The 558,261-nt window shown below is 38.9% G+C and overlaps 5 protein-coding genes, 2 long non-coding RNA genes, 1 other non-coding gene and 5 pseudogenes across 24 annotated transcripts; 6 read left to right on the top strand and 7 right to left on the bottom strand.

The window, feature by feature from the left end:
- Positions 1 to 7,860: 7,860 nt before the first annotated feature.
- Positions 7,861 to 10,775, bottom strand: LOC147577265 (uncharacterized). The gene is made up of 2 exons (XM_086674641.1): positions 8,796 to 10,775; positions 7,861 to 8,209 (listed from the first exon to the last, which is right to left on the bottom strand). Exon 1 carries the CDS (start codon positions 10,773 to 10,775, stop codon positions 10,239 to 10,241), a length of 537 nt encoding a protein of 178 aa, XP_086530767.1. The 3' UTR covers positions 7,861 to 8,209; positions 8,796 to 10,238.
- PPM1L (protein phosphatase, Mg2+/Mn2+ dependent 1L) lies at positions 10,729 to 318,137 on the top strand. 3 transcript variants are annotated; one of them, XM_025913869.2, is made up of 4 exons: positions 10,729 to 11,127; positions 216,185 to 216,359; positions 307,873 to 308,034; positions 311,629 to 318,137. In XM_025913869.2, the coding sequence occupies exons 1-4, from the start codon at positions 10,729 to 10,731 to the stop codon at positions 311,973 to 311,975; spliced, it is 1,083 nt and encodes a 360-aa protein (XP_025769654.1). In that variant the 3' UTR covers positions 311,976 to 318,137. The 3 variants fall into 3 exon arrangements, with proteins under 3 accessions (XP_025769654.1, XP_086530766.1, XP_086530764.1); XM_086674640.1 differs by lacking the exon at positions 10,729 to 11,127 and adding an exon at positions 125,765 to 126,904; XM_086674638.1 differs by lacking the exon at positions 10,729 to 11,127 and adding an exon at positions 215,691 to 215,805.
- LOC147577266 (uncharacterized) lies at positions 98,529 to 98,944 on the bottom strand. Its single transcript, XR_015240102.1, has 2 exons — positions 98,806 to 98,944; positions 98,529 to 98,678 (listed from the first exon to the last, which is right to left on the bottom strand). It is a non-coding gene; the product is annotated as an uncharacterized LOC147577266 (long non-coding RNA).
- Positions 282,752 to 287,100, bottom strand: LOC147577267 (pancreatic progenitor cell differentiation and proliferation factor pseudogene; annotated as a pseudogene).
- Positions 318,138 to 332,992: 14,855 nt separating the features above from the next.
- B3GALNT1 (beta-1,3-N-acetylgalactosaminyltransferase 1 (Globoside blood group)) lies at positions 332,993 to 359,381 on the bottom strand. 15 transcript variants are annotated; one of them, XM_086674651.1, is made up of 7 exons: positions 359,242 to 359,381; positions 355,320 to 355,415; positions 355,075 to 355,128; positions 340,733 to 340,796; positions 339,461 to 339,679; positions 337,848 to 337,943; positions 332,993 to 334,811 (listed from the first exon to the last, which is right to left on the bottom strand). In XM_086674651.1, the coding sequence occupies exon 7, from the start codon at positions 334,775 to 334,777 to the stop codon at positions 333,782 to 333,784; it is 996 nt and encodes a 331-aa protein (XP_086530777.1). In that variant the 5' UTR covers positions 334,778 to 334,811; positions 337,848 to 337,943; positions 339,461 to 339,679; positions 340,733 to 340,796; positions 355,075 to 355,128; positions 355,320 to 355,415; positions 359,242 to 359,381; the 3' UTR covers positions 332,993 to 333,781. The 15 variants fall into 15 exon arrangements, with proteins under 15 accessions (XP_086530777.1, XP_086530776.1, XP_086530780.1 ...); XM_086674650.1 differs by lacking the exon at positions 339,461 to 339,679 and adding an exon at positions 357,665 to 357,760; XM_086674654.1 differs by lacking the exons at positions 339,461 to 339,679; positions 355,075 to 355,128 and adding an exon at positions 335,245 to 335,311.
- On the top strand, positions 358,454 to 390,270 carry LOC147577268 (uncharacterized). Its single transcript, XM_086676333.1, has 3 exons — positions 358,454 to 358,500; positions 358,637 to 359,533; positions 388,439 to 390,270. Exons 1-3 carry the CDS (start codon positions 358,454 to 358,456, stop codon positions 388,500 to 388,502), a joined length of 1,008 nt encoding a protein of 335 aa, XP_086532459.1. The 3' UTR covers positions 388,503 to 390,270.
- On the top strand, positions 370,106 to 382,919 carry LOC112849972 (E3 ubiquitin-protein ligase FANCL pseudogene; annotated as a pseudogene).
- LOC112850589 (small nucleolar RNA SNORA72) lies at positions 383,996 to 384,127 on the bottom strand. The gene has a single exon (XR_003222696.1). It is a non-coding gene; the product is annotated as a small nucleolar RNA SNORA72 (small nucleolar RNA).
- Positions 390,271 to 412,404: 22,134 nt separating the features above from the next.
- On the bottom strand, positions 412,405 to 413,380 carry LOC112849470 (small ribosomal subunit protein uS2 pseudogene; annotated as a pseudogene).
- A 37,954-nt stretch (positions 413,381 to 451,334) lies between these two features.
- LOC147577269 (small ribosomal subunit protein uS2 pseudogene) lies at positions 451,335 to 452,819 on the top strand (annotated as a pseudogene).
- A 2,249-nt stretch (positions 452,820 to 455,068) lies between these two features.
- On the top strand, positions 455,069 to 488,217 carry NMD3 (NMD3 ribosome export adaptor). The gene is made up of 16 exons (XM_086674642.1): positions 455,069 to 455,217; positions 455,775 to 455,830; positions 456,768 to 456,902; positions 458,885 to 458,981; positions 466,117 to 466,197; positions 467,234 to 467,362; positions 467,640 to 467,730; positions 475,330 to 475,408; positions 476,535 to 476,631; positions 478,423 to 478,540; positions 479,775 to 479,920; positions 482,416 to 482,528; positions 483,323 to 483,395; positions 484,853 to 484,959; positions 486,321 to 486,391; positions 486,829 to 488,217. Exons 2-16 carry the CDS (start codon positions 455,787 to 455,789, stop codon positions 486,960 to 486,962), a joined length of 1,515 nt encoding a protein of 504 aa, XP_086530768.1. The 5' UTR covers positions 455,069 to 455,217; positions 455,775 to 455,786; the 3' UTR covers positions 486,963 to 488,217.
- An 18,871-nt stretch (positions 488,218 to 507,088) lies between these two features.
- Positions 507,089 to 507,572, bottom strand: LOC112850377 (cytochrome b-c1 complex subunit 7 pseudogene; annotated as a pseudogene).
- A 1,005-nt stretch (positions 507,573 to 508,577) lies between these two features.
- On the top strand, positions 508,578 to 531,985 carry LOC147577270 (uncharacterized). The gene is made up of 3 exons (XR_015240103.1): positions 508,578 to 509,620; positions 522,486 to 522,560; positions 523,098 to 531,985. It is a non-coding gene; the product is annotated as an uncharacterized LOC147577270 (long non-coding RNA).
- Positions 531,986 to 558,261: the final 26,276 nt, after the last annotated feature.

The following is a 558,261-nucleotide window of genomic DNA, read 5'->3' on the forward strand; positions in this document are numbered from 1 at the left end:
GCTTAGTTTATGGACTATACAGCGCTTCATAGTTTGATTTCTAGGGGAAAACAAAATAATTTCAATCGTATTTCAGTCTGTTTGCTGGTCCATGTATTCAATTTTCCTTCCCCCCCCCAATTTTTCTTTTCTTTTTCTTGAATACAGAAAGAGAAAAAATCTATTTTAATTTTCAATTTTTATTAAAAATATTTTTCCTTATTTTTTTCTACCACATTTTTTACTTTTGTGTAAATTTTTTCAAATTCAACTTTATTTCCATCATTTTATTTTATTCTATCTCAGTGTATTCATTTTTTTCAAATTTTCAAATGATTTCCTTTTTTTTTCTTTCCCCTTTTTCTCTAATCTGTCAAGCCCCTTTCAACACCCAGACCAAAACACACCTAGGATCTAGCATCATTTATTTGCTTTTTGTGTGTGTGTGTTGTTTTAAATTTTTAAATTTTGATTTTTTAAATTTTAATTTTTTTACATCATTTGTTCCTTTTCTCCCTTCAAAATGATGATATGAAGGAATTCACCCCAAAAGAAAGAGCAGGAAGAAACGACAGCTAGGGACTTAACCAACACAGATACAAGCAAGATGTCTGAACCAGAATTTAGAATCACAGTAAAAAGAATACTAGCTGGAGTAGAAAATAGATTAGAATCCCTTTCTGCAGATATAAAGGAAGTAAAACCTAGTCAGGATGAAATAAAAAATGCTATAACTGAGCTGCAATCTCGAATGGCTGCCATGGATGAGATAGAGCAGAGAATCAGTGATATAGAGGACAAACTTATGGAGAATAATGAAACAGAAAAAAAGAGGGAGACAAGGCAAAAGAGCACAATTTAAGAATTAGAGAAATCAGTGACTCACTAAAAAGGAACAACATCAGAATCATAGGGGTCCCAGAAGATGAAGAGAGAGAAAAAGGGGTAAAAGGGTTACATGAGCAAATCATAGTGGAAAACTTTCCTAACCTGGGGAAAGACACAGACATCAAAATCCAGGAAGCACAGAGGACTCCCATTAGATTCAAAAAAACCGACCATCAACAAGGCACATCATAGTCAAATTCGCAAAATACTCAGGCAAGGAAAGAATCATGAAAGCAGCAAGGGGAAAAAAAGTCCTTAACCTACAAGACAAGACAGATCAGGTTTGCAGCAGACCTATCCACAGAAACTTGGCAGGCCAGAAAGGAGTGGCAGGATATATTCAATGTGCTGAACTGGAAAAATATGCAGCCAAAGAATTCTTTATCCAGCAAGGCTGTCATTCAAAATTAGGAGAGATTAAAAGTTTCCCAACAAGCAAAAATTAAAGGAGTTTGTGACCACTAAACCAGTCCTGCAAGAAATTTTAAGGGGGACTGAGGGGAGAAAAGATGACTAAATAAATAAATAAATAAATACCAAAAGCAACAAAGACTAGAAAGGACCAGATAACTCCATAAGAAACTCCAACTCTACAAGCATCATAATGGCAATAAATTCATATCTTTCAGTACTCACTCTAAATGTCAATGAACTAAATGCTCCAATCAAAAGACACAGGGTAACAGAATGGATAAGAAAACAAGATCCATCTATATACTGTTTAAAAGAGACCCACTTTAGACCTAAAGACACCTTCACATTGAAAGGAAGGAGATGGAGAATCATGTATCATGCTAATTGTCGACAAAAGAAAGCCGGAGTAGCCATACTTATATCAGACAATCTAGACTTTAAAATAAAGACTGTAAAAAGAGATGAAGAAGGGCATTATATTATAATTAAGGGGTCTACCACCAAGAAGACCTAACAATTGTAAACATTCATGCTCCAAATGTGAAACCACCCAAATATATAAATTAATTAATCACAAACATAAAGAAACTCATTGATAAGAATACCATAATAGTAGGAGACTTCAACACCCCTCTCACAGCAATGGACAGATCATTTAAACAGAAATTGCACTACTAGGTATTTATACAAGGGATATAGGTATGCCGTTTTGAAGGGGCACATGAACCCCAATGTTTATAGCAGCACTATCAATAATAGCCAAATTATGGAAAGAGTCCAAATGTTCATCGATGGATGAATAGATAAAGATGTGGTATATATATACGATCGAGTGTTACTCAGCAATCAAAAAGAATGAAATCTTGCCATTTGCAACTACGTGGATGGAACTAGAGAATATGCTAAATGAAATTAGTCAGTCAGAGAAAGACAAATATCATATGACTTCACTCATATGAGGACTTTAAGACACAGAACAGATGAACATAAGGGAAGGGAAGCAAAAACAATATGAAAACAGGGAGGGGGACAAAACATAACAGACATTTAAATATGGAGAACAGAGTGTTACTGGAGGGGTTGTGGGAGGGGGGATGGGCTAAATGGGTAAGGGGCACTAAGGAATCTACTCCTGAAACCATTGTTGCACTATATGCTAACTAACTTGGATATAAATTAAAAAAAAAAAACCAACCACCATTAAAGTGTGAATTGGACAATTAAAAAGCCATTGAAGTGTGAATTGGGACAATAAAACAAACAAACAAACAAACAAACAAACAAAGAGTTGGATGCTTAACTGACTGAATCACCCAGGCACCCCTACCACCTACCATCTTAACCATTTTAAGTGTACAGTTCAGGAAGTTAAGTATGTTACATCATTGTGCAAAAAAATCTCCAAAACTTTTGGGACACCTGGGTGACTCAGTCAGTTAGGCATTTGGCTCCTGACTTCAGCTCTGGTCATGATCTCATGGTTTGTGAGTTTCAGCCCTGCATCTGGCTCTGTGCTGACAGTGTAGAGCCTGCTTGGGATTCTCTCTCTCTGCCCCTCCCCTGTGTGCTCTCTCTCAAAATGAATAAGCTTAAAAAAATCTCCAAAACTTTCTCATCTTGCAAAAGTGAAACTCCATACCCACTAAAAAAACAGCTCCCCACTAACCCCACCCAACAGCCCCTACTTTATGTTCCTATGAATTTGATTATTCTAGATACCTCATATAAGTAGAATCATAAAATATTTGTGTTTCTGTGACTGACTTATTTCATTTAGCATAATGTCCTCAAAGTTCATCCACATTGTAGCATGTGACAGGATTTTCTTCCTTTTTAAAGCTGAATACTTCATTGCATGTACATACCATATTTTATTTGTCCATTCATTTCTCAATGGACATTTTGGTTGCTTCCACTTCTTGGCTATCATGAATAGTGTTGCTATGAACATGGGTGTACAAATACAAGGTATAAGGTTTGAAGCATATTTTCCCACTCTGATGATGGATCTGAGTGGATATAGTCACATTATAGTAACTATATTTCTGATTTTGTTGTTCTTTCAAAAACTTCCAGCCTCTCCGTATATATAACTAATGAAATAATATAAACTTATTATTCAAAACTCTCCAAAATACATGTGAAGTGATGAATCCTGATTTATCTCCTGCTACTCCTCTAAGCTTTCCTCTTTTTGAAACACTGTGAGCAAACAGAATAGTGCCATTTTGTCTTTTTGGAAGTTTATCCCCTGTATCCAACCCCACTTTTCCTACATGTCCAAATCCTCCTATCCCCTTCTTCATGAAGCCTTCCTGATCCCTCCAGTCAGATATGATTTCTTTCTCCTAAAAGTCCCCACAATGTCTTGTGGCAGATGTATTTGTGGTCTGTATTTATGAGTTGCCCATAAACTTACTGTCTCTATTCACCCCCTTCGATTAATAATTATTCGCTTCTAGGGGCGCCTGGGTGGCACAGTCGGTTAAGAGTCCGACTTCAGCCAGGTCACGATCTCGCGGTCCGTGAGTTCCAGCCCCGCGTCGGGCTCTGGGCTGATGGCTCAGAGCCTGGAGCTTGTTTCCGATTCTGTGTCTCCCTCTCTCTCTGCCCCTCGCCCGTTCATGCTCTGTCTCTCTCTGTCCCAAAAATAAATAAAACGTTGAAAAAAAAAATTAAAAAAAAAATTATTCGCTTCTATTGGGCGCTTACTATGTACCAGGCAATGTTGTAAGCACTTCATGTATATTAGTTTCTGTAATGGTTAAAATGACCTATGGAATAGGTATGATAATTATTTTGCTGATGAGAAAATGGAGGTACAAACAGGTTAAACATGTCTAGCCACATAGTGTGTTTTGAGTGGACGAGATGGGCTTGTGGTTTTGGAGTGGAAATCACAAGAGATCAGAGTGGTGGGAGTAGTAGTTGTGAGAGCGCCAATCCAAGAATGGCAATTTATTCAATTACAGAAGGGCTGCCAGCCCCTTTGCCTGACTTTACAATCAGCATGTTCACCACAGGAAATATATACCACGTGCTTATGTTTTTGTTAAGGACATTTGTCAATTTGTAGTATATTTATGAGTGATTATATGTTAAAGAACTGTCCTTCTCACTATAAGTTCCATGAAGATAGGAAACATGTCAGTTTTGCCTGGTTCCTAGTACAGTGCCTAATACATAATAGGTGCTGAATGAATGATAAACTTATAAATAGATGAATGACTAAATGAATGAGTTATACTCTGCACTGTATTGGGAATGGTGGGAGAAACAGCTGGAGAAATGTACCCTGAGTGCATTGCAGATTCTGGTGTCCATGGAGGGATAAAAAGCTTACTTGCCCACTCTAAGCATAATATAAAAGATAAAAATTATAAAGAAAAAAGTAGAATTAATTTTATAAAAATAAAATATAAACCACAAAACCAGAAATGAAGCCCCTTGGGGCCCCTGGGTGGCTCAGTCAGTTGAGCACTGGACTCTTGATTTCAGCTCAGGTCATGATCTCACTGTTCTTGTTAGAGCCCTGAATTGGGTTCTGTGCTGACAGTGCAGAGCCTACTTGGGATTCTCTCTCTCTCCTTCTCTCTGTTTCTCCTCACTGGTGCTCTCTCTCAAAATAGATAAATCACCTTAAAAAAATCCTTATATTTCAAAGCATCATAAACAATGGAAAAGTAAAAGATAAGATGGGAAAAATATTTACAGCTTGAATAACAGCCTTAAAATATGAAAGATTTTGACACTTCAAAAGAAAAAAGATAAATACCCTAGTAGAAAAATGGACAAAGGACACTCATTTTGTAAAAATGTTTGTTCTTGCAAAGAATTTCCCTGTGTCTATAAATGAAAATATGATCTTAAGATGAGCAACAATGTTAAAAAAAAAAAAAGAAGTAAAAAAACTGAATGGTCTTTAACGTTTTGTCTGTTAGTAAAATCAATTTTCAACTATCCATGGGTCAGTTATTCTTTGACTTTTCTATTGCTACCCAGGATTCAGAGGCACATTGATTAGTTTCACTTATTACCGGCAATAGTAGAGAGAATTTGAGTGGGGCTGAAATAATTATTTTAGAGTAATTACCTTCATTCATTCATGAACAAATATTTGTAGTATGCTAACTATGTGCCAGGCATTATGTTAGGTGTTGGGGTTATACTGGAGAGTAAAATAAAAAGGAACATATAAACTATAGTGAGTGGGGGGTGGGGGTGGGGAGCAGACATGAACTTACAAAAAACGCACAAAATATATATGTACAACTTTGATGAGCACTCTGAAGTAAAAGTACAGGTTGCCATGAGAGAGAGCAAGAGGGACCACACTTGGACTCTTGAGTCAGAAAGGGCTCTTGAGAGAATGATAAATGAACTGAGATTCGAGGGATTATAGTTAACCAGGAAGTGTGGATGGAAGAACAAGTTTGGGAAAGGTGAGCATTCCAGCTAAATGGAACTGCTTGAACAAAGGTCCTGAGTCAAAAGGGAGCTTGACACTTTACAGGAACTGAAAGAAGTCAAATGGGGCTGAAGTGGATGGGCTGAGGGAGTAGGTGCCATGGCATAGACCGAGAAGGACAGGAAGGCCATAGCTAAGATTTGTGGGTTGTTTTTTTTAAATTTATTTATTTCTCCCTTCCCTTCCCTTCCCTTCCCTTCCCTTCCCTTCCCTTCCCTTCCCTTCCCTTCCCTTCCCTTCCCTTCCCTTCCCTTCCCTTCCCTTCTTTTAGAGAGATAGACAGACAGAGAAAGCAAGCAGGAGAGGGTTGGAACGAGAGGGAATCCCAAGCAGATTCTGAGCTGTCAACACAGAGCCTGATGTGTGGCTCCATTTCATGAAATAGGAGATCATGACTCAAGCCAAAACTAAGAGTTGGATGCCAAACTGATTGAGCCACCCAGGCACCCTGACTTGTGCCTTTATTCTAAGAGTGCTGATAAGTTATTTAGGGGTTTTAGGCAAGATTATCCAACTATTCATAATGTTTCATATTATAAATTAGCTAGAATGTTGATGTGGGTTAATTAGGATAACAATTTTAGGTAATGCTTCAGATTAACTTTATAATTTAGGAAGCTTGTTTGAAGATTATTGTAGAGAAGCCTAGGACAATTAGATGAAGGATTCTTAGGAGTAGTATGGTTTATGTGCACAGACTTGGTGTAATGATAGAAACATCTTATTCAGAAAACTGGTATCTTTTTTTAAAAAATTTTCAGTGTTTATTTATTTTTGAGAGAGAGACACAGAACATGACTAGGGGAGGGGCAGAGAGAGAGAGAGGGAGACACAGAATCCAAAGCCGGCTCCAGGCTCTGAGCTATTAGCACAGAGCCCATGTGGGGCTTGAACACACGAACTGTGAGATTATGACCTGAACTGAACTGAAGTCAGACACTCAACAACTGAGCTACTCAGGTGCCCCAGAAAATAAGTATTCTTCATATATCTCTGTAATGAATATAAAAACTTGGGTTATAGAAAAGGACCTTGTGTTTTTGGAGTCCAGTGAAATAAAATCGTATTACACCCTAACATGATTGGTATCTGTCAGATTAGTTCTCCATTTGACATAACAATTGAGATATTAAAATTACAAGTCCAGATTGATATATTGTGCTTACTTAAAAGGATGAATTTTTTTTCTTAGCTCTACTACTAAAACAGATTCATTTCTTCTTAAAGTGCATTTAAAACTGAAGATTAAACTTTGCATCTAAGAAAGTTTTATAAGAAGCACTGAACATTACATATGGGTTAATAGTTCACGATTATGGTTAATCATTTAGAGATTAAATGACCAGAGGACCACACACAGTAAGATAACTCTTTTTATAAAAGGTAAAACCAAGCAAAACTAAAAAAAAGCATATAGGGATTTTGGTAAATGGTAAAGCGTAATGGCAAATTATTTTCATAAGACATATTCTATGGTACTCTTTTCTTCAGATATTTTACCTTAGCAATAAATCTTTCAGACTTTTACATAGAAATGAAGGACAGTTTACTTGTACTTGTACTCTGCCCAGCACATATTCTTAGTGAATGAGGTGAATACTTACAGTGCAGTGCTGACAAGGCTGAAATCAAAGGCTAAAGTCAGAATCGTGGAATAAGAAGCTGTGTATTCTTTTTGAGATCTCTCTAACAAAGAACCACTGAAATGTTACTAGAGAAGCAAAAAATTAGACTAATCATTGCAGTATCACTGGACAATCAATGGATGTTAGAGTATTGAATTGGTGGTCAGAAGAAACTGAAGTTTCCAACTTCCTACAATGAATTGTGGTATTCTTTAACATCTTTGTACCTCATTTGCCTTCTATTTATAAACAGATATAATAGCTCCTTTATCTGCCTCATAGGATTATTATGAGAATGGAATAAATTGGTATATGTGAAAAATCTTTATAGTTTCAAAGAATATGTAAAAGTCACTAGAGGAAAGCCTTTTTCTCAAATATATTAAAATTCATAGTCAACTATAACAAAATGCCTTTTTAGGCCTTTAAAAGTTATTATGTAAACAATATGAATTGCTTAATAGAAAAAAGAAAATGCCTATAGGGTCTGCTTGAAAAACCATTTTATTGATTTTTCGCAAAAATGAACTACTTAGATATAAATGTCAAAGCATATCACTACAAAATCCACAGGATATCTAGATTTATTAATCAAATCAAGCCCTCCTTTTGCTATTTAATCTCCAGAGAAACCAGAATGGTCCTTTCTCTTTTTTATTTAGGTATGGAGGAAACACAAGTCATACCTCTCATGAGTATCTGCTGCTATCATCAATATAGTAATTTTGTGGACAGGCTGGATGGGACCATAGGTTTGGAATTTTACTTCTGCTCCAGGGACTAGTTCGACTTGTAGTTCCAGAATCTTGATCAGCTTATCTGGAAGTTGCCTTTGCTATTAGAGAAAGATTCATGTGCTGAGAAACTGATAATACACCCAAAACTCATTTGCTAATTTACAGTAAGAAATATTGTAAACTCATGTCTTCATGACAACGCTAATGTACTACTTTTGCTTTATAGTTCCTAAAGACTTTTGAATTCATGATCTCATTTTGGAACCTCATGACTTATGACTTTTGAACACAGTGACTTAATTTATTTCAAAATTGTTTATCAGGTGGAATATATCAAAAAAGCTCAAAGCAGAACAGGGGACCATATCTTAGTTGTCAAGAATAACATAGTTAACAGTTCTTCATATTTCCTTCCTTTTCTATGTATGTTTATATAATTGAGAATATATTGTATATGCCATTTAAATGTTAAAGTTTTTTTTTTTCTGGTTATGATGGCAATCTATACTTTTGTAAATATTTTGGAAAAGTTGTAGAAAGCAGACAAAAGTCCAAAGCAGAACATGAAAATCACATATAACCTAGTACTGTAGTTAACCACAATGAAAAATTTGGTGTATTTCCTCTCAGTATTTTTTTCCTTTTTATTTTTTTGTTTTTTAAAAACCGTAGTTGAGATCGTACCAAGGTAGGAATGCTTGGGGAGACCAACACTGGCTGGGCTTGGATCAGGCAGCCTCTACTCTCCAGTTTAGCGGATTGGAAGCTGCAGATCAGCACTTTTCTTCCTGGACAGGGGTAGTGAGAGTGAATATTTTCCTTTAAAGCTCACTTCTTTCTGTGTTTTAAGCTGTATTTGTACATAGATCCCCCCCCCCCCCCCAAATCTTCAAAGCTATCGACACTTGCCCATATTTCAAAAAGTCCTTGACGGCTTCTGGAAGCCCGTTCGACCCTTCACTTCTGCTCATCGAAAGACTCCCGCCCTAACTTCACTTTCTCCCGCGATAGTTGAGGAGGTGGTAGGAAGTCTCAAGTTTGGAGCTTCAAAGGGATCCTGAAACTCCCAACAGCCGAGTCACAGCCCTCGCCCCGCGGCGGGGTCAGGAGCGCCCCGGGGCTCCACTAGTAGGTTTCGTGTCTCTCAGTGGAAGGGTTGCGACCACGGAAGGCCTTCGCGGTTACGTCCTCTGCTCCAGGGGCGGCCGCAGTCCTCAGGGACGCCAGCCCATCCTCGCCCCGCCCGAGGTTACTCTCAGAGCGCACTTCCATGTGTCTCCGAGTCCTCACATCCCGCTGTTCTCGGGAGGGTCTTTTCCCATCTTGAGGAGGCTTGTAGGCCTCAGGCTCGCTCTCTGCCTGTCGTGAGATCCGGGCAGGCCTCTGTCACAGAACCCAATGGTCGGATCCTCTCCGCCCCGCTTTGCGAGCCTGGAGAAGTGCGTCCCTTCTCGCTTGCCTTATGCCTGGCGAGGCGGGGACCACACTACCGTGCTGCCTGCCGGAGGGGGGAACGCTCACGTGCGGCACTCTGCTTTCCAGCCGGTGACAGTAGCTCCCGAGAAAACCAACGTTCAGACTACCCGAATCAGTATTATTTTGTCCTGGGAGCCCGCACAGGAGGGCGGAAAGAACAGCTACTCGAGTTGGGCAGTGGACGCGCCCCTCTTCTCCCCCTCGGTTCGCCTGAACCGCCTGGAGCTGCAAGCGCGCCAGTCGCGGCGGAGCTTCCTCAGCCTTTGACAGCTCCGCGCGAGCACCACGGGCCTGGAGTCCCAGCTCCAGGGGCGGGACGGGGCGGGGCGAGCGCGCGAGGGGCGGGGCGAGCGCGAGTCGGGGCCAGAGGAGGGAGAGCGCGAGCGGAGCCGAGTGGTGCCGAGCGGAGAAGGGAGGTTCTGGAGAGAGGCAGGCAGAGCCCGCCGGCCGCCTGCGGCTCAGCGCGGATTGTGCTGCGTCGCCCGGCTCAGCGTACCCCCGCCTCTGCCCAGGCTTCCGCAAAACTTTTATTCTCTGGGGCTCCCCGGGGTGTCTGAAGGAATCGGAGCGCTCGGCCGGCTCTACGCTCCCCTGTCGTGGCGACTGAGGGGACGTGCATCCCTTGCCCGCTGGGCTCTCGTGCCCCGCGCCTCACCTGCTGCTGATCCGCTCCTCAGAGCGGCGAGGGGGCACCCGCGGAGAGGCCGCGCGGGCGCCAGCGCCCCCGAATTCTCCCGCCCACCGCGGTGGACTCGCCCGGCGCAACTTTAACTTGATTCCTCTAGCCCAGCCCGGGCACCCGCTGCTGCTGCTTTGCTGCCACCGCTGCCGTCTCGGCCGCCGCCTCACAAAGGGGCGCGGGAAGGGAGGCGGCGCGGTCCGCGGGCACAGGCGCCGGTGCGCAAGGCGCGGGCCTCCGTGCCGCCGAGGCCGGGAGACAAAAGGGAAACTGCCTCTGTTCGCCGTGCGGGCTGGGAGCAGCCAGCTCGTCCGCCTCCTGCCCTGCTCCGCGAGCTTCCTCCCCCCACCCCCGGCTGCTGCTCCGCCTCCCTCCCCGCGGGCTGTCCCCGCAGTGCTCCGGGACCCGGCGAGCCTTCGGGGCGCGCGTCGCTGCTGGTGGTTGGGGCTGTAGCGATAATAAATGATAGAGGATACAATGACTTTGCTGTCTCTGCTGGGTCGCATCATGCGCTACTTCTTGCTGAGACCCGAGACGCTCTTCCTGCTGTGCATCAGCTTGGCACTGTGGAGTTACTTCTTCCACACGGACGAGGTGAAGACCATCGTCAAGTCCAGCCGGGACGCGGTGAAGATGGTGAAGGGCAAGGTGGCGGAGATCATGCAGAATGATCGGCTCGGGGGGCTCGACGTGCTGGAGGCCGAGTTTTCCAAGACCTGGGAGTTTAAGAGCCACAACGTGGCCGTGTATTCCATCCAGGGCCGGAGAGACCACATGGAGGACCGATTCGAAGTTCTTACGGACCTAGCCAACAAGACGCACCCGTCCATCTTCGGGATCTTTGACGGACATGGGGGCGAGGTAGGAGTTCTCTGGGGTTTTGTTTGAGTGGGTGTGTGTAAACAGGATGTGTGCGTAGCAGGGTAAGAACTGGGTGCGAGGGGCGTGGTGATGACCTGGTGCCGGGCTGGACAAAGACATTAGATCCAAATGTGGCTCAGGTTGCTAAAAAATAGTGCTGGCTCCAGACCTCTTGGGATTCAGTGGCCAATTTGGGGGACGGAGGGTCACCCATAACCTATTTTGTGCCTCATAATTTATGAGGTTTCCCAGGATCAGAACCCAGCAAATGACTGTGCTAGTTTTGGGGGGGGAGAGTTTATGGTTTCTACAGGGAACTTTGGCCCAGGGCTTCAGCGCCCCTGTTCTAGGGTTTGAGGCCAAGCTTAGGCATAAAGAAGGAAGAAAATATCTTTGATTCTCTTAGGGAAAAGAGACCAAATCTGCAGAGCCGAGTCAGTGAGGGCTCAGTGAAGATGAAGGAAGCCTTGACTCCTTCCCATTGCATTCTCCTAGAGGAGGAACCCGAGGGGCACCTCTGCGCTTCTTCCCAACTCCATTAACTTTGCAAGTGCAATCGGGCCAGTTGACAGCAGCGCCTCGCTGGTCGTCTGCTTTTAGCTGGATCGTGGCGCGGGACCGAGATGCCTCTGGCCTTTGCAGAGGTGGCAATGCCTGCAGAGGCGGCGGGTGCCCAGATCTCGCCCCTGAGTCCTGGTCAGCGTGGGCGCGCAGACGTCTCCCTCCTTCTAAACTCCTTTATTTGGTGTTCATCTGGGAGCAAGAGATGATGTTGGAGGCCGGTTCAAGTCCCTCTGCCGCATTTCTGCGGCACCTTGATTGCGCGCCGGGGCTCATATTTCCTGGAGGTCGGTCGGGCGAGGGTTGGGTCTGGTCCTCGGGCATCTGCTCAGGGGAAGTGAGTGGCAAATGTGGCTCCAGCGCCGTTCTCTCAAGCGCACCAGGCCAGCCACACCATCTCTCTCAATTGGCAGTTTGTGAGAGTTTCAATGCTGTAGTTTTTAATTTTTTTGCAGCATACTTTCTTACTCATATTCCCCCAGTCCCCATCGCCACCCTTATTTCATTAACACCCCACCCCACCTCCCGTGCTCTGTGCTGGCATCCAACTTTCCCTCCAACTCTCTTCTTGGTCCTTCTGGTCTCTGGTGAGCTGTAGGGGAAGTCTGGATGTCATTCTGTTTCACGAATTGCTTGTGTTTTGGCCTTTGTTTTGCTCAATTGGTTATCTAATTTGCATTCTGTCTTTGATACAAAGTCATTTCACCCACCACACTCTGTTAATCTTTCCGAGATAGTGTACCCATCTACCTTAAACCAACTTTGCCAGGAAAGACAAACTTAGTGGGAAAATTTCTTTGGTAGAACTGAGATCAGATTTTGCTATTTTCCATCCACCCTAGCCCTATGTTCTGTCTTTCAAAATGAAGGATTCTTACTGGTTGTAATTTTGTAGCTTCTCGTGTAGTGTGGGGTTCTTTTCCCCTTGGTCACATAATAGGTGAAAAATATGAAATTAATTGAGGGAATAGGTGCTGTGTGCCTGGAAAGACACATACCTGAATGATAATGTTGCCAATATAATGACTGAATTGTTTTCTTGGTTTGATCAGAATGCCTATGTTTTTATTGTATATGCCTAGACCATTATAAATCATTTAATAAAGCTTATATTTATTATATATTTTTAAATTAAAATTGGCAGCTGATAATCTGCTTCTGGTTTTAGAAAGCACAGTTTTATTTTTAATTTAAAGTTCTGGATGTAATATTAGTGTTGTGAAACTTTGGGTTGTGCTTGCCTGAGTGTGCTGTATTGGCATGTTTTGATCCTGCACGTGCAAGTGAATGAGTATTTAAAATTTTCTGTTAAGTTGATATTCTAAAATCTGAAAATCACAGACCTAAACAGATTTCAGGTTGAAAAATTTCCAGTACTATCTTCCGGTAAACGTATCATCCAGAAAAGGGACATGATAAATGTTTTTATTTAAATAGAAGTATTTTACATGTATAGGTACTCTCCTTAAAAATAGGGTAATCATTCTATCTATAACCTCTTATAGTATGTAGCCAGTTCATTCATTTTGACTTCTTTTTAGGGCAAAATAAGAAAAGTGATATAAAAGGTAGTTATTTAATTGTTGGAATGTGATAATAACAAATAATATTAGGTGATTTCTCTCTTGCTTTTTTTTCATTCAAGGAAAGTCCCATCTAATTGTCATCTTTTGTGTTGTTTAGCTCCTTTAACATTCACCAGAGGAGGGTGCCACTGTTTGATTTTGGTATAGATGATAGTTGTCTCCTTTCAGAAAAGAGGAAGATTTTTCTGAACTCCCTATTATTTATATATGTTGTGTGAGAAGATAAATGAGGACTTTAATTTTATTTCTAATAATTCAAACTAATAAGATGGGCTATAAAAAATGAGGGCCCATCTGTAATGATACTGCTTTTTAAATTTCATAGAAAAGACCTAAGTCACCTTGTATATGTACATTTCATCCCATTTTTTAGATGAGATGTTTGTTGATGGGCTTAAGATGTGACCTTTGTAAGGCAAGTTCAAGGCCTTCATTTTGGTGATTTTTATATTAAACTGCTGGACAAATTAGTTTGCATATTTGCCTAGATAGATAGCACACTAGGGATACAAAGGTGAATGACACATGATTCCTATCCTCACAAGGTTTCAGTGTAGAGAGATAGATCTGTAACCAAAAATTACAGCTGGAGCATGCTTAGGGTATTATGGGAACACTGAAGAAAAGCATTTAAATCAGACTGGGAGGTGGGAGGCCCAGGGAAAGACACTTTGAAGGCATTATTTACTGTAAGTTAAAAGCACAGGCTTTGGTTTGAGATCTTGCTTTGAATCTCTGCTCTGCCTTATACTGGCTGTGATCATGGACAGGTTGCTTAGTCAACTTTATCTGGGAGTTTTTAATCTGAAAAATAGGGATAATAATACATGTAAGGTACAACTCCATCAGTTGTATCATATCCTGTCTAGAGAAATACTGAATGGAGAAAATGATGTGGAAAAAGAAAGCTTAGAGACCAAGAAGTCTGCATTGTTAGGGCAACAATATCTTAGGAAGAGAGAGTCTTCCTATGAAAGCCCCAATTTTGATCACTAGAAAGGCATATGTTAGATATGGATAATTTATTAGGTATCCCCCAAACTCTCTCTTTGTTCTAACTTGTGGTAAACTGGTTATTAATTCAGAAGTTCAGGTATCTTAGCATTGGGAAAGCAGCATCCAGGTTTCCAGGGCAAATTTTCTGATTAGTGAAAAGGAATATTCCCTCTGATTAATTAGTAAGTTGGTATTCTGATTTACACTTCAGCCTCTTAGCATGTGTTGGTTCTCTGGAGTCTACTCAGTTGTGTATTTTTGACAAAGATATATCTCTGGACTTATGCTGAGGACCAGACTCTGGAGAGCTATGACTTCTACATGGATGACATCTTAGAGAGCCTGTCTCAGTGGTTATACAGGCCAGCTTCCTCACTTGATGCCATTGTGCCCTTGAAACATTCTAACCATGATACTGTGGGTGGATGGTTGGTTCTGAGTGTGTGTGTGTGTGTGTGTGTGTGTGTGTGTGTGTGTGTGTGTGTCTAAAGCTATGGCAGTGATTATTTTTCTGTATAACAAAATATTTACAAAGATTAAAACATTGAAAAGGTAAAAAAAATAGCTCAACTTATACCAACTGATGTGGAAAGGTTATTTTTATAGATTTTTTTAAAGCTCGTTTATTTTAAGGGTTGGGGGGAGCACAAGGGGGGAGGGGCAAAGAGAGGAGAGAGAGAATTCCATGCAGGCTCCATCATGCTGTCAGCTCAGAGCCAGATGCGGGGCTTGATCTCATGAACTGTGAGATCATGACCTGACCCAAAACCAAGAGTTGGAGACTTAACTAACTGAACCACCCAGGTGCCCTGATATGGAAAGGTTATTTTTAAAATTAAAAAAATAATGTTTATCAAGAAAAAATGTTTTTTTTTGTGTGTGTGTGTATGTGTGTGCTTATCTGTATTTTTTATCTATAGGCAAAAGGTGTTTTTGTTTGTGTTTTTGTTTTTGTTTTTTTTTGTTGACTCGTTTTACTTTTTACATTATGCAGAAGAAATAGCACCAATCCTTTGAGGCAGCTGTTCATGGCTGAAACCTCTCTGGAAAAACAGATTGTTATGTGTTCCATCATTACTGTATTAAAGGTCATATATCATTGTATCATACAGTTGACACACAGCTTGGCCAGTGGTTAAGCTTAGAGCACCACACTTCACATCAGAGAAGCTGTACTTGAGATGCTTTTCTGGGGCAGTAGTCTTCAGGCTCCTCACTTCTCAGAAGTGAGGAGGAGAAACTGCTTATAGAAGGTTGCCTGCAGGATATATATATATAGTCTAGTTCTTTAGACCAATGGTTCTTAACTTTTCTTGAGTTATGCTTTGTGGATGTTGTAAAACTACAGACATATCCCCAAGAAGAATGGACACGTGCATCAGGTTTTGTTTATAATTTTAAAGATAAGCGAATGCATGAAGCCTCTGGATTTTAGGTTAGTCTAGATAGAATAAAATCTATTTCTAATAAATCTAGACCTGCAGGGAGCTGTATACCTGGACCCCTTCCTTGGCCTGATTGTTGTTTTTTCCATTATTTGCATTTATTGACTTGTGTGCTGTCGTTTGCCTGTGAGGGTTGTTTTGAGGAATGGTTGTCCAAAGTTCTCCAACAAATCAACTGCAAATATGTCCTTGAGGACTTTGTACATTATGAGGACCAAGGGAAAGACAGTTCTCTGACAGCTTTTTGTTTTTATCTTAAGGGTATTGAGTCATGTGACTGGCTCTCCCTGTGTTTGTTGGCTACTAGAAGTGTTAGATATGAACCTTTGACCTGCCTCTAACAAATAAACAGAATTTTATAGAAGACATTAATTTGGCATATGAACCTCACTCCCAGGACAGCTTATCTTTCCTACATTCAGTTTTCCTTTGTTTTATTTTTTTCTTTCTCCTCTCAGATATGTCATTTTATCTTGTTGTGGTATATATATTTATGTAAGTTTCATTGGATCCTTTCTGAAATAAGATATAGCTCTGAATTATTAAATTAGGAGTGGCATGATGAATGATCTGCTTTTCAGACATTATAACTGCTCTTAGTAAATGTTGAGTTCTCACATTAGTGAGGTACAGGAGGCCTGTGGATTTAGTGTGGACAAATGCCTTATGATTTAAGAGAAAATTCAGATTACTTTGGTTTAAAATGACACATTGCCATTTCTGCCAAAAAAGGAGGGGTAGTTTCCTTCTTAGTCAGCCTCTCTCTTGTGCCTAGGGGCCTCTGTGTAGGTGCATGCAAGATCATGACTGCTGACCTCGGTGCATCTTCTGAACAGATTGTTTAGAAATTCAGTTCAATTAAACCGACATTTTCTATATAGTCTGACATATGTGGAAAACAATGTTATGTTCTCTGTGTTGCCTAAAGATGAATCAGTGCATTCTCTGCCCTCAGGGAACATTCCATCTTGGAGAGATGAGCTTCTTCATAGCAGAGCTACAAGGTACAGTTGGGCTACCTATAAGAGGTGATGGCTTGACTAAGGGAGCGTGAGGAGTCTTGGGTAATTTTGAAGAGAAGTTGACATTTGATTATATCCTAGCATTTCATTAGACAGAGATTAGGAGGGAGGATGAGAAGATGACTTTACAGGTTGAAGAAAAAATAAAATGACACAGAGGAAGTAAAAAGCAGGCACAGTTGGAAAAAAGGCAGGTAGCCCATGTGTTTAGAGCAGGATTTCCCCAACTGCTATCATTCTATAAGCCTATTCATTATTTTTTTCATTTTTGAGTACTTTCTGTGTTTTTATATAGTCAACATTATTTTTTAGATTGACTTTTTTTTAGTCAAGTAAATTTATTTAAAAAATAAACTTCCTACTAGCACTGTTGAGTAGAAAATCATTAAATGAAGTTCTTAGCCTCCAATCTGCTAAGAAGCTGTCTCCATTGTGGTGAAGTGGAATGAGTTTTAGATGGTTCTTCTCCTAGTCTCTGGTTGCCTCTAGATTCCCTCTATCCCCCTCTCCTTGCTTTTTATAAGCAGAAAGGTGGCTTTTCAAATTTAATTGTTAGCCATAGGAAGAAGAAAGGCAGGCTGCTTACTCCCTTCCCAGGTGGAAGGTATCTCTAGTGATGCCACTCCTCAAAGAATTCTGGTTTGGAACTGCTTTCTACTGTGACTTATGTGACAGATAAGATTTCATGTGTAACATACATTCATGGGGAACCCAGACTTATGGTCAGTTCCCAGTGGTGTAGCAGAAATCCCACCCCGATTTCTGATGCAGGTAAATGAGAAGACATTAGAGTAATAAATTTGAATCCTTTCTAGTTTAGTTTAAAAAGTAAATAATTCACAAGTTTTGTTACTTGAGTCATTATTGGTCACAAAAGCAAGCTCAAAGACACAGAGAACAGATTGGTGATTGCCAGAGGCAGGAGTGAGGCATGGGCAAAATGGATGAAAAGAGTCAAAAGTATAAAATTCTAGTTGTAAAATAAAAATAAGTGATGGCGATGTAATGTACAGCATGGTGACTAGAGTTAATGCTATTGTGTTGCATATTTGAAAGTTGCTAAGAGAGGGGCGCCTGGGTGGCGCAGTCGGTTAAGCGTCCGACTTCAGCCAGGTCACGATCTCGCGGTCCGTGAGTTCGAGCCCCGCGTCAGGCTCTGGGCTGATGGCTCAGAGCCTGGAGCCTGTTTCCGATTCTGTGTCTCCCTCTCTCTCTGCCCCTCCCCCGTTCATGCTCTGTCTCTCTCTGTCCCAAAAATAAATAAACGTTGAAAGTTGCTAAGAGAGTAAGTAAGCCTTAAAAGTTTTCATCACCAGAAAAAAAATTCTTTAACCATGTGTGGTAATGGATGTTAACTAGGCTTATTGTGGTGATCATTTCTCAATACAGACAAATTTTGAGTCCTTATGTTGGATACCTGAAACTAACATAATGTTGTATGTCAACTGTACCTCAGTAACAAAAATACTTGCAAAAACTAAAAAAAGTAATATTTTTATTTTGAGTGCTAGTATTTGAAATGAAAACAACATTTTTTAAAACTTTTATTTGAGAGAGAGAGAGAGAGAGAGCGCTAGAGCGAGCATGCACGGGGAGGGGTAGAGGGAGTAGGAAAGAGAATCTCAGGTAGCCTCCATGCCAGTGCCCAGCATGGAGCCTGACATAGGGATGCATCCTACAACCCTGGGACCATGACCTGAGCCAAAATCAAAGGTTGGACACTCAACCAACTGAGCCACCCAGGTGCCCCTAGTATTTGATTGTTCATAATTTCTGTTTTGAACTTTAACCACTTCAGTAATGAATTTTTGTGGTTTAACTTTTATTATCATTTGAATAATCCTATTTAGTAGATATGTCTTAGCAAGTTAAACATATTTAAAAATAAATTAACTTTAAAATTATAAAAGTAATGTGACTACGTGATAGATAGTATGGAAAAGAAAAAAAGTCACTCAAAACCCCATTCTCTTGTCACATCCACTATTAGGATTTTGGTGTATTACTTGCTTATCTTTTTTTATATACATTTTAAATATAATTTTACATTGTTATAATGATGTACATTTGGTTTTTAAATCTTGGCTTTTTTCCCACTTTTTATAAGCATATAAACACAAAGTCATTTTCCTCCATATTTCTTTTTTTTTAAATTTTTTAAAATGTTTTTATTTATTTTTGAGACTTTATTTTTGAGACAGAGAGAGAGACAGAGCATGAGCAGGGGAGGGGCAGAGAGAGAGTGAGACACAGAATCCGAAGCAGGCTCCAGGCTCTGAGCTGTCAGCACAGAGCCTGACGCGGGGCCCGAACCCACAGACTGTGAGATCATGACCTGAGCTGAAGGCGGACGTTTAACCGACTGAGCCACCCAGGTGCCCCTGTTTCTTTCTTTTTTATTTTTTTAATTTTTTTAATGTTTATTTATTTTTGAGAGAGACAGAGACAGAGTGTGAGTGGGAAAGGGACAGAGAGAGAGGGAGATACAAAATTCCAAGCAGGCTCCAGGCTCTGAGCCGTCAGCACAGAGCCTGATGCAGGCTCAGACTCATGACCCATGAGATCATGACCTGAGCCGAAGTCGGATGCTTAACCAACTGAGCCACCCAGGCACCCCTCCATAATTCTTTATTATATTCCTAATGTGTTTCTTAGCAATAGATTAATATTATACTGAATGGCTGGCTGTTTGATAAATCACTCAATAGCTTTCTTCCTGGTATACATTTAGGTTCCTCTAACTTTTCACCTTTGTAAATAACATTGTAATAATAATAATAATAATAATAATAATTTTTGTATATTTTTATAATTATAATAATTTTGTGCTTCTACTGTAGTTTGTGCAGGTGTTTCTACTGTAGAAATCTACTGTAGGTGGATTTCCAGAAGTAGAGTTTCTGGATCAGAGGAGAAATAAAGAAACCACCGTTATTGGTAATAATAATGATAATAATAATAATAATAACAATGGCTGACATTTATTAAATATGTTTAATATGCCAGGCAGTGTTTAAGGTACTTTATATATATTATCTGATTTTAATTATCATAACAGTGTTTGAGGTAGGTACTATATATCTCCATTTGTATATGTAGAAATTAAGGTACTGAGAAGTTAAGTAATTTACCCACAGTCTCTTGTAGCTCATGGGTGGTGAAACTAGAATTTGAAAGTGGGATTCAGATTTGGAGCTATCTGTCTCCAAACCCTATGCTTTCAGCTTCTGGTTTAAATTCCACAAATCTCATAATTTCGACAGTGAAGTGTGGATAGCATTGTTAGATGGACATTGCCTGGTCTTCTCAGGTCGCTCAGTAGGACTTGGAGTTTCTCATTTGATTCTGACAGTTGTGTCCCTGTGACATGTGGTATTGTTCTTGGAAACTCTATGCTGGAAATCTCAGTAGGTAGATCTATTTACCTAAGGAAGTCTTGCAGTTAAAAAAGAATTGGGCTTAGAAGTTAGAGCAGATGCTGACTCGCAAGCAGCCATTCTCATCCACTCCCCTTCTTTGCTGGCAGAATCTCTCTCCCACTGCAGAGAATCTCTAACACTTCTGCCTGTTAGCTCATGAAAGGCTTGCGTAGAAGTTATGGTGGCATCAACATAGCCATTTGCAAAAATGATTTAGGTTTTATTTTACTTTAAAGTACTAAAGACTTGACTTTAGAATAAATGCGGTGTGTATGTGTTAACATTATTTCTTTTTATACTGAAGCGGTATTTTTTTTTTTTAACTAAAATAATTTCCTAATCTGTAAACAATTGTTAATTTAATTAAAAAGTTTTTAAAATTTATTTTTGAGAGAGAGAGGGAAAAAAAAAAGCAGGAATGGGGAGGGGCAGAGAGAGAGGGGGACAGAAGATCTGAAGCGGTCTCTGCACTGACAGAAGAGAGCCCGATAAAGGGTGTGAACTCAGGAACAGTGAAATCATGACCTGAGCTGAAGTTGGGTGCTTAACCGACTGAGCCACTAGGTGCCCCAATTTAATTCTTGTTAAGATTTTATTTAAAAAAAAATTTTTTTTTTAACGTTTATTTATTTTTGAGACAGAGAGAGACAGAGCATGAACGGGGGAGGGACAGAGAGAGAGGGAGATACAGATTCAGAAGCAGGCTCCAGGCTCTGAGCCATCAGCCCAGAACCCGACGCGGGGCTTGAACTCACAGACTGTGAGATCATGACCTGAGCTGAAGTCAGACGCTTAACCAACTGAGCCACCCAGGCGCCCCAGGATTTTATTTTTTAAGTAATCTCTGCATCTGACATGGGGCTTGAACTCATAACCCTGAGATCAAGAGTTGTATGCTTTACCGACTGAGCCAGCCAGATTTGACAACTGCTAAATTAACAGTTATTTAATTTTAAATAGCAAAATATTATTTTTTCATTTGTTTACAGTATTGTGTTGGTATGTTTAGTTTGAATAGATGATAGTCATGTGTTTCCATTCTAGAAGGCTACCTAATACATTAGCCAACGTTAACTTTTAGCCAACGTTAAGTTAAGCCCAAGCTTTGGTGATGGCTAGTTATAATCTGTTTTTAATAAGAATCTTCAAAGGTAAAGTTTAAAACAAAGGAAGCCATCATTTAAAAAAGTAGTTGATGGCATTATAGTACCATTTGTAGCTTTCTTTTATAATTATAGGCCTCTCTACAAAGCACTTTAAGTAAATATTTGTGTAGAGAAACTTGCGCATATTGATACACTGATATACTTTCAATAAACTTGAAATCTGTGCTAGGAAAAGCTGTGCTTAAAAAGTGAAGGTATAATAATTTACATCTGAGAAGCAAATCTGAAAGTTTTGATCACTTGGTCTTTCTGGAGAATATTTTTTTCCCTTTCTCTGTTTAATGAGAATAGGACCCAATTTAATGGAACCTTAGCTGCCTCCAGCTTGTCTAGAATGAAGGAAGGTTCTGGTAGTTGAGTCTGTTAAAAATGAGACTTACTTACTTTCCTCCATTCCTAGAAGACAAGGGAGTTCTTGTCTGCTACTGGGCACAGAGCCCCTGAAGGTAAGTCTGGGCTACTGCAAATAATTACATAAAATTGTTCATTGTACAATGATACCAGATAGAGACACACTATTTCTAATGTAGAAGAGAACTGTCTGCTCCCAAGCTAGGCACAATCACTTGGTAAGGGTGCCTTTTTCTAATTTGTACAGAAGTGAAAGGCACCATAGCAATAGTCTGTATTTCTGAGACTCACATTCTTTACCATACCATCCATCATTATTGCACTCCTTGTTCTGCTCCAGTATTGAGCAGCTGACAGATAATCTATTGGTCTTAGTTGCTAAACCAAAGACCAGTTATCCATTTCACATCATGTCATCAAACCTTATGACTTCCCTGGAGAAGTGCACACTTATTTGCATTTGCTTTTCAAGATGAATATTCCAGGCTTTAGTCATTGTAAATGTGAGTGGGGATTTAATGGCCTGTAGCAATACATCTTAAATATTTCAAATTGTATTTTTAATAGAACAGTCTATATTCAGCACTACTCTTGGACAATAAGGTTTTTCATCTAAAAACATTTAAAAAAATATTCTTTTAGTTATAGAATTGCCATATGGCAAAAACTGTTTTATTCTGATAAGTATATACCATTTCTTTCTAACCTAGTAAGTGCTTTCAAATTTCTTTTTAATTAAATAACTTAACTTTCAGTTTAATTAGTCACTGGACATTTTCTGGCCAAATAAGTCTCTTACTGACCCTTGTATTTTCTAGAAATTGAGACATAGTAGAATTTTTGGTCATACTATTTACCTTTTTGCTGCCTAGAATAATAAGGTGAATTTGCTGTAACAACTGGTTTGCATAGGTATATGATAAATATGACTGACCCAGAATTTGGGATTAAGAAGTTTCAGCTTCCCTTTTATTTAAACTTAGAGGTTTCCTACATTCTGTTTAGAAAGAAGATACATTTTCTCTTTAGATAGGCCTGGCAGGGATCTCGAATTGTCATATAATCCAAATATAGTGCCTAAGGCTTCACAGCTACATGAATAATCTATTTTTAAACACTTTCATCAAGGAGATTCCATACTGTCCCTGGAGAATTTTTTTTTTTCTATAGTCCTTTCTCTCAGGAAATTCATTTTATATGAACTAATTCCCTTTGGTTTAAACTTATTTCTTAGTCTGCCCTTAACAGAGATATGGTAGAATTCAGTTGTTGCCATTTGTAAGTCAATAAGATTATGGTAATCAAAAATCTTCTTCCCCTCATGTTAAATAAGTACATCAAATTATAGGAGAAACACTCATCACAAAGAAAGGAGACATAAGGTAATTTCTACCAAAGACAGAATAGTTTCCAAATGATCAATAATATCTCCTCTTTGTAAGGAGCTGTTTTGGCAATAAAGGAAATGTCCTTTCCCTTTATTTTTACAGATTGGTTAGTTTTGTCTTTTTATGTCCATTGTCAGAGGCTTAGGCTATAGGTGGAGTAAATTTTGTTAGCTAGGAAGAAGGGGAATGGGAATCGTTGTTGGGTAGCCTTGGGGAGGGGGTTCAGAGAACATGGCCTGGAACATTTCTTGTCTGCACATTAGCAAACTCATTGGAAAATGTTGCTGTAAAGTATATAACATTGACAAGAGGGAAAAAAGAAAGCTTTAGAAGACTTTATAAAAGGGTAAGCCATCTTATTTTTGGATTGGCTTAGAGGTGACTTTACCTGGGAGCTGAGGTATAAATTTGGTATTTTAGGGCCCCAACAAGTTTTAGGAAACTATTAGTAGGTAGTTTTTTTTAATTCAGATTTTCTGTCTGTTCTGTATATACTGGCAACAAAGAAGGGCTTGAGTGTTTGGAGAACAACAAGGTGCTTTTTGCTGTGATACATGACTGTGTGTTCAGTACAGGTAAGGCTACTGATGAGTGTGGAAATATCACAGCAGTTCTTTTGTTGGCTACCCATTTCTCTTTTACTATCTTCCTGTTTTAGACAATGAATTTCTTCAAATGCAGTAGGGTTTTTGTCTCTTAATTATTAGGAATCATAAGTTTTGTTATTATGTTTAAAAATATTCTGATCTACTCCAGGCCAGAGAGAAGAGATTCCTGGGAGGGCCGAAACTTGTGTACACATTTTGCAGGGGGACAGCCTGGCAGTGGTCTGGTCTCCAGTGAGAGGGGAGGGTGTTAAAGTCTTCTGATGTTTCTGGAGGCCAAAATGAATGCATTTGGAGTAAATTCTGAGTGTGAGGATGAAGTGCTCATCCTGCTGCTGCTGCTATAAATTGATTATGATGAGGCCATCTTTTCATTATGTCTTCCTGACTGTTTATTACTAGTCTATAGAAATGCTGACTGACTAAACTTCCTATTTAGTTTTAGTAGCTTTTCTGGTGATTCATTCTCTCTACTTTGTTTTTTTTTCTTTTAAAAGATATGCAATCATATTGTCTACAAATAATATAATTTTGTCTCCTCCTTCCTAAATAGTTATACTTTTTTTTGTTTGTTTGTTTCCTGCCTCATTGCATTAACTAGAACAGAACGATGTTCTGTAATACTCATGATAGTGAGTGTTCTTATGTTCCTATATTTGAGATTATTTAAAAAGTTTGAGATCAGGGAAATGTGAAATGGCTTCAGTTTATGAATAATAGGGCTAAAGTTTCTTTACTGAAAGATGAAATCCAAAGGTAAAGTAAGAGCCAAAGAAGAAAGGATATTCAAGGTATGGTAATCAAGAGAATTCATGATCACGAGGATGGACTAGAACTTGGTATAGATGTGTTGCTGAAAACTAACGTGCATTGAGTACATGCAGGGGAGAGCCGTGTCTTTTCTTCTTTGGGTAAAAATTATCATCATTAGATCCATCTCATGGGAATGTCCCAGAAAGCATTAGTCTGAACGATAAGCACAATATCTATTGTACAAGATACTGATTGTGCAGGTTGTGAAGACCTAGCAAGATACACACAGGAATCTCTTCCCCTGGTTCTAGAGTAGTGGGAAGTCTGGAGGCATCTTGCCCTTGCAATTCTGCTGGTTTTGGTGAAGGTTGTCCTTATTTTATCTGGGATTTCCTGTGTAGAAATCCTTGCCCTGTTTCTATTATCTGTCTTGTAAGGAAACTGCAGCTGCTTACAGATTTTCATACTGAGTGGGGTTAGGTTGTATTAGTGTACAGAGACAAAATCTTAATGTAAGATCCCTCAAATTGCCCATAAAGAAGAGTGTTTGTGATTTTCACCTCTTATTCTGTAGAGATATATGTAATTATAAATGTATAACTACATATCCAAAGTAATTAATAGTACAGAAAAAGTGTGTGCATGTAAAATATAGGAATGTATAGTTATAAATATGTAACCACATATCGCAAATAATGTCTAGTACAGAATAAAGTGTGTGCATATGAAATATAGTTTTATAGTGTTTTATTTTTATTTATTTATTTATAAAAATTTATTTATTTATTTTGAGAGAGAGAGAGTGAGCATGAGTGGGAAAGGGGCAGAGAGATAGGGAGAGAGAGAGTCCCAAGCAGGCTCCATGCTGTCAGTGCAGAGCCTGACATGGGGCTTGATCTCACAAACCTTGAGATCATGATCTGAGACAAAATCAGGAGTTGGATGCTTAACCAGCTGAGCCACCCAGCCACCCTTATAGTGTTTTAAATAAGAAAAGAGTTTCTGGGAATGTCAGCTGGTGCAGCCACTCTGGAAAACAGTATGGAGGTTCCTCAAAAAACTAAAAATACAACTACCCTACGACCCAGCAATTGCACTACCAGGTATTTATCCAAGGGATACAGGTGTGCTGTTTCAAAGGGACACATGCACCCCAGTGTTTATAGCAGCACTATCAACAATAGCCAAAGTATGGAAAGAGCCCAAATGTTCATCGATGGGTGAATGGATAAAGAAGGTGTGGTGTATATATACAATGGAGTATTACTCGGCAATCAAAAAGAATGAAATCTTGTCATTTGCAACTACGTGGATGGAACTAGAGGGTGTTATGCTAAGTGAAATTAGTCAGAGAAAGATAAATACCATATGACTTCACATATGAGGACTTTAAGAGACAAAACAGATGAACATAAGGGAAGGGAAACAAAAATAGTATAAAAACAAGGAGGGGGACAAAGCATAAGAGACTCATGAATATGGAGAACAAACAGAGTGTTACTGGAGGGGTTGTGGGAGGGAGGATGGGCCAAACGGGTAAGGGGCATTAAGGAATCTCCTCCTGAAATCATTGTTGCACTGTATGCTAACTAATTTGGATGTAAATTAAAAAAAAATTTAAATTAAAAATGTCAAAAAAAAACATTAAAAAAGAGAAAAGAGTTTCTTGGGTTTGTGTAAATTTGTGAATGGTGCTGTTTCACTGTACCTTCTGAAAGATAATAGAATAAGAAATTGAAGAATATTTTGACATTTTCAGCTGATGACAGGAACTTTTTATTTCTTTTAAAGAGCATTTCGTATATTTCTGTATGTGATCACTTTGAAAAATTTAGTTTGTTAAAGTTTTAAAGCTACAAAACAGAATAAACGTGGCTTTTGGAGTTAGGAGTAAGATTAATTTATCGTGATTATTTTTAAAGTCAATTTTAGAAAGATAATTATAATGCCATATTGAGAGCTTTATTTTTAATCTAAGTGCCAGCCATATCTTTGACACCAGATGGGAATATGGAGATGGGCACTCAGCCCGGTAATTTATGCTCATAAATACATACAAAAAGTTTACACTTGCTGTTTCTTTCTTGCCTGTGGCTTGAGCCCCTGGGGGATTTTATATTCCAGTGATTTCAGAAGAGAGACCAATCGGGGATTCTGACCTTTCCTATTTTCCTGGCATCCCTCCTGTGTACCTGATAAGGTGCCGGTAGGTCTAAACTGTTTTTGATAAATGTCTGGTCATAGTTTTGTCTAAGAGTGAGAGTCTTTGAGCAGCAAAGAATTCTTGGAAAGGAAGCTTGTATTTTTAATACTATCTACGAGATCCAAGTGGCTGTTGCTGAAGAAATTACATGGGTAGAGAACTGAGAAGCTGACGGTGGCTAGAGAAGTTCTCTGTACCTTCCTATTAGAGCCACATACAGATGGAAGTTGTTTATCCCCAAAGGATTATGTAATGCAAACAGTTTTAGACGTGAAAGAATACAGGCAGGCATGTACTTTGGAAATATTGCTTAAGAGGGAATTCTGTGATGAAGAGAACATCTAGTAAAAAATAGGATAACAGTAGATGTGCCCAGATGATATACCCACTTTACCAGAGAGAAGCCCTCATCCCCAGCCTTCATGGTGACTTTATGTTATGGGGATTAGGACATCTACTTTCTTCAATGTTAAAAATTGATCATTGTTACGATATTATTATCTGATACACAGTCCATATTCAGATTTTGCCAGATGTTTCAACTGTTTTTAAAAATAACTGAGGTATGACTGGCATAAAATAAGCTGCATATATTTAATATACATATAATTTGATCAGTTCTGTATATATTTGTGAAACCATCACCACTATCAAGATAATGAACACAGCCAACACTGTCCAAGGTTTCTTTATGTCCTTTGGTAATACCTTCCTTCTGTCTTTCTCTAGTCCCTCCCTCCATCCCTAGGCAACCATTAATCTGCTTTCTGTCACTATAGACTTAGTTTGCATTTTGTAAAATTTTACATAAATGGAAATGTAGAGCATGTACTCCTTTTTTGTTTTCTGGCTTTTTTCCCCACTCAGCATAATCATTTTGAAATCCATCTATGTTGTTGCATCTATCAATGGTTCATTCATTTTTATCACTTGATATTGTATTGTATGTATATACCAAAGCTTGTTTATCTGCTCACTTATTGTTGGACATTTGAGTTGCTTTCAGTTTTTGACTGTGAACATTCATGTACAAGTCTTTGTATGGACATAGGCTTTCATGTCTCTTGGGTAAATAACCTAGGAGTAGAATTGCTGGATAATATGGTAGGTGTGTGTTAACTTAAAAAAAAAAAAAAAAAAAACACACACCCAAAACTGCTAAACCACTTTCCAAAGTGGTTGTGTTATTTTACATTTCCATCAGTGATGTATGAGAGTTCTAGTTGCTCCATATCCTTGCCAGTCTTTTTAATTTTAATCATTCTAGTAGATGTGAAGTGGTTTCTTACTGTGGTTTTAGTTTGCATTTTACTAATGACTAATGACGCTGAATATCTTTTTTATGTACTTTTTGGAAGACGGCCTTCTTTTAAAAATATTGAATAAGAATGGCTGTCAAATCTTGGTTTTCCAGTAAAGTCTGAGTTTTGTCTTTCCCTGTATGATGTAAGCGAATGAAAAAGAGAGGCAAGAGGTATAGGAGTGATGAGATACTTTCTTACTGAAAGGAGAGAGGCTCATAAGTACAGCCTAGAAATGAGAGGTATTGAGAGGTTGCACAAAGTAACCAATAAATCAAGTGAAACAAGGAGAGCAGAAGAGAAGGGTTAGGGCCTGTCACCACTAAAGACAGTTTGTATTATCAGTCTTTAATTTTCTTGTATTCCAGATAAAAAAAATCTGAATGAGACTTCTCTTAGAAAAGTGCATTTGAAAGCATGGACTGTAGACCCTTCTTCTGCTTTCTTCTGACTCACTCATTTCCTTTTAACTTCTGACACCTATTTTGAGTGTGTTTTTTGTTTTTATTTTTTAAGGTCTGCAGGGATCTCATAACCATGTATGATGACCTGTTTTCAGCCCTTAGAGTTTTCTGTAGGTTCTTGCTTTCTTCACCTCTGTCTTCTTGAGACTCATGGTTTTTTTTTTTTTTTTTTTAATTAAAAAAAATTTTAATGTTTATTTTTGAGAGAGAGAGAGAGAGAGAGAGACAGAGACAGAGCACAAGCAGGGGAGGGGCAGACAGAGAGGGGGACACAGAATCTGAAGCAGGCTCCAGGCTCTGAGCTGCCAGCACAGAGCCTGACGTGGGGTCTGAACTCATGAACTGTGAGATCATGACCTGAGCTGAAGTTGGATGCTCAACCGACTGAGCCACCCAGGTCAAGACTCATCTTCTTGACCTTGGTGACAACACTTGCATTTTTTGCTCCATGCTGGTTTTTTTGTTTGCACCAGCAGCTTCCATGAAGTCAGCCATCCAACCTGAGTGTAGGGCTTTCCTTCCCATGTTGAGATCATGTCTTTCCAGGCTGACTTAATATTTTCTTTCTGGATGTTACCTCAATAAATAACCTGTCTGAAACCATATTTGCCTTTTGTGTCCTTAGATTAATTTCCTCCCCAGATTTGTACCTTCCTCTCATGGTGCTGTCATTCTCCCAGTCTCTAACTCTTGAAACTACTTTATCATCTTTGCTTCTTCCCTCCTCATTAAGTCTGTGAGACTTTATATAATACCTGTCATCCCTGTTTCCATCTTCATAGTCTTACGGCCACCATGCTAATTCAGCCTTTCATCACTTCCTGCTGGGATTGTGACGGTGGCTTCTGAACTGATCACTTAGTCTCTAGTCCCTCTTCTGTCCACCCTACTCACTGATGTCTCAGATAGATGAATCTTCTCAACTCACTGGGTTGTACATTGTTTCTTTTTTAAAAAGTCTGTGATTTATACCAACCATGATTTATTTCTTTGAACTTTGTTTGTTTGTTGTTTTGGTTCCCCTAATGGTATCCCTGACTACTTTATCTTACTCAACCTTATTTTCTGTGGTTCCTGTACACAAAACTCCGAGATACAGCAAAAATGGTCTATTATTCCCTGAATACCCAATGGATACATATACCCACTGCTGCTACGTTGTCCACTCTATTCCATTCTCGGAGAGATTTCTCATTCTTCTTTCCATACCTGTTGTCTTGTCCTAATTTCAAGGCTCCCCTCAATTTCCAGCTCTTCCATGAATTCTTGCTTGGTCGTGTCAACTTTAAGTAATCATTCCTTCCTTTGAACTTATCGTCTGTGACAGGCAATTGAACATTTTGTGTTATTGTTCATTTTCAAGGTACTTCTTCTCTCCAACCAGAGTTCAGCTTCCTTGAGTTTCATACCTCTGATGAGTTCCTGTGGTGTGCTTGAACTGTCCCAGATGCTTGCATCTTAATAATAACAATGCCTATCAGTATTTCTGTGAAGAATGATGCCTAAAACATCAAGTTGTATGATTGCATTTTTGATCTCTTATGTGTGTTGGAAACCAAAGGGCTCTGCTCATTCTGGCTTTTGAGTGCATGCAGCATGTCAGATGCTTTCATTGATTCTCTGTCACTGAATCCTCATGATTTTTTGAGGCAGTTGTCATCCCATTTTACAGTTGGGGAAACTGAAGCTCAGACTATTGTGTGCCCAGGGTTACACAACTGCTAAGTGGCAGAGCTGGGATTAAAATAATTCCCATGTCTGCCTGATTCCAAAGCCCTCTTCTTCTCTGTAGCACACTGCCTTTTGTGGGGCTGGTTTGGCAAGGCATTCCTATGGGGGTCATCTCTGAGGTATCTAACACTTTAGATTATCTGTAATAAATATTTCAAGTACATGGGAATGGAATCAAGTTGAGGAGATAAAGTAATTTATTTATACCACTCACTTGCATTTACTCTCTTTGTTTCTTTTATCAACTTTCATGGCTTCTGAGGTATAGAGTCTGTCCAGAAGCCCTTTGAATAAAGACCAAGGGAAACACAAATTAAGTATGTAGAATTCTGCAGGATAGCCTAGGCAAGTGGTTTTCATCTGTTTGACAGGCAACTCTATTTCTGATTGTAAGGCAGGAATTTTGGGAAAGTAGGCTGCTCTCAAGGAAAGTAGGCAACATTTTCAGATTTAACTCAGTGTGACCTTCAGAAGGTAGTTCATTTATTTGGTTAGTGGTGTTATGGATTATAGGATTTTAGTCATGCCTCAGTTTTCAAATGCAAGTACCAAAGAACACTTCCTAGAGCTCACTTGAAAAAAAGTTCCATCTATAGCTTCCCTCCCAAAAGCATCATGCAGAATAATATTGTACATAGTATTTAGTGAGTATCAAAGAGTGGGGAGATATAAATGAACAATTTCAGCTGCCTGGGGGTGGAAACAGTGATTCATAGACTTAAGATTTAGAACTCAAATATTCTTGGTTTGTACTCAATGAAGAGCAGCATCAATAAGTTTTATGAACAGAAAACAGTTTACTGATAGTATGTGAATACTTTAGAAATGAAAGGAAATCATCAACCTTATTTTATTTTTTGTAATGTCATCAAAATATATTTGTTTCCTCTATTATACTAATTATTGAGTTAAATGGCATATTTAGAAAATATACAACATGTGGAGTTTATAGAGTTCTCATGTACAAAATGGACATTTTCTACTTTGGGGAGCTTTATGGATCATATTGAAAGCCATAGTAACTCCGTTCTTAACAGTTAACACCATTAGCTACCTCTGGCTCAGCTCCTCCAACTTTGGGAAACAGAAGCTGCTTTGTGGGTTCCCCCCCCCCCACTCATGCAGTTATCACTAATCATCATTTCAGAGAAAGTTGAGGTCTCAGGACGAAAACATATTTCCTCAAGCATTAGATTAAATTCCCCACTGGCAGTATTGAATCTGAGTGGAAAAACATTTTTACTTTCTTGAAATTGGGTAAAAGTTATGGCTATGAATGTTTAGGCTAGCATTATGCCTATCTTGACTCTTCAGTTCTTGTATGCCTATTTTCAGATATACTATATTACCTCAGTGTTTTATCCAGAGTGGGTACCCCATAAATGTTTCTTAAATTAATCATTGAGTATTTATTTGTCTTTTGTGACTAGCTTATTTCACTTAGAAAAATGTTCTCAAGATTCATCCATGTTGTAGAATGCAATAAGATTTCCTTCCCTTTTTAAAAAAAAAAAATTATTTTTATTAAAAATTTTTTAAATGTTTATTTATATTTGAGAGAGAGGGGCAGACCATGAATGGGGGTAAGGGCAGAGAGAGAGGGAGACACAGAATCCGAAGCAGGCCCCAGGCTCCATGCTGTCAGCATAGAGCCTGATGTGGGGCTTGAACTCACGAACCGCGAGATCATGGCCTGAGCTGAAGTCAGACACTCAACCGACTGAGCCACCCAGGCGCCCCAATGTTTATTTATTTGTGAGAGAGAGAGACAGAGTGCAAGCATGGGAGGGGCAGAGAGAGAGGGAGACACAGAATCCGAAACAGGCTCCAGGCTCTGAGCCATCAGCACAGAGCCTGACGCAGGTCTGGAACCCACCGACTGTGAGATCATGACCTAAGTTGGCCGAAGTGGGATGCCCAACTGACTGAGCCACCCAGATGTCCCAGATTTCCTACCCTTTTAAGGCTGAGTAATATTCTGTTGTGTGTTATGTACCACATTTTGTTTATCCAGTTATCTGTCAGTGGATGTTTGGGTTGCTTCCGTCTCTTGGCTATCATGAATACTGCTGCTATGAACACAGGTGTGTAAAGACCTCTTTGTGATCTTGCTTTCAGTTCTTTGGGATACATACCTAGAAGTGAGATGGCTGGATCATATGATAGTTCTATTTTTAACTTTTTGAGGAAGTACCATGCTATTTTCCTTAGTGGTTGCCCTATTTTACACTCAGCAACAGTGCATAAGGGTTCCTTTTTCTCTACATACTTGCCAAAACTTATTATTTTCTGTTTTTTAAATAGTAGCCATCCTAATCGGTGTGAAGTGACATCTTCTGATTTTGATTTGAATTTCTGTAATGATTAAGGAAGTTGAGTATATTTTCATATACTTGTTGGCCATTTGTGTATCATCTTCATGGAGATGTCTATTCAAGTCTTTTGCCCATTTTTTTTAGCCAGGTTTTTTGTTTCTGTTGCTGTTGTTGAGGTTTGGCAGTTCTTCATATTCTAGATATTAACCCCTTATCAGATGTTAGGATTTGCAAATAATTTTCTTGCATTTCTAAAAATATTTTCGTAACTTTTATATTGATATAATTTCAGACTTACAGAAAAGTTGCAAAACTAGTACGAGAAACTCCCATATACCCTTTGTTCAGAGTTATTGTGTTTTTTTTTTTTTTCAGGAACACCTGGATTTCTTGACACTTTGTTGAGCCCTCTAAACAGAATGAATTAGTTGCAGCTGTGGGAGATGTAAAAGTATAAACATGGTCCCTGTTTGAATATGTAAAACAAATAAAGATGTTTATAAAGCAACCAGTACAGATGAGAATCATACAAATAAGAACAAAAGTGAGAGGGGGCCAAAAGTAAGAATAATTTGAGTTATTAGAATTGGAGACGTGTCCCAATGTTTCTCAACATGGGATGATTTTTCTCTCCTAGAGGACTTTTTGTAATGTTTGGAGACAAACTGATTGTCACAACTGCAGCTGGCATGGGAGAAGTTGTAATACTGGTGTCTAGTGTGTAGAAACCAAAGCTACTGCTAAACATCCTACAGTGCACAGGACAGCCCCATACAGCAAAGAATTATCCAGTCCAAATGTCTGTAGTGCCAAGGCAGAGAAACCATGCCCTATCCTGGGGAAGCAGACTTTGCAGAAAACCTATCTTGAGGACTTTAAGGGCTTTGGGCCTGGAAATTCTCTCAAACACATCCAAAACACTTGAATAACACAGTGAAGGCTCTGCCTGGTAAGATAATAAGGTATGAAAAAATATTTTCTTCTCTTTTTTGGTGCATAACCCATAATAAGAGGGCTTAGTTGCTCTCTGCTTACTATGAATTTTCTGCAGTAAACTGGCGAAAAATGCTTTCCCTGGTTTTATTTTGTATTGCAGTTTCTTATAGCTAACGTATTCTTGTTATTGCATTCTTTTTTTTTTTTTTGCCACTTTCTGCTGTAAAACAAAACAAAACAAAACAAAACCCCAAACAAACAAACAAAAAAAACCCAAAACCATGTAAACTCTGAAAAAAGCAAACAGTATTATACGAAAGATCCTGAAGCTTAGAGGAAGCCAGCAGAGGTGTTGGGAGAATGTGCTTTAGAAGGCTTCCTTTCAATCCTCTGTTCCCTGCAGAGAAGCGAGGTGTCAGTTCTGTTTTATCACTAAGTCCAGTAAGCCAGGAGGAGAATGAAAGTAGCATGGACTTTGATATCCTGTAGACCTGGATTTGAATCCAGGCCCATTCTATACTAGCTGTCTGACCTTGGGCAAGTATATAATTTACTTGTGTACTCTGAACTCAGTACAGAGTACTTCTCTGCCAGGGGGTAATATCTGCTTCACTGAGTGGTGAAGGGCAGTAGAGTACAGTGGGTAAGGCTGTGGACTCTCACACCTAATTGCCTGGCTTCAGATCTTCACTCAGCTACTTCTAGTTCTGTGCCCTTTGGTAAGTTTCTCAACCTTTTCTAGACCTCCATTTCTTCATTTGAAAAATGAGAATAATTGTATCAGTATTTACCTCATAGGGCTGTTTGGACATTAAATGAATTAATAAATGTAAAACACTTAAAAAGTGCTGCTGGACAAATAGTAGGCACAGGAAATGTCAGCTATTTTGGAGATTAATTTGAGATAAAGGATGTAAAGAACACTGTAGTGTCTAGAAAAAGAAGGTGCTTGATAACTGGTTTTTCAAAATTTAAATTTTAGTAGCTGACAGTTTATTAAAATATAATGCCATTATAATAAAATCATTAGCCCCTGAAGTTAAATTAGTGGGGATTTGGTCTTAAGTCTTCAGGATACAAAAAGGAAACTGCTCATTCTTTTGCTTCTTACTTGTTCCTGGCCAAGACTCCTTTGGATCTATGTTCAAAATGTGCTTAAAGAATTGCAGGCCTAGCCAGTCTTCTGTGGAATTATAAGAGGCAACTAGAACAGCCGCCTGAGTGCATGGAGTGGTGAGGGATGTTTGGGTTGGAAATAGTTGTTTCTCTAGTCCGGGTTTCATGAAAGCCCCCTGGGCGGAGAGGAAGTAGAGAAATAGCAGGAAAAGTTTGCTTGTTTTTGAACTCCCTGCTTATCCTTGGGGTGTGGGTGTGTGTCAGGTGAAGAGGTCCCATCCTTCTTGATGGTATAGGGGATTTAGACTCACTCAAAGGTAATTTACAGTGGAATCAAATATCCAGTTATACCTGTCCCTGTTAGATATTGGGTTGTAGACATATTTATAGCGCACACATGGGCCAGCCTTTTCTCAGAATATGAGAATATATTATCTCATGGTAAGATAAAGTGTATGTAAAGGGGTTAGCCTGGCATTGTGCTTTAAGAGTTAGCTGTCATCATCATCATCATCATCATCATCATCATCCCTGTCCTTACTCTTAAACTTTATGTTTTAGTTTAGTTAAGACGCTAATGAAGTCTTTAATAGTTATTCAGCAATTCTACTTCCCCCTTTTAATTTTTTACTTCTTAGGGCATACACACATTCAAAGGAGTGCATGTCATAATTTTACAGCTTGATGAATTTTCACAAACTAAACACACTCATGCCTTCAACACTCAAGGAACATACTCACTAGTGTCCTAGAAGTCCCACTCATGGTCCCTTCTTGCCATTATCCTTCAGTTTTCAGGAAAAAAATTGTTTTTCTCTTTAGTGACATTCAAAGCTACTCATGCATGGCTTTATGTAAACTCTTAATAGCTATGGCTGACAGTTATAGCTGGCCTTATTACACCCTTTTATTTTCTTACGCTTTAAAAAGCACTTCTCCTGGAAAGGGTTTTAGTCCTGTAGACTGTTACCTTTGGACATGAATAGGCTGAGTGATCTCGTAGATCATCCTCTGCAAATAGGTTAAGAGTTAAGGTGATGTGTTTTTTGCTTTTATTTGTCCATATTATAGAAGTCCATTAAAACCCAAAAGTTGTCCATTGTACAAAAAGAAAAGGAAATTGACTCAGCTGCACAGACCTCTTAGATGTCTTCTCTAAAAGCATTCCACATTGAAAAGAGCTCAAGGCACATGAAAGAAATCCTATGGTGGAGGAAGACTACACAATGCTGGGTGCACTTTGGGGGCTCTCATCTTCTGCCATCGAACAAGGTGATAAGGCTGAAGGACTGGCTACTTTTGGAAGTAATGGACCTCAGTTAGTTTCCTGTGCTTTTGTCTGGGCATAGTTAGAAAACCATGGAGAATTTTTCAGAAGGCAGCTTCTCAGAGGAAGAATAAAACTGTGGGGGTTGAGTTTGAGGCTCTTCACAATACTGAAACATTCACTCTGGAATCACCAGGGCATTAGCCTTGCTTTGCATGACTTGTTTAACTTTGTGGGCCCAGCTAATAGCTCTGCTAAAATATTGTGTATGCATTTCAGAATATTATTAGTCATTTTGGCCATTGCTTTATTTCTTAATATTTATTTGTTAATTTAAAAACATTGAGATCTAATTCACATACCATAAAATCTACCCCTTTAAAGCATCCAGGTCAGTGGATTTTAGTATGGATATTTATCATCACTGTCTCATTCCAGAACATTTTCTTCTCCCCTGAGAAGAAACCCCTGCCCATTAGCAGTCACTCTCTCCATCCTATTTACTTAGTTTTGCCAAATAAGTGTCATTGCTATCTTTATTTCATAGAAGTCTTTCCTCTATAGGATGTCATGACAGTTGTGTGACCTTTTACATAGGGGTGTGCCCCATCTAACATCCGTTGTAAAGTTGAATTGGGGGTGCATTTTCAGCACTACCACCAACCCCATGTTGATTGAAATTGTTTTAGGACATAAAATGACAGTATGTTTACTTACAGTCACTTACAAAAACACCCAAAAAATGAATAATCCAATTAAAGAATGGGCAGAAAGCATGTATAGACATTTTTCCAAAGAAGACCTACAGATGGCCAACAGACACATGAAAATATACTCAACATCACTGTTCATCAGGGAAATGCAAATCAAAACTACAATAAGGTATCACCTCATACCTGTCAGAATGGCTAAAATCAACAACACAAACACCAGGTGTTGGCAAGGATGTGGGGAAAGGGGAACCCTCTTGTACTGTTGGAGGGAATGCAAACTGGTGCAGCCACTCCAGAAAATAGTATGGAGGTTCCTCAAAAAGTTAAAAATAGAACTACTGTATGATCCAACAATTGCAATACTAGGTATTTACCCAAAGGATACAATTCACAGGGATATATACACCCTGATGTTTATAGCAGCGTTGTCTATAATAGCCGAATCATGGGAAGAGTCCACGTGTCCATTGACTGATGAATGGATAAAGAAGATGTGGTATTATATATACAAAGGAATATTAGTCATAAAAAGAATGAAATCTTTTCACTTGCAATGACATGGATGGAGCTAGAGAGTATAATGTGAAGCAAATAAGTCAGAGAAAGACAAATACCATATGAATTTACTCGTTTGTGGAATTTAAGAACAAACCTAATTCTATTAGGGTAACTTATAGCAAAGGGGAACAAAAAGAGAGAAAGACAAACCAAGAAACAGATTCCTAATTATAGAGAACAATCTGATGGTTACCAGAGGGGACGGGCATGGGGAGGACGGGTGAAATAGGTGATGTGGATTAAGGAGGGCACTTGTGATGAGAATCGGGTGGTGTTTGGAATTGTTGAATCACTATATTGTACACCTGAAATTAATATAACTTTGTATGTTAACTATACTGGAATTAAAAAAAATAATGATGATGATGATGATGATGATGAAGAAAAGGCATAAAAAAAATTACTGTTGTCTTTTCCTGGTCTAGTGGAGCTTCTGAGCAACTGTGGAAATGTACATGCTTACAAAGCTGGGTCTGTTGGTCATCAAAGAAGGCCGTGAGTCCAAAACTCTTAAAAAGTCCTCCTCCCTCAGAGCAGCTTTTATCCAAAGACTTTTGGACCAAATGACTTCTATCTCATGTGAATCTTAACAGGCACAAATATTTCATCATGGTGATACAGTTGAACATGTGTACTTTTCCGTTATTCTCAGGAATAGAATGGCATTTATCATGTACTATGTATAGACATTAAATAGGAGGCATCAAAAGTCTGTGGTTAACTGGATTCACCAAAAAAAGAGCCCCCCCCCCCCCCCCCCCCGTCCATTAAATGCCTCTTTTTTTTCACTCTTAAATCCTGGTATTTTGCATTTTCTTCTGGAGTTTCCCAAAGACTCTTTGTAATTATGTAGGGATGGTTGATTAGAACTGCATTCTTGGGAATCAGTTATTGGACTGAAGAAATGCGTTAGAGATAGAAGAGGTGTCTCTAGCAGTAAGCTTTTTGAAGTACTGAAGAGGAATTTGGAAGAGAATCCTAAATTTGTTTTGGGTCACAAGTATCTAGGAAGGCTGCAGAATGGATGTAAACTACTACTCAAAATAAACAAGTTGGATTCAGCTATTGCCTGAACAACTACCTAATAATGGATCTAACATCTTTAATATCTTTGAATGTGCAGTAATGTTTTCATTCTATTAGGGTAACTTGTAGCAAATTAATTTTAGGATATATATATATATATATATATATATATATATATATATATATATTGTATATATACACACATATATATATGTGTATATATATATGTATATATATATATATATCTGTATCTGCACTGTATTTTTAAAATGGTTTAATACTGTTCTCATCTGCCACACTGTTTCATTCATATACATAGTATCATATACTGGAGTTATGTGGCTGTTGGACTGTGACTTGATATTGATAATGGAATGGAAAAAGTTGTAAAGAGCCAAGCAAACCATTTTCTACTATATGAATAGTTAATCAGCAATAAGAGTATCTTGCAGAAAATGCTGGAGCTTTAATGGATATTATATAGCACTTACTGTTGAAAGAGAAAACGGAGAAAAAAATGCTACTCCATTTTCTTCATAAAACAGAGAAGAATTTGTAGGCTCTGAAGTTTACCTGGTGTATTCAACAGTCCACAAAAGGTTGGCTTTATACTTATTAAATAGTACTTAAAAAGATTGTTTTTGTTTTTTTCCCTGCATGCTTTCTCATCCAAAGGTAAAAATTCATTTCCTGTCAAGCATTAATTTATTTCAGCAAATCCTTAATATCTCCTACTATGTAGTAAGCACCGAATTTTGGATAAGTACTGAATTTTGGATAGATCAGTGGTCAGTTGGGTTAGTTGAAAGGAGAGTAGTTCTTCTACTTGTCTCAGATAAACCTAACCAGAGGAAGAATTGGGAGATTGAGGAACAGGTATCTTGATCAACAAGCTAGGATCAGGAAGACAGAAGTAGGGATTGTTTGGGAAAGAGTATTATCAAGAAACCACTCTAACCAGTATATCTGGCTCTGTGGTGGTTCTGAGGGTGACTAAACACTTTGTAAGCCTTTGACACAAGGAAGTGATTTCTCATATTTGAAGACTAGTATTGGGGAGTATGTTTTGTTTTGCCCAATTCATTTTTTATCTCATCCAACAAGCATTTATAAAGTTTTTGCTTACTTTTTGTTAACCAGCGTGCTATGTATTTAAAACCAGTGGTTAAGTTTAAGGGTCTTAGTATCTGTATTTTTATAGAAAAGAGCTTTATTACTTTAAAATTTTTTTAATTCTCAAGTTAGTTAACATACAGCAGAGTTTTGGCTTCAGGAGTAGAACCCAGTGATTCATCTCTTACATGTGACAGCCGTGCTCATCCAGAAAAGGGCCCTCCTTAATTCCCATCACCCACTTAGCCCACCCTCCTACCCCCATCGACCCTCTGTTTTTATGTAATTTTTCCTTCCCTTTCCCTATGTTCATCAAATTGCACATGAGTGAAATCATATGGTATCTGTCTTTCTCTGACTTATTTTGCTTAGCATAATACCCTCCAGTTCCATTCATGTTGTTGCAAATGGCAAGATTTCGTTCTTTTTCATCACCAAGTAGTATTCCAGTGTGTGTGTGTGTGTGTGTGTGTGTGTGTGTGTGTGTGTGTGTGTGTGTGTATGTATACACTACATCTTCTTAGTTCATTCATCAGTTGATGGACTTTGGGCTCTTTATAGGAAAGAACTTTAAAAGTTCACTTCCTGGAACATTGTGAATGTTCTATGTAATTTTAAGCTTTGTGAAAGAAATAGTAAATGGTTATTTATTTAAAAAGAAAAGCATTTATTTAAAAGAAAAATTAGTGATTTATAAGTAAGATGAAAAATATATTCTTTTTTAAAAATGTTCATTTATTTTGAGAGAGGGTGGGGGGAGGGACAGAGAGAGAGAATCCCAAACAGGCTCTGCACTGACAGCTGACAGCCCCAATGCGGGGCTTGATCCCACTAACTGTGAAATCATGACCTGAGCCGAAATCAAGAGCTGGACACTTAACAGACTGAGCCACCCAGGTGGCCCCTATTAAGAATTTTTAAAATTAGGAATTTGTGGTAATTTTATCAAACATATTTCAAAATTTATAAATGTTATCATTTTTTTTCTCCTTTGACCTGCTAATGAGATCTGGTAATCTCCTAATATTGAACCATCTTTGTCTTACTAGTAAGAGACTCACATGATCATCCATGTATTATTCTTTTAAAGGATTGATGGATTTCTTTATTGATATTTTCATCAGGATTTCTATATTGATATTTACATGACTATCATTATGAATCATAAATGAGATGGCTCTATGGGTTTTTATCTTTTTTAAAAGGTGTTTGTATCAGTGTTTTTCTAGCAGTATACAAAGAATTTTGAATCTTTCTACCTACTCCCACACATTTAAATATATTTAGAATTATCCATTCCTTTCAAAATTTGGTAGAATTTGTCTGTGTACGAATTGGGTTTGGTGCTTTGTGAGGTAGAGCTTTGATACATTTCATAGTTACATAAACAGTTATTAACCTGTTTTGATGGAGTCTAATGCTAATTAATGACATGTTTATATATTTGACACTTAACTATTTGTGAGACTTTAGAGTGTCATTTTTAGTATTTAAAGTTTTACTATATTCTCCTTCTCCTATAACACCTTAGAAATTAGACATTCTTCTTCTTCTCCTCCTCCTCCTTCTCCTCCTCCCCCTCTTCCTCCCCCCTCCTCTTCCTCCTCCTCCTCCTCCTCCTCCTCCTTCTCCTTCTTCAGAGAGACAGAGACCATGAACAGTACAGATAGTCAGAGGGAGAGGGAGAAAGAGTTCCAAGCAGGCTCCACACTTAGTGTGGAGCCTGGCGTGGGGCTGGATCCCATGACCCTGGGATCATGACCTGAGCTGAAATCAAGAGTTGGATGTTCAACTGACTGAGCCACTCAGGAGCTCCCAGGCATGCTTCTTTAATAACAAGGTGTAGAAGAATTTTTCAGTGTAAAAATGTGGCACACTTCTTTGCAAATATGTTGTATGTAAATATATAACATGATAAACTAAGTGGAGGAAGGCAGATTGGCCTTCTAGAGAAGCAGTGAAATCTAGGGCGCTGAACACCTTTTTTTTTTTTTTTTAATTTTTTTTTTTTTCAAGTTTATTTATTTTTGGGACAGAGAGAGACAGAGCATGAACGGGGGAGGGGCAGAGAGAGAGGGAGACACAGAATCGGAAACAGGCTCCAGGCTCTGAGCCATCAGCCCAGAGCCTGACGCGGGGCTCGAACTCCCGGACCGCGAGATCGTGACCTGGCTGAAGTCGGTCGCTTAACCGACTGCGCCACCCAGGCGCCCCTTTTTTTTTTTTTTTTTTTTTAATGGGAGTTCTGCCTATTGGGGAAGATCACATTTGGGAACACAGACTCTGGAAGGCAGAGGGATATGAATGGGAGCCTGTGATATAGTGGAAATGCTCTGACAGTAAGATCTATCACTGTCATGAAGTCTTGCAGAGGATTATGTTACTTGTTAGTGCTCTGTGCTGTTGGATCTTCTTTGTGGAGACAGGACAGAGTGACAAAGTCAAGTTTCAGGGGATCATGGCAGGGCCTGCCATGGGACAACCATCGAAGGCTTGGCATTTACATTTATATATGGAACAACTTCATATTTTCTCATTCATGCTAGTCAAAGTATGTATGTTTGACTTGGGAAAGGAAATTGTTAAGGGTTAAGTTGATCTGGTAGGGTTATTTTCAGGTTGCACAGTGTTCGTAGAGTATTCTAGGTGCCAGAAGGTTTCTTGAAGTCATCTTTCAGTTGAATTTGAACTAGGTGTTTTGGCCAATAGAGAGATTTAGCAGGTCTTCGACTTGTAAACATCTCACACAGCTCACAGTATTTTCATTCATTGTGCCCAGCTCTGTAAGTGCTACTCTGTTTTCTGGTCTCACTCACTAGTTTTATCAGGCTGGGGTCATAACACAGTTGCTGCCATCAGCATTTTACTAGACTGCCAGTTGTCAGGAGGCCATTTTTTAAAGAGGGTCATAAAATGAAGAATTGAGTTTATACATTAAAGAATGAGTGGAAAGAGCACACAGGCTTAGAGTCAATCAGATGTGCAATCATGTTACTTTTGCAATTGAACTACTTATTAGACTTCTCCCAGCCTTCATCTGTAAATGGTAAAGAGGGATAAGGACTGTTGGATAAAGTGACATTTTACCGAGACCTGAATAACAAGAAGGAGCCAGCAGTGTTAAGATCTGGAGGAAGAACATTACAGGCAGTGGCACCAGGTAGTGCAAAGGTGGTTGTGAGCCTGTTATACTGCAGGAATAGAAGGCTGGAGCTGTTCAGACAAGGGCCAGGTATTGAGGGACCTCATAGGCCAGCATGTGGAATTTGGTGTGAGGGGAGTTTGTGGAGTTTCTCATAAACCTAAGATCTATGGATGTGTGTTAATTATCATGGCTGAACTGTTGTGGTAATAGTCTAATCTCAGCATGCACCCAGATAATATACATAATATTATCCTTTGGGGAAAATGAGAATGAGAGCCTTATCTTCATATGGTGAAATAAGTGGATTAAAAATCAAAGTGAGTCCTAATACACATAACTAATTTTTATGTTAGCTAATGAGAAGTGATTAAAGTAATATGCTCATATAATTAACTTTTAATTATTTTTCCTAGTGACATTTAGTTTATGATCATTCTTCTTGGGAAATTGTGGCATAATATGAAAAATCACAACCACTGAGGTAACAAATTTGTTATGAACATCACTCATTTAATGATAACTTAGAATTAAGATAAAGGTATGGGGCGCCTGGGTGGCTTAATCTTTGAGTGTCCAACTTTGGCTCAGGTCATGATCTCATAGTGCATGAATTCGAGCCCTGCTTCAGATTCTGTGTGTACCTCTATCTCTGCCTGCCCCCACCCCCCCCACTCTCATAAATAAACATTAAAAAAAAGAATTAAGATATAGGTATGTGTATATATATACTTTAAATGTTTTATTTTTTTTAGAGAGCGCAAGTGGAGGAGGGGCAGAGAGGGGAACAGAGGATTAGAAAAGGGCTCTGCACTGACAGACAAGGCATATGTGGGGCTCGAACTCACAAACTGTGAGATCATGACCTGAGCCAAAAGCGGATGCTCAACCAACTGAGTCACCCAGGGGCTCTTAGGTATATATATATTTTTAATGTTTATTATTTATTTTGAGAGAGAGAGAGAACAGGGGGAGGGGCAAAGCGAGAGGGAGAGAGAGAATCCTAAGCAGGCTCTGTACTGACAAAGGGCTCCATCCCATGAATCATGAGATCATGACCTGAGCCAAGTTGAAGAGTCAGATCATTAACCGACTGAGCCACCCAGGTGCTCCTAAAAGTATGTATTTTTAAATAAACTTTTTAGAATAGTTTAGGCTTGCAGAAAAGTTATAAAGAGTACAGAGGGTTCCCATATATTGCACATCCAGTTCTGCTCTTATTAACATCTTCTGTTAGTATGGTACATTAGTCAAAATTAAGGAACCAATATTGATAAATTTATAAATTTTTACTTGCAAAGCAAATCCCTTTTTAAAAAAATTTTTTTTCTTTTTTTTCAACTTTTTTTTTTTTTTTTAATTTATTTTTGGGACAGAGAGAGACAGAGCATGAACGGGCGAGGGGCAGAGAGAGAGGGAGACACAGAATCGGAAACAGGCTCCAGGCTCCGAGCCATCAGCCCAGGGCCTGACGCGGGACTCAAACTCACGGACCGCGAGATCGTGACCTGGTTGAAGTCGGACGCTTAACCGACTGCACCACCCAGGCGCCCCTAAAAAAATTTTTAATGTTTATTTCTGAGAGAGAGAGAGAAAGAGAGAGAGAGACAGAACACGAATGGAGGAGGGGTAGAGAGAGAGGGAGACCGAATCTGAAGCAGGCTCCAGGCTCTGAGCTGTCAGCACAGAGCCCGATGCGAGGTTCAGACTCACAAACTGCGAGATCATGACCTGAGCTGAAGTTGGGTGCTTAACCAACTGAGCCATCTAGGCGCCCCTACTTGCAAAGCGATTCTGATGCTAACTACCTGGAGGTAGTGCACACTCACAGGTTGGGGTCACAGTTCTCCACAAGCTGCTTCTCATTTCAGACATCAGCGGGAGGCTTTGGGGTTGCTAGACCACCTGTGTTTCTGACCAAGTAGTTATATAAATTCAGGGATTTCCACTAACTACTTCTCAGGTGAATGACTCAGAACTTAGGAAAAGTGCTATATTTATGATTACACTTTTCTTATAAAGAATACAAATCAGGACTATCCAGTGAAGTGATGCATAGGGCAAGGCATGGGAGGTCCCAAATGGGAAGCTTCCATGGCCTCAGAATGCATCACCCTGAGGCACACTGATTCATGATCACCAACCAGGAAAGCTCACTGTAGAATGTCTCTCAATTTAGGTTTGTCAGATGTTTTTCTCATGACTAAATTGGGGTTATGGTTTTTGGGGAAGACAACCATAGGGGTAAAGTGCCATTCTTACCACACCATGTCAAGGGAATATAATCAACATGACTTATGATAGTTGATGTTGACCTTAATTATGTGACTGTGATAATGTTTATCAGGTTTCTCCACTGCAAAGTTACCCTTCCCCCACTTCCCCCTCTTCATATTGTGCTCTTTGGAGAGGTTACTGTGTTCAGTCCATGCTTTAGGAGTGGGGAATTCAGCTCTTCCTCCTTGAGCATGGAGTAAGCTAAAGAGATTTTTGACAGAGAAAAGATTTGAAATGTGTAGGTCATTAAGAATCTGTTAACCTTTTCAAGTATTAGAAAAGTGAAATCTTAGAGCTGGATGGGACCTTGAGGGGCCATTGAGTTTGAGACCAATAGAATCCTCTGCTGGAGTGAGGGACCGTAATAACCCAAATACTGCATGTACACATTTCTGTCTCAAGTTGTTATCTGTGGAATGTGAGGTGACCTGTGGGAAGGGAACCCTGTTGAATAAAAAGCCACTGGTCTCCTCCCAACCCTTGCCTCTACCTCTCAAATGTATTTTATGCTTCTTTCCATTAAGTAACGTGGTGTGCACGTTACTTAATTTCAGCTCGTTAAAGTGGTATATGTGTTATTTTCCATGAAATTTAATTCTTCCATAGGTTAACTTTTAGAAATTGAATTTTGAGGGGCACCTGGGTGGCTTGGTCAGTTAAGGTTATGGTTATGGTCTCAGAGTTTGTGAGTTTGAGACCTGCATCAGTCTCTCTGCTGTCAGCGCAGAGCCTGCTTTGGATCCTCTGTACCCCCTCTCTGCCCCTCCCCCACTTGTGCTGTCTCTCAAAAAAGTAAATAAACTTAAAAAAGGAAGTTGAATTTTGATTTTGTTATTGTTGTTTCTATTTGGAAAGTTTCAACCTCTGGCTTATGGGACAATTGTTTTAATGTATTATATGTGTTCAGGTTCTGTGGTCTGGGATGTCAAATTACTTATAGGACTGTTTGGAGAAAAGATGATCACTATATTAAATCTGATAGTTGGTGAATGGGAAAAGTACATTCTGAGTTGGCTGAAGTATTTGAGAACCCTACTGTGACAGGTGTCTTCATGCAAATAGCTCTCCTCATGATAAAACTCTAGCTTCCAGCCATATGCAAATAATATGAAATTTTAAGTCGGAATATTCATTGAAAGGCATTTGGTCTGGGATGGGGGAAGGAGGGAGAAATGTTGTTCACCTTGTAGTTTGATTTGCATCTTTTTAATATTATTCCTTCAAGTGCTCCAAGCAGAGAGCATCATTTGTAACATCTAAAAACACTCAGCCCCTTTTGTCCTCATTATAAAACATGCAGTTCTTCTTCATGGGCTGATTAATCCAAACAACACCCTCTGAGAGCAAGAGTGTTATCTCCACTTTATGGAAAGAAGAAACCCAGGGGGTGATGGTGAAATGATCAGATTTGAGGCAGTGGCTGAACCTGGGAGATTAGTTTTGGTCGCTTTGACTGGGTCCATATCTAACTGAAAAGAAAAGCTGCTTGTTCTATGTTAGCTGGTGAACTTCACCCCACCGTATAAGGAATAACACTTCTAGGAAACAACGTTACTTAATGACTGGAAAATGGGAAAGTACCGCACAGACAGATGATATAATGTATTGCTGTACCTTTTCATTTTCAAAATGTTGATCCATCAATAAGTATTGTTTTCCCCAGTAATTTTTTTCTATCGTCTATCTATCTATCTATCTATCTATCGATCTATCTATCGTCTATCACAAACATACTCTTTCTCTCATTAACTTTAGACCAGGGTTTGTCAACCTGGATACTGTTGGCATTTCAGGGCAGATAATTCTTCATTTGTGGAGGCTGTCCTGGTCATTGTAGGGTGTTTAGCTGCATCCTTGACTCCTGCTCAAACCCCACCCCTATCTCAGAGTGTGACAAACAAAACTGTTTTCAGACATTACCAAATATCCTTCAGGAGGCAAAAATCATCCCTACATGGGAACCACTGCTCTAAAATTAGCAAAGCGACCTTCAGACCCCGTTTTGACTGTGCTGTGTAACTAGGCAGTGTCATGCATCACCACCAGCCTCCTTTTCTCCAACTGTAACATCAGGACCATTATTTATGCCTGTTTATGGTGTTTCAGGATTTGGTTTAGAAGATAAAACACTAATGAATAACTTTGTATAGCAAATTTATCTTGACATAGTGTTGAACAGTTTTAAAGTAATCCAAATTATATTTACAAGTTAAGTACATTTCCCCAGGTGAATTTAAACTATCTTCCGTCACCGCTTAATTGTATTCATAGCTTTTTCTTCTAGGAAAACTGCAAATATTCCCTCATTTACCTCTTCGTAAAGCTTCCCAGGGCTCCCCCAGCAGTTTTTGTCTGCAGGTCTTTGATCTCAGAGTGGTTTTGCTACCCAGTGCTCAGTGCTAGTGATTTCAGCTAGTTGTTTCCCTAAATACTTGATGGAGTGGATCTCAGACATCCCTTCCCTATTTTACTACTTTTCCTTAAATCTGAACTTAATGCCGAGAAAGGGAATACTTTCTTTTCAATCAGGGAACCAACTAGACACCGCAAATTTCCTTCTCTCAACCTCCTCCTAATTCAAAGCCCAGAGCTTAGGAAAACCCTGGCCTGGGAATACCTAAAGGGATAAATGTCTACTACTCTCTTTGAACATCTTGTGCATCTCGTAAATAAAGATACATGCTATTTGCTTAGATGCGCTTAATGTAAAAATGGAGGAAAGCAAAAAAAACCTGCAAGCATCTCTTGCCCCCATCATCTTTTCCGTTTGGATATATGTATATATTGTATTGAGAGGTTGCTTCTGACCAGGGGCTGGAGTTAGGAGTGGGGATGGGTGAAGGGGGTAGAATGAGCCGCCTAGACTCTGGAAGGTATTTTTGGGCTGCCTCTCTGCTGCTTTGCTTCCTGATCTACCCTTCATTCTCAATGTTTGGAAGTATTTTTCACATCGGTTAGCACACTAAGTGTCTTCTTTTGGGTTATTTGAAAAAATAAGAAACCCTGAGTAGAATGTGCACATAGAAGAATTGCATGGGTATCAGCTGTGTAACTTTATTTTTCCCTTTGTCAGACCTTATTTAATGTGAATGTTCTCCCTTTTACAGCTGGTACCTTTGGTCATCCCAGGGAAGCAGAGGACCGTAATGATTAAGGGTTTCAACTTTGGAGATGGAAGGATCTGCATTTAAATTTGGTTGTGCCCATTCCTAGCCCTGTCTCCTAACTTCTCTGTGCCTTATCTGTAAAACAGGTGTAACAACACTAGTTTCATAGGATAGGAGTGTGGATTAAATGAGATAATGTCTTTTCTCAGGTTCTTAGCAGGAGCTCAGTGACATGTGCTTCCTGTCTTTTCACTCTCTTTTCCTACCTTTCACTTGCTGACACCATTTAATTCCATATACTTTGGATAATCCAGAATAAGAAAAGGGACTTCCTTTTCCACCATCCCCCCACACCATGCTCACTCTGCCTATCCTTTCTTTTCTTTTCTCTTTTCTTTTCTTTTCTTTTCTTTTCTTTTCTTTTCTTTTCTTTTCTTTTCTCTTCTTTTGATTTTGTTTCTTTAATGTTTTTAATTTATTTTTGAGAGAGTGCAGGTGGGGCAGGGGCTGAGAAAGGGGGACAGAGGATCTGAAGCAGGCTTTGCACTGACAGCAGAGAGCCTGATGTGGGGCTGGAACTCATGAAACATGGGATCACCACCTGAGCTGAAGTCAGATGCCCAACTGACTGAGCCACCCAGGTGCCCCTTCTGCCTATCTTTTGTAATCCTCGACATCCCAAGTGTGTTCATGCCTCAGGGCCTTTGCATTTACTTTCTCTTTGCTTGGAACATGCTTCCCAGATACCCATGAGACTTGCTTCTTCACTTCCTTCTGGTCCCTATTCATATCACTTATCAGAACAACCTTCTCTGATCACTCTCTGTGAAATAAGACTTCTCAGTTTCCTGGTACTTCCCATCCACCTAGTCCTGCTTATTTTTTTCTCCATGCCACTCATCATCTGTTGGCATATTTTTCTGTACTGTCTGTCTCTCCCTGCTAGAATATAAGCTTCATAAGGACAGGGGCTTGTTTGCTAATTGCTATATGCTCAGTGCCTAGGACAATATTTGGCCTGCTTTTGGTACTCAGTCAATATTTGTTAGATGCATGGCTAAATAAGTATCTTTTATTCATGCTACATTTTTGAGTTTTTCAAGAAAAATGTGTGGGTTGATTTTTAAAAATAGTTAAAATATTTGAATTTTCTCTTATTGTTATTGCCTCAAAATATTATTCGACTTAGAGGTGACCATTTTTAGCCTTCACTGTTTTGTATTAAAATACGATTTCTTCTGAGGCTTTTTTCCCTTTATACAGTTTTAATTTTAGAGAACTTTTAATTGTATCATTAACATTCCTGTCTGTAGGTCACTGTTGTGTGGTGGATTGGGAAAACAGGGAGAGTCCCATGTTCCACTTACATCAGTTTTTTGTGACCTTCAGCTGATTGTCAAAATCCCAGTACTTTTTTCTTTTTATGGAGAAGTTGAAAATCACATGATATTTTGAGGTAGATTTTCTTAATAACCTAAATTAGCATCAAGAGGTATTTTGTGATCAAAAACCAGTTGGCTCTTATGGGGAAAAATTGGAATTGCTCTTTAAAAATTAAATATTGAAAATTAAATTAAATTTTAAAAATTGAAGTTAAAAGAAAATTAAAATTAAAGAGAAAATTAAAAATTAAATATTAAATAGCATGCAATATTTAAACAACTGGAGTTGTGGTCATTTTAATTTTAGCAATTCTAATGATAATTATACTTGTCATCCAGATGATTTGCCATGTATCTTTAAAACTCTCACCTAGTGCTGTTTCATTTCAGCTGTATTTGAGCTTTACCTCTGATTCTGTACCTAGACGCCTTTGGATTAATAAAGCATTCTAAGAACAGGAGTATCTGGTATCCTTATGAATTCTATGACTTTCACATATTTTCTGTCTTTTTGTTTCAGGGAGGGAACAATGATAAACAGTTCAAATATATTTTTAAACAAACTTTGATAAGAGATTTTTTTTGTGAGCTAGTTCATGAGTTCTGGCCTTTTTTTTTTTTTTTTAAACTGTATAAAGAATTTCATTGTTTATTTATTACTGCCTATTTAGAAAATGTTATACTTTGTTTTTATAATTTACTTGAGAAAACATAGACCTATAAATTAATCCTTTTAATGTGGAAATGATGAGATTTATTAAATGTTTACTAATATTCACATGGCAGAGGGGTTTTCTTGGTCCCTTTAGTAATGATAAGAGAAAAAGCAAAAGTATTTACCACATTTTTTACCGTACCTGCTGAGACCATCCCAAACATTTGTGATTTCTGTCCAGGCGGTTTAGGGCCAGTCTTTTCTGAATATGAAAATAAAGCCTTTGCTTTGAAGGACATTTTACACTTGGAGCAAAGCAAAATTTGTTAAGTAAGTGGATCTTGTATCCTGTGGGGCTAGAGAAGGAGTAGTATTTTCTTTCTGGCACCCTGGGATGGATAACACTGTCCGATTTAAGATTGCCGGTCCACGGCCATTCACACAGTGAGGAGTGTTTAAAGCAGAACTATCTACATTTTCTGTTTTATGTACATCAGCAAATAATTCAAACTGTGTTTGTTCCCGTGTGCCAAGGGCTTCTTGCGTTGTTGTGATGCAGCTTGGCACAGCACAGCCCTCCACCAGAGCAGTACCCGGCTGTGCCAAGGTAACTTGTACTCTCTTTACTGTACTCAGGGGACTTCTGCAGGTTTGTTTGTTTTTATTCCCCAAACGGTGTCCACTTCCTCCAGTGCATTTTTCTTTTAGTATTTTTCCTCTCTCAGTGTCTTATCCTGAGATAATTTAACTCTCTGTAGTGTATGGGAATTTGGGGACTTATATTACCTACAGAGTAGGATGTTATATAGAGTCCCATTGCTCAGTCCTGGTTAGCTCAGTGTCACACGGAGTTTGTGTTTATACAGCCATTCCTAGCTCCCCTTCCACTTTCTCCTACTTTCAGCCACTGTCTAATCCGGGCTAGAGCTATTTCTATCCATCGGCTTGGTCACTGGGAAAGCAAGCTCCAGCTTCCACCCCGCCCCACTTAGCTTCAGAGATATTTTTTTGTAACTTCACAGAAGGCATCTTGGTGGCTAATCAGGGGCCTGCCCAGCAGGACCCTACTTAGATGTTTTATCTTAGGAATTGACTCTATAGACTCTTCCTTCCTGATCTGATGATTGCTTACACTGGAAAGGCTCATCTTTGTCTTTTTGATTTGACAGTGTTTCCAAAAGCTGTAGCTTTCTTGCAAGTCTGCCCTCATGGTTTTGCTCTACTTTTTCTCTCTTGTTTTAAGTGTTTATTTATTGTTGAGAGAGAGACAGAGACAGAGACAGAGACAGAGAGACAGAGTGCAAGTGGGGGAGGGGCAGAGAGAGAGGGAGACACAGAATCCAAAGCAGGCTCCAGGCTCTGAGCTGTCAGCACAGAGCCCAACACGGTGCTTGAAGTCATGAACTGTGAGATCATGACCTGAGCAGAAGTTGGATGCTTAACCGACTGAGCCACCCAGGTGCCCCTCTACTTTCTCTTACCCGGAGTCCCCCAGGCCCACTCCAGGCATTCTCTGGGATCTGTGACAGGGCTCGGTCATGTGATTAAGTGAAAGGCTCTATTCATCATGTGGCTAGGCTGTGGTATGCCATATAAGCAAGTGGCTAGAAGCCTGCAAACCAGAGTTCAGAATCAGAGTTTAAAGATGTGATTGTGATCCTATGCAGATTCAACTCTGTTGGAATTCCTTCATTTTAAAAAGGTGGGCAGTTGGGTCTTAAAAGATAGGAAAGGCACTAATGTTTGTTGAGCCCTCACAGCATTCCTGTGGAGGTGCAAGTGGGTGGCAGATGCATGTAAGAAAACATGCGTATAGATATAAGAAGGTGCACACATTATTTTACTGTAAATTACAAATGTGCCTAATAAAGTCACGCTAGAAGACAGCGTGGTATGGGATGGTTTTGGAAAGTCACAGAGACCTGAGTTTAAATCTTACTTTTATCCCAACAAAAGCAGTAGTTCTCCTGGGGCAATGTACTTTTTAAAAGTTAATTTTTATTTTTTATTTTTTTATTTTTTATTTATTTTTTTATTAAAAAAAATTTTTTTTTAACGTTTATTTATTTTTGAGACAGAGAGAGACAGAACATGAATGGGGGAGGGGCAGAGAGAGAGGGAGACACAGAATCTGAAGCAGGCTCCAGGCTCTGAGCTATCAGCCCAGAGCCCGACGCGGGGCTCGAACTCACGGACTGCGAGATCGTGACCTGAGCTGAAGTCAGACACTTAACTGACTGAGCCACCCAGGCGCCCCTAAAAGTTAATTTTTAGAAGAAAACAAACAGAGTTTTGGTTAAAAAAAAAGTATAATTTAACATTTTTTATTTATTTATTTTTTATTTTTTTTTTCAACGTTTATTTATTTTTGGGACAGAGAGAGACAGAGCATGAACGGGGGAGGGGCAGAGAGAGAGGGAGACACAGAATCGGAAACAGGCTCCAGGCTCTGAGCCATCAGCCCAGAGCCCGACGCGGGGCTCGAACTCACGGACCGCGAGATCGTGACCTGGCTGAAGTCGGACGCTTAACCGACTGCGCCACCCAGGCGCCCCGTAATTTAACATTTTAAAAAAAAATTACAAATATCTTACTACTCATAGCAGTGGTATGGTTGTACGGGTTCCTTGGAGGTAGGACATGGACTCTGTTAAGAAAGAGAATGGCAAAATTCCCTCCATGGATTAACTGCATGATGCCTAGATTTTTCAGAAAGCCCACACAGGTGAAGGGAAGAAACAGGGCTGGCCAGCTGGTCTGGCTGCAGCATTAAAGCAAACCCTGGGGATACCTCAACACTCAGTGTAAAATATGCATAGGGGAAATTTAGGGTGTTACTCAAAAGCTAATCCAGGAATAGTACAAGCAGTTGGGCTTTTTGTTTGTTTGTTTGTTTGTTTTTCCCCTCACCAGGCAGGCATATACTTCTTTTCCTTCTTCCCTGTGTGGCGTCATTAATCTAGGCCTCATTCCTTGGCAGGACCAACCTGTTCCAGCATCTGATGGTTTGTTTAATCAGAGTTACATTGTCTTTCAATAAAAACTTCAGAAAATAAAAAACTTGTCCCATACTTTAAAGAAACCACTGGTAATTTTTGCACAAATATTAATTTCTGCATCAAGAGAAAATTAAAATAGTAAGGTAGACAAGCTTAGATAAGATACATTCTAATTTGCAATACTTTGTAATACATGCTTTATGGGTTCACTAAGGTGACTATTTTCTCACTGAAAAGAAAAACCTCTTCTAATGATTTCGCTGCTATTATTTCTTTATTTAGCGATTTAATTATACATGACAATTGATGGATGGAGAACAGTTTTTCAAATTAAGCTCTGAGCCTTTGTATTCAAAGGTATTTTCCCTTCTCTGCCTTTAGAGATCTTTTTTGAGTTTATGTAATATTTCACCTTTAAAAATATTTGAGAGACTCAGCATAGGGATTTTTAAATGTAATTTAAATAACCTCTTCCTTATGAAAGAGAGGACAATTGTTTTTGCTGAATTATGAATGTTATTGTATAATTTCAAGCTTTCAGAGATTTTAATGTCTTGGAGTTCAACAACTCCTCTTTGAAAGTCAGAATGCCTAAGAGAATCCCATTTTCATATCTAAAATTAGAAATGGCATGCAGAGACTCAGGCGTTTTACCAGACATAGTAATGATATGTTTTCTCTTTTTGTTAAAACCTGAAGGAAAAAATCAACCAGGTAGCTCTCTACTAAATAAGTAGTCTATCTTTCTTTGGACAGTACTTTTCTGTCCATTTATTTGATTTGAGAATCAGTTGTAGCTGTATAGCTATGATCTATTTCTTACCACTGCTCAGTTATTGATTTAGGATTTTTTTTTTTTTCTCTTAATCATATCTGTAGGGTCACACAAATGTTCTTGCTACCGTATTTTGTTTAGGGACAACTGTATTTGTGAAATGCACCTTTGCCAGATTTAAGCCTAGTGTTATAGGTATTTTGGAGAATCTTCTGGACGTGCTCTGTTCGCCATGCATGGGGCTTTGCCTTGTGACTTTAAATAGATACTAGTAGAGAGTGCAGAGAATTCTCATTTGCAGTTGGCCCCTACATTATTTGACAGCTGATCATCATGTGCAAGGAATCTGCTTTTCCCTTGCATTTGGAAAATTGACCTTGGGGAGGAGATTGAGGAAGGGACCAAATGGAAGAAGCAGAGTCCTCTCTGGGGATTGGGTGACCTTCTTCTGGCATCTGGCTTTTCTACCCTGTCCTGTCAAGCCCCCCTGCTTGGGCAGCTGGCTGTGTGCCCAGCCTACAGAAGATCCCTACCCAGGGCCGAGAGCCCTAGCCCAGCTTGGCAGATCATCTGTGATTTTTTTTATTACTACCTCTTTACTCCAGTGGCATGTGTAATTCAAATCTGACTGTAATTTACATCACCTGGAAGCCTAATAAGTGTAGTCTTTACCTGCATCTTAATATTTGCGAAATTGTTTTTTCTTCCTACAGTTAAAAGTAAGAAGCTCTCCCGGGGCGCCTGGGTGGCGCAGTCGGTTAAGCGTCCGACTTCAGCCAGGTCACGATCTCGCGGTCCGTGAGTTCGAGCCCCGCGTCAGGCTCTGGACTGATGGCTCAGAGCCTGGAGCCTGTTTCCGATTCTGTGTCTCCCTCTCTCTCTGCCCCTCCCCCGTTCATGCTCTGTCTCTCTCTGTCCCCCAAAAAATAAATAAACGTTGAAAAAAAAAATTTTTAAAAAAAAGTAAGAAGCTCTTATATTAAGTCTGAGAAATGAAAAAGTAGGGGCTGAATTTCAGAACAGTGGTATCTTGACTAGCATTACTCTGGGGGGAAAGCTTTGTGCTGTTGGACTTGTCAGATTGCTCTCTGCAACACTGCAGTTCAATTTCACATTTAAAACCGTATTGAAATCTAAATTGGACACTACCCCCTTCTTCCCTTTAAGATCCTTCAGTAAGGGGTGCCTGGCTGGCGTGGAGCATGCAACTCGTGATCTCAGAGTTGTAAGTTCGAGTTCCACATTGGGTATAGTGATTGCTTGCAAATAAACTCTTAAGAAAAAAAAAATCCTTCAGTAATTGTTCATAATGTAATGAAAAAGTATAGCCCATACCTGCAGCCTATTGGCAGTAGTTGGCCTGTAGACTGTTTATTGTCTTGTTCAGCATTTAAAAACCTGTAAGTTTCACATAAGGAGCAGATTCTCAGCATCCCTTGAAAATCTGGAAGATGTGTCAATATTGAGCCTTTATTCTCACATTGGCTGGAGCTAAGAAGAAACAGCGCCCCCACCCCATTGGGTTGGGCAGTCTGCCATACCAACTGTTGCCTTATGCTCTGACTACTTGGTCCATTTACATTACCCATCTGGGCCCTCTAGGCACCCTGGAAAGGAGGGCACCTCCAGCCTCATTTCCCTTTTGTATTCACATCTCTTTCTGCTTTATCTGTAAAGAACAACTGGCAGAATTCTAAGGAGAGGGTCATCCTCTACCAGCTTCTGGGCTTTTGCACATTCTAGTCTCTCTTATTGAGACACCTTTCCCTACCATCTCCTCCTGATCGACTTTACTTAGCATTCAAAACCCATCTTCCTCACTGTATTTGAGAAGCTGCCACTCCCTCTCTGCTTGTTTGTGTTACATACCCCACCCCTAGGCTCCCTTTACTGTTCTCTGTGCCTCAGTCATAGCACGTAGCACACCATATGGTAACTGTTGACTTATGTGTCTTTCTCTCCCTTAGACTGAGGGCCTTGAGGGCAGGGTCTCTTTTATACCTTTCATTTTACTCAGTAAATCACAATTCTTGGCTCATCATAAATTCACAATACAGTATTATTAATTGATAGGTTTAACATTGTGTGAGGCTTCTCTACCTTAGCTGTACGTTAAAATCACCTGGACAGCTCTAAAAAAATCCCAGGATCCAAGTTTCACCCCAGACCAATTACATCAGAATCTGAGTGGGGCCTAGGAATCAGTAGTGGTTTTTTTTTTTTTTTTTTTAATGGTTACTTATAAACATTAAAGAGAGAGAGAAGGGGAGAGAGACAGAGAATGGGTGGAGGAAGGACAGAGAGAGAGAATCCCAAGCAGTCTTCTCACTGTCAGCACAGAGCCCCAGGGCTTGATCTCATGAACCTGAGATCATGACCAGAGCCCAAATCAGGAGTCAGACAATTAACGACTGAGCCACTCAGGTGCCCAGGAATCCATGGTTTTTAATGGTTCCTATGTGATTCTATCCTACAGCCAAAGTTGGGAGCCACTGATCTAAGATGTTTGACTAAGGTAATCTAAAGAAATTTGCTATGATTTTAGTTTGGGATTAGAATATTTTATTATGATTTTGAGAGTCTAGTTACTTTGGCAGTACGTGGGCATTTAAATAAGTAGGGGCCTATCTTTAAGAAATCAGTTTCTCTTGCAACAGTCAAACAATTTTGCAAGCTATAGTGGTGACAGATAGCTAATCAGCAATGTCATGTGCAGTACATTAACAGCTTTTCATAATTTTGGTAGTTTATGTTGTGTAACCATGCGCCATTTTCCACCTTGCTGCTTTTTGATTTAAAATTCAAGTGAATTATTTTTCAGTCACTCTATAAATTCACTCAGGAATTTGTTGAGTTTCCAGTACCAACTGCTTCTGCATATTCTTTTTTGTTTTATATTGGGACTGCTAGTTGGAAAATAGACAAAATCCAAAACATTATTGGTATCGTGTGGAAAACACACTTGGGATGAAAGCCGTTTTGACTTAGTGAAGGCTATCACCAGCTGCATTATCTAGTAATTAAATGATCAGTCCTAAGCTCATGATTAGTTTGGAGAGGGTTCAGAAAAAGAAGGAAAGAAAAGAAAAGAAAGAAAATAGTAGAAGAATTGAGGAGACATTTGTGACTTGGGGTTGTCCTTAGGTTGGAGAAGAATAGACTGAGGCAAAACAATTTTTCTTTTCTTTTCTTTTTTTTTTTTTGTGGATGGTAACTTTTGTTTCCACTGAGAATGAGGTAGTAGGCATTGGGCTTAAAATTAAGGAAGTTTTAGGGATTTGTGTCTGAAGGATCATTTCTTGTTTATAAAGACTGTTAGTGGAATTAACTGTGTGATCTCTATTAGGAGAGCTTTATGAAGATTGACTACTATCTGACTGGGTAACTTCTTGAGATTTTTTTCATCTCTATGATTAGAAAATCTCTTCCAATTAATCTTTTGTATCTGAAGCAAATATCTTTCTGAAACTTCCCATTTATCTCACTGGGAAAGCTGATTTATCTAGATTGACTCCAGCAATAAATAGTACCTTCTTGCTGTAGTATTTTAACTTTTCTAAAAATTTTCTGCTTGCTCAGCTCTGTTTTTCCCTTTGGGCTAACGGAGGCTAGTGGGGAGGGGCCTGGTTGTTCTGACCTCCCTTCACAGTGATTCTCCTCCTCATGGGAGGAGGGTGGGGAGATGCTGGGCTTCTGGAGGGATGCAGGAATCTACTAACCTGTTAGAGTCAGGTTAGTGGCTACCAGCCAAGCTCTGGCCAGGAGCTCTGGCATCATTTTCCAGCCCTACCCCTTAACCCCAGCTGGCTCATTCTGAGGCCCGGAACAATAGCATTACTTGACCTGGAGAGAGAGGCATCCAGCCCAGACCCAAAGCTCTGCCCAGCCTGGGTGTCACCTTCAGGTACCTGAGGACACCTGGGATGTAATTTCATGTCTTGACACAGTGTCTTCCATCACAGAGCAGAGAAGGGGACTGATTAATCACCTAGTCAGCCTGGCACACTTAGCTGGATCTCTCTTCAGTCATAGCCTACTGAATCAGGGGTTGAATTTTGAACTCCTACCTCCCCACCCCCCTACCCCCCATTTGTAGAGCAGTTCTTTCTTTCTGGAGAGGAGAGGAAGGTCATCATTGGAGGCATTTTCTGCTTCCTGGACACCTGTCCTTCTGCTGACTGCTTCTGCTGCCAGCTGCCTTCCCTTCTGCCTGCCACAATCCAGGACTGGCTTTGGAACATTTGCTTGGATGACTTGGGTAAAGAAATGGTAGGCAGTAGCCCACAGAAGGGTGAGAGTGCTGGCACCGAGGGCAGGGGAGGGATGCCAGCTGCTAATGTCGTTGTGCCTGGCACCAGTGTTCTTCCCAGAATCTGCTCCTGAGACCCAGCTCTGCCAGCATGAGGCTGCTGTGTTTGGAAATACAAAATTCTGATCTAATTCTGGCAAGAATGCTTCTTTTTTTTCTTGAATTAGCTTACATTATTATCTTGATTCCTTCTGTTCCATTGATTGTGGAGATTTGGCCTTCTGTGAAGGTTATCAATGTGATAAAATGGAAAGGAGAGTTGACTGTATTTGCCATGGGCCTGAAGTAAAAAATTGCCAGTTCTATTGCCTTTTACTTCTATTGAAGTAAAAAATTGCCTAACCCCTGCCTCTACTCCCTCTTCGTCACCACATCAAGTTTCTCATCTGAAGACTCAACTTTAGTTCCTGGACCAATCTGGAGCCAAGATGGACAGTATTTAAACAGCTTCAGCCTCTTAGTCAGTGGAGTTCAGGTTACCTTTCATGACAGGTGACCCCTCTGGACTCCCATGGTGCCAACCAAGTATCAGTTTCCTCCCTGCCCTTGTCTCTAGCCTCGTGTTGACAGCGCTGGGCCTTGGCAACTAACTTTGGGAAGATTGTTGGTGCCAAGTATGATGTTGTTTGGTCCTGTGGCACTTGTGTCCTGACTTGTTCTTGCCATCTCTCTCATGGGATGGTAGATTCCTGGCCTGAGCTTGGAGACCTGCTGCTTACCAATACTCTCTGCCTGTCTGACTCCTCCTGAATGTTGTCTACTCCACACTCTGTTTTGGTAATTTTCTTGTGGATGACAAAATCTGATGGAATAAAAGGGCAGGTTTGATCCCAGACATACCCAATTCAAATGCCAGGCCTGGCATTTCCTACTTGTGTGATTGAGGCTGAGTTCTTCCATCTGCAAAATGGAGGTGCTAATTCCTGTCTTACAAGTTAATGGTGATTATATCATTTACTGTATGTAACATGCCTAGTACGTTTACAAGTCCTTAGGGGGAACTCCCATCGAGTTTCTTTCCTTTCTCTGCTTGGTGTCTTCATCATGACTGTAATTGCCATACCCTTTGTACACAAAGAAGCACTTCCTTTGCTTGACTGCACCATGTTATTGGCTTTTTCAGTTGGTCACTTTTGCCAGTCTTTGTTTATGTGTGTTAGTAGGTCTTAGGCCAGCTCTTTTTTCTGACTGTCCTGGATTTCACAAGAGGGGATTATGCAGTTGAACAAAGGGAGCAAAATCCAAGAAGGGAGCACTTTAATTGCTTCACTCTTGTTCCAGTTTGCTGGCTGTTCCTGTGATTAAAATTGGCCTGTATACATTTACCTGTAGAACGGGCTATGTTGTTCTACACGCAGGCTTATGAAATAAGGCACCAGTCTTTGGAATCTGTGGTCTTCTGGCTTCCAACTTGTTTAGCTCAACAGTGAAATAACCTTTGTTGCTATTAAATTGGCCCCTAGTGGCCATCTTGTGTTTCCACTCTGTGGCTACCAAGCAGCTGGGCATGAATCAGCAGAGTTGAAAATACTTAAACCAGAAATACTTGGACCTGGCAATAAGGTTGTATTGCCTGGATCAAGGCAGAGGTCAGCCATCCAAGTGACAGGGCACATGGCTAGTATGTTCTTTATGGATGGCCTGACAGCAAATCCTGGATCCAGGTTCAGTATCTAAGACAATTAAGGAGGTTATAAATCGTACATTATTTTACCTTGCATAGCAAAATCTGAATGCCATTTGAAATTCATTTCATTATGTGCTGTAGTGTTGATGAACTGGATCCAGTTTGCAACATCTGTTAGGTTGACTTGATTGTTATTGTAAGTTGCAGGGAGTGTTCATAAGCCTGTTTTACAAGTGTCATAAAGTAAATGGAAAATATTTTCTATAATTTCAAATAACAGAACCCCAGAGGCCTTTGATCATATTGAAAGAGCCCATGGTCAGCTCAAATCTACCTGTGTTTCTGTTCATTATGTTTTGGCCCTCTGAAATAGTCAGTTTTAATTAGACTGCAGAAAGAATTGATTTTCAGTGACATATTAATGCCTAACTTGGAATATGAAAAGGCATGGATATAGAATGAAGAAATAGATGAAATAAATGCAAGGTAGCCTCTAAAACTACTCTAATGAGTCTAGGTAAGGGACCGCTATTCCTTACACTTTATAATGGAATGTATATGAAGGGACCGGACTGGGTACTGATTCTCTTCTAGCTTCCTCTTTTGTCCCCATCTCGAAATGAAAAGCGCCTTGGCAAATTAAGACATTGAGTCAATGCCACAGTTCACATCCATCAGAATCACTGAGCTTTGCTTGGACCATGTGTTCTAACACAGGGGTCGGCAAACTGGCCCATGGCCAGTTTTTGTATAGCCTCATGAGCTAAGAATGGTTTTTATGTTTTTAAAAGGTTGTAAGAGAAAACAAAAATGGATATTCGATGTGGCTTGCAAAGCCTAAAATAGTCACTGCCTCTTTACAGGAAAAGTTTGCCAACTCTCGTTTTAATATAAGATCTTTCTCTTTATGAGCTTAAATTGGACTTAAAAAAAAATGTTTATCTATTTTTGTTTGCGAGAGAGACAGAGAGTGAGCTGGGAAGGGGCAGAGAGAGAGAGGGAGACACAGAATCCGAAGCAGGCTCCAGGCTCTGAGCTGTCAGCACAGAGCCCGATGCAGGTCTCAAAGTCACAAACACCAAGATCATGAACTGAGCTGAAGTCGGATGCTTAACCCACTGCGCCACCCAGGTGCCCCTAAATTGGACTTTTATTTATTTATTTTTTTTATATATGAAATTTATTGTCAAATTGGTTTCCATACAACACCCAGTGCTCATCCCAAAAGGTGCCCTCCTCAATACCCATCACCCACCCTCTCCTCCCTCCCACCCCCCATCAACCCTCAGTTTGCTTTCAGTTCTCAACAGTCTCTTATGCTTTGGCTCTCTCCCACTCTAACCTCTTTTTTTTCCTTCCCCTCCCCCATGGGTTCCTGTTAAGTTTCTCAGGATCCACATAAGAGTGAAACCATATGGTATCTGTCTTTCTCTGTATGGCTTATTTCACTTAGCATCACACTCTCCACTTCCATCCACGTTGCTACAAAAGGCCATATTTCATTTTTTCTCATTGCCACGTAGTATTCCATAGTGTATATAAACCACAATTTCTTTATCCATTCATCAGTTGATGGACATTTAGGCTCTTTCCATAATTTGGCTATTGTTGAGAGTGCTGCTGTGAACATTGGGGTACAAGTGCCCCTATGCATCAGTACTCCTGTGTCCCTTGGATAAATTCCTAACAGTGCTATTGCTGGGTCATAGGGTAGGTCTATTTTTAATTTTCTGAGGAACCTCCACACTGCTTTCCAGAGTGGCTGCACCAATTTGCATTCCCACCAACAGTGCAAGAGGGTTCCCGTTTCTCCACATCCTCTCCAGCATCTATAGTCTCCTGATTTGTTCATTTTGGCCACTCTGACTGGCGTGAGGTGATACCTGAGTGTGGTTTTGATTTGTATTTCCCTGATAAGGAGCGACGCTGAACATCTTTTCATGTGCCTGTTGGCCATCCGGATGTCTTCTTTAGAGAAGTGTCTATTCATGTTTTCTGCCCATTTCTTCACTGGGTTATTTGCTTTTCGGGTGTGGAGTTTGGTGAGCTCTTTATAGATTTTGGATACTAGCCCTTTGTCCGATATGTCATTTGCAAATATCTTTTCCCATTCCGTTGGTTGCCTTTTAGTTTTGTTGGTTGTTTCCTTTGCTGTGCAGAAGCTTTTTCTCTTCATAAGGTCCCAGGAATTCACTTTTGCTTTGAATTCCCTTGCCTTTGGGGATGTGTCGAGGAAGAGATTGCTACGGCTGAGGTCAGAGAGGTCTTTTCCTGCTTTCTCCTCTAAGGTTTTGATGGTTTCCTGTCTCACATTCAGGTCCTTTATCCATTTTGAGTTTATTTTTGTGAATGGTGTGAGAAAGTGGTCTAGTTTCAACCTTCTGCATGTTGCTGTCCAGTTCTCCCAGCACCATTTGTTAAAGAGACTGTCTTTTTTCCATTGGATGTTCTTTCCTGCTTTGTCAAAGATGAGTTGGCCATACGTTTGTGGGTCTAGTTCTGGGGTTTCTATTCTATTCCATTGGTCTATGTGTCTGTTTTTGTGCCATAAATTGGACTTTTAAAAAATTTTTTTTTTTCAACGTTTATTTATTTTTGGGACAGAGAGAGACAGAGCATGAACGGGGGAAGGGCAGAGAGAGAGGGAGACACAGAATCGGAAACAGGCTCCAGGCTCCGAGCCATCAGCCCAGAGCCCGACGCGGGGCTCGAACTCACGGACCGCGAGATCGTGACCTGGCTGAAGTCGGACGCTTAACCGACTGCGCCACCCAGGCGCCCCTAAATTGGACTTTTTAAACTGTGCCCTCCTGGATGTCAGCACAGTGTGAGAGTGGAAAAGGTGTGGACTGCAGAGCTAGATAGACCTCGTTCTAAATCCTGGTTGTGTGGATTGTACCTGAGAACCTCAGGAGAGTTACTTTGCTCCTCTCAGCCTCAGCTTCCTCAGGGTTGTAACTCTGTGCCTTGCACATATAGGATCATAGCAAATGATAATTCTTCTTTTTTAAAGATTTTATTTTTAAGTGATCTCTATGCCCATTGTGGGGCTCGAACTCACAACTCCGAGATCAAGGGTCACGAGCTCCACTGACTGAGCCAGCCAAGTGCCGCGCAAATGATAATTCTTGATCATTTGTAAAGCCTGTAGAGGGCTGTAAAAGGCTTGCAGCAGGCTTGCCTGCAAATGGGCAAAGAGGACATGGCAGGCACTTGGTTGGCACCAAGCAGGCATCATCTTATCACTTCAGTCCCTGAGCAGGTTCCCCCGGGCCGTGGTAGTGCTGTTGCTCCTCCAAAGCTGGCCCTTGCTTCTGACCTTGATGAGGGCACTTTTCTCTAGCTCACTGTTGTGGTGTTTTCGGTGCTCCTCAGATGCCTGAAGATGGTCATCCCTTTGAGCGTAAGCGCTGGGCATTTTTCCAAATCTATGTGAACACTTGGGCCTTTGATTTGCTGCCAAGAACTATGCTTTCCCCCCTCTCCTCTTTTCTTTTTCCTTAAAGACAGTGTGTGTATTAACAGAGTCAAAAAGAATTTGATCCTTCTTAATTGTCTCTTTCCTAAGTTGTACTGTGATTTCCAAGTGACTTCAGGCGAAGGATTGAAACTGTTGTTTCTTTTTCTTTCAAAATAAAACAAAACAATAATATCTCTGCTTTACACCAGGAGGACTCAGAAGCATTACATTTGGTGATGAGTGCACCTGGGCTGAAGTTGTGGGTGTGGCTCTCGAAAAAGTCTCCTTTATACTTGCTGTTTTGAAATGATCAGGGCTGAGAAGTTCTCTGGCTATGGAATTATACACTGCTTGATTTTCCAAGGACAAGTTTGATAGATTATTCCTATGGAGCTCCATGCTCAATCTATGAGATTCTGAGAGGTGTTTGTAGAGATCAGGCTGTTCTCCTTTTCCTGGAAGGGTAAGGCTGCTGGGCCAGCTTGGCCTTAGAGCAGTGCTTAGTATGTGACCTCAGGGATGGGCTGCTTGCCAGGATTTCTAACACCCATTGCAGGTAGCAGATGCTAGATTAGGGCTCTGCATGTCTAGCACGTGGCTGTATTTAGCAGGAAACGAAGAAACCTGAATGTGAGAAAGTCCCTGCCAACCTTGTAATAAAGTAGATGATGTTTATAATGCCTCTTATTTATGTAGCATTTTCCTTTTAAGGACAGAAGGCTTTTTTTTTTTTTTTTAATGTTTATTTTTTTTGAGAGAGAGACAGAGACAGAGAGTGATTGGGGTGGTGGGCAGAGAGAGAAGGAGATACAGAATCCAAAGCAGGCTCCAGGCTCCAGGCTCTGACCTGTCAGCACAGAGCCCAATGTTGGGCTCAAACTCACAAACCCCAAGATCGTGACCTGAGCCGAAGTTGGGCGCTTAACTGACTGAGGCACCCAGGTACCCCAGGATAGAAGGCTTTATTACAATGTTACTTAAATATTCTGGAAAGATATTTCTTTTGTCCTTTTATGTATTATCAATAGTTTTTTGTTGTTGTGTAAGGGCCAAATGGCTCTTCTGAACTGTTTTGAGAAAACCAAGTTTTCTGGATGTCAAATTGATTTGATGTTTTTTTTAAATGTTTATTTATTTTTGAGAGAGACAGAGACAGAGTGTGAGTGAGAGAGGGGCAGAGAGAAAGGGAGACAGAATCTGGAGCAGCCTCCAGGCTCTGAGCAAAGCTGTCAGCACAGAGCCTGACTTGGGGCTTGAACTCAAACTGCGAGATCATGACCAGAGCTGAAGTCGGACGCTTAACCAACTGAGCCACCCAGGCGCCCCTCAAATTGATTTTATATACTTAATGCCACTGAACTGTATTCTCAAAAATAGTTGAGAGCAAATTTCATGTCATGTATATTTTACCACAATTTTTAAAAATCTATTTTAAGTTATCAAAATTTGGTTTTAAAGAAATTAATAAATAGCAGTTATCTCTTGGTAGTTTTAATTTTCTTCTTTCTCTTTTTTATATTTTCCAAGTTTCTTGTTGTTGTTGTTGTTTTCAATAAATGTGCATTGACGTTTTTGTTGTTTTTTAAGCACTGTTCTATAAATTCTAACAAGTACTCCCTATCACCTCATAATTTAATACCAAATTTAGCTCATTGGTTTAGCTTCATGCATGCATTTAGGACAAATTTTTATTTTGAAATTAAAAAAAATATATATTTTTAATAACTCCTGCCTGAGAAATTCAGAAATGAAGGGAAAGATTTTGATTCACTGGAACTATCTGCACACAGTGTACATGTCCTTTGTTCTAGAAAGCAATAATTTTTGACAACTTGACATACAGATGCCTACATCTGAAACAAAGTGGGGCAGTAGCCTAGTTTACACATTTTAGAAACTTTGTAGATACATAGAAAAGTAGAGATTTTTTTATTCTCAAGGATTTTATCATTTAAAAACAGGGACTGGCAAGATATATTGACTTGCTTGGACCAAAGAGAGTTAAATAAGGAAATATTTGGAAGGAAGTGGGTGTTAGGGATGGGAATTTAGCTTACAACCTTCTAACTCTAGGAAGTTGCCTCTCTTCTCCCACCTAGTGTCTCATTACTCCCCCTCCTTTTTGGAGCTATGTTTTCATACCTGTCTGGGGCCTGGTGGGGTCTGAGCAGTAGATCTGCCCCAGAACATAGGGAAGGGCAGATGGCGCAAAGAGAGAGATTTAAGAGGAGCTGCCCAGGACTGTCCCACACTTGGCGTCTCTGTGCCTTTCTTCCCATTTCTGCACGGTCATGTTTTATCCATTCTAAGGACCTGGCTCACATGTTCTCCCATGAGGCTATTTCTGATTTTTTCACTCCAACATAGGTGCTGTCTGCTTTCTGTGAATTCTCCAAGCACAACTTCTTCCAGTTCCTTTGGCAGAGCAGCAAATAGATACTCACTGAAAATAGCACTGGTCAAACAAGTCTGGGATTCCCTGCATGCCAGAACTGCTTCTTGTAGAGTCCTGAGTGCTCATTAACATGCTAAATGTTCGAAAAACCTGTTTAATCCAGTACTTAAAAAGAAAAAGAAAACAAAAACTTCTGATTATAGAATTTTTCTTTTCCAGGAACAATGATTGACATTTTGAGGAAAGCCCGAATGGTCCACAGTTGATGCTTAGTAATAAGTGTTCTTCCAATGAATGAGTGTCCTTATATCCTCATAGTATAACATTTGATATTCTACTGTTAGAAATTATTCCCAGGGGCTGTGCAGGGAGCACCAGATTTCTGGGATATACAGTTACAATCAAAGAGAAGGGGAAGGATAAAGAATGCAGAAAGAGTTTTTGCTAAAACAAGCTAAACATTTTACATATTGCCTAGGGCAGGGCTCTGAATGAGGACAGGGCTCTGAATGTGAATCTGAAGTAGATTCACATTCAATCCTGTGGACATATGTGGGAGCAATGAAAGGTTATGAATGTTCTATGTCCTTTTTTCTCTAAGAAGGTTAGTGTGTTTAACTTAGATGCCAAAAGTTGAAAGGAAGAGAAATCCTAAATGTAAATGCCACTCCTCAGTTACCTGGAAGTCATCTTTCTCTCCTCTGCATTTTGCATTCTCTCAGAGATACACTGTCAGAATACATATGGTCTTGCCTTTTGCACAGAACACCCAATTTTTCCTTCAGCTAAGGAAGAGACAGAAGAAAATATCTGGAAGGTTGAAAATACCTGGATATCAATTAAACTGATTCTTCCTTCTTAGGAGTAAAAAGTTATCAGGGCTAAGGAGAAAGGGGTGAATTGTGTGTATGTATATGATACGTGTGCTATCAACAGCAATTTCATTTTTAGGTGAAACCCACAGACCTAAGATTAGGGCTTTAAATATCTGTGAGTACAGTGAGAATTGTTGGTTATATTTCATTTCTGTGAAAAACAGAACATTTATGAAATGGGAAAGAAAAATCATTTTCCTTTGAAGATGTAAATCTGGCCTAAGAAGAAAATGCAGTTGAAATGTGAAATTTATGAAAGGAAGACAAAGTGTTTGTTTGTTTGTTTGTTTGTTTGTTTTTTAACCCAACAAATTACAGGCTCTGTAAAGACAAAATATCCTTGGTTTGTTGGGGGGAGTGGAAGATAATATTAAAAATGTCCCCAAATTCCTTAGTTTTATATTGAGTTCTTTTCTATGTGGTATTTATCTATACTGGAGGAAAACCCAGGGCTCTGTCTAGCTTCTGATGAGCTATAGGGGCATGTCTAGGAAACTATTCTGAGAGATACTATGTTCATGCTACTTCTGTATTCCTGAATAAATGGGCAGCAAGACAAACTCTTCATCCTCAGTGAGGCCTCCATTATCAGATATGGGAGCTTGTATGGCTTCACTCCTGACTTTATCTTAGGATGGCAATGAGAACCTTGGATACATGGTTATTACACAGCTAAGATCTCCTTCCTTCCATTTTCCATTCTGTTATGTCTGAGTCTTTCTTTCCTTTTTTTTTCTTTCAATCTTTTAATTATTTATTTAAGTAATGTCTGCACCCAACATGGAGCTTGAATTCACAGCCCTCAGGTCAAGAGTTACATGCTCTTCCAGTGGAGCCAACCAGGTGCCCCATATCTGAGTCTTTCTTGTTGTAACTACTGACTAGAACAGTGGTCAATGTTTTTAGTTCTTAGAGTTACTGCATATTAGAAATTCCTGTTGGTGCCATTGGCATAGAGAAGAAGGTAAAAAAGAGATTAAGTGTAAGAAAGTGGCAGAAAAGAAGAAAAGTTATGAAGAGGAAACTAGGAGAGAAAAAGAATGAAAAGGAAGCTGTAGTGTGAGTTGGATCTATGAGTCATTTCTTGATCTCACACCTGCTTGCGTACTTCGAGTCTGTGAGCTGTGAGGGTGTATCTGAAGTAGAAGGTCTTCCAGTCACAAAGCCAGGACTAGAATATAAGATTGATTATATGTCAGACTAAGGAGTTTGAAGAGTCACTGAAGGTCTTTGGTTAAGTGAATGGTATAAAAACTTTGAGGTACCAATTGATGTCAAAGGTTGATGGGCAAAGTGGATGGGAAGAGGGGCCAGATCTGTTAAGATGTGGGGCGCAGAAAGCCTGAACTAGAGCAATGGTGTTGGTGAGTAGAGAGGAGTGCGGGGATAGCTGTGAAGACAAGAAATGCTAAGATGGGGGTGACAGTAGTTGGGTGTGTATGATAGCCACACATCTGGATTTTTACATAGCCCGTACTTATAAATATCTGTCCTCAAACTGTAGTGATATTTGACAAATCCCAATATTCAAACTATTGTTTCTTTAATTGCTTTGCTTTTGTGGTGGCACTTTTCTTTCAGTTTTGTAGATCATCTCCTGATTTTGTCTCCATAAGTAAATATTTCAGAACCTTAGTGGGCTGAAGGAGACAGAGAGGCAAAGGTGACTCTGAAGGTCTATATCTTAGCAATTGAGAGAGCTGTGGTGTCATTGATGAAGACAGAGAAGTTGAGGATGGGAGCTGGTTTGATTAGGGAGGAGTGGTTTGGAAGAGGCTGTGTTCAGCTTTGGACGTATTTATTATTTTAAAAATTTTTTATGATTAAAAATATATTTATTTTTGAGAGAGAGAGAGAGAGAGAGAGAGAGCAGGGGAGGGGCAGGGAGAGAAGGAGAGAGAGAATCCCAAGCAGGTTCTGTGCTGTCAGCACAGAGCCTGACATGGGGCTGGATCTCACAAACCATGAGATCATGACCTGAACTGAAATCAAGAGTTGGACGCTTAACCGACTGAGCCACATGGGTGTCCCCAGTTTTGGACATACTTAGATTCAGGAGACTGTTGTCCAAATGAGTATCTGTTATTGGCTTTGGACTGAATGGATAGTGGGGACAGTGACCGGAACTAGAGATTTGAGAATCAATTATGTGGAGCTATTGGTTAAAACTGTGGAATGCACTCTGTTCATCAAGGGATAGTTAGCAGATGGAGGAAAAAGCATAATTTAAAGAGAGGTAGAATCATAGTATGAGAAAACCAGATACATCTAAGTCAGGGAAGCTCAAGGAGGAGAGAGTTTGAAGAAAAAGTTTAAAATTGCCAGATGCTGCAAAGATATCAAAGTGAACTCAGCACACTGGCTTTGTCAAAAAGTTTGGAAATCTTTAAGAGCAGTATCAAACACAAAAGAAAGGTTATAGAACAAAGACAAAATTGCAATTTGAGAAAGGTTGGTGGTGAAGTTGAGACTAGTATAGCCTTAATAAGAATAGGACATGTTTTGTATGAAATTAGTGCCTTACTCAAGATTGCTTGGACAGTGTATTTATTTAAAGGCCTTTGTCTAGTATTTGCGACACAGTTCAAGTAAACTGGAATGCCTTTGATCTGATATCCAACTGAGTTATTGAGCTCACTGCCCTCCATTTTTTTTTAATTTCTTATCTCATTTAGTAGCATTCCTAGTACATCAAAATATTGACTAAAATAATCAATTGATAGGTTTTGAACTCTGAAAAATTATATAGCCCACAGAAAAATGTGGCAGTTATACTCTTAAAAATGTGATTCTCCTTGTCTTTCAATGGCCATTGGTTTTTTCAGACTGCTTGTCTTCTGCCATCATTTTAGAGTGTCTTCTGATATGTTTTGGGACAAGCAAAAACAAGCCTCCCTTTGTTTTACTTGTGCACGGTAACTTCTAACTTCTAACTTCTGTTGCTCTCTTTTTGTGTGCTGCTAGAAGTCTTGCCTTGATATTTATAGTTTGATCAAAAGTGATAGATATATTGCTGTTTAACTGTCTTGGTGACAAAATTGCCCAGCAGATGAAAAGAAATTCAGGAGTATAAACTGAGCACTATAATTATGGTAGATGGTAGCACTGGGTCTAAAATGATATTGTGAGTCCAAGAATTCTAAACCAGCCTGTAACAAGTCTGACTTTAGGCAAATTGCTTCATGTCAGTTGGTCTAAATTTCTTCTTTTACATTATAACAAAAGCTTTTTTCGAAATTAAAAAAAAAAGTGTAAGGTATGCTGAGATATGTGGATTCATGACATTACATGCTTTCATTTAATATGGCTTAAGAAACTGAGTAGTTCCAGTCATAAGAATCACTTAGTGGAGGTCTAGACTGTAACTGTAAGTTTTTATTCAGATTCCAGCATTGTTGAAGGCAAGATGTTTTGTCTTTCCAAAATTCACTTCCCATTATCGTTGAACATGTAGTAGGAAAGGCCATACTACAGACACAGTAATAATGACAGCAGCAGTTAACATTAGCTGAACATTTATTTTGCCATGTATTGATCATTCCTTCAACAAGTGTTTATTGATTACCTACTATGTGTCAGGTGGTATTCTGAGTACTGGGGGTATAGTAATGAAAAAATTCTTGCCTTCTTAGAGTTTATACCGTAGAAAAAGTAACTTACTGATCAGTAAATAAAATAAATATGTTTCACTGCCTAACATACTGTAAATTTTATGTATTGCTTGTTGGTTGTCTTTCTTTATCCACTAGCATGTAAGATCCATGAGGGAACGTAGATTAGCCAGGAGAGCTATTATTATTTTTTTAAAATGCACCTCAGGTATATAGAATTAGATTGATTATTATCTTTGCTTCATGACAAACTGGAGCATTGGTCATTTTATTGTTAGTTTTTTTTTTAAGGTACTAATAATATAAAGAATACCTATGCACCCATCACCAATGCCAAGAACTAGAACATCGACAAGAACTTTGACCTACTAAGTAAGTTCTGTTCATGCTTTATTTTGAAGTGATTTTTTAAAATTTTCTTTTATTTTTTCTTTTCTTTCTTTATTTATTTTAATATGAAATTTATTGTCAAATTGGTTTCCATACAACACCCAGTGCTCATCCCAACGGGTGCCCTCCTCAATACCCCTCACCCACCCTCACCTCCCTCCCACCTACCATCAACCCTCTGTTTGTTCTCAATTTTTAAGAGTCTTTTATGTTTTGGCTCCCTCCCTCTCTAACCTCATTTTTTTTTCTTCCCCTCCCCATGGTCTTCTGTTAAGTTTCTTAGGATCCACATAAGAGTGAAAACATATGGTATCTGTCTTTCTCTGTATGACTTATTTCACTTAGCATAACACTCTCCAGTTCCATCCACGTTGCTACAAAAGGCCCTATTATTTTGAAGTGATTTTTAAAGGACTTTATCTCTCTTTATTATTATTACTTAAAAAAAATTAATTCCAGTATGGTTAACATACAGTGTATATTAGTTTCAGGTGTACCATGTGCTGATCCAATTCTATACATTACTTGGTGGTCATCATGATAAGTGTATTCTTAATCCTCTTCAGCTTTTTCACCCATCCTGCCGCCCATCCCCTCTCTGTTAACCATCAGTTTGTTCTCTAAAATTAAGAGTCTGTTTCTTGGTTTGCTCTTTTTTTCTTTGTTTGTTTGTTTTTCTTAAATTCCACATATGAGTGAAATCACATGGTATTTGTCTTTCTCTGACTGACTTATTTCAGTTAGCATTATACCCTCTAGATCCATCCATGTTACTGCAAATGGCAAGATTTCATTCTTTTCTTTTAAAAAAAACTTTTTTAATGTTTATTTATTATTGAGAGACAGAGAGACACAGAGCATGAACAGGGGAGGGGCCAAGAGATGGAGAGACACAGAATCTGAAGCAGGCTCCAGGTTCCGAGCTGTCAGCGCAGAGCCCGACATGGGGCTCGAACTCACAAACCGCGAGATCATGACCTGAGCCGAAGTTGGACGCTTAACCAATGGAGCCACCCAGGCACCCCAAGATTTCATTCTTTTCTATGGCTGAGTGATATTCCATTGTATGTATACACCACATCTTCTTTTTCCATTTATCTATTAACGGACACTTGGGTTGCTTCCATAATTTTGCTACTGTGAATAATGCTGTAGTAAACATAGGGGTGCATATATTTTTTGAGTTAGTGTTTTTGTATTCTTTGGGTAGATACCCAGTAGTGGAATTACTGGATCATATGGTAATTATATTTTTAATTTTTTGAGGAACCTCCATAGTGTTTTCCACAGTGGCTGTACTAGTTTGCATTCCCATCAGTGGTGCATCAGAGTTCCTTTTTCCTCATATTCTCGCCAGCACTTGTTTCTTGTGTTTTTGCTTTTAACCATTCTGACAGGTGGTTTTGAATTGCATTTCCCTGATGGTGACTGACGTTGAGCATCTTTTCATGTGTGTTGGCTTCTATATGTTGATGTGATTTTTTAAAACAGGCAGTGGGGACAATATGGAGTCCAGACAGGAGGTGGGTGGAGAATGAAATGAGATGACCAGTTCAAGGTGAGGGATGCGAGGCGTAACCTGAGCAGTGATGGTGGAATGAAGAACTGCTTGGGGTTGGATTTAAGAGAGAATGCATTATTGCATTGCCATTGTGGCACAGAGTTGTTATTTGCTAAGTGTTCACATGTGTTTAGATAAGGTGCATGATGATGAAATCACCACTGCTTTTGTTTGCTTTCGTACTTTTAGCATTTGGTGATACAAAGCTAGAGAGTCTCAGCATTTTTATATGAGATTTAAAATTTTATTATAAAATATTTAAGACATAAAAAGATATGCAAAAGGACCTAAAATTTAATGCATTAGACTCCCATATTCACAATTCCTAGTATAAGAAATTAAATATATTATTTCCTGTATTCTGCTCCTTGATTTCATTTCTTTCTCTTGAGCCTTAGTAGTAACTCCACTATTTAAATTGGCTGTTTATCATTCCCTTTTAAACCACCCCCCCCCCCCCGCCCGAACTACATATGTGTGTATCTCTAAGAAATTTATAGTATCATTTTGTGTGGTCTTAAACTTTATATGTATGGTATTATGCTGTATATATTTTTCTGCAGCTCTATTTAGCTGAGTTGTTTATGAGATTCATTCAGGTAGATGCATGTAATATTAGTTCACTTATTTTCACTGCTGTTCATTGTGTGGCCATATTGTGATTCATTTTTGTCTTTTTCTGTTAATGAACATTTCAGTGATTTCCATGTTTTGGTAGTATAAGCAATGCTGCTATGAACATTTTTGTACATGTTTCTTTTTATATAGGAATTTTTAGGATATATTTGTAGGAGTGCAATTGCTAGGTGATAAGATATGCACACTTTATACTTTGCTAGATATTACTAAATTCTTCTTCAAATGGGTTGCACCAATTTACACTTTCATCAGTAGTGCCTTGCAGAGAGAGTGTTCTTGAACTTGACAGGTAGGAAGTGAGCCTGTATTTTGTAGGCAAGTGTTGCTGCTGCTGCTGCTGCTTCTTCTTCTTCTTCTTCTTCTTCTTCTTCTTCTTCTTCTTCTTCTTTAATGTTTATTTATTTTTGAGGGAGAGAAAGAGGGAGCCAGGGAGGGGCAGAAAGAGAGAGTGACAGAGGATCTGAAGTAGGGTCCAAGCCTTTAGTGCAGAGCTCAGCGTGGGGCTCGAACTCACAAGCTGTGTGATCATGACCTGAGCTGAAGTTGGATGCTTAACTGAGTCACCAGGTGCCCCTGTTTTTTGTTTTTTTAAAGTAAGCTCTACACTGAATGTGGGGTCTGAACTCACAATCCTGAGATTAAGAGTAGCATGCTTTACTGACTGAGCCAGGCAGTAACCCTTAGATAGGAATGTTTTAGTATAATAAAACAATAATAGATAATTAGGTTTCTTTGATAAGTTTTAGTTTAAAACAGTACAGTTAAGAGCCCTGCAAGAGGTCTAGGATTCAGCCTTGTCAACTCTGCTAGGTTAGTTATGATTCATCCCTCTGTTTCCCACCTCCCTAAATTTTGTTGTTATTGTTTTCTCTTCTCTTTTCATTATATTTATTTCTTTATTTTGAATCTCATTACATTCTAGTAGAATTTTGAAAGAGTACAAAACTAAATATGTATTCAATATGCCTTCTCTTAATGGTAGTGATACTATTATTTATGGGGCCCTTACTATGTGTTAGGCACTGCACTGAATATATTACCTGTCTAATTTTATTTTAATTCTCTTTCTTGATAGCTTTAGAAGTAAAGAGGCAAAGGTGAATCAGAACTGAGGTCTTTTGGTGGCCAAGACTGCGTTCTTCCCACCATGCCACATAGCCCCGAGACTTTTTTTTAAATATACTTTAAAAAACATTTACAATATGGTGTGTATATGTTTTATTTTTTATACTTTTTTGTAACAGTGTTAATTTTATGCTATTTAAGATCATCCAACATAATTGTTATTCTTTTAAAATATATATATTTTTTAATGTTTATTTTTGAGAGAGAGAGAGAGAGAGAGAGCGAGAGAGCTTGAGCAGGGGAGGGGCAGAGAGAGAGACACACACAGAATCTGAAGCAGGCTTCAGGCTCAGGGCTCGAACCCACAAACCGTGAGATCATGACCTGAGCTGAAGTTGGATGCTTAACCAACTGAGCCACCCAGGTGCCCCTAAAATATTTTCACCTTAGCTTTTCTTTATAAAAGTTGACCTCTTGGCAGATCATCAAATGGTTATTCCTTGTATGAAGAAATTAGTGTTCTTTTAATGAACATAATAAAGTCATCCCAGGATTCTGGTTCCAAAGGACTCAGAACTCTATCATTTAAATGAACTAAAATAGTTCTTACCTTTTCTCATCTTTTCTTCTATAGTAATTGTTATTTGTTACAGTACACCTGCCATGGTTAAGGTCCTCTCAAAGCAAAATGTTCCTAGGGATATTTTATATCTGTTAGACTATGTATGTGTGTGTGTGTGTGTGTGTGTGTGTGTGTGTATACATATACACACATATATACATATATAATTTATGGGTATGTTTATGTATAACAAAAGTGTTACTGGGTCCAAAATTTTTTGTGCATTTTGTATTTAATGTAATACTGTTGTCTTTAGATTCTTTAAAAGTCTCTTTTATAAAAATTGCCTGCTTATTTTCCATAAGTAAGCTTTTTTCCTAATTTTATTGAGCATCATGATAGTAATTATCCATTAGCAATGTAGATTGGAAGGCATATTTCAATTTGAAATGTTGTCAAATAGAAATTACCAAGGGGTGTCTGGGTGGCTCAGTCAGTTAAGCATCCAACTTCAGCTTAGGTCATGATCTCATAGTTTGTGGGTTTGAGCCTTGTGTGAGGCTTTGTGCTGACAGCTCGGAGCCTGGAGCCTGCTTTGGACTCTGTGTCTCCTTCTCTCTCTGCCTCTCCCCTGCTCACCCTCTGTCTCTCTCTCTGTCTGTGTCTCCCTCAAAAATAAATAAACATTAAAAAAATTAAAAAAGAAAGAAATTACCCAAATGTAAGTGATAATTTATGTAGTTCCACGATGGTGAAAAGTATTAGTAGTAATGAAAACTAACATGCACCAGATCTAAGAATGTTGAAATAGCTGAGCTATCCACAGATACTATACTACAATTAGTGAATAAATAGTTGAAGTATCTATTATGTTTAAGGTACCATCCCAGGCCCTAGTGCACAAAATTGAATGTTAAATTAAGAAAAGTTGAATTAGAATATCTAAAAGGAACAATTTTCAAAAAAGGATTGTGTTTAAGAAAGAGAACATGATTTCATTAGTTTTTTATGGCTGAGTAATTTTCCATTGTGTGTGTGTGTGTGTGTTTGTGTATATATATGTGTGTGTGTGTGTGTGTGTGTATATATATACATATATATTCCATTGTGTGTGTGTGTGTGTGTATATATATACATATATATATATATATACATATATATATATATATATATATATATATATATATATATATATCTTCTTTATCCATTTATAAGTCAATGTGTATTTGGACTCTTTCCATAGTTTGGCTATTGTTGATAATGCTGCTATAAGCATCATGGCACATGTATCCCTTTTGAATCAGTACTTCTGTATCCTTTGGGTAAATACCTAGTAGTGCAGTTGCTGGATCATAGGGATAGTGCCTCTATAAACATTGGGGTGCATGTACTCCTTTGAATCTGTATTTTTGTATCCTTTGGGTAAATACCTACTAGTACAATTACTGGATCGTAGGGCAGTTTTATTTTTAACTTTTTGAGGAATCTCCATACTATTTTCCAGAGTGACTACAGCAGTTTGCATTCCCACCAACAGTGTAAGAGTGTTTGTTCCCCTTTCTCCACATCTTCACCAAAACCTGTTGTTTCCTGTGTTAATTTTAGCTATTTTGACAGGTATGAGGTGATATCTCATTGTAATTGATTTTTATTTCCTTGATGGTGAGTGATGCTGAGTATCTTTTCATGTGTCTGCTAGTCATGCATGTCTTCTTTGGAAACATGTCTGTTGATGTCTTCTGCCCATTTTTACCTGGATTATTTACGGTTTTTTGGTGTTCAGTTTGATAAGTGTTTTAGAGATTTTGGATACTAACCCTTTATCAGATATGTCATTTGCAAATATCTTCTCCCATTCCATAGGTCGCCTTTTAGTTTTGTTGATTGTTTCCTTTTGTGCAAAAGCTTTTTATTTTAGTGACATCCCAATAGTTTATTTTTTGCTTTTGTTTCCCTTGCATCAGGAGACATATCTAGTAAGAAGTTGCTATGGCCAAGGTCAAAAAGGATTTTGATGGCTTCCTGTCTCACATTAGGTCTTTCATCCATTTTTAATTTATTTTTGTATATGGTGTAAGAAAGTAGTTGTTTCATTTTTTTGCATGTTGAGATGATGTGGATGGAACTAGAGTGTATTATGCTAAGCTAAATAAGTTAAAGACAAAAATACCATATGATTTCACTCATATGTGGAATGTGAGAAACAAAAAGACAAGCAAAGGAAAAAGAGAGAGAGAGAAAAAAAACCATAAAACAGACTCTTAACTATAGAGAAAAAACTGAGGGTTGCTGGAGGGGAGGTGGGTAGGGGGATGAGCTAAATGGGTGATGGGTATTAAGGAGGGCACTTACTGTGATAAGCACTGGATGTCGTACGTAAATTCTACACCTGAAACTAGTATTACGCTGTATGTTAACTAATAGGAATTTAAATAAAAATTTGGAGGTAAAAAAAGAGCACATATGCTCTTTTTTTCAAAAAGAGAAGGGGAAAACATATGTTCAAAAGGGGAAAACATATGAACAAAAACTATGAGACAAATAGAATATAAAAAGTGAGTCTTAGAAGACAAAGAAAGTAAAAATAAGTCACTACTCATAACAATAAGATTGGAACTGTCTGCCGTTATCTCAAGAGAAAAAAAAAGTCCAATTTACATAAATTAGTATTCATCATTTGTACAAGCTCTGGATGCCTGGAAGATTGCCAGCATAGCCTTTGGTGAGACAAAGTTCAGGGGAGTTCTAATTTACAAGGAACCAGTTAATGTTTTCTGTTCTTTATCTGGTTGTTTCCTGCCTTTGATTTTTCTTAATGCTCTTCTTGATTACAGATGGTTAGAGTAGTGAGGGAGTTTTAAAAAATGGTTGATGTATCATATATTAATATGAAGTAATGTTAAGACTCAATCTGTTGTGCAAACGTATAAGTGATCATACTTTTGATCTTCATATATAATGATTTATCTTTATAATGTTTGTCATTCATTTTCTCTGTTTGTAAAATCAGTATTAGTATAGATATGACCAGAGGTAGTTAGTATAACAATAATACTACATAACTGCTACAGTTTTTTCAATACTTACTATGTGCCAGGTACCCTGCTAAGTACTTTTTATATATTAACTTATTTAATTCTCACAAGAACCCTATGAGGTAGGCATATTAGTACCCCTCATTTACAGATGATGAAAGTGAGGCACAGAGGTGTTAAATAATTTAAGTTCCTATAGCTCCCAAACCTGGGATTTAAATCCAGGTGTCTGACATTGGAGCTGTTGACAACAATTATGCTATTCAGTATAGATGACCAGGCCTGTTTGTTTGTTTGTTTTTTTTAATTTGAGAGGGAGAGAGAGAGAGAGAGAGAGAGAGAGAGAGAGAGAGCATGAGTGGGGTAGGGGGCAGAGAGAGAAGGAGAGAGAATCTTAAGCAGGCTCCACTCTCAGTGTGGAGCCTGATGCAGGGCTCAATCCCACAACCCTGGGATCATGACCTGAGCCAAAATCAAGAGTTATGTTCAACCAACTGAGCCACCCAAGCATGCCCCCCACCCCCTTTTTTTAATTGACTAAGTCTGATTTAATCTCAAGTTGGTTTCCTGGAATTACTCTGGATATAATATCCAGAGACCAAAAGAACTCTTGCTTTTGTTATGCAGTTCATATCTAGACATAAAGTTCTTACTGAATTTCAAAACTGGTTATTTATGAGTGCTTGTTAATCTACTGAATCATGAACTTGGTGGTATTTTGAATACATGTTTTAGCACTGTTAGTGTGTGATTAGGGCAGGAAGTTCTTATGAGGGAAAGGTCATGGGCTGGAATCCTGTGGGTGTCTGTTAGCTCGTTCATTCTGTGTGGTCAAAGTCTGTCCTTTGAACCCTAGCTGCCCATCTGACAAAAGTGGACATTTGGAGGAGGGGTGCCTGGGTGGCTTAGTCAGTTAAGTGTCGGGCTCCTGGTTTCGGTTCAGTTTATGATCTCCTGGTTTGTGAGTTCAGGACCCTCATTGGGCTCTGTACTTGCTGCACGGAGCCTTTTTGGGATTCTTTCTCTCTCTCCCTGCCCCTCCCCTGCTCATACTCTCTCTCTCAAAGTAAATGAATAAAGTTTAAAAAGAATTTTTTTATAAGTGGGCATTTGGGCATATGGGTGTCAGATGTGAGGATGTGGATAGATCAGTGTACCTCCATCACTAGGGCGATGGCCCCACAAATCCAAGCTCTGTCACTGAAAGCCTCAGTGGAAAAAAAAAATTATATGCAGTAGTCCCCCCTTATCTGTGGTTTTGCTTTCTGAGGTTTCAGTTACCTTGTCAGGATTTCATTGTTTTTAGACATAACCTCACTGTAGGTGAAAGATAGTCTTGCCTCCGAGATTAGTCTTATGATAGACATAGAAATGTATTGACATTTAGGTGTTTCAGCCTTAACTGTTGAAAGGATATGGTGAACTGCAGCTTGGGTTTTAAGATGGATTTTGATCCATGCCTCAGACTCTGGTTTGGGGTCCTTGTTAGACCCTGGCTTAATGATGCTGTTTGCTTTTGTTTTTTTCTTCATTATACTTTTAAATATCATCAGAAGCCATTAGAACAATTGGTAAATTGAGCATAGTAAATGAAAGAGAATGTCTTGTGAAATTAATAGATATGGAGATATATTCATAGCAACAACAAAAGTCACACTTGAGTATTGAGTATTACGGAGTTTCTTTGGCAGTTTTACGTATTAATTGTTAAAAATGTATCAGCACATTTTATGTGATTATACTTACCAGGTACAGATGAATTCTGTTCCTGATAGAATCATTATATAAAGTCTATTTAGGTTTATTTCATCTTTATGTCTCTTAAAGCTCATTTTTTTTTTTTAAGATAATGTGATCTTGGAGTAGGGCTTGCAGCAAATTGTGAAAATGTTATCTCCTGATACTATGCATCCTAGTGTTTCTTATTGAAAAGTAATACCTTTAAAAGAAAATACATATTTACAACGTTTATTGAAGCAAATTTATTGGATAATGGCAACAATCCTTGGGTCAAAAACAGCAATCACAATCTGACTTAGTTTTATCACCCTCAGGAATTTTTATTAGATCCCCTGTACAGTATTATCAGCTATAAATAGAGATCAGCTAATTTGATGAAGAAGCTCTAGGTCTACAGATAATTGAACAAATATATCATGGTTTAAAAAAAACTCACATGAGATGACAGTAATAGTGAATAGGGCAGAAGAAAGAAAAGAAGTAGAAAAGAAAAGGGAAAGAAAATATAAAGGAACAATGGTGGATTTGTGTGCAACAAAATGCGGTTCCAATACCGACCTACTTAACACACTTTCTCACTGGGAGGCCATTGTTCTTTCTCGAACTCTTTTTGCTTGGCTGCATTCCCTCCCCATTTAGAAGGAGGACAGTCCCCCTCCCTCTTCCTCTGGTCCTTTGGCCAGAGACTAATGTTGCTGAGGTTGTTGGGGGAAGTAATGGCATTTTGCATTTGCAAATGTGGTCAGCCTCTGCAAGGGTTCGCTTCCAGCAGAAATCTTGTTATCCTCTGAGATACATTTTTACTAGCTGATTAAAAAAAAATCATTATGTCTAAAGAGGTTTCTTTGATAGAGAAATAAGATTCCTTTTTGTTGTTCTCTCCCTTTCCCCCCTTCTAGAGGGGAAATTCCAAGGGTAGGACTGGCAGAACTGGGGAAATTGTGTGCATACTCTATCATCCAGAAAGACTTCTACTTTTAAAGAAGACCCTTGGAGAGGTAGGACAGAAAGTATAAAAGAATGGCCAAATCACAATGCCTAACAAAGGGATAGCTCTTAGACTGTTTTCACACAGGCTTCTGTGCTCCATCCAATTGAGTGATGGTGTAATGTTATTAGTGTAGGTTAATGTATGTAGAAACCATGTGGATTAGTGGGTTAGTGCTCCTTGATGCTATATAAATTTGGTGCTTAAGTATCTTTAGAAAAACTAAACAAAAGCACAACACCCCAAACACCTTTTATTTATAATAGATTACCAAAATCAACTAAAATGGCTTAGTAACAAATACCCAGATAACCTGAGAGAGATGCATAATTAAAAAAAAAAAAAACAAAAAACACTTGCTCTTAACTGAAGCATTTGTGTCTGAATCTGTGTACCTCCAATAGCACGGTCATTCTTAGCTTAGTTAAGGAGACCAGTTGTTAGAAGGAAGCAGTAATTCCAGGGCAGGGAAGTCACACAGCGAGAACATGATACATGTTGTCATTTGCTGGCCCAAGGAAGAGCATGTGGTAGAAGACTCTGGTCTCCTCGGTATTCCAGAACATGCTCTGTGCTTGTTTACCTCTCTGCACAGGTTGTTTCCCCTACCAGTTAAGTGGGTTTCTTTGACCTGGAATGCCCTCCCTCTTCATTTTTATTTATCAAAACTCCACCCATCTCCTGGAAGAAAGGGACCCAACCCTTTGTCTCAGTATCCTTAACAGCCCCTGTGGTATCTGGCACCAGCAAGTGGTCAATAAATGTGTAATATATGAACAGGTGAATGGAAGGAAAGAGGGAAGCACAGCTGGCATTTGCCTACCTCACTTCTCAGCCCACAAATAGTTGTTAGAAACAGCTTTTCAAGACTATGTCCCATCTCTGATTTGTCTTACACTCTCCTTCCTTTCACGTTCTTCTCATTAAAACAAAGCAAAACTGGCTAAGGAGGCTGCCAGACAACTCACTCAGCTACCAGAGAGGGATGCTCTTCTGCTTTGTATCTGTAAATACATCAGATACACTTTACTGTTTTTTCATCCACCTTTAAAAAAATGGCTGATTTCCCCTTATTGGGGGCCTTCTGTTCCCTTCTTGCCTCACTAAGTCCATTCACATCCTGCAGGTAGACAGGCTGGAACAGGGTTTCATTTGTAACCTGTCAGCTCTACTTGTCAACTGGCAGAGATATGGTTGAGCATTAGGAGGGTCTTGGGAGGTAGGGTTATTAAGGGAGCAGCAGCTTGGTTTATCAGGGGGGTGGGAGGTGTGGGATGAATACACAGATACTTTCCAGTTCATTAAAGAGGGCAAAAATCTCAAGCTTTGGTCCCAATGTCCTACCTTTCCTGGCCTGTTCCTCGACACATTAGGGTGTCCTTCACACATGCTGCACCTCAGCCTACAAAACTGTAGCCTGGCAGCTGCTTCTCAGTCCTGGAAAACTCAAGTGGATTGGCCTATCACATAAACAGGACTGAAATCCTTAGGGTAGTTGAGAAAACAAGAAAGAATTTCAGAAACCTGATGATGAATCTTGGCTTTATGAGCTGACCTTGCTCTTTGTTTGGGCATTTCTTTGAGTACAGTGGTTTTTAGCTTAACTTAAAACAAAATGTGAAGTTTTCTTTTGTTATCATCATTCTCATCCTCATTATCCTTTTGGTAATTGTCATAGCTGCTATTATTATTATTTTTTTAATTAAAAAATTTTTTTTACATTTATTTATTTTTGATAGGCAGAGAGAGACAGAGCACAAGTGGGGGAGGGGCAGAGAGAGAGAGGGAGACACAGAATCCAAAGCAGGCTCCAGGCTCTGAGCTGTCAGCACAGAGCCAGACTTAGGGCTTGAACTCACAAACCACGAGATTATGACCTGAGCTGAAGTCGGATGCTTAACCAACTGAGCCATCCAGGCACCCCCGTCATAGCTGCTATTATTGAATGTCAACCCTGAACCAGCCATGGTCCTTATGCTTTACATGGATTAACTCGTTTAATCTCCCAATAACCTTCCCAAGGAAAAATTGACCCTGACCTATAATAATCTAGTACTAGATCAGAAGGAAGAAGCACATACATTTTCCTTTGGAGGCATTAGTTTGAGGTAGGGTAAAGCCATGAAGGGAAGTCATTTATAAACTTTTTCCTGGGAATGAGAGTACTTTATATTATTCCTACCCCACCCTAAAAGTTTAATATTTAGTTTTCTAAATGGTTTAGGGAAATTTAGATTTACATGGAAGAGAGACAAGTCAAATCATAATTACACTTTGTGGCTCTGAAAATAAATTTTCATTTATTGCTGAATTTTTTGGTCTCAAGATTACATGAGATTGATAGGTCAGATTCGATCCTTAGTCTACAATTGCACATTCTGCAATGGGGGAAAATTAAGACCTAAAAGTTATACTCAAAGCTTTTTTTTTTTCTCCTGGTGAATCTTGATATTATATTTTCTCATGCAATTTCAAAACTTTAAATAGTTTAAAAATATCCTTAAGTCTATTTGTAAGTGTGCATAAGATTTCAGCAGTAGTAGATTTAAGAGTATTTAAGAACTATTTAAAGAAGCTTTCTAATTGCCCACTTGAGCACAGATTATAAATCACCACAACATTTTCCAAATTCCTGTTCTATGCCAGGAACTATGTTGGGTGTTGTGGATGGAATTCAGTTGAACAGTACCAGCTATAGCCTCCACCTACCTTGGACAGCACCCAAGAGGGTTTAGTGTTGGATGCACTGGAATGCACTTGTTTAAACATGTTCCATATGTTACCAGGGAGAACCCGAGTTTTTCATTACCAGCCACATGATTAAAAATCAACCTATGTGTGGTCTGAGTTAACTTTTTAATAAAAATCAGTGATGAGTTGGAGGTAAGGAGGGAGTATTAGGTATGGTTTGAATATGAGTTGATGGCAACAGAGGCTTTGCTCATATATATTTTCTTTTAGTCAGCAATCCTTTGTGATGCTCAGTATCATTCTGTAATTTGAGTGGAATTAAGCTTAAACTGCTCAGAATTATATAACTAAGACATTATGTTTCAAGTACTCTTCTGAGTTAATAACTCAGCCAGCTAGCATGACCCCTGTTATACAAAGACGGGTATAGAGAGGATGAGAGGCAGGTGGCTAGGCTCTTCTGCATTGCTAGTTCATGGGACTGATTTAGTGTTTTGGATTTTTCAGCTAAATAATCCTAGGCTACCTTCTAGGGTCAGACAGGCTGTGTGTGAGAAGCTCAGGATCCATGTGAAGCAATGAGCAGAGGCATAAGAAATCTAGATTTGAGTCCCAGCTCCTTCTTATATGCCACCTATGTTATCTTAATGAAGCTTAAGCTCTCTGAAATTTGGTTTTCTTTTTTTTTTTAACAGTGTTTTTTTTTTTTTCAACGTTTTTTTTATTTATTTTTGGGACAGAGAGAGACAGAGCATGAACAGGGGAGGGGCAGAGAGAGAGGGAGACACAGAATCGGAAACAGGCTCCAGGCTCTGAGCCATCAGCCCAGAGCCCGACACGGGGCTCGAACTCACGGACCGCGAGATCGTGACCTGGCTGAAGTCAGACGCTTAACTGACTGCGCCACCCAGGCGCCCCTGAAATTTGGTTTTCTTATCAGCAAAATGGATATAATGGTACTTACTCACAGGTTGTTATGAAGATTAAGTCCAAAGCACCCAGCACAATGCCTGACATGTTTAAGACCAGTGCTGGCAGTCTCTTCAACTCCTAGTGATTTCCAACTGGGAAATGGTGCTGGGGCAGATATCCCAGATTGTTCTACAAGCAATATTTATGTAGCTAATGATAGTTTTATATTGTCCTATAACTCGTTCTTACACTGATTGCAGTTTGGAATATCATGTTTTCATTATAAATTATGTGTAAATTTATATTTACTTATTACATACCTTTTATGCAGCAGGCATTTTGGAACATTAGAAGTATAAAGATGAGTAAGACTTCCTTTTACTCAAAGAATTCACAGTATATGGGGAAAAGGAATGCAAAGTTCACTAACCAGAGTACAATGTGGGGACGTGTTTTACTCTCTGAATGGACGCACTGCTGTGGATTATGGGGATGGTGGAGAACAATGTGAACTCTGCCTTGTTGGGTGGGGGAGCTCAGACCAGGCAGTGCTTTCCAGATATGCCATTGAACTGGGTCTTGAGATATAATGGAGTTCAGAGAGACACAGAAGGGGTGATGTGGAAGAGCATTCCAGCAGGAGGAGACAGCCTGAGAGACGCATGGAATGCTGGCCAGGAGACTCAGGAGCCTTCTCCTGTAGTTCTGATCTTGTAGCTCTCTAGCAAGAAGATGTGTGCCTTTGAGAGAGTCGTTTAACCTGATTTTCATAATTTGTAAAATATGGGGGCTCAAGTGAGGTTTTTTAACTCTAAAATTTGGTATCTGTGATCAGGAGATGCAGAGAAGCTAAATGAGTCATGTAATGTTTTAGTCAGTTTAGGCTGCTGCCACAAGATACCTTAGACTGGATGGCTAAGCAACAAATATTTCTCACAGTTCTAGAAGATAGGAAGCCCTAGATCAAGGTGCCAGCAGATTTGGTGTCTGGAGAGGGAGGGCTCTCTTCCTGGTTTGCAAATGACTGTCTTCTTGCTGTATCCTCATATGGGGTGGTGGGAGAGAGAGAGAGACAGAGACAGAGAAAGAGAGAGAGAGAGAGAGAGAAGGCTCTGGTCTCCTCCTTGTCTTACAACAGCACTAATCCCATCATAGAGACTTCACCCTCATGACCTCATCTAACACTAATTGCCTTCCAAAGACTTCACTGCCCAATACCATCACATTGGAGACTGGGGCTTTAGATACAAATTTTGGGGCAGACACAAATATCCATCCATAGCACTGAGGGTCACATGATTCACCCATGGGAGGGCCAACACTGGAACTCCAATGTCACTGTTACATTTCGCTCTCCTCCCTCATCTCAGTCCATGTAGCATCTGCTTTGTACATGGATAGTCATTTAGCAGGGTGGAGGCTTCTATGCTTTCTAAAGGAACTCCTTTAGTCAGCTGAGCAGTCTTGGTTATTACCATGTACATTCCAAACATTTTTAGGGTCCTTTGATTGGTTGGTATCCTTTTGGCCTCTCAGTGGATCTTTATCACTCTCATTTGATAAGGACTGTAGGAGCCCTAAAAATTGTTCTCTTAATGCAAATTGATATTCTACTTCTCTCTCTATTAAATTCTTTTTAATGTTTATTTATTTTTGAGAGAGAGAGAGAGAGAGAGAGAGAGAGAGCAGGAGAGGGGCAGAGAGGGAGGGAGACACAGAATGCGAAGCAGACTCCAGGCTCTGAGCTCTGAGCTCTTAGCATAGAGCCTGATGTGGGCTTGAACCCATGAACCATGAGAGCATGACCTGAGCCAAAGTCTGACACTTCACCGACTGAGCCACCCAGGCACCCCTCCACTCTCTTCCTAAAAAGATATTAACTACAGTGGAGGTAAAAAAAACACAAAAGCTTATTTTATCTTAAGAATCAGAGTTCTCTTGCCTTATAATCTAAAGCATATTTTCTGCATTAAATTATTTGAGTTCCACTTTGATATTTTTCCTTTCTAGGTGCCACCCCTGTTGTTATTTCTTCAATATTTTTCATTAAAATGATGCACTTTATTTTATTTAAATACATTTTAAAAATGTAATAACTTTGAACTCACAGGTTGATATTATTATATTCTTTTTAAAAAATGTTTATTTCTTTTGAGAGAGAGAGAGAGAGTGACAGCTCGAGCAGGAGAGGACCAGGGGGCAGGGGGGAGAATCCCAAGTAGGCTCCATGCTGTCAGCACAGAGCCTGACATGGGGCTTGATCCCGTGAACAGGGAGAGCATGACCTGAGCTGAAATCAAGAGTCAGACGCTTAACTGACAGCCCTATTATATTCCTATATATAATAGGCAGCCCTATTATATTCTTCATTATATTTGTTTACTATATATGTTTGTTTATTATACATTTTATATTGTTTATTATGTTTCATTATATTGTTTTCTATTCACTTTAATATAATAAAGCACCTTGTGCCATCTAAAACCTTCCTACACATAGTAAAACCATGTGTATGTACTATGCTTTGGAAAAATTTAAGACTATCTGGGTTTATTGGTTGAATGGTGAAAGAAGGGAGGAATAAAAAAGATAAATAAAAATGATACTATTTTAAGTGTATACGTTATATGAGTGATTTAAAAAAATGGAAACATGAGTTTATAGGAGAAAGACAAGTAAGTTTGCTTGATTTCAAGCCCCTGTTATTGTCAAGGTAAATTGTGCATGTAAAGAAGGAAGTTGAACAAAATGACATTCCTTTTTGGGCCTTAAATATTTGCACATCTTTTTTATGATTCTTGTTTCACTCAGTAGCACTAGGGTCATGTGACCATATAGATATAAATGCTATGCTGTATATCTTGTCAAGAAGGGTAATGTCTGTGCCAGGGAAAGGAATTCTTGTTCTTATTGTGGGAAGGTAAAACAGAGTCAGAAGCAAATGAGATCAGATTCAGCTTGTCAAGCCTAGGGCAGGACCTTTGGAATGCAGAAAAACAGATTGGAGAGTGAGTTTAAAAGAAAGGGGGTAGGTAGGGCTGGCTTCACAGGCATGTGACCTCTGTGGTTGTACAGGTTTCCGCATTTAGAAAGGCCCTGTACTCGATTTAATGTTCTGCTGTCATCATCTTAAAAGTCTTAATAGTTTTTGAAAAAGGGACCTACATTTTTATTTTGCACTGGGCCCTAGAAATGTAGCCAGTTCTTGGGTTAGGGTAGGGAGATATTTATAGAAGGCTTTATTCAAGGTTTAGGTTCATGGGGTAGAAATGGAAGAGTGAAAACTAGAAATGAGTTGTGAAAAGGAGGTTTCAGGTCTTACCTGATGGGTCTCTTCTGATTGACCGTGGCTCATAGGTTAAGAGATCCAAAAGGATTTCTTGTGCCTTAAACTCCTTAAGCACTGGAAAACATTGTGCAGTAAGTTGTTCTCTGTGAATTACCTTGCAGAGTCAAGTTATGGTGGATCAAGTGGGGGCTGGCAAATGGAAATGCCTGCCAAGAGCGGCTCTAAAACAACAGGGAGTGGTCGGCAGGGGGGTGGGCATGAGGGGAACATGGTCTGTATTCTGCTTCAGCCTGTATTTGCCACTTGATGTTCAGCCATGTCATTGTCCAGAGTGGCTGAACCCTGCTGGTTCTTTAGAGCTAGAAATGTGGATTTTTTTTTTTTTTAATTTTAACATAAAATAATTTTATTTTCTCCATTATGCTTCCTCTGATCTCTGACTTCAGCCCCAACTATATACATCCAAGGCACTTTTAGATATTAGGGAAGTATCACTTTCAGGTATTAAAAACTTCCACTTTAATTTAATTTTTTTATTTTATTTTATTTTTTTTATTTATATATGAAATTTATTGTCAAGTTGGTTTCCATACAACACCCAGTGCTCATCCCAAAAGGTGCCCTCCTCAATACCCATCACCCACCCTCTCCTCCCTCCCACCCCCCATCAACCCTTAGTTTGTTCTCAGTTCTCAACAGTCTCTTATGCTTTGGCTCTCTCCCACTCTAACCTCTTTTTTTTTTTTTTTTCCTTCCCCTCCCCCATGGGTTCCTGTTAAGTTTCTCAGGATCCACATAAGAGTGAAACTATATGGTATCTGTCTTTCTCTGGCTTATTTCACTTAGCATCACACTCTCCAGTTCCATCCACGTTGCTACAAAAGGCCATATTTCATTTTTTCTCATTGCCACGTAGTATTCCATTGTGTATATAAACCACAATTTCTTTATCCATTCATCAGTTGATGGACATTTAGGCTCTTTCCATACTTTGGCTATTGTTGAGAGTGCTGCTATGAACATTGGGGTACAAGTGCCCCTATGCATCAGTACTCCTGTGTCCCTTGGATAAATTCCTAGCAGTGCTATTGCTGGGTCATAGGGTAGGTCTATTTTTAATTTTCTGAGGAACCTCCACACTGCTTTCCAGAGCGGCTGCACCACTTTGCATTCCCACCAACAGTGCAAGAGGGTTCCCGTTTCTCCACATCCTCTCCAGCATCTATAGTCTCCTGATTTGTTCATTTTGGCCACTCTGACTGGCGTGAGGTGATACCTGAGTGTGGTTTTGATTTGTATTTCCCTGATAAGGAGCGACGCTGAACATCTTTTCATGTGCCTGTTGGCCATCCGGATGTCTTCTTTAGAGAAGTGTCTATTCATGTTTTCTGCCCATTTCTTCACTGGGTTATTTGCTTTTCGGGTGTGGAGTTTGGTGAGCTCTTTATAGATTTTGGATACTAGCCCTTTGTCCGATATGTCATTTGCAAATATCTTTTCCCATTCCGTTGGTTGCCTTTTAGTTTTGTTGGTTGTTTCCTTTGCTGTGCAGAAGCTTTTTCTCTTCATAAGGTCCCAGGAATTCACTTTTGCTTTGAATTCCCTTGCCTTTGGGGATGTGTCGAGGAAGAGATTGCTACGGCTGAGGTCAGAGAGGTCTTTTCCTGCTTTCTCCTCTAAGGTTTTGATGGTTTCCTGTCTCACATTCAGGTCCTTTATCCATTTTGAGTTTATTTTTGTGAATGGTGTGAGAAAGTGGTCTAGTTTCAACCTTCTGCATGTTGCTGTCCAGTTCTCCCAGCACCATTTGTTAAAGAGACTGTCTTTTTTCCATTGGATGTTCTTTCCTGCTTTGTCAAAGATGAGTTGGCCATACGTTTGTGGGTCTAGTTCTGGGGTTTCTATTCTATTCCATTGGTCTATGTGTCTGTTTTTGTGCCAATACCATGCTGTCTTGATGATGACAGCTTTGTAGTAGAGGCTAAAGTCTGGGATTGTGATGCCTCCTGCTTTGGTCTTCTTCTTCAAAATTACTTTGGCTATTCAGGGCCTTTTGTGGTTCCATATGAATTTTAGGATTGCTTGTTCTAGTTTCGAGAAGAATGCTGGTGCAATTTTGATTGGGATTGCGTTGAATGTGTAGATAGCTTTGGGTAGTATTGACATTTTGACAATATTTATTCTTCCAATCCATGAGCAGGGAATGTCTTTCCATTTCTTTAAATCTTCTTCAATTACCTTCATAAGCTTTCTATAGTTTTCAGCATACAGATCCTTTACATCTTTGGTTAGATTTATTCCTAGGTATTTTATGCTTCTTGGTGCAATTGTGAATGGGATTGATTTCTTTATTTGTCTTTCTGTTGCTTCATTGTTAGTGTATAAGAATGCAACTGATTTCTGTACATTGATTTTGTATCCTGCAACTTTGCTGAATTCATGTATCAGTTCTAGCAGACTTTTGGTGGAGTCTATCGGATTTTCCATGTATAATATCATGTCATCTGCAAAAAGCGAAAGCTTGACTTCATCTTTGCCAATTTTGATGCCTTTGATTTCCTTTTGTTGTCTGATTGCTGATGCTAGAACTTCCAGCACTATGTTAAACAACAGCGGTGAGAGTGGGCATCCCTGTCGTGTTCCTGATCTCAGGGAAAAAGCTGTCAGTTTTTCCCCGTTGAGGATGATGTTAGCTGTGGGCTTTTCATAAATGGCTTTTATGATCTTTAAGTTTGTTCCTTCTATCCCGACTTTCCCGACTTATCCCGACAAGGGTTTTTATTAAGAAAGGGTGCTAGGGGCGCCCGGGTGGCTCAGTCGGTTAAGCGGCCGACTTCGGCTCAGGTCATGATCTCGCGGTCCGTGAGTTCGAGCCCCGCGTCGGGCTCTGTGCTGACTGCTCAGGGTCTGGAGCCTGTTTCAGATTCTGTGTCTCCCTCTCTCTGACCCTCCCCTGTTCATGCTCTGTCTCTCCCTGTCTCAAAAATAAATAAAACGTTAAAAAAAATTAAAAAAAAAAAGTTTAGAAAAAAAGAAAGGGTGCTGGATTTTGTCAAAGGCCTTTTCTGCATCGATTGACAGGATCATATGGTTCTTCTCTTTTTTTTTTGTTAATGTGATGTATCACGTTGATTGATTTGCGAATGTTGAACCAGCCCTGCATCCCAGGAATGAATCCCACTTGATCATGGTGAATAATTCTTTTTATATGCCGTTGAATTCGATTTGCTAGTATCTTATTGAGAATTTTTGCATCCATATTCATCAGGGATATTGGCCTGTAGTTCTCTTTTTTTACTGGGTCTCTGTCTGCTTTAGGAATCAAAGTAATACTGGCTTCATAGAATGAGTCTGGAAGTTTTCCTTCCCTTTCTATTTCTTGGAATAGCTTGAGAAGGATAGGTATTATCTCTGCTTGAAACGTCTGGTAGAACTCCCCTGGGAAGCCATCTGGTCCTGGACTCTTATTTGTTGGGAGATTTTTGATAACCGATTCAATTTCTTCGCTGGTTATGGGTCTGTTCAAGCTTTCTATTTCCTCCTGATTGAGTTTTGGAAGAGTGTGGGTGTTCAGGAATTTGTCCATTTTTCCAGGTTGTCCAATTTGTTGGCATATAATTTTTCATAGTATTCCCTGATAATTGTTTGTATCTCTGAGGGATTGGTTGTAATAATTCCATTTTCATTCATGATTTTATCTATTTGGGTCATCTCCCTTTTCTTTTTGAGAAGCCTGGCTAGAGGTTTGTCAATTTTGTTTATTTTTTCAAAAAACCAACTCTTGGTTTCATTGATCTGCTCTACCGTTTTTTTAGATTCTATATTGTTTATTTCTGCTCTGATCTTTATTATTTCTCTTCTTCTGCTGGGTTTAGGCTGCCTTTGCTGTTCTGCTTCTATTTCCTTTAGGTGTGCTGTTAGATTTTGTATTTGGGATTTTTCTTGTTTCTTGAGATAGGCCTGGATTGCAATGTATTTTCCTCTCAGGACTGCCTTCGCTGCGTCCCAAAGCGTTTGGATTGTTGTATTTTCATTTTCGTTTGTTTCCATATATTTTTTAATTTCTTCTCTAATTGCCTGGTTGACCCACTCATTCGTTAGTAGGGTGTTCTTTAACCTCCATGCTTTGGGAGGTTTTCCAGACTTTTTTCTGTGGTTGATTTCAAGCTTCATAGCATTGTGGTCTGAAAGTATGCATGGTATGATTTCAATTCTTGTAAACTTATGAAGGGCTGTTTTGTGACCCAGTATATGATCTATCTTGGAGAATGTTCCATGTGCACTCGAGAAGAAAGTATATTCTGTTGCTTTGGGATGCAGAGTTCTAAATAGATCTGTCAAGTCCATCTGATCCAATGTCTCATTCAGGGCCCTTGTTTCTTTATTGACCGTGTGTCTAGATGATCTATCCATTTCTGTAAGTGGGGTGTTAAAGTCCCCTGCAATTACCACATTCTTATCAATAAGGTTGCTTATGTTCATGAGTAATTGTTTTATATATTTGGGCGCTCCGGTATTCGGCGCATAGACATTTATAATTGTTAGCTCTTCCTGATGGATAGACCCTGTCACTATTATATGATGTCCTTCTTCATCTCTTGTTACAGCCTTTAATTTAAAGTCTAGTTTGTCTGATAGAAGTATGGCTACTCCAGCTTTCTTTTGGCTTCCAGTAGCATGATAAATAGTTCTCCATCCCCTCACTCTCAATCTACAGGTGTCCTCAGGTCTAAAATGAGTCTCTTGTAGACAGCAAATAGATGGGTCTTGTTTTTTTATCCATTCTGATACCCTATGTCTTTTGGTTGGCGCATTTAATCCATTTACATTCAGTGTTATTATAGAAAGATATGGGTTTAGAGTCATTGTGATGTCTGTATGTTTTATGCTTGTAGTGATGTCTCTGGTACTTTGTCTCACAGGGTCCCCCTTAGGATCTCTTGTAGGGCTGGTTTAGTGGTGACAAATTCCTTCAGTTTTTGTTTGTTTGGGAAGACCTTTATCTCTCCTTCTATTCTAAATGACAGACTTGCTGGATAAAGGATTCTCGGCTGCATATTTTTTCTGTCTAGCACACTGAAAATCTCGTGCCAATTCTTTGTGGCCTGCCAAGTTTCAAAAGAGAGATCAGTCACGAGTCTTATAGGTCTCCCTTTATATGTGAGGGCACGTTTACCCCTTGCTGCTTTCAGAATTTTCTCTTTATCCTTGTATTTTGCCAGTTTCATTATGATATGTCATGCAGAAGATCGATTCAAGTTACGTCTGAAGGGAGTTCTCTGTGCCTCTTGGATTTCAATGCCTTTTTCCTTCCCCAGTTCAGGGAAGTTCTCAGCTATTATTTCTTCAAGTACCCCTTCAGCACCTTTCCCTCTCTCTTCCTCCTCTGGGATACCAATTATGCGTATATTATTTCTTTTTAGTGTATCACTTAGTTCTCTAATTTTCCCCTCATACTCCTGGATTTTTTTATCTCTCTTTTTCTCAGCTTCCTCTTTTTCCATAACTTTATCTTCTAGTTCACCTATTCTCTCCTCTGCCTCTTCAATCCGAGCCGTGGTGGTGTCCATTTTGTTATGCATTTCGTTTAAAGCGTTTTTCAGCTCCTCGTGACTGTTCCTTAGTCCCTTGATCTCTGTAGCAAGAGATTCTCTGCTGTCAGCTATACTGTTTTCAAGCCCAGCGATTAATTTTATGACTATTATTCTAAATTCACTTTCTGTTATATTATTTAAATCCTTTTTGATCAGCTCATTAGCTGTTGTTATTTCCTGGAGATTCTTCTGAGGGGAATTCTTCCGCTTGGTCATTTTGGATAGTCCCTGGCGTGGTGAGGACCTGCAGGGCACTTCCCCTGTGCTGTGGTGTATAACTGGAGTTGGTGGGCGGAGCCGCAGTCAGACCTGATGTCTGCCCCCAGCCCACCGCTGGGGCCACAGTCAGACTGGTGTGTGCCTTCTCTTCCCCTCTCCTAGGGGCGGGATTCACTGTGGGGTGGGGTGGCCTGTCTGGGCTACTTGCACACTGCCAGGCTTGTGATGCTGGGGATCTGGCGTCTTAGCTGGGGTGGGTAGGCAAGGTGCACAGGGGCAGGAGGGGCAGGCTTAGCTTACTTCTCCTTAGGAGGGGCCCTGTGGCAGCAGGAGGGAGTCAGATCCGCTGCCGGAGGTTTGGCTCCGCAGAAGCGCAGAGTTGGGTGTTTGCGAGGAGCGAGCAAGTTCCCTGGCAGGAACTGGTTCTCTTTGGGATTTTGGCTGGGGGATGGGTGGGGGAGATGGCGCTGGCGAGCGCCTTTGTTCCCCACCAAACTGAGCTCTGTCGTCAGGGGGCTCAGCAGCTCTCCTTCCCTTTGTCCTCCAGCCTTCCCGCTTTCTGAGCAGAGCTGTTAACTTATGACCTCCCAGCCGCTAAGTCGCGCTTGCTGTCGGAACACAGTCCGTCAGGCCCCTCCGCTTTTTGCAAGCCAGACTCGGGGGCTCTGCTTGGCCGGCGAGCCGCCCCTCCGCCCCGGCTCCCTCCCGCCAGTCCGTGGAGCGCGCACCGCGTCGCCGCCCTTCCTACCCTCTTCCGTGGGCCTCTCGTCTGCCCTTGGCTCCAGCGACTCCGTTCTGCTAATCCTCTGGCGGTTTTCTGGGTTATTTAGGCAGGTGTAGGTGGAATCTAAGTGATCAGTAGGACGCGCGGTGAGCCCAGCGTCCTGCTACGCCGCCATCTTCCCTCTCTCTCCAGAAATGTGGATTTTTTAGCTGTGACGGTTTCCAATTAAAAAAAAAAAAAAGTGCTGTGTGGACTAAATAAAACATGTGTAATTGAAATCATTTCAGTCTTTAAGCAGACATTTTTATTTTTTTATATTTATTTATTTATTTTAATGTTTTATTTATTTTTGAGAGAGAGAGACAAAGTATGAGCTGGGCAGGGGCAGAGAGAGAGGGAGATAGAATCCACAAAGCAGACTGCAGACTCTGAGCTGTCAGCACAGAGCCTGATGTGGGGCTCGAACCCATGAACCATGAGATCATGACCTGAGCCAAAGTCAGATGCTTAACTGACTGAGCCACCCAGGTGCCCCTAAGCAGACGTTCTTAAACAACTTATTTTCTATAGGTAAACATGGAAAGTGACTAAATTAATATTTTAGGGGAGGGATCTATGGATCTAATGGACAATGGACCTAATTTTGATATCTTTGGTGAAGACATCCCTAATACAGAGATGGGGTTAGGGAGAGAGCTGCCAGTGGATGTTGAGGATTATGGTGCAGAATAAGCTCTAGATTCTCTTTCTTTTCTTTTGCCTTCTCTTTTCTTTCTTTTTTTTAAAGTTTATTTTATTTATTTTGAGAGAGAGAGAGCAAGTGTGAGCCTGAGTGGGGGAGGGTCAGAGAGAGAGAGAGAGAGAGAGAGAGAGAGAGAGAGAGAGAGGATCCCAAGCAGGCCCCTCAAGGATTCAGAGCTTGATCCCATGGACTATGAGATCATGACCTGAGCAGAAATCAAGAGTCAGATGCTCAACCAGCTGAGTCACCAGGTGCCCCCAGATTTTCTATATTGGAGGGGCTTAGGGGTTACAAGGGATATTGGTTTACGGGGACCTATTTTTAGCTGTGTTTGTATAATAAACTCATTGTTTTAGATAATATGACATAGATCATAAGAAGCCAGCTAGCTCTCTAGTACATTTTTTCTCACACTTCAGGTAAGATTGAAACGACAGCAACTGGTCATTTTCAGGAATGGACCGAGGAGTTTTAGGGCTGCTAGCGATTGAGGAGGAATACAAGCTTCTCAACTCCCCAGACCAATCTTTTGTCCATTACTGTTATGGTTTATTGTTAAAAGAAGATATTATGAGATGGACACATTAGCCTAATGTGTCCATTACTCTGATGCCATTAAAAATGCAGTTCATCTAACCATTTCCCCCCGATTCTGTGCTTACCTTCTGAATATGATTTGCCTCCCAAGTGAATCTACCAGAGGGAGAGAATGAATGCGTTCTACAATTTAGAATATAGGTGTTTTTATAGCTACTTATTGTTAATTATAATCTAATCAATTGACATTCTGGTGTTGTGTTATGTGTTGTGTGTTATGACTATGGTACTGTGGATCTTCCAGTGAAATGTAGAATCTCTTTGATATGCTGACAAACTCAATTTTGAACTTGCACAGCTCAAGGCCAGACCTTATACTATGGCAAATTTGCCAAAATAATGAATGCCACTTTGGGAGACCCTCTGGGGGGCCTTTCCTTAAGTGACACCTAAAATATACCTTAAATGTATGCAACTTTCCTATTTGAATTTCTTTAGTGATAGAGACACGATATATAGTACATAAAAATCATGGGGTAAAGTGGGATAGCCCCATGGAAGTCTTACTAGGATTTCAGATGTTTGACAGGTGCTGGCTCAAGTGAAGGTAAATTGATTTCTTTTTTAAAAAATTGATTTCTTTTTAAGAGTACTTTTCTAAAACATTTTATCTAGCCAGTGATCTCCAGTAGAAATACATTGTAAGTAGTGTTTCCCAACTTCATTTGCTAATGGCTCCTTTAAAATGTTTCCTTTGGCAACCAGTGCCTTTGGAAAACATCATGAAATATTTGCAAAGCATGGCCTTAAGATTGCACTGAAATTGAGGTATTTCTGGAATTCTCCTGGGGGAAAAGATGTATCTAATCAGTTTTCAGAATTTTTGTTGAATCACAGTTTACATTGGGTTCCATAAGATCTACCTGAGTGTTCTGGAGTGTTTGCTTACTAGCTATTTGAACCTGGAATTGTCCCAGCATTGACCTGGGCAGAAATGGAACTTGGCAATCTGGATTTTGGAATTTGGATCATATTATGAGTCAACCTGGAATTCCCGGAGTCCAAGACTTCCTTTATTAGTATGTTTCTTCTCCTGATAGTTCACATCTTAAAAAAGAGGTTGGGAATTTGCTTCTTAAGACCTATCTTAGAACTCAGCCATATTCTCACAGCTAGGACTCAATGAACATGATGGTTAGCCAAATAAATATTATTTTCAGAAAATCAGAGATCAGCTTATAGAGTAATATAGTTTTATAGATACATTATTTTCTTTAATTCTCAAATGAGGAAAGTGATTGCAGAACTCTATTTCCAAATATGAAATGGTGATTGCAGGTACAACTCAATTGTGTATTCTTAGTGTGTAATGACAATATTGAGAGGAAAATTGATTAGTAGTTTTAAAACAGCAGGAAAATTATTTCCTGCCCAAACATTGATTAGTCGTTGAATAGGCTTTCTTACAATCCTTTTCTTCCATAGACTGAAGGGTGCAGCACAGTCATATTTTATGTGGAGTCAAGCAGAGAAACCTACTTGATGCGATTAAACTTATTGCTGCTTTTTCAGCAGGTGCAAAAATAACTTTGTCTTCAGTAGTTACACTTTTCCTGGCTTGATAACACATCAGGACTTCTGTAGTTTTATTTTGATTAAAGAGATTATAGGAACTATTGTATTATGTTATGAAATGTGCAAACAATGAAGTATTGAAGTTTTCTGGTGATATATATTCCTCCCTTTGACTTATAAATAGCAATTTGCTTAGCATGCTTGCATGAGTGCTTTAAAATCCTATTAGCTGAAGGTCACATAACATTAACTTATTCCTGATTAGGTGTTACGTAAAATATAGGGATAAAGAAGACTGAAGTTCTTTCCCTCAGGGAACTTAAGATCTACTTGAGGAGGTAAGACATAGAATTAAGATAAATAAATATTAGAATGAGAGAGTTTATGATAAGTCCCAAATGAGTGGTTTAGAATATTACATAACTGGTATAGTATTTCACAGGAGAGAGATGTTTTCTGCCTCCTGAGGTAGTTGGGGAGCACTCCTGCAGGAGCTGGGCCTTGAGCTGGTCCCTGGGGACAGAAAGGATTCAGCCAGGTGGAGGAGATTAGGCGGGATGCTGGTGGCGGTACCAAAGGCAGCTAAGCCAGAATGTGTTTGCCTTTTCAGCAGTGAGTGGATCTATTTGGCTCTAATAGAGGACTCATGAAGGTGAATATTGGAAAATAAAACTGGAGAGGTAGGTTGAATTCAAATTGGAAAGGGCTTTGAACACCAGTCAAAGGAATTAGGACTTTATTCTGTAGAAAATGGATAAATAGTAAAGGTTCCTGAATAAAAAGAAGTAGAAAATGCAAGACATGGCTTTGTAGTTAGAGTAGAAACAGTGCACAGCTCTGAACTGAACTGCCTTACGATGGAAGACAGTGGTAAAGAGAAGTGTGAGCATTTCTGTCTTCATTTCTGATGGGAATATAAGTTGGGTTAGCTGTTTCATTTTCATTCTTCCCTTTATTTTTCCTGTTCTCTTTTAAGGCCTGTATAAAACCTTTTTTTTTTCAGTCTTAAAATACATTAATTCAAATTTGACCTTCCTTACTGCATGATAGTTTGAATGCCCAAAGCTATTTTCAGTTGTTCCAGATTGTCATAAGAGTTTGATGTCCAGGTGCCAACTGGAAGGGCCAAACCTGGCCTGTGGAGGATTGTTTTTAAAATCTGATTCTAAATTAAGCACTTTGGGATAGAAAAATGAGATGTGGCCTATTTCTAACTCAGCATTTGACTGAAAGTATATGTGTTTTTTCTTCTCTGCTTAAATATTTGTCTGGCTCTTTCAGACTCAAAAGGCATATAACTCAGAGCTAAGAATATTTAGATTCCTCTTCCTTCCTTTTTTCCAGAGTATTTTTTGGCTTCCACTATAAAAAGTGATACTTATAAAGGAATTTCTCCAAATATTGGGTAATAATTCTTAAAAAAATTTTTTTATTCCTAGTCCTCCTATTTCATACCTCACAAATTATTGAAACAGGATTAAAAATTTTTTTTGAAATATGAGCCATTGGTAGAAGTTAGACTTTTAAATATTTAAAATTAAGTTTTTTGTAATGTTTATTTTTATTTATTTATTTATTCATTTTTTAATGTTTATTTATTTTTGAGAGAGACAGAGACAGAATGTGAGTGGGTTAGGGGCAGAGAGAGAGGGGAGACACAGAATCTGATGCAGGCTCCAGGCTCCGACCCGTCAGCACAGAGCCCGATGCAGGGTTCAAACCCAGGAGCTGTGAGATCATGACCTGAGCCAAAGTCGGCCGCTCAACCGACTGAGCCACCCAGGTGCCCCTGCTTATTTTTATTTTGAGAGAGAGAGAGAGAGAGCACTCGCGAGGGGGAGGGGCAGAGAGAAGAGGAGAGAGAGAATCCTAAGTGGGCTTCGAGCTGTCAGAGCAGAGCGCAATGCAGGAATCCATCTCACGTATCGTGAAATGATGACCTGAACTGAAATCAAGAGTCAGACACTTAACCAAATGGGCTACCCAGGTGTCCCCTAAAATTAAGTTCTAAATGACAGTGACCACATTGGTAGCAATTGTGATACAGGGGAACAGATCATAGTATACATGCTTTGGAGCCAGAGAAACCTGGTGTCAGCGCCCCCCTCTGCCATTCAAACTGGGTGACCTGAGTGTATTACTATGATTACACATCATTTTCTAAGTTCCTTGGGTAGAATTCAAAGCAGGTTCTTTTCTCTCTATATAAGTGGAATTTATTTGGAAACTCACAGTGACAGAAAATGGATAAAAACACACATAGACTTTTAAGGGTATCTCAGCTTAGAGACCTTCTGAGACCTGCTGAGATACAGAGTAGAGGATGTGGAGAGAGTCTGTGGGCATAAAGGGAGATTGATGGTTGTGTCACCTCAGATTCCAGGCCTTTATCCTCTCTGAGCCTTAGCTGCTTCATCTTTGAAATGGAGAATAATACTTACAGGGTTGTTATGAAGATAAAAATAGATAACTTAGAGCAATACTAGGCACTCAGTAAAACAGTAGCTATTATTATTGTTGGCGGTGGGATTTGGGTGGGTTTGACTTCTTTTTCAGCTCTACCATTTTTTCCCCTGTATTTTATTTCCTCTTCTACCATCCTAGAAGATGTGGATGTGTTCAGAGCCTAGGATCTTGAGCTAGGAGAAAGAAAAAAAGAAAAAATCCTTAGTGATCAAAGGAGTCTTTCAAGGGACATGCTAAGACACTATCATGTGATACTTATACTGTCATTCCATTGGCCAAAACTTAGTCACAGCACCATACCTGGCTGGAGTGGAGGCTGGGAAATGTAGTCTTCCCTGGCTGATCTTTACATGGAAGAGGGGAAGATGAAATTTTGATGGCTAACCAACAGTTTCTGCCAAGGTATTCAGTGTGCTTTTATGACCTGAGTGTTTCCAGTGTCCCCATGGAAACAAAACCAATTATGATGGTATGTAAACATTTTAAATATTCCATAAATGTGTTACCATTTGACCAGTACTCTTAAGATAGAATATTTTATCCTCAGTTTTTATTATTTTTTTTTTCAACGTTTATTTATTTTTGGGACAGAGAGAGACAGAGCATGAACGGGGGAGGGGCAGAGAGAGAGGGAGACACAGAATCGGAAACAGGCTCCAGGCTCCGAGCCATCAGCCCAGAGCCCGACGCGGGGCTCGAACTCACGGACCGCGAGATCGTGACCTGGCTGGAGTCGGACGCTTAACCGACTGCGCCACCCAGGCGCCCCTATCCTCAGTTTTTAATGTACTATAAAGCACTTTGACTTTCTAATTAAAAAGGTTAAGATTTTGTTTGTAATTATTCAGTCCAGCATTACCATTATTCTTTTTTGTAGTTATGAGGTCTTGGAATTTGGGATTTGATCTCAACAGAGTCTCACCTCACAGCCTCCATTGACATACACTTTGTGTCAGTTTCTGCTTTGCAGTCACAGATACCTATACTGGTCATCACTGCTAGAATTCTGAGGGTCAGGCTCAGTAAAATGTATGCCATAATCACATAACAACAAACATATAAAAACAATTGTCACGTATCTGAAAATATCCTTTTGTGTACTCAGATCTGCCATTGTAAAAACTTTTGTCTGTTTTTCATCATCTATCTATTTGGGTCTTTAAACTGGATTATTATTATTATTATTATTTTTTTTTTTTTCAACGTTTATTTATTTTTGGGACAGAGAGAGACAGAGCATGAACGGGCGAGGGGCAGAGAGAGAGGGAGACACAGAATCGGAAACAGGCTCCAGGCTCCGAGCCATCAGCCCAGAGCCCGACGCGGGGCTCGAACCCACGGACCGCGAGATCGTGACCTGGCTGAAGTCGGACGCTTAACCGACTGCGCCACCCAGGCGCCCCTATTATTATTATCTTTAATTTTGAGATAATCATAGATTCACATGCAGTTGTGAGAAATAATAGAGATATCCTACACACTTTTCATCATTTTTCCCCAGGAGTAGCCTCTTGCATGACTGTAGTACAACAATACAACCACTATTCACAGTGCTTATTTAGATTTCACTGGTTTCACATGTACCCATGTGAGTGTGTATATGTATGTGTGTGTGGTTCTGTGCAGTTTTATCACATGTATAGATTCATGTGATCACATCACAGTCAAGATACAGCACAGCTTTATCAACACAAGACTCCTTTGTGTTACCCTTTTAGCCGTAACCACCACTCTCCTTCCCTAACTCCTGACAATCACTAATCTGTTCTCCATCTTCGCCATTTCAGGAATACTGTATAAATGGAATCATGCAGTATGTTTCTTTTTTTTTGGGCAAACATTCTGCGCCTAGACTAAGTCTTAGTCATTTACCAGAGGAGGACAAAGAACAGCTAATCCCCCAGGCTCTAGGTACCTGTCCTATTTCACAGAGATGTTTATGAAAATACATAAATCTGATGTGCAGGATTTTTTTTTTATTAACTGAGGTAATTGCATATGTGAGCTTTTGAAATTGGCTTTTTTTTTTTTTCACTCCACCTGATTCCTTTGAGATTCATCCAAGTTGTATGTATCAACAGTTCATTCCTTTTTAATGTTGAGAACTATTCTTTGGTATGGATGTACTATGGTTTGATTAACCACTCACCCACTGCAAGGACATTTGGATTGTTGTCAGGTTTGGGCTAATACTTTTAAAGCTGTTATAAACATTTGTGTACAGCTTTTTGTTTGTGTGGATGTCAGTTTTCTTGCATGCAAGATAAATGCTCAAGAGTGCAATTGCTAGGTCTTATAAGAGACACATTTAGTTTTATAAGCAGCCATACTCCTTCCTAGAATGGCTGTAGAATTTTACATTTCTATAAGCAAAGTATGAGCGATCCAGTTTCTCTGCATTCTTGGATCCTCGCCAGAATTAGTATTATCACTGTTTTTTTGTTTTTACTTTAGCTTATCTGATAAGTATGTAGTGATATTTCATTGTGATTTTAATTAGCATTTCTCTAATGGGAAAATGTATGTACACCCACACACATGTATACACATGCACACAGACATATATATATATATATATATATATATATATGTGCACATTTTATACATATATTTTTTTTTTCAGAGTAATATCTATTTGGATCCTTTGCCCATTTCAAAATTGAGTTAATTATTTTTTTATTGTTGAGTTGTAAGAGTTCTTTATATACTCTGGAGATAAATCTCTTATCAGATAGATGATTTACCAATATTTTCTGACATTCTTTGGGTTGTCTTTTCACTTTCTTAATGGTGTCATTTGTAGCACAAAGGTTTTTAATTCCACTGAAATCCAATTTATCTTTTTTTTTTTTTGTTCATTTGTGTGCTTTTGGTGTTGTATCTAGGAATCCACTGCCTGACCCAGAGTCACAAAATTACCCCAATGTTTTAAGAGTTTTATAGTCTTAACTCATAATTTAGGCTGGTGGTCCATTTGGAATTAATTTTTATGTATGGTGTAAATATTTCTTATGCTTTAAATTTTTTCAGCTTTATTGAAATATAATTGACATACAACATTGTGTAAGTTTAAGGTGTACAAGGACAAAGATTTGATACACAAATGTATTGTGAAATGATTACCATGGTAAGGTTGGGTTAACACCTCTGTCAGCTCACATAATTACCTTTATTTTTGGAGTGATAACGTTTAAGATCTACTCTCTTAGCAAATTTCACATTATACAGTATTGTTAAATATAGTCACCATGCTATACATTACATCCCAGAACTTATTCATCATGTATCTTATGCTTTAAAGTTTTATAACTTTATATTTTACATGTAAATCTGTGATCCATTTCAGTTATTTTTGTAAAAGTTGTGTCCAGTTGTGCCAGTACTATTTGTTGAACTCAAATACAATTTTTGGTTAAAATCTAACTGTCCCATATGCAGTCAGACTTCAAGCTGGTTTTTCCTCTGAGAAAGAAGTATATCTGAGATGAAGTGGGGATATCAAGAATCTAATAAGTGGCTGTACCACCTCAGTTTTCTACCTGCAAAAGGAAGATAATACTTCTTGCCAAAATAAAAATATAAGGATTAAAATCAGAAATACCAATTTCTTGTCATAAAGGTACTTGATAATGTCACTTAAAAGACTTACAAATGGAATAACATTTGGTAAGGTTACCTCCCAATAAAGAAAATGGAAAGGAAGTTTCTCCTTGAAGATGAAAACATATGTATTATTTTAACAGTTCTAAAGACCTCAAGCTAAAATAATGAACTAGAATAAAAAGAAGAAAAGAATTGGCTTTTCACATTTCAGGTCTTTTTGCCTGGAACTTTGTTCATCCACGGCTTTTTATTAGGTTGTTTGTGAACAGTTGGTGCACATATGGTACAGTTACACCTCATTAATAGAAAATAAATTTTCCATGTGGTTTTGTTGCCTCTTTCTTTGCAGTTATTTTGCTTTAAGACAAATTTCTGTTTCATGAAAGTTTGGCCTTTCTGTCTTAGGAAATCTCTGCAGACACTTTATGTTTGTTTGAAATTACTCATCTTTAAAAAAAATTTTTTTTAATGTTTATGTATTTTTGAGAGAGAGAAAGGAGAGAGAGAGAGAGAGAGAGAGAGAAAGAGAGAGAGAGAGAGAACATTAGCAGGGGAGGGGCAGAGAGAGAGAGGGAGACATAGAATTTGAAGCAGGCTCCAGGTTCTGAGCTGTCATCACAGAGCCCAACACGGGGCTCGAACTCACAGACCATGAGATCATGACCTGAGCTGAGGTCAGATGCTTAATTAACCGACTGAGCCACCCAGGCGCCCCATTAAATTACCCATCTTCTCTTAAGTTTTGCAGTCATGCATTAGATACTGTATAATTCATTGTGTTACTTTAAAAATTTGTATCATTAGGTTGCTCAATTTGAAAGACATATTTCAAAAAAGATTTTGGCACATAAGATAAGGCTTTAAAAGTACAACAATCTCCTTTTATTTAGAATAGCTGAATAACAGAATTATATATACTAGAGGTGGGTTATCAGCGAAATCAGTGGTTAGTTATAAAGTATATTTTGACAATGTGTATAGTGCTTTTGCTATTCTTTTTAAAAGATTTTTTATTGGCATGCAATTTTATAATTCACATATAAAATTTACCTTTTTGAAGTGTACAAATAGTGTTTTTTAGTATTTCACAAAGTTGTGCAATGATCACCACTAATCCTAGAATGTTGTGTTGATTATTTGTCAATCCCTTTTGATTTATTTTTGCTAATTTTACATGTCAAAAACAGATTAGAGGTGGTTTATAATAGGATACTTATTATAACAGTATGATTTAAGATTTCAAAAACACTAGTTGGAAGGGAGGAATAAATATACTAAAAGTTTTAACTGAAGGTAATGTAATATACTTTTAAGCAAAGCATGTAAATCTAAAACTTTCAGTGTGATAGTGCTTCATCTTCTATCATGGATCCAAACTTGTATTCCTAAAAACAGATATCACTCTGCTTCCCTCTTTAAAACGCCCTCTTGGTTTCGACAGCCAGAGGTCATCTTTCAAGTTAATGGATGAGACTCATTCAAAGTTATGAATATAACCTTGCTGGGTGGATAGGGGTTTGTGTGTGTGGGTAACTTTGCACATCTTTTTGTACCATCAGTTCTACCTAAACATTTTAGAGAAGCACCGATATTTTATATTAACTTGAAGATATTGATTAATATAAAAAATACCTAATGGGTAGAATGCAAAATTTGTATGAAATACATTAGACATCAAATAAATGTTGTGCTTGATCTCAGTTGATAAGAGATATGATACCAGGAACCCTTCTTAACACATGTTCTCTTTTGCCACTAGCAATTCTGCCTAAAAACTAACTGTGGAGTTCTGGCATACCCAAACAAACAAATACAGAACCAAACAACCCAACAAACTCCAGAGCCCTACCCCTCAATCCTTAGATTGGTATGAAGTCGCTTCACACTGTACTAAACGTCTCACAGATCTGGTTCAATATCTAACCCTTTTCATATTCTTTTCCTGGAATGTCCCTACTATCAACCCGATCTGCCCTGTACTATCAGATTCCCCCCCCCCCCCCCCCCACTTCCTCCATTCCTGGCTCACATAATTTCTGTCCATGTGTTCCCTATTATTATGCTGCCCAGGTACATTCTTCCCGTCTCTGTTGCTGTAATTGCCATGGTGTATTATTATAGAATCACAGGAGGTCTGCTTAGGTAGAGAGAGGTGGTAATGGATGTACGTCTCTTTGTAACTGTAGATGCCTCAAAGGCAGGGCTCATCTTTTATTCATCTTTGTATTCTGGTACATCATATGGATCGTAACACATAGTGGATAGTTAATAAATGTTTTCTTGAATTAATGAATGAACTTTGGATGACACAAATTTGTGGACTATAGTAGTGCAGATAATTTTGTTTTTTGAAGCATTGTAGTTTTTTTTTTTTTAATATCAGGATAAATTGAGCTTTTGGTACTTCTTATTCCCTCTTCAATGCATTTCAGTTAGGCTTCTAGCATCCATCAGAGTACTGAAATTGCTCTTGGCAAGTCAACAATGACCTAGGTCCAAATCCAATGTACTTTTTTAACCCCAATGCTATCTTTTTGGAGCTCTCCGCTGATGTGACACTGTTATACATCTCTACTTTTGAAGCTCTTTACGCTCTTATTTCTGGAACAGTGCCCTCTCTCACATTTTCTCATGTCAACCATCACACTTTTACAGGCTCCTCTTCCTCTGACTGCATCTTAAGTTGGTGTCCCCAGGTTGTGTCTTTGGCTCCCATCCTTCTCTACACCGCACTGGAGCATCTCAGCCACTCTCCCTGTTTCTGTTTTCTGATCATAATCCCCAGATTGGGGTCCTTAATTCAGTCCTTTTGAGTGAGCATCCTTCTCATCTCTGAGGTTGCCTCCTTGGCATTGCTGCCAGGATAGTTCAAAGCCTCCCAAACTCTACATGTCTAAAATGAAATTTCCCTTCTTTCCTGCTGAATTAATTCTTCTCCTGTGTTCTCATTTTCTGTCTCTCATTTGCTGAAACCACCATCTACTCAATTACTGAAGCTAGCAACCTAGCAGTTCTCTACAATCCTTCTTCCTCATATATCCCTTTCAAATTAACCAAGAAGACCTCTCAGTTTTATTCCCAGATATTTTGCAAATTAATTTTGATATTCCAAAGCTATTGCCTTCTCCCTCCGGTAATGCTGCAGAGTGGAGAGTTCATGTGGGAGGGTAGAGAGATTGACATTGTCCAGCCCAGTGATTTCATTTTGAACATCAGACTAGCATATGGGCATATATCAAACATTAAATATTTGTGTTGTTTTCTGGTCCTGACATTTCTGGACCAGAAATCTGTCTTTTTCCTCCTGACCTACACATGTACTATTTCTTGATTTCTCTGCTGGTATGGACTGCTTTAGAATTCTCTGGACTGCCCTAGACCTAGAAAGACTTGGGTCTTTAACAGAGCCACATGGCATGCCCATTAAGGAATGTTCTTTAGACCTTCTCTCACATCCAGCATACCCCATATTTGAGTGGCAGACACAGGCTTCTGCTATTTCCAGGAGACCTGTGTTCTCCTGCTTGCCACAGAGCTTGGGCTGGAATCAAGGGCAGTTTTAATATTTTCAGGGCTGCTTAGCTCACTCCATGTCATGGTTACACTGCTGATTTCATGGGAGGAGGGAGCTTACTTCACTTTAAGGAAGTCTGCTTTTTTGTCATAGTTGTCTTTATTCTCTCTCTGTCCTTCCCTACACTTGTCAGAGACTAATTACTTTCTATAGTCATTCCTGCAAGGGTTTCTATGTCCCTTCCATTCCCAGTGCCCAACCCTTTCTAAAGCCATCCTTGTAAAGATTGTCAATCTACACATATATTATTATTCTCTTCCTTCTGTCACAAAGGATTTGAAGTATTATACAGCTGTAAGAGCTGACAGATGTTAAATTTCACTTATCTTGTAGGCAGGATTTATTTTAAATATGGGAGTGGTGTGATGGGGTCTTGTTTAGAAAACCACAGGGAGAGCCTCTGCCATCAGAGATGGTTACAAATTAAAGACAATACCTGCCTCTTGTTAATCTGTATTTACTTAAGCAGGTGTATTGTTTATTAAAAATTTTTTTAATGTTTACGTATTATTTTTGAGAGGGGAGAAGGGCAGAGAGAGAGGGAGATACAGAATTCGAAGCAGGCTCCAGGCTCTGAGCTGTCAGCACAGAGCCTGACACGGGGCATGAACCCATGAACCACGAGATCGTGACCTGAGCCAAAGTCAGACACTTAACCCACTGAACCAGCCATGCACCCCAAAGTGGTGTATTTTTGATTGTCTGTCATCTAAGGTTTTAAAAAAGCATTAAAGCAGTGACTTTATTTTTTGCCTTTGGAAAACTGAGGACTATATCCAAACTTGAGACCAACCTATGTGAAAAAGGGCAATTCAAATGCCTGTTTTTTCTTAGAAGTAATTTACCTCTGCTAGTAGGTTCCATGGCTGCTTAGCAAGGGTAATTTGGTTCAGCACAATGCTTTCTAAGTTGAGGTAAATTATTCCTTTTAGGAAGTTAGATCTTCCTGGGAGAAGTAAACACTTCATCTTTGAGAAGAAGAGCTTATCAAAATATTGAAAGGATTTGTTGGAACATCTAACATGAAACTTTGATGGGGGAAGAAAAGAGATAAATTTTTGAGAACAAGACTTTTTATATGTCTGGGGTAAAGTGCCTTGTAGGAACATTGGTTAGCTAGGGGGAGAGATCAGATATTCAGGGAATGGGGAGAGGCAAGCCAGGAAATGCAAAGGAAAAGAGGATTGTGATAAGGTACCTAGACACACACTGCCCTTCTTCCTTAGAGTGGCCCCGGCCGGAGCCTGTCTCCTGTGAGCCAAGATCTTCCACTCTTTCAAGTGTCAGTCCTCGTTTTGCTCTTGGTAGAAAATGAGTTCATTGTTGTTTTTGATGTCGTGTCGATTTCCCCCCTGTGGGATAGATAATTAGAACTCTCTGATGAAGAAAAGGTCCTCTCTGTTTTATAGATAATCATTTTGTGAACCATCAAGTGAAATTCAGCTTTAATCTTCAGAGCAAATGAAGATTAGTTAGGATGTATTAAACTCTGTGAGTTTAATGTTCACGACAAGTGTTTCATAAAGGAAGATGCTCTCTATTATCCTTCGTCAGAAGGAAATTGTTGATAAGAAACCATTTTGAGTAGTAGAATTTATGTCAACATCAGAAGCTAGAGAAGCTGGGGCAGCTGAGCATCCAGGACAATCAGGGCAACTGGGGCATCTGAGATTTCTTGTGTAGTATTATGTCTTACAAAAAAATCACATATTTATGTAGTCTCTTCCCTCCAGAGCAATTAAAGAAAATATTTACTCTTTAAAAGTAAAACTCTCTTTTAATGGAGTGTGTTAATTCCTGACAGAGTTTTGTGAAAAAGGATACCAAGAAAGATCTTCTCCCATTCTTGTCTTTGTTCCCCCCCCTGCAGATAAAATCGTTATAGTTGGATAATCTATTGATTTAGGATACACTGGGTTGGTAATTTTATCTTGATCATCCAAAGAAGGATGTGACCCTAATGTAAAAAGTCAGACCCTTATGCTGCAAAAACCAATTCATCCTCTTTAAACAAACTGGTGGGAAGGTTCCCAATTTTTCACTGTCAGTCAGCAACTATGCTTTTAATGTTGTAGTTTCCCAACTGTATTCTGTGCACAGTCATCTCTAAAGGTTTATTGTAGAATTTCTGTTTATAATACAATGATACCTGTGTTTTCTTTTCTTTGGAGTTCACCCAAAGCAACGTCTTTTCCCCAATTAACTGAAAACAGATATTCTTTATGATACTGTATAAATTTCTTGTTGCTGCTGTTACAAATCACTATAAAGTTGGTGGCTTTAAACAGTAGAAATTTATTCTCTCATGGTTTCTGGAGCCTGGATGTCTGAAATCAAGGTGATGGCAAGGCTGTGCTCCTTATCAAGGCTCTAGGAAAACATCTGTTCCTTGACTCTTCCAGCTTCTGTGGCTCCTGGCATTTTTTTGGCTTGTGGCTGCATCAACTCCCAATTTCTGCCTCTGTGGTCATATCAACTTCTTGTCTGAAAACTCCTTCTAACTACATTTAGGACCCACTAAATTCCTCAAGATCTTTGATGCAATCACATATTTTGTCATACGAGGCAGTATTCACAGATTCCAGGTATTAGGGTGTGGACCTCTCTTTTTGGAGGCCATCATCCAGCCCACTTTGTCCTTTCTTCTTCATCTATAAGATTTAGAATGTTCTATCTATTCCGCCTGCAGTAAGAATATATCATCATAATCTTTCTAAAATTCTGAGTAGATCTAGATAGAGGTGAAAATATGAACTTTTGCCTTTCCCAATAATCAACCTAGATTTAATTATTCATGTTATAGACTGCACTAGTGGAATAGATAATAGAAAATATGAAAGGGAAGATAATCCCAGTATCAGTTATATTTGACCTTGGCCAACTGTAATGTAGAAAAATATTAAAATCGTTAAAATATTCAAAATCATTTTTACCATCATTTATACAGCTGGGAAGTATTGAGCAATAAGAGATACATTTGGGTTATGCTGAATGGGTATTGAAAATAATTTATTTGAGGTTGAAATTTTGTCAGTGAAATAACCTGTAAGGTGCATACATTGTGAGCATTAGCAAGAGTATTTTGATATAAAGTATTTGTGAAACTAAAGATAGTTGGCACTGGATTTGTTTCCAATTTAATTCATTTTGACAGATGATAACAAAATGTTTCTTCTTTTTATAGTATTCAGAATAAAGAGACATGTAATGTCAAACTTTAATTAAACTTTCTCTGCCTGTACCTGGACTTTCCTTACATAAATAGATGTTTATAATTATGAATCCACATACATCAGTTACTGATAGCAGTGTCAAGTTAGCGTGCACCCAATTAATAAGGTTACTGGATTTTTAGGTGGTCTTGGAATGCTAAGCAGGCAATGCCAAGTTATTTAGAGAGATCTTTCTTTGAGACCTTAGAAATGTCTTTTGTGTGTAAACCAGATAGATATCTTGACCATTATGTGGTTCAGCTAGTTTAGAAGTGAAGACTGGGGTCTGGGAAACATTTACTCCTGTTTGCTCATGTGTACCTGAAATTCAGGGAACTCATTTTGAAGGAGCCAGAGCCACTTGGTGTATCTCTGGGGACTGTCCTTAGACTCTTCTCTGGATGGCATTTTCCTCCTCCTTCCATACAGTGGTAAAAGTGGTGGAACATACAAGGTGAGGTCTTTTTAGAATATACCTGTCTGGGTGGCACAGAGGGTAAATAGGGAACAGTGAAAGATAAGAGTAGAGCCATTCATTGAATCCCGATCATGGAAGGCCTTGAATACTAGGCTTAGAAATTTGGATTTTCTACTTCCTTTGATCCTTTTCTTCTTATTTAATCTCCTTCTCCACATTTATTTCATCCTAGATGGCAGTGAACCTGCTTAAATTTTTTGTGTGTGTTGATCAGTAATATTTTCCTTTCTAATAATTTTAAACAAATTTCTGAAACTCCTTTCCAAAAGCGTTTTGAGGTTTGATTCTAAATTTCCTATCCTTTACTTCGCCAAAACAAAAAACCTGAATTTTGAATTTTTTAAGTTTTTACCACTTAAAAAAAAGAAGTTAATATTATTTATGTTACACTTCTCTTTAAAAAATGTCTTGGTTTCCAGAGAAAATACGGAAATTTTGCTTCCAGAAGGTCATGGTCTCTTCTTTTCTAATTATATTCTTTAAAGTTCTGACAGTGTGGGTCCTGCAAATTATACTACCATAACTCTTAGATATACTTTCCATAACATTCAACACATTTCATTTTTAGCCCTTACAGTTCTTAGGACTTTAACCATTATTCATAAAAATTAGAGGTTTAGAATTAAAAAACAAAACAGAACTCCTGTTTTGATACACAACTAAAATTGTTTTGGTTGTGTTTCTGGTTGGATCGTCAAGGTTAGCTCTGGGACTAAGTGGTGTGGTTAAGATGGTTGTGTTAAAAGTATAATGCAAAAGCCAATCAATCATCTCTTGTCTTTTGGGACCGTATCATTTTCTGAATTTCATATATATAATATTCTTTTTTTTTTTCCTGTGGACTCCATTCATTTATATTCTACTGTTTATTGATTCATCCTTTCATATTGAGTATCTATTCTATACTAGTCCTGTGAATACAGAAATGCAAGGAGGGATCCCTATGCTGAGGAAGTTACAGGCTGTGAGAGAGGCAGGCATATAAACAAATAATAATGGCCTAAAATAATAAATGCTATTATAGTGGTAAGACAAAGTCCTTCTTGTGGCTTAAACTCTTTACCCATATTCCCCAACTGATTATTTTCTTCTGTGGGTCTTTTGTCTTTGTCCCTCAATTTCTTTTTCAGATACACACATGTATATATTGCTTACTTACTCTTTTCTACTTTTAGTTTTCCCCATTTTAGGTGTGAAAACTTTTTCTTATGACTGCTTGCTTTCCTGGATGTTTTGGTAGCCCTCTCCAATATTCTGGCATTCCCTTTAAATGTCAACAGAGAGAAAAATAATGTGTCTCATTTGTGAAACATTTAAGGTGTTGCAGTTGATATGAAAAATGGCAGAGCCTATTGTCCCAAAAGGAAAATTATCCATATTATATAATATGAACTATTTAGAGAATACAGAACCATATATATGTGTGTGTGTGTGTGCGTATACATACATACATACGTATATGTATATATGCAGTAAGTAAGGCATTTTAGAACATTTTAGGACAAATAACTTTCAAAGCAGCTTTAAATGTGATGAATCACAGTAGAGACTTATCTTCTTATTTGTTTTTATAATGAAAGAGAATATATTACCCTTAAAGGGAAATTTCTCTATTTTATAATATTTTGAGTGAAAATACGAGGCTTAAGAGTGTTTGTTAAACAAGGAAGCACAGGTAAGTAAAATCCAAGATTATTGGTATAGGTGGTATTAATTTATCTGTTTAAATTCTGAATGAATTACTGAAAGCTTGAGATAGAGTCTTAACTCTCTGAGCTCGGATAATTTGGGTTTTCCATCTGTAATAAGGGGTTGATGTGGAAGATATTTGTTTTTCTGCTCAGCTTCCATTCCTTGTTATTCTTGGAAGAGTTGCTGCTTTCCCATATTTGGTCTTCATTGTTTAGGTGGGTCCAACCCAGTCCAGTCCCTTTTATCCAGAGGTGTGCATGTGACCCAGCACAGGTCATTCATTGCTGCTTCCTCTGGTCTTTGTGGTTGGTTATGGTTGGTGGGCAACCTCAGTTGGATGAATCAGAAATCAACTGCTGGCCTTTGTCTGGAACTACTGAGAAGTTACTTTTCATAAGGTTCCTAAGTTAAGCAGGATGGAAAGCTGGAATTGTAGGGAAGGTCTACATGGGGAGCTAGAGATGGGGCCTATACAGAGGAAAGCAGATCGACTAACTACCTTTTCAGAGATTTGCCCAATAATATTTGTTGTTTTTCTTAAGTCAGTTTGAGTTGTCCTTTCTTCTGTCTCATGAAAATGGCAAAGTATAGGCTAATTCATTTGGGTTAGTTAACCTCCACACCGTTCCGTTTTCCATATTCTCTGATTCTCTACCTTCTTGTATCACATGCAAGTTAGATTACTCTGATCGAACAAGGTTAGACAAATAGTAACTGGATATTTTCTGGAGGAGTAACTTCGTCATCTCAGAAATAGCAGTGGAAGGAGCAAGAGTAGCTGTTTTACATTTTGAGCTCATTTATCTTTATTTTATAGCATGCTTCATCTTCTGTAACTTTTACACACCTTTGATCCAATTGTATTCACTAGAGCCCACAAAATATAACAACAGCAAAAAAAGAAGAAAAAAAACCACAACTCTGTTCGATACTAGAAATGAATCACAGGGACATGATTCAGAAATGTCCTTTTCTGAATCACAGGGACAAACGGTCCCTTTCTGAGCCACCCCACTGCTGGGTTAATATGTGTATTTTGTGATGATGACTTTTTAAGGATAGTACATGAAGGTAGAGAAAAAAGAAAGCAACTGTGCAGTGCCTGAAAAACTATGTGTTTGTGAGTGTCCATGAGATGGCAAAGTAGAACAGATGCAGTAACATGGTAACTGGTATGTGGTAATGAAGTATTGTGGATGCAGAAGCCCCAGGTAAGGGTCCTGGATCCACCCCTTATTTAGCTGTAACCTTGACTAAGTCTGTAAACTACTTTCATCTACTTTCATGTTTGCGTTGTTGTGAGGATGATGTGCTATAAATTTTGTGAAAGTAGTTTCCATATACAACTTGTTGATGGGTGAAATCATTTGGGAACAAATGAGCCTAGCTTATTATTCAATGAGTTTCATTGATGAATTTGTGACAGAAGCAACAGATTGGGAAACATTGGGAGATAAGATTAGATATGAAGACAGTTTCAGATTTTGAAATCCAGCCTGAGAAGTTTTAACTTGTTTAAAGAAGTGAATGTTAGCTACCACTTCCAGGTACCTTCCTTCAGATCATATCTTAACCTTTGTTCTTGTCTCTTCATTCCCACAACCAGTAAAAACTCCTGACTCACCTGGTGGGTGCCAGTCTGTTCCATATCCAACATCCTGTTGCCACATTTCTCTTCCTCAAAAGTAATACACTCTAATTACATGAAGTAGGCAGCTGGATGTGGTAACTGATAGAACATAGAGATTGGAAGATAGGATTGAAGATAGAGTAAATATATATCTGAGAGATAGGACAATCATGGTATTATTAACAGAAGGAGGCAGGTTGGTAACAAGCCCATGATGAGGTGATAAGACATCCAACTGGAATCATTGTGTAGGAAGTTGCAGGTTTGGGACAAGCACTTAGGAAGTGGAGTCCCTGTATAGATTTGGAAGTTATAAGTCATTGAACTTTATATTTTAAAGGGTCCTATCTTAGATGAGGCTGCTATAACAAAATACAACGGATTGGGTGGCTTAAGCAGTAAACATTTATTTCTCACAGTTCTGAAGGCTGTGACATCCAAGATCAAGGTGCTGGCAGGTTCAGTGTCTGGCTGAGGCCCTCTTCCTGGTTTGCTGACAGCTGCCTTCTTGCTGTATCTTCTCATGGTGGAAAGAGAGGGAAAGGAAGCAAGCTTTCTTGTGACTCTTTTGAGGGCCCTAATCCCATTCATGAGGGCTCCACCCATAGGACCTAATTATCTCCTCAAGACTCTACCTCCAGATACTATCACGTTGTGGATTATGGCTTCGGCATATAAATTGGGGGTTGGGAGGAGGAATTCAGTCCACAGCAGGGTCTTGCAATGTCTTTTGGCTTTGATTTTTTTCAGATAAGAAGTTGAATCAAAGTGAAAAGTCACATAGTGTATATTGTTAGTAACATAGCTAGAAATAGATTTTTATTTGCTGACTCCAAGGCCACTGTTCTTTCTTCTCCACCATATAGCCTGCCTGTGATATCCACCCAGAGATTACAATGGAAGCTATAATGATAGAGTTAGGAATATAATGAGGATCAGCTGTGTACTGATGTCTGCACCTCATTATTTAGTGGCTTAAAACCACATGAGTTTATTATTACAGTCCGGAGGTCAGACTTCTGAAAATGGGTCTTATGGGGCTAGCCAAGGTGCCAACAAGGCCATGTTCCTTTTATTTTATTTTATATTTTATTTTATTTTATTTAAAATATATTTTTTAATGTTTATTTATTTTTGAGAGAGAGAGAGAGAGAGAGAGAGAGAGAGGCAGATTGTGAGAGGGGGACACAGAATGCAAAGCAGGCTTCAGGCTCTGAGCTGTCCAGCACAGAGCCTGATGCAGGGCTTGAACTCATGAACCATGAGATCATGACCTGAGCCGAAGTCAAGATGTTTAACCAGCTGAGCCACCCAGGTGCCCCCTGCGTTTCTTTTACAGGCTCTGGGGAAAATTTGCCCCTTGCCTCTTATCGCTGTTAGAGACCCGCCACATTCCTTGGCTCACAGCCCCCTTCCAGCAGTGGCATCACTGTGACTTCTGGTTCCAATGTCATGTTTCCTCTGACTGTGATGGTCCTGCTTCCTTCTTGTAAGGATCTTTGTGGTGACATTTGGCCCACTTATATAATCCAGGATAAGCTTCTCATCTCAAGATTCTTAACATCATCATATCTGCCAAGTCCCATCTGCCACGTAAGATAATTTCTGTCATGTCAGGGATTAGGATGTGGACATCTTTGGGGATCATTGTTTTGCCTACCATACTGATGGTAAAGATTATACTAATGAAGATAATGAGGAATAGTAGCTACTATTAATATTTCACCTCCTCCCCAAATTACTTCTAATAATTTTGTCAGAGAAAACAAACTCTTTCATCCCAAAACATATATGAACAGCAAGGCTGGCCGAATAAAGGGATTGAGATGATTTGATAAACGTTTCTTTACACTGCAGTTAAAAATGGCTTCTTTCACAGAGCTGCCTGGAAACCCCTGGAATGTTTACATTAGTCATCCTTTTGATTCAAGCATTGAAATGCTAGCAAAATACAATTATGTGTTCTGGAGAGAAACCAGTTGTCAGCCTAGCACAAGTGACTATTAGGAAAGTCAAGTGAGGCACTGAGGAGATGTGAAACAAGACAGGTGAGTTTTGATTTAGAATGAGGTAAAGGAATTGATCATAGCAGAAAGTCGGTTTTCATATTTGAAATATTGAACAATTTGGCTGAAATTTGGTGAGGGGACGGACAGTCTTTACACAGAAGACGCACAGAAAGTTTTAGTCTCATCTCTGATCCCCCCCCTCCCCCACCACACACACATGCACACACTCAGAGTTCTGAAACCAAATTCCCAAATGAGTCTTAGTTTTCAGACACCGTGTTCTGGAAAGTAGTAAAAGAAAAAAAAAAGCTTGAGTGAAGTGGCAGTAGAATAAATGATGATTAGTTTTTTTAAAATCAGTAGTGTCTTGCTTTAATTAAAGTCTTGCTTTAATTTTCCTTCTAATTTATTATTAGTTATAGGTCTGCTGAGGAGAAAAATAAAGAACAGGTTGTCACGTCCTTTAAAAACAAATCAGACAAATTGTTACACAGCATGAGGATATTCCACTAATTTTGACATCCACTTAATGTGTTCACGTACTAGCCTTTCTCAGACACAGTACCCCTGTAGCTTTTATTTTTTCCAGATTATTTCCCGCAATACATTTTCACATATTGGGTGTTTTTGTTAATTTATAACAAGCATAAATTAGAATATTTTTTCCCCAAATAAAATGCCACAGATTAAAATAGTGATTTTAAAAACTAAAGTCTGTAGAATGTAAAAAATGCAGATCTGGAGACCACGTTCAGAACAATCTATAGTGAACCGGAGGCCTCAGTTATCCCATCTGACCATAGCTTTCTAGCCTGCATTCCCCACCTCCTGGGGGAGGTGGGGAATGCTATATACCAGCAATGCTATATACCAGCCAGCTAAAGTCAGTCTTTCCTGCTTGGCACTTATCAGTTTCCCTTCACCCCACTAACTGTCTTTTGGTATTAAATTATTGTTTCCTACAGAAATTTATTTATACCATCATGATTGGTATATACCATCATTTATACCATTTATACCATCATTACTGGTATCTGGAAAAAGCTTGGTTCTCATCACCCAGTGATGAAACAGGTTGTCATTTTTCATTAAAGCTCCAACCCCTGATTGTGGCCCTGGTTTAATCCATATGCTGTTGTGAAAAGTGTCCAGTACCTGCATAAAGTGTGACTCTGAAGTTATTAGACAGTGAAGGCCACTTTCTAGATGGGGCAGTTTTCAAGTATGTTGCTACAGTTTGAACGTTCACAGTTTATAATTAGTACTTGGCCCCTGGGTCACACAAATACCTCTAATTCTTCAAGTAAGCTGTTCCTTCTATCTGCAACCCTCATGTCCCACTTTTCTCTTGAACAGTCTTTTCTTCCAAGTATCAAAGGTGCAATTCCAAGGACTTGATAGTCCCCTAAAAGCTCCCATGGAGAGCTCAGGGTGAGAATGTTCATTCTGGGAGGAAGTTAACTAATATAATTGAAGTATTTGGACTAGAAAAACCAGCTGAATGGGTGTAGTTATATGAAGGAAGCCTGGGTAGATAAAGAGGCTGATTTCAGCAGTGCCTGAAAGTCTTCTGACAAACCGTCTCAGAATCTCTACCTTGATCACTCAGAATTCTATTAGATTTGCTACCATCCTATATTGAACTGTAGGTCCCTCTGACTCTTTTTAAAAAATCATGTCCCAAGGAGATCTTCGAACCTCATTCTCCCTGTCTTTCTTGACCACCATCTACTGCTGTTCCAGAAGGAAGATGTGAAAGGATATGTAAATGAAAATTAGAAATTAGAACATTAAAATTCCAGAGTAATCCATTTATCTCTGTGTAGTTGCTTTCAAATCTTAATCAACTGTTTTAGCAAATATTTTTTTTTAAGTTTTATTTGTTTATTTTGAGAAAGAGAGAGAGAGCACAAGTGGGGGAAGGCAGAGAGAATGAAAAACAGAATCCCAAGCAGGCTCCTCACCTTCAGTGTGGAGTCTGACAGGGGACTCGAACTCACAAACTGTGAGATCATGCCTGAGGTGAGCTCAAGAGTTGGACGCTTAACCTGCTGGGCCACTCAGGTGCCCAGCAAATTATTTTTTTTTTTTGAGCAGCTACTATTTGCCAGGTGCTAGGCTTAAATGGATGGTTAAGACATGAGTCTTGTCCTCATGGATAACCACCACCACTGACATGGTGCTGTTTCCACAAGAGATCCTTCCTATCCCCAGGGAAAAAGCCTGATGTCCTTGTTCCTTGGGGAGTGATAGTGCTTTATTCTCAGTGGGAAATGAAGGTTGCAGAAATTTCTGGATAAAGCATTAACCAAGATTTTTATAGGAGTTTATGTCTTTTTTTTTTTTTTTTTTTTGGGGAGAACACAAGCAGAGGAGGGGCAGAGAGAGGGGGACAGAGGATCTGAAGAGGGCTCTGGGCTGACAGGCTGACAGTAGTGAGCCTGATGTGGGGCTTGAACTCACAAACTGTGAGATCATGACCTGAGCTGAAGTCAGACACTCAGACTACTTAGCCACTCAGGCATGCCTAGGAGTTTATATCTTATGCGTGAGCAGAAAAATTGGTAACGAATTCAGAGTTGCAAGTTTAAAGAAATATATACACTAAAAAATCCAATGCTATTTCTAAAAAGATGGATTTGAATCTATCAAGTGTCCAAGCTTCAGGTAAAAGTTTAATCTACCACGTGTTTAATCTACCAATTTACTTCAATCTACCAAGTGTTGTCTGGAGATGAAGACAACCCACCATAGCAGTTTGTGTAGGTCAGTAAAAACCAGCCAAACAAGAAAGGGTTTTTTGAAAAGCAAACCAAATTTTAAAAATTCTAGTATCTCTGTCCTAGTTATAGTTTGTTTTAATGTATCCAGTTTTGATGTCAAATATCAGAAAGCAGACAGCTAAGATGTTTATGGGAAAGTCAGTAATTGAGGCTCTAAAGAGCTTCGCTATAATGACTAACCAGGCAGACTGACTTTCCAGAAAGACAAAGTCTCAGAGAAGACATGATCCAGGTTTTCTGAAATCATGAAGTATGTGAATAGGGCAAATATGAATTGTTCATCCAACTCAAGAAATGTTTTAAAGCTTTGAAAAAGTAATTTTAGGGTAGATGGAAGGTCACAGGAATTGTATTTTATTGTTGGCCTTAAGGTCTAAGCTGTAAGATTGCCTAATGTGAAACTACTTTAAGAAGACTATCTTTTGCTGTTGTAGTAATTATCCCCCCTTGGATTAGTTTCAAAATTGTTCTTTTTTTTTTTTTTTTTTTTATACTTATAAGGCAAATGGGTCTTTTAGCAGATTTTCAGATGTAAGTAGAAATTATTTCAGTTGAGTGATAAAGACTTACTAAATTAATACTTGTTAATTAGTGGATGGTAGATTCATAGTGGATTATTAAAGAAATAGACAATGTCAAATGTGTATCTCTTAGCATCAGAAGTTGTCATGGAGAGCAAATGTATTTTTTTCTTAAAATGTGTTTTGATATTTCTGTCAGAGACCAAATACCAAGTCAACATTTAGTCATTTAGTAAGGCATCTCTTGTGTTATCCAGAACTATTACAGCTGCTGTGGCTCCCCTAACTGCCTCCCTGCCCCCCCTCCTCCCCTGCCCCACCAACACCTGTTAGACATACTCAAGGAAGTTTTTTCCTCTCTATGTCCAGAAAGGTACTATCAGCTCAAGCTTTTTTGAATATCAAGAGAGTAAAGCCTTCTACTTACAAAATATCTGCTTTGTATTTAGTACTATGCAGAATGGCCATGCAGGCACTCTTTTGGGATTTTAATGTTAATGGGATGGTTTTACTTCATTAGTTTTATAAATTATAAAGGCCATTAGAGCTGTTTGCTACATTTTACCATAGGCCCAAGGGAGAGAGGCCTTTATCTATGGAAACATGACACACCTTTACAGTTTCATCTTGTGTTTCGGAAGGGTCCATGTCCATGTACACTTTATGACTTGCTCACATTTTCTTTAGAAATATTGAACACTGAGTACTGAATTCTTACTATTTTAGATGATGATGTGTTCATGATGAGAATAATGATACTGAAATAATGAAAGGTATCACCACATAATATAAGCATTGAATATCTTTGAATTTTAAGATTTTCAGCTCAAAACCACTTTAATAGATCTCGTAAAAAAAAAGTTGATTGTGATATCCATGGTACTGCACAAAGGTGTGATCATGGTAAACCATCTATCCCAAAATAAAGAACTTATTCTCTTTTATATTTTATGTGCTTTATCTTTATTCTTGAGGTATTTTTGGCGTCTAATATGACATCTGATTACCTCTCTTTTTTCTAATTCATAATCTCTCAGACTAATTGTTAGACTAAACAAAAACTTTTTTTCATTGCCTTTTTATACTTTTTAAAAATGTCTTTTTATAGTTAGAATCAATTGATTTTATAACTTTTTTTTTTTTCAACGTTTTTTATTTATTTTTGGGACAGAGAGAGACAGAGCATGAATGGGGGAGGGGCAGAGAGAGAGGGAGACACAGCATCGGAAACAGGCTCCAGACTCCAAGCCATCAGCCCAGAGCCTGACGCGGGGCTCGAACTCCCGGACCACGAGATAGTGACCTGGCTGAAGTCGGACGCTTCACCGACTGCACCACCCAGGCGCCCCGATTTTATAACTTTTAAAAGAACTGAGTGAAAAGACGATGAGCAAATAATATGAGTTACTGTAAATTACTTGACTGTTTTTGAATTTTTAATGAATTCTTAAAAGCACCTGAAGCTTTACTTGATTGAGCAAGAATCTTACAATCGGACTCCTCTTTATATTATTTTGGCCTAAAGTCATTTCCATATTCTATTTCTTGCAGTAGGGCAAACAGACTTGCTGTTTGTAGTTCTATCCTTTTATTTCCAATTTTAAGTACATATACCTGAGTGTCACTTTGGGTTCCCCGTCTCCCTCTTCTCTCCCTCCCCTGACACACACCTTGTACTGTTAATATGTCATTAAAATTATGTTAGTTGTAGGTAACTTCCCTTGATATTTCACATTTTCTAGCCTTCTTCACTTCCCACTCTTTCCTTTAGATGTTTAAATCTAGAAGAAATTTTTATCCTGAAAAAAATATTTTTTAGTCAGTATTGCAGACGGATGATTGTAAACTTCATCTCTGTAGATGAAGTGTATGAAAATAGGATTCATTTTCTCCTTTGTTGTTTTGGTTAAAAACTTGAGATAATGTGTTGACGAATGGCTGGTGAAATGCAGCTGGCACAACGCAGTTGGTGGCATGCTGTCATTCTAAAGGTTAAACAGCTGTGCTGGAAAAAGTCGTTTTGGTTTAGTCCTTTTAATTGGGAACTGTTTTGGAGGCTGAGTTCCAGGACAGAATGTCTATGACACTTTAACATATTTAACATAGTCTCAAAAATAATCAGAATTCAGCCTAATAACCTCAACCACTTGACTTCCTACTGGATTACATTTTGGTTATATAAAGAAAATAAGGTTAGTTTTTTAAAAGAGCAGGCTGGTCTGCAAAAAGGCTATGAAGAAATATCAGTCTTTGATGAAACTGAGACGTATTATAGAAGCCTTAGGCTTCTAAGACTGAGGAATTGGAGGCATCCTATTTTAATCCCCTGTAACCCAGCCACATGCATCACACTGAGTGCTGTTAATACCTGATATTTTTTAAAAGGGTAAGAGACCTGTTTTCCATGTATAGTGACAAATTCGAAAGTGGCGTCTATTGCCTATCCTCCCTATTCTCCCATATCTGGTCTGAGAGAAGGAGAGCCTTGCCATTTGTCACCTGCAAGTGTAGGTAGCTGACAGCATATGCAACGTTGGTGACTCCCTGGACTGTGACTTGTCTGCAAGGCGTCCTGCCAAGACTTCAATGTGGGGGGAGCTGGAGGATTAGAGTCAGGTTTCAGGGTCTCACCTGTGCAACATGGCCATAATGTTAACTCCAGTAGCCCTGATGTGTCAGACCATTTATATAGCACTCCTTCCCTCCTGACCACCAGAGCAGGGCCTACTTGTAACTGGTCCCTTTTCCTTGGATGGGTTTCAATAAAAGTGTGAGGTTTACTTTTCACTGGGTGTTTTCTACCTAAAACCCAATCTGAGGAACAGAGATCTAATTACTCTTGATGCAGCTGCTTTATTTTACTGAGGTAGACAGAGTTTAGTGACACTTAAGAATTAAGTTTTTTTTCAAGTCAGGGTTTCACTAGGAGTACAAAGGTATCTGTATTTTATTTTATTTTTTTTAAAATTTTTTAACGTTTATTTATTTTTGAGACAGAGAGAGACAGAGCATGAATGGGGGAGGGTCAGAGAGAGGGAGACACAGAATCCGAAACAGGCTCCAGGCTCTGAGCTGTCAGCACAGAGCCCGACGCGGGGCTCGAACTCACGGAGTGTGAGATCATGACCTAGCCGAAGTTGGCCACTTAACCGACTGAGCCACCCAGGCGCGCCTTGGTATCTGTATTTTAAATCAAACACTTAATCTTTGAATCTAAAAATATTTAATATGACTCTTAACTTTGCCTTTTCCAAAATGAGAAAATTACAATCAGAACTTGAAGAAATTTCCTATGTAGCTAGATACAAACATTTCAGATTCATGAAATGTGATGCTTCTGGCCTTCAGTTGCTGTTTGGATTTAAAACTCTGAGGTCTAGCCTTTGTTCTCAGGGGACATCTTTTATCTGAATAGAGTTTCTAGGACTGTGCAGTGCACAGAAGCTGTATCAGAGCTCTGAACTGGAAATCTGGTCTTTGTCATACCTGTGCAGAGAATTTGCTTAAATCACTCGGCTTCTCTAAACCTTAATTCTCCCAACTGTACAATGATATCTAGCTCCCCGGGTTACTATAAGGTTTTAATGAGCTCATGTTTGTGAAATCTAGTAGTTCTGTTCCGGGGACAAAAATATTCCTTCTTCTTTCCCTTTTCTGTAGCCTACATTAATAACTGGACATTTAGGAACATTAAGGTGGAGGTAGAGCTATAAAATTACCATTATCTAATAGTAATAGTACAACTATTTATGTAAAAAATTTTCTGCCTGTTCTTTTGTGAATTTCCTATTCACATACTTTGCCCATTTCCCTATTGTTTGTTCAGCTTTGGTTTGATTTGTAAAAGCTCCTAGCTATTATAGATATAAACCTTATGTTAGGCATGTTGTGAATGTTTTTTACTGTTTTGTCTTTTAATACTATATGTGGTGTTTTCTGCCACGTAGAAATTTAAAGTTTTGTTTTCATGTTGTGAGATCTATTGTTTCTCTTTGAATATATGAACCATTGATTATATGACATATATTGATTTTATGGATGTAAAAATGTGAAAAAACAAAGTCTTAGTTTCATTAAAATAGAATATCAATTTTTTCTCTTATAGTTCTTGTGTTTGTGTTTGGTGGTGGTGGTGGTGGTGGTGGTGGTGGTAGTGTGTGTGTGTGTGTGTATACAAGTGTTTGCATGTACAGACAGTCCTTAAATTACAATGATTTGACTTAGGATTTTTTGACTTTAGGATGCTGTGAAAGTGATACATGCTCAGTAGAAACCATACTTTGAATTTTCAATTTTGATCTTTCCTGGGCTAGTGACATGCCGTATGATCCTTTCTTGTGATGCTGGGCATCAAGTGGCAGCAAGCCACAGCTCCCAGTCAGCCAGTCAGTCATGAGGGTAAACAACTGATATACTGACAACCATTCTGTACCCATACAGCCATTCTGTTTTTCACTTTCAGTATAGTAGTCAATAAATTTCATGAGATATTTAACACTTTATTATAATATAGGCTTTGTGTTAAATGATTTTACCCAGCTGTAGGCTAATGTAAGTGTTCTGAGCATGTTTAAGGTAGGCTAGGCTAAGCTTTGATGTTCAGTGGATGAGGCGTATTAAATGCATTTTTGATTTATGATGTTTTCAACTTATGATGGGTTTATCAGGACGTGACCTCATCATTAAGTGGAGGAAGGTTCCATGTAAATTGTGCTTATTTTCAGTTCTCAGAGATAATGCAAACATGACCAGCTAAGACAATTCTAGAAAGAATATAGTTGGACAGAGCTCAGAAACCCTAGTATGTACTTCAGGTATTGCTATAGGCTTATCCATTACCTGAATGATGTGCTGCCCTGGCTGATGTTCTTGTTCAGCTGTCACTGTAACTTGATCCCTCCTTACATCTATCTGTGGTGGCAACAATGCAGAATTGGCCCTGGGTTAGTATTTCTTGCCTGCACCTGCCGGACCCTAACTATGAAAGATAGAGGGGAGGAGGAAGACAAATCCTGTAAAGCAGGCCACAAAGTAGAAGGCTAAAGTACCAGGTAAAAGCTCTCAGGGCAGAGTGCTATAACTACCTCTTCATCGCTGTAAGAAAGTCATCCTGGCCTTTTCTCCAAAAAAGAGTCAAGGTTGGTCTGAGGCCAAGAAGCAACTGTTCTCCTAAAGTAACCTGAGAATCTAAGAATATAATGGAAGATTGCTTATTTGGGAGTCAAGACACAAGGAATAGTTCAAAAAGGATTTTGCATTTATTGCCCATTTAAAAAAAATCATGACACTGTAATAATTAAGAGCCACTTGCTCTGGTGCAGAGCATGGGAATCATCTGTGAATCAGTAGTTGATGACGTCACAGTGGCCCAAGACCCACAATGCAGATAGGGTGGTGAACATTCAGCAGAACATTATTGTGTCTCTGTGGCAATTCATGAACTGCAACAGTTCTTTGTCATTCCTGTGTTTTGGCAGGTAACAGTGGCTTTAAAGCCATCGAATCTAAAGCCTTAAAATTGTAATTTGTTGTTCTGTAGCCGATATTAGACTTGCTGAGGTCCTCCCACATAAGACAGGGGTTTACACCCTATTTATGAAAATGGAATAATTGATAGAGAATTATTTAAACTTGTCTTCTGTAATATTTCATTTAAATAAATATTGTAGTAAGGTTTTAGCTCTTGGCAAATCCTGACAATAATAATAATAGTAGTAATAATAATAATAATAGTAATAATAATAATAATGTGAAAGCAGCCGTGGAAAAGAATAGTTATTTTTAAATCTCAGTAGACAAGTGGGACCTGCTCACTCATCTATTGAGCACACCTTTGTGATTTCTCAGAAATTAAATAGCATGACCCTTTGATTGAATCCAAAGCTGGAAATTTAAATAGGTAACTTCAAAGTAATTGGCTTGAAATCCAAGGATCTATTCTGGGATACTTTAGAAATTTTTATTTCCTTTTCACCCCAGCCTTAAATATATATGTGTACACACACACACACACACACACACACACACACACACACACACATATGTCAAGGCTTCAAAGTCTGCTGTTATACTTCCTCTAAACTATTTTTTTATAATTGGCACTGTTCAATCCTTTTCAGAATAAGATTTAAACTTGAGTTGGAAGAGAGGATGGTTTGGAAGAATCAAGAAGTATATAACAGTGGGATCTAAAACCCAAAACAAAAAGAGGTTGAAGGGACAGATCTGATTTATTCCAGAGAAGCAAGAGTGGGAAGGTGGTATATTATAAAAAAGGCCTTCATGCACATGAACTGTTTGCTTTTAGACTTTGGGGATTAGCTGTTCTCCATCTCTGCTAAGGGCAAAGTAAAAGGAAGTGGTTTTAAGACTGAAACATGAAGAAGCTAACATGAAACAAGGAAGCATTTAGAAATACTTGTTTGTTGAACTAAGTACCTGAACCATCTTAAACAAGACTAAGTGTATCAATAATTCTACCCTATTAGTTTGATTAGGTTGTAGACTCTTGAGTCTTCCCTAGATAGCTTTTATTTATTTTTTTTTTAAGCTTATTTATTTTGAGAGAGAGAGAGAGAGAGAGTGAGAGAGCAGGGAAGGGCAGAGAGAGAGAGAGAGAGAGAGAGAGAGAGAGAGAGAGAGAATCTCAAGCAGGCTCCATGCCCTGCGTAGAGATGGACACAGGGCTTGGCTTGATCTTACGAACTGTGAGGTCATGACCTGAGCCAAAATCTAGTCAGGTATTTAACTGATTGAGCCACCTAGGTGCCCTCCTAGATAGCTTTTAAACTGACATGAGATGATTAGGTATGTCTCACGGTTTATTTCCAATCCTAAAATTTAGTGATTTATTCCAGCAGGCTCTGTAGCTAAATTATGTGCATGTTTCTCTCCCTCCTCTCCTTCCTTCCTCCCTCCCTTTTTTTCTTATTTTGTGTAATATTGAAGACTAGTTTACATAGGTATCATTTAAAAGGTTTATATTTATATTGAAGTCTCCCCTTTGACTGTGGTTCATATTGTATACTCAGACAGCATAATCTGAATATTTTTATTAAGCCGAAAAAGGCCACTTTTGTGTTCCAATTAAAGCATCCTTTTAATATATTATTTATTTTTAAAAGCAGTCCCTGAACACTGAAGCTATGTTATATGCAACACAGATCTTTTCTCCATCTTACTTGGAACAGTAATTCCAGAGAACTAAATCTTTGCCCCAAGTGAGACACTCCTATCGTGTTGAAAGGTGAGCTAGGCTTTTAGTGTGCACTGAAGCTGACGGCTGGCGGTCACTCAGCAGTTTAAGAAATATATGTTGGTCATTCGGGAGGTGGGGGCAAAGAGGTGAAGCATCTGAATTTTGGAGGAGAAGGGTTTAGAGGTTATTAATAGCATCCAGCTGTCCAGAAGAAATGAATGAACCACACTTATAGAAGATATCACTGGCCTAAATATTTTTTCTAAAATAACTCATTATTACTTTCTTTTCAAAACTGTTTTTTTTTTTTTTAATCCTCTCTCTTTCCCATCCATTTGAAGCTTCAACAACAGCCATTAATTTTTGTCAAGCACCTGCCATATACCCCATGCTAGGAACTGGGGATATAGCACTGAACAAGACAAGGCAGGGCAGGTTCCTGGCCTCATGGAGTTTACATTTTACTCCATTATTTTGTGCTCACATGATAAGGAACTAGAATTAGTGTCTGAGATGTAGCACATAGTAAACATCTCAATTATATTTTAATTTATTGTTAAAGTAATATAGGAAAAACAACGTACTACTAGTTTTATTACATTCAAAACTTATATAAAGATATTAAATGTACTGTTTAGGATTTGGGGAGAGTTACTTGTCTGGCAACAATTTTCGTTCAAAAGTTTGTGAAAGATTGAGGTAGATCCTTTGTCCTAATATTTAGGTGGTGTCTGAGATGATTTTTAAAAAGTCAAGGTGCAAAATTTCCTTCCATACAGAGAATCCCCTTGCCACGGAGTCTTTTCTTCCCACCGTATCAGTGCACTTCCTTTGCCGCCACTAAAGATGAGGCAAGGAGGGTCTGTTGCCAAGACTAAGGCAAGAGTGTTCAAGGTTCTGATGAGCATGTGGGTATTCTCCCTCATTAAAGCTATGTTCTAAATACTGCTTATGGGGGCACCTGGGTGGCGCAGTCAGTTAAGCGTCCAGCTCTTGATATCTGCTCAGGTTATGATCTGTTTGTGAGTTCAGACCCTGCGTTGGGCTCTGCACTGATGGTGCAGAGCCTGCTTGGGATTCTGTCTGTCCTTTTCTCTGCCCCTCCCCCATTTTTTCTCTCTCTCCCTCCTTCCCTCTCTCTCTCTCTCTCTCTCTCAAAAACAAATAAATAAACTTTAAGTACTACTCCTTATGTTCTATAGGCAATTTTATTGTCTGTAGTCTACCACATACATTTTTTTCAGGTTAATTAGATGCTTATGTGTCAACCTAGCAACCTAATTGTTGTTTGGAAAATTTTGTTTTAAATTCAGAACAGCTGACCTATAGGTGGATGTTGGAATATTACCTACCCTTGCACTGGGTATACGAGGCCATCTTCTGTGAAGAAAACAAGCACATTTCTATTTGTGGGATGTCCATAGTGTTAGAATTCACTATGCTACAGTAGAATTATTATCTTAGTTAATACATTTCATTGTGAGGAATTTTCTTATTCTTATGGATTGCATCATGGATTGAGGATTTGGTCTTTATTCCATGCTAAAACTTGATTATTAATTAGCCTCTATTCTTCCTCTTTGCTGCCAGAAAATGGTATGATCTTTCATTTCAAAGTTGTAGAGGACTGTTCGTTTTGTTTACCAGATATTTGCTGGGATTTTGGCTACCCGGCACCTGAACTTCTATTCTTGTTTGGGTGAATTATTTGCTGTATGGGCCTTTGGGGGGGCAGGGGATCAGATCTCCCCTCTTCTTGTCCCTGTTGTTAGGTCTCAGACATGTGATAGGCTAAGCCAGTCGGAATTACTCAGATCTTTGAATCTTGAAAGCATGACTCAAAGAAGCATGGGCAGTTTATTGTTGGCAGTGGTAGTGTTGAGAGTCAGGCACCACCACTGTCCAGTCAAGGCAGTGGGGGTGAGAAAGGTATGTTAATGGGATTCTTCTGAGGCTGAGACTTCTGTTTCCCAGCCTCCCTTAGCTCTGGCTCATTTCCAGGCCAGGCATCCAGCTTTATCTTTGAGTCTTAGAATTTTCAATAACCTTCGAATTAACTCCTTTTTTTTCTTCTTTAAGTCGGCCAAAGTTGGTTTCTGTTGTTTATAACCAAGAACCTTGACTGATTTATTGTGTGAAAGCTAACTGCTGCTGAGTATATCTTCCAAAAAATGGTCCCACTAACGTATATCCTATCCTAGATGCCCTTTTTACAGTGTGGTTTCACAGACATACAGGCGGTGTGCATTCCCACTCCTTAAACCTGGGCAGATCACTAGATTGTGGTGGAGCTGATGATGGGTGACTTCCAAGGTGAAGCCATAAAAGGCAGTACAGTTTCTTCCTGGTTCTCCCTCCCAACCCCACTTTTTTTGGGACCTGTTCCCATGAGCCTGAGTCCAGGTACCCTGAATCTACCATGCTAGAGAGATCACGTGGAAAGACAATTACATCGAGTGAGAAGGGATGCCAGAGGAGTCCCAGCTGTTCCAGTTCCCAACTGATGAGTTTTCCCCATTTAAATTTTTTTTTTCAACGTTTATTTATTTTTGGGACAGAGAGAGACAGAGCATGAACGGGGAAGGGGCAGAGAGAGAGGGAGACACAGAATCGGAAACAGGCTCCAGGCTCTGAGCCATCAGCCCAGAGCCCGACGCGGGGCTCGAACTCACGGACCGCGAGATCGTGACCTGGCTGAAGTCGGACGCTTAACCGACTGCGCCACCCAGGCGCCCCGAGTTTTCCCCATTTAGATGACATACAGATATGTGAGTGAGTAAGCTTTCAGATGATTTCAGCCCCCAGCCTTTGAGCTGGCCCAGCAGATGCTGATTGGAGCAGAAATAAACTATCTCCATTGAGCTTGCATTGAAGATTCATTAACAAAATAGGCATTGCTATTGTTTTAAAATACTTTTGGGGACATTGGCTTAGTCAGTTAAGCATCAGACTCTTGATTTTGGCTCAGGTCATGATCTCATGGTCCTGAGATCAAACCCTGCATCGGGGCTCTGTGCTAGACATGCAGCCTGCTTGAGATTTTCTCTCTTCCTCTCCATCTGCCCCTCTCCCCTGCTTGTGCGCTCTCTCTCTCTCTCTCTCTCTCAAAAAAAAAAAAAAAGATACTTTGGGTTTATTATACAGCATTATATATCCAGAACTATGACTATTATACATATTTAAACCAGAACACCTAGTTGTAACTACTAGTATAGAATCATGTCTTTAGATTTTTAAAAGACAGGATTATTGATATAAAATAAACTCACTGATCTAGTTTCCCCCTTTTTGCATCTTATAGATTAAGAGAGTTTATTTGGTCTATTATAGAATTACTTAGCTGGAATAATATTAAAGAGCTTTATTGATGTTGGAATTACAAAATATGAAGGCTATCTTCAATATTGAGCTGTTAAAAATACTAGTTTTCTGGATATTTACAGCAGCTTTGCATCTGATTCCATTGTGGCCGGGATAAAATATTGCTTGGGCATCCCCTGTGTAAATAAGTCTCTAAATGTGAATTCATTCCCTCTATTAAGACTCTAGCACATCTTTCAAAAAGCAAAATGAAAATCCTAATTTTCTTCTGGGTTGGATGTCCCACTTAACAGGGAGATTTAGAGGGAGTTTTAAAAATTAGGAAAAATAGCTCAGAGTTGTTGAGGATTTAACTACGTGTCAGGTACTATGCTAAGTGCTTGCGTATCTTCTCATTCAATGATCATTTAAACAATCTCATGAAGTAGATTCTATTACTCTCCCTATTTTATAGGAAGATAAATGTGTGAGGAAACACATTTAGGGTAAATAAAACTTGTCCAGATCACATAGCTAGCAGCTGGGATTTGAACCCAAGACTCTATGTGTCTTCAGGACCATATATGCCATGCTGTACATCCAGAATGGTTGTGAATGATACTTGAACATTTAGGCCCCTGGATTGCCTTTGGGGCCCCTAACATTCAGTGACAACACACACAAACCCTAGCTTTTTTGCAGATTTCACTCTCAGAGTCAGACAAAGAGATACTTTTCACACCTTCTCCCATTTGCTCTAAGCCCTAGTCTTTAAATGTTTAAAAAGGCTCCCCTTACTCTTTTAGGAAAAGCATGAGAACAGAAGCTTTACGGGGATCTTGATGGTCTCAGTGGCACCTGTTTTGACCAATTCTTTGAAGCAAATCTACTTTTTGTAGGAAGTATACAACTTGTATACGAATGATGCAAAGTAATCTATCCTTCATGATGACACTAATTGGTAAGTGTTTAAAGTAGAAGATTTTCATCTCTAATACTTGAAATTTGAGTCACTTGTGACAGTAATGTAAGGGATTGACGGCTTCTGAGGGTAGAACTTGGAGACCATGCTGCCACATTGCTAGCCTGGGATTATGGCAAACTGCAGACCTCGAGTTGAAGGAGAACAAGGAAAATGATACTGATGTTGGATGAGATCCCGATTACTTTAGTTTTTTTTTTTTTTTAAGTTTATTTATTTTTGACAGAGAGAGAGAGAGTAGGAGACGAGCAGAGAGAGAGAGAGAATTGCAAGCAGGCTCTGCATCAGCAGCTCAGAGTCCAACGCAGGGCTCAAACCCACAAACCATGAGATCATGACCTGAGCCAAAACCAAGAGTTGGACAGCCAACTGACTGAGCCACCAGGCGCTCCGGTTTGTTTTTTTTAAATGTGTATATCATGCCTAGCTTCTTCAGCAGAGATGACTTGTAGGAGAAAATTTGCAAACAGGATGTTAGAAAAAATCCATCTCTGTGTTCCCAACCAAAATTCAAATCTCTTCTCTGAATGTGCTCCTGTATGCTACTGCAGATACTGTACTACTCCATATGACAGCACCACTAAATTTTATATTTAGAGGAATTGATTTCCTAGTGAACAACAGGGCCCTGGAAATTCAGAACTCTCATATACCCTGCACTGGGTTACCAGAGATCTTTTTAATTTAGAGGCTCTGTGAGGGCACAACTACAATGGTTGAAGTGCCTTATTGGGAGATGGGCATGTCCCATTTTCCCTAATGACACAGAGGGAGTAAAAAAAGATTTCATGTTCTTTTTGAGTCTTGCACACAACAACCTGAGCCTAGCATGTGACAAAAAGCCTTTGGTCTTTTTATATCCTTTGAGAATGACTTCTGCACCTAGGTAACCAATCATAGGCTGTGGACCCCTAACTATGGAGGAAAAGGGCAGTTTTGCTAACTAGCCAAGAGAAACAGACATTGCCACATTCTAGAGCATGTAGGTTTGCAAGAATCCAGCCTAGGACAAAGGTTTGCATTTTTTTAAAGTCTGATATTTTCTCAGGTGTTTCACTGCAGAGACCTGGATTTAACTTGAATTCTCCTCTAAGGGCTATTTATTATGAGCTGTGTGTGTCACAGGTATATATCTGACTTCAAATTGAGGTTTGTAAGAAATATTCAGTTTTAAAATTCTTTCTGGATAGCTGAATTTTCAGCAGAGGACTTTGTGCATTCCCACCAGGCTGGAGAGAAATTTGGTCTTTGCCATCTTTAAAGTTCTTCCCAAGTCTTAGTTCATGGCAAGCTGGGGATGGCAGTTGTTTCTACTGAGATGCCTCTTGCCTTAGTATTCATCTCCTTTTGAGGTCTGACAGCTCTCTTGCTTTCTGATTGTGCTTGGTTCCTAGAAACCATTTTTTTTTTTTTTTTTGGAGGCTGGGCAGCTGGTTCCTTCTATCTCCTCCCCATAGGGCACCACTTATATTGGCCCAGTTGGACTGTATACAGATAATTTAGCTCATACCTGCATTGGCATATACATATAAAATGTTTTCTTATCTTTACTAAGAATTTGGGGAGAGAGGTATAGTGAGAAGCCATGGAAGAGAAAGAAGCTCAGGGTTGGGGCCTACATTAGTCTGCTCGGGCTGCTGTAACAAAATATGATAGACTGGTGGCTTAAACAATAAACATTTATTTCTTACAGTTCTGGGAAGTCCAAGATCAAGGTATGACAGATTTGACTCCTGGTGAGAGCTCTCTTTCAGGCTTATAGATAGCTGCCTTCTTGCTTTGTTCTCACATGGCAGGGAGAGAGAGCAAGCTCATGCATGAACTCTCTGATATCTTAGGAGTGCACTAATCCCATCATGAGGACCCACCTTCATGACGTCATCCAAACCTAATTACCTTCCAAAGGCTCCATCTCTAAATACCATGGGAGTTAGAGTGTCAACATAGATTTTGGGGGCTTATAAACATTCAGTCCCAAAGAAGGCCCCTTTTCAGATCTGGTTGAAGAACCTGCTGGATGTATTCACTGGAGGAGTGGAGGAACCTAAGAGAAGCCTTACTCTCAAGTGTGCAGACACTTAAGAAATACGGGGTTTAGGACAAGGGAGGTACAGGTGATCCTTGCCATCATAATGTGGAACATCTCTAAACATTCAGCTTAGCAGGATACATACTCAATGCTAACAGAACCCGTCTGAACAAATTTCATTTATTTATGCCAGATGGAAGAATTCCTCCCCAGGAACCACCACTAAGTTCCCAACATTTTTTAAACTCATAACCTGAATCATTAGCAACTGAGCAACTAGTTCCACTTTGCCCAAGGATAGAGAGGACACCCTGTGTGTGAGGGGAGGTTATTTACCTTTTATGTTGTGAATGTAGCGAAGAAAGAGAAGGCAAACAAAACAGCACTTTCATATTAAAAGAGGTTGGAAGGCTAGATCTTGCCAGAGGGGTAACTAATGAACGTTCCCTTGTATGTGACTCCTACTGTGTGCTTCTGAGAAAGAAATGCTACCTCTTCTTCTCCGCTCTATTCAAGGTTGCCAAACCTTTGAGGGAAATATTTTATATAACTTTTAATTTGTTTTTCAGTTGGATTATCCAAATTCTGATGCTGAGCAGTTCTATCTTAAGAATGAGTGAGTCCTCTCTAGACTGTAAATTGGAGAACTCAGGCCTTTTATTCCTAGATTTTAATTAAGGAAAATAGATATCTCAGGTGGACTAGAATATCCTGTTCAAAAAAGAACTCTTTCCAAGGTTCTCCTCCCTGCTTCCTGTCCTTAGGAATGCTCATTATATTACCTTTGCTTATTAGCTCTAGGAAAGGTGCTGGTGGGTAAGAGAAAGCTAAGGGGACAAGAGAGAATTTTTGCCCCAAGGATTTTATAAATTAGTTGGAGAATATATACACATGAAAATGTTTAGTAACAATTCCAGTAGCATATGATTAAAAGCCAGAATGAATTGGCTGATCGTAAGTTGCTGTAGGACATGGTTAATCAAGTCAGAATCCCATCCAATGCTTGTTGAAACAAATTCATATGCCCTATCCCTAGAGTTTCTGATGCTGTAGGTCTAGAGTGGGGTCCAGTAATTTGGATTTTTAATTTCCCAGCTGGTGCTGATGCCACTGATCTGGAGACAACCATTTGCTAACTGCTGCTCTAGGAGATCAGGGAACAGACAGTTGATGGCAAACGTATGATTGACAGGTATTGATGGTGCTTCTTGCTGTCACTCATTTGATGCAGTTACCCACGCTTCGCTTTTCTGGCCCCATTTTAAGAGGACAGCTTGTAGTACTCTTTAAAATATCCACTTTTGATGGATATAAGCAGACAGCATACTCTTTCCTATAATTAGGTAATTCTTTACAAGGAGAGGAAATTTCTGTCATCTTCCTGGCAACAATAGGAAGAAAACAATATTCTTGTTTTTGCTTTGACCATTATTATTTTCTTTCACCATTCTCCTACCTCCCACATTCACCCATGCATTCCCTAATGTACATTAAGTTTTTTTTTTTTTCAACAGCCAAATGAAAATAGGAAACATGTGTCTTTGGATTCACAATCAGTTAAATTAAAATTGGGTAAATGGAGAGGAGTAAAATTTAGAAAGAATGTAGGGTGAAGAGTTCAGAAAACAAGCTTCCTTGGAAGGAGTTATTTGGTGCTTGGGGAAGAACACTCGCTGATTGAGTATATACATTTCTGGAAAAGAAATGCAATAACATTTTCGCATCCTCTAGATGGGGGTTTGTCATAATGTTTTACTGCAGTAAAGTGGAAGATTTCATTGCTATTAAGTTAGTAGCAATCCAAATGATTCTACTCTCAAATATGTGTTCCTATTACTTCGTATTACTGAGGAAATAGCATTATGCAGTTTTTTTTTTTTTAAAGCAAGGAATCCTTACTTTAAATGCTTGAATCCTTACTTTATTACATTTGAAGTTGCTACCAAATACCAGTACAAGCAGAATAAAAAGTTGTGCTGAAGTATCTCTAGTCCTCTGGGGAAACCAGCTCCTAACCTGTCAAGAACTTAAGGTTGATCTAATCAGGTTGATTTGGGGCATTTTGAGCAAGAACAAATTACCACAAGTCCTTCTCCCCTCCAACCCAGATTTTGCAGCTTTATCCCTTTACTCCATTTTCTTCCATTGATTACATTCAGCTCCCCAAATACAGTGGTATTAGGATTTGGAGATATAGTGAAACTCAGTGTGTATTTCATAGGATAGTAGTTCTTTGTTTTACTTTATGGTAATTTTTTAAATGCTTGGTTGCATGTGATTCCTAATATAGAGAGCAGCTTGTTATTTTTTCTTACTTTTTCAGCAGCATTTTAAAAACACCACTCTGTAAGGTAATGTTCTTTTATTTTGAAGCATACCAATGCATACATATAATTAGGCACTAAGGAGGACTGTATTATTATTATTTTTTTTTTTTGCAAAGATTTTAACTATAGGTTTACATAACAATCCTTTGGATGTGAATTGAAGATGCATGTTAACATGGTGTCTGATACTTCTGCTGTATTTTTACTTCTACGAAGATTGAGGACCTGGTTCCAAGAGAGGGCACCATTTCTCTTAAATGTTTTCTTCCAATTTTTTTTTCATGCTGATAAAACACTAAATTATGCTGTCAATTTCTGGAAACTGAGTTAACAATTTTTTCTTAATTTGGCAATAGCGTAGAAACAGAAGGTTAGGAGAGAGAATAGTGTGAAGAAGTTTGTTGAGCCTGATTTGTACATAATTTTGTTTTTGATCAGTGTCTTCTCAGAATAAATTCAAGACACTCTTCCCCTTCTTTTTCAAGATGAAAGAATCCTCCAACAATTAGTTTCTAATTTTCATTCTCTTAACACTAAAGTTTTAATGATTTCAAAATCTGCTTCCATTTTCAACTATTCTCTCATGTGCTTCTTTTATTTATTTATTTAAATGTTTATTCATTTTTGAGAGAGAGAGAGAGAGAGAGAGAGAGAGAGAGCATGAGAGGGGGAGGGGCAGAGAGAGGGGGACAGAGGATCCAAAGTGGGCTCTGCACTGACAGCAGCAAGCCCGAGGCGGTGCTCAAACTCATGAATTGTGAGATCATGACTTGAGCTGAAGTCAGATGCTCATCTGACCGTGCCACCCAGCTGCCCCTCATGTATGTTTTTAAAATTTTTATACTTATTCTTCCTTTTCAGAATTCTTATTAGGGTTTTCATGCCATGGCACATATCCAGTGACCTCACTCTCTTGCAGTTTGCATCTTATCTCCCAAGATCTTTCTTGAAACAGTTAAGTAATTAATATATATTTGATATCATTAATCTTTGAATAGAGGGAAGGAGAAAGATCATCTGTACATGGTTGACTAGCACTTAAAAACTTGATCTTGATCTTAATTCTCCAAGATACATGAATAATGCTTTTACTATGAGTTGATATAATCTATTTCCTCTCTAATTACTTATTAGAGTAGACATCATCTTAAAGGCCAGGAAGTGTCTGGTTTCTGGATTCTCTAGAACCTTTCCCAGGCTACCACATCTAGCACAGAATTAGCACTTTAGCTGAAGTTTGAATAAATGAATGAAATGAACAAAGGAACATGTAAAGCTTTGAGGAAAAGTAGCATATTTTAGTCATGGGTTCAAGATGGTTAATAAATTATAATATAAAAAAGAGCAGAATTTGGAGTACCTGCCTGGCTCACTCAGTAGAGCATGTGATCTTGATCTCAGGGTCATGAATTCAAGCCCCACATTGGGAGTAGAGTTTACTGTAAAAAACAAAAACAAAAACAAAAACAAAAAACACAACAACTTTTGGCTTACTTTGTGATTTAAAAATATTTTTTATTAGACTTTTTTAAAAGTTTACTTGTTTATTTTGAGAGAGAGAGAGAGAGAGAGAGAGAGAGAGAGAGAGAGTGCATGCAAGCAAGGGAGGAGCAAAGAGAGAGAGAGAGAGAAAGAGAATCCCAAGCAGGATCCATACTGTCAGCATAGAGCTGGACACAGGGCTTGATGTCACTCATGAACCAAGAGATCATGACCTGAGCTGAAGTTCAGTCAGAGATTTAACCGACTGAACCACCCAGGTATCCCTAGACTTTGTTTTTGAGAGCAGTTTTAAATTCACAGCAAACTTGAGTGGAAAGTACAGAGATTTCCTGTATACCCCCTATCCCACACATGGATGATCTCCTTAATTATCAACATCCTGCACCAGAGTGGTACATTTCTCACAGTTGATGAACCTGTGTTGATGCATCATTATCACCCAAAGCCCGCATTTTACATTAGAGTTCACTTGGTGTTGTACATTTGATCATTTGGACAACTATATAATGACATGCATCCACTATTATAATTTCATATAGAATAGTCTCACTGCCCTAAAAATCCTCTGTGGTCTGCCTATTCATCCCTCCCACCAACGTAACCCCTGGCAATTGCTAATCTCTTTATTGGCTTCATAGTTTTACCTTTTCCAGAATGTCATTTGGTTGGAATCGTATAACGTGTAATCTTTTCAGATTAGCTTCTGAACATAGTTATATACATTGAAGTTTTTTCCATGTCTTAGTTCATTTCTTGTTAGCACTGAATAATATTCCGTTGTCTGGATGTACCACGGTTTATTTCTTCATTCACTTACTGAAGGACATCTTGGTTTTTCCAAGTTTGGATTTATAAATAAGCTGCTATAAGCGTTTGTATGCAGATTTTTGTGTGGACATAGTTTTCAACTTCTTTGGGTATAATACCAAGGAGTGTGATTGTTGGATCGTGTGGTAAGAATATGTTGAGTTTGGTAAGAAACTGTCAAATTGTCTTTCAAAGTGGCTGTACCATTTTGCATTCCTCCCAGCAATGAGTGAGAGTTCCTGCTTGCTGCTGGCCAGCATTTATTTGGTGGTGTCAGCGTTCTAGATTATGACCATTTTAATAGGTATGTAGTGGTATCTCGTTGTTTTCATTGGCATTTCCCTGATGACATATGATATGATTAGAGCATGTTTTTATATTCTTACTTGCCATCTGTATATCTTCTTTAGTGAGGTGTCTTTTAGAGCTTTAGCCCATTTTCAATTGTTTCTGTTTTCTGTTTATTTACTTGTCTATTTTACTATTGAGCTGTGAGAGTTTGTGTGTGTGTGCGTGTGTGTGTGTATTTTAAATGACAGTTTCCTTTATCAGATATATCTTTGCTAATATTTTCTTCCAGTCTGTGGCTTGTGTTTTCATTTCCTTGAACTTACTTATTTTAATTTGATTGATTTTTGAATATGGGATATAGTTGCAATGTAGAAAATTTTAAAAGTGTTGTGTTTGTTTCCTAAGGTTGCCATAACAAAGTACCGCTGTAGGTGGTTTTAAACAACAGGAACTCATTCTCTTAAGTCCTGGACGCTACAAGTCTGCAAACAAGGTTGTTGGTAGGGCCATGGTCTCTCTGAAGGCTCTAGGAAAGAATCCTTCCTTGCCTCTTCTAGCTTCTGTTGGTTAGGGGAAATTCTGGTTTGCAACTCCATTGCTCTCTCTGTCTGCTTCTGTCATCATTGGGGTTCTCCGTGTGCCCCTCTATGTCTGCATCCAATTTTCTCTCTTCTTTTAAGGACATTAGTTATTGGAATATGGCCCACCCTAACCTACCATGACCTCTTTTCTACTTGGTTATATTTGCAAAGACCCAATTTCCAAATAAAGTCACATTTTATAAGTATGGGGAGAGAGGTGTTGCAACTTGAATAGATTTCTTCTTGGGGACACAGTTCTACCTACTACAGATATAAAAGTGTGTAAATGAAAAATTTCTCACCTGTATCCCCAAGTCACCTAGTTGCACTCCTGAGAGGCACATATTATTTGAGTTTATTTTAAATAACTGCAACTAGTCTAAAAATGACTTAATGGAGGAAAGTCTCATTTTCTCCTAGAAGAATCAGTCTTATTCTCATCTTTTTCATTCATCAAAACTTCGTGATTTTTAGTCATCACATTTATCCCATGTCCTTGGCTGAGTTCAGGGATGGGGGAAGAAAAGGTGAAATGTTCAAGTAGAAACTAAATATAGTGAACCTATATTAATCATTGAGTGAAACATATTCTGTATCCATGTGACTCCCTCATTAAATGTCAGACATTGTGTGGGTAGCACTTAATCACTCACTTGCTGGCACAAAGTAGACTGTTGCTAGTTTTAAATCCTAGTAACATTAAATCCTATAGTATTTGGTTATGATAGTTCTTATTTAGATGCATGTTATTAAGTGTTTTGAAATGAATTTGTTGTTATGTATATATTATATTGTGAAAATGATGTTATTAAAATAAAACTCTTTGAGGCACTGCTCTATTGAGTTAGATGAAACCTATGAAGGATAGTTCTGTTCTTTGATACTTAAAATAAGTGCCAATATCTTATGCCTCTAAAAATATGAAATATATATACAAAAATTGTATATAATGCTGCATAGTAGCATATTAAATGATGTGCAAAGTCGTGCAGTAAGTAGCCAATATTTTTAACTTTGTTTAGCATACAGTTTCCCATAAAGCTCTTTCTAAAACATGATTTACATCTCTCATTACTATTGTTTCCAAGAATATATTTGGAGGAATGAAGGTCTACAAGCAGAAGGTAGAGTTAACACATGGAGTCAGAAGCCAAGCAATGAGGCAGGGCAGATAGGTAGAACTTTTATGTGTCCTCTCTCCAATAGATTGTGACTTATGGTCTTTTTGTTGCCATGGGAACCATTGACTTGCTGTCTGAGAGTTGGAGGGAATGGAGGATAACAACAAAACCCTGGGTTTGGGGGTTGGACAGATCTGGTGTAAATCTCACTACTGCTACTTACTAGTTAAGTGACCTTTGGCAAGTTGCTACATTTTTCTAGGCCTAAATTTCTTTATGTATATGGGGAGAAAAACACAGTTCCCATCCCTAATGAATTTACCATCTAATTGGAGGGTGAGGTTAGAAGACCTGTGGTTATATAATAAGAATTTGATTCTTGCTTTAAGAGATACTCACAGTGGTTGGGGGGTTTAAAAGGAGGCAGAAGCCAGCCAGTTGGAAAACCAGAAGAGGCTTCATGGGGGAGCTGGTGTTTAGGTAGGTAGATGTACCTGGTTTAGTAAGACTAACATTTGAAGACCTAGTAGGGGGAGCATTCCAGGCAGAGCAAAAACAAAAGCAATGGTGTGGAGATGGGGAAGGAAAGGCCTTTGAAATATAACAAGTGGTCTTATTTCTTTAGAAACAGTTGAGATTAAACAGACATCATAACTTTGTGCCCTCTGTGCTGCCAGGGACCCAGTGGTACAGATGGTTTTAGTAGTGCTAATGGTGGCTTTTGAGCAGACTAATGCATTTAATAACTACTATGACACCATTACCAAGTAAATAACCTTGTACTTGAATAAGATTTAGCTTTTACTGGATGTTCTTAAAAATCTGGTCACTGTACTAAAGTGCCAGTACACACATCTTCTGACACAGAGCCCCCATACAATGGAATAGGGACATTTTCATAAATATTTCAGGATTTCTAAATTATTTTCCCAAGTTAGTGTTGAGGGAAAGCTTCATTGATGAATAAGACTTTAATATCATTGAGTAAGGTTTAACAGGTTTCTTTATTCCTAAACTTCTCAGTTTATTGTGCTAATGTGCAGCGTGTGCCCCATGAAGGGAGATTTAGTGTGTGTCACTTCCCGAGCTTATTGGACCTCCGAATCCTTTGTTCCTTGACTTAATATTAATATCTCCCCAAAGATGTTGTCTTTCTTTCAGTCATCAGGGTCAGTATTCTTACACCTGTTGAGCTTTTTCAAAGGCAGACATACTTATCCTTTTCCTTACTCATGCCCTTTTCCAGTGTAACAGATTTGCAGTGGGGCAGGACTGGGACAGGTGCTCAGAAGGTTAGGAACAATGTGGGCTCCTTGATGATTCTGATATCTCACATCCATTCTTCCAACCTCCTACTTCCTGTCTCCACCCCATCTTTGTCTTGACCTAAGGTATAAATTATTCTGTCAGTGGCGTGAACAGTTAAGGCTCAAGCCCTAATTGCTAAACTTTTGCAAGAGAAACCTTATTAAAAAGTCATGAAGAAAAGTATAAATATGAACATGAACATGTAAGCAAAGGCTAAATAGGTTATAGATCACCTCTAGAATAGCAGCAGATAATGTACCAGGACTATTATCATGCAAAGGGAGTACATTTTAGAATTTACAAGTTTATTTCTTTTTTAAAATTTTTTTTTTTCAACGTTTATTTATTTTTGGGACAGAGAGAGACAGAGCATGAACGGGCGAGGGGCAGAGAGAGAGGGAGACACAGAATCGGAAACAGGCTCCAGGCTCTGAGCCATCAGCCCAGAGCCCGACGCGGGGCTCGAACTCACGGACCGCGAGATCGCGACCTGGCTGAAGTCGGACGCTTAACCGACTGCGCCACCCAGGCGCCCCTACAAGTTTATTTCTAAAAGCCTAATTTACTTTTATATGAATATTTTAAACCCACATTAATATATCTTCAAACAATACAATATATAGGAAACTTTCTGCTAAAGATTAAGGTTTGATATTTTGAAAATTCAATAAAACAAACATAATTTGGCTCAGAATTATCAAGGATGTGCTGTGCAACTGATACTACTTCTCTTTGTACATTTCTTTTTTTTTTTTAAGTTCATTATTTATTTTGAGAGAGAGAGAGAGAGCCAGAGAAGGGCAGAGAGAGAGGGAGAGAGAATCCCAAGCTGGCTCTGCGCTGGCTGCACTGAGCCTGATGTGGGGCTCCAGCTCACGAACTGCGAGATCATGACCTGAGCCGGAGCCAAGAGTCAGATGCTTAACCGACTGAGCCACCCAGGCACTGCAGCACATTTCTTTTGATTCTTAGATTCTTAGCACTTTTGTAAGAGGTCAGAAAAAAGTTAAAATTCAGATTTTTGCTATATGTTATCATTTGTGGAAATTGGAGGGAGTGTATAATTGCTTATTAGACTCCTGTAATTCATTGATAGTAGGGATCAATCATTTCAGTAAAAGTCATTATTCTTTTGGCTGCATAACTATTTATTTTTTTAATCTATGTGTTTAGCTTTTTGACAAAGATCTGCATGATAATTTTTTCTTAATAGTTCTCAGGTAGAAATGTGTGTGTGTGTGTGTGTGTGTACAAAATTGTACACATAATGTAGTATCATGTAGTAAACCCATAAAGACTGTCCTCAGTGATTCTCGGAAGCAAGATGTCTTTACTTCTGGATCAAGTACCTCAGAATATACTGAACTTGCTTTCCTTACATCATCAAAATGCATATGCTTCCTATTGGAAATGATAATATCTCTCCTTTTTATGATGGATAAGAATTTTCTGTATATAGAATGCAGGGAACCAATATAGGAAAGTGCCTAAAGGAATGTGTATAAGTTGCCAAAATTTATACCTCCTGAGATGTTTCTAAGAGCATCATAAATAGCATATAGTGAATGCCTTCCCTCCAGCTGAGCTTTTGAAATAGCTCACTCAGCACTTTTGTTAAATAATATCCCTGGGACATGAACCGAATAGCATTTCCTGTTCAGTCTCATCTGTCATTTTCCTGATTCCACAAACCAGTCTCCAGATGTCAAAATATAAAGGTGAAAGTGAGTGAAATTGTTTTTATTTACAGAGCTCCCTAAATCAAACCAGGATTATCTCCTGCCACCATGACCCTATGAAATTCTAAACCATTTTTAACCTTCATTGTAGTTTCAAACAATATACTATACTTGGAGACCATTTTAGCTGAGTTGTATAATCTGCTGTTATAAATTCTGCCAGAATAAAATTATCATGAGCCTGAGATAATCATTGTAAAACATGCTTGTAGGACCTTTATAAATACTACACTGAAACTCTATTGCTACTTAATATCTCCAGCATTGCAAGAAAGAGATAGACTATTGGTTTCTGTTTCTCTTGCAAGTACTTATGAGTGTGGCTTCAAGGTGTGGAGGAAACATGAAGCGAAAATGCACTGTGAAACACCAAAGTGCTGTGTAAGTACGGGTATTATAGTGGTTTCATGAAGCTTGACTTATCTGTTTTGTGTGCATTTTAGGTTTTCAGATGTGCAAGTTTTATTATATTCCATTAGGGGAAAATGGCTCATGTAGTCTTTTCAATTGCCTCTCATATGTCCAAAAGTTTGGGTATTAATAGACTCAATTCTAGAAAAGAAGAACTCATAAATAATACCTAGTTGAGTTGTTTCATTTTTCAGATTAGAAACTAAGGTCTAGAGAGATGAGGTACCTTGACCAAGCCAGTTAGTAGCAGCTCTGAGTTAGAAGCTGTCTGGCTCTCTAGTCAGATCCCCAGTTTATTATTCATACCTCAGTAGATATGGAATCTTGTTTACCAACAACATCAACAACCACAAAGCTTGTTGGCCTTGCCCATATTTTTAGCATACTTTGGTTTTTTTTGCATAAAAAACATACTCAATAATAAACTTGCTTTCAGCAGATTTGATTTCCCTATAATCAGGCATCATGATCAATTTATAAATGTGGATCTAACGATCTTGAAATTCTAGATTTTATATGATATTTTAATTCACTTCATAGGAACTTGTTAACTTATTGTTATCTGTTTTTATTTTTGCTAAAATACAGGTCTTCCACTTTTTTTCTCCTGGGCCTTTTATCACACAGTGTCTTGGGGGAAGAAAAGGAAGTTATCATAGTTTGTATTTGATGTTATGTTCACATTATTGCCTAAAATAGGGGTTAGATGTCACTTGGGACTTTACGGTGGTATAGCCTGACTCTGAATTTCATCCTCACATTGGTGAACTAGTGTGAAAAGCTCTTAACTTTGGAAGACCTGGCTGAGTTCCTGCAAGCGCTCCTTTTCACCCACTGTTTTCATTTGGGTCATCACTATCCCCTCTGAACCTGTTTTGTGATGGATACAATGGGAATAATACTTGTCCATCTGTGTCTTAGAATGTGATGCTCATACCATTTCTGAGAAATTTATAAAAGAGTGCTTTATTTTGTTTGGAAGCCCTTGATCCTTTGGGTATTTTCTCTCAATAGGGACATCAAGGAGGCACCTCAAACCCCTAATATCTGTTCCTGAAGAAGAAGAAGGAGGGGAAGGGAAAGGAGAAAATGTTTTATAAATTGAAAAATGCAGTCTAAAGACAGTATAAAGTGCTCTAATATTGTTAGCAGGAAACAACTCCCCCTCCTTCAAAAGTTTTTTTTTTTTTTTTAATTTTTTTTTTTAACGTTAATTTATTTTTGAGACAGAGAGAGACAGAGCATGAATGGGGGAGGGTCAGAGAGAGGGAAAAGTTTTTTAATTGATACCTTAGGACCAGGAAATTGCTCTACTCTTCTATTTGCTGTCCTGTCCTATTTTGCAAAATCTTACTCTTCCCAAAAGTCCCCTCTCAAATGCTGCTGCTTCTTTAAGCTTTTCTGATTCCCCTCTCACATTAGGTTGGGTATCATAGTGGTTTTTTGGTGCTTATTCTTTAACTAGAATGAAAGCTTCTTCAGAGGTTGTTGTGATGAAACTTTTAGGAGAAGGCCTTGCACATTGTAGTTGCTCAGTAATATTTGTTAAGTTGATATTGGGGGCGATGCATTTTTTTTTTTTTTAGTATTGTTTCTCAATTCCTTCCTTATAATTTTACTTTGAGTTATTTACCTAGAGTTGAAACAATAGTGTGGGGAAAAAAGTCTTTAACTTCAAATGTCTTTCAGTACATATATTTTTTATTAATTGGAATCAGAGCAGTTGAAAAAAAAGTGGTATTTTAAAAGTTGTAGCTTATTTTATAAATCAGCTCAGCTGCACATCTTGACTTTTAACTCTTATTTTCCATTCATATTTTTTCTAGTGATCATATTTAAATATTCAAAGTTAAGAACTGAGTTTTGGGCAAATGATTCCTCAAAAAATTATATTTATTTATTTTTATATTTTTTAATGTGTATTTTTTTTGAGAGAGAGACAGAGTACGAGCAGGAAAGGGACAGAGAGACAGAGAGGGATACACAGAAGCGGAAGCAGAATCCAGGCTGTGAGCTGTCAGCATAGAGCCCAGTGTGGGGCTTGAACCCATGAACCATGAGATCACGGCCTGAGCCGAAGTCAGATGCTTTTCCAACTGAACCACCCAGGTGCCCCCAAAATTATATTTATTTAAAAAAAATTTTTTTAATGTTTTTATTTATTTTTGAGACAGAGACAGAGCCTGAACAGGGGAGGGGCAGAGAGAGAGGGAGACACAGAATCCAAAGCAGGCTCCAGGCTCTGTCTGAGCTATCAGCACAGAGCCTGACATGGGGCTTGAACTCATGGACTGTGAGATCATGACCTGAGATGAAGTTGGACACTCAACCAACTGAACCACCCAGGCACCCCAAAATTATATTTATTTTTTAAAAGGAAGTTTATTTCAATTTACTCATGGCAAATCAATTTTTAGAAGAAAAGTGTGTTGTCTTAAAGATTGATGACATATTCAAGCTGGTGACCAGAGCATTCCTACCTTCTTTCAAAAGTAGGTGTAGGTGTCATGTGAACAATGATGCATCACATTTTATTTTCTACTACTAGAGTGTTCCGACGTGATAAAAATCATCGTTTACAATATTATGATCAAAAAGAAAAGGTATTTATTGGCTGAGAGGCTTGTGTTTCTAGATCTTTGGAATTATGATGGAAATTTTGACAGAATCATAAACCAAGTTGACATTAATGGGAATTGCTTCCATTATGATCTTGTCTAACCTTATTAGAAGGTCATTTGGAAACTTTAGATAATCAGATAGTTCTATGACCAAGTAGAAATAGTGCTTTATCTTTTGTGTTTTAACCTTTGGGTGCTTCCACCAAGTGTAGTTTTAGTGTGTATCCTTCCTTTGACTGTTAACACCTCTTACAATGATTACTAGTCTAGTCACTGTGACTAGCTGACATTTCTGTTATTACTGACTTTCATAAAGGTTCATTATCAATTGATGACAATGCTCCTGAAGTCTCTAGCTAGGTAGTCACTTTTTGCTTTTCTTAGCCTTCTACCGTCACCCCTGCATGAATCTCTATAGTGGTGGTGGTCCTTACCTCTAATCCTAACGTGAAGGAATGTGGAATGGGGCAAAGAGAACAGAAAGCTCAATGCTAGCATTGGCTCTGACCACTAATGAGCTTTAAAGCTTTGAGCAAATGATTTCTGATCAGTAATAATGTAGGTTGCATTAGGTAATTTTAAAGATGCCTCTGGCTCTGAGATTCTGTAATTCATCAAAATTCATCTGCCAGAATGGCACTGTAATAATTAGGTAGACTGACAGCTGGATGCAGGGAAATGACAGAGCCAGAAGCTTCAGTCTACACTATCCCTGGTGAACATTCATGTTTGCATATTTTAATAACAGTATTCTCGGCATCCCACCTCTACCCAATCACTTACTTAGCAAGAAGCTTTGTCCCTCTTAACATTTCACAACTATGTAATTTAATGAAATTCATTAGTACCAACAAAAGGAGTAACAGTGATATTTTAATATACCTTTATTATCATTCCTTGTATTTGAGAAACCAATTGAAAGACTTTTAGCTTTGACTTCTAAGGAAGAAAAAAATCACCTGTCTTTATTTAATGGAGGAAAAAAGATCTCCAATAAAGAATAATGCCCCAGAATTGTCATTCACTTCACACTTGCTCCTCTTTAGGCATGCAGAACCTCATGTGTTCTTAAGCATAAAATGGAAGGTGACACATTAAATGAAGGGTCTTTCTGAAAAATAAAGTAGACAAAATCACTTTACTCTCAAGAATAGTTGTGAAGTGAAAACCAAAAATAATAGCTTATTCATAGTCAATATTTGGAAGTATTTCTTAAGTCCAGAAAGGTCAGAGGGAAATCCAGTAAATGTCAACACTGTTTGTCAGGTGGGGAGATTCACAGCATCTCCTGAGAAATTTAATTTATATTAATGAGGAGTGAAACCTGCCTAGGGCTGTCTCAGAGATTGCTCTGGTGTCAATTTTAATGATCTAACTTCATGAAAAGGATTTTTACCAAATTATTCAGCAAGACAACCTCATATGAGATTACTTTTTAATTGTGAGGCCTCAGCTACTCTGACCCCTGCTGAACCACAGTCACACATGGGGGCTTCTTGCCTCACTAAATTGATAACTTGCTGTCACTTCTGACCCTTTTTGGGTTCTTAGGGGACCATGCCAATCCAAGTGAGATTCTGACAGTAAAGTTCTACTTCAATTCAGCAGACATTCATGAAGACCTCTAACTGAGGCAATGTGGGAGTGACAGCAAGCGCTACTGTTTATAAACACTTAGTGTTCCAGGTGCCCTACTAAGCATTTTATATGGCCAATTTCTAATCTGTAACTTCACAGAATTACAGAGGAGGAGATAAGGATTCAAAGATGTTAAGTTTGTTTGCCCAGGATCATACTGTTAAGTGATTGGCAGAAACAGGATTTGAGAAGTCTGTTTGGCTTTCAAATTCCATGGTTTTTCACTCCTCCCCTATTTCTTGGGTTTTTCCTTTACTCATGGAATGTTTCAAAGTTCATAACAGCTTCCATTTATCTAGCAAAGGTATGTTTCAGACATTGTGCTTGGTGTTTTATTATGTAAACCTCTGGAAGAGATGACACTGGCCCCACTTATGAGTGAAGAAGGAGGGCTGGAGGGTTAAACAGCTTGCCCCAATTCAGACAACTCCAAAATAATGAGGCTAGGATTCTAACCTCTTCCCAACCTACATTCTTACTGTTAGAGAGCTGTGACTAATAGTGCTGTGTCCTGGGTTGGTAGAAAGGTGACAAAGCCAGTTCTCTATACTCTAGTAAGTAGCAAGAAGTCCACTGGGTTCAGATGGACACAAACTCAAGTGTCTATAAAACCAAGCAGAATGATGTAGATGTGAAATGAAGTGATTTTTAAAAGGTGCTGGGGGGGCGCCTGGGTGGCGCAGTCGGTTAAGCGTCCGACTTCAGCCAGGTCACGATCTCGCGGTCCGTGAGTTCGAGCCCCGCGTCAGGCTCTGGGCTGATGGCTCAGAGCCTGGAGCCTGTTTCCGATTCTGTGTCTCCCTCTCTCTCTGCCCCTTCCCCGTTCATGCTCTGTCTCTCTCTGTCCCAAAAATAAATAAACGTTGAAAAAAAATTTTAAAAAAAAATTAAAAAAAAAATAAAAGGTGCTGGGGAAGCACAGAGGCAAGAAAATTAATGCCAGATAAAAGGTACAGAATGGTTTTGCCAATATGGAGGCATTTAATGAATCGGATTGCAGAATACAAAGAATGCAAGGAAACACACTTCAGGCCAAGGAGCTAGTTTCCCCTAGAGTACAACTTTGGCCGTATTTCCTACATTTGAATGCATAGTGGTTTTGTTATTAATTTCAAATAGTTTGTAACTTAGTTTTAATTTTCTCACTGGTTCATGACTCAATTTCTATTGTCAGAGTCTATAACTGGTTAGATTTTTTTGTTTATTAAGTTGTTTTATTTGTATTGTTTTGGGTCAGAGAAAATTACTGAACTCTTCTTGATTTAGGAATTCATTGAGGTTTTTTGTGTGCTCTATTAAATGATCAACTTTTATAAATGTTCCATGGATATTTGAAATGAATATGCAAATATAGATACATTTTCTAAAGAGTCAAAGGATTGGATTGAATTATTCTAATTGGATTGGATTATTCTAATCTTCACATATTTTTTCTTTGAGGAAATAAATCCTGAGATGAGAGTTTCTCACTGGTATTTTGGATTGAATAAATTCTATATTTCTCAGTTTTTTGTTTTTTTTTTTTTAAATTTTTTTTTTCAACGTTTTTTATTTATTTTTGGGACAGAGAGAGACAGAGCATGAACGGGGGAGGGGCAGAGAGAGAGGGAGATGCAGAATCGGAAACAGGCTCCAGGCTCCGAGCCATCAGCCCAGAGCCTGACGCGGGGCTCGAACTCACGGACCGTGAGATCGTGACCTGGCTGAAGTCGGACGGCCCACCGACTGCGCCACCCAGGCGCCCCTATATTTCTCAGTTTTTAATTCATGTAATTAGATGCTATGTGTTTTGGTGTATAAAAATGTGGGATTATTATGTCTTCTTAGATTATACTTGCTAATCAGTATAAAATATCTATTTTAGGGCATCTGGATGGCCCAGTCAGTGAAGCATCTGACTTTGGCTCAGGTCATGATCTCGCGGTTCGTGAGTTCAAACCCCGTGTCAGGCTCTGTGCTGACAGCTCAGAGCCTGGAGCCTGCTTCAGATTTTGTCTCTGTCTCTCTCTGCCCCTCTCCTGTTTGTACTCTGTCTCTCTCTCTCTCTGTCAAAAATAAATAAACATAAAAATTTTTTTAAAGTATCTATCTTGTTTCATTTAACTTTTGTGAACTAAATTTATTGTAAAATAGGAGCCTGGGAGATTCAGGCTTCTGGTTATGGAATGAGTTAGTCATGGGAATAAAAGATGCAGCAAAGGAATACAGTCAGTGATCATTGTAATAGTGATGTAAGGGGGCAGGTGGTAGCTATACTTGTGGTAAACACAGCATAATGCATAACTTGTCAAATCACTATGACAAGTATGCCTGAAACTAATGTACCATTGTGTGCCAACTATACTCAAATTAAAAAACAAAAGATTAAAAATTTACTGTCAAACAAATGTGCTCATAGCTAATCTGTTTATATACAAGATGCATTGTACTCACCACCCTTTTGTGTCATATTATTTTAGGATGATTTTTTATATTCACAGTTTTTTACTCCTTTAAAAAATGTAGCCTATTAATATATATTTTGATTGCTCATATGGTCCTATGCCTGTCATTTAATTTTGTATATTCTGATACTTTTGGAGGGTGTTTTATTTTAGCTTTTTCTTTCTTTCACTTCACTGATTTCTTTTAAAAATTCTTGAAAATTATTCATTTTCTTTTCTACTAGTGATGGTCCTTTAATCATTACACATATACTTAATCAATATAAAAAATAAAAATATCTATAACCTCTAAACAAATAAGAAGACATATTTAGCATGCTTTAATTTATCCTTTCTTACATTTACCTCTTCCTTAATACTTCAAATATTTTATAGACATAACCTGAAAATTTATTTTCACATCACCATCCATGTAGGTATATTTTACCTATATGTTTTGTCTTAAAAAAAAAAAAACATTTTCAGGGGTGCTTGGGTGACTCAGTTGGTTAAGCATCTGACTTTGGCTCAGGTCATGGTCTCATGGTTCATGGGTTTGAGCCCCGCGTCGGGCTCTGTGCTGACAGCTCAGAGCCTGGAGCCTGCTTCGGATTCTGTGTCTCCCTCTCTCTCTGATCCACCCCCACTCACACTCTGTCTCTCAAAAATAATAAATAAACATTAAAAAAAACCCAACCCCCCCCCTCACATTTTCTTGATAATTACGTGAACATTTACAGCCACAGTGAAGTAATTTAACTTTGTTTTACTGGGTTCATTGCTCCCATTTTGTGCCTGCTATCTCACCATTTCTTGAGTTTTTTATTGGATTACCATTTGTCACTTAGCTGGTGTAAGTTTTCTCCCTCAAGTAGTTGTTACAGAAAGAGTAAATGAGTGGACAATATTATTGGTACCATCAGTGACTTTCATAGCATTGTACCTACTAATCAGTTCTTTGCCCTCATCTTACCTAAGCTTTCTATAGCAACTGACAATCACTTTCTCTTGTCTTCATTTGGTTTCTAAGATGCCACTTTTTAAAAATTCTTTTGTCTTAACTATAGAGAACAATCAGATGGTTACCAGAGGGGAGATGGGTGGGGTGGGGTGGGGGATGGGTGAAATAGGTGAAGGGGGTTAAGAGTACATTTATCTTGATAAGCACTGAGTAATATATGGAACTGTTGAATCACTATATTGTACACCTGAAACTATATAACATTGTTATGTTAACTACACTGGAATTTAAAAAAAAATTAATTCTCCTTTTAGCTCATTGGACACTATTTCTTGGCTGGTTCTTCTTTATCTCCCTAGTCTCTTTATGTTGAAATGTCTTAGCGCTTGTTTTTCAACTCCATTTTCTTCTGTTTTCTTTCATTCCCTAGGTGATCTCATTCAGGTCTGTGGCTTTAAATGCCATCTATATATAGCCAAAGTTACATCTTTTGCTTTCACATCTCCTGTGAATGAATACTTGATATCTTGAAATTAACATGCCCCAAACTGAACTCTCATTTTCCCTACCCAAACCTGAACTTTCCTAAGTATTACTCCTCTTATTAAGTGTCAAATCTAGCATTCTACTTGCTTAAGCCAAAAACATTGGAGTCTTGCAGTTCATCAAGCAAAATAAAACTTTGGGTTGTCAAATTCACTGAAAAATCTTGTAAGCTGTATCTTACAAGATATATCCAGAATTGGACCATTTCTTTCTTTCTTTTTATAAGTTTATTTATTTATTTTTTTAGAGAGACAGAGAGACAGAGAGACAGAATGAGTGGGGAAGGAGCAGAGAGAGAGGGAGAGAGAGAACCCCAAGTTGGGTCCGTGCTGTCAGTGCAGAACCTAATGTGGGCTCTATCCCATGAACTGTGAGATCATGACCTGAGCTGAAATCAAGAGTCGGACGCTTAACTGACTGAGCCACCCAGGCACCTCCAGAATTGGACCATTTCTTGCCATCATCCTGGTTACTACCCTTGTCCAAGCTACTAGTGTTTATTTCTGTTATTGCATAGCTTCCTAGCTGGTTTCTCTACTTCTGCCTTTGGCCCCCTACAGCCCATTCTCCACACAGCAGCCAGCCAGCATCTATTTCACTAAGAGTAAAAGTCCATATCCATATGATGGTCTATAAGATCTGTACCCAACCCCCACTCTGAGCTCATCTTCCCTTAACACTCTCCTCCTCACCTACTCTTCTCTAGCCACATCGATCGCTTTGTTGTTCCTCCTTCATAACAAGTGTTTATTTCAAGGCCTTTGCATTTGCTGTTCCTTTAGTGTGAATGCTTTCCCTCACATTTCAACTGGGCTCTCTCCTTCACTTCCTTCAGGTCTCTGCTCATAGGCTGCCTTATCCCTTATCTCCAGTGCTTGGAATGTGCCTCACATGTTGTAATTCCTCAATAAACATTTGTTGATGTCTGTGCATAGTTGAAAAATGTTTTAATCAAGACTGGGCATAAAATTTTACATCCTAATCCTTTTTTCTTAGAACTCTGATCAGACCAATTTTTAAGAATCTTTTGGGGAGAAGATATTTAATAAATGGTAGCAATTATTTTTAAGGATGATATTTTCTATTTGACTATCATATTTATCCAGTAAACATTTATTAAGGGTATACCATATATTGGGCATGTGTTAGGTGTGTTTATGAAGAAGATAAAGATGTGTAACATAAGCCACTTATTCTCTAGGAGTTTATACTCTAATGGGGGGATATCATATTAGGAATTATGGATAAATAACATTGTAAAATATGTATGTATGTTATTGGTATATATTTATATCTACACTTACATTTATCTTTACCAAGTTCTCTTTGTATCCATCCATCCATACATACATCCAATCAGTGGAGGCTTGTTTCCATTTTTTCACTGAATTGAGGAGGGAAAAAAAAAAGTCTTGGATGAACCTGCTCTGGATAAGCATTGGTTGATGATTGTAGTGGGTCAGGCAGCTCTGTTGTTTAAAAAGGTGTTGCAGAGACCTTTTTCAGAAGGAGTGCATGAATGAAATACTTTTCCGGTGTGGACCAAGGCTAAAGCTCTACTCACCTATAGGTTTTGTAATGTTGCTCTAGATAATGTGTACTGTTAAATTATGATTCACCTATATGATAAAATAGTATGAAGTTATTACATCATTCTAAAAGAGTATTTGACATTAAAAAAATTTTTAGGTAGGGGAAAATTCATATAAAATATTACTTAGTATAATATTTATATGTATTAAAAATGACTGGAAGAGACTATGCCAAAAAGTTCACAGTAGCTGTTTTGGGATAAAGGGATTATAGCTGGTTTGGATTGTATGCTTTATGTGTTTCTGTTTTTCTTAAGTTTTCTAATATAAATATTTATTACTTTTTTAAAATTGTGGTAAAATCCCTTGTATGTGATGATTCACTTTTCTCTTGCTGCTTTCAAAATTCTCTCTTTGTCTTTTGAAAGTTTGATTATACTGTGTCTTAGTATGCATCTCTTTGAGTTCATTTTGTTTGGGATTCCTTGGGTTTCTTAGGTGTTTATATTCATGTTTTTTATCAAATTTGAGAAGTTTTCAGCCATTATTTTCTCAAGCGTTCTCTCTGCCCCTTTCTCTCTTTTTTGGATAATGAAAGCATCCATTTTTCACTTTATAATGAAATAATATTGAGGGTATTATAAAATTGTTTTCTAGTGAATGAATGGATGCCAAGGAAAGAGAGAACTGGGCATTGTGTGGATGGACAAGAATTTGTTTGCTGGTTACCTACCCCAACTCTTCTGGGTATGGAGGTAGTGTGGATAGTGGATGTGGCATACTATCCAGCATTCTAAGACAATGTTTTCAAAGTGTGGTCCTCGGGTGCCTGGGTGGCTCAGTTGGTTAAGTGTCCGATTCTTGATTTCAGCTCAGATCATGATCTCATGGTTGGTTGTGAGATCAAGCCCTGCATCTGGCTCTGTGCTGGGCATGGAGCCTGCTTAAGATTCCCTGTCTCCCTCTCCCTCTGCCCCTCCCCTGCGAGCTCACTCTCTCTCTCTCTCTCTCTTGCACACACATACTCTCTCTCTCTCTCTCTCTCTCTCTCTCACTCTCAAAACAAAAACAAAAATAAAAAATGAAGTGTGGCCCTGACCAGCCACATCAGCATCAATATCAGCATCACCGGGCAACTTGTTAGAAAGGCAAATTCTACTTGGGGAGAGTCTTCTTCATTTAAGAAGTCCTCCAGATGATTCTGATGTGTGCTAAAATTTGAGAACCTGTTGTTCTGTAGGAAGGGTCCTTAACTTGAAGTTTAATACTACACTATTCCTCTCTATCCTGTGCTCTGTTTGAACATTTTTTTTTCTTTTTTTTTTTTTTCAACGTTTATTTATTTTTGGGACAGAGAGAGACAGAGCATGAACGGGCGAGGGGCAGAGAGAGAGGGAGACACAGAATCGGAAACAGGCTCCAGGCTCTGAGCCATCAGCCCAGAGCCTGACGCGGGGCTCGAACTCACGGACCGCGAGATCGTGACCTGGCTGAAGTCGGACGCCCAACCGACTGCGCCACCCAGGCGCCCCAGAACATTTTTTTTTCTATGTATGTATTACAGGAAGGGGATATCTCATATCTTTTTACTCTGTGTAATTGATCCTTGCAACATCTGGATGAGGTTGCAAGGAATCTGAGGTATAGAACTTAAATAAATATTCAAAGGCTATTGAGGCAGTGTCAGGAATAGACTCAAGTCTTCAGATTCGGAACTCTGTCCACAGGAACATACATGCTCAGATTTTCCTATTGACAGATTAACAAATTGTAAAAATTAATCATAAGATTTAAAAAATTTTTGTAATGTTTTTATTTATTTTTGAGAGAGACAGAGAGAGTGTGTGAGTAGGGGAGGGGCAGAGAGAGAGGGAGACACAGAATCTGAAGCAGGCTTCAGGTTCGGAGCTGTTAGCACAGAGCCTGATGTGGGGCTCGAACTCATGAACTGCCATCATGACCTGGGCCAAAGTTAGATGCTTAACCAACCGACTGAGCCACCCAGGTGCCCCAATTGTAAGATTTTTTTTAAAATGTCTATTTGTTTATTTTGAGAGAGAGAGAGTGCTAGCAGGGGAAAGGGGCAGAGAGAAAGGGAGAGAGAATCTTAAGCAGGCTCTGTGCTCAGCATGGAGCCCAATGTGGGGCTTGATCCCACAACTGTGAGATCATGACCTGAGCCGAAATCGAGGGTCGGATGCTTAACCAAATGAGCCACCCAGACACCCCAGTTACAAGACTTTTTTGTTGATGGTTTTGTTTTCTTTTGCTTTTAATTATCCAAATATTAATTGATTTTAATTAAAAATTATTAGTTAAAAATTGTTTGGTTGCTGTTTTTTGCTCTCTGTATTATCATACCGCCTTGCTGTTTATTAGTTCTAGGTATCTTGTACTGGCTAAGAAAACCATTTTGGGCCCTTAGGGTGACACTAGAGAACCAAGGCTTTCTAGTGGTTACTTTTCAACTGAGCCCTGTTTTATTTTCAAAGGTAAGACAAATAAAGACCAGTACTTTAAGATGTTTATTTGATTCCATATTTATTTTCTTTTGAATTATATTTATTTTCCAATAGCTTTGGTGAAGTGAAAATCAGCCAAAAAAAAAAAAAAATCAAGAACAAGTATTTAAGGATAAAAATCAGTTGATATTTAGAGCAGTACACGGTGTGGATAAAATATACTGAAATACATGCCACCTAGAGCAAACAGGTAAAATAGAACAGTCAAAACTCAGTGTTCCAGAAGCTGGCATGAATGGAAAACCCATCAGCTAAAGCAAGTTATCAGCCAAATGAATCCATTTTCATGCACAAAATGGATATATAGTATATACCATATAAGAGCAAGGTTTTCTTAGGTTAATATCCATTAGAAGAACAGGCTCTTTTTAAAAAAGAAATACTCATTTTACTGTCTCTGTTGTATTTTCTAGATTTGAATTGGTTCTGTGTTTTGGGATTAAATTGCTCATTGATGGATAGAGGCTAACTGAAATAAACATGCTAATTATGTTTTCTGTTGTCATAATGCCTATTCAAATAATTCGTTTTTAATTAACTCTCTTGTATGGCATATAAGTTCTTCAGCCTTTCTATTAGTAGAATTTTAACTAGGCATTTTTGTCTCTTTTTCTCTCTCTTCCTTTTTAAATCTACCTTTTAAACTTAAAAAAATTGATAAGGGGGTGTTTGATTTTTATAGCAGAATAAAATCTCAGATAAACTTCTTTGATTTCTTCATATCAGCAAATAATCTCAGCTTTAAACCAGTTTCCCGTTTCTGTGTAGGCAAAGGCCACTGTCCATACTTTGTGGACAAAAGCCTGTCATAGACTGTGAAGCCAGAATAGATATGATACTTTGGACAGGATTTGATTTGAAGAGTTTTGTGGATTGGCACAAGGAGCTAATGAGGGAAAGGTGTTGGTTTGATATCCTGGGAGTCATTTGCTTCCTGTTCGTTATAAGTAAGTCCTGGGGCTTCACCCTAACCAGATATTTAATACATTTTATTCCAGTAACAGCAGCAACTTCTTCTTCTTCTTCTTCTTCTTCTTCTTCTTCTTCTTCTTCTTCTTCTTCTTCTCCTTCTCCTTCTCCTTCTCCTTCTCCTTCTCCTTCTTCTCCTTCTTCTTCTTCTTCTTCCTTCACCCTAACCAGATATTTAATACATTTTATTCCAGTAACAGCAGCAACATCTTCTTCTTCTTCTTCTTCTTCTTCTTCTTCTTCTTCTTCTTCTTCATCATCATCATCATCATCATCAATGATAACATTTATTTAAAGTTTAATGTGCTAAACACTATACTGGGTATTTATATATGCTATCTGCTTTATCTTCATAGCAGTCCTATTGCAAAATGGATATTATTATCTCCATTTTAGATGGGAAAAGAGAAGCTCACAGAGTTTAGCAACTTGCTCATTGTCTCAGTTAGAAAATGGCAGCACTGGGCTATGAACTCAGATTTATTGGACTCCAGAGCCCCAGCTCGTAAGCATTAGGCTGTAATACTTCACAAGAGATTCTTTATAGTATCAGAAAAAAAGATTTCAAAAAATGATATAGTGGGAAATAGAGGCATAATGTAAAGCCAGAAATGATCTTGGAGCAATTACTGTCTACGATAATGCTTATGTTTCTAAAAAGGGAAAAGTTGAGGTCTAGAAAAGTCACGGGACAGTTCATGTTCACACAGCTAGTGTAGGGTAAAGCCAGTGTAGAGCCCAGGTCTCTTGACTTTTAGAGTGGTGTTCTTCCCACTACCTCTCTTCCTCCATGTGTCTGCCTTCTGAGGTAGGGGAGTACTTAGTGTAATCCCAGTATAGAAAAGGAACAAATGGTAATGGTATGGCTATGGCCTATTGTGTTTAGAAGTTGAGCTCAAATCAATGGGCCAAAAATCTTATTGACCTTGATTTTTAAAAGTATCAGTGCTACATTGCTGTCAGTTGCCCTTATAACTAGATATTTTCTACCCTGTTCCACTATAGTGGCTTATTGTCATATGCACATCATGTTATGGGAGTAGAAAGGGAAAGGAGAAGGCAAAGGAAAGGAGGGAGGGGGAGAGAGAGAATATAACATCTTTCATGATATGAGTGATTCCCTGTGCTGTTCCTGGAGCAAGTGTGCAGTGTGAGATGTGAATCTGCTGTGCCTCAGTCATCTTGGCTGCTTTGTGCCTCTCACGTTGTGAACCTCTTGCCATTCTTGGTGCTATTTTGGTGTTGACAGATATGTGATTTTGTACAGCATTCTCCAACTTCATCTGGTTTACAGCAGAGAAATAAAGGCCTGATTCAGTGCTGGAGGAAGGACTGGCTGAAAGATGTTACAATCTGTATTCCCATGACCCTTTCTAAGGGATCTTTAAGGGTGATTCTGACTGTGTGGTTTGCTAACCTAACTTCATGTAAAGTTACTCTCCTGAATTTCTTTTTGCATCTTCTCTCCAGTTCTAATATATAATATTGTCTTTCAGAATAAGTGTTCTCTTCCCATTGTGGCCCTCCTTTGATACCACTCTCCATTATAAAGAGCATGTTCTGTCGGTCGGTCATTCTTAATCTCATTATACCCCAAACTGAATCCTGTGGTTGAAACTGTTTCATGGATACGTGTGGAATATTGACCTTCTAGTCACTTGAATGGCCATCTAGTTGTTCTGAGAACTGGGTTTTATTTTTCTCATTTTTTGGTTTCTTCTCTCCCTCCCCCAATCATTGACGTTAAGCTTAGAAAACAGTAACTTCTAGGACTGTCTTCTTTTAAATAGTCCTTATCAAAATCATAATGTATTTATAATTTTTATACATTACAGATACTTTTAGATAATTAGGACAAGTGATCATCAAGAGACTTAAGCAATTTCTTTTAGTATCTAAGAGCAAAAGTCATCACATCTGCAGAATCAAGTCTGTGTAGCTTTTTATATCATCTTTCACTCATTCTTTTCCTTCCTTGGGCCTTGTTCCCTTTAAGAATAGTTTTCTGTTGTTGAAACTCCAGTATTGGTTAACCCTTTCCTCATTTTCTTTTTGATGGGAAAAGTAGAACTAGAGAAGACATATTTTAAAACCTTTTAGAGCGCCTGGGTGGTTCAGTTGGTTAAGCGACCGACTTCGGCATGGGTCACGATCCCACGTTTCATGGGTTCCAGCCCCGCGTCAGGCTCTGTGCTGACAGCTCGGAGCCTGGAGCCTGCTTTGGATTCTGTGTCTCCCTCTCTCTCTGCCCCTCCCCTGCTTGCTCGCACACTCTTTCTCAAAAATAAATTAAAACATTAAAAAAATTTTTTTTTCTTAAACCTTTTGGGGGCGCCTGGGTGACTCAGTCAGTTAAGCGTCCAACTCTTGGTTTCGGCTCAGGTCATGATCTCACAGTCAGTGAGTTCGAGCCCTGCATCTGGCTCTGTGCTGCCAGTGTGGAGCCGGCTTGGGATTCTCTGTCTCCCTCTATCTCTGCTCCTCCCCCACTCATATTATCTCTCTCTCTCTGTCTCTCTGTCTCTCTCTGCCCTCCTTTCTTCTCTCTGTGTCTCTCAAAACAAATAAATTTTTAAAAAACCTTTTAAAAATGCCACAGATATGTAACACAAGATGGAGCACCCAAGATGGAAACCATAATCTGTTTCTAACTCCAGAATCATCACTTTTGCCTTATTGTTTTCATTTCAAACAAGTTCCTTGGTCCAGCACACATTCAAGGTGAGGGATTACAGAAGGGCATAAATACCAGACAGCAGTGATTATTGGAGGCGATCTTAGGAGTCATATGTCACTGAATGTGTGTTAAGAACAAAACATAATGTGGGGCGCCTGGGTGGCTCAGTCGGTTGAGCGTCCGACTTCGGCTCAGGTCATGATCTCGCGGTCCGTGGGTTCAAGCACCGTGTCAGGCTCTGTGCTGACTGCTCAGAGCCTGGAGCCTGTTTCAGATTCTGTGTCTCCCTCTCTCTCTGACCCTCCCCCGTTCATGCTCTGTCTCTTTTTGTCTCAAAAATAAACGTTAAAAAAAATTTTTTTTTTAATAAAAAAAAAGAACAAAACATAATATGGAAGTGTCTTGGTGGCTCAGTTGGTTAAGCATCCAACTCTTGGTTTTGGCACAGGTCATGACCTCACGGTTTCCTGAGTTTGAGCCCCATGTTGGGCTCCATGCTGACAGTGTGGAGCCTGCTTGGGATTCTCTGTCTCCTTCTGTCTCTGTCCCTCCCTCTCTTGTGTTATCTCTGTCTCTCTCAAAATAGATAAATAAACTTAAAAAAAAAAAAAAAGAACAAAACGTAATACATACTTGGATGCAGCAAAAGCACCACTTCCATGGAACATGGAGGGCAGTAGAAATACAAAGTTGAGATAAATACCCTGAGTTACAACACTGTAACAGTGGCATGACTTTGTAAAAATATAGATAATTGGAAGTAGTTTAGGATAAAAAGTAAAGAAAGCTTTTTTTATCATTAGTATTTCCAGTCTACTTAGAAAAAAATCACATCAAAAACAGAATCATTAAGAAATTTATGTTTAGTAAATTATCATAAAATAATAAAAAAAACTTATACATGCTTTTCTCTTTTTCTCTTAAGTTTATATTTTTTATTCTTCATTTCTTCATTTGTCTTGATTGACAATTTAGTGTTTTCCCTCTTAGGTTTATATTATTTTTTTTATTTGTTTGTTTTATTTATTGCTGAGATTCAATCAGTAAATCAGTTTTCATCATAAACTATCTTGCCAAATTCCTTTCCAAGTTTTGCCCCTATATTAATGAAAGGACTATTTACAAAAGTTAGAGTCATGGGAAATCAAAACACCCTTGGGCCAGCAACAGTGGGAAACTTATTATCCTTAAGCCTTAGAGCAAGGGGTATCATGTCATTGGATACCATTGAAGCTGAAGATAAGAGATATGAAAATATGAGAGAGGGACTGTTCAACAGGAGCAGGGACAGAGCTACTGCCAGCCTATAGTCTGGCAGGGAGGAATCCAAGGAGATGAATGTCTTAACTTCATTCTCTTCTCATCTTCTGATCTCCTGCTTTCCGTTGGCCAGACCCAGTGAGAAGCCATGAGGCAAGGGAGTCCAACTGATGCGTCCAATTGATGCTGGCTATATAGATCAGTTTCTTAGGGCAGAGCATGGTAGAAGATGGAGAATGATTCTGGAGGGGTGAAAGGAGAATGCTTAGCAAATAAAGGAAAGTCTTTCTATTTCTTTATATTGCCCTTGTTTGAAATATGAGCTTCTTCGGGTGTACCCACTGTCTACTCTAAAAAGTTTTGAGTTTTTGCAAGTCTTCAAACTTGAATGACCCTGTAATGGTTACAACAAACTCAAGACACTTGGTCTCAGGCTTTCTTTTTTAAGTATTAGATCATGTTTATATTGGATTCTATTTATGATCCAAGTCATGGCCTAAGAGTTGCTTTTACTGTGGATGTTTGACCTTGAAATGATTTGTATGGAAGAAATATGGATCCTTGTGAAATTTGGAACAATAAGAAATGGATGCCCTGTTGTTTATGCAAATAAATAATTTTTGTTGAAGAGTTGTTTATCAGTTTCTGTAGCACTATTTTATAAATATCGATAAACTTGAAGAAGAAAGTCTGTTTGACATAAGTTGAGACTAGATGTGATATAGTTATCACTATTCTCCATTTTTAAAAGCATTATTTTATATTTAGAAACAGTAATCATTACACAGAAGCAAAGAGGATCGATGAAATTTATTCACTAAATATTTATAGAGGCCTGTCTACTTAGTGTGAATGCATGGAGATAAGTGGTATAGGAATATGGTGGTTACCAAGATAGTCTTTGCTCTCAAGCAGTTCACCACCAAGTAGAGCAATTAAATGTGTAAACAACTGACAAATGATGGGCAGAGTCCTGTATACTCTGTTGGAGGTATAGGCTCTCTCCACTCCTTTAGAAGAATGCAGAGTGATCACAAAGGGATTAGTATTTGGACTGAGCATTGAATTGTGAGTACAATATTACAGTAGAGGAGGGGGAATTCATTTTGGGCTCAGGGAATGGCATGAATAAGGCACAGCTGAATAAAAAATACAAATGTGAAGGCGGGTGAACTCGTATATGTACATGCAATGAAAATACTGAAGGGTTTTCAGAAGCATTTGGTAGAAGATTAGGCCAGCAAGAGATAACAGGGCTGGATCATCAAGATGCTTGAATGCTTTACTAAGAAGTTTACATTTTCTATCTGGCCTCTAAGGATTTTTTTTGAAAAAAGGGAGACAACTAGTGATAAAGGAAGGGGTCATCTGGAGATGTAAGAGAATGGTACACAGAGGCTGCTGGCAATAGTGCAAGAGTGATGAGGATGAATTTGCATGAAGGCCATGACATGGGGATAAAATGGAGACCACAGACATAAGACATCTTAGGTGCTGATAATAGATGTGTGAGGGGGTTTCTTGATTTTCATTTGGGATGATTGGTAGAAGGTGATGCTGTAACCTGACAGGCAATAGAAGAGAAAGAGTTGGCCTAGGAAGCATGTTAACAGGTTCAGTTTTAGACTGGTTAAGTTTGAGGTTTTGGAACAATGGTCTAATATAGATGTCCACTAGACCCATTGGAAATTTTAGTCAGAAGCTCAGGAGTCGCCTGGGCTCAGAATAGAAATCTGGGAACATCAGCCTGGCGATATTTTTAAAGCCCTGAGAATAAATGAGCCCTCCCCCATGGAGAGAGTTCAGAATTCAGAGTGGGCCAAAGAGAGAACTGTTTAAGGAGAGGTTGAACAAAAGGCCATAAAAAAGACCGAGAAGGAGAAATCAAAGAGGAGGAAAATCAGAGGACTGCAGTTATCGTAGAAGTTAAGGGGAAGGAGTTTTTAGAAGTTAACAATGCGACATTAAGAGTGCGTGTTGGGGCGCCTGGGTGGCGCAGTCGGTTAAGCGTCCGACTTCAGCCAGGTCACGATCTCGCGGTCCGGGAGTTCGAGCCCCGCGTCAGGCTCTGGGCTGATGGCGCAGAGCCTGGAGCCTGTTTCCGATTCTGTGTCTCCCTCTCTCTCTGCCCCTCGCCCGTTCATGCTCTGTCTCTCTCTGTCCCCAAAATAAATAAAACGGTGAAAAAAAAAATAAAAAAGAAAAAAGAGTGCGTGTTTATAGCAACTTGTAGATTTGCCCCCCTTTTCCCCAGGAACTCTAAATTCTGCCCATATGGTGAGTTGAGGGGTCTGCAGCATTTGCAAGAGTAACTTTGGATGTCTAAAAAATTAATGTGGTCCCTAAAGCTGACATGGTACTTTGGCCTAGTTCATACCCTTTAGTTCTGCAAAGGAATGGGGTGTGGCAACAGAATCCATTTCTTGTCATGTTAGGTTCTGTTGTGTCTGAATCTGGTCATGGATATTAACCATTTTCCCTTCAAGCCACAAGTAAAAGAAGAAACTGGCTATTCTGTTAAAACATTTAGCACATAGGAAGAACAATAATGCTTTCTATTATGGATTCTCAATCTTCAAATATAATCAGAACTTGAAATATTTCAAGGTTTTTTCAGTTAACTTCATGGCTTTCTTTCTTTCTTTCTTTCTTTCTTTCTTTCTTTCTTTCTTTCTTTCTTTCTTTCCCTTTTTTCCTTCTTTCTTATCAGTTGTTTCCTAAACCTTTTTTTTTTGTTTTTTATTTATTTACTTATTTTTTTAAATGTTTATTTTTGACAGAGAGAGAGAGAGAGACAGAGCATGAGCGGGGGAGGGGCAGAGAGAGAGGGAGACATAGAACTGGAAGCAGGCTCCAGGCTCCGAGCTCTCAGCACAGAGCCCGACGCAGGGCTCGAACTCACAGACTGCGAGATCATGACCTGAGCCGAAGTTGGATGCTCAACTGGCTGAGCCACCCAGGCGCCCCTTATTTACTTATTTCTAATGTGTATTCATTTTTGAGAGACAGAGAGAGACAGAGCACGAGCAGGGGAGGGACAGAGAGAGAGGGAGACACAGAATCTGAAGCAAGCTCCAGGTTCTGAGCTGTCGGCACAGAGCCCAATGTGGGGCTTAAACCCATGAACTGTGAGATCATGACCTGAGCTGAAGTCAGATGCTTAACCAACTGAGCCACCCAGGTGCCCCTCCTAAACCTTTTGTTAATGTGTGTATGTTTAAAATTTTCTTAACAATTACATATGCTAAGTGAGATCTGGTTAAGTATTTCTTTTGGTTTTTGTGTTTCTGTTTTTTCAAAGAAATTGAAATAACTTTAAAAAAATGTTTTTAAGTTTATTTATTTTGAGAGAGAGAGACAGAGAGAGAGAGAGCAGGGGAGGGGGCAGAGAGAGAGAGAATCCCAAGCAGACTCCACACTGTTAGCACAGAGCCCAACGTGGGGCTTGAACTCACGAACTGTGAGATCATGACCTGAGCCAATGTCAAGAGTCAGACACCTAACTGACTGAGCCACCCAGGTGCCCTGAAATAACTTTTTAAATGTTATCATGGTTGGAGCCTGCAGTAGGTAACCAAGATGATATGCACCATGGTAAGCCATTTCTTTTGGGACTCAAAGACATTTCTTGAACTCAGTGATTTAGGAACTAAAATTTAAATATACTGTACTCTATAAACGACTTCAGCAATACAGCATTTTTATACATAGTTTGAAGATGAAAGAGCAAGAGCAAACAAGACAGATTAGCATTCAATTAGGACCAGCAAAATTAGCTGTTAATGTGTGATGGTTTGCATATCAGGGATGTGCATCTATAGCTTCGTGGACAAGTAAGATTTTTATTGGTATTTTTTCTATCACAGCAGTACTGTTCTGATAATAATAGCTTCATCCTTTACCTCTGTATTAGCTATGACAGAATATAAGTAAGAAATCTCAATAACGATTAATGTTCAGTGTTCTTGGTGGGAGTGTACATCACTGTCAGAAGTGAGGAGATTTAGAGTGAGATTGTATTGTATTGTCTCTGATGGAGTGAGTTCGAGGGGTGGCTAGGCAGGACCCCAAACCTCAGCCATAGCCATCTAACACTGTCATAGGTTCTGCAGAGAGCTCTGTAGTGCAGCCCCTCCTAGCAAATGCACTCTTGCTCATTGTTGCTGGGCTTTGACCCCAAAGCCCTCTGTGGAAGCCCTAGCTCTGGTGGGCTGACCTCAACCACTCATGAGCGGGTACTCATTTTATCCCTCTGATCTATGACTTAGACTGAAAGGAGGCTCCTTTCACTAGGTCCAACCTTCTTTTTATCCTTGGTTCCTGTCATCCCGATGGTACGGGAAAAATAAACCCCAGGAGCAGAAAAAAGAGTTCACTAGCATTACTTCCTAGTCTGCCTACCAAGCACGAGGCAGCTTATTACACATGGAAAGAGGCATTCAAAGGAAGGACAGTAACCTGTATTGATTCTGATCTAATAGAGTCAATAACCTCTATTGACTCTAATAACCTCTATTGACTCTATTGACTCTAACCCAAAAGGAGCATGCCCAAGAACTTTGGACTGTCCCACTTTCTAATGTGGATCATTTGGCATTGATCTCACACCAATACCAATTCTTCTGTTTCTTTTTTTTCTTTTTTCCTTTTTTTAGAGAGAGAGAGAGCACACGCATGGGGAAGAGACAGAGGAAGAGGGAGAGAGAGAATCCTAAGCAGGCTCCATGCCTGGCATGGAGCCTGACTCAGGGCTTGATCTCATGACTGGGATATCGTGATCTGAGCTGAAATCAAAAGTCAGATGCTTAACAGACTGAGCCACCCAGGCACCCCCCCACCCTCCTCAATTCTTCTGTTTCTTACAGTGACAGAAGGGGAGTCTTGAAATCTTGAGGGTAGTTTGTATTTCTGCATTTAAGATGGAAAACATAGAAGATGGTAGAAAAGGGTTTTCACTTTATGAGATTAATCTGTGTTAAATCAGGGGCAGAAGAGAGTTGAGTTTTAAAAGGCTTGGGAAGACCTGAATAATGTTGTGTGCAAAGCCACAAGATGCATAGTTTTGACAAGGCTAGAATCACACACCCTGAAAGTTGAACAGAAATTAGAGAATACCTGGGATGTTTAATTTTTAAAACTCCTTCTGAGCCCAGGGCAGACCTTTCACCCTTTCCTAAAGTAGTGTCTCAGGCAAATTCTTATGCAGGGTGGGGTCTACTTGCCATCCCTTTGCAAATCCATGCCTCCCCACCTCTTATAGGTTAGGAAATAATCCTTTATATTTGTTTAGTATTGCATTTTCAAAGGGCTTTCCATATATTAACATTTAACCCAGTGCATTAATCACAGAAGAAGAAATTGAGGCACTCTTAGTGGAAAGCCTCTGTCTAGGGTTGATGGTCTTTAAAACGCCACAGAGCTCCTTTCTTTTCATAGGATTCTGTGTTGGGACAGCAAGCCCTTAAATACAGGGAAAAGCATACTAAGAGGCAGTTGTCTGAGAGATTCTGAAGGCATTCCCTTTCCCCTACTAAGACCTTAAATTCCATCAATTCTAACAATTTACTTCCCTAAGTCTTCTAAACCTTCTGTAAGAATGTGACTATCCATGCAAGAGAGTTATTTGCTTAAATTGAAGTGTGTCACATTGAAATTGTTGAAGAAGTAGTAATTATAGCAGATTGGTTGGTAGTTTGATGTACAAATGCATGTGGCAAACAGTTATTAAGAAATTGTGAAGTTCAGAGCACTGAACTGTGGAATAATAAGTGATCCATTTCCCAAAGATTTTACAATGTAGTAAGAGATCCTCCAGTGGGAACGGGGGAGATTTTGGAAACAGAGTAGCTGTGGGAAGTGACGAATAGTGATATAAATAACCCTGTTTCCTTTTGTGAAAGTTGGATTTGGTGACCAATTTAAGAGGTTTATTTAGTGGCATTATATAGTGTGATGGGGTAAGTTGAATATGAGGCAGGTTCCAAGAGGGTGGATGAGATGCTTAGTGGGATGTCCTATAACTAAGATGTTCTGTGAATAACACATGAGTGTTCCATGCAGATAATATATGAATTTTTGAGATAAATGAGCTGTCCTGGGGCTGTATTTAAAAGGAAGGAGAGCACACTCAAAGAACAGCACAGAGAGTCCTGGGTCTCTCAATAGCTGGATTAATGAGTTTGAAGGAGATAATGTAGAAAAAGTTAAATTATGAAGTTGCAAAATAGGTAAATGCTATATTTTGAACAAGTGTGGGGAACTTGGGTCTCAAGGAGTGGACAGTGGACTCTGATGTCAGAGGCTGAAGAAAATCTGATTTTTTTACTTTTGTTAACATGAAACTACTTATTTTAGTTTATTTTGAGAGGGAGAGTGCAAGCATGGGAGAGAGGCAGAGGGAGAGAGAGAAACCTAAGAAGGCTCCACACTTAGCACGGAGCTTGACTTGGGGATCGAACTCATGACCCTGAAATCATGACCTGAGCCGAAATCAGGAGTCAGTGCTCAACCAACTGAGCCACCCAGGTGCCCCAAAATGCCACTAGTTCTTTAAAAAAAAATTTTTTTTAAGTTTATTTATTTTGAGAGGGAGAGAGGAGGAAGAGGGACAGAGAGAGAGGGATAGAGAGAATCCCAAGCAGGCTTTGTCCTGTCAGCAAAGAGCCCAAAGTGGGGCTCAAACTCACCAACTGTGAGATCGAGACCTGAGCTGAAATCAAGAGTTGGAAGCTTAACCGACTGAGCCACCCTGGCATCCCTGCATGCAACTAATTCCTAAATCAACTTACTGAGGTATAATTTATCTATAACAAATCATTTTAGGTACGTCTCAGCAAGTTTTGATAAATGTATATAGCTGTGATCACCATAGCCGAGATAACAGAACATTTCGTCATTCCAGAAAGTTCCCTTGTGCCCCTTCTCAGTTACCCTCTACCTCGACCTTTGGTCCCAGGCAACAACTGGTATGCTTTCTGTCACTATAGATTTAAATTTGTCTTTTCTAGAGTTTCATCTGAATGAACTCGTACAATACATCTTCTTTTGTGTCTGGCTTGTTTTTGCTCAGCATGTATCTGAGATTCATCTATGTTGTTGTATATATCAATAGTTCCTTTCTTTTCATTTCTTTGTAATACGTACCCATTCAGCTATTAATGGATATTTGGGTTCTTTCTACTTTTTGACTACCATCAATAAAATTGCTGTGAATATTCATGTACAAATCTTTGAAAAGAAATATGTTTTCATTTTTCTTGGGTGAATACCTAGGAGTGGAATTTCTAAGTCGTATATATCTTCTTCGTGACGTGTCTATCCAAGTCTTTGGTCAGTTTTTAAAAAATTGTTCTGTTTGCCTTCTTATTATTGAATTGTAAGATTTCTTTATGTATTCTGGATAGAAATTTTTTGTCAGATATATGTGCTGTGAATGTTGAAACTAATTTTTGGCCACTAGAAATTACTGAAAATCTTGCCATAGTAGTGGGTTCAGTGCGTAATTGAAGGAAAAATAATGGCCTGTAAGCTAAAATGTAACACTTCTGCTGTAATGTCATTCATTTTTGTAAATAGAAAAATACAGATTAAAAATACTCTTTGTCATATTCAACTTTAGTGATCTCAGATTTCAACCAAGATGCCTGCCTACATATCTCTCTTTTCAGTACACTCTTAAATCCACCTTTTTTTAAATATATTTTTTTAGACAGCTGCCAGTTGAGTGCCAGTTTTATATTTGAGTTTTTTCCTGGCAGCACCTTTAAGAAACATATGCTTCCAACTTCAGCTACTGCTTTTTGCTCCATATGCTTCTTGTTCCATTTCTAGGTATCAGAAAGGCATTTGGGTTGAATATGTGCATGATTAAGATCAAGGAGCTTACTGGTGGAGTCAGGCTTTCCAAATGTGAGAGAAAAGAAAATCTGACCACGACCAAACTTCAGAAACATATAACACCAAGCCCTTTTCTGCCAGTGACTTTAACTTTTAAGCTATAGGAACACTTGTTTGTCAGCTCTTTCTTGCTCCATTTCTGTGCATTGTTCTAAGCTTAGCTTCACGGGACAGAACACAGACAGACACTGCTCTCAAGAGCTTAGAGAACGGGTGCTGAGGACAAGAGAGGGAGTTTGAATTCTCGGATGCTTCCAATGCCATTCATTTCTGTTCCTCTACAACTGCATGTTATCATCTGCTCTCATTGACTTAGAGGCTTTACATGACAGTGTTTGGTTCAGAGACATTGAATAGACATTCTGCAAATGCTAGTGGGACAAATTTGGTCTCACAATCCCACTAATGCTTAAAAGTATTAAAGAAATCTCCCAATCCCTGGCATTATAAATAGTCTGTTCTAGCTAGATTCATCTAAGCTTGTATTGTTATGTAAACTATAGAGTGATGGGCCAGTGAAAGTGTTTCTACTTATAGAAATTGTGGACCTTTCTTGAACTTGAATTTTTGGGCTCGATTATTTTAAATATAACTAATCAATGGACAGTAAACAAAGTGATCTCTGGATGACTAAAATAGATATCATAAGGTCTTTCCTTCCTATCTCATATACTTTAGGCCTAGCAGAAATCCTTCAGCCTTGTGCATAGCTTATGTATTCTTATATTAGACATGATTTTCATAAGCTTGGTTATCTGGTTTCCACATGCACTGCTATTAAAAGCAAAAAGGCAGGTGGAATGGAGAGGGACTCTTATATGCAGAAACACTGATAGCAGATCAGAGGAAGAGACCACCATATAAAAAACAGGACATAACAGACACATGAAAAGATGCTTAACATCACTCATCATCAGGGTATGCAAATCAAACTACAATGAGATATCACCTCACACCTGTCAGAATGGCTAAAATAAAAAACACAAAAAGACCAATAAGTGTTGGTAAGAATGTGGAGAAAAGGGAACACTGATGCACTCTTGATGGGAATGCAAACTGGTGCAGCCACTGTGGAAAACAGTGTGAGGATTCCTCAAAAAGTTGAAAATAGAATTACCCTACCATTCAGTAACTGCATTACTGGGTATTTACCCAAAAAATACAAAAACACAATTGAAAAGTGTACATGCACCCCTGTGTTTATTGCAGCATTATTTACAATAGGCAAGTTATAGAAGCAACCCAAGTGTCCATTGATAGATGAATGGTTAAAGAAGATGCGCCTTATCTATCTATCTATCTATCTATCTATCTATCTATCTATCTACCTATCTATCTCTAAAATAGAATATTACTCAGCCATAAAAAAGAATGAAATCTTGCCATTTGCAATGACATGGATGGAGCTAACAAACTGATGTTTACTAGAGGGGAGGTGGATGGAGGGAAGGGTGAAATAGGTGAGGGGATTAAGAGTGCACTTATCATGATGAGCACTGAGTAATGTGTAGAATTGTTGAATCTCTATATTGTACACCTGAAACTAATATAACACTGTATATTAACTATATTGGAATTAAAAATAAAATAAAATAAAGGGCATGATTTGAAGCCAAGGCAATGTAGAACTGTTTAATATGGTTGTAGCAAATCCCAGCGGAGCCTGAGGGCATTTCTGTGTTATATGATGTGATGGCCCTGTATTACAAACAAAATATTAAATTATCATCAGTGTTCTTTTTGTCCTTTGTTTGTAATAAAATTCTAGACTGATTTCAAACCAAAATGATTAAATATAAGTTGCTGTGCCTCAAGATTTAAGGTCTTGACCATCAGGAAAACGATTTCCTGTTCCCTGTCCTGATTCCTCTGTGCTCTCCCTCCACTCCTCTGCACATGTACAACATACACACGAACTCCTCATCCCAGACTCACCTGCTGAGGGCATTTCCCTTAGGAAAGAGTGGTTTAGCTGCCCCTCCTTTGGGTGCCCTTTACTTGTACTCTCATGACTTTCACAACCCTGTATGGTAATTGCCTGTTTACTTGTTCATCTTTCCTAGCAAACCAAAGTCTGTTTACTAATATGTATGCTTACTACTTTGCACAATAGCACCTGGCAAATAATAGATGCTTATAGATACTTCTTGAATAAATGGATGGCTGAATAAATGTGAGTGAATCCAAAACAACTTTTGGGTAGCCAACGTTCGTTTGTATAGTAGTTTAGAAAAGTAGCCTGCCCAAATCTTTTGAAAATTTGTCTTCTAATCTGTTTGGGAATTTCTGTCACAAAGCATCACAGTGGATAAGAAACAAACTTGAATCTAAAAATGGGTACTATGTATAAATATTCTAATATAATAGAGACATTATGGAATAAATGTATTGTTCCTTAAGAGTTCTTGTTTGATATTAAATTATCCACATCAAATCACACAATTGAATAGACTGCACTCCTATAATTTAAAGAATTATTTTGGAAAATACTACTTTAAGAACCATTAATAGTTCATCATTGACTTGGCTGAAAGAGAACAATAGGAAACATGTTATTTCATGGATCTAGTAATTAAGAAAAAATGCTGTTATATGGAATAATTTAAATTCAGAAAAAAGAAAAGCTTATTACTGACAAGTTTACTAATGACCAAAAATTAGATGGCAGTAAAAAACATTAGGTGATAGCATTAAATTTCAAAATGCCACATTCAAGTCATCAGACTTGGAAGTACAATGATACATATGAATGAAGAAGGCACAGGGTTTAAAGTACAGCGCCAGGAATAAAACAGAGATTAAAGAGAAGGGTTATTAAACCCTGGATGGTTGGTGAAAAAGATTATGAAATTTTTTCATACTAGGATAATGGCTTTGAAATTCCTTTTATTTGTCTGAGTGAGAATCATAGCTATTAGTATTACTTAGTGTTAGAATAAAATTGGTGAAACCCACTAATACAGGAAGAGTCGGATTAGACTGGATATTTTAGGGCCTCTGTGAACCCTCTGACTTAGGAGGCTGACTGCCCCAGGAGCCTTTTCTGAGGTCTTTTCTTTCCTTCCTTTCCCCCCTTCATCTGGCCTGTGTCAACTCTGCTTTTTCATTATCTGAGATCATAATTGGACCCCATAAGAACTGGGCTTTCTTCCAAAATAGATATTTGGCTGTGGCCATTTAACAGTGTTGCCTTAAAAATAAAAAGGCACACTAAAAAACAAAAACAAAAACATTGAATATACTAAGTATGCACAGACCTCATCCTCCTGCCACTGTGGTAGGTACCCCCATAGGCTCAGGATAGAGTAAGGCTCTTGGAAAGGAAGAGGATGTCTGTTGAACATACTGTATGATTTGTTGTACAAAAGCTAAAAGTTTAATAGTTTGTTTTTGGATGGAATAAAAATTGCCTCCTGTCAGAAATAGCTGCATCAAAATGTCTGCTTTTTCCTTTCCTGTTTTGCGTTAGAAAGTTAATAAGAGAGTAGCTGGTGTGAATTGCTCTATGAAACTTGAGCTCAGGAAAACATTACTTGTCTATTTTTATCACTCAAATCACTTTCTGAGTGTTTCTGCCAGGGCTGGTGAGGAATCTGATGTCAGCCATTATTTGGGTTCTTTCCCCACCCCACCCCCCACCCCCACCCCTGCCACATACACGCACACACTGTATCGTCCTGGCCTTGGTCTCCCAGGGCTCATTTGGTCCTGGGTACATTGGGAGAGGCCTGGTCCTGAGCCATCGTCATGGTCACCATGGCTCCTTCTATTCACTTTGCCAAGTGGGAAATGGGCATGGTGAGCTCCCAGAAGTGCCCACCCATGCTCCTTGTCCCTGCAGGCAGGCTCCACAAGTGCCAGTCAAGGGCAGCATGCTTCAAAGCCACCTATTTGTGGGCACCCTTCTCAGATATCTGCCACCTCTGGGTACTCTATGGGAATAAGGGCTGAGGCCCCCAGACTGGATTCACTGCACCCCCAGCCTGCCCCTTCCCTTCCCAGCCCTTTAGTACCTCAGCTCTGGAACGGCTTTTCTTGGCCTCCTCTTTCACAGTGAGGTTTAATGACCCATCTGGAAGCCCTAAACGGACAAAACTTTATGACCACAAAAGCCTATTTACCTTTCCTGCACATAAAAGGGTTTTAATTTTTAGGAATGCAATAATATGGCCTGCCATCTCCCAAGGATAGATTCTATTATTTACTTTAGCAGGTGAAAACCAGCAGTTGCATTTATACATTTAGCTTTCATATCCTTCCGCATTGAATTCTCAATCACCCACATTCCTCCCCCACCCCAGGCTTTGCAAGTTTAATCATGGCATGTTCTAAAGGTTAAGGATTTAGGATCTTATATTCCTTGCAAGTGTATGACTATCACAATCTTAAAGACTGGTCTATTTCTCTTTCTTTCATCTTTCTCTGTTTTTGTCTCTGCCTTTCTCTCTCTCTCTCTCTCTCTCTCTCTCTCTCTCTCTCTCTTTATCTCTCTCTCTCTCTCTCCCCCCTCTCCCCACCCTCTCCCTCTCTCTCTCTCTCTCTTTCTCTCTCTCTCTCTCACACACACACACATACACACACACTGTTAAAGATCTGAGAATATTTGTTTTGTTCCAAAACAAATCTCTTAGCAATCAAAGAATGGTGGCGAGGGAATTTTTGTCTCGTAATGCTAAATTGTAATTATTTTACTCATCCCCCAAACTTTCTCCATATATTAGAAACTTACTATAACATTATCCAATTGTAGTATGGAATTTAGCATACCCAGGTGACCTTGGCAGCTAAGAAGGCATAGTTACTGGGTAGTCCTTATAACATGGCCACATGTGTGAGACAGTGCATAGTAGTGACTATGGCAGGCTTTCCTTCTATTAAAACATTTTTTTAATTTTTTTTTTTTTTTTTTTTTTTTTATTTAAGACAGAGAGACAGAGTGCGAGTGGAGGAGGAGCAGAGTGAGAGGGAGACACAGAATCCAAAGCAGACTCCAGGCTCTGAGCTGTCAGCACAGAGCCTGATGCAGGGCTCAAACCCATGAACCATGAGACCATGACCTGAGCCAAAGTTGGATGCTTAACCGACTAAGCCACCCAAGTGTCCCTCCTTCTATTTTTATTTAGCCTTGCAATCCTATTTTTATTTAGCCTATCTTGCTTAGCTTAAATCAGAAATTTATAAATCCCTTTTTAAACTCTGATTTTGCCAAAGATATACAAGTCTGATCAGATTTTGCCAGTCAAAAGCCATTTAAACTCCTGAAATTTAGTTTAGACAATCCCTGTTCTTCTCTGTAGTATGTTCCTATAAAGGATATAGAAAACAAAGACAACAAAAAATTAATATAAGTATACCTAATTCTATTGCACTTCACTTTACTGTGACCTGCACATTTTACATTTTTACATATTGGAAGTTTGTGGATCTGCATCAAACAAGTTTATGGGCACCATTTTTCCAACAGCATTTGCTCACTTTGTGTCTCTTATGTCACATTTTGGTAATTTTTGCAATCATTCAGAATTTTTTCTTATTATTATATTTGTTATGGTGATCTGTGATCAATGATCTTTGATGTTACTATTGTAATTATTTTGGATTGCCATGAACCATGCCCATATAAGATGGTGCACTTAATCGATAAATGTTGTGTGTGTTCCGACTGCTCCACTGACTGGCCATTCCCCGTCTCTCTTCCTCTTCTGAGGCCTTCCTGTAGAGAATAGAGACACAACAATATTGAACTTAAGCCAATTAATAACCCTATAATGACCTCTAAGTGTTCAAGTGAAAGGAAAAGTTACATGTCTCTCACTTCACATTAAAATCTAGAAATGATTGGGGCGCCTGGGTGGCTCAGTCGGTTAAGGGTCCGACTTCAGCTCAGGTCATGATCTCGCGGTCCGCGAGTTCGAGCCCCGCGTTGGGCTCTGGGCTGATGGCTCAGAGCCTGGAGCCTGCTTCTGATTCTGTGCCTCCCTCTCTCTCTGCCCCTCCCCCGTTCATGCTCTGTCTCTCTCTGTCTCAAAAATAAATAAACGTTAAAAAAAATTTTTAAAAAATTTAAAATCTAGAAATGATTAAGCTTAGTGAGGAAGGCATGTTGAAAGCCAAGACAGGTTGCAAGCTAGGCCTCTTATACCAAATAGCCAAGTTATGAATGCATGGGAAAAGTTCTTAAAGGAAATTAAAAGTGCTACCCCAGGGAACACACAGATGATAAGGAAGTGAAACAGTCTTACTAGTGACATGGAGAAAGTTTGAGTGGTCTGGGTAGAAAATCAAACCAGCCACAACATTACCTTAAGCCAGAGCCTAATCCAGAGCAAGATCCTAACTCTCTTAAGTTTTGTGAAGGCCAACAGAGGTGAGGAAGCTGCAGAAGAAAAGTTTGATGTTAGCAGAGTTTGAATCATGAGATTTAAGGAAAGAAACCATCTCGGTAACATACAAGTGCAAGGTGAAGCAGCAAGTGCTGATGTAGAAGCTGCAGCAAGTTATCCAGGAGATCCAGCTAAGATCAGTAATGCAGGTGGCCACACTACACAGCAAATTTTCAATATAGATTAAACAGCATTGGAAGAAGATGCCATCTAAGGACTTTCATAGCTAGAGAGGAGAAGTCAATACTTGGCTTCAAAGCTTCAGAGGACAGGCTGACTCTCTTATTAGGGGCTAATGCAGCTGGTTATTTTAAGTTAAAGCCAGTGCTCACTGATCATTTTGAAAATCCTAGGGTCCTCAGCAGTTATAAATCTATTTGTGCTCTATAAATAGAACAACAAAGCCTGGATGACAGCACATCTGTTGCAACATGGTTTCCTGAATATTTTGAGCTCACTGTTGAGACCTACTGCTCAGAATGAAAGTTTTTTTTTCAAAATATGACTGCTCATTGACAATGTACCTGGCCACCCAAGAACTCTCATGGATGTGTAAAAAGAGGTTAATGGTGTTTTCATGCCTGCTAACACAATATCCATTCTGTAGACCATGGATTAAGAAGTAATTTAAACTTTAAGTTTTATTATTTAAGAAAAATACATTTCATAAGACTATAGCTGCCATAAATAATGATTCCTCTGATGGATCTAGGCAAAGTAAATGGAAAACTTTCTGGAAAGGATTCACTATTCTAGATGCCATTCAGAACATTCACTCTTCAGAGGCATGTGTGTGGCTCAGTCAGTTAAGCGTCCAACTCTTGATTTTGGCTCAGGTCATGATCTAACAGTTTGTGGAATCATCGAGCCTGGTGTTGAGCTCTGTACTAACAGTGCAGAGCCTGCTTGGGATTCTCTCTCTCCCCCTCTCTCTGTCCCTACCCCACTCGTTCCCTCTCTCTCTCTCTTAAAAAAGTAAAATAAAAAAGAACATTCACGGTCCATGGGAAGAGGTCAAAGTATCAACATGAACAGGAGTTTGGAAGAAGTTGATACCAACCCTCATGGATGACTTTGAGAGGTTCAAGACGAGTGGAAGGAATAACAGCAGATGTGGTGGAAATAGCTAGAAAACTAGAAGTGGAGGCTGAAGATGTGAATGAATGACTGCAATCTCATGATAAAATGTTAACACAGATGAGGAGTTACTTCTTATGAATGAGCAAAGAAAGTGGTTTCTTGAGCTGGAATATACTCCTGGTGAAGATGCTGTAAAGATTGTTGAAATGACAATAAAGGAGTTATTAGAATATTGCATAGATTTAGTTGGTGAAGCAGTGGCAGGATTTGAAAGGATTGACTCCAATTGTGAAAGAAGTTCTTCGCTGGGTAACATGCTATCAAAGAGCATCACATTCTACAGAGAAATTGTTGATGAAAGAAAGAGCCAATCAATGAGGCAAACTTCATTGCTGTCTTATTTTAAGAAGTTGCCACATGGGGCCCCTGGGTGGTGCAGTCGGTTGAGCGTCCGACTTCAGCCAGGTCACGATCTCGCGGTCCGTGGGTTCAAGCCCTGCGTCGGGCTCTGGGCTGATGGCTCAGAGCCTGGAGCCTGTTTCCGATTCTGTGTCTCCCTCTCTCTCTGCCCCTCCCCCGTTCATGCTCTGTCTCTCTCTGTCCCAAAAATAAATAAAAAACGTTGAAAGAAAAAAAAAATTAAAAAAAAAAAAAAAAAAGAAGTTGCCACAACCACCCCAACCTTCAGCAACTACCATCCTGGTCAATCAGCAGCTGTCAACATCCAGGCAAGACCCTCCACCAGCAAAAAGGTTAAGACTAGCTGGAAGCTCAGATGATGATTAGCACTTTTTAGCAACAAAGTATTTTTAAATTAAGGCATATACATTTTTTTAGACATAATGCTGTTGCACACTTAATAGACTACAGTAAAGTATACACACAATTTTATATGCACTGAGAAACAAAAAAAAATTTTTTTTGACCTGCTTTATTGTGATATTTGCTTTTATTGCAGTGGTCTGTAACTGGATCAGCAGTATCTCAAGAAATACCTGTATTGGGGCGCCTGGGTGGTGCAGTCGGTTAAGCGTCCGACTTCAGCCAGGTCACGATCTCGCGGTCCGTGAGTTCGAGCCCCGCGTCGGGCTCTGTGCTGACAGCTCAGAGCCTGGAGCCTGTTTCAGATTCTGTGTCTCCCTCTCTCTCTCTGCCCCTCCCCTGTTCATGCTCTGTCTCTCTGTGTCTCAAAAATAAATAAATGTTAAAAAAAAAAAAAAAAAAAAAGAAATACCTGTATTTAATTTTCCCTCCTCTGTATTATTACTGTAGAGCCTGCAGTCACCCTTTGAAATCAACGTTGTGAAGCCTAGCTTTAGTACTTGGCCTATCAGTAGGCTGAATATTAGGCCGAGGGAGACAGAGGTTGTGGGTGATATGTGTTGGTTGAAATTCTCAAGGGGGATTTTGTGTGTGTGACCAAAAGGACTATACAGAGGGTTTCATTTTGGTTTTAAGAATTTTTTTTAATTGAAAATCAAAAAGCCTAGTTCTGTAGGCATTTCAGTTCAGTTTCTAACTCTGATTTCTTCCTTTTTATGCATAAATCAGACTACATTTAGCAATAATTTTAAGGGGCCTTTGTTTGGTCCCATTTACAAAATTGATTAATTAAACATTTAAGCTGCTTATAAATTTAAGATCTTTACTGTTTTCTTTTTAGGTAATTAAATTGAGTTAAACAAAATGTTGGTGGGTGGTAAATACTACTTTGGTCTTCAAGTTCTCTTAAATGTTCTAAATATATAATATTACAAGAAAGAATAGATTTTTGGATAGGAAATTTTTTTATTTTAAAAAGTCTTCTATGCTTACATTTAACTTTTGAAACTTCTGGGGCATAAAAGACAAAATCCCTTTTAAGGAAGGCAGGTGACATCTCAGTTAGCTAAGGTTACTTATGACCAGAGATTTCGGTCAGTACAAGTCCTAGACTTGCAAAGACCCAGAGCACCTCTCATCACCAGCTAGGAAAACCACCAAATGCCAAACAATTCAGGGCTATTTCTCAGTATACTGAAATTACTAATAACCACGGATTTCCATCTGGACGTTGATTAGATTCTAGTCAGCCTAGAAGGCACACATAGAAATTACTTTATAATTGTTCTCTCATAGATTTCATAGTCTTGCATATTCGTATGTCCATGGTTTAGATTACATACACCTTACCAAGTTCTGATTGCTGGCACAAGTTCTTTTTTTTAAATTTTTTTTTTTCAACGTTTATTTATTTTTGGGACAGAGAGAGACAGAGCATGAACGGGGGAGGGGCAGAGAGAGAGGGAGACACAGAATCGGAAACAGGCTCCAGGCTCTGAGCTGTCAGCCCAGAACCTGACGCGGGGCTCGAACTCACGGACCGCGAGATCGTGACCTGGCTGAAGTCGGACGCTCAACCGACTGCGCCACCCAGGCGCCCCGACACAAGTTCTATCATATGCCAGGGCCACTGTTTGCATCCTTTTGGTTCCTAAGTTATATAAAAGACTTCCATTTAAGTCTGAAGACTTTTGAGCTAGATGTGATTTTTTTTTAATGTTTGTTTACTTTTGAGAGAGAGACACACACACACACACACACACACACACACACACACACAGAGCGTGAGCAGAGGGGCAGAGAGAGAGGGAGACGACAGAATCCAAAGCAGGCTCCAGGCTCCGAGCTGTCAGCACAGAGCCTATGTGTGTCCCGAACCCATGAACTGAGAGATCATGACCTGAGCTGAGTCAGACGTTTAACTAATGAGCCACCCAGGTGCCCCTAGATATAATCTTTTCACATGTTCCTAGGACCACATACACTCTAACTTAAAATGATCTATATTGAATTGGAATATTTCAGTGTCTACCTTAGAGTCAACTCTCATGAAGTCATAGTTTCTAAAGTAGTAAAAACTGAAAATATTTATGCATTTTTGGCATTTGCCAGTAAGCAAACTTATGTATCAACTTTTCTTTTCTTTTTTCTTTTCTCTTCTCTTCTTTCCTTTTCTTTAGTTTTCTTTTCTTTTCTTTTTTTTCTCTTTCTCTCTTTCTCACTTTGCTTTGCTTGCTTTTCTTTCCTTTTCTTTAGTTTTCTTTTCTTTTCTTTTCTTTTCTTTTCTTTTCTTTTCTTTTCTTTTCTTTTCTTTTCTTTTCTTTTCTTTTCTTTTCTTTCGAACCACCTCTGTGCCAGGCACTGTGCTAGGCAAAAGGAATGTAATCATTGTTGAGGCAAACATGGATTCTCTCTTCTTAAAGCATATGATAAAGTTGGGTTGACCATATCCTAATAGTAAAATTGGGGACTATAGTGCAAGTATTTATATATTGGGGCTGATTTCTGCCAATGAATAAACTACCTCAAGGTACTAATTTTCTCCTTCTCTGGAGTGAAACTAATGCCTGTTCTGTTGGAGTTGCTATAAAATTAACTTGGAGATAATTACTAGCAAACAACTAGAATTTGTGTTTGGTTACATCAAGAGTAACCTCATGGAACAAAGAAAAAAGTTCACTTCTGAAAGCAATCAGTTTATTCCCTATTCACTAATGAGCTTTATGTTAAAATGATGCTACTTTGCCTTTTAAGATCTTACTATTAGATATCACAATAAAGCTTGCTCATTGGATATTGGAACAAGTCACACAGTACAGAACCATTTAGGCCAATTCCTGCCGTATTTCCACTTGGAAAGTTTTTTGAATGGAACATTTATCATTCTGAAAGAACTTCATGTGAAAACTCCATGTTTTACTTCCTGATTCTCAAGAATTTATTTAGCATTTAAGAATTTAGAAGTTATTCTAGTCAGTCAAGATGACTTAAAAAATGTGGCCTTATTTTCACAAGTTTTAGGTCATTAAATAGTATATGCAAATGGGTTTCTAAGTGGGTTCAACTCATGGCAACACTTGGGAAATAGCTTTATTCTTCTCTCACTACTGCTCTCAAGTGACATAGCATCAAAGGATATGGAAATAGGTCCTAGAAGATTAAACAGAAAAGTGGTTAGCCATTAGGAATATCAGTTTCCTCTTCAGTCATTATCATTTTTAAATGAATATTGAGGAGAATCAGATGCTACCTGTGTTTGATAGGACCCAAGAATGATTCTCTGCTAGGCAAAATAGTCTTTTTCAACACAGCATGTCAGGGTGCATTTGAACCTTGGAGAATAAGGTCTCAGGATGATCTTTTCCTGGAACTCTGGAAGTCCTGACACCTTCACAAGATGGTTTTTTTTCTTCTCAGGGGAAGCAGATGGAATTAACAGACTCCATTATCTGCTATTCTTAGGCAAGCTAAACCACGATTTGTGCTCCCCTTTCCCAAGAGGATAAGATACTTTAGCAAAAAAAAGATATAAATTTTTCTGCAAATGCAGTTAAAAGTCTCTCTTTAGAAATTATAATCACTGTTTCTGTTTCTTTTAAAAAGAGTATAAGGTTTACCTGCTCTCCCAAATGATGAAAGAGGATGTGATTGGATGTTGTCAGTGAGCCACAACTTCTGCCCCAGGGAAAATAATTATCCTCTTTGAAATAGTCAGTTGGTTGCTCCCGAAGTGCTTGGCTATGGGCTATGAGTAAAACCCAGCCACATCAGCTTGAAGCCTAGAAAGATTGGATACATTGAAGAATCCAATCTTTTGCAGAAGGTTAGAAGCAGTGTGGGTAATGACAAAAGATTGTATTTGAGAGGGATATTTAAAACTTTTGTTTTTTCTCTGTCTTTTTATATCCTGAATCTTCCAGAATCAAAGGAAGGTATAGCCCAGAGAGGAAATCATTTATAGTTTTGGCATGTTCTATCATAGTGAATGAGAGAAGCAAATCTAGCCAGCCAAGTCTAGCCTGATAATGAATGGGGCAACTTCCAGATGGTGGAATTCAGCACGCACCTACCTACCTATATTGTTCTCTAGGACAATATAAAATAGTTTAGTAAGTCACAGAGCTTAAGTGTTAGAAAAATGCAGCATTCTCCATATAGTTGATGCCTGGAAAAACATTTGCTGTTTCAAGGCTTGACAGAGGTACTGACATATGTCCTCCTTAATCTAAATGTAATATATAGCACTTCATGGCATATCATAAAGAAAAATCTCTAGAGCAGAGGGAACAGTTATATAATAGTAAGGCTGACTTCTCCATATGGGACCAAGATAGGTCAGTTATATTTTTGCAAAATGAACCTAAAATTACAAGCTAAATTCTGACTTATGTCTGATGATAGGAAATAATTCACATTTAGATTTCCTCACAGATATGTTATCCTTCTGTCAGCTCTTTACTGACATGAAACCTCATTGTAGAAATGCTAGAGGTTCATTTTTACCTAGCTCAGCAACAATGCGTAAAATGACTATTTTCTCCTGTTTGTTTTATATTCCCTTTAAGAATAAACTGCATCTGTCCAAACAAATTCAACTTGTAAAAAATCAGAAAATCAGGAAGCTATTCCTAATCATTGAAATCAGCTCTTAGAATTTTAAATATGGAAACTACGTGTTATTATCAAATGAGAAGCAGTCGTGACCGTTTGCAACAGCCGCTGTTCTGCAAATCTGATATACCAGTTCACTAAAACCCCTATTTATAAGTGTCACATTTGCATGCATAAAATTGAACTGCTCATTCCAATTCATGCTGCCAGTGAATTTTGGAAGGAGGAATCATGAGATTTTTGAGAGGCTTTTTATTTTATTTAGTATCCATATGTTATGGAGCACATAGATGGAAATACAATATAGTTGTACTTTAAGCTAGCCATTTGGTGATCAAAACAACGGTTGAGTTGAGTTTGGCATATTATTCTGATTTTGTTATTATTAACAAAATTTGTGGTTTTGAATTTTTATAGCAGTTGTCCTTGGGTCCTCAGGGGGCTGTTTTGTTGTAAACTAGTCCACTATTGCTGGAAGTGAAATACCAGACTCTTTTCATTCTTTATCTCAATAATTTTTTACATCTGTATCATTATTAAAAAGGATAAAAAGAACTACCTTATATTTTTAGAGAGCTTAAGATTTAGTCATACTTAGTGTTGTTTTTTTTTTACACCAAACATGGGGCTTGAACTCACAACCCTGATATCAAGAGTCACATGCTCCAGTGACTTAGCCAGCCCAGCACCCCTAGTCATCGTTATTATATCATGTAGTTTCTTCACATAAAATTGGTGATACAGCTAAAGCAGATATTTTGAAGGAGGGAATTGAAGTCTAGAGAGTAAATGACTGGTCCAGGTTTGAAGAATTAGTTAAGACTAGAGCCAGCCAGCCAGAAACCCTGCTCCTTCTGCTCTTACAGGGTGCTAGCATTCTTTACAGGACGGTCTTGACAGAGTTGATGGGGGTAGATGGTTGTGTCTGCTTCTCTGCCAATTTTAAGTCTAATGAATTCCTCTCTTGCTGGAGGGCTGCAGCAGCACCCTCCTTTATGCTTTCTGAACCTTAACAGGTTGCACCATGCATTTTGGTACTTGATTAGAATTCTAGAATTGGGGAACAAAAGCTTAGATCATCTAGGCAAGGCCTTTGTTCAAATGAGTGGAGTGAAGAAGCTGCTGTGTTTGAGGTGAAGCAGCTAATAAATAGTAGGCCTGGAACCAGAACTCCTCTGTCCTATCTCTTTCCACCACATGAATTGTTCTCTGTAGTTTCATTTCGATAAGCCAGACTCCACACCAAGAATTTAAGCTTTTGGAGGACAGGGACTTCTTAGATCTCCCCATGACCATTCCACAGTGCTGAATACATTCCCAAGGTCATGGAAGTGCATACTGAATTGATTTCGGAGCAAAAGAATTCTGCTAGTTGTGCTGGCTCTGGCTCCCTCCAACCAAGTGCTTGTGGGGAGGGGGGGAGATATTTGTCTCAGTTTGACAAGTCCTTTTCTGGCTCTGCTGTGAATGTGCTATAGCAATGGTGGCTGTGGGTGATGGATACAAAGTCAAGTACTAATTTCACAGGACTGCACTCTTTCCTAAATAGATGGTCATCATGAAAATATTCTCCTGAGCCTCCTTGTTTGTAGTACTGGGTGTGTAGAGCATGGATTGATAGAGGGACTTCTTTAAGAGGCAAGGCATTCATGCTTGTTCCATTTCAAGTATATTCCAAGGAGCTTGTTATAGCCCTATAAATAATCATTGATCCTTCCAGGATGCCTCACAGCAAGTGTTTATGTTTTGCAGATGAATCAAGAAAGTGAGAGTTGTTAGGTTTTCTACCTAAGGCAAATGGGTTGATACTGTGCAAGCAGATAGATACTCTGAAGGACGATGGGGCAGGAGGCCTTTCTCTGCATCTTTGCCTTTGCCAGATGTGCATACAAGGAACATCCCATGCCTGAAGGGAAGATAGAAAATCCTAACCTGTGTCACTTTTATACACCAACATCAGCAAAGGCCCAGAATCAAAGCTGGCTGTGTTATCTCTTCTAACCAGAAGCTCTCTCAGGAAAGTACAGTTGGAAAAGCAAAATAATTTCCAGTTGTGTCTTTGAAGTTGTCTGGTGTGTTATCATGGGTTTTTAATACCTACTGTGGATATTTTTAAAAAAGGGAGAAATTATAAGGTGATAAATAGAGGAACTGTTTGAACAACTACATCTGAGGCCTAAAAAGTAACCTACATAAAATTTTATTTTCCTCCTTTACTTTGCAGCTGTGTCTGTATTCTGATGCTGGAGAATTTTCTTTTTAAATTAGAGACTTATACATGCTGGTAGTGAAACTGTTACACATTATGTGATTTTTATACCATGAAGTTTCTCATTTTTATGAGATCTATCATTTCCTTTGCGCGTGCACGTGTGTGTATGTGTGTGAGTGTGTTAGTGATTAACATGTCTATAAGAAAATCTATTTGCTTCAGTCTTCTCCTGTGGCTGGTCAAATGAATCTTGCCACTCATGGCTCATTTTAATTGGTAACTATATGAGTTTATTATACTAATTTTTCTGTTCTTTTGTCAGGCCACTACTGGGCAGTTCAATGGTTTAGTTCTATTTGGGGGCTCCTACACGAGCAATACAGCAAGAGAAGAGTGCCTGGCATGTAGCAGGTAATAGGTGCTCAGTAAATGTACATTGAATGAACTAAATAAACTGCAGAATGAATAACTCCAGAGCCAATCACAAAATATGGAATACATCAGTTAATGACCTATTTTAGAATCATAGAATGCTATAGCAGAAAGTGACATTAGAGGTCACTTAATCTAGTTTCCTGTTAGGAGATATCAAATGAACTAGATCTGTTTGCTGTAGAAAAGCTTTTTCTTTTTTAAAATATTAATTTAATTTTGAGAGACAGAGGGAGAGAGAGAGAATGAGTAGGGGAGGGGCAGAGAGAGAGAGGGAGACACAGAATATGAAGCAGACTCCAGGCTCTGAGCTGTCAGCACAGAGCCCCTGTGAGGCTCAAGCTCAGAAGCCGTGAGATCATGACCTGAGCCAAAGTTGGACACTTAACCGACTGAGTTACCCAGGCACTCTTGCTCTAGAAAATCTTTTTAAAGAGATTTGGAGTATTGGAAAGGATTCTAGGTTTACAGACAGCTAGATGATCTAGGCGCCATGCCAGCTAACCACTTGCTTTTTTGCATGACCCTGGAGATACTACTCAGTGTTTGCCCTCCTAAGGATAAAATGAGACAATGGATGCAAATTGTAGGGTTCATGTATTTCATCTCCCTCCTACCCTTTTGTACTTTTAGCAAAAATGACACACCCATCCTGAACACTGGGCATAGGGCCTGGTACCTCACCTCAACTGAACACAGTTATTGGTCTAGGAGGTGGAAACATGATTGAAGCAGGACCAGTGTTAAAAAACAAAATTCAACCAAGTATATTTGAAGGTTGAGTTGGCTTTGTTAACGATTCATGAATTGGGCAGCATCCCATCTAGTAAGTAGGTTGGGAACTCTTGAGGAGTTCTTCAGAGTGTAAGCTTTTCCGTAGAAGGAGGGTGAGTCAAGAAAGTCAGTAGCGAAAAAGGATTGTTCCAGGCTAGGGCAGCTAGCTTTCCCTTAGGGGAAAAAGCAAGGGATCTTATCACACAGCTTACCTCATCTCTTTTGGGGGATGGAGAGGGCTCAGGAGGCAGACTCTTTGGTGCTGATCAAGAAATTCCTGACTGACCAGTTAAGACTACATTTCTGGGGGAGGTTGAAACAAATTGGATTATGTATTAAGCCCCAGTTTGGGGACTCTGCCAGAGTGACACCATTTTGGACCTGTGGTTTTCTTTTTAACACCAGTTAGTCTTTCTGTGGGATTCTTCAAACCAAACCTGACAAGGCCCATTCTTTTAGTCCTCTGTTGCAGTAAGGACTTGAGCTTGGAACCGCTAGTGGTCAGCCCCAACTTTCCTACTCCCACTGTTGGAGAGAGTAAGAGGACAGACAGTAATAGAGATAAAGGGGAGGGGAGGCTTAAGTTCCTTGGCCCTGAGGAAGCCTCTTGTTTTTGCTGCAGTTTCCCTCCTTGCTAACCTCAAAATTCCTATTTAGGACGTAAGGTGTAGGGTATTAGTTTACTAAGGCTGCCAAAATAAAGTAGCACAGACTGACGGCTAAAGAGCAGAAATTTATTTTCTCACAGTTCCAGATGCTGGAGGCCAAAATCGAGGTATTGGCAGGGTCAGTTTCTTCTGAGGCCTCTCTCTTTGGCTCGTAGATGTCTGACTTTTCTCTGTGTGTTCACAGGGTCTTCCCTCTGTGGGTGCCTATGTCTTAATCACCTCTTCTTATAAGGGCACCAGTCATAATGGATTAGAATCCACCTTAAGAACCTCATTTTAACTTTATTACGTCTCCGAATACAGTCACACTCTGGGGTACTTAGGGTTAGGACTACAACATATGAATTTTAGGGAATACAACTCAGCTCATAACAGGCATTTTGTTGGATTTCTGTGACTTCCTACTGAAAGAGTGTCAGTTAATCTGGTAACCATAAATTGAATAAACAAGATTCATGGGATCTGGTCAGAAAGCATCTTTTGTTTCCCACTGCCCATTAGAATCTGTTCAATAGAGGAAGTTCTTTCCCTGCCCGAGGATGAAAACTTGGGCAGTCGCATGACTTTTCTGATAATTTATAAGGAATGCACTTGATTACAGTGACTTTTAAGTTATAAATACAAGCTCAGATCAGAGAGTAGAAAGGCCAGTTTGATGAGGTAATCAAAACTTCAAACTTGATTTGAAATTAAATCTTCTCTTTGCTTCTGTCCCCCCACTAAGGCTTTTGACAATTGGGAATCCTGCCTTAAGTTTCTGATCTCACTAGGGTGTAAGCTGGAAAAAGAAGGAAAAGAAGGAGAGAGGGGCAAGGAAGTGCTTCTTGATGGGTTAGTGACACAAAATGGCTTTATGCTCTCAGTGTCTCATAAGTGCTTTCTCCCCTGGTTTCTTTGTGAGTTTTTCAGCCACAGCAGTAAATGCCCCTATGTTTTACTTATTTGTAATGCAAGTGGTGCATTTTCCTTACCTCCTGGTTTTTAGCAGGTCTGGTCCATACAGGTGCCACTGTGGGGTCCTTTTACCCTTCGAGGCAGCCCTCTTGAGCAGGACCTAAGTGGCTTCAGACTAGCTCTCTCCCCCATGTGGCCCACATCTGTCCCAGGAGGTCATCTGTTCCCTGGACAGACTGATAGAATAGGCCTGTCTGGCATGGTCATGTCACCCACCTTCAGCTCTTGCTCCCGTCCCTTTTCCAGGCAGGAGTCAGACCTACCTCCCCCATATACTCCTAACTGGGGCACGTGCTAGGCTTTCTCAGTGGCCCTCTCAAAGCCCCTCTGTCCTGACCTGAAGCGAGTGGAGATGCATCCTTCCTTCTGGGTTATGTGTGAGAATGGACACATAACACGGCACTTTCCCATGAAATCGCCCTCAGAAACCCTTCATTTTCATTCTCTTGACCCTCTCATTTTGTATGTGGGTTAGGGCTTTTTAGAATCACAGGGCGGGTTGTTAAATGCTGCTCTGACAAATGTGGATGTGAGCCTGGACTTCAAGTTGGAATGTCTTGACCACTATGTCTTTGTGTCTCGGTTGGAACTTCCAATTTAACAGATGTTAAACAAAAACAAAAAACAAAAACAAAAACTGTGTAAACTGTGAAGTGCTACAGAAATGTAGGGAATTAACTCCCTTTGCCTTGAGGAGGTACTCAATAAGATAGAACAGAGAATAAAATGTGGCTGTACTTCTTGAAGAAGCAAACATCTCCAAGAGATTTATATAGGTTGGTCTGGGCGACTTCACTTTGTGTCTAGTTAATACATACCTCACTACTTAGTTAAGGTAGAATTGTTAATAATACGCACACCGCTCTCCTGACTTCATGTGCGAATGGCAGTAATCAAGACAGTAGGGGACAAACATTTGAATGAAAGATAAGAGTCACCCGTGGAGCCAGCATTTCTCTCTCAGTTTACACAGGCTGCACTTTGCACAAACACACACCATGTCCACCCATTCAGTGTGTTTTGGTGGTTATGGTGCTTTGCAAAAGCGTATAGACTGAACATCTAATACTTCACTCAAAGGAGCACTTTCTTCACTGAAGGGTTGGAGAAATTGTCAGAAAAGTAGAGAGCCCGTGGGAAACTGTACCGATCACTCGGAATCCACAAGTCCTCATTCATCCATTTAGCTCATCCATGTAGTTATTTACTGGACACCTACTTTTCCCAGGTGTTTATGCTAGCCACTCAATCTGTAGTGGTCAGTTAAACCCGCAGGGCTTGCAGTCTAACAGGGGAAACAGACAAACACTTAACTGTACAGTGGGAAACTGTGCTAAGTGACAAGAAGAATAATGCCAGGACAGGGGAGGGCAGGGATCTCCTGCCTTCATTTGGGGTTTAGGTGGGGGAGGCATTCTTGGCAGAGGAAGTATGAAGGGTGGGTCCCACTATCTGTCCAAGCCTGTGGTTCCCATGTATTACTAATTAAATAGTAGTAGCCAGTAATTCTAAATGAAATATTACATTTGATTAGGACATGTATTTTTTAAGGGTACCACTCAGGCCTTTCTTCCAAATGTTATTTTCTTCAGTTGGTGTTCTACCCTTTTCCCACACAGACCTTAGAATTTGTTTAAAAAGACTACTCTGGGAGAGATCGTTGTTTATTGGAATAGAAGTTTGTGTATAATATTTTCTCTAAGTGGTCAAATCTGCCCTCTCAGAGCTTCTTGTTATCAGAAATCTGAAGAGCTGTCCCAGAGGAGTTATTCTTTTGTTTTCCACTTTCTCATTCTGTGTAGTTAATCCCTCTTGTTTATTCCATTTCAAAGCAGGGAACTCAGGGAAGAGGAGGGGACGGAAGAAAGAGTGAGGAAAGCCATTTTGACCATGAATGGTTTACTAATAAGAATGTCTTCTCCAAAAACAAATCACTTAACGTTTTCTTCAAGAAAGCAAGAAAGTGAATATGGTTACGAACATATTGTGAACACAGAGCAATTTGGCTAGACAGAAATGTGAGGTATGATGTCTGCTTGATGTGTGGATGATACCTGCCCAAGCTATCAATTGTCAGTATTATTTGATAAAATGATTTCTTGAATGCTCTCTGACATGGGAGAAGTAGCACTGGGAAGTGCATTAAGAAACTTGGTTTATAGGGGCGCCTGGCTGGCTCAGTCAGTTGTGCATCTGACTTCAGCTCAGGTCATGATCTCACGGTTTGTGGGTTCAAGCCCTGCATTAAGCTTTCTGCTGTCAACGCAGAGCCCACTTTGGATCCTCTGTCCCCATCTCTCTCTGCCCCTCTGAGACTCTCTCTCTCAAAATAAATAATTAAACTTAAAAAAAAAAAAAAGAAACTTGGTTTATGACTTCTGTCTTGCCACTGACTAGTGGTTGTCCTTGGTCATCACTTGGTGGTATCTATCTCCACGTCCTTAGCTACAAGATGAGGGTAGTGGTAATACCTGCCACACTACCTCTCAGGTTTGTTGTGGAGAATAAGTGCAGTAACCTTAACATGTTTTTGATAATAAATACTTTCACACTGGATAAATCATTATCATTACCATCTGTCTGTTTTTAAATTTTTTTAATGTTTATTTTTGAAGGAGAGAGAGACAGAGCGTGAGGTGGGGGTGTGGGGGCAGAGAGACACAGAATCCGAAGCAGGCTCCAGGCTCTGAGCTGTCAGGACAGAGCCTGATGAGGAGCTCAAAACCACAAACCACGAGATCATGACCTGAGCTGAAGTCGGACGCTTAACTGACTGAGTCACACAGGTGCTCCCTGGGCACTCAGTCTTATACTGGTTGTGATCAGTCTTCCACAAAGTCCTCCTTTTAGTTTCTAACCTTCCTTGCCTTAGTTTTCTTATTTCCTTTCTCTTTTCACAGAAGTAAAATTTAGAATATATTTATTTATAAAGCCAGATGTGAGTCCATGAAGATAAGGATCCATGGTTGGTATTACTTTGGCTCTGATGTATATTAGCTGTTAAGATGCTGGAGCAGTTGTCTGCCATTTATGTTGGGCTAGGGGATCTTTCTAGGATGCCTTCCACGATTTTTCTTGTTCAAATTCAGGAGAGTATCATTAAGAACAAACCCAAAGTTGGGGAGCCTGCTTCAGATTCTGTGTCTCCCTCGCTCTCTGCCCCTCCCCCGCTTGCGCTCTCTTTCTCAAATATAAGTAAACATAAACAAAAATAAGAACAAATCCAAAGCAACACAAATATTGGCAGGTCTGGCAAAAGCCCTGAAGATCATAGAGAACGACAAACTGATGAATTCTAAAGTTGTCAATGATCAGTGGAAATAATGCCGTGGGACCTGGCTAACATTCTGTTTCTATTCAGTGGGTGGATATCACCCTTACTTGAAGACAGAGTTCAGTTTTGGTCACTGCATTTAAAGAGGGTGGTGGAGAAAGTGGCATATGATAATGAGTAGCAGCAGAATGGAAAATGGGTCCTTTCCATAGGAACAGGTCAAGTTTAAGGGGCTGGATATAACATTTCTTGGTTGAACCACCCGGTTTTATAATTCTATGGCTTCTAGTTATTGCTTTACTTTTTCCATTTTTTAATTTCTTCTTTTGACTAATATGCATTTTTATTCCATTCCATTGCTTTATTGTGCTACTTTATTTTGTTTTCTTTTAAAGACAGAGTGCGCATACATGGGTGGGGGAGGGGCAGAAGGGGAGAGAATCTCAAGCAGGTTCCACGCTCAGCACAGAGCCTGACGCAGGGCTCAGTCCCTCGACCCTGAGATCATGACCTGAGCTGAAATTGAGAGTCTGACACTTAACCAACTGAGCCACCCAGGCGCCCCTGTTCTACTTCTTTATCCTGTACTCATTTATTATTGTCTTTTGGATGCAATTTTAAGTTGACACTTTTTTGTTCAATTTCTTTAATTTCTCATTTACTCAGCACTTAATTTATTTTCTTGTTTTTTATTCATAGTGCTATAATCTTCCCCCATTCTCACACACAACCTGTTCTGTTTTTTATTTTATCATTTCTTTGTTTCCTTGTATCCCCAGTGACAAAAGAGGGACGCTGGTATCAGGGTGAGCCCCAGAAGTTCTAATCCAGGGTTTATTCACTGCTCTGGTACAGTGTGGGGCACAATATGGAATCTGGAGTAAAATAGTAGCAGACAACTGAAAGTTCTAATGACAGGGGCGCCTGGGTGGCTCAGTCGGTTGAGCGTCCGACTTTGGCTCAGGTCATGATCTTGCAGCTTGTGAGTTCGAGCCCCACATCGGGCTCTGTGCTGACAGCTTGGAGCCTGGAGCCTGCTTCGGATTCTGTGTCTCCCTCTCTCTCTGCCCCTAACTCACTTGCATTCTGTCTCTGTCTCTCTCAAAAATAAACAAACATTAAAAAAAAGTTCTAATGACAGCTTAATTTTTTAGGTAATCACCTGGGTCAATTTTTCTGGCACTCATTTTCCTCATTTAAAAAATACTGATTCTTTGCCTTTCAAAGAACTGCGAAGATTAACGAGATGATGAGTGTGATAAGTCTTGCCCAGTGGTTGGTACATAAGCCTTAATTAAATGTTATATCTTTCCCTTAATCACACATACCTGCTCATTTTAGTATCTGACACACACACACACACACACACACACACACACACACACACACACACACACACATACCCCTTTCTCTCTGGATTGACAACCTGTATCAGTTTTCTTTCTGTCTTTTCCTCTGATCCCTGTATACTTACTCTTTTTGCCTAGTTACTACATACTCAAAACCAAAGTCAAATGTATGACAAAGATGCAAAATAAAAACATCAGGAAACAATCAGTTAAACAAATCCTTAGTTGATTTTAATTAGCAAGACAGATTATTTAGAGTATGTAAATGCGGAAATTTACTACTCTATTCTGATAATCACAGCTTACCCACAATACTTCATATCTCCCAAGAAGAACTAATATTTAATCATTTGTTCTAACTTCTTTTATGCTGTTTTTCAAATCAAAAAGTCGCTTGACTTCTAATCACTTAGACTATTGCATAAATTAAGCAAACTATCCCTTTACTAAAGATAACTTCTAAGTGTTATGTGTTTAGGATTTTCCACAGGCTGGAGAGGATTTTTTTTAATGTTTATTTATTTTTGAGAGAGACAGAGACAGAATGCGAATGGGTTGGGGCAGAGAGAGAGGGGAGACACATTATCAGAAGCAGGCTCCAGGCTCTGAGCTGTCAGCACAGAGCCCTATGTGGGTCCTGAATCCATGACCTGATAGAGCATGACCTGAGCCGAAGTCGGCCGCCCAACTGACTGAGCCACCCAGGTGCCCCATACCATCTGTCTGTTTTTGAGTTTTCTGTTCATGACTGATCTTAGCCTATAAAACCATTCTCCCCAAGTTCATTTACCTTGAGGCTGAGATTTCTGACATCTTACCTGTGTACCTGGCTGGGTAAAAGTTTTCTGACATGGCTGCCACTCATGCAGGGATCCCTCATGGTGTATATGACAAAGTATACCTTTTGAAGCACAAGAGAACTGGGTTTGAATCTCAGCCCCGTTATTTACTGCTAAGTGACCCTGGGGGTGGGGGAATTACTCTTTCTGTGCTTCAGTTTCCTCATCTGTGAAATGGCTGTGAGGAATGAAATGGTACAAATTATGAAAACACTTACCACACTGCCTGGTGTTAGGATAGGCTTTTCAGAAATGCTAGCTCTCTTCTTTAAAACAAACAGTGTGGAACCCAGGATTTGCAAAACAGGTTTTTCTTAAATAAAAGGTTCCATCCATGAGGGGTTATGATGAATACAAATTCAGTTTCTTTTCAAATGGTGCTGTAGCCAAGAAAACGAAGCACTTCTGTACTAGCTTTCTGATAAAATCATATTTTAAAATATTTTAGTATTATATACTTATTATTAATATGGAACTGAGAATAGCTGTTTTTTAATAGAAATATCAGAAGAGGCCATTTATTTTTATGTTATTACAATTTGAAATTTTACCACTTGAGTAAATTAATTTTTTTTAAACGGGGTTTATCTCTTACCATTTTTCAGAAGAGTTTGAAAATTGTTTACAAAATGAAGCCCAACAGAAAACAAAGCAATTAAAAATGTAATTGGAAAAAAAATAAGATAAGTGGCTAGCTATCCTCAGAGGCCTGATGACAAGCCACAAAAAGTACCTCCAAGGGAAGAAGACAACGAGAGCCCTTGTTTTTCGCGTGTCTTGTGCGGGCAGTTTGCATTGTCCTCCTCGGAGTGTGCCCCACCTCCTTCCCTGCCCTGCCTCTTCACTATTTGTGGGAAAGGGGGCCCGGAGCTCTTGAGGTCGGTGGGAAATGAGCCAGAGCTGACCAAGAATTTGCAGCATACAAATAGAAAAGTGTACATTCTTTTTGTTGCCTTGACACTTTTTCCTGAATTGAGAGCTTCACATATTGCATCTGCATGTGTATTGTCTCTTGCCTGGGATATAACCGAACTTTCTTTATCTGAAATGTTTCTGGGCCAAGAGTGGTGAAACAGATGACTTCAGACAATCCGATTACAAAAAAAAAAAGAAAGGACTTTGATACATAGCTTTCTGTTTATGAACTTAAAATGACTGAATTTCTCTTTTATAGAAGTGCCTCTTGAGGAATGTGTTTAATGGAGGTTTATGCTCTTATGGATATTTCAACCTAATGGTGTAATTACCATATGTCATTAATCCTATTCCTACAGGGAATTTGTCTTCTCCTTTTTTTTCCCCAAAGCTAGAGGGTAACAAGAGCAAATATTTTCAACTTTAGCACATAATTCATTTTAAATGTAATTTGACAAGTTGAGGATATGAAAAACAAGAAGTCAAGATGATCAGTTTTTTAAAAAGTGGAAACCATTAAACTGTGTTACAAAGAATGCCTCACAGCACCCTTCCCCCGTGCTGGTATTAATGTAAATGTAAAACAACTTCTAGCTGCATCTTCTATTTTTAGACTTTGATTTTCTGTAGGTTGCTTCTGTGCCAGCTCTGCTCTTCCCCACCCCGAATACTTTTTTGGTAGGTTTCCTGCTGCGACCAAAGTCAAATGACTGTAAATGAGGGAAAGTTAACATTTAAGGGGTACATTTAAGAGATTATACGTTCGCTGTTCCTTTGCTCACTCTTTGGGAGAAGGAGGTAGTATGGGTCTTACTGGCTTTTTTTCTTCTTCTCTTCTTTTTACCCGAGATTCTTTTATTACAAAAGTAATATGTACTCAGTGCAGAGATCCTAAAAAGTACAGAAAACTTGAAGGAAAAAAAAAATCACTTGTAATTCCTCCACCCGGAGAGAACTGCCATTGATCGTGATTCTGTGTAGTGGTATATACATCCTTGTTTTATGTGTCTGTGAGTTCACACCATAGGGCAGTTTGGTAAACTTTCTTTTTCAACTAGCAATATACTGTAAATATTTCACGTTGTTGAAACTTATTCTTCATCACCATTTTTGACGGCTATATGGTATTCTGTCATTTTGATGTATCTAAATATGGACCAAACATATCTATCTGAAGACAAAAGCCTTCCTGTCCTGAACCCCGAAGGTAAGTCACAAGCCATTTAATTTGGGCACTAGTGAGGACCTGTGCATGAGTTGCTGAAGGCTGGGCTGCTGGGGCCCAGCATCCCCCGATGATGGGGGAGTCATCGGACTTTAACAAGGGACTGCATTGTTCCATCCCTGTTTTCTTATGCCTGGTGCCTCACTTCCTTAGTGGCTGAAAAAACCCTGGGGAGAGGGTTTCTCAGGTATCATTGCTTAGAGTGAGCGAGATAATTTATATACAATTTTTTTTCTGCCTTAAAGCCCTGAGAATGTGTACTCTGCAGGGACCGTTCAACTCCTTTTAATTATAAATAATGACTCCTGTGAACTTGATACTGATAGTCATTTAATTCTGTCATTCTGCAGGATGTAGTTTAGATTCTAATCTATTAATCTAATCTCTGCTCCAGCTCTATCTTTAAAGGATTGGGTAATTTTGCAACAGCCAGGATAACCCTTCTGGTGGGGAGGAGGCTAAGGGAATGCCTGGCTGCGTACATCCATATGTGTATATCAACGCCTCTTTCCTGTATTTGGTTTCTTGTAGTCAAAAGAATAGTGATCCGTCAGTTACAGCTTGCCGGTGCAGGAATGCTGCACTGCAGCAGAGACACTGGAAAATGTGAAGATAGCATGTGCTCAGGCAGTGCTGAGGTAGCGTTGTATAAATAGCGGATGCTGCCTTGTCCCGGGGCCTGGCGCTGTGCACCTCAGGAACCAAGAGGAGAATGGGCCTCAGTAAAGGAGTCCTAATTGCACCAAATCAAAGCTCATTGAGTCAGCCAGGTCATTAACTCCTTGATATTTAATTACTGGCTGCTCCACTGCTGGAAAATGTCATCAGGCCCTTGTACTAAATCAGCTCCTAAAGAAAGCGTTCTCCCTTTGAATGGTTCATGTTTTATTGTACTGTAGAAAGATCAGAAAAACATTTTGACAATCTGGTAAAGCTGGAGGTGCCAGCTGCTGTGTCCCGAGCCGCCATTGCTCTCCCAGGCCTGCCTCTAATGGCTTGCAAGGCCATGCAGAAGAAATTCGAAGATTTGGCAATAACCTAAGACTCATCCTGGTCAAATTTGAGGCGGATCCTTGATCTAGGCATTTTGTCGGTCTGTTCCTCTCCTCTATTACAACTGTCTTGTGCAGGGAATTGGGGGAGAATTTTTAACTGAATTTCTTGACGTTACTTTAATGGCCCATATTCATTCAATCCTGGGTATATCAGTCTCATGACACATGAAGAACTTTTGCAGTATCTTCTCTACACAGCTTTAAGTGAACAGAGTCTGAAGAGATTTTTAGTATTCCCAAGGGTGTGTTTGGTTTCGTGTTTTGAAAAATGATTTCAGTATCAATTGTTTTTTAACATACTAGGTATTTTACTTTGTGTAATTATACCAGATAGCTAATGGCACAAACATTATAATGTAAAACAATCTAAATTACGAAGCATTAGAAATAGTTGTGAGATTTATGTTTCCCAGATGGGCTTAATAATTCCTGCCTAATAATGGCATATTTCTTTTTTAGGAGAGTTTAATTAATTTGCACCATAATTATTTTATTGGTCATGACCTTTTAAATTACTTTCTTATATTTTTTATCATTTTGCATAGCCGGAGCCCCATATGTATTAATAATTATGCAATGTTTGACAGAATAATTCTGAAGTAGAGAGAATTTCACTTGTGGAATTTTTCTGCTAAGTGGATATTTTTCCCTCCCAATTTTTGTTTACCTTCATTGCAATAATACATGTATGGTTCTTAGCTCGGTGCCTGGCCCATAGTAAATGCTCAATAAATGTTAGCAGTTGTGAGCATTTTCATTATAGTCACCAAAATATTTCAGTTCATTTTTTTACCTCTAGTGGCAGCTCGTGTGTTGTTTGAAATAATTAAATTTCTGAGTATTTACATAGTCTCACAGAATTAAAAGAAACTAGTAAACTCTCAATAAATTTTAATAAAATATGTTTCCCAGGAGCTAGTAAAATAATTTAAATTCATTTCAGAGTCATCTCTGAATTATAACTCTTCTCATTTATCATCCATTTCATTTGATGATAAAAGATTGCAAAACCACGTAAGGGAAATCTTTGACATAACTGGAATAAAATGTCTATTGTCTCGTTAAAACATTTCAACACTTTGTACTATTTTAAAAATTCTATATCCATTTAGCTCCCAGATGTTTTATGCCCCAAAGTGCAATAAATTAGCATGAGTCATTGAATGGTACAAACTGTTATGCCACACATTCAGGTTATCCTTCTAAGTGTGTGTAATTCAATATTTAAAATATTGTTGAATATCATTTCTTACAGGTATAGATCTACATAAAATTGAGAGTGTGTGGTTTTTAAGTTTGATGATTTCAATTTTTTTAAAAAAGGTTAGCATCAAGAGTGTTTACCCTAAATGTTGTTTTTTTAAGTTTTTACAAGTATTTCTTCTGCTCTACTCGTAAATCCTGACTGCTTATTAACATCATACTCTTGTATTGTTGAAAGCCAGTCACACTAGGTCTCATTTTTGCTGCCTTAGTTAAGACAAGAGAATTGCTGTTCTTTAAGAAATGGATTTGTTCATTGCTGCTTATGTGACAGAAGGAATTTGAAGCCATCTGATTTCTTAGCTGGTTCTGTTAATTCAGTAATGGCTTCATACTGCCAATTGATGGCTTCTAAGTCACTAAAGCTAACACAGAGGTTTGTGAGAAACTTCTGTTCCAATGATACCTGAAAATATGAGTATATTTTTAACCATCTGGATGATCAATATGCCTTCTGTTGGTTAGGCTTATATAATTTAACCTGGAGAGATTACTACTTAATATGATACCTGCAAAAGAGAAAGTTTGCAAAACAGATATTAGGAACCTATGAACTATTATTTTTCTTCTGCTATTTTCTACCAAATTATAATGAACTCTCAGGCTTTCTATGTTATATAGATCTTACACATTCTTTGTATCCTGACTTATATTACTCACTAGCACCTCCAAAGTAGGATGGTATGATAAAAGGAAATAATTAATAGATGATTGATAAAATTTTAGAATTCATAGAATAAAATTTAAGACACAAAAGGATTTTGAAGATCCTCCGACTCAGCATTTTCCCTTCAGCCCACTCCTCTGTCTTACCAATGAGGATACTGAAGGCCAGAGATGTTCAAGAGCACACAGCTGCAGAGTGGGCCAATTGCAGTGTGACCTCGAACCTAGCTCTCCTATCTTGTTGGGGACTCCTTCCAGAAGAAGCTGGGAAATGGAACACTTCATTGTCCCACATTTTACTGTGGAATAGAATGAATTGCCCAAGGAAAGAATGCCTAGCCTACTTTCAAAGGTTTTTAAAGTAGGTGGGTGGTGGGGAGAGACTGTGGCTAGAATGGGTCCCTACTGGGAAAGAACCCAAAGACAGACAACAGCACTCACTGCTCCACCGTATTGTTTAGGATGAGTTCTGCGAATTAGCTGAGCAATTTATGTCTTAAAAAAAAATCTATCTGTAAATTGGTTCAACTCTTTTTTTAAAGTTAGAGAACAATAACTCCATTTTTTATATACTCTCAAGCTTTGATCCATTTAATTCACAAGTCTATGAAATAGCTCAACAAGAATGTTATATTTCTTCCTTTTTCCACTGAGTATATTAGAAAAATGTTATCATATAGGTTGTTTTAAGTCATTTCTTCCTTGATTATTCTGTACTTAAAGAGCAAGTGGATTCTACGGTTGAAATTTGCTAAGAGAGTTACCACAAAAAAAAAAAAAAAAAGAAGAAGAAGAAGGAAGAAAAATGTGAAGTGATGGATGTGTTAATGAACTAGATGGGGGGAATCCTTTCACAATGTATTCACATATCAATTCACCATGAAATATGCTACTTTAAATATCTTACAAATTTATATGTCAACTATACTTCAATAAAGCTGAAAAAAGGAACTGAAATTTGATTCAATAATACCTTGGAATTTCTCTGGGAAGTATTTAGCTTATAAAACCCCAAAGCATAATTAACTATGCAGCCTGGAATTTGTCTCTAAAAAAACTTTTAATCTCAATATGATAAAGTCCGTTTAAGGGCCCTGGTAAGTAATTGTGTTTGAAAATAATTTATCTGTTTCCATGTGATTTAATTTAATGAATTTATATATCTACTTCAGGTATTTCTTCTGCCAGACTTTCCCCTTATCAATTCATCTTTCACACTGCTGCCCCACTTTATGTTTTAAATCACAAACCTGGTGGTCCATTCTTTTGTTTCAAACACTTTAAGGAATTGTATATATTGTAGACTTTACAACAAAATCCATTACAAACGACAGATTTAATAATTTGATCTCAGAACCAAATAGTGACTTGGGTTCAAATCTCAACTTTATCATTTACTAAGCTAAGCAAGTTAATTAACTTTTTTGGAACTTATGTGAAAATGGGTATAAAAATAGTACATATTTTTTAGAGTCATAATGAAAAGTAAATAAGATAATGAATTTGAATGCTTGGCTTAGCATTCAGCATATAGAAACGTTTCAACAAATACTAGCTATTGCTGTTTACTATTATTATAGAATTTATTTACTTATTTAATTTATGAGAGAGAGAGAGAGCATGCGTGCATGTTCAAAGGGGGAGGGGTAGAGCGGGAGGGAGAGAGAATCCTAAGCAGGCTCCATGCCCAGTGCAGACCCCAATGCAGGGCTCAATCTCACAACCTTGATATCACCAATTGATCTGAAATCCAGAATTGGAAGCTTAACCGACTCAGCCACTCAAGCGCCCCTATCATTATAGAATTTAAATTCGTAAGTATACATACATGGTTCCAAGTGTACATACATGATTCTGCCTTTTGTTCCACGTTTTCCTCTCCCTTGAAACATACATATAGACTCTTCACTCCAGCCCTTAAACCCAATTTAACCTCAAACATACTGTGTTTTTCATGCCTTTGTGTGTGCCCTGTGTTCTTTGCCTGGGTTGCTACTCTGCTTATTGTTCTGCTCTAACCTTACATCCCTCAAGGCTCAGCTCACATATGTCATGTGTCATGGTGTTTCCAAGACTTCCCACCTAGAGAAGTTTATCGTACTCTTTTGTAGTTGTTTCTTTACCACTCATCTGCTTCCTTAAATCATAAGCTTTTTGAGGGCTAGGATTCTTCTTTTTGCTCTCTCTGTTCAGCATAATACTAGGAGAATCATTAACATTCAATAAGTGTTGAAAGAATGCATACTCAAATGAATTACTAGGCCTGCTTTGTAACCCAGTACAGGCATCCATCTGCATTTCATAACTGAATTTTGACAGTTGTTCATCCAGTAGACAGGATGACAACCACACCTTAGTACATTTATTCAGTTTCCCTCTTGAGTATCATGGAAGTTGGGCATTTCGCTTGATTCATGGATGCCATCTGGTGGAGGAAAGAGTAACTACAGGTGTGTGCGTAACCAAAACCATATGGAAGTGAACATGAGTACTGTTCATTAATATGGAAGTTTCCACAGTTTTACAGTGGTTTCTAGAAGCCTAGTCAGGAATAACTCCCTGGTTTGTTCTTTAATTCTTGTGCATTTGTTTTCTTAATATTTGAAGAAGTTGTTCATTTACAAGTAATGTTTGAAAACATTACTTTGGCTAATAAGATTATATGACTAAGTATTGTTCATCTGTTCCAGTATGTGATAGAACAAAACTGGAAAGTCTTATAATGCATGTTTATAAAAAGATTTAAACTCTATGAATTTAGGAACTTCCCAGACCCTATTTCTAATTGCTTTAGCTCATATAGAGAATAGCGAAAAAGAATGGCAGAGATCCTAGAGTAAATGGGCCATCCATTGTATACAACTCTAACTTCCTATATTGCATATGAATCTTTTTAATAAAATTGAGAAAAATCTAGTGTAAGAACTTAAGTGAGTTAAGGTCAACTGATTATCTAAAATTTAGACAGTGAATTTTAAAAATGCTTCTGTGATAATGAAGTCTTTTGATTCATTCATTCCTCAAGCAGTGAGCATGTACCTAATGCCTGATATTGTACAAAGTACTAAAGAACCAGAGATGAAAGTCATAGTTCTAATTTTGGCCCAAATAATGAATATTTAGGTAAGTGTAAAGCTAAATAACTTTTCATAAGACAAATCATACCAACTCCATTTAGATTTTCATGAATTCCTTATATTTATTGACCCATCTCTGTGAATCATAAGCATCATGGGTATAAAGTTACCAGTTTTATTCTTGCTATTTTGATGGATTTTCTTAGAGTATATGAATCTAAAGGGAAGTTCTTTATGATTTTTAATAAAAAGTAGTTATGCATTCAATATTCACATTTTTAAATTACATTCTACCTATCTGAAGGATAGACTCTCATCCCCCCACCCCCTGTTTCAACTATCTGGAGCACTGTAATGAACCAGGCAGTAAACAAAAAAGGACTAAGGGGAAAATGATAATCATAAAGTCCATGAAGAGCTTCCCACAGCAATCAGAGTGCTTGGATGTGGGAACCAATTTCATGTATAGGAGAAATGAGTGTTTCCACTTTTTGTGTTCTAAAGATGGTCTTAACAAAAAATGCTAGATTTTCTTCTGTGTATTCTCGTTGAAAAACTGTGGAAGTATGTGTTTCACTTCAGAAATATATCCATCAAAGGAGGTTAAAATAATTTTTCATCATTTAGAGTAGTAGAGTTAAATGGGACATTCACTTATGTGGAACTCTTCATTCCCTGATGACACTTGTTAAATGAGGTATTACAGAATTGAGCTATCATTTATAGAACTTTCATTTGAAAAATTACATAGGACACACATACACCCAAATCTCATTTTCTCTTTAAAGAACTGGAATGGACCCTGAGAATTTACCTAGTTCTTGGGAAGGATACCATTAAAATGTTACATTAAAATGTGTTATATATAAAATTTTGTTTTGTACAGGTCATTTCAAACCAAACTGGCAACTCACTTATAAATAGCTATTCAAAGCTAAAATGGCCAGCTACCTGTCTTCTAAAATTCTATTAACCTTCTATTTAATTATCTAAATGAAGATACATGATTGGTATTAGAACAGAAAGCTTGGTTTGTTGAGTGCATCTTGTAAGTCACGTAGACTTATTTAATGACCTCTTCATCCTAGGGCACTTAGATCAACATAATATGTTTTGAAGAAGACTCATAGGTACTACCTTGTAGAATAAAAGGAGGGTGTAGATGGCAAAGTTTATACTTTTTATAGTCTGATTACTTCCATACTAATTTATGACATTTGGAAATTGCTTGTTGCAACAATAAATCTTTAGGTGAATTTCCCTTGGATATGGACTATCTGGATACAGGACATAAAGATAGGACCCTGCTCCATAGTAAATGGTTTTTGCTTGCCATTTCATAGACACCAGCCCTTACTAAGCAATTCATTATTTTCTAAGGTTGAAGCAGCTGTGGATTACTATAATTATGAATTTATTATGTCCCTGCCAATCTACGACGAATCCTAATTCAAACTTTACATGTCTCTTTGGAACCTTGTTAATTTTCTTGTGATAATGTGGTTCTGACATATGACAGTTTTGAGAATCCATAGTTGCTTAAGTTAGTTTTTTATGATGCATTGCCAGTTGCCCATTGTTTCTAGAATGCCTAATGACCTTTTCATTTTTAACATTACATCATGTTACAGCAGCTACTCTTTATAATGCCTGGCTGCATTTTTATCTACCCATTTCCTCTGAGGATTGCTACTGAGCTGCAGTTGCCTCTGACTTTTTAGGTTATGTGGTCAAGTGGAAAGCTATAGAATGTTTAAGAAATCTCTCTGGAGTGTTACAACCAACTTTATTGGGCTCACATAGTAAATTTGCATGTACTTACATTTTAGAGCTGATCAGATTGTTTTGTGATTATCTCTTTAGTCAATTCTGTAGCTAGATTGTGACCTGTTTCTAGGTAATGACTCTGTACAACTTATTTTTACACACCTAGAGCCAACACATGATTAAGTACATGAAGGCAAATAATAAATGTGAGTTAAACAATGTCAGTAATATATATACATATACATAATCAGTAATATATATACATATACACATACATATACATATACATATCAGTAATATATATATACATATACATAATCAGTAATATATATACATATACATATACGTAATGTGTATATACACACACACACATCTGCTGATTTTCTTTAGCTTGGCCACTAATATATACCAGGGTTTGGCAAACTTTTTCTGTAAAGAGCCATATAATAAATACTTTAGGCTTTGTATATCATATGTACTCTGTCTCAACTGCTCAACTCTGCCAATGAAGTTAGAAGCAGCCATAGACAGTATACAAACAATTGTTTGGGGTTGTGTCCCAGTAAAACTTTATGTACAAAGGCAGGTGTTTGGGCTGTAGTTTGCCGCCCTGGATTTAGACTAAGGCACATGAACAGGTTTCATCTCTTGTGCTAACTTTGATTGATTGGTGGCTGCCTGGAGTACAGTATTGAGGGGGATTCTCAGTGTGGGTCTAAGCTCAGTGACAAATCTTTGACCGAATAATAAAACATTATTATTATTGTTAAAGTCTTTAATAATATTATTGTTAAAGATGTTAATTCATCTTAACCTCTTAAGATGGAATCTTAAGGCATGTATTTTATGTCTCAGCTTTATCCCTGGCTTCATCTCAATTTCACTATATTATTTTTCTTAGCCGCAAATTCCTAAAACTTGCCCACATGAAATATTTATGAAACTATAGATTTTGTTGAAGAACAAAGGACTATGAGAGGTGCAAGGGCACATCTGCAAAACACTGACAGTCAGATCCACCTTTCAGGGCTGTTGTGAGGATTAAATGAAGTAATTTATAGAAAGTACCAAGTATAGTGCCTAGCACACAGTAAGAACTCAATAAATGGTAGCCGTCAAATATATGCCTACTAAAGAGCTGGGTCAGCCCACCTAGATGGGTAAATTATGTTACTTATGATTCTCTAGCCATCTTCCCAGGTAGGTGGAAAAAACTCTGAAGATGTGAATCTTAATTACTCAGATTTTATCATTCTGAATTAAGTCTCTGCCAGTGAGAAATACTAAGCTATAATATACATTCAAGTCTTTTTTTCTATTCTTTTGTTTGTGGGGAACTTTCCACATGAAATAGGACCATGTATCTACATAGAGGGAACATGACATGGGGGGACCACTGGCCTTCTTTCTTACCCTGCTGAGGCAACTTGCATACATTTCTTAAAAGAAGTTTAATTTTATGTATTTCATTTTACTTTGTTTTAGTTTTATTCCTCTGACTTTTTGGGCAAGAATTTTACAACTCAGGACAAATGATTTTAAGGTACTTTAGACTTATTAGTTGATGCTATTTTAGCTCACACAGTTCCTTTTGGAAACAGATGTTTTCTCTGACTTAAAGAAAAAAAAATAGTAGAAGATACCCAGAAGTATTATGATTCTGTGTGTTATTGTAAAAAGGTCAAAACTTGGTGTAAATTTAACACTTGAGATTAATGTGGAAGGAGAGCAAAGACTCTACCAGTTGCCTGTACTAAACAAAGACAGGCAACAGTGTGAGGACTAGGTGAGAAAGAAAAAATTAAAAATACACAAGACATTGGGGTACCTGGGTGGCTCAGTTGGTTAAGCGTCTGACTTCATCTCAGATCATGATCTTGAGGTCTGTGGGTCTGAGCCCCACGTCGGTCTCTGTGCTGACAGCTCAGAGCCTGGAGCCTGCTTCAGATTCTGTGTCTCCCCCTCTCTCTCTCTGTCCCCTCCCCCTGCTCACACTCTGTCTCTTTCTCAAAAATAAACATTAAAAAAAATACACGAGGCATTATTAACTGGGAGGTCAAGAGCTTGTTGGGGCCTGATTGTCATTCTTAACTCAGCTTCTTTATGAGAAAGTCATGTTAATGAAAAGAAATTCAGAAACTAACCCCCCCTCCCCATCCCTTGCCCCAACACAGAAAATTATTACTGGTTTTATTTGGGCAAGTGTAGTGTGTATTGCTCCCTTCCATATGTTCCTCAACAGACCCAGTGACCTGTATCTAACACCTCAGAGTACAGGTCCATCGTGAAGCCTTCCCTCCTATAAAATTGCAGCTTCTATTCACTTATAGCTCTCATTGATGCACATTTTAGAAATTCCATATCAATAAAATATGCTCTTTTTGCTGCCTGTATTGACCTCTTCTTTTTTTGTTATCTTTATTATTATTTTTTTTAATTTTTATTTTAAGAGAGGGAGAGACATCAGGGAAGGGGTAAAGAGAGAGAGAGAGAGAGAGAGAGAGAGAGAGAGAGAGAGAAAGAGAGAGAATCACAGGCAGGCTCCATCTGTCAGTACAGAGCCCGGTGTTGGCCTCGATCTCATGAACCTTGAGATTATGACCTGAGCTGAAATCAAGAGTCAGATACTTAATCAGCTGAGCTACCCAGGCACCTCTGTATTGACCTCTTATTTCCTTACTCTTTACTCCTTTACCTGTGAACCTCCTAATTTTTAGATCTTGGTTCAAGCATCATTCTCTCAGGGAAGCATCCCTTTTCCCTCACCAGGTTGTTTAGGTTTGTTTGTTATATCCCCTCAAAGAACCTTATTCCTTTCCTTAGAGCACTTCTGTTTATATTTATACACTTACTTAAGAGACTACATATTTTGTTAATTTTTGTCTCCTCACTAGACCTTAAGCACCATGAGAGCAGAGACATGTCTACTTTTGCCCACCATTATTCCTAGCAACTAGCACACTGCCTGGCACATAGTTGACAAGTAGTAATTGGAAGGATGTAAAGGATATAATTCTAGCCTGTGACTGCATGCCTGCTCATCCAACTCTTGTTCGGAGTTGAAGCAGGACTTGGGAAAGGATATATTTTTCTCTGTAGGGTCCATGAACTATTCACCTATTCAAATTTATTTTAGTTTTTAAAAAAAAAAATTTTAAGTAATCTCTACACCCCACGTGGGGCTCAAACTCACGACCTCGAGATCAAAAGTCGCTCACTCTTCTGACTGAACCAGCCAGGTGCCACTGCCCATTCAGATTTTAAAATGTGTCATTTTATATTTACATAAGCAGGTGTATTCACTACTAAATTATAGCTGTGCCATGCAACTAGGTATCCCATTTTCCTCTTGCTAAAATAAGATACCCTTTCAAACTCTGTATGCAAAGTTATGCAACACTGCTGGTGATGCTGATTTGCTTTCCTTTCTGCTACATTTTGCTGCCACTCTTCAGGCTTCAAAATTCCACTGGCAGTTCCCGGCAGAGGTCAAGCCAGTGTTCTGACCATGCCTGGGCATGGTCAAGAGGATATCACTATGTTTTCAAGGTGCTTTGCCACAGGTCATTTTGTGGCCTGTTTCACACAGCTTGCTGAGACTTGCTTGATTGCGCACAAGCTGTTGGGAAAGGGTTCCAGGTGCTCCTGGCATCAGAAGTACTCAAGGTCAGTTAGCTTGCTTTAGGGAGGGCTCAGCCTTTCAGAGGCCGAACAGATTGGCGATTTTATACAATAAAAAAAGCCTGTGGCACGGAGGGTAGACAGGCCGTGTGGGAATATCACTGCATACAGTAAGGTTTTTACAAGAATTAAAAATATTTACGCACCAAACTGAGTCCTGGGGGATGCAGGAGGGCTTTATTGTGGAGGCTCTGGTATAGCTCTGGATATACATCAGAATTTGTTGTATAGCTTTGCAAAAATACACGTGCCTGCACCTTATAAAAAACAGAACTCTAAGGGGTAGAAACTGGTAGGTTTCTCCCTACCTCGTTAAAATATAGTACAAGTTTAAAAAGCAGATTCTAGCGTCCCACCTGAAATATCTTGATTTATCAAGTAGGGAATAGAACCCATAGTCTACATTTTTAAGAAGACATCCCCTACCCCTGTCTCAAGTGATTCAGAAGCAGTAACATCCCTGAGAAACACTGATCAAGTCCAACCACCAAATTTGTAGAAAAAACTAAAGCCCTGTCCTAAGTGTCCTTTCCATGAGTGGATCTAATAAGGCTTCGCTGAGACCTCGTTCATGAACTTCATACTTGGGTTCCTAAAATGGGACACGAGATATACATTGTGTGTGTGTGTGTGTGTGTGTGTGTGTGTGTGTGTGTGTGTGTATGCACACACACATGCACACAAGAGGATCCATTGCTCTCCTCAGATTTTCATTTAGGTTCAAAATGATACAAAAGCAATAAGAAACAGTTTCTTAGTTTGAGATACAGCAAGGGCTGGCTCTGTCCAAACTAGCAAAACTAACAGTCCTGTTTCCTGTGGTATTAAACAAGATTTGGTGCTTAAGTGTAAAACAGTATGACATTTGTATAAATGGCAGAAGAGTGGCAAATGTCAGAGTAATAGAAAGAAACACAATGGGCCCAGTCCTTTCATGTTTGTGATCAAAAAAATTAACATTCATACAGCATTAAGCTTAGTTTTCAAGTACCCCCCTCTCCACCCTTTTCTCCTGGCATGCCTACACTGGGTTCAATGTTATGTGTGAAAACACTTTTGTCCCACCTGTTAGTTGCTCATAAATTAGTGAGGTGGCAAATAGGTGGCTGGATGCAGACCATGTGAGTGGTTGAGAGCTGTAGAGAGGTCCAAACAAAAGACAGTGCTGTGGCAGTACAGGGGAGGGAAACCATAGCTTTTGTTCTGGAACACTCCTTTTGCAACCTAAGTAATGACTCCTGTCTGTACAGAAGTTTTAAAACTATGGGCATGCAATAGATGCTACTGAATGCATTCTGTCCTTCCCTATGTGTGAGATGGAACAAATTAAGGTGGTTTTTTTGTTAGGTTATCCTCAAAAAAGTTTTGATGGTAGGTCTTGCAGGTGAAGCCAGAGATGGAGAAGAGTAAATTAAACCTTAAAGTAGCTCAGAGTTTTGTGTTTTCCTCCACACAGAGTTAAATCTCAGAGTACACAATGTCTGTCTGTCCTGACCTTCACTTTCCCACTTTATGCCTCATTCCTAGGAATTTCTCTCAGTGCTTTATTGCTTCTTATTTTACCTCCCTATATATAAAAACCTGTTCAACTTGTCCACACTAAGACTGAACATTTCTTAGTGTATTACTCCTTAAAATATTTGCCTTTTGATAGGGGAAGAACTAGCATAAACCAGAGATTGAAAGTTCCATGCAGAAATTGGAATGGCAGAATAAGACAGTTACCAGCTTCCTGGACAGAAGGATGGACCCTTCTCCACACCACCACTGCACATACAAGGAGCCTAAATGTAATACTGATTTTGAAGGCACTTTTTAAAGTCCTATCAGTCTGGGGACATCAGCTCGATTGGCATTGGCCTTGAACTTCTCTGCCACCTGGCCACATCTGTTCTTTGGAGGTGCTCCCTGAAGAGCCTGATGGTAGCTGTGGAGCAGAAGCCAAATGAGACCCAAGAGGAGTTCTCTGGCCCTATTGCCCAACAAGGAACATTTTGTCTGACTATGTTCTGGCTGCCTCCCTGAGAGACTGCTCTATTGTTATAGAGTTCTTTTTGACTAATTAACTCATGAGTGTTTTATAATTCATTTATAACAGTTGGTCCCATTGGCTTTATGAATTACCAAGGGCATTTTCAGTTAGCATTCTGCATGGAACTTTCTAGAACACATTTGGAGAGCATCTAGGGAAATTAGTATTTACCCAGGCCTAAGATTCAGAAATGGAAGGGAATTTTATCAGTAATTAACCATAATTTTCTTTGAAATATGCCATGTTTTCCTCTCTGTAAACAAATATTACCTGGCTTTTTTCTTCTATAGATGTCAAGTGTATAGAATGTGAAACGATTTCTTACTTCTTTCTATAACTGCTGAAATGATAGGAACTCACCTATCAAAAAATTGAACAAGACTGCTTTGGCTGAGTGCTGCTTGTTTTCTCAACAGATTTACAAGACAGTTCACCAGCAGACTGTTTTTATGTTGCCATCTCTCAGGAGAACTTAGATGTGTGTATGTGTGCTTTAAGAAAAAAGTTAAAAGGACCATGGAAATTGTATAGTCTATTCTCCCCTGATTCTCTAGAATGTGTGTGGTAACTGAGGGGCAAAGGCTTCATTAATCATCACTTTGATAGTAGAAGATAACTTCAACTTTTCTTCAGACTGTAAATAGATGAACCTTTTTAATTCCTTAGAGTTTGAGTGTAGATTTTTATTATCAAAGCAGTAAGATTAGGAAAATAAATCACATGGATAGACAGTGTTAGATTCCTTGGCTAATAATATCTTACTGGACTAGAGAACGGGGATCTAGAAAAGGAAAGTAAGGGCACCTGAGTGGCTCAGCTGATTAAGCGTCTGATTCTTGGTTTTCGGCTAAGTTCATGATCTTGCTGCTTCATGAGTTCGAACCCATGTCGGGCTCTGCGCTGGCCTCGTGGAGCCTGCTTGGTATTCTCTCTCTCTCCCTTTCTCTCTGCCCCTCCCCAACTCACACTGTCTCTGTCTCTCTCAAAATAAATACATAAACTTTAAACAAAATAGAAAAGGAAAGTAATTTGGTATATATGGATATATATCCATCTGCAGTCTGGGAAGCTATCACTTAGGGAGTGGAATTTGAGTTATATTTTCACACTCTGACATGCTTGGTGCTACCACGTGAAAATGGCCTCAGATCAAATATGGATCAGATGACTGATAAAATTATTAAAGGTTTGTCACTTGAAGAATCCCAGGTGAATTATCCTGAATAATCTATAACTTAGCAGTCAGCATCTTTATGATTAAACTAAATGAAAACTTCAATCTCCGTATTAAGTAGGTAATATGATTTCAGGTCCCTCACCTGCTGAGTGTTATGCCCTCTGTGGTGGTCATTCCATCACAGACTGACTAACATTTGCACATCCACAGCTCTGGCTCTCCAGGGCAATCTCAAATCTCCATAATAAGTGTAGGATTTCATTTATATACTTCAGGTTTAAGCCAGGAACTTTTTCCTGATGCTGTCTCTCTTGGAGGAATCACATCGCCTTCTGGAGCCAGGATTATGAATTCAGGAGTGCAAGATGGTCCTCTCAGAGATGTCTTTCTTATTTAAATAACCCCCTCCAGGTTAGAAGTGGCAGAGACTAAAAATGGCAAGAAATGAGGCTTTTGGCAGGTATGAGACAGGAACAGCTCCCTTGCCTTATGTCCTCTTTCTGGTGGGCAAGGGCACTCACTCTGACTTTGTTTTAAAGTGCCTGGGGCCAAAGAGCAGTTGTCAAAAGTTAATCATATGTAACCATGAGAAAGATGGATTCCACGATGGACCTAAGTAAATTAACATGTGATCTGTGTGCTGGCTGCTGCCAAATCAGCCCATGCACATTCACTTCCCTTCAAGGGCAGGCAATCCTTGTCTGCAATAAAAATATTACTCCCTTCTCCCTTCTGTCTTCCTGTGGCACAGATTTTGAAGGATCTCCTTTATGGTCTCTCCTTTATCTTGTGAGTACCTAGCTATCATTCCTGGGTCACCATTTCCCAAAATTCAGCTTTTCTTCCTACTCAGTATTTGCAGAATTGATTTCCCATCTGGGCTTTCTTGTATGTCGTCATCAGCACCAAAGTCTACCTCTCAGCTAAAGGGTCGCTGATCAGATGCCCTTAGAGCCAGATCCAGCACCATATTGTGTGTGATGAGATCGCTGTTAGCTGTGGGTAATATGGATCCAAAGATCAGCCCATTAGTTTTCTTTTGAACCAGTTTTAGAAACCTGTGTTCATTTATAATCAACACTTATTTGAAGCAGTAGCACACTGTGTTCCAAGTCAGGCATATATATGGTATAAATATAAACTGAATGGGGCTGCCATCAATTATTTGTCCCATTCACGTCAATGGAGCATTTCTTTTCGCCAAATTACAGTTGTGTGTGTGTGTGTGTGTGTGTGTGTGTGTGTGTGTGTGTGTGTACACATTAGGTAAAATGAAGGGGGGTGGGGTAATTTATAAAATCAGATAATTTGAAATTTGAGAGTTATTAAAATTCTGAAACTTCTTTTTTTACTTGGCAAAGAAGGCTCAAGACCATCATTGAGGCAAAAGTGAGTGTGTGTTTTTAAGGTACTTTTCTCAGATTTTGTAATCTTAGAATCTCATTTGTTAGTTTTTCTAAGTTGCTTTGAAATTGGGTCTTTACAGCAGGACTAGCATTTATAACACAGCTCATTACAAACTTAATGTTAAAACCCATTCCTTGGGGGCTGCCTGCCTGGCTCAGCCTGTGAAGCTCATGGCTCTTGATCTCAGGGTTGTGAGTTTGGTTTCCATATGTTGGGTATAGAGATTACTTAAAAAATAAAATGTTTAAAAAAATCATTCTTTGGTTTTAAAAATATCTTCTAAGTAAGAATTTATTGAGGTTAGAAGGATCTTTCTTTCTTTCTTTTTTTTTTTTTTGAATATCATACCTAAAATTTGTAAATATAAAATTGCATATGATAGACTAAGTCTTAGACTTGGTAATAAGATAGACTATTTGATTAGAAAGTAGGGGACAAAATATTAAAAACTCCCACAGCCATGAAATATACAGTATTAAATAAAAAATGTAAAGCATATTTTCATTAATGACATCAGAAGCCTGTTTTTATTTTAAGCCTTCAAAGGTCAAAATGGATATTAACTTGACCTCTGCCAATTCTCAGAGAAAAATACTAAAAGTAATTTGAACATAGGTCTAATTTGCTTGTGATCTTTCTCAAATGGTGGCTCTAGTAGAAGTTAATGCAGTATCACTTAATATCTTTTCTTGGAAATAGCTTTCGCCTCCCTAGAACTTGTAACCAAAGTCATTTGTCTGGTATTCTTCTTTCAAGTTCTATAAAATAAGTCTAATACTTTCTCCTTGTGGAGGTTTTTCCTTTTTGAGGGGAGGTGGTGTATATTCCATAGGTTATGGAGAGGTGGATATTCTCCAGGCTTACAGTTAAATGTTTAAAAGTAAGTTTATTATGCTTCACTTTACTCAGTTTTCCCATTTACTCTTAATAGCACCACCTCATGTTTAGCTTCCAGTTTTGCAACATCGAAGCCATTTTACACATTTTTCTTCCCCATCTGTCACCAAACTTGGATCAAGTGCTCCTTTGTCCTCTTCTCAGGGCCCTTATCCCAGCCTAGGGCTGCTTTACCTTGTAAAGGAATGACCACAGTAGGCATCACCCTCTTTTTTAAAAAAACTTTTTTTCTCTTTTGGCTTGCAAACAGTTGGTGTTTCCGGCTCCAGCACTCACTGCGTAGCCAAGGATAAATGACTTAGCCTCTCTGAGTCACTGTCCTCATCTGTAGAAACTTCTTAGGGTCACAGTGAGGATTAAATAAGTGAATACACATAAAGCATTCAGCATGGTGCCTGGCACATAGAAAATGGTCAATCATTTCCTACTGTTTTTATTTTAGAAAATTGGGAAAATGAAGAAAACAGCATAGAGAAAAAAAATTAGTATCACCTGAACTCTTGGTACTCTGAGATAACTGTGATCCATATTGATTTAATTCAGCCAATTTTCTCCTCCCACGTGTAGTGTACAAACTGTTTTGTAATCTGCTTTTCATTTTGAACATTTCCCCACATAATTTAGTGTTCTTTCATAATATGATTTTTAATAGCCACATTGTATTCCATTGTATGGATGCCGCATAATTGAATCAACCAATTTCCATGAATAATACTTTGGTAAACATGTTTACACCCAAATCTTTTTCCCCCTGGAAGAGAATGTAAACTTTTATTCAAGTAGTGATGTCACAGAATAAATGGCAGTTCTTCCAGACCGCTAACCACAATCCCAGGAGTTCCTGTATGAAGAATAAACTCCATCTTGAACATACCACCATAACAGTCTGCCCCAGCCTTAGAGAACCTACATAAATGAGAGGGATTTACATTCAAAAACATTACACCCAAATCTTTAACCTCATATTTAACTTTTTCTTAAAATAAGTTCCTAGAAAGGCCATTACTAGGTAAAAGCTACACACTGTTTTATTTTTTTATTTTTTTTTTTTCAACGTTTTTTATTTATTTTTTGGGACAGAGAGAGACAGAGCATGAACGGGGAAGGGGCAGAGAGAGAGGGAGACACAGAATCGGAAACAGGCTCCAGGCTCTGAGCATTCAGCCCAGAGCCCAACGCGGGGCTCGAACTCACAGACGGCGAGATCGTGACCTGGCTGAAGTCGGACGCTTAACCGACTGCGTCACCCAGGCGCCCCTACACACTGTTTTAAAGTGGTTACATTTTTTCATATTCTGTCTAAATAAATTGTCCCATTTATACTCCAACCACAGTATGGAAGGCCAGTTTTCCTGTCCTTCAGACTTTTTACTTGTCTCCGTGCTTTAATTTTATTCAAGTGCCTCTGAAACTCAGCTCCAAGCACATTTTTTCTCAAAACAAGATGTGATTGGGGCGCCTGGATGGCGCAGTCGGTTAAGCGTCCGACTTCAGCCAGGTCACGATCTCGCGGTCCGTGAGTTCGAGCCCCGCGTCAGGCTCTGGGCTGATGGCTCGGAGCCTGGAGCCTGTTTCCGATTCTGTGTCTCCCTCTCTCTCTGCCCCTCCCCCCGTTCATGCTCTGTCTCTCTCTGTCCCCAAAAAAATAAATAAACGTTGAAAAAAAAATAAAAAAAAAAAAAGATGTGATTATTTATTTCTCTCTTTGAGATGGTTAGTATTTCCTGTTACTGCTGGTACAGATCCAAACACTGGTTTAACGGGGAGTTAAAACTTCTCCATCTGCCAAGCTCTTTCTTACTCCTAGTTTTCATCGTCTTCATTTCTTAATATTTCTTCTTATGAACTCGCATTCACTACTTTCTAGATTGCTTTTCTTTCCTCCAGTAAATGCTTCTTCAAAACTGATCTTTAAACTCCAGTGATTTTTCTGGTTCTTTTCTTGTTCCCACTCCTTAATTTTTCTCCCTGGAGGCCATTCAGCACTTAATATGGCTCATATATTAAATAAATATGTTAATTTATCCCAAGATTCATGCCTGTTTTTTATTTCTTTGTGAAGTATGTTTTTCCAGTATTTCATGTGTGTGTGTTGTTTGGACATTAAACTTGCAGGTTCCTTTATGTCAGACGTTTGTTCTCCAAGCGGTGTTGGGTCTAATGCACTTTACTCAGCAGGCATTCAAGAAGTTGGAATTGGCTGGCTGACAGGTTTTTAAGATGAATTGTGAAGCAGTTAGCAGCTTTTAAAATACTTTGCACCCCCGCCCATTCTTTCATATATATTGATTATTTCCTAAAGAACATATACCACTGTAATAGTAAAGAGCTTTTTAGCCGAATGACCAGTACCAGCCTTCTACCTAGTAGGTTCCTGAATTTAGACACTTAGTCATTCTGCTGCTTTTATTTTATCCTTTTTGAGTATTTTTACAAGGTCTGCTCTAGCCCTTTACTGTCCTCCAGACCAAAGTTGCTATGTATGCAAATTCTGTAAGAGGGTGCATTGGCAGGGCACCTTTTGTGCCCTGCCTCACCAGTTTTTAGCTCATCTTTCCAGCTGTTGACCATCTTCTCAGGTGTAATCTGGAGAACCTGTGAACTGTGTGTCTTCGAGTTTCTGCCCTGAGGCTTCTCTGCTACCACCCGAACAAGCACAAACTTGAACATGTAGGCAGAGTTAACCTCCACAGGGAAGCCCAGTTTTGAGCTGCATTCCACATGACTCTTCAGAGGGTCCCTAGCAGATTCAAGCCCATTGCCAAATGAAGAAATAAAGGCAAGAATGGAGAAGATGGAACAATTATGGAGAGAGGAACACATTAAATAAAGCTTCCTATACAGTTTTGTATGTGAAGTACATAATTTGCTATTTTGGGTTTAAGCTGTTTACTTTCCTACAGTAATGACATCAATGATAATTAAAGACTAAGTGTAGTAGCATTTTCCAGTGGAAAATGACTCCTAGGCTCTATCTAGAATCGTGAAAGCAAGTTAAGATTGCAAGCAAAGAATTATGAACTGTCAGAAGGTTTTCTCTAAAAGCTATCGCAAAATACCTGATTCTTGGCGAGAGCCAAGATGTTAAACTTCTTGGTGCCAAGCACTGAACCAGATGCTGGGGGAACCCAAGGGTATGTAAGATACAGTTCTTATCTCAGCCACACTGAGGAAAATACTTACACCTATACAAATACCTACACAAACACTTGAAAGACTCTTGGCTACTATTAGGTGTGTTCACTAAAAGAATTTGTAGCATTTTAGCCAAACTTTGAAGGATGTGAAGGACTGGCCAAAACCAGTAATTTGTCTACTTTCATTCAAAGTTATTGTGAACATACAGAATGGTAACAGCATAAATTGCTGGGGAAAGTGTAAAGTACCACACGAATGCAAGATACTGATATTGCTAACTAATATTATCATTTCTGGAATGGTTGATTATAAGAGCATGTAATTTAGGATTTAAACTTCCAGTAGCATTTCTCATTGATGAAACAATAGATAAGTAATCTTAAATTTTAATTTTGTTTTTCACTTTTTTAGAATTCCAATGAAATTCTTAAATTTAAATTTTTCTTTGTATTATCTGTTACCTGTGGAATAATTATAATCTCAGTTAATAAGATAACAGCCTGGTTTTTTATTGAGATATAACTGACAATTGTTTCAGGTGTACAACATAATGATTTGGTATTTGTATATATTAGGACGATTACCACATTAAGTCTAATTAACATCTATCACCACACATAGTTACAATTTTTTCTTGTGATAAGAATCTTTAAGATCTACTCTCTTAGCAACTTTCAAATATACAATACAATATTTTCGACTGTAGCCATCATGCCAAACATTATACGCCCAAGACCTATTTATTTTATAACTGAAAGTTTGTACCTTTTGACCACCTTCACCTATTTTGACCACCCCCATCCCACCAATCTGTTCTCAGCATCTACGAGTTCAGTTTTCTTTTGTTTTGTTTAAGATTCTACATATAAGTGAGATCATATGGTATTTGTATGACAGCCTCTTTTTTAACATAGATTCACGCTTGAACATAAGGTTTTAACTGCCATTTGAATACATTTAGAGCATTGCCTCAGTATGAAGGTGATTTCTTGAAATATCTTGACAGAATCTAGTATTTTGCCAGAATTGCTTTCTTTCTGTTCCTCTTAAGAATCTTTCCCACGGGAAGAACTCTATACATGCACATGCAGTTATACTGTTTTAGAAATGAAATGCCAAAGTATAACAACAACATAGTAAAAAAAAAAAAAAAAAATTACAGGCCCTGTTCAAAGGCCTGTATCATGATTTTAATTAGAAAAGTAAATCAGTAGTACAATTGCAAGGAAATGTGTATGCTTTCAATAATAGAGAGTACACCAGTATTTGTAAAATGTGCATTTTAAATTACTGCTGGTACCTCATAGATTATCTCCAAGAAAAAACATTAAAGACGATATTACACTAAATAGCAAGGTAGTATGAGTCTAAAAATAGTTATTCTGCAGTATGTTTGTTTTCCAGTGTCAAGAGAAAATTGTTATTAAACTCTAGAATTAAATATGTTGTGCTAATATGCTGAGTCCATTTACATTTTATGGAATAATTTTATTTGTTCTGCACTAGATGGCTGGCAGAGAAATTGAGCAATGTTTGGTGAAATTTTAAAATTGTAATTTCATCAACAACTGACCTAGGAACTCTAAATGTAAATGTGGAAATAAAAAGTGTTGGGTGCTATATTTTGCCATTCTGAGGACTGATCTATAACTTTTCCCCATCATTTCCCAGTAGACTTTTCCTGGGAAATTAATTGTCATTGTTCTGGCAAGTTTCTCTTCCTCTTAAACTGTGCTAACATTTAAAAGGAAAACTCTGAAGGTTACAAAAAAACATTTTAAAGATAAAAATTATAATAGTAAGAGCAGTGAAACAATTCAGAAATGTGGAGAGTAAAAAGTGAGTATGTTCTCTACAATTGGAGTATAGCCCTCCCTACCTTCTCCCAGGCACATATGATATTACAGATTAATTCTATACATACATATATGTATGCTTTCCATAAAAAGGATATATTGTCACTGGTATTCTGTAACTTTGTTTTTTAATGTTAAAGGTAATATCATGATGTTCTTCCTTGTCAGTTCAAGGACCTAGCTCATTATTTCCAAAGGCTATAGAGCATACTGTTCTATAAACAAAAAACAAAACAAAACCCTGTTGATGAGCATGTATTATATATGTGTTTGTGTGTGTGTTTAACTCACACTTGTCTTAAATTATGCAATGAATAGCTGTATCAGAATTAAAAAATATATATATATTAAACTATGTGGATGGGTCTTCTAGGCACATATCCCAGAGACAATCCTTTTTAACAGTTTCTTTTATTTAAATTTATTAGTGGTTGTGAGTATAATTTTAAGCAGTATATGTATGCATTTGTTTATTTTTTTTTTTAATTTTTTTTTCAACGTTTTATTTTATTTTTTGGGACAGAGAGAGACAGAGCATGAATGGGGGAGGGGCAGAGAGAGAGGGAGACACAGAATCGGAAGCAGGCTCCAGGCTCTGAGCCATCAGCCCAGAGCCCGACGTGGGGCTCGAACTCACGGACCGCGAGATCGTGACCTGGCTGAAGTCGGACGCTTAACCGACTGCGCCACCCAGGAGCCCCATGCATTTGTTTATTTTATCACCTTCAGTCCCCATGCATGTGAGGCAGAACTGGACCACCAGGAGATGCCAAACTCTTGGTTTTCTTAAGCGATGTGTTTTAAGAATTTCACAATTCCCCTGATTCATACATGCCGCTGTATCACTTAATTTCTCTCTTAAAGTTCTGTTTAAATTTTTTTTTTTTTCAACGTTTATTTATTTTTGGGACAGAGAGAGACAGAGCATGAACGGGGGAGGGGCAGAGAGAGAGGGAGACACAGAATCGGAAACACGCTCCAGGCTCCGAGCCATCAGCCCAGAGCCCGACGCGGGGCTCGAACTCACGGACCGCGAGATCGTGACCTGGCTGAAGTCGGACGCTTAACCGACTGCGCCACCCAGGCGCCCCTTAAAGTTCTGTTTAACTTTAATTGTGATTCTCAGCTGGGAGGGAGAAGAGTATGCTATCTCCAGCTCAGCAGCAGAACATACCAGAATCTTTGGGGAGGTCTTTTTCAAAGTATGCATGCCTTCCTTCCTACCTCAAATGGAAGCTTGCTTACCTGGTTGAAAAATCACTGCATGCGATTTCAGGTGTTACTAGTTAGGAGTGCTTCGTGCAGATTGTGTAGCCGAGAAAAAGAAAATAAGCTAAGAACGATCTATTTCTATGTCTATATATCTATATCTGTATCTATATATCAGAAATATATATGTATATATATAGGCCAAGACATTGAGTGGTAAACAGTTCTTTTTTCAGGTTAAGGGCATCATTGCCTTAGGTCTCTTCATTCTGTTTATGCCATTATTCCATTATCAGCCCCAGCAGAGGACTCTCTATTCACTTCACAGGAGTTCCTGCGTAAGCATTAATGAGCAGAGAACATCAAAGCAGAGAAGTGGATGCCGTGGCATAGGTGAGCTCACTGCTGGGTTGAGTGACTAGCTTCTGCATTCTAGACCAGGGCAAGTCAGATTTATAGCCAGTAAAATTACTATCACTGGGTCCTCAGAGTTCAGCGGAATAGTTGGAACTCCGGGTGATAACTCTTTGTATTCCAAACCAAATCCATCATCTTTTGTACCTTTAAACCTGGTAGAAAATTCCTAGAGGTCTGTGAGTCTATTTGAAGGCCCACCGTACTTCGTAGAGTGGAGTCTAACAATGACAATGACAAGAATGTGCTTGTCTAAAGGGTTTGTGTCACAGTGCTTTCAGTTTCACTACAGCACTTGAGGGGAAGGGAACAGCCTAAGATGGCTACTAATAGGGTTCTCTACCTGTTTTAACTGCAGACTGCAGCAGAATATGTAAAATCGCGACTCCCAGAGGCCCTCAAACAGCATCTTCAGGACTATGAGAAGGACAAAGAAAATAGTGTTTTGTCGTACCAGACCATCCTTGAACAGCAGATTCTGTCAATTGACAGAGAAATGCTAGAAAAATTGACTGTATCCTACGATGAAGCAGGTATGTTTGTCTTTAACATGCACGCGCGCGCGCACACACACACACACACACACACACACACACACACACTTTTTTTCCCTGCAGAAATGTCTTTATAGACTTTGGTTTAATTTAGGCCCTTTTCTGAGGTAGAAGATGAAGGGCAGACTGGATTCAAAGTTACATAACATGGATTAACAATAAATTTCTGCTCTGCAGTTTTAGTATCAAAAATTTCATCAAGAAATTCCTAAAAATGGCTCTTAAATATCAAATCCCTTTAAATTTTTTGCTTTTTTTTTTAAATGGAATTTTCCTGGCCTCTTATCCACCATGCACTCCTGTTGATTTAATCATTTAAAGTGTCACTTCAATTTTGGATACCAGCTAAAACCTTTTACATCCGACAATCCAAGGATTGTTATTTGCTTCAAGCATTACTTTTTAATTTCAGAGACTTTCTTTTCTAAAGAGGTACCATTTTTTTTCCTTCAAGTTTCAAGCTGAACTTAACTTTCTTTTCCTTTAGCTCCTCAGATGAATTCTCACCCCTAATACCACATTGTAGACTTGGGTTCACTGCCTGCCATAATTCACCCATCTAAGGGAGTTTCTTAATGAAGGCATGGGCAGGCCTCCTTATAAAACCATTTTAAAATATTACAAGGTCTGTCAGCTAGAACTCAATTTTAACAAAGCCAGTACAGTATTACTTGGAATTTTAAAATCTTTAATAAAATTAAACTTGGGAGAAATATCTTGGATAAAATTGTCATTACTTACCCCTTATTCTCCCCTCCCAGATTTAGGAAAATAGGTTGCTAATGGACAAATGTTGGTAATATTAATCCCCATTTTAATACCAGGAACTTCTGTCTGTATTTTCACAAGGAAGTTGTTAGTTTGCATCTTATTTTCTTTCTCATGATCTAAGCAGTCTCAATGCTGACATTCTTAACATTTGATTTCAAGCTTGAATAGCAAACAGAAGAGCAAATTTAAAAAGCAAACATTAGGGGCAGCTGGGTGGCTTAGTCAGTTCTTGATTTCAACTCAGGTCATAGTCTCAAGGTCATGAGATCAAGCCCTGTGTTAGAGCATGGAGCCTACTTAATATTCTCTCCCTCTGCCCCTCTACCCTGCTTGCTCTCTCTCTCTAAAATAAATTTTTTTTTTAAAATCTAAAAAGCATATATTATATACTACATATGTCTAATCACTAAAGCAGTTTTCTGGTTACCAATCTGTTCCCATTTACATTCCATCCTCTAATCCCTTTACACCCCTGTCAGAAAGGATCCATATCTCTACCCTTGCCCAAGACATTTGCCCAAGACATTACTACTCTCTCTCAGTCTCCTTTGCTTTATTAATTTTCCAAACACATTGGCTTTCTTCTGCCTGGTGAGTGGTTAGTTATTTGATCTCCATATTTATCTTGTTTTTAACATTCTTTTCTTTGGAATTTGCATTTATCTCCTCTCCCATCCCCAATGAAATAAAGTAAAGCTATGATTTAGCCCAATGAAAATACTATGAATATTTATAGAATCTTAGAGATTATAGACCTCATGTAGTCCACCCACTTGCTGTTCCCATAACCATTTTATGGTGAGAAAACCGGGACCCACAGACCTGCCTAAAATCACACACCTCCTAATTACTAATCAAGCTGGGCTTTCACCACACTCCTGCAGGTTCTCATCCCCTCAGTAGGCATTTGTTGAGTGCATAGCAGATTTCTAGGCCATTGGAAGAAAGAGGAAAGGTATCAAAAAAGGCAGGGAGGAATCTGAGATATAGAAAACACAGATCTTGCTTGAAGTCTAGCTGGCGAACTAACACATCTGTGTATGACTTCTGGAGAAAAATTCCCGAGGAGTTCGGGAATAGGCACACTCTGGAATAGCTACAAGCTCTCAAAGTTAAGCTGAAGGGAGTAAAAGAATAGTGAAAGCGGCTCAGATTTTCAGTGGGACTCTTTTGGGGACAGCATTAGTTTAAACCCTGAAGGACAAATGATGAACATGGTTTTATGAAGAGAACATGGTTTTATGAACATGGTTTTAGTCTGCATGCATGAAAGGGCCCAGGTGGACACCAAGCTGGCAATGAACATCAGCCTCAGCCTCCTACCACTCAGTTTTAACTTCTTCAGGAAAAATTTTCCACTCACCTGCACTCTTGTTGAGTAACTACTCATCTGCAGAGGTGCCCTTGTATGTGGACGTTAGGGGCAGATACTCTGGCATGGAATTTATCAGTATGAAGGATTTATCAACTTGAAGCAGTGGAATGAATACAGGATTGGGAGCTGGAGAACTGAATTCTGGGACTTTCCTCTGGCTTAACAGTGGTGTGATCTTTAGCAAATTAATCTCTTAGAGCCTCTTTCTGCATCTATAAAGTTGGGCTAGTAATATCTCACAGGGTTATTATAATAAAAGATAGCATGTTTGGGGAAGTCCTTAGAAATCATATTGCAAATGCTGCTAATGTTGAATGAGAACAGATTTGGATCTTGTCTGTCTCTCAGACCAGTTTAAAGTACTCTTAAGAGGGTTTTCTTGGCATATAAAGTTTGGGGAGGGAGAGGGAAATTTTTAAAAATGATCTTCAGATGCTTCTGAAAGTCAAACCACATCTATCTGTTAAATTCCCCACTCTGGGATCAGTTTGCCCTTGGTCATTCCTGCATGAGGTGACACATTTTGTGGGGACTGTGTATATGTATATGAATAGGTGAATGTCACTGTGTGTTATAAAATCAAAAGATCATTCACTGCCTTCTCCTCCACTACCCATATATTTAATATTTCATTTAAAGGAAGAAGAGAAAATACAAAAATACTGTTATTTAATAGAAAAATATTTCATCATAGTACAAAAGAATCAGGATAGAAAATCGGTAAAAAAAAAAAATAGCCAATACCTTCAGATATAAACATCCTATACTAAAATACTCATTTGCTTCAAGTATTGAACTTCTTTTTTTTTTTTTAATTTTTTATTTATTTTTGAGAGAGAGACAGAGTGCAAGCTGGGGAGGGGCAGAGAAAGAAGGAGACACAGAGTCTGAAGCAGGCTCCAGGCTCTGAGCTGTCAGCACAGAGCTGGACATGGGGCTCGAACTCACGAACTGTGAGATCATCACCTGAGCCAAAGTTGGATGCTTAACCAACTGAGCCACCCAGGTACCCCAACTACTGAACTTCTTATGCTATCCTAGGTTTGATGTCCTCACGTTCTTTTTTTTTTTTTAAGTTTATTTATTTATTTTGAGAGAGAGACAGAGAACGAGAACACGGGTGAGGGGCAGAGAGAGAATCCCAAGCAGACTCTGCTCTGTCAGTACAGAGCCCCATGCAGAGCTCAATCCCATGAACTGTGAGATCATGACCTGAGCTGAGATCAAGAGTCAGACGCTTAACCGACTGAGCCGCCCAGGCGCCCCTGATGTTCTCACATTTTTAATTCAGCTCTCCTAGTTTTAAGAAGTAGTTGTAAATTAGACACTAGCCTGGTCTCTAGAGAGGTTAATTTGTTTTTAATGCTCATCCACGGATAAATCAGCCTGAGTGACTTAATGACAGTTGCCACCATCTGTGGCTTCTAAACTTCTAAATACCAATTAATGAAAAAATTCCTTAGATGCTTGTCTAAAACCAGTGGCTCAGAGCCTTTTCTCCCTCCCTCCTCTTTGTTAGTCTTTCCTTCTTAGCATCCTCTCTTTTCCTTTAAGTATATACATACCTTAATGCTTTACTCACCTATAATTCAAGTATCTGGCAATCTGACATACCTGAAATTTAGCAAAGAAATGGAAAGTAAGGAAACACCACATGCAACCATACCATGTCACAGAATTTGTGGACAAACCCATACAACAGAGGCTTTAGATTCTCACCTAGAATCTATATATTTTTATTTTATATTATTCTGAGCAGTTAGGTTATATTTTCCAATGTGATATTTTCTTTTATAAAATTCTTTTTCTGACCATGAGTGTTACATTTTTATTGCAGAAATAGAAGTAAGTAGAATGGTGTAAGAGACTAGTAATTATAATAATCCTACCATTGTGAACATTTTGGTGCATTTCCCTCACTCAAAGCATTTTTGAAATATGGTTGATAATTCTGCAGTTTTATATTCACTTTCTTCACTTAGCATTAGTACGTAAGTACTTCCTCATTTCATTAAAACCTCTTTATGTGAAGATAATTTTAATGGCTGCACGATATCCTGTTCTTTGAAAGTACTGCTAGCTAACTAAACATTCTCCTATGCTGACACTTACGGTTTTTGTTTTTGTTTCTGCTATAATGAATCATGCTGCAATGAATATGGTGGGCATTTGTCTGCATTTCATATTACTTTAGAGAATAGACTTTGGAAAACATGAGTTTAAGATTAGGATTAGAAGGTGGGGAAGGGGATGATAATTGGAGCAGAGACCCTGAGGGCAGCAAGGAATACGAGTAAAGAGTAAATCCACAGACACCTATAAAAAAGTTATTTGTATTCCCAGCATTGCACTACACTCTGTGAAATCAGCATCCATAGACTCTATATTATAGGGTTGACATCATTGATCTTCACAGTAGTGACCTTGATTCACAGAGAATGTTAATTATATTTTGTATGTAAAAATAGTAATTGTGTAAACCAGTTTAGAAGTATTTTCATCCAAGTGATTTATTTTTAAGTTTTGACAGGAATGAAGATGTTTTATGGTATAATTGAAAGAGGTTTTGGAACTAAAAGACCCAGACTGTATTCTAACTCTACTGCCAACCAGGTTTATGATCTTGAGTGAGTCACCAAATCTTCCTAAAGCCCATTTTCCCATCAATCAAAGGCATGGACAGGATCTCATAGATGTCTTCCATTTCTAAAACTGTAACTCTGGTCTCTTGACACTGGAAAATGTAGGTAGCCATAGTTTCTGCAAGGTTGCATGTAGCTTCATCTTGAATCTTCTGCTTGCTCTATTGCCTCCCTCTTGTCTCCTCACACATCCCATGTAATTTGTATGTAATATCTGACTAAAAGAAAAACATTACTTAACTTTCCTGGCATCTGCATATGAAAATGCCTAGGCACACTTTTGTTCGTGGGATGGGAAGTGAGACGATAAGAGTCCAGCAACATTAGATTTTGGAAGGAGAGTTTCTGAGCCATCATTTATGGATCCTCATTAAGACACCTTAACTTAGATATTTTTATTAGCATTTGTTAATGCTAAGCAAAATTCAGAGTAGGAAGTTTTACATTTGATCTATTAATGTTTTTAGTTGAATTGAAGTACAAGTTCATACATATTTCAGTAGGTTGGGTTTAGCAATAGAGAAATTTCCAAAGAAAGCAGTGGCATGATTTGAGAAGAGATCAAAATAGCATTTTACATTGTCTCACTGACTACCATTATGTAAATTTTCTTAATTTGTTATAGTGGGCAAAAGTTGAAGGGCTGAAAGAGCAGGAAAGGGAATCTTTCTTTGCATTGTTTATTTTTAGGCTAGTATATTCTTCATATTTCTTTATATAATCTCAAATTGTTTCTAAGGTTTTTGTTTTTGTTTTTTGAGTTGGGGCATGAATAAATAGCCTACATATTCTCTTGTTAAGGATAAAGGAGTATGGCTTGTAATGCTTTGTGTTTGAGGGAATTCTGAGGAGAGTAGGCCGATATTCTCTGCCTCACATACAGGAACCCTAAGACATGGGAAATGGGAGTAAAGAGCTGCCCTACCTCCCCTTTTGGGAAAAGCCAAGTGTAGGTCTGTCCAGTGGTGCCATCTTGCTGCAGGCTTCAGAGACAGTTGCCTGATTAGAGCTTCTTCTCAGAGTTAAACCAAAGACCAGTCAGTTTTATTTTTATTCTTACAGTTCACTAGAAACCCATGTAGCTTTCCAACGAGCACAGGTTTCCACCTCATAGAAAGAGCACTTACAAGTAGAAAGTGAACCAGATAGTGCCGATGAGGGAAGGGGAGAACCCAGCTGGCTGTTTATTGCGTTCATTTACGCATCACTTAAAGCTGGGGACCTGAAGATCCACTTACAAGTGTCAGGCAATCACATACAACTTTCCCAAAGGAGGTGAGAAAGAAAGAGCAGCTTTAATTTTTCAGCCTTTCATTTGTGATTCCCTGATGTTGCTGTGCATTAGAAATTTCCAAGAGCTGAGCCCAAGCAAAGCTACCTGCGGTGAAGACACACCAAGTACTATAATGGATGTTTTGGAGAAATAGCTTTTTAAAAGGGTGGCGAATGAGCTCTGAGCAGTTTAGGAAGTAGCCGGAGGGTTACTTCCTATCGAGCTTATTTTATTCTTAAAATAGACGGTACCTAAAAGTTACACCTACGATTTAATTGAGCCATTAGTGTCAGCGTAATCAGTGATCTCAAAAAGAAAGCCATTTACTGTCATGGGGTAAAAATTGAACACACATCGGGAAACCAAACCCAGGAAAGAGACTGAATTATTTAGGGACCTTTCAAGTTTTCTACGAACATAAAAAATGCAGTAAAAGGCATTTGCAGGAAGTTCTTCACTCTAACAAATAGAGTGAATTTCTCAGTATGTTTCTCAAACACGTCCTGAGGGAAGAAGTAACACTAAGGTTTCCTTACTTTATATCTTCAATCACGACCTCGTTTCCAGGCTGAAAAGATACACTTGCCAGAGCGTTGCTGACAGGTTTTCGGAAGAAGGGAAAAACAGGGACCCAAAAGAAACTTAAAAAGGGAAATTAAGTCCTGGTGTGTAACCTCTGACACCAACTTCTGAATTTCTGTAAAAAATTTAAATCTGTTTTATTTTTCCATTATAAGAGCAATATAAATACATTTTAGCACTTTTTTTTAAATGGTAAGATAGAAGATGAAAAGATATCTCTAATTCCAGCACTTACACATAGCCACCATCTTTAGTATAATTACTGCCTCTCATTTTTCTGTTGGGTTTTAGTTCTTTTTACCCAATTATATATGTTTTTTCATTTAAGACTGAAATGTCCTATTTTTCTGTGTTCTTTTAAACTACTCAGAAAAGTAATTGTTCATGGTTGCATAATAACCTATTGAGTGGATATGCCATAGTTACCATTCACATAACCTTTTAATATTTCCAGCATGGTCCCTACCTTTTTTATCCACGTTCTCATTACCATATAGAATCCCTGAATTTGAAGGTCTAGCTTCTAACCTGTGAAAAGGTGAAAATAGGTAGTATTATTAACAAAAACATAATGAGGACTTTTGTAACGCAGCCAATTATTAGTCATACAACAGTGGAAGCAGAAGATGAAAATAGGTAGTCAAAATCCACTTACAATCTGAGAACTTCTTTCTGGCCAATAATAGCAGTCTTTTTAACCATGCTAATTTAAGTTTCAGTTATAATTCTTATATTTCCCCCTTTTTATCATGGATTTCAGAAGCCAAAAGATAAGCGTTCAGGGAGTAGTAACAAAGTGACTTTGTCAATTATAAACTAGAAAACTCTGTGCCACAGCCTTTGGAAAGTATCCAGACATGGGATTCACAAGCCCTGGGGCTGGTTTCCATGTCTATGGCGGAACATAGCACCTCTCTGCTTGGTTTCTTCCATTTTTAAAAAAGGACATTGCATTAGGTATTTTGTTAAGTTTTTTTCAGCTTTACCAATGTGTGATTCTGTCGTTAGTTCATTTAACATTTATTGGTTTATTCATTTATTCACTCTAAAAATTGAGCACCTGTGAGGAGGGCATAGTGCCTGCCACTGGGAATGCCCAGATGACCATGTGGCCCTTCACTGCAGGTGTGTGTGGATGCATAATGTGTGTATACATGTGTGCCCAGTGGTAGGAGGTCAGAGGGACAGAAGTAGAAACATATAACTGGAGTAGAGTGGAATCAGTGCTCTAGAGGGTATGTTCAGAGGACAGTAAATGTGTAGAAGAGGCAAGAATTACATTTGGGATGAAAAGTATTCTTAAGTAAATCAGAAAATCATAAGAGAATCCCTAAGCCTCTTAGAAACTGTTAATCTGGAAATGTAATGTCAGTTGCATTTTTAAAGGCAGGCTTAGTGTGACTAATGCTTTATTTCTCCTTTGCTTCCTGTGATGATGTGCCAAAGCCTCATACAGACATGTTCTTGCCCTCTGCCATAGTATCACCTTCCACATTTTAAATGTTGTTCTCCAACTAATATTAATTAGCGTATATTAATTAGTTTACATCAGGGGCGCGTGGGCAGCTCCCTCGATTGGGCGTCTGACTCTTGATTTTGGCTCAGGTCATGCTCTCACATTCGAGAGTTCAAGCCCTGCGTTGAACTCTGCGCTGGCAGTGTTGAGCCCGCTTGGGATCTTCTCTCTCCCTCTCTCCCTGCCCCTCCCCTACTCATGCTCTATCTCTCTCTAAAAAATTAATAAACTTAAAAAAATTAGTTTACATCAATATGTTATCAGCATTGCCTGTTTCCTTATGAGATGTCCAAAATTAAAAAAAAAAAAAGATAATTCAGACTGAATTTTATAAAAGTGATATGATGGGGAGTTATTTTTTTAAAAAGTCACATTCCCCAGCTTCCTTTTGATTTTTAACAGAAAGCTTCATATCCACTCTGAGAATACATTGCTCCAAGTTTTGTGGTGTGCAGAATAAAATTTTAAATTTTGAAGAATTTGCTGAGAATATTGGAAACCACAAGCTAACACTGGGATTTAGAATCAGGAAGTGCCACCTCTAGTGATTAAAACATTTGAATGGGGCTGTGTTTATCTTTCTAATCAAGTTGTCATTGTTTGCCACAAGGGAAGTAATGTTATTACCTGTTCTAAAGTAGTATTTGATTACAAGGACTGAAGAAAATGTGTACACTTCAAAGAAAATAATTGTACCAGGTGGTCACAATTTAGACTGCATTGGCCAGGCAGAGACAGGATGCCGATGCTCTCAGTATCTCTTCCTTTCAGCACTATTGGAATTTTGTAACCAAGATTCTATAGACTTTGTTGGAATGCTTGTAATAAATTTTAATGAGATCCAAGTTAATTGTAAGACCTTCAGTCTGTAGGGAAAAATAGGATAGTTTTTAAAGTGCCAGAATTTCTAATGTACCGTGACTGTCCATTTGCAGTAGTGAGATGTAAGCAAAATGCATCCTCTGGCTGACTTTCAGACTGGGAAGATCTGTAATCATAGGCAGCTGGACTACTGTTTAATGTCATTTTGCAAGAATGTTAAATTTAATCTTCGGGAGCTACTAGACACACTCCAAAGTTTCATTTGGTAAATTGCCTTCTGAAAGGCACTGTTTTCAAGCCACCCTCTGTCATCCAGAGGAATTCTCTTTGTGTTTCTTTCTTTAGTTAATGTCCCTATCTCAAGGCTGTGTGGCTTAGGCCCTTTCTGGTGAGGCTGGTCTGATGAAGAATTTCTGCAGTGCCTGCCCTCAAGAAGCACCTGAATGTGCTCTTGTAGTTTTGTCATCAGTCCAAGGGAACTGTAAATCAACTATGGAGAAATCACTAGGACGTACAATGTTCATTCAACGCAAACATTTATTGTGTACCGGGTTCTGGCTAGGTGCTGAGAGTCTAAGAAATGGGGAAGGACAGTGGACTTAGAAGTCTTTCCCTTTGAATTTATTGCTAATGCTGACTAATGTCTCTATAAATCCATCTTCTAAGACCTGCCTCAAAATGACACCTTAACTGGCTTCTTCCTTACCTGAGTCAGGGCTTTCCGTTCCTCTGGCCTCAGCCCTTCTCATCCAAGGAGGTAACACATTATCCTTTTGTTGTTTATTATTCTACTTGCTTCCTCAAAGTTTGATTTACATACAGTCACTATTTACACGCATACAAGAATGATGGTGCAATAAAAATAGGAAAGCAAGGCCAAAAAGGAGAAGGAAGCAAATGTACTAATCATGAAAAATAGACAAAATGAAAACGTTTTCCAATGGGGACAGCTTCTCTTCTGGTACTAAAGTGTCTGTGGACTTTTTCAAAAGGCACCTTGTAAACAGGCCATTGAGCAGCATTATCTCAGCTTGGGTTCCCTAAAAGCAGAGTCTAGGGGCGCCTGGGTGGCTCAGTCGGTTAGGCGGCCGACTTTGGCTCAGGTCACGATCTCGCGGTCAGTGAGTTCGAGCCCCGTATCGGGCTCTGTGCTGACAGCTCAGAGCCTGGAGCCTGTTTCGGATTCTGTGTCTCCCTCTCTCTGACCCTCCCCCGTTCATGCTCTGTCTCTCTCTGTCTCAAAAATAAATAAACGTTAAAATAAATAAATAAATAAATAAAAAAAAGTAGAGTCTAGAACAAAAGCCTTGAGTGCAGATAGTTAATTTAGGAATGCAATCCCAAAGAACAGGAGTGAGGGGTATGGGGAGTGGAAAAGGAAGCAAGGGAAAAGAGAAACATAGGAAGCTAATATGAGGACACATTATGGGGTTGGCCTCCCCTGAGGTTGACCAACTGCTGCCTAGGTCCACAAAGGAAGCTTGTGAACAGCATGCTGGAAGCATCCACCAGGAGGTGAAAGGGGAAGCATTTAGCTACTAGTCCCACTCCTCACTTGTCAAGAGTCGCTCCACAGACATGAACTTCACACTTCTGGTTTACATTTGCCTGAGTGCCAAGTGGGTTTGGCGGGCGTCCCATACCTTAGCGTCAGGGAAGCTCCCAGGAAGGAAGCAAATGACCAATGGCTCAGGCAAGGCTATATCTGGACTGAACTGGGTTAAGAGGTGGGACCAAGAGAGGGCAAAATGGTACCCAGGAGATGTCCCATACGAGTACAACAAATGAAATCTTATAACAACTTAATAAGAATTGCATGTGAGTTTGTCTTACTGTCATTTCTTGCATAACAGCCATCTATAAAAGCCAAAGATACGTTTTTCATATTTTTCAAAGCTCTGGTATAGCATGTGGCTCTGTTCAATGCAGAGAGTATTTAAATGCATTTATGGAAAAAAATCTTACATATAACAGGAGACAAAAGGAAAGGGTATTTTTGTTTGATGTAATATTGGCAGCTTTCCAGCTTAAACCAAAATAATTGACTAATCCTCATTTTTATGGCTAATGAATTCAAGTACCTAGGCTCTTCAACCTGAGTGGCACAGTGAAATCCAGCTTTTCATATGTGTAAAAATTAATTACCTTCCATAGATAACTCACAATAGTGGTTACTCTGGAGAGGAGAGTACATTTTTATCCTCTTATTGTATTATTTGAATTTTTAACTTTGTCCATACATTTTCTATTTTTTTTTTAATTTTCAATAAATAAATAAAACTAAATAAACCTTGTTAGTACATTTCCCCTTATCTTCAATGCTGGAAATAGAATATAATAAGACTGAAAACCATTCTCCTTGTTTTCAGTAAAGCTTTTCATGTATATCCATGGAATAAGTAAAGAAAAGAACTCAGCAACAGGGTCAGCCATCATGGAACTGCATTGTCAAGGTCAAAGAAGGTCAGTAGTGAGACAGGCTTACTACTGTGCCAGTGAACACCTGAACTCCAGGGATGCTTCTGCCATAGGGTTCTTGGTGGTCTTTATGCCCTATGTCAGCACTGGTCCCAGAGTCCCAGGAAGGCTAGCCTTATTGGGGGGGTAAAAAAAAAGGAGAGAGAGAAAAGTTCATCTGAAAGAATAGCACTCATGGCCAGTGAGCTGATGTGGATTCAGCATTTTCTGATCTTACTTCCTGGTGGTTGCCTCTGGTCTACCCTACCTTGATCTTCCTGTGTCTGACAAGTTACCTGACTTGCTGCTTTACTTGGCCTTTTAGTCTGATTCTCTTTCCTGAACTATAGCCAAACCTCTACTAATTTTCTTGCAAGAAAGTATAGCACACTGGAAAGAGCCTAGGCTTTGAAGCCAAACTGGCTTCAAGTTTATTACTTATCATGCCTTATACAGCTTTTTATGAGGATTAAAGATAGTGTATGGAAAATGACAGACATAGGGTAGACAATGAGGGTAACAGTGTTTGCCTTTCTGCTATTATCTTTGCTGTTACCTAGGTTGTCATATTTTTAGTTTGTTATACAGGGGCATTTTCCCAACCCCTTCATGGTTGAGAAGATTTCCTATCTTAAACTGTGCATAGACTGATTTCCTACACGAGCACAACAGAAACCATCAAAATTCTGGCTCTGTCAACCTCCACTTTCTTCTTTGTGCTGCCCTGAATGGAAAAGCAATTTCTCTACTGCATTGGTACTCTGTTTTTGGTTTTTCTTTCCTAATGCTGTGTCTTTGTTATCCCTTGCTGCATAACAAATCACTCCAAAACTTAGCAGCTTTAGACAATAATTGTTTATCATCTCACACAGTTTCTGAAAGTCCAGAACCCTGTTTGGTTCTCTCGTGAGGTTGCAGTCAAGTTGTCAACCAGGGCAGCAGTCTTTGAATACTGGGGCTGGAAGTACTACTTTCAGGCTTATTCATGTGGCTCTTGGCAGGAGGCTTCAATTCTTTCCACATGGCCTCTCCATAAGGTTGTTTGCTACACAGCTTCCCTCAGAGATCTAAGAGAGAGCAAGGGAGTACCCAAGATTGAAATGGCAGTCTTTTATAACCTAATATTGAAAGGGACACACCATGGTTTCTGCCATTTGCTGTTGGTCCCATAGACCAACCCTAACTCAATGTGGGAGGGGACTGCATGAAGGTATGAATACCAGGATGTGGGGATCATTGGGGGCATCTTGAAGGCTAGCCACCACAGTCTGAGTTGTAAAAATACCTGCTCTTAACTCTGCCAACTCCTTCACCTCCGCTCTCTATTATGATCACCCTTTCTCTCATTTTCTCATAGGTGCCTTCATCCTGCTTCCATTACGTCCAAAGCCAGAGTGTTCAGCCCTGTCCCCAGCCCTGGGATGGCCTTAGGATTCTTTAGACTTAGCGTCTTTTCCCATAGCTGCAGATTGTGTTTCATTAGGCCATTGCCAATGCCCTCACTGTATCAGTTGCTAAATATTTTGAATTTGACTTCTGACTCCTCTAATTTGTGAAGACCTTTCCTTCTAGAGCTTCCTAACACAATACCCAGTATCTTAGTCCATTCAGGCTGCTATCACAAATACCACAGACTGGGTGGCTTATAAACAGCAGAAATATATTTCTCACGCTTTTGCAGACTAGAGTCTGAGATTAGGATGTCAGCATGATCTGGTAAGGGCCTTCTTCCGGGTCACAGACTTCTGACTCCTCATTGTGGTGGAAGGGGCTAGGGAGCTCTCTCTGGCCTTTTTTTTTATAAGGGTACTGATCCCATTCCAGAGGGTACTGTCGTCATGATCTAATCACTTCCCCAAGGCCCCACCTCCAAATACCATCATGTCAGGCATTAGGATTTCAACATGAGAATTTGGTGGGGGAGGCAAACATCTGGACAGTAGTTCTCACGTATTCTCTGTAGTTGCCAAACTGCAGCTTAGTTTTTCACAACGGTATCCTAACTGCTTTGAGATGAAAGCATTGCTCTCTGGATAGTTATAGTTTTCTGTCTCTCTGTCTCCCCGTCTCTCTGTCTCTTCTCTCATCATTCCCTCACTCCCCACCCCTCACTTTATTTTTCTTTCTTTGTTTTTTCCTTTAGCTGGCTATGTTCTAAAATTTATCGCATTTAAATTTTTTATATTTATTAAATAATTTGATGACCTGTTCTGTTTTTAATTTTTAAAATAGATGAATAGAGTAACTAGTGAAATTATTTTTATATTTGATCCAGCAGTAAAAGAGTTTCCTTTCCAGGTGCCTGGGTGGCTTTGTCAGTTAAATGTCTGACTTCAGCTCAGGTCATGATCTCACGGTTCATGGGTTCAAGCCTCACATCGGGCTCTCCACTCTCAGTACAGAGTCTGCTTCCTATCCCCTATTTCCCTCTCTCTGCCTCTCACCTGCATTGTCTCTCTTGGTTTCTCTCTCAAAAATAAATAAACATTAAGTGGAAAAAAAATTGCTTCTTGGCTGCCTCTTCAAATGAAAAAGTCACTGAATATCTTGTATTTTCTACTTTTTATTATTCCATAATTTCTCTTGCTTGTAGGCTTCTCCTTTCCTACCAAATTCCACCTCAGTTTCTTTGTTTCTAGAGAAAACAACAGTAAACAAGTGAGTCTCTCATCATGTCAGCTTTAGTGCAAGAATGCAGATAGAACTAACAAGTTACTTCCCCCATTTCCTAGAGACTGCTTCATTGTGGTTACATTTTAAAAAAATGTTTTGAGAAAAGCTTTTTTGAGAGAACACATATATATTTTTTTTATCTACCACTCTTAAAATTGCTTTCTGATCTACACGAAATTCAATCTGAGATTAAGCACTGAAGAGCTAGGAAAAATAGAAACGCCCTCACAAAATGAGAGATGCATTTGATTTTTGCACTTAGACCCAGCTTGTAGAAAGTATTGGCCCACATAAATAGAAGGAAATAAACTCAGCCAAATTTGCCTACTTGTCTGCAGGCCTACATGTGTTTTAAAATCATACCTGTAAGTGTTATAGTCCTAGTGTAATTGTATTTGCAAATAAAAATACAGGAAGATCTAGTGCTCAGAGTACAATTAGATGTGTTAATTTTCCCTTTTGGCTCCAATGTCAGAACTTCAAGCTTCTTCACTTGACTGTACTTCCTTGTAACCTTACCCTGTAGGGGAAATCACTATTCCAGAACCACCAAAGAAAATGAGCTTGTCTAAAAATAGTTGCCTGTTGACAAGATTTTAGCAGATTTTTTTTTTTTAATATGAAAGCTTTGCCAAATGGAATGAGGTCAAATGTGACAGATGTGGTCAAATCCACTTCTAATCTGTAGATCCCACTTCTAATCTGTAAGACCAGCTGCAGTTGTGTTAATTTTAAAATGGATATTTTGAAGTTGTGCTGGATTTATGACATTCTCAGCATTTTTCTATATCTCTAGGCATTTGGGGGTACTGGCTGCATTCTGTGCTTCGGTGATCAGTGCACACTATTCACTGGTGTCCATTGGGTCCTACTTACCAGAGTCTCAAAGGAGGTTCTGTTTTGCCCTGCTTTTATTTGTCAGGAATTCTTCTCCAGCAGCCCTGAATAATAAAAATTGGTTTACTATAATACTCTACAGCAGGTGGTTCTCGACCAGGGGCAATTTTTAACCCATCTACCCCACCTCCTGACATTTGGCAATGTCTGGAGGCATTTTTAGTGTTACAACTGAGGAGGAGGAATGGGGGGTGGAGGGGAGGGAGATGCCTAGTGGTATCTGGTGGGTAGAAGTCAAGGATGCTGGTGAACTATGCTGGAAGGCACAGGGCAGCCCTCATAGCAAAGAATTATCTGGTCCAAAATGTGGATAGTGATAAGGTTGAGAACTGCTTTAGAGCAATCATTCTCAACCTTTGTAGCATATTAGAATCATTTTGGGGAGCTTATACCCTGAATGCACCCGGACCAATTAAACCAGAATCTCTGAACAAAGTACCCAGGCCTCCATGATTTTTTAAATCTCCCCAGGTGGTTCCAGTACACAGCCAGGGTTGAGAGCTGCTACTTTAGAGCAAACAATTTTAGAGGGCAAGACTAGCATAGGCATCGTCCCAGATAGTTTCCTTTCTAAAGTACCTGAAAGGGCCTCACTGAAATGTGGCTTGACATATGGGCAGTGTCCCATTATAGTATTACTGTGAGGTTCAAATGAGTTTTTAATAACTTTTTATATTCTCTAAAGCCAGCACTTAAAAACTTGAGGAACTTCTATTCTCATTACCATATTGGAAGTTCATTTTCTCTTGGTTCTATGTAATAAAATATGTTCTTTTTTCCTGCTGGTGAGTGGAGATAACAAGTATTTACTGGTAGCTTTAGTCAGTGAATTTCTCTCAGATAACATTTGGGGTATTTGGAGCATTGGAGATTTCTTTTCCTTGAAGATTTCTGATGTATTTTTATGACTTGATGAACAAGTCTCATCATTTGTATCTATCTGAATCCATGTGCTATGCAAAGGAGCTAAAGTATCCTGTCTAAAAATATTTTATTTGAATATTTTCCCTTTTGCATCCCTTTCCTAACCATTTTCTCTCACAAAACCCCAAATCTTAAAATGAATGGACAGTCACTCTAAACTGTAGACAAACAAGTATTCTCTAAGTATTGTTAACATTTAACTTTTTATTTTATTTTAGAAGCCTCTGTTGATGGCACAGCTTCTCAGGGACCCCCCCCCCAACCCTCTCCCCAAAAAACACAAATGTGTCTCAAACCTTTTGACAGGTAGATTGAACAATTCTTAATGATGTGTTACATGGTAGAAAGACTTCCATTTGTAAAAATCGGGACATACTTGCCTAGTGGACAATAAAACTGTCCCTGTCCACATTTGCCCCAGAGCCTCAGCGGAGATGAGATTGTCCATCTGCAGATCCCTTGAAGGAGTAGAGTGTGGTGTAACTCATGGAGAGCCATCTGAAACTTGGGTCATTAACATGCTCTTCTCCCTGCACCCCCCAAGCCTGTCAGTAGATGCTGGACAGTAACCACAGGGAATGGGAATAAGGAAGAAAGTGGTGGTGGCCGCAGAGCCCAGCGGCTGCCCACAGTTCTGTAGGTTTGTTAGGTTTCTCAGGCAGGACAGGGAGAGGTCCAGGTTTCCAGGGCCCTGAGGTTTACAAATTTGGAGAACCTCTTTAGGAAAAAAAGAATAAACATTAGGTACAAAATGCAGATTTATTTAGGATGAGAAATCACAATGAATTGCACATTCAGAGAGGTAACAAATACCCAAATACTACAGAACCTAGAAAATAACAGTATTTTTATTAATTGTCTGATACAGGCTGTTTAGTCTGACACATGCTTAATTTTTCCCATGTTTTTGGCAGCATACTCTTTGTTTGCCTTTTCCTGTAGTGATGAGTTTGTAACATTATTTCCTCTAGAGGGACTAGGAAGACAACTCAGTCTCTCCTTTAGAATAGTTGAATGAAATTTGTGGGATTTTATTTCGTTTTGTTTTTTAACTGATGCTGTAGAAAGTCTCTTTCAGCTTTTCGACTTGTTAGTGATGTCATGTCAATTATGAGCATTGCTGCCAAACCTGGGAAAACCTCTATCAAAGTTTCTTGCATACCTGAGATGAAAGATTTTAGGTCATTTGAAGTTTTCTGATGCAGTAGCTAATCATAAATACTCCGTGAATTTATAATACTCGTAAACCAGTTCGTTATTATTGTCCTTATTGTAATGGTTCATTTTGAGTTTTGTTTATCCTCACTGAATGTCAAATGATCAATAAGAACCTGTCGAGATGTAATGGACAAGGCCATTTCAGGTCAAAGGAGAGCGATGGTGTGATCTGGCAAAAGCGTGGTGTCCAGTTTGGGCGCAGTGCTGTGTCCAAGTAGGGCAGCAGTGGTCAACAGGAGTAGGAGGGTGTGCTGGAGGCAGCCAGGAAAGTGGGAAAGTGTCAAAATTTGGCAGGTGCCTCAAGATAGACTAGCTGGTGTACTTTTAATTTAAGAAGTCCAGGGCCGTTGGTGGACCACTGAGTATGTGAAAGCAGCATGGTGTAATAGTAGTACCATTGGCCTCAGACCCTGCCAAATTCTGATTTGAATCCCAGCTCTTCCCCTGGCGGACCTGTGAGACCTTGCTGTCAAAAACTATATGTGAAAGTAACTGCAAGCAACGTAAATATTTCACTATGCTTAAACTTGATATATCCTCGAGTGCCCCTTAGCTAGACCCCCAGTGGAGGCCAATATAAGCTCACTCTATACAAGGAAAATATAACCAAGGGGATAAAGAGTAAAAAGAGACAGTGGTTTTACCTGATTACTTCTTACTTCTCCACATATGTTCTCCAAATTTTCCAAAAACATGAGCCAAGAAAGAGAACTTGTGCAGGGAGGGGCCCTCACATTTAAGCTGCAATAGCTTCAGGTAAATCTTCTCTGCTCAGGACTTACTCTTTCCCTCCTCTATGGCTTCAGAATCAGAGATTATTTTTTAAGTTTATTTATTTATTTTGAGAAAGAGAGAGGACAGAGAGAGAGAGTATGTGCGCACCAGCATGCACATGAGAGGGAGGGGCAGAAAGAGAGGGAGAGAGAGAATCCCGAGCAGTCTCTGTGCTGTCAGCACAGAGCCCAACTTGGGGCTCGATTCCATGAACAATGACATCATGACCTGGGCCAAAATCAAGAGTCGGACACTTAACCTACTGAACCACCCAGGCATCCCAAGACAGATGATTTTTAATGCAATTATTTAGGCAGTTACTATCATTTTTGACAGTCACGTAGGGAAGATATACTCTGATTACATTTTAGACTAGATCATAAGACCCAAGCAAAGGAACATAAATGTCTGATATCAACACTCAGACAGAAGGTGGGATGATTATTCAGGGCAGGGCAGGATCTAACCCCAGTCAAAACATGGTCAGCCACCCCCTTCATCCAAAAGTGAGAGTTAATGACAAGAAAAAGTCTATAGGGTGCAACAAGGGCCTCATAATTTAAGCAGTAGTTGATCTTAAGGTATCTAGAAGAAAAACAGAGTTGTAGCAGTAGGAGGCCCATAGCAACCAGGATTCTGGGCGGTTACATTTTGTCCTGAATCACACAGGTGTGATCCCTGCCCCAGAGGCCTGTTTAGCTGTGGGAAGCAGAAGCTAGGAAGAGGCACTGATTAGTATTTTAAAACAGTGGCCTTCAATAAAAAATACAACGCTTGCATATTTTCTAAAAAATTTTTGAAAACTACAGACTCCTCTTGCACATTTATAAATTGACATATCAAACCTTTCATCATAAGTTTGAGTAGTAACAAAGGATATAATTTCCGGCATTTTACATATGAACTTTAACTATTTTAATCCAAATCTTGAGCTACAAATTTAGATCATTAAATTTTGAGGAAATGGCTGCTTTTTAGCTTAGTTGTTAAATTCAGTCCTTACTGTCAAACAAAAGGGCCAAATTAGACTTACTTGCTATCAGAAAATGCCTGTTGTCATTTTTTCAGCTCAAAGGTATAAAAACAGTTCCCTATAGAAATCATCCTGTGTCTGAGTTCTCATTCTAAGATGGATAGCTAGATGATGGATGAATGGATGGATGCATAGAAGCAAAGAAAGGATGGTTGGGGGCAGGGAGGAAGATGGATGGACAGATCATTATCTAGGTTACACCTTGCCCTAAGTATGTTGACTAGGAGAAAGAATGCACTTTCAGATTCTTCCTTTCACCTCCAATAAGTTTTCATACTCCGGGCAATGTTATGTTGTAAGATTTTTGATGAATGTGGGAGATACTGTGCTCTTTTGTAATGTGGGAAGAGGGTAATTATGAAGGAAAGATGGGAAAGGAGAACCATCTCAAGACAACCTAAGTTACGAAAGAAAGATCTGGGAATGGGATCTGAAAATTGATTTCATTAAAACTCAGTGTACACATGTCTTCTGGGAAGTTTTTATGTATTACTAAAGGTAAAATTAAAGACAAAAAAAACATAATTTTTTTACTTGCCTGAACATCAGAGTCAGAGACATCTAGAGGGAGACTACCTAGATAAATATGTTTTGATACGTTTCTCACTTTGGGAAGAAATTTATGCAGAAACTGATAGTGGTAACTAGGCTCTCATATCATAATCTGTTGGATAATATTCAAAGTCTAGTTAGACTATTGGAATAAGGGTTCCTACTTGATCCAAACTGGCTTTGAATCCCAGCCCAACCAGTTATCAGCTATATAACTTTGGGATAATTACTTAATTTTTCCAATTAATGGTTTTCTCATCTGTAAAATGGGACTAATAAAGAATGGTATCTTCAATATAGGATTGCTGTTAAGATTAAATGGCATGATACATGTAAAGCAGTGTGCAAGGAAGGGTTACATGCATGGGATTTATTTATTTGTTTGTTTGCTTAAGAGAAGGAGTGAATCTCTTTTTAAATTTGATTCCTAATATATGGGATGGACATGCACCTGAGAACACGGAGAGGTTGTGATAATGTCATGCTAGAAAATGCCTTCTGATTCACCACCTGGCACATCCTAGAACTCAAGAGAAGTTTCTCAAAGCTTAGAGTAATAGGTAGACTTTATTAGGGAAAGAGAGAACTTATAAGCTCAAGATTAGCAAGAGAAGGTCTAGGTTCCCTATATTCCAGCACCCCACAGAGAGTTGTGTCCCTGGCCAGGGCCCTCTACTGGATACTTCCTAGTGTCTATATTACAAAGAAAAACCACAGCTTCACACCCCACTTTATTTTCCTTTTTCTATAAGCAAATGTGAGAGATCCTTCTCAGTAATGGGACACAAATGTCTCAAGCAATATAGATTTAGGTGCCAGTTTTTTACAGTTATTGTCTGGGAATACCAGCTTCCCAGTGCCTAGAAACCTTGGGCCATGGGAAGTTGGAGCCCATCTGGCTGCAGGAGGAAACTCCAGATACCATGGGAAGCTGAGCTGGGGTCAACTCTTTCTGGTGAGAGAATCCTTAGTCCTAAGTAGCTCATCCAGGCAATCAGTGAGCCCTCAGTATCGCTTTTGGACAGTGCTGCTCCTGAAATCACAGGTATCATCTGCTCTCTGCTTAACTCCTAGTCTGGATCTGAACTCCAATGGGAACAAAGATTTGGGAAAGAAACTTCAAGGAATTTAAAGTCTCTTGTGGGAAACTCTGGGCATAGTGCTGCTTTAGGACTAAGAGGTCAAGGTGCATTATAATAGAAGACCAGTTTTACCCCACTGCATGGGACTGTCCTGATAAACCATAAGCTCCTTGAGAATTGGCAGTTTTGGTTGCAACAGGAGATAGCAACTTTGTCATGGACAGCCTCATGAGGGGCATTCCCTTACAGCACATTGTATTATAAGAAAGAAACCTATCGAGATAATCTCAAGAAAAAAGGAAGGTTTATTGGAAGAATAGAATCTTTGGGAGGGGCTTAAGGAAGAGCTGAATAGGCAGAACTAGAGCAAGATGTAACAAGGGCAGCTCTGGAAACTCTTACAGAAGTATGTAGATCTTCATTCTGTGGCACTGTCATTCATGTGGTTGGGTTACTGCTGCTGTGTAACAAACTACCCCAAGCTGTGTGGGGGTGGGAACCCCACAACATTTTATTGTGCTTATGGATTCTAGGAGTCCACGCATAAGGGGAGTCACTTGTCCTTGACGCTTCATGTGTGGGGCCTCAGCTGGAAAGACTTGCATGGCTGGGTGCTAGAGGAGCCACTTTCAAGATAGCTTCTTCATATTCATACTTCTAGTACCTTGATGTAGGAATGGGCTTCATGGGTACTATTGGCCAGAGCGCCTACACATGGGCTCATTAGCATCCAGGCCAAAAGATAATCAGACTTTTTATATGACAATGCAATGTTTTGGGAGGAAGCATCCTAAGAGGGGATGTCCAAAGAATGGTCATTCCAGAATATCCAGGTAGAAGTTGCATGCCTTATTTTTTAAGAAAAGATTTGTTATTATTTTCTTATTATTTACTTAATTTTTTAAATGTTTATTTTGAGAGAGAGTGTGTGCACATGTATGCATGGACGCAGGGGAGGGAGGGAGGGAGGGAGAGAGAGAGAGAGAGAGAGAATATCCCAAGCAGGTTCCACACTATCAGCACAGAGTCCATCATGTGGCTCGATCTCACGAACTGTGAGATTGTGACCGAGCTGAAATCAAGAGTCAGATGCTTAAACCCATGAGCCACCCAGGTGCCCTACATGCCTTTTTTTACCTAGCCTGGAAGTCACTTCTGACAAATGCTATTGGCCAAGTAGTCAAAGGTCACTCAGATTCAATGAGGGAACAGAGACTCTACCTCTTCATGGTAAGGAACAGAGACTCTACCTCTTCATGGTAAGGCCATTTTTTTTCTAAATTGTTACACTGGGCTACCAACTTCACTTTGTTCCTTGGTGAAATTCTTGAACTAGGGAATCTGATTGGCTTAGCTCATTCTGTGGATCAGTTCCTCTGGTCCTGTCAGCTCTGGCAAAAAGGGCAGGCTTATATATTTAGTAGAACTTTTCTTCCCTGCCTCTGAAAAGGGGCAGGCTCTCTAAGAAGAGTTCGTGATTGAGAAGGAAATAATGAGATCTCTAGCGTGGATGCTATCAGGAGTGGTAACCATCTTACTGCTTTCCACAAGCGGTTTGGGGAATAGAGGGAACCTGGGCCAGAGAGAAGAGCAAGCTTATGAGGTGACTGAAGCTCATGGGGGCACAGATTCTGTCAAGAGCATGACACTTAAATTATTTGTGTTTATTGACATCTATAAGAAAGTGAGGTCTGGAAGCATTCAGGCTAAGCCAGAAGTGAATAATACTAGAAAATCAACCTTGTTCTTGAAAGGAGAACAGATTTGACCTTGAGCAAAATCAAAGAATGATAGAACCACTTCACAGCTGCTACAGATTTCCGACTTTTAGAAGCAGACGTTAAATATCAGATTTTCTTGGCTTTTAGTGTGTCAGTCCCAGTCAGTAATTAACAACACTGAATGAAACATCTTTGTTGAGATTCTCAAGCTGCTTAACTGATCAGCCTAGCTTAGCTGAGCATCCTGGGGTAGTAAGCAAAGGGAAAATATGGTTCCAGTTTTGGTGTGTGTGTTACTAGAGCAGCCACTGAAAAGAATTAAAATGTTTTTTCATCTTCCTTTCTGCCTGGGAGAACTAATTCATGGGGAAGTTAAGTGACTTTCTCAGGGTCTCAGAACAACTTAGTAGAATAGAATAGCCAGTCTTTAACTACCAAAGCTTTCCTGAGAGCCACGATTTTATGCTCTACCAACCTACTTCCTCTGTTCAGATAGAATTTATAGTGGTAGTGCAGTTAGCTGAAGATGTCCGTATGATACTTTATGCTTGAGAAGAGGGCAAGGAATATCTGTGATTTCATAAATTAGCTCTGTGGCTCTCATGAGCAGCAGATTTTAAGGATAATCAGAACCTTTACTAGAAAAAATATTTGTTATGGAAATGAAGAAGGCATGGTTCTTTTGTAGAAAAGAGCAAACCAGACTTGGCTGATATAAAACCCAATGTGTCGATTAAAGGGAATGTTGTTACTTGTGTGAAGAAGAAGAAAGGAGGAGATAGACTGAAACAAACTGAACCATTGCTGAGGAAAGTCTGTCATCTGAAGAGTATGAGGACTTCAGGGCCTCATGTTGAAGTCCTGCTTTTCCTATCAATATTTCTTAATCCATTTAATTCTAATCTGTTTGCCACTCAGTTTTCCTTTTTTTTTCCTTTAATTTTTATAGCACCAACTCCTGTAGACCAACATGATGATTGCCCTGTAATAAGTTCCTCTAGAGTGGGAAGTCTTAGAGAAAAACAATTTAAGTATTTCTTTCCTCTCAGTTAATATGCTACAATAGTAATTCTCATCCTTGCAGAACCTACACTTTCTTTTTATAACAAATATTTTGTAACACTCAGTCTATCATCTTGAAATGAAATTCAGAAATTCATATGCATAATGTTAAAATTTAGTGAGATGCCCTGATGACATAAAGGGGGAGACAAAGGGAAAGTAATATATAATAAAATTATATGTATTTCAATCTGTAAATACTCAGGTACTAATACACAAGAAGTCATACTGGTCAGATGCCAACACTTAGATGCTTGTGGCACTTCCATAAATACAACAGCTGTGAATACAGACAGCTGCATTGGTTGGATTGTGGTTGGATTGTTTGGACAACTCAAATATAATAAGTGGTTCTGTTGTGGTGAACTGATTTTTCCAAGATGGACTAACTCTTTGTAAAGTTCTAAACAGAACAAAGTGCAAGCTCCTCTTCGTTTTCACAGCAGTTACATTCCTAGAAAATTCAGTGTATAGCAAAGCCATTCCAAAAATATTTTTTGTTAACATGCAAAGCAGAAGACCCCGGCTCATGTGGTCATTAACAGGTTTTTCACTTCTGTTATTTGAAAGTTGTGTGCAGTGTAGGAAAGTCTTTGTTTTGTAGGACTGGCCATTGTGTTATAGAACATCTAGTGTCACTGACCTTTGTGTGTGTGTGTGTGTGTGTGTGTGTGTGTGGAACCCACTGTCCCTATGACAACAAAAAATGCCCCCACAAATATTCACAATACCCCCATTTGGAACCAATGTTGTAGGGTCTGGAACAGAGGTGAAGAATTAAGTTTAGGTGAGTGATGTGAGTCTTCCTGAGTCCATTTGTAATGTCTTTGATTAATTTAGGGGGGGTTTAGGATGCTGAGAGCCACTGTTTCATTTTCAAATATTAGAACCTTAAGATCCTAGGATCTTCTCAGGAAAAGGAAGGGTTGTGATGGTTAAGATGGCATGCTCAGTTTATAGCTTTCACAAAACCATTAGAGCTTCATTTGAATCCCTAAGAAGGGTTTGGTCAGGGAGAGAAGACTCCAACTGCAGAAATGGTTCAAGCCTAAGCGACATCTTGAGGAACCTAGAAATAGGGTCAGTTATGTTTTGAGCAATAGTGTAACTGTCTTAGGAAATTTTAAAAATGTCCTTCTTCTAGGACTAATCTAGATCTATGGTAAGTGAATTAGAATCTCCTGAAGGTCACACTGTCTCATTTTCTGAGGAGTCCTGGAAACCTGGGCCTAATGTGTAGTCCCAAGGGCTGTAGCCTGTAAGAATGACCCACAGGAGGTGCCTGAACCACTCATGTAATAAAGAGAATCCAAAGTGCTTAACTAGAAATTGATGAGCAGCCTAATATCTATAAGTCTATACCACTTATCTCATTACGTCGCATTCTGTATATGTAGTTACACATACACATGTGCCTTTATAATAGATTTATGAAGAGAGCTTAATCTCCAGTTTCCCCTAAGTAATATAATAATAACTAATAATGACAACTAACAATTATTGAGCACTTCTATGTGCTAGATGCTATTACATGCATTTCATATGTTCCATTGTCTCAAGAGCCATAAATGGGAGGTATTATTTTTCACATGGGGACACTGAGGTACAAAGATGTTAAGGGACTCGCCTAAGGTTCTATAACTGGTAAGTAGCAAAGCCAGAATTTGAACCCAGGCAGTCTGTGTTTCTAGAACCCATCTTCTTCGCCATTATGCTACACGTTTTAATAAAGGATGTAGGTTGACAATTCATAATACACAAAGTGGTACTTCTTTAAATATCATCCTGCTCCCAGTCCTCATCAAGCTAAATGTTTGGAGGTGATGATGGTTAGAAAAAACTGGTAGTGCTGTTACAGCTTTATTCCCTAAGTGTCTACAGGAAATCCCTGTGTGTATTCCAGTGTAACCAGAGCACATGAACAGTATCTCTAAAACAGAAACGACTAGTGTAACCTTCACTCAGTTCATTAAAATTTGGGCCCAGGACTCTCCATTCCAACTGACAGACAGAAGCTCAATTCTGACTCTATTAAGCAAAAAGAAAACAAAACAAAACAAAAATGGAATGTGAAATTTACTGGGTCTGTAAGTGAAAAGTCCAGTATATACACTCAATTTAAAAATGGCTTGATCCAAGTCTCAAACGATATCAAAGCTATAACTCTCACTCCTTGTGCTCTGCTTTTCTTTGCTGTTAACCTTACTCTTGTCCACTGCAAATAGTTTCCTCCTAGAAGCCACAAAAGATGTTTGTTGTTTGCAATTCCAGAGGAAGAGAGGGACTCTTTTCCTGGTATCCACAGGGAAGATATTGATTGGCCAGTGTGGGTCACATGCTCATCTTTGACCCAAGAACTGGGCCAAGGAAGAAGAATTCTAATTGGCCAGCCTGAGCCATATGCTTATTTGCCTAATCCCTCAGCAGGAGGGTGGGCAGGAACTGGGGACCTCACGGCTTGGAAGATAGGTGGCTCCCCGGGGGAAAGCAATGCTGGACATTTAAAAATGACATGTCACTGCTTCAAGGACCCAAGGATCCAAGGAACCAGAAACTGACTGCTACTATTTCTGCATTGCCAGGCCATTGCATCTCCCAACTTGTAACTAAGTTGTTGATCCATGTACACTGTTTTTGTTTTTGCTTTGTTTTGCTTTTTGTTTTGTTTTGTATATGAGGATGTAGAATTGTAAACAGTACCTGGCAGAGGGTAATAGTTCACTAATTGCTAGCTGATGTTATATGCTCATAAGTAAAAATGATATTGTTGCTATTGCCTCGATAATGAATGTCTGACAAAAAAGCTTATTATAATGTATACTGGTCTCAGGTGATGCTTATCAGCAACTACATGAATTATAGAGCAAGACTTTCTAATCTAGATTGCTCTTGAGTTTGATAAATTATTTGATCTTCTGCAACAGAGTTGAGGAGGGGAAAAGGAAGTCAGATAAGAAAATATGGGAACTGAAGTAAAACTTTCATGCTAAAGAGGGTCAAAATGGAGGGGTGCCTGGGTGGCTCAGTCAGTTAAGTGCCTGACTTCAACTCATGTCATGATCTCATGGTTTGTGAGTTCGAGCCCAGCGTCAGGCTCTATGCTGACAGCTTGGAGCCTGGAGCCTGTTTCAGATTCTGTGTCTCTTTCTTTCTCTGCCCCTCTCCCACTCACACTCTGTCTCTCTCTGTCTCAAAAATAAATAAACATTAAAAAAATTTTTTTTATGAGGGTCAGAATGAAATGGTCACAAGGTGGCAAAAAATTGTCTCTTGCCTGCCCTAGGTCCACCAATCGGAAAACATTGTCCTCCTAATGATTCTAAACCATTAGCATCACTCTGCCCACATTGGGTAACTTGGGGGAGCTTTGTAAAACTATAGCCCACAGGCCTTAACCCTGAAGACTGATTTGGTAAGTGGGGAGGGGCACAGATTCCTAGAGTAAGTCTAGTGGGCAGCTAAACATGAGAACTGCAATAATTAACCTCTGTAATTTATAGGGGAGTATATGCTATAGTAAGAACACAGAGCAACAGTTTGGGCACACCCAAGCTACAAAAACTGAACCTTCAAGTGGTGTCTGTGAACATACAGGTGTTCACATCTGCCCCTCTTTTTGATGACAGAGCCATTCTGGACTCTTAGCACAGCTAACAGGTCCTGCTTAGCTCCTCATTTTTCTCCCATCAAGGACTGATACACAGAACCTGTTCTTTCCTCCTCCATTCATGTCTTCCCCACCCCCCATTTTCCCCTTTTTCTTTCACTGCTCAGTTAATTTCACTTTGAACAGTTTCTTTCTCATGCATATAGGCAAATTCATTCTGACACATTTTCTGGTCTCTTTTGCAAATCTTACTCGAGATTTATTTTGGGAGGAAAATATTATTCTGTTTATTCATGAATAATCACAACCTTAAATACAGTTAATAAATTATATTCATTTATTCAAAAAATAGTTATCGTGCACCTACTTTGTACCAGGCATGTTTCTGGGTACTAGGAATTAAACTGTGAATAAGCCAGACAAGTTCCCTGTCCTCATGAAGATTATAGGGTAGTGACAGAGACAAAATGATGAGCAAGTGACTGACTGATAGGATGCCAAATGGTGATAAGTGCTATGGAGAAAAATAAAACAGAATAAGAAACTAGAGCTTGGGGCACCTGGGTGGCTCAGTCGGTTAAGCATCCGACTTCAGCTCAGGTCATGATCTCACAGTCTGTGAGCTCGAGTCCCGCGTCGGGCTCTGTGCTGACAGCTCGGAGCCTGGAGCCTGCTTCAGATTCTGTGTCTCCCTCTCTCTGACCCTCCCCCGTTCGTGCTCTGTCTTTCTCTGTCTCAAAAATAAATAAACATAAAAAAAAAAAAAAAAGAAAAAAAAGAAACTAGAGCTTGATTGATGGGGCATAAGAGGGACCGAGGTGAGTGAGCAAGCAAAGCTTCTGAACACAGGCCTGAATGAAGTGAAGTGAGCCCTTCTAAGATCTCAGGAAGAGCCTCAGGCCAAGTGACCAGGAGACACTGAGGCAGGAATGTTTGGCCTATTCAAGGAATAACAGAATGAACAAGGCAATGGAGGTAGGGTATAAAATGAGAGAGATGAGGAGATTCATGAGACTTACTTCAAATGCTATTAAATGGTGGTATAAGATGAACAACAAAGGTTGACGATTGGATTTGGCAAAATATAATTGTTGGTGCCCTCCACAAAAGCAGCTTTGTTGGCACTGTGAGAACAAAATCCTCTTTGAAGGGAGGTAAGCAAAAATTGTGGAAGGTGAAGAAGTGGAAATTTCAAGTAAAGACAAATTTTACTTGCAATTTGCTATGAAGATAAGCAAAGAAATGTGCCCGGAGCCAGGGGGTTTGTGGTATTTAGGTCGAGATTTTTTTAAGGTGAGAGAAATAACAACATACTGATAATCTAATGAATAATCCTCTAGAATGGTGAAAACAGCTGGTGTAGGAGAGAGAAGAATAAGAGAAAAGCTCTTGAGTAGGTGAGGGAGCCAGGAACAGGGAGGAAAGAAGGCAAGACATTTTTGGTTCTGTGGGTGAATAAATTGATCATGGGAAAACACCTCAGTTTTCTCTGATTGCATCTCTTTTCTAAGGAAAATAGTGGAGATCATAGGTTGAAGAGTGAGAATAGGGGAAGTGGTTTGGGGGATTAGAGAAAATGTAGAAATATACAAAACAGTCAACTCAGACACTGAGAGATGAAATTCACTAGGAAAAAAGAATTAAAAAATGCAATGATGAATGTTGCAAGATTGATGGTCAGAAACTTAAGGTGAGAATAATCAGGAAGATTGTGTTTATAGAGTGCATACCTGAAGTCAAAAGAGGATTTAACCAGATTTGGATATTTTCCATGCAAGGCAACAGAAGGAAGAGCAAGGGAGGAAGTTCAGTGATGTACTGCATAAGAGAGATCATATGAGGATTTAAGGGGGGTGAGGGACAGTAAAAAAGTGGTAGAGCTAATGGGTCATCCATTCTCTTGGGCTGAAGAATTCTTGGAGTCCAAGTGCTCGTGAGAGTGCTGTGGAAAGTTAGGAAGTAGTGATTGGAGAAAAAGATGCTTCAAGTAAAGATCTCTGAAGTAGTTCAAGGAACTAAGTGGCAAGGCTTCCAGTGGCTGGTCTGTGTGGATGGTGACAATGGCAGTGGTAGAGAGAGTGGTGCTAGTCCTTCCATCCACCAGGAGAACAGTAGAGCAGATCTCCTCTGCAGATGCTTGAGAGGTGCTGGATGTTTATGGGACGGGAAGTGGTGTGGACACAGCACTGAAGAACAAAGAGCTCTGCCCTGCCTTGGATCTTTTGGTATTAGGGGTGTGAGAGAAGACAGATACCACTTCAGAAGGATGCTCGAGAAGCAGTGCCCTTGGCTTAGAGCCAGGCTTCAGGTGGAGCAAGAGGTGAAGGCAATGGTCAAAAAAGAGTTTTGAGCATCAGGAGATTTTTCTGATAAGCAGTTCTGGTAGACATATTGGAAAAGTTGGAGGGGAATAGCAAAAGGGAGAAACAGGAAATGGGGGACACTTTAGCGAATGTATAAAGGTAAATTGGAATGAGTACTGGTAATGAGGCTTGGACTTTCCATGGTGACAGCATAAACAGGACATCAAAAGGGTGAGTAATGATCTTTTAGAGGGACATGAGGGTAACCTCCTTTTAGGGATTGCTGTCTGGGCTAGAGACTGCTGACTGCCCACCCTAATATCATAGAACCTCCGATTTTTATTTGGACATTGCTGTCTAGAATAAAACAGTATTCCCCCAGCCTTCCTTGTAGCCAAATGGGGCCTTGTAGGACTTTGCATGATGGCTTGGATTCAGAGTCTAGGGCGGGTGTACCTGATTGCCAGGTCTGGGATATGTGCCAGTTGCTAGCTGTCAAGGGGGCTGAGAAACAGAGAGCTGGGCGATTTGCAATAGCATAAAGTCAAACAGTCTACATCCCCAACAATAGGGATAATTGGAGTAAGCTAAAGTTCAAAATAACCTGTAATATCCACCCATTGAGGATTAGTTAGAACAACTCCGGTGCTTCAAAATAGGGGATTAGATGGAAAAATGAAATGTCTAATAATTAGAATGACCTGAATTTACTCCAGCCTTATACATAAAAATTGAAAATGTAGGGGCACCTGGGTGGCTCAGTCGGTTGAATATTTGACTCTTGATTTCGGCTCAGGTCATGATCTCAGATTCATGGGATAGAGCCCCACTTAGAATTCTCTCCTTCTCTCTCTGCCCCCCTCTCTCTCCTTCTAAAATAACAATAATTAATAATAATAATAATAACAAATTAATTAATAAGGGTAAGCAAACATAATTGCCTTAAAATGAATTACAAAAACATTTAAAATAGAAAACATACCACAAACCCCATGCTTTACTTTTTAATGTCTTATTTATTATAAAAGCAATGGATGTTTATTGTAGAGAAATCAGAAAATACAGATAACCAAAAGTATATTAAAAATCCATAATGCTATTTAAGAGACAAATCCTACTTCCACCATGGTATGTATTTTTTGCCAGAATCCCTTTTCTATACATACATAATTATAGGTTATTATTTTCCGTAAAATGGAAATCATTCTGTACATGCTGTTTTGTAACTTACCATAATCTATTCAAGCCATGCACTAATTTTGGATATTTCAGTTATTCCAATTAATCCCTATCTATTGTGGGCCTTTAATTTGTTCTGACTAATTACTCATTTATTGTTAGACATTTAGGCTGCTGTAACTTTTCACTGTTGGCAACAGCAGGTGTAATTGGTCAAACATGAATTAGGAATGAGAGAACAGCAATAAATAAACCAATACAAAAAACTGTAAGTCTATTTAGGAGCTTCTCCTAACCAACCTCCACTTAATTGACTTGTCAGATTAACTGACAAGTTTCTGTCCCCATGTAAAACTGATGCTGACTGATGCCCATGGAAGCCGAACCCTCACGGAAGACAGCTGCTCCCCAGCATATACTTTGCTGGAATGTCAGCTTCACCAGGGCTAGAAGTTTTATGTGTTTTATTTAATGGTATATCCCAAGTGCTTTAGAACTGCTTGGCATTTATTGCATGACTGACTGAATGAACAAAAATAAGGAGAAATATGTAAAAATTAAGAAGGTTCTGCTCGCAGGGTTTTTTTGTACTTGTCTTTAAAAGGATGACATTTTGTTCTGCTTAGAGAACCTGAAATTGGATATCTGAGGTCAGTGGTTCTCGAACTTTAGCACACATCAGAATCCCCTAGAGGTCTGGGCCCTTCCTTGGGATTTCTGATTCAATAAGTCTGGAGTAGGCTCTGAAAATCTGTGTTTCTGTCAAGTTCCAAAATGCTGCTGCTGCTGCTGGTCCAGAGTCCACATTTTGAGAAGAACTGTTCCAGATCATACCTAATGGATGTGGTTTATGCAAAAAGATAATTCTGAACTTGGGTATCAGGCAAACTGGTACTGGAAGGAAGTTAAATTCTAAGTTCTGTTGTACTTAGAATTTGATCAGGTTGGGGAACCAGGCTTTAAAAATATGCAGGAATAAAGGAGGTGGCGTGTCAGAACAACAGCTAAAATATCATCACTGAAGTAATCCAGTAAGGTCTCTATTTTCCACAGTTTATATTACCAACACTGCGTGCTAGACACGATCACTGCCATTGTTTCTCCTGAAAACTGACTGATACTACCATTACCTAAAAGAATTCTTGCCCATCCCTGCAATTTTTTATGCTTGGCTCTGGATTCAGAATCCAGTCCAGGAGACCTGATCGGCTAAGCCTTGCTCGTGTGCAGCATCCTGGCTGGCAAGGGAGACTGCAAGAGTGAGTGTCTGGGCTTTTCAGTTTCTGTAACAGGAATAGGACTCTGTCTTCCCTTTTATTCAAAAGATGAGTATATTCCCAAATATGTTATATATCCACTGGAGATGATTTCTGAATTTTTGACCTTGACTGAAAGGGAGAATGATAATGTTGTTGGCAGAAATATGGATGCCAACAGGAGAAACCAGATTGGGAAAAACTATTTGTTGTATTCTTTTATACATGTTGGTTATGGCTGTTTAGGTACATCATAGAAAATCTGGGCACTTCTAAGCAGTCATGTTGTCAGATGCCAAATGGGCTGGTTTGATGACTAACTCATCATCTGAAGGACAACATTAGGTCAAGCTTGAACAAGACCAACTCCAAGCCTTTGTAGCTGGTCTTATTCTGGATCTAAAATTCTCTTGATGGGATTTTTAAAAAGTCACATGGACAGGCAGGAAGCAAAAAAGCTGATATATTTTGCAGTTTTGTTTTTCTAGTATAGATTGCTTTTTCTCTTCTAGATTAAATAAGGACAGCCTATTACTAACAATCTCAAAATAAAATTGTGCATGTCCTAAAGACTTCACCAGGAATTAGAACAGCTAAGAACACAGGAAGCAGGATCCTAGTCTCATACACAAGGAAATAGGTTTGATGAGACAGTTTTTTTTTTCATTTCAAGATTTTACTTAAATTCTAGTTAACATATAGTGTAATATTGGTCTCATTGATTCATCACTTACATATAACAGCCAGTGCTCATCACAGGTGCCCTTCTTAATATCCATCACCCATTTAGCCCATTCCCCCACCGACCCCCCTTCCAACAACCCTGTTTGATCTCTGTGGTTGAGTCTCTTATGGATTGCTTCCCTCTCCTTTTGTTTGCCTTTCCCCTATGTTCATCTGTTTTGTTTTTTAAATTCCACATATGAGTAAAATCATATGATATTTGTCTTTCTCTGACTGACTTATTTTACATAGCATAATACACTCTAGTTCCATCCACTTCATTGCAAGTGGTAAGATTTCATCCTCTTTTATGACTAATATTCCATTGTATATATACACCACATCTTCTTTATCCGTTCATCAGTCGATGGACATTTGGGTCTTTCCATAAGTTAGCTATTGTTGGTAATGCTGCTATAAACATTGGGGTGCATGTGCCCCTTCAAATCTGTACTTTTTAATTTATTTTTTATTTTTTTAACGTTTATTTATTTTTGAGACAGAGAGACAGAGCGTGAACAGGGGAGGGGGCAGAGAGAGAGGGAGACACAGAATCTGAAACAGGCTCCAGGCTCTGAGCAGTCAGCACAGAGCCCGACGCGGGGCTCGAACTCACGGACCATGAGATCATGACCTGAGCGAAGTCAGACGCTTAACCGACCGAGCCACCCAGGTGCCCCAAATCTGTACTTTTTTATATTTTGGGTAAATACCTTGTAATGCAGTTGCTGGATTGTAAGGTTCTTCTGTTTTTAACTTTTTGAGGAACCTCCATACTGTTTTTCAGACTGGCTGCACCAATTTGTATTCCCACCAACAGTGGAAGAAGGTTCGTCTTTCTTCACATCCTCGTCAACATCTGTTATTTCCTGTGTTGTTAATATTAGTTGCTCTGAAAGGTGTGAGGTGATATCTCATTGTGGTTTTGATTTTCCCTGATTATGAGTAATGTTGAGCATCTTTTCATTTGTCTGTCTTCTTTGAAAAAATGTCTATTCATGTCTTCTAACCATTTCTTAATTGGATTATTTGTTTTTCGGGTGAGTTGAGTTTGACAAGTTCTTTATAGATTTTAGGTAGTAACCCTTTATCAGATATGTCATTTGCGAATATCTTCTGTTCTGTAGGTTGCCTTTTAGTTTTGTTGATTGTTTCCTTTGCTGTGCATAAGCCTTTTATCTTGATGAAGTCCCAATAGTTCATTTTTGCTTTTGTTTCCCTTGCCTCTGGAGATGTGTCTAGTAAGAAGTTGCTGTAGCTGAGGTTAGAGGTTGCTGCCTATGTTCTCCTCTAGGATTTTGATGGTTTCCTATCTCTCATTTAGGTCTTTTCCATTTTGAATTTATTTTTGTGTATGATGTAAGAAAGGAGTCTAGTTTAATTCTTCTGCATGTCACCATCCAGTGTTCCCAAAACCATTTGTTGAAGAGACTGTTTTTTCCATTGGATATGCTTTCCTGCTTTGTTGAAGATTAGTTGACCATGTAGTTGTGGGTCCATTTCTGGGTTTTGCATTCTGTTTTACTGATCTATGTGCCTGCTTTTGTGCCAGAACCATACTGTCTTGATGACTATAACTGGGTAATATAGGTTGAAGTCCAGAATAGTGATACCTCGGTTTTCTTTTCTTTTTCAAGATTGCTTTGGCAGGGTACCTACGTAGTCAGTTAAGCATCCAACTCTTGATTTCGACTCAGATCATGATCTCACCTTTTGTGAGTTCAAGCCCCACATCAGGCTTCTGCGCTGGCAGCAAGGAACCTACTCGGGATTCTCTTTTTCACCCCCTCTCTGTCTCAAAATGAGTAATAATAATAATAATAATAATAAGGTTTCTTTGGCTATTCAGGGTCTTTTGTGGTTCCATACAAATTTTAAGATTGTTTGTTCTACCAGACACCTGACTGCCTCAGTCAGTTGAGCATCTGACTTCAGTTCAGGTCATGATCTCATGGTTCATGAGTTCAAGCCCTACATTGAGCTCACTCCTGTGAACGCAGAGCCTGCTTCAGATTCTGTGTCCCCCTTTCTTTCTGTCCCTTCCCTGTTCACTCTCTCTCTCTCTCAAAAATAAATAAGCCTTAAAAAAAAAAAAAAAAGGTTGTTTGTTCTAGCTCTGTGAAAAATTCTGGCGGTATTTTGATAGGGATTGCATTAAATGTATAGATTTCTTTGGATAGTATAGACATTTTAGCAATATTTTTTCTTCCAATCCATGAGCATGTAATATTTTTCCATTTCTTTGTATCTTCTTCAATTTCCTTCATAAGTGTTCTGTAGCTTTCAGAGCACAAATCTTTTACCTCTTTGGTTAGGTTTGTTCCTAAGTATTGTACGTTTTTTGGTGCAATTGTAAATGGGATCAATTCCTTGATTTCTCTTTCTGTTGTATCATTATTAGTGTATAGAAATGCAACAGATTTTTGTCTCTTGATTTTGTATCCTGCAACTTTACTGAATTCTTGTATCAGTTCTAGCAATTTTTTGGTGGAATCTTTCAGGCTTTTTAGAGTATCATGTCGTCTGCAAATAGTGAAAATTTTACTTCTTCCTTGCTTATTTGGATGCCTTTTATTTCTTTTTATTGTCTCCTTGCTGAGGCTAGCACTTTCAATACTATGTTGAATAAGAATGGTGAAAACAGACATCCCTTTCTTGTTCCTGACCATTGAGGAATGCTCTCGGCTTTTCCCCACTGAGGATGATATAAGCTGTGGGTCTTTCATATATGGCCTTTATGATGTTGAGGTATGTTTCTTTTATCCCTTTGTTGAAGGTTTTTATTAAGAATGGCTGCTGTAGGGGTGCCTGGGTGGCGCAGTCGGTTAAGCGTCCGACTTCAGCCAGGTCACGATCTCGCGGTCCGTGAGTTCGAGCCCCGTGTCAGGCTCTGGGCTGATGGCTCAGAGCCTGGAGCCTGTTTCCGATTCTGTGTCTCCCTCTCTCTCTGCCCCTCCCCCGTTCATGCTCTGTCTCTCTCTGTCCCGAAAATAAATAAACGTTGAAAAAAAAATTAAAAAAAGAATGGCTGCTGTATTTTGTCAGATGCTTTTTCTGCATCTATTGAGAGGATCATATGGTTCTTATCCTTTCTTTTATTAATATGGTGTATCACATTGATTGATTTGTGAATAATGAACCACACTTGCAGTCCAGGAATAAATCCCACTGATTGTGGTGAATAATTCTTTTTTAATGTACTGTTGGATTTGATTTGCCAGTATCTAGTTGAGAACTTTTGCATCCATGTTCATCAGGGATATTGGTGTATAATTCTCCTTTTTATTGGGATCTTTGTCTGGTTTTGGAATCAAGGTAATGCTGGCCTCGTAGAATGAGTTTGGAAGTTTTCCTTCCATTTATATTTTTTGGAACAGTTGAGAAGAATAGGTGATAACTCTTCTTTAAATGTTTGGTAGAATTCCCCTGTGAAGCCATCTGGCCCTGGACTTTTGTTTGTTAGAAGATTTTTGATTACTGATTCAATTTCTTTGCTGGTTATGCGTCTATTCAAATTTTCTATTTCTTCCTGTTTCAGTTTTGGCAGTTTATATGTTTCGAGGAATTTATCCATTTCTTCCAGATTGTTCAGTTTGTTGGCATTTAATTTTCATAATTCTCATAATTGTTTGTATTTCTGTGGTGTTGGTTGATATTTCTTTTTTCTCACTTGTGATCTTATTTGTTCATGTTCTTTCTCTTTTCTTCTTGATAAATCTGGCTAAGGGTACATCAATTTTATTAATTCCTTCAAAGAACCAGCTGCTAGTTTCATTGACCCATTCTACTGGTTTTTGTTTGTTTGTTTCTAAATCATTGATTTCTGCTCTAATCTTTATTATTTTCCTCCTTCTGCTGGCTTTAGGCTTCATTTGCCGTTTCTTCTAGCTCCTTTAGGTGTAAGGTTAGTTTGTGTAGTTGAGACTTTTCTTGCTTCTTGAAGTAGGCCTGTATTTCTATATATTCCCTTCTATGACAGCTTTTGCTGCATCCCTAAGGTTTTGGACTGTCATGTTTTCATTTTCATTTGCTTCCATGTATTTTTTCTTTTTTCTTTTTTCTTTAATTTCCTGGTTAACCCATTCATTCTTTAGCAGGATGTGTTTAACCTTCATGTATTAGAGGTCTTTCCAAATTTTTTCTTGTGGTTGACTTCAAGTTTCATAGCATTGTGGTCAGAAAATATGCACGGTGTGATCTCAATCTTTTTGTCATTGTTGAGACCTGATTTGTACCCAGTATGTGATCTACTCTGGAGAATGTTTCATGTGTTCTTGAAGAGAATGTGTATTCTGTTGCTTTAGGATGAAATGTTCTGAATATATCTGTTAAGTCCATCTGGTCCAATGTGTCATTCAAAGCCATTGTTTCCTTCTTGATTTCTGCTTAGATGATCCATTGCTATATTGGGATGTTAAAGTCTCCAACTATTATTGTATTATTATCAATGAGTTTCTTTATCTTTATTATTAACTGATTTGCATATTTTGGTGTTTCAAGTTGGGGGCATAAATATTTACAATTGTTAGATGTTGTTGGATAGAACTCTTTGTTATGATATAGTTCCCTTCATCTCTTATTACAGTCTTTGGTTTAAAATCTAGTTTTCTGATATAAGTATGGCTACTCTGGTTTTCTTTTGACATCCAATAGCATCATAAATGGCCCTCACTTTGAATCTGCTGATGTCTTTAGGTTTAAAATGAGTCTTTTGTAGGAAGTGTATAAATGAATCTTATTTTTTTTATCCATTCAGATACACTATGTCTTTTGATTGGGGCATTTAGTCCATTTATATTCAGAGTGATTATTGATAGATATGGATTTAGTTCCATTTTATTACCTGTAAAGTCACTGTTTCTGGAGAATAGAAAACTCTGTTTTCTCTGTTCCTTTCTAGTCTTCACTGCTTTTGGTCTTTCATTCTTTCTCAAAGAGTACCCTTTAATATTTCTTGCAGGGCTGGTTTAGTGGCTATGAACTTTTTTAGTTTTTGTTTGTCTGGGAAACTCTTTATCTCTCCTTCTATTCTGAAATGCAGCCTTTCTGGATAAAGTATTCTTGGCTGAATATTTTTCCCAATCAGTGCATTGAATATATCATGGCACTCTCTTCTGACCTGCCAAGTTTCTGTGAATAGATCTACTGTTAATCTTATTTGTCTTCTTTGTCTTCTAGGTTAGGGATTTCTTTTCCCTCACTGTTTTCAAGATTTTGTTCCTTATCTCTGTATTTTGCAAATTTTACTATGATATATCTTGGAGTTGGCCTGCTTTCGTTGATATTGATGGGAGTTCTATGTGCCTCCTAGATTTGGATGTTTGTTTCCTTTCCCATTAGGGAAATTTAAAGCTATCATTTGGTCAAATAAACCTTCTGCTCCTTTTTCCCTCTCTTCTGCCTCTGGGGCTGCTATGATATGAATGTTGTTATGCTTTATGGAGTCCCTGAGTTCCCTAAGTTTACATTTATGGTCCAGTATTTTTCTTTCCCTCTTCTTTTCAGCTTCATTATTTTCCATAATTTTATCTTCCAGATCATTAATTTATTCCACTGCCTCTTGCATCCTTATGGTCATTACATCCAGTCACTTTCACATCTTGGTTATAGCATTTTTTATTTCAGCCTGACTAGTTTGTAGGTCTTTTATTTCTGTGGGAAGGGACTCCCTGGTGTCTTCTTTGCTTTTCTCAAGCCCAGCTAGTGTCCTTATGATTGTTGTTTTAAATTCTGCTTCAGGCAGGGGCACCTGGGTGGCTTAGTCAGTTGAGCATCTGACTCTTGATTTTGACTCAGGTTATGATCCCAGGGTCATGGGATTGAGCCCCGTGTCATGTTTTGTGCTGAGCATGGAGCCTGCTAAAGATTCTCCCTCCCTCTCTCTCTCTCTCTCTCTCTTTCTCTTTCTCTCCCTCTGCCCCTCACCCCTGCTGGTGCTCCCTCTCTCCAAAAAATAAAATGGATAAGATAAGATAAGATAAGGTAAGATAAGATAAGATAAGATAAATTCTGGTTCAGGCATATTTCTTACATCTGTCTTGTTAGATTTCTTTTGGGATGAATTCCTCTGTCTTGGCATTTTGTCTAGGTCTCTGTTTTCTTTTGTGTATTAGGAAAGCATGGTATGTTTCCTTCCCCTGAGAGTAATGACTATATTAAAAAAAAGTCATGTACTGTCCAGGGCCAGGCACTTTAATAAGTGTTTCTGGTGTATGCTGTGTGCACTCTGTTGTGTTTTGGCTGCTCTTTCCCTCAGGTCAGCCCTCTGCAGAGTTTCTCCTTGCCTGCAGTGGGGAGTGTTTGGACCTTGTCCAGTGTGTGGCAAGTTTTAACTAAGTGTGCTCTGGTCTGCTTGTTAAAAGAGGCCTGATCCTATTTCCACTAGACCCACTAGACCTGAAGCTTTGAAACACTTTATTGTCAGTAGACTTGGTGCATGAAGGTGGGGGGTGGGGGTGGCAATGGGGGATGCTGTGCCGGTCTTCTGAGGGAGGGGCCTGCTGCTGCTCTGACTCTCAGGCACACTTGCCCTAGTAAAAAAAATGCCTGCATAGTGCAAGGGGGTGGGGCTTGGTATAAGCAGCTGAAGCCTTACTGTGCCCACTGAAGTCCATCTGTGTTGATGAGTGAGGGTAAAAGTGGCATCAGCTGGCTCTCTTGTCCCCACAGAGGGGGGTTCACCTCTGGTGCTGTTCACAAAACCCTCACAGAAGAGTGAACAATCTCCCTTCATGTGTTCCACGCACCCCTCAGATCCCTGCCTTCATCCTGTCTAGGTCCAAGCTGTCTGCCCACCCAGAGATACAGAGCTCCTGTGTTTTATTTCAGGCCCCCAGCTGGGTTTCAGAACTCCAAATTTTAGGGACCCGGTGTGGCGCAGACTCACACTGATCCTCTGTGGGAGGGTCTTGTAGCTGGTGCCAGTTTGTCCCAGAAGGGCAGTCACAGGAACAAGCAGGGGCTTGGAGTTCATGGTAAAGTAAAGCAAAAAGCAGGTGTCCAGATTAGCTACCCTCAGCAGGCCTCCCTGGTCATAAGTTAATGTATGGGGCAGTGCAGTGGCACTCACCGGCTCTTTTGTCCCCTGAGAGGCAGTGCCTCAACTCCCAAATGAACTCCAAGAAGGGAAACTCACTTCCATTGCAACGGAGGAGATCCTCAGAGCACGCTTGTCCAGCCCAGGCCTCTACCCTTCTTCTCCACAGAAGCACTGCTGCACCAACAAGGCTCCACTCCGTCAATGGCACCGACTGACAAAATTTCACTTTCAGCTCCACTGCTTGTAATAGCTTGGGATAATCAGCCCCTCTCGTTTTCTTAGTCAGTGGTTTTCAATGGTTTGGGGGAAGTGTTTTTCTTGGGCAGTCCCTTGTGTGCTGCTTTCTCTCTCCCTTTCTCTCTCTGTTCTCTCTCCATGGTCAGAGCTCTCTCCCCTCCACAGCACCTGTGATTCTTTTCTCTCCCAAATTATGTCTCTGCACCTGTACCAGCCACGATGTGGCCTCTTTTCTCCCTCTGATTATGCAGTTTCTCTCAGTCCTCAGATTGATTTCTTGGGTATTCAGAATTATTTGATATTTGTCTAGCTGTGTTCAAAGGGTGAGGCAAGCATAGGGTCCCCCTACTACTCTGCCACCTTAATTATTCCCATCTTGATGAGAAACTTGAGAAGAGTTTATCACAGAACCTATTTGGAAAGTATAATAGAAGAAAAGTGATAGGTAACTAAGAGCTCCAATCATACAAATTACTTTGAAAATACAAGTAGCTTTTGCATTCAAGACAAATAACATTACTGGAAAAATTTCTCTCTGTTGGAAGACATTTCCGCATTCTACATTAAAACAGCTTAATGAAAGTGCCCCAAATTGTATTCAAATGACCAAAAACACCATACTTAGGCATAACAGGATTGATTGTCACCTGGGACTCACTATTCCAGTTGTTTACAACCAGCATCTGTTCTAATTGTTTAGCATCTGTGCCTTGCTGGTTGTTAATGTTTTTGTTTTCTCCCCTGCTAGAGTATGTATTTATGTGCCAACTAGCGAAAAGTATATGCAAATTAATAAAACAGGAACAAATCGTAAATATTGTTTAATCTGATGTGGCTCTTACTGTTATTCTTATGCTTTTCTCCCCTTCCCTCCCCCTTTTTTTAAAAAAGCAAATCATAGAGGTGACTTTGTTGTCACCTTCATTAGAGTCACAGAATTCTAAAGCACTTTCTTGAGGGAGATTTTTGACAGGCATCTTTGAAGAGGTGTCTGAGGAGACTTGGAACCCCTGAATGACATTTTAGGAAATTGAGCAAGAATGAATAAATGTTCTGGAAGTATTAGCAAGAGTATGAGAAGTCTTTTCTTTAGTATAAATTTTTATAAAGCAAGAATAAATAGTGACCGTTGAGTTATATAACTAGAAAGGTGATCATTTGTAAAGCACTGTGACTGGAAAGTGATATGATCCCTATAAGCCTGGTCTACCTGAAAGTTATTTCATAATTGCATTTATTAATACTGAGTTACAAAGGTACATGGTCTTTTCAGTAAAGAACTTGACCTGGTAAGAGAATGGGTTTCAGTTTTTATGACTCCATTAAAAATATTTAAAAAAAGAAAAAGCGCCACTTGTGAAAGGAGCCATGTTTTCTCAGTAAAGCCACTCAAAATATGACATGTTTGCTAATTTCATGGCAAAACACATGCAGTTTTGGTGGAACATGGAGTAAAAGGTAAAAACCTAATAATAGCTTTGATTTTTTTTTTTAGCACCTTCTATGTGCCTGCATTCATTTATGCATTCTAGATACAGTAACTCATTTAATCCTGATCACCATCCTATGAGGAAGGAAGGAATAATTAATATGTCCATTTTTATTGATGAAGAGACCGAGGCACATAGAAAGGTAAAGTAACTTGCTCAAGACTACATTACTTATAAATGGCCAAGCAGGGCTCCTCCTGAGGACAGTCTCATTCCAGGGCCTAGAGTCTAGACACACAGCTTTATGCCATACTGTGTTGCATTTAGTTAAGCCACTTTTCACTATCCTAGTCTATGACTCAAAATATACATTTTGAATCCAGATTATTGTGCCGTAGGCTCTGGCTGGCCTGAGGGAAATAATGTCTCAAGCCCCAGCTCTGCTTCCTGGGGTACTGCTTCCCATGTGCTCAGTGTTTTCTTTCCAGCCTCTCACCTTGCTACCATGCTTCTGCTACACTGTTAGGAGATTGCTGCTATGCCATGCATGATCATTTTGTGGATGCAACTGTTGTGATCCCCTAACTCTGACCTCAGGAAGGACTCAGCTTTCATCAGTTTCTCAGAGTTCAGTTGAAATCACCCAGTGATTTTCAAAGTCCTGCTCACATGCCCAGTACACAAAGCCATTATCTCAGTCTGAAGATTCTATAATCTGGGTCATTTTGCTTTGTTCAGGACTTCACCAAGGACAAAGTCTCTTATCTTTCACTTCCTAGAAGTGTCCTTTCCAGAATCAAGAGGGGATGTGCAGCCCAATTCTAATTGCAGCCCTTAAAATTGGAGTTTTATGGATTCAAGATCTTTTGTGTGTTTGTATTTAAATAGTTATTTGCAGGTATTTTTCCTTCCCAAGACTCTGAAGTACTCCAGAGCACCTTTGTATCCACAGAATCTAGCACATAATAGACATTTAGTAAATGTTTACTGTGTGAACAGATGATTGAATAAACAGGCCATAGAGAGGAACAGCTCTTTGGTACAGCAAATTGGTAGTGAAACATTCAAATATACATGTGCTTTGAGTAATTAGAGGTTAGAGGCCAGAACTTGGATAATAGGTGGGAGCTATACATGCAGACACTCAGATTTCCAATAAAAAATTCAAAGGTGAAGCTGTAATTCAAGGTGGGTCTGAAAGAGAGAAGCAGTGGGGCGCCTGGGTGGTGTAGTCGGTTAAGCGTCCGACTTCAGCCAGGTCACGATCTCGCGGTCCGTGAGTTCGAGCCCCGCGTCGGGCTCTGGGCTGATGGCTCGAGCCTGGAGCCTGCTTCCGATTCTGTGTCTCCCTCTCTCTCTGCCCCTCCCCCGTTCATGCTCTGTCTCTCTCTGTCCCAAAAGTAAATAAACGTTGAAAAAATTAAAAAAAAAAAGTTTAAAAAAAAAAAGAAAGAGAGAAGCAGTGAAGGATGGGGAAGCAAGAGTGAGTGTGAAGGAACACAAGTAAAGTATGGGCGAATGTGTCTAACAAAGGAGCTAGAGAAGTATTATTCAGAGGGGCTCGAAGCAAGTCAAGAATGTGCACGCCTCAGAAACTAAAAAAGAAGTGAATTTCAAAAAGTGACCAGTAAAAACAAACATATGACACAGATGACCAGTGAGCCGGGTCAGATATATAAAGCAAGTTGAAAAAAGCAAGGGACAGAAGGCCAGTGAATTTGGCAACAACAAAAAAGGTATTAGAGTCCTTTGAAAGTACATTTCCAGTGGAATAGTTTGTTTTTTCACATTTCTGACTTATTTATATTGATTGCATCGATTTTTAACAAAAGTGATTTCTCAATATGTAACCTTTTTTGTCATTTTCATAAGATTTTTTAAAGATATACTGGAGAAATCAGTTAGAAATAATCATTTGGGTTGATACCAGGTTCACTGGAATAATTCTAGAAATTTTTCCTCATGAGCATTATATAGAGAGTACATTCTTTTTTTTTTTTTTTTTTTTTAATTTTAAATAAACTCTACGTCACACACGGGGCTTGAACTCATGACCCCAAGATCAAGAGTTGCATGCTCTACCAATTGAGCCAACTGGGTACCCACAAGAGTCTATTCTTTAATAGGTCACTGGATTTTTCTTTTTCTGCAAACACTTTGCACAGCTCAGATACATCTGATTAAAACCTCTTTAACCCATCAGTGATGATGTTAAAGGCTATGCTGGGGGTTCTTGCAGGCAATAATACCACCATGATAAGATTATTGAAGAATTAATTTTACTTCCTAAGGATCAGGTGTATTTTAAACTCTTTCTAGGAATTTAATTTTAGGAACATGGCTTGAGTCTACTTCAAACTATTAAGATTTAAGTTTGTCTATAAGTAATTGTAATTTCTCATTAAGTCTCATAACAACAGTTATTTGTTCCCCTCAGTTGTCATCTTTCTAAGAATCACAGACCAATTATTTTACCAATTCTAGAGCATTCTATAGACTAGACTGCAAGAAAACACCCAAGAACTAAAAGGCTATACTTTTAAAGCAAATAAAATCAGCTTTTCCCAATGATACGAAAATATATAAAACTCTATACTATATGTTTATATATCAGGCCCAGCCATAAAAAAATCTTACTTATACACCCCCAGGCCTTTTTTTTCCCTCCCATCAAATATTATGAGGTATCAGTGCCCTCAAGCTCACTTTCTTCTCCCTACTATTAGAATTTGGAATTGGAAAAAGATTTTTTATCAACCATTCATAATGGTGAATTTAATATGAACCCTTTCAAGGTATTTACATTTTAAGCATTTTTTCTAATTTATGTATTTATGTATTATTCACCCAATAAATATTTATTGAGCTTTCTGTGTGATACTAGTTTCTGTGAGAAATCAAAGGTGAATTAGATATGAAAGCTACCTTAAAATAGCATGAAATGTGTGCAATTAACTATGATCTAAGATAAAAAATAGTGAGTAATACAGATTATCTAGAGTTTAGGGAAAAGAAAGGGCCATCTTATGCTCAGAGTGAGAAAGTGTTATGAAAAGAGCGGTGGTTGACAGGGTGACACAGCATAATGATTAAAAACAGGATCTGGAACCAGCCTTGCCTGTTCTAGATCCTACCTGTCACTTATGGAATGACCTTCGGCAAGTTACTCAGTTAGCTGTCTATGACTCCATTTCCTCATCTATGAAATGAAAATCATAGTAAATCATAGTATTTATCTATGGATCTCTTTTGAGCATTGAGTGATAACATGTAAAGCACTTAGAATATAAGTCTTCAACAAAGGATTTATTAGCTATGATTCTTTAAACTGGTCCTTGAAAGATAGGATACATAGGATTTAGACATGCAAAAATGAGTCAGAATAAAATGAATTTTGGAAGGAGCAAAGATGAAAGTGTAAAAAATTAAACCATAGAAGAAGTCTTAAAAGAAATATGAACAATTTTTACTTATAATCTCAGGGTAGGGAAGGTCTTCCTAGGTATGACTCCAGATCTAGAAGCTATAAATTAAAGGGTTAATAGGTTAACCATTAAAATAAAAAACTGCATAAAAAATACCATAAATTACACCAGTGTTTTATACAATCGAATACAGTTGACCAACAAAGATAAACTTAAGTATTAACTAACTGCTTATGTGATTATTTTTAAAAAGTAAACTTTAAACAAAAAACTGTAAATCTCCTAGAAGGAAACATAAGGGGAAATCTTCTTGACAACGGATTTGGAAATAATTTCTTGGATATGACACCAAAAGCATAGGCAGCAAAAGCAAAAACAGACAAATGGCTCTACATCAAACTTAAAAACTTCCACACATCAAAGGGAACAACAAATAGAAAGAGAAGGCAACCTACAGAATGGGAGAAGATAATTGCAAATCATATATCTAATAAGGAATTAATATCCAATATACAAAGACCGATTCTTTTTTTTTTTAATTTTTTTTTTTAACGTTTATTTATTTTTGAGACAGAGAGAGACAGAGCATGAACGGGGGAGGGGCAGAGAGAGAGGGAGACACAGAACCGGAATCAGGCTCCAGACTCTGAGCCATCAGCCCAGAGCCCGACGCGGGGCTCGAACTCACGGAACGTGAGATCATGACCTGAGCTGAAGTCAGACGCTTAACTGACTGAGCCACCCAGGCGCCCCACAAAGACCAATTCTAATAACAACAACACCTGATTTTAAAATGTGCAAGAGACCTAAATAGACATTTCTCCAAAGAAGGTATGTAAGTGGTGAAAAAGCAAATGAAAAGATGTTTAGTATCACTAGTCATTAGGGAAGTACAAATCAAAACAATAATATCATCTCACATACATTAGGATAGCCACTATAAACAACTAAACAAAAACCCAGAAAATAACAAGTGTTTGTGAAGATATAGAAAAATTGGAACTCTTGTGTATTGTTGGACCTCTTGTGCAATGTAAAATGGTGTAGCTATTAGGGAAAACAGAATGGAGGTTCCTCAAAAAAACAAAAAATGCAGGGGTACCTGGGTAGCTCAGTTGATTAAGTGTCTGACTCTTGGTTTCTGCTCAGGTCATGATCTCCTGGTTTGTGAGTTTGAGACCCACGTTGGGCTCTGCCCTGACAGAATGGAGCCTGCTGGGGATTTTCTCTCCCTTTCTCTCTCTCTGTCTCTCTGCCCCTCCCCTGCTTGCACTTTCTCTCTGTCTCTCAAAAAAATAAACTTGTTACCCAATGGCTCCAGTAATCTCATTTCTGGATCTGTATCCCAAAGAACTGAAAGCAGCCTCTCAAGGACGTATTTGCACAACCAGGTCCATTACAGCATTATTTACAGTAACCTGGAGGTAGCGGTAGCCCAGATGTCCATCGGCAGATGAATGTATAAAGAAAATATGGCATAAACATGCAATATTCAGCCTTTAAAAAGAAGGAATTCCCATCACATGCTCTAATATGGATGAACCTTGAAGACATTATGCTGAGTGAAATAAACCAGTCACAAAAGGAAAAATACAGTATGATTCCACTACATGAGATATCTATAATGGTCAAATTTGTGGGGGAAGAAAGGTAGAATGGTGGTTGTAAGAGGCTAGGGACAGGGGAAATGGACAGTTGTTTGATGGGTATAGAGTTTCAGTTATGCAAATGAAAATATTCTAGAGATCTGTTACACAACAATTTGAATATAGTAAATACTACTGAAAGGTACACTTAAAATGATTAAGATGGTAAATTTTAGAGTGTATGTTTACCACAATTAAAATTTTTTAAAAATTTAAGTAAACTTTGAGTAATTCTGAAGACAAAGTGGAAAAAACATTTTTCTTAAATGATCAGCTTTCTCCAAAATCCTATTTTTTTTCCCCTTCGCTCTGGTTTTGAAGCTTTTATGCCGTATAACATGTTCTGAAATCCCACCATCTCCACTGTTACTCCTTTGCTTTTGCCATTAGGAAAATGTGCGCCTTCTAATAATTTCTCTTACCATCCCAGTTATTCATTCATTTAATATTTATTGAGCATATATGATGTGCTAGGTGTTGTTTCAGTAGTAGAGATTTAGCAGTGAAGAAAACAGAATCCTTACAGCCCTAGACTTCTAATGGGGGAGACAGATAATAAACAACAAGTAAATATACAGTATGTCAGATGGTGTTAAGGGCTTTAGAGAAAATAGAGTGAGCTGGAAAGGAATGCCAGGGCATAAGAGGAATGCTACTACATACAATGTAATCAAGGGAAGCCTCACATAGAAGGTGACAATTGAGCAAGTATATCTGAAGTAAATGAAGGAATATGAATGTTACATATCTGAGGTAAGACTGTTCCATGTAGAGGGACCATTGAAGGCAAAGGCCCAGAGGCAGGAATAGCTTGTTGAGTTTGGGGAAGAGCAAGAAATCCAGTGGAGCTTGAGGAGAGTGAGCAAGGAGGGAGGAATAGAGATTAGATCAGAGAAGTTGGGGACAGGGCATTAACTTTGTGGGCCATTATATAGACTTAATTTTTACTGTGAGATGGGAACCATTGGAGGATGCTGACCAGAGGAGGGATGCTCTTAGTTAGATGGTCTCTTTGACACCTGGGTAGATAAGACTGTAGGAGGCAGAAGAGGGAAGCAGAGAGGCAAATCAGGAGAAAAACGGTGGTGGCGAGACCAATGAGACCAAACAGTAATAGCAGTAGTAGCAGAGGTGTGAGAAGTATATTGGGTATATCGTGAAGGTAGAGCCAGTGGGAATTCTAACGGTTTGCATGTAAAGTGTGAGAGAAAGAACAATCAAGGATGACTCCAAGTTTTTTGGCCCAAGCTGCTATCAGGATGGAGTTACTGTATTCTGAGGGAATACTACAAGAGGAACATGTTTGCTGGGATAATATCAGGATATTAGTTTGGGACATGTGAAGTCTGAGATGCTAAATTAGGTCAAGTAGGTAACTGAATACTTGAGTCTACAGTTCAGTGGAAAGATCAGGGTTGAAAATAAAAGTCTAGAAATAACCAGCAGAGAGTTGATATTTCAAGCCATTAGACTGCATGAGACCAACTAAGGGAGTATGTATTTGAGGAAGAGTTCTGTGGACTGAGCCCTAGGGTGCCCTACTCAGGGTGGGACAAATGAGGAAGAAGCTTCAGAGGATGAAGAGCAGCCAGGGTGGCGGGAGGCTGCTATCTCCAAAAAAAAAAAATCCCTTTGCAAGGGACTCTGATTAATACCTATATATATATATATATATATATATATATATATATATACACACACACACACATATATAATACCTATAAATATTATAAAAAATATAAATACCTACAAAGTACTACAGTACTTTATCAGTTACCAGCATGATCTGTACTTCCGGTTACATAGATGGTGTTGATCTTGGATTAGTCTTCAATGGCCCAGTGTTTTCCCCATAGGTCCTTTTTTGTTTCTCTTTCCTTTTGGAATGGAACATTTACTATTATGTAAGCACATGTACGGAAAGTTAAGAAAACTTTATCCAGAAGTTAAAAAAAAAATACAGGACTACATATTACCCATACTATTTAGAGATACAGTATTTGGCGTTTTGTTTTTTCAAAATAGGATGCAAATCAACTCCCATCATCACACTGAAAATAATGTTTTGAGATCCCAATCCAACTAGATTTGTAACCTAACCTCTGTTCTCATTCATCCCCCACCCTTCAGAGCACCCTGTTAAAATGCAGTGTAAGAACCTATTGATTTCACTTATTATTCTACCTCCCTCCCTTGCCTCTGGCCACAAATTAGTATGAGTCAGAAAAGGTGGTGAGATAAAAAGGCTATATATAGTCTGTCCTTTTCTATTCTTTCCAAAACCTTTTTTTTTTTAACTAGAAGGTGACAAAAGCCAAGCTCAAAACCAGCTGCAAGCTGTGTGTCCTACAGTCACTCGAAGTCCTTTATACTTTAAAAGCAAACACTGTGGCCTGCTATACCCAATTAGTTAAACACAGGAAGCAATACTTGCTATGATTTACCTGTTCCTCAAAGTACATTGTAAAAGATACTAAAATTCAGTGTGTCACTTAACAGAAGTAACTGTTTCTAACACTGACTCCAAAACGTAAAATATTCATGTTGTTTTTATGTCCCTGTTGTCTAAATTAAGAAACAAGGAATTGACACTATCAGCTCATAAAGCCAAACAATTATCACTTTCTTTTTCCAAGGCAAGAGTTTTAATTGTACAGTAGTAGAAAGTAGCATAAGCAGTAACTTTTTAGATGTCTCCCTCCTTGCCTTCATCTTTTGGTTGAGGATGTTTGGGCGTTACATTATATAATATCCAAGCCACTGACTTCTACTGCTCATGGAGCAAAATGAGTATGCCTGAGTTTTGTGCTGGCATCTCCACTTCCGTATTTAAGGAGCTGGCAAACAAGAGAGCTGCTATCCAGGAAAAGGTCACAGTTGTAAATCAAGGAGCACTGAGTCTAAGTGCGTGTGGGAGGAGGGTAGTTGGTAGGAGAGGTGTAAGGGAGAAATGGAGAAAATTGTTAATAAATTCTCTAACTCTTCCCCCACCCCGACACACACAAGAGCATCATAATATGTGTTTTATTTGGATATATTCTATTTTTTAATTAATCATGCACTATGGGGTGCCTGGATGGCTCTGTCGGTTGAGCAAATGACTCTTGATTTCAGCTCAGGTCACGATCCTAGGGTCATGGGATTGAGCCCCATGTCAGGCTCTACACTGAGCATGGGGACTGCCTAAGACTCTCTTCTCTCCCTCTTTCTCTCCCTCCCTCCCTTTGTTCATCCCTGCTTGCTTGCAGGCTCTCTCTCTAAATTTAAAAGAAAAAAAGAAATCATGCACTATATTGGGTTCCATTTTCCAGATTTTGGCATTTTGGCCCTAGAATCCCATTGCAGACCTGGTCTCATTTGTGAGATAATGCTGGTGATATCCTGCTTTCATGTCAGTGCTTCCAGACTAGCTGGAAAGCGAAGTAGTTATTTACAGGGTACCACAGTGAAATTAACAGTGGACTGAAATATGGCTGTGCCACGGTTATGTGCAAGTTCTTCATAAAACATCACTGCCAGAGCCTGGAGATAATGCAGTTGTAGAAAAACAATTTGTCAAGTGTGATCTGAAATCCTAAAGGGGATTTTCCAGCAGATGTGTTCTGTTAATACTGGTGCTGACCGAGTTGATCATAAGATGCGAGCTGCATCTCAAAACTGGTCATTATTTATATCCTTTAGCTTCTTTCACTAATTAAATCCCTTGAGTTATCTCTGACACCAACCACCTGGGACCAGTCTCCAGATAAAGGCTTTCTTGTGGCACGCAGCTGAGCCAGGTCTGGACCCTTCTGTTCCATGTCAGAATATATATTTTAGCTCTGATTCTTTTTGTCCAACTGGATTCAGGCATTTTCTGGTTGGTCTGCTTTATTTCTTCAGCAAGAATCAGTTTACCAGACTAGCTGCTGTTTAGACTGACTAATTAAAACCTGCTCAGTGTGAGTGCGGGCAGCCTCCAAGCCAAATACTGCCCTGCACAGAATTGGAGTGCCATTTTTATTCATTAGAACAGATGGGCATTGTGAGTTACCCCCAGCCAATCTGACCCCAGTGTTTGCGTTGTAATTGCATGCCCTTATGAAAGTATATCCCCATTTGAAAAGAGTCTTCCAGTCTTTGGGGAATCCTATGGAAAGGAGAGATGTGACCTGCGTGTTCCTGAGAACAGATGAGGAACTGCTTCATGAAGGAAAACTATTACTTTATCATGTCCCTGTCAGAGAAGTAAGGCATAGTACAAATAGGTTGTGATAGGAGAGAGAAATAAAAGGTTGAGTAGAGGACACATGCGAGGCCACTAGTAAGCTTGTGAAGAGCAGCTTTACTAATTCTCAATTTAATTTAGAGTGGTCCCTATTTATAATATGTCCATGATTTGGAAACTTTCTGAGAGGTTATCTAGTCAATGAGTCTTTAAGAGAACAGCATATGCTCATGGATTGGGTATTCATTTGGAGGGGAAGATTCTGTTTTCTAATTTCTTAGAAGATGATATTTGGAATGTTGTCTGAACCAAACACAATTCACTTTTTTTTTCTTTTTATTTATGCTGGTCTTGCCAGATCATAAAAGAGCTTGTTTGCGATATTTCAACCGGTATTTCTAGCTAGAAATGAATAGATTTATAGAATGTGTCATTATTTTTAAAGTAGAACCGTGAGTGGAGGTGATTCACAGCCTTCGTTTTTGCATGTGACTCCTTAGAAAGAGGGAGTTGAGGGTGTGAGTCGGGTTATCTTAAGGAACATGGTCAAATTCTTCCCTCAGTGATCCCAAGTTAAAGAACATTTTTTGAATCATTGTCATGGTGAAAACTGAAGAGGAAAGGGAATGTCACAGAATACAATAAACTGCAAGTTGTCGGAACTATAAGTAGTTTTAAGGGAGATTAGATATAGAACAGTGCTGCATTTTTCTTTTTAGCCCAATTATGGAATCTGAGCATCTTGAATCAACTGATTATGCTGATTGGCTCTTCACTAGCAGTTTCATTTCTTCGCCAATTTTCCTTTTCTCCAAAGACCTTCAGGGGTCTAGCACATTGTTTAATGGCCTGCCTGCATTTTGGTGTTCTATTGAAGGTCCATTGGATTCCATCTTCATAAGTAAATGCCAATCTCAGAAGTAAGTGCCCATTATGCTTGTTGTATTACAATTTTACTAAGCCCAGAATTGTCATGGGAGGTTGAAAACATTTCAGTGGTCAAAGAGAGAGGGTAATTAGCTCATTTAAATCCTCTTCCATGTTCCATTCTGTCCTTGGAGCAAAGGTGCCAGCCTGTCTTTATAAGAATAAATGGGGCATATAGCCTGGCATTATTTAATTCAGCTATCAATCTTAAAAGAAACTGAGCAGATTATAAACCAAATCAAATTTGCATGCAGACTGTGTGTCAGTGTGTTTGTCTCCTCATATACATTAAGTACTGGCAACCCCATTTTCTGTAGCAGTTCGTCAGGAAGGGCCATCTTTATAGAAGAATGCTCCATGGTACATCACAAATACAGGATTTGCAGTGACACACAAAAGACCATGATGAGTCAATTTTTAAGAGTGCTCTTTTCATTTTACAAGTAAATTGGCTCTAAACAAGAATTTTTCAAGTAGAAATTTTCAAATATATTTTGTTTATTCAATAGTAATAATATCAAGTGGTTTGCCTATCTGGTCTTATTTTTCTTTTAACATGAAAGGTAGCATAGATATTTTTATAAATGAAATTCAAATATTATTGCTCTGGGCTTTTTTAAAAATTTGGATTTAAGGTACCATGTTATGTAAGATGTCAAGCTACATTTGATGACAACATTTCATTAGTTTAGGAGTAGTTTTAATTAGCATTTTAATGAACTTGAATTGTATCTTTTTAAAAAGGAATTTTGTAGAGTTTTAGGAGTGTGAATATTTTTCTAGTATTGCAAATATTTATTACACACTGTCTATTATAAAACTGATATAAAATTTAAATCCAAGAATAATATTTCCAAAATATACAACAATAGAAAAAATTAAGAAAACAAAGATTCTTATTATTGTAAGAAGCTGGTGACAAGACAAAGCAAAGCTGCACATTCTCCAATGTATGTTTCTTGGGACTCAGGTATTCCAGGTATTCTAGGCTAAAAAACATTTGGGGTATGTTTCACACCATAGCTCTTCTTGGGATCTACCATTTGACAATACGTTCAAGGATCTATAAAGACCAATAGTTTAACTGGTTTAACTTTGATAACTTGGTATTTCCCATACTTACTAAAGCATGAACCCTTTTACTGAGTAACCCCAGCTAAATCGGTACTCCATGGAAACCACTTTAGGAAACTCTGAAGTAGAAGATACGATTATTTGATGAACTCAGTCATTGATTATCAGTTTTAGATAATACTATATATGATGCTGAAAATCTCAATCCAAAATCAAACCTTTTTGATAATTCTGGTTTGTTTTTTTAACTACTAAGTTCTAGATACTTTTTGGTGAAGTAAATAGCTAGTTTTTAAATATTACAAACATATGGAAATTGATTTAGAAGTAAAACAGAATCAAAGCACCATTTAGTGGTAAGAGATTTGTATATAGAACAAATTCATGAGTAAGTAAATTTGAATAGGTTTGTATTTTCTGCCATTGCTGTATCATCAGTCTGCTCATACTTGCTGAGTGTCTACTGTGTGACATACATCCACTAGGACCACAGTGACACATTAGCAAGATGATGTCTCAGAGAGTACATTGACCTTATCCTCTAAAATGTTAAAAAAAAAACTAACCATAAGACACAAACAAACAAACAAAAAACAAGCCATTTCATGACTCAGTTTTTTACTCTAATATATTCTAGCCCTTAAAAATATTTGAACATGTACTTAAGTCCTGAACTCTCATGTAGTCAGATTTGCTCTTTATTTATTGCTTCAGGAGGACATCTAAGATAATACTGCCTTCAATGATTTCAATGATTATGATTTTAATCAATTATGATTTCAATAATCATAATTGAAAAATAAGACATAGGAAATAGTCAAGTAGCAATCAAAATAACAGCTTTATTTTTTCTTTAAAGTTTATTTATGTTGAGAGAGAGAGAGAGAGAGAGAGAGAGATCGATCCCAAGCAGGCTCTGCTGACATCGTGGAGACCAACACAGGGCTTGAGCTCCAGAACCGTGAGATCATGACCTGAGCCAAAATTGAGAATCAAACATTTAACCGACTGAGTTGCACGGGCGCGCCAAAATAACAGCTTTATTTTGATAGAGCTGATTGAGGAACCTGACTTTTAACATGAGCTGGCATTTCAGAGAAGAGGAAATAGGAATATACCTTAAAAAAATGCTCAACCTCACTACTAGTCAGGCAAATACAAATTAAAATCACCATGAGACACCATCTTATCCACATCAGATTAGCAAAAATTAAAAAGTCAGCAATTGTAAATATTGCTGAGGATGTGGACTGACAGAATCACTTTGGAAAACAATTTGGCATAATCTAGTAAAGTTGAAACTGCATATGCCATGACTCAACAGATTCATCCCTAAGTATATTTCTTAGAGAAGTGTATATATTTATTTGTATCAGAAAACATGTGCATCAATATTCATAATCACTTGCTTATAATTCAAAACAAATTGGAAATAAAAATATTGATCACCAGGAAAATGGGTAAATAAAAAAACATGGTATATACAAAGAATGGAATACTATACATCAGTGAAAGGTGAATGAATTACAGCCATATATGTCAACATAGATACATATCAAGAATATACTAGATGAAAAGAGTAAGTTGAAGAATACACACAATTTTGTAAAGTTAAAACATGACAAAATGAAACAATACACTGCTTAGAGAACCATCCATGTATGATTAAACAATAAAGAAAAGCAAGGGACTGATAAATGTCTGTTCGGGGTGGAAAGGAGCAGGGTAAGGTCAGAAAAGAGAATACTGAAGGCTTCCTACTCATCCTGACATGCTACCTTAGCCGTAATCCACATACTGTACTGGTTTTGCATAGTAATCAGGTTGCCTTTCACTATTTTGGTGCTTAATTGGTGTTTTTATTAGATCTGGGTATCCTTGATAAGATTAAAAGGGGTTTTCTTTTGTTGATGTGGAGAGAGGAGTTTCAAGCCCCACAACTGCCCAGAATCCCATGACTCTAGTTTCCCATTTACCTGGAGTTCTTTCATAAATAACTTTGTGGATTCCTCACCCACAGAAGTCAGAGAAAACCTCTTTTAATGACTAATAATAAAATTCAGGACCAACCACAAGGGGATAATCTGTACCTTTTCCTATCAAAGTGATGAATGAGTCAGCCCTCCTCTGACACTTGCCTCCTGTGGTAGTCAGAGCTCTAAGATGGCCCCCAAGATTCCAGCCTCTTGGTAAACACACCCTCTTTGCTTCATTCTTCTTTCTCTTTTAAAAAAAAATGTTTGTTTATTCATTTTTGAGAGAGAGTGCGTGAGCCGGGGGGAGGGACGGGGAGAGAGGGAGACAGAATCCTGAGTGGGCTCTGTGCTGGCAGCACAGAGCCCAATACAGGACTCAAACTCACAAACCATGAGATCATGACCTGAGTTGAAATCAAGAGTCTGATGCTTAACCTGCTTAACTAACTGAGACCCCAAGGCACCCCATGATCCTTCCTTGTTAAGTGTGGAGGGACCAGGGAATGTGCTGGGCTTGTGGTTGGATTGGGTTGTTATATGATCACGTTGATGGGGCAGTCATCCCATGATATTGTTATACAAGATTATTGCCCCTGCTGGCTTTAAAGCTGCTGTGTTATAAGGAGAGGGACCTCCTGCCAACAGACAACAAGAAAATGGCATCAGCCCTACAACTTCAAGGAACTGAATTCTGTCACCAACCTGAATGAGCTTGGTCCAGATGAGAACCGCAGCTCTGCTGACACCTTGATTGCACCCTTGATTGCCCTTTACTGGGCAGAGGACCCAGTAAAGCTGTGAGCAGACCCTTGGGACCCAAAGAAATTATGCAATGATAGATTTGTGTTGTTTTAAGCTGCCGAATTTGCACAAGTTGTGACACAGCAACAGAAAATGACTACACTCCCTATTCTTGTTTCTAACTGCCAAAAAGTCTGAGCTGTCAACCTGGTCTGGCCCTCCTTTCTTTCCTTTCCCTCACATTTTCATAAAGCTATCAATTTCTGGGGGCAGGCCAATGCCGATATCCTCCTCTTTCATCATGAAGAAGAAAGAAGACTGCCACAGTTTAAAGCCTGCATTCCAGACAGTCCTCCCTCCAACTTCTTCCCAAGATACACCCTCACCATGTGCCAGCAACAGGCTGCCAAGACTGTGACACTGTCACTAGACAACACAAGTCAAGCTTCCTTCCTCCCAACCCCACCCCTCCTGGCCTCCCTTCTCTTCCTTCCTTCCTTCCTTCCTTCCTTCCTTCCTTCCTTCCTTCCTTCCTTCCTTCCTCCCTCCCTCCCTCCCTCCCTCCCTCCCTCCCTCCCTCCCTTCCTTCCTTCCTTCCTTCCTTCCTTCCTTCCTTCCTTCCTTCCTCCTTCCCTTCCTTCCTCCTTCCCTGCCTTCCTTCCTTCCTCCTTCCCTTCTTCCTTCCTTCCTTCCTTCCTCCTTCCCTTCCTTCCTTCCTCCTTCCCTTCCTTCCTTCCTCCTTCCCTTCTTCCTTCCTTCCTCCTTCCCTTCTTCCTTCCTTCCTCCTTCCCTTCTTCCTTCCTTCCTTCCTTCCTTCCTTCCTTCCTTCCTTCCTCCCTTCCTTCCTTCCTTCCTTCCTTCCTCCTTCCCTTCCTTCCTCCTTCCCTGCCTTCCTTCCTTCCTCCTTCCCTTCTTCCTTCCTTCCTTCCTTCCTTCCTCCTTCCCTTCCTTCCTTCCTCCTTCCCTTCCTTCCTTCCTCCTTCCCTTCTTCCTTCCTTCCTCCTTCCCTTCTTCCTTCCTTCCTCCTTCCCTTCTTCCTTCCTTCCTTCCTTCCTTCCTTCCTTCCTCCCTCCCTTCCTTCCTTCCTTCCTTCCTTCCTTCCTTCCTTCCTTCCCTTCCTTCCTTCCTTCCTTCCTTCCTTCCTCCTTCCCTTCTTCCTTCCTTCCTTCCTTCCTTCCTTCCTTCCTTCCTTCCTTCTTTCCTTCCTTCCTTCCTTCCTTCCTTCCTTCCTTCCTTCCTTCCTTCCTCCTTCCCTTCCTTCCTTCCCTCCTTCTTTCCTTCCTCTTTCCCTTCCTTCCTTCCTTCCTTCCTTCCTTCCTTCCTTCCTTCCCTCCTTCCATCCTCCCTCCCTCCCTTTCTTTCCTTTCTTTCCCTTCCTTCCCTTCACAAACATTTTTTGAGCATCAGCTGTGCTGTTTCCCTCCCATGCTTGCAGAAATAAAGAAAATATCATCTTTTTCTTTAAGGAGTTCACTATTTAACGGTAGAGACAAATGAGCCCACGGTGATTGCTCTGCTTTCTCTGCTCTTGGACAAGCAGCCAAAGAGTGGGAGGGAGAAGAAGGTAATTATGCTGGAATCTCCTCTTTCCCCTGTTGTCACAACGCCCACTGTCTCCTTCCTCTCATACGCACTTATTAGCAGCCTGTATAAATAAAGTCTTTGGTCTCAGTAGAGATTGAGTCTGTTTAAATCACTACATTCGTGTCCAGAAATGGTAGGTGCTTTTAAACTGATTTGTGAACCATTACATGGAAGGAAGGCAGGAAGTAGAGGAAGCGGATTTGGATTTTAGGCCTCCATTCCCCTAGAAGTTTGAGCCGGGCCATGGAGATCTTCTGTGCTTTGTCAAAGTGTGGAGTTTGTCCTAATAGTCAGTTGAATATGATTTCAGAAATGTCTTCCTGAAACATTAAAAGTGGCAAGATTACAAAATAACCATTTGTCAGCAATGCTTGTAGCAGCTTCTGTGGCGGACACTTTCGGAGTTTTACACTTGCACTACTTCTACCTAGAAGTGGCCGTGTTAAACAGGATGTTGATAATCAGCTTTTATAACAGGTTCTCTAGATGTCTGCCCTGTACCTAGGCGATTTTAACCAGAGACAAAATTAGATGAATATGATGAAAATACATTACCACCAAAAACATGCTTAGGTTTTTTTAAGTGAAAATAGGGTCCTATCAAAATCCCTGGGTCCCAGTTGAGGAACAGCAAGCCCGGAGCTAAGCAAACGTAAACATTTCTTCTACTCTTCTAAATACCAAACCCATGTTCAATTGCTTATAGGTAGCATTTCTAAAGAGCCTTTTTAAAAATATATAAAAACAGCTATAGAAGAGAGCTTAGTTTGGACTTTTGGCTCAAGGACTGGTTTTTATTGCTGTCCTTTTACCAATGTTCAGAAATAAATTGCTTGATGTCTCTGTGGGGTGAACATTCAGAAGATGAAGAGGCCCCCAAAGGCATTCTATTATCTGGGAATTAGTTTTCCTGACCGTGCTATGTAAGATCTCATATGAAAGTTCCACTTCTGTGGAGCCTTTCATTTCATTTCACAGTGATCATACTGCTATCCAAGCTTTAATTATAGACACTGTTACTAATGTTGCAATCCTCTGCATTCTTCTTCTCTGTTTGACTTAAATTGGGTAAATGGGGTCATGTTCTACCATACACGCAGAAACTAGAATGGAGGGGAGAGAGAGAGAGGTAGCCCCTGCACAAGACATACAGTCCAAGTGGTCAATGTAAACAGCCACAGAAAGATGCAGTAATGAAAGATAACTCATCACAGACTCACAGCAGGGATGCTTAGATTCTCATGCAATTATTGCTTCTACCGGATTTCGTTTTCTAAAGGAACAAATACAGTGTCTGACTTTTGCTTCTTAGCCAGGATTATTCAGGGCCTCAGGAGATGCCTTGAAGTATACCTGCTTGTTTTTCAATATATCTCTGAAACAGCTTTACTGATAAAATAATTCACAGGCCATAAAATTTATGCCTTTGAAGAATGCAGTTCAGTGGTTTGTGTTCTATTCAGAGTTATGTAACCATCACCACTACTTACGTTTAGAATATTTTCATCGCCCACAGAAGAAACCTCATACCCTTTAACAGTCATTCCCTATTCCTCCACCTCCATACCCTCCAGCCCTAAGTAACCACGAAACTACTTTCTATCAGTATAGGTTTGCTTATTCTGGACATTTCATGTAAATGGAATCATACAATATGTGATCTCTTGTGGCCAGTTTCTTTCATTCAGCATGTTCTCAAGGTTTATCCGTGTCATAGCATCTATCACTACTACATTCCTTCTCATAGCTGAATAATATTCCATTATACAGATATGCCACATTTTGTTTATCCATACATCAATTGATGGACCGTTAGATTGTTTCCATTTTTTGGCTATTGTGACAAATATATAGTATGTACAAGTTTTTGTGTAGATATGTTGTTCATTTCTCTTGGGTATATACCTAGGAGTGTAATTGCTGAGCCTTATAACTCTGTGTATAGCTTTTTCAGGAACTGCCAAGTTGTTTTCCAAAATGGCTTCATCATTTCATATTCCACCAGCAATGTATGAGGGTTCCAGTTTCTTCACATCCTTGCCAAAAGGTGTTATTATCTATTTAATTTTCTCCATCATACTAGCTGTGAAGTGGTATCTCACTGTGCATTTGCATTTCCCAAATGACTAATGATGTTGAGCATCATTCTATGTTTATTGACCACTTGTACATCCTTGGAGAAATGTCTGTACCCTTTGCCTTTTTTGAAGTTGGGTTTATCTTTTTATTGTTGAGTTGTAAGTATGCTTTATGTATTTAAGGTACAAATCCTTATCAGATCTACAATTTGCAAATATTTTTCTCCCATTCTGTGGGTGGTCTTTTCCTTTTTTGATGATGTCCTTTGAAGCACAACAGTTTTTAATTTTAACGAAGTCTGATTTATTCATTGGTTTTGCTCTCAGTGTTATACCTAAGAACCATTGCATAACACAGGGTCACAAAGCTTTAGCTTTTCTTCTAAGAGTTTCATAGCCTTAGTTCTTACATTTAGGTCTATGATCCATTTTAAATTAATTTTTGTATATTGTGTGAGGTAAGGATCAATGTGGATTCATCCCTTTTGCCTGTGGTTATCCAGTTGTCCCACCATCATTTGTTGAACAGACTGTTCTTGCCCCATTAAATTATCTTGGCACCCTTGTCAAAAATTAATTGACCATAGATGTAAGGGTTTGATTTTTATTCTAATTTATATTCCATTGGTAGTTCCATCTTTATGGCAATATCACATTGTTTTTATACAAAGCTTTGTAATAAGTTTTGAAATTGGGAAGTCCAAGTTTTCCACCTTGCCTATTTTTTAAGATGGCATTGGCTATTCTGAATACTTTGCATTACCATATGAATTTTAAGAGCAGCTTGTTAATTTCTTTCCCCCCCCCCCCAAACAGTTATGATTTTGACAGGGATTGGGTTGAATCTATAGATCAATTTGGGGAATATTGCCATCTTAACAATGTTAAGTTTTCTAATCCATGAACACAGAATTCCTTGCATTTATTTAAGATGTTTTAAAATTTCTTTTAACAGAGTTTTGTAGCTTTCAGTGCACAAGTCTTATACTTCTTTTGTTCAATATATTGCTTCATATTTTACCTTTTTTGAAAAAAAAATTTAAGTAAGCTCTGTGCCCAGTGTGGGGCTTGAACTGATGACCCCAAGATCAAGAGTCACATGCTCGACAGGCACCCCTGTGTTTTACCTTTTTAATGATATTATATGTGGAATTATTTTCTTAATTTAATTTTCAGGTTGTTCATTGCTAGTGTTTAAAAGTAGTATGTTCTTGCAATCTGTGCAGCTCATTTATTCTAATAGTTGTTCTGTTGTGTGTGTGTGGTTTCTTTTGGATTTTCTTTATGCAAAATCATTTTATTTATGTTGCCTTTCCTCTCTGGATGCCTTTTATTTTGTTTTCTTGCCTAATTACCCTGGCTAGAAGCTTCAGTACAATGCTGAATAGAAGTAGCAGGAGTGGACATCTTTGTCTGGTTCTTTAATTAGAGAGGAAGCATTCAGTCTCTGAACATTAAATATGATGTTAGCTCTATTTTTGGTAGATGTTCTTTACCTGGTTGAGCAAATTCTCTTGTATTCATAGTTTGTGGGTGTTTTTATATGAATAGGTACTGGATTTTGTCAAGTGCTTTTTGTGAGTCTATTGAGATGATCATGTGGTTTTTGTCTTTTATTCTCTTAAGATGGTGTGTTACATTGATTGATTTTCATATGATGAATCAATCTTGCATTCCTGGGATGAATTACTCTTGAGCATGGTGTATAATACTATTTCTATGTTCCTGGATTTTGTTTGATAGTATTTTTTTTTAATGTTTATTTATTTTTGAGACAGAGAGAGACAGAGCATGAATGGGGGAGGGTCAGAGAGAGAGGGAGACACAGAATCTGAAACAGGCTCCAGGCTCTGAGCAGTCAGCACAGAGCCCGACACGGGGCTTGAACTCACGGACCGCGAGATCATGACCTAAGCCGAAGTCGGACGCTTAACCAACTGAGCCACCCAGGCGCCCCAGTTTGCTAGTATTTTTTAAGGGTTTCTGTACTATTTTCATAAGAGATACGAGATGCTGGTCTGTGGTTTTCTTGTGATGTCTTTGTCTGGTTTTGTTATCAGGATAACAATAGTCTCATAGAATGAATTGGAAGTGTTTCCTCTTCTTCTGTTTTTTGGAAGAGTTTGTGAAGGATTGGTATTAATTCTTCTTTTCGTGTTTGGTAGAATTTACCAGTGAATCCATCTGAACTTGGGGTTTCTTTGTGAGAATTTTTTGATTACCAATTCCATCTCTTTATTTGCTCTAGGTCTACTCAAAGTCCTATTTATTCTCCAGTTAGTTTAGGTAGTTTGTGTTTTTATAGAAGTATATTCATTCCATCCAGGGTATCTGGTACCAGGGTAACTTTTGACATACAGTTGTTCATAGTATTCCCTTAGAATTCTTTTTATTTCTGTAAGGTTGTTATTTATCCCTTTTTTCATTCCTGGTTATAGTAATTTGAGTCTTTTCTCTTCTTTTCTTCATTTATCTGGCTAAAGTTCTATCAATTTTGGTGATCTTTTCAAAGAGTCAACATTAGTTTTTCTTGATTTTTCTCTATTAGTTTTTTATTCTCTATTTTTGCTCTAATCTTTATTATTTCCTTTCTTTTGGGTTTAGTCTGTACCTCTCTTTACAGTTTCTCAGAGTGGAAACAGGTGTTTCATTTTCATTCGTCTCAAAGTATGTTCTAATTTCCCTTGAGATTTCTTCTTTGATCCACGGGTTATTTAGCATTATGTTCATTACTTTTTATATATTGTTGAATTTCCCAAATTTATACCTGCTATAGATCTAATTTCATTCCTTTGTGGTCAAAGAACATACTTTGTATGATCCCACTTTTAAATTTATTGACATTCGTTTTATGATCTAACATATGGTCTATCCTGGAGAATGTTCTACATGCAGTTGATGAGAATGTTCATTGTGCTCTTGTTGGGTGGCCTATTCTATAGATGTCTGTTAGATCTTGTGATTTATAGTGTTGTTCAATTCTTTCTGTTTCCCTGTTTATCTTCTGCCTAGTTGGTCTATTCATCATTGAAAGTGAGGTTTTGAAGTCTCCATCTGTTATTATTGTCTATTTCTCCCTTCAGTTGTGTCAGTTTTGCTTTATGCTTTGAAGAGCTCTGTTGTTACATGCATATATGTTTATAATTGTATCTCCCTGATGGATTCACCCTTTTATTATACTGAAATAATCCTTTATGTCTCTAGTAATAATTTTTGTGTGAAGTCTGTTTTGTCTAATATTAGTATTGCTACTTCAGTTCTCTTTTGGTTCTCTGTATGGTATACTATTTCCCCCTTTTTACTTTCAACCTGTTTGTGTCTTTCAAGTATTTCCTAGACAGCATATAGTTGGATCATTTTTCAAATCCATTCTACCAATCCATACCTTTTGATTAGAGTCTTTATGTTTAATGTAATTTCTGATAAGGCAGAATTTATGTTTGCCATTTGGTATTTGTCTTCTGTGTGTCATGTCCTTTTGTCCCTCCATATTTTTCATTATTGTGTTCTTTCACATTAATTGGATATTTGCTCTTTTAATTCCATTCTTGTTTCTTTTACTAAATTTTCTGAGTTACTTTGTTAGTAATTCCTTTGGAGATTAGTATTAATATCTTAAAAGTATCTAGTCTATTTTAATTACAACTTAATTTCAACTTTATACAAAAACTTTGCTTTAATAAAGCTCCATTCCCTCCCCTATTCTCTATGCTATTGTTGTCAAATTACATGCTTATACATTATAACCCCATCAACACAGTTTTATCAATATTGCTTTATGCAGCTGTCTTTTAAATTAAAGGAGAAAAAAAGTTACAAACAGAAATACATTTATATTGTCCATTATATTTACCTATAAATATAGGTTTCTTGGCCTTTTGGCTAAGATCAAGTGTATTATATTTACCTATTTAGTTATCTTTTTTTAGTGTTTTCCATTTATTTGTGTGGATTCAAATTACTATCTTCTATCCTTTCATTTCAGCCTAAAGGGTTTCCTTTAGTATTTTTTGTTTGTTAAGGGTTTCAAATGACAGATTTTCTCGGTTTTTCTTTATCTGGGAATATCTTAATTCCTTCTTCATTTTGAAGGATGGTTTTGATGATTATAGAATTCTTGGTGACAGTCTTCTTCTTCCAGCATTTTGAGCATGTCATCCCACTGCCTTCTGACCCCCATGGTTTCAGATGAGAAATCAGTTGTTAGTCTCTTTGAAAACCTTTTGTACAGGATGAGTCATTTTTCTCTTACTGCTGTCAAGATTTTCTTTGCTCTTTGGCTTTCCACAATTTGATCATGTGTCGTGATCACTTTTATTTTATCCTATTTATATTTTGTTGGGCTTTTAGGATGTGTACGTTAATGTTTTAAATAAAATTTGGTAAGTTTTTGGCCATTATTTCTTCCAGTATTCTTTCTGTCTTTTTATCCTTTCTCTGCTTCAGGGACTCATATTATGCATATTTTGTTACACGTAATGTTCCACAGGTCTCTGAGGCTCTATTAACTTTTTCATCAAACATTTTCTTTCTGTTTTTTAGACTGGATAATCCCAATTGACCTATTCGCAAGTTTCATTTCATTCACTGTACTTACCACTCAAGAAATTCTCTCTGCCTCTCTCTGTCTCCATGTATACATATATACACATATTTCTATCTCTTTAAAATTTTTTTTTAACGTTTATTTATTTTTGAGACAGAGAGAGACAGAGTATGAACAGGGGAGGGGCAGAGAGAGAGGGAGACACAGAATCTGAAACAGGCTCCAGGCTCTGAGCTGTCAGCACAGAGCCCGACGTGGGGCTCAAACTCACGGACCGTGAGATCATGACCTGAGCCGAAGTCGGACGCTTAACCGACCAAGCCACCCAGGCGCCCCTCTATCTCTTTATTGATATTCTTTATCAGTGAGATACCATTTTCATACTTTAATTCTTTTTTAAAATTTCAGTATAGTTACTATACAGTGTTATATTAACTTCAGGGCTGTGGGCATAGAGGGAGGTGTCAATGTTGACTCCCAGGTCTCTGGATTTGGATTAATGTTGATGCCATTCTCTGATTTAGGCCACATGAATGAAGAAGCAAGTTAAAACAAAGAAATGTCTGTGTGTGTGTGTGTGTGTGTGTGTGTGTGTGTGTGTATTTTTTAAATGTTTATTCATTTTTGAGAGAGAAAAAGAGACAGAGCATGAGCAGGGTAGGGACAGAGAGAAAGAGAAACACAGAATCTGAAGCAGGCTCCAGGCTCTAAGCTATTAGCACAGAGCCCAATGCAGGTCTCGAACCCACAAACCGTGTAAGATCATGACCTGAGCCAAAGTCGGACGCTTCACCTACTGAGCCACCTAGGCACCCTGAAATGTTTTTATATGTTTATTGAGTTTGAGGTCCCTATGGGATAACAGAATGCAAAGTCCTGATAGGCTGGACACTTAGGCTAGCAGTACAGATTTGTCAGACAGAAGTATACGGGTGGGGTGGTATGGACAGATTTGGCAGACAGAAGGTGTGGATGTGGGTAAGGGGATCCTAGCAAGTAGAGCAGAAGACAGGGCACCAAGGACAGAACCCTGGGGAGCAAGTGGAGGAAGAAATTTCTACAAAGTAGTCTGTAAAAAGGCACTGAACGGAGATAAAGGAGAAATGGGAAGAGGAGGGGCTCAGAAATCCAAGAGAAATTCAGCTCCAAGTCAGTTCAGAGAGGGGCTGGATTAGCATCATCTGTTGCTGTTTGCAGCCACACTGCAAAGCAGAATGTGATAACCATTCCTTTTCCTACCATCCTTCCCAGATCAGTAAACAGGGCTACATGACATCAAAGACAAAAAGGTCCTCCCAGATGGCAGAGAGGAGAGGGCAATTAGGAGAGGATACCCTAGCCCTGAGGCAGTCATTAATAGAAATTTACCAGGATGCTGACAGAATGCCAGTGTGCATGCCCTATAAAATTTTAATTGGTGAGACTGTACTCCTTAACACACAAGTCCATGTAATGGCAGTAATCTTGATGAACTCTGTTCAGTTTGGGTTCAGGGAGGTCATAGGTACTAATAGGTCTAATTCATCACACTTGGTGGATATGTGGTTTTATATTACACTCTTGGTGCCATTAAACACTTACAGTGATCATAATGCTTATTGGTTTTCTCATCTCAACTCTCTTGTCAGAGCTGGCACATACACAAACAAAAACCCTAACTATGTAGTCTGAGGGCAGCTTGTATGTGAAAGGGCAGATGTGGATTTGAAGTCACACACATAGGGAAATAACACTTACCGAGTCTCATTATGCCCAATATGTCATAGGTTGCCTCATTTTACCCTCTCGAGTCCCCTCTGAGGTACCTGTGGGAAAGAGCCGCACTTAGTGAACAAATGAGGAAGTTGAGTCATACAACTAATAGGTATGGAGCTAAGACTTGAAACCCTTGCCCATCTCACGCCAGAGCTCATAGTATTTCCATTAGTGATGTCAAAATGGAATCCTATTAAATTGACCTACATGCCTTATAAGCATGTCCTAAAGCTTAAATAAGCTATATGTGAAAGCACTTGTAAACTTTGGAAAGAAAGCTATATGCAGGCAGGATATTTTTAATTTTGACCATTAACCTTAGAGGTAGTATCTGAGGGTATAAAAGATGCCTCTAAATAATCTCTAAAACTACATTCTTATTAGTCCTCCCCCTCCCAAAAGAGAATTTTAATATATTACCATTTTTTCTTAACTTTGCTGTTTCTCTCCGCTCTAGGAACTTTTTTTTTTTAATTTTTTTTAACATTTATTTATTTTTTGCGAGACAGAGAGAGACAGAGCATGAGCAGGGGAGGGGCAGAGAGAGAAGGGTCACAGATTCTGAAGCAGGCTCCAGGCTCTGAGCTGTCAGCACAGAGCCTGACGCAGGGCTCAAACTCACTAACAGCAGGATCATGACCTGAGCTGAAGTCCAATGCTTATCTGACTGAGCTACCCAGGTGCCCCCAGGAGATCACTTTTATACACACCACTTTGTGGTAGCCATCTTCTCCTCTCCCCTCATCCTTAATACACATACCCCATGGAAATGCTTCCTTTCCTTGCGATTCTGCTAGGACATAGAACAGTACTGGCAGGAGGAACTAAAGAGAGCAAGCCATTAATCTCTCTGGTAGGTGGCTGTTTTATAAAAGATATAATTTGATTATATTCCTGATATCAGGATCTTTTCCCTGGCCTCACTTCCACATACCCTATGGTCTCCCTGAGATCCTGAAAAAAACATAGAGAAAGGCTGGCCCATGGAAGCTGGGGACATTTTCTTTTTTTTCTTTTTTTTCAGGGCTCTGGCTGCTTGTTGTTTATTTTCCACTTGGATCAAGGCACACGGTTACAGGGTATTAGGAAGGCTGGCACATTGCTTGGATAGTAAAGAACGGTGTTCTCTCAACTTCCTTTTTGGCCTTTTGCTGTTTTGATATATAGGTATCTGCTGTTTGCAGCAGCCTGCTTAGTCTCTGGGAAGGGAGGGGACAGGCCACCCCTGATAGCCTAGCACTTACTGAAGCCTGGTGGTGGCCACTCAGGATTGGGGCCTGGTGTTGGCTTTGCCAGGCTGACCACTGGGCTGCTTCCTTGAAGGTAGCCAGCCAAGCCACAGGTGATGATGCCACTGGAGGCCTGGGGAGAGCCTAAGTGTTCTGGGGACTCCAGTCCAACTCCAGCTCCAGCCATGAATGGGAGAGTGGACTTGCTGGAAAGGAAGTTTGCCCACCAGTGACCGGGGTTGGCCTTGGGGAGACCAGGGTGGTGAGGGATGGCTTCCCCAGGTTACTGTGCACTTCCTCAGGAGCTGTGACTGGAAGTTGAACCCAGGCGCACCGGTCATAGTCATGGGTGGCCACGAATGAGCCGCTGGAGGGGATGGCTTCCAGGCTGTCGCTTGTGGGCTGGTGGAAACCTGGGTGCACGATCACAGGTGGTGGGGACGGGGATGCTAGGCCACAGGGCTCATTTGCAGAGGAGACCACGGAAGGCCACTCCTTAACATGCCACACTCCACAGCCGGGTGCATGCAGGGAATTTTTCTTGACCCCATGCTTGCCTGTACCATGGGAGCACACCGTGAGCTCAGACAAAATCCTACAGGTTCTCTCCTGTTTTCCGTTTTATAGTAACCTGTCTGTCATTTCCCAGGCAGCAGTCTCCTGTCATCACAACAGTCACATCTATTATCAAGGGAGGCAGAAGGGGGAATTTGAGTATTTAGAGAACCACTTCTAGGCTTCTAGATGTGGGGTTAAACTTCCAACACTTTTGCTTCCAAAAGTGATTTTCAAAGTTTTCCCTGTGTACAGTATCCATAATTCAAAATCCTAAGTTACATGAAATAAGAGAGAGGTGGTCCCTAGTGTACCTACTATATTCTAATCACAACACAGATTATAGAAACAACCACCCCTGAGCCAAAAAGGACAACTTACAGAGGTCCTTCCTTTGGTATAATCCACCAGACCTTAGAAGAGGCATTGCGTGTCAGACAAGACTTCGAAGTAAGAGAACACAAGGAGAAAGAAATCTTAGGAAAGTAAGCTTCACCCTTCCCCATCCTCCTTCCTGAAATAGGGACTTGAAATGATTCACCCTCCTTCTGTTTCATTACTTTTGCAAGCTGCCACCAAGACCAGATGATGGCTAATGTCCAGCAGAAATCCAGACAGGTCAGAAGTTTATATTTCTGAGAAGAACAAAGGAGAATCAAATGTCCTTTATCTGTCTGAGCAGGCAAGAAGTCAGATGCAGTTAAGGCAGAAAGTTGAGGAAGACACCACAGATGCAAGCTGGTAGTAGGGATTGTGGCGGCCTTATAGTGACCTGGAAAGAAAACCACAGAGAACAATCATTGAGCAACAACTATGTACCAGAAAATTTCATGGGTCTTGTTATACATTGCAGAAACCAAGAGACATTAGGTCATTTTTCTGAGGTCATCTAGCTAGACCATGAAGCCAGGTTGTATGACCTAAAGCTCGCATTCTTTCATTTCCTGTTGAATCCCAAACAGCTTTTCTGTAGAGGCCACAAGACTGTGAAATAGGGCAACAAAGGTATATTATTGCCATCTTCCTCTGCCTGGGAGAAAAAAGCAGAAGAGAAATCACAGTCTAATAGAGCTGACTTTTCTACATTTTTGTCTCCCCCTCACCTCCCATTTTTCCCCAACTCATTTTATTCCTGGGCTTGAACACAAGAGGCCAAATGTAATAGTATATCCTTTTAGGGGCACCTGGGTGGCTCAGTCGGTTGAGCATTAACAATCAACCATTGTCTGATTTTGGTTCAGGTCACATTCTCACAGTTCATGGGATCAAGCCCCAAGTCAGGCTCTGTGCTGACAGCACAGAGCCTGCTTGGGATTCTCTGTCTCTCCCTGTCTGCCCCTCCCCTACACATACATTCTCTCTCTCTTTCTCCCTCTCTCTCTCTCTCTCAAAATAAACTTTTTAAAAAAAGTACTTTCTTTTAATAATATCAATAGATTTAATTCAATGGCTTAAGTGGAGTGAGTTCCTTTTCCTATAAGTAATGAAATTGCCTCCATTCTATCCTGCTAGGATTGTGCATTCATTTCAGTGTTTCGAAGAGAGATCCTACCCTCACCTTGGTTCATTTTTCCATCACCTAATAGGTCACCCCTGAGTAACTTATGGACATCCAAAGTGACTTAAAAATTTATTACAAGGGCTATCCTTACACATATATAGAGTGTATCAGAGCATCACCTACCTGATATATTTTGAAAAGCACAAGAAGGGGCGCCTGGGTGGCTTGGTCGGTTAAGCGTCCGACTTTGGCTCAGGTCACGATCTCATGGTCCGTGAGTTCAAGCCCCACGTCGGGCTCTGTGCTGACAGCTCAGAGCCTGGAGCCTGTTTCAGATTCTGTGTCTCCCTCTCTCTCTGCCCCTCCCCTGTTCATGCTCTGTCTCTCTCTGTCTCAAAAATAAATAAACGTTAAAAAAAAAAATTAAAAAAAAAGAAAAGCACAAGAAAAACTTCCTTACCCAAATATATATCTCCTTGTAGCATATGACATTCCCTGAAATCTTGTCATTACCGATTCCTGACTTCATGTTACTAGATCAAGTTGCTGTTATTTGGTCTTCACCTAACACCTAGGATTCTCAAACCAAAGTCATAAGAATCCTAATGGAGGGAATAGAGGTAGAGAGGGAATGGGTAGAAGTAGGAGATTTTGGAGGCTTGAAGCATTACCTGTGAAGACCAGACACAAGTAGAGTGCCTCAATAGACCCTAGGTGCCAGGGGATGGGGTTGGAGCCCCACCACCACCCTCAGAGAGCAGATAAAGTATGAGATCTTTTGAGATAAAATTAGACCATCTCACAGTTTTGCTTGAGTTTGGTTCTGCTTACTGAATAGGTAAGTAACCTAAGCAAAAGGAAGTGGAAGGCAATGCAGGAAGCTCTCAAACCTGATGTGAAACATGTAGAGTTTTCATGGTTTATGTGGTACAGGGCCCCTTGGCTAAAAGAGGAAAGAGCTAATTTTGAGAGAAGTAGCCATTGTTCTTGAGTGTCTAGAAAGTGATTTTGACTTGTCTTCAGAAATGCTGAGGGCTTTGTCTCATTGTTTGCAGGGAAGATACTTACAGTTCCTTTTTTTTGTTGATATTGGAAATACTTGCTAATGAATAAATGAATAAATAGATGAATAAAAATATAAATAAATGAATAAAAATAGGAGGTACAAGATTAAAATGATATAAATGGGAGAAATACAGAGTTAAAACCCTACGTCAGAATGATTGGCTTATTTCCCAACTAAAGAAAATCATGACACGTGAGAGTATAAGTGGTGGTTCCTGCTGCAAACACCAGGGCTGAAGTGACTCTACAGACTGTTCCAGTCTTCCAAGTTCCAGGAAATTCCTAACCGATGATTTTGCTGTCTTTAGGACCTTCTTCAGGTTTGAACATATTATGTCTTTTTTGCAATATTTTTCAATTTATAGCCTAACATACTCAGAAAGGGTCACAGTATCCCAGCCAGATGATTTGAACATTTCTTTGTTGTCTCTAGTTAATAGGCTGTCCATGTGATATCCTCTTTTATTTTTATCACCAGAAACCACAGAAATAAAGGGGAAACACTATACCAGGAAGTCTGAATCAAGCTATGACTCAGATTTCCTAAGAAAGAGGAGATCAGAATCTACTTTGACCTCTTCAGTCTTAAATTCAGAACCATTTTGGGGGCAACATTAATTAATATCTGAGTTTGTGTGTGAGTATAGCACATCTTCCCTAATCATATTCTTCATACAATATACTTATTTGACATATCATCATTGACAATTTGTTCACTCCTGGGAAATGGCTGATCATAAGCGTATATATGGAAGACAGTGGTTCCAGGGTATGTGGGTTCAAGTCCCATCTTCTCCCTTAACACCTTTGTGTCTTAGTTCCTCCGTCTGCAAAAAGGGAATTCCGAAAGTATCATTAGTAGAATTGCTGTGAGAATTATGTGAATCAATATGTGTAAATCACTTAGAGCAATGCTTGGTACAGAATAGGTGCTCAATAAACATAAGCTGTTGTTATTCTCTTTCAGCAAATGGTGAATTTGACATAGATAGTTGTAGAGTTTGGTCAAGCCAAGCCAAGTGCTATTCGAAACATTACAGAGCTGCGGGGGAGTTCTTGTTGCTCAGTATACATTCCTTCATGTTAATCTGGTTGTTGTTGTTGTTTTTCCTCGGTATTAATGTTACCATCAGTCTCTTTGCTCATCACTGTTAACCTGTGGTCACTAGTCAGGGTCAACCTGTGGTCACCACTCAGGGCATTCCTTGTGTTTAATGCTGCAAATTCCAGGGTGCTTTCAGAGCAGAGATGTGACAAGTCCATTTTTCCTGCCAAGAATGTAAGTAGCTTGCATGAAATCCCATCTGACTATATTTCTTGATCTGAGGAGGATTAGTTCTCTAGGAAGCCCTTCATTTTTTTTAATCCTAAAAGAAGGCAGTATTCAAAGTAAAAATCCTTTTAAAAAATTCTTCATATTCTGAATTATGCTTTGGAAGTTCAGATTTTTTTTTTTCTGATTATGGTAACCATTAGCAAACATTTACTATGATGGTTTTAAAGATATGCCCACGGGCGCCTGGGTGGCTTGGTCGGTTAAGCGTCCGACTTCGGCTCAGGTCATGATCTCACAGTCCGTGAGTTCGAGCCCCGCGTCGGGCTCTGTGCTGACCGCTCAGAACCTGCAGCCTGTTTCAGATTCTGTGTCTCCCTCTCTCTCTGCCCCTCTCCTGTTCACGCTCTGTCTCTCTCTGTCTCAAAAATAAATAAACGTTAAAAAAAAAAAAGTAAAAAAAAAAAAAGATATGCCCACATATTCTTTGCTGCTACTTCCCTCAAGAGATGGAGCTTGATTTGTCTCCTCTTGAGTGTGGGCTGGACTTAGTAAGTCCCTTCTAGTGACTGAAGATGGTGGAACGACCTGACGTCATGTCTGATAGTAGGTTATAAAAAGACTGCAGCTTCCCTATTGGTTGGCTCTCTTGCTCTCCCTTTGTTTCTTAAATCACTTGCTCTGATGGAAGTCAGCTGTCATCCTGAGGCAGCCCTGGGGAGTAGGAAGGCAGCTGCCATATCATGACGATACTTCGGTAGTCAGTGGAGAGACCCACAAGGTGAGGAACAGGCCTGCCAAAAGCCATGTGAGTGAGCTTAAGCATACCCTTCCCTAGTTGAGCCTGAGACTGCAACTTCATGAGACCCTGAGTCACAACCACCCAGCTAAACCATTCCAGGATTCCTTCCAAAGCTATGTGAAATAATAAAAGTTTTCATCTGCAATTATGATAAGTCTTATATCTATTTCTTCAGCAATAAGCTAACTCACATTGCCTCACATAATTTATAGCAGAGGGCTGGTTGTATTTAACAATAAGTGTGGTCAAGAGGTTTTTTTTTTTTAATGTTTTATTTATTTTTGAGAGAGACGGAGTGACAGTGGGAGAGGGGCAGAGAGAGAGGGAGACACAGAATCTGTGTCTCCAGGCTCTGAGAATCAGGCTCCAGGCTCTGAGCTGTGAGCACAGAGCCCGATGCGGGGCTTGAGTCCACAAACCGTGAGATCCTGACCTGAGCTGAAGTCGGACATTTAACCAACTGAGCCACCCAGGCACCCCAAGAGTTTTATTAAAAAAAAAAAAAAGCAAAATTGTCCTGACACCTGTTCATTTTTTATTATAAGCACATCTTTTTGGTGTGTATTATAATTCAGTCTCTCCTCTTTATGAATTATTACTTTGACAATCATGTGAAAATTCTTCCATTTTCTTCAATGGTTCTGCTTCTTCCCAGGCAAGGAAGAGGCAGCCCCAAGGACTCTCTCTCCCTCTGGAAAAACGATCCAGGTTCTTGCTGCTCTGCCCTGTTAGAAAGCAGGGCAACTGAATGGGGAAGCAGTAAGGAGGAAGCATGTATTTTTTTCATCTGAAGCTATCTTAGTATTGGAACTTCCTAGGTTCAGTTTCTCTTGAAATTTTGTGAAACTCATATCTCATGATATTTCAGCTTTATTTTTTTTAAGTTTATTTGTTTATTTTGAGAGAGAGAGAGAGAGAGAGGGAATTCCTAGCAGGCTTCGCATTGTCAATGCAGAGCCTGACTTGGGGCTCGAACCTATGAACCGTGAAACCATGACCCAAGCTGAAACCAAGAGCTGGACCCTTAACTGACTAAGCCACCCAGGCTCCCCTTATCTCATCATATTTTAAACTATAATACATAACTTCTGTCATTTGGCAAATTTAGGTAGAAGGCATTGAATAAAACTGCTTTCCATCTGCTGATCAAATGGAGTCTGAATTAAATAAACTTCTTCAATATAAATGCTAAAATCTGGTTTCTGTAAGCCTTTGGATCTTTAAAAATTGACTTCTAGAAAGGTGGTCCTGGATCTCAGGCAACATATACTCCCTTTGGAAACTAGGTATAAATCTACCAGGTTTGGGTCTAAGATGGATTATTCCATTTGTGTACCCTCTCTAAGGCCACAAGAATTTGCTAGAGTTCATGATTATATTTTGAAAGTTATTGGCTGGCCAATTGCTTGATGCTTCGTGAAATACATTCTTTTATCACTAGATAATCCTTTACTTTCTTCTTTCCATTAAGATATTTCTTTTGTGGAGTGACAGTTCAGTGTTTTGTAATCAGAAACTTTCAGTACAATACATAGTTTTATAATTATTTCTAAATTATAGCCTTAGAGATTTAATTCTTAAATAGTGCTGAGGCACTCCTCCTCTCCTTTGTTAAAACTCCCCAGCTGGATGTCAGTCAGCCATCATAACAAAGGACTGATGTAACATGTGTTCTTAATTTAAGATCCTGAAAGCTGGGAATTTTCCACTGTACATTAGTTCAAATTTGCAAGCAAGCCAGAACATGTTCCCTCTCTATAAGGTTAAACATGTAATCTGAAAATAGAGCATGAGAAAATCAAGTGTGGTATTTACTGTCTCCAGTGCTGAAATTGGGCACTACAGCATATGGTCAAAGCCTTTACTATTAATTAAGTAATCACAGAAAATTCCATATGGATGATTTGTGAACATTCTGAAGTTGGGCTGGGAATTTGCTTCTTTATCATGTTTCCTTTCTAAACACAACTTTCCTAAACAGTATGTAGGTCTGTATTCATATTTGCAACTAGGCGATGTTTAAGAGCTTTGACACGTCTTAATGTGACTAATTTCCATATTAAGATTTGACATATATTTGGACTCATGTTAAATCAGATGTCCTCCTCATCATCATGTTAAAAGACTATTTGAAAAATCTCTCTCAAGTATGGAAGAGGAAGAAAGATCCCCTTTCATTCATTTCCTTAACCACCGCCCCCACGTACACGCACATACATATACGTATACGCATACATTTGTTCAGCTACATCCTATTCATGAGTCAAAACTCAGCTCAAATATCTTCTTCTCGTACCACTGCAAGCAGGTTTTTGTGCTTGCCTTTCTTGACTGAAACAGAATTGTTTTTCTATTCTCTCTCCTCTGACACCCCACTTAACTGTAACTTCTTTACCTACAGACTGCATCTTTTATTTCTGAGTCCCCAGTTCCTATCAGAATGCCTGGAATGGAGTGACAGTTCATCTGAAGCTATTTATAACCAGAAAGTCTGGTTAAAAGCTTGCTAAATGAATGAATAACTCTAGCCTCCAGGCTAGCTAGCAGATGAGTTCAGAGGCTATAGATGCATCATTTATAAGCTCAGCCAGAATCTTATTGCAGCCAGAGTGGCAGAGACTCAGCAAGTCAGAGACAATGCCACCCTGGGGTTTATAGCTCCTTCAGGGGCTGTATGAGGCCAGACTAACATGACAAACCACGTGCTGGGGTGCCCTCCTACCCCACATCCCTGCAGCCTGGCAGTTTTGCACTGTCTGTGGGCCAGGCCCAGCTCTGTGTGAGCAAGGCTCCTGCAAACATTTTGCATATTCAGGAACTCCAAGAAATGAAATAGGTGGGGAGAAACATTCCCTGGCTGGGGATGGGAGGTGGGGGGGGTGGGTAGACAAAATTCAATTATGTGACTCATACTTAATGTTTTAAAAACCTTGTTTTCGGTTTGAGTCAGAGGTTGACTTAATTACATTTGCCTGGAAAGTAGACTGGTGACAAGTGAAGAAACTACCATCCACTTAGGGTGGATCCAAGGGAGCAATGGCAATGTGAGAAGTTTCACTTCTGGCTGTCGAGCAGAGGGAGGACTTCCCGGTGACCACGAGAGTCGTGTTTAGATAAACGGATGTTGTACACCTTGAAGTGTTCTTGTGGTCAGTTCAAAAACATGTCTCCTGCAGCTCACATAGTAAGAAGCTGGGGGGCCAAAGGGGGATTTAGACCTAAGTGTTTAAGATTTAGAGCACAGTGTTCCCTATTTAATTAAAGAATTTCCTCCTTCTTACCTGACCTGACCAGCTCCTTTATCGTTATGCTCTTGTGACTCGTGCCTTGTCAGTTTTAACTCTTGGGCCCATAATTGCTGAGGCTTTCTTTTCATACTTGGAAAAGATGAGATCGTAGGTTCTACTCAGCAGAGGCTCATGACAGCAGCCTGGAATATGCCCCAGGTCTGGGGAGGTGCCCAGAGTACTAGACGGAGCAGCTGAAATGCAGCCTAAGTTCTGGAGCCCTTGCAAAGCAGTCACCAATTTTAGTTCCTGAGCCTGATGCCTCATTTAATAAATGGAAATGAATAATATATCACTCAGGATCATTGGAAGAAGTATTTCTTATCACCTCACAAACCCTGAATACTATCCAACCCTCCATCTGAGGCAGTGGAAAAAACATGACATTCTAAATACCTCAGAGCCCCTTCCGGAATGACAGTCTCAGGGATCTGGGAGACGGTGTGTGTCTGACGGCATTTCCAAACTGATCAGCCCCTCATCCTCACTTACTCCTTGGGCTTTTCACTTTATAATTGTTTCCGCCCCCCCCCCAAGAAAACTACATCCTTATTTTCCAGCTCAGCCGTGTTTTGAAGAACAATTTTTAAAACTTTTTTATACAACATTAGTATACTTGACCAAAAAGTTTTCTTTAAATATCTAGTTTGTATATTGTCCTGTATCACTCTTTAGTAGAAACACATACAAACTTTAAAGAATTCTTGTTCCATATCTGTACAAGGAGGGGATGATGATGATGAGGAGGAGGAGGAGGAGGAGGATATATACCTTGCAGGGTTTTTGTGAAACTGAGTGAGGTCAGGTATGTGTGAGCAGCAAGCAGAGTGCCTGGCCCATTGTAGCCTGTTTAGTTAATGACAGTCATTTTCTTTTGTGACTTGAAATGCTGGCATCCTGGAACTCCTCTTTTGTCTCCCGCTCTCTCCCCCACCCTCCTTGAGCTTCACCTCCTGTAATATGACACCCAGTCAGCAAGGGCCTGTAGCAGGAACCACCTGGCTGCCTTGGGGAACTAGCTGTCCCTGGTCAAGGCTTCCTGTACAAGTGTGTCACAATTGGCTTCTTCCTGCTGCCTTCCACCCTCTGTGGTCATCCCTGTCCCTTCCAGGGCAGCAGCATCTAATCGTGTCATGTGGTGGTGTCAGAGTGGTGTCAGCAAACCCAGAGCTTTTGCAATACTACCCGTGATAAGTCTTGGGCCTGGCATTCCTCCAGATGCTATTTCTTCTCTCCCTGGAACTACATTGACCAAAACGGATAGAGGGAAGGCAGAAAGACTAATCAGTATTTCAGTTGGATAGGCTCAGTCTTGTTGACTGAAATGGCAGGTTAGTTCAGCAAGGAAAATTGAACAACTAAACAAAAAATCCAGTCATATCATTGTAGACCATGGCAGAAGACCCTCAGTAGTAGGAAGGGAGGGAAGTGCCCAACATTGAGAGCACAAAAGTAAAAAGCACTGAATTTGGTAAAAGTGAGATAATTCCTGTAAATGAGTTACATTAAATGTAGAGATTTCAGAAAATTTTTCAAAACAACTTTTAAACCAACTTTAATAACCAATATTTTCTTTTTGTTTCCATCTAATATTCTTCTGTATTTATTTATATATGTACTTATTGAGGTAAATGAAAATAGGAATAATTTATGTACAGGTTTTTTTTCAAGTAAAAATGCTAACGTAGTATATTTTTTAAGAAATTTTTAAAAAAAAGAAATTTTAGGGGTGGGGCAACTAGGTGGCTCAGTTGGTTGAGTGTCCGACTTCGGCTCAGGTCATGATCTCACTGTTCATAGGTTCAAGCCCTGCATCAGGCTCTGTGCTGACAGCTCAGAGCCCGGAGCCTGCTTAGGATTCTGTCTCTCTCTCTCTCTCTGCTCCTCCCCAGCTCTCTGTCTCTCTCTGTCTCAAAACTAAAATAAACATTAAAAAAAAAAAAAAAGAAATTTTAGGGGCACCTGGATGGCTCAGTTGGTTAAGCGTCCAACTTCAGCTCAGGTCATGATCTCACAGCTTGTGGGTTCGAGCCCCACGTCAGGCTCTATGCTGACAGCTCAGAGACTGGAGCCTGCTTCAGATTCTGTGTCTTCCTCTCTCTCTCTCTGCCCCTCCCCTGCTTGTGCTTGCACACGTTCTGTCTCTCTCAAAAATAAATAAACATTAAAAAAAAGAAATTTTATTCACAGCTTTATTTCATTTTTCACTTATGAGTACTTTCCCATGACAGTACATGTTCTTTAGCAACACTAGATTTAATGTTTATACTATGCCTTATTATTTGGATATTTCATAATAAACATATGTCTACTTATTTTCATTATTTCTATTGCCTTGTTGTTTTAAATAATTGTATGAGGTCAGTCCTTGTACTTGAGGCTCTGTTCACATCTCTGATTATTTTCGTAGAATAAAATTCAAGAATTGACCTTATTAAATCAAAGAGTATAAATAAGTGTTTATTCTGTTCTTTGTTTTGAAAGTGAAATGTGAAGAAATCCCCATTAGAAAGCTGTTCCTTTCATTCATTTTTATTCTACAAATTCTTTTTTTTTTTTTTAACCTCTTTCTTTATGCTAAGAACCATATTGGGCTATGTATGTGAATTCATTACCCTGCTACATCTTCAAGAGGGAGCTAAGGTCTCACTTCATCCCCATCATCTTCCATTTCTCCCCACCACCTACCATCTAACCAGACTGAACCAAGCTCCCTCTCTGCCATCACTCCTGTCCACACACCCAGGCTCTCATGGCACTGTCATAGCATTTTCCACTCTGGAGTCTAGGGTCTGCTTCCATCTTGTCATTAGGCAGTAAATGCCTTGGAATTGAGGACTGTATCTTGATCATCTTTATTGTTCCAAAATCAAGCCTAGTAATTTGCATGCAGTAGGCACTGAATGAGGGAACAAAGAACATAAAACGATTTAATATGCATGCGCGCACACACACAATCTTATATTATTAGATGCAGGAGATAGAGGTATGAGAAAGAGAAAAAAGAGAGTCATTTTCATGGACTAATATGGTTGTATTTTCCCAGTTGTTGATGCATAGGGGGAATATCACTTTTTGGTGTGTGCCCAGATGGGCCAGATGGGATTAACATAAGGATTTTACCAGATCTTTGGGACAGCAGCTTGCCTGGGGACACAGCTTTAGGGTCAGTTTCATAGTCCACTGAACCCAAAGCAAGCTAGAGAGTTAATAATCATCAGATCAAATTGGCCCCAAATATGATTTAGCTTTATTTATTTGTCCTAAATGAACATAATTGTACAGCCTTTATTTTGTCCCTTTAAATGGGGATATCACTGACTGTGCTCGTTTGGATGCAAAATGTCATCTAGAAATAATTTATGTAACTGCAGAACCTGCCAATGGCATGCTTCACAAAGGCAAACTTGGCTTTGGAGACTGTTTCTCCTACGAGCTAGAATTTCTCAGTAATAGATGTGTGCTAACTGACTCAGCAGCCAGGGAAGTCACGTTTGGTTATCGAACATTGTTGGTACTGGCTATTTAAAAAAAAAAAATGTTTTTAAGTTTATTTATTTTGAGAGAGAGACAGAGAGAGAGAGAGAGAGAGAGAACAAGCAAGGGAGGGGCAAAGAGAAGGAGAGGCAGAATCCCAACTGTGAGAACTGTGATATCATGACCTGAGCCAAAATCAAGAGCCACTTAACCAACTGAGCCACCCAGACACCCCTTAAATTTAATTTACTAATTTCTAGGCCACGATAAAATTTAAGATGTGTAATGTGCAACAGACATGAGATATCTTATCACCTGTCTATCCATCCATCCGTCCACACGCATTATGCAGTTACAAAATAAACATGTAAAAATTTAACCTATTTATCTCCCTAGAACTGACTGGAACTTAGATTTTGAGTCCATATTGGATCTGATACTAAAATCCTACTCTATTCATTTCCAGGTATATCCCATTATTTCTTGATTTTTCTCAAGTTCCTATGTTAAGTTCGTGTTTGCATCCCCCTCTTCCCCACAAGTGATCTGAGTGATCTGAGTATCTGGCTGTTGTTAATGTCCTGGTACCTGCTAGGATGACCCAGGGCCTCCCTCATCCCATCTCTGAAGCATCTGAGAGTTGCCATTCCTCTTGCAGGGACAGCCTGGCAGTTCTCAGTTATTCTGTCTGCTGCGCACTGGGCTGTGTAAGTGAGCTCGTTCAACCTTTACCTCTCCGCACTGGGACAAAGGTTTGTGATTTATTGGGCTCTGCCCTGGAAAGCTAGGTCTGAGTCTTTTCTGCTTCAAGCTTCACATGATTCTTGGAGACCCACACATCAAAGACTCCCTCCCGGTTTTCCTTTGTGTCTCCCCTTCATCCCCGCCTCTCCCACCTGGGCAGCTGTAGTGGTCAGGAAGAGAGCACTCGTGGGCAGGAAAACTTGCTATTTGCTCCATCTTCATATGCCTGGGGTTCAGTCCAGATCCTGGGCTGATGGATGCTCAAAAAGATTTTTCTCCTGAGAATACTGTTTTTTTGTGAGTTTCCATAGCCTATCTGAAGCTCAAAAACTAAGCATGCTTGTTTCTTTTCTCTTTACACTTCAGCCACGGCAATCCTAATCTTCCCTGGGACGATGAGTGCCTCACATTGAAGGAAGGAGACTTATGTACATGTGAAGGGGCAGGAACTTCAGTTGATATCTCCAAATGTCATTCTTCCAGCACATGAATATGTAAATAGATTTATAGCTATACAGTAATTTAAATAACTGAATAAACTCAAAGGCCAGATTTGTTTGTTTTTAGAGAGAGAATGAGCAGGGGAGGGGCAGAGGGAGAGAGAGAGAGGGAGGGACGGGGGAGAGAGAGAGAGAGAGAGAGAGAGAGAGAGAGAGAGAAAATCTTAAGCCAGCTGTATGCCCAGTGCAGAGCCTGACTCGGGCTGGATCTCATGACCCTGAAGTCATGACCTGAGCCAAAGTCAAGGATCAGACATTTACCTGACTGAGCCACCCAGGCGCCCCAAGACCAGGTTTGTTTTGAACTGAAACCAAAGGGAAGGGGGTTGATTCTATGCTAACAGAAAAAAAAGCCAAAGAAAATGTAACTCTTTGTTAAGCACCAGATGAATCAGGCTACACCTCTCAGTTTCCAGCCTTCCTCTTCCCTCTTCTCTTTCTGCCATTCTCCTTTCTGCCTTTTATTAAAAAGCAAATGCCCCTTTTATGAAGTTTAATTTCCAAAGTTCCTATTATGCCCACTCTTCCAACATTCATAAGGAAGCAGAGACTACTGGTAATTTGCTGGGAACCCTAGAGAAAAGTGAGATCTCTCACTGAAGAATCCTCAAATAACATGAAGACATGAAAAAATGTAGCCAGTGCTTCTCTGGCTTATGTAAGAAGAATCAAAGAACCATGAAATTAATTTTATTTATTATTAAAAGATACTGGACTTAGGATCCAGTATGTGATAATGTAATTAAATTAATTTCAGTAACATACTATCATCTGAACTAAATGTCAGCAGTAGTTATGAGAAGCATATCAGTGAGCATCACAAAAGCTTGCCTGCTTACTTATACCTTAAAATAGTCATGCTCAGAGAGTATAGATGAAAACTCCCATAGCAAGAGGACCTTCTGGGTTTTTCTAAGACTCTCCAGTGCACGTGATCCATTTAATGGGAACCAACTCACTTTATCATGTTCATACTTAACTGAAAAGGAAGGATGAGAAGGGTGTCCAGGCCACACTCAAGGGTGAAATAAACTTTACTATTATAGCAGTTGAAAGTAAAGTTGAAGAAGATTTCAATTTCAAAACAGGGTTTAAGAGCATCAGATGACATATCTATATTTTAACTCTGGGGAGGTGTGAAAATTAAATGAATACTCCATCGGACTCTAAAAGCTTGAATTATGACTTCCTCTGCCCCATTAAATAGATTATTTTTCCTATTTAGGGTGGCACACCTCATTTGTGGAAAAAACCTTTCTGGCACTCATACACTGTTTCTTATTTCTACTGGTCATCTTATTAATTACTATGTGTTTGCCAAGGAAAAGCCCAAGTATACCTACATCTAGAATTAGCACTAGGGTTTGGGGTGACTGAGTGGCTCAGTCCGTTGAGAGTCTGACTTCAGCTCAGGTCATGATCTCACGGTGTGTGACTTTGAGCCCTACATTGGGCTCTGCTGACAGCTCAGAGCCTGGAACCTGCTTCGGATTCTGTGTCTCCCTCTCTCTTTGCCCCTCCACCGTTCACACTCTCTCTCTCTCTCTCTCTCTCTCTCAAAAATAAATAAACATTAAAAGAAATTTTTTAGAATTAGCACTAGGGTTTAAAATAATAGAATTTGTCATCAAGTTGACTGGCTCACGTTCAGCCAGTGTCACAGTCCATGGATGAAATTTTTGCTTATGCAAAAATCTCACCTAGGAAATAAAAATTCGTGATTTGTAATAGACCTTTTTCTCACAAAATGTTATTTCTGCCACTCTGTCCTCTGGAATGTGATGAGGGGGAGTTGAGGCAGCTTTGGGTTGCAAGGGAGGACCCAAAATGTGCCATCTGGGAGAGCTTCCTATCTGTGCCCAGCCTAGGGACTCACAGAAACTGTGGGAGGTGTGTATGGGCATGTTCCATCACTGCTTTCTCCCTTTGGAAGCCCACAGAGATACTCTGCCTTCTTGAGTAAAGAAGGACTTAATGTGTTCTCAGTAACACTCAGATGTGGCCTTAGAGATGTTGCTACCAATATTTCACTCTTCAGGTTGCTTTGGGGCTGCTACCACACTCTGTGTGAAGTAGATACCCTCTGATATGCTCTTCTGCTGGAATTCCTCAAATGACCTTCTTCCATGGTAGGTTTCTTCCTGGGTGGGCAGGGCAGGATACAGCCTAGAAGCAGGGTCCCTGTATCATTGTGCAGGTTTGACTACGTGAGTGCTAGAAGGCACCGTTCACACTGTGGTTATTATCAGTTTGAATGTGTACTTTAGCTATTTTATGGAGTTGGTGGTAAACTGTCTTACGGAAGAAATACCTTTCTCTGGTTTGCACAAAAACATTAAATATGAGCTAGTAACGGCCTGCCTCAAGGTTGGAACACTCTGGCAAACAGTGGGTGAGTTCCGCCTCTCACTTGGCTGTGTGGCCTTGGGCTAATCCCTGAATCTCAGTCTTATCATCTGCAAAATGGGGATAATAGACTTTATAGGCTGTTAAAATGAAAGAAATTATATATGCCAAGGACTGGGCTTAGGGCCTGACACATAGTAGGTGGTCAGTATGTGATAGTTCTCATCACTTGGTCAGCACAAGCCTCTCTACACACACAGATCTCTTTCCAGTCACTTTCCACTCAAGGCTCTCAGAGCATAAAATAACTGTCAGACGCATTACTACAAGACTCATTACAGTAGAATTACTGATTTTTAGTATGAATCATTAATTAGTATTAATTCAGTAATTCTCTGCACTGAGGTAGACTAATGAGTGGTGATTCTCCCAGGACAGTGACACATATTAGTATAATGCTGACGAGGGCCTGCCTCTGAGAGAATTTAGAGCAGGGGGTGCAAGGACTCAGGCAGTCCTTAGTCAGAATCTTAGTCTCTTGTCTAAGAGAAAAGGAATGAAGAAGGAAAGATTAGAGCTCACTCTTTAGTTTTCCAGACAACAGGTTGTCCCCGACAGGTCTGTCTCTGCCATGGCATTAATTATTACAAGAAAGACTGGTGAACAAGCTCTGAGCAGGTCAAACTTTGGCGGACTTAAAGATTATGCAGACAGGGGCTGGAGACTGGGGAGTCTTATCTACAAACTACCTGGCACTTTATCTGTGTTTCAAGGCTCCTCACAGCTTTGGCTGTGGGAGGTGGAGACTGGAAGTCCCTGCTGACAGTGATCTTATCATTCCCTATGATACTTTCATTAATGACTGGCTTCACCTGCTCTTTTTCCAATATGTTGCTGCTCACCAATATAATTTCTGTCAGTCACCGGGCCCTGATGTCGTCTAGGCCCTGAAATTGTGTTCTTGAGCTAACATTCATTGTCAAAACTTTACAAGATAAACCTATTTCTCCTCATCCTATAAATGTGTTGATTTTCCCATGCTGCATATATTGAATGGCCTTGAGACTGTTAACACCTTCAATGAAATCCTCTCTCTCACCCACAAATGTATGCGTGTGTATGTCCCCTTCTCCCCATCTGCTTCCCCTACCTCTTCTCCACCCCACCCCCAATTTTTTGCTCCCTTTTGGCACTTTTCCTTATTCTCTTACAAAAGACTTGATGCCACAGAGGGGAGTCACTATGTGGCTCCTAAACCAACTTAATTCCACCCAGTTCTCCCATCTCTGCCCAGCCTCCCTCTCCCACTGCCAGAAAAAAATCAAACTGCAGTGTCACTTGCATAAGAAAAATGATGTGGTAAGGTGAACTTTCAGAAAATAAGGATTCTCATGACTCTGATTTTTAAATCGTAGCTGTGTGCATATAGAAAGCAGGGGTGGGGAGCGCCAGGGATTGAGGGTAGTGTGCTTTGATTGGCACCAGGGCAGGGAGTTCTGCTCTGAGCAGAAGTTGAAGGTGGCCCTGCTCAGAGATGAGGTGAGGCTATTCAGCAGTGGGGGGGGGGAGGCCTAAAGGCAGCTGAGGCTAGCTTGTGTGTCACTGATGGTAGAATCTGAATCTGAATTTGAACTATCTGCTGGCAGTAGTGCTGTCACTGTTGTCACTGCTGTTCTCCTGGGCTTTGTTTCCCCCTGTACGAGATTGTCAGTTCTGCTTTTCCTCCTTCATGTCTTGTGTACTTGGCTTTATGCAGTGGATATGCTCCTGAAGTGTTTTGAATACATTTGGGTTTTAAATGACATTACATTCATCTTAATACAGAAAGGTATAAAGAAAATGAAGTGGTCTAAAATCTCAACACCTAGATACTCTGTTAATATTTTTTAAATAAGAGTGTGAATATTTACATGGTTAGAATATATGTATTTACAAAGCACAAAGTGTGAATTGTACAAATGCTACCATTAGTACATGTTATAAAAGCACCTCATGTTACCTAAATACTTAACACCGCTCCTAGTGCTAGGAGTCTGTGCAGTGTACAAAGCACTATCATGGAATAGAGCGATGAGTATTGTAAGAAGCATTTTCTTCTAAAAGACTTTATAATCGGGGCATCTGGGTGGCTCATTCGGTTAAGTGTCTGATTTCGCCTCAGTTCATGATCTCTCAGTTCATGAGTTTGAGCCCCGCATCGGGCTCTGTGCTGACAGCTCAGAGCCTGGAGTCTGCTTCAGGTTCTGTGTCTCCCTCTCTGTCTGCCCCTCCCCCGCTCACACTCACTCTTTTTCTCTGTCTCTGTCTCTCTCTCTCTCACAAAAATAAATAAACATTTTAAAAATTTTTGATAAAGGACTTTATAATTAAAATATATACACACAGAGCAGTGAATAAGAAAGGGTCACCCTGGCCCAAAAAGAAGCTATTAGTCTAATGGGTCAAAGAATCATTTGACCCACAGTGTCTTTTGTTTCTTTGCACGGGGTTGTTTTTTTTTTTTTTTTTTAAAGTTGCCAACATTTAAAAATCAGGAGAGTTCAGGGGCACCTGGGTAGCTCAGTCGCTTAAGCATCTGACTCTTGATTTTAGCTCAGGTCATCATCTCGTGGTTTGTGGGCTCGAACCCCAAGTCAGGCTCTGCGGTGCCAGCCACAGAGCCTGCTTGGGATTCTCTCTCTGTGTCTCTCTCATCCTCTCTCACTCTGCCCCTACCCTGCTTGCACCCCCTCTCTCAAAATAAATAAATAAATATTAATTTTTTTTTTTTTTTTTAATTTGTAGAACTATTCACAAGGGGCCTACATTCCAACATGGCAATGGCCTTAATTGCTAAGGATCTGCTGCCCCTTAGCATGTGTTCTCCAGTTTGCCAAAAGCCCCACCCACATTCCCTGTTGTGGGCCTGACACTTAAATCTGATTTCAGTTGTTACTTATCCTCACGCCTGCCCTTAGAGCAGAAGATATTTCAGAACCCATGGCCCTGTCAAAAGTAGGGGGATAAAGCTGCTCCAAGAGGGCCACGGGCTTTTTCTTCTACCTGTCCTACTTTTCTAAAGGCATTGGAATTTGCAGTTCCAAATCAAGATCAGCAGAATATGAAAATTGAAAAGAGCCTATAGGTCAACTAATCCCAGCCGCTGGTTTTTTATTTCAGAGAGGTGAGGCTGCCTTCTGATTGCTCATTATTGAGCATTTTCAGTGTACCAGCTTTGTTTAAGTTCATACAGTCACAGTTATATTAAATGAAGCTCGTGTCACATGATTAAATTTTTTCCTGATCTACAAACTTTTTTGTGACTTGTACCAACATATACTGCGAAAGGGGACAAGTTGACACAGAAGTGTAGAAACAGGTCACAGAAATCTTTACTTCTGGGAGTAGGAAGAGACCAGCTTAGAACAGGAAGAATTGCTGATTGTTCAAAGGTGTGGCCTGGTGGAGTCGGTCCTGGTATGTGACCATGTGACCAGGACAGGGGGTTATCCTACCTGAGACCTAGTTTCCCATCTGTTAAATGGGGATAATTATGCCTTCTCTCAGGCAGATTAAGTTATACAATGGAAGTAAATGTTTAGCATTATAATGAAAAGTTATCATTGGGGTCTATTATTGTTATCATTACTAGAGTAGTAATTCTGGACTCAGGTTTTTTAGGCACTTAGTCCCACAGTGCATATGCATCGAGCAGTGTAACCATGGGTAAGACACTTGAAGCCTCTGTGTCTCATTTTCCTATCTGCTCAAAGGGAGGAATGAAGTCTGTCTCACCCCCACTGAAGAGTTAGGAAATCAACTACACGTGTGTTTGTGAGCCACTTAATGGCATTTAGAGTGCTAAATAAATTGTCATTACTACTTTGCTATTAACTAAATTGAGTTTATTTTTTTTTTTTCAACGTTTATTTATTATTTTTGGGACAGAGAGAGACAGAGCATGAAGGGGGGAGGGGCAGAGAGAGAGGGAGTCACAGAATCGGAACCAGGCTCCAGGCTCTGAGCCATCAGCCCAGAGCCTGACGCGGGGCTCGAACTCACGGACCCCGAGATCGTGACCTGGCTGAAGTCGGACGCTTAACCGACTGCGCCACCCAGGCGCCCCCTAAATTGAGTTTAAAAACATTGATGACCAGGGTCTTCAAAGGTACCTGAACTAACCCATTACTTAACCTTCATTAGGATTTACATTTTTCTCAAGCTCAACTCACCAAGTGAAGTAAGTCCCTAATATTATCCAACTGTAATAATTAGGTAAGTCCAGAAGAGGTTTTCTCATGTACCTTTACTTTGCCTACCAGAAATTAAATCAGAGGAGAGAATGCTGGTTTAGAAGAATAGACTAATGAATAATTAGCATTTGTGGGTTTTCCCTAAAGAAAATGAAAATTCACAGGACAACATGAAAACATGTCTGTTCTGCTCAACTACAAACTGAGGTCAGAAGCAGACACAGAATGCTCATGTAATGACCACCGTGAGGCACTTTTATCACTTCCCAAGGCTCTGGAAGGCATGGTGAGGATAGAAACCCTACCCATGTTTCATTTGCATTGGACCAGGAGCCTGGACTGGAGGGAAGAGCTCGGGACGGTTCTGGGCTGGAAGCTCTCTCTAGTTATTGGCAGTGTGCCTGTGTGCATGGTTATACATGTATAGGAGGGTCCACATGTTTTGATCAATGTGTAATATATATTTTGCTACTGCTAAGTCTCCCTGCTGTGGTGGTATCCAGAAGATGGTGTAAATTGTATTATTGAATGAGGTGGACATGCTCAGAGCAAGTCTGCAGAAGCTTAGCATACGTCAGTTCAGGATCAAAGAGATAGCGTGTGATTATTTATTCATTCATCTACTAATTCGTTTATTCAGCAAATATTGAGTGGCTGCTGTGCTAGACATCAGCATTATAGTAGGGAAAACAAGCGGACAGTGTCTTTACCCTTGTGAAGTTTACATCGTACAGGGGAAGATTGGTATTAATTAGTTTAAATAAATATACAAGATATTTACATAAGTGTGTGTTGTGAGGGCAATAAGGGAAATAAAGGGGAGATCACCCCATCAGGGAAGGCTTCTCGGATGATGTCACACTTGAACTAAGACATCACTGTGTGCATTAGTCAGCCAGTGTCAAAGATGGGGAAATATACGAGGCAGAGGGAACAGTGAGTACAAAGGTCTAAGGACAACAAAAGGGTTGGCATGTTTGGGCAACAGAAGGGAGGGAAAGCAAGGGCAAGAGTAGTATGACATGACATTGGATAGTTTAGGTGGGGGCCAGACCATGCAGGATGTGGCCATCATTGTTTTTCACCTGACTGCTGAAATAGCAGTACTTAGAAATGACGGTGGCCTGGACTAGAGTCAACACAATGAGAACAGGAGAGCTGGAAGGGTTTAAGAAGTATCTTAGAGGGAAGAGTGACAGAACTTAATGATGGATTGAATGTCAGGAATGAGGACTAGAAAAACAAGGATTACACCTAGCTTAAAGTAACTACATTAGATGCCATTTTCTGAGGCTTAAAAGTTAAATAACTTGCCAGACCTCATTCAATTAGGACATTGAAGTCTAGTCTGTGTGAATTCACTTTTTTCATTGTTTTAATCTGTGAAGTGAGGCTACTAGGTTAAATTTCCAAGATATCTTCCAGATTTGCAATTAAGTTCTCATCTAGATGAGAAACATCAGAGGTAGAAACATCCTGAGGTATTTAGTAATATTGCCAGAATCTGGTATCTGATATAGTGCTATGGTGGAATAAATCTTTTATATCAAAACTTGTAGCCAAAATTTGAGAGGTGTTATTTTCTCACACAAACAAAAGAAACAATGATTTGCCCATTTTCTCTTAGACACAGTGTTTTTGGGAGTCTTTCAGCAACGAGGTAGTTTGTACTGTAAAGGAAGATTACATTATAAATTGTCTGTTGTAATCCCAAACTAAGACTGCAAAGCCCAATCGATAAATTGCTTACAGGGAAGCAGTTTTTTTAGTATTATTCGTCAACGTTTATTTATTTATTTTTGAGAGAGAGAGAGAGAGAGACAGAGACAGAGCACAAGCAGGGGAGGGGCAGGGAGAGGGGGAGACACAGAATCTGAAGCAGGCTCCAGGCTCTGCACTGTCAGCACAGAGCCCAATGCAGGGCTCAAACTCACGAATCATTAGGTCCTGACCTGAGCCAAAATCGGACCGATTGAGCCACTCAGGTGGCCCAGGGAAGCAGAGTTTTTAGATTATGCTTGGGCCTCCACCCAGATACAGGCAGGTTTCTACAGAGAGGGGAGGGGTGTCATTTCAGTGATCTGAAAAACAGCCTGCAGCTCTAATTCCACCATCTGGGGCCCGCCCATTTTGGCCAGGTCTGAGATTCCATTGCTCACATTAGCAGCCCCCACTGTCTCAAAGCAGTAAATTGCTGAACTCCAGCTCATGAGGTACATCTTTTTTACCCATAGAAACAGTGGAATTGTGTTCTTGACAAAGGAATTGGCAGGCCATGAATCTTAAGTATATCCAACAGCAAGTGAATAAAGAAAAGCAACCACTCTAAATCTATCCCTAGACCCCCTTTTTTGGACTATAAACCCCTGAATCAGTTAGGATGCTACAAGGAACAGAAAAATCCAACTTAAAAAGCCACGAGCAGTAAAGATATTTAATGTCTCACAGGACAAGTCAATTTCAGGCTGGTTCAGCAGTTCTGTGATGTCTTAGGGACTCAGGCTCTTTACCTCTCTGCTCTACCCTCCTCAGCAGAGTGCCTTGACCCTGAGGCTCAAGATGGCTGCCACAGTTCTGGGAAACACATGAGCCAACACGGGACCAAAGAAGTGGGTCATTTTCTTTGTTGTGTCTCCATTAGTGAGAGAGAAAGCCTTTCCCAGAAGCCCTAAGCAGACCTCCCCTTAAATCCTTATCCATGGAGCACCCAGTTCCCCCCATGCAGATAGTAGGACATTATCCTAGACGTTTCCCCCTCTCCTTTATTTCCCTCACTCTCTATGACCTCTCTAGGTTTTATATAATCTGTCTCCTACCCTCTATCTACATTAATTCAGATGCTCATTATCTCTTTCTCTCTCCCTGGATCCAGTTTATCTTCCATATTGCCGCTGAAATGATCTTTTAGAACACGTATCTCATCATGACACTATCCTGCTTAAAATCCTTCTGTGATTCTTAATCACATATACGATTAAATATCAATTTTTTTTCCTAGCTGTAGGATTGACCTCTCCCTTCCTCTTTTATTAAAAAAAAAGACTTACCTGGCAGCTCAGGACAGCTAGCAGATGGGTGTAGAGCTGCTGTGCTGAAATGGGATGGGGAAAGGGCCCATAGACAGGTGGGTCCACCTGCTTCCCTCACAGGAAGGCCCAAAGCCCTTCCCTAGACCCCCTGCAGTACAGGCAAGTGGAAACACCTACAGGCCAATTGGTATGGACCTCAGGAGTGTCAGCCATGCTAGTGGCACAGGCTTAGATGGTAGTGGAGGCCGAGGTCAAAAACATGGTCTCTCAGAGTGTGCAGAGTGAGAAGGGAAGAGGGCCAAAGAGAATGCACTGCTTTCAAGCCATGCAATATCCAATGAAGTAATATTTCTTTTTTTTTTTTTTTTAGTTTATTTATTTATTTTGAGAGAGTGGGGAGGGGCAGAGAGAGACAGAGAGTGAGAGAGGGACTCCCAAGCAGTCTCTGCACTGTCAGCACAGAGCCCGATGCAGGGCTCAATCTCATGAACTATGGGATCAAGACCTAAACCGAAGTCAAGAGTCAGATGCTTAACTGACTGAGCCACCGGGTGCCTTTAAAGTAAGGTTTCTATTTTACCTTTCATACTTTAAGAATGTGCCTTATATTCTCTGATTGTGTTAGACATGTTAATCCAATCAGATTCTTGAGGAGAAAGTGAGGATTGTTCAAGACCAAAAGGCAACTAATATTAAAAACTGAGAATAACAATTTCTAATTGATGAATTATTTTTGTGTTTACATTGTCATTTTTATAGTGTTTTTTAAAGGTAAAAGTGGGGCGCCTGGGTGGCTCAGTCGGTTAAGCGGCCGACTTAGGCTCAGGTCACGATCTCACGATCCATGAGTTCGAGCCCCGCATCGGGCTCTGTGCTGACAGCTCAGAGCCTGGAGCCCGTTTCAGATTCTGTGTCTCCCTCTCTCTCTGCCCCTCCCCTGTTCATGCTCTGTCTCTCTCTGTCTCAAAAATAAATAAACGTTAAAAAAAAAAAATTTTTTTTTAAAAAAAGGTAAAAGATTTGCAATTTGCCTGGATAATCCCTAAGATTAATCTTTTTTCTCTTTTACAAAGCTTTTCATATCAGAAATTCTGAGTTAACCAATATTTCATGTATTTCCATTTTTGATCAAAACCCAGTTTTGAGTTAAATAGGCTTGAGAATGGAATTTCAAACTGAACTATAATACCCGAATATGCTAAATATGCTAATTATTCTCCCTGCTCTTGATATTGAGCTGCATTTATTCTTTACGTCCATTTAAGAATTCAATCTTGTTTCTTCTTCTGTAAAGACGAAAGAGCCGTTTAGATGCAGTTTACATTCTGTTCTAGAATATAGCCTTCTAAACGAGGAGGGAAATATTAATGAAGACATCGATGGATAATTTTAACAAGGAAAGGCGTTAACAGTTTGAAGCAACAGCTTAATGGGTTGTGCATTTCAGTGGGTATTTGCATACTCAGTGACATTGTCAGAAGGGAGGAGGGAGAATGGAAAGAGCTGGGCAGAGGACACCAGGCGGGAAATAAGGGCAATCTCCAAGTAGACTAGGACTGTCCAACTCTTATTTGCTCTTACCCGTTCTCATTTCAAGAATGGTTTGAGAAGAGCTTGTCCTTTTGTGTCTTGTATAGGCAAGCAGGTCATCAGTCTTGCTTCCCTTCTGACTCTGACCACCCCGACCCCCCACCTCCCATCTACCTCGATCTCATCTCTATCATCACTGTAGGTTTTTTTTGCTTCTCCCGTTATAGTCTGTCCCCATCACACCCTGGAGGTGATCTGTTTTTGGCTACCAGTCTTCGCCATCAGACTTTGTATAGGCAAGTTTGTATAGGCAGCTCCTTCATGGCTCCCCATGACGCCATAAGATCAGGCTGTTGGCATCTGTCATTTATTGCCTCTTCCAGCCCCTCTAGCTGAGGAGCCCACACAACCCCTATCCTCCCCACCTTCTGGGACTTCACAGAGATTAGGCACCAATGAGAAGCAAAAAATATGTATCAATTGTCTGAAGCTTCAAATTGATTTGGACTCTCTCCTAATCCTTTTAAATGTGATACGTGTTTAAATTAAGAGGAGCAGAAACAAAAATGATTTGGGAAAATGATAATGTTATCCTAGCTTTTTTCAGTAACATTCTAACATGGTTAAGAAAATGGACTGTCAGATTTGATCAGTGTTGTTGAAGTGAACAGCCATCATTCTCAGAGTGTCTGGAGTTAAATTCTCACCCAGCAGGAGCAGTTTTAATGACTGAAGAATCCAGTAACACGGAGAAATAGCTGAATCTCAATGCACTGCTGACCTCTCACGTTGCCCCTCTCTCTTTTGTTTTTCAGGTACAACGTGTTTGATTGCTCTGCTATCAGATAAGGACCTCACCGTGGCCAACGTGGGTGACTCAAGAGGGGTCCTGTGTGACAAGGATGGGAACGCCATTCCTTTGTCTCATGATCATAAGCCTTACCAACTGAAAGAAAGAAAGAGGATAAAGAGAGCTGGTGAGCTTGTGAATACCTCCAAGGACTGTCTGCCATCCTGTTCGGTGAACAAGGTGGCTTGCTTGGATTGCCTGTGGGGGATGAGATGTTCAGTTACCCAGTGATTAGTAGATGAACACAGAGGCTGGTGCTGAGGTAGCTGAGACTTAACTTTGGGACATTTCTTGTCAAATGACCATGGAACTTGCCCTTCTTCAAGGCCAAAGATTCCAAAAGGGCTCCCCCAAAGCCCTTTACCTATTTAAAGGCTAACGAGATCTTTGGGCACCTGCTTGCCATACTCTGTTTCCTCCAGCCACCCCAAACTACTAACCATTCCCCAAATGAACCATGTCTCTGGTAGCTCTGTGCCTTTGCACGTGCCATCCCCACCATCCATTGGATAACGATTACTTGTCCTTTAAGATTCAGTTTAAAGGCATCCTTTTGGAAGTCTTCCCTGTCACTGCGCCAAAGGCTCCCCCAGTCTGGATTAGGTGCCCCTTCATCTTTCCCAGCATCCTATGTGGGTAACCTATCGGGTTACCTTTCACAATGTATGGACATACTTGGCTCTCCTATCTGTCCTGTCTTCCTGATTGTGAACTCTCTGAGGGCAGGAATTTGGTCTTGTTCCTCTCTCTGCTCCCAGCACCTAACTCAGTGAGTGCTCGGCACAAGTAAATATTCTGGGGTGGGGCTGGGGGTGTCCCTTTTTTATTAATTTCTTTCTATATCTAGAGGCTGGGGATACAAACTTACATTCTGGAATTGGGATGGGGTGGGGAATGGAGTAGACAGACATTAACAATAAATAAGTAAAAATAGGTAAATTGTCTAGTATATTACAAAGTGATAAACATTATGAGGAGACACAAAGCAGGCAAGGGAATGGGGAGTGTCAGGGGTGGTCACTATAGGCCTCACCAAGGTGACATTAGGACAGAGACTTGAAGGAAGAAGATCAGTTGATGATTATATTTTCATAATTCACTTTGGAGGGATTCTTTTCTAGCTGTGGAAAGGAGGAGTCCCTCCCTCTGCAGACTGACAAGTGAGGCATGTAGGCTCTGTGCAGTATGCCAGGCGGCAGACCCAGCTGTCCAAGGGGAGCTCACGTACCCTGGGTCTCTAACCAGAATGGGCCCCTGCTGCCCAGGGTAATTGCAGTTGACTCTCAGTCTCTACAGGTCAGCTTCTGCCCAGAACCTAATCAACATTTGAGTTTTCACAGTAGGAAGCTGTACTGTTGAGTCAAAAAGTGTTGAATTTTATTACAACCTTCTGCTTCAGTGACTGCTTGAGATGCAGAATAATTTTTAATGAAAGCTTTGGTCAGGTTTTTTGTTGGTGGGATGGAACAGATGATGTTTTAGGAGCATCTGTCCAGCTGCAAATAATATGAGCAAAATTGCTGGCTTCCTTACTTACAAAGACACCATTTCCCTGTGAGTCCACTGCAACCCTGGACTTATGACACAGTCTGTGCTCGTGTAAACACAGGCAAGGGTGTGTGTGCAATGCACGATACCTTGAAATGTCATCATAGCATCCAGCGTGCCCTTCTGAAATGGCATTCCCATTTTATCCTTCCTCCTCGTCCCTGCCAGACCCACCACCTGCACCCCCACCCTGCAGGGATGCTTTATAGAAGCCAATTTGGACACAGTCTCCAAGGAAGTTAATCGAACCGGCTGTGTCAAGGGTGTATTTTATACCAAGGCTTAAGGGACAGTGATTGGTTTTATTACCTTTATGTGTGTTTTCTCTGACCTCAGCCTTCCTTTCAGGACATCTTTCCCTGTCCTACTTAGCATAACAATACACTGCAACCAGTCTGGGCCAAATACATTTTGGTCCATCTGTCTTCATTCCTTTTGTTGTTTCCAACAACAGCAATGGTATCAGCTGCCATTTATTATTGTTTGCTCACTGTGCTGGGAGCCAAGACTGGTTCTTTACATATGCTTTCTTTTTACTTACTTTATGAGATTGATGATGTTATCCTCATTTTACAACCACGGAAGTGGGACCTCATAGAGACATGTGTGCCCAAGGACACACAACTAGTGAATGGTGAGATGAGAATTGAGACCCAGGACGTGGACTCTGGAGCCCATGCTCTTGCCCACTAGACCACACTTCCTGGAATGTTCTCACAGATTCCTGCCCATAGAAGTCCTACCTGTCATTCAAAGCCCAGCTTTACTGCTCACTCCTCCCTGACTATCACAAAGATATCGTTGCTCCTTCTCCATCTGATTATAGCATTTAGCAGGTACTAGTTTCTCCCTAAAAGAATACTTCTTTTTTTTTTTAATTTATTTAAATCCAAGTTAGTTGACATATAGTGTAATAATGATTTCAGGAGTAGAATTTAGTGATTCATCACTTATATATAACACTCTGTGCTCATCCCAACAAGTGCCCTCCTTAATGTCCATCACCCATTTAGCCCATCCCCCCCACCCCCAACCAACACCCTGCCAGGAACCCTCAGTTTGTTCTCTGTATTTAAGAATCTCTTATGGTTTGTCTCCCTCTCTGTTTTTATCTTATTTTTGCTTCTCTTCACTTATGTTCATCTGTCTTGTTTCTTAAATTCCATGTATGAGTGAAATTATGTGATATTTATCTTTCTCTGACTGACTTAATACACTTTAGTTCCATCCACGTTGTGCAAATGGCAAGATTTCAAGGAAATCTTTGCTTTGTGCTTACAGTTGTCAATACATGTGGCTTTTCCTTTCTGCTAGACTCTACTTCTTTTGAGAAAGGTCTGGATCTTATATAACTTTATAGCCTGTAAATTGCCTTGCATGGAGTATACATTTAATAAATATCCGACAAATAATATGTGAATGAATAATGTTCTAGCTTCTTTCAAGAAAAAATAATAATAGATAATATTGAGTGCATGTTATATTCAGGCACTGTGCTAAATGATTTATATGGAATAACTCCTTTATTTCTCACAAGTCAATAGAATAGGTGGTATTATTGCCCACGCTTTGTAGTCAGGGAAACCTAGAATCAGAGAGAGAGAGCTTCTCGTCTGAAGTCACACATAGCTACAAGTGACAGAGCCAAGAATCACATCTAAGTAGTCAACCCGAGAGCCTAAGCTTTTAACCACTGTGCTAAAATACACCTTTCTTTAATCCTGATCCTATCTGGGGAGTTGTTTTGAGATCTAGATGCACCCAAGGGTGGCCTTGAGCTAAATGAAGTAGCCCAGTGGGGGTCTTTGGTTCCCGTTCTTATGCCTTTCAGCACTCTTTTGCCATTGTCATTGATCGCTACCCTGGTGCTCCCTACTGTCCATCAAGGTGTTGTTGAGTTAAAACCAATGCCCTCACCTATATGTATCTTCCTACCCTCAATATTTATATTGATATAGTCTTCAGAGCCTTTAAGATGCTAAAGATGAGGACGTGAGGATCTACTGGTAGCGTGTGAAACCTCAAGTCATGTGGCGGGAATACTCTCCTGGCAGTGCCAGGGGAGCTGAGGGGGGCACATGCAATAGATGAGCCTTTTGTACATGCACCCAGACTCTGCCGTGTGTGTGAGATAATGGCTGGTCAAGCTAATGGGCTCCTTCTGTCTTTACAGGTGGTTTTATCAGTTTCAATGGCTCCTGGAGGGTCCAGGGAATCCTGGCCATGTCTCGATCCCTGGGGGATTATCCGCTGAAAAATCTCAATGTGGTCATCCCAGACCCAGATATCCTGACCTTTGACCTGGACAAGCTCCAGCCCGAGTTCATGATCTTGGCATCAGATGGCCTCTGGGATGCTTTCAGCAATGAAGAAGCTGTTCGATTCATCAAGGAGCGCTTGGATGAACCTCATTTTGGGGCTAAGAGCATAGTTTTACAGTCATTTTACAGAGGCTGCCCTGACAATATAACAGTCATGGTGGTGAAGTTCAGGAATAGCAGCAAAACAGAAGAGCAGTGAACCCCTCAGGGTTTCGTCTGCCTTAGACTAAAGGACTTTCAACACACTGGTCTCTTTTAATGTAGTGAAAGGCGTGGGAGTTACAATTAGGATCATCTACCTAGACATGGGATTCCCCCTCCCTGGTGGCCATAGGTCTATATGCAGTAATGAACAGAGGGTGCTCTCAGCCAATGTAGCCAAGAGGCTGGAAAATGGTTTCTTCATGTTTTTCCAAGTCTTTCATCCGATGTTGAAAATATATAAATATATAGCTGTAGATTCACACGTATGAAGTGAATGGCATATGTGCCATATATTCTCCCATTTGAGATTCTTTTCAAGATCTCTTACAGGGTTCTCCAGGCATCAGACTTTGTCCTCTCTTCGGAGCCGTGAACAGAGCAGGCCTCCAGAGCTGCAGGAGACAGGCTTCAGCGTCCCCTGTGAGTCAGGGCTGATGTGTCAACGCCCGTTGCTGAGAGGCAGAGCTATCCTGAGAGTGCTTTGTCCTTCTGAGCCCAGGTTTTTCTGCCCAGCAGCAGCCCAGACACAGATTTGGGATGGTTTATTATTCCGTGGCCGCTCTTAGAGACTGAGGGAAGTGGGGAGGATGAGAGCTGCCTGCACAGCAGACATAACCTTTTCCCCTGGCTTCCTTTATTAGTTAAATAGACTCTGTGTACCACCTGACCAGTCTTTGTGCGTTTATCCTAATTGTGCATGACCTTAACCTTTTGCTTCTACCTTACCTTATGTAATAGGCAGCTGTGAAACTTCACCACCAGACACCACGATTTTTTGTCTTACCAAGAAACCTGTTCGGGGAAATGAGTAACGCAAATCACAATACCATAATTCCTTCAGTCTTTAAGGGTAGAGGAAAATAGTGGCCAAATAAGTCACAGTGCCTCTTGGGAAATCTACTGTTTGCATTAGGAGAGAAAGCTGGTGAGGTCACCACCCTGAACTGAGCTCCAGCGGCCAGTTTTTGTGCGGGTTTTTTTTCCTCGGCTATCCTATTAGCTTTCATGTATCTTTCAAGCAGTGTTCAGAGAAGCAGCAGCCTCGAACTGCGTGTGTCTTCCCTGAAGCCCAGTACACAGTTCCCAGTGCGGTTTGGCATTTGGTGATAAAATGCTGGCATGTGCTTCTCCTTGACAGTGGAAAGGCAGCAGCCGGTAACATTTGGTTGCAGATCACCGTCCGCACTAGGTAGCTTTCCCCAAAGAAATACAATCTGTCCCACACCGCCCCGCCCTGTGTTTCAGGCAACCCAGCTATCTGGGAATTCAAGCTCAAACCTGTATTGTTAAGTGGCTCAGAGTTATTTCTGTGCAAAGCTTGCTGCTCTTCATTTCCTATCTCCAAAGTCATGTTTCCAATATCAGTATTGTATAAATTAATTGACAGAAAATGCTGGGTCATCCTGTTTGCCTGGCTGACGTGGCTCAAGCAACCAAACAAGATTTTTGTTGTGTCTCCGCCCCTCTGTGTCTGAAATGTCAAGGTGTCCACCTGGTTTTGTCCTTCTCAAGTGGGCACTTGTCGTTAGAGCTTCTCAAAGGCCCCATTGCTTGGCCACCTCTGGTCCACGGTGCTCCTCGCCTCCCCCCCCAAACCCTTATTCAACTATGCAGCTTTCCGGAAGCAGGTTCCAAGGGAGGACCTGGGAGGATGAAAAGATTCCCTTACGGCTGCCAAGGACTGCACACCCTGTCTTGATTCCTCCAAGCACTTACCTTTCTTTGACTGCAGTGAGAATTAATAATGGTTTCCCAAGAGATTTGGCTCACTTTGGTAAACTGTAACATTAGAATTTCCAACATTAGAATCAGAACCCTGATTTTTTTTTCAGCTATAGAATGTTCTAGTACAAAATATCTGCCACCATTTTAGATTGAAGTGTTTGCATATTGAGAGACAGTGAGCATTTGGATGTGTGTATCTGGGTGGGGGTCAGGAGAGGAATGTAGGAGTCATGCTGGTTGTGCTCAGTGATGGGACAGTCAAGCCAGGTGGCCCATGTTTGCTTGGAGATCTAGGACATTGTGACTCTGGAGAGTTACCAAAGCCCACCAGGAACAGGCAGTTTCAGCATGTTGTGCTACACAGTCCATTTTCCTTTTTTATTTTTAACTTAACCCTAAAATTCATCATAACAAGAGAAAGAAATTATTAAATTCCATGATCATTGTTATTGTCTAAAATGAAAATAGTAATGTTTTGGTGAAGACAAAAAAGCAAAGCCACAGTGGAGTCCTGTTTGTTTACCCTGCGCGATGTCTTCCTAGGCGGCACCGAGTGCAGGACTGTATGCCTGGGGAAGCCCCCAGCTGAGGTTCACAAGGTGGCTTCCAAATTTTGCTTTGTAGAATTAACTCCTTTCTGAATTTAACCACATAGTGTGTGTGTATTTCCTACTCCCTTTCTTTCTGCCTCTTTTCCTCCCACTTTGGCTTGTAGATTTTTCAAAGATAGACATTTTAGGCAAAATAGTAGCAGTTTTATTAATAGCTGTGTCTAAACTTAGAGAATTTTGCTTCCTTCCCCTGTCCTGGAGCTCTCTCTGACCCTCCCTCCGTCCAGCTGTTTGGGGTCTACAGACATCACCCCTGGGGTGCCCTGTGGCTCATTTTCTAGGGACAAGGGAAGTTGAATCTAGCCTTTAGGGAAATTGATTTGAGGAGTTTGCATGTGAAACTTCCCTAAACAGCACTGCCAAAGCTTTGGAATTACCACACGAGGCCGCCCAGACTCCCTAGCCCGAGTTCGCATTGCCAATAGCCCCATGGTGCCAAATTTTGGGATGATTTTGCGGTCTTTTAAAAATGAAGTTGGGAATGAATGACCACATGCTTATGAGCCCCCAGCAAGGTGCCAAGCCCAGATCCTCATTAATGCACTGCTCTGCTTCTGCTCCACTGGCAATTTATACTCTTAACATGGGTTGGGATTAGGGGCAAGGGTAGGACAAGATAGGAAAACTTTTTAAAAAATTCATTGTATTTGCAATTCTTTAATCAAAGGAATAAACAATACTTACATTAAAAACTCCAAAGCTAGTTCCTAAGATCTGCATTCATTTTATGTGACCAACTTGTCCAAGGCACTTAACTCTGAAGTCACTATTGTAATACAACATGACTGTGCACAGATGTACACATTACTGGTAACCAATGGCTACATTCTATTCCTTGCAGTAGATAAAAGGTATTGGCCTCTTGAATCTTGTCTATGTGATAAAGGTATTACGAAGAGTATTTTTTTTGTAGAGTAAAGGAGCACAGGCAATCTGGATAATTTAACACAGGGCTTATTTCAGGCAACTGTAATGATTTCAACCCACATACATTTTGTGCATACGGGACTGCGTTAGAGTGACAGCATCATCATTTCAATCCAACTGAAGTAATTCTAGGAAATTGATTACATTATTGAATTGGATCACTGGGATTTCCGGCAGTACATGCGAGATACACAAGGGAGTGATCACTTTTTTCCTTTGCCCGGTATACCTTGATTTTCTGGATTTTTTTTCTCCTCGAGTTATGGCCAGATCGAATGCTCTTACAACTATGTCAATGAAGAAGGTTTAGAAAGGGCAACATTTTGTAGTGCATTTGAAAGTCTGAGAATAAATGCTGTGGATAAAGCTTTATTCTTTAATGATTTCAGAAAAATTGTTTTCCCTTTGACTCATCATCATTAGACTGATCCTCCCATAATGTTCTCCCCAGATTGCCTTAGCTTGTCACACCAGCATTCCTGAACCAGCTCTGCAGAAATGACATGACTGTTAGATACCACACTGGGGCCTATTTAATTGCCTCTAGATTAAATTGTTGGTATCTAGACTTTTGAGCTACTTAGCTGAACATGGCAGGAGTAATAGAATCCAGTGTTCCCCAGAATGTGTTCTGTAGAACCTAAGTTCCAAATGGAGGTGCTCTTCCAAATATAAGGTTCCATGGTCAAATGAGTTTGGGAAACATACTATCTTATCATACTGTGTGCTTATAAGCACATAGAAGGTTTTAATTTAAATGTCCTATGGTGGGGCGGGGGGGGGGGCGAAATATACCACAAACGTAATTTAAGTTAGCTCAGTGTTTTTCAGATTAATTTGGACAGAGAAACTTTTTTGAGTAACACCTAGTAACATTCCAAGGAGCTTGTGTTCCATAGGACCCACATTGGAAATTCTGGTATATGGAAATATTACTGTTTTCTCATTCACTGTGACTCTTAGTAGTAGCAGTACAGTTCGCAATTTTGAAACAAGTCCTTTCACATAGGAGGCTGATTTGTCAGTGAAAGCAGTGTTAAGAAGCAGTCTGACTTAATAAGCCCATCAGCAGCCTCCCGTTGATAACAGAAGCCCAGCAGTCCTACCTGAAGGTCTAAACTTCTCTCTTCTTCTGTGTGAATAATAAGTAGGAGCCTTGCCGTAGCTAGGGATTTCTTAGATTCATTCCAAGAGCTTTCCGTTCTGTTTTGAAGTTACCTCTTGGCTTTCCGGATTGAATCAAAACAAATAGATTTATATTTCATCACAACGTGAGAGTTTAAATATACATATTTAAAATAATAGAAAAGGGGGAAAAGACTTGGTTTTAATTCATTTTAAATTTTTAACTCAATTTTTAAAATTATGTATCCATTGTGTAATAATGGAAATGTAAACTAATAACACTTCTTTACTCTCTTTCCTCTGTCACTCTTTCTAGATTCAATGATATAATCCGAATCAATCAAAGCTCATTCATTCTAAAATCCCTTTCCCATATTTTCCCACCTTTCACATTTTATGTATAAGATAGTTTGGTAAGTCATCTCTTGCATCAGATGTAGGGCTTGACTATATAGCTCCATACTCCTCACTCAGCCTGGGCAGTGCTGGGAAGCTCTGAGAGGCAATCCCAAAATAACAGATGAAATAAATTTAGTCCCAAACGTGGCGCACGGGGAATTTAGGGTAACTTCATTAACTCAGAATTACCTCCACTGTCCAGGAATTATACCCACCCTGTGGACATTATCCAAACTAGTAAAAAACTGAAAGTGAAATTATTCAGGCCAAGTGGCAGATGGTGGAGGGCAAGTGATGGTTGACACTACATGGCTTCCGTCAGATATGTGCATCTAGACACGTTTTCTAATATGTAAATTTTTTGCTAATTCATGATGTTTATGCTTTGTCCATTACTTTTTTGTTACCACTGTTAAGCTGCAGACTGTTTAACTAAGAGATGCTTATACTAATTTTGATGTGCTTAGTAATGACCACACCAGCACCTGTATAATCACTTTCTTAATCCAAACTAAGGACTTTGTAGAGAGCATGTAGTAGCTGTGCATTTTAACAAATCATCATAGGCATTTTCACAGTTCAAAACTCTGCCAGCCAGCAAGCAAGCAGCAAAGGTGTAGGTTATATTTAGAGATGTGGTTCCATTTATTCTAGAAGTCCTATAATCTGGTATTATTTAACTACAAAATTCCCCCTGACATTTGCCAAATTTGAATTAAGCTCAGAGCCTCCAAGTACCTGAGACCTTGGCTCTGAGCACCAGCAGATTGCCGCGAAGGGTCTGGCAGCAGATTGTGGTGGGTGAGCATTGAGGGCAGGACCACGTGCATGAGTCACTCATTACCTCTGTAGGAGAGGGAGTATCGGCCACACTCTCCCATCACCTTCTGTCATGAGGAAATTCCAGAGGTTAAATATGATATCATGCATTATCTCCACTTGCTTCTGTATATATCTGACAATGCATAATTTAACCTATGTTTGCACAGAAACAATGGTAGAAGTAGTAATCAAGGAACTGGGGGAGAATATCTTAAGGGTACCCAGACACTAAAACTGTAAAAAGTAGGTTTTCCAAAATTTGTATTATCAGTCTTCTGCCATACATGTGTCATATTTAATAGCAATTACTGACACGTGCACACAGATCAGTAGAAGGCAATTGTTCCCACATCTTACCTACTCAGACGAGTGGCTTCCTACTTAGAGTATTGGCTAATGCTTTTTTTATGGGTTAAGAAAGACAGAATTCTAGAGCTCCTTTTATAGGACTGCTAGAACAAGCAGAATGACATCTAAGAAAAATAATTTGAACATTTTTTTAATTTAAAAAAAGGCAAAATTAATTTCCAGTATGGTCAAAGTCAGAATGAAAAGAAAAGCATTTTTAAGAACACATAAAAGACAAAATTAAAGGAGAATAATATAAAAGGAAATATTTTAAGAAAAGAAAGCATATTTTATTACATTATGAATCATGCTTTCTGATACTTGTGGTTTTTCTGAAGTTAAGGAGATAACATTGAAATAAGAAAGTGAAAATTGAGTTATTTGTAAAGTTAGTAAAATTACAGTCCCTGTTCCATTCTTTCCCAATGAAAATGAATACATGTGGTCTTATTTATTGCTGCTCTAAACACCTTCACTGTTCTAGGTTCTGTTTACTTTCCAAATCTTAGCTACAACAGAGAGCGAATTTTAGAAGACATAATTTTTCAAATGCCAACATGAATACCAGTGAGTATTCAATTCAAAACAGACAATTATGAATCACTCAACTGGGTTTTACTCCTGAAACCAAGACTACACTGTATATTTACTAACTTGAATTTAAACCAATTTTTAAAATAAATAAATAAAACACAATTACAAAAACAAACAACAGGGTCATTCCGTGTTCTCACCTGTGGGAGGTTTTCTAATCCATATAATGCAAAGGGCCATATTTGCTCATATAATTTAAAAAAAAAACACCAATCATGTAGAAATGATGTTTCAGACATCTTTAGCCCAAGAGAATGAGGTCTTTTGTGCAAATTTTAAATTTCTGTCTGAGTATATGTAAGAATAAACAATGACTGCTTAGTGTACTAATGAAAAGGTACAAATCCTGCTATTTGGGAAAAAACTAGAAACATGGGACATTAAGCAAGACTACTCTCCACATTTAGGCTCTAAGACTATAACCAAACAGGCTTCATGTATTGGTTATTTTGATTGCCCTTTTATCTCAGGCATATATTCAGAAAATAGAGTAATAAATACAAAAATGGAGAAAATCCAATAACTTTTGCTTCTATTTTAGAATGCAGGGGTGCCTAGCTGGCTCAGTCGGTACAGCATGCAACTCCTAATCTCGGGGTCGTGAGTTCAAGCTTCACACTGGGCACAGAGATTACTTTAAAGAAATTAGAAAGCAGTGTTTGCCCTGGTTAATTTGTCTGAAATACTTGTTCATATTGAAACATTAACACCTACAACATTGTCTTCAGTTTACCCTTCAATTACTAAAGCAAATGGCTTTGAGGTATAGCACGTACACAATTTCAGTGCAGGTTGTCCAGCTGAAATTTACTTTGTAATGCCTCAGTGTTCCCATGGTGAGCCAGGAAAAGGAAAATAAAAGGAAGAAGAAGAAATTTTAATAAGGTCAGAGAATGGTTATTCTGACAAGCCTGGAAAATAGTAATGAAGTTAAACGCTCCAGTGTGAACATACGTAATTTCTATATGCCAAATGTACAAGGTATATTTTTAAATATAAGCATTATTGCATTTATAACAGATTGATCTACCTTATGAACAGATTTCATTAGAAAAGACACTATTTTTGCTGTAAGTACATCTGCTTGTATGTTTTATTCTTTCCTTTACTAATTTTTCTTTTTTTTCAGATTACCTGACATGTGCCAAGCAGAGATAGTCTGAATGTCTCTAATGGTGAGCACTCAGGCACCATCCCTGCCTTCTTGGCATTTACAGCCCACGGGAGGTTTCGTAGATATTCTAATGCTCACTTTTGGCTGAATGGGTTGAAAATTGGCATCTATCATGATTTCCTCCAATAGGCTCAGATTTGTGAAGACAGGGCAGAATTATAATAATTCTTTCCTACACATAAGAGAGTGCATGATAAAAGATTAGAGATATCTTGCTCACATCCAAGCAAATTGCATCAGGTAATTATTCCATGTTAGATCACCTAAGTTTTTCTTAGGAAGTGAGGAAGTGAGACAGAGAGCCTCTGTAGACCAGGGCAGGGGTTAGGCTGTCCCAGAGGAGGCCATCATTGAGGCCTCCACCCAAGTCAGACAACAGCCATACAAGGGCCCCATTATTAAGGAAGTAAAGGAGAGTTGGAGAGAGGAAGAGAAAAAAAAAACCACATAATTGAGTACTGTTTTTTATGAATGGTATAGCTCCAAAGCTCTGATCTCATTCCTTGCTGGATTTTAAAACAGTGACTTTGTATAAGGTTTGACTGAACCAATTTCAACATCACGAAATTTTTCCATTAGTACTTTCTTGCTATTTTAAAAATTATAAGAAATTGTTTATAAAAAGATAACCAGGATCCATAAATTATTAGACAATGCTTTTTTTAGGAATCTTCAGATTATATTTAATCATTAAATCACAGGGCTCACCAGTAGTATAGTCAAAGCCAAGGTGTCTCTCCCTCCAGGATCCTCTCCTGGAGGAAAGAATTACAGAAAAGGAGAATAAGGAATAATGACAATATCTCTCCATGGCATATTTTAATTTTTGTTCCCAAGAAGCTATATAGTGTAACAATCTTATGCCCCAAAAGAGAACCCAGAACTGAGGGTGTTTATCAACAGTGTTCCTAAATATATAAATAAGTGAACTCGTTATATAGAAAATTGACATGTCTCAGGAATATAATAATTTCTTGGTTTTAAAAATGAAAAGACTAAATGCCAGGTTGTTTTTTAATCATAAATTTTGGTATCCATAGTAACTTTTGGCACGGAATTTAAGTTTTATATTTTGAACAAAAATAGCAACATCTATTTTCTGTATGGCAAAACAAAACTAAATACCAGACTTTTATTTTTAACCACAGAAGCCACCACTTCTAAGTTCTTTGCCTGGTCATCTTACCTAGATATCTTTTTCTGTTTATGGCAATTGCTTCTTTATCCAAGGAACGTTAGCTACTGCCAAATGACATTAGAATCCTACTGAATTAGAATAATAGAAGGTGAATGATAAGAGATTGAGAATATCTCATAGTGATCAGAAGTGGGGAGTTTTGTTGCTGTTTTGTTTTTAAGCATGAGAACATATAAAAGAAAATTCAAATTAAGGCAAAACAATTTATGATTTGGTAAGATTAAAACCAGAGGTGGAGCCCCATTATTAAGGAAGTAAAGGAGAGTTGGAGAGAGGAAGAGAAAAAAAAAAACAACCACATAATTGAGTAATGTTTTTTATGAATGGTATAGCTCCAAAGCTCTGATCTCATTCCTTGCTGGATTTTAAAACAGTGACTTTGTATAAGGTTTGACTGAACCAATTTCAACATCACGAAATTTTTCCATTAGTACTTTCTTGCTATTTTAAAAATTATAAGAAATTGTTTATAAAAAGATAACCAGGATCCATAAATTATTAGATAATGCTTTTTTTTAGGAATCTTCAGATTATATTTAATCATTAAATCACAGGCCAAAACGATTGCTCAAATCAAACAGGCTTTCTGATAAGTTAGTCCCTGAAAATTATCCATGATAAATATAACAAAATCTTCACAAAACCTCATTACTCTTGGTACTCTTTAGAGGTTTGTATACCTACTATTCTATATTTGTCTCTAAGAGACATTTGAAACAATGTCAGATGTTAGTTTGGTGTAGAGCTCAGAGTAGATGACGGTTCACGGTCACTCAAGATGCATGGTGTGTCGTTCAGGTCCCTTTGATGTGTGCTAGGGGTAGATTTAGCCTTGTGGAGACTAATGTGTTCATGCAATCACTGATTCTGTGTTGTTGTATACAAAATGAACAGCTAAAAGTTCACCCTTGATGACAAGATTAAAGCAAAAATAAACACATTAAAGTCATTGGACTTTATACATGGGATTGCTGCTGTTCTGTTCTTTTGGTTCAACTCGTTTTCCATTCTAATCTCTGCTCTGGGGTTTTACAGTTTCTCAGTGCTTTTCAGTTAAAGTAGCTGTTGAGTGGAGATGCCATGTAGGAAACAGCAAAACAATTCATGGGCCAAGACCAAAGCACAACAGAAGCGAGAGATAGGAGATACTGAACTTTCGAGTGCTATCATTTGGAACAGGAATAAGCCTGGCTATGGTTCAAAACAAGGTAAATTTTTAAAAATGGATGCAACAAAAATTTTTTATTGTTAACACAACTTTTATTCAGCTTGATACCTCATCAACCAAGTTTATATAATATAACTAGTATTAGGTGATGACAGTTAGAGTAGCTATACATACATGCAAACTCTAGCAACATGGTACGGCACACCTCTCAGAAAAGTGTTCAGAAGAAAATAGCCATGTACAAAGGTTCTCACAGATGCAGGAGAAAACACCGTGGAATCTGGAGACAGTGAAATAAACACACACACACACACACGCACGTGTAGTACTACTTTTAGGTATTCTAAAGGTGAAATGCTCAAGCGTGACCAGTACCTAAAACCTAGATGAAGAACAATAAAAGTTAATCAGCAGATTGCCAAATTTGAAATTGGGTGTGACAAAGCAAAAAAATATGGTCTTGGATTAGTTTTCTCCTTTTCATTACAAATAATATTTGATAGCCAGAGTAGAAAATGCAGCCCCCAAATTCTAGTCTTCTACCCCTTTTTCTAGGTAGAAAATTTCTAACATAGAATGAGAAATGTGATTCAAGATTTCAGGATGGATGTTTGCCATCTGAGTTAGAGTAAGAACTATGGACTTTTCCAATACTAGCCACAGAGCCAAAGAAATAGGAATGAAGATCCACAAACACCCCATCTTCACTTACAGCAATGGGTTATATATCTGCTGTCTGTTTCCTTCCTTCTATTTTGTTTTAGAAATATAGTAGTGGCAATTTATCAGTTTGTTTTTTGTGGGTTTTTTTTTTTTTTTGAGGTAACAACAGCAGATCCTGGTAGCATAAGCAGAATGGGAATTTAAGGATTTTAATATAAGTGGTGCCTCATGGAATTCAAGGTCAGTAAGTATTTAAATACAGTCTTGGGAACAGTGCACACCTAAGACTCAAAAGCTATCAAGGATGCTACAGGGCTTTCTCTTCTAGCTCTCACAGACTGACTGGTACTGAACTAGCCCATCTACCATAAACAACTATAAAACTGGACGTAACTATATTAAGCAGCTGTTTTCAAGCATTAGACAATAGCCAGTGTAAGATAGCAATCTCTGAAAGAAGGGATCACAAATTATCCCATGATCAACTCTGTCTGTAAAGGGACAGTTTTCTGATTGTGGCACAGCATGCTGGAGTCCAAGCAGAGCTGGACCAAACCAAATCTACAGAAATCAGGGTTTGGGGCAAGTGATGTGACTAGAATCTGTGGAGGGCTGTACAGGGGGAGTTTCAAGAAGTCTATGTGTGGGCCCTCCATGAGTTCTTAGCCACGGGCTTTACTGAGTGTGTGCAGGGTGAAACACTGAGGCTTAACAGAAAGTGGCTGCTACTGTGTTGAGAGTGAAATAGAAACACTACATCTTGAGCATTGCTGGGGAATATCAAGTTCTGACCCAAGCAGAGTGGGGAGACCTCCTTAATACTGTTAACAACCCAGACATCCAACCTGTGCCTTAAGGGTAAAGACCATTATCTAAATTAAGGCCTACTTCAGACCTAGCCTAATTGAGCCTAAAACCAAGTGCTAATAAGATCCACAAGAGAGCCTAAGGTGGGAAGTTGAATTCTAACAAGTTGGAGGGGCTTGAGGACACTTCAGCCTTTTACAGACAGGCTGAAACAAACCATAATATGTACCCCTTCCTCCATCCATCCCTCCCCAAGTCCCACCAAAATACAAGGTCAAGATGATCAGCTAATAACTGAACCACTTACTAGAACAAAAATAAAAACCCAAAACTCTTCAGAAGAAGATAATGGAATCCAGAATATTTACATATTTATAACATTGCTCCCATTGTCTAGTACAATATAAAATCAAGAAGTCACCAGACACCCAAAGAAACAGGAAGATGTGACCACTAGTTAAGAAGAAACAGCAGTCAATAGCAACCAATTCTGAGAGGCCTAGATAATTGATCTTAGCATATTTTACAGCAGCTATAATAAATATATTCAAGGAATTAAAGGCAACTATGGTCTTAAAGAGAAAATAGATATGGCATCTCAACAGAGAAATGGAAACTAAAAATTCTAGAACAGAAAAGTAAATAAATGGAATGAAAAATTCACTGGATTCGCTTAACAGAACTTAGAGATGGCAAAAGGAATCAGTGAACTTGATTATACAGATTGCCCAGTTTGAGGAAAAGGTGAGACAAAATTGAAGGAAAATTAATGGAACTTCAGGGATATGTAGGACACTATAAAACAGTATAAGGTACAAGTTAGTCAAATGCCGGAAAGAGACAAGAAGAGTGGGGCAGAAGAATATTTGAAGAAATAATGGCCACAGATTTCTCAAATATTATGGAAAATGTCAATATATAGAACCAGCAAGATCAACCACAGGGAAGCTAAATATGAAGAAAGCACACTCCATAAAGAATTACCTGATGCAAAGTGTCAATAGCAACACGGTTAAGTCTTCCTCTAAGGGGTGCCTGGGTGGCTCAGTCGGTTAAGCATCTGACTTTGGCTCAGGTCATGATCTCACAGTCCATGAGTTTGAGCTCTGAGCCTGGAGCCTGCTTCGGATTCTCTGTCTCCCTCTCTCTCTGCCCCTCCCCTGCTCATGCTCTGTCTCTCTGTCTCAGAAATAAATCAAAACATTAAAAAAAATTTTTTTTAAAGAAGTTCTCTAAAACAATCGATTTGAACAATAACTTTTTTTATTTTTTTTAACGTTTATTTATTTTTGAGACAGAGAGCATGAATAGGGGAGGGTCAGAGGGAGAGGGAGACACAGAATCTGAAACAGGCTCCAGACTCTAAGCTGTCAGCACAGAGCCTGACGCGGGGCTCGAACTCAGGGACCACGAGATCATGACCTGAGCCGAAGTCGGACGCTGAACCGACTGAGCCACCCAGGCACCCCTGAAAAATAATTTTAAAAAGCAAAGAGAAGTAGCTAAGAAGGCATTTGAGGAAATTGTGGAATATTAGTGCTTAGTTAACTCAAAAGGGGAAGGAAGGGGCCATAAAGGTGCAAAACGGAAAGTAAATAACAGAATGGTACACTTAAACCCAATCATTTCAATAATTATGTTAAACATAAATAGACTAAGCACTCCCTAATAGGGCAAGTCTTTTTTTTCTTTTTTTTAATGTTGCTGAGACAACTGGGTATTTGTATGGGAAAAAATGAACTTCAAACCCGTTCTCACTCTGATTAAAAATTTAAATTGGAAATGGATCATAGACCTAAATCTAAAGCTTAAAACTCATAAAACTTCTAGGAGAAAATATAAGAAAAAAATTCTCCCTGACCTTGGTCTAGGTAAAGATTTCTTGGTTGGGGCACCAAAAGCATGAGCCATAAAAGAAAAAATGTGTAGGAGTGTACAATGACAGACTTTTGAGAACTATTTGGCATTTTATAATAAAGTTATATATACATCTACCCAAAGCCCCAGCAATTCCATTCGTATGCATTTACGCAAGAGAAAAGAAAACAACACACAAAAAAGCCATTACAAGGATCTTCATGGCAGTCTTATTCATAATAGCCCCAAACTGGAAACAACCCAAATGGATAAACAAATTGTTGTTTACTCATATGACAGAAAAATTCTCAACAATAAGAACATACTGACACATTTCTGGTCTGGAACCATAAACCTCCTGAAGGTGCTGGGTCCCCCATCAAGACCTTTTGACTCCAGATGTCAACCCTTTACCCTCTTGGCCTCTATCCAGCCTGCCTGGTAAGGAGGCCAGTCTGGGGTTGGCTTCCATGGGAATCGTTGCTGTCTCCTGCAAGTTCTGAATGGAGAAGCCTACAGAGTCTCAGGCCTACCAGTCTTACCAGGCCTTACCAGCCATGGAAAAAGGGCACTTGGCCCCAGCTAAGGGTCTATTTGAATGTGGGCATTTTCTCTGTTTCTGTAAGCTACTGCCCTTCGATAAGCCTTAGACCCCAGCTCTGAAGCTCTGGCCAGAGATCACAATCTCAGTCTCACTGAGAGTCCACCAAGAATCCAATGTGAACTATGGACTTTGGGTGATAATGATATGTCAGCCACTGTAATAAATGCACCACTCTGGTGAGCAGTGTTTTAGTAGTACAGGCTGTGCATGTTGGGGGGCAAGGGAGCACATATTGTCCCTTCCTCTCAATTTTGCTGTAAATTTAAAACTGCTCTAAAAAATGAAATCTAATTTTGAAAGAAAAAAAAAAAAACAGCTCATACCAAAATTTCCCAGATTTCCTTAGTTGGAGATAACCTTCAGATTTTAGCTTAAGTTGCTTTGCCCTCATTCTAAAATTTTTGAGGGGGACTGTTGTTGCCCTGATAGTGTCAAGTAGACCAATGGACTGTCTCCAGGGTGCTGGGATCTTAAGATGGGGGAGTCCTCATGGCTTGGGTCACATTGCACTAAATATGATTTTCAGTAACATGAGTTTCAATAACAAAAGTGAGGTTTCCTACTAGTCATTGAGCTAAGAGATAGGGTTAATTATCACTTGACCTTTGAATCTCAAATGAATCATTATTTATAGATATTAGACTGTCCTGAAACCTTGAGACACTTCATTTGGAATAAAGTAATGACAACGGCCTTGAGGCAGGAAGAACGGTTAAGACCTGTGTCCCGGGCACTGGTCATTTCATTGTGGACTTACCAAAAGGCAGAGATTTTCCAGTTTCTCATTTATGAAGAGGACACAGTGAGTGTTGTTACCAGCAGGTCCTGAAACTACTTTGGTGCCAAGTTCATAAACAAATTTCTGATATGATGATAGTCAGGGAGTAGACCTTAAAAGGCAAACAAATGTGGCCCTGGCCTTTCTTCTCATCCAAATAAGAAGCCGTGGTCCCCCTGGTGAGAGATGTACAGACTGTTCGGGGCTACAACCCTTGGCCTCTTGCTCTTCTGTCTCTCCTTCTGACAGAGGAATCACAGACAACCGCTGCCTTAAATGGAAGGCAGGCACTGCCAGGCAGAGAGAAGGCATTTCCTATCTGCTCCACTCTCCACTGAGCAATGTGGGCTGCTCACAGGCAGGGCACCATTCTCCAGCAAGATCTGTCCCACACCCTCAGAGCTCCAGGCCATAAACCAGAGGAGAGTGTGACTGATTTCCTCACATCTCCCCACTCACTCTGGGCACAACCTGTCCTGGGCAGGGACACTGTTCTTGTGGCCCCACAGTCAGGATGCCCTCAGCTGTGAGGAGCAGATTACTGGCCTCACCACTACAAAAGTTCTAAAAGTAAACGGTCTCAGGGTGGACCCAGCTTATCACCTCAGCCCACTGCCCTGATCTTTAGGCTTGTCACTTCTTGGGATCAACACGGAAGCTGTGGATCCCGGCACTGTAGACAGAACATCTGATCAAAGAAAAAGAGCCTTTCTCCTTTGTCTGCTTTGCTTTTTTTTTTTTTTTTTTAATTAGGGAGGAAGCCTCCCAGAAGCCCACCAGCAGACATCCCCTTGGGTCCCACTGACTGGGACTGGTTTGCACACTGTGGCCTCTGTGGTGGGGATAGCCTTTGCCTGCACAGGAGAAGGCCAGAAGGCGGGAAGGTGGGCTGGTGGCCCAGCAGCAGGCACAGCATTTGATCTCCCCCCACCCCACCCCCGGCCCAGTAGCCTTTCCCCATGACAGTTTCTGACCCTGCTTTTTACCTTTTACCAAATTTCTTGATATATTTGTTAAAACATTTATAAAAGTAATTTGTCCTCATTGTTGAAAATAACGAGTAATAAAAGGTGCTTTAAACAAGAAAAAGTCACTGAGAGGCACTTCCTATTAACATTTTGGTATGAGCTCATCCCGCCTGTTTCTCTAGAGTTTCTACATCTGCAGCAAGGGGGAAACGTGGCATTTAAAATCGTCACTGCAGCTGCTGCAGACTTCAAGAGAATGCCCTAATTTATCTTGAGGGAAGTTGATTTCTTTTTATCCGGGAAATCTCTCGAATGGGCTTCCTTAATGGGGAATTGGTAAGTGGCACTCACCTCCACCCTGTCTCCCACACAGTCTGAAAGGCAACAGTAAAACATAACGGGGACTGAATTAAAAGACATTTTGTAAATTATTTGTTGGTGACCTCAAACAGGCATGAGGGCTTGCAACTGTGGGAAAAGGGCCAGAGGTGGGGGGAGAAGGCTAGGCCTGGGGCCTGGGGCCTGGGGCAGGTCTGTTAGGGATGCTGTAACAAAGTACCACAGACTGGGTGGCTTATAAGCAACGGATAGGTATTTGTCACAGTTGTGGAGGCTGCTAAGTCCCAGATTAGGGGGTCGGGTTCTGGTGAGGCCACCTTAGGGTTACAGACTACAAATTTGTTGCATCCTCATATGGTGGAAAAAGGGAGACCAACTCTCTGACTTCTTCTTCTAAGGGCACTAACTGCATTCATGAAGACTGCTCTCCTGACCTCCCAAAGGCCCCACTTCCTAATACAATCACAACGGGGATTAGAGTTCAACATATGAATTTTGGAGGGACACAAACATTCAGTCCACGACAGAGTCCAAGTTGAGGGGGAATTTTCCTTGAGGAGAGATGTTTTAATTATCTATGCAAGACAGACGACTCCAATAGCTGAAAGCAAAATTTAGGATTTCTCATGGTTCTGTGGGTTGATGGGGACTGGTTGGGAGGTCCTCGTTTGGGGTCTTATACAGCTGGGGCTGGAGTTGTCTGAAGGCTCAACTCCAAAACAATTTCTTTACTCACGTGTCTGGTACTTCGGCTGGCTTGGCGGGAGCACGGGATCTGGCCAGGTATCGCTTCTCTCTCCACATGGCTTTGCACATGGCTATCTTGGCTTTTCTCTGTGTGCTGGGCTCAGAGTGGTTGGACTTCTAACGGAAGTGTCCATTCCAAAAGACCATGGCAAACGTTGTAAGGCTTTTTTTGACCTAGTCTCGGAGGACATGCATCTCTTCTGTCAGGTTCAGTTGGTCTAAAATTACTTCTCTAACCAGCACAAAGTGTAGGTACTCCATGACAAATCTGAAGTACTATTTTAGAAGTCCAAATGCAGTGTCTCATCAACAACACAAAAAATACCTAATAATCATATAGCATTTACTGTGTGCCAAAAGCCCTGTGAGGTAGGTCATTTCCTCTCTTTTTGTAGGTAAAGAAACTGAGGCACAAAAAAGGCAAAGTGACTTGCCAGTGGGCACAGAGCCAGTAATCAGAGAAGCCTTAATTCAAACCCGAGCAAACTGGCTCAGGGTTCCTAAAGAATAGGAGAATCCAGGGTACCTGGGTGGTTCAGTCAGTTAAGTATCTGACTTCAGCTCAGGTCTTGATCTCGTGGTTTGTGGGTTCGGGCTCCGTGCTGACAGCTCTGAGCCTGTAGCCTGCTTCCGATTCTATGTCTCCCTCTCTCTCTGCCCCTCCCCTGCTCACACCCTCTCTCTCTCAAAAGTAAATAAACATTAAAAGAAAAAAGAAGAAGAACAGGAGAACCCATTTTAGTGTTTCCGGCCCTGGGGTCTGAAACTTCAAATAAATATATTCCCTACTGGAGGTGACTTGAGGATTGCAACAGTCATTTTGCTGTATTGTCTTCTCCTGGGTAACTGACACCTTTTCACTGAAATTGTAAAAAACCTCCAATCCTGTAACAAAGACCCAGATCCTATTTGGAACTGTCTCACTGGTCTTGACCCTCATCCCCTTCTGGAAACCTGAAATTGACATTCTTGCCTCCTACATAGCCCAAGGCATTTCCACACACAAACACCCTGACCATATGCATGGAGGACACATTTATTTTGAAATGCATGTGCAGCAAACTCTGTATGACGTCATCAGGACCCTAGTCTTCTCTTCTTGCTGGCTATAGGATCTTGTCATACTGCTGGGGACAGCACTTGTCTGCTAGGGAGTTTCTACTCTGTGCTCCATTTGCCACTGCCCACTGGCATCTTACTCTACATTCTGTCCACCTAACTTCCCCAAGATGTCTGGTGGCTGCACATTTCCTTAAATCCATTGGAGACTATACACTGGCACCTCAAAGTTCCTCCCACCCGAGTCAAGGCTAATCCTTTCTGGAGATTTCTGCATTTCCATTGAGGAATGTGCTCTAACCAAACTCGAGGTTACCAAGGGAAGTGCAGTGTAGCTGGGCCTGGAATATTCTAGTCCTGGCTTGAAAACGAGCTTGGACAAGTTACATGCCTTCATATCAAAGAACAAGAGTTCCCAAGTCTTTTCTTGGCAAAGATCCCTTTGCCCTCGGTGAACCATCATCAGTGACTCTGCACATACTAAATTAGAACGGTTTTTCCATGTTATTAATCGAATAAAAATTAACCCCCAATTAAGCTTCTGTTTATAAGCTAATCATGGCTGTTGTCTTAGCTTATTAAATTCTAGCCATGGAAACCTTTTCCTTAACTTAGGCAACCCTATCTTGGGTAAATGTATGGAATCCTCTCAGTTTTGGGGATTCTGAAAATTGTGCAGACTCCATTAACTAAAACCCCTGGCTGTGTTGACAATACACAGGACTCAAAGACTAAATCCAAGTTTTGTGCCTCCATCACCCACTTTAAATACAGAGTGATGATATCTATCCTTCTTGGGCCCTCCTTTGTCCTTACAAGCCCCATGAGATAGCCCTTCCTTTGGGCACAAATTCTGTCAAGGGACTGCCCACTCAAATCTCCTCCCCTTGGCTTTCAGATCAACATGTGCCATCTATTTTGATGGGATCCTTGAAGGTTTGCTCCCATAGTAACTACATTGTGACAAAGAGCTGATGGAGAGTGTGGGGGATCCCAATTAGAGTTAGTCTTCAGATCACACAAATCCAGAGAAGTTGGCTTAACATAAATTCCCAGTGGATTAAAGGATAGAACAACACCAAAGATGGCAGGATGGACCTGCTACATAGTCACCCTCCCCATGAAGTCTGGCCCTTTTCCAACTCCTCTCTCTCCCCTCCAGCCTGCAATAAGTGCCTACCAGACTCCAAGAGAAGGTTGTCCCCAACCTAGTGATCAGAAATTGTTATATTGTTATAAATAGCTCAGCTCTGGCTGCCCTGCATGGGTTGAGTTGCTAGGAACACGATAATGCCCAGCACATTTAGGGTGGAGCTAGGAAAGATTAACAGGGGTGAAAGGGTAGCCCTCTCAGGAGAGGGATCAAAGCACCAGCAGCCAGTGAGCCAGAAAACTTCTGATCCACTCAGGCCAGCCCAAGAACTGCAGATCCTGAGCCTCCCCTCCCCTTCACCCACTAGGTATGGCGGATTAGATTACTGTACCCAACTATTCACTCCCTATCCTCTAGAACAACACATCCCTGCCTGCCACCACGTGACTTGCACAACTTCCTGTGAGAATACACTACACCGCCTGCCGCTGACACTGGGCTTGGCATGGGATTTGCTTTGGTCAGTGGATGTCAATGTGTTTTGCCAGCTCTTTTTCCCTTCCCTCTATAAGAATGGCATGTTCCAGACAGGGTGTGACCTGCAGTGGATGTTGTGAGATGAGAACGTACAGGCAGCAGGTCGTGGCCACCGCGTGCAACCAGTGACACGCAATGTGGATGGGGGAAGAAAATGTCTATTGTTAACCTGAGATTTGAGAGTTGCTCTTGCAGCCTAATCGGGCAAAAGCTAATGTGCTAGGGGTCACAAACTCAATGCTGTGGGCAAGCAGAGTAAATGAGTGACGCAGAGCATGTAATGCCATGGGGATGGCGGGCTATGGCAGATGGGAGAGAATCAGCCCAAGGTTAGTCTCCAGCACTAAACTTTGCTATGAGTCAAAATAAAAAATGCTGTCTATTTGGTTAAACATCAAAGGACAAAGTTTCAATAACACAGCTGATATTTACTACTTGAAAGTTTAGACTATTAAGAAACATACAGTTAAAAATAATGACGCAACTTCTTAGTTTTTGTAACCATTTAACTCTTTAGAGATCTTTTAGGCTCCAATCTCTAGTTGAAAAGAAACAATCTTCTGAAATTTGGCCACTATTCACAGTTTACTTGTGATTTTTTTTTTGTTTTAAAAGTTCTCTCTTAAGAAATTTTTTGATTTAGCTTACAACATCAATGTAGACTTCTGCAAAACCAATCTAATCATACTACAAAAATACCCACCATCTGTCTTAAAGAAAGTGACTCCTTATGAATGGGGATTAGCAAGGACATAGATTGATTCCATAGAATAGTTCATTTAATGATTTTATTGTGACTGGTATCAGGTCTGAGATCAGGTAAATGGAAATAACTGTTTTATAGAGAATCACATATTATAACAGTTCTAATTGAAATTAAGCCTCTCTTTCTGGAGAATCGTAAATATTTCAGTATTACTAAGCTGACTACATATTTTCAAGTTTATATTTTCTGCCAAGGGATTTTATCTTTTGCCAACATGTCATCTGGAAAAAAGGAATCACTTGTCCCATATCAGCCTCCACAGGAAATTGCACAATCCCCAAAATCTGGGGCCAAGGAGTCTTCCTCTTTGACTTACCGGTAGGTCAGAGGTGACCAACATCAACACTCCTATGAAGAAATGTGCTTCTACACGACATGGAATTCAGATAGGATCTCAGACCATATTTTGGGGCTTTCCTTTTGATGTGAAACTAGTAACAAAAGCAGCAGCACTTTTTTTTCTTTTTTCCCTCTTTATTTTCAAATTGATTGTTAATGAGAACGCATGTGGAGCAGATAAGAATAATATGCATAGTATTCTGGCCATCAGGGTCCTTCTTTTCTTTTTTGCCTTCAGATTCCTTTCCAAAAGGAAACATGCTCCCTGGCATTCTATATTATTCCCAATATCCAGGTGGAAAAATGAGACAGATGGAGTGACATAAAAACACAGGGGATTGTAGTTTTAAAAACAAGACAAAAATTCAGATCTTCTTGCTTTTATTCTTCTCTGTATTACCACAGTAAAATATTTATCAGAGTCCAAGAGATTACTGATATGTGATAATTACCAATGTCTTTACATTAATGGAGCTATAAAATAATAAGCTCATCAGTGAGGTAACTGGGAAGAAGTTCAAATGGATAAGGGTGCGTCACTATTTGCTTTATACGGTACTGAAACAACCATAACATTCAAACACCAGGAAGTCCTAAGTAATATTAAATAGTAATTCATAACTGTGAAATGCTGTAACATCTTGAAGTACCTTCTGAATGACCAAAACGGATGAAATTTTGTTCAGTGTAACTTCAGTTTTTTACACAGAACTATGTATTTTTAAAAACTGGTAATCCATGTCAGATATACACAAAACCCTTAACAGACTAGACTGCTCAATGAGTAGAGCTCCCCATTGCTTCGATGTTATGGACTAATGAGCTTATAATTCAATGAAACCCTTTTAACAAGTTCTAGCCTACAGAATGGCACATTCAAATAGTTTGGTCCTATTCGTTTTATTAACAAAAATCCCCGATTCCTTTATAAGGTGTTTAATTCCTCTTACAATCACCTTTAAAGGGCCTGACTTGATTTTGGTCTAGGTAAATCAAAGTGTGACCCTCCAGTCCCCAGTCTGTGCATTCTTAATGAGTCTCAGTTCAGTGTAACTCAACACAGTGACCTTCCCATGAGTTTTCCATTGGACATTTTACAGTAATATTAATACTTTCCACAGAGTATCCTGTCTTTCTCTAGGCTTTTGTCAAATTAATAATGGCATGTGGTATTCCTTAGCATAACCTGCCAAAATGTGATAATCTCCTTGGAAGAAAAGCCATGAGCTGCAATCACACGTCTGAGTTGACAGACATCCAAATGGATCCTATATAAAAAGAAAAGGTTTGTGTCTTCTGGAATATGGATGTCCACGTTTAATAAATTCAAACAGATCCCAACATAAACATCTTCAAACTTGATGGGTTTTACGTGACTCATCATTTCATAGATTCTTGGCACCAAATCTCTGGACATTATATAACCCAACCCACTGCAGTAGGGAGGAAACACCTTGAAGGGATACTCTTGGTACGAAATATGGGCTTTTTGGTAAAATCCTCTATAGGAATAATTATCGATTAGAGGATAACCTGTGAAAAACTTCTCTGAATGGTTTACATTTAAAAGGTACTTCACTAAGTTGCCAGTATTGATGAAAACATCAGTGTCTGTTTTCATGATGTACTTGGCATTGGGGCAAAACTCAGTTACCCACCTGAATGCCATAATTGTTTTCAAGGTCAGATTATTATACGTGTCTAAAAAATCTTGTCGTATTATGTCACCATAAAGAATGTGCTCATCCTCTAAGGACAATGCTAACACTTTGTCTTCCTTTTCGGCCGGCTGGCCTAGTAAGAAAAATGTAAGAACCTCATATCCCCACCAAGATTTTTTTTCACCCCAAGTAACTCTAATGGCCTGTCTGGCTTTCACATCTGAAGGGTGTGAGGTCACCAGGATGACAAGAAAAGGGTTTTGATGAGAGCAGTTTGAATGCTCTCGAAGTGTGAAGCGAAAGTCTTGTCTGTAAATTGGCTCATACTCATAGAAGTACATCCAGTTTACACGTTCTATCACATTGTAGTGGGGCAGGCTGAGGTACCACATCACAAGAAAACTCAGGAGGGACAGCAGCAGGAGGCTCCATTTGAGGGATCTCAGTGACATCCTACTCGGAAGAGTGGTCAAGAGAGCCAGGGCCATCCACAGCAGCTCAGAAGCACACGAGCCTGAGGTTCTGGAAGATTTATCAAAGACCTGGTTAGTACTCCACCACCCAAGACACAGTATTAAATGATATCTGATTATCTACTTAAAGAGTTGGAACAACAAAAGCTCCCAAGCAAAACCAAGAATCCTGACCCCAACCTAGTTCGTTTCATTTATCTATAAGCAAATGGACACCAAAAACCAAGAGGGCATTTTAGCTTTTTACATCCAGACCAAGATTAAAAACATATCCTTCATTACTTCGGGAAAATTAATACTTACTGTTTGATTTAAATAACTATTAAAATATCATTTTGTCCTGGATGTCCAGAGGGCCAGAAAAAGATGAGTAATGGGGGGGGGGGGGTTAAAAAATAAATCTGCAATTAAAAAAAAAAGCCGCATTTCTTCTTCACCACTATGGAAAGAGAAGTGAAGGATTTAATGCAAGGAGATATTACCAGCAACATGTCCAAATAAACCAAGGGTCTTTCTCAGCTGTGTGATCAGATGTAGATTCTAGCAAATCTGGAATAAGGAAAACCCAGTGGCTACAATTATTCATGTGAAATGAGATGGGAGCAGAGACTCTTCACCCGAAAGGCAAGTCCTCTAGACACAAACAGGGTAAGCATCTCCAGAGTTTTTAAATGGTCAAGACTGTGAAATAGATTTTTCCTTGCCCCAAACAGATCCCAGCTCCCCTTTTACCTCACTGGCTGAACTCCATGCTCAGTCTGCACAACAAGTGCTTAAATTAAAGGCCTGTCCATAGAATTGAGTTTTCATGTGTTTTCCATTCTAATCTATTCAGAAATCCTGTGCCAGATCAGAATCATGGGATGGACCCTCCAGCTGAGATGAGAAGAGCAGTAATGTTACAGCATTCAGACTGGAGTGACAGTGTCACCTCAGTTCTGTGCTAGGCCCCAAGGATGAGGTTGGTTCACAATTCAGGATCCCACAGGGCTTTCTGGGCACCATGATATCAAGACAAACATGTGCGAAGTGTTTCCTAGACATTCCACACCCACAGACAACACCAGGCACTAAGACCAAAGGAAGGAGATGGGAGAAGGGGACCCCTAGGCAACAGGTAAACATGGAAGGACAGGGTGGCACTGACTGTTTATATCAATGCTAAGGGACTTCAGAGTAAGGGATGGATGAACAAAGGAGGGGCAGGCTGAGGAGGTTCCAATGGTGCCCTTTCACCCCCCATCCTCTGGGAAGAGGGGTCCTGGGAACCCAGAATCTGTTATGAAGGGCATATGTTAATGTCCTTATATGGGAAGGCTGGCCCCCCAAGGGTTCTACCTTGGGTCAGTCTTAGGTCTTTGGATGCACAGCTCTTCTGCCTCTTAATACTATGAAAATGACAGGACCTCAAGACTCCTTGTCCTATTTGGCCATATCCTACCTGCCCTGATTAGTTCTGGTCACAGTCAGTAATCTCTCCTTTCTCTAGAGCTTTCTATATTTTAAGTCACACAATACAAACTCTCCAGTTCAGTTTCATGTATATGTGTCTTGCCCCTCCATTTGTAGTCTATGACCTTGTTGGCGAAGTGTTTCTCACCATAGTCAAAGTGCAAGACAGACACAGACCTACAGCAGGAGAGCAATGCACATGGACTTGTTATGCTATTTCCATTTGTGTAAAGGATAAAAGGTAGGTCTGTCCATCCCACCCCAGTCTTCCTCTCTCCCCCTTACTAGCTTTGCACAGCCAGCTCCTGGAAAAACCTGAAACAGAAGAGACCTAGAATAAGAATTATAGAAGTAATGAACTTCTTCCTACACTGTCTCCTCATCTGCGACTAGACACTGCATGCACAACCCTAGGGGTCTTGATTTACACCTCAGCCAATGACAACTTTTACGTTTATTACAACACTTGTCAGGTGGCAGTTTTACATCTCATTCTAACAAATCAGCACACTGGAATAAATTTCAGACTAACAAAAGGAAAGTATACTGCGTAAGGATCAGCATTTACAATCATATATAGGCAATGAAGGTTCCATTACTCTTCAATAATGGGAAGAACTCAAAGCAGCAAATCTTATTACAAAAGTTATCTCACATCCATTCAATAGGCCATGTTTCTTTTCCTTTTTTTTTTGTATTTAAAAAAAAATTTTTTTTTAACGTTTATTTATTTTTGAGACAGAGGGAGACAGAGCATGAACGGGGGAGGGTCAGAGAGAGAGGAAGACACAGAATCTGAAACAGGGTCCAGGCTCTGAGCCATCAGCACAGAGCCTGATGCGGGGCTTGAACTCACGAACCGCGAGATCATGACCTGAGCCGAAGTCGGACGCTTAACCGACTGAGCCACCCAGGCACCCCTGTATTTTTAAAAAAATATGTTTATTATTCTGAGAGAGAGAGAGAGAGAGAGAGAGAGAACAAGAAGCAGAGGTGCAGAAAGAGGGAGAGAGACAGAATCCCAAGCAGGCTCCATACTGTCAGCACAGAGCCTGACATGGGGCTCAAACCAATGAACTGTGAGCCAAAACCAAGAGTCAGACGCCAAACTGACGGAGCCATGCAGGCGCTCCTATAAGCCATGGTTTTTAAATGTGACAATGTGACTGTGGCTGGGATGTCTACTGCTATGGGCCCACAAAGAAAATAAAACAGCAGCAAGGAGAAGAGGAATTCTCTAGTCCAAAAAGAGGGAAAAGTCTTTGAAGGACCCACAACACAGGTGGTTCTAAGGGCAGAGAGACCAGACTCTACAACCCAGCTCTGTCCTTTAACAAACAGGGCAAGCAGGTATGTTCTTCCTTTTGGAGCCTCGGTTTCCACATCTCTGCACTAAAGATGTCAAATACAGTGGAGGGTGACAACATGTGCAAAGCATTTCACTGGCCATTAAGTGTTCAATAAATAGAGTCTGGTCCCCAGCTGTGTTCCACCCTTGGCAGCCTTTGTGTCCTGTGTTCTCTAAATTGATTTTTATTGTCAAATGGGTTATCCTGGAAAAATAATCTCTATGAGTTCTTACTATTTAAAGAAAAATATGTTTTGAAGCCATAAATATATTTCTATTTCTTACCTCCTTCTTGATTTATTTCTTCTGAGTGAAAGATCTTCAATTTCACCAACCGAACAGTCAGTAGTATGTAGTAGTCAAAAATAATGCTTGAAATTTCTGTAAGACATATAAAAAATGTAACCGCATTTACTTATGGGTCAGGGAATTAGAAATCAAAGATGGTAAATGAAGCACGCCCACCTCCTCCAATTTCTTTCTGAACTAGGAACATATATTGAAACAAAAAGTTAAAAAAGTTACCATTAGTCCACAGAACTCAAGAGTTCATGGCTTTATCATGGAAAACAGCACTTGGTATTCAAGGCTTAAAACATAATCTAAATTCTCAGGTCAGCTGGTGTCTTAGGTCACCATACCAGTTTTACTTCCCTGGATAAAGAACTCAGGGGTCACTAAAATAGGTGAAACATAAAACTTCTAAGAGACACTCTGCTGGTATCCTCTCTCTAATTCTGTGTTCCATGTATGCATTCACAGGAGGCAACCCTTCCCAAATTCATCTTTCCCCTCTGAACCTCCATCTCTGCTGACAAATAACCCAAGGCACATTAATAAACAGTGAGAAGAGAAATAGTGCGACACATCTCACTTCCTGCCATGATTCAGTGGCTCATATCCTGGCTTTTACTAGTCAAGTTTGAAAATGAGAGCAGGATATAAAAGACAGGGAGTCACTGACATATACAATTATATATACAAATTTTATACCATTGTATATATATATATATATACAATTATACAATTTTTATATACAATTATATACAACTGTATACAATTTTTTGTATATATATACAAATTTTTTCCTTATATACAATTTTTTCCAATGAATTAAAGATCAAATGGAAGAAAAATGAGCCTTTAAAAGCACTAAAAGAAAATATGGATGAACATTTTAGTAATTTTGAAATGGGGAAGACTTTTCAATTACTCAACTATAGGGAAACAATCTAGAACCCATAAAGGAAATTTTGATCAAATAAAGATTTCAAAAATTTCTTGAACAAGGTTAAAAAGCAAAACAAAAACAAAAACAAAATAAAAAACAAACAAAAAACTAAAAAAACAAACAACAATAAAAAACACAAGGATGAAAGATTAAAAAACAAACTGGAGAGAAAAAAAAAACCTGAGATTTATGACAAAGATTTGTAAACCCAAAGAAAAAAAAGAGTTCATACAAATTAAGTACAAGATGAACACTACAAGAGAATAAATGGTGGAAAGAGAAATTCTCAAGAGAACTACAAATGATCAATAAGAACAGATGTTCAAACTTACAAGGAAGCAGAAATATTGACAAAAATCTCAAATCAGCAAATTAAAGGAAAAAAAAAAACCCACATGACAATAGTCAGTATGTGTGGGGGAAAAGGTATTCTCATGCACTCTGGAGGGAAATTTGAAAACACGTATCAAAATTTTAAATGTGTATACTCTTTAACCAAGCAATTACCACTGCTAGCAATTTATCGTAAAGAAGTAAGCCGGCAACTGTGTGTAATTTATAATATGGAAAAATTTAATTTTAAATGCCTCACAATTGGGAACTGGTTAAACAAAATTATGATCTATCCATACAACAGCATATATTTATTATATGCGATGAAGCTTACCTATATCTTCCCTTGATATATAGCAAATGAAAATCACAAAACTGCTTATGTGGTATAAGTCCTTAAACCCATATAGTCACATATGCTAAGCAAGATTTTCTAGAAGGATATGTCTCAGTATGTCAATGGCTTCTATTCTGTGGGATTTCTGGAAGACTTCTTCTTTCTTTCGTTTTTCTTTTTGTATCATTTAGATTTTCCATGCGATTTGTGTATTGTCTTTGTACATAGATAAAAACAAAGTCAAAAAAATTTTTTAGTTTTATGCTTGCATATCTCAAAGTTCAACTGAATGGTAGTAACCCTAAACGAGCAGGCAGGATTCTGAGTTTCATCTTACCCCAGGTTCTTCTCCCAAAGTGTAGCCACGTACAATTCATGATATGTCTATTAGGTATTATCCTCTCTTATTTCAGTAAATATTATCTCAACATAGTGAGGAATTATTTTAAAAGATTAAGTATATAGTAATTCTAAATATAAATCTACCAGGACTTACATTAGTTTACAATAATAGCACTTTACATATAATCATGTTATGTATACACACACATATTTAAACAGTGGATGAAGTGTTTGCAAGTATTCTTAGTATTCCCCCAGTAACTCTATACAGTGGGCCAGCTGGTTTTACTGTACCTATTTTATAGATGAATTTTAGAGATTTCAAGTGAACTGAAAGTGAAATAAAGACACTTTCAAACAGACTAGGACTTACAAAGTCCACAAACTCTAGCTGGGAGAAGTATCAACAGAATATGTTTTAGTATGGAGAAAAGTGAACTCAGGAGGAAGGAATGGCATGAAAGGAACAGATGTAAACCAGGAGGCCATTAAAAGACCGTGAAAACTAGTAAGTACAGATACTGTAAAACAAAATGAGAGAAGAACAAGAATACAATTTTTTTTAATGTGGTCAGCAAAAGTGAAACTGAAATACTATACAAAAATGACATGGTTGCTGTAAAAAGACTTAAAATATGTGAAAAATTAAAATATGTTAATACTCTTACCTAATTCAAGAGGAACAAGGAGTGATAAACTTTAACATTTTACAAAAAAAATCATTTAAGAATGTACATTATTAACCTTGAGAGTGACTATTGAAAGAACAGATATGGAATACATATCTTCCACACTGAGAAATAAAAGAAACAAAGCAAGCTACCAATAGAGAAGAAGAAAAAAGCAGAGAAAATGCAAGGCAAATAGAAAACACAAAAGATATCAGAAGTAAATATAAATGTACTGTCAGAGTAAATATAAACCTACCTCCTAAAAGAGATTCTCAACGTGGCTTAAAATTCTGCCATTATACTGCTTATAAGACGCATGCCTAAAACAAAACAACATAAAAGTTTTAAAATTAGTAAATAAAAACCGTATCATGACAATGTCAATCAGAAGGCTGCTGTAGTTAATTATTAATGTCACATATTATATTTACTCATTTTTAAATATTCATTTTGGAGAGGGGGGAGGGGCAAAGCAAGGGGGGCAGAAGACCTGAAGCAGGCTCTGCACTGACAGCAGAGAGCCTGATGTGGGGCTCGAACTTATGAATCATGAGATCATAACCTGAGCCGAAGTCGGACGATTAACCAATTGAGCTTCCAGGCCCCCTCATGTCATATATTTTAAATGAACAGCATTTAAAAGGGATAAGATTTTGTTACTGATAAAAGGAGCCATGCAACAAGATAATGTAACAGTTATGAAACTATATCAACATAAAAACATAGCCTCAGGGGCGCCTGGGTGGCGCAGTCGGTTAAGCGTCCGACTTCAGCCAGGTCACGATCTCGCGGTCCGTGAGTTCGAGCCCCGCATCAGGCTCTGGGCTGATGGCTCAGAGCCTGGAGCCTGTTTCCGATTCTGTGTCTCCCTCTCTCTCTGCTCCTCCCCCGTTCATGCTCTGTCTCTCTCTGTCCCAAAAATAAATAAACGTTGAAAAAAAAAAAAATTAAAAAAAAAAACATAGCCTCAAAAATATATAAAGCAAACTCGGAAAAGCCTAAGTACAAATGGAAAAAATCTATAATCCTAATGGGAAATTAAAAAAAAAATTTTTTTTTAATGTTTGTTTTTGAAAGACAGAGACAGACCATGAGTGGGGGAGGGCAGAGAGAGAAGGAGACAAAATCTGAAGCAGGCTCCAGGCTCTGAGCTGTCAGCACAGAGCCTGACATGGGCTCAAACCTACAAACCATGAGATCATGACCTGGGCCAAAGTTGGACGCTTAACTGGCTGAGCCACCCAGGTACCCATATATAATCCTAATGGGACATTTTGAACAAATCTGTCTAAATCAAGCAGGCAAAAAATAAGGATATAAGTGTTTCAAATAATATTAATAATCTTGATCTAAGAGAATGGAATATTTGTTTCAAGAACACGTGAAATATTCATTAAGAAACTGTTCATGTTAGGTTATATAAGTCATCTCAAGAACTTTCAAAACTCAATTCAACAGGGGCGCCTGGCTGCCTCAGTTGTTGAGCATGAGACTCTTGATCTCAGGGTCATGAGTTCAGGCCCCACACTGGGTGTAGAGATTACTTACAGAGGAAAAAAAAAAAAAACCAACACAAAACAAACCTCAACTTAACAGAGGCCACATTATCTAACCACAATATAATTATGACAAAAACACAACTTGAAAAACACATAAACAAAAAAAACCTGTTTGGAAACTCAACACCCTTACATACAGTTTCTGTTTAATCCATAAATTTAAAGGGAATATCATATTGGAAATTGTAAAGGCACTATCACATCAACCACTGAACTGAAATCTATTGGTTTGCAGGGGTACGGGGGAAGAAGCCAAGCAATTTTTTTCTGCTTTAAACAATGATCTATAGTTCAGGGGGACAAGTGTTACAACTGAAGAGGAAAAAGTCCTCTTTATAGAAAAATGCCAGTTATAACTGTAGGTAGAATGACAGAAGAAAGCTATCATTTTGCAACCTCTCATGAAACTATTGATTCGGGCAATGATGATCAATCAGCGTTTTAATCATCAAATGAAAGATTAATAAGGCACCCAAGTAACCCTCCAAAGACTGCCTTTTACTTACAAGGACTAAAACAATATAAAATTTACATTGGAGGAATCAGAGTGCTAATCATCAATCTTAGCAGAATGATGGCACAATTTCATGCTATTTATCTCCTAGTGAGCTACACTGTAAAGTCACAATATTGTCTCCGATGAATCCTAACCAAAAATGTTTAACTGGAATCTAATCAAAATTTACATGAAATACAGGATAGAAGAACAAGCTAAGGAACACCACAGGAAGCACTCAAAGAAATCAAGGAACTGGGACTGTCAACCAGCATGGTGTCTTCAGCCAGTCAGAACCATGAAAAAGGGAATGGTTGTAGGTGAAAAGAGGTTTAAGGACACACCAATTGCAAATGTATGGTCCTGGACCGGATCCTGGAGAAATCTGAATACAACATAGATATCAGGTGATGCCAGGAGGATTATTAATCTATTTAGGTGTGATAATGTTAGCTGGCTACAAAAGAAAATGTTCCTGGATAAACAAATGTGGTATTTCTACACAATGATGCTACTCAGCTACAAAAAGAAACAAAGCACTGATACAGGCTGTAACAAATACCAGTTTTAAGAATTCAGGATGTAGGGGCGCCTGGGTGGCTCAGTCGGTTAAGTGGCCGACTTCGGCTCAGGTCATGATCTCACGGCCGTGAGTTCAAGCCCTGCGTCGGGCTCTGTGCTGACAGCTCAGAGCCTGGAGCCTGCTTCAGATTCTGTGTCTCCCTCTCTCTCTGACCCTCCCCCGTTCATGCTCTGTCTCTCTCTGTCTCAAAAATAAATAAAACATTAAAAAAAAAATTAAAAAAAAAAAAGAATTCAGGATGTGGATGAACCTGAAAAACATGAGTCTTAAGTAAAAGAAGATCAACACAAAGACCATATATATATATGACTCCATTAATATGAAACATGAAAGGCACATCTACAGACAGGTTAGTGGTTGCCCGGCGGTGGCACCAGCAACTGGTTGCAAATGGAGATAAAGAATCATTTTGGGGTAAAGGAAATATTTTAAAATTTGATTGGGTCATGGTTGCAGAACTCTGTGAATTTAGTAAAAATCACTGAATTGTACAGTTAAATAATTTATGGGTATGTAAGTCATATCCCAATAAAGCTGTTAAAAATAATTAAAAACCTTTTCCTATTTTTAAGAGTATATATTTAGGAGTAGAAAGCCAAGATAGCTGTATTCACTTTAAAATATTTCAATAATGGGGCTCCTGGGTGGCTGAGTTGGTTGAGCATCCAAGTCTTGATTTCAGCTTGGGTTGTGATCTCATGGTTTGTGGGTTTGAGCCCTTCATCGGGCTCTGCACTGATGGCACAGAGCCTGCCTCTCTGATTCTCTCTCTTCCTCTCTCTACCTCTTTCTTTTTCTCTCAAAATAAATAAATTTGAAAAAGAATTAAAAAATAATATTAAAAAAATAAAGAAATAAAATATTTTAGTAATAAAAACTAAAGAGAGGAAAACACATTCTCTCTCTCATTCATGTATGGTGGAGTAGAAAACCATAACATCTCAATGGAGTGCAATTTGGAAATACTTATACAAATGACAAATACATTTACTCTTTTCTCAGTAATTTTGTTCCTGGAATTTATTTTAGACACAGCTGTCTATGTCTAAAATGTTAAGGCATTTTATTGTTATTAGCTACGACATTATAATAGCAAATATTTGGAAATAACCCAAGGGATCATTAATGAGGGATTACTTACATAAACAATGAAACATCCACACAATGGAATACTATACAGATGTTACTGACGTTAAAGATTTGTACAATATATTAAGTGGAGAAGATATAGAACAATGTCTACAATGTGCCAACTTTTGTGTCAAAAGGAAGAGGAAATAAAAAATATGTATTTGTATGTGTATGAGAAAAACAATGAAAAGACACAGTGGGCAGGGAGAAATGGGGTGGATGAGAGAAGGAGTGAGAGCATCCCTTTTTTATATTACTTTGGTGTATTACTTAAAAAATATTACTCAGTATAATTACTTTGTAAGTTACATAGTTTTTGTATTATTTTGATTTTTAAAACACATGAATACATTAAAATTCAAAAAAATGAAAATAAAAAAAATTTCCTCCCATTTTAAAGTGCCACAGATAAGGGGCACCTGGGTGGCTCAGTTGGTTGAGCATCCGACTTCTGCTCAGGTCATGATTCCACATCTGTGGGTTCGGGCCTCACGTCAGACTCTGTGTTGACAGCTCAGAGCCTGGAGCCTGCTTTGGATTCTGTGTCTCCCTCTCTCTCTGCCCCCCCCCCCCCCCCCCCCGCTCATAATCTGTCTCTCAAAAAATAGAATAAAACATTAAGAAAAATTTTTAGGGGCACCTGGGTGGCTCAGTCGGTTAAATATCTGACTTCGGCTCAGGTCATGATCTCACGGTTCAGGAGTTCAAGCCCTGTGTTGGGTTCTGTGCTGACAGCTTGGGGCCTAGAGCCTGCTTCCAATTCTGCCCCTCCCCTGCTCACACTCTGTCTCTCTCTCAAAAATAAATAAAGATTAAAAAAAAATTAAAAAAAAATTTTTTAAACACAGTGCTACGTATAAAAACACACTGGATGTAACTAAAGTAGTCCTTACAGAAAACTAACAACCTTTTAAAATAATATACATTTTTAAAAGTAGAATTACTTTATATACATTGTTTTGTATCCACTTGATTTTTTAACTGATATATAACTCACATACAGTAAAATTTACCCTTTTTACTCTTCTGTACACGTAACCACCAGCACAATCAAGATATGAAACAATTCCATTATAACAAAAATTCTACTAGTGTCCCTTAATCAAGCCTTCCCTGAACTCCCAGGCAACCACTGATCTGTTTTTCATCCCAATACCTTTGCCTTACCAGAATATGTCACATAACTAGATACAGTATGAAGACTTTTAAGCATAATAGGTGATATATTTTTTTAAAAAGATTGAAAATAAATAAGCTGAGTACTTAGCTCAAGAAGTTAAAAAAAATAATTCCAATGTTATTACATAAACAAGAAAACAGAAGGGATAATAAAGATAAAGCAGAAAACAATGAAAAACAAAAACCCAAAAAAGACAATTATTAAAAAAACATTAGGAATAGAAGGGAAGAGTCTAACCTGTTAGAGAAACTGTAGCAAACTTAAGGATAAACTTTAGAAATATTTCTACCAAAGTCAGGAAAACAGTGTATTTTTAGTGTGTGTTAGTGTCCACTAAAACAAGAGGAAGATGTAAAAACTGTTAAGAGAAAAAAGAAACCTGCCATTATTTTCATTATTATGTAATCATCTACAAAGAAAACTCAAGAGGAAAAAGACAACTTGTAAGAACTGACAGGTGTACCAAGATGTTGGATATGAGCTCACGTATATACCAAGAACACTGAAAAAAACCAAAAATCTAGGGGCGTTTGGGTGGCTCAGTTGGTTAAGCACCCGACTCTTGATTTCAGCTCAGGTCATGATCCTGGGTTTGTGGGATCCAGCCCATATCCCACATCCCACTTAGTGTGGAGCCTGCTTGAGATTCTCTCTCTCTCTCTCTCTCTCTCTCTCTCTCTCTCTCTCTCTCCGCCCCTCTTCCCTGCTGGTGCTATCTCTATAAGATAAAAAAAAAGTTTAAAAAAGATTTCTATCATTTAAAAAAAAGTCTAAGGAAAACCACAACAGCAACAAAAACTACAGTGTCAAATAAAGCTAACAAAAAATCTGCAGGACCCTAATGTAGAAAAGTAAAATACTTTTCTGAAGAATACGAAAAAAACACAAAAAGATGTGAGTAAACGAGAGAGATAATGTGTTGAAGGATAAGAAGATTCAAAAGACTCAAAAGATTCCACTTCTCCAAATTAATCAATAAATACATAACATTATGATGAAAACTTCTTGATTTGGAATAACCAATTTTGAAAACAAAGAATGAAGGTGGGATGGTGGTGGGTTGGCTGTTATTAAATCCTATCGCAGAGCTATAGTTATGAAAACAGAATGGCAGACCAACAGATGAAACAGCTGAGCAGCACTGAGGCCAGAAGCTGATGTATCCATACGCAGGGACTTAGCAGACGTACCCATACCCAGGGACTTGAAAAATGGCAGAGGCTGCCTCACAAACCAGTGGGGAAAAGATTCAACAAATGGTTTCAGAATAAATGTGGGGAAAAAAAAACTATATTCAGATTTATTTTCAAAATAAAGTTCTAGGTGGGTAAAAGAATTTTAAAAAGCAAAACTAAAATGATTACAGAAAAATACAGAATATATTTGTGAACCTCTGTGTGGCAGAGGCCTTTGTGAACAAGTTACAAAAAGCATATCCCATAAAAGACAGGAGAAATACACTGGGCAGCATTAGAATATAAAGTTTATAGGACAAGACAAGTTAAAATGTGAGCCACAGACTCAGAGAAGATATTTACAACAAATAAAACAAAGGGCCGGTATCCAGAATCCTTGCACTATGTTTGTTAGATAGTATATACTTGTAATAATCTGTTACTAAGTTTCATTTGTATAAAGTTTATATAAAGCTTACAAATCAAAAGGAAAATGGGTAACGTGTGAATAAGTTCACAGAAGAGGAATTCAGAACTTCCAATTACATGCCGATAAACATGAAAAGAGGGTCAGTCTCACTAGTGACCAGGGAAAGGCAAATTAAAGTCAGATACCAAGTTTTTAACCCATCTGAAAACATAAAAAAAGTTTATTATTAATCAGGTATTGGAGTGAATGACAGTTGTCATACACTGAGGGTTGAAGTACAAGCCCACTGTGGTAGATAAGCAACATGGTTGCATCTAGAGAACTGAAAACCAGACTTTCCTTTCCTGGGACTACATCCTTGAAAAACTCTCATATGTGTACATGCGTGGAGACCTGTACAAGCATGCTTACTATGGGGTTATGAAAACAGATAATCTGAAGCAACTTAAATCTCTATCCGTAAGATAATAAGTAAATAAAACCTGCTACTGTCTTCCAATGGAATCCTAGAAGACAGTTAAAAAGAAGTGAATCGGATTTATACACAGAATGTCAATTTCGAGAGTATTAAAAAATAAAATGTTGAGTAAAATATACAAGTTGAAAAATTAAATGCATATATAATACAATTTATATAGTTTTAAACCGCACAAAAGCAAGAGAGCTTTAAAAAGCAGCTATGCGCACAAAACTATTTTTTTAAGTTTATTTATTTTAAGAGTGAGAAAACGAGCAGGGGTGGGGCAAGGAGAAAGGAAAAGAGAGAGAATCCCAAGCAGGCTCTGCACTGTTAGCAGGCAGCCCGGTGCAGGGGCTCGATCCCACAAACCGTGAGCCCAGGTGCCCCTAAAACTATTTTTTAAAGAAACTGCAGGAAAAGCTTCCACACTCAGCAGTGTGGGTGTCACTGTGGAAGAATAATTGTGTGGCGAAAAGGGGAAAGAGAAGACTTGCCACAAATACTATTAAGTATTAATTAGCATTTGTTAATTCAGGATGATTGAAATACAAGTATTCTCTTCTATTTTTAGTTTCTTTGTATTTTAAACCTATCAAAACAGGAAAAAAAGCATAACAAAAATGCCTGGACTTAAATGGCTTACCCTAAATCTTGGCTGTAATACTTAATGGTTGTGTGTGACTTTGAGGAAGTTACTTAACTTTTCAAAAAAGTCTTTTTTTTTTTTTTTTTTTTCGGCTAAAACCAAGCACCACAATACGATTCAGTTACTGTGAGGTTTACGTGGACCATATGGACTATTCAGTCAGCAAAGTCAGTGGTTTCTGAAGTTAAAGTGACACTCGGGTATGCGGATAAATGTGGACACACTATGATGTCACAGAAATCAAGCTGGCCTGGTCTGAGACTTAGGACTGGCTCATACCCAGACAGCGGGAGCACAGGGCAGCCGCTCTCCTAGCACAAGAATGAGTTTTGTGAGCTCTGACACTGTTCTAAATCCCATGTCCCAGGAGAGGGGCAGAAAGAACCTAAAACACCGATGAGCAGAAAAATATAAAAAGGCCCAACAAGGAAATACACTATTATTTTATTACTGACTTCTTAAATAATATCATATATCACTGTAAAGAACTTACATTTATAATTCTGAAATAATTTCCATTTGATAAAAGATAAACTTGTGATCATATTAAGTAAACATGCATTCACCAACTAGATTTTAAATAATTTACGCCAAGCAAACCATCTTCTCTATCCCACAAGCCCAGCACGATGCTGCTGCACCAGTGACCACAAATAATTACGGGTCGATTTGGTGGTTGATACATAAAAGCTGAAGAAACATTGCAAATAATAGAAAAGCCCAGAAAACTTCCAGAAATAAATAAGAGGTTGGTTGCATCCAATGTTTTAGAAGAGAGCAGAAGAACTGAGATGCAGATTTCTTCTCAGTTATTAATACCAGAACTTTCTGGCACCAAAGATGGGTGCACCTGTCTTATCCCCAAGTGTTACAGAGCCCTCAAAAGAGCTCTGTGGAAATCCACCCCTCCCCGCCCTGCCAAAATAATTCAAATGAATGTAAACTGGTATTTTTTAATGGAGGGCTTCTCAGGTTTTAATATGCTAATATACATTCTCTGAGAAGAGGATATATCATGCAAATCTATAGTTTCTCAAATCTATCTGAAGAACCTATTTTAATTTTCAGTCTCTGGCAGGATTGAACTCTACCTTTGGGAAAAATCTTGTCCTAGCCCATCTTTGTATTCACTGAATTAATAAACTAATTTTGGTGAATTGAGCAGTAGTTTGGAGTTAAAAAAATTCTACAAAATGGTTGAGTGTTTTTGGAAAACTTTTTAGTGTCATCCCCTAAAGCTGAATATACATGTATCCTATGATGTAGCAACTCCAGTCCTAGGAAGAACACTCAACAACAAGTACATTGGGACACCAAAATATGTTCCAGAAAATTCATAACAGCACACCATCCATGATAACTCCAACCTGGAAACAACCATGGTGGAAGAAACAAATTTATGTAACAGCACCTTTCACAAAACAGAAATGAACAAACTATAACCTCATGTGACATTTTAGAGTCTCTCAAATATAATGTAGAGTTAAAGAAACCAGATACATAAAGAATAGATACTATGATTCCATTTACACAAAACTGAAAAGCAGGCAAGAGCAATCTAAGATGTCAGAATTAGGGCACTGATAACCTCTGGAGACAGGAAGGAAGTATAATTGGTAGGACCCTGGGGGGACTTTCTGGGGTTCCGGCCATGTTCTATTTCTTGACCTAGATGGTGCCTACAGGTGTGTTCACTGTGATAATTCACCTCCTAATTAGTACACTTTCTTTTTGCATGTTATACTTAAAAAAAAAAAAAAAAGAAGTTAAAACAGCTTGGCAATCCAATCATTTTGTCTATTTAGTGACTGTGTGCAATCATGTCTACAAGACATGCTGGCCCTAGGTGCCCAGCCGTGGCGAGAGCACCAGGAACTGTTCTCAGGCACTAACTCACGGGACCTTCAAGACAGTCCACAAATAAAGGTGCTCTGAAACCTTTACTGTTTGCATTGAATAGGTGAAGAAACTGAGGCTCGGGGAGAGTCAATAACTTGCCCAAAGTCACAGGCTCGTAGGTGGTAGGGACAAAATCAAGCAGGACTCCAAATCTCACATTCTTTTATTTTTAATTTTTAGTGTAGATTTATTTTTGAGAGAGAGAGAGAGCAAGCAAGGGAGGGGCAGAGAGACAGGGAGACATAGAATCCGAAGCAGGCTCCAGGCTCTGAGCTGTCAGCACAAAGCCCAACGTGGGGCTCGAACTCATGAACCATGAGGCCATAACCTGAACCGAAGTAGGACGCTCAACCGACTGAGCCACCCAGGCGCCCCCAGATATCACGTTCTTGGCACCACCCTTCCTATGCCAGGAAGTCTGCCACATCTCTATTGACCGGAATCACTCTGAATGGTTTTAATTTCTCACTACCACCAAACCTTGATTAAACACAGTAAAGCAGCATCACAACCTTACCATCTTTACACAGAAAGACTCAGGATTCTCACCCTCAAAACCTGAAATATGAGTTATTAACAATAGTAACAAATGGCAACTAATAATTCATGCAGATATGGACCTTCTTATTTGGCATCACAAATATGCTGGGCACTAGAAAATAAACTGGGGGGCTGACAGGGTGGGTGGAGGGATCAGTCCAAATGCAAGGACTCCAGAGAAACAGAACAAAGAATTACTGCAATGGTACCATTATTTAAGCCAAAGTAACCTGAAATTCTTTCCTGGGGTACAAAAATGTTGGTTATATTCTACAAAGGGAAAGCAAATTCAATTTTTTAAAAAAACATATAAAACTTTTCTAATCGCAAGTATATGTTCATTAGAGAGCTGTCAATACAAAAACAAAGCACAAAGACAGTGAGAGCTTAAGGACAACAAGGTTCATATTTTTTGAAGAAGATCTATCTATCCAGTCTGTCTCTCAGGAATACATCTCGTCTGTGGCCACGCCTCCTCCTATCTCTATTTCAGTCAAAGTGGCTTCGGTTCTGAGCCCTGACACTTTCAAATTTTCCCTCCCTCGGAGAGTCTTCACTTGCTGTTTCTCTAACGCAAAAGCTGGTTCATGAAAAGTCTGGCTCCTTCTCCTGCTTTGGATCCTAGCAAAATGTCACTTGGGAGAGTCCTTCCCTGACCCCTTATCTCAAGTGGTTCCCCTGCCCCTACTTTCTATCACACCCCTCATTATTCTCCTGTAGGCAATCAAACCACTTGAGATTTTCTATTATTTGTTTATTGTATTCCCTTCAAGAATCTGAGGTTTGTGAGGGGAAAGGCCTTGCACATCTTGTTCACTGCCACATCCCTGGAGCTTAGCACACAGTAGGTACTAGGTGGGTATCTGAATGCTGTTCAAATGGTCTGTTCAAATATCCCCAAGAATAAATTGAATCCAAAAGTAAACTCCTGAATCTGTTAGAGTATGCTTACTTTTCTTCGGCTTTCTTCTGAAACAAAGCCTTCTTCTAATAGGCTGCACTGATTCTGATCATGTTCATTTAAAAAGGTACAGACATGGGGCGCCTGGGTGGCTTGGTTGGTTAAGCGCCCGACTTCGGCTCAGGTTATGACCTCATGGTTGGTAGGTTCGAGCCTTGTGTCGGACTCTGTGCTGACAGCTCAGAGCCTGGAGCCTGCTTCAGATTCTGTGTCTCCCTCTCTCTCCGCCCCACTCCCACTCATGCTCTGTCTCTCAAAAATGAATAAATGTTAAAAAAAATTTTTTTTTAAAGGTACAGACATGAGGGGCATTGGTTAAGTGGTTAAGCATCTGACTCTTTGTTTCGGCTCAGGTCATGATCTCACTCACGGTTCATGAGTTCAAGCCCTGCATCAGGCTCTGTGCTGATAGATGCAGAGCCTGCTTGGGATTCTGTCTCCTTCTCTCTCTGCCCTCCCCCACTTGCTCTCTATCTCTCACTCTCAAAATGAATAAACATTAAAAACAAAAAACAAAAAACAGGTCCAGACATGCAAAAACAAACAAAATCACCAAAAAAACCACATTTCAATAAAATTCTAAGCCCATGCATACTAGATTAGATTTAGGGTCATCCAAGGAGAAAATATATGCTATCATTAAAGATAATTACAATTACTGCCAATTGGGCAACATTATGACTCTTTTTCCACATACAAAACAGTACTACAAAAGGTGGAAATCCTGGTAGCCTAAACAAGGTCCTGTGCACATTGAGTTTAATACAAATCATAATTACACACATCACTCATGTCCTATTTCTTATAAAGAGAGAGAACCACGGGGTGCCTGGGTGGCTCAGTCAGTTAAGCATTCAGCTCTTGATTTCAGCTCAGGTCACGTTTTTTTTTTTTTTTTTTTTTTTTAATGTTTATTTATTTTGGAGAGAGACAGAGCGCAAGTGGCGGAGGGACAGAGAGACAGGAAGACAGAATCTGAAGCAGGCTCTAGGCTCTGAGCTGTCAACACAGAGCCCAATGCAGGGCTCGAACTCACAGACTGTGAGATCATAACCTGAGCCCAAGTCCAATGCCCAGCCGACTGAGCCACTCAGGCTCCCCATCAGGTCATGATTTTAATAGTTCATGAGTTCAAGTTCAGCACGGAGCCTGCTTGGAAGTCTCTCTCTCTCTCTCTCTCTCTCTCTCTCTCCCCCTCTCTCTGTTCCTCCCCTGCTCATGTGCTCTGTTTCTCTCTCTCTCAAAATAAATAAACTTAAACAAAAAATTTTTAAATTAAAAATAAAGAGGGAGACACATATCAATACACATCGTGAGGAAAATTTCCCTTCTAGTACCCACTCAAACTGAACATATTAATTCATAAACAAAGCAATATAAAACTCTACCATTCTGACCTCCTCTGATTATCATTAGAAACAAACACAAGTGGTGCTGTCTGACCATTACCTCTCTCTTCCCTTTTCTTTCTGAATCCAGTGATTCTTAAACTTTGCTGCATATTATAATCTCTTGGAGAACCTGAAAAGCTCTGGAAGCCAGGGTATATACCCCAAACTAATAACTAAATGAGAGTTACAAAGGGTGGTGAGGTTTAGGTGGCAGTATTTTGAAACCTTTTCCAGGTGATTCCAATGTTGCTGCTCTAGACCTCACTATTCAGACTATAGTGCCCGGGCACTGCCTAGGAGCTTGTTAGCCTCAGGCCCCACCCCATCTGATTCCAGCGAATCAGAAACTCCGTTTCTTGAAATAATACATGTTGAACATTTAGGACCGGGCTGGGACACAGTAAGAACTAAGTAGAGAGTACCACTGTTATCATTAAGGTCCACCATGTGCTCCTCTAACTTATTTGCTTACTTACATTTGTTCCATTTACAAACCATGCAGCTAGCTCCCAGGGTCTCTTATGTAACACCACATGGTCTCTAGCACACGTAAACATGCAAATAAATCCTAGTTTATCCACATTCTCCCTTCAGATCAGTAAGCTTTCTTTTTTTTCTTTTTTAGTAGGCTCCCCACCCAATGTGGGGCTTGAATGCACAACCCTGAGATCAAGAGTCACATGCTCTACCGACTGAGCCAGCCAGGAGCCCCAGTAAGCTTCCTTTTAGAGTCCAAAGATGAGGTTTCCTCTAACATCTTTTTTTTTTTTTTTTTTTTTTTTAAATTTTTTTTTTTTCCAACGTTTATTTATTTTTGGGACAGAGAGAGACAGAGCATGAAGGGGGGAGGGGCAGAGAGAGAGGGAGTCACAGAATCGGAAGCAGGCTCCAGGCTCCGAGCCATCAGCCCAGAGCCTGATGCGGGGCTCGAACTCACGGACCGCGAGATCGTGACCTGGCTGAAGTCGGACGCTTAACCGACTGCGCCACCCAGGCGCCCCTCCTCTAACATCTTAAAGTTCCCAATGTTTTGCTCCCATGGGCATATAAGCCCACAGGAACTAGCAGTAGCGATCCACACGCCAAATGCAAACTTTTTTGGTTCCTCTTCCACACATGCTCCCCTCTCCCGTGGCCTTCCTCCTGCCCCCTGATCTTCCTATACCTGGGAATGATTGGAACTGTCAGAAGTCCTACAACAGGTACTTCTGGCAGCTGGAGGAGAACTACAAAACTCATTAACGTTTTCAAACTGAGGTGTGAAATATTCAAGTGGCATCAATCTACTTTAAGGATTATGCATATTTGATAGAGCTTACATTTCTCCCTCTCACTCCGAAGCACAGCTGGGCATATAGTAGAGAATCAAATTTTATTTGCTGATGGGGGTTGATGGGGGGTGGGAGGGAGGGGAGGGTGGGTGATGGGTATTGAAGAGGGCATCTTTTGGGATGAGCACTGGGTGTTGTATGGAAACCAATTTGACAATAAATTTCATATATTAAAAATAAATAAATAAATAAATAAATAAATATTAAAAAAAAAAGGAAAAAAACTTGCTTTCTACTTTATCCATTTTCTTCACATTGCCCTCTCTCCATAATTTTAGCAACAGCCCCTGCTTGGTCCTGGTGCTGGACTAAGTATTTTCCATATTTCCACCATTTATTGATTAAAACTATCTAGGACGTAGGCCCTACTACTGCAGCACTTCTTTTCCAGTTGAGGAGACTGTGATTTGGAGACCTGATGGTTAGTCAGGGTCTCACAGCCAGCAAGCAGGGCTGGGAATGCGGGTGTCCTCATCCCCTAAGTGGGCTCCGAAACCACTACACCACAATGCATCCTTCCTAATTTGTTTTCATCTCGCTGGCCTGGCATCTTCATACTTTCTTCCACGTAGTGCAGCATCTCTGATCTTTGTCAGGGATAAAGAGCTGTCAAAGCTAACCCATGAACTTATAAATTTCCAACTAGTCTTCTCTTCAAGTATACTTTTCAGAAATGAAGGAACTTCTGGCAAGAATGTTAGTAAGTTTATACTCCAAATAACCCTGAATAAATTGCTGAGCTTTGGTAAACATTAGCTTTGGTAAACACTGGAACCCAAAAGGGTTCCTCCACTCGAAGATCAAGGGAAGCCTTACATAGCATGCAAGAATGAAGTTTCTCTCAAGTGGGCAGGGCACTGAAAGGTCTTTCTGGAAGAAAAAAAAAAAGGAAACGTGAGCCCAATGACAGTGCCTAGTCAGTTTCAAAATTGGCTGATCCATCATGGCTAGTGTGTTTTCCACAGGCAATCATTTGTTCAACATATACTTCTTTGGCTCATGCTGGGCTGTGAGAATACAGTACTGACCCAAAGAGCCAAACAGAGCAAAAATGGACATACCTCTGCACCCAGGGGTGGGCAGTCTGAAAGAGCCACGTGACAGAGCTCGTGAAAAGAGGCAACAAGATGACTTGGTCTGGAGAGAACCTAGGAAAACTGGAGCAGAACAAAGATCACACAAGTGAGGCAGAACAGCAGGAAGGCTGACTTGAAAGCTGGGCTTCCTGTCTCTGTTTTGATATAAACAGCTTTACCCATTGGAGGAAGGGGATAGGGGAAGCGGCTCTAGTTAATATTTCTTCTCATTGTTGCCCCAGATTAAGAATATTACATACCTTTGTCATTCTTGTCTGTCAGGCTAAGTCACTCATTACCTTTCCCTTAGTTATTTGAATGTCCTTCGTTCATTTGTTTCTTCTTTCATGCATTCATTCATTCATTCATTCAGTCAGTCAGTCGGTATGCCAGATCTGTTTTAAAGGTTGGGGATGCAATGGGGAAGACACCTGTCTTGCCTTCAGGTTGCTGACACAATGCAGAACAGGGAGGAAGGTTTGTGACTCCAAGTTTCAGAATGAACATTATCAGTAAAGCCCACCTTGAGAAGATGGGAGGGTGACCTCCCAGCTGAAATGTCTCCAAATGTGTGGTCAGGGTCCAGGGCAGAGAGCTGAGTTTGCACTCTCAGCATGTGCAGATGCTCGAGAAGAGCACAAATTATAGCCCTACATCAGTTTAGAGAAAGGAACTATTTAACATTAGAGATAAGAATTGAGAGAGAATTCTAATATAATATATAGAAAAATTATAATATAATTTTTCCTCTCAGAAAGTGGCTATCTCCATCCTTGAAAACAAAGTCTGTTACCAAAATAGGAGCCAAATATAGTGCTTCTTTATGCTAACTTTAAAAAGCTGTTCAAAATGCACAGCCTGGGAGTTTAGCAGACATCTATGTTCTAGCCCAAGAGTGGGCAATTTTTTTTTTTTTTTTAATAAAAGGCCAGATAGCAAATATTTTCTTCATGGGCCATATGGTCTCTATCCCAGACACTTGACTCTGCCTTTCTAGCAAAAATGGTGCCACAGACAATATTAAACAAATAGGTGTGGCTGTGCTTCATTAAAACTTTATTTACCAATCAGGCTGTTGGTCTGGAAGTGTTCTTGGCATGAACTGGCATACCTTAGAACATCAAGAAAATCTCAGTCTCCTAAGATCCTTCGTCTCTATGTTTCCTCATTACCCCAAAGGGTCTCGCAACTTAAAAGGGGGTCCTAGTGCTGGTAACATATTCCCCACATGACACGATTCCCAGAGGGGTAGGCAGGGCTGAGAAGTACTACCCTAGGCTATGGATGCTATACAGAGACACCAAAAGGCTTGGTTTCCTGGCTAATTCCAGGTCAGAAACACATAGAATGAAAAATTAATAATGTATTCTAGCTTTCTGAGTTTTATTCCTTAATTTCTCAGAGCTTCAAGGGGTCCAAGTTATCTCCCTAGCCAAATCTTCCATCCTGCAGCCTTTCAGGGCCTCATCCTTAAGATGTTCTGTGGCTTTATCTCCCCCCTCACCTAGAGGAGCCTCCTACCAATCACCAGGGCTCCTGCGCATATCCTCACCTTCCCCTCTCATCTAATTCACAATGTACCAAAAGCTCTAGTGCCAAAAGCAAATCAGTATTTATAATGGCCAACTTTTTACTGAAACAAAACCATTGTTCATAGTCCCATAAGAGATATTTACCAAAGACAGGCTGTTAAATGAACTGCAACTTTTGAATGCATCTGTTGTGCAAGGCCATTTAAAAGCATTCTGTTTGACCCCCCACATTTGACCTCATATATGAAGCTGTATATAGTGTGGTTACCACACAGTGAGCAGGGATGAGCAATAACTGTTAGAACTGCAAGAGGAAAGCAAATTGGCCTGGACGTTATACAGCTGTGAATGGGATAAAGGCACTTCCTCAAATGGGATTCTACTCATATCACCCAACAGTGGAAAGAACAGACTTGCGGACTGGGCACAGACAGAAGGCAAATCATTTTAACAGATAAAAAGAAAAAGTATCCACTGGAGTATTTTTTTAGGAATAAAGAGTTGAGTCTGAACTTGAATATGGCCACCAAATTAGGTAGGTTTATATAGTTAAATTTTCCTGACATATCAAGTATTTTAATAATAATCCAATTTTTTAGAAATATATGAATCATCCAAAATGGTTTAGTAAAGTTTAACTCTTACAATTCCTCAAATCCTTCAGGGGAAAAAATACACTGGAATATAACAAAAGAATTTGTAGCTGTGTAAATGATCCTTGAAATGTTGTAAAGGAGACTATTACAGTCAATTTTAACCAATTAGGATAATTTCTAAATTAAAGTAAGATGAACTTACCCACAGAATTTCAGATGAGACTAAAGCACTAGCTTTTTTAGTTTTTCTGCTGATTTCCATATTCCATGCTTTAATTAAAACATTTGCTGTGAACTACTGAGCAAAAGAACAGAAAAGGAATATATCTAAGTCATAATTCAACAACACTGGGCAATTCGACATCTAAAATCAGTGTTCTATACCTAGCAAACTATTACAGGAGCAAATTATCATATACTGTTTTGGCATTCTCTTCCTTTTTGGAAAAGCTTTGATCCTCTCTTCTTCCTTGCTCTCAAATCACTTCATGCATCCAATCTGGAATAATATTTGGCCACTGTTTTGATAACAGGCTTTACTTTCACGACCGGAATTACTCACTGACCATTCATTTGAATGAACCTTCTAGTCTAGGAGAAAAAAACGTCTTAGACTCTTATCTCTTAATAAACAGCTGCCTTCTCTAGATTGATACAAATTCAGATGCGCTTTTATCAGACATCAACACATTCTGAGAGCACAAAATCGGCTCCCTACGTCCTTCTAAGACGCCTGGGGAAAGCTAAAATACAAACTTGTCCCCACTTGAAGACTGCCAACTCAAATCAAATCTTGCTTCCCTCTGAAAACAGGAAAAAAAAAAAATATACGGTTTGGTAATTTATTCCTTGGATGTAGCTTTTCCTAACGAGGCAGCCACCTTGTAAACGCTGGTACTATTTGCAAAACACAGAGTAAAAGAAAACCATCTCGGCCTTGCAAATCTCCCTCCTAGTCCAGCAGTGAGGAGTGGAAGAGAAGGAAATAGGAATGCAACGCGTGCTTGCTGCTGGCATCATTCCTTACTGCTTGGAAAAGTGAGACTCCATTGCATCTCTCAGATTTCTTTTAAAATGCCTGTATGCCCGTTAAGATCGCCTCCTATAAATCGCGTGCCCTAGCTCCTCGGGATTTCCTTTTCTCTCTGCCCAATTCGCCCATTCTCCTCCTTAGGTCCAGATTCCTCGCAAACCCTCCCCATGAAGAAGAACGCTCCCGCATTTCAGAATTCGATTCCCAGGCCCTTCCCCAGCGCCTTGGGAATGCGTTCGTCCCGGGCCTGCCGGGAAATCCACCGACACTGAGACACCAGTCGGCGTCTCCGCGTCCTGTCCCTCGCCGCCGCGGCCAACGCTCCCCGGGCTGCTCCCCGACTTGGTCGCCAGAGAGGCCCAGAGCGACGGAGATCCGGGGGCTGCGCCCTAGGGCAGAGCAGGCAGGGCAGAGTGCTCCTTGCGGCCGCGGCCTGGGCCCGCTACACGTCCCACCTCCCCTCAGTGTCGCCCACGGCCCCGCCAGGCCCCTTCTCCCCCAGGCGAACGGGATCCGGCAGCCGCTCTTCGCAGTGGCCGGAGCCCCAGGACGCGGCTGCTCCCGCGCAACCCCGGCCGCGCTCCGCGAGAGGGCCGGAGTGGGCGGCACCGCCCTGCCCGTCTCCTGGCCTCGCGGGGCCCGCAACTGCCGTTCCAGGAGAAGCGAGTCCCAGGACCGAGCCCGCCACCCAGCACTGGGGTCTCCAAGGCTTCCGATCGCCCCCCGGGACCCGGCCAGGCACTCACCTCCCGCGCGCGGCGCTAACCCTGTTCGGACGCGGGCGGGCGGGCGGCCGATGCTGCCGCCCCGCGCGCACACGCAGCCTCCCGCAGCCGCACGCACGGCCGGGCGCGCGCAGACCACGCGCCGAGGCCCAGGAGTCCGTTGCTCACTCGCTCGCTCGCTGGCTCGCACGCACGCGCGGGCCCTGAGCCCCAGCGAGCTGGGCCCCACCCGGCCTGCAGCTCTACGCACTCCCTGGGTGTGGGCTCTGTCGCACCTAGCCATCACGCTGCGTTCCGAGCACGCCGCTGTTAGGTATGCCTTTTACATTGGACGCGGGCAGGGGGTGGGCCGCGGCGGATCTCTGGCAAGGATTTTGCCTTGTTTACGAGCGGCATAAATTCCCAGCCTCAAGCAGTTCTGGAGGGATTTACTTGTTCAAGTCCGCACAGCGCTATTAAGGAAAAGAAGAAACCTTGGGGAGTTCTTTAATCTCAGAAGAAAAGTGTGTTCTCCTAGAATCGATGGAGAATGAAGGGTGGGGACACCACGGGGTTACAATGGTCTGGTGTATGCATACGAGTCCCGGGAAGTCGATTGCTTTCGGGCATCTTATCTTGAAACTCTTTTGGTCTGGAGAATTCAGAGAAAGTCTGTCCTACCCAGACTTGTCCCTAACTAGTGCTCCCTGGAAGAAGTGGCGAGGCTTTTAGGAGTGGTACCTGGGTGTTGCTGTATGGGTTCTGGTCATACCGGTCTTTGGGTGGAGGTGGTTGAATTAATCCAGAAATAATATTTCCTCTACCCTCCCGGCACCCCTGGCATAGTGCCATTTGAAAACCGTTCCCCATTCTGGCCGCTTGGCTGTGGGACTGTGAACAGTGTGGCTTCGGCATCCCCACGTGGAAAGTTGAAAGAACAGTTCAATGAGCACCCCAAGTGCTTAACTCCAAGGTTGAGTAAGTGTTAACATTTTACCACAATTGCTTTTTTTCTCTCCTAAATACTTCAGCCTGCATTTCCTAAGAATAAAGACAGACCTTCTTTCATGCAACCACATGAGAAATTTAATCACATCTAAAAACCTTAACAATTTGATAATATAACCTAATATCTAGCCCGTATACAAATTTCTCCAGTTGTCAAAAGATGTGTTGTATATTGGTTTTGTAGAAAGATAGTACAATGAACATGTATACATTGCATTTGTTATATGTGTCTCTTTTAGTGCAGAACAATCCCCCTCACGTTTTTTGTTTTCTTGGCATTAACTTTTTGGAGAGTCTAGGCCAGTTACCTTGTAGAGAGTTCTACGTTCTCCATTTGTTAGACCTTTTTTTTCCCTCCTGATGTCCTTTAACCTTTTCTCTAACTCCCTAGAAGGAGGATCAAGAGGTTTGATTAGATGTCAAGAATCCGGACTTTAGGAGGTGCTATTCATATGGTTCCTTATCAAGAAGAACATAGTATTAAATATTAAACACATTAATTTTTAAATATATAATAGGTTGTTCCAGTATCAATAACTGAAATCTGAATTGTCCTTAGATTTCTCTGTATGGTCCATTACAAAGTCTACTTTCCCTTTTGTGGTTAATAGGTAATCTGAGAGGGTAGAGGCTTTGAAACTCTTCGTAGGAGAAAGTCTTAGATTCCTGCAAGGAGAACACTGGTTAGAAATCCATTGCCTGGGTGGGTAGAGTAATCATCTGGTTCATTCTGGTTCTTGCTACCTCAGATCACCTTCATTGAATGAAATACTGGCTTTATTCAAAGAATAGTAAAATTCTGGTCTCTTTAGAGTTTGGGCCACTTTAGAGTTCCTGTGGATAACTCTGGTAAAAGCACTGATAATTCCTACAGGTCTTGTGATGTATGTTTTAAGATTTTATAAAATCTGGGAGGCATTTCCTATATTTACCTGGGCATGCCTTATCTGTCCTACCAGCTCTGTTCTAATAATAGAAATGGATCAAGGGTATGTAATGCACTGTGTAATCTCTGCCTGTTGTGCTCTGGTCTCCGGCTCATATAAATATCTGAGGGTGTGAGCTCATCCATTTTAAGTTCATAAGCTGAGCTGGGCAAGAGCTATGTCCAGTTTGCGCTATATAACAATGACCACTTCAGCTTCCACAAGGAAGTCCCAAAGAGCATCATCTATTCCACAGACAAACGGAGAGTTTTAAACAGACGGCCTATATCCCCACTTGTCAAAAGAGGACAATTTTTAGTAAGTTAGTCTAAGTCAGTGAGTTGTGTCAGTGATTTTCAGTTGTATCAGCAAGTTAGTGTCTGCTCTTACCCCTGACAGTTGGTTGGAATTTCATCAGCATACTAAGAGTCCCAAGACAGAAGCTGGAAGGCAAAAGTGAGCCTTGTAAGTTATGTAGCATCATTTTTGCCACATGCTGTTGGTCAAAAGCAAGTATAGGACTATTCAAGATTCGAGGGGAGGAGATCAGACAGGTCACAATTACGAGGAGATGAGGATCAGTGTCGGGGAGGGGGGACATATTTGGAAAGGAGCTACCACACTGATCTAAGCCAAATGCAAATTCAGATGTGTAGTATTGATCATATTAGTCCTTTGCTCAAAATCTGGTAGGGCTGGGTCATCTGTTTTACTTTGACCCTAGTCATAACTCCCCATCCCCAATTTGCACTGACTATAAATATGGCCCACCATTTCTTTTAGTTTACAGATTCCTTGGTTCAACTGCTGCTTCCTTATGAAAGCCTTTTGTGGGCTAAAGGGAAAGAATAGAGGAGTGAAATATGCATTTAAAAATCATTTGTGGTAATTTGAAGGTTCTCTGAAAATAACATAGGTGAATATAGGAGACAAAAATGGGTGTACAAAAAATGGGTGCACAATAAAATTGTATTTAGATAGTAGTAGGGGAATGAATGAATATTTAGGCTTAATGCATATTCAGATCTAAATCATTGTTGTGATTCTTTTCCTGGTTCCGGCTCTGGGAGGTAACCGTGCCCTTTGCAAAGGGTAAAGTGATTGCTGCTTGCTGATGCCTTTATCACAGCCATTCTTCACCCCACCTTGGCTGACAATTTACCTCACTAAGTAAAGGAGGTCCATTGATAACACAACTAGGCAGACTCCATTGCAAACAGGTTAATCTATGGAGGAAAAAAAAAGACCTTTGTATCTGGAAGGATGTATTAGGACGTGGATATTACATCTTACAAAAACTATGTTTTTATTTTAGAAAAATTGTAGTCCAATACTTGTTTTTAAAATGTTTTGGGGTGCACCAGGGGGAGCCTGGGTGGCTCAGTCAGTTAAGCATCCTACTCTTGATTTTGGCTCAGGTCATGATCTCCTGGTTCGTGAGACTGAGCCCGGCATTGGGCTCTGTGCTGACATCATGGAGCCTGCTTGAGATTCTTTCTCTGTCCTCCCCCCCTACCCCAATAAATAAACTTTAAAATTTTTTTTTTAAAATAAATGTTCTGGGGGCACCTGGGTGGCTTAGTTGGCTGAGCGTCGCACTCTTGATTTGGGTTCAGGTCATGATCCCAGGGTTGTGGGACTGAGCCCCCCTGTCACGCTCCATTGTGAGTGTGGAGCATGCTTAAGATTCTCTCTCTCCCTCTTCCTCTCTCCCCAAGTCGTGCACACTCTCTCTCTCTAAAAAATAAAAATTAAAAAACTGTTTTGAATGTCCCATGAATAGTATGTATGTGTACTGCCAAAACCTCTCTAGAATGCAAAACAGAGCCATGGACAGCAGATTGGGACAAGAAATCCTAAATTAGTGAGAAGAAAAAGTCCAAAACCTTTAAGAGTATTTCCTTTGAGGCAGTCTCCTTGTTCACTGTGTAGCATTTAGCTTCTTGTGATTCATTTATCCATTGCAGTAGAGCAAACTATCCCATGTATTACAAATATCCCTTTAATATTTCTCACAATTCTGAGAGTTGCTTGAATGGTTCCTTTGTGGTTTTGTTTGGGTTTATACAGTTATGTTCAGCTGTAGCAGGGATTAGCAACACTTTCTATAAAGGGCCAGTAACGCATATTTTAGGCTTTGTCTCTGTTGCATATTATTCATTGGTACTTATTTATTTCATTCTTTACACATCTTTGAAAAGCAAAAGCTAGTCTTAGCTCAAGGGCCCAACATAAAAACAGGCTGAGGGCCAGATTTGGCCCTTAACTGTAGTTTTCCAAACCCTGAGCTAGAGAGTAAGCTGAGCTGAAGGTCCAAAGTGCCTGTTGGTGATGCTATCCATTGAGGGCCACAATTTTTCTGGAGGATTCTTTCATAGAGAGGAGGGTGTGGCCTCTCCTTCACAGGCTACATTGTCCATCTTTGGGCAGCAACTAAGATAGTGGGGGTGGAAGCTGGCAGCCTTGTTAAGGCATAGCCTTGGGAGTCAAGCAAGGTCACATATGCCATATTCTGTTGATCAGAGGAAACCCAGGGACCAACTCAGATTCAAGAGTTGGGCAAATAGTCTCTCGCTCTCTATGGGAGTTGCTGCAGATGCTGTGACTACAGCTAGCTGAACTAATTGGCAGACTTGTACTGTGTGCCCCACCAAGGGAAATCAAGGGCAGTGATGACCTTGATATTAGATTGACATCTCACACTTTTATACTTTTATATATATATATATATATATATATATATATATACATACTATGCTTTTATACTTGCCAGCTGGTTTCTGATTCTGTGGGCACTCACTCACTTTCCTCAGTACTTGTTTAGAGGTGTCTCAGCCTCCAGATTATCCGCTCCCTGAGGGAAGTGACCACACCCTCCCCCCCCTGCCTGGCTGTGATATATCTTCAATAGCTGTGTTTTGCATTTAATTGAACAGTTTTACTGAGGTTTAAAGTCAAGTAATTTGCTTACTTCACAAAAGCAAAACAAATTTAAGAATGCAGCACTACCTATAAATTCTAGAAGAACAGCATGCATCAAAGAATTACATTTCACACCCAAATACTGTCTAACCAATCAGATGTTTAAACTTCCCAGATGCTTTCCAAACATAATCAAGAGTTAGGAAGCAGTCTCCTTAATGGTAAGTTTGAACTAGCAATCACCTTTAAAGACATATTATATTTTAACTTTAAATTTGCAGATGAAAATTGAACAGTAGCAACAGTTTGTAATATACGTTATGTATGTTCTAAGGCAGAAGTGATTCTGTAGAGGGTTTCTAATCTACAGTAAATGCTGCTACTAATTGCTCAGTTGAATTTTTTAATATGTGTTTTCTCCCAAATCTCATTGTAACTCTGTCTTCTTCTACTTGATGGAAAGCTTTGACAGTTTATTATGTTTAGAAGCAGCTGGGGTCTATTTCTAATTGATGATTTGTTATCTTATATTTCTTACTTGACTATCCACATTTTTCATTCTCTTCAGCATCTTCCTCCAGCGTCTCCTGTCTTACTGAACTAGATGGATGGTGCTGCTTTTGTGCAAACGCAGACAATATTTCAGTCTCTCCTCTGTGTCCTTTCATCAGGCTATGGATACATGCAGGGCTGATATAATGTGACATGAATATGACACTTAAACATTAACAAAATGTATTCACACATACTGTATGAGTTGATTGTTAATATATCAGTGGGATGGAGACTATCACTGTCTGCATTTGGCAGGTGAGGAAACTGGGGAGCAGACGTCCCACAGTACCTCAAATTTAACATGTCCAAGTTAACCTCATAAAATCTTTTTATTCTCCAGATACCTGATTTGGTCAAAAGCAGCTCCATTTATCAGTCACCCAAGTCTGACTTTCTTCTGATATAAAATTTAAATACAATGAACACACAAAACTTAAGTGTACATTTGCTGATTTTTGACAAATGCATACACCTGTGTAATTCAAGCCCCTCTCCAGAGGGATGATGTTAGTAATATTTAAAGAGCACCTAAAAACTGAGAAGGCAAACACCAACAACACAACAGAAAAATGAGTAGAAGATGAAAACAGAGAGTTCCACCAAAGAAGAAATACAAATAGCCCCTAAATGTATGAAAAGATGGTCAACCTTCCTATAATAAGGGAAATATCTAACAATGAACAATCTAAATAGGAAATTAAAAACAATTCCATTTACAATAGCATCAGGAAGAATTAAACACTTAGAATTAACCAAGGAGGTGAAAGACTCATACACTGGAAACTATAAAACATTGCTCAAAGAAATCAAAGAAGACATAAAGAAGTGGAAAGATACTCTGTATTCACGGACTTATGGGGGGAATAAGATGACATATATTTGCATATTATTTTAAAAAGTAATGTAAGAAGGATAAACCAGAAACTACTGAAAATGTTGGAAAAGGAGTATAACTTCTCTGAGCTTCCTTCTTTATGTAGTTTTGACTTTTGAAACTGTAAATATTTTGCATATTAAATCAACAAAAATTTAAAAAGCAAACCCTAAGACTGAACACAGCTACAAACGAAGCTCCCAAATGAAACTATCATCTAGATACTGTAACTCAGGAAAAAAAGTTCATTCAACTTGCTTTTGAGCACAGTTACTCTCTTAACAGAATGTATTTTAAGTACAGAAAGAATTGTGAATAAATAATGACATTTTCTTTTTAGGTTTGTTTTTTATAGTGCTATCAGTGAAGAAATTCTCAAGTTATTTTGTATGTGTTAAGAAAACTGTTGGAAATCAGAAGATTTTTCCTCACTATGGGAGAAGGGAGATACCAATTGGAGGTTAGGAAGAATCCTGGCTTTTTTTTTTTTTTTTTTTTTTTGAAATTAGATTTGATTTGAATTGCAAGTGTCAGTATTAACTCATGCTTCTTTAAAAATTTTTATTTCTGGGGTGCCTGGGTGGTTCAGTTGGTTGTGTCCAATTCCATTTCAGCTCAGGTCATGATCCCAGGGTCATGGGATGGAGCCCCATATTGGGTTCTGTGCTGAGTGTGGAGACTGCTTGAGATCCTCTCTCTCTTTCTTTCTCTCTCTCTCTCTTTCTCTCTCTCTCTCTCTCTCTCTCTCTCTCTCTTTGTCTCTTGCTCTCTCTCCCTCTCCCTCCCTCCTTTCTTTCCTCTGCTCTCCTCCCCTGCTCTCACTTTCTCTAAAATTAAAAAAAAATGTATTTCCTAGCCCTGTCTCCTGAAAAGGCCTAGAAGCAATAACATTCCAGTAGCATTGGGCATAACTTGTACACAGATGCTGATTTCTAAATACTGTTCTCCACTGAAAGGAACCCAGGTTTTTTGGGGAAATGGCTGATTTTAAGTCTGGGATACAGGAAATACACAGTAAGTTGGAAACATCTTGTGCACAAGAATGAAGAAGTGCTGGAAATTAATGGGGACATGTCAAAAAGATACAGGAATTACCTTAAAGTTTTTCCTGCTGTGCAAATTTGTGATAAATTAAACATCAAAAAGAATAATGATGATAATATATTATATCATCTTGAGTCAGAAAAGAACCCATTAGTCCATAGTGACACTCAAAATAAAGGTGGCGGTGGAGGTAAGCTTTCTTCTTCCAAAGACTGCTAGCTAATAAATGTAGAAAAAATATAGAATTCGAAAAATCACCATTTGCAACCACTATTGAAATAATTCAGGCAAGGATCATCAAAGGATGCTAAAATTATTGGGTGAAAGAGTTTTGAGGATATTGGGGAATGGGTTATTCACATATTATCATGTATCACCCCACAGATTATTTATTAATCACAATATAGTACACACACACACACGCACACACACACGCAACAATATATTGAGATTGTACCCTAATCTTTAAAACTTGCAGTAGCCCAGGAATGGGAGAAGTTCTTTTACAAGATCTTCAACAGTAATCTTCAGTGGAAGAGGAGAGTTCCTTCGCTTTTTTGTGTATTGTTTTGTAGTGCTCTTAACATCTAGACGCACAAAAGTATAATTCTTGAGGGAAACTGAGGCTACCAGAATGGAGATGTTTTTAATTTTTTTTTCAACGTTTTTTATTTATTTTTGGGACGGAGAGAGACAGAGCATGAAGGGGCGAGGGGCAGAGAGAGAGGGAGACACAGAATCGGAAACAGGCTCCAGGCTCCGAGCCATCAGCCCAGAGCCTGATGCGGGGCTCGAACTCACAGACCGCGAGATCGTGACCTGGCTGAAGTTGGACGCTTAACCGACTGCGCCACCCAGGCGCCCCGGGAATGGAGATGTTTAGTTTGAGAAGCTAAGCCAAATATTTTATCTTGTAATGTAAAACTGGTATGTCTTGCCAAAGAGTGGTATTTTAGCAAAGCCAGACCATGCAGACTTGTGTCTAACACAGGAGAAAGGATTACTTTCCATATTTGGATTTAGACCATGCTCTGTTTGTTTTGCTGGAGGTGTGTATATGTGTTCTTTGTGGAGTAATGTGCAGAGAATTAGGAGCAGAACCTCTAAAACTGGAGGAGAGCTAAGCATACCTCATCTACCTTTGGAACTTTGGAAAAGTGACCTGGACTTGGTCCAATGTAGCACAGAGTGGACTTTGGATATGCCCAATGAGATTCTATAACCCAGAATATGCTGATGTTGGCTGCCATTATGTCATCATTATCCTGATGGGTGGGAGGGGATGGAGCTTAGGATGAACATAGCCTTGCTTTGGTGGTGATTCTTTTGAAAGGAAACAATTCTACTGGCAATCATCCACGTGACCAGTAGTTGTAAATTATTGGGGTGCAAAATTTAGGGATGGAGGATGGACAGGAACTAGACAGGAAGAACTTTTATCTCCTTTTCAGTCCTTGCTGGAAGTATGATGTGGACCGTGAGACATCAAGATAGATGGGAGCCAAACAGGGAGGTAGTCAAGGCAAGGTTCCATTGGTGGTGGCATCTTTGAGAGAAGCCACTTCTAAGAGCAGTAAGAAATGACCACGTGTGCTAAGCTTCCCTGCCAACCTATCTCAGCTCTGGTGGGGGTTTAAGGGAAGGGCTTGTCCCAGCCAGGAGACAGTGGTAAGGAGCAAAATGCTGCCTCTCCCCTATAGGACAAAGGGGTGATAAGGACGATGTCCCCAGTTCGCAAAGACACACAAATATTTTCCTAAGGGCATCAGTTCTATACAAATCAATTAATTAATGGAGTGTGTACCCATTACTCATTGGTTCTGTCTTTCCCTTATATAGATCCACAATCTCCTATCAATAATTCTGAAATCCCAGTGATTTTGAAAACAATATTTTTTCATAAGTTTACCACTTGCAGATGTCAGACTTCTTAGCCTCCATAATTACATGAGCCTATTCCTTATGATAAATCGTTCATATATATATATATATGGAGAGAGAGAGGGAGGGAGATAGGTAGGTATGTAGTAAATAGATTTAGGGGATATACATTTATTGATTCCATTTCTCTGGAGATTCCAACTAATACACTAGATAATGAATACACTCCTTCTTTCATAAAATACTTGGTTAGGGAGAGCTTTAACTGTCATACATTTACAATAGCCTCATTCTTTTAACTGCTGGATGATATCCCTAGTTCTATGGTATATTTAACCATTTCCTTTGTAATAGATATGTAAGTTCTTTATGGTTTCTATTTTCAGAATAACTTTTGGCAGAGAAGGTTGCTTCCATTATAGACTGAGAATTGCTGAGCCAGTCTAGCCATAGGGTTAAACACACAGGAGAGGAAAATGGAAGTATCTTCCACAGTGAGAATTTGTTCATTCTGTATCACAGACCTTAGGACAATAGCTTCCATTCTTAAAGCTTTGTGACCATATTTTTCCAAATAAGGACATTGTTAAAAAGGCACAACAACAACAAAAAAAAAACTTTCTACCTGTTACCATCATCGTTTTCAAAAACAGGCTGTTTTAACATAAAGACACAGAGGCAACCTTAGCTTAATGGATGGTCAAATTGAATAAATTCAACTGTATTCAAAATTCACTTCACTGTCTTTATTCTGTCTTTGTAGTCAGCAGGTAAAAAGTTTCTCACTCACCTGTTTCCATTTCCATATGCATCAGAAGCAACTGCTTTAATATTATTCTGACTTCTGGAATTAAAAAATTTGGAAGCGGGGCGCCTGGGTGGCGCAGTCGGTTAAGCGTCCGACTTCAGCCAGGTCATGATCTCGCGGTCCGTGAGTTCGAGCCCCGCGTCGGGCTCTGGGCTGATGGCCCAGAGCCTGGAGCCTGTTTCCGATTCTGTGTCTCCCTCTCTCTCTGCCCCTCCCCCGTTCATGCTATGTCTCTCTCTGTCCCAAAAATAAATAAACGTTGAAAAAAAAAAAAAATTTGGAAGAAAAGTAAAGTGAGAGAGTTCCTGCCTTCTGCAAAAGGGAGAACTCACAACCTAAGAAAAGCTGGTTATGGATGTTTCCTCAAACTCTGACATAGGAAGTGATTCTAGGATGAGTTGGAAAGAATTCAAACCTTGGCTTTTGAGATCTCCATCAAAAGGAGGCCTGGCATGGAAAGATGAGCATGATCTGAGCAGGGGGTTTCCTGAAGAGATTGACACCCATTGGGAAGACGCTGTGGCCTGATGTGCTCCATGATGGTACCATAATTATACATACCAGGACAAGTTATTCAGAGAAGAACATCTGAATCTATTAAGTCATCTTTATGCTGCTTTCCTTAACACATTTATCTTCTCTATCATGAACAAATTGTGAGAAGAATATAAAATTCATGAGAAGTGAAAAAATTGGTGATTGTCTTTTAAAATAAAATCACCACAGTCATAGCAGCTGTTCTATTTTCAAAGGCAAGGAGAAGAAGAGAGAGAAATGCTGGCCCAGCAGAAAAGTGAGTGTGAAAAATAAAAGGATGGAGAAGCATTTTCCATGATTAGAAAGGCCCCTGCAGCATTCTAAGCCAGGAGCATCAGTTCAGCCAGCACTATGGTCCTCCCCGCCATCATCACGCTTGAGGCAGCAGGATATGGAGTGAGACCCCAGCTGAAGACCTGTGACTTAGAGTCAATTCTGCCACTCTTCAGGGGTCTTGCTGATCCTTTGTTCACTCTCTATAAATCAGGATAAGAAGATTGCCTTGTGTGACAAGACAATAAGATTAAAGCCCTGTGAAAATTGGAAAGTGTTATACAAGCAAATCATAATAGTTACAAAATCCAGAAAGGTGAGGGGGGAGTTGGGGTGGGCCAAAGCTATCCCATATGGGGACTATGTGCAAATTAGAAAAGAAAAGCCCCCTTTGGTGGACACAGCCCAGCCCCGCCGCAGGACTCACAGCTAGGTTTAGTGGGACTTGGCTGGATTGTATTACTACATTATCCTCTCAGGTGCATATGAACTATCTGCAAAACTATCTGACCCAGTGGTCAAGGTCATTTGTTTGAGTCCTCGACTTCAAGGGGGTCCCAAATTCTGACTTCTATTCAGCAGAAATATGTGCAGAGAATTAGGATGAATCTGTACCACAATGATGATTCTAACTGATATTTATCTAGCCAAGTCCAAATCCAGCGGGTGAGTGGTCTCAGTCCCGAGCTGCTTGGGCCTCCCTGAGACTTTTGTAAAACCTAATTATTAATAACCTTAACAAAATCCAGTGATATTCAGCTTCAGTAAAGGTTTTTGGTTAAGTAGCTGCCTCAGCAATATTTAGATGTAGGACATTAATAATTGCATGTAGACACATATCCAATATGTGGTGTTCACCCTTGGACAGCATCTCATTTTGCCCTGTTTGAAACCAGCCTCGATACTGGACTCAGTACTCTTTGTTCATGGCTTGTTTTATCCTAGTCCTGCTGTCCTTCTTTCCTTCTGTTAAATACACCCAAGTTCATCCTACCCCTGGACATTTGTGCCTGCTGTTCCCTTTGCCTAGATGCTGTTCTCCCAGATTTTTGCATGGCTCAGTGCCTTCAGCTCAAATGACTTCTCTCATCAGAGAGGCATCTGAAATAATTATGTTGCTTCTAAGCTGCATTTTTTTTAAATTTAGCATTTTAACATCTCTGAACCTGAGATGCATTTAACAATTGCTAGTGTCTTATGACTGTGATTAGCCAGGCGGCAGGCATGGCTTAATTGTCACTGCTTGTTGTACAGATGCAAATTTGGATGTTAGTCTTGGTGGGCCTACCAGACATCTGCCCCTTCTTTACAATTTAGTCAACCAATCAGGGACACTAGATACTGGCACCTACATATCTAAGAGAGAAAACTCAAAGGATATTTTAAAGATCATGAAGATTTTCTTTTAAGACTTTATTTTTTAGAGCAGTTTTAGGTTAGCAGCAAAACGGAAAGGAAAGTACAGAGGCTTCCCACATACCCCCTGCCCCCACAGGTGCACAGCCTTCCCTGTTATCAGTATCCCTTACCATCATGGTACATTTGCAGGAAGGTTCTTTGGGTTTGAAAATGGTGAAGCAAATGCTAGCTTTCCTCACCAAAAATGAGAAAACACAATTCATTATCTGGAGAGATTCTCCTACGACGGAAGCCCACCTCAGGTCTAACCGTGTAAAACTGTATTTTATACAGTGTTAACTCATGTATGTATTTTAAACTTCAAATTTGTTTTAAAAAAATTATGTACCATAGATATTTATGAGAAATATCCATCTTTCCTAAGAAGACTTTATCAAGACTATGAAAGAAGAATTGAGATATTTATCTTCAAATTATTTGCTTTCCAAAGGCTGAGAAGATTTATTTTTCTGTTCATCTTAAAAATGAAAAAGTAGTAAAACAATAAATAAACTCAGTGACAGCTGACAGTATATATTTTCTAGGATCTGAAATTTGTATTCTTTTGTGGATTTAAACTTTCTCACTATTTCAAAATTATTTCAAATAGCTGATATTTCTCAAGTGGAGCTCATAGCCAAGTTTCAAAAGTATTTGCTTCCACAATGTGTATTTTACTTGGTCTATTTTGCTTACATTAAGTTAAGTAGCTAATCTCTCCATCTTCATTTAAACAAAGTAGTTCAGAGGCTCATAGTACTATCACTTTCAGTTTACTGAAAAATCTAAATTTGCTTCTTAAAAAGTAGCAAAACAGTGCTCAGCAAGCATATCCTTTTTAAAACTCAGAATTCAGTTTGGGTTTTTGTTTTATGTTGTTTTTATTGCTCATAACCTCCCAGGGAGTAACTGTATAGACATACACTGTCTTTTTTTTTTTTTTTTTTAACATTTATTTATTTTTGAGAGAGAGAGGCAGAGAGAGAAGGGGGGACAGAGGATTCAAAGCGGGCTCTGTGCTAACTGCAGAGAGTCCTATGTGGGGCTTGAACTCCCAAACTGCGAGATCATGACCTGAGTCAAAGTGGGATGCTTCACCGACTGAGCCATCCAGACACCCCTGTATGTCTCACAGTCTTGATTTTGTTTCAGAAAGTATGTTGAAGTGGAGGAAAAGAGATCTCCTAGTTCTTATTCATTCTTCTAGTTTTTGAACCAGGTTTTCTTAGTCCTGACTTTTTATAGGTAGATGTCATGTGTGAAATATACATGGCTAATGTTGATGAAAATAGAAACATGGATTTCATACCTGCTTTGTCTGTTTGGCCCCCTATTTTCCAGGAACTGACTCTTCTTTTCACTTGCCTTGCCCCTCTTCTGTCTTATCCTCAGGCTCAATCCATGCCAACATTTGATCACGGTGGAGACACTTCTATTCTACCAACTTGCCCTCCCCCCCCCCCAACCTTGGCCATAGTCTTGAATCAAAGCTGGGTCAATCAGAGTCTCTCTGATGGCCTTTGGAATGTAGACTAGAAATTCTAGGCTTATTTTGGGAACAGGGGAGTTGGAAACTCAGGTATCAACGGACACTTTCCGCCTTGTGAAGCAGGAAGTAGACTAAACCAGTGTGTAGTAAGAGAGGAGGAAAAAAGGAGATGCAGAGATTGAAGCTGACTTGAAAGCTAAGGGGTGGAGGTGGGGGTGGAGGAAGAAAGACTTCCTGGCTTGGCTGCTTCCTACTCTTGGACCATTTGAATCAGCTCTGCGTTTTTATGATAAATTATCTTGTTTAAATTTCAGCTAGAGGTGGTTTCTATTACTTAGAAGTGTTAACCAGTACGGTGTTTCCACATGAAACTTTGGGGAATTTCTCTTATTTCTTAATTGTTTTTGTTAGATGGCTGTTGTAATAACTACACAAAGACTTTACTCAGAGAATTTTTCTCACTTTTTTTTTATATATTTATTTTTGAGAGAGAGAGAACAGAGGAGGGACAGAAAGAGAGGGACACAGTGGATCCAAAGCAGGCTCTACGCTGATAGCAGAGAACACAATGAGAGGCTCAAACTCACAAACTGTAAGATCATGACCTGAGTTGAAGTCGGACACTTAACTGGCTGAGCCACCCAGGCACCCCTTTCTTCCTTTTTTTTAATCTTAGATTTACATGTTTAGTATCTTAATCTTTCTTTCTTCTTTCCTTGATAGAATCAATATTACATGTCTCTCTGTGAGGGGAGTGCAAAGGGTTTCAAGAAAATCTGCAAAGGCTAGGATGATATGGTCCATATACATTCTCTAAGTAAAACTCCCTTCAGGGACAAAACTCTTCAAAGACGAGAAACATCTGGGGATAGAATCCAAATTTAGCAGGACACAGGCAGCAAAGGTCAAAGTAAAAGAACATTCAGCTTAATAGTGTGATGGAGGTAGAAAGGAACAATCAAATTTCAAAATGTAAGCATGCCATATTCTTGCCAATTTTTCTTTAGAAAAAAACATTGAAACAAGAGAAGTGTAGAGTTATAATGTTCTAATATAAACTTATCATCAAGGTTTAGATAGAAAGTTAAACTCTAAAAAGTTATCCAAAACAACATTGTTTTTTAAAAGTTTAGGAAAACTACTTAGACATACAAATTAAGAAACAGAAAAGGGAGATAAAATTCTATGAAAATTCAGGAAATGGAGAATAATATTCCTATAGATGATGAAAACTTGCCCAAAGGACATTCTCATAAAGCAGATTAAAAGCTATAATATCTCAAATCAAGCTAGAATACAAAGAAAATGATATAACAAATGAAAGAACAAATAAGTTTTATTTGACGTGATGGATCTCAGAAAAGAATTAAAATCATTAAGAAATGAACAAAATGAAAAGGCAGCCTACTTAATGGGAGGGCATATTTGCAAATTATCTATCCAATAAGGGGTTAATATCCAAACTATACAAAAAACTTGCGCAACTTAACATTAAAAAAATCTGGTTAAAAAATGGGCAGAGGGCCTGAATAGACATTTTTCCAAAGAAGACATACAAACGGTAAACAGACACGACAAAGTGCTCAACATCACTAATCATCATGGAAATGCAAATTAAACCACAATGAGATATTACCTCAAACCAGTCAGATGACTAATGTCAAAAAGACAAGGACTAACAAGTGTTGGTAAGGATGTAGAGAAAAAAGAACCCTTGTGCACACTGTTGGTGGGAATGTAAATTGGTGCAGCCACTGTGGAAAAGAGTATGGATTTTCCTCAAAAAAATTAAAAAGAGAAGTACCATATAACCCAATTACTCCACAGCTTGGTATTTACCTAAAGAAAACAAAATACTAGTTCAAAAAAGTATATGCATTCATACGTTTATTGACACATCATTTACAATAGCCAGATACAAAAGATTTGGAAACAAGTATCCATCAATAGATGAATGGATAAGGATGTGGTATGTGTATACAATGGAATATTACTCAGCCATAAAAAAGAATAAAATCTTGCCATTTGCAACCATATGGAAGGACCTAACACATATTATGCTGAGTAAAATAAGTCAGGCAGAGAAAGACAAATACCACATGATTTCACTTATATGTGGCATCTAACAACAACAACAAAAACAACAAAACAAATGAACAAACAAAAAACCAAAACAAACAGACTCGAATACAGAGAAAAATTGGTAATAGCTGTAGGAGGCAGAGAGAGGGCAAAATAGGTGAAGTGTATTAAGAGGTACAAACTTCCAGTTATAAATAAACAAGGAATGAAAAGTATAGCATAGGGAGTATAGTCAATAATATTATAATAACTGTGTGGTGACAAATGGTTAATTACGGTTATTGTGGTGAGAATTACATAATATATAGAATTGTCTAATAATTATGTTGTACACCTGAAACTAATACAACATTGGATATCAGTTATACTTTAGTTAAATTTTAATCTAAGCTTTAAAAATTATGTGCTGAAAACAATATTACACAATGCCTAATATCAAAAAACTAGAGATTATCAAGATGTATTATTATTTACTATCAAATTAATGCATTTTTGTGTAGACCTTATTATACAGCTTCTTCTGTATCCTCTATTTAATATCCTCTAATTGGGGTGCCTGGGTGGCTCAGTCGGTTAAGTGTCTGACTCTTGGTTTTGGCTCAGGTCTTGATCTCCTGGCTTCATGCATTCAGTTCCTGCTTGGGGCTCTTTGCTGACAGCATGGAACCTGCTTGGGATTCTCTCTCTCTGTCTCTCTGTCTGCCCCTCCCCCACTTGCACTGTCTCTCTCTCAAAATAAATAAACTTTAAAAATTATAATTAAAGGTATATCTTCTATTTAATTAAAGAATATCTTGAGATTGTAAAGCAAGTTGGGAATGGTTGCAAATGGTGCCTTTTTAAACCAATCTTTGTTAACCAAAGTTTTCTTAATACTTTGTAACTAAAACAAAATACAGAAATAAACTGGGTGATAAGGTTGATACGCTGCTGCTGTTTGCCATAGCTCCCTGTTTAAAAATTTTATGTTTGCTAATATTATGTTCACCTTTGTTTTTATTGTCTGCATACTAGGTAAGTATCATAAATTTGAGTTTATAGAACAAACATCTGTTAATAAAATACCACTTTTATTACTTTCACGTGTTAAGATAGAAATGGAGAACTGAAACAAAATCAAAAGTAGAAAAAGAATGCAAAATAATGCCTCAATGGAAGATGAAACGAAGGGAAATTTTAAAAAATCACAAAGAGAGAGAGATGAAAAAGAGTCAAAAACCAATAAGACAGTGCACCTGGGTGGCTCAGTCAGTTAAGCGTCTGACTCTTGACTTCAGGTCATGATCTCATGGGTTCATGGGATTGAGCCCTCCTTTAGGCTCTGGGCTGGCAGTGCAGAGCCTGCTTGGGATTCTCTCTGTCCCTCTCTCTCTGCCCCTTCCCCACTCGTGCATGCCAGCTCTCTCTCTCTCTCTCTCTCTCAAAATAAAATAAATAAACTTAAAAAATATAAACAGTGAGACAGGCAGAGAAGGTCAACGTAATTAGTAATATCTGAGGAAAATCTTGACAAAGAAAAAAACCCTGAAATCTGTAATTTGAGACACTGAAATGAGAATTAAAATGAAATATTGAGAGGGCACTCAGTTTATCTGATAAAGCTGACCCAGAATGACCATCACTGAGATACAGTCTAGTGAAATTATTGGACTTTAAAGGGAAAGAAATAAAAATTCCTTTAGGTACTTAGAGAAATAGCCCAAGTCATTTATATAGGGAAGAAAGGAATATTGTCTTTACATTTTTCAACATCAACACTTTATTCTTAAAGAAAAGTAAGTAATATATTTAAGATACTCAAAGCAGGAAAATATGAGGCAAGAATTTTATATCCATACACGCTGTCATCAGCATAAGAACTCAGGGAATAGTGTTCTTGATGAGTCTACTGGAGAAGGGGGATTAAAATAAGTAAAATACTTAAAGTGACATTGATAAAATGACTTGATAAGCATTTAACTTCTACGCGGAACTAAGACTAAGTGAGAGATATAAGGCAGAGAATGTAGTATGTAATGGCTGAATGCTCTGACAATGGAGATATAGTACAATTGTAAAAAGAAGTGGCATGAGAATGTGGAGAGCATATGCGATTTTGTACCTCTCTCCAGTCATCACATTGATGGTATTGTCACTGGCTCCTACTGACTAGAGATGGAATAACTTGGGTATCACTAAGAACAATAAGAACAAAACACACCAAATATATTTAAATCCATGATTTCACCCTGATCCAAAAAATTAATTGGTCATCACTGAAGGATGCTTGGAAATCAACTCTTTATTTTGAAAATTGATAAATAAGAGAAAACAACCAAGCATTTATCCTGCCTTTCCTGTATAAACTGTAACACTAGGTAATCAAATAGTAGATGATGTGAATTTTCTCTTTATGGAAGAAGTCCATCAGATAGCTGAAGAAGAAAGAATAGAATTTGAATATCAACATTTTTTTGGCCATCCGTAATGAATTATTGAATCTAAGCATTGAGCATCAGTGGCTGCCACCATCACAAAAAGACAGACAAACAGATATTTTGTGCCTGGAAAAAACGCAGCACCACCTATAAAGTAGTTTGTCCCCCTACCCCAAATTAGTAACAGTAATCAAACTTGAATGTGACTCAGTCTGGAAATACAGGAAGGTCCTTCTATTGTGGCCTGCAATCCAAGTTATGACCACTCTATTTTGGAGCTTGAAAAGGCCAGATGCTTCTATGCCCCAGACTGAAGTTGTTTTAAATATTTGGTGGCTGCAGTAAAAGCAGAACACCTTATTGTGTTCTCCTAAGAATCTTCAACTAGAAAAAGGAGCAAACTCACTAACAAAGAATAGATTGAAAAAGTTTTAACTTCCAAATGGTCTGGAGCTAGCTATGGATTGGGGGGGGGGTGGTGGAGAATAGAGAGGATAGTAAGTAAATGATAACCACACACATAAAAAAATATGGAAGCACATTACCAACAAATTTCTAAATCAGAGCAATAGCCTATGAATTTCAATCAACTATCCATGGCCCCAGATCTTCACTCGGCATGAATTCAGTTGCAAAATTTGTATAACTCCCCAAAAGGCAGCCTCCCAAATCATACCTTGGATGAAATCTTGGAAGAAAACAAACCAGGAAAATCCTCCTGACATAATTAATGAATTTTTTTTTCATTGAGGTATTTGATCTATCTTAAATTTATCTTGGTAAAAGGAATGAAGTTATCTCTACACCATTTATTGAACAGTTCTTTTCTCTACTAATGTCTATAATACTAATGTCTATAATAGAGAATACTTTTCTCTACTAATGTCTATAATACTTTAAATTCTCATACATATTTGTATCTATTTCTGGATTCCATTCTGTTTCATTGATCTACTTATTTATGTAGCACTACCTAAATTTTAAAAATGGTACTAAGAGGAATGCTGTATTATTGCATGAATTATAAGGAACTACTGAAAACCTTAACCTCTGGAATGTCAGAAATCAGGAAGCTTCAAGAAATAGATATTTTTTAAAGCATTCTGCCATTAAGGTGACTTAGGTCTAACAATTCACGTTCTGAGTGACTTTTGTCTAAAATTTCAAATTCCTTGGAAAATTTAATTGGCTCAATTTAGGCTGGGTATCAATCCCAGAATCGATTATCTATTCTTGGGGGTACACGTTTGTGTATTATAGATATAATTGATGAGTACTGAACCTTATGTATCAAGGGAAGTTTCCAAAGAAACATAAGGTATTGTAAGCTGAACAGTACTTTGAAAACTGTCTTCTCCACTATGCCCATCAACCCATTTCATACATCTGAAGCTCTCCTATCTCTGAATGATGCAGTTCCCCCACCCAAAATTGCAGCCACGCCTTCCCAATAGAAAATGATATAAATTTGTGTCCCTTTATTTATCTAGCGGTAATACCATAGGACCATATACCTGTAAGCCAAGGGTTTCCTAGAGCATGCCTACTCTTCCAGTTCTGTCAGATACCCTTAGATACTCTCCAGCCCATGAATTAGCTGGAAAATTTTAATCATCACTAACACATGCTAAATAATGGTGGTTTTTAAAATGGGGTGCAAGTACATTTAGAGATACATAAAACCTTCCTAGGGGTACTCACTCCAGCATGAAATGTTCTGAGAGCATCAATGTCCGGAGACTCAGCTTCAATATGGAGTCTTTCTTGTAATTGGTTTGCCTAAGATGTGTTTGAGTTAGAGGACTCTTGCCTCTCCCGACTTTCCTGTCTCCTCCTTTACAGTAGAGTTTCCTTACTTTACAACTATACCTTTCCCCCATCACAGATCTTATTACTATGTTGCATCTACCAGGTAGTAAAACCTCAGAAGGACCAAACTACAAGCTATGCTATTTTATATTTTATTTTATTTTTATTTTTATTTTTATTTTTTAAATATAATATATTGTCAAGTTAGCTAACATACAGTGTATACAGTGTGCTCTTGGCTTTGGGAGTAGATTCTTAAGATTCATCGCTTCCATACAACACCCAGTGCTCATCCCAAAAAGTGCCCTCCTCAATGCCCATCACCCATTTTCCCCTCTTCCCTGCCCTCCCCATCAACCCTCAGTTTGCTGTCTGTATTTAAGAGTCTCTTACGGGTTTGCCTCCCTCTCTGAAACTATTTTTTCCCCTTTCCTTCCCCCATTGTCTTCTGTTAAGTTTCTCAAATTCCACATGAGTGAAAACATATGATATCTGTCTTTCTCTAACTGACTTATTTCACTTATCATAATACTCTCCAATTCCATCCATATTGTTGCAAATGGCAAGATTTCATTCTTTCTCATTGCCAAGTAGTATTCCATTGAATATATAAACCACATCTTTATCCATTCATCAGTTGATGGACATTTGGGCTCTTTCCATAATTTGGCTATTGTCATTGGTGTTAGAGAAGCTTTCTTTAATCAAGGTACCTTTATAACCCACAGGAAAGCTTTGTGTCTTTTGCTATCTCATGTGATTTTCAGTGGAGAGTGAAACATGACATTAGAAACAGAATATTAGAAACAGTATTAGATGGGGCGCCTGGGTGGCTCAGTTAAGCATCCGACTTCAGCTCAGGTCATGATCTCACGGTTCATGAGTTTGAGCCCCATGTCAGGCTCTGTGCTGACAGCTTGGAGCCTGGAGCCTGCTTTGGATTCTGTGTCTCCCTCTCTCTGTGCCCCTCTGCAGCTTTCTCTCTCTCTCTCTCTCTCTCTCTCTCTCAAAAGTAAAACATTAAAAAAATTTTTTTTTAGAAACGGAGTATTAGAAACAGGAGAAATGGCAATTTTCATTCAATGACTTAGTCCCTTTTATCCCCTGACTCTTTTAAAAAGAATTATTTTTCTGTGAGAGAGTCCGTTGACCATTAGCAGGAAATTCGGGGGCTCTGGCACCTTATCTCTCCTGGGTGACAAACCCATGACAAGGTTCTTTTCCCTGTCTAACTTGTACACTCAAGATATGACAAGACCAATTCGAGAAATATCCATGTGCTTAGAAGCAAGTTCTCTGCATTTATACCACTCTTGGTAAGCTTGGTGGTTAACTTCATGCACTTGTGCCTTTGTGTATGTCTCAGTGGCATGTTTTTCAAATATTCAAGAAAAAGGAAGCAAAAAATTTTATTTTTACTTCTAAGAATTGGATCAATATTATATCTTCAAAGCAAAGGAACAGATATTGAGGATGAATAGGTGTTTTATTTTATGTTTCTTGGACACCACAGAGCTACTTAATAAACATTCAAAGTCAGTTTTTTGTCAGTGTCAGAATCACTGAAGGCATTCTGGGGTGTTATGGATGAAATCAGTGAGAAGACTTGGGGATTTGAGCCAGAAGAGTCTACATGGACTACGACAGCATGCAGAGTTGCATTAACGAATAATGCTTCAATAAATATAGAAGTAGACATGAAGCATCCTACTGCACTTCCTGAGTGCTGCTTTCTTGGAGCTGACCATATGGTAAAATCTCTGGGAATTAAGCTATGTGGAAACATACATTTGTGGAATCCAGAAAATTGTTACAAAATTTGAAAAATGTTTTAGAAATAGATTTTCCAGCTCATGGTGTCCTGGAAAAATCTGATTTTTCTATGGATTGTGAGATCTGTTATGCCTATTAACTTGATAGTGCCATTCCTAATCAAGTGTGTCATAATTCCCAATGTGGACAGCTTCAAATTTTCTTCTATGAGTGGTTAAGAGGACTACTGACTAGTAGACAGAGTTTTAACATCATTTTTAGTGAATGTCCATATTGTGGTGAGCCAATAACCTTGGAAATGTCTGGGAGGAAACCCTGAAATACGAATGTAACATTTCTGTGAAGAACTAGAAACTTTAGAAATTACCAAAATGATTTTAGTTGGTATCTTCAGAGAAAATAGAAAACAAAACATACTAATGTCAAGAGAAAAAGAATGGTGAACCCATAATAATACACATCCTGCCTTTGTCTCCTCACTAAGAGTAAACTGGGAAATTGTAAGACAAAATCCTGTAGAACATTCTAAGTCTGTGACCTCTATACCAGTTATAGAAGTTGTATGTGTGTCAAGATGGAGATCTTAAATTATTGAGTATCTAGACTGGTAAAATTTTGATGGGGTTCATAAAATGAATTGGGGATGAGTACGTATTTTATCTTTTGTTAAACACTTATTCAGACTGGTAAAAGAATCATTTTCATTAACATTTAACAATAGTATTGTTTACTCTATATCTGTATTTATTTTTCCTTAAAGTGAAGTCTCCTGGCTGTCACTCATTAACCACTTCTCCGTTCATTTATTTATTCCTAAAAGGTACTAATTAGATATATATTAACTAACAGGAATGTGTTATGAATTTTTAGGAGTAATGCATTTAACAGCATTCGCTGAAATTGCTTTCTTTAGATCTGCTTTGCTAGTAACCCAACATTTTTCTTTTATTTGGTTGTTAATTTGCACAAAATAGATTAAATTCGTTAATGTTTACAAAATAGATTAAAATGTACTCTTAGGAACTGCATTTATGATAAGTGTTATCCAAATGGAGTCAGGATGTAATGCCCCAAGTTAAATATTGTATTCAACCAAGATTAGTTCCTTGTTTTGCAAATGATGATTTGCTGTTCTAATTCTGTCAAATGTATGCTTACCAACTATCATTTTCAGACATTAAATACAGTTGCATGTGGGGTGCCTGGATGGCTCAGTCTGTAGAATATGTGACTCTTGATCTTGGGGTCGGGAGTTCGAGCCCCACTTTGGGAGTGGAGATTGCTTAGGAAAAAAAGGGAAATGAAACTATGTATGTATATAAAGAGAAATCCAGGTGTATTCTAGTATCCATGCATATAATGTCATATCAGTATCCATTTCTTCATATATCTGTTACCTTTTTAAGGCACTTTCAGACTATCAAATATTGCAGTTTTGTATTAATATAGTTTTTAGTTAATAGTAAAAAACCGTAATGTGAAATTTCCAGTTTTATGGGGAACCATTTCTGTCCAATTAGAGCTTGAAAACTAAGGTATTTTTTAAAAAAAACAGGAATACTTAATAGTCATTTAGTAAGTATGGGTTAAGATTTTAAGTGTAGTTTCCAGAAATGAGAAAGTGAGTAACTTTAATGATTGGGTTTAAAAAGTCCTTTGCAACTCAAGTGGTCTGTAATTCTTTGCTTGCAGTAATGTTGAAGGAGGACCTAATTGTCAGTGTTGTCAGCTATTGGATTCTTAAAATTATTTTTCATGATAGATACCATGTGATTTTTAAAAAATAACTCAGGAGGGGGCACCTGGGTAACTCAGTTGGTTAAGCATTAGACACTTGATTTCAGCTCGGATCATGAGATTGAGCCCCACATCCTGCTCTGCACCGACAGTGCAGAACCTGCTTGAGATTCTCTCTCCTTTTCTCTCTGCCCCTCTTCTACTTGTGCTTGTGCTTGCTCTCTCTCTCTCTCGCTCTCTCTGTCAAAATGAATAAATAAACATTAAAACAATTAAAATTAAAAAAAAAAAATAGGGATGCCTGGGTGGCGCAGTCGGTTAAGCGTCCGACTTCAGCCAGGTCACGATCTCGCGGTCCGTGAGTTCGAGCCCCGCATCAGGCTCTGGGCTGATGGCTCAGAGCCTGGAGCCTGTTTCCGATTCTGTGTCTCCCTCTCTCTCTGCCCCTCCCCCGTTCATGCTCTGTCTCTCTCTGTCCCAAAAATAAATAAAAACGTTGAAAAAAAAAATTAAAAGAAATAATTTAAAAAAATAAAAACTCAGGAGGAATTCAAAGAACAAAATGATAGCACTAGAACAAAACTCATTCTATTCCTGTCTGCTCATTAATAGGAATAGCACTTCTCAGAAATAAAATCTATACAGATTTAAAAATTTGAATATAATTGATGCTGTGCCCTGTCTCCTTCTACTAATGAGTATTTTTCATCTATAAATCCATAGCTATATAGTTTAAAAATCTCTAATTCAATAAGAGATGAATGTCTAATAAATCTTTTATTTTTATATTATTTTTCATCAAAATATTTTTGTATGTTGTTTTGGTCATTGTGTTTATTTAACAATTGTAAGGTTGAGTCATTCTAGGAGACATTTTTTTAACCTTAGAGTCTTGTATTCCAGAGAATCTAAAAACATTAATTTCAATATATATATGTGGTTTTGTGACACAGAGTAGGAAAATGATGGTTAATATATGACACTCAAGCATAAACATATAATACGTGAGGATAAAATTTTGTGAAGGAAGTTGAATGCAAATATGAATTCAAGGAGAAAAATAATGATCTAAAACTTTTGACTTTTATTTTTTTAATTACTTTTTAGTTTTATAATTCATTTAATGGCAACCGGTAATCATCAAATTAGCAATGGTTATCTTCAAAAGTTATTACTCTTGCTTTGCTTTCATTTTCAAGGATGATCAAATGCCTAGAGTCAGAGACATCTCCTACATAAGTTTCATTTTATGAGTCAGACTTGGTTTATCACCAGCATTGATAAAACCAGACTTAGGGAAATAACTAGGTCTGGGGACACATGCACGGTCTTAATATAGCAAATGTTTAGCCTGCAAGAATTATTGCAAAATCGGAACAGCGAAAATATTTGCAGAAACTTTTGACTTTTGAAAAAGAGCTTGTTCAAAACTGATGGCTACCAGATGGGCAGTGGGGGTGGGGTTGGGTAAAATAGGTGAAGGAGAGTAAGAGTGCACTTACCGTGATGAGCACTGGATAATGTATAGAATTGTTGAATCACTATATTGTACACCTGAAACTTACTATAATACTGTATGTTAACTACACTGGAACTAAAAAATAGAGAGAGGTTGTTCATATATTTTTAAATGGATGTTAGTAGCTTTCAAATTACTATACTGTTGAGTTTGTAGTGAATTTACTTAAAAGAATGATGTATTTTATTTAAAAATGTCAATATATATAATTGCCACAAATTTTAACCCCTTAAGCTCATGCTGAAAAATTTTAGGTTACCTAAAATTGTACAACAATGTTTTTTAAAAATTCTTTTGAAGAATTCTCGCAAAGAGGTTTGAAGGCTACTGCTATAAGCAACTTAGGGGAAAAGCAACTAACTTTTCCCTTAGGGGAAAAGGAAGAGGAAAGAGATTAGGGATCTTGTTTAAATTATGCTAATTCTTAAAAAAATAAGGGGAAGGGGCAAATATTTAATCTTCTGGTACTACTTTTGCATGCCAGGCAGAAGCTTGAAGTCTGAAGAAGGAGAAGTGAAAGCTATTACCTTCCCTATAGAGGCATGACCCAGAAGTTGAATCTATCACTTCCTCTATCCATTAAATCATCGTTCAGAACCATAGACAGTTGCAAGGAAAACTGGGAGATGTAAATATTATTCTGATGGCCAGTTGCCCAGTCAAGGAAATATAGTACAGGTCTTGTTCTCATTTTCACAAATGGTTATGCAGCCTTAGTTTGGTGTTAATGATTTCCCTTCTTTACCATTCTACTGTTCTGTTCTTTTTTTCTTTTTCTTTTGTTTTCTTTTTTCTTTTTCTTTTTGGTGAGAGAGAGAATCTCAAGCAGGTTCCACACTCAGTGCAGAGCCTGACACAGGATTCAATCCCACAATCCTGGGATCATGACCTGAGCTGAAACCAAGAGTTGGATCCTCAACCAACTGAGCCACCCAGGTACCCCTCTACAGTTCTGTTCTTTAAGGCCAGAGTACGTGATAAGAACAGCAGGAGCATTATATTACTCCTTTACATTTTTTTGTCATTAAATAAATTTTTGTGTAGGGGTGCCTGGCTGGCTCAGTCGGTTAAGCATCCGACTTCGGCTCAGGTCATGATCTCACAGCTCGTGACTTCGAGCCCCGTGTTGGGCTCTGTGCTGACAGCTCAGAGCCTGCAGCCTGCTTCAGATTCTGTGTCTCCCTCTCTCTTTGCCCCTCCCCTGCTCATGCTCTGTCTCTCTCTCCTTCAAAAATAAATACACATTAAAATAAATAAATAAAGCAAATTTTTGTTTAGAGGCAATATTGACTAAGAAAGCATATTGGTATAGGATGTTCAGTAAGTAAACAGATGTTAGTCCTGGCAGAAGAATGATGGATAGGGAAAGCCTATTCAAATGCAAATTTAAGCATTTATTCTTGGTATGGTCTACATGACGAAAGGGGTCAAATAAAATCAGCCTGGCAACAGGTAGCTAGCTGTCAGGACCTTAGAGGAATGGTACCATCCTAGTGCTAGGATTTGCTACCCTGCTAGAAAATTAGGTACTCAACATTGGCAGGGCTGGCCTCTGTAAGGGAAGATTCCTTATTGAGCTCATGCATATGCCATCCCTGCAAAACCTATTGGTACTTCGCCTATTAGATAATTGAAGACACACCTAGCAGGTGAGGGAGAAGGATGACTGACATCCATAGAAACAGTACTCCTGTGCACATGGTTATTAAGAGCCTTTTCCTGTCCCCGTGGGCTTCTGTAATAAGTTAAATGGGATATGTATTAGTGAGTCTGTTGGCTTTGTAGTAAGTTCCAAATTCACAGTGGCTTAAGTAAGATAGAAGTTTTAGTCTCCCATAATATTTTAAACATAAACAGGCTGGGGTTGATATGATATTGGGGGTCCAGGTTTATTCTAATTGCTCTGTCATCTCTAGAATATTGCTTACACGCTTATTAGTGTTTTATACTCATCACTACATTCACATGTCAGGCAGAAGCCTGAAGAAGGGAGAGTGAAAACTGATTCCCTTTCCTTTAAAGGCGAGATCCAGAAGTTGAGTCCATCACTTCCTTCTGTCCACTAAATGTTAGTTCATAGCCACAGATAGCTACATGGCAGGCTGGAAAATTCAGTACCTCAGTTATTTCAAGGGCTTACTCATCACATGCAGTCATGGCTAGTCTGCTGGACAGCATAGACATAGAAAATTTGCCTTCCTGCAGAAAGTGAGGTTGTACAGTGCTGCTTTGGGCCAAACTACCAGTTTATAGGAAAAATGGAAGACAGAAGAACAAATCAAATGATGCCACAAGGAAACAACCAGCCAAATTCTAAATCTGGGCCATTCTATAAGATAAATGACCCAGTTTTATCAATTAAATGATATTTTAAAAGGATTTTAAGAGACATAACAATCAAATGTGGTTAGTAATTTTGAATCTTAATTGGAACAAACTATAAAAAATACAATTTTGAGATAAGAAAATATGAATATATACTGTATATTAAATATTATTAAGGAATTATTGCTTATTTTTAAAGATATAATAATGGCATAGTGGTTATGTTAAAAAAATCTTTTTCAGTTACAAAGGCATACTAAAATGTCTGGGATTTGCTTTAAAAATATTTAAGCAAAAAGCAAACCATGGAGAGGGATAGGTGAAATGAAATTGGGAACATTTTAATAATTGCTAGTTATGTACCAGGTACATGAGAATTAATTATGATATTAAAATAAATAATAAAAATTTAAAAAAGAAATAAATATGGCAGCTGGTAATATGTCAATATGTCCAAGCTAACTATTGCTACACAGCCTTGAGTTGCCATATCTCTGCATTTTTCAAGGAATCAAAACTGCAGATTTAAAAAAATAAAATCTCTTGATTTCATAAAACAACAACAATGTGGCCAAATACAATAAATAGATCAGTGGGCTTGAATTTGTTCTTAGCCATCTGGTTCTTCTCTAGGAAAAGTTTGTTTTGTTAATAAGTTGTTTCCCCCCAAATTTACAGTGTATTCAACTTCTTTAATAACTGGAAACTGGTGGTTAAGGTCAGTGTCTGTGGGGACTCAGAGACGAGTGACAGATTGCAACAAACTGAATGGAGCTCTGAGTTTTGTCAGTGAAGGGCATGTAGCCAAAGGCTTAGGTCACAACATAAGTGTATGCAGAGAGGAACAGGTGGAGATACAGTATTAGTCCTGCCATGGTGCTATGGGCTGAACTGTGTTCCCCCCACCCACAAGTTCATATGTTGAAGTCCTAACCCCTAGTACTTCAGAATGTGACTATATTTGGAGATGGGGACTTTAAAGCGGTAATTAAGTTGAAAGGGAGTCATTAGGATGGGCTGTAATCTAATATGACTGATGCCCTTATCAGAGTAGATTAGGAAGAGAGCCAGGGAAGATGGCAGAGTAGGAGGCCTCCGAATTCACATCCTCCCACAGACACACTGAGGCAACAGCTACGTGTAATGCAACTCACTCTAAAAATGACCTGAAAACTGGTAGAACAGACTATCCACAGCTAAAGACTTAAAAGGAAGACTACATCAAAAAGGGTAAGAGAGGCAGAGATTCTGTTGCCAACCAAACCCCTGGTGTGGCAACCCACAAGTAGGAGGGACATCAGAGGCACAGAGGAGCAAAGGGGTCAAGTACCACACTGGGCACCTCCAGCCTTGGGGACCTGCACAAGGAAGATGAGCTATGATAATGTCTGTCTTTGAAAATCAGCAGGGCTTAACTCCAGGAGCTTTGGAAAGTAGCTGGGCTTAACTCTGGGAGAAGTAGATGGCTATAACTCTGCTCTTAAAGAGCCAGTGCAGTGTATCACTTGTTCCAAGATCTGGCACAGAAGTAGCAATTTGAAAAGCACCTGGGTTATATGTGAAAGATTTGTTGAATAATTTTAGGACATGTGCCAGAGGGACAGGGATCTGCAGGAGCTTTCTCTTGGAATGGAAGGGCTAGTGGGCACCATTTTTCTTGTCTTCCTTCAGCCTTTCTAGTCAAACACCTGTGGGAGGCATTTCTAACATCCTCCATTTACCTTGTCAACACCACTTGCCCCACCCCAGCTTTCCCCTTTAGACCTACCACACCCAACCTGCCTGCTATGGCAGGTGTCCAAAGTGCCTTCTACATTGCCATACCTAGTAAGCATACTCATTTGGGACTAATGTCTTCCTAGAGTGACTACCACCTGCCACACCCAGTGGAGAGTTGGAGCTGATATTGGCACCTGTCCAGAGTGACTCCTGACCCACGGAGAGGGGGACCTAGCCCCACCAACCAGCACTCCTGCAGTAGCCACAGCCCGGCCTCTCAGCTGGCAATGCAGGGATTGGGGCAAGACATGGCAACCAGTGTGCCCACATCAATCTTGGCCAGTCATTGCTGACAGCCAAGCTGGGGGCAGTTCAACCTACCAGTGTGTCCATAGCAGTTTCAGCCCACCCACAACAAGAGGGCTCACACAGCCCGCATAGAGGACCCCCTGGAGCACCAGGTTCTGTGACCAAGAGGAAATGCATTACTGGCCACCACAGGACTTCTATACAGGCCATTACTTTCAAGACCAGGAGATATAAGTGACTTAACTAATATGCAAAAACAGAGAGGCAAAATGAGGAGATAGTGGAATATGTTCCAAAATAGAAGAACAAGATGAACCCCCAGAAAAAGAGCTAAATGGAGATGGAGAAATGCAATCTACCTGATTAAGAGTTCAAAGTAATGGTCATAAAGATACTCAACAGATGAGAGAAGAGTGAATGAAATCAGTGAGAACTTCAACAAAGAGATTTCAAAAAATTTAAAAAAAATTTAAAAAAGAACCTATCAGAGCTGAAGAAAATAATAACTGAGCTGAAAAACACACTAGAGCGAATAATAGATTTGAGGATGCAGAAGAATAGTTCAGCACTCTGGAAGACAGGGAAGTTGAAAGCAACCACTCTGAACATCAAGAAGAAAAAAAGAAGTAAAAAGTGAGGATAAGTTAGGATGAAACGACATCAAGTATACTACCATGTGCATTATAGGGGCCCTAGAAGGAGAAGAGAGAGAGAAGGGGGCAGAAAACTTGTTTTAAGAAGTAATAGCTGAAGGGGCACCTGGGTGGCTCAGTTGGTTAAGTGTCTGACTTCGGCTCAGGTCATGATCTCGTGGTTTGGGGGTTTGAGCCCCACAACGGACTCTGTGCTGACAGCTCAGAGCTTGGAGCCTGCTTCAGATTCTGTGTCTCCTCCTCTCTCTGCCCCTCCCATGCTCATGCTCTGTTTCTCTCTGTCTCTCAATAATAAATAAACGTTAAAAAATTAAAAAAAAAAAAAAGTCATAGCTGAAACTTCCTAACCTGGGGAAGGATACAGACATCCAGGTTGTAAAGGAGTAGTAGATCAATCACTTATAACGCTAGTATGAAGGTTAAAAGACACAAGTAGTAAAATCAATTATATCTACCAAAATTACTTGAGATACACAAAATAAAGATGTAAAATGTGGCATCAAATACATAAAATGTGGAGGGGGAATAAAAATGTAGTGCTCTTAGAATGTGTTCGAACTTAAGCAACTATCAACTTAATATAGACTGCTATATACATAGGATGTTATATATGAACCTCTTGGTAAATAAAATCCAAAAACCTATAATACATGCACATACACACAACAAGAGAAAGGAATCCCAGCATAACATTAAAGAAAGTCATCAAACCTCAAGGGCAGAGAGTTAGAGAAGAAAGGAACAGAGAACTACAAAAACAACCAGAAAACAATTAACAAAATGGCAACAAGTTCATACTTATTATTAATTACCTTGAATATAAATTGACTAAATGTTCCTATCCAAAGAAATAGGGTGAGTTTAGTTGGTTAAAATACAAGACCTATCTATACACTGCTTACAAGAGACTCACTTTAGACCTAGAGACACATACAGACTGAAAGTGAAAGGGATGGGAAAAGATATTCCATGCAAATGGAAGCAAAAAAAAAAAAAAAAAAGCAAAAACAAAAACTGGGATAGCAATACTTATATCAGACAAAATAGACGAAACACAGACTGTAACAAGAGACAAAGGACATTACATAATGATAAAGGGAATGATCTAACAAGAGGTTATAACAGTTGTAAATATCTATGCACCCAATATAGAATCACCAAAATATATAAAGCAAATATTAACGGACATAAAGGGAGAAATGATAATAATACAGTAATAGTAGGGGACTTTAACACCTTACTTGCATCAATGGATAGATCATCTAGACAAAGAAATCAATAAGGAAAGAGTGGCTTTGAATAACATATTAGACCAGATGAAGTCAATAAATAATACTGAACATTCCAACCAAACAGCAGAATACATATTCTTTTCAAGGCACATGAAACATTTTCCAGGCTAGATCACATATTAGGCTACGAAACAAGTCTCAATAAATTGAAGAAGGTTGAAATCATATCAAGCAGCTTTTCCAACCACAACAGCTTGAAACCAGAAATCAATTACAAGAAAAAAAAAAAAAAAAACTAGAAGGAATACAAATGCATGGAGTCTAAACAGCATACTACTCAACAACCAATGGGCCAAAAAGAAACCAAAGAAATAAAAAAAAAAAATACTTGGAGATAAATGAAAATGGAAACAACAGGTCACTATCTTTGGGACTCAGTGAAAGCAATTTTAAGAGGGAAGTTTATAGTAATTCAGACCTACCTCAAGAAACAAACAAACAAACAAATCTCAAATAAGCAATCTAACCTTACACATAAAGGATCTGGAAAAAGAAATCACAACAAAGCCCAAAGTTGGTAGAAGGAAGGAAACAACAAAGATCAAAATGGGAAAAAATAAAATAGAGACAAAACAACAATAGAAAAGATCAATGAAACTAAGAGCTTGTTCTTTGAAAAGGTAAATGAATAGATAATACTTTAGCCAGACTTATCAAGAAGAAAAAAGCAAGGACTCAAATAAATAAAATAAAAAATGAAAGAAGTTACAAGTGCCCCCACAGCAATACAAAGAAGGGATTATTAGACTACTATGAAAAATTATATGCCAACAAATTGGACAAACTAGAAAAAATTGATAAATTCTTGGAAACATACAATCTTCTGAGATTGAATCCAGAAATAATAGATAATCTGAACTGACTAATAGGAATGAAATTGAATCAGTAAAACAAACAAATAAACAAACAAAACAAAACACCCAACAAAAAATCTAGGACCATATGGCTTCACAAGTGAATTCTACCAAACATTTAAACAAATGTTTTTAATGTTTGTTTTTGAGAGAGAGAGAGCACAAGTGGGGGAGGGACAGAGAGAAAGAGAGAGACAGACAGAATCCAAAGCAGACTCCAGGCCTTGAGCTGCCAGTCCAGAGCCTGACATGGAGCTCAAACTCGTGAACTGTGAGATCATGACCTGAGCCAAAGTCAGATGCTTAACTGACTGAGCCACCCAGCGCCCTCTACCAAACATTTAAAGAAGAGTTAATATCTATCCTTCTCAAACTATTTCAAAAAAAGTAGAAAAGGAAGGAATGCTTATAAATTCATTCTATAAGCCCACCATTACCCTGATACCAAAACCAGACAAAGACACTACCAAATAAAAAAAAAAAAATCTATCTATCTATCTATCTATCTATCTATCTATCTATCTAGATAGATAGATATATCCATCCCTGATGGACAGAGATGCAAAAACCTTCAACAAAATATTGGCAACTGAATTCAACAATACATTAAGAGGATCATTCACCACAATCAAGTGGGATTTATTCCAAGGATGCAAGGATGGTTCAATATCCACAAATCATGTGATACACCACATTAGCAAAATGAAGGATAAAAAAAGCCATACAATCTTAATAGATGCAGAAAAACCATTTAATAAAATTCAATATTATTAATGGTAAAAAGCTCTCCACAAAGTAGGTATACATACCTTAATATAATAAAAGCCATATATGACAAACCCACAGCTAACATCATACTTAATGGTGAAAATCTGAAAGCTTTTCCTCTAAGATCAAGAGAAGGATGTCTACTCTCACCACTTTCATTCAACATAGTACTGCAAGTCCTAGCTACAGCAATCAAACAATAAAAAGAATTAAATCATCCAAATGGTAAGGAAGAAGTAAAACTGTCACTATTTAGCAGATGATATGAAACCCAAAGTCTCCACCAAAAATAATATTAGAATAGTAAATGAATTCAGTAAAGTGGTAAGATACAAAATTAATATACAGAAATCTGTTGCATTTCTATGCACTAATTACAAAGTAGCAGAGAGAGAAATTAAGAAACCAATCTAATTTACAATTGTATCAAAAAGAATAAATACCTAGTAATAAATTTAACCAAGAAAGTGAAAGACCTGTATTCTGAAAAGTGTAAGACAGGGATGAAAAAAATTGAATATGATACAAGTAAATGGAAATATATGTATCATCTTAGAAGAATTAATATTGTTAAAATGTCCATAGTACCCAAAGCAATCTACAAATTCTATAATATTCTATTCTATTCTATTCTATTCTATTCTATTCTATTCTATTCTATTCTATTTCTAGAAAGAGTGCAAGCAGGGGAGAGGTGCAGAGAGAGAAAAAGAGAATCCTAAGCAGACTCCATACTCAGCATGGAGCCCAACATGGGGCTAAGTACCATGACCCTGGGATCATGACCTGAACTGAAATTAAGAGTTGGATGCTCAACCAACTGAGCCACCCATATGCCCCAGCAATCTACAAATTCAGTGCAATCCCTATCAAAATACCAACAGTATTTTATACAGAACTAGAACAAATAATCCTAAAAATTTGTATGTAACCACAAAAGACCCCAAATAGCCAAAACAATCTTAAGAAGAAGAAAGCTAGAAGTATCACAATTCTAGATTTCAAAGTATACTGCAAATATATAGTAATCAAAACAGTATGGTACTGGCACAAAAATAGACACATGGATCAATGGAACAGAATAGAGAGCCCAGAAATAAATCCATGTTTATAGCATCAATTAATCTATAACAAAGGAGCAAGAATATACAATGAGAAAAAGATAATCTTTCCAAAAAATGGTGTTGGGAAAGCTGGACAGCTGCATGCAATATGAAACTGGACCATTTTCTTACACCATACACAAAAATAAACTCAAGCAAATTAAAGACCTAAATGTAAGACCTGAAATGATAATACTCCTAAATGAGAACATAGAGAGTAAACACTTGGACATTGGTGTTCACAATATTTTTCTTGACATGTCTTCTCAGGCAAGGGAAACCAAAGCAAAAATAAACATTGTGATTACATCAAACTCAAGAGCTTTTGCACAATCAAGGAAAGCATCAAAAAAAGGAAAAGGCTACCTACTGAATGAGAGAAGAATTCTGATAAGGGGTTAATATCTAAAATATATAAAGAAATCATAAAATTCAACACACACAAAAACCTGCCACAAATAATCCAATTAGAAAATGGGCAGAAGACCTGAACAGATTTTTTTCTAAAAACATACAGATGGCAAACATACATGAAAAGATGTTCAACATCACTTATCATCAGGGAAATGCAAATCAAAACGACAGTGAGATACTACCTTACACCTGTCAGAGCGACTAGTATCAAAACGACAAGAAATAACAAGTGTTGATGAGACTGGAGAAAAAGGAACTGTCTTGCACTGTTGGTGTGATGCAAATTGGTGCAGCCACTGTGGAAAATATGGAGTTTCCTCAAAAAAAATTAAAAAGAGAAGTACCATACAACCCAGTTATTATATTTCTGGGTATTTACCAAGGAAAACAAAAACACTAAGTTGAAAAGATGTGTGCATCCCTATGTTTATTGCAGCATGATTGATCATACCCAAGATTTGGAAGCAACTTAACTGTCCATCAATAGATAAATGGATAAAAGAAGAAGTGCTATATATACAGAATGGAACATTACTCAGCCATTAAAGGAATGAAATCTTGCCATTTGCAACAACGTAGATGGATCTAGAATGTGTTATGCTAAGTGAAATAGGTCAGACAAAGATGAAGACAAATACTGGATGATTTCCGTCATACATGGAATCTAAAAAATTAAACCAAAAGCAGAAACAGATCCATGAGTACAGAGAACAAACTCATAGTTGCCAGAGGGGAGGGTGCAGGGAGGATGCGCAAAATACTTGAAGGGGATTCGGAGGTACAAACTTCCAGTTATAAAATAAGTCATGGGATGAAAAATACAGCAGTATATAGTCAATAATACTGTAATAATGTTGTATGGTGACAGATAGTAATTACACTTTTCATGGTGAGCATTTTGTAACGTATATAATTGTCAAATCACTATGTTGGATGCCTGATAATAATGTAATTGTAATACCACATATCAGTTATACCTCAATTAAAAACAAAGAAGCTGGTCATCCAAATGACTTGTTTAAACAAATTTTTTAAAGGGGAGAAGAGATTAGGTTACAGACACACATACTCTTGGTGCCTCTCCATTCAATATGGCACCTTCAGGCACATAACTAACCTACATAACATATACCTGGGTCCAGGTCATTGGGACCCAATCATGAGATGGTCCAGGTCCTGGCCCTGATGACATCCTATTGATGTTGACTGCCATCACAACAGGGCTGGTCCTGCTCTGCCCCTTTCCATCCCCACTCCACTGGAACAGTCACTGTCAGTGATCAAGAAAATCCTCTGCCACACAGATATCACAGTTACCTGTTTCTGACCACAGAAAGCATTTGGTGCTCTGGCACTGGAAGGTGCTATGGCACACTCTACATGTCACTGCCATTTATTTATACCCACTGCTTGCAGACACACCAGCAGAGATTCTAGAACAGAGCATCGCTAGGAAAATACCTTTGAAACAAGATTAATCACTGGAGAGGTTTAAAGCCAACACCAGATCAAGGCCAGGGTTTGGTTCTCTTTGAAGGATCTGCTATCTGTCTTTTTTGGGCTTAATAGGAGAAGAGAAAGTCTTTGGAAGCAAGATCTTTTTATTTGATGCCTTATTGGTTTCCTGCATAGTCAATTCCATTTTGTCCTTTTATAAAAGTTTGTAAAACATTTTTTAAAAATGTTTATTTATTTATTTTGAGAGAGAGAGCATGTGAGCAGGGCAGGGGCAGAGAGAGAGGAAGACAGAGACTTTCAAGCATGCTCTGTGTTATCAGCCCAGAGACCGACACAGGACTCAATGTGGGGCTTAAACTCATGAACATGAATTCATGACCTGAGCCAAATTTAATAATTATATATATACACACATACATATACATATATACACACACACACACACACATCTAATTTATATATGCATATATTGTGTGTGTGTGTGTGTGTGTGTGTGTGTATAGTTTCAAAATTATATATATTTCCAATGTGAGTAGCATTTCTTAATTTTTTACTCAACAACATCTCCTTCAGTCTGCGCTAGCGTGAAATTTCTTGGCTGGCTCCTTTTCTCTGCCAGAGGTGAAGCCAAGTGGAAAAAACAGTCAACATTTTCCATTTCTTTGGCCCAGATGACCAGGATTGGGCATTTTGCTCAGCTCTGCATAACAAGCTACACAATGTACATATAAAAAATAAAATTGAATGAAGTAAGAGTAGAAACATATAAAACACTGCCTTTCCTTTTATTTGATGTAGCTATCAAGCTATTCTCTAAATATCTGTCATTGTGGTAAAAAGCACACATTATTGCATAGGCATTGTGTTATATTTCTGGTCATATATGTGCATTTAACTTCATACACACAAAAGGTAATAGTTATAAGATACAACAGCATGTAAAATGTATTCTTAAAATGTGTTCTAGTAACATAGGCTCTATGTTTTATGCAAGCTACATTTCATGTTTAAAATCTTTCTTGTTTTAGCACTGACTAGTATATAATTTATTTATTATAATTTAGTAAGGGGTTTCAGAATAGCATGTTTAAATAATGGTCAAATTTTACCATAGGTCAATTCTGATCTAGTATGCGGGGTCCAATTCCAATGGAAGCTGTTACTTTGTCCCTCTTACTAAGGTCAGCAAAGATAGAATTCTATACATCTTAATCATATCTCCTATGACTAATTCAGTCCATAGGATTATAACCATGAATATTTTATATGTAACTTCCAGTAATAGTGCTCATTCTATCGATCAATATCAAATTAACCCCAAGATTACTGAAAACCTGGAATAAAATATAAAATATTGAATCATTCATTTTTAATAACATAGGTTATAAATGTGTATTGCTCTGGAGAAATGACTCTTGATTTTGTAATGCAATATTTATGAGAGAGTTTGGAACAGTGGAGAAAGTTCTGCCTTCTTTCCTCCATGTTGGAAGATCTGCTCCGTGGGAACAACTTGCTGCCATCGTGCACAGGATGTTGTTCCACCTGTGTTTTGTATTCCTGAAGCCGCCCAGTGCCAATTCAACTTGAAGAAATTCTATTTAATGTAGTCTAACACTTCAATTTAAAGGTTTTTCTTTAATGTTTATTTATTTTTTAGAGAGAGAGACAGAGCACGAGCAGGGGAGGGGCAGAGACAGGGAGGCCCAGAATCTGAAGCAGGCTCCAGGCTTTGAGCTGTCAGCACAGAGCCTGAAACGGGGCTCGAACTCACAGACTGTGAGATTATGACCTGAGCCCAAGTCAGGCGCTTAACTGACTGAGCCACCCAAGCACCCCTCTAACACTTCAAGTTAATAAACATTTAATGAGCAAAGCAGAATGCTAGGTTGTATTAATAAGGTGTCCTTTAGTTGTAAGGAAAGACAACTCAGGTTTATTTGTGTGAAGTCTCATAGAGCCTATGTTAGCAGGACAGGCTGGCCTCACTGGAACAACAAAGCTGCCAGACATCTTCTTTCTCTTCCCTTGACTTACAACACCCCTTTCCTTTCTGTCTTCTGTTTCCTTTTCTTTTTTTTTTTTTTTCGTAGCATGGCATTTTATCCCTGCCATATTTTTGCTTCATTCTGCCTTTTGTCAGCTTCCTTTCTGTTCTCTGACCTGCTTATACATGACCCATCAGAGCTACCCCCAAATAATACTTTCTATAATAAATATATATGTATGTATATATATATATATATATATATATATATATATATATATATATACATACATATACAGTTTCTAGAAATAGTTTCTAGAAATAGTTATTTTTGCTTTTGTTTCCCTTGCCTGAGGAGGCATACCTAGAAAAACTTTCCTATGGGTGATGTCAGACACATTTCTGCCCATGTTTTATTCTAGGAATTTTATGGTTTTAGGTCTTACATTTAGGTCTTTAATCTATCTTGATTATAGTATAAGAAAATGGTCCAGTTTCTTTTTTTTTTTTTTTTTTTTTTTACATGTACTCATCCAATTTTCCCAGTGATGCAGGCAGGCCGGGTCTGAGGACCATGGTGGATGCTGGGTTCCCGTGGGACCAGCCTAGAGGGTCCTTGGCTTCATGCAGGATGGAAATCAAATGTGAGCCAGCAGGAAATGAAAGCAGAGTTTATTCAAGATATGAGTCTTGTCTTTGCTTGGGGCCTGGGGGGTTTTTATGTGGTCTGGGGCACATGTCCTCTCAGGAATCCAGGAATTAGTTGGAACAAAGCCGAGGATCCAGGTGATATTCCTTCGAGTCAAGGAATATCAAGATAACTATATATCAAGATATCTAACACCTGGAGATCTGGAATATGCATGTGAAAGCTTCATGTGGTCATTCTCACCTGGTCCTTCTTAGATGCTATCTATTCTAGAGAAGTCATTGTCTCCTTATCTCTTACCAGGAGGACCTATGCTATTTGCATTACAAGGCGTGTGTCGAGTGGGGTGGGGTGCAGGTCCTGGCAAGAATAGAAGCCAGAAAAGAAGCAAAGGGGGAAAAAACAGCTTTTTCTCTCTTTGGGTTCCTTCGGTTTCCCTGTCTCACCAGCACTGTTTGTTGAAGAGACTGTGTCTTCCCCATTGTATAGGTAGCTTTCTGTCAGCCCCAGAGGACTGCCAGCTCACAGGCCAGTGGTCAGGATGGATTCCACTGCATGGTCCCAGCCTGATGCAATGAGGTGGCTTGGCTGGTGTCTCAGTAGGGGACAAGGAGCAGCGCAATTAATGATGATAGCCTTGGTGTGAGGAAAAGAGGTGCTGCACAGCCACCTGCAAGAGACAGACAAATCTTAAATCCCGGATTAAAATGATGACAAGGTAAGAGATCTCCTGAGACACAGATTAGAGAGCTCCATAAAATAAGCAGGCCCCTGTTTTCTGGAAGACAGTAAAAACAGACAAATTGTCTTGGGGGATGCTGGGGAAAGATTATGATATAGAGAAAGAAAGGCTTACAAAGCTGAAAGGCATCTTGTACAAATGTTGTCTCCTAGGATGATCAATCTGTGGCCATCAGCCCAACACTCAGTCATGTAATATGTGAACACTTAAATGCACAACAGTACAGGCACCAAAGGGCCTACAGAGCCAGGGGTGCACACAGGGCTAGTATTTTTGAGGACCTATTGTTTTCAAGGTACATTGCTGGAGTCTTTGCAAATACTATTTAATTTAACTTAATTTTTAGTTCTAGACTTGTGTTTAGTTCTAGACTTCTCTGTCCAATTTCCTTGCTTACTTTGTGCCATACTCTAGAATTCATTACTTTTCCCTATACACACAAGAGTTAGAGGGAACTACTTCCCTCCGGAAGTCAACAGTTGAGATTGAGGAACTTGCCTTGTCCCCACATGCTCTGAATTTCCCTTAGCCCAGGCTTCTGACTCATACTTCATACCCTCAGTGCCTCTTACTCCTGTCAGCTCTGGGCTCTGAGGCTCTCAGTGAGCTCTTCCTGTTTCTCCTCAAGCAGCTGCTTCCTTCAACCAGAGCACGCAATCTATTTCCCAAGGCTTCACCTTTTAAACCTCCCCTTCCAATGCGTGGGATGAGCTCTATCAAAAAGACATTAGTTTTGGGGTGCCTGGGTGGCTCAGTCGGTTAAGCGTCCGACCTCGGCTCAGGTCACGATCTCGCCGGTCCGTGAGTTCGAGCCCCGCGTTGGGCTCTGTGCTGACTGCTCAGAGCCTGGAGCCTGTTTCAGATTCTGTGTCTCCCTCTCTCTCTGACCCTCCCCCATTCATGCTCTGTCTCTCTCTGTCTCAAAAATAAATAAACGTTAAAAAAAAAATTTTTTTTAAAAGACATTAGTTTTTATAGAATTTTGGAAAACAAAGTACAGAGAAGATAGCATATTGCATTATTTATTCTCTTAGAGCTCACTGCTTTGTATCTGTTTGTTTATGCAAATAAGGAAAATGTTTGCATCATCCTCTCCATACTAATAGATTCCAGTTTATGAAGTAGAAAGTCATTTGAGATTAGAAACAGGTAAAACATGTACACAGAAAGTTAGGAAATGGAAGGATGAAAATCTTTTAAATTTAAAAATAGTTGTCAGGGCACCTGGGTGACTCAGTTGGTTAAACATACGAGACTGTTGATTTTGGCTCAGGTCATGATCCCTGGGCCATTGTATCAGGCCCTGAGTTCTGGCTCTGTGCTAAGCACAGAGCCTGCTTAAGATCCTCTCTTTCCCTCCCTCTGCCTGTCCTTTGCTCATGTGCGAATGCATATGCACATGCTCTCTCTCTCAAAAAAAATTTTTTAATATAAAAATAAAAAGAAAAATAGTTGTAGGGTGCTTGGCTGGCTCGTTCAAAAAGAGTGCGACTCTTGATCCACATTGGGTGTAGAGATTATATAAAATAAATAAATAAAATTTTTATATGTTCACTTTTTAAATTATTATTTTTTTTTAAATTTTTTTTTTCAACGTTTATTTATTTTTGGGACAGAGAGAGACAGAGCATGAACGGGGGAGGGGCAGAGAGAGAGGGAGACACAGAATCGGAAACAGGCTCCAGGCTCTGAGCCATCAGCCCAGAGCCTGACGCGGTGCTCGAACTCACGGACCGCAAGATTGTGACCTGGCTGAAGTCGGAGGCTCAACCGACTGCGCCACCCAGGCGCCCCTAAATTATTATTTTTAAAGGTTTTTATTTACTTAAGTAATCTCTACACCCAGTGTGGGCTCGAACTCACGACGCTGAGATCAAGAGTCACAAGCTCTTCTGACTGAGCCAGCCAGGTGCCCCCAAATCTTCACTTTTAAAAAAATAAAATAAATGGTTGTGAAGTAATTGAGGGTTAAGTTTTTGCTGTTTTGAAGCTTTGATCTAATGGCACTATTTGGATTTATGAATAAATGTTTTTTTAAGTAATCTGAGTATAAAGTGCAAATATGGATTTTTTTTTTTTTTTTTTTTTTTACTTGTGCAGGATTCTCTCCAGCTAGTCTCCCAATTTCCTGGATGTGATTGAATGCCATAAAAACAATCAAACCAGTTTTTTGTTTTTTTTAACTTTTATTCAGTTTTGAGAGACAGAGAGAGACAGAGCATGGACAGGGGAGGGGCAGAGAGAAAGGGAGACACAGAATCTGAAGCAGGCTCCAAGCTGTCAGCTCAAAGCCTGACATGGGGTTTGAGCCCACGAAAGTTGAGATCATGACCTGAGCCCGAGTCAGACGCCCAACCGACTGAGCCACCCAGGCACCCCAATCAAAACAGTTTTTAACCTACCTGAAGCATTTTCTGTCTTCTAGGTTTAGCTAATTCTAAATGTTGTATCTTGAATACAGTGAATTATGTTGCATAAGAAATTCATTATAACAGTTTAGATCGTTTTAGCAATTCATCTTTTTAATGAAAAGTATGTGCAATCGCATACAATTATATTAGAAATATTTTCCACATATCTAGATATATTTTAGTCTTTTTTTTTTTTTTTAACGTTTATTTTTGAGACAGAGAGAGACAGAGCATGAACGGGGGAGGGTCAGAGAGAGGCAGACACAGAATCTGAAACAGGCTCCAGGCTCTGAGCTGTCAGCACAGAGCCCGACGCGGTGCTCGAACTCACGGACCGCGAGATCGTGACCTGAGCCGAAGTCGGCCGCCTAACCGACTGAGCCACCCAGGTGCCCCCTTTTTTTTTTTTTTAAAGTAAGCTCTACACCCAACAAGGGGCTTAAACTCATGAACCTAAGGTCAAGAGTCACATGCTTTACCTACTGAGCCAGCCAGGCACCCCTAGATATTTTATATCAGACTATTGTCTCAATCTGGAATGCCCTTCCACTTACTATATAAATTCTTTATAAATTAAAAATACACACACACACACACACACACACACACTACATAAGTACATTCTTATTATAAAAATGGAAATAGTATAGGAAAATAGTATAGGAAAAGTATAAAATATCTTTTCACCATTAATGTTAAAAATTCTTTATGTGTAGAGCATTGACATGCCAACTGAAAAGCTAAGTTTCCCAGGTTTCCTTGCAGCTGTGTAGTCACAAGACACAGTTCTGCCAATGAGATAGAAGTTTACTGGGAAACACTTTTGGGAAAGCTGTTTTTTCTCTGAGAAAGAGATAAACACATGTGGAACACATTTGTTTTTTTTATCTTCTTTATGACTAGAATTTGGAGATAATTTGAAAGTGAGTGCAACAACAATCTTGTGAATGTTAGTAGGGGAGGCGTACCTGAGAGATGGTGGGATCAAAACTAGGAAGAGCCTAGGCCCTGGATTTATGTGATCATAAATGTTTATGTTAATGTTCCTGTTCTAGGCAGCTACATATTACATACTTCCAGCCTCCCATACCAGACCCACCTAGAGATAGTGTGTATTTTTTGAGACCCATCTATATTCATACCACATTAAATTTTTATCCAAGGTTTTTTTTCCCCAAAATTGGATTATATTATGTATATAATATATATATATTACTCTGAATCTCCTTTATTGTATAATATATACAATGTATTATATATTATATAATATATAATTATTATATATTAATTATAAATTAATATTATATATTATAAATATTACATATTAAATTATTTATTAATGTGTTTAACAATTATTAAATTATTAATTATTAATTGATTTAAATTAAATGTTATAAATTAATATTATATATTAATTATAAATGTTATATATTGTATGTATATGTATGTATGTATATATATATTATATATATTCTATTGTGTATATGTACATATATTATATATATATATAATTCAATATATATATATATATATATATATATATATTACTCTGAATCTCCTTTATTGACTTAACAATATGGTCTAGATATCTTTCCATGGTCAGTACAAGAGGAGTTATCCTTTTTTAAAAATTATTTTAAACAAAAGACATTTTTTTCTTTTAAAAGTGACACTTGCTTATTCAAGCTATACAGAAAAATTTCAAGTAAAAAGCAGCAAATGTCCCTAAATCCCACTATTTTTAAATAACCAGTATTATTGTTGGTGAGCATGATTCCTGTCAGCTCTCCCTGAAAATACTGGGAATTGTTCTCTTACACTACCACCTCCATGTACATGTGTATACACATTGACATGCATGCACACACATACAAATACACACAAATATAGACATGAATATACATACACACAAATACACATAGGAACATGCATGCAAACACAACACAACACAAAATGACACAAACACATGTAAATATACACACCTGCTCACATGGGAGAGTGAGAGAGAGAAACTTACAAAATCAGAACCTATCAAAAAGTGCTTAATTTTAATTGAATTAAACTGAAAAACTATTAGAATACCTTTAGAAGTTATGACTAGGGCACCTGGGTGGCTCAGTCGGTTAAGTGTCTGACTTTGGCTCAGGTCATGATACGCAACTTTGGCTCACGTTTCATGGGTTCAGGCTCCTTGTTGGGCTCTGTGCTGACAGCTCAGAGCCTGGAGCCTGCCTCGGATTCTGTGTCTCCCCCTCTCTCAGCCCCTCCCCTGCTTTTGCTCTCTCTCTGTCTCTCAAAAAATGTATAAATGTTAAAAAAAAAATTTAAGAGTTATGACTAAAATTGTTATAAAATACCAGAGAGCGATACCCAAAATTCAAACCAGATATCATTTTTAATGCCCATAAAAGTTATAGAATTAATAGCAGAAATAGTTGAAGCCAGAACATCATATTAATATCTTCTTTTGCTAAAGAATCTGTATATTTAGCATTATAAATTATAATATTTAACAGATTTATTAGGTTAACAATGTAGCCTTGTGATTCCAATTTAAAATGTAGAATTGAGTAATTGATTTAAATGTATTAATTTAAGTAGAAATTTTACTGTGTATATAATAGTATTAGAACATTTAGTGGACCTTAAGTTTTACCATATTTTTAAGTTTAACTAATTTAGTTCATAAGAATGATTTAATTACTTGAGAAGGTTTGTATTACAGACAATCGAAGGACTTAAAGGCAACATATTAAATTTATAAACCCTGTTTAAAACATTTCAAATAAACTCAGATTCTGTGTCTCCCTCTCTCTATGCCCCTCCCCCGCTCTCACTCTGTCTCTGTCTCTTTCAAAAATAAATAAAGATTAAAAAAAAAGGGCACCTGAGTGGCTCTGTCGGTTAAGCGTCCAACTTTGTCTCAGGTCATGATCTCATGGTCCATGAGTTCAAGCCCTGCATTGGGCTCTGTGCTGACAGTTTAGAGCCTGGAGCCTGCTTCAGATTCTGTGTCTCCCTCTCTCTCTGCCCCTCCCCTGCTCTTGCTCTGTCTCTGTCTCTCTCAAAAATAAATGAAGATTAAACAAAAATCTTTAAAACATTTAAAAAAAATTAATTGACTGCATTTGAGAGTGTGACCAAATATGAATTGAAGGTCATTAAAAGTGAAAGTACAAATCTGCTAGACTTATAATGGCATAATGAGATTTGTAAGCTGAAGTTAAATGCTTAAGGAATGAAATTAGATTCTGTAAATAATAAACTGATTATTCAGTTTTAAAACCCAAGTAACTTCTAAACTGTCTTTTCTGTGACCATAAGAAAACTCACATTTATGTAAGAAGAAAAAATAAATGAAGCAAAACTTAAAGAAATGTCAACTTTGGATAACTGTTTCTTCAGTTATCTTATTCAGATATCTTCTAAAATTAAGACAAAAGACTATGAAAACCATTAAGGATTTGTAGTCATTATGTTTTTATTGTTCTTTAAAATTATGTGTTAGTTTTAACATTGAAAATGTTTCTGCTATGAAATATAATAGTTACCAACCATGCCAGTGTGCCTGGGACTGAGGGGTATACTAGAACTCACGGCTCTCTGTGCTAAACCCAGTAACCTTGGTCACTCTAATGGAAGGCATTGTAGCATAGGTGCTAAGACTATAGATTGTTACTAACACATGCATTTGAGACTTGAATCTTCAGCTTATTTTCTATTTATCCTGGGTAAATGGCTTATTTTCACACCTCTGTTTTCTCCTCTCTGAAGGAGGAGAATGTATTCTCATTGTAACTCAGAGGGAAACCTTCACAATGTCTGGAGCCCTTGATGTCCTGCAAATGAAAGAGAAAGATGTCCTCAAACTGCTTGCAGCAGGAACCCACTTAGGTGGCACCGACTTTGACTTCCAAATGGAACAGTACATCTGCAGAAGGAAGAGTGATGGCATCTGCATCATAAATCTGAAGAGAACCTGGAAGAAGCTTCTGCTGGCTGCTCATGCCATTGTTACCATTTAAAAACCAGGTGGTATGAACATATTTTTCAGGAACACTGGCCTGTAGACTTTGTTGAAGTTGGCTGCTGCCACTGGAGCCCCTCCTTTTGTGGGCCGCTTCACTCCTGGAACATTTGCTAACCAGATCCAGGCAGCCTCCCTGGTGTCTTCAGGAGGTTACTGATAGCAGGGCTGACCCCCAGCCTCTCACAGAAGCAAACAAACAAACAGTGAATATCCCAAAGGATTATTATGAAAATTAAATGAGTTACTATATGGAAAGCACCTACATTAATACCTAGAGTGTGGTAAGCACTAAATATATACTAACTGCTATTGCAAGCTCCCACAGAAACATCAATTATTGGACAGGTCATCTTTATTCTTCATTTTATTTTTATTTTTTTTAAAGATTTTTTTTTTTAATTTTTTTTTTTTTCAACGTTTATTTATTTTTTTGGGACAGAGAGAGACAGAGCATGAACGGGGGAGGGGCAGAGAGAGAGGGAGACACAGAATCGGAAACAGGCTCCAGGCTCTGAGCCATCAGCCCAGAGCCTGACGCAGGGCTCGAACTCACGGACCGTGAGATCGTGACCTGGCTGAAGTCGGACGCTTAACCAACTGCGCCACCCAGGCGCCCCTTAAAGATTTTTTTGTTTAAGTAATCTCTACACCCAACATGAGGCTCGACCTTACAACCCTAAGATCAAAAGTCACATACTCTACTGACTAAGCCAGCCAGGTGCCTCTGTTCTTCATTTTATTATGTACTAAGCTGGTGCATGTCTTTTGTCTTTTTCCCCCCTCATTATTTCTTCCTAGACTATATATGCATGGTGGAAGGAGAAGAGCCATCTTGGTATAAGAGGGGTTCATGAGAATCATAGCTACATACTAGAGATGCTAGAGCAGAAAGCTAATTGGATCTTTGACAGCTCCTTGGAAGAATAAAAAAAAAAAAATAACACCATAATTTGTTTAAACGTTTGTTAGGTTTCCTGTTATACACAATTGAAAATAATTCCTACTGTTACAAACCATTCATTTAATTTTTAGTAATGAAAAAATGTGGAGTATTTTAGTAGTTCTCATGTCATTTTGAGTTGGGGTCAAAAAATCCCATTTTTGAGATTTGCTCCAATATTGATATATGTACTACTGAAAAGAGCAGGATACTGTTTCTTCTTTGATGGTGAAAAAAAAAAAAAAGTTTAAGAAGTCAGGTCACCATGATCAAGAAAATCTTGTCATCTTCAATGGTAATTACATGAGTCAATGGGGAGAGCCACAGTAGGGGAGAGAGAAACTGGTAATGGGCTATTCTCCATACAAAAATGGGCATTATATTTTGTCTCTTTCTGCCAGGCATTCAAATGACCATTTTCAAATTTTTGAGAATGAGATGTTCTTAAAAATTATTTTCTTTCATAGTTTTCTGTTGCCTGCTGTTTTATAATATGCATAGTGAGATAATAAATTTGAAAACAGGTAATTAAAACAAGAAAGCATAAAATAGTTCAACTCCAGAGAAAGGACTATGGCCAATATTGGTTTGGGATTGAGAATAAATCTGTACCTGTTGTTGTTATTCCTAAATTAGAGTTGCCTGGTAACTCTACTCAGCTGTTAATTAAGCACTTAGGCAGCCACAGTCATTAACTCTTTCAGGTCCCCAGGATACTATTTAGTTATTGCTTCAATTTTCTGTACTAAGCCGACTAATAGGCAATGTCTTAAAACATTGAGAATAACTGGTTCATAATATATTTTATCCTCTTTATGATTAGATGGAAAAAGCAATTCTAATTTAGTTCCCTGTTCATTTTAATTTGGGTTAGCAGATGTTCTATGTGTACTGAAGTCAACTATTTAATTTGCATTATAGAAGAATATAATAGCAATTTCTCAGGGTTTGCATGTGTGTGCGTGTGTTTTGTTATAGTGTGGTTTTAATTTCCTCCAAAATGTTGCTATAAAAATAGAATACATTTTATTTTCTAATTCGCGAAGAATATCCCGAGAACAAAATTGGGTTCGTAAAATTCAAGCAATATTTTAAAATTAGATTTGTTTGAAGAGGGAATGAGGGAAATAGAGAAAAAAGTACAGCAAGGGAAAGAAGGAAAGTAAAGAGAACAGTGAAGCTCTCAGCTTGCCAACAAGGATGTGGATCCACTTTGAGAACAGGTTTGTGGTAGGTGGGGGGAGCAGTTCACATGGAAAACATTCCTATTTCTAGTATGATATTGCATTTTAAAAACTTATCTTCCATATATTCTTTTGTGTATATTAAGGAGGATTTTTGTACAAGCTACCATCTGAACAAATGGAAGGGAAGGTACATATCAGTATTTTAGTTTGGTAATTGTAGGTTTCCCAAATCTAATTTAATCAAAAGTAAATGCTTGCTTGCTGTTTTAAGCTTCTAAGTTTTGGGGTAATTTTTTATGTGTTAATAGATAGCATATCATAAGATTGTCTTGATGGAGCACCTGGGTGGCTCATTTGGTTGACCATCCTACTCTTGATTTTGTCTCAGGTCGTTATCCCAGGGTCGTGGGATCAGGCCCCACATCACGCTAAGCATGGAGCCTGCTTAAGATTCTCTCTCTCTCTTTCTCTCCCTCCCTCTCTCTCTCTCTCTCTTCCCTTCTGCCCCTTTTCCCCATTCACGTGCACTCTCTCTCTCACACAGAAAAAAAAGAGCGTCTTGATGACTACATGAGAGCAAATGAATAATACAGATTATCATTATTAGCTTGTTCTATCAGAACTTTGGTCAGGAAGTAACTTCTTTCATATAGATTGTACCTATTCTGTTGACAAGCTCAATTTTTAAAAAAAAAAAAAATTAATGTTTATTTTTGAGAGAGAGAGACAGAGTGTGAGTGGGGGAGGGATAGAGAGAGGGAGATGCAGAATCTGAAGCAGGCTCCAGGCTCTGAACTATCAGCACATAGCCCGATGTGGGGCTCAAACTCACAAGCTGTGAGATCATGACTTGAGCCAAAGACAGACGCTCAACTGACTGAGCCACCCAGGCACCCGGACAAGCTCAATTTTTTTATGTTTTGATAACTTTCAGTTCTTATTTTAAATTTCCCCAAATTCTCTCATCACTTGTAAGTTAGAGGTTACAGACGTTTCTACTTTCACTTCATATTGGAAATATATGATTGGCAAAAATACATTACTGGATCTTACAATAAACATAAATTACATCAATAAAGTATTCAACTATTCTCTAAAAACCTGTATATAGATGAATCCCCCCAAAATAGTTTCTGGCTTGTATGCTAAAAAGTCACTTTAGGAAAGCCTACATATTCTCTGTAGGGGTTTGATTAAAGTGTGGTTACTCTATAATCTGCCATATTTGGGACTATTTTTCAAAGGCCACTGAGCCTTATCAGTAACAACTTCATCTTTGCATCCTCTGGTGAATAATGGTTACAAGATAGTATTTTAATTGTCTAAGGCCTAGATCTCAAACTCAATTCCTTTAGGGGCTGAGCACGTCAAGAAGATGAATGGGGTGAGCTAAATGGGGAGCTCAGGTCCTCCAGGAGCCACAAATACTCAACTCACCTCAGTGTCCTCACGCAGGCTTTCAATGCTGGGTTACCAGATTCTTCTAGCTTCAAGAGAAGATGGAAATCTTGGTTTTTATTTATGTTTTTAAAGAATTTTTGAGAGAAAACTCTCCATATTTTATATTTTTTAAAGTTTATTTATTTATTTTGAGAGAGGCAGAATGTGAGCAGAGGAGGGGCAGAGAGAGCAGGAGAGTTCCAAGCAGGCTCCATGCTGCCAGCAGAGGCCAACACGGGTCTTGATCTCATGAATCTGAGATCATGACCTGAGCCAAGTTTAAGAGTTGGGCCCTTAAGCGACTGAGCCACTTGGGCACCCCCAAACTCTTCATATTTTAAAATATTGTTGGGGTGCCCGGGTGGCAGTCAGTTAAGCATCCAACTTCAGCTCAGGTCATGATCTCACAGTCCATGGGTTTGAGCCCCACATCGGGCTCTGTGTTGACAACTTGGAGCTTGTAGACTGCTTCGGATTCTGTGTCTCCCTCTCTCTCTGCCCCTCCCCCACTCATACTTTGTCTCTGAAGACTGAATAAATGTTAAAAAAATTTTTTTAAATAAATAAAATATTGTTTCATTTGTCTTAAACACTTGCAAATGGAATAAAATACATCTGTGAACTGTAGTCATTTCCCGGGTATCAAGAGATGAGAGGGAAGCTGAGTGTATAGACTGCAAAGTTATTATTTTGTGGACAAAACCTCTATCTACTGGAAGAAATGTTCAGAAGCTCATGTTACACATACTTCCAGGTGTTGGATACATAATGCATGGTTTCTATAAAGAGGCTAGCTCTGGCCCTACATCATCAGACAACTACAGTGTTTAAAGTCTTCTCATCAAGGGTTCTCATTCATACAGACAAACTAGTTTAAATTTCCAAGAAAGACATTTCTCCTGTGCCTATAATCACTTTCCTGTGGATTCACAGTGGCTGGTGTTACGACACAGCTGTTTAACCAGCTGCAAAAACAGTAAGTGGAAGCCATGTAGAAAAGGTCATCTGTCAGTTGGTTAGCACTGATTCATCATCATAAGGGCCAGGAAAGCTGGGGGTCTATCATCATCACCTCAGGAATGTCAGCAACTTGCAGGGCCCAAAACAAATGTACTCTACTTTTGACCTTTACTCTTCACTCTCATAATGTTTGTTACTCTATTTAGTATAGCTGCTCATGTAAAATGTGCATCTATTGTCATAATCTCAAGAATATTACTTCATTTTATTTTTTATTTTTTTAACTTTCATTCATTTTTTGAGAGATGGAGAGAGACAGAGCATTAGTGGGGGAGGGGCTGAGGAAGAGGGAAACAGAATCTGAAGCAGGCTCTAGGCTCTGAGCTGTCAGCACAGAGTCTGACGTGGGGCTTGAACTCATGAGCCATGAAATCATGACCTGAGCTGAAGTCAGACACCCAACTGACTGAGCCACCCAGGCACCCCTAAAGAATATTATTAATGCATAATTACATGACAAGAGCTACCTTTTGAATTGTTGGAAAATGAGAGAAGATGACATCTTTAGCCTCTTCCAGGTTGGCTCATGTTCTGCTATTTCTACCCTGTGTATTGCTCTTCTTATAGCTACCTTTTTGGACCTATTGATTACTGGCTATTGAAAAGAATCATACAGAATACTTTGTTTTTCTGATAGGTCTGTTGGGTAAGATTTATTGCATCCTAATTTTGACCTGGAAAATATTCTTTCCCAATTAAACTGCAAAGAGAATGGTTCCATTAACTGTATACATTACTCATTGTATAAAGTGTATCTTCAGGATGCCTGGGTGGCTCAGTTGGTTAAGTGTCCAACTCCAGGTCATGGTCTCGTGGATTGTGATTTTGAGTCCCGCATTGGGCTCTGTGCTGACAGCTCAGAACCTGGAGCCTGCTTCAGATTCTGTGTCTCTTTCCCTCTGCCCATTCCCTACTCACTCTCTGCCTCTCTCTCTCTCTCTCAAAAATAAACATTAAAAACAATTTTTTTTTAAGTTTATTTTAAAAACTTAATAAGTGGTCAGACTTTCCTGGGCTGCTATTGATAATAAAATGTTGAGCAAGACTCTAAATTAGTAATGTCAATCCAAGTGGAAGACAATTGATCGCTAACAATACTTACTTTTATATATAGGAAAAAATCAATAGTTTTATCTGTTTTACATATGGTACACAATGGGCATTCTTCATTAGCCTATAAACAAAGATTAACACATTTAATATTAGCAATTCTTTAAAGAATTGGAATATTTTGTTAAAAGCAAGATTAAGCAATTTGTATTCAGTAAATGGTGAGTCCGTTGTATTTCTTTTGTCTTCTGAAAGAGAATTGCAAAGTACATGTGAAATAGCCTCTCCCAGTCCAATCCTCCTGCATATGACACCTATAAACTCTGGGCAAAAATAAACAACTAGAGGTATTGGAAACTAGAAGCAGGTAGAAATTGGGTCTACAGTTGGAAGAGGAAAATTGCACTGAGTGAGTTTCTCCATTTTTAAAGACTCTCAGCTTGAGGACAAGCCCTAGAAGGGGTAGCTAAAACCCCTGTGCACAGAGATAAGTGTATTGGCTTGAAGAACCAGAGGACAGAGTTCAGAGGGACCACAACAGCAGGACAACAAAGGGGAACATCCTGGAAAGGAGAAAGCCTGAGAGGGGAACCCCAAATTCTGTGTATGAACTCTGCCCAAATCTCTGGTTGGGCCCTAAACCATGCATACATGGCGAAGGCTAGCTGAGCAGCCCAGGTAAGGCTTAAAAAAAAAAAAAATTGAATAGTGATTTCAGATGTACACCCACTGCAGGGAAGACAAAGTTTGAAGTTTGGTTCCACCCAAGTAAACTGCCTACTAAAACAGAGGAATGGGACCAGAATGGGGTCACATGTCCCTGTCCTAAGTGCAGCAGAAGTCAGCGCAGTGATGGTTTGCCATTTTCAGTCTTTTTATGGGTCTATTGCACTAGAAAGGATGCAGAGGGTTGGTTGGAAAGCAGACAGATAACATAGAGGGTCTATAACTTTACAAAATTGAGAGAGTCTAGTTGAGGTAACGGAAGCAATTCAATTCTGTTGTATTGAACTAGGAAACTTGAAAAAAAAAAGACAAGCTTAAATATTTATTTAATGTAAGTTTTATGTGGTATGGGAGCCTTCATAAGGAAATAAAGACCCAGAGAAATAACTAGACTTGTGTACTTTTATGCTAGGTTTGATGAAGAGTGGCAAGTCAAGGAGAAATGGAATGTTACAGTTAAGGAATGAGTGCTGTAAACTGGGGGGAGCCCTGCAAGGCCTGTTCGTTGGGATTCTTCTTGGCTCCCTTTTGACCTTGGCTCCCTTTAAAATTTGAACCAAATTTTAATCCACTATATGGCAATCATACCTGCTGTATAATTTAAAACTTTTTATTGTGAAAATGTCAAACATCAACAAAGATTGATATTATGAATTTCTGCATATCCATTATTTGACTTCAACAATTGTCAACATTTTGTCACTATTGTTTTCTTCTGTATTTTAAATTTTATTTCCCCTGAAATTTTAATTTAATAGTTGTAAATGTACATAAAGATGGAAAGGATAGTATAGTGAGTACCCATATACCTTTCACCTAAATTTACTAATCACTAATATTTTGGTATATTTGCTTTACTTCTCTCAAATATTTATATATATATATGTGTGTGTATATATATATATATATACACACACACATATATATATATACTCTCTCAAAAGTGTGTGTCTGTGTGTGTGTGTGTGTGTGTGTGTGTGTAGTTTCTTTTCTAAAACATTTGAAGGTAAGCTGCAGAGAACATTATACCTTGCCATTGTATCAGTTAACTTTTATTTTATTTTATTAGAAACTGTTTATTTTCTGTCAACTTCATTTCCATTTTGTTTGCCTTTGTAGAAGAACAGCTTAAGACTACTCAGTGGTTGTTCCTGCCCATTCAGTGACCTGAGCAGTGGAAGCTGCAGACCGGTCTTCACTGGCAAGCTCAACACCCCAGTCTTCAGTGGGGAACTGCTGAACAGGCACAGAGGCACCTGCACGCCTTCAGACCAGTCCGAACTTCTGGGTGAGTAGCGATGAACTCAGGAGCTGGAGTAGTCCATTCACCTAGAAATTCCTCCTTGGTCACAGCCTTTTCAGTGTTGGCCTGCTCTTCCTTTTCAATCTCTTCAGGATCCCATTAGAAGTAGAGCTAAGGTATGACCTCCTATGTGTATTCATGGGAAATGGTACCTTGCATGCGCAGAACTATCTGGGCCAGCATCCACCACATCAGACCCACTGAGTGAGCTCCCTTGCTGTTGCATGGGATGACAGTGTCCATGTAGCGCAGAGGAGAGTCTGTGTTACACAGAGCAGTAGTAGGCGGGTCAACATAAGATACCTCTGTGAGAGGCTGGTGGTCAGCCCTGGGATCAGTAACCACCAGAAGTCTTGGCTCCTGGAAGGCTGCCTGGATCTGGGTAGCAAAGTGGCCAGCAATAAGAGTGGCTCTAACAGAAGCAGCAAACTTCAGCACAGCTCACTGGCCAGTATTCTTAAATGATATGACACTGACATCAGCTGGACTTTCAATGGCAGTAATGGCTTGAGCTGCCAGCAGAAGCTTCTCCCAGGTTCCCTTCAGATTTATGTTGTAGATACCATCACTTTTCCTTCTGTAGATGTACTATTCCACTTGGAAGTCAAGTTTGGTGCCACCTTAGTGAGTTCCTGCTGCAAGTAATTTGAGGACATCCTTCTCCTTCATTTATAGGACATCAAGGGCTCCAGACATTGTGAAAGTTTCCCTTTAACTTACAACAGGAACACAAAACAACACCATACGGACCCCTCTCTGGGTAGCGCAAAAGGCTGTATCAGTTAACTTTTACTATAAATCACCTGGCATTTTTTTTTGTTTTTTTTGTTTTTTTTTTCCAACGTTTATTTATTTTTGGGACAGAGAGAGACAGAGCATGAACGGGGGAGGGGCAGAGAGAGAGGGAGACACAGAATCGGAAGCAGGCTCCAGGCTCTGAGCCATCAGCCCAGAGCCTGATGCGGGGCTCGAACTCACGGACCGCGAGATCGTGACCTGGCTGAAGTCGGACGCTTAACCGACTGCGCCACCCAGGCGCCCCATCACCTGGCATTTTAAAATAACCATTTATTTTTTTTTGCAATTCTGTGGGCTGGCACTTTGAATAGTGCTTAGCTGTGGTGTTTTTTCTCTGCTCCATGTGGGTTTGTCTGGGCTCAGTCACACATTTGTGATCAGTTCGCATGTTGGCTACAGAATAGCTGGTTCTTGATGCCTTTATTCCCATATCTGGCAGTTAACTGGGGCCTCAGTTCTCCTCTAGGTGGCCTTTCTTTCTCCCGTAGGTCACACTAGTCTTCTTACATGGCAGTGTCAGGGCGGGGTTCCAAGAGGAAGAGAGCAGAAGCTGCAACATCTCTTGAAGCTGAAACTCAGAAGTCACACAGCATTACTTCTACCATATTCTGTCGGTCAAAATAAGCTAAAGACTGGCTGAGAATCAAGAAATGAACCTGTTTTCCCTCCAGAATCCCTGAAGGACTCACATTTCAGAGATACTAAGAATTAAAGTATGGTATTGAAAACAGAGGGGATCGTGAAGTCAATATTCAGAGAGGGAGGTTAGACCCTTGGTTCCCCTCCAGTGCACCAGGAACTATTCCCAGGAAGTGTAGGTTTTATGCACACCATGTGTGGTAGAGGGTGGAGGTGGAGAACAGAGCTCCTTAAACCCTTGGAATTCCTTGAGTAATACAAGTGACTTATTATTCATAATAAGTCCTTTTGGATATGCTGGGAATTTATGTTAGCAAGGTGACTTAGGGTGGGACCCCTAGATAGCATCAGGAGATAGCTGGTCACCAGAGAAAACAAGTGATTAGAGGATTGGAACTTTTAGTCCCACTCACCACTCACCATTCTCCAGGGTGGGAAGCAGGGGCTGGACATGAAGTCTATAAAAACTCTTGAGTCACAAGATTTGATATGCTTCTGGTTGGTAAACATATAAAGTGCTGGGAGGATGGCAAGTCAAGAGAAGGCATGGAGCTTGCATATGTGGCCCTAACTCATACCTTGCCCTATGCCTCTCTTCCATCGGACTGTTCGTGAGTTGTAGCCTTTATAATAAACTGGTGAGTGTAAGTAACGTGTTTCCCTGAGATCTGTGAGCCATTCTAGCAAACTATTGAATTATGGGAACTTATAATTTGAACTTATAATTGAACTTACTATATTTGAACTTACATTTGGTTAGAAGTAAAAGGGACTCAGGCTTATATTGGCATATGATGCAGAGGTAGTCATGTGGAGGACTGAAGGATAGCAGTCGATGTCCAGAGAATTAGTGTTGGGAGTTAGTGTTGGAAAACACAACTCCAGACACGCATACACATCTTTCTTTGTATACTGAGTACTAACATCTTATTAATTCAGACTTATTCCTACAATTGTTTCCTCCTTGAAGTAATTAGACTAGTAAGTAGTTTTCATTGGTAAATAGAACTTAAGAAAAGATTTTCAATTTTATTTTCAGTTGGTTTATTGACAGTAGCTTTTGGCAAATGTGTCTGATTTTTGTATCAAAATGATAATCAGCCATGCTATTCTCCTTCTTGATGTGTCAGAAGTTTGTATTTTTCCTAATTAATACATTTGGAGGAGCTTTTCATATTTTTTCCTTCTCTTTTTTCACATCTTAGTTTTATTAATTTTTTGAATTAATATCAGTTGAGAATACATCTTCATAATTCAAAGTAAATTTAGAAAGAGTCTAACAAAGAAGTAAAAAATATATAGGACATAATTATGCAACTCTGAAAGTAAGTTAGGTGTTATTTTCTAAAATTTCATTTATTACTTAAGCTTTTTTTTTTTTAGATTTCAAAGATTTATTTTCTCTTTACTTACTTTTGGCGTTCCCAACACACACACACACACACACACACACACACACACATATATTTTACACAGAGAATACATTATTCACATACACAAAAAAGAAAGAAAATAAAATTGTTAACCATAGTTTTCTCAGCTATCTGGAAGGAGTAACAAAACTGAAATATACCATCCATCCTTTCATTCACTCAAAGGATATTCATGGTCATGATATTATTACCCCCTATTAAACACCTGGATGACTTCACAAAGATGTCACTGTTTATGGGGCACCTGGGTGGCTCAGTTGGTTAAGCAACCGACTTCGGCTTGGGTCATGATCTCGCACTTTGTGAGTTTGAGCCCCGCGTCGGGCTCTGTGCTGACAGCTTAGAGCCTGGAGCCTACTTCAGATTTTGTGTTTCCCCCCTCTCTCTACCCCTCCCCTGCTCACGCTCTGTGTCTCTCTATCTCTCAGTAGTAAATAAATGTTAAAAAAAAATTAAAAAAAAAAAAAGATGTCACTGTCTAAAGGACAATGACTTAGGAGATAGTGAGATCCCAGGCCCTAGAAATATTCAAGAAGAAACCAGAATGTCACTGGTTAGAGATAATGTATGAGGGTCTCAAGCACGATGGATAGTAGAACTGGGCAATTTCTCAAGAGTCTTATGAATCTTGAGAACTGTCTCCCCTAAAGTACCACCAAAAGAATCTGTTGATAAACAAAGCTGAGTTTATGGCTTATGATGGAAAAGCAGAATACCACCTCGAAAAGTCTTGGCAGTGTTTCAGAGTGGGGAGGGTAAAGGCAGGATATTTATGAGGTTTTTTAGGATATGGTTTAAGGTGGGCCTTGCAATGCAAGAGTAAGGGGGATGAGGGAGAGAGTCAGGGGTTTGTGGGGGTGGAGGGGAGGGCTTGATTAGGATTGGCAAAGTTGGGACATAATTGTTTATGTTTACATAAACTAAATAGTTTAGTTACATAAACTAGATAGTTTACAGTGAGGGGAGGGTTTCAGAGCAAGTCTCAGAGTGGATACACTGAGTTGAGCTCACTATTGTTATTAGTTATTACTTTTCAAGAAATTCCTAAAAGAATAAAGTTATTTGTAATTTTATTTTTTGGGGCAAGAGTTTCTTAAAATAGTAAAGTCACTTTATTACAGATAGTTGAACAGTAAAATCATGATGATGAAGACACTCTTTGTTCTTAATCCTATGGTGCTGTGTGGCTGCTTTTAATTCTCAAAACCCTGAAATAATGTAATTTCTTTTCTTCAAATTGTAGCTCAATTGAAAGTGAGATAAATAGGAGGAGAGAGAACCGGTTGTCATTTGGCCGCTCTTTTCCCCCACAGAGACTAGATCTTAAGTATATTTCATCTCATGTATTTAAAAATAAAACTTTTATTATAAAATCAGGGGCGCTTGGGTGGCTCAGTCGGTTAAGCGGCCGACTCCGGCTCAGGTCATGATCTCGCGGTCCCTGACTTCTAGCACTGCGTCGGGCTCTGTGCTGACAGCTCAGAGCCTGGAGCCTGTTTCAGATTCTGTGTCTCCCTCTCTCTGACCCTCCCCCGTTCATGCTCTGTCTCTGTCTCAAAAATAAATAAACGTTAAAAAAATTGTTTTTAATAAAATAAAATCAATGCATGTTCATTATTGAAATTTTGGAAAATAGAGACAGGTTTAAAGGGGTTGGAGTGGGGTTTTCTCCTTTAAATTTGTCTCTGTTTTCTATAGTTTCTACAATTAACTTCAAGTAATTATCTTGAAGTGAAATGTTACATTTGATGACACCTTAGGCTCTAGGAAAAAGAGTTTATATAAAACTTGAGTAAAATGGTATGAGGAGGGACATAGTTTATTATGTACATTTATTACATTTATTTATAATTTATTACATTTTTCCCCCCGCTGACTTCAGGGGCAGCTAGCTGGCTCATTTGGTAGCACATGAGACTCTTTCTCCTGAGGTCATGAGTTCAGCCCCATGCTGGGTGTAGAGCTTACTTAAAAAAAAAAAAAAAAAAAAAAAAATTAAAAATTAAAAAACCACTTTACAATCCCTACTGACTTTTAATACATACATATTATGAGCTGAATTGTGTCCTCTCAAAATTCATATGTCGAATCCCAATACCTGAGAATGTGATTGCATTTGGAGAAAGGGCCTTTAAAGAAGTGATTAAGTTCAAATGGGGTTATTAAAATGGGAACCTTAATCAAGTATGGCTGGTGTCCTTATAAGAAGAGGAAATTTGGACACACAGAGAGACCCCAGAGGTGAGTGCACATGGAGAAAAGGCCATGTGAGGACACAGCACAAAGGCAGTCATCAGCAAGCAAGGTAAGAGACCTCAGGAGAAATCAAACCTGCCAGCAACTTGATCCTGACTGCCAGCCTCCAGGATTGTCAGAAAATAAATTCTGTTGTTTAAGCCACCCCATCTGTGGTATTCTGTTACGGCAGCCTGAGCAGTTGACATAATTCATCTGCATAACTACCTTTTTTCTCTTCAGTATTGTAATTGACATCTGAGTCCCGGACTTTCTCATATTCTCAATATAAATATTCTCTGCAGATCATCATGGAGACATGGTAATGTCCAGAGCATGTGCTCCTGAATTTCAGTGCTTTGACTATGTTACCTATTTGGTTAAACTCATAGGCTCTGTTGCATTCCTTGACTGAATTCTATTTTGAATGAAGATAAATAACTTCTCCTAAAAGTCAGCATGAGGCTTGACAGATTGATGGTCAACATCTTACTGTGGGTCCTTCATGAAGCATGGATGACACCAACCTCCCCTAGCCTTGAAAATTCCGTGATCTATTCCAAAACTCTGATAATTTCTCTAATCTTTTGACAGCATTTCCTGGTATGTGACAGGCAGTTATTTTGCACTTGTAATAGTGACAATAAGAAAGACAGCTTTATCTATATGTGGTAATTCCTCAGTGGCTATTGCTGACTTTACATGATTTATACTTTCTATAACTCTATCTCTGTGCTCTTTGGATACACATTTTTTTGAAGACAATTTAAGAACATTAAGACTCCAAACTTGGGTTAAAATTGAGCTTTGAATATAGTTGTCAGTTCCATTTATTATTCAGCTAGGCGTTGACAACATATTTTTTACCTCCTCTGGTCATACCAAACCAAAAATCATTGCTAACTTCATATAAAAGTAGTATCTCATCACTTGATGGCAAATAAAAGATATATTTCTTTTTTTTTTTTTTTTTAATTTTTTTTCAACGTTTATTTATTTTTGGGACAGAGAGAGACAGAGCATGAACGGGGGAGGGGCAGAGAGAGAGGGAGACACAGAATCGGAAACAGGCTCCAGGCTCTGAGCCATCAGCCCAGAGCCCGACGCGGGGCTCGAACTCACAGACCGTGAGATCGTGACCTGGCTGAAGTCGGACGCTTAACCGACTGCGCCACCCAGGCGCCCCTAAAAGATATATTTCAATTTTTACATAAGACATGAATAAAATAGATATCTTAGAACAAAGAAATATGAAATATCACAGAAAATTAATAATTTAAAACTAAACCCAGTATAGACATTTCTGCCTTTGTGGGGGGGCAGGTATGGAGGTGAAGGATAGTGTTGGGGAGGAAGGAATTTCCCACTGTTCTAGATTCTTCTAACTGGATTAAGAATTACATTGACAAAATAATCTACATGCCAAGGTGGCCTGTTGTGGGGCGACCTGACCTTGGCCCCTGCAATAGCATAATTCCTATTAGCAGTTGAGCAACAATCTTTACTTCTTTCTTCCTTCAGAAACTGGTGAGAAAGGAAGAAGAGAAAGACTGAAAATGCAAAGCCCCTGCCCATTTTTTTCTGCAGATAAAGAGTGGAATCTAGAGTTGATGCCCACAGTTATTAAAGCATTTGGGAGTGGAGGGGTGCCTGGGTGGCTCAGTTGGTTGAGGGTCTTGCTCTTGGTTTTAGCTCAGGTCATAATCTCGAGGTTGGTGAGTTTGAGCCCCATGTTGGTCTCCATGCTGACGGTGCAGAGCCTACTTGAAATTCTCTCTCTCTGTCCCCCAAAGTTAATAAATAAACTTAAAAAAAAAAAGCATTTGGGAGTGGGAATGTCATTGATGTGTCAGAGCGTAGTTAGTGGTTAAAACAAAAATGCTTTGTGGGGTGCCTGGGTGGCTCAGTCGGTTGAGCATCCAACTTTGGCTCAGGTCATGATCTCACAGTTTGTGGGTTCAAGCCCCGCGTCAGGCTGTGTGCTGACTGCTTGCTCAGAGCCTGGAGCCTGCTTCAGATTCTGTGTCTCCTTCCCTCTCTGCCCCTCCCCTGCTCACGCTTTGTCTCACTTTGTTTCTCAAAAATAAATAAAATATAAAAAAAAAAAAAAAAATTAAAAAAAATGCTTTGCATAATAATACAAGGGGAATTGAGTTTATTAGGGAAATCTAGAGGAGGAAGGTATCTAAAGAGGAGAAGCAGGAAGTGTGGAATCAGAAAAGGAATACGAAAACATGGCAGGAGGCCAGAGCCTTTGGAGATGAAGGTGCTCTGGGCAAAATTCCAGTCATTGGTGTGGCCAGCAGACTTTAATAAGGACATTTAAAGTTCAGCTTTCAGTTGTTTGCCAGGTGCCACTGTCTTGTAGTCTCATCCTTCAGACACATTATTCCAGAAGTCTGAAAAGCTGCCGCACATATTTGAGGATAAATAAAAATGATTTTTCTCTGCTTGTAAAGGGGAAGAGAAATATTCCTTGAATATTTCCTTGAAACTCCTTGAAAAGGTCTCTTTAGAATCAAAACAGTCCTTGATTCCCTACTCAAATGTTTGGAAAGATAGATAAATCTATCTAACAGCCCCATCTCCTGTTTCCCTATGCGAAGATGTCTCCAAAGTCTGAGCTTCATACCCCCTTGAAAGATTCACATACAACTCTGAGTTAATCTAGCAGACTATCTTGAGTAACTCTTTGTCTCTCAAGTAGATAGATAGAGTTTAATTATTCTTTCTTCTGCTTTATGCAATTAATTGTGTGAAATTTTATCCTGACTTCAGAGTTACTCACAAGCTACCTATGTGCATGTACTGCTCTGTTGGCTTACAGAGTAGTAAATTAAATTCTTGTACTCAATTCCAATGTGTGTGTTTGGCAGTGGGAGCACATCCCAAACACCAAGCAATTCTCAGACACCAGCAGGATGTCCCAAGAATTTAACTCAGTTCTGACACTACAGAACTGAGTTCAGTACAGTACAGAGTTCAGTTCTACAAGACTGCTCCCTACTGCCCCCCCCCCCATTTCAGACACCAGCCAGTCAGAAGCCCAGACTATATTACCTGTGCTTCTAACTGTCTAGCTATAAATCAGATTCCCATAACCTCCTCCTTGGGTTTGATTGATTTATTAGAGATAGAAGAAATATTAAAGTAAGATATGAGAAGGGGAGCCTGGGTGGCTCAGTCGGTTGAACGTCTGACTTTAGCTCATGTCATGATCTTGCAGTTCATGAGTTTGAGCCTCATATCGGGCTCTGTGCTGACAGCTTGGAGTCTGGACCCTAATTCAGATTCTGTGTCTCCCTCTCTCTCTGCCTTTCCCCAGCTCCTGCTCTGTCTCTCTATCTCTCAAAAATAAAAACATTAAAAAAAATTTTTTTAAGTAAGGTGTGGGGAAAGGGCTTGGGGTTTCCGTGCCCTCTCCAAGCATGCCACTCTCTCCAATCTCCACATGTTCACCAACCTAGAAACTCTCCAAATACCATCCATTTGGGGTTTTGTGGAGGCTTTATTAAACAGCCATGATTTATTAAATCATTGGCCATTGGTATTGATTCAAACTCCATCCCCTACCTCCTTTCCCCTCTCTAGAGGAGGTGGTTGGGGTGGGACCAAATTCCAAACCTGTAATCACATCATTGACTCCATTGGCTACCAGCCCCCATCATTGTGTGCTTTCCAAAAGTCACCTCATTAACATAACAAAGACACCCATATCACTCTCCACAGTTACAAAATTCCGAGGGTTTGAGGAGCTGCTTGAACCAGGAGCAGTAGACAAAGACCAAATATATATAAGAAATATATATTAAGAAATATATATTTGGTCATCTGAATGACAGTATCACAGTATCACAAGTCCTAAATCAGTTTTCTTTCTTTTCTGCACTGATGTGGAGACGTCTCTCTTATTCAGAGGCCTTTTATTTCCCTAACACATGCAAAAGTCTTACTTTATGCTTTAGAAGGAAATTAAGAAAAAGGAGATGTAACTTATGTAACTTCTTTAGACAAAGCTCTAAAGAAGAGATATGGCATCCATACACAAATAATTTATCAAAAGCAAAAGTTTAGAGCCAAAGAAGACGAAGAGAGATGTGGTACTTCCTCCCCCACACCCACTATCACCCCAAAACAGATGCAGGATCTTTGTACCTCAGTTAATGTCTGGGACAAACACATAAACTAATACTTAACCTAATTGGGATTATCCTGTATGGGTTGTTTTGATTTCAACTCCTTTTTTTTTTTTTTTTTTTTTTAACTCAGCTCCATACCCAACATGGGGCTCAAACTCATGACCCCAAGATCAAGAGTTGCATGCTCCACCGACTGAGCCAGTAGGTGCCCCGCTGATCTTTTTAAAAAATAGAACATTTGTGTAACATTTCCCATGTTATGGAACATTTTTAAAAACCTCAGCTTTCGGATGCCTCGGTGGCTCAGTCTGTTAAGTTTCTGGCTGCAGCTCAGGTCATGGTCTCACAGTTCGTGAGTTTGAGCCCCACATCGGGCTCTGGACTGACAGCTCAGAAACTGGAGCCTGCTTCGGATTCTGTGTCTCCCTCTCTCTTTCTGCCTTTCCCCTTCTCGAGCTCTGTCTCTCTCTCAAAAATAAATAAACATTAAAAAAAAAAATCCGCTTCGATGACTGTATGATAGCATTGAATGGATACTTAAACATTTATTTAATAAATTTCCTCTTTATGTTATCATAGATAACATTTCAGTGAGTAGCTCTGGTTTTTGTTTATTTTGTATTTTTCTTATATTTGAATGTAATTTCAAATTTCCAAAAAACTTGCCAGAATAGTGCAAAAACCACCCATATACCCTTTACCTAGATTCACCTATCATTAACGTCTTGTCTCGTTTACTCTACCATTTGCTTTTTGTGGGTTGGGGGGACTTTTTCTCTACCAACTTAGGTCACATTGGGGTCGTGGGGGCCTGTGAATTAATTGACAGTAGTCGAGTTCACAGGAGAAAGGACAAGATTTATTTATATACATGTGGGAGCATTCATAATAGTTTATATAGCAGTTTAGTAGGGGGGAAAGGTGTGGGTAGTAAGAGTTTCAGTGAGAAAGTATGCAGACTTTTTCCTCCCAATGTTAATGGACCATCTCCTTCCTGGCTGGAAACTCCCCTGGAGGGCAATTTATGGCGGCTGAATTCTCAACTACTGGTTCTGAGAGTCCATTTACTCACAAACAGGAAAATTCCTTAAAGGGGGGTTAATGGCAGCTGTATATTCTGGGGGCTCTGCTTTAGTTAGATAAGGAAATTTCAGATAAGATTTCCTTATGCATCTTTTGTAGCTCAAATGTTTCTCATTTAAAGTAATCTTTATGGTATTCTGGTGGTATTTATGGTATTCTGGTTATTGGTACTTTCATCTCTCTCCATGTATATGTATCTTCAATATATATACATATATATGTGTAATATATATTTATTTGTATTTACTTGTATAAAAAGGAAGCAAAATATGCCACCCCAAAATATGCCTCCTTAGCATATTTATTATTTTAAGTTGGTTATTTTTAAGAAACTGCAGACACAAGAGAAACTCTGAAAACCCAGTGGAAGTGATCTTTTTGTAAGAAACATGTACATTTATTTATAGGAGACATCTCCATTTCTGTAAGGGTTTCTCCCTGAGTGTACCAGGATGAAGAAGAAACTGTATAGTTTCTTAGTCTCTAGAAACTGTTATCCGTGGAGAAAGCATGGAATTACATCTACATTACAACCTTACTTTTTATTTTCTGTGCTTTTCTTGGTAACCTCCCATAACTGGCTCCCCACCCCAACCTCTTCTTTTGTCTTTAGCTGAGGATGGTATTTAAGGAGATGCCTTTGGCCATTTGGGTGAGTTATTCAGTTTTCTTGTGTCTCTCCCATGTGTACAGGAGGTATACATTCTATTGCACTTTTGCTTGTTTTTGTCCTGTTGGTCTGTCTTATATCAACTTAATTTTAGACCAAAGAACCTAGACAGGAAGAAGGGAAAACTTTTTTGCCCCCACAGATGGTGACCACGAAGGACTGGCTTGACTTTGCTTGCTCTGAGGCTGCAGCAGCTAAGTGATTCTGTGACCTCTGACAGGAGCCAGCAGAAGGTAAGAATTCTTAGGTCAGTCTCCCAGTTCTCTGCCTGCTGGGTCTGATGAAAGCAAGCGTGGTAAGGGAATTTTTCCTTTTCTAAATGTATATTAGCAGGAGGAAATATGTCTGGAACTAGTTCCTTTGGTATAGTGATTCTGGTAAAGAATTGTTGTGGAGCAACCTGATTGGGTGGAGGCTGGCCGTGTGGGCGGTGAAAGAATTCACCCAAGGCAGAACAAAGGAGATAGAAGTTTTGAATATACTGTCAAGGAGCAGCAGGCAGGATAGCAAAGGAGAGACTGCCAAGAGGCAATGATGGGGGGCTATAGTTAAGGGAGGAAGTGAAGAGTTATGGGAATATATGGACTTTTCCTTTTTTTGGTAACTGTGCTCAGTTGTAAGAATCCTATTGGTCAGCTAGGGCTTATAGATATTTTGAATGAGCCCATTTGCATTCAGCTGGGTGGTCACTGTGGGCCCTTTTACCATACTTAGGGTGCCATTGCTCAAGCCTATTTCCTAAAAGTGGCCTCTGCATTGGTAAAGAGTACTCTTGTTTTTTACTGATCCTTTCCTTCCCAGTGATAGTCACAATTTTTCTTTGTTTCTGTCTGCTGTGTCATTTGTTATCTTGTTCTATGTCCTAAGAGTGTGGCTTTGTGACCAGTGAGAATATTCTGTCTGGTCTCCCATCCAGAAGGTGCACTTACTGGTGTGCATTTTGATGGCCAGTTGAATAACAGGGGTTCTGAGTCACAAAGTCACAAGCAGCATTCTCTTTGTCTAACTGTGCCAGCTCTCAGGGGAGTTTGTTATTGGAAGTCCTGGCCCATAAGGGGCTTTTGCCTTCTCAACCTCCATTGTTCTGTTAGTGCTGAAAAAATCCCATTATAGTAGCATCTACCTGCTATCACAGATTCCTGGGACTGTGTCTGGAGGTATCTCATGTTCTTGTGGGAAACCGGAAACGATATTTTCACCACACCATTCTTACCACTTATAACAATGAAGGCCTTTGCTTTCTTAGACTACCTTTGGGAGTAAGCTTTCTGGTTCTAAGAAGGTCTGCATTTTTTTGCACCCTCTTGTGGGGTGGTTCTTTCATCTCTGGTTAAGCCATAAAAGTGCTCAATGGTTTGAGTTGCTGTTAAGATTAATAGACCCTCATTAACTGCCAGATAATGAATTCTTTGACTTGGACAAAGTTCTGTATTTGAATTTTTTTTTAAAAAAGCGAGCTCGGGGCGCCTGGGTGGCGCAGTCGGTTAGGCGTCCGACTTCAGCCAGGTCACGATCTCGCGCTCCGTGAGTTCGAGCCCCGCGTCGGGCTCTGGGCTGATGGCTCAGAGCCTGGAGCCTGTTTCCGATTCTGTGTCTCCCTCTCTCTCTGCCCCTCCCCCGTTCATGCTCTGTCTCTCTCTGTCCCAAAAATAAATAAACGTTGAAAAAAAAAAAATTTAAAAAAGCGAGCTCTTCCCCTAAACAATTGTCTTATTGGTACCTGTAGAAAGACCACATTAAAAAAGGGACACAAAGAGGTATAACGGCTAGCCTTAAAGACTCTTCGCAAAGATGAAAGAACAGAAGTTAGACTTAAGGAAAAAATAATATCCACATCCAGCATAAATTCCTTTCCCTCAAACCTGGCCCCATCTGCCTGTTTTTATTACGGAAGCTGGTCTGGATCACCTGGCAGAAGAACCAAGCGGCACTCGGAAGGAACAAGGTTTATTTTACACCAGTGGGCTCAGAGGAGATTATTGTCCAGAGATCTGAGCATCGAATGCAGGTGGGAAGGGTAATTTATAGCATCATCTTCCGCATTCCTGACAGCTTTTGTGCCCACGCACGCACAGCCAACAGGACAGGAAGAACCCGGAAGAGGAGTCTCTAAGCTGAGAATTAGAGCTTGTTTTAGTTCCGTGGGCCATCTTATGGTGCAGAACTTTACTTATTTTCCCAACAGTAGTAATTTGGCGCCTGAGGCAAGCAGGGTGGGAACAAGAATCTGCAAGGGAAGTCTTCAGGCAGGGATTGAAATTCCCTTATCAGTCCTGTTGGCCATCATATAACAGATTTTTCCCTAACAGTTTAACTCCCCTTTCCTTACAAGATTTATAAAGAACACTCTAGCCTAATCTCTGAGACCAAAGTATACATGTTATGAAGATAAATGCTGAAAGGCAGAAAGTGAATTTACCAGAAGCACCTGGGACAGGCAGTAGGGCTTACTTTGCTATTTCTTCACACTCCTACTTTTCAGGGCCCTGTAAACAACCAGCTTCAGATTTTCCTATGCAATCTCCTTTGTGGATCTATCCTAGACCCTCCACCCAAAGAACTCTTATCCCCTGTATAGCAACAGATCTTTTAAGTTATAAAGCCCTTCTACCTCCATTTTTAGAATATCTTACAAAATTTAGACAGGAGTTAGAAAGTTAGTGGTCATTCACAACCCACCTCACAGAGGAACAAATGACCAAAATTACTCCTAGGCCCTCAAAAAAATGATCAGCTGAAGTCCAATGTTTAGAGACTGATAAAAGGCCAAGGTTGAACTGTATACTCAGAAAGAAGGCTTTTGTTAAAATATTTATACAGAGTTTACAAAGGCATAATTATTTTGATTCCCATCTTTAAAAAAAATTTTTTTTAATATTTATTTATTTTTGACAGAGAGAGACAGAGCATGATCCTGGGAGGGGCAGAGAGAGACACACACAGAATCCAAAGCAGGCTCCAGGCCCTGAGCTGTCAGCACAGAGCCCGACGAGGGGCTAGAGCTCACAGACCGCGAGATCATGACCTGAGCCAAAGTCGGATGCTCAACCGACTGAGCCACCTAGGCGCCCCTATTTTGATTCCCATCTTAGTTAGAAATCTCCCTGATATAAAGAAGCAAGTTTTTTTTTTAATTTTCTAAATGTTTATTTTTCAGAGAGAGAAAGAGAGAGAGACACACAGAGTGTGAGTAGGGGAGGGGCAGAGAGAGAGGGAGACACAGACTCTGAAGCAGGCTCCAGGCTCCAAGCTCCAAGCTGTCAGCACAGAACCCAGTATGGGGATTGAACCCAAGGAACTGTGAGATCATGACCGGAGTTGAAGTCAGACATGTAACTGACTGAGCCACCCATGTGCCCCTAAAGAAAGAAGCAAGTATAGTTGAAAAGATGATCATGCCCTTGATATTCAGGCTGTAATCCATTTTTTTTTTAAGTTTATTTATTTTGAGAAAGAGTGTGTGCACATGTGTGGGAGCAGGAGAGGGGCAGAAAGAAAGGGAGAGAAACAATCCTAAGCAGGTTCTGCACTGTTAGCACAGAGCCGGATGTGGGGCTTGAACCCATGAACCATGAGATCACGACCAGAACTAAAATCAAGAATTGGACGTTTAACCGACTGAGCCACAGAGGCACCTCTGTAATTCAGTTTTTTAGGACAATTGAAACAACTGATTTTGTCTTGCAACTCTCTACAAAGCCAGAATGTGACTCTAGAAGCAGTTCATATCCCACCTATCTTTACCAAATCCCAGACCCTGTACATTCATCTCAAAATGCTTGCAGATATTGGGACGTTGGAAATGGAATTTTCCTGCACTTCAGAAAAAGGAAGGGCATATTTAAATTACACTAGACCTCTGATAATAGGCAAATATGCCCCCAAAACTTCCACTTCGGAGAAAACTTGTATACTTTCTCTGTGCCTTTGCGATGTAGATTTTTTATGCCCTTTTTCTTTAGGACCTAAGAGCCATTCTTTGAAATGCAAACTTTAGGGAGAAATTTCTCATTAGTAGGGTTATTAAAGAGAGAGAGAGAGAGAGAGAGAGAGAGAGAGAGGGAGGAAGGGAGGGAGAGAGTGTATTTGGAAATTGGGCAAATGAAAAATCTTCTCCACAAATATTGGTAACTGTAAGGTCCATGGTTGTGTCTGTGTATGTTTATGTGTATCTATGAATGTATATTGTAGATGTGTGATATTTTTCTACCTCCAGATGGTATTGCCAGAATTAATTTGTGAAAGAGCTCTATGTAGTTGGCTTAAACAAGCAAGTGCTTATATATATTTAGTGTTTATAAAAATTCTGAAAAAAAATGTAACTGATTAACAGAAACTAACCCGGATGCTTTTCAAGTTCACCTGATCTAGGATAATCTTTGGTAAATAAAAGCTACTCGAAATGTATTGGTTTAATTAAAATAGACATGTTTTCAGAGTTACAACATTAAATGTAATGTAGATAGACAACTACCTGGGTTTACTAATCAAATTTATATTATCTTTGTTACAAAATTCGTCAGCAAGACATGAAATTTTCATAACTAATCTGAACATAATTATTAAGAACAAGTGAATTAAATAAGTGTAAGTGAGGTTAAAGTTTATAGATGAATTTTTCAGCAATATTTTTGTCTACGTAAATGGTTTCCCCAAATATTTTTGGTAACTTAAAACCTTAGAGTTTTACTAAGTTAAATTAGATGATGGAAATTCATTAAATATGTAGATCATTTCCAAATAAGATAAAATACTGAAACATTAATTATTGAACATAGGTTTTGATGTGTGAAAACGTTGGGGTTTGGAGCAAATGGTCATGAAAGAATTATTGAGGCCTCTTTGGTGCAAAAAGGTGGTCTTACTAAAGCGCGGGGCAGAACCCGTGGGCAGAAAGAGCTGCGCTGGGGTTGTGAGGAGTAGCTGATTATGTACTTTCCAGTTGGGAGATGGTTAGGGATAGAAAAAGTCTCTAAGGAATTTGGAAGCAAGGTTTCCAGGACCTTGCAAGGCTAGCTGTTGTTGGGATGAGGTTATTTACTATCCTTCAGTAAAACCTTAGTCATGAGACCCTTCAGATGTTTATTAATGGGCCATATGTTTGAAGGATGATTGCTAGCATACATCTTGGTGGGTAGAGATAAAGTAAGTTGCCAAAGGAATGTTTATATGTTAAAGGAGACTTACAGGATCCTGGAGGTCAGGCTCAGGCTTATTTTAGGCTAAAGTATTAACATGGAGGCAGTTGAGTTCCTAGAGGAAGGTCACCGTAAGTTGTAAGGAAATTTAATTTTTTCTATGTTTCTTTTGCCTTTGTTCTCTACATCAGGTAGAGATATACTATTATCTTATAACAGAAAAACTAAAAATGCTTGGGTTTGTTAGTAAACATGTCTTGTGCCACTTAGAAAGATTGTACTATTAAAGGGGGCACATGCCTCTAGAAAGTATGATATGTATTCATAAATTTGCCAATCTAAAGAATGCCAGTGTAACAGGCAGTTTACAATTTCTTCTTAGTTTTTACTAGAAATTAAAGTCTCTAAGGGTTAAGAATTCTAATGTATGCAATTAAAACTGCTAGAAATCATAAGGGACACATTTCTATATGCAAAGAAAGTAAGATGTATGCTTTTATTAAGAAAAAGTATGAAGAACGGAGTTGCAGTTTTGTTGAGGGAAAAGAAAGTAATTTTGTCCTAAAGCAAAGCTGATTATCTCTAATGAGAAAGAGAACAAGGGACCAACTAAAATAGACATAGAAAGTTGTGGAAGGTTTATGAAAAAGGAATTTTGGCAAAGGAGTTTTATGTGTGATCAAAGTGGATAAGATTGAATTAATTTGTTATAAGAGTTTTAAAAACAAGCCTTAATATCAATAATGAACTTATATAAAACTGGAACTTAATTTTCTTGCATCTATTAAAAGTGCAAAGTTTGTGTGAATTATTGGTCCGCTCCTGATAAGAGGCTGTAAAGGGTCTTTCCTTACCTTCTGGGTGATTGCCTAGAACAAAGAATTTGTATCTTATCAAAGTGATTTCCTGTGTTTCATGTTGTTTTTGTTGGGTTTTTGATTACTAAATTAAACCTAGTCTTCTTGGTATTAAAAGAGCTAAGTTTTGCTCAGAACTGTGTAGCCTTTGAAGACTTTGTCACTTGGTTAAGTAGATAACTAAGTATTTCACAGTGACCTATGATGATCCTATTCAGTCAAGTGTCCAAACATTTTGATATGTTTGAAGTTTCCAAGATCAAATTCTTTTTTAAAAATTTTTATTAAGTTTTTAATTTTAATTTAAGTATAGTTAACATACAGTGTAATATTAGTTTCAGGTATACAATACAGTGATTCAACAATTCTATATATTATTCAGTGCTCATTATGATAAATGTACTCTTTAAGCCCCATCACCTATTTTACCCATCCCCCCACCTACCGCCCCTCTGGTAACCATCAGTTTGTTCTCTATAGTTAAGAATCTGGGGGTGCCTGGGTGGCACAGTCGGTTCAGCGTCCGACTTCAGCCAGGTCACGATCTCGCGGTCCGGGAGTTTGAGCCCCGCATCAGGCTCTGGGCTGATGGCTCAGAGCCTGGAGCCTGTTTCCGATTCTGTGCCTCCCTCTCTCTCTGCCCCTCCTCCGTTCATGCTCTGTCTCTTCAAAAATAAACGTTGAAAAAAAAAATTTAAAAAAAAAAGAGTCTGTTTCTTGGTTTGTCTCTCCCTCTCTTTTCCTTTGTTTTGTTTCTTAAATTCCACATATGAGTGAAATCATATGGTATTTGTCATCCTCTGACTGACTTATTTCACTTAGGATTGTACTTTCTAGCTCTTTCCATGTTGTTGCAAATGGCAAGGTTTCATTTTTTATGGCTGAATAATATTCCATTATAAATATATATCCATTTTTTATCCATTTATCTTCTTTATCCATTCATCCATTGATGGACACTTAGGCTGCTTCTGTAATTTGGCTATTGTAAATAATGCTCCAAATAAACATAGGGGTATATATACCCTTTCAAATTAGTGTTTTTGTATTCTTTGAGTAAGTACTTGGTAGTGTGATTATGGGATCGTAGGGTAGTTCTATTTTTTAATTGTTTGAGGAAACTCCATACTGTTTTTTATAGTGGCTGTCTATACCAGTTTGCATTCTCACTAACCAGTGCACAAGGGTTCCTTTTTCTTCACATCCTCACCAACACTTGTGGTTTCTTCAAAATCAAATTCGTTTTCATAAAGTTTATTTTTATTTATTTGGAAAGACAGATAGAGAATGAGTAAGGGAGGGGCAGAAAGAGAGGGAGACAGAATCAAGCAGGCTTCATACTGTCAGCACAGAGCCTGATATGGGGCTCAAACTCACAAACCGTGAGATCATGACCTGAGCTGAAATCAAGAATCAGATGCTCAACTGACTGAGCCACCCAGGCACCCCTCAAAGTCAAATTCTTAATGAAGTACTTTTGATCTGGAAGAAACTTTGGGATATTTTAGAAGGTTCCAAGAAGCTCTTAAAAGATTTGTTAACCTAATTAGGCTTATTTAGTATATTAAATTACATGGGAAGTATTGTCAAATAAGTGATACTAAGCCTTCTTAGGTTATATTTGTGAAGATACGTTATTAATATAAGTGTTCTAGAAAATGTATGAAGTTTTTAAAAATCTTGTTTGTCTTGGTATAATGCTAGCACTTGTAATTCTAGTTATTATCTTGAAGTGTTGTTTGTCACAGAAGTAACCAAATTTCCTTGTTAATTGCATCAGAGTGAATTCTCAGAATTTCTTTAACCTTGGGCATTTTTAAGTCTTTTGTCATTTATAGACAGTTATTGTTTTACTCTGATAATTTTGCAAGTGTGTTTTTCTTCAAATATTGATGGAAAGGACTTTTGAGGAATACAGGGTTCTGATAACCTTAAGATCACAAAAGTGAACTAGGGAAGAATTTCTGGAACTAGTGGAAAAACTAGATTCAGGCAAAAAAGAATTAATAACATGGGACTGAATGAACTGAAGAGGATAATTATATTTTTTATGTTTTGGGTTTTTTTTTATTTCAAATATTGCTGATTTTTAAAGATGTTTTGTTTTTCCAGATTTAAGGAAACTTTTTCTCTTAAGCTAACTATAATTTATAGCAATTTGATAAAATATACCTTTGTGAACAAACTGAAACATTTATATTTTTCTCCCTACCCAACCCCTCCAGAATTCAGAAACTCGCAGTGAGCATTCTTACATTTTTTATGGCAATTTATTTATTTGCATAAGTTCAATAATAATGTTCTCCTATAACAGGATACAATTGTAAACATTAGTTATATTACCATGGCTTTGACTGGAATGTCATATTTGAGAGAGATACACATAGACTCAGGTATGACCAGACAGTTTTAAGGAACTAAGGTTGACTTTACGGAACTAATAAAGCCCCTTGGAAAAACTGCCTGGTACCTTGTTTGTACAGAGTTTCCAGCAGCCTTACCAGGTGAGTAAGGATTGTCGCTTTCTGGCAAATGCAGGAACCTTAGGATATTTTGTGGACCTTGAGAAGAGGAATTTACCCAGATCTATAGGTATTACAAGGCGAATCTGATGGCAAATCTTTGGCTTTGCTTTCTGGCCTGGAGAAGCTTTTAAAAGTTCAATATAAGACTCCTTAAGAAATGTTCCAGCTAAGGAGATTTAAAAAGAGCCTACATGGCCAACCACTATTCTTGCCATGCTTATGTAAATAATCAGGCCAAGTTTATTGAAACCAGACTTATTTTGCAAAAAAATTAGCCATAATTTGGCTATCTTTGGTGGAAATGAGGGTAATTTTAGAGAGAAAAAGTAAGTTTCAGTAGCATACTTTTATGGATATTAGATTCTAGTTCTGATTAATTGTCTTTGAGGGCTTGTTGTTTGCCTACAAACTGGACTGGATCCTAAATTCTTCTGGTTTCCTCAAATATCAGGCTGTGACTCTCCAATTATTTCCAGTTTTCTTGCATCCTTTTGATTTGGAATCATTGAGAACTAAAACTGCCCCTTTTTTCTGAAGTCCTAAAAACTAAAGCTAGACAACTCGATATAGATTTCGGAAAAATTGCTACAATAGCTCATGTGTAGACTGTTCATGCCTATTGCCATGGGGGCCACTCAGAAAGATCACCAGGGACATCCAAACTGCAAAATACGAAATCTTTCAGATTGCCACTGCCTGCCCCCACTTTATCTGAAGATGCTTTGACCCTAACATCTAGTCTTGACTGGCTCCTACCTAGACTCAGAAACTGGTTTATAATCTGCTCCAATCATTAACCTTTTGTTTTTCTTTTGTTTCCATAAAAATGCCTCTTATTAATTACCTGATTGCTTGTGCAATATAGGCCTGGCCTTGGGAGCCCAGTTGCAAGGTCACCTCCTGAAATGAGACACAAATGTTTAACTGAACTGACATATTCTCAAGACGGAGACTGGTTCAGTGAGATATGGAGCAGTCTATCAAATTACATTCTGAGTTTTGAAACTTTTTTAAAGTTTCAAAGATAGAACTGAAGGGAGACAAAATATACCAACCCCAAATATGCCTGTATGGCATAGTGATTATTTTAAGCAGGTTATTTTTAAGAAGCTGCAGACACAAGAGAAGTTCTGAAAGCCCAGTAGAAGTTACTTTCTTGTAAAAGACATTTACATTTATAAGGAAAATCACCATTTGTAATGGTGTCTCCCTCTATGTACCAGGAAGAGAAGGATATCTAAATCTAGAAACTCTTATTAGTGCTGAAGGCATGGACTTAATCTGCATTAGAACCTCACTCTTGTTTACTGTGGTTTTCCTGGTAACCTCTCATAACTGAATCTCCACTCCTAGCATCTCCTTTTGCCTTTAGCTGAAGACGATATTTAAGGTGATGCCTTTGGCCATTTGGGGGAGTTACTCAGTTTTCTTGGGTTTCTCTCATGTATATAGGAGGTATACATGTTAGTAATTTTTTTTTCTTCTGTTAACCTATCTTATATCAATTTAATTATTAGACCAGCCAAAGAACCTAAAGGGTAGAAGGAAAAATTTTCTGCCCCTACAACCTATTTGTCTATCTAGATAGATGGATGTATAGATTTAAACTCAGAGAATATGTATGTTTTTGCGAACCATTTCTTCCCACTATATTTAACCCTAATACTCCAGTCTGTATGAACTGTTAGAAGATAATGGAGGCATATTTATAATTTTTTTAAAGTTTATTTGAACAAAAATTGATTAGAATCTATCAGTACCTCACCAGATGTGGTTAAGGGTAATCCACTGACAGAAGCAGGGGAAGATTTTTATAGAGAAAGTGTGGAAACAAAGAAATTATTTGATCGGCTAAAACTTATGTTTGCCTTATTTGGAAAAACCTAGCTGGCTGGGTGTGATTGGTTGTCCTTTGGTTTTGATTTCTTAATGTTGAAGTATTTACAGTCTTAGGTTTTAGTTTGCTTATGTGGAATGCTAAGGTTTCAAAACCACCCTAGTCTAATGGCCTCCTTGTTTACTTATTATAACATTACTAAGAACAGGTATATCTGTTACATAACCACAGTGCAGTTATCAATTTTAGCATACTTAATATTGATATAATTATATTTCCTAATCCACCATCCATAATCCAATTTTGTCAATTGACCCAATAATGCTTTTTATAGTAATTTTTTCCTCTTCAGCACAGGATTCAATGTAGGTTCAGGTACTGTATTTAGTTGTCACATCTTTTTTAGTCTTTCTCATTTTTTTAAGATTTTACTTTTAAGTAATCTCTACATCCAATGTGGGGCTCAAACACACAACACTAAGATTAAGAGTTGCATGCTCCACTGACTGAGCCAGCCAGGAGCCCCTTAGTTTCCTTTAATATGGAAGAAGTCCTTGGCTTTTCATCGTCTTTTATGACACTAGCAGTTTTGAAAACAAAAATAGCCCCCTGAAAACACAGTACAATATTCCTTATTTTGGGTTGGTCTAACATTTCCCGAAGATTAGTTTCAGATTATGCATCTTGCCTAGAAAAGTACATTGCTAATGTTATGTCCTCAGGAGACCACACCTGGAGGCACTTAATGTATGTGCCATCTGTCTCTCATTTGTTGTATTAATTTTGGTCTGGTCAAGGGGTTGTCTGGGCTTTTTACATTATGTTAGCTGGGGTTTTTCTCTTGTTACTAATAAGCAATCTGCGAGAAAAATTATGTTCAGTAGTACAACTCTGGTGATTATTAGATTCTACTCTTGTTAGTTATCTTTGAAGGTTTTTTATCTACCTATAAACTGGATTGTATCCTGAAATCTTCTCATTTCCTCAAGTATCTGGCTACAACTCTCCAAACTAACATTTCCGGTTTTCTTCACTTCAAGGCTGTCCTTTCTCCCTGAAAATTGCAGTTGGGTGACTTGATATAAACTTCAGAGAAATCACTGCAACAGATCATGTATAAACAACCTTTATGCCTGTTGCTGTGTGGCCACTCAGAACACGTGATGGCATCAAACTGAAAAAGATGCTATGGGCCCAACATCTAGAAATCATTGGCTGCCCTCAGGACTCAAACTGGGCTTTTTATAGGCTGCTTCAATCATTAACCTTTGTTTTCCTTTTGTTTCCATAGAAATGCTTCTTATTGACTACCTCCTTGCTTGAACCTTATAGGCATAGTTTTGGGATCTCGATGTGTTACTTCTGTAGGGTTCAGAACATGTCACCCTAAAATGTGCCATGTTGGCATATTGATTATTTTGAATTAAAGGTAGTTGAGAAAGAGTCAGTGCAAGGATGTTCTGACCTTCCTTTGCCCCCTCTAAGTAGAACATAACTTTCCTATGTGAAAGTACCCTCCTTATAGCAGAAGGGTAGATAGTTTCCTTATCACCAAAATAGGAGATAGGGCCAAGAAGGCTATATAAATGAACCTTGTTACTTCTTCACCATTTCACCTCAAGCCCAAACCTTGTCTTGTCAGTTCTTCACAAGTTTATTGTTTCTTTGTCTAAAATTTATAAAAGCTTCTTGCTTTGGTTCCTTGCTATAAGTCTCATATTTTTGTGAGGCTCCCATATGTACCTACATAATTAAATTTGTTTTTCTCTTGTTAATCTTTTTATTTCTGGGGGATCTCATCCAAAAACCTAGAAGTGTAGGGGAGAAATTGTTTTTTTCTCCTCTTTACCACCTCCTGAAGTGAGACACAACTTGTGAACTGAACTGATGTATATTCTTAGGACTAAGACACTGGTTCATTGAGGTGGAGGAATCCTACCAACTCAGCTTCTGGACTGTGAAACTTTTGGAGGGAGTTTCAAAGGTAGGAGTGAAGGGTAGCAGAATATGCCACACTAAAATATTCCTCTTTGGCATAAGGATTATTTGGGGCTGATTGTTATTATTATTTTTAAGGGTAGACACAGGAGTAGCTCTAAAAATAAAGTTGAATTTACCCTTTGGTGAGAGAATCTCTATTGATAAGGAGGTCTTTGTCTGTACCAGGAAGAAAAGAATGACTCTAAATCACAAGAAACTCTCATCAATGAAGAAGGTGGTTTCTTAAATCTGCATAACAACCTTACCTTGTTTACTGTGTTTTTCTTGGTAAGCTTCCATAACTGACCTCCCAAATTCCCAACATTTTTCTTTTGTCTTTACCTGAAGATGATGTTTAAGGTCATGAGTTGGGCCATTTCAGGGAGTTTTACTCATTTTTCCTGGGTATCTCCCACATGTATATGAGGTGTACATGTTAATATACTTCTTTTTTCTGTGTTAAATCTGTTTTTTATTATGGGGGGATTTTAACCACAGAACCCAGAAAGGTAAAGGGAAAATGTTTCCCTCTCTACAATGGAAAGACACCGTAAGACCCTGTAGATAGTCTCCTCTAGATTTAGCATTTATTTATTAAAAAAATTTTTTTAACATTTATTTATTTTTGAGAGACAGAACATGAGCAGGGGGGTGGGGTGGGGGGAGGAGCAGATTGAGAAAGAGGGAGACAGGAGACGCAGAATCGAAGCAGGTTCCAGGCTCTGAGCTGTCAGCATAGAGCCCAACACGGGGGCTCAAACCCAGGAATGGTGAGATCATGACCTGAGCTGAAGTCAGATGCTTAACTGACTAAGCCACCCAGGCACCCCTACATTTAGCATTTATTGGTGATTTTTACCTGAGCCAATCTTTACTGTTTTGGCTGAAAAATGAAGATTTTTCCCATTCAATCACTCTTCATATTTACAAGTCAGCACTTTCTTATACCTGCAGTGCACGAAATTGTGCTTCTCTTTCCACCTTCATTGCCATTTACTATCTTTTATCTAACCTTATAGGTTAGAAAGTATATCATAATTTTTTTGTTTCTAGATTATTAATGAGGCTTACTAATTTTTAACTTTGTTATTAAATTACCTATTCATACTATGTCTACTTTTATTAAGAGCTTTGTGTTTTATATATCTGCATGAAGTATTTATATATTTTGGTGCTGTTAATACATTCTCATATTGGTAACAGTTATTTTTCTAGTTTTTTATTTGCATTTCAATTGTGTGTATAATTTTACCTTACATTTAAATATTTTTGTATTGAGTCAAATGTATCCATTTTTCCTTTGTGATTTTTCCCATTGGTATAACAATTAGAAAGTCTATTTTATAGAGTACATAATAAATTAAATAATCAGTATTTTAGTGTTGATTATATACATACTGCCTATACTGAAAGGGACTTTTTTTGTCTGTGTGGAAAAGAAAAGCTCTGGAATTGGGATAATTAGTTCCAAAGACAATTTCATAACAGTAACAGCTATTAATACAGGAACTGTTAGTGAAAAAGATTATGTGTGTGTTTATAAGATCTCTTTTAACACCAAGACCATTTACAACTTTGTCCATAGGGTCTGGAATAGTTAAAAGGTAAGCAAAAGGTTAGTTGCTGTTATTTATTTTTACAAAAGTCCAAAACAGAAGTCCAAATGGGGTAAAGATGCCCTCTAGTGGAAGTTTAGGTCCTCTTTATAATCAAACTGCAAACATAAAAAATCTGTCCATCATTTTATAAAGTGTATGCAATTGAAATGTGGGGTTTTTGCTTTCTTTCTAAACAATGGAATCAATAACAGAATTAAAAATTAATTCTCATATATAAGAAATGATATTCCCATTCGTATCTTCTTCCTGGATGGATTTTATTTATTTTAATTACTCCTAGAGTACATAATCCTGTACATAGGAAAAACCAGATTGTCATGGTCAACAGTCTATTTTCTCTTTTGAAGAAAGAATTGGTCACTCTTTATTGACAAGTATATCTACTCTTTCTCATAAGGTTATACAAATAAATATTGACTTGTTCAGTAATCTGAGTGTGCTATCAGAATTTGCTTTAATTTCATGAAAGAAATTGTTTTAATATTTTGAAAGTAAATAGTTTGCAAAGTTATAAGTGCTAATGATAAATATCAGAAAAAGAAGATGTTGACAGAATTGCTTATTATGTGACTTTCAGTGTTGATGTGTTTGAGAAAGAGATAAAAGGGTATAGGAATTGAGTGTGTAGAGTTAATTTTGTGGTCTTTAAAAAAATAATTCTGGGCCAATTGGATATACATCTGGACCAAAAAAAAAAAAAAATCTTAGCTTTCCCCTCACTATAGAGAAAAATTGATCCCAAGTGGATTGCAGATCTAAATGTGAAATGTATGGGGCACCTGGGTGGCTCAGTCGGTTAAGTGTCTGACTTTGGCTAAGGTCATGATCTCAGGGTTCATGGGTTCAAGCCTAGCATCAGGACAGTCAGTCCTGGAGCCTGCTTCAGATTTTGTGCCTCCCTTTATCTCTGCCCCTCCCCTGTTTGTGATCTGTCTCTCTCTCAAAAAAAAATAAACATTAAAACAAATTTAAATGTGAAAGGTAAAATAGTAAAGCTTCTAGAAGAAAACATTGGCATCTTCAGAATAGCAAATATTTCTTAAACTGCATAGAAACAGCACTAACCACAAGGGAAAATGTTGGTAATTGTACTGAATGAAAATTAAGAACTTCTTTAAGTAAAAACAAAAACAAAAACAAAAAACTACTAAGGGAGTGAAAAGGTAAATCACACAATGGGCAAAGACATTTGCAATACATGTATTCAATGAAGGACTCATCAAGAATATGTAAATAATTCTTATAAACCAATAAGAAAAAGAACATAGTAGAAAAATGGATAGCTTAATAGGTATTTTACCAAAAAATTCTAGTGACTAATAAACTTATGAAAATGTGTTCAACTTCCTTAGTCATCAGGGAAAGTAAACTTAAATCACAGTGTGATAGCACTATAACCAAAAGTGTGCTGGTAAAGGTTGGACAATAGGCTTTCCAGGGGGGAAAAAAAGTATGGTGTGTATATCATAAATTGACAAATAATAAAAAAAAACACAATATAATATATACTTCTCATTCTAAATTCCATATAGCCAATTGATTTTATAGAATGCTCTTGTTGATTTTTGCTGAAGTCTATCCATATCTGTAATTCAACCATGCTTTGATAACTTTTTAGCTATTCACAACATATCAACTACAAATATGACACTTCTGAGTTTAACCTGCATTATTTACATTTCCGCATCACTTTCTTAAGTCTGTATAAATCAATAGTACAATAAATCAAGTCCTTATAAGTAGCATTTCTCAGTTCCTATGGTGTAAACACTCCATTGTAGTCAATTTCATATTACCCACAGGCTATTGCTGAAGAAATACATGACAGTGCACCATTATAATGTATTCCCACCATACAAATACAATTGATATAAATAACCTTAATGGCATTAAAGATAGTCAAATGTAATACAATGGGAGGTAATGAAATTTGAATACTTATTACCTTTGTTTTGATATAACTTACTTAAGTTTATATTATTTAATTTTTAATAATGGTTGTGTTTAACAACTAGCTTTCAAAATTATTGAAAATTTAACCATTGGGGCCTGTGACCTGGTAGGAGCCAACTCTAGCATACTCTTCAACCTACCAGAAGAAAAAGACAGCCAGTACCAAATGAGGCCCTATGACCTGACGATTTAATTCCCAGTATATCCCTGATAAATGCACACATATATTCATCAAAGACATGTACAAGAATGTTCGCAGCAGCACTATTCATAATAGCAACCCCAAAGTCCATCAATAGTAGAAAAGATAAATAAATCACAGTGTATTCAGTGGAATAAACCAATTATTACATGTACCAATATGGATGAATCTCATAAATGTGATGATGTTGAGTGAAAGAAACCAGATCCAAGATATATATACTGCAGTTTACATTTATGTAAAGTTTAAAAATAGGCAAAATTAATCTATAGTATAAATAGGAGAGTGAAACCTCTTGGGGTTAGGGCTCAAAGGGGACAACTAGGGTCCTGGTTATGTTGTTTTCTTAACCTAATCTTTTTTTTTTTTTTTTTTTTTTTTAAGTAATCTCTACCCCAAACAAAGGGCTTGAACTCACAACCCCAAGATCAGAAGGCACATGCTCTATCAACTGAGCCAGCCAGGTACTCCATGTTCTTTTTCTTATCTGGCATTGTTTACACAGATGTGTCTAGTTTGTGAACATTCATCAAACTGTACAACTTAAGATCTGTGTGCTTTTCTTTGGTTGTTGCATTTCAATAAAGAGTTTACTTTAAAATTTTTTTAACTTACTCTCTCGATTAAAACATACACACAGACACACACACACACACACACACACACACACACACACACACAAAACAAACAAAAAAACTGACCTGATAATTTCAAGGTTAAAGTAAATTGGTTAATATAATTTATCTGAAGAAGTAGGGGAGTAGAAACCAGAAGGCTAAGTAATGGAGTCCCATTGTCTAACCATGAAACCGTGTGAAAGGAATTTTATTCCTTTTGTGACTCTATCCTTTCTACTACAAAACAGTAGTATTGGTGAATTACACAAACTGGAAAATGATTGAAAGAAAAAGCCTATTAAATATCTGTATTAACCTTAAAAACAGCTAAATGCTTTATGAAGCTAAATTATGTCAGAGTGCTATATCCTAGTGCTTTCCCTAAAAATATGGCTTTAATAATAAGAGTGAAGTAGCCATTTTAAAAGTTTTCAAAGACATTATAACCTTGTTAATTTCTTTCCTTTGGCCTGGAGCCACAGAGGGAAAACAGCTGCGAACCAATAAAATAAAATGGGAAGGAGTGCTTCTTAGTAAAAGATATGGGTAAATGGTTAAATGAATATTGGAAATGGACTGAGGGTTCCATCAGCTGTAAACACAGGAGAAGGCAAGAAGCAGCTTTCTGCTGAGTAGACATTAATTTAACAGGATATGTTGCAGATAAAAATATTTTCCAGAGGTTATTAATTCCTGTAAGTCTACACCTACATTTTCAAATTAGTATCAAATTACTTTTGAAGGTTTTCTCCTCCCATATGTAGCATATCAAAATACTACATAAAAAAAGACATTAGATTCTGTTGCTACACAAAGACCCTTCTAGAAGTTTTACCACTACAGCACATTTCACATTTCATAAATTTTTATGCCTGTTTTGACCTAGACTTTCCTTTCTGTGTGAGTTACTTAGCAGAACTTAGTTTAAGAATATGTGATATGTCTAAAAGAGTATTCATTTAGATAGATGTGATGGAAAGAGATCATTTGTTGAAGATTCCTGTTGAGCCTTACATTTTGGTCAAGGATGAGAACCATTACCAAGCACCAGTTTGGCAATAATTCTATACTTTTCTTCTGAAAAGAGTCTTTAATCAATAATCCAAGATCTTGGAAGTTTTTTAGACATTTGGTTCTGCACACACACAAAGTTAATAAATGTGAGTAATAGGCTCAGATCAACTAAACAACCAGATACAGACACCACTTGGGCAAGTCAAACATGGTGTGTATATTTAAAGGTGCAGCATGAAGTCAGAGCTGGTAGAGTATGCAGTAGAGAGATCAGTTCTCTTTGCCTGTTAACAGACAGAAGTGCTTCCCCTTGAAGATCCCTCAAAAAGGCCACACCAGCAAATACCCAGTATCTGGTAAATCTGAGCAAATGAAGCTCACATCATACCTTTCAAAGCTCCGCTGCCCACTTCAGACCTAGTCGTACACATATGGTGCTAAAGCAGTCCAGGACATGGTCTTGTGTGGGTACATGCTGGAGAAAACTATACCGTGGCTAGGTGTATCTCATCTATCTCAGAGTCCTATGACCCATGTAAGGCTTGCAGGTGTAGAGTATGTAGTACTCATACTCCTAAATAAACTTTTCATTCATTACTCTAACCTCTCTAAGCTAAAACATCTTGAGCCAGATATAATCCTGAATTCTGTGCTGTGGAGCAGAGCAAGAATCTGTTACCCTGATGGTCCTTGGGCCAGATATATTCCTGATTTCCATGCTGTGGAGCAGAGCGAGAATCCATTACCCATGCTAATGCACCCTTGGACCAGCTTTAGGTCCTATTCTACAAGTCCAGGCTTACTTAGGTTGACAAGGAATGATAAGACTGAAGAAGGAAAAAAAGACTGCAAAGTATCTGCCCCAACCATAGACTGTCTAATTATGTAGTCACTAGCCATTATAAGACAACTTTTCTACTCATTATTTTCTATGTGGTTTTGCTTTATTTTGTTCATTTGTCTTTGCCTTCCAAACCTATGCATTGAGATATGGAGAATTATATCTAACCATGCTTTCATCAGGTGAAACGCCCATTTGCTTTAGACATGTCCTTCCTTTGAACTCAATTTTAAAATGATAGGATGCAAAGTTGCAGTGTCTCAATGCAATCCCAGCAATTTGGGTTCATCATTGGATTCATCTGTAATATTTTAATTAGGGAAGAATTGCTAGATGTTACACATCTCTGCCTAAACTTTAGTGTACCTTAACTACTTTTTCATGCCGAAACTCTTACTCATCCTGGATCAGTCTGCTAAGGCAGAGAATTGATTGGGATCAGGAGTCAGGTTCAAACCCTGGCTTTACCACCTTCTAGCTTTGTAATCTTTGTTAGGTCCCATAGACCTTGAGCTTTGCTTTCCTTCTCAGTAAGGTGTGATTAAATCTACCTCATGGATTTGTAGTGACAGTTAAGCTAATGTTTGTAAACTTGGCTAGAACTTGACTCATAATCCATGCTCAGTAAATATAAACTAGTCTAAATCTGACAGTTTGGTCTTTTGGTATATGTAGCATGTATCAAAATTCCTTATTGTCCACAATTTTTACTGCCAGGGATGGGTTTTATTGAAAACCTTTAAATTTCAGCAATAAATTATTTGCTAGGATTTAGAGGATGAATTGTGTTCTGAACAGAAACAAAAATGTTTGCAGCCAAAAGCATTTCCTTGTTATGTGAAACTAAGGCTCGTGAGTGTATGCCAAGCAACTCACAAATAAATACATATCATATTCTGGGCCACCACTTACTTTCTTGGAAGATTTTTGAGAAAATTAATGAGTGTATCCAAGAGTTTATTGAACTCAAGTAAATTTTCACTGAGCCATTTGCTTGCTCACTTTGTTAGGTGGATTAAAGGTTATGGGAGAGGGGCAGGGTTGACAGTGCAGCTAATGGACTAGGAAACAGTGAGCCTGCACAATAATGCAGGCAAGGAAAATCATTCCACATAGGGATTAAAATTTTAATTGGTTTCGCAAGGCACTTGCAGACTCTTCAGGAGCTAATTCTGAATTTTAAAGGAATGCGAGAGGAGTGCAGTCATGACCATTTAGGACTTTCTATTTTACATTTATAAATATTAATTGAACACATTACCACTGTCTAAAAATGGCCTAATAAATATTTACCAAGAACAGCTGGCTATTAGATTTCTTAACTTCCTGCTTCCAACTGTGTTAATTTTGGCAATGAATGTGCAAATTACTTAGCTTGTTTAGGGATTCTGAACTTGGAAGGGACAGAGGTGGCAAAGTAGGAGAAGTTATATGAAAATCAGCAAGAAAGGCACAGGACAGTGGCAGGCAAAGGCTCAACTCTCCCTCCATCTCTAATTACTGCCCAGTCTCCATTTGCTCATGTGATCTAGGTTCACCTGATTTCAGGTACCAGCCCTGAACTTTGGAGCTAATTGATGCAAAGGAGCAGGGACTTCAGGAAGCCCTATAGGTGCCACCTAGTTCCCAGGAGAGCAGAGGCAGCAGTGGTAGCAGCAATAGTGTGTCCGTGGTACAGGCTGCGAGAGTGATGTTTGTGTGGGCTTGACTGGCTAAGTTGGCTCCGATGTGTGATTTTGGGTGGTGTTCCTGGCTGCATGGCCCATGTCTGGTTCTCCACCTTCCTTTGTATTCTGAGGCCTACCATGAGCATGTTCACAAATTCCTTTCTGTTAAATAAGCCAGAATCAGTTTCTTTTGCTTGTAACTAAGCATATTATGTGGTGGAGCAATTAACTCAATTTTTAAAAAGCCAATAGTAGGCTGTCAAAAATTTCTACAGATTGGATTTGGTGTGGCCAATTTGAGACCTCCCTGATAAATTATAAGCTTCTTTATAAATGAAGTGGGAGAATAGAAAATATGAACAGAATCCAGTTTCTTCATTTTTTTTCTTTTCTCATTGTCAAAGTAGTACATTATCTCAATTTTTTAAGTGGTGTTTTGTTTTTTTTTTTTTTTTTTTTAAATTTTTTTTTTCAACGTGTATTTATTTTTGGGACAGAGAGAGACAGAGCATGAACGGGGGAGGGGCAGAGAGAGAGGGAGACACAGAATCGGAAACAGGCTCCAGGCTCTGAGCCATCAGCCCAGAGCCTGACGCGGGGCTCGAACTCACGGACCGCGAGATCGTGACCTGGCTGAAGTCGGACGCTTAACCGACTGCGCCACCCAGGCGCCCCTTAAGTGGTGTTTTTAACAGAGAAACAATTACATAATAATTCTTTAACAGATTGTCATAGGTTCAGAGAAAAGGCAAGAGTTGAAGTGGAATGACTGATGCACAGAGCATAACTAGTTTGCCAGAACTCTTGGCACTGTGGTGTTCATGACCAGCTGTCTGGAAAATGCATATTTCCTAATAATACCTGGAAAAATGGTGTGGCCTGGTGGGAAAGACAAAGGAGACTTTCCCTTTCTTTTAACACTCATGCCAATCATGCCAATAGACAACAAATATTGTCTATTTTAAGCAAAACATTGTGCTAGCAATCTGGAGAAACTCAAAGAAGTGAGGTATCTGAATGCCCTTGAAGGAAACATATTCGTTCATTCATCTTTCAAATATTTATTACACTCGATTGTATTAGACACAATGTATACAAAGGTATACTAGGTACAGCCCTTGTCCTCTGAGGCTTATGGTAAATAAGTACCATCATACCCATGACTAGATGCCTGTGTGGCCTCGTGATATACAGGAGCCTATTAGGTATATTTATTTACTTAGCAGGTTATTTATTTATTTTTGGTTAACATTTTAGACATGTACAACCAATTACCATAGCCGATGATTTTTTTTTAAATTGATATTCATTGCAATATCTCAAGTTTGCAGATTTAAGCAGTATATAATCAGCAAGTTATAAATAAACTCAGATTATACATCTGTGTTCCCAAAGGTGACATGAATAAGTACATTAACTAAAAGCATGCATCTAAAATTATGACTAAACTCTTTTTAAAATGCAGAAATATAAAATTACACTTTTTTAAATAAAGAGATTATCTTTATACTTCAAAATCAAATTTGGCTTATATCGGAGATGGATGACAGCTATAGGATTGTGCTCTTCAAAGCCAATTACCTAATTTTTTTTTTTTTTTTTTTTTTTTTTTTTTTTGTTACATGAACAATAGCGATGATAGTAAAGGAAATTACCCCCTGCCTCTTAATTGCCAATCTGGCACTTAAGAAAGTTCTGCAAAAAGGTAGTGCAACTGAAAGGCTTCAAATTCCAAGTTAAAATCTGGTAGGCTCAGATTAAAATAGGGTATGTTGCAGGGGCGCCCGGGTGGCTCAGTCGCTTAAGCATCCGACTTCAGCTCAGGTCATGATCTCACAGCTCATGATTCGAGCCCCGCGTCGGGTTCTGTGCTGACAGTTCAGAGTCTGGAGCCTGCTTCAAATTCTGTGTCTCCCTCTCTCTGCCCCTTCCCCACTCATGCTTTGTCTCTCTCTGTCTCTCAAAAATGAATAAACGTTAAAAAAAAATTAAATAAATAAAATAGGGTAGGGTATGTTGCAGATGAAAAAAGAAAGATACCATTGGTTTATTTTTAATGGAATCAAAAGTTGTTGACATTTCTTGGAAACTTGGAACTACTAAATTTCATTTCTCTAAGTATTTCTATTAGTTTTTCTTAGTGGTGAAAGTTATCACAAATAGCTTACAGAGTTACTCTCTACAAGGCACTTTTGTTTGCTGCTGTTCAGGAAGAAAAAACTGTTCTGCATTAACTTCACAATATATGTGTTTTTGCTATAAAATTTTATCATGGCAGATATCTAACAATTTTTTTCACTAAATCAAAACAATATAATATTTTTGTTCTATCAGCATTGCATTTAAAAAATGTTAATGTTACACACAAAGAACCATTATCTTATTTGGCTATTAGGTACTGAGTTGGAAAAGCCTACAGTTCTTTTGCGTTTCCCCTTTACTCTCACACTACTGCCACACTCATAACACTTCTGATACTTCTGGTCACCAAATGTGTGAAGGTTTTCTGACACCGAGTAATTCTCCAGGACACCTGCTGGGTGTACTACAATTTAACTTTTCTGACACCCGGAGACAGAGTCAGAAGATAGTGTCAGATCCCACAGGTTAAAGCCTCGGTCCCACAACACTGTTCTCACCCCACTTCAGATGTCAATCTCAAGTAATGGGTCCCCAGGTTACCCACAATTTCTGTCTACGTGGCTGCAAATCAATGGTCTCATGACCCACTTCTTAGATTCACAGAGCTGAGCAGCACATAGAACTCAGGGAAATACTCATGTTACCAGTTTCTTAAAGGATATGATCAAGGGTACAGATAAACATCCATATGAAAAGATACAAAGGGCAAGGTCTGCCAGGGTCCTGAGGACAGAAGCCTCTGTCCCCATGAAATTGGGGTGCATCACCCTCCTACTACATGGATGTGTTCACCCACTTGGAAGCTCTCTGAAACCCTTCCAGCTGGGATTTTATAGAGGCTTCCCTCACATTGGCAGATAAATTATTAACTCCATTTCCAGCCCTTTTCCCCTCTGGAGGAAAGAGGTGGTGAGACTAAAGATTTCAATCTGTTGCTTCTTTTTTTTTTTTTTAATTTTTTTTAACATTTATTCATTTTTTTGATAGAGAGAGACAGAGCGTGAGTGGGGAGGGGCAGAGAGGGAGGGAGACACAGAATCCGAAGCAGGCTCCAGGCTCTGAACTGACAGCATGGAGCCTGACGTGGGGCTTTAAGAACTCACAGACGGTGAGATCATGACCTGAGCTGAAGTCGGACACCTAACCAACTGAGCCATTCAGGGGCCCCAAGACTTCAAGCGTCTAATAATGACTTAGTCTTTCTGATAACCAGCCCCCATCCAGGAACCAAAGAGGATCCCATCCCAAATCATCTCAATACAATAAGCAATACTCCAGTGCTCATATCACTTAGGAATTTATAAGAGTTTTAGGAGCCCTGTGTCAGGGACTGGGGATGAAAACCAAATACATGTGTCTTATTATGAATCACAATATCACAGATATAATTTAAATTTCTTACTAAGAGAGAAAGCATATGAACAGAATGCAGAATTTCTTAAAGTTTAAAGGTTGAAGAACTCCAAAGGGCAAAATCTAATCAAGTGGTTTAGCAACTTTGAAAGAGGTTAAAGGCACTTAAGCATCTTAAGATCCAAGTCAAAATCTGGGCTTCCTCTTTCTAGGCATCGTCCCTTTGCTAAGTAACAACCTCCTTGAGCTTCCGTTCCTTCACGTGTCAGGTGGGGATCACTAACCACTTCTTAGGATTGTTGTGAAAATTAAATAATGAGTGTAAGGGGTCTGGCTTGTCGCAGGTAATTTAACAAATATTTGTTCTGTATCTTTCTCTTCTCGAAGAGCTTAAGATCTAGTTGAGACTACAAGCTGTAAACCCAGGAAGGGATAAAGAAAAATCCAAGAGTTAAACCACAACTCACACGCACTGAGGTGGCTGGAGAAGATGATCTTTAATGTCCCTTCCGGCTCTAAGCATCGATTACTCTATGACAGCTGTATGAGAAGTGTCATGGGGCAGTGCATGATGAATGGGCAATTGGGAAGTGCAGACAGTAACTGCTGTGAGGTCGAAGAAGGGAGCATCTGCCCTGGGCTGGAATGGTTTTGGAAGACCATTAAAAAATTCTGAGTTGTCTCAGCTACAACAAAAGCCCAATTCAATTAGGAGAGCGACTGGCAAGAGTCTGATTATAATACAAATACAAGCCCAGCTGAGGAGAATAATAAGAAACATAAAATACTGTAGAGAAAGAAGAAAGGAAAATGCAGTGTCAGCAATTTGGTTTCTGAAACACACAAAGAATATTAAGTAGCTATCATGCTTTTCATCCTTACAATAGTCTTTTAAGGTGGACAAAGTATTCAGCCCTGCTGAGAATCTCCCATGAGTGAGGGATTTGTTAGAAACGTGTTCGGTTCCAAATAATAGAAAACCTGCCCAACGTTGGCTTAAAAATAAAATGGTGGGTTTTTTTCCCCTAAATAGAAAGAACTTTAAAGGTGGACAGCCCAAAGTTGGTGCCACCTCAAAATAACAGTCAAGACACAGTTTCTCTCTAGCTCTCAGCCTCACCATCCTTAGCATGATGGCATATGCCCTTACTGCTTGTTGCCTTATGGTAGATGGCATCACATTTGCATTCCAGACCCGAAGCAGAGAGAAGGGCAAAGGAGCAAAGAGTGAGGGCAAATGGCATATCCATTGGGTCTGTGCCTTTTTATTAAGGAAGCTAGTTTTCCTGGAAGATTGCCCAATAGACTTCCCCTTCTAACCTGCTAACCAAACTGTATCTCATGGTTGCTGCCAGTGGTAAGGACACTGGGGAGAAGGGGTTAGTCAGCCAACAATGTAGACAAAAGTGTTGAAGACTTGTGAAAAAAATTACTACAGGAGATAAAAGCAGGCAGTTGTTTTCCTTAAACAGAAAGCATTACCTGATTTTTTATTTTATCTTTTATTTTTAATGTTTATTTATTTTTGAGAGAGAGAGACAGACAGAGTGCGAGTGGGGGAGGGACAGAAAGAGAGGGAGACAGAAATTGGAAGCAGGCTTCAGGCTCTGAGCTGTCAGCACAGAGCCTAAGTCGAGGCTCAAACTCACGAACCCCATAAACCATTTAAAAACTGTAATAATTGTAGATTCACGTGCAGGTGTAAGAAACAATGCAGAGAGATCTCCTGAACCCTTTAACCTTCCAAAACTATAAGTACAATATCACAGTCAGGATATTGACTTGGAGATGTTCAAAATACAGAATATTTCCATCACTGCAAGTATCTTTCATGTTGTCCTTGTATAGCTACACCTACTTCCTTCCCTCCTGCCCTTCCGTTCATTCTTATTTTCTGGCAACCACTCATCTGTTCTCCAGCTCTCTAATTTTGTCATTTTGAGAATGTTACATAAATAGAAACATATGGTATATAACCTTTTGGAATTGGCTTTTTCACTCAGCATAATTCTCTGGAGAATCTGGAGGGTCACACTGAGTCACCCAGGTTGTTATTTGCACAACTGTTTCTTCTTATTGCTGAGTAGTATTTCAGGGTGTGGATGCAACACAGTGTATTCACTCATTTACTTGTTGAAAGATACCTGGGTTGTTTTGGCCATTGCAACAACAACAACAAAAAGCTGCTATATACATTTGTGTGCAGGTTTTTATGGGAACATAAAATTTAATTTCATCAGGATAACTGCCTAGTAGTACAATTGCTAGGTTGTATGGTAGTTGCATTTTTGGCTTTTTAAGAAATTGCTAAGTTGTTTTGTAGAGTGGCTATACTATTTTGCATTCCTACCATCAGTATGTGAGTAATGCCTTGTTGGCATATGGTATTATCACTATTTTTTTTTTTTATTTTAGCCATTCTGATAGATGGATAGTAATATCTCACCGTGGTTGTAATTTGCATACCCCTAATGATGTTAGACATCTTCATATCTGCTTGTTTGACTACTGAATGTCTTCTTCAGTGAACTGTCTCTTCATGTTTTTTGCCCATTTTCTAATTGGATTTTTTTTTTTTTTACTTATATGTTTTGAGGGTTCTTTTAAAATTTTGTTTATTATTTTAAAAGTTTATTTACTGGGGTACCTGGGTGGCTCAGTCGGGTTGGGTGTCCGACTTCAGCTCAGGTCATGATCTCACAGTCCATGAGTTCAAGCCCCACATAGGGCTCTGTGCTGATAGCTCAGAGCCTAGAGTCTGCTTTGGATTCTGTGTCTCCCTCTCTCTCTGCCCCTCCCCTGCTCATGCTCTGTCTCTCTCTCAAAAATAAATAAAAACATTAAAAGTTTATTTACTTTTTTTTTTTTTTTTTTTTTTAGTAATCTCTGCATCCAACACGGGGCTCGAACCCACAACCCTAAAATCAAGAATTGCACACTATTCTGGCTGAGCCAGCCAGATGCCCCAGGAGTTCTTTTTATGTTCAAGATACTGGTCTTTAGGTGGATATGGTTTGAACATATTTTCTCCCACTCTGTAGTTTATCTTTTTCTCCTCTTAACAGGGTCTGTCACAGACCAAGTTTTTAATTTTGATGATGTTCAACTTACCAATTTTTTCTTTTATATATCATGATTTTGTTGTCGAATATAAGAATTCTTTGCCTAGTCCTAGATCCGAAAGATTTTTTTTCTGAAATTAAAAAAAAACTTTCATAGTTTCATCTTGGGTCAGGTCATGATCTCACGGTTTGTGGGATCAAGCCCTGCATTATGCTCTGCACTGACACTGTGGAGCCTGCTTGGAATTCTCTCTCTCCCTCTCTCTTTGCCCCTCCCCTGCTCATGCTCATTCATTCTCTCTCTCAAAATAAATAAATAAGCATTAAAAAAATAAAACATTCAATCTATCTCCAACAAAGTTATATTATAATCTAAACCACAAGAGATAAAAATCAGTATTTATGTTTACATTAATTGGTTGAGAGAGAGATTTTATGGATTCTGATCTAAAAAAAATTTTTTTAACGAATTTGTGCATAACGAATCTAGAAAATGCACCTGTAACTTCTTAGCAGGTCATACTCTTCCAGCCCTTTTAGGAATTCCATTTTAAGGCCAAGGCCAAACACAGAATTTAAGTTTATCAAATTACACCAAAGCTAAGATTTGAAAAAGGATAGATATCCTGAGCATAAGGATTATGGGATTAGAAAACCCATTTTTCGGGGCGCCTGGGTGGCTCAGTCGGTTAAGCGGCCGACTTCGGCTCAGGTCACGATCTCACACTCCGTGAGTTCGAGCCCCGCGTCGGGCTCTGTGCTGACAGCTCAGAGCCTGGAGCCTGTTTCAGATTCTGTGTCTCCCTCTCTCTGACCCTCCCCCATTCATGCTCTGTCTCTCTCTGTCTCAAAAATAAATAAACGTTAAAAAAAATTAAAAAAAAAAAAAAAAAAGAAAACCCATTTTTCCCAGATGAGATTTGAGGATTAAATAAAGAAGTGCAAAACGAGTTTCTTTCTGGTGTAATTTGCCCCTATTATCTCACTCTGAGACCAAGCTCATCCTAGGCTTGTAGCAGACAGATTTGACACCAAGTACTTACTTCTGACATCTGGAGATCTTATTATTGAGGGGCAAGAAGTGTGAGGAGAGATGTAGGTACTTTCTGCCACATAAGTATTTCATTTATGAAAAGCCTGTGGCCTGTCCATGCTAACAAGAGAGGGGTCCATATGGAGGTGTTGTTCTAGGCTCCCATGTAACTTTAAGGAAAACTTGCACAATGTCCAGAGCCCTTGACGTCCTGCAAAGGGAGGAGGATGTCCTCTAATTCCTTGCAGCAGAACTCGCTTAGATGACACTAACATTGACTTCCAAACAGAACAGTACATCTACCGAAAAGAAAGTGATGGTGCATTACAAATCTAGAGAGATCTATGAGAAGCTTCTGCCGGCACTTGTTCCATTGTTGCCATCAAAAACCCGGCTAATGTAAGCATCATATTCTAAGAACACTGGCCACTGGGCTGTGCTCAACTCGACGGCTGCCACTGGAGCCCCTCCTACTGTGGGCCACTTCACTCCTGGAACCTTCACTAGCCAGGTCCAGGCTGCCTTCCAGGAACCGTGTCTTCTGCTGGTCACTGATTCAGGGCTGACCACCAGCCCCTCACAGAGGTGTTTTATGTTAACCCGCCTACAGTTGCTCTGTGTAACCCAGACTCTCCACAGCGCTGTGTGGACACTGCCATCCCACGCAACAGCAAGGGAGCTCACTCAGTGGGTCCGAGGTGGTGGATGCTGGCCTGGGAGGTTCTGCACACACTCCTGTGCACCATCTCCCATGAACACCCGTGGGAGGCCACACCTGACCTCTCCTTCCACAGAGATCCTGAAGAGACTGAGAAGGAAGAGCAAGCTGATGCTGAAAAGGCTGTAACCAAGGAGGGATTTCCAGGTGAATGGACTGCCCCGGGTCCCGAATTTACTGCTACTCAACCTGAGGTCTCAGGTGGTCTGAGGCATGCGGGGTCCTCAGTGCCGGTCCAGCAGTTCCCTACTGAAGACTGGGGCTCTCAGCCACTGCTCAGGACTGGGCTGCAGCTCCCACTGCTCGGGCCCCTGAATGGGTGGGAACAACCCCTGAGGGATCCTAAGTTGCTCCGTCCACAGACTCTTAAACAGAAATGGAAATAAGGTTGATGGAAAATAAAGTTTCTTAAAAGAAAAAAAGAGGGGCGCCTGGGTGGCTCAGTCGGTTAAGCGGCCGACTTCGGCTCAGGTCATGATCTCGCGGTCTGTGAGTTCGAGCCCCGCGTCGGGCTCTGTGCTGACAGCTCAGAGCCTGGAGCCTGTTTCAGATTCTGTGTCTCCCTCTCTCTGATCCTCCCCTGTTCATGCTCTGTCTCTCTCTGTCTCAAAAATAAATAAAACGTTAAAAAGAAAAAAAAGAGCCTGTGAATAATAGATGACCTGATCCTCAGAAAGGCAGGCAGCCCAGTGTGGTGGTGAGGACATGGATACAGTTTAATTAACCATAGTTCGGGTCCGGTTCTGCCACTTACATGCTATAGAACTCTCAGCCAATTACATAAGTTTTTGGGTTATCACCCTTATCTGCTCCACAAGAACAGGGACCAGTCGTGTTGTTCACTGTTGTATATCCAGTGCCTGACAAACCTGGCACTGTGGCATTTGGTGCCAAATCAAATAGGGTATTAAGGAAGTATATGGAGAAAGAAAAGACCAGTCCCTGACATTCAGAAGCTGGCCTGTGTACTCACAGGTAACCCACATTGTTCTCCTGTTAGACATAAACAATTTCACAGTGTACCAACCTCTGACAAGGTTACTTTGACACCACACTAAAATGAGACAAAGCAAAGCCACTGCATAATTTTGTATAACCATAGATAAATACAAGGTCACTGTGCCACCCAGGAAAATACCAAATACCCCCTCTATTGGCCAAGATGAGTAACTGCTACTTCTTTACTAATTTCGGCTTGCTTTCTGCCTCTCTTTCTATACATAAGATTTGTTGAGATATCCATTTATAGAATTACCCCTGCTTTCTGACAGCATCCAATCTAGAGAAGACCTGCTTTCTTAGACCTTCTCTGAGGTTACCCAATGAAAGCCCAAATTCTATGATAGGTTTTTTTCTAACACCCTCCTCCTGATACATTCCATGATTCCTCATGGTATGTTTGCATTCACTTCAGTGAAGAATAGACACAATGTATTTAACTACAGTTGTGTTCCTAGTGGTATTTGGCTTAAGGGAAATGGCAATAGGAATGGAAAAAATGGGGAGTTACGTTGTTTCTTCAGAGTTGTTGTGCATAACAAATGGATAAATAATTTACCAACACATATTTAGGGTCTGTTTTGCACCAGGCACTGTGCTAGGTGCAGGGAATCTGGAGAAGAATGAGACCAGATTGCTCTCCAGCAGTTGAATCTGTGGAACGTGCAGAATAGAAAATTTATGATCCAATTTAGTGTTGTTCACACTATTATAGAGCCATACACCTTCTATAAAGATGTTGTAGGACCACACACTAAGGAGGAACGTCTTTTTTAGACTTATAACCTACAGAAGTGTAAGATAATAAATTTGTGTTGTTTTAAGGCATAAAATTTGTGATAATTTATTGCAGCAGCAATAGGAAACTAATATAGTATACTTGAGCTTAATATTTAAGGTGGATTGTCCCAGGCATAAGCCAAGGTAGACTAGTTCCTGTAGGATCTGCCAGTTGGCTTGTATGGCTGCATGCTTGGGAATGTGACAGGGTATGTCTGGATTAGATCCTGAAGGGTCTTCTTTCTACGCAGAGAAATTGGAAATTACCAGAAGGTTATCAGAGACCACTGGAGGATTAAAAGCAGGAGAGCGTGACAAAATCAGATTTGCATTTTAGAAGGATAGGTTGGAGTCTGGGAGTAAGGAGAAGGAATGGGAAAATACTTAAGTATCCTAGGCAAGAAATGAGAGGGTTTCTTTGATCACCTTCTATTAGATGACCTTGCTTAGTCCTTGAAATTGGGGTGAGAAGACAGAAAAAAATGTGCTCTTCAAATATTTGAGATTCTGTCATGAAAACTGGTTAGCCATGGTCTGTGCAGTTCTAAGATCAAGGTATAAAGTCATAAGGAGATATGAAGTGCGCTATCAGGAAGCACATTCTAATAATTAGTGGACTAAAACTATCAGATTTCTTCACAAATAATTGTGTCTTACGTTTCTTTCTTTCATCTATTCAACAGGTCTGCATTTGAGTATTCAGGATGTAGCAGGCATTAGGCATATGATGATGAACAAAGAGACACTGTCCTCGATGTAGTTTAATTTGTGTGTTGTGGTACTGTTTACATACAACTTTTATTTAATCATTTATATAATCATGAAGCACACAAGCTCCCAATTAGGATATCTCAAAAGTGATTTATATACAAGGGCGAGGTTAGCGTGGAGTGAACTCTGGCCAGGGAAAATCGGGAAAGATGATAACCCAATAAATGAGTTGTACAGTCTATGTAAGTACCACCCACTATTGCAGGAGAGAGGCCGAGCCTTCTCTCCCCACTCCTTCCCGCTTGCCCCGCCTCTGGGCCCAGTCCCCACAGCACGGCTCGCCTGTGCCCTCCCCTTCCTCCGCCCCCACCCGCCCCTTTAACTCCTCGTTCTCGGGCCACCGGATTTCGAGCTCTTGTCTCGCGAGACTTTCGTCGTGCTGGTGTTGGCTGTGTGGCAGCCTGGAGGTGTCACCTAGAGGTGACAGGGGCTGTTTTGTCGCAGATTTCCCGCAAAACTGGGTCTGTCCCAGAGGCGCTAAGTAGGTTCTGGGCGGAGACCCGGCTTAGCGGTCGCGCGGGGTCCCTGAGGAGAGAGTGGGGCGGATTCCCCGATTTCCGGCCGGCCTCAGGCCGCGTGCGTGCCGCGTGTGCGCTGCCCGCCGGGAGCCCGCGTGAGGTTCCACCCGCCGTGTGCGGGGTCCGGGTGGGTGGGCCGCGGCGCCGTGACACCGCCGGCGATTTCTGCGGCGCGGGGCTGAGGCCCGGTAGCTGCAGGCTTGAGGGTGAGGGTGGGGGTGGCGGCCCCGGCCGTCTGAGCGCCCTTCTCCTCCCGCGGGAGTTGGCGCTGTGGTGATGCTTGCGGTCAGTAGCCGAGTTTAATGGCTCAGGGAAACTCTGGAATTCTGGAATTTCTTTGGTTCTGATATTAAAGGAAGTGACTTCTTACGAAGTAGCTAGATGGAATTGGTTATTTGCTGCTTTACGAGGCTTGTCTGACTTATTCAGAGAAAGAGAAGGAAAGAGAAGGAAGATTTGTATAGAGGTGAATAGGCAAGTGACTTAAATCCCACGATTCATCCTCTCTCTTGAAATCAAGGGATACAGAAACATGGAGTATATGACGGAATCCGCCGACCGCACCCCTGGACACATGTGAGTCATATTCCTTTTTCCCCTTTCTCCTTACATTTAAAGATGCTAAAGTGAGTCTTTGAAACTCACTACCTGTGAGGGAAGCTTTTCGTTTGTTTGTTTTTTGAGATGGAATTCTTTGTCTTAAGTGGGGAAAGTGGAAAGCTTTATTTCTTGAGAAAATTGAATTCAGTTTTAGTTGGAAAGTTTGTCGTAGTAAAATACTTGCTTTGAGAGTATTAAAATAAAATTAAAATAGTTGCTTTAAGAGTATTAAAATATTCACTATACGTTCTTCTGGATGTCCATGTGATAGCCATTAGCCACATGTGGCTATTTAAATTTAAAGAAACTAAGATGAAAAATTAAATACGAATTTCTTCAGTCATAGTAGGCATGTTTCAGGTCCTCAGGAGCCACATGTGTCTGGTGACTACTATATTTGGATATTATGGATTATAGAACATTTCTTTGGGACAACATCAATGATTCCTAAACATTTTCTGTCCCCAGTACACCTGGAGTTAAGACCCCCGTCCATTTTACCGAATCACTAGACATGAGTCTCTTTCCATCCTTTGAAAAATTTTCTGCTCTGGGTAAATGTTTACATTTTGGTAGTCCTATACTTGCACGTTTAAAAAAAATGCCTTTGGACTATAAAGCTGTCTGATGATTACTATTAAAATAATTTACACTCTCTAGACCTTCTGAACATCACCATAGTTTGAGGATTTTTGAAATTCTAGCCATCCTTGTTTTTTTGGTGCAGTATTCCAAGGTGATGCTTTATAGCATCTTTGAAGATTGCTCTGCAAGTTTTTTTTTTTTTTCTTTTTTTAATGTAGAGATAATATGGCCTAACTTGGAAGGCTTTTGTTTGATAGCCTTTATCAAGGCATCAAATGCATTTATGAAACCTAACATGAAAAATTTATGCTGTATTTATTTATTTAAGCTTGTGCTGCGAGTGTGGTGTCCCAATCAGTCCAAATCCTGCCAATATTTGTGTGGCCTGTTTGCGAAGTAAAGTAGACATCAGCCAAGGCATTCCGAAGCAGGTCTGTGTGTCTTTCTGCAAGCAATGTCAAAGGTATGGTGTAGTACTTATTTTGTCCTACTTGAAGTTGAGATTTGTAGATAGGAGAGCCACTGGCATATGCTGAGATGACAGCGACATACATAGAATAAAGTGCATGTATTTGACGTTCAATTTTTACTTATGTTGGTGTTGCCAAAGATTTTAGGATTTGCAATTTTGTAATGTACTTTTCTGGTTTGCCCTGCTAATCTGGTAAAGTTAGTGGAAAGGTGCTTGGCTGTTTTTTTTAATTTTTTTTCCTTGTAAGAGATTAATAGGTTTGCTGTATACAGTGAACAGATACGAGTTGATGTTCATAAGGGTAAGTGAAAGAGATTACTAAGGACATACTGTTGTTATTATCATGAGGGTTTTTTTTTTTTCGTTTTAGTTACCAGATGTTATGTATGACAAAAACCCTCCTAAGTTTTTTTTTTTTTTTTTTTTTTTTTTTTTTTTTTTTAAATTTTTTTTTTCAACATTTATTTATTTTTGGGACAGAGAGAGAGACAGAGCATGAACGGGGGAGGGGCAGAGAGAGAGGGAGACACAGAATCGGAAACAGGCTCCAGGCTCTGAGCCATCAGCCCAGAGCCCGACGCGGGGCTCGAACTCACGGACCGCGAGATCGTGACCTGGCTGAAGTCGGACGCTTAACCGACTGCGCCACCCAGGCGCCCCAAAACCCTCCTAAGTTTTAATGTTTTAAGTATTTGAGCAAAGTGTTTTAAAAATTCTATTAAAATTCCCACGTAACTAAACGAGTGTAGTAAGCTATCAAGTAACATAAAAGTGCCCAGTGACACTGCCGATATAAAACTAATTGCCTCTGATTTCCCAAATGGGTTAGGATAGCAGTGGTTCTTCACTGTTTTAGGGATGGGGGAGGTGGCTCATGAATCCCTTTGGGAATTTGAAAACTGTCTTTCCAGAAAAATACTTAAAATTTACATATGTACAAAAACATGAAACTTTTCTGTACTATTTTAGGGAGTTTATAGTTTGCAAGTTTGGCAAGTATGAGGCTTGATCATTTACAGATACTTGCTATTGAAAGCATGGTGGAGTGGAAAAAGCCTGAGACAAAGAATCAGGAGACCTAGTTTGTCTTGGATTTCTCACAAATGAGCTTTTTGAAATTCTGCCAATTAACCTCTTTAAACCTTAATTTTGTCATCAGAATGAAAGGCTTTATTAATTGATATATGAAGCTCTTTGACTCCAGAAGCATGCTTATTACAAATGGACCTGTATAAGGTTTTTGAATGAACCTTTAAAGGTGAAAATCAGAATATGCACTTAAGTATGGCAAAAACAAGCATTCACATAACATATTTAGAAGTATTATGTATTTAACAAATACTTATTGAGTGTTTACTATGTGCTTGGCACTCTCCTAAGTCCTGAGCCGACTGGGCTAAAAATCTTAAAGCATGTGCACAAAGGATTTAAGGTTTAATTTAATTAGGTTTTATGTAAGATTTAATAATGAGTTTTACAATTTAACATTTGGGAATGGACTTGAAATACATGAAAAGTCTGAACTACTGTTGATACATAGTATGAGGTGCTAATTTATCTTTTTTTGTGTGTGAGAAATTAGCAGTTCTAAAGCATCTTAGATGCTTATTACAAACCATTCTGATACCATTTTAAGGTGATTTCTTACCTGTTTTTCAGAGTGTAGCTTCAGAGAACTTTTAGGCATTTTTCAGTCCTCACTGGAATTCTTTGCTGGTGCTTGAAGTATTAAGACCTCTTTAATAGATTGAGATTGGCTTTCTCAAATATACTTAGGATTTCACATTTTAAACTGAAGCTACTGATCTAATTGAAAGTTTTCTGGAACTGTTAAATATACTTGGGTTAAGTGCTTCATGTCAACCTTGGGTATTATTATACCTTACTAATAATCAGTGGATTGTCTGCAGATTCACAGTGAAATTTTTATCTTTCCTGAGAAATGCTGGGTTTCAGTGTATTTTCTTTCTCAGATATTTCCAGCCACCAGGAACTTGGATACAGTGTGCATTAGAATCCAGGGAACTTCTTGCTTTGTGTTTGAAAAAAATCAAAGGCCCTCTGAGTAAGGTAGGTCAGTTAGTTAAAATTGGTTTTTGTAGGCATGTGTTACTGTTTTTATATTTTAATCTCTTATTTTCAGAAAATCCTACCAGTAGGTTTTCCAAAAATAACTTAAATGTTACTGTTGGTAAGCACCCTACTACAAAACTGTGTCCATTTTTAAAGTTATATATATTCTTTTTTTATGGAAATGAACATCTTTTTGCTTTAAAAGACTTAATGTGAAATGTGTTTTTTTCATTCATTATTTATTGCCAGCCTCTTATGTGCAGTAGTTTTTTCTGAAAATATTTATATAAAGGCATTGCTGGGGTCCCTGGGTGACTCAGTCAGTTAAGTGTCTGACTCTCGATTTCTGCTCAGGTCGTGATCTCGTGATTATGAGATTGAGTCTTGCAGCAGGCTCTGCGCTAAGCATGCAGCCTGCTTAAGGTTCTCTGTCTGCTACTTACCTGCTCGTGCATGCACACTCCGTCTCTTTCACCTCTTTCACTCAAATGAAAAATAAAACATTAAAAAAATATACCATTGCTAAACATAATTTAGGAGATTATAGTATTAGAGCTATGGTATTCAGTTTCTTTTTATTTTAATTATTGCTCTAGAAAGAAAATATTTATGCCTGTTATTTAAAGTGAGTGCATCATTGTCTCCAAAAAAACAAACAGGATTTTAGTCCAGTTTACCTCTCTCTCTGCATAACACTTTCAGTCTTCTTTGTGTTAAACTTTGACACCAGGTATATATTTTTAATTGAAATGGATTCGGTTTGAAAGTCTTCAGATTCTATTTTATTTTATTTTTATTTGAGAGAGAGAGAGAGAGAGAGGGAGAGAGGGAGAGAGAGAGAGAGAGAATCTCAAGCAGGCTCTACGCTCAGCACAGAGCCCAATGGGCTTGATCCCATGATTCTGGAATTGTGACCTGAGCTGAAATCCAGTTGGATGCTCATCTGACTGAGCCACTCCGGCACCCCTTCAAATTCTCTTTTAAGCTCTGATAAAATAACATGGAATAGTTCTTTGAAATTTTTTCTTTGTTTTCTTTTTTTTCATCCCTGGAGTTTCTGTTAGTCAAATGTTGTCCCTATTGGCTTAAAAGTTTGTCTTTTTCTCCTTGGGATGTTTTTAATCTTTTTGTCTTTTTTTCTGTTCTTAGTAATTTCCTTTGCTTTATCTTCCAGTCTCTGTATTGATTTTTGTTGTTCCAGCAGTGATATTTTTAAGTTCCAGAATCTTTACCAAAGTCTTAATGTTTTTGATGCATTCTGTTCTTTTAAAAAAATTTTTTTTTTAATTTTTCTTTAAACTTTTTAAAAATTTGCGTATAAGTTGACACACAATGTTACATTAATTTCAGGTGTAAGGCATACTGATTTGACATCTTTATATGTTATGCTGTGCTCACCACAAGTGTAGCTACCATCTGTTACCTTACAACAGTAATACAATATAATCAACTATATTATCTGTATTGTACCTTTTATCCCTACAACTCATTCCGTAACTGGAAGCTGTGTCTTCCACTACCCTTTCTCCATTTTGCTTGCCCCCACAGTCCCCTTCCTTCTGGCAACCATCAGTTTGTTCTCTGTATTTATAGGTCTCATTCTGCTTTTTGTTTGTTCACTTGTTTTTTTAGATTCCACCTATGAATGATATCATATGGTATTTGTCTTTCTCAGTCTGACTTCTTTTTTTTTTCTGACTTATTTCACTTAGCTTAATGTTCTCTAGGTCTATCCATGTTGCTGTAGATGGCAAGATACCATCCTTTTTCTTAATACTTATTTTTATTTATTTTGAGAGAGAGGGAGAGAGAGAATCCCAAGCAGGATCCACGCTGCCAGCACAGAGCCTGATGCGGGGCTTGAACCCACAAACCGTGAGATCATGACCTGAGCCGAAAACAAGAGTCGGATACTTATCCGACTGAACTATCCAGGTGCCCCAAGATATCATCCTTTTTTGGCTGTGTAGTATTCCATTCTCTATATACCACATCTTTTTTATTCATTCATCTACTGAGGGACACTTAGGTTCCTTCTGTATCTTGGCTATGACAAGTCATGCTCTAGTAAACATAGGACTTCATATATCTTTTTCAGTTAGTATTTTTTTTTTCCTTTGGGTAAATAGTAGTGGCATTATTGGATCATACGGTATTTCTGTTTGTTTGTTTGGTTTTTTTTTAGATTTAAGTTTATTCATTTCGAGAGAGACAGTGGGGGGAGGGGCAGAGAGAGAGAGGATCCCAAGCAGGCTCTATGCTGTCAGTGCAGAGCCCGATGCAGGGTTCAAACCCACGAAACGTGAGATCATGACCTGAGCTGAAACCAAGAGTTGGTGGCTCAACCAACTGAGCCACCCAGGTTCCCCTGGTATTTCTATTTTTAATTTTTTGAGGAACTTCCATACTGTTTCCCACAGTGGCTGTACCAATTTACATTCCTACCAACAGCAATGCATTTTGTTGAATTTTTCTGAAGGTTTGATAATTTTTTTCAAAAATTTCCTTCTGTTCTCCTAATTTGGCTCTGGAGTCAGTTTTTTGTGTAACTTGGTCTCACTTTTGTACTTCTCACTTTCAGGCTTTTGTCAAATGTCTGATGAGCCTTAATAATTCATTAGTTCATTCAGCAGTGTTTATTAAGTGTCAGCTCTGTGCCAGTCTGCTTTTGGTCTTGGGGATATAGCAGAGACAAAATGTCTGTCTTAGGGAACTTTTATTCTATGTTTTTTTTGTTTTTGTTTTTTAAGTAGACCCCATGCTCAGGGTGGGGCTCGAACTCAGCTACCTGATCATGAGATCAAGAATTGGACGTTCTACTGACAAAGCCACCCAGGCGACCCTAGGGGGCATTCATTCTAGTTGGAGGAGAGGGTGTGGAGTAGTCACTGAACAAAATAAGTCGGTATATTATACGGTATATTAAAAGGTCTAAATTCTGTGGGAGGAAAAACCAGGAAGGGGCTAAGAACTACACAGGGAAGAGTTGTAATTTAAACTAGAGCAGTTGGCATTGTATGTCATCTATATTCAAACAAGTGAGGGGCGCCTGGGTGGCGCAGTCGGTTAAGCGTCCGACTTCAGCCAGGTCACGATCTCGCGGTTCGTGAGTTCGAGCCCCGTGTCAGGCTCTGGGCTGATGGCTCGGAGCCTGGAGCCTGTTTCCGATTCTGTGTCTCCCTCTCTCTCTGCCCCTCCCCCGTTCATGCTCTGTCTCTCTCTGTCCCAAAAATAAATAAAAACGTTGAAAAGAAAAAAAAATAAAAAAAAAAAACAAGTGAAATAGAGTGGTTAGGTAATGCCTCACTGATAAGGTGACATTTGAGTAAACCGTAAAAGCAGTATGAGAGGGAGCTGTGCAGGAATCTGGAGAAGAGACTTAATGGGTAGAGAAAACAAGTAGAGGCAGGAGCATCCCTGTGTGGAGAGAGTGGAGTGAGGAGGGGAAAAGTAGTGTGGGATGAAAACAGCAATCATGGAAAGTCATGGAAGGTCAGGTTTTTACTCTGAATGTAATGGGTAGAGTAGGTATAGTGTAGAGTAGTAGCAAGATGAATGATTTATGTTTTAGCAGGATCCTTTGCCGTTGTGTTTAGAATGCATGTGAAGGAGGTGGGGGTGAAGGTAGAAGTAGGGACCTATGGGGAGTGATTGTAGTAATCATAAGTAATGGTGGTATTTGGGTCAGTAGTAGAGGTGGTAAGAAATGGACGGTTTCTGCATCTACTTTGAAGGTAGTCAGTAGGATTTACTTATGAAGCTGGATGTGTGTATGTGATAGATGAGTATAAGTATGATTTGACATCCATGATTCTTGAGCAACCAGAAGGAGGGAGTTGCTGTTAGTAGGTAGTGAAGACTTCAAAAGGAGCAGGTCAGGGTGGGAGAGATTAGAGCTATCTCATAGTGGTACTTAGATGTCCATTAAACATGGAAGTAGAAATAGTAGGCAGCTGGATAAATCAGCAGGGGAGTGGTCCAGACTGGAGGTAATGAATTTGGGATATAGATGCTATTTACAGCTGTGAACTTGAATATTTCCCAGGGAGTTTGGCTAGAAAAGGGAAGCAATTTGAGGACTGAATTCTGGGATCTTTTACTGATAAAAGCTTGGGAAGATGACAAATCAAAGGACACTGAAAAGGAGTTGATAGATGAAATAGATGAAAAATTAGGTGAGTGTAGTGTCTTGGAACACAAGGGAGGTATTTTACAAAGGAAGTGATTGTGTAATTTACAGCTAATGGGTCAAGTCATGAATTCTGTAGATTTAGCAATGTGAAGATTACTAATGACTTTAATGAGCAATTTATGTGTAGTGGTGGAGATAAAAGACCTGATTTGAATGGAAATGAGAGAACAGGACAGGAATTGGAGGTGACAAGTATAGGTAATTCTTTTTTTCCTTTTTTTTTTTTTTTTTTGAGATTTGCTCTAAAGGGAAACAAATGGGGCAATGGGTAGAGGGAAATAAGGGAAAGGGACCCATTTCTCAAGATGTGAGATGTTACAGTTATATTTGTAAGTTGTCTAGGAGTTGTAGAGTACAGAGGGAACAATTTGCACAGAGACAGAATAATTGCCTGGGTCATGCCCTTGAAGAGTGGAAAAGAGATAGGATATAACATACTTGTGGAAGAATATCAACAAATATTTGGCACTTACTCTCTCCCAGGCACCATTTTGGGAACCTGGAATATTTTTGTGGAACAAAACAAGTATCTCTGCTCTCTAATGGTGCATTCTTAAGGTTGGTCTTGATAGGAGCAAGGACAGTTCATCTGTGGTAACAGGAGAGAATGTATTGGTAAGTGGGAACTTCTGGAGAATCTTCTGATTACTTTTCTAATTGAGAAATGAAGTCTGGGCAGTAGTTATGAGGGAAAAACTATTAGATGTTTGAGGGTGGAGGAGAAGTTGTGAAATAGTCCTCCAGTGAATGGGAGAGAGAGAATGTACTAGAATGATGTCGTATGGTTACAAAGGTTACTGTTAAAAATTTAAAGACTAGCATGATGTGTATTTCTTTCTGTAACCCCATCAGTTGTACAGGTAAGGCATAGAGCAGGCAGTGTACTGAATTTAACAAAGATTGTGATTTAGCCAGATGACTAAGGTAAAGTGAGAGAGGGACCAAGGGAATTGAGTGTATGCATGGGAATGGTTTTGATGATTGATCTTGAAATTAAGCTAGGATATGATGGAAGTGAGTAGATAAAGAGGTATGAGAGATAGTGAAAAGGTTGTAGGGTGAATAGATCGTGGGTTGCAATAGGTTGCAGGGGTTTTAGTGCCCAGGAGCTAGAGCAAATGAGCTGGAAAGATAAGAGGTGGGAGACGGGATGTTTAGAGTTGAGATTTTGGAGAAGTTTCAGTTATTGGTAAAACTTACTGGTAAAAGGATATGAATAGCTGAGATAGAAGGAGGACGAGATCTTGTAAGAGGAACTCAAAGAAGGGAGATGCTAGGGTATTGCAAGGATATTGAAATCACTAAGTACTAATATTGTTGGAAACAGCAACAGTGAGCCAGGAGCTAAAGTCTTTGAGAAATGAGAGGGGTGACTCAGGGGTTAACAGATGACTATAATAGAGTGGGTAGCATAGCCTTCAGATTCAAAACTGGGTGTGTTTAAGGAGGAGGCAGGGAGGTGGTTTGGAATTAGCAGTTAAGAGCAAGAAGGACACCTGTCTAGCTCTTGGTCCAGTGATAAGAATTAAAACAGAACAATTAGTCCTTAATTAGCTTTAGGGGAGCATTCTATGTAACGAGATCTAGAAGGTGAAGGGAATGTTTAGCAAAAAGATTGAGCATTTAGGAGGCTTTGTTGTGTTAGTGAATGTTGAGTTCCAGAGGGCGCTGTGAAAGGGTTTCAGAATTTTTGGAGGAGTGTTAGATGGGACAGAATAGGGAATATGTGTAATTGGAGTGTGGGAGATGAGGGGTGACTGAAATGTTTGGGGATGTTGTAAAGAAGAATAAAGGGCCCAGTTAAGTTGATCAGTTCTGATTGTCTGAGGACTGACAGTGTGGTGAGGCTGTGTTAGGGAATGTTGAAGTAGGTGTCAAGGGTCTTCTCTCCATTCCTGTGGATGAGTTTGGAAGCTGAGGGAAGGGCAGTCTTAGAGCCTTTGGGCTGCCTTCTTGACCCTTGCAGATGGAGACTGAGGGAATTAAACACTGCCTGTCACCCTCTTGTACCTGGGTTTTGCTTTAGGGGAACCAGTCATGTGAGGAAGGTTTTACCCTGGAGTGCTGCATCTACACTAGCAAGTCTAGTTCTCATCAGACAAGAGTTGACAAAATCATCATCTGCCCACCGATGTCTCCCAAATCTGTTCTCTTCAGCTCAGTTTTCTCCATAGAGCTCCAAACCAAATATATATCTTACTATCCTCTGAACAATTTCATTTGGGTATCTCATACATAAACCCTCTTAAATGTCTGAAACCAAAAATAGTATCTTCTCTCCATCAAATCTATCCTTTGTTTCAGAAAAATAGTTATTACCTGGATGCCCAAGCTGGATACTTGAGCATCATTTTAGAATCTGTTCTTTTCATCCTTCCCATATACAGTATCACTCAATCCTGTAAATCTTATCTCCTAAATAACTCTTGGGTCTTTCTGCTTCTTTTATTTCCAGCACTTCTTAGTTCAGGTCACCTGCACTTTCTGCCCAAGTTATTGAAACAGCCTCCATTTTTGTTCCAATCCTCTTCTTCCTTGAAACACCCATTTTAGCCATATTGGGCTACATTCAGTTCTTTACATACAGCAAACTTTTTTGGCCTCTGCTGATTTAGCGGTAAGTTACCATCGTGGATTCAGTATTCAATATGAGACTCCCTTTAATGAATTTTTTTAAAAACCAATGTATTTAATGTAGAGAGAATAATCCAACTAGAAACTTGTTCGTGAGATTTCTTGTAAATGATGAAGTCATTAGATCGTCCTTTTATTTGCTCTTTTTGTTGCCATACCTCTAATAATTTTTTTTTTTTTTTACTGATGATGTTGAGTAGTGATGCCAATCAGATTCCTTAAACATCTTATGAAATCTATTAATGAGTTCTTTCATCTTTTTCTCTGGTGGGAATTTAGGTTTCTTTTTGTGTTTTTTTTTTGAAGGTACGGCTTGTAGATGCAGGTTTTGTTTGGACTGAGCCCCATTCTAAGAGACTTAAAGTTAAACTGACTATTCAGAAAGAGGTAAGCTATACAAAGTTTCTCAGCATGTCTAAATTGTAGGTAGTGAAAATGAGGAGATATTGGTAAGTTACCTTATGGCTTGAATAGCTTAAAAGGGAAAGAGTAATCTTAATTTTAACTTTTGTTTTCTTTTGGGTCATCTGCACAGATGATCAGGTTGCTAGTAAGACCAGCTATTGCTAATGATTAGTGGGCTAAAGTAATTTTTAAAAGTTAGGAAAAAGATTGAAGTAAAAGCATGAGCTAAGACAGTGTTTCTCAAACTTGGCTAATCATCACAGTAATTCACATTAAGTGAATCCAACTGGATCCGTCTGGATGTGACACACAGAAATCTATGTTTAAAAACTTCCCAGGTGATTTCTGGTGATTGACCATGTTTGGTAACAATTTAAGTAAGGAACGTTTGTTTTTTTGAGAGTTTTCTTTGTCTTATTTTTTCTTCTAAGGATGAATTCTGCGCGCGCGCACACACACACACAAATACGCACACACAAGTATATAGATACATAGATTCTTCAAAGACTATCTTCACAGCCACTTTAAAAGTAAATATGAAATGCAAATTTAATCCTACAAATTAAATTTATGTGTTTTTCTTAATACTATAACTTATTTTTATAGTTTTTTAATTGGTTTATTATTGATGTCCTCAAAGCATTCATGGAAAAAGACTTTAAGTTAAATAGTAACTTTGTTTTTTAATTTTTTTAATTTATTTTTATTTTTCATTTATATATATATATTTTTTTAATTTATTTTGAGAGACAGATAGCAACCAGGGGAGGAGCAGAGAGAGAGGGAGACAGAATCCCAGGGGGGTTCTGCACTGACAGTGGGGCTCAAACTCACAGTCAGATCATAACCTGAGCTGAAATCAAGAGTTGGACATTTAGCCAACTGAGCCACCCAGGCTCCCCACAGTAACTTTAAATGTTAAAGTTCTTAAATTTGAAATATTATTTTCTTTTAAGAAAAATGTTACTAAATAAAAAGGAAAGAATGAAGGAGTGATTTTTTTTTTCCCCCTTACCAGGTAATGAATGGTGCTATCCTTCAGCAAGTGTTTGTGGTGGATTATGTTGTTCAGCCTCAGATGTGTGGAGATTGCCACAGAGTAGAAGCTAAAGATTTCTGGAAGGCTGTGGTTCAAGTGAGGCAAAAGGTATTGACAGAAAGATGATGAGTGAATCCTTCATCTTGTATTTTATCTTTGTCGGTTATAAACAGTTAGTAAAACCTCCTCCTTTTTCTTTCCAAATCCTCAGGCACCAGGGATGGTCTAGGTTTCTGCAACATTCATCTTTAAAAATAGGTCACTATCACATTTAAGATCATCTTTAGAGGTTGTTTTGTTTTAAAAATCAGTGTGCTATATCTATAGATGGTTTTTTTGTTTGTTTGCATTTCATCTATTAATCTAATAATGCATTTATGTTTAGACTTTGCACAAAAAAACCTTCTACTATCTGGAACAGTTGATTTTGAAATATGGAATGCATCAGAATACACTTCGTATCAAAGAAATTCATGGTGAGTTAAAATTTGAAAACATTTAAATGATGTCAAAATTTATTTCAACCAATGTAAGAAGTCTTCTCTTTATTGACAATGGCTAGAATAGTACTGTCCAAAAGAATAGTTTCTTCTGTTAGGAAGGAAAAAAATCTTAGTTCTTTATCTAGATTGTCCATTATGGTAGCCACTAGCTGTATATGGCTATTGAAACTTGAAATGTATCTGGTGCAACTGAGGAACTAAATTCTTAATTTTTTTTCTATTTTAATTTAAATTTACACTAAGTAGCTACCAGATGAGTAAGTCAGTAGCTGCATTAATATAATATAAAGTGCTATGATGGAAAATTCATCGAAATCTTGTTTTATGCAGAGATTGATTTGTGTTTGGAAAAAAATTATTTTTGAGATTTGTAAGTTCTTTTGTAGTAGTTTTTAAATGTTTATTTTTGAGAGAGAGAGAGAAAGAGAGAGCATGAGTGCACACACACAAGCAGGGGAGGGGCAGAAAGAAAGAGGGAGACATAATCCAAAGCAGGCTCCAGGCTCTGAGCTGTCAGCACAGAGCCGGACGCAGGGCTTGAACCCATCCATGAGCTGCTAGATCGTGACCCGAGTCAAAGTTGGATACTTAACCAACTGAGCAACCCAGATGCCCCTGTAATATTTTTTTTTAATTTTTTTTTTAAACGTTTATTTATTTTTGAGACAGAGAGAGACAGAGCATGAACAGGGGAAGAGCAGAGAGAGAGGGAGACACAGAATCGGAAGCAGGCTCCAGGCTCTGGGCCATCAGCCCAGAGCCTGATGCGGGGCTCGAACTCACGGACCGTGAGATCGTGACCTGAGCTGAAGTCAGACGCTCAACCGACTGAGCCACCCAGGCGCCCCAATATTTTTGTTTTTGATATACAAATGATATATTTAGATTTCTTAAAGGTGGAATTTAAAATTTTTTGTATGATTTCATAATGGCTCTTTAGAGTGTGTTCTGTCTTAGCACTTTCTGTTGATATAGTATACATATTAGATGATGGATAAATATTTCTCTGATTGATAGTAGAAAACATAAATATTCTTAAGCAGACTCTTGAAGTTTCTTGCTAAAGGTTAATATTTGTTTGCTATTGGTGAACATGTACGTATATTGTTTTCCTAGTCTCTAAAGTATAGGCTTAGAGATACCTGTTCTTGAAGGAATGACCAAATTCTTATATCATATCCTCATTTTTGAGTTCCACTGTGACTAACTGATTTGTTGCTTATATCTTGTATGTCTTGGGAAAGTACTTTTGAGAAGTGTGGTCTTGGGTTACATGGGGGAGAGAATATATGTAGTGATGTCACCTGGAGAACATCTTTTAAGCTTTGTGTCTGACCTGAATGCTTTACCAGTAGACATAAGGTTAATAGTCTAAATTGGTAAAACACAATTTAATGAATACTTAAGGTATTCTTAAGGAATTCTTAAGGTATACTTAAGGTAAGTTCCCTTCTTGTCTGTGTAACATAGTGCCTGGTTGTTTGTGGCTAGTCACCAGGCAAAAATACATCATTGTTTTGAGTAACTTGGTTTTGAGTAACTTTTTGGGGGATGAGGAGATCCAAATATTCTAGCTAAGAAAGCAAAACACTATTATTTCTCATCACCCTGACAGATATGTACTCACAGAATTGTTTTGTAGCAAAAGACTTGGATAAGTTCTGGGTCATACTTTTTTTTTTTTATTAAATTTTTTTTTTTAATGTTTATTTTTGAGAGAGAGAGTGAGACAGAGCATGAGCAGGGGGAGGGCCAGAGAGAGGGAGACATAGAATCAGAAGCAAGCTCCAGGCTCTGAGCTGTCAGCACAGAGCCTGACGTGCGGCTCGAACCATGGACTGTGAGAACATGACCTTAGCCGAAGACAGACGCCCAACCGACTGAGCCACTCAGGCGCCCCAGTTCTGGGTCATACTTTTGCACTCATTTTCAAAACCCAAATATTGCAAATTTAACAGCCCTTTGTTCATCCAGAGGATTTAATCTGTTTTTTTCCCCCTACTAGTTCTTGATTTGATTTAAATAAATTTTTTGAATGTGGTTTATTTGTAACTTTGTTTTTAAAATCATAATAATATTAAAAATTCAGAGATAAAAATATCTATGAATAAAAGACCTCTATGTTCCATTTATCCCTTTGTTATCCCCAGTGTTAGTCCCTTAAAACAAGATCATATAATAATGTGTTCTGTATGTAAATTGTGGTAGCGTTTGTTTCCCCTTATGGGGGGGATCATTCTATAATATTCTGTGACCTGCCATCTTAATGTATTTGGAAACCTTGCCATGTCTTTGAACGTGGTTCTATTTCATTATTTTTAACCACTGTGTGTGTGTGCATATATATATTTGTTAATCCTTGTATAATTAGTTATATCTTATTGGTCCACAAGATATTCCATTTTTTGCTGCTACAAATGACACTGTATTAAATATCCTAATGTTTGTGCATATTTGGTGGGTTTTCTGTGAGATTGAGTTCAAGAATTGAAATGACAGGGAACACCTGGGTGGCTCAGTTAGTTAAGCATCCAACTTCAGCTCAGATCACTATCTCATGGGTTTGAGCCCCACCGTCGGGCTTTGTGCTGACAGCTCAGCGTCTGGAGCCTGCTTCAGTTCCTGTGTCTCCCTCTCCCTCTGCCCCTTCCCTGCCTGCACTCTGTCTCTCTCCTCTCTCTCAAAAATAAATAAAACCTTAAAAAAAATAAAAAAAGAAATGACTAGGCAGGAGTATGCAATTACTAAATTTTTACATGTACTGCTAGATTGTCTTCAGAATAGTGCCAGTTTGCAGTCTCAGCACTTGCCAACACTATCAAATTGGTCTTTGTAATTTTTGCTGTTCTAGTAGGTAAAATAATGGTATCTTGTTTTAATTTGCATTTCCTTGATTACTAATGAGGGTTAATATTTTTATATATGTGTTAGCCATTTATGTTTATCTCTTGCTTCTTATGTGAATTGTCTTTTTTCCTCATTAATTTTGTGTCTTATTCTGGATATTGATCTCATTGTATGTATGTGTATATTATGTATGTATGTTTAGAGAGAGCTAGTGTGCATTTGAATGTGAGCCTAAGAGAGCAGATACTTTTTTGCATTGTCACATGCCTTTTATCATTTAAATTTTTTATTTTTTAGTTATAGAGCTCTGGCTTATAAATTTTGTGCCTGACATAGGAAAGCTTTGTATACTCCCACAGTTATATATTTTTTTTTTTTTAATTTTTTTTTTTTTTTTCAACGTTTATTTATTTTGGGGACAGAGAGAGACAGCATGAACGGGGGAGGGGCAGAGAGAGAGGGAGACACAGAATCGGAAACAGGCTCCAGGCTCCGAGCCATCAGCCCAGAGCCTGACGCGGGGCTCGAACTCACGGACCGCGAGATCGTGACCTGGCTGAAGTCGGACGCTTAACCGACTGCGCCACCCAGGCGCCCCCCACAGTTATATTTTTAAAAGTAAATTATTTGGGGGGATTTTTAATGTTAACCAGTTAGAGTTTTTCCTAGGTTAATCTAGCCTTTCCCACTAATTTGAAATATCTCCTTTCTTGCATACACTTTTTAAAGTTTTGTTTTAATTACTCATTTCTTCTACTTAAAATTTTTTAAATTGAGATATAATTGACATGTAACATAGTAGTTTCAGATGTACATCATAATGATTTGATGTTTGTATATATGGCTAAATGATCACCACAGTAAGTCTAGTTAATTTTCATCACCATAAATATTACAAAATTTTTTTCTACTTTTTAAAATTTTATTTTGCTTGAATTAATTGAAAGTTTGTTTTCTGATATAATATAAATCTATTTATAAATATAAATATATATATTTATACATATATATAAACATAAAAATCTATGAATATAAAAATAAGTTTTCTTGAATACATATTGATTCTATGTACCTGGTGTTTATAGCTATAGCTACCTTTTTCCACAATATATTGCATATTTCTTTTATTTTCAGCAAGAGTTTCAGCTGTTTTCTTCTCTTTAGTATATACCTAGGTATAGAATTGCTGAGTCATATGGTAAATTTATAATTTATGTTTATCTTTTTTTTTTTTATGTTTAGCTTTTAAGAAACTGGAAGAGTTTCCAAAGTGCATGTACCATTTTGCGTTGCTATCAGCAGTGTTTGATGGTTCTAGTTTCTACATTGCCTCACCAATATTATGGTCTCTTTTTGTTTATGGCCAGTGTAGAGGGTAGTATGAAGTGGTATCTCATTTTGTGGTTATAATTTACATTTTCGTAATGACTAATGATGTTGATTATCTTTTCATAAGGTTATTAACCATTCCTGTATCTTTTTTTGATGAAATAACTATCAAAATACATTTTGATGAAATTTATCTGAAATAACTATTCAGATCTTTGGCCCATTTTTTAATTTTTTTTAATGTTTATTTTTGAGAGAGAGAGAGAGAGAGAGAGAGAGACCACAGTGGAGGATGGGCAGAGAGAGAGAGGGAGACACAGAATCCCAAGCAGGTTCCAGGCTCTGAGCTGTTAGCACAGAGCCTGACGCAGGGCTCGAACTCACGAGCTGTGAGATCATGACCTGAGCTGAAGTCAGACGCTTAACCGACTGAGCCACCCAGGTGCCCCTGGCCAATTTTTTAATTGGATTGTTTGTCTTGCTAAGTTTTAGGAGTTGTTTTTTTTTTTTTTTTAATGTTTATTTATTTTTGAGAGAGAGAGTAAGCAAGTGTGCAAGCAGGGGAGAGGCAGAGAGAGAGGGAGACCCAGAATCTGAAGCAGGCTCAAGGCTCTGAGCTGTCAGCACAGAGTCTGATGTGGGGCTCGAACTCAGGAACTGTGAGATCATGACCTGAGCTGAAGTCAGACGCTTAACCGACTGAGCCACCCAGTTGCTCCTCATCATACATATGATTTGCAAATATTTTCTGCTAACCCATAGGCTGTCTTTTCATTTTCTTAATGTTATCTTTTTTTTTAATGTGATATATAAATACTTAACATGAGATGTTCTTCTTAACAAATTTTAAGTGTATAATATAGTATTGTTGACTGTAAGTACAGTGTTATATAGCAGATCTCTAGAGCCTATTCATCTTGCTGCACTGAAACTTTATGCCCATTAATTGGTAAGTAACTCCCTATTTCCCTTTCCTTTCAGTCCCTGGCAGTCATCATTCTACTCTTTGATTCCATGAATTTGAGTATTGTAGGTACTTCATATTGGTGGAATCATGCAGTATTTGTCTTTCTGTGACTGACTTATTTGATTTAGTATAATGTTCTTAGGGTTCACTCATCTTGTTGCATATTGCAGAACTTCCTGCCTTTTTAAGGCTGAATAGTATTCCATTGTATGTACATATACATTATGTTTTCCTCTGTTGTGGAAACAACTCAAATGTCTATCATCTTGTCTACTGTGAATAATGCTGCAATAAACATGAGAGTGCTGATACCTCTTTGAGATTCTGATTTCAATTCTTCTAGATAAATACTTAGAGATTATTGGAACATATGGTAGTTCTATTTTTAATATTTTGAAGAACCTCCATGCTATTTTTCATTGTGGCTATACTGTTTTGCATTTCCACTGGAGTATACAAAAGTTCCTTTTCTCCATATTCTCATCAATGCTTGTTTTCTGTTGTTGTTTTTTAATTTTTTTTTAACGTTTATTTATTTTTGAGAGACAGAACGAGCAGGGGAGGAACAGAGAGAGAGGGAGACACAGAATCTGAAGCAGGCGCCAGGCTCTGAGCTGTCAGCACAGAGCCTGACATGGGGCTTGAACCCACAAACTGTGAGATCATGACCTGAGCCGAAGTCAGTTGCTTAACCGACTGAGCCACCCGTGCGCCCCTGTTGTTGTTTTGATAATAGCCATCCTAAAGAGTACGAAGTGATAGCTAATTGTAGTTTTGATTTACATTTGCCTGACGATTTGTGACCTTGAGCATTTTTCATATACTTGTTTGCCATTTTTGTATGTCTTATTTGGAGAAATGTCTATACAGTTTCTCTGCCCATTTAAAAAATTCAGACTTTTCAACCAGGTTATTAGTTTTTTTGCTCTTGAGTTATAGGAGTTCCTAATATATCTGGGAGATTAACTCCTTATCTGATATATATGATTTGCTGGTATTTTCTCCCATTTTGTAGGTTGTGTTTTCACTGTGTTGATGTTTCTTTTTTCTGTGCAGAAGCTTTTTACTTTGATGTAGTCCCAGTTGTTTGTTTTTGTTACCTGTGCCTTTGATGTCATATCCATGATATCATTGCCCAGACTGGTGTCATGAAGCTTTTCCCTGTCTCTTTTCTTCTGGAAATTTTGTATTCAAGGTCTTAACGTTTGATTCCTTAGTCCATTTTGAGTCAATTTCTGTGTATGGTGTAAAACAAAAGTCCAGTTTCATTCTTTGCCATGTGGATATCCTGTTTTCCCAGTGAAAAGGCCATCCTTTCCTCAGCGAATTGCTTGGATCCTCTGTCAAAGATCTATTGATTATAAATGTCACAGTTTATTTTTGGATTGTCAGTTTTGTTCCATAGATCTATATATCTATCCTATGCTAGTACCATGCTGTCTCGACTACTTAAAGTTACCAAGTTTGCAAATTGGGAAGTATATGTTCCCAACAACTTAGCTCATCTTCAAAATTGTTTTTGTCTACTCTGAGTTATTTCAGTTTCCTATTAGCTGAGTTGTTTGGAAGAATATCTCTATAAACATTTCATAGCAGGTAGGTCTACTTTTGATTATCCCTTTGTTGCTGATTTTTAATGCTACTTCATTGTGATCAGATAATATTGTCTAATTAATAATGTTTGGAATTTATTGAAGTCTTAAAAATATTTGGATATGATTGTTTTATGAATGTTCTGTGAATTTAAAAAATAATATATATTCTTGGGACTGTGTTCTATAATCTCAGTTAAATCAACTTTGATAGTTAATTATTCAAGTTCTATGTATCCTTCTTATTTTTAGTCTGGTCATTTTGGTTTTGATAGTCTCATACTAGTCCCCCACAATATTGCACATGTGTTAACATTTATTAATTTCTTTTTTTCTTTTTAATAGTTTTTTTCTGCATCTCACTTCTATGTTATTAGGTGCATTCCTATTATCTTCTTAGTAGATTGTTGATTATATAAAATATTCTTCTGTTTAGTGTTTTTCTCTCCCCTTTTGACCTTGAATTTTACTTTGTCTGAAATTAAAATTGTGAATCTTTTTGTTGTTGTTGTTGGTTTGCTTGTTTTAAAGTTTATTTATTTTGACAGAGATGGGGGGAGGGGCAGGGAGAGAGAATCCCAAGCAGTCCCCACTCTGTTAGCTTAGAGCCAGATGTGGGGCTTGAACTTGGGAACCATGAGATCATGACCTGAGCTGAAATCAGCAGTTGGATGCTTAACTGACTGAGCCACCCAGGCACCCCTAAGATTGTGAATCTTTATGTTTTCTGATAATTTAGTTTTTTACTACACATTTAATTTGTGATATCGTCATGTTAGTAGAGGAAAATTTTATTTGCAGAATGATTTTCATGTGACTTTTCTTTTCTTTTTAAAGATGGGCTGGATTTCTATTATTCCTCAAAACAGCATGCTCAGAAGATGGTAGAATTTCTTCAGTGTACAGTTCCCTGTAGGTATGTTCTGAACCTAAATGTGAGTAAGTCTAAGGAGCTGGTAATGGACATAGGTCACATCCATTCTTCAGGCTTAGACTACTTCTCTTACATTAAAATATTTAAAACTGTAGTCGAAGGGGCTTCTGAGTGGCTCAGTCGGTTAAATGTCTGACTCTTGATTTTGGCTCAGGTCATGATCTCATGGTTCTTGAGATTGAGCCCCAAGTTGGGCTTCACTCTGACAAGGCAGAGTCTGCTTGGGATTCTCTCTCCCTCCCTCCCTCTCTGTCTGTCTCTCTCCAGCTTGTTCTCCCTCTCTCTCTCTCAAATAAATAAATAAACTTAAAAAATTAAAAAAAAAGCTGTAGTAAGAATACTTACATACTTACATAATTAGTAAGCATCTGTTTGGGTTAGCTACTTTAAGGGAATTATGAGCCAAAGAGTACATAAGAATCTCTTTGGGGAGCTAGACCTCACCCTGTGATAAGTAGGATAGTGCTAAACCTTTGATTGAATGTATTTAAATAAGACAAAAGAAAGATGGGAGTAGAGAGCTTTGGGGAGAAGCTTCATGGAAGAGGAAGGCCTGAAGCTCCTAAAATGGGAAATTTTGAAAGGTAGAGTATAGTGAAAGATGAGATTAGTGTGAACAAAGACTTGTGGTGGACATTAGTGTGGCTTTAAATGGATACTATATATATAGTAGTCTATATATATGTGTATGTATATAGATATATAAATATATATACTACTATATATATAGACTACATATATATATGACTATATACATATATATATATATGACTATATACATATATATATATAGACTATATATATATATATATATATATATATATATATATATATATATAGACTATATACATAGACTACATTGGTCTGAGCCAAGGGCATGTTTTAGAGGTTTTGGGTAGGTAAAGTTGAAAAGAGGTAGAGTGCAGTTTGATTGGTGAAGGTTTTGACGTGTAAGTGGTTGAAATTAGGCTTTGTCATAATACGGGCATCAGGGAGCTATTTCAAACCTTGGACAGTGATGGTTTGATTTGATAAAAATTGATATTCTCTAGACTATCTAAGAAGGGACCTTTGTCTTTTTATTATTATAAACTTTTTTTCTTAACAGACACAAAGCCTCACAGAGACTGATCTCTCAGGATATCCATAGTAACACATACAATTACAAAAGCACTTTTTCTGTGGAAATTGTTCCAATTTGCAAGGTACTTTTTCTCATTTAATTTATGTCGATAAAAGAATACAAGTAATTAATTGGCTTATATGTAATTATTATTAACTCCTGATTTTCTTCTGGGATTGGTTAAAAATTTAGAGTAACTCTTAAAGGATTCCTTTCTGACCTATGCAGTCATGTTAAAAAGATATTAAAATAATCACGCTTAAATTATAAATTGGCATACCTATCATTTTGGTGTACTAACTAAAAGGCCTGTTTGCAGTTTTTTAATGTTCATATTCCTTAAAATTTTTGATCCTATTGGACACATGAAAAGTTTTATGAAAGTTTGAATACAGGAAATGACATTAAAATAATTATCAGTGAACCACTTTGTAAAATGTGTGTAAAATGGATTTTGGCATGATGAAATTAAACAGTATGGTGAAAATGAGATCATAGAATCATTTTTGTGATTTAAAAACATCTGATAAATGTAGATCATCATTTCATTTAATTGCATTAAAGTAAAACCCTGCTTCAAAAATATAAATGAATTAAAATTCAACAAATAATTACTGAGGATCTACTAAATAGAAGGCAGTGTATTAAAGATTATATGTTTAAAGGTCTATACCATATAGGAACTTTTATATCAATATCTACTAATAATGATAAATGCCATAATTTATTGTGACCATCCCATATAAAGTTAATATATTTGAGTATATTTCACTTCTTCACATCTCATTATAATTGGGGTAAATCATATCATTTTGAACATGAGAAAATTGAAGCTTCGGGAGCTTAGATGACTTGCCCAAAGTTACATGACTACAAAATGAAGAAGCCAGGATTTATGCCTAAGTCAGTGATTCTAAAGCTTTTATAAAGATACTTTCTCACTAATTTATGGTGTAGTGTGTAGTAACGGGAATGAAATGATAGCCTAGAACAGGGTCAGCAGGGGTGCCTGGCTGACTCAGTTGGTACAGCATGTGACTCTTGATCTCAGGGTTGTGATTTTAACCCCCCGCTGTTGGGAATGGAGCCTACTTAAAAAAAAAAAACAAAAAAAAAACCCCGCAAAACAGGGTTAACAAACTTCTCTAAAGGGCCAGTTAATGAATATTTTTATACAACATAAAAGAGTATTTTCATTAATATTTGGAGGCTTACTAAGTTAAAAACAAAGTACTGGACTAGGTTCTATTAGGGATGCACAGAATGCTCCTTCAGTGGAGGAGCCTATGATTAAGAATAGATATAGCTTAAAACATAACTCTTTTGTATTTTAATGTAGCTTCAAAACAGGTAACTACATTGCTGATAATATTTTCTAGTGTACACATGGACATATATGCTTTTCATGCATTAAGTCTTTGATTACATACTGGTGCATATAGCCATGATAGACATGTAGCTCCTCTGATATTTGTTCTTTATGGAAATTGAAAGAAATCACAAGTAGATTTAGAAAATCACTCTCCTTCTGATGTTTATAATACTTTAGAATTCACACTGTACTACCATAGAGCAGTAAGCATTCACACTTCAGTAAAATTGAAATAAACTTAATAGCTTGGTGAATAAGATCTGGAAAAATACTTTTAAAGCATGTTTATTACAATTGATGTTCCCATCTTAAGAAGGAAGAGCTTATTTTTTGTTTCTCTAAGATTTGATTCTTTTCTTTAGGCCCGTTGTTGATAAATAGAATTAAAAATCACATTTTGGTTTGGGCATATACACCTGGGTCAGGCTTATATTGATGAGTGTTTACTGAAGACAGTTATTTAGGATTTGCTTCACTCTAAATGTTAGTTCTTATGCCTAGGATAATGTTGTTTGTCTGTCTCCAAGACTGGCACAAAGCCTGGGAAATATGAACCAGATTTGTGTGTGTATTCGAGTAACCAGCGCCATCCATCTCATAGATCCAAATACCCTTCAAGGTGAGTTTTAGGAAATATTTGCCTTGACAGTTTTGTCCAGCAAGCAGTAATAACTTATGTTAGTAATTTTATCAAACATTCTCATTAATTTTTGTTACGAAAAACTAGATAAGAGTTTTACTGCTATTTAGTTCTTACAAAACACTGCTTTTGATTAGTAACCCTTATGTTTTTTATTTGAAGAAATAAATCTGTGAACTTTAAAAAAATTTACTAGTTCTAGTTCATATATTTTTACTGAAATTGACTTATTTATGTCATTTAGTTTTTTTTTTTTTTTTTTTTTTTTTTTAAATTTTTTTTTCAACGTTTATTTATTTTTGGGACAGAGAGAGACAGAGCATGAACGGGGGAGGGGCAGAGAGAGAGGGAGACACAGAATCGGAAACAGGCTCCAGGCTCTGAGCCATCAGCCCAGAGCCCGACGCGGGGCTCGAACTCACGGACCGCGAGATCGTGACCTGGCTGAAGTCGGACGCTTAACCGACTGCGCCACCCAGGCGCCCCTGTCATTTAGTTTTTGTGAATATTTGGGTTCATTGCCAAGTTTCATGTTTAGCAAATATTTCAAAGTTTGGAATATTTGACTTCTTGCAGTGCAGTAAAACATTTAGTTTAAATATGGATTTTAACTAATTCTTATTATCACACATAATTTTTAACATTCCTTTTATAAAAACTAATTTTTAAAGATCTCACATTGATAGGTGTCTCAGTACTTGCTTTCATCTTCTACTTCTTGATCTTTTTCATGTATTTCCTATAATGTAGTTTTCTGTTATAAAAATAGAGTTTATAGTTTTTAGAGTCCTTTATTACCCTTGTCAATTAGATTCATAAGTCAAAGGTATGTTTGCAGTATTGGGATGAACATCTGTCAGGTAGGACTTTACTTACCATAAATTAAGCAGCTAAGATGATTGATAACATTTCTAACATGCCAGCACATGGAACAACTATACAACTGAATGGATCTGATCTTATTTTAAAGGCACTTACCTCTGTGGGATTCTGATGATAGTAACTACTTAAGATATAACTGACACCTGAAATTTCTCTTGTGTTGTGAAAAGTTTGGGGCTGATTTATAGGAGTAAATGATGACTCTAGAAAGTTGCCACTGTGGTTCTGTTGACCTCATGCTTCTCAGTTCATATATATCAACTTCTTCCTAATTAACACATTTGAAATACTTCATTTCTGTTGTTCTTTGATGTTCTGTGTTTATACTTAGTTGCAGATATTGATGGAAGCACTTTCTGGAGTAACCCTTTCAATAGTTTATGCCATCCCAAACAGCTAGAGGAATTTATTGTGATGGAATGCAGCATAGTCCGAGATTTAAAACGCAGTGCTGGGGCTGGAATGATATCAAAAAAGGTAAGTTCCGTCCTGCCCATCTTTTTTTTCCCCCCAATTCATTATTTTGGTCCCTCTCTTGTATTTTTTTTAGTTAGTATAATTCCAAAATGTGGTTCCAGATAAAGCTAACACCTCATTAGATTACAAATGCATTCCATATTTGTTTTTAGTGTGTGGTCATTGTGGTGAAATTTATTAGACTTAATTTTTCTGGTAAATTCATGTTTCTCTTTAATGTTGGGAACATTTTAAAAAATGTTTATTGTGAAAAAGCATTTCTTTGCTTTACTGTTATATAGGAGGACCAAATGACAAGCAAACTTTTTCTGACTAAAAAGTTTCAAACATTTTAAATTTAAGTATATGTTATCACTACTGAATACTTCAGAATGCATCTCTAAAACAGAACATTTTTCTACATAATCAAAGTATTATCATTCATATATAGTTTATATTCAAATTTCCTTGTTTGTCCCAAAATGTCTCTTGTGTTTTATTCAAAGTAGTACCTAGTTGGGGACCATATATTGAATGTGAATATTATACCTCTTAAATCTTTTACTTAATAATAGTCCCCTTCCATTCTTTCTTTTTTTTTTTTTTTTATAACTTCCTAAGGCAACTGGGGCATTTATCTTATGGATCTCTTATTGTTTCCTCATGATGTCATTTAGCTTTCTTTTTAATTTCTTTTAATGAAAAGTGGATCTAAGAGGCTTTCTTAAACTTAGTTTATTTTTGGCCAGAACATTTCAGAAGTGTTGCTGTGCATCTTTTATGATGTATCAAGTCATAGTAGCGTTTGGCTGTTTCACTGATAGCCAGATCTCTTCATAATAATGTTATGACTTTTTTCCCATTGTTATTAGCCTGCCTGTCTTCCTTCTTTCCTCCCATTCAGACTGCCCCATATTTAGCCAGTGGGAGCTCCTGAGTTCTTAAAAAAATGTTTTTGAAAGTCTTGTACTTTTTTAGAGCAGTTTTAGGTTCACCACAAAATTATGAGGAGTAAGAGATGTCCCATATACTCCATGCATATACATGCAGGGCATATACATGCTATTGCCTCCTCCATTATCAGTATCCACCCATGAGAGTGGTACATTTGTTACAATTGATGAGTCTACATTGATACATGATAACCATGCAAAGTTGGTAGTTTACATTATGTTTCTCTCTTAATATTGTACATTTTATGGGTTTAGACAAATGTTTGATGATGACATGTGTCCCTCACTATAGTGTCATAAAGGGATTTTCACTGCTCTAAAAATCCTCTGTGCTCTCTGCCTGTTCGTCCTTCCCCTCTCTCCTAATCTCAATCACTGATCTTTTTACTGTCTCTGTAGTTTTGCTTTTTCCATAATTGTATATAGTTGGAATCGTATAATCTTTAAGTACCAAATAATATTTCATTGCGTGGATTTACCACGCCTATTTGCCTATTCACCTAGTGAAGGACATCTTGGCTGCTTCCAAGTTTTGACCATTATGAATAAAGTTGTATTAACATCCTTGTGTTTTCAGTTTTGTGTAGACAAGTTTTCAACTCCTTTGGGTAAGTAAATACCAAGGAGCATGTTTTGTCATATCATTTGGTAATGAATGTTTAGTTTTGAAGAAACTAGGGATTCACTTTTTTTTTTTCCAGTTCTTTCCTAAATCTGGGACCTGTCATTTTTCATTTCTCCCTCTGTCTCTTTTCGCCTGAGATTCCTTAATTCCTCTGTTTACTACTCCTAGTTTTTTCCCTCTTGATCCCATTTTACTTAGGTCTCTTTTTGTTAGTAAAAAGTATTGGCAAATGCTGTACTTAATTCAGCCTAGAAATTTGAAATGTCAATTATAATTGCTTGTAAAATCCTATCTTGGAAAGGGACTTTAATTGTTGCTAGTTTAAAATTTCAAACTTGGAATGTTGTTTCTGCAATAGGTATTAAGGAAAAAAAGGGTTATAGCTCAAATAGTAGACGTCTAAAAAATTAATTTCATAAAGATTTGGGTTCTGTAGTAGCAGCAGCAGCAGCAGCAGCAGCAGCAGCAGCAGCTACTGGGATTGTGCCGCCACTGGGATTGCTAGAATGTTTTGTCTGAACCTTGGTTTTTTGAACCTTATGTATAAAATAAGGGGTTGCTTAGGATATTTTCTAGAGTTAAGATTCTTGTACTTTTTCAGTTATTCTTTTTGCTCTTTGTATTGCCTATCTCCCTGTGAAAACATTTGCTTTGAAAATTCTATATATATCTGTATTTAGATGAGATTCTTAATGTTTTATAAAGCTTTGAATAAAATCTTAATAAACATACTTATTTTATGTATTCCTTGAGTTTTTCTGTATTTAATACAGTAATTTGTTAATTTTGACAATGTTTCAGAGATCTGAAAAATAAAACAGTTGCTGTCTTTAAAATGAAAATTTAGAAAACCAAAATCAACATTGTATATAGTTTTTGTGAGATGCATTTTGATTTATGCCTGGATTATTGAAGAGTGCATTTTCTTTCCTGTCAAGCATATGCTTGGGGAAGTCTGGGTACAGAAAACATCCGAAATGAATACAGATAAACAGTACTTCTGTCGCACTCATTTGGGACATCTTCTAAATCCTGGAGACCTGGTATTGGGGTTTGTATTATTTTATAGTATTTTCTTTCCCCTCCCCTCCCCTCCCCACCCCTCCTCTCCCCTCCCCTTCTCTCTTTTATGAGTGTGAGCATGCACACATGAGTGGGGAAGGGGCAGATGGAGAGGGAGAGAGAATCTTAAGTAGGTTCCATGCCCAGTGCAGCACAGAGCCCAGTATGGGGCTCAAACTCAAGACCCTGAGATCATGACCTAAGCTGAAGTCCAGAGTCGGATACTTAACTAGCTGAGCCACCCTGGGGCTCCTATAAGTACTATAGTATTTTAAACTGGCGAGTGACATTGCAAATTTTCTTTGGGATCCAGCAAAGCCATCTAAAATACTAAAGCTGTTTATTCCAAAAAGAATTTAAGAGTTTAGGAGCGTTAGAGTTTGCTTATTGGTAGCTAAATTAAACTGGATTGGATAAAAGCTCATAGTTATTCCATTTTGGCCATCTTTTTAAAGAATCATTTTTTTTAGTAAACTAAATGGAACCATCTAACTGAATTCTTAATGTTGTACTGATCTATGTCTGTTTTGATTCTTTTGCAATATGATAAGGTGGACAGTGATGGGTAATACATGAAACTCACAGATAGCAGTGCATTTTGTCTTTACCAGTATCTATAAAGGCATGTTCACTGTATAGTAAACTGCAAAACTTTTAATGTGGAAAAGCATATTAAATGTTAATCTTAGGAACTCTAAATTCCATAAAATTAAAATAAAGTAAAAAGTAATGTGGAAAGCATAAATGTTTCTGTCCTTAAGTGTTTAATTGTTTTTATTTCAGATTTGATTTGGCCAACTGTAACTTAAATGATGAGCATGTCAACAAAATGAACTCAGATAGAGTCCCAGATGTGGTAAGGCTTTAGATTTTTTCCTGTGTTAAAGAGGATTGATAACTCTTATGGGTAAGATGCACGAGTTCACATTTATGAAAATAAAATCTATTTAGAGGTTTCTTTTGAAATTGGAGTTAAGGTGTAATGGCAAAAGCCTTAATGTTTAATCATGTGTCTTTGAGGAGAAAATCCAAGATTTATTGAGTTTTTTTTGTTGCTCTTATAATCTTATAATCGAATTTTCACTCTCTGTCAGAATGGCTTGGTACCATCCGTAGAGCAAAAATAAATTTGCAGCTAAAAATGATGACCTTTAGAACTTAATTTAGGTTCATTCTTTTAGGCTTAGCTTATTTCATATATTGTTCAGTTAAGGCGTTTAGAATTTAAACCATTATTCAGGGGCGCCTGGGTGGCTCAGTCGGTTAAGCGGCCGACTTCGGCTCAGGTCACGATCTCGCGGTCCGTGAGTTCGAGCTCCGCGTCAGGCTCTGTGCTGACAGCTCAGAGCCTGGAGCCTGTTTCAGATTCTGTGTCTCCCTCTCTCTGACCCTCCCCCGTTCATGCCCTGTCTCTCTCTGTCTCAAAAATAAATAAACGTTAAAAAAAAAAATTAAAAAAACAAACAAACAAACCATTATTCAGGTTATTCAGGCTTAACTATAATTGCAGTTGAAAATAATCTTTACAGTGTTGAGTCTTAGAGAAAGAATGTTACTTCTGAAAAAAAAACTGTTAAATACTAACATGAGTTTATTAGGATCATGAACAAGAGTGAATATGAAATGGGAAAGACTTTATCTCCTGCTTGACTTATCTTTTAAAATAAACACTAATCTCTTTAGCTGTGGGTAAAAATAAAGTCAGGATATAAGAAGGACTCCCCTTCTCACCACCCAGTTGTGCTTTTATTGATTAGTAAATTAGGAAATAGAAGCATAGTTTAGATAAAAGTCTAACAAGGTTGTAAGAGGAGATTAAGATGGTCATAGAAGATTTTGCATTGTGTAAATTATTTTCACTTATTCCACAATTTTTTAAACTGCCCTAGGACATACATTTGTGAAAGATATATGTACTTCTATAAGTGCTTATTAGTAGTAATAAAAGGAAAAATGCCTGCTTGTGATAATATTTCAGGATGATTAAGACATCAGAAATTTGAAGTTTTGGGTATAAAAAAGCAGTTTAATTTTTAGTCACTGGAAAATTTCATTAGTAAATTATAACACTTATGCAAACGATGGCTGACTGCATTTTCATAAAATACTGAGTACATGAAGAAAAATGTTAAAAGTTCTCTTGACCCTGCCTCTTGATCCCTATTTTTTTTTCCCCTAAGATGTAACCACTCATCAGTTTGGTGACTTTTTGGCATTCTCAGAATCTTTCTCTTTTTACTTTATTGGACTTGGAGGCCCCGTTATTTAGTTCCCATTTTTTTGTACCTTTGCAAATATTTCTTTTACTTTTAGGTGTTAATCAAGAAGAACTATGACCGTACCAAACGTCAGCGTCGTAGAAACTGGAAACTGAAAGAGCTTGCAAGAGAGAGAGAAAACATGGATACAGATGATGAAAGGTCCTACTTTTCTTTAAACCTTATATGTTGTCTCAAAGGAAATCCTTACAATAAATCTTTATAGTTTTTATATTTTATATAGTCATCACATGATTATTCCATTCAGTGTTAATTTTGTATTCTTATTGTGTTAATTGAATCAGTGTAAGAGGATATCGAATCAATGTAGGGAGGATATAATGATATTTAACAGATTTGATTATTATTTCCTGGGTTTTGACCTGAGAATTGCAACATTGTTGTAAACAACACATTTGAAAAGTTAACATTAGTAATTACATTGTGGATATCGCAAATAGCAAGTGAGTACTTATGACTCCAGATGAAAAGAAAATAGCCCTTTAATATCAAATATGCTGTTTGTTTTTCTTTCTTTCTTTCTTTCTTTCTTTCTTTCTTTCTTTCTTTCTTTCTTTCTCTCTCTCTCTCTCTTTCTCTCTTTCTTTCTTTCTTTCTTTCTCTCTCTCCCTTTCTTCCTTCCTTCCTTCCTTCCTTCCTTCCTTCCTTCCTTCCTTCCTTCCTTTCTTTCTCTTCTTTCATGAAATTTATTGTCAAATTGGTTTCCATACAACACCCAGTGCTCCCAACGGGTGCCTTCCTCAGTACCCATCGCCCACCCCCATCAACCCTCAGATTGTTCTAAATATGCTGTTTTTCAAACAACTTAAGGAGAAATGAAGATGTTGGGTTCTAGAAAATTATATTGGATGATTGAAAAATGGTTTTAATAATGGTTAAGACACTGTCTAAAAAAATGAGTTTAAATAAAATTGTGTCATGAAATGTGAGTGGTAAATAGCAAAATAGAGTCTCATAATGTAATTTAAAGTAAGTATTTATAAATATATAATGTTAAATTAGATATTATAAGTACATATTTGGTTATTTCATCTATAGACTTAAAAGTGCATGTATTTTAACTTAGCCATATGACTTGAGGGGAGGGACATTAAAGTTTATTTATTTTTAGAAAGAGAGTGCAAGCAGGGGAGGGGGAGAGAGAGAATGAGATACAGAATCATGATCAGGCTCCGTGCTGTCAGTGCAAGCCTAATGCAGGGTTCAAACTCACAAACTGTGAGATTATGACCTGAGCTGAAATCAGGAGTTGCATGCTAAGTCCAAGAGGTGGACTGAGCCACCCAGGCACCCCAATTGTGTATGTATCATGTAATTTTGAAAGAAAATATTTTTTTAAATTTGTCAGACTATTTAATTAACATCCATATTTGACCTTCAGTTATTATTTTTAAAGATTTTCATACATGGAACACATTTATCTTACAGTGCTGAAAATGAAAACAACTCAATACTGTCTTGGTAAAGATGAAATATTTAAATGTTTCTTTATTCTTCTGTAGGCAATACCAAGATTTCCTTGAAGATCTTGAAGAAGATGAGGCAATTAGAAAAAATGTAAACATTTATAGAGGTTAGTGTTTTACGAGTGTTTGATTTAAGTTGCATCTTTTGCTTTTGTATAGATATGTTAACCCCGTATAAGTATTTTGGTATCTTAAACTTTCATTCCATAAATGACTTTTACTGTGTGGTTTTAAAAGTCCTCTAATTAAACATTTGCAAAAAATAAAAACACTTGCAGAACAGTAGGACTTATTAAAATGTTGTTTGCCTGATCATATTTGATATCATTGTATCCAAGCATGACCCTTCAAGTTCCTGATCTCTATACTAGTGGATATTTATTTATATATTTATGCAGTTCAGTCATTTAGTGAATATAAATGCCTGCTCTAGATATGGTACAAGAACTGCTAATATAATGTTTAAATGATAGTAAAGATGGTAGAGGCAGGCATTTTGTATATTTTCATATTTGTATTTGAAATCCTCCTTGTATTTTTTTAGATTCAACCATTCCTGTGGAAAGTGACACGGATGATGAAGGAGCACCTCGAATTAGTCTGGCTGAGATGCTTGAAGACCTTCATATTTCCCAAGATGCTACTGGTGAAGAAGGTGAATCGATGATGACACAATGAGATTGGGTTGTAGATGATTTCCATATCTGTAGGCTCAGGATGTTGGACAAAATAACTTTTATTGTCTATTCCATTTGTGCTTCCATATTGAGAGAGGAGAAATTTAGTTTTAAACTTGAATAAATGGGACTATTTTGATTGCTCATTCAGAGCACTGAAAGAGATTGATGGCTTTGAAGTTTTAGATAAAAGATTATGGAGAATGTAATTATTACAGATATTTAGGCCATTTTGCGTGTGGAATTTTATAAGTTTGCCTTTTTAGGAGACCCTACTCTTTTCCATACTGTAGCACTGGATTTCAAATCTTAAAAGTTGTGATTATTTGGAGGTTACCTAAATCTTGAATCGTACAACGAGCTTTACATTCATTTTGCATTGATTGCTTTAGTAAAAGTGCATATGAAGAATCATTTTTAATAGGAACTTTTTATGTACTTTGATCATTTTTATGTCATTGGGGTAGGTAAGTTGTGGTTCAGTTTATTCCTGGACATTCGGGAGAAGTTATTTTATTCAAAATGTTAACATCTTCAAAAGCTGTTAAATTGGGGATTATCTTGATTTTTATTGCAGAAGAAAATATGTTTAAAATATGTATGGATTTGTAGCAAACATAGACTACTTAAAGGTTAACAATGTGTACTTTCGTTATTTTTGCTCAGGCCAGCAGCTTAGAGCAGTAGCTTATGTCATAAAAATGTCTTCCTATCACTTCAAACATTTTTGCTTTTAAAGTTTTGGTTTACAAATTGAGAAGGAAGGAATTTTCTTCATATTAAGTTTTCTGTCATTGAGTAGATCACCATCAAAAAGAATATTTGAATCCAGCATATACATGATGAAATAATGAAAATGATCTTTATGCTTTATAAAACCGTGAATCAGACTTGAATGAGAAATACCTTCCACTCTTTGAAAGAAAAACATTGGCTTGAATTTTAAAGTGTTCTGAGAATGAAGTATTAAGATCCTATTTCTATAAGCAATATCAGACTTACTAAGTATGCCAGAACCAAGAGCTAATTCATAAACTCTAGGAATACCACTAAATAAGGCAATTAAGTGAGTGCTGAATGGAGCATTTTCCTTTTTTTAAGATTAGACTCCCCAGTTCTGAAGTTATGGATAAAGGCCTGAAGTTTTTATAGTGGCTCCTGTTCTCTCTGCATATTTAAAGTTTTCACTTGTGGTTTGGTTTACTTCTTGTATGTCAAGACTTTAAGAAGCATGAAATAAAAACATTTTCCCCTTTTTTGTGTGTCCTTAAAGTGATTGTATTAGTGTCATATTTAAATGATAGTATCTTATGCAGTTTTCCCAGGTGAAATTATTTGAGTACTTTTCATGATTTTCCCACTAAAAATATAGTTTCCTGCTGAACTTATTTAGTCTTATTCTCTTTGATGTTGTCTTTATGAGTAATGAAACTTCTTGGTTGAAAGAAGGCTATGACGAGGTGAAGGAATGTAGCTAATAGAAAAGGTGATAGCCAGGAGCCCTCACAGTTACACAGCCTTGATAAACTTACCATTTTAAGAGTATGGTTCCCAGGCTATGGGTCCCCAAATACTCTTGTTCATGTCCCGGAGTTGATACAATTTGGGAAGGCTGGTATTAATCAAATTTTCAAGAAGCTGATTTATAACCCAGTTTATAAATATGAGTAATTTCTAAGTCAGTATGATGAATTATCTTCTTTTGTAGCCAGATCTCCACTTGAAGGTGTTGTTTTATAGGTGGAAGTCTTTTTATGAGCATGCAAAGAGTTAAGGGAGAATTGCTTGTATAATTTAACAGCATCAAGCTTATCCTTGCCATAGTAGAATCTAGAACTCCAGGCTTGAGTGTCAGGACTAGATACTCCTCTGTAGTCAATACTGAGTAAGTGCCAGTGTTTTCTCTAGACTATTTTAGTAAATTTGTTCATATTGATTCCATCCTTTAGATTACTTGATCTGTTATTTTTAGTCCAAGGGATGTTACTTTTTTTAATAATTTACTTTCAGTTTTGATATAATTTCAGACCGTTACAAGAATAGTACAAAGAATTCCTGGATACCCTTTCCTCAGATTTGCCAAATGCCAACGCTTACCTCATTTGCTTTCTTTCTAATTAAATTTTCTTACATAACCATAGGACAATGATCAAAACCATAAAATTAACATTGACACAATAGTGATATCCAATCAGTGGGCCATATCGAAATTTTGTCAGTTGTCCCACCTATGAAGTCTTTTATAGAAAAAATAAATCTAAGATTGTGCATTGCACTGGGTTCTCATATCTCTTTTTAGGCTTCTTTCATCTGGACCAGTTCTTGAGTTTTTACATTTTATGTAATTGGCATTTTTGAAGAGTCCAAGCCAGTTATTTTGTAAAATGACCCCAATTTGGGCTTGTTTGATGGTTTCTCATGATTAGATTTAGGGTAAACCCTTTTAGCAGGACTAGAGGTAATACCAAGTTCCCAGAAGTAATACCAAATTCTCAGTGCATTTGTATCTGGAGACTTGTGCTGTTGATTAGTCCAGATGTCCCTAAGCATTCTTAGGTTGTTAGTTGGTTTTCTGTTTTAAGGAGTTAGAGGATTTATTCCTTTTTAATCATGGTTTTTCTTGATTTTTTCCTTTTAAATTTATTTTCAACTTAAAGACAATGAAATTCAGTCTTGTCATTTACAGTTCCATAAATTTTAATACATGTAGATTCACACAGTTACCACCACAAATTCCAGAACAATTTTATCATTCCTCCAACCTTCCCCCTCCGCAAATTCCCTTTGCTACCCCTTTGTTTTCAAGCCCTTCCCTCATCCTTAACCATCCCCCCAACCCCTGCAATTTCTGTTCTGTTCCCTGACTTTATGGTTTGTTTTTTCCAAAATACGTAAATGAAATTATACAGTATGTAGTCTCTGAGTCTGTTTTCACAGCATGGTGCACTTGAGATTCACCCAAGGTTTGTTTCTTTTCATGTTGAGTAATACAGTGTTCCAGTTATCCATTCCCCTGTTGAGGCACATTTGAATTTCTAGGTTTTGATGATTAGGAGTAAAGCTGCTGTGAACATTTCTGTATAGGTTTTCCTTTTACATAGGTAAATAAGTATGGATGGGATTGTTGGATCCTATTATAAGTGTATACATGTATTTAACTTTATAAAAAATTGCCAAACTGTTTTTCTGAAGTGGTTTGTGCCATTTTGCTTTCTCGCCTGCAGTGTATGAACATTTCAGTTATTCTGCATCCTCACCACCGCTTGGTGGTGTCAGGTTGTTTTAAAGCCAGACTGATAGGTGGATGGTGGTGTTTTTCTGTGGTTTTAATTTTCTTCTCCCTGATGGCTAGTTATGTTAAGCATCTTCTCATGTACCCATATATCTTTATTGGTAGAATGGCCATTCAGATCCTTTGTCTGTTTTTGGAAGTTGGGTTGTTTGGTTTTTTATTGGTTGAATTTTTACTTTGATGCTCGCGTTGTCCCAGATTTGGCCAGTGGGTACCCCATCAATCTGGCTTTTGTGTCCTTTTGACAGGCTCTTGTCCATATATAGTTGATCTTGTTCATGCATATTGATGTTATAACGTAACTCTTTGGGCAGGTTTTGGGTTTCCCTTGTTCAGGCCCCACATGCAGTCTGCTCTTGGGTTATTTTCATGATACAGACCAGTTTACCTAAAAATAAACCAATTTACTTAAAATTCTTCAGCTTCAGTTGAATCACCCTGTGAATTAAGGAATCATGAAATGGCATCATAAAAAGCACAGATGTAGGCTATTCATTCTGCTTATCAATTCTGTCACATGTTGAAATAATTTGAGCAGTGGGGTGGTAAGCCTTGATGAAAGCAAGAAGTCAGCCTCAGTATCTCTTGAATTTCAAAGTAGTGTGAGGAGAATATTCAATTTTAGTTCTTTGACTCGACACATTTTGAAAGAACTGCTTTATTACCTAGGAAAAAGGTATGATTCATGATAATTTCTGGTTAAACAAGAACTCTGTAGTGCTTAAAAGTTATTTGGTGTAGGTTTGGTAGCCACTGTGTTTTTTACATAGTAATGCAGCTTGTTGTGTAATCTGATGGAGATTTTGTTTTCTGGTTTTGGTGGAGTTAGTACTGCAGTGGTGCCTGTCACACATTTTTCTTGTGACACAGTTTCACATAAATATGGCTTTTTATAATTCACTTCATAGCATTGTTGTGAAGTGCTTTCAGATAGTATATATACTAGCATTAGTTGATGAAGTACTGCACAAGTAATTGTGGGGAAGCTATATTATGTAGAAATAAAAGGATGTTTTGGAGTCTGTTTACCTGCCACCTATTAACTATATGAGTTAAACTTTCTGATGTTCTGTTTCTTCACATTTTATTTTATTTTTTAAGTTTATTTGTTTTGAGACAGTGTGAGTGAGCAGGGAAGGGGAAGAGAGAGAGGGAGTGAGAGAGTCCAAGCACTGTGCAGTACAGATCACTCTGAGCTGAAATCAGGAGTCAGACACCTACCCAACTGAGCCACTCTGGCACCCCATATTTCTTCACATTTTAAAAAGGAGTTAATACTGCTCATTACACAGATAATTGTTAAAATTCTTCGTATACAATTCATAGCAAATTGTAACTATTTAATAAATAGTATCTGCTTTTAAAATTTATAATCACAGTTCTAGTGTTTTGTACTGAAACAAGTTGGGAAAAACCCAAATCTTTTATGTATACACTTTTTAGAGCAGCATAGAGCTTATCTTAGAAAATGTGTGTGGTACAGAGAATTAGAAAAACAAAAGCATAAATTTCCAACGTTTCCCTTATAGGGAGATCATCACTGTTAACATTTTTTTTTTTAAATAGATTTTATGTTTTGTAGTTGTAGATCTTCAGAAAAATTGAGAAGATAGTGCAGAGTTCCCGTGCCACACCCAGCTTCTTTTATTATTTAACGAGCCGGTACTATTACATTATTATTAACTAAAGGCTGTAGTTTAGATATCTTTAGTTCTTTTTTAAAAATTTTTTTTTTAACGTTTATTTATTTTTGAGACAGAGAGAGACACAGCATGAACGGGGGAGGGGCAGAGAGAGAGGGAAACACAGAATCGGAAGCAGGCTCCAGGCTCTGAGCCATCAGCCCAGAGCCCGACGTGGGGCTCAAGCTCGCGGACCGCGAGATCGTGACCTGAGCCGAAGTCGGACGCTTAACCGACTGCGCCACCCAGGCGCCCCTAGATATCTTTAGTTCTTATTCAGTGTACATTTTCTTTTCCAAGATCCCATCCAGGATACCATGTTAATGTTTATTTCTTTATTCTTTCTTTCTTTCCCTTTCTTTCTTTCTTTCTTTCTTTCTTTCTTTTCTTTCTTTTCTTTCTTTCTTTTGCTTTCTTGCTTCTGAGAAAGGGAGAGAGAAATGGGTGGATACAGATACACACACACACACATGCACACACATGCATGTGCATATGTGCACGAGTCAGAAAGGGGCAGAAAGGGAGAGAGAATCCCAAGTAGGCCACACGCTCAGCGTGGAGCCCAATATGGGACTCACAAAAGTGTGAGATTGTGACCTGAGCCTAAATCAAGAGTTGGACGCTTAACTGACTCAACCACCCAGACACTTCCTCCTCATGTTATGTTTAGTTGTCATGTTTTCCTTAGTCTCCTCTTGGCAGTGTCTGTTTCTTTGATTTCCCTTGTTTTTGAGGACCTTAACAGTTTTGAGGAGTATTCCATCAAATATTTTGTAGGATACCATACCATTGGAATTTAATGTTTTCCCCCCAAGACTGGGATTATGGGTTATTGGGAGGAAGACCACAGGCAAAACGCTATTTTCATGACATTTTATCAAGGGCATGTACTGGCAACATGATTTATCACTGTTGATGTTGGCCTTCATCACCTGACTGAGGTAGTGCTTGTCATTTCTCCGCTATACTCTTTTTCCCCCCTTTCCATAATGTGCACTTCAGAAGGAAGTCACTCTGCACGGCCTATACCTAAGAAGTCGTGAGTCATACTGCCCCTCCTTGAAGGTGGGATATCTGTATAAATTATTTGGAACTCTTCTGTATGGAAGATATGTCTCTTTTCTCCCATGTACTAATTTGTTCAGTCATTTATTTATAGCAATATGGATTCATGAATACCTTTATTATATTTTGGGTTATTATCTAATGCTACTTTATTTTGTTTGAATTGTTATAACTTTGGCCATTGTTCCCATCATCTGCCATCCATTTACTTAATTACTCAATTCTACTATACACCTGTGTCCCATAAAAAACCTTGTGTTTTATGTATGGTTCCCTTGCCTTAGTCTTACAGACTGTACTCATTTTTAAGGATTATTTAGATCAGCACCTTCTCCCCATCCCCTTCAGTGAGCTTGTTTCATATATTTGTAATACAGTTATTTGTCACAGTCTTTCAATTCCCAGACTTAAATGCTTTTTCAAAATTTGCATATAGGGAGATTCATTATTTGTACTATGAAGTCCTGTGGGCTTTGAGAAGTTCATGTCTTGCATCAACCATTATAATATCATACCAAATAATTTTACAGCCCTAAAAATCCCCTGTACTTTACCAATTCATCCTGAACCCCAAGTCCTTGGCAACCATTGATCATTTTATTGTCTCTGTAGTTTCGCCTTTTCCAGAGTGTCATATAATTGGAATCACATAACATGTAGCCTATCATACTGGCTTCTTTCACTTAGCAGTATGTCTTTAATGTTCTTTCTTTTTGTGGCTTGCTAGTTTATTTTTTTATTGTTGAGTATGTCCCATAGTGTAGATGTACCATACCTTGTTTATTCACCTATCCATTCATCTTGGTTACTTCCAGATTTTGGTGCTTATGAATAAAGCTGCAATAAACTTCCCTATGCAGGTTTTTGTATAAACATAAGTTTTCAAATCAGTTGGATAATACCTAGGAGCCTGATTGCTGGATCTTGTGGTAACACTATCTTGAGTTTTGGAAGAGGCTGCCAAACTGTCCTCCAAAGTGGCTGTACCATTCTGCATTCCCACCAACAATGTAAAAAAGTTCTTGTTGCTCTGCATTCTTATCAGCATTTGGTATTGTCAGTTTTTTTGATTTCAGCCATTATAATAGGTAGTGGTGTCTCATTGTTACTTTAATTTACAGTCTCCTGATGACATGTGATGAACATCTTTTTATATGCTTATTTGCCATCTGTGTATCTGACGAGTTGTCTATTCAGATCTTTGGCCCATTTTTAAACCTGGTTGTTTGATTTCTTATTGTGGAGTTTTAAGACTTCTTGTGTATTTTGGATACAAGTCCTTTTTATCAGATATGTGTCTTGCAAGTATTTTCCCAATCTGTGCTTTGTCTTTAAAAAATATATGAAAATAATATATGTATATGAATTATTTATATGTAATACACATACTTTACTTATACATGGTTATGTAGAGGTGAGATCATACTGTCTATATACTTTTTTAAACCTTCTTTTACTTCTTAACTATTTAAGCCATTAAAAATTCTTTTTTTTTAAAAGAATGTTTCCAATGTTTATTTCAATTGCATATTTCACTGCCTTTTTTTTTTTTAAGTTTATTTATTTATTTTGAGAGAGAAGAAAGAGAGAACCAGTGGGGGAGGGACAGAGAGAGAGGGAGACAGAGTGTCTCAAAGTGGGCTCTGTGCTGACACCAGAAAGCTCGATGCAGCTCAAAGTCATGAACTGTGAGAATGTGACCTGAGCAGAAGTCTGATGCTTAACTGACTGAGCCGCCCAGACATCCTCGCCATTAAAAATTCTTTTTTTTTTTTAATTTTTTTTTTCAACGTTTATTTATTTTTGGGACAGAGAGAGACAGAGCATGAACGGGGGAGGGGCAGAGAGAGAGGGAGACACAGAATCGGAAACAGGCTCCAGGCTCTGAGCCATCAGCCCAGAGCCTGATGCGGGGCTCGAACCCACGGGCCGTGAGATCGTGACCTGGCTGAAGTCGGACGCTTAACCGACTGCGCCACCCAGGCGCCCCAAAAATTCTTAAATATATATAATAATAAACCAATACTCCACTGCCAGATTGCAGAAATAGTCCTAATTCTTCACTCATAACTTTTATCCTGTAGCATAGGACCAAATAATAAACATTTAAGACTTTGCAGTCTAATAGTCTCTGTCACAATCACTTTGCTATAGTAGCATGAATGAGCCATAGCCAATATGTAAATAAAAGGGAGTGACTATATTCTAATAAAACTTAAAAAAAAAGGCTGTGGGCCATGTTTTGCCTATGGCCTGTAGTTTGCTGACCCCTGATGTAACTTTGTAGGTAGTGCCCTTTTGCTCTGGGCTTTGGTGATTAGAAGGAGGTAGAAGTTCTGAATATAGGCTTCAAGAGGGCTTGGGCCTCTATCATAGCTGTGAGAACAGGTGCCCCAGGATTTGTGGTCATTGTACAGCATTCCTGTGGCATTAGCCAGTTGATAGACTGATAATACCACCACCATTTGATTAGTCTTTGAAGTTGGGCATTTCCAGGTTGGTTTTCTCTGCCTACCCCCCATAAACATCTGTCCATTTTACTCATTATTTTCTTAGGAAATGACTGTGTCAAAGAGTATATAAGAATCTTAAGACATATTACAAAATTCTTTCCAGAAATATACCTTCCATGGGGTACAGTTTATGAGAGTATCTCTTTTATATTATTCTTGATGTTTTACATGTTCTTTCTTTTCATTTAATGATTTCTAGGTTAACTCAGATGAGGCCCAGTTCATATTGATCTGTTTGTTGAACTTTTGTAGCAGTTACTATCTGTCCTACTTGGTTAGTTTTTATTTGTTTCCTAAGTTTTTATTACTATTTATGTATGTATTTTGTCTTTCTAACTAGACTACATTTCTTTAGTGCAGTGCAGATATAGCACAATGCATAGGTCCTCAAATTCGTAGTTAATACTATCTGATTTTTGAATACTTTGAAAAATGGGTAGAAATTTTTGTTGGGTATCGTTTGGCTTTAATTCCTTACAAGTCTGTCCATAAAATAGGAAACCAGATCTTAATTGCATTGGAGAGATGGTAAATGGGATTTGTAGGGAGAGTTGTTTATGTTGTTCAAGACTTCATTTTATTGGGGCGCTTGGGTGGCTCAGTCGGTTAAGCGTCCGACTTCAGCTCAGGTCATGATCTCGCAGTTTGTGAGTTCAAGCCCCACATCGGGCTTTGTGCTGTCAGCTCAGAACCTGGAACCTGCTTTGGATTCTGTGTCTCCCTCTCTCTCTGCCCCTCCCCTGCTTATGCTCTGTCTCTCTCTGCCTCAAAAATAAATAAAAACATTAAAAAAATTTAAAAAAAAAGACTTCATTTTATTTATGCAAGTAGGACCTGCATCTAATTCTAAACTTTGGTAAATTTTTATGTGTATAGTGCTAACTAGCCACAGAATTCTGATTTTATACTGCTAACATAGACTGTTCAGTTTCACACAGTAAATTTTCTTCCTCCAGGGTATTTCATTGTATATAATAGCACAAATGGTATCTGTAAATAATCATGTGGACACAGGACCTATACAGAGAAGGTATACTGTAATCAGAAGGAAATTTATTGGGCGGTAATCAAGACGTACAAAATATGTGTGGTAGTTTTCCTGTGTTTGTATATTTGGATCAGAATAATGTTGAAGGGCTGACTACTTAATAGAGGCTAAGATAAATCAATGTTCATCTGGCTTTAAGCGTGTCGGTGTAAACAAGTACTGTACAGGTCTCCCTGGAATGTTACCAGACAGATTTCTGGGGTGGTAAATACTCTGAATGGTCTGGAATGTGGAGTTGTGACTTCAAAGAGGATCTTTAAAAAAAGTTTGTATTTTGATTGTAGAGTTTCACTGTGGCATTTTGTCTTTTTACTTTGTGAAAATAGATAGACAAACTCTGATCCTAGGTAAATATGTAGAATAGCAAGAAGTTTGGGGTTGTTCCCCCAATCTCTTACTCTGCCTTCTGTGGTCATGTTTGCCATTTCTCTTTTCATAGGAAATAAAGTGTTACCCCTGACAGTGTTTTCATTTTTGTTGGGGATCAGAGTCTTAATCAAAGGCATATTCTGATGGAGGAAATATTTTGGGAGATAGCAAGTCTTGTGTGTGTGGTACATTGAATTCTTGGTCACAATTCTTAATTCCTCTGTAGTAATAATATAGCTTTATACTTGCCCTTTATTCATGGTGGTGGAATGTATTTCTTCGCCCCTTAACTTTAGATTTGACTTTGTGACTTGGGATGTTAGCAGACATGGTAAGAAGGTAAGATTAAAATGCTTTAGCTTATTTGCATTTGTGCTCTTGTCCTTCTGTCATCACCATGAGAAGAATATGCCCTGGGTATATTCTGCCTGCCTTCCCCAACTTGGCTCAGAATCGAACATTTGAGGCAGTGTCATCCTAAATGGCTGATAAACCCATGGGTGGAGATTAAGTGATTATTATTAAGCTTTTGAGTTTTGGAGTGGTTTCTTATGCAGCATTATTGGCAGTAACTAACTGATAATCTTTGCATCTTTAAAATTTGTTTCACTAAGCAGTTGTTGATGGATAATACTTTTTCTTTTAAAAAAAATTTTTTTGGGGGCGCCTGGGTGGCGCAGTCATTTGAGCGTCCGACTTCAGTCAGGTCACGATCTCGCGGTCCGTGAGTTCGAGCCCCGCGTCAGGCTCTGGGCTGACGGCTCGGAGCCTGGAGCCTGTTTCCGATTCTGTGTTTCCCTCTCTCTCTGCCCCTCCCCCGTTCATGCTCTGTCTCTCTCTGTCCCCCCAAAAAAAAAAAACGTTGAAAAAAAAATTTTTTATAACATTTATTCATTTTTGAAAGAGACAGATCACAAACAGGGGAGGGCTAGAGAGAGAGGGAGACACAGAATCTGAAGCAGGCTCCAGGCTCCGAGCTGTCAGCACAGAGCCTGACGCAGCGCTCGAACTCAACAGACCTCAAGATCATGACCTGAGCCGAAGTCGGCTGCTTAACCGACTGAGCCACCCAGGTGCCCTGGATAATACTTTTTCTTATAGAAATAGACAACCTCCCTTTTTCCCACTTGCTTAATTAGGGTTAGATTTCAGGTGACAGTAGATGTACTCTTATAGATTCCCTTAGAGCAGCCTGTCACTCCTATTTTCACGCTTAATCTGAGTGAGTACAAAACCTATTTTGGGTTCATTCCCATATATATTCTCCTTTCTGTATTATAGGTTTTAAGGGTTTTAAATAGTGCTCTGGAAGGTGCCTTGGGCAGGTGGGGAAAGTTAAGATGATCTAGCTCCAGTTTTTCCTGACTCTGTTGTCAGGCTGAGCAGCTTCATTTTTATGTAGACATTTGGTTTTCATGCAGTATTTTGTTAGGAAAAGCATTTTTTAGAAAATTAAATATCATTGCTATAAACATACTTGTACATTCATACCATAGAATATTATTTATCAGTATAGAGGAATGAACTATTGATAGAACAACCTGAATGGATCTCAAGGGAATTATGCTGAGTGAAAAAAAAAAACAATCTCAAAAGGTTTCATATTGTATGGTTCCATTTAGGTAACATTCTTGAAACAAATTAATAGAGATGGAGAACAGTTTAGTGATGGCCAGGGTTTAGGGATGGGGTGTGTGTGTGTGTGGAGCTGGGTGTGGCTGTAATGGAGTAGCACAAGAGAGCTTCTTGGTGATGAAACAGTTCTTGATTGTGGTGATGATTACATGAAACTACCCACGTGATAAAATTGTACACATGTGAACACACACACAAGTGCTTATGAAACTTATAAAATCTGAATGAACTCTGTGAATTATGTCAGCATCAGTTTCCTGGTTTTGGTCCTGTAATTTTCTAAAAATTATGCAAGATGTTACCATGGTGGGAGTCTGGGTGAAAAATTCACATTATCTGCCTGTACTTTTTTTGTTTTTGCTACTTCCTGTGAGTATATAATTATTTCAGAATTAAAATTTCAGGATCAAAGCATTGCCATGTATTAGAGCTAATATTAGGAAAAGAAATAATTCTTCGCTGCTATCAGGTCATTTGAGGGAATGTTCACATATTTTATTGGGCAGTTTATTCATCTTTGATAATCTGAGATGGTCCTTAGAGAAAAGTTAAAGTGATGAGAGAGAGAGTATGTGTGTGTGTGTTGTTTCAGTTCTGTCTAGTGGAACTTATTTAGAAAAGTCTCACAAAAGAACCCATTTTTTCTTTTGTTATTGCTGATTTAGCAAAAGGGAAGAGGGGCCTCAGCTTATGGGAGGTTATTTTGAGGGAGAAGGCAACTAACAGAGCTAATGCTTTTCAGTTTTGACAATCCAGAGAAATTTCTGTGTCAGGAAATTAAAAGCAGTTTCTTTCTAATAGAAGTGTTCAGAGCTGTGAATGTGCTCACATTTGCAGTAGCATTTTCTTTTGCTGTCAGGTATTTGGGAATAAACTGAAGCTCAGAGGAGTTGGGTGGAGACTTACTGGTTTGAGGAATAAAATCATCTAATAGCCCCTGGCTTTGGACTCTAACCTAATTATGTGATGATAACATCACCAGTTTCCTCTACTTTTTCCTCCATTGTCTATGGTTTTAGAATTTCCAGTCAAGCAAGAACACTAGAAATTGTATAGGCTCAGGAGCCAGATATCCAACCTAGGTTCATATCCCAGCTGTGAGTCAGGCAAGTAAGTCATTTCTCTGACTGAATCTTCTCATTTGTAAAATGGGAATTCAGTTGTTTAAAACTAGAGGGTCCTATTATGAGGTTAATAGAAAAGCGGTATTTTTCAGATGGTTTGTACTGTGTACTGACATAAAGGGGCTAGAAGTGCCAAAAGGAAGACAAGTGGGGCTGGAGTGGTGAAAAGGAAGATCACATGCTGCAGCCATTTGTGTTGACCTCTTGCTGTACTCAGAGGTAGGCCTGGATCTGCCGAAGACATGACACTTAACCAAACGTGTTGCCTCTGCCCCGGATGCTCATCTGGAATCACTCTGTTCCCGTAGCAGCAAGAGTGCCTGCCAACAGCTGTCACACATTGGGAGTCCGAACCTTTCTCTTCCTTCAGCTTCCTCAGTTCCTTTCATGTCTGTCTAACGGAAGCCACCTGGCGAGAGAGCATAGAAATATAGTTTGATGTTCAGAGTAGCATATAGAAGGGTAGGTAAAGTGAAAAATAGTGGGTAACTAATGTATACAAAGACTTGATACACATGCACTGCATAGATTTTTTTTTTAAATAGCCAGTACTATGTATGTATGTATGTATGTATTTAAGAGAGAGCATGACCTGGAGAGAAGGGCAGAGGGAGAGAGAGAATCCCAAGCAGACTCCATGCCCAACGTGGGGCTTGATCCCACAGCACTGGAATCATGACCTGAGCAGAAATCAAGAGTCAGATGCTCAACTGACTGAGTCACCCAGGTGTCTCAACCACATATATACCTTTTATAATCAGTAACTGGGTATCTGTAGGAAGGAGAACCAGAGACTGGAGCATAGCCACGGAGGGATGCATTAGTTTTATTTCTGTCTTTACTTTTGGGCTTTGTTTTTTAATGCCTTTAGAACCACAGAATTGAATTGATTATACTCATTTTGTGGCATGTTTATTTTGGTTCATGGAAATCATCATGTCCACTGTTTTCTCCCTTTGTCACCCATGTCTCATATGTCCTACCTCCCATACTCTTATGTAGATACATTGAAATTCTTGAAAGATATATAATATCATTTGTGGGTTAAATTTATTTATTTATTTAAGTGTTTATTTTTGAGAGAGAAAGAACACGAGTAGGGGAGGGGCAGAGAGAGGGAGACACAGAATCTGAAGTAGCCCGCAGGCTGCAGGCTCTAAGCTGTCAGCACAGAGCCTGATGGGGGCTCGAACCCACAAACTGCAAGATCATGACTTGAGCTGAAGTTGGACGCTTAACTGATGGAGCCACTCCGGCACCCCCATGGGTTAAATTTAAATAAAGTCTGTTGTGCTTTACTTTTTTACACTCAGCATTATGTTTTTGAAGTGGATCCATGTTGCTGCATAGAAATTTGGTTCATCCTTCCTCATTTGCATGTTATTTTTCCATATGTTTGTATCACATTTTCTCTTCTCATCTATTTTCTCATTGATGGGCATCTAATTTGCCTACAACTTTCACACAGTACTACAGTGAACAGCTTCATTCCTGTTTCATTATTGATCTGTTGAGAGTTTCTGGGATATATACCCAGTGTGGTGGGCAGCCTTTAAAATGACTCCCAATGGTCCTTGCCCCCTGATATTCATGTCCTTGTTTAAATTCCTCCCCTTTAATATGGGCTGGACCAAGTGATTCTTTTCTAATGAATAGAATATGGCAAAAGTGATGAGATGTCACCTCTGAGTAGTTTACCAAAGATCTGTGACTTCTGTCTTGCTTGCCATTTCTCATTGTCTCTTCTCTGGGGGAAATAAGCTGTTATGTTGTGAACTGCCCTATGGAGAGGTCTCTGTGGCAGGGAACTTATGTCTCTGACCAACAGCTATGTAAGCAAGCTTGGAAACATAATTCTCCACTTGAGATAACTGTAACCCCACCTCACCTTTGACTGTAGTCTTTTGAGAAACTCAAACTCAGAGGCACTCAGCCAAACCACATCTAGATTCCTGACCCACATAATCTTTGAGATGATAAATGTTTGTCATTTTAAGCCTCTAAATCTTGGGGTAATTTATTACACAACGATAGGTAACTGATACACCCAGGGACATGACTGTTGGGTTATAGAATATATGCATACTTAGGGGCACCCGGGTGGCTCGGTTGAGCATCCTACTCTTGATTTTGGCTCAGGTCATGATCCTAATGTTGTGGGATCAAGCCCTGCATCAGACTCCACCTTGAGAGCCTACTTAAGATTCTCTTTCTCTCCCTCTGACCCTCCCCCCTACTCACGCTCTCTCTCTGTCTCAAAATAAAAATAAGTAGGGGCTCCTTGGTGGCTCAGTGGTTAAGCTTCTGACTCTTGATTTTGGCTCAGGTGATGATCTCATGGTTCATGACATCGAGCCCCACGTTGGGCTCTGTGCTGACAGCTCAGAGCCTGCTTGTGATTCTCTTTCTGCCCTCCTGCACTGTTCTCTTTCTTTCTCTCTCAAAATAAATAAAATAATGAATAAGAATATATGCATACTTAACTAAGTACTGCCAGACTTCTTTCCAACAGAATACTTGAGGGCTTTTGTTTCCTCACATTTTCACTAGCCCTTGCTAATATCCTTTATAAATATTTTTTTGCCGGTCTGATAAGTGTAAAGTGATATCTCATTTTAATTATATTTATTTGATATATATTGAATATACTTTTGTTTCTTTTTTGGTCAGTGCTTATTCATATTCTTTCCTTTCTTTGGTTTTTCTGCCTTGTGTTGATTTAAAGAAAGGTCTTGTGTAAATAGCCCTTGCTGGTTTCAGACATTACAGATATCTCATTGTATTACTTGTTAAATTTGCAAACAATGTCCTTCATTAAGCAGAAATATTTAACGCTGATGTAGTTATAATTTCTTTCTCCTTAAGGTTTGCTTCTCTGGGTCTTGTTTTAGCAGGACCATTGATATCCATAATTTAGACTTTTTTTTATTATTTATTTTTGAAAGAGAAAGGGTGGGGGAGGGGCAGAGAGAGAGGGAGACCAAGAATCTGCAGCTGGCTGCATGCTGATAGGAAGCCCTTTGTGGGGTTTGAACTCACAAACTGCGAGATCATGACCTGAGCCAAAGCCAGATGCTCAACTGACTGAGCCACCCAGGTGCCCCCATAATTTAGACTTTTTAAGTAAGTCTTTTCTCTAAAAACCTTTGGATGAATTTAAAAATATGGAAAGGGGTGCCTGGGTGGCTCAGTCAGTTGAGCGTCTCACTCTTGATTTTGGCTCAGGTCATGATCTCACAGGTTTTGAGTTTGAGCCCCACGTTGGGCTCTGCACTGACATCACAGAGCCTGCTTGAGATTCTCTCTCTCCCTGTCTTCTCTGTTGCTCCCCCACTCATTCTCTCTTTTGCTCTCTCTCTCCCAAAATAAATAAACATTAAAAATAAAAAATAAAAATATGGAAATAACTTGTGCTCTTTTGTTGCCCAATTCATTTGAGTTTCTTTTGCTACACCACTGTCAAGTACTTATTTTACCTATAATGTGGTAACTTAGCCCATTCACAAATCTGGATGAAGATGAGGTGTGGTCATGTAGTAAGTGACCTGAATTAGGTTGATAGGGAAAACCTAGGAGTGAATTGATATATTGGTCCCCAAGTTACAGAAACTATAAGACATATTTTTTTGCAAAGTAATATAAATGTATTTCTCTGCTTTTTTTTTTAAAAAATGAGGGAAGCCCCAAATTCTTTAAAATAATAATTTTAGCTTTAGTTAATGTCCACCAGATGGCACCAGTGCACACTAAGTATTTATAAAATCGGAAGCATTATTCTCACACTTCTCTTAAAATCTTAAAAATGTATTGTCCATGTAATTAAGGAGGTAATTCTGACTCCCTACTAATTAGTCTTCAGGAAACTTTTTCTGAGGCTCTAGGTTGGGTGAGGTGTTTTGCTGTGTGGTCCTATAGCTAATAGCATTCACCTAATTGCTCTAGAATTATTTACTGGAGTCTGTTTCTTCCACTTTAGGTAGAGATGGGGGCATTTTTAGCCTTAGTAGGCCCTGAATAGTGAGGCTTTCATTTATTTTTCTAATAGTCATTAAGTTATGAGTTAGAGCTAGGTTTGGGAAGTAAAATCTAAAATGTAGACTACAATTTAAACATACCTTTCAATGCTTACAAAATCTACAGTTTGGGAAAATAATGGAAGTAAATATTTCATTGTTTTAATTGTATATATTGAATTGATGATGAAAAAAATAGCAATCATTATCCATCTCATTCACTGGACTGAGCTAGAAATCCCATTTCCTTTTGGGAAATGAACATAAGAGAAATTTACAAGCCTTGAGAAATAAATTTATGAATTAATATGCCCAAGCACCATAAAAGTGACTTCCAAGCAACAGCTTGGACTCCAAATATTAAACTTGCATACCATTTATCCTGAATGGCAGTAATGAAACTCAGGCTCTGTGTCTGTGATGTCTGGGTGTCTTAGAAAAGTTTCCGTGAGCTCCCTCTTGTTTTTGGAGAGATGACATTTTTTCCTGTATTATCAATACATTTGAGATAGAGCAGGGACTGGACTCACCTTCCCTCTATCCTGACTGCAAAACCCAGGTTCCTTGATGGTGCAAACACTATGCCCTTGACAGTACATCTTGCAGGAATGTGGAAGCAGGATGCTTACCAAAGGAGAGACTTGACTATGTGAAGACTGGTGACTACCAAACCAGTCTATACCTAGGTGGGCCCCAGTGCTAACCTTTCACCAATTTTTTCCCTCTTTATAATACTAAAAATCACACCCCAGGGTGGAGATTTAAAATGCTAATGAGACATGAGATGCATGAGGAAGTATATGCTACCCATTGTGCCTGTGCGCCCAACTTTATGTATCTCGCCCTGCCCGTACATGCTTAGCTTGCACTCCTTTTCTGTCTTAGCCGCTTTAAAAACTTTCCCTGGCCTTTGTTTGGGAATTCAGCCTGAAGGACCCTTTCCTTTGTGCTATCTCCCTGTGCTAGAGCATAAGCCCCAATAAAAGTCTTTTCCTGAAATTTCTGTTTGGTGCCAGTCTATTACTATTGCTTGGAAAGCCCAAGGACCCAAGTGTGTAACAAATTGAGAGGTCCAGCCAAGCATCAGACTTTCCTGGAAAACATACCTCCGGAGCCTTCTTACTGATGTTCACTTGTGGCAGGTTACTTCATAGGCTTTCTCTATTGAATCTTCTTTTTAAAAAATGATCGATACCAATATTTCCCAAAGTGTGATTAGTGAAACGATAGTCTTCCTAGACTGACTTTCTTGGGAAAGAAAAGTGTTCTGTTGTTAAGCAAGAGAAAAAAAGTGTTCTGTTGTTACATATTCGTCTGTTTCCTTCTTTATAGGTCACATTGTCATGTTAAAGACTGTAACAGTGATTCTCAATGGAGTGGTACTGTCCCCTAGGGAGTATTTTATAAATTATAAATTTGTGGGAGTGTTTTATTGTCATACTGATTGGCCTAGAGGTTATGGACACTAGCTAGCTTGCATTGCACAGACAGTCCCACAAAAGCAAGAATTATCTCTGGCTGTCTGGGACTTAACTCTTGTCATTATTGTCATATAGCTGAAAAATCTGTTTATAATTAAGCTGAGGACCTACCTCCATTTTACATATAAATACAAAGTACTGATTTTATAATAGACACTGAATGTCTTAGGAGTATAATGAATGACAATGTCAGTCAAGGGAAGATTGTATTTTGTTTGGAGCTTTGCCAAGAATTATTTACTATTTCAGAAAAGCACATGGTGAGCAAACACAACTGGTTGTATTTGAGTCACTGATGCAGCACAACTTTGTAGCCCCATTTGAACTGTCATATTCACGTGATTCTCCATACAAGTGTCTGACTTATGTCTTTTGGTTTAGTTATTCTCAAGAATTTATATATTAAAATACATATTTTGTTGGTGGTGGTCCTTTTGGAAATTGTTTATGTAGGATATGTCTATGAATTTTGTTTCAGGGTATAAAGGAGGTGTTACAAAGATAGATGTTTACACCAAAGGCATATTAGATCTAGGGTTCGGGACCACTATCTATCCTAAGTAGAGAAATCTGGTGAATTTTCTTAACCCAGCATTTGCTAAGCTAATTTGATAATAGAACCTTTTTTTGTGCATAGTATCTGTTAACATTAGAGAAAGCTATAGTAATTCAAATCCTGTCATTAATGAAACTTTTTATAGTACTTTATACTTTTCATAATGCTTTCACATGCCTTATTTCAATTTATTTTCACATGAGGTACTTAGCATAGGTTTTCTCTATTCGTTCTGAAGACGAAGTAAACCAGGAGAATTCAGGTGACCCACCCTAGGACACTCAAAGGTGTGTGACAGAGCCACAGACAGACAGGCCATCGGCCTGATTCCGATTCATGCCCTTTTTTCTACATCTGATGGCTCTGGGAGTTTGCCAGTCCCAGCGTAGGGTTCTCTCCATTTCTCCACGCTTCTGTGGCCAGGAAGTAGGGAAGGAAAAGGTGGAACCATGTCAGAGCAGCACTGGGGCAGGTGAAGCTCTCCACACTAAGGGAGCTGACTGTCCAGTCTAAAGTCCACCAGCTTATTTCCCCCACTTCCTCCTTCTTGCTGTTTGCCTTTCAAGTTCACCACCTTTCTTGTATTTCTAGATCAAAAGGGTGATCAAAGGAGAAAAAGTGAAACTGCAGCTCACTGGTTAAAACTGCTGGATGGAATGTGGAATTTGTGATTTAACATTGCTTTCTCATTATCTTCTGTTCTTCCTGGGGCTTATGGCTAGTATTTGCATCACCAACTCTTGTTGAGATTACAGACCTACAGGATGTCTATTCTAAAGAGGAAATACTAATGGCAAACGGCTTTTACTACATGTCAGCCATCATTCTAAGTGCCTAATATACGTTAATTTATGTAATCCTTAACAAAAACTTTGTGAGGTAGGTAATAGTATTATCTCCATGTAGATGAGGAAACTGAGGCAGAAGAGGTTTAAATCACTTATTCGAGGTTATACAGCTAGTAAGTGATAAAAGAAGGGTTCAGTACTTTGCTCCAAGTGGTTCAGCTAGTAAGTGGCAGAACTGAGATTTGAGTCTGCACAGTCTGGCATCAGAGAAAAGCTTACGGATTACCAAAGAGGAATGGGCTGTGGTAAAGTCAGAATATGACAGATGGAATCTTGTGGTTTTCTTTTAGAATGAGTGTTCGAGAACTTTTATTGAAAACTTACAATCAAGTTTGAGCTTTGTTTTTTAAATCTAAAAGGAGTGTCAGGGTATAAGAGGTCTTACAAGGAAGTTCCTACCTGTAAGTCTCAAGTGTCATACACTCTTAAATTCTATCATTAACATATCAAACCTTTGAGTTTTCTTTGGGTTCAACTGTTAGATATATTCTTAAAAGACTAATGTATTTTTTTTTTTGATAATTACAATAGACATTTATTTAAAGTAATAACATTTGCAGCTCAAATAGTTCCAAATTGTACATTTCGGGTTTACCCAACTTCTTAAAAATATTTGAGGGCAGCTGCAACCACAGATATCAACTCCATGATTATTTATTTGCCCATTCTTCTCTTTCCCGAATAACTTCTTTCAGATATGGTTCAGGGTAGAATTTATCCTCCTCATTTTTTGTCCACTGCTCTTTAACCAAGACCTGGTGCCTCATAGTCAGGTCCAGTGCTCTCTTAATGCGAAACATCCTGTAGTTATAAAGTTCTCAGGAAGCCTTCTTATGGCCTCTTTCACATCATCATTCTCATATGTTGTATCATCTTGCATTAGTCCCAGTTTATTGAACCCTGCAGCATTGTAATACCATTTTCAAATACCCTCCAGCCACTGGCTTGATGCTGCAACCGCAGGCCAGCTCCCCATTTTGACCCGAGACTCTTAAAAGACTAATGTATTAAACTAAATGACAAAGGTCAGTGACTTAGTAGTTTTGAGCAAAACTAACCAAGTGAACCTAGAGCCTACTGGCCAGCTAACTTCTTTCCTTCCCTACTCCTTTCCTCTGTTCTTTGGTTTTGCTTATGGCTGCACTCCAAGTAATACCAGCAGCTTGTAAGTGTCCTCAAAAAATAGATTTCAAAAGAGGAGCAGGACATTTTTATTTCATGCTTGCTGCCAAGTTTCATTAAGCTGTTTTGCTGGATTTTCCATTTATTCCTCTGTGATTTTGGTGTAAATTTATTACCCAGCCAACATGTGGGCCAGTGCTTCTTTTCAAGCTTATGCTAATTGATAACAGAAACCAGAGCTGGAAGTTGGACAAGACAAAGCTGCAAATGGAACACCAGGTGGCGAAGGGGGCACATATCATGTCTGGAGATAATGGTAAGTATGCTGGTGACCTGAGGTGAGGTACAGTGGGTGGGACCGGCCCAGGAAACACTGGAGACCAGTGGGCACGCACTGAGGGAGTGCCTGCTTGCTCAGGGTTGGGCACTGGGCACTTTGCATACAGTGGCAAACAAATTAAAGACCTCGCTGGCATCCTTCCTGATTCCTGAATTCAGATTTTAAAATAAGGCAATATATGGAATTTTCTAAAAGTCTCTATTGTGATGAATTGTTCCTCAGAACTCCCTAACAGCATTTCTTACCAACCTTAACATACACTTACCAAGTTGTGATTTCAGACAAGCCTGATGTAAAGTTCATTTGTTTTATATTCCTCTTGCTACATACAAAAGGAAACACCATCATAAAGAGAAGAAAGATGATTATTTGTTTCAAATGCTACCACTAAACATTTTCATAAAGTATGTAGTAGGTATTAAGGTGTTAGGTGCTTTGAGTACTGAGCAGTTAGCTATAGAAATTTGTCACCAGGGAAACTCAGCTGGAAAGCACCTTGCAGATAAAATCTGGAAATGGCTAAGTAAAATGAGTGGATCACAGTGGTTTTCTTGGTGGCCACACAATCAGGATTAAGAAACCATAGGACTGGGAATTAGTCTTCTTGGGCTTGACTCCTGCTTTGCTGTGAAACAGTGGGAGGTCCATGTTAGCCTCTCTCTTAGTGTCTCACTGGCCCACCTCACCAGGGATAACAAGCATTATATATAATGATGAATGGGGAAGTATCTTGGAAATTGAAACTTTGTACTATTTAAGATACTGTTGTTAGTTGTTAATTCTAGTTCATAATATAATTTTTTTTTTCTTCTTAAGTAGGCTCCATGACCAGCATGGAGCCCACGGTGGGGCCCAAACTCATGACATGAGATCAAGACCTAAACCAAGATCAAGAGTCTGACGCTCAACCGACAGAGCCACCTGGGCATCCCTAGTTCATAATATAATTTAAATGAGGCTCATTTATTCTTTGCAAATGGATTCTTTCCTCTATTATGATAATACTGTTGATAATATTTATATATTTCAAAGATTTTATTTTATTTTTTTAATTTTTTTTTTAACATTTATTTATTTTTGAGACAGAGAGAGACAGAGAGAGACAGAGCATGAGCAGGGGAGGGTCAGAGAGAGAGGGAGACACAGAATCTGAAACAGGCTCCAGGCTCTGAGCTGTCAGCCCAGAGCCCGATGCAGGGCTCAAACTCACGGACCGCGAGATCATGACCTGAGCCAAAGTCGGACGCCCAACCAACTGAGCCACCCAGGCGCCCCAAGATTTTATTTTTCTAAGTAATCTCTACACCTAACATGGGGCTTGAAGTCACAACCCCAAGATTAAGAGTCAGCATTCTCTACAGACTAAACCAGCCAGAAACCCCTCCTTTAAAAAAAAAAGAAAAAAAAGATTTTATTTTTTTAAATGGATAATACTTATTTAATTAACAGAAATGTGATTTGTCCACAGACAAACAGCAAGTAGCAGTGCTGCAGCTGGGGCCCTGATGAAGTTTGGGGAGATCTATGAATATCCCGATTCACAGCCTGTGGTACTTTCCTAGGGTCTTCAGGTTAGCTGCTTGGGGTCTCACTTCCTCTTTAATTATGTATAACTGGCTTCTTACTCTGTACAGTTACTATTTTCTAACTAGTCAAGAGAGATAACTTTCTGGCTTTAATACATCCCCACCACATTTTTACTGGTCATGGACTGTTTCTTCCCATATGGGCATCAGTATCTGGGTCCCAACCTATATCCTACTGATTTTATAGGTACTGCAGGTCAAAAGGTATCCCCTAGTTTATGTCTACATCCGTATGTACAGACCAGCCTAGGTCTTCAGGGAGGCTCTATTTCTGGTGGTCTGAGGAGCTGAGGAAATTGCCATAGAAGGTATCTTCTTGGAGTGACCACAGAGAGCCAGCCATGCTCTAATGGCTCAAATGGTTCCAGGCCCTCTCTGAGGAACCAGAATTCTCATCTGGCTTAGATCCCCAGGGCCTGCAGAATAGTCCCGAAACAGCTGAGGGAACCTTAAAACTGATCAGTGTCAGACATTTTCCAGGCTGAGCTGCATGGATCGTTAGTCAACTTTGGGGGAGAGTTGCAATTGTCATAAACCTTGTGCTCCCAATATATGACCCCACGGTTCTTCTAGGACATCTCAAGTATATCCTGGACTCTCTGTGATAGAGACTACTTGTTCACAATTTGCTGTCTACCAGAGAGGCACTAGCAGCCCTGAACCTGACTCTGTTGTCAGGCTGGGGCTTTTCCTCATAGAGTCCTAATATGGTCAGTCTCATCCTTGTTATAAGTTTCTTTGAAATACTTCATATTTCAAAGCCCAGCTCAAATGTCACTTTCTTTTCCTATAGGCTCCCAACGTGAACATAATAAATTACATACATATATACATACTATACCATACAGTGCTGTGTGCCCATAGTACTTTATCCATACTTGTAGTGGAATTCTTAACACATAGTGTCTAAAACGTGTCTGCCTTTGTGCTTAAAGGGAGCTATAAACTTCTTAAGAGTAAAGACTACATGTGACTCATTTGATCTATTTATATATTTGCAAGGTCTCACATCATGATTGGAACATTCATGTTTATTGCCTTAAATTCTTTTCAAGGACAATGAGATGGAAATCAAAGATAGTACCACTCTTTTCCTGATTAATTATTTCAACACATTTATCAAAACCTACTAACATGTTATACACCGGCCTGCCATGAAGAAGCAGTTATGAATAAGATGCACATATGATTCCCCTACAGGGAGCTTATAGTTGGGTAGTCTTCTCTATTTTCATGCCTTGTTGTCCCTGATAAATCAATTGTTGCTTCTGGTGGTGGTGAGCTAAGCCAGACTGTTCCTTCTCACTCATCCAGGACATGGACATGTGTTGCTGATGCTGGTGGTAGAAGCAGCAGACAGCAGAATTGTACCCTCCCCTTCTGACTGTGTTCATGATAATTGTGACATGACCAATCATCATCTACTCTTGCCTGCTCTCCCCAAAGGGAACTCTAGATAAGTTCCGTAGCAGTGGATAATGACAGATTGGATCTTGGGAGCCTAGGCTTGACATCCTGGAGTAAAAACTCTGGGTGGATGGAGCCAGAGAGTAAGGAGGGTATCAAATCCAAGAAGCCAAGTCCATTTCAAATCCAAAGGGCAAGCATAGGATAGAAAACAGGGGGCCGTTTTAGTTTAGAAAACTAGAGTTCGAAGTTTAGAGGCAATATTGGACAGAGATGAAGCTGAAAGGTAGGAATGGAGCTGGAGGTTAAGAGCTGGTTGATGTATCCAAGAGTTTTGCGGTAAAGAGGTAAGATGTCAATAATTTTCTGTTCTTGAATTTCTCAGCTTGCTGAGAGATAAGGGCTGGGCTGTTTGGAGGGTGATGTCAGCTTTATGGCTGAATAAGATGCCCATAGTTTGTGTCCTTCTCCCAACAACAATGTAGCATCCATCAGAGTGCCTTTGTAGAAGCTGTGGGATCCAGTACCACATGCCACAGGATCTGGGAGGAGTCTTTGCCCATCCATACATCACGTATTAGGCATATAGATGTTGGTCCCAGCTGTGGACTGTGAACTGGCTCTAGCCCCTTTTGGGCTGCAGTCCAGGAGCCCCCATAAAACAGTCTTCAACAATCACCCACAAACAAAAGAGCCAGGTTTCCAGTGGAGAAGTTTCAGCACACCATAGAAACAAAAAAAGCATGAGTTTGGATGCATTGGAAGGGGTGAGAGGAACAGTTTGATTTTATCTCTATCACTTCTACCCCAAGGCAACACAGCTTAGGGCCAAGAGAAATCTTCTTGGCCTTTGATCTCTCCTGTAGAGGAAAAGGAATGTGTGGGTGAGCATCTGGCTTCCCCAGCTGTGTGGGACACTGCCAAAGAGGCTCATTTCTCTCTTCTCCATCCAGAGTACTGAGTCATGAGCTCCATGACTGAGGGAGGCAGGAAAAGTTGGAAGAGCAACAATCTGAACTCTTGGAGAGCATGAAAGAGATGTGGATCCTACTGTGTCACAGATTCCACCAAGAAGACTGCCCATGAACCACTAAGGACTCTTTGCTAGTGGATTCCCTCAATTGGCCCATAGGTATCCCCACTGCCTCAGTGCCCCACACTGTGAGTGCATTTCTTAGCATAAACCTTACAGGCCTGGAGAGAATGGTATGATATATTCAAAGTGGTGAGAGAACAAAACCTGTCAATCAAGAATTCAGAAGGGTACCTGGGTGACTCAGTCAGTTAAGTGTCTGACTTCAGCTCAGGTCATGATCTCAGGGTTGGTGAGTTTGAGTCCCACATCAGGCTCTGTGCTAATAGCTCAGAGCCTGCAACCTGCTTTGGTTTTTGTATCTCCCTCTCTGCCCCTTCCCTGCTCGTGCTGTGTCTCTCAAAAGTGAATAAACATTAAAAAAAAAATTCAGAAAAGGAGAGATAAAGACTTTCACAGACAAACAAAAGCTGAAGAAGTTAATCCCCACTAGACCTGCCTTACAAAAAATGCTGAAAGGCGTTCTTCCAGCTAAAGTGAAAGGATCTAATTAGTAACATGAAAATAGGCAACACACTGGTAAAGCTAAGCATATGGTCAAATTCAGACTAATACTGTAGTGGTGGTGTGTTAACCACTTTAGTATAAGATCAAAGGACAAGAGAACTAGAAATAACTATAGTTAGTACAATTTGTTAATACACAATATAAAAAGAAGTAAATTGTAACATCAAAAACAAAAGGGGAGGGGTAGAAAGGTGGACCTTCTATGTGTAATTGAAGTTAAGTTGCTATAAGTTTAAAATGGACAGTTTTAGTTACGAGATGGCTTATGTACACATCTTGCTAACCACAAAGCAAAAACCTGTAGTTGATTCACAAAAGATAAAGAGGAGAATCAGCAAATACCACAGAAAATCAATTCACAAAAGCAGGCAGAAAGAAAGGAAAAAAGGAACAGTGGAACTACAAAACAGCCAGAAAGCAATAAATAAGGTGACATTAGTAAGTTCTTACCTACCATTAATTATTCTAAATGTAGGTGAATTGAATCCACCAGTCAAAAGACAGAGAGTGGCTGAGTGGATAACAATACCCAACTATATGCTACCTACAAGAGACTTTCCACTTTCAGAACACACATAGGCTTCAAGTGAAGACATGGGAAGAGATATTCTGTGCAAGTGGAAACCAAAAGAAAGCAGGAGTAGCTATACTTCTATCAGACAAAATAGACTTTAAGCCAAAAATGGTAACAAGAAACAAAGAAGGTCATTATATAATGAAAATAGGTCAATTCATCAACATGTTATTACAATTATTTATGTCCTCATCACTGGAGCACCTAAATACAGTAAGCAAATAGAGATCTGAAGGCAGAAATAGACGAAATGATACAATTAATAGTAGGGGACTTTAGTACCCTTTCAACAATGGATATAGACAGAAAATCAGTAAGGAAACTCCAGACTTGAACTATACCTTAGACCAAATGGATCTAACAGACATATACAGAATGTTTCACCCAACAGAAGTGCAATACACATTCTTCTCAAGTGCACATGAAACATTCTCCAGGATGGATTATGTGATAAGTCACAAAACAAATCTTAGCAAATTTAAGAATATTGAAATCTTAAGTATCTTTCCTGACCACAATAATATGAAACTAGAAATCAATAATAAAAGGAGGAAAGATGGAAAATTAACAAACATATGGAAATCAATATGCTTGTGAACAAGCAATGGGTCTAAGAAATCAAAAGCAAAATTAAAAAATATATATCTTTAAACAAAAATGGAAACACAACATACCAAACCCTATGGGATGCAGTAAAAGTAGTTCTAAGAGGGAAGTTTATAACAATAAAGACCTACATTAAGAAAAAAGATCTTGGGAATGCAAGCTGGTACAGCCACTCTGGAAAACAGTATGGAGGTTCCTCAAAAAATTAAAAATAGAACTACCCTACAACCCAGCAATTGAGCTACTAGGCATTTATCCATGGGATACAGGTGTGCTGTTTCGAAGGGACACATGCATCCCCATGTTTATAGCAGCACTATCAACAATAGCCAAAGTATGGAAAGAGCCCAAATGTCCATCGATGGATGAATGGATAAAGAAGATGTGGTATATATACACAATGGAGTATTACTCGTCAATTAAAAAGAATGAAATCTTGCCATTGGCAACTACGTGGATGGAACTGGAGGGTATTATGCTAAGTGAAATTAGAGAAAGACCAAAATCATATGTCTTCACTCATGTGAGTACTTTAAGAGACAAAACAGATGAACATAAGGGAAAGGAAACAAAAGTCCTATAAAAACGGAGGGGGACAAAACATAAGAGACTCGTAAATATGGAGAACAAACTGGGGGTTCCTGGAGGGTTGTGGGTGGGGGGATGGGCTACATGGGTGAGGGGCATTAAGGAATCTACTCCTGAAATCATTGCTGCACTATATGCTAACTAATTTGGATAAAAATTTTAAAAAATAAAAAAAGCAGAAAATACCCGCCCAAAAAAGAAAAAAGAACTATCTTTATCTGATTTCACACCATAAGCAACTACAAAAAAGAATAAACCAAGCCCAAAGTTAGCAGAAGAGGGGAAATAACAAAGAATAGCAGAAATAAATGAAATAAAGACTAGAAAGATAATAGAAAAAAGTCAGTGAAACTGAGTTGATTTTTTAAAAAGAAAAGTGATGGAGGTGTTAATTAATGCTACCTTAGTAATCACAGTATATAAGTGTATCAACTCAACGTGTTGTACACCTTAAACTTACACAATGTTTTATGTCAATGGTGCCCAGTCTTATGGGTGCAAGAGAAGAATTGTAAAGCGTAGCCCTTGTCCTTTAAGGAACCTATTGCTTAGCTGTGAGAAAAGAATCACACTTAAAAAAAAAAAAAAAAAAGAATGGAGTAAGATGGGGTTGAATTTAATTAAGAATCAGAAGACGAGAGACCCAAGTGGAAAGTGGCTGGGCTGGTGTGAGCTGAGGGCATGGGATGGCTTTATGGGCCTTGAGGCACAGGCTCATTCACAGCCATCAATTTATGCCACACAGTTCTTTCTCATGTTGGGAACCTCAGTGAGGTCTGTGCTCAGGCCACAATTTACACGAAGAAAGATAAGGTTAACAGTAGGATGCTCAGAATGCAGCTTTAGTCCATTCAACTTTTTTTTTCCCCCCTAAAATACCTTATAAAGAAATCTCATTTATCATAGAAATATTCTTAGCTCTCATACTTCAACCATGGGAAAGCCAAGAGCTACCCGAAGTTTTTTGTTGGGCCTAAAAGTCGTGTATAGTAATGTCAGCTGCTTTGATGTTGGCATTTCACCACAAGTGGATGACACAGGTCAATCTGCCTTTGGGACTGGGAGAGTTTCCCAGCTCCACCTGGAGCCTGACTCACCTCATTGACCTCTGTTGCTCTTTTTGTGGCATGTTTTCCGTTCTGCTAGATTGCCTTTCGCTGACTAAAAAGGTGGTTGCTCACCACTGAGGCTTGTGCAGGCACGTAACTGTTAGTACTAAGCAAGAGCCCCACGTGTCCTGGTGTCTCTCCCCAAGTTCTGCACATTTAACACTTGCCTTTGTGTTAGGAAGCATGGAGTCCCTTGGATGCATAAAATAAGATGTTCTCATTAATAACTGGCTTCCCTGTCCTTGCTTTGTTGTCAGGAGAGAACTGGATGATAAAACCTATGATTTATTTGGACTGGCTCCATTAAGAACTGACAGAGTGATGATTTGATTCCAGTAATGCTTTATTCTTACTCCATGTTTTGACTATTCTATCTAGCTGCGCCCCTGCTGAAAGTGACTCTTAATCACTAATTCTGAACTCACCGAAGAGTATAAAACAGTACATGTCACCTAAGATCTCAGTGGAATTACCTCTTATCAAAAAATTTCATAAGACTTTCAAACTCTTTCTCAAATTATTATGAGATGATTGAAAAGTCCAGACAACTTACAGGTTCACTTTTTGACTGACTTACCGTTACAGGTGTTTCATAGGGACCATGCAATTGACTGTACAGTGATTAATTTGTTCATTGATTTTATTCAACGCGTGTTTATTGGAAGTTAACTCTGCCATGCTCTGTTCTGGGTGCTGGGAATGGAGCAGTGAATTAAATAGAAACCTGCCTTCATTTAGTGGAGGAAAATAGACAAAAAACAGAGGAAATAATGTGATTGGTTATTTGAGCATGAGGAATGTTCAGAAGAAGGACAAAAATGAACTGGGGCAGGAGATAAAGGCTACTAAGTTTGTGGGAGAAGAATAGGGAAAACATCTCAGTTTATTTTAAATAGTGTTGTTTGGAAACTCACTGAGAAAGTGACATTAGAGCAAAGACTTGAAGGAGGGTTAGGAGTGAGCCACATGTGTGATGGGGGAAGAGTGTGCCAGGCAGAGGATGCAATGGGTACAGGGGTCCTATGGTGGGAAGTATCTGCTACGTTTCAAGCCAGGCTGATGGTAACTTTAGAACACACAGGCACAGGGCTGTATGCATGCCAGATGCTGCTTTATATCCATTATCTCATTTAATCCTCCATGTTTCCCTAGTCCCCATTTCTAAAGGAAGAGACTCAGGCACAGACAGTTTAGATAACTTTCCCTAGATTACCTAGCTGGAAAGTGGTGGAACCCAGGAAGTCTGGCTCTAGCGTCTCTGTGCTCAGCCACACTGTTCTGCTGCCTGATATTTAAGCATATATTTGCAGATATGAGGGCGCTGCTTATCACATTGTACTGTGCCACTTTGCTTTCAGGATAAAATATTTTCCCGATCTTAATAGTGGCATTAGTTATGCTGGTCTTGAGCCACTGGTTTATTTCAATTTAATGAACACTGTGATCTGTGACAATTGCTGGTCATGATTTTATGTTAGCCATTGAATATTTAAAGGTCCATTCTTTTTTTTTTCTTTCTTCATGTTGTATTTTTTTCTGCCATAATAAACTACCTTAAATCCTTTTAGTTTTTTTATGACTTTTTAAAATTTTATTTTAGAGAGTGTGTGCGCAATCAGGGGAGGAGCAAATGGAGAGAGAGTATCTCAAGCAGGCTCCACACTGAGCATGGAGCCCAACACGGGGCTTGATCCCATGACCCTGGGATTATGACCTGAGCCGAGATCAAGACTTGGACACTCAACTGACTGAGCCACCCAGGCCCCCCTTATATCCTTTTAGATATAGGGAATGGTGAATGAATAGAAATACATTTATTTTATTATTTTTTTTAATTTTTTTTTTTATTTTTAGAATTTTTTAAATGTTTATTTTTGAGAGAGAGACACACATTGTGAGCGGGGGATGGTCAGAGAGAGAGGGAGACACAGAATCTGAAGCAGGCTCCAGGCTCTGAGCTGTCAGCACAGAACCCAATGCAGGGTTTGAACCCACAAACAGTGAAATCAGACCTGAGCTGAAGTCGGATGCTTAACCAACTGAGCCACCCAGGCGCCCCTAGAAATACACTTTAAAAGAAGGCTCAAGGTACTAAGCACTTTGGTACTGAGAAGCACCCTGGGAAAAGCCACCTTCCAGCTTGGCCTTGAAAAACTGGGATTCCCATTTCTCCATTCTCCCAGCCATGGCCTTTCTCCCAGTGCTCACTCAGGGTTCCCTCTGGAGCTGACAGAAGAGTAAAGATGCAGACTTCTCTCTGAAACCACAGCCCTGACGAATGCAGTCTATGTGGCAGTTAGAAGCAGGGACTGAAATCAGACAACCAGTTCATACCCTGACCACCACCTGTCTGGTATCTGGGTCCTTAGCATCTTCACCTGTAAAATGTAGATCAAAATTAGTGTGTACCTCTTAGAGTTGTGAGGATTTAAATAGGATAATGTTCACATGTAAAGTGCATAGTACAGGGCTGATGCAAATAAACTCTATGGAAATCTTAGCTGTTATTACTATTAGTGACTCCCTTAAAAACAAAACACCACTGGGCTTGGTTGACATCTGTCTCCATTTTATCCTGTCAAATGCCCCGTGGGGCCTCTCTGTGGTACTGGCTCCTCACATCTTGGATCCCAAAATGAATATGGCCTGTTGGAAACCAAAACAAATATGAATAGTGAATGAAACTAAAAAGCACAGTCAGATTCCAGCTTACTAAAAGCCTCAGCCATACTAAAGATAGGGCTTTGGTGGTACCTGTGTCGCTCAGTCGGTTAAGTGTCCAACTTTGGCTCAGGTCATGACCTTATGGTTCATGGGTTCGGGCCCCATGTCAGGCTCTGTGCTGACAGCTCAGCACAGAGAATCTGCTTCAGATTCTGTGTCTCCCTCGCTCTCTGCCCCTCCCCAACTCATGCATGTGTGCTCTCTCTCTCTCAAGAATAAATACACATTAAAAAAAAATTTTTAAAAAATAGGGCTTTGAAGAGATGCCAGAGAAGACAGCACAAGGAGGAGAGGTACTGTGTCATAAGTACCGCTGCTTTGTAAGCCGGTCGTTCTCCCCCAAACCCCTTTCAATTGTTCAAGAAAAGTCAAGGCTTGTCACAAAATTGGCTTTGACTTTTTTAGGATTACTTCAAGTTCTGCAAGAAGAAAGTGATTCTACGAAAGAGGCTTAAAAAGTCCAATTAAATATTTCATTAATTGTGTTAGAATAAAAGAAAGGCTTTTTCAAACAGCCTTACATGCTGTTTGTGGAGTGATGTGGTGCTGTGGGAAGAACATATACATTGGGCCTGACTCCCAGCTGTGCAGTCGCAGGCTTTAAGAACTTCAGTCAAGGCCATAGAGTCCTCATCTGAAAATGGAAATATTATCTACCACACAAGGCTGTTGACAGGATTAAGTGGTATGGCTGTGGGAAATCTGGCAGGTAACAGACTTTCAAAGATGTTAGTCTGATTTTTTCTGAAGCCTTTTCTTCATTATTTTACTTTGTGCCACATCATTAGAACTGCTTAATTATTCAGGATTTTTACATCTAGTTTGTGGATTATCAAAGCCCTTTGCTAATAGGTCTGTCTCTTGCTGACTTTAAAAATTACAATGTAACTGCCTGTTGGCTTGTCAGTTATGCGAACTAGATGATTCAACATCAATATTGCCAAATGCCTCAGTAGAATGATTTTATGAAAAACTTTGAAACTATAGTTAATGGAAATTTATTTTTTTTATCTATGGACAGATTTTGCAAGTTGATAGTTTTCTTAATTTTAAGAGTTATTTTTTTCTGATGCTGCAGTGATCACAAAAATATGAAGATAGAATAAAATCACTCATAATTATTTTGCCTAGAAAAAAACACTACTAACTTTTAATTTTTTTCCTTTTTTAAAAGTGTTTATTTACACATGAGAGAGCTCATGTGTGTGATTGGGGGAGAGGCAAGGAGAGAGGGGGAGAGAGAATTCCAAACAGGCTCTGCACTGTCAGCATAGAGCCTGATGCAGGGCTTAATCTCACAAACTCATGAGATCACAACCTGACCCGAAATCAAGAGTCGGATGCTCAACCGGCTGAGCCATCCAGGCACCCCTTAATTTGTTTCCTTTTTATATGCATAGTTCTTTATATGACTTTTTCCCACCTAAAAGTATATCATAAGTCTTTCCTGCATTGCTAAGATTTAAATTACTTCCATAATGGATATACTGTGATCTTCATAATTATTTTCCTAATTAAAATATTAAAATGCTCCAAAACTACTCTGCAAGAAATGTTTTGGAATGTAAGCCTTTGTCTGCATTCCTGATTAGTACCTGACGATAAATTTCTAGAAGTAAAATTATTGGGTCAATCTTAAGCTATTTATTGCTATGTAACGTGTTCTCAAAACTTAAAACCCAGTCTCTTAAAACAATAGCAATCATTCATTTGCACACAATTTTGCCATCTGGGGACAGTTTGCCTCACCCCACATGATGTTACCTGGCTGGGTAGCTTGACTGGGGCTGGAGGATCTACTGCCTAGGGGACTGTCTCGAATGGCTGACAAGTTGGTGCTGGCTGTTGGCTGGGGCCTTTGCCCTGACCTAGGTGGTCTTCTCCATTGGATTCCAAATGGGGGAGGTGGAAGCTGCCAGGCCACTTAAAGGCTGGGCATGGAACTGGCACAGGGTCTCTTCCAGCTTGCTCTCGTGGTCAGAGCAGTCCCAGGCCAGTTTCCAGAGAGTGGTTAGACCACATCTCTTTCTGAGGGGAGTGACAAAGAATTTTTGGTCATATTTAATCTATCATAGTCAAAGAACACATTGTTGAAGGATCTTTATACACATCACCAAATCATTTCCAGAAAAGTTGTAATGGTATGCAGTTCCACCAGCAGTTCTTGAGAATGCCCATCATCACACTAAACAACATTAAATACTGAAATTTTAGGGGCACCTGGGTGGCTCAGTCAGTTAAGCGTCCGACTTCGACTCAGGTCATGATCTCGCAGTCCGTGAGTTCGAGCCCCGCATTGGGCTCTGGGCTGATGGCTCAGAGCCTGGAGGCTACTTCCGATTCTGTGTCTCCCTCTCTCTCTGCCCCTCCCCCGTTCATGCTCTGTCTCTGTCTCAAAAATAAATAAACATTAAAAAAATTAAAATAAGTAATATTGAAATTTAAAAAATCTCTACTTATTCAATATGTAAAATGTGAGATCTCATTGTTTTACTTTGAATCTAGGTGATTATTAGTGAACTTTGATATGTTTGATAAAACTATATATTTCTTTGGGAACTGCTCATTTTGTGGGCCATTTGTTTATGTGTTAAACATAAATTTATATAAGTCTATTTATTACTGACAATAATAAGGTATCATATTCATTATAAGTATTCCTTTCATTTCTCTTAATTAAAAATCAAAAACCTTTCCCTCTTAATTGAGAAAAAATTAGAGAAAACTATTTCCTATTAAATTAACATGATTCTACCAGATTGCATAAATCTTTCACCTTATGAAATTAATTTGATTTTCATGAGAGTCTGGCAGCAATGCATTGGTCTCAAAATAATGGCATATATTATAATAAAATATTTTAAATCAATGTAAGTTTTACCTAACATGTCAACAGAAATCTAAGAAATCATATCATTTATTAATTATCTTCATTTTGAAGGGACTAAACCAAAAAAGTTTAGATAACTTTATCAGAACAGAAATTGATGAGTAAATGTGTTTTCATCCCTTAATTTTCTCATTATCTTTTAGCAATCTCGTGGGCAAGCTCCTTACCCACTCTTGAGTCTCTGTTTTTCTAACTGCAAAATGGGGTTATAATAATATGAGGCTCAGAGAAGATATTTGTGAGGGGCCTAGTACAGGCAAGGCCCGGCATATTGTGGATACCATCATTCTTTGCTTATTCTGTTCTTTCTCATGAACCAAGAAAGACCTTCCTATTAGAATATCAGAGTCAGTTCTCTGAATGGCTTTCCAGGCCAGGGTTTGCGTTTTGGGAATGCTATCACATAGCTCACCCTCAGAGTCCATTACTCACAGGTTGGTGTTTCCACAGAGTGTGTTTTGCCTGTGGTGCAAATCAGGCACCTGTTCCAAACAGCACAGCACTATTATCAGGGCGCAGTGAGGGCAAATGTCTGTGAGACACTATGATACAGTCCCTTGAGAATAACCCTTTGGGAGCTTCTCAGAGCAATCTGGTGTCCAGTCTTCACACTCTGAGGGTTCCATATTTGTATTATGACTAATAATAGTTTTTACCTGCATGGCGCTTGACAGTTTTCATAGGATTTCCACGTGTTTTGTCTCCTTTGATCTTCATAGCTATCCTAGGAGGCCTGCAGTTCAGGTCATATTATTTCCCTTTTATGCATGAGAAAGTCAAGGCTTGGAGGGGTTATGACTTGTCCAAAGTTACAAACCTAGCAAGTGCCAGGCCCAGTATCAAATGGCTCCTACAGGCCCCATCCAGAATTTTCCCATTGGATAGTGTGCTGCCTAATTCTCCACCACGGGCATTTTAGCAGGTGGCTCTGGGATGAGATATATGCGATGGATTTGTCTCCCTGTCTTCCATTACATGGGTGGGAGAGTGTCATAGTCAATGTGGACTCTAGAGTCATTGTTGGATCTTGGCTCCATCTCTTGTTAATTATGTTGTTGCAAATTATTTAACCACTCTGGGCCTCAGTTTCTCCATATATAAATGAGAATAACACTGGTACCCAACTCATAGGAGTATTGGAGATTTAAATGAGACCATCTATGAAAAACACTAGCACAAAGCCTGACACCCAAATGAATGTTAACTAAAGCCCCTCTTCCTACTTGGTGTGATCAGAGAAAGTGAAAGCTTACCTTCCAACAAAATGTCTGCACAGCTGGCCTTTCACTATGCTTTGGACTTCAGGCATTGGTTTCAGGAGGGCTTTGTTGTAAAAGAACCATTTTTCATAGGCACCTGCCCTGCACTGCACCGAGCATCTTCAGCATCCTCAACCACGTTATCACAGTTAATCACATTGGGGACAGGTAGGTATTGATTATTTCCAAAAAATAAAAAAAATCACCCATTAACTCTTGTTAACATTTTGGTATATTCTTTGTCTATCTTGTATAACCTTTAAGAAACTGGAGCTGAAGGAGAGCAGAATATGCCACCCCCCAAAATACCCTTTTGGCATATTGGTTATTTTGAATTAAAGTTACCTAAAAGATAGCTAGCTGGTACAAGAAGGGCATTCTGACCCTCCTCTGTCCCCCTGAAAGCCACATGGAAGTTACTTTTCCTGTACCCAAAGGATAGAAGGCACTCTTATCACTAGAGATAGGGAATTTAGGGCCAAGAAGGCTGTATTAGCAAAACTAGTTGTTTCTTCACTAATATCCGAAGCTGAAACCCCTTTATCTTGTCGATTCTTCACAAATTTATCGTTTCCTTGTCTGAAAGGTATAAAAGTTTCCTGCTTTGGTCACCTCTTTGAGTCTCATATTTTTTATGGGGCTCTTATATGAACAAAATTAATTTTTTTCTCCCGTTAATCTATCTAATGTCAATTTAATTATTAGACCAGCCAAAGCAGCAAGAAGGGAAGAAGGAAAAAGTTTTTTTACCCGTGTAGTTTCGGTGACTAATGTGGAGCTCTCCACTGGCTGCAGCCGCTGAGAGGTCCCGGGACCTGTGACAGGAGCCAGCAGAAGGCAAAAATTCTTACCATGCCAGTCTTCCAGTTCTTTGCCTGCAGAGTCTGGTAAGTGACCACTCTAGAGTGGTGAGAGTTCTTTCCTTTTTCTAAATTTAGATTAGCAGGAGAGAAAATTTGTGTGAACTAGTTCCTCGGGTATAGCAACTCTGGTAAAAGTTTGTTATGAGCACTCTTGTTTTTTATTGATCCTTTTTCTCCCAGAGATGGTCATTGTTTTCTTTTGTCTCTGTCTTTCATGTCATTTGTCACAACAAAGAAAACCATAGAGCAGAACACAGGCATGAGTCCTATAAGCCTGTTATTTGAGCCAGCATCACAGACTGGTGAGTTCACAGTTCTCACCAGACCAGCATCTGTTTAGACAAGCTTTGCTGGGGGTCACCAGATAAAGTTTTTCTTTCATCTTGTTCTATGTCCTCAGAGCTTGGCTTTGTAACTAGTGAGACTATTCTGTTTGGTCACTGCCAGCCAGAAGATACACATACCAGCTTGCATTTGGTGGCCAGTTGGAATATTAGGGTTCTGAGGCACTCAGTTACAAGCAGTACTTTCTTTGTCTGGCCATGCCAGTTCTTAGGGGAGTTTGTCATAAGAGCTTCCAGCCCATAAGGGGCCTTTATTGTCTGAACCTTTGCTGTCTTGTTAGTGCTGGAAAAGTCTCATTTTAGTAGCGCTTGTGTAAGTCTGTAGCTGGAGTCATCTCATGTTCTCATGGGAAACTGGAGACACCATTTTCATTACACCATTCTTACCGTTTGTGACTCCGAGTCTTTGCTTTTTTAAGCTAACTCTGGGGGTGAACTTTCTGGGTCTGATGAGTGCTGCATCTTTTGTACTCTCTTTTGGGACGCCTCTTATGTCTTGTGTGCCATAAAATTGTTATTGATTTGAGTGACTATTGAGATGGATATAAGAGCCTACTTGTCAATGATGGGTCCTTGGAATTGGAAAACTTCTGTATTTGAAAAAAGTTTTAGAGAGCTCTCGTTCCGAAAAATTGTCCTATTCGTACCTATGGAAATATCAAATTAAAAAGTGGATACAAAGAAGTATAATGGTTAGCCTTAGGGACTTCCTTAACAAGATGGAAGAACAGAAATTAGACTTAGGAAAAAGTTAAAATCCACATTCAACATAAATGCCCCTTCTTAAAATCTAGCTCTATTTCTTCAGCAAATTCCCTTAGCTCGCCAAACTCCTCCACCTTCCCCACAAAATCCCTTAAACACCTGGCTACCTGTTTTAACTTCTCTTCCCCTACAAGATTTATAGAGAACACTCCAGCCTAATCTTTAAGTCCAGGGCATACAGGTCTCTCATGTAAATGCTGAAAGCCAGGAAGTATATTTAGCAAAAGCAGCAGGAAGTAAATTTAGCAGACTTGTTTTGCTGTCCTTTCAAACTGCCCCTGCTTTCCAGGTCTCTATGATCAGGCTCTGCCAGGCTCAGGCCTTCCTATGCAATATCCTTTGCAGATGTATTTTGGAATCCTCCAGCCCCACCTGAAGAATTCATGTCCTCTGGACAGCAACTGATCTTTTAAACTATAAAGCCCTTTTACCTCCACTTTCAGAAGATACTACCCAATTTCGATAGAAATTAGATTAGTGGCCATTTACAACCTCACTCACAAGAGCCTTGATTAGCTGCAAAGGTGTTCTTTTCACCCTTGATTGTACTGTAGTTAACAGACAAGTCAGATGGACCCCTGGAGAAAACCCCTCTCAAAGAGGAAACACATGACCAGAATTTCTCTCAAGCCCTCCTATGAATGATCAGGAAATGGAGCAGCTGAAGGCTACTGTTCAGGGGCTGATAGAAGCAGTAGTTGAACTTTTCCCACTACGGGGAACTGGTCTAAGTTTGAATTGTATGTTGAGAAAGAAGGAGAGCATCCAAAGGCCTTTGTTGAGCACTTTATACAGATTTTTCAAAGGCATACTGCACTAAATTCTGAAGCTCTAGAACATAGAGATCTTTTAGTTTCTGCCTTGGTAGGAAAATTCCTCCCTGATATCAAAAAGGCAAATTCAAAACAATGTGAGTGGGTGGGCTAGTCAACCTCTAAGCATTATAATGGGAGAAGCTATCCAATTCTTTGAAGATAGCCATCAGGAAAGGAGAAAAAAAAGGAGTTGAAATTAACAATTCTTGATTTGCAATTTGGATATTTAGAGAAAAAAAAGCATAACTTTGAGAACAACAAAGTCCACAGAGAGTCTTTCCTACTTGCCTCCAGACATTTTCAAATGTAAAAAATCAGGACCCTGGAAATGCAATTGTCCTGCACTTTAAAAAAAGAAATTTAGAGTCACCTGGGTGGCAAATATTGGGGTATCCTTGTCTATTATCTGAAATTTAAGGTAAATACTATTTAAGTAGGCTTCATGCCAAGCACAGAGTCCAACAGAGGGGTTGAACTCACAACCCTGAGATCAAGACCTGAGCTGAGATCAAGAATCAGACACTTAACTGACTGAGCCACCCAGGTGCCCCTAAGGTAAATACTACTTAAATTTCTCTCTTTTTTAAAATTAAAAAAATATATTTTTTAAAATTGTATTTATTTGAGCTCAAATTGAGCAACTGAGCATCTGTTGATTTCAGCTCAGGTCATGATCCCAGGGTCATGGGATGGAGCACCCCATTGGGCTCCATGCTGAACATGGAGTCTGCTTGAGATTCTCTCTCTCTCTCTCTCTCTCTCTCTCTCTCTCTCTCTTCCTCTGCCCCTTTCCCCAGCTTGTACTCTCTGTCTCAAATAAATAAAATGAAAAATGTATATTTTTTTTAATTTAAAAAAAGGGAGAAAAATTTAAGTAGTATTTACCTTAGGGGCACCTGGGTGGCTCAGTCAGTTAAGTGTCTGATTCTTGATCTCAGCTCAGGTCTTGATCTCAGGGTTGTGAGTTCAAGCCCTCTGTTGGACTCTGTGCTTGGCATGAAGTCGACTTAAATAGTATTTACCTTAAATTTCAGATGATAGGCAAGTATACCCCAAAATTCCTGAGATAAAACTTGCATTCTTTCTCTGTCCCTTGAAGATGTGAGTCTTACCATATCTTTGAAATGTAAACACCATAGGAGGTAACTAAAACACTGTCCATAATCACGTGAGACTGAAGGAAATCAAGTGTGTGTAGGAGGTTTTTAAAAATCCAATGTGCAATGAAATCTCCCTTGTTCAAACTCTAGTCTACAGCTTTCATAAGATTACTTGTCAAGGGCAAATACAAATCTTAAAAGTCTTCTCCACAAATAGTAAAAAAATTAGCCACATGAGTGGGTAAACTTACCTTATTCCAACTGCCAGAAATACAATTTGGATCCAACTGTTATTTGTAAACTAGTGAGTTTTGTATTATTGTACCTGATTCATGGCTAAAATTTTAGAATGAAAGCTCTAAGTTCTCAGTTTGTGTCTGCCCTGTGTGTTAATTTATGTATGTTTATCCACATATGTTATAAATGTGTGATTGATGTTTCCTGTCTCCAAATGGTGTTACCAAAATTAATTTGTAGTAAAACCCTATTTAATTGGCTTAAAGAAAGATAAGCACTTATCAAATTAAATATTTCTAAACTCTCAGAAGTGTAATAGAAATCAACCCACGTATTCTCAATTTCATGTCATCTGGGGTAGCTTTGGTAAATAAAACCTAGTTTAAGTTAGTTGGTGTAATTAAAAAAATGAATGTCTTTAGAGTTATTGGCATTTAAAAACAGTTAATGGTACTGTATTTTAGGTTTACTAAAAGTCAAATAAGCTCATGTTATCCCTGTTACAAAATTTGTCAGCAAGAAAAATAAGTTAAGATGATGGCTAGCTGCTTTAAAGTCTTATGAAATTTTCAGTAATCTAAATATGATTATTAAGAATAAGTGAATTAAATAAATGTAAGGAAGATAAAAATGTTTAAGTGAACTTTCAATAATAATCATTAAAAACTTTTAAAATATTTATTTATTTTTGAGAGAGAGACAGAGTGTGAGTTGGGGAGGGGCAGAGAAAGAGGGAGACACAGAATCTGAAGCAGGCTATAGGCTCTGAGCTGTCTCCACAGAGCCTGATGCGGGGCTCAAATTCACGTACTGTGAGATCATGGCCTGAGTTGAAGTTGGATGTTTAATCGGCTGAGCCACCCAGGCACCCCAACAGTAATCATTTTTTAATGATACGTCTATGTAAATTTTCTTAAATCTCTTTGGCAACTTAAACCCTCAGAGTTTTGCTAAGTATAAATGATGGAAATTCATTGAATATCTAGGTCATTTCTAAGTAAGGTAAAATACAGAAACATTAATTATTGAACATAGGTTTATATACTTTTGGCTTCTTATTGCAGAGATACTAAACATATTTGGATCTACCAATAAACATGTCTTATTTCACATTAAAAAAATTGTACTTCAAGAAAACATATGCTTCTAGAGGTTATGAAATGCTTAATGGGTTTGACAATCTACAGAATACTGGTATAATAGTTCACAATTGCTTACTTAGTTTTCACTAAAAATAAATGTTTCTAACAGTTAAGAATTCTAATTAATATATAAAATAGTAAGGAAAAGAAAACTATGCAAGCAAAGAAAGATGTGTTTTGGCTAAGAAAAGGTATGAGACATGGAGATGTATTTTTGTTAAGGGAAAAAGTAGTATAATAGCTCGTTGCTTAAGAGAAAAAGAAATAGAGAGAAGGAAAGACAATTTTTCCTGTATGGTCATGCTAGCTAAAATTGAATATATTTATTATAAGCGTTTTTTGAAATAAGGTCTAATATCAATAGTGTATCAATAGTGTACTTATGTAAAAAAACACTTAAATTTCTTTTGTCTGCTAACAGGACAGTTTTCTTGGACTATTGGTCTGCTTTTGATAAGATTGTAGAAGGTTTTTCTTTATCCTTTAAGAAATCTGCCTAGAAGGCAAAGATTTTGTGTTTTGTTTTAATTTCCGCACGTTATGTTCCCTTTATGAGGTCTTTGATTACTTAAAACAGAGTCTTCTCTATTAAAAGAACTAAATTTTTTTCTACTATGTAACTTTCTGTATTTTCCTGCAAAGTCTTTAGTTGTTTTTAGTTGTCACTTTGGTTAAATGAATAACTTAATATTGTTCCACACTAACCTGTGATACTTTAATCAAATGTTTAAAACCTACTGATATTTTTGACAAACTTTTCCCAAATCAAATTCCTTTTTTTTTTTAAGTTTATTTATTTATTTTGAGTGGCGTGGAGAGCAGGGGGGTTGAGAGGCAGAAAGAGAGGGAGAGAGAGAAAATCCCAAGCAGACTCTGCATCTGCAGTATGGAGCCTGACATGGGGCTCGAGCCTGGGCTCGAACACATAAACCTCAAGATCATGACCTGAACTGAAACCAAGAGTCAGATGCTTAACCCACTGAGGCACCCCTGCCCCAATCAAACTCTAAGTGAAGTCTTTTTGACCTTGAGCTTACTTTGGGATTTTGTAGAGGGTCCCTGGACCATCTTGAAAGATATATTTTCTCTCCTTGTAAAGAAGAGAGTTGATAAACTAATTGGAATTATTTGATATGTTAAATTACATTGGAAGCATTATTAAATCAGAAGTGATGTTAAATCTTCTTTGTGTTGTATTTGTATGGATATAGATTATTATTATTTAAAGTTTATTTTGAGAGAGAGAGGGAATGAGAGAGGGAACACATGGGAATGGGTGGGGAAAGAGCAGAGAGAGAAGGAGAGAGAGCATCCCAAGCAGGCTCTATGCTGTCAATGCAGAGCCGGGCACAGGGCTTCAACTCATTAACCATGAGATCCCAGACTTGAGCTGAAATCAAGAGTCCCAATGCTTAGCTGACTGAGTCACCCAGGTGCCCCTGTATGGATAGGTATTATTAATATATGTTCCAGAAATTGCAGGGGCACCTGGGTGGTTCAGTCAGTTTAATGTTCCACTTCAGCCCAAGTCATGACCTCGCACTCCGTGAATTCGAGCCCCGCATCGGGCTCTGTGCTGACAGCTCAGAGCCTGGAGCCTGCTTCCGATTCTGTGTCTCCCATGTCTCCCTCTCTCTCTGTCCCTCCCTTGCCCATGCTCTGTCTATCTCTCAAAAATAAACATTAAAAATTTAAAAAATATATACATATATGTTCCAGAAATTGTATAAAATTTTTAAAAATATGATAGGTAATGTTATTAGTCATAATTGCATTTATCATCTTAAAATGTTGTCATAGAAATAAATTACCTTGTTGATTGCATCATAAAAAATTCTCATCAGATCTTTTACTATGGCCTTTTAAAAGCCTTCTGTCTTTATAGACAGTTATTATTTTAGTCAGATGCTTTTGCAAAAGTGTTCCTGCAAAAATGCTTCATCTTCAAGGAGATTCACAGAAAGGACTCTAACAATTACAGGTTTCTGATTACTTTTAGATAATACCACTGAACTGGGTAAGAATTTATGGAACTCTTATGGAGAAACTAGAGGCTTCATAAAGCTGCTAACAAAACATCAAGATCAACAAAATTAATTATATGGAAATGAATAAACTGATGAAGATGATTATAACTTTTTATGACTTTTGTTTGAAATATTGCTGGTTCTTTACTGTTTTGTTTTTCCAGATTTAAGGAAACCTTTTTCTCTTTTCTCCTAAGCTATCAGCAATTTGGTAAAGGACACCTTTGTGACAAAGATGAAACAATTACTTTTTCTCCTTACCTGATCCCTCCAGTATTTGAAAACTTTTAGTGAGTATTCTTATTTTCATGGCAATATAGTTATTTGCATAAGTTCAGTAAAAATCTATCTTCTCATAACATAATTGGAAATAGTGGTTATATTATTAAGGCTTTAACTGGCTTTTACATTTGAGAGAGATGTCCATAGACCGGGCAGCTTTAAAGAACTAAAAGCAGCTTTGGGGTGCCTGGGTGGCTCAATCGGTTAAGCGTCCAACTTTGGCTCAGGTCATGATCTCACAGGTTCATGGGTTCAAGCCCCATGTCAGGCTCTGTGCTGACAGCTCAGAACCTGAAGCCTGCTTTGGATTCTGTGCCTCCCTCTCTCTCCTCTCCTCCCCTACTTGCACTCTGTTTGTCTCTCTCTCTCAAAAGTAAATTAAAAAAAAAAAAAATACAAAAAAAGCAGCTTTAAGGAACTAATCACATTGTTCCTTAAAAATATGGTTAATGAATCATACTGACTTTATTGGGGTCAATAAAGCCCCCTTATCAAAAACAGCCTGATGCCTTACTTATAGGGTACCCAAAACCCTATGAGGCAAGTAAGGAAGGTCACTTCCTGGCAGGCCCAGGAACCTCAAAATATTTTGGGGACCTTGCAAAGAAAGGAATTCACCCAAATCTATAGATATTGCAGGTAAAAATCTGATTACAATTATTGGTTTGACTTCTTAGCCTTAAGAGGCTTTTAAAAATCCAATCTGAGATTTGTTATGAAAAGTTCCAGCAAAGCAGACTTTAAAAGAGTTTATATAGTTAATCACTAGTCTTATTGCACTTATGTAAATAATCAGGCCAAATTTATTAATACAAGACTTATTTGCAAGCAAATTCATCTTACTTTGATTATCTCTGAGAGAAATGGGGTTGTCTATAGAGAGAAAAATGATGTTTGATGGAAAACCGTAGTACAGCATTATAGATATCAGATTCTAGTCCTGTTAATTGTCTTTGAGGTTTTTTTTGTCTACCAGTAAATTGGACTGGATACTGAACGTGTCTAATTTCCTCCCATTTGTAGCTACAACTCTCCAAACTAACATCTCCCATCCCTTTGACTTGTAATCGTTGAGAACTGAAACTGCCCTTTCCCAAAGCCATGAGCGCTGAAATTGGACAACTTGATATAAACTTCAGATAAATCACCATAATAGTTCACATGTGGACAGTCTTCATGACTGCTGGCTGCTGTGTGATCACTCAGAAGGGTCACCAGAGATATTCAAACAGCAAACCAGGAAAATCTGTCAGAGTGCCCCTGCCTGTCCTCACTCCATTGGAAGATGTTTTGAGCCTGACATCTAAAAATCTTCTTGACTAGCTGCCTTCAGAACTCAGACACTGCAATTATAGTCTGCTCCAGTAATTAACTATTGTTTTTATTTTATTTCCATAGAAATGTATCCTATTAAATACTTGGTGCAGGTGCTCATACCATGTAAGCCTAACCTTGGGAGCCTACCTGCAACACCGCCTCCTGAAATGAGACACAACTGTTTAACTGAACTGACCTGTTTTCATAGACAAGAGACTTGTTCAATGAGATAAGGGAGAAATTTGCCAATCAGCTTCTGAATTGTGAAACTTCTTTGAAGTTTCAAAGATGGGGCAGAATATTGCCACCCCAAAATATGCCACTTTGGCATATTGATGATTTTGAACTAAAGTTACTTGAGAAACAGCCAGTATAAGAACGCTCTGACCCTCCTCTGTACTCCAAAAGTAGAAAATAAATCTATCATGTGAAAGGTATTCTCCCTGTACCAGAAAGGAAGAAGCATTTATCACTGGAGACAGGGGATTTAGAGTTGAGAAGACTGGATAAACAAAACATGTTACTTCTTCACTAATTTACTACCTCAAACCCAAACCCCTTTATCTTGTCAATTCTTCACAAATTTATCATTTCCTTGTCTGAAAGTTATAAAAGCTGCTTGCTTTGTTTCCTTCTTGGAATCTCATATTTTTTATAGGGCTCCTGTATGTATGAAATTAAAATTTTTTCCCTCCTATTAATCGATCTTATGCTGATTTAATATTAGACCAACCAAAGCACGTAGAAGGGGAAAAGAGAAAATATTTCCACCCCTGCAGGTTCATATTGTGTAAAGATTTTTTTGTGGTGTGCTTTCTTTTCTTTTCTTTTCTTTTCTTTTCTTTTCTTTTCTTTTTAAAGTTCATAGCAGCTTTATTTGTAATAGACAAAAACTGGAAAGAAACTATGTTTATCAATGGGTGATTGGTTACATTGATATATTCCTACCATGGAATAATACTTAGCATTAAAAGTGAACAAACTATTAATAGATACAATAACTTGCATAGACCTCAAGGATATTATGTTGAATGAAAAAAGGCTTTCTAAAAAGGTCATGGACATCATGGTTCTATTGAAATAACATTCTTGAAGAAGATAAAATTATAGAAATTAAGAGTAGTTTACTGGATGCCAGGTGTCAAGAACAGAGGAGGGTGGGGAATATGCTATAAAATGGCAACACAAGGGATCAGTGTGGTGATACTATTCCATAGGTATATATTTTTAAATTTTTTTAAAGTTTATTTATTTTTGACAGAGAGAGAGAGTGAGCATGAGCTAGGGAGGGGCAGAGAGAGAGGGAGACACAGAATCTGAAGCAGGCTCCAGGCTCCGAGCTGTCAGCACACAGCCTGACGTGGGGCTTGAACTCACGAAATGTGAGATCATGACCCGGGCCAAAGTTGGACGCTTAACTGACTGAGCTACCCAGGTGCCCCCATAGATATATATTTTTTAATTGAATTATGGTTGACACACAATATTACATGAGTTTTAGGTGTTGTGGGTTGCTTTCTTCACTTCATGTTTACATTTTCTTTCCATATCTTTGGTAATGCTGAAAAATACTCCTTTATGGTTGCATTGGGGATTCCATCTGTGAAGATGCTATTATTTAATACCAGTTTGGTATGTGGGACAGTTAGTTTTATTTTCCTATTATAAATAACACTAGGATAAACATCCTTTTACACAAGTCTTTGAGATCTTATCTGATTATATCAATTAAATTACCTCATAAGTAAATTCCTTAAAATAAGTTCCTGGAAATGGAATACATTTTAAAAAATAAATTCCTAGAAGGGGCACCTGTTTGGCTCAGTTGGGTAAGTGTCGGACTTCAGCTCAGGTCATAATCTTGGGGTTCGTTGAGTTCAAGGCCCACATCGGGCTGTCTGCCGACAGCTCAGAGCCTGGAGCCTAGTTCAGATCCTCTAACTCCCTTTCTATCCCCCTCCGCCAAGCAATCTCTCTCCCTCTCTCTCTCTCAAACATAAACATTTAAAAAATTCCTAGAAGAGAGATTGCTAAGTCAAAAGGAATGTGCATTTTGAGAAATATTGCTGACCTGCCCCCTAGAAAGTTGTGTCAATTTACTACTCCCACCAACAGTGTTTGTATCAGTGATGAAATCATTCAAAGCCTTCCACATTTTCTCCTAACAGACTTTTCTTTCCACCCTTTATTCCTAGTACATTCCTGTATAAAGCCTTTGCTTCAGATCTGCCCTCAGTTCTAGTTACATCATTTTGCTCAGTGTCTCTCAAACATTCAACACAGGTACCCTCTCTGGGCCTTTGCCATACCTTTTTAGAAATGTCTTCCTCCTCTTCTTTCATTTCTGAGTGATGTTTCCTTAATTCAAGTCCCAATTCAAGTCCCAATCTGCAAAGCCTTGCTTGATTGTCCAATTAGTAAACTAACTTTCTGTCTCTGAAGTTCCTCTACCTTTATTGTCTATGCCACTCATTTGTCATTTGTCACATGCTGTGATTTCTCTTTTTATGTTTGCCTGCATTGTTTCCTGAAGGACTTATACAGAACAAAATTATACTTAAAAATCCTTTATATTACCCATAGCACACACAAATTTAGCTTTGCATATGGAGCTGTGTGATGATACATATAATGTATGTAATAATGTATAGAATAAAAGTCCAATGAGGGATCGTAATGAATCCTCCCCTTTGTTCCAGTCACCAACAAAACACATGTATCCCTGTCAGGGCTGTCCCAGACTTCAAGAGGCTCAGACCTCAACTTCCTTGAACTTAAACTTCCTTTGTACTATGTTTATCTAAACTAAAAATGATAGAGGCTCTTTTCCACATAGCAGTTAAGGAATAGCTGAATTCAATTTTAAATCATAAAATTATGACAAGAATAATCTGGCCAATGTCTAGAATCAGGAATCAAAATCAATTTGACAAAGAATATCTATCTATCTATCTATCTATCTAGACATAGATATAGGTATAGATAGATATATAGATATAGGTATCAACAACAAACCTAAATATCAGTTTTTAAAAACATTTAACTTTGAATGGCATAGAAAGTCCAGATACTGTTAGTGATTAAAAACGATAGCTCTTTCATTTTACTCCTGAAATCATTATTACACTATATGTTGACTAACTTGGATTTAATGAAATTTAAATTAAAAAAAAAGATAGTTCTTTCAAGAAATACTGAGATCCAAAGTTTGTCAAAATCATATTATATAAATAATTGACTACATAATGCAAATATACCATAAGAAGCTGAAAATTCTATAATTTTATGTTGCATTTAGTTACATCAAGTGCTGGGGTGCCTGGGTGGCTGTCAGCTAAGCACCAGACTTTGGCTCAGGTCATGATCCCACATCTGTGGTTTCGAGCCCTGAATCAGGCTCTGTGCTGACAGCTCAGAGCCTGGAGCCTGCTTCGGTTTCTGTATCTCCCTCTCTCTCTGCTCCTCCCCCACTTGTGCTCTGTCTGTCTCTCTCTCAAAAATAAACATTAAAAACAACAAGTGCTTCTTCATCATAACTAGATCATTATAACTAGATCATCAAATGATCTAGTTAATAACATTTCTGGCAATCCTAGAAGATATGGTATATGAGAAGATAGTTAAAACGGACATTTGTAATCCTCTACAGTTTATAGAGCACAGTATATAGAGTCTATCATCCTGCTGGAGTAGCACAAACATACTCTTCAGTAGACACTGATTGTACAAATGAAGAATTGGAGACCTGGTGAGCCTGTCTGGGTGGCTCAGTTGGTTAAGTGACCGACTCTTGATTTCAGCTCAGGTCATGATCTCAAGGTTTGTGAGATCCAGCCCCAGGCTCTGCACAGACAGTATGGAGCCTGCTTGGGATTCTCTCTCTTTCCTTCTCTCTCTGCCCCTCCCCCACTGTTCTCTCTCTTTCTCTCTCTCCCTCTCTCTCAAAATAAATAAATAAACTTTAAAAAAATATAAAAGAATTGGAGACCCAAGGAGATTAAAGCTTGGCTAAAGCCACACAACCAGTAAGTGGTGTCCCTGAGTCTCACACCCAGCTCTGTCTGATTTCTCAGTCTAGTTCAGAGCTATGCTCTCAGATATAACTTGGACTTCTACTACATATTTAGGAGCAGGTTTTAGGTTTACAGGCCTAACCCTGGCCTCACCCTGGCCTCAGGATCTTTGCACTTACCATTCTCTCTGTCTGGACTGTTCATCCCACAGATAACCACTTGGCTTGTTCCCTCACCTCTTTCAGTTTTCTGCTCTGATGCCACTTTCTTCGTGAGTTCTTCCCTGATTATTTAAAATGCCAGTTACCGTCAACATCCACCCCCAACACACACTCAATAATTTCTTTGCCTTAAGAAAATAAAAGCAAAAATGAACTACCAGGACCTCATCAAGATAAAAACCTTCTGCACAGCAAAGGAAACAATCAACAAAACTAAAAGGCAACTGACAGAATGGGAGAAGATATTTGCAAATGACATATCAGATAAAGGGTTAGTATCCTGAATCTATAAAGAACTTACCAGACTCAACATCCAAAAAACAAATAATCCAATGAAGAAATAGGCAGAAGACATGAATAGACACTTTTCCAAAGAAGACATCCAGATGGCAAACAGACACATGAAAAGATGCTCATTATCAAGGAAATACAAATCAAAACCACACTGAGATACCACATCACACCTGTCAGAGTGGCTAAAAGTAACAACAGATGTTGGTGAGGATGTGGAAGAAGGGAAACCCCCTTGCACTGTTGGTGGGAATGCAAACTGGTGCAGCCACTCTGGAAAACAACGTGGAGATTCCTCAAAAAAATAAAAATGGATTTACCCTACGGCCCAGCAATAGCACTACTGGGAATTCATCCAAAGGATACAAGAGTGTTGATTCGTAGGGGCACCTGCACCCCAATGTTTATAGCAGTGCTAGCAACGATAGCCAAATTATGGAAAGAGCCCAAATGTCCATCAACTGATGTATGGATAAAGAAGATGTAGTATATATATGCAATGGAATACTGCTCGGTAATGAAAAAGAATGAAATCTTACCATTTGCAATAACATGGATGGTACTGGAGGATATTATGCTAAGTGAAATAAGTCAGTCAGAGAAAGACAGATGTCATATGATTTCACTCATATATGGAATTTGAGAAATTTAACAGAAGACCATAGGGGAAGGGAAGGAAAAATAAGTTACAGACAGGGAGGCAAACCATAAGAGACTCTTAAACACAGAAAAAAAACCTGAGGGTTGATAAGGGTGGGGGTTAAGGGGGTAGGGGAGGTGAGTGATGGGCATTGAGGAGGGCGCTTGTAGGGATGAGCACCGGGTGTTGTATGTAAGTGATGAATCATGGGAATCTATTCCTGAAGCCAAGAATACACTGTATGTTAGCTAACTTGACAATAAGTTAAAAAATAAATAAATAAATATGAAAATAACAAAAAATAAAAAAATAAAAATAATTTCTTTGCCTTTTTCTTGCTTTATTTTCCTCCAACCACTTATCACGTCTGATACATTATATATTTGCTAACACTTGCTTGTTAGCTCCACAAGAACAGGAATAAAAATTCCTAATAAAAATGTTTTGTTCCCTGTGGTATCCTAGACCTAGAGCAATGGATGGTGTATAGAAGACAATAAAATTTGTAGGATGCACACAAATTAAAAAATAAATCCATGTAATGTCAAGTTTGAACTTATAGTAGCACAATTGGCTTTTGTGGCAGTAGTTTGAACAGCCTGATTTCTAGCTCAGAGGTTTTCATTCATTCCTCATTCCCTCTGTTTTGCTTTTCTTCACATACTTTATTATATACTTATTCATTTACTTACTTATTGTCTGTCTCTTTACCTTACTGTAGTATAAGCTCTAAAAAGGCAAGGGCTGTTCCTGTCTTATAAAGTGCTATATCCACACATAAAAAAAGTATCTGGTACATAAAAGATGTCCAAGAAATATCTCTGATGAGGTAGTAAATTAAGGGGTGGATGGATGGCTCAGTTGATTAAGCAACCAACTCTTGATCTCAGCTCAGGTCAAGATCTCATGGTTTGTGATGTCAAGACCCACGTCAGGCTCTGTGCTGACATTGTGGAGTCTGGGATTTTCTCTCTCCCTCTCTCTTTGCCCACCCCCCCCCCCAAATAAATAAATAAACTTAAAAAAAAGAAATATGAAAAAAGATAATAAATTAATAAATGTATTCATTTAAGAAACATTTATGGAACACCTACAAAACACCTGGCACGGTCTGTCTTTAATCTTATGAGGGAGAAAAACAAGTGAACAGGGAATTGCAACACAAGTAAGCTTTTCCATGGAAGGGAGAAATGTGGAGACACCCCTCACCTGATCCTGATTGTGAAAGGTCACAGAGAACTTTCCAGGAGGGATTGTTTGAACCAAGCTTGAAGGGTGACAGCATATGCAAAGGGTCAAACAAGAACATGGCAAAGTGTTGGGAGTACAAATATTTAAGACTGGGACTTGCGTTTAGAGGAGAAGGGGTCAGAGGAATCTGGAAAGCTGAGGAGCTTGTATGACATGCCAGGATGCTGGACTTTATTGTGAGGTTAGTGGAAGATTTTAAGCAGGGATTTGACATGAGCAGATTCTCTTTATTGTCTCACTGTAGCATTTGAAAGGAAGGACAAGGCAGCAAAAATCAATCCTCATACCAGATCCACAAAGTCAGCAAATTTTAGGTTTGACCCAACAACTGAGCTCTTCGCTTTGTCAAGCACAGGCATAAGAAAGGACTGTACAACCCAATTAGCCTCCACCCTGGCTGGTTAAGAAACCCAGTTACGGGCCCAGCCTTCTGTAAGTGGGCAGTCTGGAATGTTCCATGGCTCTGTGGAGACATTCAAGCCCAGTACAGCTCTTGGTGACAGTGCATGGGTGTCTTTAAAATGCCTGCCGGGAGCTTTCTCACTAGGATAAAACCCAGAAATAAGTTAAGCTGTAAACATCTAAATATCTTGATGAGCTAGTAATTCACATTCTAAATAACTCTAGAGAGTAATAGAAAGATTAATAACTCTCTTTTCCCCATTTCAATCATGCATATAATTTTAAATAATACATACAAATATTACATTTAATACTTGGAGGAGATTTATCTAAATAATTAGCTGGGTAAGCAGAAGATAGAAGTGATAATATGAATCAACTTTGATTTACTTACCAGTTTCTTGAGACCCTATGATAATTTGTGTCAGCAAAGCCAACTACTTCCTGCATGTAATAAGGAGAGAAATAATAGGGGACCTGTGAATGTATGTTGGGGCAGAAGAGCCTGTGCCTCTGGGGAAAGCTTCCAGCACAATGAGGGAAAGAGCTTAGTGAAAACAAGCGTCTACTCATTCAGCTCACCAGTGGCTGAGACACATGATTTTATTTATTTTATTTTTTTCTTTTAAAATTTATTTTTATTATTTTTATTATTTTTAAATTTATTATTTTAAAATATAACTTATTGTCACAACACCTAGTGCTCATCCCAACAAGTGCCCTCCTCAATGCCCATCACCCACTTTCCCCTCTCTCCCACCCCCCATCAACCCTCAGTCCATTCTCAGTATCCAAGAGTCTCTTATGGTTTGCTTCCCTCCCTCTCTGTAACTTTTTCCCCCCCTTCCCCTCCCCCATGGTCTTCTGTTAAGTTTCTCAAGATCCACATATGAGTGAAAACATATGGTATCTGTCTTTCTCTGACTGACTTATTTCACTTAGCATAACACCCTCCAGTTTCATCCATGTTGCTGCAAATGGTCAGACTTCATTCTTTCTCATTGCCAAGTAGTATTCCATTGTATATATAAACCACATCTTCTTTATCCATTCACCAATTGATGGACATTTAGGCTCTTTCCATAATTTGGCTATTGCTGAAAGTGCTCCTATAAACATTGAGGTACATGTGCCCCTGTGCATCAGCACTCCTGTATCCCTTGGGTAAATTCCCAGCAGTGCTATTGCTGGGTCATAGGGTAGTTCTGTTCTTAATTTTTTGAGGAACCTCCATATAGTTTTCCAGAGCAGCTGCACCAGGTTGCATTCCCACCCACAGTGCAAGAGGGTTCCTGTGAGAAACGTGATTTTAATTATATACCTATAGTAATCAAGGCTGGATGATAATAAATAGACCCACACAAATACATTCAACTGATTTTTTTTAAAGAAATTGAGTTAAAATTCACATAACATAAAATTAGCCATTTTATTTTTTTATTAAAAAAATTTTTTTTTAAATTAGCCGTTTTAAAGTGACATTTAATATATTCACAATGTTGTGCAACCACCACGCCTATCTGGCTCCAAAACACTTTTAGCACCCCAAAAGCAAACCATATACCTGTTTAGCAATTGCTCCCCGTTCATCCTTCTCCCCTGCCCCTGGCGACCACCAATATGCATTCCATCTCTATGAATTCACTTATTCAGGATATTTCATATAAATGGAATCACACAATATGTGACCTTTTGTTTGTAGCATCTTTCACTTAGCATAATGTTTCAAGGTTCATCCACCTTGTAGCATGCATCATGCTATGGCTTAATAATATTCCATTGTGTGTATGTGCCATATTTTATTTATCCATTTCTACCTTTTGGCTACTATAAATCATGCTGATATGAATATCCATGTACATGTACTTATTTGAGTACCTGTTTTCAAATCTTTCCAGCATACACTACTAACTGGTTTTTGGCAAAGAGGCAAAGCAGTTCAATAGAGGAAAGATAGTCTTTTCAACAAATTGTGCTGGAACAATTGGGCATCCATAGCAAAAATAAAATAAATAAACCATGACTTAACCTCCCATTACCTTATACAAAGATTAATCCAATATAGGCCATAGAGTTAAAAGTAAAATGTAAAGACAGGGCACCTGGGTGGCTCAGTCGGTTAAGCGTCCGACTTCAGCTCAGGACACGATCTCACGGTCCGTGAGTTCGAGCCCCGCGTCAGGCTCTGGGCTGATGGCTCAGAGCCTGGAGCCTGCTTCCGATTCTGTGTCTCCCTCTCTCTCTGCCCCTCCCCAGTTCATGCTCTGTCTCTCTCTGTCCCCAAAATAAATAAACGTTAAAAAAAAAAAGTTAAAAAAAAAAGTAAAATGTAAAGCTATAAAAACTTCTGAAAGGAAACCCAGGAGAAAATCTTTTAGACGTAGGGCTAAGTGAAGCTTTCTTAGACATGACAACAAAAGTACCATCCACAAAAGGGAAAGTTGATAAATTGGACTGCATTAAAATGAAAAACAATTTTGCTGCAAAAGACCCTGTTCATGGCAAGAAAAGAGAAGCTACAGGCTGAGAGAAAACATTTTAAACCACGTCTTTGCCAAAGATCTTGTATCTAGAGTAAACAACAACAAAATTCCCACACTCAGTAAAAAACAATCCAACTTGAAAATGGGAAAAAGACTGGAAGAGATATTTCACCAAAAAAGGAGATACAGATGGCCAACAAGCACACAAAATATCACAAAATATCAATATAATTATCCATTAGGAAAATGCACGTTAAAATCACAGCAAGATATCACTACTCACTTATCAGATGAGCTAAAGTAAAAAAATAGTGATAACACCAAGTGCTGGAGAGAATGCAGAGAAACCAGATTTCTCAGACATTGCTGATGGGGATAGCATAGCCACTCTGGAAAGATACTTTGGCAGTTTTTTAAAAAACTGAACATGCACTTACTATAATGACCTGGCAATTGCACTCTTGGATTTTTATGCCAGAGAAATGAAAACTACATTCGCACAAACATCTGTATATGAATGTTGTGTTTATAACAGCTTTGTAATCACTCCAAAATGAAAACAACAAAACTCTGGTACATTCATACCGTAGAATACTACTCAGTAATAAAGAGTAATGCAATATTAATAGATGCACAACCTGGCTGTATCTCAAGGCATTATACTCAGTGAAAGAAGTCAATCTCGAAAGGTTAATACTTTGTGATTTTTTTGTGTGTAATGTTCTCAAAATGACAAAACTACAGAAATGGAAAACAGATTAAAGTTTGCGATGGGGCAGGGACAGGTGTTAGGATGGGATGTGATTATAAATGGAGAGTATGAGGGGGTTCCTTTGTGATGAGGTAACATTCTGGTGTCTTGAGTGTGGTGGTGGCTACATAAATATATGTACTTGGGATTACATATGCATATATTGCATAGAAACACAAACACACAAATGAGTGCATGTAAAAATTGCTGAAAATTGAACATGATCTTTGGTCTAGTTGACAGTACTGTACAAATGTTGATTTCCTGTTTTGCTATTATATGTAAAATGTCACCATTGGGGGAAGCTGGATGAAGGATCCTATCAGTATTTCAAACTAAAAGGTTAAAAAAAACTAAGTAGTAAATAAAAATACTTGTAAAAAGCTTAGAAATACCTGTATTTTTCATGTACATCTTAGAATTTTTTTGTTTTGGTTAGTATTTTTATTTTTATTTATTTTTATTTTTTATTTTAAAATAAAATTTTAAAATAAAAAATAAAATAAAATTTTATTTTATTTCTTTTGAGAGAGAGAGAGGGAGAGAGCGAGCATGTGAGTATGAGTGGGGAGGGGCAGAGAGAGAAGAAGAGAGAGAATCCCAAGCAGGCTCCACGCTCAGCATGGAGCCCAATGCGGGGCTCTACCTCACAACCATGAAATCATGACCTGAAATGAAATCAAGAGTCAGACGCTTCCTCCACTGAGCCACCCAGATGCCCCTTTGGTTAGTATTTTTAAAACTGAACTGCTTTCCCCCCAAACTTATTCTTTTATGCTTTTAACCTATGAAACTCAATGAGTTTATATGTGGTAAAAATGCACCACAGAGACTGGCTTGAAATGTGCTTATTTTGAAGCTCAAAGAGTGTTTAACATCACTTTATAGTTCTTCAAATAGAAGTACTTTGAGAGAGAACTTGAAGTCCTGGGTCCTATAGCTGTTTGCCTGGAGGCACCAAGCCACAGTCGTAGCTGGGAACCCTGCCAAAATAAAAGAGCGTGTCTTATATCCTCATAGTTTTTTATCAAGAAGAACTTGAAAAATGAGTCAAAATTAAAAGCCAGGCACTGCTGACAATAAAGAATATGGCCCCAGGTAGGGACACAACAGACCATTTGCAGTTTAAATAGAGTCTTGATTCTGTATTTTCTTGCATTGACTTAAATTTGGGCTCCAGCCCAGAGGAGCCCAATTCCAGAGGAAAGCTAAGTGCCAGCTATAAATAGACCCAGAGCACAGGCAATTTATTCTATCATTTGTTGTAATGAGGAACTTACAGTTTACTTGGCCCTGCCTTACCTTATCAGCAAGTATTAACTGTATTATTTACATAGTGAAGTTTTACTCTATTTTTGCAAATATGAATTTGTACTTAAGAAAGATGATTGAGGGGCACCGGGGTGACTCAGGCAGTTGAGCATCAGATTCTTGATTTTAGCTCAGGTCATGATTCCAGGGTTGTGGGATTGAGCCCTGCATTGGGAGCCACTCTGAGCATGGTGCCTGCTTGAAATTCTCTCTCTCAAAAAAACAAAACAAAACCAAACAGAAAGAAAGAAAAGAAGAAAGAAAGAAATAAAGAAAGAGAGAAAGAAAGAAAGAAATTCTCTTCTTCTTCCCCTCTGACCTCTCCCCTACTCACATGTGCTCTCTCTTTCTAAAATTAAAAAAAAAAAATTTTAGGAGGATGATTTAGAGTCCTTTCAGCTATCTGTAGAGAAAAGACGCCCTTGAAGAGCAGGTTGGGGAGAGTGACTGGAGTGAGGAATTGTTTATCAGAAAAAAAAAATAGTCTTTGAGAATGGGAAAAATAAGAGTAGATCCATTTTGATAGAGCAGTAAATGAAGGCCTCACTCAGAAGTTGACATTTAAGGTGAAATCTAAAAGGTGCAAAGAACCAGCTAAGAGAACATTCCAGACAGAGGGAACCACAGGTGAAAAGGTGCAAGGGAAGAAATGGCTTGGCAAGTCAGATGTGAGTGAGAGGAGCTATTGTGACTGCAGGGCAGGGAATGAGATAATCAAAAGAGTGGTTCCTATTTTTTGTATTGCTCAGGAACAACTTTAACACTGTAACTTAGAGGTGCAAAAGAAATATTGCTTTTTCTCCCTCTATCACTGACCTGATTTTCCTCACAGATGTTACCCTGAATAGAAGTGGAGACTGAAAGAAAGGACCAGAAGTTTAAACCTGCCAATTTGTGGTGTATTCATTGCTTTCAGATAACTCCATTGCCTTTGCAAGGTGGTGGGGAGGAGAGAGGCTTTCAGTCCACACACCAGTTGTCTACTGCCTTCAAGCTCCCCTTGTCTCCATCCTGACAGGGGCCAAAGCTTGTCCTTGTCCATTCAGTCGGGTGATGTGTCTTGGGAGGGCTCTTAGTCTATTCTCTGGACTCAGTCGGCCCAAAGTCCTTTCCTACAGACTCACCCCTACTTCCATTTTCTCTGATGCTACAGTTCCTTCTCTCTAAGGTTGGAGAGTGCCTATGAATCCCAACATAAGGCACTTCAGAATCACGTCATTGTTGCTCTGTGGCGTCTTTACCACCGCCACCATCACCTCACATCCTTCATGAGGCTGGCAGGAACATCTGGGGCTCTTCTGGGCCATATGGCAACCAAAGAAGTCTCTGAGTAGTTAAGTATTCTCACTACCTAACTGAGCTCTGCTACCATCTTTACTTTGTTGTGGTCGTTCAATGGAAAGTCGTAGCAGCTCCTCCACTCCTAACTTTCTTCTTGCCCCTTGTCCTATCTGATACCCGCCCCCCCCCCCCCCCCCCCGCCCTGATCTCATGGTCTGGGGAGGTGTGGTGGTGATCCATAACACATATCCATCTGATAACTTGCTTTCTCTACCTCTCTTCTTTTTCTAGCAAATTCTCTGACCTAGAAGGGGTATCTTTCTTCCTCCTTATGATAGTTTTATTATTATTTTTTAAAGGTTTATTTTTGAGAGAGAGAGAGTGAGAGAGCACAGGGAAGAGGCAGAGAGAGGGAGACAGAGGATCCGAAGCAGGCTCTGTGCTGACAGCAGAGAGCCCAACACAGGGCTTGAACTCAAGAACTGAAGGATCATGACCTAAGCTGAAGTCGGAGGCCCAACCAACTGAGCCATGTAAGCACCTTTCCTTATGGTAGTTTTAAAACATATGCAAAATCTTTGATACTCTTTCCATCAAGAGGTATAGTCTATGTCACTTCCCTTGAAATTGGGTGCACATCGATGACTTCCTTAATGAAAAGAACATGACATGAGTGATGCAGTGTGACATAGGCTGTATTAGAAAATGCTATGCTTCTGGGAGCCTTTAGCCACTATGTAAGAAGCCCAGCTACCTTGAGGGCACCATTTGGGGAGATTATGTAGAGAGATGAGATAGAGTAAAAGAGGGAAAAAGAGAGGAGGGAGAAATCTGAGGAGCTTGAGCTGTTAGCTGTTCAAGTATGCCAGGCCAGGTGCTGACATGCTAGTTAAGAAGGCTTCAAGAGGATATCAATTTCAACCACGATCTGGCTGCAAACTCAAGGGACACCCGGAGCAGGAATCACCTGACTGAGCTCATTCAATGCTCTGATTTATGAGAAAACGAATGATTTCTCTTGTTTTAAGTCACTCTTTTGGAGTGGTTTGTTAATAGATAACTGGAGTACTCACTCCTCCTGGAGCTCACATTCTTACCAGGCTTTTTCTTCCTTAAGTAATCTGTACACTATGGCTCATAATTAAGCCATAGGTCCAGACCTCTAGGTAGAATGACCAATTATACTGACTTGCCTAGGATTGAGAGGGTTCCTAGGATGTGGAGTTTTCAGTGCTAAAACTAGGAATGTCCTGGGCAAATTGAGATGAATTGGTCACCCTACTCCAAGGTTTGCTTTGAAACTGAAGATACTTAGGGATTTTAGACTTATTGCATGATTATGTATTTTAATAAGAAGCAGCTATGGGCTTGGATGCTGACCCATTGTTGTAGAGGATATCTGTCCTCCCAAAGGGATGGATGGTACAGAGTCAGTAAGTAGGATAATGTAGGCAAAGATAATTATAGGATCTGAAAATATTTCAAAAATATCTCATACAGATGGGGAAAGTGGATCCAGGCAAGGTCATTGACTTTTCCAAGGGTAAAGAGTGACAAAGCCATAATCTGGGATACAAATATTTGGACTTTGGTCAAGGGCTCTTACCTCCATTTTATGTCATTTCAAATGCTCATCAATATTTATCCTGTACCTATGGCATAATAGTGAGCCCTGGATAATAGTTAGGCTGAGGGAGAGCTGTCTTTGCCAGTAGGATAGTTTCACCATCTTCAGCTTTAGGCAGTGCACACATTAGACTAATCTGAGCCATACCTGGGCAAACAAAGCACCAGGAAATACATCTCCCTTGAACTAAAACCTTAAACCAACTTCAGGTCCGTTTTGAAATGGAGTTTTCACAATCTCACCAGAAATGTTAGTGAAAATTTGTAGGCCCTGTCCTGCTGTCCCAGAGGAAGCCCAGTTAACTTTGGGTCCAGATCTCTGGGCTCTTGAAAGTGAAGGATGGGGAGGCTTCCAGCTGATATCAGGGCTGGTGTAACTAGATAGGGGCAAACATGTATTTCTGGGTGTGTCTTTTGGCAACGAAGCCCAGACTGCTTTGGCAAATACACTGGAGGCTGGTAACTATCTGTTCTGCCTAGAGCTGAAGATGGAGGACGTGGTGGGAGGAAGGGTGGAGAAGGAGAACATTACTTGAAGTCTGACTTGGCAGGAAACTTGTCATTACAGTGTTTGCCCCACCTCTGTTTAGAAAGTGTATGCGGAGTGCTTGGGTGTGGGCTGCGTGTGTACCTAGCAACTAGAGTAGAGCTTTTACCAAAGATAGAAAATTGCTTACTGATATGATTCCAATGACATGGCCGCCCCACAGCCAGCCCCATCCCGTCCAGGGGATCCAGGGGGAAGCTCTGTTTTGGCCGGTAATGCGACATGGTGACGAAGCTGTGAATCATACCCGGTTAGATTCAGTTGACGTGTGAGCAGGCGTGAGTTACATTTCATGTAACGATTATACGATAAAGCCCTATAATTTTGCACAACCTTAAGATTCATCCAGGAGCAACTGCAAGTTTAAAAAGAGTCAAAGCTCTTGGGATGGTACTATTTTGAGGTTTTTAACCTTTGCTCTTCTGTATTTCTTCTTTTCTCTTCCTTCCATTGGAGCAGGTAATTAAGTCTGTTCTTTGCTTCCATGGGGTGATATGGTTGAGAGAAGAGCAAGCCCAGTCTGCTTGTCTTCCTGGCTTTGGGAGCAGAGGTGGGGAAGGTGTGGGTCAAAAAGCACAGAAACAACATACTGGCCAGATACCCAAAAGAAAAAAGATTTCACCAAGACTAGAGAGAGATTTCCCAGGACTAGAAAGAGAAAGCAGGAGGAGAACAGAGAGCTCTGAAGTCCTGGGACAGAGAAAAACATGCCCTGAATCTTTCAATACTCATGCACTCAACTCTTGTACACACCATGCACTATTCTAAGATTGCTGGACAGATACATGTAGATACATATACATATACATATACATATACATACATATACATATACATACATACATATACATTGCTCTCGTGGAGCTGACATGTTAGTGAATATCAAAACATATGGGGTTCCTATATGCCAGACACTATTCTTAGTGCATGGCATGTATTTACTTCTCACAACCCATTGAATTAGATGCTATATTCTCAGCTCACAACTGAAGAAATTACCACATAGAGAGGTTACATAATTTGCTGATCTCATAGCTAGTAAGTATCAGAGCTGAATGTCGAACCCAGACAAGCTGGATTCATTTTTCTTAACTGCTTGCTTAATTTCTAGGCAGGGCTTTGGGAGGGTGGCAAGACACTAGTGTTGAGAAATCTGCTTGGGGCAGTTTCACAGAGACTCCCATGTCCCAGGTAAGTTAGGGCAGAAGTGAAAAGAACCTGGAACTCTAGGGGCTGCTACCTGTGATGGCGGATGTCTCTGAGCCAATCTTCCTCTCACTGTGTTCCACTGCTCCAAATTCTGGGATGCCAGCATGACCAGAGAGGAAGAGCCCTTGCCTCCTTGTCCTGCAGGATGGAAGCCCAAGCAGAAATTAAGCTGAATTAAAAGAATCCAAATTAAAAAAAAAATGGCCAAAAATAAGCAGAGAAAGAGAATAAATGTTTTTGTAATCCTGAATCTGTAGACTAAGATCCAGCTACATATTCTTTTTTTTTTTAAATGTTTTTAATTTATTTTTGAGACAGAGAGAGACAGAGCATGAACGGGGGAGGGGCAGAGAGAGAGGGAGACACAGAATCGGAAGCAGGCTCCAGGCTCTGAGCCATCAGCCCAGAGCCCGACGCGGGGCTCGAACTCACCGACCGCGAGATCGTGACCTGAGCTGAAGTCGGATGCTTAACCGACTGAGCCACCCAGGCGCCCCGATCCAGCTATATATTCTTGTGTGGGGTTTAGAGAAAGCTATGTGGAGCTAGTGAGAGGAGTTAAAAATCCCAGTCCCTTCACTCATTCCCACCTGGAATTGAGGTACTGCACAGGGGGACTAGTATTTCATGATTGCTAAGATGGAAATTCTTCAAGTCAGCATTTTCACTCATTTTTTACAGAGCAACGAGTTGTTGGAATTCCACATGGGTATGGTATATTCTGTGTGCCTATCGACATGCCATTAAAAAATGCACACTGTGCAATATAATTACTCTCTAGTCAGTATGAATACATCAATCCAATCGTTTGATTCTGTCACAAAACACAAACCAGGATCTGCAGTAGAGTGTAAATTCTGCAGTATGCAGTGTAGAATCGAACTGCCTGGAGACAGTGCCCCCAGCAACCCATGCTGGGAAGAGATTTTCAAATCTACCCTACTTGTTAGAATGCAGACACTTGGTGGTTGCATAAACAGAGGCAGGTCTTGTCCTGTTCAGTTTCTCTCTGTTAAAAAACAAAATGAAACAAAACAAATTAGAAGTCACTGCTAATATGTTTGTTGGTTTTACAAGCTAACTTTTCAGGGCATCTGGGTGGCTCAGTCAGTTGACCATCTGACTTTTGATTCTGGCTCAGGTCATGATCCCAGGGGTGTGGGATGGAGCCCACTGGGGGCTCCGTGCTGAACATGGAGACTGCTTAAGATTCTCTCTCTCCCTCTCCCCCTGCCCCTCCACCAATTCTCTCTCTCTCTTTCTCGAAGACAATAAATTAATATATACTTTTAAAGCCAACTTTTCTAAAGGTGTAAGACCATTTCCATTGAATCATTGTTTGTAATTCATCCAGGTGCTCTCAACTCGCTAGATTTTTTATCAAGTTAGATTGCCACAAATAATGTATTCTGACTCAATTTGTGTTGCTACTATAAAATTTGCTTCTCCTGGGCTGTGACCCAAAGAATATGTTCTTGTTTTCTTGAGGTTTTAAGAACATCATTATAAGTCTGCTGCTTGAGGACATTACTTGTTACATTACGAATTTCCCTTCCTATAAGAATCCAATGCTTTGTTGGTTCTAAAATGTATGGCTAATTTAGTTCCCTTTCACAACGAGCAGTGTGAACACATGGTCTGCACTCACTTGCCATCTGATTTCCTCATCCCCGGCTTGTGAATCAACCCGCTGAAACTAGGCTTTCTACCCTGAGCACACATTCAACTCAGAGGACAGTGCCTTTTCAATTTTCTACATTCCCAGTTCAGTTCTTATCACAGGTGCTGAGTGGATGTCTTGCTCTTCCTCACGTGTGCTAATACAGAAATTTGTGTCACTGCTGCCTTGTCTGTTCCTAAATGAGCCGAAGGCCTAAGGTAGTACACTGTGTCAGACAGGGAGAAGACAGTGTTTGTGTTAGTTTCCTAAATGTAACAATTACCATAAACTTAGTGCCTTAAAATAACACAACTTTATCCTTTATGGTACTGGAGGTCAGAAGACCCAAGTCAGTCTCACTGGGTTAGTCAGGGTACTGGCAGGGCTGATGCCTTCTGACAGCTTGGCAGGGGAATCCACCAACTTGCTCCTTGCAGCTTCTGTAGCTACCTGTATTCCTTGGCTTGTGGCCCCTTCCTTATCTTTAAAACTCATCACTCCATGGGGCGCCTGGCTTGCTCAGTCAGTAGAGCATGTGACTCTATCTCAGGGTCATGAGTTCAAGTCCCACTTGAACTAATATATATATATTATATAAAGTAAAGTTCATTATCACTCACCTCCCTCTTGTAAGGACCATTGTGATTCTATTGGGTCAACCTGCATAATCCAGGATAATTGCTGAGTTTCTATTGACCAAATTCCCTCTTGATCAGATTGCTCCAAATGTCAATTAGTGATGCACGGTCTTAAAACTGCAGGTTGTGTGAACTGCTTTTAAATAGGGTAGAATGGCCCACGTTTTATATTTTATATAGCCCCAAATAGGTTTTTATTCTTCTAGGTACATATCCTTGAATTTACTAAAGTTTGAACCTGAAATACCTCAAATACAATGTCACTCACCAAAGAGGAAACACAATTTTACACAAATGGATTGTGTTTACTTAATACAAATTACACTGATTTTCTCAGCTGCAGCCCCAGGAATTCTTTGCTCCTCTAGCTTGTGTTGTCCTCTAGCTTGGGTATCTAGTACATGGAAACTTTGTGAATTCAGTCCTAGGTGGTTACCTGCTCTTTCTTCGGAAGAGAGAACTACTGACTCCAGTAAGTGCTTCTATAATATCTTGCACATATTTCAACTGCTAAATTCAGTTCATTCTATTATCATTATGTGTCTGTCTGCCCCACTGATTGCTGGGCTCTTCAGGTCATTTTTATATCTTCAATCTTTGTATCCAACACAGTGAACATGGCCTCTGAGGCATTATGAGTCCTCCAGAAATATTTGTTAAATGGATTCATTTATTGAAGGAAGAACTCATACACTTTTTTGATTACATGATGAGAGCTTTATATAATACTCTGGTTTTCTTTTCCCTTGCATGCCAGAAGACTTCAAGCCAGATTTTATGCTCTGTGACAATAACTATGTCATCCTCATTCTGAAAGATATATTACTTCCATTTTTATTTTTCTTTAAATTAACCTGACTACATAGATTTATTGTAAGTAATGCCAAGTGCTTTTTAGAACTACAAACAATGGGGCGCCTGGGTGGCGCAGTCGGTTAAGCGTCCGACTTCAGCCAGGTCACGATCTTGCACTCTGTGAGTTCGAGCCCCGCGTCGGGCTCTGGGCTGATGGCTCAGAGCCTGGAGCCTGTTTCCGATTCTGTGTCTCCCTCTCTCTCTGCCCCTCGCCCGTTCATGCTCTGTCTCTCTCTGTCCCAAAAATAAATAAACGTTGAAAAAAAAATTAAAATAAAAAAAGAACTACAAACAACATAAATTATAAATAACGTACTTGGCAAATTTTGGATTTATGTTTAAGGAAGACCAATGCCTTTCACCATATTGAACCTAATCACCATGATGGTAACATTGAGAAAAATCAAGGAGCAATAAGCATTAGATAAACATGGGAAGGTGGTATGTATTGTGATTATCAATAGGAAAGACCAATGGGGATCATTCAAAGAATTTACTGCTGATGTATAAACTTCAAACAGGTACATTTATATGAGGAGAGTTGCTAAAGTTGTCTGGCACAGATGGATATTATGTAGCTAGAAGAACCATGTTGAAAAATTTATTTCAGTTTTTAATAGTTTTTTTTTTTTTCTTTTAATATCTCGGAGAAAGAGAAAGGGACATAGAAAATCTAAAGGATTTCTCAGAGGAAAAGGAATATTATAGACCTGGTGAGAAAGCTGCTCTGTGGTCCAATCATGAGAAAGGCAGATGTAAGATACAGGCACCAAGGTCAGACAGAGTCTGAAAGGTGCATCTCAATCATGAGGAGAGAAAAACAATATTACATTTGAGATTGGGGAATGGTTGCCTTGGCTAGTTACAGTGACATAAATCAACAAGAATATTATTTTGTGAGGTGAGGAGGATATTCTCTGTCAAATTACTCTTGGTTTTGTTATATAGGCTTACCAGAAAGCCTAGGGCCAGAGTGAAATAGGAAAACATGAAACAACAGGAAAAAAAGAAAAATCAAAATGCTTGATGACAAGGCAGAGCTTTATTTGTCAAAGTTTTACTTTGGAAAATTTAAGAAAGTAAAAAAAGTTAAGCGTTTGTTTTGTTTTGTTTTGTTTTTGAGTTGAAAGCAGACCACTGGTTTGACTTATAAAGCAAAGAGCACTTTCTAAATGGATACAAATAAACAGAAAAGTCAACAAAGAAGCAATCATCTCATCATTCTGTGAGTCAGTATTTGCTCTGTAAGGTGACCAGAAATATCTGGTTTTGCTTTTTAAGCCTGATGATGTGAAATTTTCTAAATTTTTCCTAAAGGTTAAACAAAGGTACTTCAACCTTTAATTAAAAAAAAAAATTGCTCTTATAAATGAACTCCAGTTTTAAAATGAAGTGTCCTCATTTAAAACGTTTTTGTTGGTCAGTTAGTAGGAAAAAAACCCATATTTGGGAGGTGGGAGAGGTGCCTATGGATAATGCTGAGATTTAGACGTGGGTTTAAAAGAGGCTCCAGGGGCGCCTGGGTGGCGCAGTCGGTTAAGCGTCCGACTTCAGCCAGGTCACGATCTCGCGGTCCGTGAGTTCCAGCCCCGCGTCAGGCTCTGGGCTGATGGCTCAGAGCCTGGAGCCTGTTTCCGATTCTGTGTCTCCCTGTCTCTCTGCTCCTCGCCCGTTCATGCTCTGTCTCTCTCTGTCCCAAAAATAAATAAACGTTGGAAAAAAAAAATTTTTTTTTTAAAAAATAAAAGAGGCTCCAAAGGGGTTGTCTGGGCTTGACTGTAGTGGGAGCTCTCATCCTCGAGCTGCTCTCAGAGGCACAAAACCTTTAGCCCACTTGAAACTTTCTACAGTTGTTATTAACATTTAATCATGAGATTTCACATAAAAATCCACATTTCTGATTTCTTTTAAAAAATCTGGTAGCAGGGGCGCCTGGGTGGCTCAGTCGGTTGAGTGTCCTACTTCAGCTCAGGTCATGACCTCACTGTCCGTGAGTTTGGGCCCCGCGTCGGGCTCTGTGCTGACAGCTCAGAAGCCTGTTTTGGATTCTGTGTGTCTCTCTCTCTCTGCCCCTCCCCCGCTCATGCTCTGTCTCTCTGTCTCTGAAAAATGAATAAGCCTTAACAAATAATAACAATAAATAAAAAATCTGGTGGCATTTCACCATAGCAACTATCACTAAATAGCTGCTGCTCGTTGGGGACAGGGCTGCTCCCTATTGTCCATCCTCTTCCTACCCCTCTGTTTTCTTCAGACATGGAGGCTGATTGTCAATTGCCATCCATCTATGTAATTGCACAGTTGTCTTATGGTAGAATTAATAAGATATTAGAATATATCCTGTAACCTTGTCTATATCAAAAGTGTGATATAGACCAAGATGCCACATAATTCGAGAAAGATGGGAGAAAGCAAATTACCTTGTGGAAGTGAAGAGTACCCTAGGGATTCATATGCATATAAAATAAATCTGTATAGGAATCACCTGCCTGTTTTACTCATTTGTTCCCTTGCAGACTTTGGGTTTAAAATGCCTGGTTTAACTTTTGTACTTGTGATCTCATCTTTGGGCACAGATCACCCCTGAGGCTAAAATAATGTTTCTTATTCCAAGAGACAGTTACTTTTTCTTTCTTTTCAGTGAAACTCTTGAGTTTTTTAATGAGGGTCAAGTGCCAACAGCTGGGTCTATGCCAAAAATTTTAACCACATTTAACCCTTTCTTCTCAGCTTCCCTTGTTGCTAGCCATGTAACCCAGTTCTGACCAATGAGATGTAGGCAGAACATGCTGATGAGCTGAGGACTTTATTTCCCTGTAAAAGGGAACGGGTGCAACTCGTTTGGCCCCTTACTATTACCCCTTTCTTCCCACTTTGAAAATGGATAAGTTCTCTGGAGATGCAAAAGCCATTTGTACCCACAAGGAGACAGCCACAGGGGCAAAAGCCAATTTGTGAAGGATACTAAGCAGAAATAAAGCAAGAGCCTGGGCCTTGGGTACAGGTGAGTAGCTCAACCAATTGCCAGTAACTGCCTAGGATTGATTATATGAGAAAAATAAATCCTTCATCATTTAAGTCGTGGTTGTTTAGCTTTTCTGTTACTTGCAGGTATAGGTATTCCTATTGATTCATTCTTCTTCCCTCCCCTCCATTCATATTTGCACAATGATTCCCACTATTTCTGTACTCCCCACATCTGCCAAATTATGCCAACACCCCGATTCCGTTCCTATTAGACAATGTTTGCAAGGTATGATGCTAGCATTTGGAATGGGGGTCCTATAAAGATGAGTAAGACAAGTTCTTTGTCTTAAAGTACCTTGTTCTCTAGAAGGGAGAATTAGATACATGCACACATAATTGCAACACAAAGTGCAATAAGGACAATGGCATGGGAGAAGTGCAGGTTGATATGGAGGGTTCAAAGTGACATGAATGCCATTGCACCTACTTCCAGACTGGAGTTGTCAGGAGAGATTTCTTAGAGGAGGTGGGATTTGAGATGAACCTTGAATGTTGGATACAATTTTAGAGGACAGCCTTCCAGGAAGTGGGGCTGGCAGGAGGAAAGGCATGGTGGCAGAAATGTGTAGAACACTTTGGAGAGCTTGGGTTCCACACTCGAGGCCCCCTGGTCTCTACTTGTTCCAGTGAGCAAGCCAGTCCCAGCTCTGTACCCTCACAAGTGCTCCTCCTCCCACTCTCTGCTCTTCCTTCTCCTGAATGCTGGCCATCTGGGAATATGGTTTCCTTAGAGAGGATGTCTCTGGGTAGCCACACTCAAGTAGGTCCCATCTGCCGTTCTCTCTTGTACTGTATTCTTTGGCTTTACAAAATTTAGGTACTCATTTGTTTAGCAATTGTTAACATTTATTGAAGGCCTGTTGTGTTCCAGGCATTGGCTTCACCTAGTAGTTATATTAGTGAATAAAAAAGTCAAACCTCATGTCTGTACATTCAGGTAAGGGGACAGATGATAAAGAAACATAAAATTGTTACGTATTGTATTAAATGCTAGGAAGGAAATAAGGGTAATCTGGGAGACACCTGGGGGCTGGCAGGAGGAGATAAACTCTGTAAATAACAGAGCCTACTTCAGAGGATTTTGTGATGATAATAAAGATAATATACATAAAGAGGTAAATAGAGTGACTGGCACGTAGAACTAAAATTAGTAATTGTAAATTTGTGTGAGTGTCTGAGTAAACTTTTTATTGCTACATATACAAGAAAGAGCACAAATCAAAGTCTACAGCTTGGTGAATTTTTATAAATAAAACACACACTTGTGACCAGCCCCAGATCAAGACACAGAATATGATTCAGACCCTCAGAACCCCACTATGCTTCCTTTTAGTCACTTCTCAGGTGTACTTATTATTTTACTTTTGACAGTAGCGAATGATTTTGTCTGCTTTTCGAACTGTATATAAATTACATCATAAGGTATATACCCCTTTGTACTTTTTTTCCCCTGGAAAATGATACATTTAATGATATGGGAATTTAAAAAATGTATATATTCTATTGAAAATATTGATATTCAAAGAAATAGTTTTGTATCAATTTTTTAAATTATATTTTAACAATTAATTAAAATCAGAAATGTTGATTTTGTTAGAAGAAATATTCATCCTCATAAGTCTTAACTGAGACTTAGTTTCTACATAAATGGTTGCTACACAATGTATCAAATATAAACAGTGTACCAAGAAAATAAATGGACATAAATTATTTCTTACACAGCAAAAGGAAAAAACAAGGCGAAAAGACAACCAATGGAACAGGAAGAAATATTTGCAAGTCATACATCTGATAAAGGGTTAATATCCCAACTATATAAAAAACTCATACAACTCAATAGCAAAACAAAACAAAATAAAACAAATAATTCAACTAAAAAATGGGTGAAAGATCTAAATAGACATTTTTTTTCCAAAGAAAATATACAAATGGCCAGAGGTACATGAAAAGATACTCAACATCACTCATCATCAGGGAAATGCAAATCAAACACACTGAGATATCACTTCATGCCTGTTAAAATGCCTGTCATCAAAAAGACAAGAGATAACAAATGTTGGAGAGGATGTGGAGAAAAGAGAACCCTTGTGCATGTTGGTGAGATTACAAACTGGTACAGCCACTATGGAAAGCAGCATGGAGCTTCCTGCAAAAAATTAAAAATAGAACTACTATATGATCCAGCAATTCCAGTTCTGGAAATATATACAAAGGAAACAAAAATACTAACTTGAAAAGATATCTGTGCCCCCATGTTCATGGTAGCATTATTTACAATAACCAAGGCATGGAAACAACCTAAGTCTCCATTGGTGGGTAAATGGATAAAAAAAGGTGTGGTATATATATACACACAATGGAATATTATTCAGCCATAAGAAAACAAGGAAATCCTGTCATTTGTGAAAACATGGATGAAACTTGAAGGCATTATGCTAAGTGAAATGAGTCAAACAGAGAAAGACAAATACCGTATGATCTCACTTATATGTGGGATCTAAAAAAAAATAACAAAAATCCCAAACCAAACTTATAGAAAAGAAAATATAAGATTTGGGATTACCAGAGGTGGGGGATGAGGAGTAGGGGGAATTGAAGTAAGGTGGTCAGAACTTACAGTTATAAGATAAATAATTAGTAGGGTTGTAATGTACATGATGACGATAGTTAACACTGTTGTATGATATATAGGAAAATTGTTAAGAGAGTAAGTCCTAAGAGTTCTCATCACAAGGAAAATGATTCTTTTTCTTTTTCTTTTTGTTGTATTTATGTGAGATTATGGATGCTAAACTAAACTTACTGTGGTAATCATTTCACAGTATATGTAAGTCAAATCATTTTGTGGTACACCTTAAACTTATACAATGATGTTAATTACCGCCTCAATCGAACTAGAAACAAGAAAAAAAAATTAACCAGTAATAATAATTCAGACTACCTTTTCAAGGATTCTGGATACATACAAGGATTCTAGATACACAAAGAATGGGCAAATATTGCTATAAGACTTTGAAGCATACAAAAGCATTTGATCTTGAGGCACATGGGTGGCTCAGTCAGTTGAGTGTCTGACTCTTGATTTTGGCTCAGGTCATGACCCCAGGGTCGTGGGATTGAGCCCCTTGCCAGGCTCCATGCTGAGCGTGGAACCTGCTTGGAATTCTCCCTCCCTCTCTCTCTCTCTCTCTGCCCCTCGCCCCTGCTCACACGCTCAATCTCTCTCTCTAAAATAAAAAAATAAATAAAAATAAATTTAAAACAAGAAAGAAAAAAAAGCTTTAGATGCTAATTCATTATCATTAATACCTATTTCTTCTTCAGCGGTGATGGACCTACATTATTTCTTGTCAGTTCACTAAGATTATTACATCACCCATAAATGCAGGCATGTGTGCAGGGTAGGTCTTGAATGCCAACATCTGCCATAGGCTGCTTTAGTGAAACACAGGATTTCAATATTGATATCATTTACTGGGCTTTTCCTTCTTTCCTTCTGAGATGGATCTTGTTATCCTCCTGGTGTTTTTTTTTTTTTTTCTCCAGGAGGAATGGATGAGCTGTAATAACCAAGGAAGGGCAGTAAAGACATTCTGACGCCTCTGTGTTCCCAGGGGTGGAGGTGGCGTAAGACTCACAGGAAGCAGCACCTCCCCCACACAGGCCCCGTTCTCTAGCTCCTCCCGGGAGAACATTTACCTTTAGCTGAGACTGCTGCTCCTGCCCCAGTGTGTGCAGTCCCAGTCTTAGCTGGGCTCTGCTCTTGCCTGCGGTCATAGTTTGCTCATTTTCATTGCTGTATAGCATTCATTGTGTGACCGTGCCACAATTTATCCATCCACTTCACTGTTGCTGGATTGTTTTTAAATGTTTGACATTTCACTAGGTTGCATCTCCACACAGCGTTCAAAACAGTTTTATTGGATGAGTGGATATGGAGTAGGTGACGGGAGATCATACTGGAAAAGCTCAGTAGGGCCATTTTTTGGAGAAATGTAAAAGTCTGGTAAAAAGTCTATAAAAGTCTGCACCAATTTCTTCAGCAAGAGGTTTAGGGGGAAGGGGTTAAAAGCATGAACTATGGGGGCACCTGGCTGGCTAAGTTGGTAGAGTATGCCACTCTTGATCTTGGGGTTGTGAGTTCGAGCCCCATGTTGGCTTTGGAGTTTTATTTAGGAAACAAACAAACAAACAAACAAACATGAACTGTGGAGCCAGAGTATTTGGATTTAATGGTCAGTTCTACTTACTAGTGCTTAGCTGTGTAACCCGAAGCAACTTACCTAGTATCTCTATGCTTCAATTTTCTTATCTAAAGTAATAGTTATCTAAGGAGATTGTGAAGTGTAGATGAGTTAATAGTTATACATTACTTGGACCAGGATCCAGCACATAGTGAATTCTACAGCAGTAATTGGTAAGTAGGAGGAGGATCCACTGTAGGTTTCTGAACAGGGAAGTGGCATTCTTGGAGCAAACTGAGAGGTTGTAATAAAGGCAAGACGAGGAGGGCGCCTGGGTGGCTGAGTTGGTTAAGCATCTGACTCTTGATCTCGGCTCAGGCCTTGATCTCAGGGTCATGAGTGTAAGCCCTGAGTTAGGCTCCATGATGGGCATAAGGCCTACTTAAAAAAATAAATAAATAAAAGACAGGACCAGTGGTCCAGCGAAAGGTACTGTTTTTGTCAGGAAGCTGATTGTCACTGACCCAAGGGGTGTTGCCTGTATAAGAAACACTAGTGTGCAAATCACATGCAGAGAAAAAACTTGA

Source organism: Puma concolor, chromosome C2 (genome assembly GCF_028749965.1).
Source record: "Puma concolor isolate L17-30 chromosome C2, mPumCon1.1.hap2, whole genome shotgun sequence".
NCBI classification, from domain to species: Eukaryota; Metazoa; Chordata; class Mammalia; order Carnivora; family Felidae; genus Puma; species Puma concolor.

Bases quoted from the DNA above. Each gene is read 5' to 3' on its own strand.
- PPM1L (XM_025913869.2), top strand. From the start codon at position 10,729: ATGATAGAGGATACAATGACTTTGCTGTCTCTGCTGGGTCGCATCATG. The intron at 11,128-216,184 runs GTAGGAGTTCTC...TTTTAACTGCAG, and splicing joins TTGACGGACATGGGGGCGAG to ACTGCAGCAGAATATGTAAA. The intron at 308,035-311,628 runs GTGAGCTTGTGA...CTGTCTTTACAG, and splicing joins AAAGAGGATAAAGAGAGCTG to GTGGTTTTATCAGTTTCAAT.
- LOC147577265 (XM_086674641.1), bottom strand. From the start codon at position 10,775: ATGATGCGACCCAGCAGAGACAGCAAAGTCATTGTATCCTCTATCATT.
- B3GALNT1 (XM_025913449.2), bottom strand. From the start codon at position 334,777: ATGGCCCTGGCTCTCTTGACCACTCTTCCGAGTAGGATGTCACTGAGA.
- LOC147577268 (XM_086676333.1), top strand. From the start codon at position 358,454: ATGCAACGCGTGCTTGCTGCTGGCATCATTCCTTACTGCTTGGAAAA. The intron at 358,501-358,636 runs GTGAGACTCCAT...TCTCCTCCTTAG, and splicing joins ATTCCTTACTGCTTGGAAAA to GTCCAGATTCCTCGCAAACC. The intron at 359,534-388,438 runs GTATGCCTTTTA...ATGTCTTCCTAG, and splicing joins TCCGAGCACGCCGCTGTTAG to AGTGACTACCACCTGCCACA.
- NMD3 (XM_086674642.1), top strand. From the start codon at position 455,787: ATGGAGTATATGACGGAATCCGCCGACCGCACCCCTGGACACAT. The intron at 466,198-467,233 runs GTAAGCTATACA...CCCCCTTACCAG, and splicing joins AACTGACTATTCAGAAAGAG to GTAATGAATGGTGCTATCCT. The intron at 467,731-475,329 runs GTGAGTTAAAAT...TTCTTTTTAAAG, and splicing joins TCGTATCAAAGAAATTCATG to ATGGGCTGGATTTCTATTAT.